Source organism: Excalfactoria chinensis, chromosome 6, assembly GCF_039878825.1.
Source record: "Excalfactoria chinensis isolate bCotChi1 chromosome 6, bCotChi1.hap2, whole genome shotgun sequence".
Lineage (NCBI taxonomy): Eukaryota > Metazoa > Chordata > Aves > Galliformes > Phasianidae > Excalfactoria > Excalfactoria chinensis.
The window spans coordinates 23,119,430-23,648,900 of NC_092830.1; the positions used below are offsets into that span (position 1 = coordinate 23,119,430).

General features: G+C 38.6%; 14 protein-coding genes across 27 annotated transcripts in view; 6 read left to right on the plus strand and 8 right to left on the minus strand.

The window, feature by feature from the left end:
- The window catches only part of TNKS2 (tankyrase 2), a 25,933-nt gene extending 18,431 nt beyond the window's left edge, over positions 1-7,502 (plus strand). The window contains exons 21-27 of the mRNA XM_072339603.1: positions 529-649; positions 1,409-1,506; positions 1,907-1,981; positions 2,989-3,094; positions 3,662-3,848; positions 4,770-4,926; positions 5,249-7,502. Of these exons, the coding sequence (XP_072195704.1) occupies positions 529-649; positions 1,409-1,506; positions 1,907-1,981; positions 2,989-3,094; positions 3,662-3,848; positions 4,770-4,926; positions 5,249-5,311 (807 nt within the window). The 3' untranslated portion in view covers positions 5,312-7,502. The remainder of the gene's footprint in view (positions 1-528; positions 650-1,408; positions 1,507-1,906; positions 1,982-2,988; positions 3,095-3,661; positions 3,849-4,769; positions 4,927-5,248) is intronic.
- A 13,794-nt stretch (positions 7,503-21,296) lies between these two features.
- Positions 21,297-22,326, minus strand: FGFBP3 (fibroblast growth factor binding protein 3). The gene is made up of 2 exons (XM_072340658.1): positions 22,211-22,326; positions 21,297-21,972 (listed from the first exon to the last, which is right to left on the minus strand). The coding sequence occupies exon 2, from the start codon at positions 21,891-21,893 to the stop codon at positions 21,390-21,392; it is 504 nt and encodes a 167-aa protein (XP_072196759.1). The 5' UTR covers positions 21,894-21,972; positions 22,211-22,326; the 3' UTR covers positions 21,297-21,389.
- Positions 22,327-34,263: 11,937 nt separating this feature from the next.
- LOC140253839 (D(1) dopamine receptor-like) lies at positions 34,264-35,856 on the minus strand. Its single transcript, XM_072339829.1, has one exon. The coding sequence runs from the start codon at positions 35,725-35,727 to the stop codon at positions 34,390-34,392; it is 1,338 nt and encodes a 445-aa protein (XP_072195930.1). The 5' UTR covers positions 35,728-35,856; the 3' UTR covers positions 34,264-34,389.
- TBC1D12 (TBC1 domain family member 12) lies at positions 35,755-84,953 on the plus strand. 6 transcript variants are annotated; one of them, XM_072339824.1, is made up of 14 exons: positions 35,755-35,978; positions 61,427-61,550; positions 67,378-67,434; positions 72,224-72,339; positions 74,543-74,625; positions 76,059-76,176; positions 76,518-76,624; positions 77,074-77,154; positions 77,562-77,656; positions 78,351-78,422; positions 80,191-80,319; positions 80,631-80,740; positions 82,064-82,322; positions 83,229-84,953. In XM_072339824.1, the coding sequence occupies exons 1-14, from the start codon at positions 35,890-35,892 to the stop codon at positions 83,295-83,297; spliced, it is 1,509 nt and encodes a 502-aa protein (XP_072195925.1). In that variant the 5' UTR covers positions 35,755-35,889; the 3' UTR covers positions 83,298-84,953. The 6 variants fall into 6 exon arrangements, with proteins under 6 accessions (XP_072195925.1, XP_072195928.1, XP_072195926.1 ...); XM_072339825.1 differs by lacking the exon at positions 35,755-35,978 and adding an exon at positions 48,703-48,768; XM_072339822.1 differs by lacking the exon at positions 35,755-35,978 and adding an exon at positions 49,817-50,610.
- A 168-nt stretch (positions 84,954-85,121) lies between these two features.
- NOC3L (NOC3 like DNA replication regulator) lies at positions 85,122-98,589 on the plus strand. The gene is made up of 21 exons (XM_072339608.1): positions 85,122-85,188; positions 86,938-87,145; positions 87,516-87,642; positions 89,044-89,201; positions 89,308-89,364; positions 90,005-90,135; positions 90,764-90,925; positions 91,749-91,842; positions 92,033-92,208; positions 92,403-92,531; positions 92,981-93,112; positions 93,356-93,436; positions 94,263-94,363; positions 94,799-94,871; positions 94,943-95,006; positions 95,098-95,169; positions 95,569-95,750; positions 95,968-96,096; positions 96,719-96,816; positions 97,146-97,230; positions 98,081-98,589. The coding sequence occupies exons 1-21, from the start codon at positions 85,180-85,182 to the stop codon at positions 98,210-98,212; spliced, it is 2,400 nt and encodes a 799-aa protein (XP_072195709.1). The 5' UTR covers positions 85,122-85,179; the 3' UTR covers positions 98,213-98,589.
- Positions 98,590-98,708: 119 nt separating this feature from the next.
- PLCE1 (phospholipase C epsilon 1) lies at positions 98,709-245,988 on the minus strand. Of its 2 annotated transcripts, XM_072339606.1 has the most exons (34): positions 245,851-245,988; positions 220,649-222,250; positions 180,429-180,714; positions 152,359-152,675; positions 139,415-139,560; positions 137,402-137,660; positions 136,545-136,753; positions 132,061-132,736; positions 131,373-131,555; positions 130,386-130,503; positions 129,837-129,996; positions 125,893-126,015; positions 125,672-125,808; positions 124,475-124,713; positions 123,339-123,400; positions 123,069-123,234; positions 121,452-121,559; positions 120,923-121,039; positions 120,685-120,843; positions 120,408-120,531; positions 118,056-118,097; positions 117,156-117,280; positions 116,347-116,464; positions 112,053-112,184; positions 110,654-110,944; positions 109,480-109,643; positions 108,315-108,576; positions 107,360-107,478; positions 106,880-107,008; positions 105,974-106,183; positions 104,805-104,966; positions 104,428-104,646; positions 104,096-104,309; positions 98,709-103,195 (listed from the first exon to the last, which is right to left on the minus strand). In XM_072339606.1, exons 2-33 carry the CDS (start codon positions 221,834-221,836, stop codon positions 104,130-104,132), a joined length of 6,930 nt encoding a protein of 2,309 aa, XP_072195707.1. In that variant the 5' UTR covers positions 221,837-222,250; positions 245,851-245,988; the 3' UTR covers positions 98,709-103,195; positions 104,096-104,129. The 2 variants fall into 2 exon arrangements, with proteins under 2 accessions (XP_072195707.1, XP_072195706.1); XM_072339605.1 differs by lacking the exons at positions 118,056-118,097; positions 245,851-245,988 and having other exon boundaries at positions 220,649-221,895.
- A 14,643-nt stretch (positions 245,989-260,631) lies between these two features.
- SLC35G1 (solute carrier family 35 member G1) lies at positions 260,632-266,683 on the minus strand. Its single transcript, XM_072340170.1, has 3 exons — positions 266,407-266,683; positions 262,561-262,741; positions 260,632-262,104 (listed from the first exon to the last, which is right to left on the minus strand). The coding sequence occupies exons 1-3, from the start codon at positions 266,681-266,683 to the stop codon at positions 261,345-261,347; spliced, it is 1,218 nt and encodes a 405-aa protein (XP_072196271.1). The 3' UTR covers positions 260,632-261,344.
- A 16,679-nt stretch (positions 266,684-283,362) lies between these two features.
- LGI1 (leucine rich glioma inactivated 1) lies at positions 283,363-295,735 on the minus strand. Of its 2 annotated transcripts, none has more exons than XM_072339517.1 (8): positions 295,156-295,735; positions 294,692-294,763; positions 290,714-290,785; positions 290,539-290,610; positions 286,584-286,655; positions 285,187-285,356; positions 284,612-284,776; positions 283,363-284,528 (listed from the first exon to the last, which is right to left on the minus strand). In XM_072339517.1, the coding sequence occupies exons 1-8, from the start codon at positions 295,344-295,346 to the stop codon at positions 283,711-283,713; spliced, it is 1,632 nt and encodes a 543-aa protein (XP_072195618.1). In that variant the 5' UTR covers positions 295,347-295,735; the 3' UTR covers positions 283,363-283,710. The 2 variants fall into 2 exon arrangements, with proteins under 2 accessions (XP_072195618.1, XP_072195619.1); XM_072339518.1 differs by having other exon boundaries at positions 295,147-295,607.
- Positions 295,736-315,449: 19,714 nt separating this feature from the next.
- On the plus strand, positions 315,450-339,868 carry LOC140253735 (protein FRA10AC1 homolog). The gene is made up of 14 exons (XM_072339519.1): positions 315,450-315,573; positions 319,545-319,621; positions 321,444-321,536; positions 321,616-321,661; positions 323,824-323,900; positions 324,541-324,624; positions 325,101-325,185; positions 331,037-331,082; positions 333,236-333,349; positions 334,354-334,396; positions 335,620-335,744; positions 336,348-336,386; positions 337,632-337,716; positions 338,176-339,868. Exons 1-14 carry the CDS (start codon positions 315,541-315,543, stop codon positions 338,216-338,218), a joined length of 990 nt encoding a protein of 329 aa, XP_072195620.1. The 5' UTR covers positions 315,450-315,540; the 3' UTR covers positions 338,219-339,868.
- A 1,429-nt stretch (positions 339,869-341,297) lies between these two features.
- Positions 341,298-367,440, minus strand: PDE6C (phosphodiesterase 6C). The gene is made up of 22 exons (XM_072340003.1): positions 366,909-367,440; positions 360,342-360,494; positions 360,154-360,243; positions 359,769-359,909; positions 359,129-359,203; positions 358,974-359,038; positions 358,796-358,862; positions 357,922-357,969; positions 357,569-357,718; positions 356,974-357,117; positions 356,829-356,897; positions 353,459-353,605; positions 353,010-353,117; positions 352,811-352,920; positions 350,216-350,303; positions 348,333-348,433; positions 347,151-347,258; positions 346,826-346,889; positions 345,409-345,483; positions 345,181-345,264; positions 344,014-344,167; positions 341,298-341,422 (listed from the first exon to the last, which is right to left on the minus strand). The coding sequence occupies exons 1-22, from the start codon at positions 367,386-367,388 to the stop codon at positions 341,358-341,360; spliced, it is 2,586 nt and encodes an 861-aa protein (XP_072196104.1). The 5' UTR covers positions 367,389-367,440; the 3' UTR covers positions 341,298-341,357.
- On the plus strand, positions 341,341-381,106 carry RBP4 (retinol binding protein 4). Of its 5 annotated transcripts, none has more exons than XM_072340007.1 (8): positions 341,341-341,447; positions 345,414-345,554; positions 349,208-349,325; positions 376,153-376,279; positions 376,735-376,871; positions 377,029-377,135; positions 378,527-378,739; positions 380,726-381,106. In XM_072340007.1, exons 4-8 carry the CDS (start codon positions 376,160-376,162, stop codon positions 380,749-380,751), a joined length of 603 nt encoding a protein of 200 aa, XP_072196108.1. In that variant the 5' UTR covers positions 341,341-341,447; positions 345,414-345,554; positions 349,208-349,325; positions 376,153-376,159; the 3' UTR covers positions 380,752-381,106. The 5 variants fall into 5 exon arrangements, with proteins under 5 accessions (XP_072196108.1, XP_072196107.1, XP_072196106.1 ...); XM_072340006.1 differs by having other exon boundaries at positions 349,211-349,325; XM_072340005.1 differs by lacking the exons at positions 341,341-341,447; positions 345,414-345,554 and having other exon boundaries at positions 349,149-349,325.
- An 840-nt stretch (positions 381,107-381,946) lies between these two features.
- Positions 381,947-386,813, minus strand: FFAR4 (free fatty acid receptor 4). The gene is made up of 3 exons (XM_072340004.1): positions 386,283-386,813; positions 385,752-385,880; positions 381,947-382,351 (listed from the first exon to the last, which is right to left on the minus strand). The coding sequence occupies exons 1-3, from the start codon at positions 386,811-386,813 to the stop codon at positions 381,947-381,949; spliced, it is 1,065 nt and encodes a 354-aa protein (XP_072196105.1).
- Positions 386,814-394,749: 7,936 nt separating this feature from the next.
- Positions 394,750-405,150, minus strand: CEP55 (centrosomal protein 55). Of its 3 annotated transcripts, XM_072340438.1 has the most exons (9): positions 405,023-405,150; positions 404,723-404,915; positions 403,576-403,860; positions 400,856-400,921; positions 400,223-400,364; positions 397,954-398,258; positions 397,090-397,161; positions 396,148-396,273; positions 394,750-395,674 (listed from the first exon to the last, which is right to left on the minus strand). In XM_072340438.1, the coding sequence occupies exons 2-9, from the start codon at positions 404,903-404,905 to the stop codon at positions 395,468-395,470; spliced, it is 1,386 nt and encodes a 461-aa protein (XP_072196539.1). In that variant the 5' UTR covers positions 404,906-404,915; positions 405,023-405,150; the 3' UTR covers positions 394,750-395,467. The 3 variants fall into 3 exon arrangements, with proteins under 3 accessions (XP_072196539.1, XP_072196540.1, XP_072196541.1); XM_072340439.1 differs by having other exon boundaries at positions 397,954-398,255; positions 404,723-405,123; XM_072340440.1 differs by having other exon boundaries at positions 394,750-395,665; positions 404,723-405,123.
- Positions 405,151-406,791: 1,641 nt separating this feature from the next.
- MYOF (myoferlin) lies at positions 406,792-468,074 on the plus strand. Its single transcript, XM_072340308.1, has 54 exons — positions 406,792-407,303; positions 413,085-413,140; positions 413,993-414,084; positions 422,591-422,699; positions 423,906-423,990; positions 425,681-425,844; positions 426,544-426,672; positions 427,762-427,824; positions 427,910-427,960; positions 429,353-429,383; positions 429,787-429,902; positions 431,142-431,268; positions 432,009-432,112; positions 433,078-433,146; positions 433,303-433,346; positions 434,214-434,296; positions 435,766-435,804; positions 437,530-437,654; positions 438,104-438,220; positions 439,189-439,366; positions 440,163-440,287; positions 440,757-440,863; positions 442,813-443,005; positions 444,030-444,185; positions 444,586-444,717; positions 446,033-446,196; positions 447,631-447,745; positions 447,875-447,980; positions 448,398-448,540; positions 448,669-448,842; positions 449,871-449,979; positions 451,456-451,533; positions 453,283-453,464; positions 453,564-453,722; positions 453,888-453,986; positions 454,298-454,459; positions 454,964-455,129; positions 455,665-455,741; positions 459,319-459,330; positions 459,759-459,857; positions 460,440-460,565; positions 461,005-461,160; positions 461,272-461,363; positions 462,063-462,233; positions 462,746-462,894; positions 463,117-463,256; positions 463,652-463,740; positions 463,826-463,921; positions 464,520-464,661; positions 464,916-465,015; positions 465,476-465,669; positions 466,376-466,485; positions 466,829-466,976; positions 467,400-468,074. Exons 1-54 carry the CDS (start codon positions 407,216-407,218, stop codon positions 467,433-467,435), a joined length of 6,177 nt encoding a protein of 2,058 aa, XP_072196409.1. The 5' UTR covers positions 406,792-407,215; the 3' UTR covers positions 467,436-468,074.
- The last annotated feature ends 61,397 nt before the right edge of the window (positions 468,075-529,471 follow it).

Consider the following 529,471-nt stretch of genomic DNA (forward strand, 5'->3'; position numbering starts at 1 on the left):
AGATACTCTGCTGGAAAGCAAGGAAATAAGTGCTGACCGGTTAGAATGGTGTAGTTAGATGTATTTAAAGTAAGTCAGTGTTTCCAGCTTGGGGTGGAATAAATGAAAGGTTTATACTTGTGGAATTTTTTATATATGTTAATGTAGATATGTTTTATATATATGAATATTTATACGCATATAAATAAACCTGTGAGCAAGACTGTCTGTACCAGTTTGAGAGTATTGCCATGTTTCCTTTCAGTGGTATACGTGGTGAATAGTAATGCATACTGATTAGTAATTTCTCTGTTTGTTTCTCAGTCAGAAACTTGTTTGGTTGTGTGTTGCCTGCAAATTAATATGCTCTGAAAAGGTTTGGAGAAAACAGTTGAGTCAGAGCCAAGGACAAGAATAATATCCTAAGTCGTGTATCTTTTTCAGCTCACTTTTTGCCTTAGCAGTTGTGATGTGTGTTTCTGCTGTCATTGGCAGCTGTGCTGTTCTGTTTATGCTGTTGTACAAAAAATGATTTATCTCCCATTCTAGATAACACTTGATGTGTTGGTTGAAATGGGACATAAAGAACTGAAGGAAATCGGAATTAATGCTTATGGCCATAGGCACAAAATCATTAAAGGAGTTGAAAGACTGATTTCTGGACAGCAAGGTATATACTTGTTTCACGTTATTATGTAATACTGCTTTTATAGAATCCGTTTCATTAATAGTTCAGATTATCCCAGGCAGTGGCATTGTTGTCTGCCCATGGTTTTGTTGATTTTCTGTATCTTGCTCTTGTGCTCATATACTGAAGTATGTTTGTATTGTAAGCACTACAGGCTGATTGTTTGTTATGATGACGTTATCAGCAGTTGCAGACTCTGGGACTCTGCAAAAGGACAAGCTGCATGCTTTTCCACTGCCTAATGTTGAAATAAACTCTCAAGCAGGCAGCGGCTTATGTGTCCTTGCCCTGTCATGTATGTTGGAAATACCAAGCTAAGCACAGTCACACGGGTTGGTGTGTCTGAAATGATCACTCCTGTGGATGGAATGAATGATCAGCATCCTCAGATAAATAAATGATTTTAATCTGTATACAAACACAGCTGCTATGCTTTAATGGCATGTATGTTTTCATAGTAATGTATGGGGAAGGATTATGGAAGGAAATGTAGAAAAAGTTTGTTTGAAACCGTTGAAGTAGTTTGAGGGATTTTTGACATCCTCAAAAATATATGTTGCTGATGGGAGGCAACATAAATCACTGGAAACATTTGCTGCCTTATTTTTGGCAAAACTCTTCATCCTGTAAAACGTGTTTTCAGAAAATTGGTCTCTTAAAACTCTTTTACTGGTGAGCATTCCAAACTGGCAGTTTTAAAGCAGTTTGTGAAACTGCTATCATGTTTTGTTGTATTCACAGGGCTTAACCCATACCTGACTCTAAACACCTCCAGCAGCGGAACTCTACTTATAGATCTTTCCTCTGAAGATAAGGAGTTTCAGTCTGTAGAAGAGGAGGTATGCCTTTCTTTGTAACTTCTCAGTATTTTTTGTTAGTTCTGCTGCAGATGTGGCCAAAAAAGCATTGCTAGACAATTTCAGTGTGATTAATGTCTGTATGTATAGTAATAAACCTGCATTAAGAATACTTTGTTTCTATCTTTATTATACCACTCTTACAGTCCATGGTCATGAGATTTCTATTTTTTTCTTAGTAACATTGTTATTGCTAGTCATGTTTTTAAAACCCTAAAATATAGAAGACCTCTTGCATATAACACAAATTCTATGCTACCAATTGCCTGCCTGTTAAGGCACATGTTTAATTCGCTTCCTTGTAAAGTGCAGTAATCACACAAGACAGTTATGAAGAAACAGTAGTCCAAACAGAATAAAGGCAATCTTTCTCAATCTTCAGATGCAGAGTACTGTCCGAGAGCACAGAGATGGAGGACATGCTGGGGGAGTCTTCAATAGATACAACATTTTAAAGGTAACTGTCATGTTGTCACGTCTAATGGTTATACCCTCAGTGTTCTGGCTGAAATTATCCCTAACTTGTCCATAAAATGTTCTGCATTTGTTTGTTGAATTCCAGAAGAGATGCATCATTCTGAGACATGCACAGGGAAAAGATGGTCCTCTGGGGAAATTCAAATAATAGGGTGACATGGAAAAAACTACTTACAAGTTGATAAACATTAAAAAAAGAGTGAAAGAGAATTTGACATAAAAGGACCTCAAAGAAAATTAAAGAATACCTGAAGAAAAATATAGAAGGTTTCATAGCAAACAGGTTTACTTCTGTTTAGGAGATGTCAGGGAAAAGCAGGAAGCAAGAAGCGAAAACAAAACTTTTGAGGCATGGAAGTAAAGGGACCTAGTATGGCTTGATTTAAAACCAAAGCAGCTTAAAACAACAGGAAGTAGACAACCTTCCTTTAAATAATTTCTTAGAATTTCCGTTTGCACTTTGTCCTGGAGAAATGGCTGTTTTGGTTAAAATTCTAAGCTGTTAACTTCTTAAATACAAACTTTATGCTAACCTAATATTACACTTTTCTGGTAGAATAGATGCATTATCTACACACTCAAGGTTTTGTTAGTGTTCAGCATACCTCTGCTTAGGGTACATTACTTACTTGCTTTGACAAGTATTTTTCCATGGAAACTCTTCTTTATATAGATTTCTTTATCAATCTGCTCTTGGAGGGATACAGAGGTATTATTGTGACTAAATGTAAAAAAGGTTTAAGATGTTTCATTAAGAGTCAATTACTTTTAAACATATAGTCATAATTTACTCAGTACCACACTGGAATCATACTTGTGAGGGTAAATTAGAGAATTCCAGTGTTTTACTGAGTTTTAAGGAAAGAAGTAATTAAGTATTCCTTAAGTATTTTAAAGTGTTGCAATATAATTAATGTATGTTAAAAATCTGTCACGTCAACACGTTTTGAGTTTGGAGATGAAACTTGTATTTTTTTACTGTTTCAGATTCAGAAAGTCTGCAACAAAAAGCTGTGGGAAAGATACACTCACAGGAGGAAAGAAGTCTCTGAAGAGAATCATAACCATGCTAATGAAAGGATGCTGTTTCATGGTGAGATGCTGGGATGTGTCTTTGATACTCATTTAACCATCAGTACTCTTTAGTGGAGGGTTTCTGTTGGTTATTCTTGAGGTCTAAATGTTATGACCATTGATTGCAAGTAAATAAGTGGTGAAAAGGAACACTGGAGAGACAAACAGAAGAATGCTTTAGACAGCTGCTGCACAGTTTTGGAGTGTATTTTTTAACTTTTTTTTTAAATGCCACTTAGTGTTGAGAATGGGATTTGTGTAGCGGTGCAATCCAGAATCTACGATATGAAGCCATGCTGAAGGGAATCCAAATTCACTGAGCCTTCTCTTATAGCAAGAGTTATTTGAGATAGATAGTAACCTTTGTAAATGTATGATAAGCTGACACATTTCAGCTCCTGTCCCTTGCATAAGATCTTCAGCAATCATGTCATGTAAATTGGAGCTCACGGTTGCTGGAGATTGATTTCCTTCCACGTGTGTGCGGAAATGGTATGCCAAAAAGAAAAAAAGTTGGGGGATGATAGTAAAATTGTTACAAATTTCCAAGTGCTGTACTTAAATACTTATACTTCCTTTCTTTTAGGCTCCCCATTTGTGAACGCAATCATTCACAAAGGCTTTGACGAAAGACACGCTTATATAGGTGGCATGTTTGGAGCTGGAATTTATTTTGCTGAAAATTCTTCCAAAAGCAATCAATATGTGTATGGGATTGGAGGTGGCACTGGATGTCCAATTCACAAAGATAGATCTTGCTATGTTTGCCATAGGTAAGTTATGATCTTTTACATAAAAGAATCTAGTTTTGATTTGCTGGTCTATAACACAGTGTCTAAGTTAATCTTTTCTCACAGAATCTACTTCCTTGGTAACCAGGCCTTGCTATACACTGAGCCTAGCAGAGATGATCAAAGAACTTTGGTATTTGTATTATAGAACGTTCAACCATCTTCAGTGTATATAAATAAGCTTTTGCCCTTAAAAATCAGGCTTAGGTAAAGAGCAAGGAGGATCTGCTAGCTGCTTGTGTGAAAAATGTAGCAGTGTCAGTGTACCATCCACTTGATTGCCTGTTGTAGAGACATGAAAAACTTGGTGATGCTCAAATGCTGTACTGAGGAGAATACACTTTGGAAGAGTTCATCTCTACCATGTCACTGCTGTTTCAAACACTAAAATATAGACGTGGATTTATGCAATCCCTGCCACTATTTACATTCTTATATCCTTGAGTCTGTGTGCCTGTATTTACTTTATACTGTTACCATTTTCTGGTACTCTCAAATAAAAAGAAGAATCTTCTTGAGGTCTAGAGAATATCAGACTGAAATCTAATTTTAGAGCATTAGTGCACTATGATGTTAGCATGAATAGTTTGGGAGTGGGGACCCAGAGAAAATTAAAAGGGAAAAGGGGAGAGGAGGGAAGGCTTAGTGAAAAATCTTGAGTGCTTTGTTAAGCTTACTGTCTCCAGTAAGTATTTTTTTGCTATTAATACCAACCTTTTCTCAGGCAGAAGAACTTTTCCAAACATGCCATAACTTTTGTCCTCCCAAATAAAATTTCAGAGTTTTGCGAACTACCAGCACCAACCAAAGTGTCCACAAAGTACCGCAGTTCTCAAGCAGCGGGTCTTTCTAGTGCTGTACAAGCATTCTGTAATCATGATTATTTTTCCCCTTTTAACACAGGCAGTTGTTGTTCTGTCGTGTAACGCTGGGCAAGTCTTTCCTGCAGTTCAGTGCTATGAAAATGGCCCATTCTCCCCCTGGACATCACTCAGTTACTGGGCGACCCAGTGTCAATGGACTGGCATTGGCAGAATATGTCATCTACAGAGGGGAGCAGGTAAGTTGCTTTTCTGGTTTGGATTTTCAGACTTTTATTTTTGTTTTAGGGTGCTGTAGTGTCTTGCCTTTTGTGAGGGTTTGTTGTTGTTGTTTTGTTTTCACCTTACATTCCATGTGCTAGGAGTAGCTTTTGTCTTAAACTCCAGCTGTGTCTGAACATGAGTTTTCTTTGTTGCCTGAATACTCGAGGCATTTCTACCATTTGACATTTTGTCCTTTTCTTTGACATAAGCATGTTTTTTTGTTTTTTCTCTAGCAAACATTCTGAATGTATCCAGAAAATGTAAACTTAATAAAGAATGTGTGTGTCACTCTTTCAGGCTTATCCAGAATACTTGATTACTTACCAGATCATGAAACCTGAAGCCACCACTGAAGCTTAAGATAAATTTTGTGTGAGAAACCATCAGACTTGGATGCGAAGATCCCAATGGCTGCCATCCTGTTAACCACAATGAGTTGTTGAGAAAAAAAATCTTCCATCCACAGGTGGTGTTGGTAGCAAATGTGAATAAAATCTGCCGTTTTTGACTTGATGAAGCTTTAATAATGTATAGTATGTTTTTCTAAAATTTCTCAGAATTGTCTTTTTTCAGCACTTTAACGGATACCATTCCAGGCGTAAACTGCGGTTTGCCTGTACTAAATTATAAACAAAAATTAACTTGAAACGATGGTTTTATACAATACTGCATTGAAGTATAACAGAAATTATGATGCTCTATACAGGAAATCATTTTACTAATATTGTGTTCTTTAAAACACTGCATTTACACTGAAAATGTTTTCATTTGTAAAACTGTAAATAAGAGCTTTTGTACTAGCTTGGTATTTATTTACATTGCTTTGTAATATACGTGTTTTAGAACTGCAACCTTGTACAAAACGTTTTTTTCCAGATGTTGGTTTGTTCACCTGTTTGCTCATGCGCAATAGATTTGAAAAGCCGATTATTTCAGGGTTTATCATTTGTTTGGGAGGGAGAAAACAACTTTTATCTGGAGAAGTTTAGAAATAGCCAACTTTAGATTGAATATTCGAATTTTTGTTCCGTAGTTTTATTTATGAAATATACATTCCTGAGAGTGATAGGCTATGAAATATTCCAGCTGAATGCTAGGGTGCTTTTCCACCTCTTTATAGAGTCTCGTCTTCTAATTTCTGTAAAATGTCTTCTGAAGTTTTTATTTAACTGTAGCTATAGTTGAACCGTATCCTCCCTTCAAGGCTAGTAGACCTTGCAAGTTAGTTTTAATAAATTATTTTCCTTGAATGTAGTTGGCAAATTAACCTCAAGGAGGTCTGTCTTGAGTTCCTCTTGCTTCCATTTAAGCCAGGAAGTTAAATGCTTCATTCCTAATGTGAGGGCAGGCAGCTTGGTCTTCTCCATATGATTATTTTGCTGAATGCATCTCCTTGTCGGTGCCCTCAGGATGTGAGTCTTGCGAGGTGGAAATGTTAAAACCATCCTGTCATCTCCTGTGTTTCTTCCATGTTAATGTTCAAGCTGCAGTTGAAGTGCTTGCCTAGCAGCGTGCTTACCTGCAGTGCTTCTGGCTGAATGGAGCTGATAGGGGCACAGCTCAGGACCCTTGTGCCCAGGCTGCTGGATGAGTGGTGCGGAAGTGGGACCAGCAGTTCTCCTGTGGTGATGGCTGCCCACAGTGCTCTGCTAAGGCCACTGCTGTGGAAAAGGAGTGCCAAAGGTATCGCCCCCTGCCAAGTCGCATTCAGAGTCATTGAATGCGCTGATGGGTTCAGTCGGCCCTGTCATAGCTTTCATGTGTATTCTACTTCACTTCTGTCTGCAGTTTTTGCCTACATATTTCAAAAAATATGTAAATACGAATTAGAGTTCATTTGAGTTTAAAGTGGTTAAGAGTATATTCGAGTTGTTTTATATTTCTACATGCAGCGCAGTGTCCCGGAAGACAATTTGGTTGCTGGCCATGTTATCATGCCATGGTTTTAAATGTAGTAACTGGTCAAGATAATGAAAACGTCTTGCTGATGTGGTGGTTATGTGATTATGCTCTATGTAAAAATGTATTGAACCTTACCCAGTTATGTGGGGAATCTGAGTAATAAGATTGCATAACTTATCTCTTGCACAAAGTAATATTGGCTATGAATAAAAAAAGGCTTTGATTTTTAGGTACTTTTCCCAGCATGTTGCCTGTTCCTTTGGTGTAGTAACGCTGGAATTGGTGTTCATGCAAAACCTGTTAAGTATGTTTAAATCTTCTTTGTTATTGCAAAAATGCTTCATTCTCTATGAATGATCACCTGATGTCTTGTAAAATATTGTGGTATGATAGATTTAAGTGGTACCACAACACTGGTTTTGTCTGTTTGGGGATTTTTTTTGAGCTGTTTTTTTGCATGACATACCTTGCACTCTGAAGATGGAAACTGTAATGATTTGATAATATTGACTATTGAGGTGAATCTTCAATCTCGTGTGCAATTAGTTCTGCTTTACTCATCCTAAAGTGTCTTTACATGTACTGTATAACATTCCATATTCATTTAACACTAAATAAACTTAATTCACTGGTTTTCTGGTAGCATGAGTAATTACAGATATAGTGTGTCAAGCCGTTGTTTTGAATGTTAGCATGCAAGATATAACAAACTACATTAGCAGAGGGGAAATCAATTGCATTAGAGAAGTGTGGACAAAAACCTGTCAATACTGTGGAAACTTGCAGTTTGGTGTATAGCTGGCTAACTGCTTTAGCTGACAGTGTTTAGCAGATGTTCTAGTAAGGTGAAGCTTCCGTCCGGATTTATTATGCATCTAAAACTACATCATCTGGTCTTAAGCTGGAAGAAAATGGCCTTGAGTTGCTTCTGTAAAATGAAGAGCAGCCTGAGAATTTGGACCTTTCAGGTTAGTGTATCGGTAGCAGTGTGATGAGCAACTCTTAATGGTAGTAACAAGTAAATAGTTCTCTCGGTAGAAGTGTTTGTGTGGTAGGAGGTTTCCAAAACCAGACTTGAGCAGAGAATGCAAACAGAGATGGTCGCTAGAGGGCAGGAGAGTAAATCTGTAGTCAGACAGAAGGTGATCTTGGGAGTGTAATTACAAAGAAGATCGTATCTGAAAACTTTGCCTCTCTAGGTTGTTACCAGAAACAAAAAAGTAAATTTCGCTTTTCCATTCTGCATTCTGTAAAGTAATTGGTGTAAAAACAATTGCTTCAACTAAAGAAGTTGAAAATGTTAGGGTTTTTTTGAGACTATACTCATAGTAAGACTTCAGTTCTCAGCAATAATTTGGCGAGACTCTTCTGCTGTGTGTAACTGAAATCTAAGATTTCTCCTTGCAGTGCATGTCCAATGTTCAAGAGATGTGTTGGCACTGATTTTGAGTGGAGCTAATTGTATAAAAATCTGTCTTTTCTACCCTGAACATCCCCATTAAGCATCATGCTGTGTGTGTCTGTACATGTGTATTTATCAGTCCGCACACACACACGCTTCTTCCTTACCTCATTCACTACAGAGGAGCAATAACACTGGAGCTGCAATGGCTGAGCAGGGGCCGTGCTGTAGCTGAAGGTGCGCAGGGAGGCACCTGCCTGGAGCTGCCCCTCACCAGCAGGGGTGGGGAATGGTGCTCTGGAGCACAGGGAAGGGTTTTTCACTCTGCCTGTGTGCCTCCCCCAGGTGACCAGGGAAAGCTGCAGGTGGCCAGAACAGGGAGCGAGACAAAGAAAAAGCACGTAGACGGCTGGTTTGGAGTTAATGTGTTCTGCTCTGAAAAGGGGAAGGTTGATAACTGAGAGAAGACAGGAGGGGAGAGAGACGCTATTCATCTTTGAAGAAAGAAATGCAAATTGTAAGGGTACTGTAAAGTTATGGTTATTTCTGTCTCATTTTTTGAGTTAAAATGGCAAACAAATGTTGTTGTATAGACATTACAGGGAGTTCAGAATAGCTGCCCTCGTTAAGAGCTCAAATGGTTGTATGGAAAAAATTGCAGCCCATTCAAAACCATCACTTTAGACCTGGAAAATAATGTGTGCAAGCAAAAGAAATAGGATTCAAAACCTGAAGGCAAACATCCTAAGCAGTTGTTCTTAGAAGGATTGTTTGGGAAGTGCTATCAGAGACAAGTGCCAATCCAAACAGCACAGCAGCTCATACCTTAAATGAAAATACTGCATTAAATTGCCTGTGCAGATGCTGTCAAGGGGTAGGATGTATGCAGATGGGGTCGGGGACTTCAGTGCAGCCAGAAAATTGGAAGAAGGAAGTGGAGATCAGATGCCTCTTTCCATCTCTTCTGTAATCATGAGAAAATTGCTGAATCAGTTCATCTGACTTGGGGAAGGAGTGCAACTGAAGTAAGTTTAAGCTCAGGTCTCCATGGATGGGAGCACAGGATATAGGAAATGACTTGGTTTAGCAAGGCCCTGGGCAATGCAGGTCACACAGAGAGCTGTAGATTTGCTAACCTGGTAAAGTAACGGGTAAATACTGGGTAAGCAAGAAGATGAGACTGACTTAGGAAGAACTGAAATAGTGTCAACAGAGGAAAAAATGGATTTTGTTGCAAAAATAAGGGTAAATCAATTAGTGTGTATAATAATTATGAAGCAACTGAGGAGAGTGTTTCATTTAATAGCTTTTAATTATCATACTAAAACTGAAAGCTACTAATTACAGTTACTGTAATTATTGTTTTAATTAATGATAGAATGAACTACCAAGCAGTCTGAAAGAGTCATATTTGGATAGACAAATCCATATGTGATGAGCAATGCCTGATGAACAGTGCTTCCCTGATTTAAGTATTTTACTGATGCATTGCAGTCGTGCAGTCGAAGAAAGTAGTTCTGGTTTGGTATCAAATGGATTCCTGAAAGAGCAACTTTCCTTTTGAATAATGAATATTCATGATAGCACACCTGTTCGCATAAAGCAACATCTCAGTCAGCACTTAGAGAGCATTTACAGTTGTTAAAAATAGTTACAGATAAGGGAATAAGGGCAGTTAACGTAGGCTAGCATAGTCCCAGTCAAAGTGTGAGAGGCTTCTGAAGCACATCATATAAAGGTGTGATATAAGGCAAGGGTTTAGAACCCAGCAGTAAGACAGTGAAGTACATCTGACTTCACAATAAAGGGACTAACAAGAGTTTGTTCCCAAAGATGTGAAATAAAAACAACGCAGGTTTTCAAAAGGAGAAGCAAAACTTCTCCTATTGGTGCCAGCTCTCTGTGAGTGGAGAAGAGATTAGTGTATGGTTGGTCAGATGGAGTTGTAAACATACAGAACAGGCAGTGCCTTGATTACAAGGCAAAGAATATATATGTTTATGATACAAATGCTGCTCATTAAGCTGGGGAAGAATAAGTCATATTGCTGAACTTCTGAAATTGAAAAAGTACAACTTAATAGTGATTTTTCTCTGCAAAGTCCTATTTAGACCTGCCTTGTAAGTGTTCCAGCTATCTTTAAAACCTCTTTGTGTAAGCTTTTGTATAATCAGACCTGAAACAGCACCAAAAGTGTGGGTGCTAGCACATGGCAACTAGTCCAAGGGTGGAGTTCTAATGGGAGTCATATGTTATGGATGGGACTGCTCTTAAAAGTTCGCTTTGTCAATGATAACAGGAAGCAAGATGCTTGTATAATGACAGAAAGGAAAATTAGAAGTCATTTCATACTTGGAACGACTAAAAAGAATTTTACATTTAATATAAATGGCAAGATTTATTCAGAGACGGGCTTTAAAGCCAGTTCTGGATAGCTTTATGTGCCAAAACACCTGGAGTGCCGCTGGATAGAAGCAGTCCAGGAGACATGCTGAAATCACGAGAACAATTTGCAAGAGACACAAGAGTCTGACGTTACACACACAGCAGCTTTTAATAGCCAAGAACCTGCAGGGAGTGGTCTGCAAGCAGGGCGTTACGTGTTAGGTGTGCCCACTGCCTGCCTCCTGAGCCCTCCCCTTTCCCAGCACAGCCAGCTTTTCAAAAAAGAACTTTAACTCAATGTGTGACTTAAATGCTTCCTGTATCAAGTTTGGGTTGTGTTTACTTTTGTAGGAAGAATAAGTAATGATGCAATGTTGTACAATTAATAGCTTAAATGTTACTGGTTGTGTAATAGGGTGAATCGTTATGTATTACAGAACCTTTATTGTAATATCAATAAATAACATATTTTCCTTTAAAAACCATTTTAAAAATAATGTTTAAAATGTCTCCTTGGCTGGACTGATTCTGCAGAACAGAGTACAGGTTTGGGGGATTTGGTGGCTCACTGTCTTTACCCGACTGGAACACTGCTAAGGCAGCAGCGTTGGACTCTGAGCAGATTCCTGGTTTTAGGTTAACCAACGTTCTCATGTCAGTAAAGGGGATAAAATCCCATCTGTTTGTCTGAGCATTTCAGTATTTTCAGAAAAAATTCATCAGAACGGCCTTTGTTAATTCAGCGGTTCAGATACTGTAAAGTTACAAACTGGAACAAACTTAGGCACAATTTACTTGTCCTATTGGATCTAGTTCTGAAGGTAAAACGTAACCAGGATTCCCCAAGCAAATCAATGATGTGTCTAATACAGCTTAAAAAATTTATTCTGATTTCTCCTTTTTCATAGCATTTATCTCTTTCAACCTGGTAGAATTCCTACATCTATTTGTACTCAGTCTTGGTAGATTCAACTGAACTAGTTCTAATGTCACAGTGCTACCGGAAGAGATAAAACAAGCATTGCTGTGTTGTCATTACTACATGGAGGTCAGACCAGGATTCAGAGAAAAGAGAAAAGGCTGTGCACACAGCTTGGCTGCAATGGCACTTCCCAACCTGAGCCCCGGGGGCTCAGCAGGCCATCTCACAGCATGTGGCAAGGATGTACAAGTCCTACATAAAGTGTAATTTCCGTTAGGACCTCTGGGCCTATAGATAGCAGTCAGCCTGTAATCATCTGTTTTGATCGTCCTGTCTTTCCACTTGTTTCTCTGCAGCTTTCTCTGTAACTGTGCCTGGTTTCTTTTTCCAGCTGAGCTGGACTCTGCTTCAGTCCAGAGCACAGAGAGCTGCAAGATCCAGCAAGAAGCTGAAAGGCAATCCAGTTTGGATGGAAGGAAGATCGCTCCAGGTTACTGCTGGGTAAGACCTTCGCACACTTGCTGTTGTTCTTTATCATACACACCTGTGAAAGCAAAATAAATTGATTGGGGTTGATAATAAAGAACCTAAACTGCACTGGGCAATTTTCAACCTTATATTTGGGTAGGATAAATGTGTATATGTATTTCTTTGATTTTAAGAACTGTACCTGCTGTGAAGTAGGATATTTCTATTCTTGATGTTAAAACAATGAGAGTAAGATCATGCAGAAGATTTTTGTTGTTTTCAGCAGTTTCAGAATAAGGATTATCTGATTCCAAGAAGGGGGAACTACGTCCACTTGTATTTATGGTTTAGAATTCAAGAAATTGAGAAGCATATACTGCTAATTGTTAAGACTAAGATAGAGTAATCTGCATATTAACACTGTAAAATGAATGGGAAATCTATAGCTCTGTCTGTGGAAAGTAGCACAAGGGAGACCACCAGTTCTGACAATCAGTCATTCACATTTCCCACTGTTTTCCCCTATTGTAGCAAAATGTGAGAAGCTGCTCTCAAGGCCACGCATACAATGCTCCCTATTGGTCTTTACTGAGGCATGATCAGCATCTATGCTGAAAGTGCCAGCATCAAAGAAGTGCTACTTGATGACATCTGGCAGCCTGGCTTTGCTACAGATAGATTTATGAGCTGTGAAAGATGGTCAAATTAACATCTTCTGCATTCTTGATAGGATTAGGGTTTCTGGGACATGCGGGTATTTGCATATCCCTCTGACTTTCCACATTGGCATTGTGTTCGTGGCTCATTTTAATAGATTTTTGTGGGGGGCTTTCTCCCTTTAGCATCCTGCCATTTTTCAGTCGCTGTTGGCAGTGATGCAGATGTGATGGTTTAAGAGAGCTGGCACAAATCATATCTCTTGGTCTGACCTCTTCCAGTTAAAATCTTAATCAAGAGCAGCAGCAGCAGTTGCAGTAACTCTTAATTTCACTTGAGGAAAGTTGTGCTTTGCTGGGGACGAGCTTGCACGTGTGTGTGCACACATACACATCTACTTGAGTGACCTTTCATCGGAGCCCACAGAAGTTGCCACTAGTAGTTAAAGAGAGATCTGACCCAAGCTGAGCCCAGAAAATGCAATTCAGAGCATTTACAGATAGGACGTGAACAGAACTGCAATCAGTTCTCTGTAACAAAGATCTCAAACGTTTGGTGATCTTTAGAACCAGAGGTCAAAACCAGATGATTGTGCCCCTTTGCTGCAATAAGGGAGTGGGGATGCTCCAAAACTTGGTGCCTTGTTCCACCGAATAGTCAGTGCTGCTGGGAGCAGCCCAGGAACAGCTGCCAGAAGTATCTGCCAGAGTTAATTGCAGGTATTAAAGAAAAGAGTAGAAGGCTGTGCCTCTGTGTGCAGTTTAATGCACAGTTATTTCATCTTCCTGTTAAGTACGACTGTATCTGTTTTACATAGCACTAGTATTTCATTTGGCAACGTGTATGGTGAACTGAGTGGTTTTGCTGCCTGTCTACAATGACAGCTTTTGACACTTTTCACTGCAGGCTCCTGTAGGTTTTCTTGACAAAAAAGTACCAGATGATGCAGTTGGAGTAGCAATCCCACTTTATTTTCTAGAAGCCTCTCTTCAGCTCCAAACAGTCGCCTTTTTTGTTTTCCTGATCATAGACTGCCCTGTCCAAGCCTGTCTCAGGGGAGCTGAGTTCCGTCAGAACTCAGCCCAAGTCCTGTTTCTCGGATGGCTGTGGCATCATTGTTTCTGAGGTGCTGCTGGGGACAGCCTTGTAGCTTCTGCAGCCACTAGGAAATGTGCGTGCAGAATTTGGAAGCTAACTTGGGTCACCTTGATTGTTCTGCCTGACTCCCTGTCCATGATGCTAAGGGACATGCTGCTGCTAGCCTGTTTCAAATCACCCCTTCTTCAGACCAGGTTTAGGGAAGGTGAATGAGTGGATTTTTGTGCACTTCTAATTGCCTTCATTTGTAAGACATGAACAGCTCTTATGTTGTAGACTTACAGCCTTTTTCAGTGAGATTTCAGCAGTCCTGTTGCTGAAAGCCATGTATGCTTACCTGGCCCTCAATTCATCTCCTGTATGTTGACCTCCCTGCTGAAAGCTCACTTACCATGCAGCTCTTTAAGTTGGGTTGGATCCCATCTTATTTGTAATAGAGCTGCATAAACACTTGCACTGACATAAAAAAATTAAAAAACAAAACAAAACAGGGAAGACAAAAAAAGACGGGAGAAGGACAAGGCTGGCTCTTTTGGCTGCAGGGCCAGCTCCTGCCATGGAAGCTGATGGTGTAAGCAATGTTCTTCAGCCTTGGCTTGCCAGCAAGAGAGAGATGAGTTCACTGCTTGAGCATGTGGTGAAAGGGATTTCCAAGGTGCACAGAAAAGAGATGGTGTGCAGCGTATCACTTTTTAAAGTTTACAGATAGTAATTTGATGTACTTAGCCCTTACCTGGAATGTCTAACACTAAAAAATGAATTAGCTTTTTATGTTCAGGAAATAATGACTTTTTCTTGTACCATCTTCTGATACCCCCACTCCAGCTTTGGACCTCACTTCCAATCTGATTTAAAGTTCGATGATGTCTGTTCTCCAGAGCTGGCTAGCATGGCTTGGCCATGGAGGAGGCTCATGTCCTGCTGGAAGCGGTGCCAGGAGATTTGGGCTACCCCTGCCAGCCTGGTGCTTGCAGAGTTAGTCCAAGGCCTGTTGGTGGCCCAGTGCTGTGTTGTCCCAACATGTGCATCCTGCACACAACTGGCCCTCGCTTTGGAGCTGCTTCCATCTCCCACAGATGAAAATAAGAGACTTTGTCTCCCTTAGATGTACAGTAACTTCTTAAAGCAAAGCTTTTTTTTTGTTTGCTGGTGCTGTTCTGCTGCATGACTATGGCACTGTCAAGTCATTGGCTATGGGTCCATTGCAACAAACCATCACATTGCCTCTGCCGTTTACCATGGGCTAATAAAGATTTCAAAAGCCCCCAGAAGCTATTAAGATGCCGTTGATATGCACATCTCCGGCTGTCTGTGTCGGCTGCAGGAACGCGCCCATTGGCCCCTCGCTGGGTGGGATGACATCAGGCCCTGCTCTCAATAGGGCCTTCAGTTTGCCTCAGTGTCTGCCGAGGACTGCGAGAGAATAGAGCGGTGGGGAGAAAGCGTCCCCGCTACATGGCCTTGGATCCAATGAAAACACAGGCAGCTTCAGCTGGGGATAATAGAACTTAAGAAAAAAAAGGAAAAAAAAGAGCGAGACCGTAGTCTTGGAGCTGCTATTAACAGGGGATGAATCGCGAGGGACCATTTCATGCCAGGGTACTTTAGATAGCAGAATCCCAAAGAGCCATTAGCTCTCAGTGAGAGTCCTGTCGAAGCCCTTTGCTGTCAGGACAGAAGCATGCATATAAATTTTAAACCATTTGTCTTTGAGCAGAGACAAAGGATCAGCTCTAAAGCCTCAACATCTTGTCTCAACTAACATGAAATAATACTCTCTTGTGTGGCTGTCTTGTTACCTTTTTCCCATCAAAAGAAAACGTGATAAATTTATTCACAATTTTGGAAGGTGTTGCTCTTAAAATTAAAAAAAATAATAATAATAAAGATGAAAATTCGAGGAGAGTTGAGGCTAGATGTATCTCTGTTAGCACAAATCATATTGCTGCTAAGGGTGGTGACTTTGGAAGGGAACAGCGCTTTGTTTAGTTGAAAAGAAAAACAGCTTCAAAGTCAGCCACTAGGGTTTCATCCCCAGCTTTTTGCTAGCTGAACTCACAGGGTGATGTCTCTTATATTCTCTAGTTCCAAACAGTTAAAAAAACCAAACAAACAAAAAAAACCAACTATTTTTGTCAGATATTTTGTTCTTTCTCAACAATTTAAATCATACAGAAGTTTTGGGACCTGAGACCTTCGCTTAGTCCTGCCATAGAAGATGCTGACTGCAGTAGGTCTGCTCAGACTAAATAGCGCCTCTGGTTATGATTTACAGAAAAAGGCCTTTTAAGACTTTTTGCTTTATACTTAGTTTACTGTGTGTGCTGAAATGCATCAATTCTGTTTTAGGATCTTGATATCTTTTGTTTAAAAAAATTCTTTCCTATCTATGTTCTGTCTTAAAGAGGCATCGTATTCCCCTTGATAAAGTATCTATTTATCTTCAGTACTTTGTCACCGTGTGATAAGAAATGATGTGTGGCACTGAGGAACATGCTTAATGGGCATGATGGATTGATGGTTGGACTGGATGGTTTTTTCCAACCTTAATGATTCTACAGCGTAATTCTGAGTTCACCGTGATCCTTTCAGCAAACATTTTCTTGCTTTGTGACAGTTTAAATAGAGAATAGTGGAATATTAGAGCCCGAAATCAGTCAATTCCGTACTTTACAAGGAATAATTATTCCTATGTTTCCTCTGAGAGATGAACATAAAACAACTTCTACTGATCCAGTAGCTCTGTGGTGGGTGTAAAACTGTAACATCAGAATTACTGTGTGGGTCATTTATAACAGAACGCTTCTGAATGGCACAAGACGAAACTGTACAGGTGAGCTCTACGTACTCAGTAGTTTTACATGTTTGTTCTATCATGTTTCCTAGAGCAAAGTGTGAGACAGCTGCTCACACAGCAGTGGTGCTGGCCCCAGGTAGCAGAACCCTCTTCCCAACGCACACACTGGCAGAGAGCAGTCGGAAACATGAGCACCCAAGCAGGGTGTGAGGGCCAGCAGTGAGGTCAGGGCTCTGGAACACACCGATACATCACTTTGTTACTGTCAAATAGGCATCTGTGTGTTTCCGCGGTGCTTCAAGACTACACGGGTGGGCCCACAGCACTTGTCACAGGGAGTGTGTGGCTCTGCCAGTGTGAAGGCTGGAGCCAGGAGTGGGATTGCAGCATGGCAGGCAGGCCTGGCCGCTATTCAACATGGGAATGCAGACGGAGCTGCTGCCTCTTGCTGTCCCTCTCACGCCCTTATCCCCCTCAGGGAAACATGGCAGCATTAACCTCCAGAATGCCTAAAATAAACTGGGCAAAATATTTGCCTTTGCAGCAACCGACATGAGGCACATGCATTGCGGAAAGCATGGCATGTACTAAGCAAGATTAAGCCCCAAAACTCGGAACTGTTTCCAAAGCTGCAGATATTTTATGTGTGATTGTACTCAGATCCCACCCACTTAACGAAACGCTGTGAGGGCTGGGAGAGTTAATCTGAGCTCTGTAATACTGTATGGGTAAAAGCCTCTTTCATGTAACCACATTAATGTACTGAGCTTGGAATTCTTATAAATCCAAATTATTACAAAGGAAAGGGTTTGGTGTTTGGCAAAACCACAAAGCCTGCCATTCACTTGCATTGCTTTGCTTTGCTTTACAGTGGGCTTCAGAAAAGAGCTCAAGGCACAAGGGAGAGCCTGGAATACACTGAAGTAATTTAAAGAGAAATTCCCAGAGATTTAAGGTTCATTTATCCAACCCGCTCTCACTTGCTTTTTTGTTCCTCTGTCTTACTATTTGTTAATGGTTGTTTCTAAGTTACACCACAAGTCTCCACAGGCACGCCATCCTTCCATGGGGATACCCCCCAGAGCAGGTTGTGCTCAAGACCAGGTAGAGAACAACAATGATTTTCCTGAAGCAACTAAAATTAGACTTCTGCAGGAGGCCGAGGTTTTAGCAGGCCTGGAGGAGGAAGGCAGATGGCCTCTTCGTTGGTGCCTTGTGGCCCTGGAGCAATTCTGGTACACTGAGAGTGCAGAAGGCAGTGCCTGACAAGTCAAAGCTGTAAGTATTTAAAGTATGCCTATGACAGCTCAGTAACAACAGCACCCTAAATTGCAACTTGTGCTCTATGTATCGCAGTATATTGGCATGCACTGGCTTGTTTTCGGTTTCCCTTTTAAAAAGCAAGGATAGATAGATGGTCCTTCAAAGCAAGAGCTAGAGCTGTCCACAGTGGTCAGAGCCATCTTTTCTTTTGTGGATACTGGACTCTCCCACCTCATTCCAGACTTAACCTATTGGTGTGAAACTGACTTAGAGAAATGGAAATGCTTTAAAACAGCCATGGTGAGCCCTAAAGCAGCCATCGCTGTGGATATCACTGCTATGCAAAACACTGAAAGATGCCTGTTCTTAGTTTAGCTCTGCTCAGTTACTGAAGATTGATTTCATGTATTTACCTTGTGGCATCACTTTACAGGCAGGGATTGCTGCAAACAAGAAGACAGCTTGCTGTATTTTTTAACCTCACAAATTAGAGTAACATGTCGTACCTCCAAAATCAGAAAGTAGTGAAAGAGACTTTCAGTTTGCTATTTATCAAGGGTTTCTATGTGTAAAAAACACAGACAAAGCCAGCTGCACTACAAACATGCCCAGATTCAGCACCACAGATGTCTCTCCTAAGGAAAACTGATATTGTAGTCCTGCTATAAACTCCAGACACTGAGATGCTTGTTTGTTTGTATAGTCTCGCTGAACATGTGTGAATTCAGACTGGTTGTCATCTTTACTGAGCAACCAAAGGCAAGAAAACAATTCTGATTGCATTCTGTATGGGGCAAAGATGATTTTTTTTAAATCCCGAAAACATGAAAAAAGTTACACACTCTGGTATTCAAAATCCAGAAGCTAAAACTAAGCTCATTTTTTAAGTCGTGCTTTTCCTTGAAAGATATCTGTGATCCTGAGGGTAACAGCACCTGCAGCTGCCTGAGGGGAAGTGCCCTCTCATTAGTGGTGCCTGGGATCACCTGCTGCTGCGACAGCACAGCTAATAAGGCCTGTGGGGGAGAGCAGCTGGGCTGAGCTTCGGTGTTGTGGTCAGGTTGCTTGTTGATGTAGGCCCTGACCAGAAAGAACTGAAGGGGGAAGGATGAGATGGCAGGAGCCATGTAAGTTAGGAATCAGGGAGGTGGAGAAGGATGGGCCTAACTGCAGGAGGAGAGCAGAGGTAAGGCTGGCTGCAGTGTGGGCTTGGGTATAGGGGGGTGGGCTGGAAAGGAACAAATTCTGGTGGAGGTGAATATCTTGGGTATAAATCCTTCCTGTGCTTAGTTGGCTTAATGACTATAGTCAGCTACGACCTAATCATAAGGGAAGGATGACAATACTATTGATTGAGGAGGTGCAAATCTATGCTCCTTAAAAACAGCTCTATGGATCTGAATGGTTTTCTGCCCTTTGGGATCCATAATACCCAAGGTACAAAACCTCCATATTTGTTGCTGTTCAATTCTGGACATTGGTATCGTTAGCCACAGTCAATTAAATGAATATGGTCTCTTGGATTGTTATATTTCATTATTTTGTGCTGTGTAGGAAAGGCTTTGTGCCCCTTCAGAGAGCAAAGGGAATAATGCAGTGAAGGATCCTCTTCTTTCTCTTCCTCCTGGGGTAAAACATTGTGTTTGTTCAGAATTCCTAGCTGGTTTGTAAATGGGGTGTGATGTGGATAAGCAGATCAGTTGCCATGGTGTTGCACCTTTGCGTCTGATAGTATGAAACACAAGCTCTAAAGGCACTGCACAAAGCTGCTGTGCCAGTGCCATGGAAGTAAAACAAAGCTGCATATTATTGCAAGAAAGCAGGCGATGCTAGGGCTGCTAGCCTGCTACGTGGCTGGTTGTATATTATAAGGGAAAAGTGAGATGGAATCTTTACAAAAAGTGCAAGTTATGCATTGACAGTCAGCCTTTTGCATAGTGCTGCTGAGCAGTATCCAAGCTACTTGCTGTAAAGAAAAATGCCTTGGTACAAAGGGATGTATGCAATGGCCTCCTGCAGGCCTCTTCTGGGAGCCACTGGGCAGATCCTTACTGCCTCGTTGTGGTCTCCTCCCAGTCACCCTTAAAACCTCACAGAGCTTACAGGTGCTCCCACTTATGGCTGTGTAGGTGCACAGGTACCTAAATGTGCCTGCAGGCAGCTGAGGAGGGCTGGCTTGCTGAAACTCTGCTCTAACTTGGTTGCATCGTGTCTGTATACTGTGAGGTAGGATCATACTTCATCCTAACAAACACGCTTAGCTATGAGAATCAAACCTCTGTGATATGTTACTTCCCCTGTGTGAAAAGGTGGAAAATCCTATTGCCCACTGTTGTAAATAATGCAGGGCAGGCATGTGTTGTAGGAATTGCTGTTCCTTTTCTTGTAGGATGAGAGCAGGATGTCTAAACGAAAAAGCAAGACTGAGGAAAACCTGAGCTATCTCCATCAAAATGTACCACAGAGTTCTGCTTCAGTAAGTGGATGAAATGCTTAATATCTCAAACCCCTCCTCCTTCATAAAGCAATTTGTCTGCATCAAAGAAAAGATGCTTATATGGCATAAGGATGTGTCTGAAGGGAGACAGCTAGAAAACCAGCCTAATTCCTTCTGCTTTGCTTTTGTGCTGAGTGCAGAAAAGCAGAGAGATAGTTGGAAAAGTCTTGCAAGGTTCCTGCAGGACGCAGGGTGCTGTGGTGCCTTTGGCCCCCAGTGGGCAATGTGAGCAGGCAGGGGCTGCACCTGCGGTCTGGGCAGCAGATGGATGGTGCAGCTGGGATGTCACTGTGTTCCTACGGAACTGCTGTAGCCACTGGGAAGCATTTGTTGTCTTATTGGCCATGAGTAGATAATGTTTTCTAATTAAGTGACAAGAATATAGGTCCCTATGCCGGAGACGTTGGTACTTTTAGTTTTAGCAATTAGAAAACTTCAAAAAACCACCAAAAAAAGCCTGTTCAGTGAATGTCTCTATATTCTATATAATCCAAATGCAAAGTGAGAAGAGTATCTTCCTGTAAATGGGAATGCAGCTTTGGTGACAGCTCATTAGCTTGGTAAAACATCACTCATTTCCAAAGCATCCTTTGGGAGAAACTTGGCTGTTCTGAGAGTCTCTTCACAGTTCTCTCACCTCATGTCTGTCCATGTTTGACCTGATCTGCTCTGTGGGAATGTGACTGGGCTTGTTCTGTGTGCGATCAATTTGTGTGAGCAAGGCAGCTTTGCTAGGGCAATGCGGTGAAGTCTTTGGGCTGTATTATGGTACCCATGGCTTTTAGCTGGGCGGTTTCACTGTACCTTGAACCTGATACATAAATCTGTGGTTATTTATTTCCTGCGCTGCACTGCCCCGGTCCCTGCTCCTCTCCAGCTCTTAGCAGCCACTTGCAGCCGTTCTGTGGGCTCTGGGGAGAAAGGAGTTACGCGAGTTTCCAGAGTGTTATCAAAGTTGGCACTTTATTGGGGGAAAATGGTTAAAAAACTGACAAAGCGGAGGGTTGAGAGTTTATAAGGGCCGAGGCTGCGGCGGGGCGGCTCAGCTCAGCCCTGCCAGAAGCCGGCGAAGAAGGTGCACAGCGAGTGCCAGCGCTGGGCGCAGTAGGTCTCGGCCAGCTGCTCGGGGGAGGGCTCGGCGGAGGTCGGGCCGGGCGGGATGGGGCCGGGCGGCACCAGGCGCAGCTGTGCCTCGGGCGGCGCTCGGCCCGGGCCGCAGAAGCGGGCGCTGAGCGGGCCGGCCTCCGAGCAAGGCCGGCGGCGACGGCGGAGCCGGGCGACGATCTGCCGCCAGAACTGCCGGCTGCGAGCGCCGTAGGCGGGGCAGCGCCACGGTTCCCCGCGGTACGCGCAGCTCTGCTCCGCCCCGCGGCCCGTCGGCGGCCGGCAGCTCAGCCGCAGCTCGCTCCCCCCCGCGTCCCGGCGCACCTCCCAGCGGCACCGGTGCTGCTCCGGCGTGGAGAAGTGCCCCGACGGCGCAGCCTCCGGGCCCGACCCGCCGCCCGCGGCCCCCAGCGCGGCCAGCGCCAGCAGGGCCAGGGGCAGCCTCATCTCTCAGCGCCGCGGGTGCCTCCTCCGGTGCCTCGGCGACGACGCGGACCGGCAGGGGACTCGCCGCATGCCCCGCGCGCTGCGGAGACACGCGGCTGTCGGGGGCGGCCGTCCCGCTGCTGGGGACCGCGGCCCCGGTCTCCCCTCGCCTCCCCTTCCCCTTTTTCCCTGGCAGTTCGAGTCCGGCCGGCCGGGAGCTCTCAGCATCAGGGCTGCCAACCCAGCTGGGGACCGAGCTGCTCTCCTCGCGTCTCCCGTCGCACCGCTGCCCCCCCTTTCCCCGCCGTGGCACTGCCCCAGCCTCCCCGGGAACTCACGGTGCGCGGCGGGCAGCTACAGGTGCGGGGAAGGCGAGGCGGCGGCTGGCGGCGGCGACGTGTGTGCGAGGGTTATCAAGGGCCGGGGGCTGTTCCCCCTGCCCCCACTTCCCCCCACCCGCCTCCCCCGACGCCCCTCCCCAACCACCGCCCCCGGGGACACGCGGGGCTGCCCGGGGCCCCCGGCAGTGCCCGCCCCCTTCGCTCGGGGTTCCTGGCGCTCCAGCAGTCAGGACTGGGGGTCCCGTTCGGCAGGCACCTCTCTCGGAAATGGTTTTGCCTTTGGGCTGAGTGGGTTTAGAACAAGAAATGAGTTATCACTTCAGAAGTATCGAAGTGGGGAATTCTAGGACGGTTGTTTTCCTTAACATGGGAATTTTATATGCGCGCATCCCGGCGTGTACCTGCACCATCTCTCTCCGTCGGTGGGGGGTCCGTGAAGCTGCCGGCGGAGCTCAGCCCGGCCGTGTCCCCGCGGCTGGGGATAGCCGTGCGCGGCCCGAGGGGGACACCTAGTGACACACCTGGTGTGTCGCGTCTGTGGGAGGGACGTGCGTCTGCAGCCGGAGGAAGCGGTGCCCTTGGGAGCCACCTGCACCCAGGCACGCAGGTATCGGCTTTCATACATCGGTTATAGGGTCTCATGTGGCTGTTTGGGTTCGTTCCCTCCCTGTCTTTCCTGGGCAATCTGTGTCTATGTCAGCTGGAGCTTTGGTTGCCTCCAAGCCTGGCTTGCGGGCAGCTGCCCTGGTGGCTGAGAGCAGGGACCTGGCTTGGAGCGGCAACGCTGGCAAAAGCTATCTGTAGTCACCCCGGGTCTTCAGGGGTACCAGCATCCTCTAATCTTTCCAGATGGAGTTGTTCTACTTTGAGCAAGTGCTGTCCAGTAGGATTCAATGGGGGAAAGACTGATACTTACTCACTTGTCTTTAAGTCCTACAAAAACCCACCTTTCTGCAGAGATTGAGCACAGCTGCCCAAAGTGTAGTGTGGAGTCCTTTCTCCAGTTTGGGGAAGACTAGGGGTGGGGGTTCGTTTCCCAGCAGCATTTAATACTTAAAGCATGGTGACATTGTTCTCCTTATTTGATTGTTTTGGGAGCAGGAAACAACAGGGGAGAGAGGGTCTTGATAGAGAAATCCAATGACAGTAAACCATAGGAGAGGCTTTACAACAAAAACATCTCAAGTAGAAGCCGATAGCTCCTTCTTTCCTGGAATTATGTCCTGCAGAGGTAGGTATGTACAGCTGCTGTTAGCTGAGCACAGTGCTCTGCTCAGTCTGCTGGGTTGTGTAAATCCCTTTCATGGGCACCATGGACCTCCCATGGACTGCAGGTGGAATCTTGGCATTCAACCTAGGGATATGGGTACCAAGAGGCACCATAATGCACTGCATTGTGATTATTTAAGATCCTCTGTGGCTCCAGTGAGCATGAGGCACATCATGTGCCTTAGCTTATTTGTCCACCAAACCGCAGCACTGCATTCAGATTAAGGTCTGACCACCTATAAATGTTATATTACACTAAGCTCCTTGTCCATTTTCCACGTTCTTAGTATCACTTATGCAATGTGAAATGGAGTTGTCTCACATTTGAGATCGCTTTTAAAGCAGGTTATCTTAAGTATATCAGATTTGGAAAGAAATAACTGATTTAATGAACACTTTACTGTTGCTCTTTGCTTTGGACAGCTTTAAGTCACGTATGAGTTATTACTGATCATGAATTGAGGAAATAAAAGGAAACAATGAAGAACTGCTTAGACTTCCCACGTGGTAATTTTATCTTCCCTGATGTTTTTTGCTGTGTTCTCCCGGTACATATTTGCACACTGTCCTCCATTTCAGAAGGTCAGTCCATAGCTTTAATCACAGTTATTTTACCAGTAGGTGAATTATCCTGTTTTGTTGTTGCTCTTAACTCTTTGGACAAAAAAACCCAGTTCTTCCATTTATAGGCCATTTCACCCACATAGAAGATACTGTACAGGCAATTGGGGTCTGACTTTAGAGTATGGATCTTTCATAATTCAACTCAGTTGCAGTCAATGGGAAGAATAATGCTTATTCTTCTTGCTGTAGCCCATAAGATTACAGCAATAATTATTGCAAGAATAGCCTTGCTCTGTGGGAGTTAAGTAGCCACAGCCTCCAGGCCTGTCATCCAAAGTTCCTTTTCAGAGAAGTAGGTGGTATAAAGAATGATGATTCATAAATCTGAATTTAAATACACAACATGAACATAGCTGTGTTTAACGTACTTGTATGAGATGCCGGTCTTCGGATTTCTTGCTTTTGGCTCAAGAGAATAAATTCATTTTATGTGGTAATAAATGTTGTCTGCAGGGAGACAAGTAATTGAGAGCGTCATTCTGCTTTTGTTGAGAACGAGCCAAGCTCTGCGTGGTATAAAAGGCAAGAAGTGGTGGCTGAAGAGCCATGGGGAGACAAATGTCTCAATTTCTCCCAGCAGAAAGACAATTTAGGCCTACCCTGCATGGTGCCCAGCTCTCCAAGCTATAGAGAACTTCAAGGCAAAGTCACTAAGCATGTTTCCTCTTTCTTCCAACGCAAGCTGGTGAATAAGCATGGCTACTGAGAAGTCTCATAAGATTATTTGGACGTTAATATATTATTAACAGATTTGACTTGCAGACAGTTGAAATCTGGGGGTTTGTGTCCTTTTTCCAAGAGTACAGTGGGAGTAAAATGAAACAAGAACTTCCTTGCTGAAATTTTGTTTTCCTCTTAAGTCTCTTCTAGGACCTACTTAAGTGCTTCTCTGGGGTCAGAGTGGAGACTTTGTCAGGGTTTGCTGCCTGTTTGTGGGCCGATTCTTTTCTTCCACAGCAGTAAGATTCCAGTAAGTTCATCCTTTCATTAAAGAAGAATGATTTTTTTGCAAGAATTACAGAAAGGTTAAGGAGAATTTGCAGCACTGATCGGAGATTTGAAGACTTACGATTTCTTATGCTGTGGAATCTGTTTAAAATTTGCCTTCCCGTTACAAGACCACACAGCTGCTGAATGCCTTCCTGGTGGCATTTCAGAATCTCCCAGTCTATGATGCTGCCTCTAATTCACTGGCTGTAACAAAAATGTGAACCACCTTTTCTGTCTCTCACTCCTGCAGGCTTTTTTTTCCCCACAAGCTGATCTGAGTCACACATCTGTTGTTCTTCAGTGCTGTTTTTCACAGTGGAGTTTCAGGAGATCTTTGTGATTTGGGTTTTTGGTTGTAGTTCCACTGCTCTGTAGGAATCACTTTGTTCTCTGCATCCTGTATTTTCATTCTTTGCTTCAACTCACTTTTTATCCACTCAGACTGTACTCTTGATAAGAGATCAACAAATACCTGCTAATTTTTCTACATATGTATTTTTTCTTATTTGAAGTTCCACCCATTCAGTGTTTTCTTATCTGCCTTCTGCCTCGAGGATGCTCCTCTTTCAGACATGTTAAGCTTGCCATGCTTATTCTTTTCTTCTCTTGGAAGGGAAAACTTAGGAGTTTTCTTCATTTGTTTTTTTCAGATGCATGTCAAAGATTTATTGTCACCTTTCAGAGAAACAACATGACCACTATTTCATACCTTCATTCCATAACTGATGGACTGACCCAGGCATTGACAGTGCCCCTTGTTGAGCTTGCTGTGCTGAAATACTTTCACCACTCCAGGCTTTCCTGTTAGCTGATCAAAAATGCATCTCAAGAAACTTTTCTTTGCTGGCTTTCACAGTGTGGTGGAGATGACCAGCATGCTGGGAAAGGAAGGTTTTCATTTCATGATTTAAATGAGATGAGTCAGCAAAGAGTAAAAGAGAGAGAGGGCTAAATGATGCAGATCAGCTATTAAAAAGGTAATACAGAATGTTTGTGTCAGATGGTGTGTGAGAGCAGTTTTATTCCAGACGCAGCAGGCGTAGTGTGAGGATACCAGGTGGCTGTTAGTGTAAAGCCTGGTGTGCAGCATGAGCTCCCCATTCTCCCTTGGTGGGAGGAAACACACACTTACTGCCAAGAAAGCTCAGAGGTGGGATTTCTTATTTTTCTTTGTGTGAAATGCGAAGAATTTTCATGTTCTGAAGATGTTGGTTTAGAGGGTTTCATGAAAAGAAAAAGTTGAAGCATGTCCCAAAAAAGAAATAAAAGTGGTCATTATTTGACAGGTGGATAGTAAGTGGCGGACTGGTTTATTGAAAATAGATGAAATGTCTTATGGTTTGAATAGGCAACTTCAGACCCAGATGCTGCAGTGGAATTGTTTTAAAATGTGGTTTCTATAACAAAAGGTCTGATCTGTGGTTTTCTAGTACAAATTTCAGAGAGCCTAAATGGTACAGGTGATTTAAGCAGACTGACCTGGCAGATTTAACAAAGTGTTTTATTTTGTTAACAAGTAATCTGTTACCAAGCTGCTAACAGACTGAGAGTTGGACATTGGACATTGGTTTTCCATGATGTGTGCTGGTATGAAGACTTACAAGGAAGAGTAAATGTCAAAAACTAGTTGTGAAAGGTGTCATGTATCTCATGAGGTCTGTTGCTTACACCCCCCCAAAAAGAAAAAAAGCCATGCAAAACTGCACAGCACACCTTGACTGTAGGATAGTGTTTCTTTTGATGCTTGCACAGAGGTTTTATCTGCACATCTGAAGCAGTAGGAGAACACGTATATGTGATCAAAAGAGGAGGTTGGCCTTGCCCTACAAACTAATGATTTTTAAGGAGCCAGAATGCACAGGCTGTACCTGCCCGTGTCGACTCTGGCAACATACAGTTTGTGGCTCTTGTATTAAAAAATTAAAGTCAGCTTGGTATTGTGTTTAAGTAGAGCTATAATACGCCTAAGAGTGATATGCCATGATGAGAAGAAAGGAGAACCTTTCTTACCATATGCTATCCCCTGCCTAATTTGGAATCTTTTGCCACTGAAGTCTTTTAATCTAAATGAGAATGTAATGTTAGTGAGGAAGAGCATCTGTTTCATTGTAACCACACCACAGCTGAGCCTAAGAGTGATGAGCACGTATGGAATGGAAATGTAAGATTTTTCTAGGTAATACAGGAGTGTTAATGTCAGTACTCAGTAGTATTAAGCTACATGAATGCTCTCCCCTGTGGCACTGTTCTTCTTTAGTCTCCAAGGTTATTTCTTTTTTATATTATTATTATTATGTATAAATTCCTTTAATCTTGACAGTGTTTTTACCAGAACAACTTTTAGACTCTGCTGTAAGGCAGTAGGCTGTAGCAGTACATGGCAGGGAATATGTATTTGGAAGCTTATTACTCGAGGCATTGGCTGAACTCAGCATGTGCCACCCCAAAGCCACTTGCTTCAGCTTTATAAAGTCAGACAGCCACTGAAGCTCTACAGGACATCTACAATTCAAATTTCTGCTTGCCCAGCTTGCTTGTCTCTGAAAGTTAGACTTCAATTCACAAAGGGAATTATTCAGAAGCAAAATTGAATTTTGTTTCTATAAAAAAATAAAGATAAAGATGTTTAGATAACATCTATTGCATGTTACGTGGAAGCCTCAGACATGGTAGTAGCGAGTAGTGTGGCTTGTGCTTCAAATGCAATTGAGATTGCCTAGGTCTTGGGTTAGATATCAGCCCGGCACAAAATGCATTATGCTTAATCTGTGTTCCTTCTCCCTGGTCAAGTCCCAGATGTGCTAAGATGCATAAGTATCATCATAGCAACACTGCAGGTGACGGGCACTCTCCTTCTAGGAAATGGCTTCCACCACAAACAACTGTAAAGCTATTTTATGCTTCTTAAGTAGCATAAATTGCCAGCAGTGCAACCTTAGTTGCTTGGCTAGTGGAAGCCTACCTTGCTTCTGAAAGAAGCGTGAAGTTAGTAGTACCTCAACAGGATCCTGTTTTTGCTCTTTTGTGCTCCCTTATGCCTCACAGAGGTTCACATTATGTAGTTGCTTGGGCAGCTGTCTTCTCTTTCTCTTGAGAGCTGGCTAGCTAAATTCTCATTAAAATCCAGTGGTTGGTGCTAAAGTTTGAAGACAAAACAGGAGCCTAGCAGTGTGATACTGGAAGTAAAAAAGCAGGGAGGGATGCAAAAGCCTGTGAAGTCTCTGTTACCTTATTAAAAGGGCTTCAAATGAGAATGTCAGGCTGGAGAAACTTTTGCTTGAATGTGGTGGCAAATGTGGCTTTTGTTGTTGTTGCCACTTAACAGTTTGGTTTAAAAGGATTCTCTTCTCAAAGCTCTTCCAGTGATGCTGTGAAGGAGACAGCAGGATGGCACAGGACGCCATACAAAAGAGGAACTTGGTCACAGTCCTGCCACACAGATTTCCTGCAACAAGCTTAAATGAACTGCTGCAGTAGCAAGAGTGGTGCAATAAACATGCAGTGTGAAAGGGTACAAGCAGAGTGCCTTGCAGGTGTCCTCCTCGTGTGGAACAGACCTTGTCCCCAAGTGCCATTGCACTAGAGAAGGAATGTACTCTTGAAAATATTAGTAAATTCTTTTTTCCTTTGTAACTGAGCAGAAAGTTTCTATTGATCATTGCTGAGAATGCGAAAGGCTTAACAGCAGGAGTGACTGTAACAGAGGGCACTCTGTGTTACGATTGTGCAGCTGTTTTCTTTTTCAAGCCCTTGAAGAACTTTAGACTGGAGGCTGGCAGTGCAGCAGGCAGATCTTACCGGTCTGGTGGGAACTCATGGCTCAGAAGCACTGGGTCTGTACTGCGCGATATGCTTGCTTAGAGAGAATATTATGGTTATTAATTACCATTATCAGTTGATTTATTGTAATTTATTAGGCTCACGGTGCTAATGTTCTGCTATAATACTAAACATAAAAGACAAAATGTCCAATCACTGGTTTGCTGCCTTGAAACTTAGCTCTGTTATATATTTTTCTTTCCCCTATTAACAAATGCGTACCAAGAACATTTTCTGTGATGTTGCTTCTGGTGACCATATTGCTGATTCAGTCATCTGTAAACACCTTATGCACTGTTATTTATGCATTCCTTTATTTAAGTTACTCTGGAAAACTGGTAGTTCACTTCCTGATTTTTCGTATTCTTATTTCCTGGAATCTAAATGGAACACTGGAAAGAATTTTCTGATTGTTCACCAAACCAAAGACAAACCCAGCTCTGAATCGGTAGTAAATATCATTACAACTTGTCACACTTTTCAGTATGATTTCTGATTAATTCTGCTTTATTAGCAGCAAAAATTGAAGCAAGTATGCAAAACCTGATTATATTCTCCTGTCTGCATTGCTATCTGACCGCTAGTCAGAATCTGGGGGGGTTTCTCATGCTGGGTAAGGTATCTTCATTCAGTAAATTATAGAATAGAAGCATTTGAGTTGGAAGGGACCCTGAAAGGTCATCCAGTGCAACTCCCTTGCAGAGATCAGGGATATCCATGGTTAGATTATGCTGCTCAGAGTCCCCTCCAGCCTGACCTGGGTTGTCTCCAGGGATGGGGCACCAACCAACCCTCTGGGCAACCTGTGCAGGTGCCTCATCACTTGTATCACTTGTAGTGTAAGAAACTTCCTCCTTATATCCAACTCTCCTCTTTTAGTTTGAAGCCATTTTCCCTTGTCCTATCACAACAGACCCTTCCAAATAGTCTCCCCCTTCTTTCTTATATATATTTCTTAATGTTTTCAGAAGTTTCACTGTTAGGCAGTTATCCTATCATACAGATAGCACAGAAAAATATGGACTTTGGGTATAGGCTAGCTGTTGTTCACTGGGTTTTCAAAAATGTCTTGAATGATTGGAGGCAAGGATGGATAAAAGCTAATAAGCCCAGACTTGAATTACTAGAAATCTGTTAAAGCTAAATACGCTAGGAGAAAATCTGTGCTCCTTGGTGTAAGTTTAAATCAGTGCTTAAAACAGAAACTCTGAGGAATAGTACCTGGTGGTATCTCAAGCTGTGTCCCTGTGTGTTGGGAAAGGAGGCGGATTCAGAGAAGTGACTTAGATTTTAACAATGAGATAAATGAAGGGTTTGGTGGTGGCTGTCATGTAACCATGGTGATGAAACCGCTTCCAGGCACCAGATGGGGCATTGGATGGATGGTGTTCTCAGCCCCTCACCCGAGGGGGAAAAGCAGCTTATGGAGAGCAAGGAATTAATTTTTCAGCATTGTTTTTACTGAGAAAAAGTCAACTAATTGAAATACACTTAATGTGGTGTGTGTAGGTGCAGCATCTGAAATCCAAACATGAGAGGCATGATTTTGGCAACAGCAAAGCAACAGATGCCTGTGACAACCGAGTGGTGCAACAGATTTCTCTTTAGCTACCCAGGTCAGCTGTTTCTCACTGAAATTAAGGTCTAAATGTGATGTTAAGATATCATCTTAGTACCAGGAGGAGATATATATATATATATATATATATATATATATGTATGTATACATGGTTGAGGTATGACTTTGCCTTCTTTTACATTGATATTTTCAACTCAGCAAAGCAAATGAGTGCATTTAGTAAGAAATAAAGGGAGGAGGAAGGAAGACTAGTTTTGGAAAAGCATTATCTCCTCCAATACTTTGGAACCACTTTCTGCAATATGTAAAGGCTAACAGAACTGTCACAGGCTTCTGTTAAGTGCCTGTCATGAAAGCATCCAAGTGGAAGAATTGAAAAGCTTATATAAATGTAAATCTGAGCATCTATATGACTGTACTGGTTTTTGCTGTGTCAAGAGGCAACTTAGACTTGATCGTGAACCATGTTTATTTTTTGAGACCATTTCCTTTTGGTTTTCTTTTCTACTGCTTTGGTTATCATTCAGTGATGGAGCAGTGCTTTGTGGGAATAGCTGAAGCTGGAAATCCTTCTGCAGTAGCTGCATGTCTGTGTGCATTTGGGAGATGATGGGTGAAACAGGCACTTCTCTCTAAGTTACAGGTAGAAGGGTAGAAAGAGGGGGTAGGGAGGAAAATTAAGGTTTTATCTATTAGACTTTAGGCAATGGGGAGTTTACTTTGAGACTCGTTGTTGTTAAGGTTTGAATTGCAGCAATGTCACAAGGCTTCATGTTTTCTCATACCAAACAAGCAACATGCTATTTTTCAGTACCTTCTAGTTCCTGAAACAGGTATGTGTTGGGGGCAATGCTGCAGCTCTAACAGGCTTCTTAGAAGATGGTAATCACAGGAAGTCTGTGTATAATGCAAAGTAAAATGTCATATAAATGACATGACAGGCAAACAGATGATTAATAGATAACAGAACACAAAAAAGGAACCAGTGTCAAGTATACGCGTGTATTGTAGTTAACTTCTGAAAAGTATTGCTTAGAAAACAAGATAAAACATTGTCTCAACACGGTGTTCAAGTACATCCAATACTAGATATTAGGAAGAAATTCTTTACTGTGAGGGTGGTGAGACACTGGAACAGGTTGCCCAGTGAGGTTGTGGATGCCCCCTCCCTGGAAACATTCAAGGCCAGGCTGGAAGGGACTGTGAGTAACCTGGTCTAGAGGGAGGCATCCCTGCCTACAGCAGGGGGTTGGAGCTAGACAATCTTAAAGGTCCCTTCCAGTCCAAATCATTCTATGTTCTTCATCATGGCCTTCTGCTCCCACTGACTGCCAGAAGGAAAAGGAGCAGGAATTATTTGCCTTAGCAGAGAAAGCAGCTGGTATATATCATAAAGCCCTGCAAGGTATACTGTGCTGGAATTGTAAGATGTTTTGATTAACACATTTAGGCATTGGTTAATAAGTGTTCAGATATGGTATCTGGCAGGTTGGATTGTTTTGACACCAAGGATATTTAAAGGCTATTTTTTAGGTCATTTAACTGTACAGTAAGTGGGGAGCTAGGCATGGAACTGAACTGCGTTTAGACAGGAAAATGCCTCACATCTGGTCATCAGATAATGGAGTGTCTATTGATCTGAGTGATGAAATGTGTGCTTGAGGAAGAGCCCTGTGCAGATGTCCCTAAAACAACAGCTTTGCTATTTGTGATTTGTTTGGTGTGTGGAAGTAACTCAGAAGCAGATAAAGTGCTGCTAAAGTTCTACTTCGGAAAGTGTCTCTACTATGGGATTGTAGTGGTGTAAATGTGAAAGAATTTTCTCTCTTAAATCCTGCTGAAATGAACCTTTGGCTTTCTGTAGTAATTTGAATACATCTCATCGCACTTGAGCCTAACGGTATTAATTGAATCTTGCCTAATATAACTCAGATGCTTGTTCTGTTGCAAGAAACAAATCACAGTCAATCAATGAGAAAAGTTCTTAGGAACAGAGGTGCTGCTCATTTACTGCTCAGAGAGCTGTTTGGACTGTAGTGAGATTATCATTCAGGAACCTTCCCAGTTTAGGAAAATAAAAATACATACAATATTAATATTTATATATTATTATTAAATCTTTGACAAATGCAGACTGAAGGGCTATGCAGGGTAATTTTCACATGAAGCACCTTCAGTAATGTGCTACTTAGAATGAGTATGAACAATTTACAGTACAGTATTTCTGAAGTTTGTTACAGACTTGAGCATTCCATTTTGTTTACTACAACAGTTTGTACAGCTGTAGAATACCATAATGTGTATCATCTGCACATCAATAAAGACCATTATAAATTAGGTGCGAACAAACTTTCTACAATTCTATGAAATCTCTCTAGAATCGCTTACAAAGGGCAGTTCTAAACTGTCCATTAAGTAAGCTTTGGAAATATAGGCCAAACTGTTTTCTTCCTTAAGTCTATACCTGTTCATTTCTAAGTACAATCTGACCTGTTAGTGAACCTTATATAAAACATAACCACAGGAACGGACAGAAAAAGCATTTTCCATTCTTAGCACAAATATGATCAGCTGCCAGGCATTGCTGCTGATTATTCTTAAGAGAACATTGTTCAAATAATGTTTTCACTGCCTAGTTTCTGCAACCCATTCTGTCAGATGTTTTCATCAGTATATCTATTGAGTCCAAAAGTCTTGCTAAGGCAGACAGCTCTCAAATGCAGTGCAAAACTTGTGGGAAGCGAAACTTTTCCCTTCCATTAAATAACAACTTTTATCATTAATATTGAGACTATGAACACACCAAAAAATAAATGTTAAAGTCTCCAGTAAGCAATAATTTCTCACACCAGAGATAGAAATGTGGATCCAGTGAGGGGCTGCTCTTCAGAACTGTTTTATTGGTGTGCCAGGACATCCCAGGATGGCTCTATTGTGGAACACTGTGGAGTGAGATGAGATGCCTTGCAGCTCTAGAATGTTGTCTTGTTCTTTTGGAGGAGATAAAATATGCTGCCGCTCTTACAATAGGACTTTCTGATTTGTGCAAGGAAGAAATGTAGCAAGAAAAATCCTCAAACAAATTGATGTTGACCCTTTAGCTTCTGAATCTATGTGCAGTTCATATACAATCACTGAGAAAATAACCAAAGGGAAAGAAACCAGCAATGATCTATCTCTTTTAAGGAAATACTGTGTTTGTTTAGGATTGGTTCCCAGGCAAGGCACTAAGCGTGCTGAATGACAGCTGTTAAGTGCTGGGTAGGTGAGTGATGTTAAAAGGTAATTGCTAGGAAGAGCCTAGGTCCACATCATTAAATGCTGATTCTAGAGTTTGATACCTGAAACTGTGCTTGGGGTCCTGAATAACAGCAGATGGATTTTCTAGGGGTTGAACAGTCTTCTGACTCAACATAAGATGAAGTTTGTTTAGGCAAATTTTAAAGCCTAAACACGGATTCTTCTGTATAAATCCAGACACACAGCTTTGAAGTAAACCCGGAACTAAAACCAAACAAAACTTTTGGACCTGTCTGCACCTATATGATGTGAAACCATGTGAGAAATGTAGCTACATCTAAGAGTAAGTTTTCTATGTAAATGTTGTTACTGCACAATTCTCAATATCACAAGCTAGTTTGGCTGAAGTGTTGGGGCAATCAGATGTGTGGGAAATATCTGCCTACTATAAAAGTGGGTAAGGGGTAAAGGTGGCAGTGGGAAGAGGTCAATATGTGATTGCTGTGCACTTTTGGAATGAGATCCTTACGCATGTCACTCCCCTGGGGTAAAAACAATGTTTCCCATCCCTCTGGTTTGGGATTTTTCAGGAGTATAGGCATACTTTATGTGGACGTCCCTATGCGATGGCCCTGTGTGTGAAACATGCTATCACTTATCCCTCTGAAATGGGGTGACGGTGTCCCTCATGCCTGCCAAGCCCTGTGAAGGTGTTAATGATCTCCAGGGACAGCTCTGCCCCACAGTCCAACTGCGAAGTGGCTGTTGCATGACAACTCTTGGGGCTGCTGCCTGGGATAGCCTGTGTTGGGGCTCTCACGGGCCTCTCCTCCACGGGGAGCTCTTCTCTATCCTCCCTCTGAGGACTCACCACATGTGGCTCGGGCTGCACCCAGGCTGTGACAGTGGTGGGTGGCATGGTGGCAGTGGCTCCATCCTTCTGGCAGGTGGTGTCCTGGTGGTAGGAGACCAGCTCGTTGCTGAGGTTGACTCTCTCCACTGCAGCCCTGGGGGTACTGCAGCAGAGAGACTGGCAGCCCAGCAGGTTGCTGAAAGCCCGACGGAAATCTGCATTGAAAGCATAGATCACCGGATTCACAGAGGAGTTGGCCCAGCCAAACCACACAAAGACATTGAAGGTGGCTTGGCCGACACAGGGTGACTGCCCATTGCTGTCGCTCTGGGGCTGGCAGAAAGGTAGCAGGCAGTTGAGCAGGAAGAAGGGCAGCCAGCAGCAAACGAAGACTCCCATTATAATGGAGAGGGTCTGCAGCACCTTGGTCTCCTTGCGCAGGGAGCTGCGCAGAGTGGAGGCAGGCTCCTTGCCTTGGGATGGCCACTGCCCGCCTGCTCGCTCCAGGGTGGAGATGCGGCGGATCTGGGCCTGGGCAATGCGATAGATCCTGGTGTAGGTGACGATCATGATGGCCACGGGGATGTAGAAGCTGATGAGGGAGGAGGTGATGGCATAGGTGCGGTTCAGGCTGACGTCGCAGCGGGAGCTGGGGTGCCTCCTGTCCTTGGCTTTGTGCCAGTGCAGCTGCACGGGGACAAAGGAGATGAGGATGGAGAGGGCCCAGGCTACGGTGATCATGGCGCAGGCCAGGCGCTGTGTCATCCGGCGCTCGTAGCGAAAGGGGCTGGCGATGGCCCAGTACCGGTCCAGGCTGATGATGCAGAGGTGGAGGATGGAGGCAGTGGAGCACATGATGTCAAAGGCCACCCAGGTGTCACAAAAGCGGCTGCCGAAGAACCAGAAGCCCCCGGCCACCTCAGTGACCGCCTTCCAGGGCATCACCAGGATGGCTACACAGAGGTCGGAGACGGCCAACGACAGCACAAACCAGTTGGTGACCTTAGTACGCAGGTGACGGAAGCGCAGGACAGCCAGGCACACCAGCGCATTGCCTGCCAGCGTGCCCAGCACCAGGGCGCCCAGCAGGCAGCCCGTCAGCGCCCGCAGCGCCCGCGGGCCGCCCGCTATGCTCGCCATGGGGGGCGCTCTGCTGCCGTGGGGACATCTCCGGCCGCGCCTCGCGCTACTCACCGCACCCTGCCGTGCCCCATGCTGCTCTCTGCCGGCGGCTGCGGAGCGGAGGCACCGGCTCGCTGATTAGCACCGTCGCGGAGCGCGGCGGCCCTGGAGGTCGGGTGGATGGGCCCCGAGGGCTGCTCTGTGCCGGGCAGAACCGCGGCCGCCTACCAGCAGAAGTGCAGTGCCCGTCAAAGCCTTCACAGCGCTCGGTGAGTTCCTGCGTGAGTGCCGGGAAGACTGCGATGAGATGTCTGGTTTCCTAAAGAGCAGGGTAATGCTTGGCATCTGCCTACACTGAGCGCTACCAAATCTGGGTGGATGCTGTGGAAGCTGCCTTCTCACCACAGTGTAGTGACTCTGTTTTGCTGTTTGCACTGGAGTCAAGAAACCCACAGTGTGGAAGCCTCAGAGCTCTCCAGCATGGGTTTTTGGTGCTGGCAGAAGGCTGGCTGTGCATTTCCACAGAAATTAGCACCAAAAAACTGCCTGTGGAGATTTCAGCCTAAGGTGTTTCCTGATGCATTTCAGTATTTCCATTTGCTTTTATAATGACATACATGTTGTTATATAAATGCGTCTCACATACATTTACAGCCTGCTTTAGAGAAGGTGTCCTAATGCAGAGAGAGAATAATCCTTTCTTTTTGAAGAACGTGTATGATAATCCCATCACAAAAAAAGAATATATATGTTGGAATGTGAATAGCAAAGATCAACTCATGTCATTACTTAGCACGTCAAACAGGCGCCTCTTTCTAGATGAGATTTTTGTTTTATTTTCTCATTTGCCTCCAACTAAAACTACTTCACCCACCAGTGTCACTGTAATTGCCAAGCCAGGAACTGTCTGATTTCCACTGCACGGTGAAGATATTCCTGGTAGTTAAAATAGGGAGTGGAACATTTAACACAAATTTTGAATAGTAAGGCTGGCAGCTTACCCTGTAAAAATCCACTGTTTGGGATAAGCAGGCTGCATTGTGTCAGCTCATAACAGATTGTTAACATTTGGTTGTGGCTTTTAAGATCCAAGTTGCTTTGTGCCTTGGAGACCAGATTCTTCATAGTGCAGCACTGTGTGCTGTTCTTGCTGTGTCTCTGGGAACTGAAATACGTTCCTTGCTTATTTGTTTGTCTATAAGACAAACTCATTATTTAGCAATTTCCTCTGATAAAATATATGCTTTGTTAAAGTAATAGTTGCTGTCAAAATAACATAGGCTGCAAGATGGAAGCGGTTGGCACACCTTGGCTTATTTGGAGCCATCTGTATTTCCATATACATGGATTCTGTCAGCATCCGCAAGCTGTAGGAAGTCTCTGGCTTTTGTTACTGTGCTAAAAACTAAATCTTTGTTTCAAAGAATCATATACATTTGCTAATTTTATTTGATATGCTTGGTCTTTAACAATCAGTGAAATGATCCTGAAGAATGCAGTCAGTTAAGAATGGTTAACAAGACAGTAGATGAAATTAAGGCAGAGAGATACCAAAAATGAAAGAGCAACATTTTTCTATGTTCAGCAGTGCTGCTGCACGGCTCTGTAGCAGAAGGTAGGCAGCATTATGGAAAAACCTGTACCTAATGTCTCTGTGTATCTCCAGTTTAGCATTCATTAAAAAGGAAAGTGAATGTGCTCATACTGTTTTGCATGCATGTTTTTGTGCAAATGCCCTTCCTTGAGTTTTTGAGACTGCTGGCTGAAGTAAAATATAGCTGAGAAGCAGAGCTCTAAAAAATAAAGTTCCTAGAGATGTAATTGAAGTAGGAATCTAGGTAGAAGTGAGAGCCCCTACTGACAGTTTCACTGGTAGAAGTCTGTGCTTTGGATACAACTCTTATTAAGCACAACTGAGACCGCAAGAAGTGAGACGTTATTAATGCCCTGATCCTAGAGAAAATATTGACAATCACATTCATCTTCCTAGATACCAGGATGCAAGATGCAAATGCTTAAGAAACCATACAGTGAGTCAGAGGCAATGACAGGAATAGAAACACTGCCCGACTCATCTTTCTATATTGGGCATAGTGAAGTGAAGAGTAAACTTATTGCAGAGGGAGGAAAGAGAGATGGGGAAAAACACAACACAGTGTGATAATCAGTGTGTGCAGTGAGTTGACAAGGTCAGTTGGCAGGCTGTGTTTTTAAGACGTGTGGATGTTCCATGCATTAAACCAGAATAAAATAGGAAGGGCCCAAAAACAATACTGTAGAAGATGCCACTAGACTGGTAGAAACAATCTCTTGGGACTCCAAAACACTTGCAAGCTCATTCTTTCTTGAAAAAGGAAACTTCCCCAGAGAATATATGTAAAACATATTGCAATGTATATAAATGCATGTAATCCCTTCACACTGTACATTTTTTAAATGCTATCATTGTACTGGAAAACTTCCTGTTCAGTGAAACCTGTGTCAGAAACCCTAACTGGTTTCCTTCTCCCTCTCCTTTCCTTCTGCTTCTCTCACTTCTCCCTCATAAAGCCATCTCATCCAAGACTCAGTGCTCACATATTTATGGCACATATTATGATTATGTAGAGATCTGATTCAGAACTTAAAAAATTAAGCCTTTGATAGCATACTATTATCACATTCAGAGCTCAAGTCACTGTAGGCTCCTACTGCACTGGCTGGCAAGGTAAGTACAACAGGTCAAAGCTCCATCATCAGGCAGCCTGTGACCCTTCAGCCGAAGGGTATGATTATCAGTCTCTCTACCTATTTATTTTGCTCTGTATAGATAAAGAATATATCCAGTTTTGCACAAGTGTAAATATATGTGTATGTGTGTTATCATCTTGGCTCTAGGTAATTTATTCTTGCTTTTGGTGCTATGTGAATTTCATTAACCTGATCGTATACTGAGACTGCTAATCTATTTGTACAGTGAAGCCAACATTTACTGTTGAAATTAAATATCATCTTTATTACAGAGATATGGCTTACCTGCATTGGAATGCACTGAATAATTCATTGTTTCAGAAGCTGTCTAGACAAGTTAAAGAAAGAATAACTTAGTCAACAGCAAAGTATCAAAAGTATGCTGAGTCTGTTTGTGCTTAATAGAAATAGTCTGAATTTGTGATGTCTGGTACAGAGTCAATGATTGCTCTTCATATTGTTTGAAGTTAATATGGCTCTTACAGTGATTTCACTGAGAGCTGTTGAATAATCAGCTCTTGAATTGAGACCAACAGGCAGGAGAACAATAATTATAGGCAAGTTGTTCTTCCACAGCATTTGCTGGAGTCACAGTGCAATGGGTACTCAGCAGTGAAGACACCACCTCTTGCACATTTGGACCACTGAGCAGTTAAATAGGTGTCCTTGAGAGATAAGGGGAAGTTTCTTAATATTTTTATTAATCTTCTTTGGAGGAATAATACGTTAAAAAGTTTCAATGTTAAAGAAAAAACACCATGTCTTGGCTTTATTGCTATTTTAACAAAAGCAAGGCAGCATTTTAAACCAGCTCAACAAAAGGTGGTGTTTCTTTGCAGATTTGCTGATCAGGTTTCTTCATACCAGGATGAGGTGTTTTCATCTACTGTAGTTGGCAGATTCTCTAGATGCTGCATCTCGGTCTTCTCTGTGTATCCGGTTTATGTCATCTAAGCAGAATGGTTCTGTCTCCTAATGAGCGAATCTTTGAGGTTTTGTCTACAGTCAGTCAGCTGTGGGTGTGCATTGCAGCACGTCCCACCATCTCCACCCAGATCAGAAGATTTACAGAGCGCAGCCTGGCTCCCTTTCTGCTCTTGCCCTGAGTTTCCTTCCCACAGATGCCCATGTGCCCAGGAGAGCAACCAGGTCAGCACACACGGGGGTTTCTAATGGATGGGTCTGAACATTTCTACATGAACACAAGAATATCTGGATCTAAATGTTTAGATGTTTTTGGAGTTTGCTCAATGCAGACATCACGGATGCTGTTTGGGGCATGGTGTGGGCTTCTAGCTGATACTGAGGCATTTGGTTGAGACTCTAGTGAGCTGTCCTTTTCAATCCAGATGTCTTGTGTAAATTCCTCTCATTGGAAATGCCTGGAGACATCATTGTAGAATAGTAATTTAAATATAGGTGCAATATTTTTACCTTCCAGGTCTGACATAAAACCCATGTGTTTTTGCTAAGTGTATATCCTGCTATCTGGAGGTTCACATCTCTTTGAATCTCTCTGTTGTTTCCTTAGGCAATAGTTAGCACTGCTGCAATGGTTCTGCTTCCTTTTTTGTTCCCTTATTTGAACAATTTTGTTAATGCTGTCATTTTATGGAAGTCTACCTTTTCACATATAATTAATGTGATTAGCACATGACTACTGTAAATAATAGATACTGATAATAACAGGAGTACAAAAGATGTTTAAATGATTAACATATTAAAATAATTGGTAGATTTAAAAACAATGAAAATCAAGATATGAGGAGGCTGGAGCAGTGTAGGAGGTTCAATCAACTGTCCTTTCAATTGCAGCTTTAATATAAACATGAAAGAAAACAACTAATTCAGGGGCCTGGTTTTTCAAAGGAATATCCCTTTAATGTGCATTTTACCAGAGTTATCTTGTTTCAATTGCTTCTATTTAATCTTTTCTGTTAGCAATAAATATACAAAAAGAATTATATTATTTGTAGACATTTTCCTTCAAAAAAAGATCATAAATCCTTATTGTGATTGAACAAATGAGTTTAGCATTGTGCCAAGAAACAAGTGAATACTTATTACTAAATAGAAAAATCATGTTCATGTTCCAAAACAGAGGAGGCTAAAAGAATTTCTTTCAGTCTGCTGGGTAAAGGCTTAGCTTAAAGGCAAAATCTGTCTTTGGTGATAGCTCTGTTCTGATCAGCTTCAGTAATTCAGCTCATTCTCCAATGAATTTCTGAACTAATATCACACTGGTAAGATATCAAGTAGTTTTCTCAAGACGTTTTTCCTTCTGTCACTCTTCAGATCTGGCATAAGCAAGTCACTCTGGTTTTCTCCATCTGCTGTTCTCGGTGACCCAGCTTTTATCAGTACCCCAGCACAGCTGCAGTTAGCTGCTCTTACCAATGAGCTCAGACCAGGAGCTGGGTTGTCATGCACTACCCCTGACCTGCTGGCTCTAGCTTCCTTGGGAGGGTTGGCAGTGACCGAGTGCTGGTATTTCCCACTCAGCACCTTCAAAAGCACTTTCAGATGGTGCAAATATTCCACATTAAATAAAGAAGATAACTCAGGCAGAAATGAAAAGCCTAGTATGACATTTAGGTACGGTCCAAAAACCCAGAAGCTTTGATGCCCCAGGAGCCCTGGTGCAGCACTCCTGACTTTCTGATGTCTGTCAGACAGGGAGCAATGCTGTTAGGCAGAGCAGCCTGCGAGGCTACCTGGAGTAGCATCTGTTTGAGTCGGCTTCTGACACAGCCCATCATTTAGGGGGCAGAAAGATGCTTTTAGTGCAATCTATGCCCTCTCACATCTGAGCTCTGTTTTTAAGTTCCGCTGTGCAAAAGCCAGAACTTGAACAAAAACAACACATCCAGATGCTCGAGTACTTTGAGACAACAGCTGCCCTTTTTCAAGTGGCAGAGCAAAGAGTTTTTGAATTTGCTTTATAAACAGAAATGCAAAATACACTACATTACTACAGCAGTCGCTACCTTCATTATTCTAACCAGTGTTTAGTCTAGATTACAGTAATCAAGATAATAACTGAAAAGCTCTATAATAAAATATTGCTTGTTTCAAAGTGTTATATCCGTATCGCTTGTGTTAAGACACAAACATTTCATTGGCTGTCATTGCATTTATAAAGCCAGCTTTAAAATTAAGAAATGCAATCTATCGTATGATTCCAATAGGGGGCACACACAGCACTTTGCAGGATGAATAATTTCTGATAACTGCTTGAACAAACTGATGCGACAGAATTACTGCCAAATCATATTCAGATTCCTATAGAAATTAATGTGTGTTGCACTTCAGACCAAAGGATTGGTCAGGAATGTGTCGCCTTGGTTTGTTTGACGAGATGCAAATTTCAGTTTTTCAGAAATCCAATGTGTTGTTCTCACTTTGTTTTGTCCGGGTCCCCGTGATGTGTAAATGGTTTTTGGACAGAAGATGCATGAGATCTGCAGAGGCTAGGCTGAAAATGGATTTTCTGTCTATGTAGGATAGTGCTCATTATTAAGAAGTGCAGTTTAATCTGTACTTAAAGTAATTTGACTTTTAAGAATTTCAGACAGCCACAACATTGATTTTTGCTTTGTCTTACACTTGTTCACTTTAGAGATTTAGTGACACAATGCTTGCCAGCAACCTGGGAGGTTTTCTAGCTCCCAGTAGATGTGATACACAACAGCTACTGAATTTTAGTTTTTCACAAGGACTATTTCAAACTCGAGCTCTTATAAGTTTGCTTGCAGCTACTATTGGAACTGTTTGGATGATAAACTCAGGGAGGTGCTATTTTTTCTATCCTGAAGAGATGACCAAGCCACTGCCAGCAGAAAAGCTTGGTGCTGGAATGGGCTGGGTTTGTGGACTAACAACAGTTAGGTATGCAGTGTGTAAGCAAGACAGAAGTGATGCCAGAAGACAGATAAAAGCCATTTTGAAGGTTTCACAACCCCTCATTCATTCTTCTTTCCTTGAAGATCCACATTCCTACAACCTAGCCAACTTGCATTTAGAAAGATTCTTCCTGAATATTCATTCGAGAGCACAAACTTCCTATTATTTAAGCTGGGTTATTATCCTATGCTGTCAAGCAATGCTAAGCCTAACTTCCCCGTAAGCTTACCTTATGGCTGTACTTAGAACTATTACTCAATGCAGTGCTAGATTCTGATACTGTAGTGAGGAACTTATTGTAAAAACCTGCACAGATTAACTCAGCAACACAAGCTTTCAGTGCGATCTGGAAATTAGCTCAGGATATGCATAGGATGCATCACTGGATTACTAATAGGTGACATTTCTGCATAGTAAATATATGTCTCTCCTTTCCCCCCCATCTCTCATTTCTCATTCCATCATGGTGCCAGATGTTACATGTTGGTTATTATAGATAGACAAACGTTTCTTAGTGAATATACTCAACAATTAGCCTTAAGAAATAATACATGTTAAGAGTTTCTGCCCTTTTGCTTTGCTTGTGCTTAACCCCAATTGTACCAGCTGTGCCTGGCTGCAGTGTTCCCTAAGGTCCTGTTGCCAGCTTTGCACAGCTTAAACACAGAGCAGAAAATTGAACCTTACCCCTTCCAGCCACTCCCTGTTACTCTGTTTGCCCAAGGTAAGGGAGGGCTGTTCTTTTAAGGATAGACTTCTGTTTACTATTATTCGGAACCTGGTTAAGCATTCACAAACAGTGCTTTGTAGATTTGCTTCTAGCTGTTGATTTGTGTCTGCATCATCTAGCTTCGTGTGCTGCAAAACCAACAGAACTGCTAGGGCTGTACAGTAGTATGGCAAGAAAGTTAAGGTATTTTCCAGCCATATCAATTCTTCGTTCTGATACATTGCATTGCTACAAAAATAGCTGAGATGTTTTAACAGCAGGCAGGATTAAGAAGGTGAATGCGTGACCAGAGCTGGGGTGAAGGAAAATGATGTGTGCACCAACATTACCACTGAACAATTGTTCATGCTTTCCACTGTTTGCTCTTGTACACCCTAGGACATCATTTTCAACTTTCTGTGAAAAGTTGGAAGGCTTCCATGCTAGTTGAATCCCAAGAAAATTTAATAAAAGTAAATGAAACAATGTCATATGCAAGGAGTTCTAAGCTCAGTTCAGTTCTCACTGAGTTCAAGAGGAAAGACTGTTTCAATCTCCATATCTTTTTCTTAGTGGACTTCAGTTGCCACTAAATTTAGTGGATAGGACTTTGAGATTCTCAAGGCCTGATGCTCAGTCTCACCAAACATTTACAGCTATTCTGTGTGTGCATAAGTAACAACTGAACTACAGTAGGTTCAGAGCAGCATCAAATCAGATCAGCTAGATTATTTCTGAAGAGTTAATGCAAGCGTAGCTTGTGATGAAAAGGCCTTCACTTGAAGAATGCAAAGACAGAATCCTGTTCTCAGAGCCCCCAAAGTGTGTTACAACAAATTTCAAAGAAACACAAACAAACAAGAAAAAAATCCATGTTTACTTGGCAAAAACCAAAATAATCTGATTTTTTTGTTTTCTGCTTGTATTTTATCATCCATTGAAGTGATTTTGTTAGTATTAGTGATTCAGCAAGTAAACAGAATACAAGGCTGTGACAGGAATTTGTGATAATGCTGTAATCACCATGTGGGTGGACTAACAGCTTTTTATCAACTACAAACTAGTTTAGAAATGTAAATAAAAAATGTATACAACTCTCATGGCATGTGACATTGAAAGCTGGCAGGACAGTACAAAGTAGAGTCCTTGCAGCTGAACAAGCTGTCATAAAACTATTTTCTGTTGTAGCCTGAGGACCAAGATAACATTTGAAGCAGGGATATTGGGAAGTCAGCAGTCTCTTGATGATGATACTCAGTGGGTAACAGATTAAGTTTCTACATAGGGATATCATCTATGCAGGGCAGTTTTGCAGTGGATAACATGGAGTTTACATACATGGAGAGTCTTCTAGTGCCTGGAAGTGGCTGGAAAGTCTTCAAGCCCGTAGCAGAGCAGTGGAAAACATTGTATAACCTATTCCAGTGCTCGGGGAGGTTTTGACACTCTTTGAATCACAGAAAGCATAAGCATACACTAGCAAGGCACCACAGGCTGAACTGTCCAAGTATATGGTGCTTTTGAGTGTGATTTAATTCTGGGACTGCAGCACAACTGGGAATGTTCTAAGGAGAAGGCTGCAGTATGTGTGAGCCTGCCAGACAGCATATCTCTGAATGTCTTAATTAATTGCTAGCTAGAGCCTGTGATGAGATCATGTCCAGAAGGCATTGTATTAAAAGTGCAAACTGTTATTAGAGTGGAGAGTAAGGCTCTTCTTGCCAAGGCAGCATTTCCAAAGGAATAGAGCCTCTGGAGTGAACTACCAAACAGCACAAGTGTATTGCAAATAGAAAACCATCTGAACTTTGTGGAGCCCAGGGGTATGGTTCTTCTTATATATTGATTGGAGGAAGCCATTCCATCTCTTAATTACAGAGGTAATGAAATGGCACAGGGAAACCAACAGATACATACTGATTATATGTGTAACTTCATTGGTTAACCAAAATCGGATGCCTAGCTATACTGTTCTTTTGAAAAGAATAATGCGGTGATGGACATTGGCTTAGTTTTTGTACAGTTTGTTCCTCAATAAATATCCCAGTATTTTCTCAGTATTGTCAGTAGCATTGTGTAAATCTTTTTCTGCAAGGACCATGCACCAAAGCATGCAGAATTCATGCATTTTTAACACATAGTATTTTTAGCTCATAGTATACCTTGTTATAAACTTTTGCAGGATTGGATCCTTTGCCTGCCTTCCCAGCCTCCTTGAAAATGGTTGCTTGGCTTATATTGTTACAGGATATTCCTTACACTTTAGACTTGGGAATAAAAAATTGTCTGTATCACTATTATTGATAATCAAATGAAGTAATTTGAATGAACCGATCAAAATGGAAACCAGAATTAAAACTACTTACCTAGAACTGTGTTAATTATATCAGAGTTATGTGACATTTCCTAAGTGTTCAAGACCTTTGAAAGGGTGCAGTGATAGACAAGAGTTGTTCCTAACATGGGACTGTACCGAAAGGTCAGCTGTCAAAAACAGACAAGGGTGCAGACATTCCTAGTTCTGTGCTGCCTGTGTATTTACCAGCCCTGAAGGCATCAGGAATGGGTCACTGCAGCACACCATAAATCTTTGGAACAAGGGGCAGGGTTTCAGTTTGTGCAATCCTCTGAGTAAGGAGTATCGAGAAGCCTGGCTTGTTTCTTACGTGATACTTCAATTGCAAACTCTTTGGAGCAAAGTCTACCTGCATTATTTATTTGTACAGTCTCACCCAGTGGATACTTGCTTATATGGATCTTCTGTGTGTGCTTTGTGACATAAAATAATTAAATCAGTGATGATTGCTTCTTTTCTCTTTCAGTGACTAAAAGTGAAAACAAATGAGCCAAGTTCATTTGTTGCTTAGCTCTTATCTCATATGCATTCTCTTGCTACCTCCCCACAGATGTCATCATGCTCAGAGCTAAAGTAGAAAAGATGTTCTTTTTGTTATCCCAAACACCTGGATTATCTTTTCCATGGTTGAGATATTTTATAAATTGAGCTCCTGCAGAAGAGTTCTTAGCATAGGAAAAGCAATTCAGCTTCACAATTATGTGGTGTTATTTCTTTACAGACTTCTATTTGGTAAAGTTTCTTCCTTAGTAATGGTCACCTTAGAGAGCCAGGAGCACAAAGGATCTTATTGCAAGCAAATTGCCCTCATCAGTTGGAGAACAATATTCAGCTAAGCAGCTATTTCCTTTGAACTAACAAATTATGCAATTTCTTGTCTAAAACACTGGATACTGAGGGTTAGAACTATAGAATAAACAATGTAATTTTTAATAGTATCAGGCGACAGCACAGTTACATTGTAACTGGAGAGTATCTCATGTCAGTTTCTTAAATGTCAGTAAACACGGGAGGTTCACACTCTGACCCATCATTGCCAACCTACAGCTGCAGAATAATCTCTTTCAGTTGTGACAATTCACCTTTTTGGGGGTCTTGCCCAAAAACGAATCAGAGAAATGATCCAGATTTTTGATTTTCTGAGCCTGATGTTTTCACAGATCTGTAATAACTGTAACACAGGACTGCACTCTCACAAGGCTCAAAATATATTCCTTCACTCCTAGTGCTTATTGTAGCATTGTCTGCAATCCTGCTTTTAAAATTCCAGGCTTTATAACCACCTGCCTCCTGTTTAGTACCCAGTTCTTGTGTGCTGCTGATGACCCTCTACATACTCTGGATTACCTGCTCACCCTGCTCTGCCAGGTCACATTGAGCTGGCTGCCCAGAGATGCATGTGAGCTTCTGTGAATTACTGCCTTGACTTTCAGATGCTTGGCTAAAAGTTGTTTCATTAACAGCTGTGTGGGAACCATGTAATACATATCCTTGCTAATACCTTCTTTAATTCCTTAGTTGTAAAAAATAGAGGGGCAACACAACCCCACCATTTAATAGTAAGTGTATTTTACAAGCACAAAACTGAGGCACTAAAGATGAAGTAAGTTGTCTGTGTTCACATAAAATCAGTGGAAGCTAAGAATATAGCTTTTGTCTTCTGACTGCTAGGCTGTGCAACCAGTAAACCACAGGACTGAGAATTTCTGGGAAGTACAAGATAGAACTTCATAATCCTCCTTAGATTCTAAATTTCAACATACAAGGTTGATTGAAATACTAAATAATTTTCTGGAAATCTGTTGAAAAGTACATAAAAATCTGTCCTTCTAGCAAGTCCTTGCAGTGGGAATCAGTACAAATCAGTGAACTGAGTGTGTGAAACAACTTGTTGGAATCTCTAAAGTAATTACCAACAATTCCAGTTGCACTGACTGAAATAAGTTCATTCTAAGCCCATCCTGTGTGACAGTCTTAGTGCTAGTCTTCATTTTGCTTAGCATCTTGTACTGCATTGCCAGTTCTGCATTAAAATTGTGGTTTTCATAGGCTTAGATAATAGCAGTCTATTCAGGAGTGACACTGCAATACAGCATCCCAATGAAACAGTGAACTCCATTACAAATATGCACAACACACTCTGGATCTCCAAGTGCTTGTTTAAACCCAAAATCTACTCTAATCAAGGCAGCTTATATGTCCTGGTACAGAATGAGTTCTTGGATAATTCCTAGTTTATAGATTCACATCGCATCCACCCTTTCCTTACTTGTATGGCATACAGTGCTGCTGTGTCTTCAGTACAATTCACTTTATCTCACAATGCCCAGAGTAACAAGGAACATACAGATGACAAGTGAATTCACTATTGGTCCCTTGTTACTGGGTATGAAGCCTCCAGTTTAAGATGGGTAGAACACTACCCAGCCCCCCCCCCCCCCCTCCCCCCTGCTTTGTTTTTAAATTAATTCTGAAGACACAGTATCAGTCCTGCTCATGGCCATTGACTAAAGCACTCCTTGGGATATTAGGCCTGCTGCATCAGTTTAAGATACTGCAGGCTCAGTGTGTTGCAGGATAGAACAGAAAACCTACCATCTTAGTTATAACAAAAAGCTTAATTAAAAAGCTTTAGTTAACTAAACAGCATTATTAGTTCATCTTTGCTAATGGTTTGGTTTGACTGAAGCAGTCTACAAAGTATTCCTACAAGCAGTTCAGCTGGTATATCCAAAAGGCAGGTAATCCTAGCAACCCTCACTTCCAAGCAGCTGAGGCCAATGCTTATTCATCTGGCACAGCTGTAGCTGAATGAAGCTGCGTGTCCTCTATCAAGGTAGGCAAGGCACAACAAAAAATCCAGTTTGGATTAATTTATTCTCTAGCCTCTGCCATTCCAAGTACTTGTTACCTACTCAAGCCAAAAGGCTCACTTGTGCTGTTTAGAACACCCATGTTTCATGCCTGACCTCGGGTACAGCTGCAGGGCATCAAGAAAGGGGGGGAAAATACACCGACAACCTATTTTTCTTTCTTTGCTAAAGCCAAGACCAGAAGACTTTATACTGCAACACTGTAAGTCAAAACACCATGAAACACATCAGCTTTTTTGTCTTGAAGATTCTCAGTTAACCTTCTTCTTCCTAAAACGCCCACAGGTAAGGGAAAAGCATTTAGAGAGGCTGACTGCTTCTGCAGTATCTCCATGTCACAATGAGGCCTCTCTCTGGGCATGTCCCTCTGCCTGCCTTTAAAAGCCAGGACCCCTGCCACAGTGCAGGGCATGTGAAGGTGGTTACAGAATGGAGGACGCCTCTGGCTGTGGGTTTCCTGCAGACGTGTACCTTCCTTATTATCAACTGTGAGTATTTACTGCAGAAATGCAAAAGCAATTTGTGAGGCTTAGGTGTTACCTTTGGTGCTTGCACAGGGAGAGTGGCAGTTTATGTTATTGCTGTTGCTGTGGGGGCTTAAAGCCTACGTACTTTTCCTTTTACACGTGGTTTTTGGCCCTCCTCTCCCACGAGAAAGGGGATACTGTAAGAGTTTATTTTTTCTCCGAGGGAAGCAGTGGGAAGCACAGGTATGGCGCTGCATGCACGTGTCTTCCATCCTCGCTGGTGCTAACCTGGCGAGCTGTGAAATCCCGTCACGGTTCTCTAGAGGATTCACCCTACGGTGCCCATCCTTCCCTTTTCTCTCCCCACCTCCTTTTCCCCAGTAGCTCAAGGTCATTCCAGCTATCTCCTCGGGGAGGGAAAAGAAGGCAAGCACGCCGCTGCCCCGAGGTGAGTTCTGCCGGCGGCACTGCAGCTCCGGGCTGCGCGGCCACGCCCGTTCCTTCGGCATCGCTGCTCTCAAGCGAGTAGCGGCCACGGTGCCCTCGCCGCCCCCTTAGAGCTCCCGTAAGCGCCCCGCACTGCCGGTGTCCCCGCTGTAGCTGTCGGTGTCTTTATTACCCTTGTTCTTATCACAAAAAAAGGGTTATTCGCCGAAAACTCCGGCGAGCCCCCGTTCCGACCACAGGTATCCCCGCGCCGTTACGCTTTGCTGCGCAGGGAGCTGCTGGGCTCCGTGCACGGCGCCCGGGGCAGATCGGGAAGGGCCGGCAGCGGGCGAGGCCGGGCCGGGTGGGGAGGGGCCGCCGGCTGCCTCCGTGGCAGAGCTGCGCGGCACGGCGGGGGAATACGGTAGTCGCCGCTCGTGAGGAGGCGCCTTTCGCGGCAATACGGTAACGTGAGGGCGGGGCGGGTCCCGTCTCGCCGGCTGCTCTGCGGTCCCGGATGTGGCCGCGCCGGTGGAGGGCGCTCTCGGTGCGCTCCCTCTCTATGGCGTCTCCCTGAGGGGCGGGCTCCGCGCCTGCGCGAGGCGGGCTCGCTGCCCCCCCCCGCCGAGGCCGCGGTCCCGGTCGCAGAGCGGCGGCTGTCAGCGGTCGCGGCGCCGCCGGTGCTGAGGAGCGCGCCCCGCCCCGCCCCCCTCGGCCTCCGCCGCGCCGCTGGGGGGGCTGCGCCGCCGGCACCTGCGGGGCTCCGCGGCGGCAAATGGTGGGGCCGGACGATGGCGGAGCTCCGGGCGGCGCGGCCGTGCTTCCCGCGGGCCGGCAGGAGGCGGCGGCGGAGGAGGAGGCGGAGGAGGAGGACGGGGAGCGGGATGGTAGCCGGGGCCTGAGCCGCGGGAGCGGCGGGCCGGCGGCGGGGCAGGAGCGGCTGCTGCAGCGGTACCTGGCGGCGCTGGGCCCGGCGGCGGGCGGGCGGCGCTGCCCCGAGAAGGCCGCCAACGGGGCCGCCTGCGCCGTGGGGCCCCGCGGGAGGATGACCAACGGGGACGCCGGCTTCCTGCTGCCGGGCGGGCCGCCGCCTCGGGAGGAGGACGAGGAGGAGGAAGCGAAGCTGCACAACGGGGGCTTCCTCCTCTGCCCGCCCGGCCCGGGGGGCGGCACCGCCGCGGGCACGGCGTTGGAGGAGCCGCTGCGGAGCTGCTGCCTGCGGGGCGAGGCGGGAGGCAGCCCCCCGAGCGGCTCCGCCGGTCCCCCCGCCTTCACGGACGTGAGCCTGAACTCTCGCAACACGTACGAAGTCAGCCGCCGCCGCAGCGCCCCGGAGCACCTGCCTCCCGCCTCCGAGCCGCCGCAGGAGCCGGCCGAGAGGGCCCGGCGGGCGGGCATCGCCGGTGCCGGGAGCAGCTTGGCCGAGTTCTTCAGCAGGTACGGCCGGGAGGGTCCGCGTGCGGGGCGCGGCGGTAAAGGGGCTGTCACCGCTGTGGAGCCGGTGCGCTTACACTGGAGCCTGCTGCCTGCACCGGAGCGCTGTGCTGTCTGGATGAACTTAGTGGTGCCGGTGGTTAAACGGATGGGAAATAAGGCGAAACTTTCTGTCGTAGCTCTTGGCCGTGCCGTGCAGGAGGTGTGTCCTGGCTGTGATAATTTACAGCACGCTCTGTTTGTTTTGTCCTTAAAGATGGGAATTAACGTTTGCTGGTTTTTTGTTAGTTCCTTTGCTCTCCAAACTATGGGACTCCACTGTTGTCAGAAGGGAGAATAAGATTAAATATGCTAACTAAAAAGAGTTGATGTGGAAGGGCAGTGATTATCAAGACACGATCTCAAACAGAAATAGGCCTCTTTTGCCTGCCATCACAAAAGGGAGGAGGTGGGCTCAGGGCTGAACACGGTGGTGTGAGCACAGCTGTGATGCCTCTGCTTTGTGTCAAACACGGACTGTGAGTTGGTCCCCTGTTCCCACTGTTTCCTGTGGACGTTTTTCCCCCCATCCCCTTTTTCCCCACTTTCTTTGCCCTGCAGTATATTGCCTTCCCTTTGCCTCCTTGTTGGAGAAGGCAGGACTTGGCGTGCCATAGAAGTTGTTAGCAGACAGGGACGCTTTCAGTTTTCAGTGTAATATCTGGAAAAACATAATTGTCTCTGTTGTGGCAGAAGCCAGAGTAGTGATATTGTGGTGAGGGATGGGTTTGCAGGGAGCTGTTTGGTATCCTCTTGCTGGCCCTGCTGGCTGTGCTGGGTGAGCAGCGCTGGCCTCAAGGATTGCCTCCAGCTCTGTGTATGTGTTGGTGAAGGTGCTGTACTTTGAGCTGATCTCATCTGGGCAGCCACAATGAGATTCATTAATGAAGTCTGGTTCCAGTTTTGTTTTTTCTTGCTATATATATTTTTTTAAAGCCCAAGCTTCTTGTACTTGATGCTCTTGTGTGCAGAATAATGAGTTTGTGTTCCCGATTGCTTAGAAATCTGGTAATAAAACTTTATTTTTGCAATTTATGGAGGAAATTGGTTCTTCTGATCTACTTCTGATGTTTTAAAAGCCTAGACTTCTTTCTTAAAGTGTTTAGTTGCATTATGAGTGGGTTTTTCTCCAGTTCTTCACAAAGAGAACTTTGCCTTGACTCAGCAATAGGGACTGCAATTATTGGAAATCACCTGTCATTGAATGCTCACCTCTTGTCACCCTTCCCTGCAGGTGATTGCTAAAGGTTTGAATCAGCAGGAAGTCATAAATGGTTCAGTTCTCCTGAACTTTAGATTATGCTGTGTGTCAGTGTCCTGTGAAGCCTCTTTGTTAAGAGGGCAGCTGGCTTCTGTTTTCTCACTGGAGAAAAAGGATGGGCTGTGCTAAGCACAGGTGTGTCTTTTATAGGATGCTTCACACTTGTAATGCTCTTTGTGTAGTTTACAAGCTGTCTGAAATCCAGTAGCTCCTATTTTTTCCTAGTAACTGTAATTGTACGGCCCTTTCTTTTGAAAGGTTGGCCTTTCTTGCTGCTATTTGGTTGTGAACTGTGGGAAGGCGAGGAGGAAGTCTGTGTGAAAGCTCTGTGCTGTAACTGCCTGACCAAGTGAACTCCCTCGCCATGGCAGATCTGGGTTAGGAGGCCGCACTTTCCAGCTGCTTATTTCCATCTCCTTAGCTATCAGCCTGGCCTGCCCTGCAGCTCACTGAAATGATCTGTGTTTGGTCTTTGTGTTGCTGAACTGGAGGAGAAGCTGCTGAGGAGCGGCAGGGGGAAGAGAGCAGCTGTGCAAAATGCTCCTTGTGTGGTTCTGTGGCAGGGAGAAGTGCCTGTGCCCTCCAGGTGGGGGGAAACTTTCCCTTTATCTCAGAAAAATTGTTTCTGACAGGGCTTGTGGATATTTTTCAGTAAGCGTGGAGTGTAGTATTTCACCCTGGGTGAAATAATTTGGCATGCATGCCAAATTGCTAATCCTATCAAGTCAATGCTAACAGCTTTTAAATGGAAAATAACAGGTTTTGCTGCCTTCTAATTCTACTTCTTTGTTTCTTTCGGTGTATGGAGTGGGGTGCCTCTCATGTGGGGTGTGTGGAGCAGGGTGCAGTGGTAAGGCCCCTCATCTCCACTGTGCTGCTGCCATGGTTGGGTGTCTTCTGGAGAGTCTCCTCTTGTTGCTTTGCACTCCTGCATAGGGTTTCTAGCACAGCTGTGTGTAGGTGCTGTTCTGAGCTCTGTGGTCTTGCATAGCAGCTTACAAGTGCGGTGTTCTTAGGTTATTCAGCTGATTTTAGGTTGTCCCAGTGGCTTACTGTTGAGCACAGAATAATTAAGTGAGCAAGGGTGTTAAATGGACAGCAGAATTGAGGCAGGGTTGATTACCAGATCCTGCACCTCTTTTGAAGGTGATTTTTAGATCATTTTTCACAGGTATGTGTCAGGCATTTTCTACACTTGTGCAGCTATTGTTCCTTCCTGAACTGCACGTTTACTTGATCAGTGTTAGGTACCTCGTAGCTGACAAAGTTCCTGATTGCTTTCTGATCCCTGGGTTCAAAGATTAGTGTTGACAACAGCAATGGTACATCCTTTGTTGTTGTAAAGCACCATTTTCCCAAATGCTAGTTTTCCAGAATTAATGTAACAAGCTTTTCTTTTCCTGATAAGATCACAAAGAACTCAAATCGTAATTACCGCTGCTGGTAGGTCTTTAGAATTTGCTGTGAGCAGCAGTGCTGTGGGGTTGCAAAAGCATGCATCGTGTTGGCGTACGTATGCGTATAGAAACTGCCATTAGTCTCATCCTTCCTTCCTCACTCAGAACTGCTGCACTTACTGCCCAGCTGTCTTGAGAAATCTTTACTCTTGGAGATGGTAAGAAGCTGAATGGAGTTGATGTTTGTCAGAACAAAGAACTGAGAAATTACTCAAGCACATTTTTCCCCTTTCTGCAAATACGGTTCTGTGATTCATTCAGTAGGTAGTTCTTCACAAGCTGCTAATCTTGCTTTGGGAAAATGTCCTTGACAGAGACTGTAGAGGCTGCAAAACAGTTGTCTGAGCAGTGCTGCTTGTGTACTGCAGAGCTGGAGCTTACTTTCCATTTGTTATGAAGTAGCACTTGCACTCTTCGACCTCTCTGACACACCTCGTGTACAGTTGCATCTTGTGAATGCTAAATACAGAATTGATAGTTCTATTTGTATGCAGAGCTTTTCTGGTTTATATGAATTTCCAGGGGAAGAACTGCATATCTGTTCTGCAGGGCTTGGGTCCAAAAAGAATTGAATATGAACTGTTTTTGCTGCCACAGATCTTTTGACCCTTCTGTCTGTGCAAAGATCAAAGAACTGTTTGCTGGAGTTTTGCAGGGATTAATCTGTGTTCATGTATTTCCTTTACCTTAGTTCTTGTTGACATCCTGAAAGACTTGTGTTTTCTTTTTCTGTCCAGACCTGGGGCTTAGGGGTGAGAGAGAAAGGGGGTTACAGAGTTTTTAATAGGTCAAGAAAATATAATGACATTCCTTTCAGAAAGGGAAATGACGAAGAAGGGTTCAGGGACTGAAACAAAGCTTGGCCCCAGAAATTGTGCAGGCACAGTTCACCTTTCTGTTTCTGTCACACCAAGATCTTCATTTGTTGTAGTTGTTACTGTTCTGTAACTGAAGTGACCAGGCAGATGCTTACAACTGTTGAGAGTTACAGCTGCCTGGATTAAGTGGGAAGGAGCACCTGGACCCAAATCTTAAAAGCATCACTGTCACTTCAACCACAGTTCTTTTTCCCTGAGTTAAGAGACACATTCAATTTCTTTGAAATAAGGAAAAGCATTTGTATGGTCAAAATGTAAACTTTTCCATAGGTTCTTCCCACACAGTTCACTAAGAACAATTTATTTTGTGAAGTTGTGTTGACAAGGCGGCCAGTTTCTGGCTTTCAGTCATATGAATGACAGATACTGGCAACTTAGGGAAATGCAGTCTTCAAAGTAAGACAAACAGTACTAAATGTTTCAGCTCCAAACTCTGCTAGTAACTACATACATAGAAAACTTCACTAGAACTGTATGACTTTCTTAGTGCACATGTAAAAGCTTTCCACAAGTGTTCTGCTATAGTGAAGTTACCAAAATGGTAGCAGCCTTGTTCTTATGAGTGAACTCATTCTGAGCAGCTTAAGAAAACCGGCAAGCTCTCAAGGTCTGAGAGTTGAAAATAGCTGTTAGATAGTTTTGAATGGGAAGTGGAGCAGATTGCAGAGCACGGGGTTGTATCCCTGGCTTGCTATGGGCTTTAGGTGTTGCACAGGTGGCTTCCTGCTCCTCCTGTTCTGTAGGCAGCTGAGGGGTGACCAGGGGAGTATCTTGCTCACTTTGTAAAGCAGTCATCAGATGACACTGAAAGGAATCACTCATGCACATTAATTTAAACAGTATAACAGATCAATAGTGTATTCTTGCATTCCATAATGTTTATATAATTATTCCTACAACAGCGATGTTAAATGTATCATGAATTGCTAACTATGCTAGAATACCTGGTATGCTTATTGGCAACAAATCACAATAGTACATTGCAGCGTTAATTGCACAGTCGAGTAAGTGACAGGCACTCTCTGGGACCTGAGAGGAGGGCTGCTGGGGACTTCTTGTTGAATGGATATAAGAATTTCTGTTGTCAGATAACAAAGGGAATACCTTATCCTCACTGCTGGTACCTATCTTCTCATCCTGTGTGAGCTGCTGGAGCTCCTCAAGCTATGGACTGACAAATATGGTTGGCTTTGTGGGATGAGTGGTATGGCATGTATTGGCTTGTAAGGTATGGAGTGTGGGGATGGACACAGCAAACGCATATAGGACGTTATTGATGCAAGGAAGAAAAGAGGCTTCCCCTTAGTGGAGATGAAACAGCTCTGCTGTTGGGTGGGTAGGGAAAGGGCTCTTCTAATACTGTTTTGTTCAGGGCATGCTGCTGGTTAACCAGCTGTGGCTTGGCAGGAGTATGTTTTCTTGGTTGTTCAAGAAATAATGATAGGTGCTTGACTGGGTGGTAAAAGCTCTCTGTGTGCTGTGCCTCTGCGATGTAGGATTTTGAGTTTGGCTGCTTGGGCAAGTGGTGATTATTGTTACAAAAGATTAACTATGGAATTTGTTAGGTGTGATGCCTGAAGAGCTGCTGAGCTGCCCAATTAAATATGAAGGTGATAGAGGAGCTTGGCACACAACTGTATCACTAGCTCACTCAGAAGTTATTGTGAGGCTGCACTCATTGTCTTCCTTTACTCTTTCTGTACTTGGGCATCCTGAAATTAACTTTCTGCTACCTGTGTTTCTGACTATTTAAGCCTGATGATAAAACTAACCTGTGCAGCACCTCTTTTGTTAGAAGCATTATTCAGACTTCCAAAGCACCGTTTGCCAGTGAGATTTCTGAACAGAGTGTTCTGCAGTACTGCTTAACACTGCCTACTCATAAAACTTATGAGATGTTCTTGTGTCTGTAGTAAAACCTTTTGCTACCAGAGTTTGTAAATCCACTCTTGGACTGGTATCAGCCAGGAGGAACCTGAGTGGTACAGCTCATCAAATTTCGGCTCTTCAGTGCAGCTCCATGGTGATTGGTCTGGGTGTCCTTAGCAAGTGGTCAAAAACCTCCTCCTCCCCTACTCCTCAATCGTTCACGGGCACTCCATGGCAGTTTATGAGATTTCAGGTATTTCTAATTGTAGCTTAGGCTTTAGATGCTGTTTCTGTTGGTGTCACTGATTTATGTTGCATTAAGAAAGTGAAAACCAGAACGATCAGTGGGCTTGGTCCTGCAAGGGATGCACGTTCTCCTGGTTAGCTTTTTGTAAAATATGTAATACAGATAAGACTGTCAGTTTTTACAGATGCAAATGCAGAAGTTCCTTTGCAGAAGGTGGTTTGGGAAACTTTGAGTTGTCTTAGAGTGTACTGTCCCAGTACAGTGGAGAGCAAGGAGAGCTTAGTACTGCTAAAAGCTGCTAAAACTAGCCATGTCCTGCAGTAGGTCTGTGTTTGGAGGTGCTAACATCTACCTCCTTGTAGAGAAGTGGTGGAGGATGTGAGCTGTAAAATCAGTTGAGTTCCTTCTCCTCTATTATAGGGCAGAGCTTGTATACTTGTGTTTGAAACAATTGTACGCATATATTGAACCAAAAGAGACTGCTGTTATTAGAACTAAAAGTGTAGAGCACATAATAACTGCTAAATTTATTAGTGTATTGTTTTGTTCTAAAGCTCCATGGCAGGAATTGTAACGAAGTCATAAAACCCTTGTGTGTTAACTGATTGCTGAATCTAACACAAAGTTGGGTGGAAATACAAGAGTAAAGGATGAGGTGAAAAGCAGATGTGTAGAATAGGGAAATTTTCTTCTTATTCTTCTTTTGCCCATCGCACTTTTGAGCCATAATAAATAATGTGAGAAAACACTTCTGGCCATGGGAAAGTGAGCAAATAGCTGCAACCGAAGTCTAAAATAGGGGGTGGGCAGTGATGCGTGCTCTGTTGAGCACATGGCAAGCTTTCATTTGGACGCTTTATGAATTCCTACAAGTTGTGTACTATGAGTAAGTAGTTCATACTAGCAATAGAGTTCTGCCTTGGTGTGCAGGCTTTGTAAGCGACTTGCCAAAAGGTTTCATTTCTTTTAATGATTCATTATTTATGCTGAGAGTTGAGTTACGTTTGTTTCTGTATATAAATTATTGAAAAGTCTTCTTCAAAGCATAGCAAAGGTAATTGCTTATAGTCAAGCAATACTTTTATGCTACTGTTTCCAAACTGTTGCACGCAAAATCTTAAAGGAGCAACCAAGGGTTGCGTGTGATGAAAAGTTGTGGACATAACCAGCTTTTGTGTTGTACACATGATAAAAACCTGCCAATGTGAATGTAGTAATTCATGTTATTCTCTGTTAGAGCCATGAAGGAATTTGGGTCTTCAGAGCTTGTGCTCTGTTCTGAAAGCCTGCTTTTAAAAGTGAATGGTTTTGACTTAATGCCTTGATGTCTATAGCAATCCTGGGATATACATCTTCTAACTCTTCAGGCATGCAGCTGTCTGGGTGAGCACTACCAAGTACACCTAAGTCACTTCCTAAACAACTTCTTTCTGCCAATTCAGGTGTCATAGGCCTGTTTTGTACACCAACAAAGCTTATTTAAAAATGAACTGCGAACGAAGTAAGAATAGGCTGTGTGCACAAGCAGAACTCTGTTCTTTGTGGAGATGCAAAATCAGTTTCTTCATAATACGTATTCAGTATTCCAGTGAGTCTGACTTGTTACTTCACATTCCTTTTATTCATCTGGGGATTTTATTGGAGTTGCTAGATTTTAACATGCTCATGTTATTGCAGGCTAATGTGGCTTTCCAGTGTTTTTTAACTTTTTTGTCATTTTATTTAAAATAGGAAAACAAAACAAAACAAAAAAAACCCAACCCAAAAGAAGAAGCAAAGCCAAGCAAACAAAAAATGAAACCAAAGCAAATGGTCAAAATCCAAAACACAAACCACACACCACCACCCTCTGAGCTGTTTGTACTCCTCCAGGGTGCTCGTTTGCATCATTATTTCCGTGCTGGATTTCCCTCCTGAGCTTTCATGATTCTGTGACAAAATGTTATGTGGGAGGGAGAGAGGAAGCTCACCGTGATGGATGTGGTGCCGTTTCTTTCCTGTTGGCGTCTTGTTTTATTGGATTTAATGTGAAAAGTTGTCTTATGTGGTGTCTAATATCAGGTATTAGGATGTTCATTAAAAAGGAAAATAGAATCAGCTCTCACTTCCTATGTTGGTTCTGGTTGCTTTCAAATCTTGTTTTCTCAGTGTTTCCCTGGGTGGAGTTGTGATGATCTGATTCTCTGATATGCAAGAAGAAGTAGAATGGTGCCTAGAATGGTGCCTCAGCTCTACTGTGATGGAGGAGGCAAAGCCCTGCTGGGACCTCCGTGTGCCTTGACTGACTGATTGCTGTCAGGTTGCTCTGCCTTGAGAACATCTGGTTGTAGCTGCATTGCTAGATTTGCTGTCTAAACAGCTGGGCTGGTTTTCTGGATAGTTACATTAGAAGTACTTGAACAATGTGCATTAAGTCCCACTTAACTAGGACTGCATTTTAACTTCCTACTTCACAACTGCGCTGCACTTCACTGTTTTCTTTTTTGTTGCGGCTCCAGCACAATTGTCACCTCCTGCTTCTCTGTACCCAGACTGCCCAGCAGCCTCTCTATTCTTGTTGCCCTCAGACTAACCACAATGTAGTGCATGGGCTGCGGGTTGTGGTTTTATGGTGGGAGTGGAAAGCTGAATCAGAATCCTCACTTTGATTTAAAGCTAGAGGGCTGAAGGCAGAAAAGGCTGTGAGCACTGTGTCTTAGTGTTACTGTTAAAATTGCTGGACTCAAACGGGAGGTGAAAAATAAAGTTGATTGCTGTCAATAATACAGCACTGTATCTCCACACCAGCAGAGCTATTTTCATGATGAGTCTTTTGGCAGGCTCTGAGTCTCAAAGCGGAGACTGAAAACCCAAGGATGTGTGTTGAGAGTGGACTGAAAAGCAGCTGCAGTTTTTGTTGGGCGTCCAAAGCTGTGAAACACTCATAACCTAGTATTACCTGCACGCCACAGAGCTGCGGGAAGGGAAGATAAACAATGTCTGATTCCACTCTAACAGTAGCAAAGTGCCACTCAAGCAGCATTTGGAGTTCACCAATTTATCTTAGCAACAAAAGTGATTTGGTAGGGAAAAGCAGGGTGGAAACAAGCAGTTTGTGTGCTGCTGGTCCCAGGAGGGCACAGGCCTCATTAGGTAAGGAGAGAACAATGCCCCTAGGTGTGTCACTGCAGCTGCTGTAACTGTGATTGTGGCAACCCATAGTGTAACCCAAACCCTGTTAAGTATACATTTCTTGCTATGTTGTAGTGATGATATTCTATTCAGTGGCTTTAGGTGGTGGTGTTCTTCTGGTGCTTCAGCAGGTGTATGGTTTGAGAGCACTTCTGTGCATTACAGCGTATACAGCTAGAAGGGAGAAACACTGGGACTGTCCCTGGGCTTCTTTGAAGTGGAACTTCATTCAGTGAGTCAATGTGGTGCCTCTTTCCTTCTCCAGCAAGCATCATTGCTCAATTTTGCAGTGTAGGTTTGTCAACAAGTTTTGAAATTCTCAAGTGGATTTTAAGATTCCTGATCAAAATGTGATTTTCTGGGACTTTTCCTGGGATCTGCAGAGCTCATGAATATTCTAAGCAGCAAATGCAGTGCGCTTCCTGCAGCTCAGTGAATGCAGTCTGTAAGCGTTTGCAGATGCTGTTCATTAAACAACACTTTTGTAAGGCTTCACTGTTGTCACCAGCACATGAAAAGATGAGATGCTGTTAGCTGCCAAAATAATGTATTGAGTGTGCTTCCATCCTGAGTTAAGCGAAGCTTATTTGTAGACCTCCCATTCATTACTCTTGCATTAGAATTCCCATGTGAGGTTGATTCTGACAAATGATGCAAAGCTTGATCGGGTTTTTTGCCTTCAGAAAGAACAGACTTTTATGGAACTCCAAATCAAATGATATATTTTTTCACTTGTACATTCATGGAAAAGCAAAAACAGGCCTTTCCTTAGTTCACTACACCATAGAATGTGTGGAACTATATTCTGGAAAGCTTGTTTTAGTGTTAGGGTTGTGTTGTTGGCTTTTTAAGTGAAATTTCTTAAGAGCTGCAAGCATGTTTTTTTTTTTTTTGGTTTTTTTTTTCTTTTTTTTGTTTTTGGTTTTGTTTTTTTTTTTTTTTAATGGAGATATTAATTAAAGCCTTCTGTATGTTTACACACTGTACTGTTAAATCCATCAGCTTCCTGGTTAATCATAAACCAGCTCTGATATGGTGACAGGTTGCCATCCGGGTTAAATCTTCCAGTTTCCCCAGGGTGGGCAGCAGTGAGGTAGAGCTGCCAGGTGGTGCTGGCAGCATCCCATAGCACATGCAGCACACCCGCATGGTTGCAGTGAGTACAGGGAGACAGCAAAGGGGAAAGAGGCGAGTGGTGTAACTTAGAGAAAGTATATCAAGGAAGGATCTTGGACTTAGAACAGAGGACAGGAAAAAAATGGTTGCTACTATGACCACGTGATGGGCGGCTTTCTACAGACTAATTCAGCAGCATAGTCGCCTGTCTGCTTGAGTGTAACTGCATTAGGCATCGGCAAAGGATATCTGCTAAACTGGAGCTGCGTGCGTCTTCCCTGGTTTTCTGGTCCGTGTTATGGAAGTTCAAGAAATTTAAGAGAGTTTGCGGAAAGTGTTGGTGAATGTAATAGTTCCTCATTTCTTTTTTAAATCAGCATATCGTGCAGTGACTTCCAGCTTTTTGCTCTTCAGTTTTCAGATAGCCTGTTAAGCCTCAAATGAAAATGTAGAAGCTGCTGCATGCTCTGGACTTGCATTTGGGGAAGTGTTTGTATTGCTGAAGCAGCTTTGGTATTGCACAGAGTAGCTTAGGATTCCAAGGTTAAATTGAATGTTAAGTAATTCTGTATTAGTATCCAAGTGACTGCAATGAAAGCTACTTCACTTCAAGTTAATTATTTGAAAGAGAAAGAGAAGGTAGCATGTTGCGTTTGATGAGCAGTAAATCCCTGCAGCGGTGAATTCAGTTTAAGCTCGAAGTAGATAAAAGTATTTATGTGCTCACAGTAAACAAAAATAAAACCTTTTTTTTTTTTCCATTTTTTTTCTTTTCCCCCAGAAACTTTTTCACTAAAAGGACAAAGGAACTCAAACCTGCTGTCCAAAGTGCTCCTGGCTGGAAGTTGTTTGGAAAAGTCCCCCCCAGGGAAAACCTTCCTAAGGACTCCAAAATAATTCAACAGGTAAGTGGACATCGCACGCCTCTAGGCAGGAAGCTTGCAAGAATTAATGCATAGGTATTGCAGCTTTGTTGCCATTATCTCCATATATGTGCTGTGTGGCCATAGGGTGCTCTGGGAAGAATCTTTGAGGCTACCTACTGAGAAGGAAGAGTTGGAACTTTATGACTGTTACATTTCTCAGCACATCTCAGTGCTTATAAAACATCGGTACATGTTCAGAACTGTAAACACTGTAAACATTAAAACTGTTTTATGGCTGTTTAAATCAAAACATCAACACTCTTACTAATTATCCATAAAATGTTGCCTCAAATAATATGTTACAATTTTATAATGGTAAAAAGATTGCAAAATACTGTAGTCTTGCTTTAAGGTTCAATTCTGAGTTAATTTGCCTGTTTTGTGCAATAGGAGCCTAGTTAGGCTTCTATATTGTTTTTTATGCAAGCTAGATAATAATTCAGCAAAATTTATCCTCTAAAGGCATTCCTGAGTAGCCGTGTTACAAAACTGATCTTTTTGGATCTAGCTCACCTTTCCATAGCCCTTGCTTCTTGCCTGTAGACTTGCTGTGTCAGTAACTGGTGAAAAATTGTGTAGCATTTTGAAGTGTGTCATCCTTTCACTTAAGGTGTTGTGTTTTTTTTTTAATCTCTTGAGGTTGTTTTTTGTTTGTTTGTTTAATTTAAAATAGTTGCAGCAGTGCAAGTTGAACTTGTTTGGGATTTACTGGGGTACTAATAGTTCCAATTTCTGTCCCCTAATGCCAAGTTCTGTTACTGTGTTGATTCTACATTTTCACTCCAGTGGCTGAAATAATAATAAAAACAGCTTGGTCTTTAAAGGTGAGGAATTGGTAATGTATCAGTAAAGTTAACGTACAATGCTAAGGCTGAAAGATTTGTTCAGTTAAGAAATATGAATGTCCCTTGTGTTAATGAAAACAGTAACTGAATCTCTTGAGCTGCTTTTTTCTTTGTCTCCTCTCTTAAATTCCATATGAGCTGATGTGTTTGGCAGGTGCAAATAGCTGTGAATGAAGCAGTGTTCAGCCATCTCCTGGAAAGAGCTTCATGGTGAAAGAGGGCCTTTTGGGAGCAACTAAAGTGAAAAATGAGAGGTTCTTTTTGAAGGACTTCAGTGTAATGAGTTGTCACACAATGAAATGTAGTAATATAAGGAAATGATGGTATTGCTGCAAGTGCTATTTACTCTGAATTAAACTAGATGCTTTTTCACTACTTTGAAATACACTTTTCTTATGGAAATGTTTTCATTTTTGGCAGGAGAGGGCAGGTGTATTTAGTTTGTGTGCAGATGAATGCTCTTGGCCTTGTGCAATGAAAATACTGTGCTGGAAATCCAGATGTCTCATCCATCTTGTGGAATGAGCATATGCACAATGCTTACCAATCATCTGCTTCCCATTTTCTAGCAATGAAGATGTTTGTTTGACAAATGAGTTAAATTCTGCAGAAATATTTTTCTTATCCTGTTGCCTCTTAGTGACTGTTTTCCTTTTAAATGATAAAATCTGGCTTTTTTAACTTCTCCAAAGTGTCAGAAAAGCAGAAATATTTAAACAGCGTATTGTCTTTAGACATAATTGATTTGGTCTTGGAGACTGTTTGTGTGGCTTATGTTAGAGTGGTTGCAGAATTAAGATCAGATTTGTGTAATCTAGAGAGTTGTATCAGTAATGGGTAATATTACTAGGTTCTAACTCAGATAATGTATGTATGGTCTCTAGATAAAGCATCATGGTCCTGAAAAACTGCACTTGTGAAAGGAAGGATCCTGACTGATGGCATATTTAGTACAGTGTTAGATCTGCAGTATCTGAGAACTCTCTTGTTAAACTGAGAGTCAAACCCTGATGTATCCATATTTAACATAAATCAAGTGTCTTGTGTGTAAGAGTTACAGTATAGTTCCTTGTGCATATGTCTTTGAAGAAAAGGCAATAGTTTTTCCTCAAAAGCATTCAAATTTGTTAATCTGGCCGTAGTATGGAATGAATAGAGACATTCTTTGTTACTGACAATGAGTGGGAAAACAGCATCTGTACTGTGAGTGACTGAGTGAAGTCCCCAGACTCAGCTCTTCACTATTGAGGATGGAACCAAAAGGGGTGCAGGCAAGAATGCAATTACAAGGCCTGTAAAAGCTGATACAAGCTTAATTTGTCCTATTCACCACTATTCTGCTACTTGATAAGTGATGAGCCTTGCTCTTAAATTTCCATGTTTCTGTCCTGGCTGGCAAAAGCCTCCCTTGTTACCTGTTTTGGTGAGAATGGCAGTAAATTCGTAACTGCATAATTGTGGCTCACAGTCTGTCAGGAGAGGCTGCTGTGCATAACTTTGCAGAGGAGTCTGGTAGTGATTGCAGTGTCTTGAATAACTTCCTCCAGAAGTCTGGAAACTTAATTTGGGATACTCTTTCAGGCATTTTTCAGACAACAGTGTAGCCAACTCTGCCTTCAGAGACTGTCTGATGTGCACAACTGTAAATTTCTCTGATAGCATATGTGGAAGATAATTACTCTGCCCAAAGCACACCGCTGAGCCTGCACATTTGTGGAGGTGGCAGAGCCCCTTGCAGCTGCACTGCCATCAGCATGCTCAGGGTGCAGTGCTTGAGCTCCAAGTGGGCCAGAGGCTGAAAGGTCTTGGCAGCTGCCTCTGCCGGCGCTCAGCTGTTGGCATGCACTGCTCCCCTTGGACTTGGAGCTGCCCAGGCAGGATGTGATTGAGGCCAACTCTTTTACTGGACATCTCCCTCCTCTGGGCTTCCTTCCTTCACTGTTTTTGTTGTTGTTTTTCTTTTTTTAAAAAAAGGGAAAATAGCAACTCTTTAGGGTTGCAAATGTCACATGCATTTGATGATTTTAGGAAGTGTGCCTTTTTTCATGAACTGCAGCTAATAAAACCAGCTGTTATGAGACATATGTGGTCATTAATGATCAGTTGGGTACATTCTTTTCAGTCTGTAAAGAAATCTGCTTTCAATTAGACCTCCAAAGTATTCTAACACAGAAGCATCTGAAGCCAGAACTGATTTGCAGGATGATGTGTACTGACTGAAGGGCAAGTTCTGTTTGGAAAAGCAAACTGAATTTAATTTTTTGTCCTTGTGGTTAAAGAAGTCTGTATTAGTGATCAAAGTGATTCTCAATGTTAAACCATTATTTTAGCTCTTTTATTAAAGCACTCTTGAATATTTTTTTTTGTTAACTTGCTTAAAGGTGTGAAACTTCCTTTTCCTAATATGCCCAAGTTAAGGTAAACTCAGAATGTGAGAGTATGTGCTGCAAGGCAAACAGAAGTGAAGCATATACCATATTCATTTCATCAAGAGTTTTAACGGAGTTTAACGGAGTACAGCCAGTAACAGCCTTATATGAAGGGGAGCTTCTGTTCAGATCTGACACATGAAAAGGTTGCAGTAATTTATTGATTGCTTCTTTGGAAGTAAAGTAAAATAATCTTTTCCAAAAGCTGTTGCCTTGTACACAAGATGGCTGGTTATTAACTTTAGACCTTCAATTCAGTGTTAACTGTGATTTAGATGACTGTCTAATGTAGTTTGTTTCCTACAGCTAACCTCTGAAAATACTCGGTTTGGCTTGCTGTGAAATCTTAAAAGCAAAAACTAACAAACAAAAACACCACCTGTATATGAGGGCTAATAAACTCGTGCATATTTTTCTGATGTTGCTATATCCCATCTGAAATCTAACAGTGAAATCATTCACTGAATCAGCACAACTCCCATGGTCTCACAGGGCCAAGAATTGTCTGAGGTTTCTCTTCAGAGAAACAGATGCGTTTTCAATCAGCCTTCAGACAGCTCAGGCCTTCTGACTTCCAATAGTAATACTTCAAGCCAGTCACTGTGGTTCCAATTTAAACTGTGCATGAAGCTTTAAAGCATGTGATGTGTTTGTCAATGAATCTAAGGATGGAATATCTGAAAAGTACGTAAATACAAGGCTGAAAGTTTTTCCGTGAGTGATTATCTAGATAGAGGTCACGCTGGCTCATCTTGCACATACTGCTGGAAAGATAGAAGGAGAAAGGCAAGAGTTCTGCCTGTTCCTCAGATACAGTCAGAAATACATCGGTAACAAATTTCCCTGAGATGGGGATGGACAATGAATGTGTTGTTAAGTCTTGTAGCACCTAAATAGCATTTAGTCTGCTAGTAGGAGTGAAAAGACTGTGACATTCTTATTTGCAGATGTGGTAGTGGTTAGATTCTCAAGAAATGTGTGTCATCTTTCCAGAGCATACGTGCAGTCAGAAATGCTGCACTACAGGTAAAACATTTGTGTTTTGAAATGTTTCAAAGACCTTCCCCTGTAATTTAGGCTTCAGTAATGATTATCTTGTCAACAAAGTGGTAATGAAGCTTGTGGGATCTCAGACAAATGCTCCTCTGTTTGCAGAAAGTACATAAAATACAGCCCAGCTACAAAAACTTACCCATCTGCTTTGACAAGGAAAACTTAATCAGTGAGGACTTCTGGGTCTGCTTTTTGACAGTACAACTCCTTTTCTACTGCACCTTTGAATTCCTCAGCAAAGGGTGACAAAAGAATTGTGTTTTCTTCTCTTAAGAATTAAGGTTTTGCAGAGTTAGCAGACAGCTTGCTTAGCTTGATGTGCTGTGGTAGCAAAGTCATTGTTCAGGTTGGCTAGATCAAATTCCAAGAGCGTAGGAATTAGCAAAAAGATGCTTTTGACGTGGTAAGGATGCACATGCTTTAAAATTTCTGTTTTTTAAATAAGCTTTATCTTTCTGAGGCTGGTATCGTATTTCCATACTGAAAAGGAGAAAGTAGTGTGGCAGCATAGATGGAAGCCTTCAGATTTCTCTTCTTCTGTGGTATGCATGGTGCAAGAGGAGGACAGAAATTACATTGAAATTGTGATAAAGAGCTTGATTCCTCTCACTCCTCCTGGTACTGTAATAAAATGCTTGTGAGCAATGGCTTTGCCTGTTTAGGCGCTCCTCTTAAGCTTTTCCATTAGATAGCTGGGTTCAGTCTAGAATGGAAGCCTACAGGGCTTTGGTTGTGTGGGTATAGGGTCTCCTGGACATACTATTGCCTGATCACCTTGTTCAAATACAGTATAAGGGACTACACATTGTTATTTATAATCTTAAATCTGTCCCTTGTAACCCAAGTGACTGTTCAGAGCCTTACAGCTATGTCCAGGTTCTCAGCAGCTTGTTGGTCAGGTTGAAGTGTAATGCACTTCTGAGCTTTCAATGTAAAAATACTGTCAGACTGCAGTGTTGAAAAGTGGGGCTTAAAGGTATTCAGTTGGGTGCAAAATGCAGTGTAAGATGAACGGAATGAAAAATTAATCATGGAAATGCAGCTTCAGAGCTAACAGTTTCTGGAATGTCAAATTCTAGACCATGATTTGTTCTTTCTCACAGTGTACCTGCTGAAGGTAGTGCTGAACACGCTTACAGGTGGTGTGGGCTAGGGAGGGATGTTACATCAACACCTTTTGTTTCTCACTTGAGCAAAGTGCTATGGAAAAAGATCTCCTTTTGAGAAAAGGTGCTGTTGGAATAAACTATATAACATCACTTAAAATAACCCAATGGGACCATGTACGCATCTTACTTAAGTGTGTAGTCTTTGTGTTTTTATGTATTTTGAGGGCTGGAGGAGGAGGAATGACTGCATCTATTCTTTAAAGATAAGCACTTGATGTATGAATTTAAACCTCAGCTTGCATGTTGCTGTATTATAATGGTCTTTTCCTTCATTTATTCACTAAGGCTTTGCTTCTGTTTTTCTCATTAGGATGACAATTCTGGCAGTCTTGCGTCAATATCTGCTCTCAGTCTGTTAAACACAGGGGTATGGAATTTAATATGTTTTTTTTTTAGTTGTATTCAATGCCATGCATGGGACTATGTAGCACTCATTAAAAATAGAACAAACATCACATTTTCACAGTAGCATGAATATTTTATGGCACTAACCATCAACTCATTAGATACCATTAGTAAAAAAAAAAAAAGAAAAATAACTTTCACACATGAATCTCACTAACAACTTCAAGTGATAGAGTATTATTGCTTACTAACATACTGCATGTTCTTGAATAGCAGAAGGTGGAGTAAATTACTGTCAAATTCTAGCATTGCCTATGATTGCTGTGCGTCCATACTTAATGGTAACAGTTGTTAAAATGGCTTACGTTTTTATTTTTGAACACTCTGTATGGATTTGACAAATTGATATCCTCTAAGCTTATTTTTCCCATCTCTAAGTCACATGAGCAGTAGTGCTTCGGAATTCCAGATGCTTTTAATCATATTTTCCAGTATAAAACTGGAACTGTAGAAAGGTGTGCCTGTTGAAACTCTTGTTACGTGGTGCTATATCTTCCGTTTGCTGAGACTGGTTTGCTTCTGAAATTGGTCCAATGCATCTGCCTCTTTGAAAACAGTTCAGTAATCCCAGACTTGATGTTAAACAGGAATAGCACGACTTCACTGCTTTTCATTCTGTGGATCTGTTACTGTATGTGAAACAGAGCAGTAATGTGACTGCTCGCTGATATATGATGCCTGTGGTTCATGTTACGTGGTTCAGGTTCTCTCATCTCTTCTTTATTGGGCCCAGAAGCCCATAGCTTCATGTGTTTTTGTGAGCAACAAAAGATGAAACTTGAGGCAACTTGTGAAAGATCCATTTGAGGAAAATAAAGTAAGTTAAAGATGGGAGACAGATGTTGTGACTTTGGAAGGTTGATCTAGAAACTTTTCAGCATCCATTTGGTTGTTCTCTCCAATTACATGAGACACGGTATCCTTCCCTGCCTATAATCGGGAAGTAAGAAACAAATGTACTGCTCTGTCTGAAAGCATCTGCTTTCTTAGTTCTGATAAAATACCTAGAGCATGACTCAAGAATCTTTCGATGATATCTATTCTAAACACCATCTTGTTTTAAGTGACTTATAGTCAATTCTGGTTCAGTAATTTTAACATATAACTTAGAGTACAGTGTGCAAGATGTAGTATTTCTGCTTAAATAACTTAGTTACCAGTTTTACCAAGGTGATGTAGGGTGCCTTCCTAAGAGACTCAATTTTAAAAGGAAATTTAAAAAGCTGCAAATTGGAGTATTTTTATTATACACACAAAGGCAGCTCTAATAGCAAAAGGCTTCCTGCCCCATTTACCTATTACCTGTCTAGGTTAATAGGCTTATCTGTATTTCTGTAGGAATAAAAACTGGAAATTCTAGTCTGTTTGCATATCAAAGTGCTCTTACTAAGTTGTCACAGCGTTTTTCAGGAAAAACATGCTTTTAATTTGTTTGAAGCTTTATGAATGACAGTAGATGAAAAGATGCAGTTCTGGCATTAATAAGGAGACAATTAAAAGATGAGTAATTTCTAGATTAGATATTAGGAGGGCATTTTTTACTCAAAGGATAGTTAGGCTCTGGCACTGTGTCCCAGAGAGCTGTGGATGCCCCATCCCTGTAGGCGCTCAAAGCTGTGTTGGATGGGGCCCTGGACCCTGACCTGGTGGAGGGTACCCAACCCATGGCAATGGGGTTGGACTGCATGGGCTCTGAGGTTCCTTCCAACCCAACCATCCTGTGATTCTATGAACTATTTTTGCTTGCTATTAAAGCTGATAATTGTTTTTTATCTATTTTGAGATACGCTGCCATAAAGAATTTTTAGGAATGAAATTCTCTGTTGTGATACATGTAACGCTTCCGAAATGGTTATTTTTCCTCTTGTGAACACATCTTGCAATCTTAGCTGTCAATCGTTCTATCCTGTGTGCTATGTCCTGCATCTTATGTTCTTGCCTTGTCAAATGTTTTAAATTGCATTTTTACCTTTCAAGTAAAATTCTGTGTCAACTGTAGCTTTTTATCCAGTGTTGTGTATTTCAGATCCTTTATCAAATGCTTATTGGAATCTTTAAGTGTAGTAACACAAGGAGAGACCCATCCCAAAAAAGGAATGAGTATTTTAGTTTTTTTGAATTAATGAATTTCATGCATGTCTGAAGATTCTTGTATCCGGTCTTTCCTAGTGGATATGTCTCTTGAGCAAGAAGTGTCTTCCATGTGGAAGCTCTGATATTTAGAGTATGTTTTGTCTAGGGAAATGTACAACCTTGACAGTTTGAGCTTGAAGTTATTTTGGTGGCTGTTTTCTACTAATGCTTAGAATTTTCACACTGCAAAAAGCCAGATGCTTATAAAGCATTCGTAGTTCCAGGAGTACAGTCAGGTTATGACTTCTTCCTTTTGTGGAAATCACTGTGAAGATTTTTATGCCTTTTCTTACCTGTTTCTTACCTGTTAGCTTTGATAAGTGTGTCAGTTCCTAGCATATATGACAGCCAAAGACACTAGTATCATTCAGATGTCCAGCTTGTAATAAGATGGTGAGAATGACTTCATTTCTTATGGTTTCTGGTGATTTTATTTAACTTATATTCCTCTGTACCTAATTCTCATGGGGAAAAAAGTTGGTTCCAGTTCAACTTCTTCATCTCTGACCACCCAGTGAACTTAATTTTGTCACTTCTGTGACAAAGTGCCAGAAAGTGTAAAATTTGGTCAAGAATTTGAGATATGGAAATGCTGCTGTTCGTCAGTACTGCAGGCTGGATGCTGGCTATGGGCTGCTATCACTCCCAATTAAGAATATACTACGGTAGCCTGACGTATACAAGGTAGACAGAGTGCCTGTAATGTCATATGGTTTGAGGCTGGATTAAATAATTTTAGGCTCTTAAAATATACATGTTCATTTATACAATGAATTTTGAACTTACTAATTTTTCTCATGCTTGTGTAAACTACAGTAGAATTAACAACAGTTATTTAAATCCAGTTGTTGAAGTTATTTGTGATATTGGATGCATGTTGTTTTTGATCAAGGTTGTCTTAGGAATTACCCTTCCCGAGAGGATTTTGTTGTAGGAAATCTGTACAGCCTATTGCATGTGGCTGTACCACTGGAAGCACAGCTGGGCCTCTGATCTCTGAAGCTTTTAGGGTGGGCCTGTCTAGTACTTGGCTGGGAACCTGCTTGGGAATACTGAGTGCTATCCCTCTCCCAAGCATGTATGTTCTTGGGGTCGCTCAGAACCTGGCTAGGCAAGGCCTTTCTCAGCCTTGCTTTGAGCGGGGAGCTGCGCTGGGTCCCATTCATCTTCACTGATTCTGTGGTGATTTTCTCTTGTGGGGAGTTTTACATGACTTCCTCAGTCATGCTTGTTGGACCACTGCATTGGACTATGCTCAACATGGAAGAAAAAGATCTTGTCTGAAATCATTGAAATAGGTAGGTTAAAAAGGCTGATGGGCAGAAATCTTTAAGCCACCTTAAAGTGAATCAACTTTGTCTTCTCTGGAAATCTGAAGCTGTGTTATCGCTTTTATAAGAGGTATTTTCCCATTTATCTTTATGGACTTCAACTGTGTACAGAGCTCTAAGCTATGTTTAAAATTGTCAGCTATGTTTGTTTAATGCCGCTAGTGAACACCAAACATGTAAAGTCCTCTGTTTGTTCCTGGAAGAATAAATATGCATGAGGAACTACGCATTAGGTGAGAGGAGCAGTTTTTATAGAAGAATGTTTGATTGGGAAGGTATATGACCTAACTAGTAACCTATTTTTATTTTTGGTGACTTAACTTGAAAGTACTTCACTGAAATACCTTGAATTTGTTTTCTTTAGAAGATATGCTAACATTCTGTTTGAATTCCAGCACACAGAAGATGTGTAGTGAACCTATCTATCTAACCTTCATGCCTAAAAATATGAATCCACAAGCTGCCTTTGCTTGGGAAGAAGTTAAGTCTTCTCACAAACAAACTTTTTTAAATTCACTTAACTAAAAGAGCAGGTTCTTCAGTAATTTGGCAGTAATTATTTTATTTACAGGGGCTGTTAAAGAGGGAATATGTAATTTCTGAGGCTTTCATTCTGCTCTGCCAAGCTTTTTTTTCCTAAAGATTGCCTCATATTTGTTTTTGTGTGTTGCTCTGTGGGAAAAGGAATAGTTTCTTTTTCTTCCTCAATCTGTGTATTAAAGACTCTTAAATTTTTCAAGTAGATTGCATGTTTTTACTTCTGAGGAGATAAATGATGTGAAACAGACCGTAATTCTAAATATTGTCCTGTCACTGAGTACAGAATAGGTGGTTCTAGGTAATGGGTTCAGTGGTCTTGGTAAAGGCTTTGTGGACAAGAAGAGTACCGCATCTTAAGGGGAGCTAGGAACAAGAGGAAATAAATTGTAACACATATTGTTGGTTAGTGTGTTTTTACTCAGTTTGCAGATTATTTAAATATACTTGCTCACAAACTATTATGGGAAGATTATGCAGGTTTTCTAACTATAACTCATACCTAGATTTTCTGTAGTAACATTGAACCTAGAATAGATTAAATATTGAGTTGATAGAAGAAACTGCCTTCTCAGTCACTTTTGTTTAGTAGTTCTGAAAAGCTGCATTGTCTTGTGATACATAATTTCACTTTGTATTGTTAACTCCTTGCTGTCTGAAGTGATTTGATGTTATATATGTAAATATTACTAGTAAGTGTTCACTTGGTTGGGAAGTTGAAATTTCATTTTTATCAATGATATTGTTTAGGAATATGAAGCACGGACAGGAAGAATGTATAAGCCTCCACCTCCATCAGCAAGACGTAAAAACATTGAATTTGAACCACTTTCAACTACTGCTTTGATTCTGGAGGATCGACCAGCGTAAGTATAATTCTACTCTCGATCTGATGATGGCTGAATTTGTTGATGTGAAGCTTATCTCAGCAGAAGCGTAATTCTTACACAAAAGCATGTGCATTATTCCATCCCACTTAATAAGCTAACAAATATCTCCAGAAGAACATGCAGGTATATGCGACTGTATGAGAAATTTTCTCAGCGTAATGGGGGTCACTGGTAAGTTATCTGCTGTGTACCGGGACAGTGTTGTAGGTACCCCTAACCAGGAAAACAACTGAAGACTTATGGATTTCTTCTCTGCCATCTTAGTGTGCACTCCCTTCTCCTTCATTCTTTCTGGGCGATTACTTTCCTAGATCAATAGGAAAGGCTTAATAGTGGCAGTTAGCACCTCAGCAAATGTGGAGGTGGCCTACCAGAAAAAGAAAGAAGTATTAAGTAATAATGGGTAAAAGATTTGCTTTTGAAGCATAAGAAATAAAAAATGAGTGCTAAACATTTCTAACATGAAGATACTTGGCCACTATAGTTAATTGCTTTGTTGGTACCAAGATAAGGAATTCCTTAAAACTGTTCCTTGCTGCAGTTATGTTCTCTGGGCTCCTTAAAACTACGGTTGAAGGCAACAAAATGGGAACTGTAGGTGCAACAAAAACTGCACTAAATACAATTGAAAACAGTAATGAAAAATGAGTAAAACATTGTTCGATCCATTCAGCTATATTGCCTTCAGCAGTCTGAAAGAAAGAGGAGGGCAAGGTGACTAGGAACACATACTGTGAGGAAAGCAAAGAAATCAAAGATTTCAGATCACACCTCAAGAAAACTTGTGGTGGCACTCATTTGCTTCAGTTAATTTCAATTAAGAAATGGCAATTAGAAGTGTTTCTTTGGAGATTCTCTCAAGTGGTGTATAATCTCCTGCAATGCTAGGACAGAAATATCTGGCAAATATCTTGAACAGAGGTGCAGATTAGCGTTAGCTTTTGTAAATGAGTTATTTCCTTTTATTCTGTGTTAGAGACAAGGACAGTAACTGAAGTATGTCTATAAGAATGCCTTTTCTACTCGTTTCAAATCTGAGTGCTATTCCAAACATATAGTATGTTGTCATGCCAGCCTTGAAAGAAATTGTGCTCTCAGTTAATTCTGAAATATTAAGAACATGATCAGTTCTACTTGTAAAAAATAAGATAATCCTTTTTTCTGTGTTAAATTACAGAAATGTCTTCTGTTTATTGTGAAACAAAGCAAAATAAAGATTAGATAAGAAACTGAGACCAAAGCTCGTGTTCAATTTTTGTTTCTGAAATGAGACTACACAGTCAAAAGGAAGTGTGTATTTGGCAATCAGGATCACTGTGCAACTGAAAGAAGAAAATAAAAATTGAAGCAGTCTAATTGATAGTTCTGTAGCATGTGTCCTTAATCTTAGAATTAGTGTGATTGGGCTCTGTCCTTTCTTTTGTGATTCCATCTTCCCCTTACCTGTTATTGAACAAACAAAGTCATAGATCTGATTATGCTTAATGATCGAAACTCACACATGCAGAGATTTATCAGAATAAGTAACTGCATGAAGAACATCAGTATTTTTGTATTGCTTCATGGAAACTTAATTTGGACATTATTTCCAGATGTTCAACAAATATAGTAACTGCAGAATCTGGTGACAGACAAGTAAGAATAAACCCTTCTAACAGATTATTATGACATATATTTATGACATATTATCATAGTATCATAGTATCATAGTATCGTGCGAGTTGGAAGGGACCTTAGAGATCATCGAGTCCAACTCCCGGGATTCGAGCCCTCTGTGTAGCAGAGCGGCACTTCTACCCCCTGCTCCACAGGGGGGGATTCGAACCCGGGCCCCCTGGTGTTGCAGACGGGAATTCTACCGTAAACAGATTATGACAATTATGTCAGTTGAAAGGAAAAAGTTAGAAATGTAGAGATCTTGGCTGTACCACAGTGTGGCTTAGGATAGAGTGCTCTTATGTCCTGGCTGTGCCCTGGAGGAAGCTGTAGGACAGCAAATCAACAGAAGTAAAAACCTGGTAGTTCTGAATAAATAGCAGTCTTACACTGTGGTTCCTGAAGCACTGATAGTGTGAGAACTCCAAAGCTTGCTTTAGAGAGAAACCAAATTAAGGAGCTGTTTTGAAACGGTTCAGTATGTTATTTGTGCATGCTGAATTCAGGAATAACTTGTTTTCAGAAATCTTCCTGCCAAATCAGTGGAAGAGGCTTTACGTCACCGACAGGAATATGATGAAATGGTGGCGGAGGCAAAAAAACGAGGTATGTAAACTGCTAAACATCACTATAATTCTACTTAACTGTATAGCAAAAATATTTTCTGGCTAGTAGGTACAAGAAAGAACAACCTTGTTTAATATTCAAGATTATCTTCTGGCACATTTGTGCATATAACTTAAAAGCCAAGCATAATTGCCTTTTTTTTTTTTTTTTTCCCTAATCCAGCACAATGAATGTAACTAGGTTCAAAAATCAGCTTTACTTTTTAAAGTGGAAATTTGTTTTGTTTTTGTTTTTTTTTTTAAACAACTTGCATAATATGACTGTGTGAAAACTTCTTGTATACTTAAACTCCTTTTTTTCAGCAGTGTTGCTGCAGTACTTGCTGAGAACTGAAGTAGAATAAAGCTGACTGCTTAAAGATTATTTTTTATTTACAGGTATTTGATACCAATTTCATTTTGAAGACAGATGAAAACCTTGTTTTTCAAATCACCTGTATCTGTGAATCTTCTTCCATTAGATCTGCTTTTTAAATTAAAAAGATTTGTTTCATCTGGGACTGTGGCAATCTATGAATAGTTTGTTGAAAGGACTTCTGTAGTCTCATGCTTTAGTGTTCAGGGAATAAGCTATTTTAAGAATTTGTGCTGCATATTTTACTTGGGCTGTTGTCAGTCAGATATAAGCTCCCGAACACATAGAGCCTCTATGGATCTGTAGCAGCTTGCTCTGAAAGATGTAATGAGAAATCCAAGGCATATGACGACGTAAATACACTTCAAGAGAAGAGTGAAATCTGGTAAAGTATGAGCTTTGAAAGGCCAGTGATGAGTAATGTTTTAGTATGTGTGCCCTAGTATTCATTAAATTAACAGCTGTTACACGCAAAGCTTCATTAAAAGCTTAATGAAGCTGTTCAGCCATATAAGTTTACCAGGAATGGCAAGCTTTCTTTTTTGATTTGTCTATTGCATGCAGAAATAGAAAATGTCTTGCCATTTCACAATGATTTTTTTTTTAGTGATGGCAAAGCTCAGTTCTTTCTAGCCATTTTAACGTGAGGGAATCTTCGAATGATCAATTTCTAACAAAATACTCCTATTTAATGGTTTTGAAGAATGGTTTAACTCAGCACTTCCTTATTTGACAGTTAACAGAAAATATAAACTGGGCAAATCTGGCGTAGAAATAGCTACACCAGACATGAAACTTTGTATTGCATTTTTATTGTTATTTTTTAGAGTAGAACCTGTAATAACTATTTTGTTTGCATCCTGCATTGTTTTTATAATGTCTGTTTTTTATAGAATTACTTTGATACTTGCCTACAATCATCAGGAAAAGTATTGGTTAGCTCATCTGCAACTGTAATTTACCCTTGATCTTTCATCCACAATCCACATAATTAGACGGCAGCTGAATTACTTACCTAATCACTTCTAACAGAATTTTGAATATGTTTTCTTTAACAGAAATTAAAGAAGCACATAAAAGGAAGAAAATAATGAGAGAGCGTTTCAAGCAAGAAGACAATATTGCTAGTGCTATGGTGATTTGGGTCAATGAAATACTACCTAACTGGGAAGGCATGTAAGTGAAGTTTTGCTCTGTAAATCCAGCAAGTGTAGCTTCTCTCTTCTCTGGAAACAGAGGACCCACATACTTTGTTTTTTCTTTCCATTTGTTTTGCAAAGTCAGTTTCTGTTGTCATTATTAAAGTACATTATTTCATCGTTACAGAGCAACATGAAATGTGCTTTTGGGAGTTCAGTGTTGTGGATTATTTTTTTTTATTGGGACTTCTACATAAGTAGCGATCATTGAATCTTGATTTGGGAAATACCTTGCTATTTTTCTTTGAAGCTGCTCAGTAATTTCAGAAAACAAGATGTATAATACACCTGCTTTTCTTCCCTGCCTCCCCGTTCTAGGCGTGCTACCCGGAAAGTTCGAGAGCTGTGGTGGCAAGGATTACCACCAAGTGTTCGTGGGAAGGTGTGGAGTCTAGCAGTGGGAAACGAGTTAAATATCACTCCCGGTATGCCTTAACGTATTATATTAGGGCAAAATACAGTTGATTATTTTCAGTTGAAATTTAGGATTTCTTTGCGTAGAATTAGATGTATTTTTTTTGCAATTAGACAATCATAGCCTGCTAAGTTATGGAAATAGAGTTCAAAACTTTTAAAAATGTTTTAGTTTTATAAAAGAGTTGAGGGAGAATTGTTTAGTTCCTAACTAATATTTTTGATGAATTGGAAGTGTTCCAGTCCATTCACATTTTTTTCCTGTAGTTTGAATATTCACCACAGAAAGAGGCATAAACTCTGTGTGGTGGTATTTCCAGTGGCTAATTGTAACCATAAAGTAGGGATCTGCCTCTTGCTCTCCCCACCCCTCAGTGGTAAGAAACAAGTAAGAAAAACAAAGCCAAGTATGTATAGCATTGAGACTTTTCTTATCTCATTATTGTGTTTCTACTTGCAGAACTCTATGAAATCTTCTTATCTAGAGCTAAAGAACGATGGAAAAGCTTCAGTGAAGCAAGTTCTGAGAATGACGTAGAAGGTAAGACCTTCTGAATGCTAAACAGATTCCTGTTTATTTTTACACACAGTTTCACTACTTTGTGTGCATTTGCAGCATTAGGAATGTTTGCTAAAATACTCTGGGTTGTACCGTACTTGTTTTTATGTCAGGCTGCATTCAGAAGAAAATTAGATGAAATACAAACGGAAGAGAACTCAAGGCCCAGCTGAAATTCTTCTGAAAGTTCTTGAGTGGATGCTGCCACCTTTGCTGTGATTTAAAGAATGCCAGCCCTAGGATACAGAAAGTTTTATATCTAAATATAATAGAATAAAAAACAGCTTTTTTCCTTAGGTCCTGAAAGACCTTAAATGCATGTGGCAGTTTTAGTCTGAAGCCTGTGGAATTATTTTATCACTTTCAATGACTTTTGGTTTTGTTTGCAGATGCTAGTGCATCTGTTGCTGATCGTGAGGCCAGCCTGGAACTAATTAAGTTGGATATATCACGCACATTTCCATCCCTGTATATTTTCCAGAAGGTGAGAGTTCTGTAACTTTAGCTATAAATTGAAAGATCTGAGTAGTTAAACAAGAGGAGTAACCTAGCTAGCAAATATGGAAAAGTTGTTGTAAGCTCTTGGTGTAAAACAAAAGTAAAATTACTTGGTCCTTTTCTACATACAACAGCAAAGAGTCATGCCTTTTCTGATTAGATTAAATTAGGATGCTTACTGTGTTAAAGTGGTTTTGTAAGTGAAAGACTAGTAAGGCTTTTTCTCCTGCAAGAATTGCATGCAGTTCCTTATTACTGTTTAATGAAATTACTTGTATGCCAATCTGTGAATATTCTCATTGCTTCTACATAAATCCAGATGCATTTCAGTGCACATTTTCAGGTTTTATAATTTTTATACGGAGATATGCATGCAAGAACGTATAAAATAATCTGCATTATTGTATTACGGTAACTTGGGTTACCAAGAATTAAAATGTCCAGTGTCTCAAAAGGAAAAACCAACCCTGTTTGTGTACCAGATGTATATAACAGAAAATGAGGACATATTAAATTATCAGTTTGCTACTTTTCCCTTAGCATCTCAAAACCATATGAGGTAATGTGTAGGGTAAAAAACTGGTGATATTCTTGTATCTTTCTATATTGGCTGGATACATACCTATACTTATAAACTGGTTTTGAAAAGCTCTTTTTCCCCTTCTCTCCTCTTGAATTAGGGTGGTCCCTATCATGATCTTCTGCACAGTGTTTTAGGAGCATATACATGTTATAGACCGGATGTGGGATATGTAAGTATTCTGAAATGTTTATAGCTTAGCAGATGTGCTTAAAATATTTGTCTGTTAGATAAGTAGATTCTCTAAACTTTATGCTACTAGAACCTCAAAACAATTTAAACCTTGTCACTTACTCATTTGATAGTTGTTGCGGTGTTGGTAATTCTTATGGTTAATAAAATAGCTAAAAATGTATTGATATGACAGATGAGAATACTGTTTGGTTCACACAAAGAACTGTTTTTAAATTGCTCTGTTCACATGGCATTCTAACTCTGTCAGACTCAGAGTATCTACAAAAAAAATCTGCCAGCAGCCTTCCAGGAAGCGCTCAGCCTGTTTTATCCCACTGTTGTTGCCACTGCTGCTATTTCCATAGTAATGCCCTATGATTTAGTAGGTCACATCTTTAAAATCCAGCAACTCCACATTGGTTTTCTTATTGAAGGCTAATTGCTCCTTCGGAGTTTAGTGAAAATAAGATTGTTTGTAGCAAGAACTTAAATACGTTAAAAAATAATAAATCTGAACAGTATCAGCCTACGAAGGCAGATAAATAACAAATGCTATTCTTACTTTTTGCCTCAGAGGGATCCTAGGAATGCTTCTCACAAGTTGTAATTGCTTTAGAGCTAAAGAACTTGAGGTTGATCTGTGCAACAGCATGTTATTTAGTCCAGGGTGTGTTTTCCTCTCTGTCAGATATGCTTACTACTCTGCATCAATATCTAGCTGTTTTTTTTTTCATGTTTTAATGTCTTTAATTCTGTCATCTATGAAATCACTTTTGGAGTCCATCGTGTTTAAGTGAGATTACAGACTGCAGATTCTGAGGGTGCTTGTTCCAGGGTGGAGTTTTAAAGGGCAAATTAGTAATTTTTCATGAATGGGGCTTCACTTTCTCCCTAGGAAAAGATAATACAACTGCAGCTACACTGAATGTTTCTGATCACGCATTTTTCATGTTAATATGACAGTAAGTTTAGTCTTATTTCTGTAGCCATTCATATCACAAAAAATGGAAAGCTGCTGGACTGTTTCTGATGCATATCAATACTTTTTTCCCCTACATGGTTAAAATATTAAGTGGATTTTTAAAATGAGGAGCAGGCAGCATAAATGCCTAGAAACAGCAGAGTTATCATAATTGCAGCTGAAATTGGTAAAATTATTTTTAGTATAATGAATATTCAGATTATCACTTAACAACTACGTGAATGATAGTCTCCACTTATTGCAGACTGAAGTGGTTTTTTATAAGAAAGTAATCACAAAAATGTAAAAACTTACAGCTAACCACTTGAAAGTAATTTTATGTATGTGAACAAATGCTGTTTAGCAATTGGGAAGATGCATATTGACTGTTCTAAAACAGAATTTTGTCTCAATTCCAACGTATCTGCCTGCGTCTAAACTGTCCCATATGTGAGATTTTTCCTCATGTCTGCTTTTCTCACAGCTTAACAATGAACTTAAAGCCAAGTTGTGTCTTGTTTCTAGCCTGTGTGGTTTTCATTTTCTTGCATTCCAGGTTCTGGGAGTTTTCATGATTACAAGTCAAGGAACTTCTATCATGCATCTGAAACCTGCATCTGAAGAAACATTCATGTTGAAATCTAAATAGCTGCATGTATAGAAGTTATTTATCCTTGTTGCTTTTGTTCATCTGGAAATCATGTGTAATGGTGTTTGATGTACTGCAGGCTGAAAAATATTTGCATTTCCAAAGATATACTGAACTTACTCACCTATGTTTGCCTGATGCTTTTCCCACCTGAAGGTACAAGGGATGTCCTTCATTGCTGCTGTGCTCATTCTCAATCTGGAAGAAGCAGATGCTTTCATTGCCTTTGCTAACCTTCTAAACAAGCCATGCCAGCTGGCCTTTTTCCGTGTGGATCACAGCATGGTATGCACACAGTTTTCTGGTTTCGAACCTCAGTATTCTTTTGACTTAAAGCATATTTGACTTGCTGATAACTTCATGTTGTCCTCTTGAATAACGGAGAACTCTAACCCGTGGTTACAAAACTGAGAATACCAGATACTAATCCATAGAATGTGTTCTCCTGTTTTGACATTTCCTCTAGAAACACTTGTTTTCCTTATCCTAAGGAGTTATACTGTGCTATACTGAGATCCTCAAGTCTTGGTGGCATTTATTTTATGACTCAGCTTTCTTTTAATGACCGCTTATGATGCGCTTTACTGTTTCTGCAGATGCTGAAATACTTTGCAGCCTTTGAAGTATTCTTTGAAGAAAATCTTCCCAAATTGTTTCTTCACTTCAAATCATACAGTCTCACTCCAGACATATATTTGATAGACTGGTGAGTTCAGAAAAGAGAGCAAACCTAGTGTTAAAGTGCTGGAACGCTTTATATTTTGCTATAGTTTGGGCTTTTACTCACCTGTCGGATATGAGTCAGTTATGTAAACATAAGTAGGGGAGAGGAGGCTACTACATTGTATTTGTTTATGATTGATTGTGAGTAACTCGATAAAATGAACAAAATCAGCTACTGAAGAAAGTAAGAGAATAGGAATATATGCTTGAAAGTAAAGGGTCAATGAAATACAGCATATAGTACAGGAAAGGGTAAACTTGGAAATATGAGTATTTTGAAGTAATGAATATTTGAAAGTACTGAACTGTTTTGTCTGTAATGGAAGCCAGTAATGCAGGCATCTTTCAAGTGTGTGTAGTGCTGCCAGATACTGAATGTTTCTGCCAAAGCGTCTGTAAAGTATCTCTTCATATATCATTATTATATGGGTTAGAATTTTCTATTAGTGTTAATTGAATTAGATAGAATTCAATAATACAAAAATGGCATGTCATCCAAGTACTTGGGGATGAGGAATTTCTGCTGTCATCTGCTGTAGGATGCAGTTTTGCAGTAAGTGGGAAGTCTTAGCAGGAGCTCAGATAATACAATAGCAGCACTGAGACAGGAGTATGGTGCAGCCTAGAGGTTATACAGATGTGTTATTCAAGTAGTGCTGCTGTACTGAGTCCTAGAATACTCTGCTTCAGATTATTTGTGAGAAGTGAAGATTCTTATTCCTGCATGTGTTCCAAAGATGGCCTTGAGACTTTAAGAGCCCCTCTTGCAAAGGGAGAGTAGAAGCAGTTGTGATTGCTGTCGGTAAGGAGTGTTCCATGGTTTCCTGAACCACTTTCCACTATAAATGATGGCAAAACAGAATACTGTGCTTTGAACCACTACAAATTTGAATGAGTTCAAATCAAATTAGTTCAAAATCGAGTGACGAACAGAGCTGTTAGACTGCATTTTTTAAATAATCAGAAGGGTTAAATTACACTTTTGAGCGTTGTGGCTTAAGTTCATATTTGTGTATGACACCTGTTTGAGTGTAAAGATGTTTGTAACTTCTCTAGCTATAGCTTCCTAGAGGAGATGGCTTTCAAATAGAGGATTGCTTGTAGCATGGAAAGAGATTGGTTTTGGAATAGCAATTCTGAATTGAAAACATGGTAACTTTTGTGTATGTGAAATACAGACAAGTAGGAATGCTTGGAGAAAGTATCTGCTCTCTTAGCTAATTTAACTGAGATTTAAAGGAGGTATTGCAGTTCGATGTTTCTGAAATAGCTTAAGTTCTAACTCTGCCTTTTTTCTCAATTGCAGGATTTTTACGCTCTACAGCAAGTCGTTGCCACTTGATCTGGCCTGTCGTGTCTGGGATGTTTTCTGCAGAGATGGGGAAGAATTTTTGTTTAGGACAGGGTTAGGGATCCTTCGGTTATATGAAGATATTCTCCTACAGATGGACTTTATTCATATAGCACAGTTTCTAACAAAACTTCCAGAAGACATTACATCAGAAAAACTTTTTAGTTGTATTGCAGCTATTCAGATGCAGAATAGTAACAAAAAATGGGCACAGGTGAGTTTGATGTATATACATGTGAAAACACACTCATGCCCGCACATATGTACATGGGGCACTTTTAGTGACTGTGCTACATGTCTGACTTCACAGCAGTTGGTAGCAGTTGTGTCACATGAACGCATGTTCATGTGTCATTTTGTTTTTAGACTTGTCTCTGATGGGAGATGCATCCTGGTTGTGTATTCAAAGAGAATCTCAAGTTCTGTCATTGAGATGGCTACTTTTTTCCCTCCTCTTGGAAAGCAAATTCAGTGCTGTATATTAATTTGGGGAGTGATCAAATAGTTGTTAAAGAATCCCTAGCTTTTAGTACAAAATGCTACGCTATGGGAAGACAAACATGTAAACCAAATTCTATTTGAAACTGACTCAATATAATCTAAAGTGAATTGTAATAAGACCCAATTAGATAAAAAGGGAAGAAAAAATCGCTTCAAACAGCTTCATAGTGGGGTCTTTAAAATAATTTTCCACCTTCTGATCCCTGTGTGGGAATTCCTCCCAGTTCTGATGGAAAATACCTGTATGAGAAATAATTGGAATTGCTGCTGAATCAAACAGCTAAGTACAAGGATGAAGCAGACAGGTTTGGCAGAAAAACTGGCTTTTGTTCTTGGCTCAACTGCTAATGCCAACTGAGATGTGAGGAATAGCTGGAAAGTAAAAGAGGACTTGGGAATTGTTTACCTCGTTGTATCTTCCCAGATCAGTTTTCCCTAATCATTTTTTATGAGCTTTCCCTAAGACGGTAGAAGAAACCTTTTAGATTTTGTAAGCATGTAGACGTAATTGACTCTTCCTTTTTAGTGTCTCATTTTAGAAAGTTATTTCCATGCTAATATTGCTGTGGATAATTTTTTGTAGGGCTAACTTTTCTATGTCTATTAAATCTGTTTTCAGGTGTTTGCCTCACTTATGAAGGACAACAAAGAAGGGGACAAGAACCATAGCCCAGCACTGAAAAGCTAATCATTGTAATCTTGAGGTCATTTGAAAATGTGGAAAACCACTTGATGACGAAGGACTTCTCACATCACTTCTATGTGGAAAATCACTGTAGTAAAGTGTGAAAAGTGAGAGAGAAACGACACAGCTCTCAGCGGAGTAACGAACTGATGAAGTCTTCGCCCTTTTGCCAGTATTAGCTTTTTTGATGGGAAGATTCATTTTCACACAGAATACTAAAACCTGTGAAACTGATAACTAGGGGAGTTCATATTTAATACTTCAAATGAATCAGCTCAATGCAATAAACATTTCTAGTCACTTCTGTTGGTACTTTAAAAAAAAATAAAATAAAATTGAGGCATAACTTTTTTTTACAAATACCACAAAGGCACTTTTTGGGGTGGGGGGAATGAGGGAAATGCTGAATCTGGAAGGCTCCAAAACTGCTATCCAAACCAAATGCTTTGGTACAAATATTACCTCCAAAACGAACCATTTGAAAGTATTGAGGACCAAATAAGGATGTTTGGTATGTTCATGTGCAAGATGGTTATGATTTTGAGGAGGGGTATTGTCTTATCTACTTGTTTTTTTTGTTGTTGTTTTTAAGTTGCAGCTTCATTCTTCAGTCTGGGCAAAAATAATTAACTCAGGAACCATAGAAGTATTGTGCCCAAACCTGTTAGAGCAAAAATCACGCGAACTTTAAACAGTGGTAAGACCAGGGCTGTTATTTTCAGATGTACGGCTTTCAGACTGAGTGGTGTTAAGCATTTGTTTTGGTGTGCTGGTTGTGCAGCTTCTTCAAAATGGGGTGGGTATTCTGTGAAAGGGTTTTGCCACCAGAGGTTTTGTTTTGTTGAGCCATTGTTAGCTGAGATACACTAATGTGTGATGGTAAACACTACACGCTGATTAACTATCTGCAGAATTCGTGTTGGCTTTTAACACTTGAGAGTGATGGAGGCACTTCAGAATAATGCAGAGTATTTCTTGAAACTCTCTCCTTAGTGTGCAATACTGAAAGCTGAAAAGCATATGGTTTAGAGATTCTTAATTCTTTAACATCATTTAGCTGTGAGAAATGAGGTTACGCTGTGTGTGTCACAGTGGCTGTTTTCAACACTTTCTGTTCTTGAAGATACTGTACAACAACTTCATGTCTCTGGGGGTTGGAAACCTAAAATGGATAGCACTGCAGGTGAGGAGCACTTGCACTCTTTGGTCCATTTTTTTTTTTTTTTTGCTAATATTTACTGTAAATAAATTGCATACATGTGGGTTTTGTAACTGGTCCCTCTGTGGAAATCAAGTCCAAATTACCATGATGGTGTATTTTAAAGTGCGGGAGGTTCTTGGCTGTCTGGTGTTTGAAGCAGAGTCCACATAATTGGGGTGAAGATTTAGTGTGGTGTAATTACGTTGCTATCTGGTTTAAAAATACATATATACTATTCATAACATTACAATTTGAAATCTAAATGTCCGATTTTTTCCTAACTTATGTATTCACTACTTTAATTGGATCCAATTTGTCTTATATTTTTGCGTTATCTTGTACAGTTTTCTTACTTTTCAAGTATAAATCTGTATATAACTGTAAATAGAAGGACGAAACCTTCCTTTAAGACCACTAGTAACAATTCCTGTGTAAATAAAACTTACAGCAGAAATGCAGCCTAGTCTTTCCCGAGTATATTTTGGTTACAAAGCGAACCGCCCTGCTGCCCCGCTTGGTTGCTGCGCGCGGTGCTGGTGCAGCACGGCAGCCCTAACCACGCGTCTGCTCCTCGGGGCCGGGCCGCCAGGGGGCGCTCTGAGCTCGGCTGCGCGAGCGGAAGGAGCCGGCCCAGCCCCGGGACGGCACTTCCGTCGCCGGAGCAGCGCGTGTGGGACCGCCGCCATGAAGCCGGTAGGGCGCTGCGGTGCGGAGGCGCGGGGTTGGGGCTGTCTTCTCGCGAAGGCCCGGCCTGCCGTTGAGCCGTGCGGGTTTGTCGCGTGCTGTTGGAAGCGGCAGAGCTCTGCAGGGCCGCGGTAGAGCAGCGCGACTAGAGCTGACAGAGACCGCCCGCTCGGCTGTGGCTGCCCTGTGAGAGTCGCGCGTGGCTCTGGGGTGATTTCCTGCCTTCCTTCCCATCCCAGCCCCCGCGGCGTTGTGGCCCTTTTGCTGATGGGCGCACCTGAGTTCTCGTGGCACCTGTCGGCCCGCCCAGCTGCTCTGCTCAGCCCGCGTGCCCGGACCGCAGCCTTGGAGCTGAACCTTCGGCTGCAGCTGTGCTGGAGCAGAGCGTGGAAATGGAGGCGGGCCGAGGGAGTGTGCCCTAGTGTGCTGTGTGCTGTGCTGGGGGTGTAAGGGTGCTCTCTGTAACTAAAAGCGGGTGTGTGTAGGGTCTGATAACTGTTGGTTTCTCTAAAGCATTCTTCACGTCTCTCTTCTTATCAGTTTAACGTGTTTGGGTGAGATTGGAGCACATGGATGTTTTGTTTGGCTTGGAGAAGAGAGGGGATGTGGCTTTTTACATGGCCTGTAGACCCAAGGGGGGTGGCTTTTAAACTAAAAGAGAGGAGGTTTAGGTTAGGTGTTAGGAGGAAATTCTGTACTCTGTACAGATGGAGGTGAGGTCCTGGCACTGCTGCCCAGAGCTGTGAGCTGGTGCCCCATCACTGGAGGCTCTCAAGGCTGTGTTGGATGGGAACCTGGGCCCTCATCTGGTGGGTTGGAGCTCTATCATCCTTTTGAGATCTCTTACATCCCGAGCCATTCTAGGATTCTTCTGGTATGTTCAGATAAAAAAGATAAACCCAGGTGTCAGGTCCTGCACTTTGGTCACACCAACCCCAGGCAACCCTACAGGAGGTGTGGCTGGAAAGCTGCCTGATGGAAAGGGACCTTGGTGTGCTGGTGGACAGTTGGCTGAATATGAGCCAGCAGTGTGCCCAGGTGGCCAAGAGGGCCAATGGCATCCTGGCTTGTGTCAGGAATGGTGTGGTGAGCAGGACTAGGGAAGTCATCCTGCCCCTGTACTCGGCATTGGTGAGGCCTCACCTTGAGTATTGTATTCAGTTTTGGGTACCTGAGTACAAAAAGGGCGTGAAGGTGCTGGAGCAGGTCCATAGAAGGGCAAGAAGGCTTGTGAAGGGCTTGGAGAATATGTCCTGTGAGGAGAGACTGAAAGAGCTGGGGCTGTTTAGTCTGGAGAAAAGGAGGCTGAGGGGAGACCTTTAAATACCAGGAAGGTGATTGCAGCAGGAGCATGGTTGGTCTCTTCACCCTGGTGACAGGTGAAGTGGCCTCAAGTTGCACCAGGGAAGGTTTAAGTCGGATATCTGGAAAATCTTTACAGAAAGGGTAGTTATGTACTGGAATAGGCTCCTCACAGAGGTGGTTGAGTCACTGTCCCTGGATGTGTTTAAAAACTGTTTGGATGTCATGCTCAGGGACATGATTTAGTGGAGTGTTGTTAGGGTAGTATGGATGGGTTGTGGTTGGACTTAATGATCTTTAATGTCTTCTTCAGCCTGAGCAATTCTGTGATTCTATGAGTCTAAGTTGTTCAGCACTGATAGAGATACAAATTGAACAAGATTGCAATGAACGAAACTGAATTTGCTGAAGGGTTTGAACATGTCAGTTACATGGGATTCTCTGTTTGTTCCCCAGAGAAAAAACACAAAGCGCGTCCCAAGCTTTCGCAAGTTACTGAGAACTAGTAAAATAAAACTTGACAACAAATTAAAGAATAAACAGTACAAGCAGCAGAGTGCTGCTAAGAAGTATCGGAAAGAACAAAAGAAGCTAAGGCAGGCTGTCAGAGATGCTGTCTGTAAAAAACCTTTTCCACTGGAGGATTACAAGAAGAAACATGTTGGTAAGTGCTTGCTCAGTGCTGTTTTTTGCATAGAAAAGATACGACTGTTACTAACGTTCTGCTGTTTTACATTATAAAATTTTGTTCCAAAAAAACAGCATTCCATTCACTGTGCACAGATAATTGCTCTTCTTGTGTAAAGAAAAGAAAGGGAAGGTGTGAGAAACAGAAAATGCAGCCATTCTGTGTTTGCTCTAATTGCTATTGACTGTCACATTAAAGGGGCCATTTTCTGGGTTAATGTAAACATGTGCTTGAAGGTTCATGAGGTCAAAGTTGAAGTAAGGTGTCTCAGATGTAGTCAGCATTAGGTTTGTAAGTGTGAGTATGCATACAGCATCTTAATTTTTGCACATTATCCCTGAAATAGCTGAAAAACATGAGGAGGAAGAGGAAGATGAAGCGCTTCCACTGGACATGATGGATGAAGATGACTTGCAGTTAATGGAAGATTTGGCTCGAAAAGCATCATTTCTAACCAGAGATATTTCTTCTACGTGAGTATTGTGACATCTACTTTTTCTAGTATGTTAGCTTTGTTCAGTTTACGTGTAGTGTGATACGTTTATCAGGAGGTCACTTTCAGTCTGGTGTTTAGTGTTTCCTTAGTCTGTTCTACATTCAGTATTAATGTAGCTCTGCTGCCCTTCATGATGCTGTTTCTGCAGTGTTCGTTCCTGTGAGGTCCATGGCTGTGAGATGAGTAGCATTCCTCAAACTGAGTAAAACGACAGCCTGTACATGAGGGTCCTAGTCCTGCTTGCTTGTTGGTATAGTCCTTCATGGCAGATCTGTTCAGGGTGAAGTTTTCAGCGGACCAGGGCAGCTGCACGTGTAGTGGTAAAAGGAGAGAGCAGTCTGGTCTAGGTTAAAGAGAGGCTGTGCTAAGATACTAGTAGTTTCTGTTTTTCATCTCTGTATTTTATGTATCTTTTCCAAATTTGTTGAGATTTTAGAACAGAAATTATGTTTCAAAAGGATGTTTACCTTACAAACTTCATCTGATTTGTTCATTGTTGTCTTACTTTGAAGGGCCCCTGAGGATGTTACTGCTTCATGAATGGGAGCAGCTAGCACTGTGGTTTCCAGATGTTCCAAATGACTCAGACTTGTGAATAACAGCTGTATTTTCTTCATACTTGGCAAACAGTTACAGCTGTTGAGGTCCTGTGCATGTTGAGTAGGATCTGAGCACATAGGAAAGGTTTGATCTACACAGGGACAATGAGGCAGACTCTGGTGCTGATCTTACAGTGCTTGTAGGGTGGCAGTGTGATATAGTATACCAGTGGTCTTCCTTGCTGAAGCCTAGTGGTCTCTGAATACATGGTTTTCAGAGTCCATTATAGATCAGTAGTTGAAGTTCTGTCACTTACAAGACCAAAAGCAGTGTTCTTAGTAAAAAAAGACTGTGCTGCTCCCTTCAAAACGTGATTCATCGTGCCTGGCTTTTAGTTTATGAATAAGATGAACAGATAACGTACCTTGTAGTTGTGCCTGTACTACAGGAGAGTGCAACTTTGAAATTTTTTTTGGTAAATGTTGCATGCATATGTTAAAGCTCATGTAAATGTGTCAATATTCACCAAACAATCTGGCTGACCTGCTAGGCTAAGTAAGTCTCATTTTGTCTTTGCTCATTTAATTTCCTCTAAAAAAGAGATGGGAAGCGCTACTTTGTCTTGAATTCAAAAATTCTATATAGTTCTGCACTAATGTTGTCTCATTGGATGGTGACTGGTGCTATCACAGTGAATACACTCCAGCATTCCACTGCGTATGATCACCTGTAACTTATTTTTCTAAGTGTGGACACCTAATCCAGCTAGTATACTGTCATACGTGGTTCATGTCTAATTAGATGGTTAATCGATCTTGCTTGCCTTGTGTTGTATCAGTGAACCTGTTCACATCAAGAAACGTAAACGTGACAGCGTGATTGAAAAATATGAGAAGATACCAAGACGTGTAAATGCTGAACCAGAGAAAGAGCTCATCCATCTGCTCCCCATCAAAGACAAAAGTGGCATTATTCCCCAAACCATGGAAAAGCCAGGTAAGGCACAGATTTTGCAATCAGAATAGTATCCAAGATGTATATAATTTGTTCTTTCACATTTCTCAGTGTTTATTACGAGTTTGACCCTGGACTGTTTTTGCAGTTTCTGATGTTGCTGAGGATGAAGAAGAAGATACAGAAGAAATGGAGGTAACAGAAGGTAATAGAGTATTGTGTTTATTTACTTCTCTTTTTCCAAATCACTGATGGATCTGAAGAGTCTTGTTGCTGTTCCCTTTGTTATTTAAGTGCTTTTTTTAGGGTGTTGGTTTCCATGTTACTCTCAAAGCATTACAGTGAGTTAGAGATTATTTGCTTATATGGTAGGATCCCAGGACCTTGGGGAATGGATTTCCACAGCTGGCTTCAAAATCTCTCTTTCTTTAAGACACAGAAAATGCAAATATACCAACTGTATTTTTGAAAGAGAAAGTGATAGGTGAAAAAGTGGCTGCAAATTGTAAGGCTCCTCAATTTCTTGGCATGGTTGGGGTCATATGTTGAATTTGTATGTTATCACTGTGCTCGGGGAAAAATATTTAAAGATTCAATAAGATTTTTGTTCATTTATTTTTGCAAGTGTAAGATTGTAAAGTGGGGGAGGAATGAAACTGAGTTAATACAAGCTCTAGCAGATTTGTTCTTAAAGCTGCTTTTACTGTGGAACTGCACATCGTATTGTTGAGTGGGGTTGTCTCTCATCTGAAGTGCAGTATCTAGAACTGTGGTTTACAGCATGGTGTTTGTTACTGGCGGCTTCCCTGGTGACTCTCCTCTTTCATTCTTATACGCTATGCTAGACTTTAATGAAGAACCCCCACCTGTTCTCACTCCTGAGGAAATGGCTGCTCAAAGGAAAATAAAGCTGCAGGAAAGGAAGATGCACATTGCTGCCTTAGCATCTGCCATTCTCTCTGACCCAGAAAACAATGTAGGTAGCATTTATTTAACATGCGTGTGTGTCTGTGTTGTGCAGCAAGTCAGTAAATAAAGATCTGAAGTGACCAAGTAATAGCAAAAGCAGAAGAATACATCAGTAAAACAAGGTCAAGTATCAGTATTGCATCGCTCTCCAAGGACTGCAAGCAGTAAAACTGCTGCTGTAGGTTGATGCAAAGGGTTCAAATCTCATAAAGGTCCAGGTGACTGCGTTGGCTCTGTTCAGGAGAAACTTGGCCCTCTGAATAACTGCAGGAATAATATTGCATCTGGTGTTTCCTATACAAACTACCTTGTTCCTTAAGCATAACCCCTATTTCAGCTCTGCTTTCAGGGTTATGTATAGAAGTTCTCAGTGTTCCAGTATGTGCTGGTAATTAGCTATAATTCCAGGTAATTTTAGAATAGTAATGTAGTTTTAACATTCCCAAGATAAAATTTTGATGGGTTATCCAGCATTTCTTGGTTCATTGTACAATGCTAAGTATAGCTCAGTTAATTGTGTTTTTTTCCCCTAAGTGTTTAGAAATGTGACAGACTTGCAGAATTGTGTATTGTGCTTGGAAATTGGTTTGGAGGGTGATCTTCAGCTGACTTCATCAGTCTCTTTTCTTAATCAGATTAAAAAGTTGAAGGAGTTGCGTGCCATGCTGATGGAACAGGACCCTAATGTTGCTGTGATCGTTCGAAAGTTGGTCATGGTTTCTCTGATGGAAGTATTCAAAGATATTGCTCCTTCTTACAAAATTCGGCCTCTGACTGAAGCAGAAAAGGCTACCAAGGTGAAATATCACATTTCTCTATAGTTTTCTAAGTCATACAGATTTTTTAGATCGTGCTGAATACTGTTATTTTAACATGAATTTCTGGTTTAGAACAAAGAGCAGCAAATACACAGGCACTTAGGGAAGTTGTGAAACTGACACTTTTGGAACAGAGGTGTTTGATTTGAACCTTAATTCTTGCACAGTTCCTTCAATAAGCAGGTGACATGCTGGTGGTAACGGAGAGAAGTAATAGTATGCTAAATTTATATACCAAACCCGAGTGGGTGACTTTCATCATAAACCTTGGAATAAGACATTGTTTTTTGTCACACTGAGGGAAATGGAAAGAAAGCAAATTAAACACTGTTGTCACCTCACTGGCACAAATTACTGTGAAGTACTAAGTTTACAGAATAGATTCTTCTTGATTACCACATCCCTGGAGGTGTTCAGGGGCAACCTGATCTGATGCCTGACTTAGTGGTTGGCATCCTGCTCACAGCAGGGAGGTTGGAACTAGGTGATCCCTTCCAACCCCAGCAGTTCTATGATTCTGGGGGTTAATTGCAAGCAGTTTTGTAGGTGCTTTTAGTAGAGCCATAGCTCCATTTCCTTTAGTCCCTATAAATGAATTAGGCCTAGTTGGGAGAGGTGTTTAGAGCATAAAAAGCACATCTAGTATTAAGCAGAAATACTTCAATACATTTTTATTAATATGTATCTAAAAGGATAATGTGTGTTAGGTTTCTGATACATGTTTTAATTTTGTTTGGTTTCTTTTTGCACCACTGGCTAATTTTAGTCTCCAATTAATATTTTACTTGTGTGATGTACACAGGTTAAAAAAGAAACTCAGAAACTGAGAGAATTTGAAGAAGGCCTCGTGAGCCAGTATAAGTTTTACTTGGAAAATCTGGAACAAACAATTAAAGGTACTGTGAACACTTTTTTATAGTAAATGCAAAATTGTTTTCAGGATCAGTTTGCCTCTGCTGATTCAGTGCAAACCGTACCCATCTTTTATGTAATCAGTATTTCATATAATTGCAGAAGAACAATTTTAGTATGCAACAACTAAAATTGCATTTTGAAAGTAATTACTATTAATATTGTTTTTTGCAGATTGGAAACAGAGGAAGTTGAAGAAAAGCAATATCATCTCATTAAAGGCATATAAAGGCCTCGCAGAGATTGCAGTGAAGTGTCTGTGTGAGCTGCTTGTGGCCCTACTGCACTTCAACTTCCACAATAACATTATTGTTCTCATTGTTCCTCTCATGAATGATACATCAAAAACGGTAAGTGATTTTCTGATTGGGAAGAGTTCTTGTTTTGCATGAAAAATAGTTTTTTTCTGAGTTTCATTCCATCATCAACATCTTGTGGCCTTTTCCCTATTTTACAAGCTGTGAGTGCTTTCTGATTAGTAAACACCATCAGTATTATCAGTTAGCTGTTGTCATGGAAAAAATTGTTTGAATTCACCTTTCAGATCTCTGAACTGTGCTGTGAAGCAGTTAAGAAACTCTTTAAGCAAGACAAGTTGGGCTTTGCTTCACTTGGTGTAGTTAAAGTCGTTTCTGGCCTTGTAAAGGGCAGAAATTACAACGTTCGACCTGAGGTAAGAGTCTTTCTGTTATACTTCACAATTTTCATATTTTGATAGTTTAAAAAAAGTCTGAAATTAGTGAAGCTGCTGCCTATAGACAAGCAGAATTTCATCACTGTAAGAAGATTAGAGGTGGGCTGGGCCAGAAAGCTAGAAGGAGAGAGAAGGGCAGGGGAAAGAAACTGGGAGCAGAAGAGCAGATCTCAATGGAGATATGAGTTATGTCAGGCAGGAAGACTGGAAGTGAGAGAGGCAAATGGAGAGATGGATAAAAAATAACATTGCTGAGGAGAGAGGAAGGAAATGTGAGCAGAGATGAATGAAACAGATGAGAAGGAACATGAGAGTAAACATAAGAATCTGTGAGCAGCAGAGCTCACCAACTAGTATGAATTCAGGATTTCTTAGCCCCTCTGTTCCTCTTCTGTTGATCACCTTTCACTTTATTTATTTTCCCATAGGTGTTAGAAGTTTTTCTTCACTTAAGAATTAAGGAAGTGGAATTAAAAAAAGATTCTGAAGACATTGCACCAAAGAAAAAGTTCATGACTTTCAAAGAGAAAAGAAAACATCTTTCAAGAATGCAAAGAAAGGTAATGATTGGTGCCTTTTGGGTGTTGATAGTATATTCAATCAGTTGTTTCTATTAAGAAGGAATGCAGCTATGCTGGTTGCCCTATAGCATCACAGGATGACATAAGCAACTCACCAAGCATGAATTGTTCGTTTGGAAGGTTTGTTCACTGGGTATCTTTGGGATCTGGGTATCCAGGCCCATTGGAAACATTTACTCTGCTGGAATGTTTGTTTACTTCAAATGAACTGTGTGTTTTCAGTGGAAGAAAGCAGAAGAGAAGCTGGAAAGAGAACTTTTGGAAGCAGAAGCTTCAGAAAGTAAAGAAAAAAAACTGAAGCTGGTAAGTAATTTAGAAATGATTTTCCCATTTTTGCACAGTAGCAGCTCCTAATCATTTTGTAACCAAGCGTCTCCCTAACAACCCAAGCTGTCAGTATTTCACACCTCTGGACACTGTCAGCAGCAGAGAAACATTTTGCCTATGCCAGAGGTCTCGGTTTTATTAAGTAGAGTCCTTTCAACGTACCCAGGAAAGCCAGCTTAGCTATTACTTAGTTATTTCCTTCTGTTGTGTGCACAGAAAGGTATTCGAATGCATTGATGAATGTCCTCCCTGTGCCCTATTCCTGTTGCAGGCAGCACTAAATAATGGCTTTTTCCAATTTCACTGTGGCATTCAGGCTTTTAGAGAGGAGTGTGGCTAGCTTGATCTGAGGGGAAGAGAGGCTGTTCAGTTAGGAGAGTATAGAGGGACAGAATAGGGAGAAGGAAATCAGGACTTGAGCTTTTCAGCATAAGAAGAGCAGAAATGGCAGTGCCAGGACTGATTTGGGCAGCCTAAGTGCAAGCTTGGACAGAGAGGTGTGACAGCTGGACTGGCAGCATTTTCTGCTTGCCTCTCTTTGGAAGGAGGCAAGGAAAATGTGCTCCACTCTTTTCTGATGATCCAGTCATGTCCTTTACCTCACCAGTAGGTTTTGCTGCCCAGTTCCAGTGTGCTGTCACTGATGTTGGCACTTGAAAAAGTACTGATATAATTTAATGCTATGGTAAAACATAACAATATTGTAGTACTCGTACTAGGCACATTTTTAATGGACTTCTAAGTGAACAAGAAATGTCTGATTTCCATGCTTACATATTCTACTTTGTTTTCTTCCCATCAGCACACAGAGACCTTGAATATTGTATTTTTAACATACTTCAGAATCTTGAAGAGAGCTCAGAAGTCTCCGCTTTTGCCGGCTGTGCTGGAAGGTCTTGCAAAGTAAGAACATGATTGACCTTCTTTTGTGTGTATCAGAACAGGCATAAACTGCTGAAAGGCTTTGTGAATCTTGTAGGCAAGAAGACTGACAAATATGTTGAAATTCTATTATTTCTATGCTGAGATACTTGGCTACTTCTGCAAACATTTCAGTATAATGCGAAATTGCCACAACAGCATCAATATGATGCATACCCAACAGATGTGATGTGACTCTAACAGTTTGTCTGATCGCTTCCTGAAGAACCTGAGCACATCTGTAGTGCTATAGGGAAGCTGAGAACTATCAGCTGGGGGCTGAATTCTCCATGTATGGGAGGATAACAGATGCTGAGCACTTGATTTAGCACTGCTTTAAGGTCTGGGTTTCGCTAAGTCCGAATGCTTTGAGCTAAATTTGCAGGGGATGTTTATAGCTTATCTCTTTGATTCAAGGTTTGCCCACCTCATAAATGTGGAATTCTTTGATGACCTGTTGATTGTTCTTCATTCTCTCATCGCTTCTGATGTAAGTAGAGCTTAGTTGTAGAATTTTCTTAAAATTAACTTCTGGGTACTCAATCAGTTTTGCATTTACAGGACTTAAGCTATCGTGAGAGTCTTCACTGCATTCTCAGTGCTTTTCAAATACTCTCTGGACAAGGTATGAAATCTTTAAATAAAAACAACAAGCACCTGAAGTGTAGTAGCATTTTATTAACATAATCACAAATAAACACATTACTCCTTTATAGGTGATGTTCTTAATATTGATCCAATGAAATTTTACACGCATCTTTACAAGACGCTGTTTAGCCTACATGCAGGTAAGTACAGATTCTTATTTTCAGTGTCTAATTAGATCATGTTTATTCTGCATGTTTGGTATCACAGCCTTAATACAATGTTAGCAAGCCACTTATTTTTAACAATTTTTAAAAGATGAGTCCACGCAGAGTTAAAATACATCTAATTTTTAGAATTTCTGATGGAATATTTTCTTAGAGAGGAACACAGAAGCAACAGTATGTTTTTTTCTGTTCAAAGTAGGACTGTCTTTAACAGAAAGGGGTGAATGGTTACGTCTGGGTCGCGTTAGTGCCCCATTTGAACCTTTTGGGCCTTCATGTTATTTCTCAGGTTCCAGTGCACAGTCAGTAGCAGAATATTTAATTTGTGTTCCTGGTCATGATGATTTACTCTTTGTATGAAACTTTGCATTTGAGGTGCTACCAACGATGACATAGGGATTGTGCTCCGGTGCCTGGATGTCATGCTTGCCAAGCGGAGAAAGCAGGTTTCCCAGCAGCGAGCTCTTGCTTTCATGAAGAGGCTTTCCACTCTTGCTCTTCATGTTCTTCCACACTCCAGCATTGGAATCTTGGCAACAAACAGGATATTAATGCAAGTAAGTTTTACTTGTTGGACTTTGTAGCTTACTGGTTAAAGGTTGCTGAGTTTTTTAACAGATTGATTTTATGCAAAATGAAGCGTTTAAGCATTTTAAGCAAAAGCATATCCTTAAATGCATCTGAGGTGGAATATCATGAATTGATTCTTGGACTTAACTGTGTTGTAATTGGATATATAGTATAAGCATCTCAGCCTTTTTCTTTGTGTTGTAGACATTCCCAAAGATGGATCTCTTATTAGACAACGAATCTCAAGGCAGTGGAGTTTATCTCCCAGAACTGGACGAACCAGAGCACTGCAATGCCCAGAACACAGCTCTATGGGAACTGCATTTGCTGCAGGTTAGTGAGTAGCTGAACAATTTAGGAAGGTGAGCAGTAAATAACTACTATCAAATACAGAACAGAGTTCTTCAGGCTTATCAGTCAAATGTGGCCCATGTGGGCTGAACCTGTTTCCAATGCAGAGGAACAACAGCACGGTAGTGTAGGGAGGCACAAACTCTAAAGAGGGTGATACACACTACTTATGAAAGTACTATGCTGAGTCTTACTGCAGGCTGCCTAGTAAGATTCCTTTTGAAACTCTTTCAATCTGTTAAAATCCCAGATGGTCTAGCCCTTCTCCAGGGAGCAGCTTACACCTGTGTCTGTCATTCCAGGCAGCGTTTGTGGTTTGGGGCTTGCAGAGGCTTTCTTCTGCCCTTTTTCTTGTCTTCTGGGAGAATGAGTTAACTGCAGAGGATTTTTCTCTCAGCATAACAGCTCCAAGTGAATAAATATATGACTAGCTGCTCTCGTTCACTTAACCTTAGAAACTGATTATGACAGTGCTCATATTTTCTGTTTAAATCAGAAGCAGATTCTTACATCTTATTGGAATCAAAATAAATGGGAAAATCCATGGGTAAATACAGTACCATTATCTCTCACCCACTTGCCTTTTTTCCTTCCTTTCGTACAGAGACACTATCATCCAACAGTGCAGAAATTTGCAGCTCATCTTGCTGTTGGAGCTCCAGCTGAAGGATCAGCAGCTCTTTCACTCGATATGAGCAGAAGGTGAGCTATACAAGGGACCTGTTTTTAAAAATAGCATGCTAGCAAAATAGCAGTTGTTCATAATATGTTAAAGGAATAGCTAAAAATAATTACTCGTAACATCTTCTTCTCCAGCTGAGTATTTAGATATATATCACTGGCTTTTACTAGCCCTATTTCATACGTACAGTCTTTTCTAGTCGATCTTCTTTACTCTGGAGTTCACTTAAGACATGCTGGGTGGGTATGAATGGTGTTGGGGGATAAGCTGTTTTTGCTTTGGAGGTATATTATTTTGAACTGTATCTAATGACTTTTTTCTTTCACTGTAAAAAATGGTTTTGCTATAGGCCTGCTACAGAACTTTTTGAGGCATACAATATGAAAGGAATGACCTTCAATCCTCCCGTTCCATCAGTAACACCCAGACGAAAGGTAACTTCATGTCCTTTTATGACCATGGGATGTACCAGTTTAAGCTTTATTTGCTATGTGCAGACATTAGCACACACACTTTGGCTTTCTGCTTTGTGTACTTTCTCAGTTAGATATTTTTTAACTGGCGTAAGATAGCACTGACTTATAACAGAAGGAAGAAATGCTGTATGAATATTTCCTTTCCCATAGCATTAATTAACAGAGTCATAGAATGGCCTGGGTTGAAAAGGATCACAATGATCATCCAGTTTCAACCCCCTGCTATGTGCAGGGTCACCAGCCACCAAACCGGGCTGCCCAGAGCCACATACAGCCTGGCCTTGAATGCCTCCAGAGATGGGGCATCCACAGCATCCTTGGGCAACCTGTTCCAGTGTGTCACCACCCTCTGTGAAAAACTTCCTCCTAATATTTAACATAAAACTCCCCTGTCTCAGTTTAAGACCATTTCTCCTTGTCCTATCACTATCTACCCTTGTAAACTGCTTGCATTATTGCCTTCACTTGTCCTTGGATCTGAGATGCTTAGTTTTTTTTTTAAGAAAGTGTTTGGAACAGGAAGCAATGTGTAAGCTCCTTCGGAACTGGAAGCTGTGGCTACATATAAAAGGTATTGTTCTAGAGAACACTTTAAAAGCAAAAAAAAATCGTCACCAAAACTGTGATCATCTAAGACATGCTGGACATGTGACTTCCAAGTGAAACTTAATGGCAGTTGGATTTCAGTGAGCTGGCAGTTCTGTAGGTCAGGTCTAGGAGGTGGCCAGGGTCATGGGAGAGAAACAAGACTGCTAATTAAAGATATTGGACTTGTTTATTAATACAACTAATATTCTGTTATTTTCAGGACACGTTCTCACATATGGATTCATTTCTAAATCAGGAGCTGACTGAACAGCTTCAGCAACACATGAGCAACACTGTTAGTCACAAAACCTTGGACTTTGCTAAACACTTAAAGGAATCATCCTTGTCCTAAGTGGATCTATCAGTTATGTTCAGATGGCTTCTTAATTATGGACAAAGATTGTCTGGAAGAAATTTCCACTCATCATTAAAGGAATGCAAGTAGGCTTTTGTTTGAATATAGAAGCACTCAATAAACAAAACAGAAGCTTTTCACACAGGTACAAGGCCATCCTAGCCAGTGTTCTCAGGGCTTGGGATCTGCAATGTTCAGTCACATCAGTAATGTAAAAAGAAACAAACCAAGGTCAGTTTAAAATTGCCTGAAGCAGTGCATTACAGTATTTTTGTTTATAGTTCCTAATATTTTGTAAGAGAATATACGTATATGTGGGTTTGAGGAAACACTGGGTTATGTTGATATATAAATAAATATTTTGGAAATACTAATTTAGTGTTGAAGCCTTTGATATTCAGGATACCTCCAGCTTTGGAGTATGTGTTAATTTCCATGTTTTTATATTTTTTCTTCTGATGTCTCCAAACTGTTTATTATGTTTTGAGATGATTTTTGCTGTGCATTTATTCTGTTACAATAAGACCATGGTATTTATTAGCAAATTAAGATTACTGAGTTCCATTTCTGACAGCTCTACAACGTCTTCAATAAACCATCACAGTGAAGAATACAGGAGAAATTCAAGGTAAGAATTTAAAGTCTTGATTTTTCTCCCCATTCCCCAAATATCAGCTATTGTCTGGTTGTTTCAGAATCCATTTGTCCATTGACTACATGATACTGCTGGTAACCTGTGTTTCTGGCTGCTTAGGTTGTCATCCCCATAGCTTTTCACTGCTTGCTAGGTGATTGCAAAAGTGTACATGGCTTAAATTCCAAAGAATTCCAAGAGTGCCATCAGCCTTTGTCAGGTCAGGAAAGCAAAAGGAAAGACTCAACATCTTAAACCATTTATTTTTTTACAACATATACAAATACAAATTTATTCTTCAAGTCAGGAAAGAGGAAATAGCCTAAGTGGAAAGCTGCTTTTAGAATTGTTCATTTTACATAGTTTCCAAACAATCTACTGACCGGCACGTAGTGACACTGCACTGTCAGAATGCTGTGACATGCATTAGGAGGCAGAGGAAGGTGAGTGTGCAGCTAATAAGTAAGTCAGTCATTCTGAAATACTCTGTGCAAGTATTGGAGCAAAATCTATTCATTGTTATTTGTGTTTAATTTGCTAACCCTGCCAAATGTCTATCACTATTGCAGTTACAAAATATCTATGACGTAATGAAAAAACTCCACCATTGTTACATTTAGTGGGATACCCTAAAAGTAAATTGAGTTTTGTAGCTGTTTTCTAAGAGCCAGTGATTAAAAAACAAAGCTGAAGCTTGGCAGCATTTAGAGAGCAAGAGCAGAAGGGAGAGAGTTCTGTTTCAGAAGCTGCAGAGTCAGCCTTTCACCGAACTGGAAAGCTACTGGCAAGTTCTTTTTTTGAAGACAAGTATTTCCTGAATATTTCAGGAACACATTTCCATAAATTACTAGTTGAAGTCTTTAATTCCTAGAAGCATATGTTTTCTGGAAGCAGACCATTTCGAAGAGATGGCTATTGAGATCCTTTGTCTAGTAAAACTCTGTAGTATCAGTAAAAATAGGTGATACAGTATCAGTAAAAATAGGTGATGCTTAGGATTTAAAAATTGTAAATATACTGTATAGAAATTGTACAGTATTTTGCTTTTTTGTTTAGGTTGGTATTTGTAAGAAGTAAACAGGAAACCCTTCAGCCCATAGGAATTACCCCCCAGTCCTGAAAACTGAGCAGTACCATAGCGAGCCCAGGATCCCTGGCAGCCCGAGTGTTGTCCTGTCCAGTCACAGCACTGCCAACAGCCCTGCAAACAGCAAATGCTTTGCAAGGAAAATCAAAGCTAAGATATTGGTATAAAAGTACAGTGGTTTAAAAAAAAAACCAAAACTTGAATAAAATACTCCCATATGGCCAAGAGGCAACTGAGCCATGAGGGTTTTTACCTGTAAACTCATCAGAACGGGGTCTGCTATCACTCAGAGTGCTTTTTTTCTGGAAGGTGTTGCTTATTTACATTCCTTTCTTTCAGACTTTATCCTGGAAGCTGCTTCCTGTAAATAGTTTGTAACGTGAAAATGAATATATTTTCCTAATTGAAGCCCATACCCAGCCAAAAGCACAGAAAGGGACAAAGCTGTTTTGTCAGAGGAATGTGTGGGCAAGTATTCCTGCAGAAAGAAAGTGATCTGTGGATAAGTCAAATAAATTTTCCTGGTAGAGTTAATAACTTTCCACATAGACTGTATTTAACTGAGCTTTCTTAAAACATAACAAAAAACTAAACCTCTTTCATGCTTTAAGTGGTGGCAGATTTTCATTAGTGGGATATTTGGAATGAACACAAGAGGAAGGGAACTCTCTTGCTTTCCACCTGCACCAAACAGGAACTGCATTTCACTGGCAAAAAAACCCTCACTCTGACACTTGGCACTAACCAGAACCTTTCTGTAACTTGAGATTGTGATATTTGTGCCTTAATGAAAGTACTGGAACATTATAATTAGACTGACAAAATTCTAGGTAAATATTTTCCTGTTCCATTTTACTGTGACGAACAGCAGAAAAAGCCATTTTAGACCTTGACTGATGAGGAAGATACATTAATCAACCTCCAACAACTGGAGAGTTATTGTATTAGCAGAAGAAGTACTTTACAGATATTCCTATGGTAAGTGAGTTCCACTAGACTCCAAGCCAGTGGTGGAGCTGCATTAAACCTTGTGACGCTGCTGCTGTTGCCCCTGAATTTTAAAAGATATATTTTTTCAACTTAACTTAAATCTATGTGAAAGAAAACCATTACTGGCTGATGGAATGGGTGTAAGGCTTTTCTGTATTGGAGCGAGCATGGTGCTAAGAGTGATGTTAAGAATGCCATTTTCAGTACTGCTGAATTTTTTTAAAGTCAAATAATTAAGGATAAACTCTACAGGAAAACAGTTTTTATTTCTAAAAATGCCCCAAAGCACTTGAAGAAAAAAAATCAGTGCTACGAAACTGCCTCTGCGTTAAAGTAACAGAGAATAAGACTAGCATTTAAGAACCTGCCTTGGTTGAATTGTGCAGTAGGTTGATGCATTTCCCAGTAATTCCGAAGTATTCCATAGCAAATTAATTATGCTTAGAAAACTTTTGTTTTGTATCAGCACTCGAGACAAGCAGTGCACAGCCTCAGGGAGGGGATATGAGACCAGGTCTGGTGTTTCTTTTCCTGGCAGCTGGGAATGACCTCAAGGGGGCACGTTATGCCTTGTTGGCGGCTGACAAACAGCTATTCTCAGTAGTGCATGGTAAAAGAAACTGGTAGGAGAATGTCACTTCCACCTGCTTATTTATACGTCAGAGCATGAGTTGGGTTTCTTTTGGTTTATTCTCTAATTACTGGGGGAGGACGGAGGTCCATAATCTACAGGGAGTGGACCTTCTTTCCCTCTCATACTTACACATCCTTGTTGTAGCTGCAGTGCTGTTCTATTCTTTGCCTGATGCAGACTCGCTTAGGGGCAGCAGCAGTTCGTGTCTGAGTGCTAAAGTTGGCCTGCAGTCTGTGACTGCAAGAATCAGTCCCTGTAGTGTGGATTCTCACTTGAGTCAGGCAGCTCACTGTGTGGCTCAGGGAGCGCTCTGGGGAGCCCAAATGTGCACAGGGCCACTTACCACAGATACGCTTTGTATGGGAAATGGAAGGGATGGGGTGGTTTCAGCAATTGTCTTATTTGTTCCCCTGTAAGTTGGTATATATAGGTAAATTAACTAAATAAAAACGTTAATAAGCCCCCATGGAGTAAAAAAACCAACCAAACAAACAAAAAAAAGAGACAACCATAATATCTTAAATATCAAAAGATGAATTCAGCAAACATCAGACTTTAAAACAGTGTTTCTGTGTAAACAAAGTGTCAAGCGTTGTAGCCTAAGAGTGTTGATGTTCTCTGAGTTTAAAAAGTGGGAAAAAAAACCAACAGCTGTAGACATTTCCATACAATTGTGAAGCATTAACTACATTATTCAGTACATTTTTCAGTATAGTTTGAGTTTGGTCAGTTTGGGGTGTCAGACTTCTTGTGCTGAAAAGGAACAAGCAGGAAAGTTCAAACATCTTTTTCTCCTCTAAATCCAGAGGGAGGTGAAAGTTTAGCAGTTTCTAAAAAGTAGTATATGATAAATATATTACACAATGACACATACTTTGGAACATGATAATAAATATTCTTTCTTTAAACACAAGCCTGGAAAACTAGACTTTATAAGACGATAATGCTGTTCCTTGTCAATGTATCGCTACCACTTAGGTGTATTTAACTATTGTACAATATTTTGTTAAAGCAGATAAACCATAAATAACTTGAGCAATTTGTGTATATTCACCAAAGTTAAGCTGATAAGCCAAGGAAGTTACAGTATATTTAAATCTCTTTACAGTCACTAAACACAGTGTTCAACAGGAATTGTTATGTAAAAGTGCATTATTTTAATATAATACACATAAAAGAACACTCCGGTTCTCTGCCTTTGGTTTCCCTTAAGGCAATTAGCTAAAATCTGTTGTTTCAAAAGGAGGCGGGGTGGTAACATTTGCGTACAACATACAGTCCAGGAAAAATTCTTCATCTGCCTGTCAGGACTTTGCAGAAGTGAAGATACAGGGGAGGAGGGGACCCTTCGGGCAGCTGACAGGCAGCTCTCCCAGTCTGCCATCCCAGATTCTGGATGTTGATCCAGCAGCACTGCCTGGTTAAGCATTAAAAGCACAGACCAAACAATTGACGACCAGTTCAGACCTCAGCAGATTCCTTCAAGGGCACTGGAGAAAAGGGTTCAGTGTTGTAAATTCCAGTTTGCGGAATAAATGAAAGAACAAATGCTGGAGAGGAGGGAATGTGACTGGGATTTTTCCACAATCTACTTCATAGTGCTTGATGTGGATGATTTGGTATTGCCTTTGTTGCCTAGAAAGAAGACGTCCCATGTGTTCGTTCAGATCTGAAATACTTTGCAAATGATGACATTGTTTGAATTCTGTTTGTTAGAACAGTGCTTCAGCACCGGTGTGACACGACGTGTCAAATAATGCTTTAATAGTGTAGTAAGTGAAAAGGAATTGCAATCGCCTTAAATTCACTGTATGTGAAGTGGGATTATCAACGCTGAGAAGATTTATTCTCTGTTTACAGTGAGCTGTAGCTTCTCAGATGACAGCTTAGTGCTGTAGTAGCACTATGCAAATGTCTGCGTAGTGTAAGTGAGTGGGCAGTTAGATGGACCGTCCTTATATAAACGGTACTGCTGCATTTCAGTCGTTATTTTAAATCAAGCAAGGAGAAATTGAAGGGCTACAGAAAGGACAGTAAAAATGTTTAAACATTTCTGGCAGAAATTCCACAGAGAGTGACAGTGCCTCTATAAACTTGTTGTTAAAAAGGAGATTGTCAATCCCAATGATTTTATTAAATGCATGCAATGTAACGTTTAGTAATAAAAGCTCTACTGGATGCCTTGTTTACTCAGGCCCACAGTAGAAGGCTATAACAGGACAGTGACAATGGAGCAGTCGCTCGATTATGAGCACTGTGAAATCTACCAGCATGCCAGCATGCAGCATTCCGCTTTTGTTTCATAAACGGGTAAAAAAAGGTGAGTGAAACTCCACGCCATTCTGATTCATTGCAGTAATGACCTCATAAATGGCTGGAGATCTCACCCATCTTTCTGGGGCTACACGCAACTACCTTTAAGGCTTTTGTGGATCTGTCAGTCCCTTACAACTTTTAACCAACACTAACGGTGAAAAGATACTCTGTAACTTATGTGTTACATTGAGTCTAATGCTGAGCCGTGGTACCTCATACCTCATACAGACTGTGCTGGAGGCACTGGTGGTGACTATTCCATAACGTCACTAAAAGTCAAGCTGCACACAGGCCTGTCATCCTTAGGTTGTGGGCTGTCAGGCAGGACTTGCAGGGGTGGTGAAATGAAGCCTCGGTACTGTTTACTTGACTTGGTCAGCTTCTTGAGTTCACTGGTAAAGGAAATGCCTTTTCTTTTGTCATCTCGTGCTGCCTGTAGAACAGAACAGAACTCAGAAATGGTTTAACAGGCTGTTAGCTGTGGAATACAGAATATAATATGAAAACGTCCAACATTTTTCTAAGCAAAAGCAAAGTATTCCCTCCTTTACCTGAACCTGTTCTTTGAGTTTAAGGATAAATTTTCCCGCTCCCTTCCACTTGCTTTGTGCTTGAAACACACACTCTTGATCAGAGAGAATCCTCTGAGACGGTTTAGATGTTGAGGACTTCTTGTTTGCTGGCTCTTTTGTCACCTCTTCCAGGAGGACATAATCGCTCGGATTTGGATTGCTCAGAATGCTGTAGGAGTACTTGGCTTTGCAAAGAGTCTGCATGAGAGCAGAAAAAAGACCAAAAAAAGCCATCACTTCAGATTCAGGTTACCAGGCAGATCCCTCAGCTGAGCACAAAGCTCTCCTACCCTGTATAAAAGCAGCCTCCACCCCACACCTTACAGACCCACGTGTGGAAGCAGCATGCTGCTCACCTGCTGGATGACATCCTGCGCGGTGCTGAAGCGCGGTGCCTTGATGACAGTGCGTGGTTGTTCGGGAGAGACATCGTGTACCTGAACGAAGAAACTGTCATCCTCCGAGGTGATGGCTGCTTCTTCCTTTGCTTCTTGAAAGACGTTTCTCTCATTTAAATTCTGAAGAAAAGAGAGCCAAATTCAGCTACTGCAGAGTGCAACTCAACGCGGTGGTCATAGAAAGTTTTCATCATTTGAAAATCAGACACTGTTGTGGCCCTACTTCATTAAATGCAATTGCTCTGCATAAAACAGTTTTGGCAAGCCAATATTGCTTACAGTGTATATACCCATGTTTGTAAAATCAGTGTATCTGTAATACCTTTCCAGCTCATGCTGTGCTGTACAGAGCAGTACAGAGCACAGACACAGCATTGCTTCCATCCACACTAAGGCAGATTTTCACCTGTGTTTTCCGAAGGAGCACAGCTCAGCAGTGACACGTTTGTGGTCGCACACACTGACAAAGTGCAGCAATCAGCTGAACGAAGGAGGCTGCTATAATTGCACAAATACTTATTACCTTGTCTCCAAATGTTAGAAACAAAAACAAAATACTGACTTGTGTAATATAAAACACTACCATACATACCCAGTGTTTAAATTAAGGAAATCACTGCATCTTTCTACTTTAAATTAAAAGACATAAAGTATCTCATTATCTCAGGCTACCTTGAAAATGTCATCATCCTTCAAGGTTTTTAAAGTTCTTTAGAAGCAAAATCCTTTCTGTTATTTTTCAGAACAACAACAAGAAAAGCTGCTGATATATAAACTGATTGGTGATTGTAGTCTGGAGTTCTGTTACCTACAGTCCTTTGGTATTAACTGGCTTCCTTTATATTCATTTCCTATCATGTCAAAATCTCACCTTAAATTAGATCTACAATCAGTCAAAACAGTAAGCCAGTGGTAGTGGAGTTTGGGTCACAGAGCTGCTATTAGCGTTGCACAGGTGTGTATACTGACAGGTGCATAAAGTCTCACTGTGCTTGCACAGAGCTACGCTTCATTTTCAGTGACATTGCTTGCCAAGTAGAGAAACAAATACTGCATCCTTTTGTTTCCTGCTCCTAGGCCATTTTTAGCTACCTTTGTAAATCACAGTTTATCTAAAACAGACTTACTTCCTCTCGAGTTTTAAAGATGATTCTTCCAACATATCCTTCTTCTGGGAACCAACTGTTCAAGAGCTGCACAAGCCCTTCTTCAGGACCAATTACTCTCTGGAATGGTGGTTTTCTGCATTCACTCTTTTCCTTAGATAAAAAACTTTTCTCTTCCATCAGAAAATAGTCTGTAGCACATGACTCGGTGCCTTTTGTGGTCTCCAAGAGCTGAGACAATAAACACACAGCAATTAGAATGCTAAATATAAACACTGCATAATTAGTAGCTATAAATGAATATGAATGAAGAAACTTTTAAGAATCAGTAACTATTCCGACAGTGTGGGCATGGCTTCCACTGTGTTCTTCCTTAAGCAGTTATTTCATGCCAGGGTAATGCACTGTTCTCCTCAGGCCTGCCAGGCAGCTCAGCTATTTCAGACAAGGCCGTCCTGTTTCAGCTCATTTCTTTCCTGTTGGGCAGGCCAGACAACAAATGCATCCCAGGACAGCGCGGTCCTTTCCTACTGCTGGGATAACAGCCCCTCTAAGCTCTTTTTCTCCTCACAAACATAGCCCTTTTACTCTCTATTCCTGTGCTGTTCAGGTCCAAGGAGCTGTACAGAGGCCAGCCCTCTCTGGCTTTCAGTCATACAGACTCTTTCTCAGATGGCCAAATATTACAATACTAATAGGGAGTATGTTCTAAGGTTAAATACCCTTTCCAAGAAGAGAAGCCAAGATATGGAAATAAAACACAGCTATTTCTGTATTTCCAGTGCAATTAATTCCACAATCATACATTTCTGAAGCAATTCCTTGCTGTATTGTTTCTGCATGCAAACAAACGATTCATGGAGACAAACACCCAGAATGAGGTCAGTGCAGGTTGGTGTGGCAGGGCCTGCAGTCCTGGGCACTCACCTGATGGAGAAGCTGTGCAGCTGTGGTCCCTCCGCTGATGTTAAAAACAGTGAAGGGCTCCGGGCCTGGAATCCCATGGATTGTCACTTTGTAAGGCACAGAGGTTTTCCTTTCTCCTGAACTAAACAGCTGTTAAGAGAACAGGTTACTGAATGCTTTAGGTTGCATTGAAACATACAGTGTAGACAAGATGTAAGGAACTCAACCAAGCAAAGCAATGCAGCAAAGGCATGGCTTTTACACTGCAGAACAAGGAATTTTAAATAAATAAATAACAAAAGCTTTATCCTCCCACAGTTCTAGTGGGATTACCCTACTTACTTCCACTATCATTGCCCAGAAGAATTAGCCATTGGGGTATTTCTAAAACATGTGCAGGTTTAGGTGCAATATCTTTGAACATCTGCTCGTAGAAGTCTCAAGACAGCAGACATCATTAAGATAAAAACACACAACATTCACAAAAAATAATTAACTTACTATAGATGCAGGCACAGTGTTTCCAGAGGGACTTTCTTCCATCCGTCGACTGTTTATGAACAAACTAGAGATTTCTAGTGCCTCATTGTGCAGGTTATGGAGCTGGACATGTCTATAGCCTGAAGAGAAAACAGTGCTTCTTAAGTATTTTACCACACTGTGGGACAAAAGTCTCGCAAAGTGAAAACTCAGACTTGCTGCATTTTTAGCTAGTACTTGCTTTATCTATAGAATTTAAAGCACTGGAATAATAGTGCATTGATATTCGTGTCTGTACAACAACTTAATACAAATGCTATGAACTTTGAATGGCAAATATAGCTACCCTTACGTTGCTGTAATATTGAATGTACTCATACATGAAAAAGCTAATAAATATTAGCATATGAATGAAGCAAAGACACATTCCCATAGGGAAATGTGTATATATTTGTGGCCACATCTCCTCCTATGCTAAGACTGTCCTGTTGTACTACAGAGGCATGAAGTAAACTCAGAACTATGTATGTCTACCATTCTGCTGAAGAGCTGTTGGCATCATGGAAACTCCCTCCCCAGGTGTCACAGCATTACTAGTGCTGCTTAGATTTTCACTCGCCTTTGTTCACTTTTCTTTCACACCTCCTACGGGCAGTGCTGAAGATTCATCTCTGCCCCAGTGATCACCAGTTAGAGCAGTTTCTTTGGTCAAGGGCAAGTAATGGAGAGAAACCATTCTAGTCTTCCTAAGGGAGCAGCAATTCCTGAGCTGAGTCAAGCCCCTGGGGCAGCTGCCAGCTCCAAGGGAGCGTCAGACCAGCATCACACTGCTGGGGTAAAACATGCTGCCTGGTATTTGTTCCCTGTTCCCTCCTGAAGAACGCAACCAGCTGATTAAAAATATCCCTCCGTCAGGATTCAGTCCAGGAATCCAACAAACCATTTTGGCATAGGATGTTACTACAGACCATTTTACCTCTTTTCAGAGCTTTCAGTGGAATGATTCTCTGAGCCGTTATAGCTGAGCTGTTATTTTCAACAACTGCAAACCGAAGAAAGACCAAATCTTCAAAATGAACCCGGAAAAGAAACTGCTCGTTCCACATTGGGTTGAGAGTGTTGCGATGAATGGGTTTGGTCCGGAAATGGCAGCTGTCCAGGGGCATCCCAAGCACATCGATTTCGATGCACGGACTTCCTGTGCTGTTGCTGGGGCACACGTTTTGCCCAGACACGATCTGAAGTTGAGGAGTACAGAGGTGTGAGTTAGCAGAGACATTCTTTTCTGCCACAGTTTTGAGCGAAGCATTGTTTTCAATCACAGCCCTAAGCATGGTTTGCTAACCAGTAGACTTAATTTCAGTGCCCCCATACTCTGTCATTTCCAGGGCTCTAACTTCAGCACTGCTTTAACCCCACATGTCATTGCTACAGTATCTTTCCTCTGAAAAAAAAATACACTGCATATCATGAGTGCAACCACTCGAGGCATTTGAAAGTTGATCCAGAAGGAATGTCCCAGTAACACAGTCAGTAGGGATCAAATTTTCTTCTCAGTTACTCTGGAGCGATGGCACTGACCTCTGCCTCGCTTTGATGTGCACAACAGAAGCATTAGGTTTGCAGTCATTCTGGCTGAGAGACCCCTTTGGTTCTTACCAACCTCCATTTTATGCAACATTTCTGGAAGAGAACACCAATTTTTTGCCACCAATTCAAGAATAATACATCTGATTATGTGACTTATTTGAAAATATCTTTTTTTAATATTCAGTATGGTTTTCCATAATGATTTTTTGTGTAGCTTCTCACATGTTCACAGACCTGAAACATCCAGGCCTGTATGTAAGTATGTGCAGTTGTGTGGTGGAAGCAAAAATGTTTTCAAGACTGGGTTTTGACAAAGGTTGTAAAGAAAACAGAAAGTAACTACAGATACAAAGCAGGCAATAAAATGAAATGAAGATGACCATTTGCTTCTTCCCCCTCCAATTTCTTTTAGTTAAATTAACCCTCAGAAGTAGATACAGCAATCAAATATTCACACAAAAGCCTGACAGCAATGCTGGCTTAAGAGTGCAGTTAAACATTGCCTATTTCAGTCTATCCAGCTGCATGAAATTCCCATTTAATGTACTTACTGTTAAAGAATATATAGCTGGCTCCTTATTATCAAGATCTCTTTCTAATGGACAAAACTGCTGGTACATTGAACAATTCTTATCCCACAGAACAGGAGGTTTCAGAACATATCCACAGCCACCATTAGCCTCAAACATCGCTGCATTGAGTTGCAGGGGAAGATCTGTGAAAGTAAGGCAGCCAGCACTGAGACAGAGCAGTGGTACAGTGGAAGAAAGAACAGCGAGACAATGACATGTTTTAAGTATCTGGTTTTGAATTTTAGTTGTGCACAATTGTATGGGAAACTGTTGATCACAGCCTGAACCTCTGATCAACCACCTGAGGCAAGCAATGAGTCAGCTGTGGGAGTACAGGTGAAGGTAATTCAGCTGTGCTACTGGAAGGGTGGAGCTTGGCTCCACCTCTCCCAGATCTCATGTAAGGGCTGACCATCACTAAGGTAGGATCTCTTTCTCTGGAGATTGCACCTTTGTGGAGTTTACTGTGAGCCTTCAACATTGATGAGTGTTTTCCATTTGCCATAGATTATCTTTCTATCACGATGATCATTTATATGAAACATCTGTTTAACCTCTGTTTACCTATCGACTTTATAACTGTATGACTGTACAACAGTCAATTCAGGATTGGTTTTCAGAGAAAGCTGTAGCTTATGTACCTGATTTATCCAATACTTAATTATACAAAACTATAAGAATAGCTCATTCTCTTCTTTCTTATGTCTTCAACCAACTGTAGGACCCACATAAGCCTATTCTCTGAGAAGTATCTAGGTATCTGCTGTGAACTGCAGAATGAAAAAGCATCAGCTCTTTAGCTTTGTAGGCAACCTGATGATCCCTAATTTGAAAAGGTGAGGGAACACAATAGAGGAGAGAAAAAAGAGTTCTGAGCAACAATTAACTACCAACCAGCACTTCCAATAGAAACGCTTCAGTATGTTTTATACTTGAAATTACAGAAGATAGCAGCTGCCTGAAGTTGTTGCTGGGCCAGGTGCTTCTGTGGTACTGGAAGACAGACTTGCTCTCATTGGCCTAAAAGTTCCTAAACCCAAATTAGATTGCCGCTGTCAATCAGGTTAAGTGCTATTGCACAGTTTAAGGACTTAATTCGCGTGTAAAATGCACAAGAATTAGAATCATAGAATTGCGTGTCCCTGACTCGTACCGTCTGTCTGGTAGTTAAGAGCCACGAGCTGCACGCCATGAAGCCAAAAGATGAGCGGGTGGGGATTGGAGGAGTCGATGCGTGTGGCAGCGGGGTACGTCCTCAGGAGCTGGCAGGTGGTGTGCTGGATCAGCTTCTGCGAGTAGCGCCGGCACAGCCGCTTGGCAGCGTTCTCGTTCAGGGAGGAGATGTGGTAGCACTTGGGTGTCCTTATGATAGCACTGAGAGAAGCTGGAGAATTATAAGGAGAGGAAGGGTCTTCCCACGTCGGTCGCATCACATCAAAAGGACCTGGAAAGTAAACAGTACCCTCAAGTCATTGCTGCAGATCCAGAGACTCCAAGAGTCCAGTGTTTTCTAGTGAATCGTGTGTGTGTACCATAGTTATGTTAGAAAAAGACGACTCTGGAAACTAATACCATTCAGTATAAACATCAGCTTCCTCATAGAGTAAGAGAACTCCATGAGAAGAAACAATGTTGAAGCACTGGAATGATTCTGTGGTTAATACTTAGGGTACTAAGTCCAAACTCATGACTGTAGTGTTGGCATCTGTAGCTTTGCTCTCATATACTCACCCAGCTGTAGTGCCTTCTGGGATACACTATGCCATTCTTCTCATTCATACATTTTACATTAGGATGAAAGGCAAGATTGAAAGCCACCTGCTTAGCCTCCGAACGCGCAGTCTACAGAGTGCCGTAAGAGTAAGGGGACAAATGCAGCAAAATACTTAAGAATTAGACACTAGAGTTTCTAGAACTGGCCTCTAGAAGGGAGCTAACTGTGTTTGCTGCAGCCAGGCCCTTGGGCTGGAAGAAAAGCAACATTCTTTGAGTCAGAAAATAAGTACAAGAACGGGTACAGCTTTCTGTCAACAGCACTGTACTTAAAGGCAGGGGATCTGGGCTCATCCCTGCTCCAGGGCCTTTTCCGTACTTTACTTTGTATTTCTTCCTGCGGAGTCTAAGTTATTTTCAAGGTGTAACTCAGGAGTTTGCACCATCACACATTAGGATATGGCTGTATTTTGACAATGAATTCCTACAACAGACACTAAAACTCATTTTCAGGATCCAGCACAATAGGATCCAGCCTTCAATATGAACTTTAAAAAGTATTGATTTGTATCTTTTGGAATATCAACTTTAAGACATTTCACCTAAAAAGTGTGTTGCTTTTGAATTGCTTATAAATTAAGGTCTTTATTTTTCTGTTCTCACATTCCACTACTATGCACTCAACACTTTTTATAACAGCGTTACTGTCATAGCTGCTGCACTAACAAAGAAAACACTCTGAAGTTCAATATCTCACACATTGTTAAGTATTTGATCTTTAACAACTTGGTCTGGTACAGCCATTTCACGTGACTGCTGAAAGAAGATGCTAACTTTACCTTTTCCAGATGCTTTGGCAAGAGTAGCTGACTCCCCAGGGCTCAGTCTACCAGGATTGTTGCCAAAAATGGACTTCCTGCTTTTTCTTTCTTTTCCTCTGCTAGAGCCAGATGGGTTTAGAGTTGACAAGCCTGTTCCCATAAATGTAACATAAATGAGCCAAAAAACATGACCAAGAGGGCATGACATTTTCCATCATATTTCACATAATTTTTGAGCCACGAATACTCCTGTAATACAGTACACAGGGCCAGCTGTGTGATTTTCTCCAACATTTTAACATCCTTAGATATATGCATGCCTTTACACATTATATAAACATATAATATATGTGTTTATATGCATAATGTTTATAGAATGTATATGAAGCAGTACAGACATACAGATATATCTCTGGGATACAGCTTTTCTTCAGTTTACTTTTTGACTTATGGAAGGTACTGACTCTGTCCCAAATTACCGAGTGGTCCTAATTAATACTAAAAAATTCTTCAGCAATGGTTCCAATATATTCATCCTAAGAGAATTTCAAAGAAAATATCTTTTCTACAGAAGCAAAAAAGCCATCCAGTATTGAATATTATAGGATTTGTCTAGGATATCATACCTATACAATTAAGTAAGTACAAGGTATTATTTAAAGACACATTGTGATGGAAAACTCCCTAAGTGCTGTTGTTTAAACAGTTTAACTTCAAGGTGTTTTCAAAGTTATCTTCTGTTTAGAATTTGTATTTCAGTGATGAGAAATGTAGTAGGTGTGTGAAATCCATTAGGCATTTAATGGCCAGTGCGAACTAGAAATGGAGCTGGAAAGCTCTATTATAGCCATTATTCAAGTATATGCATTCCAGCAAAATAATCATTAAAATCATAATTGAAATCCCAGTAAGTAAACAGTCTGCGCTCCCCTTAAGGTCATTTTCTTTCTGTTGGCTTTGAGAGAACTCACGACAGAACAGAATTGAAATCTAAATCAAAATGTATGATGCTCATTCTGACACACACTCAACAAGGAGGCGAGGAATGCTCTGAGAGACCCATGCTGTACTTGTGATATAAAATATAACAAAGCAAGTGCACTATTATTTGCCTAATGGTGACTCAGAAAACGACCCTCATGTTCTCCCATCAATTCACACCTACCTAAAGACTGTCTGGCTACGTACTGATGTTTCATCTACAAATACAAATCACAAAGAGAATGCATTGGTCTCTGTTCTGCTGTAAGTCAAGTCCACAGCTGTATATTTTCAGGTCTCAATCTTTACAGCACGTCTACATGTAGTTCGTAAAATTATGCTGATAGTTTCAATGTAACTGCCTTGAGTTAGTAAAATTTAGTACGTGCATAAATGTTTTCAGTGCTGGAGACTTACTGTCTCTTTGGGCCAAAGCATACACATAAACAATAGAAGATGGTAGAAGCTGAGATCAAGGAATATGAAGTGACTAAAAGAACAAGGAGTTATGCACTATGTGCTTCCAGAATGATTTAATCCCAGTTTTCAATGGATCAAATGGATTTGGCAAGCAAGTTCCAGGTTTCAAAATCCTGTTGTGGAGACAGTCACCGAGGAAACAGACTAACCTCATAAATCACCAGAGACTGCAATGCAAAACACCAAGGTTAGCTGAACCACATGTGATGGCCACAGGGTAGACTGCAGCCGGGAGTTCTCATTTTAGTCTTTCCCATGGACATGCTTTGCAAGTGATAGACCTTCTCCCAGAGGCAAGCTCCACATTTCACTCCAGTTTAAACTGGGTTTCAAAATTTAGCCATCACCTATACATAGAATCATAAATTCAAAGTATAATGGAGGTTGGAAAGGACCAGGAAGTCATCTGTTCCAATTCTGTGGCCTAAGCAGGAACAGCTTACAGCCCCCTATTCTACCAGAAGGACGGCAGAAATGTTTCATATCTCCCTTCGACCACTACACCATATCCTTTAGGTTACATAATGTAGTGCCAGGCTCTTTTTAGGCATTAGCTTATTACTATACCACTTTGAGAGTTTAAATCCAGAAGGCAGCAAACTCCCCTGCCTTTCCTATTCTAAACATGCTGGAATAACAGGTCAAACTGCAATTGTCACTGCCTCACTGTGTACTTCTGATCAGCATTAGGTTTGCAGACACTGAAAATAATTAACAGTACTTCTTTTGGGTGCCATTTTTTTTGTTACACTAACCTTAATTTCTATTAAACTTACTGATACCATACTGGCAGACAGCCTGGTACAGTGGAGCTGGTAACTGAATTTTATGATAGTTTGCTTAGGTGTCTTCCCGCTCCATGCACTTGGCTGTGCTGATCCTGTTTTTAAGTACTTAACTTTCCCTACTCATTGTATGAGGATCCTCAGCACCAAGCCAACAGGCCAAATGCAAGTGAGTTATAGTAGTGTTGTTCTCAGTATGTTTCACTGCCTTCATCTTTGGTGACCTAAAAGAATAAACCTTCATTCTCATCAATGATGATACAATGATATCCAACAGACCAAAACTGAAGTTGAATAAGGACTGCAAGGGTCAAATACCACTGACACAATAAGAGCAGTGGTGGGTACCTCCTCACCAGAGGCTATATGAAAAATACATGTATTTTTTCTCTATGTATATTACAACCAAAAAACACTTTGGAAAATCTGTGTTACTCAGTAGGCAAGGCTACATGAAGAGAATGGTCCTTGTCTTGTTTTATGGTCACAAATCAATGACCGGCCTTCACAGACACGGACAATTGTGAACACAGAACAGAAGTACATGGTGACAGGAGAAATGGAGTGTTCACATTACTATCAGTCCTTGACATGATGACTGTGCCCTCACTATCTTCAAAAGTCTTACATTTTCTGAGCTGGGGAAGAAAACCAGTCAACAGAACTACTATCTGTGACCTCCAGATGCAATCAGCTGCACAGTGGTCATGATGTCTACATGTGCTGCAGAGAAGACAGTATTTGTCTCAAAAGAGGGAAAATACATGAATTTGCTGGAAAACTAATTTACACAGCTTCATAAGTTCATCTGTGAATGGAACTTATTTTTCCCAGTTGTTCCCTTCACATGCCCTTTAAAGCAAGAAGAGGAAATCTCATATGGAAAGCATTTCTTTTCTAACGATATTCTTTTCTAAAGATATCAGAGATCACCATAACTTCTTTGAATGTCAAAATGTTTGGAACAACTTAAATTACCTCTGCTTAATCTTAAGTATCATTCTTTAAAAGAAAATATTTTATTTGAAAGGTCTCTCATTGGAGATTTCTCCAAAGAGTATCAAATTTGAATTTTTAGGAGTTATTATTGTTACACGTAACACCTACAATTCTCACAGTTATAAAAGATACTAAAGGAATGCCTCTCCATTTTTCAGCATGTTTATCTTGCCTATTTGACACTATTTTATGTTTGGCTAGCTTCTCTAATCTGATTATAGTTCTGTTTGTATAAGGTCATGATTTGGCAGAATTGCTAACTTTTCTACACAGAGCCATTTCATTAAAGAGTTGATTTTTCATTCAAAACATTAAACATATCAATAAACAATAAAATCACAATTTAAAAGGATTTATGTACAAAAAACTATGAGCCAAAATGTATCAAACCTCATGTTTGATAGAATCTATGATCTATTAGTGATCTACTCTTCAGTTCCTCTCTTTCCTCTTGCTCTACAAACCAAACCTTATTTTCTTAACCCTTTCCATAAGGAACATGTGAGTGAGTGTGCATTCAGCTGTCCTCACCCACCCCATGAAAGGGACATTTTGTTTTTCTTTCTGAATTGCCCAGATGCTGTAAAAAGTAAGCGACTTCAGAAGGTTTGAGCTTTCAGCATTACCCCTCCTCTGCACTTAGGAAAGAAAAGAAAATACGGGCTGTAGGTAAAATTGAAACATGCTAAAATGGGATCACTTTAAGAAATGTGACAAGGTCTTTCTAGAAAGTTTCAGAAATATTTTCCTTCCAAATTTTGCACTTCTTTACATAGAAATTCAGGGCTCTTACGTTACAGTTTTGTTTCATCCCTCTTGAAATGAAGAAGCAGTTGCCTAAGTTGTGAGGACTGGGAAATTTCAATTCTGTAAGTGTTTTATTGAGGCAGGCAATATGTTTTCCCATGATGGATATAGGTATAAAACTTCAATTAAATAGACTACCAAACCATCAAGAAAAAGGTCATTGGCTTCTTAAATGTGAAGATGCTTGTTCTGACCAATTCAAAACAACCAACACAGTATCTCAAAGAAAGTTTAAGGTAATAAAACAGAAGTGTGCTTACCTGGGAACTTTACAGCTTGACAGTAAATGACAAGATCTGATAGCTCTGGGGCTATCTGTCGGCTTTCCTTCTTGTTTTGTGGAAGATAGAATTCTTCCCCCAGTTCCATGTCATAAACCTAAGTGACAATTCCAATTACATAACAAAATTACTGAATATGAAAGTACTCCCATGTATCTTACTTATGTTCTTAAAATAATTAACCTCATTCTTTCTATGTGGTTTGCTGTCTTTGCCTAACAGATCTCTGGCTTATTCACAAGCATTTGTCACTGAAACAGGGAGAGTGTGCAAAGACATCCATTAGAGTTGGTTCTACAAAGGTTTACAAAAACATCTGTGTTCAGGAGAAACTACACAGTAGTGCAGTGCTTTGGGCGTCTGATGACTTAATGAAAAAGAATGTGGCTATTTATGATAATAAGACACTAAATTAAGTTATCTTGATAAACAAAGATGTTGAAGACTGAGATGAAATTCTCAGTTCCATTCATGTAAATCAGTATTGGACACCTCAGTAGCCCTCAGGATTTAGCTATGATTACACCTTTCACAGACAGCACCAACAGCTATAATTTTCAGCCAACCTGTACATCCAATCACCTCTAAAGACTTTACTTGAATGGTATACAGAACATTCCATTTAATTCACACATCTTCTCCACTGTGTTTCCACACTTTGCACTATCTGTTTTCATTAAAGTACATTTGCCATCTGATGTCTCAGTTACCTAAGCAGTGCAAATCCTGTAGAAGCTGGTTATGTATCAAAGTGTGGCTGAGAAGAAAGAGGGAAAAAGCAGAACTACCTTTCCTTTATTATTGTAAGCAGCACAATCAGCCTTCTTTATTCTTTTGGCAGTCTCTTCGTTATATTCAAACTGCAGCTTATCACTTGATAATTTATTCTCAGGTCGGTCATCAAGAATGTTATCTAAAAATCAATGGGATTTTAATAAACATAGAGCCAAAAAAAAATTTCAACTGGAAATTTAACGTGAATTAACAGTGGTTGTGGATAATGCCGTGAATTTTATCTGAATAACCAGATGCCAGAATGATGCATTTACTGGTCAAAGCATTCTCTTTTGTTTTAGTAGTAACTTTCTACTTGAAAATTGTAATGCTGAGCTTTGGTTAATAGATTGCACTTCTTTAAAGCCCATCCTTTTGTGCTCAGAAAATGCTCAAAACAAAATCATTTTACGCATTAATATCACCTCTTCAAGCTTGCCATGTGACAACAATGAACAGCCCTAAATAAGACAGAATTTCTCATGTCCAAACACAATTAACCACACCAAACATGTATGTAACTTTGTACAGAAAGTTTTGCCTTTTCTCTCCTTACATTCACTGTGCACAAAATTTTTTTACATCAATAGGAATTCCTCTTCAAAGCTGCGTGTTTCTCAGAGAATGCTACCCCTTCTAATTGGTCTTTCTGGATCAAAATATTTTAACAGTCACAAAAGGAATGGTTTTATTTATTCCTGATATCCCTAATGCTTTGACCATACTCCTTCTTTGCATAACCAGTGCCGCACATGCAGTCTTCTAACATTTCCTGACCAGTTAACAATGCCATATAAAAGAATCTGATTGTAGTTTTACTACAAGAAACCATATATTCACACGGTCATTTTTAACAGGCTGGTGATGCAGTGCTGATTTCATGCAGTTAAAATGCTCAACCAAACGGCCTTTACCTTCCTGGCTGTTAGGAGCAGGAGAAGCATTAAGGACATCTGCTACAGGGAAACGGAGTCAGAAAGGGAATAAGAGTAAAGGAAATTAAGATTTACAGCAGAGAAATGAAAATTAAGTGTCAGTTGTAAAACTATTAGCCTGACGCAAACCTAACGTATCAGTGAGGAAAATTAAAACAAAAATCTTCTAGGAGGTTTACGGTTATTAAGATTAGTTTTGCCAAAATAACAGCATAAGTAAAAATCCCAGAGAATAGTTGTAATAAGGCAGTAAACCGTGCCTCGGATTCCTTCATGTGTTGTGAGCTGTGGCTAACTCTCGTTACCTTCAGATTTCTCAGATCTTCTCTTAACTAACACTGCTTACCCATCACTTACTGCCGTCTGCTAACAGTACCTTCCTGGCAAACATGCTTACAGCAACCTCAATTTTTTTCACAGCAATTTTACCTATGTTTTATCCACCCTGCTCCATACAAGGAGAATTACCTAAGATAGCCAGCTAGACAAACTTTTTAGCAAAACACAATTGAAGGCAGCACCACAACTAGCCTCATAATTGTTCTATTAGCATGAATAATACTGCTGCCCTGCAAGCAAGAACATTCAGATCCAGCATTCATTATTACTATTTTTTTTACCTTTTTAAAAAAAAGTCAGCACAGAAGGAAGTAATGCAAATAAGAGACCAACCAGAAGAAGGTCCTGTGCTGCAGGGTTTGTGTGCTTAACCTTCCCTGAACATGACACATAGAACTTAAACACGTACCCATTAGACTTAAGAGTTCAATAAGTGAATGACTTTACATTTCAGCCAGGAGAATGTGCTCAGCTGTATCAGACCAATAGTCCATCCAGCACAGTAATCTGTGTCTGACAGTGGCAGCAGGAGATGCTGTATAAAGAGAGCACTTGGCATCGTCTGTTTCCCTTGAACCATCCCAACAACCACAACTGCTGAATATTTGGAATGCTTGGTCACAGGTCACACATTTCTAGCTATAACTTTTGATTAAAATCCTGTCCATGGTTTGTTCAATCCTTTTTTGGATCTGCTGATACTGTTTGTCTCCACAATTTCCTGTGGCAGCAAATTCCCACTGTTTATTACCAGCTGCATAGGAGTACTTTCATTTACCTGTTTCAGACTGATTTACTTGCTGTATTGAGAGCCTCGTAGACCTCCTAACAGTCCTGTACTCCACTTTATCCACCAATTAATAATTTAGCAAGCATTCTTTAAATCAGCCCTAAGCCCTCTTCTCCACCAACTGACAAATTTCAGGGGTTTTCACACTCCTGTAGAGTTACTGCCCATTCCATTTAGTTTCTTGGATGCCAAACTCTCTAACTTACTCCTTGAGATCTGGAGGCAAGAACTAGATGCAGAACTCAAACTGGCACAAAAGGATTTTACAAAACATCAGAAAGATGCTTTGCTTTCAGTACTGTTCCTGATAATCATCTTTTTGGATTACAGTATTTTATAGGCTCTTTTGGCCTATAAATCCATATAGGCCACCTAGCTGAGGATTTCAGAATACTTATAGCAACTCTTAACACCTCCCAAATGGTTACAGAAACTGTAGAGCTTTGAATCACATAAGCAAGGTACTAATATATATGGGAGAAAAAGTAAACCTTAATGTAGATACAATGTATCTACACTGAAGTACATCTGTAAATTTTTGTCCCTTAATCAGCTTTGTGACCCATTTCTGGAGATATTTAACAAAGTTGGAGCAGTTAACTAGACAAAGAGCCTGATATGACTTCCAGCAATATTGTCGCTGTCCCATCTTTCAAATGCACTGTGATCTACATTAATGTATTATTTGGCAAATTATCAAAATAACAAAGAATGATGAATATGAAAAATAACAGAACTGAACTAAAATAGATATTTCAGGGGTATCTGGACTTAGAAGAAAACAATGGAGGGTTCTGGAGAATCTGCATCTTAGATGATTCCTTAAGATGCCATCTTAGATTAAGATCAGGAAGATGCAAGGACTAAGCCTATTGTGAGCCTTGAGCTTTCAGATCCTTAGAAAAGACAATATTGGTGAATGTAGATAAACTGTGAAGGTAATCATTTTTATCATAATTAATGATGAACATAAAAATAATCTGTAAAGTCTAAAATTTAGCATATGTTGCACAGTTAAAATATCAAATGGTTGGATTTAACACTCGAGTCCTCTACACCCCACTGAAGTGTCAACGAGGACCTTTAGTACCTTTTCCTCTATCAACTTCTCTTTATCATTCCTGAACTAGAACAGTATTTACATGTCTTATTGACACAGTTCCCTTACAACAGCACTGTAAGAAAGAGAGAAATATTCTTACCATCAGAGAGAGATTCATAGTCATAGTCATATTCATCCTCTTCATCTTCTTCCTCTTCATTGGTAGGTGTGGGGTTGCTAGCACCATTGCTAGCCTGTGCTTGCATATGTGCCAGTTGGTGAGCCTATCACAATAAAAACACTTATTAAGTTACTAGAAGGTACTTTTAATAAGAGTTTTCTTCATTGATTGCATCTTATATGAAAGTTCACAACATAAACTAATTACTTCTATCTATAGTTAAGTCTCACTGCTTGCTATTTAGGAAGGACTATACCTTCTGTTTCAGTATATCCACTGGTGTTTGATGGGCTTTGAGCTTCTTGTTTTTAAGCAGGATTTTTCTTTTCAGTTGGCCAGGTGAAGGAAGCATGGGGTCGTCAGAAAAGTCACTCTCAAATAAAAACTTGGTTACCAGCTTATCTCCAAATACAGTCTGGAATATCGAGAATGAGATGTTATGGAAGGATCCCAAGACACGTCCTTAGAGTAATTTACTGCAATTTATGGCTCACCTTGAAAATTTCAGCCATCTTGCGCTGCTGAGGTAAGGAACAGTGGTTTTCTATGGATATGATAATCGGCATGTCGGAGGTGATAAATGCATTGCGATCAATCGCTTCAACTACCTCCTATGAGAAAGAAAGGTCATTGAAAGAACATGAGTACTTGGCAGCATTCGGTTAGCTTACTTTAGTTGAAAGGCATCTGTTTTCCCTTCTAAGAAGAAAGAATCCATACTTTGTTTCCATATCAAAGCTCCTGCAGATCAGTCTAGCAACTCTTTATAACAGAACTGGTAACAGTTACTTAGATGTATGCTGACTCGTCAAAGAAAAACCCCACAAGACTTACCATACATCTGCTACAAGCTCAACAAGCGTAATGCTTACAATTAAGGAGTTCATATCTGATGTAGTACATCATATTTAGGATTTAGCCTATTCAGACTTGTATTTTCCTAGTAGGATATATATATATATATTTGCCTTGTCAGAGAAAAAGCACAGATTTGTTTGTTTCCATATGTAATTACTATCATACCTTAAAAGAGATCTTAGTAGTAAGAGTGTGCCCGTGGTAAATGATAGGCATTCCATCATCGCCATCCCAGCAGTCTAATTCAACACTTCTACAGCCTTGTAAGAGAACCTGCAATGCAATTGAACATATAGAAGCCACAGCCTGAAATCATCCAAGCAGAAGACACTGCAGAGCTAAATGAAAGCACAGTGGTTATGAAAAGGAGCTGGCATGAGCAGCCCTCTGTAAACACAGACCACAGAAGCTGCAGTCCCCAGCCAATGGCATTCCTTAGTGGGAAAATTAAGAAAGCACGTATGTTTTTAGGAGAAGTACTATAAAGCCTGGAAATTCATGGTATTTTACAGAACATGTGGAATTTGATTACAGAAAATGGTTCTGAATGTATACCTCAGTGTCCTGAGGGAGAAAAACATTTCTGCAGTTCCACCTGCAAAAGCAGTTGGAAAATAACATGGCAATTTATTCCAGGTTGTTAACGTGTCAGCTTATGGGCTCAGCATTACTGCTTTTGCTTTGGGATATTTTGTTGTTGTTTTTGATAGGTTATTAAGTGGAAGATGGTCTGTAAATTATTTCTAGTGAAGAACTTCCACAAGGGGAATCTCTATTACTATTAATGTTTTACTGAAAATGAAGACCCCCACAATCAAAATAATTTCCAACAAATACACTCATGAAAAAAGATTATTCAGAAAAATTACTTCTGCTATTAAGAATGTTTTGGGCAGTTGTATGTGTGGCTGGATTCACCACTCATGAGAGAGCCAGGTGTGCTGAGCCACAGCAGACTGCCCCGTCCTCTGGGATAACTGCCTGGGGACAGGCAGAGGCTTTCCTGCATCACGCTTAATTTAGAGCCAGCTGAGCTCTATCTCACTGCCAATATGTTCCCAACAAAATAGTCACACTGCTCTGTGCAGTGATATTATGGGAACCTCCTTTGCAATCGTATTTTTCAACACCGTATCGTTACTCGGGTTTTTCTAACACAGCTTCAGCCCTCTATCTCAATCTCCATGTAAAGGGGCATGAATCACTAACATCTAGAGCAACAAAAGCACTACTCACAGGAAATGTGTTGCCTTCTCTAGCATTTGATAAATACACACACACCAATACGTGGATATGCACACAAACACACACAGCACTAAACACCTCAGGAAGAAATGGCTGTTTTCCTGCTCACCAGGGATAAAGCCTAAAAAGCTCTAGAATATTCCTAGAAGTAATGTTTTTAGATGTTATAGTTCCATTTCAAATTAGTCTTTGAAATGCAATGTACAATATTTGAACAGTGTTTCTGACATCTGAATGAACTAAAATATTAGATCAGTCTTTCCTGTGGGAAAGTCTAATTTTAGTAGGTTGGGTCAGACCGACTGGTGTCTAGATGCTATGAATCTCAAACTAAGCCCTTTTTTTTTTGCCTTAGAAAAGGCATTTGAGCACAACTCTGCTTATGGGCAGCTTTCCCACACATCATGTTTTCCAATGTTTTACAAGCAGGGTCTTAGAACATTTGGAGTTACAAAGCAAAAAGGTCATGTTCCTGCACTTGCTGGTTAAACAAACACGATAATGTTGAAAACTACATAATGATCTAACCCTGTTTACCTGGCTGTAGAGCTCCACTGAGGATTCCCCTTTGAGCTGATGGCCTGTAAGGTAGGTATTGTGGGAAGATTCGATGTAGTAATACGATAGTGGAAACTGCAAGTCCTCAGTGTTCTCTTGTGACTCATCATTTTTGGAAGCAAAGTTGTCTTTATCCATCAAAAACCTCAAAGTGAGAAAATGTCAGGAAGTTACGTGCTGTGCTGAGTATTTTGTGAATGTCATGCATGCATTAATGCACCCGTGCCATATATATAAATTAATAATTACCTTGCAAATCCTTCAAAAGACAGTAGTCCCTGCTGGCACATATTGACACTAGGCTCAAACTTCTACAGGAAGGAAGAAATTTAAGACACATATAACAATGATTTTTAGAAACAGTGCTTTTTTATATTTTCACAGTGTAGACTGCACACTTCACTAACTAGTTACTGTGTTTAAACCCAGTATTTTTGTTTCTAAAGGAGTTACGTGTCTGGAATACTCATGCTTGCTTTAAAAATCAGCAAAAAAACAAATCAAGCTATTAATTGCTGAATGATAGAATCATTTTGGTTGGAAGGGATATTGGAAGGTCACCTGATCCAAGCTCCCATTCAAAGCACAATCAGTACATAAGCTGAAATTAGAAAGAATCTATAATCATGTATCCTCTTCCTGTGTGTTCAAACACAGCACCACATCAAACTGGAGGCTTTTGCTGTGCAACCTCAACATTTCCTTAGAACTTGTCTTTTGGGTTTTGCAAATCTGTTATATATTAATAGTTCAACTACTCAACTTCTAACCTCAGTGAACTACTAAGTGGGTGCTTGATTTCGGATTGTATTAATTACACATTTGGAGGAAATCCAGATTTTTTAATGTAATTTTCCCATTTTCTACATAATGATCACTTTAGCCATTGTACAGAAGGGAGTAAGATATCTATATTTACTTCTGCTCTGAGAGGGTGGATTTAATTAAGCTCTGTTTCCTGTTTTGTTTGTTTGCTTTTTAACAATAAAATAAAAATACATGGAGACAATGGTAGTTGTTTTGTTGTTTGTTTTTTTTTTTAAATTCCAAGTTAGGGCTTATCAAAGGTGGTTTATCAAAGAAGAAAAGAATGCACAACCAAGAACGCTTTTCCCAAGTGTTATTTCCTTCCTAGGTAAAGCATACATTGCAGAATAAACCCACTACTGTTTATTTGCATAATTTCTTTTTATATGTATGGATACCTGCATAACTTTACAGCCTGCAATTAAGGTAATATTAAACTTTAGAGCTGTCAAACGGAAACAAGAACTACAAAGTAAGATACCCTATGTCTTTAAACAATGCTGTTGGGCACATTTGCTGGGAAAACAGAAGTAACGATACTCCTATAAAAGGGATTACAAGATGTTTGTGTTACAGACCTGGATAATGCTGAGGATTTCATCATAGGTGCAGTGTTCTCCTTGGCAATTCACAAGGAAGTCATTCAGCTGCTGGATGCCCACACCAAATACCCCCAGTGATGTGCTTTCCACTCCAGTACCATTGGTTACAATGCTGGCAGCAGCAATAGCATCAGATATTTGCCTTTGGTTATCTGACAACTGTTGCCTACTCTTAATGAACAAACCAAGGTCTGAAACATTCCTAGTCAACAAATCTATTAAAAAAAACAAACGAACAATAAACAAATATCAGATACATCATTATATGTATTGGATATATTGCGTAGAATAGAATTTAAAATATTTAATTGTAAAAATACCTGAATATCTTATTCAACATTTTAGCCATAACGTGAACAAAACCATCTTGTTTCTATCCACTCATAGGAGAATAAGTGTTAACTGTGTACATAAAGCAGTGGGAGAGAACTATTGTAAGCAATTAATTATACACAAAATCCTGGAATGTCCAACATGGATCCAGTCTCTCCCACTGTCACCCAGGACCCTCCTGCACCCTCTCACAACTATGCACAGCCTTGAAGCCTTTCTCTTGCTGTGTGCAATCCCACAGCCTGCCCACAGACCTTATCTCCTTGCAGTTCCACATGCTAGTGGTGCTGTACCCTCTCCACAGGCTGCTTGGCAGAAATACTGCTCTCTTTAAATGCGAACAAAGCTCCAAACTTATTATGGCAACTGCGGAATGTACAGAAGGACAAAGGTTTCCTTTCCCCTTGTCCCAGATAAAACAGATCTACTAGGAAACTAGACAGATAAGAAAAAACAACCAGATGAAACACAGGGCACAGCCTTTTTCTTTCTGATTCCTAAGTTTGCCCACTTTATTAACCCTATGGCAGATTCTAGAGGTCCTGCAACCAGATACTTCCTGTGTTGGGCCCAGCCTCTCAGTAAAAAGCTTTTTGCCTCTGTTATACTAGTTAGTTACAAATCTATCTGGTTAATGTAAAACAGGAGTACTTTTCTTACTTTCTGAACAAAGATCCTGCCTTACATCCAGCTAACCAGGTGTTACTGGAGTACGGCAGCTATCCCATGCTTAACTTGTAATTGATCACCCTTCATGAAACTGACTGAGAGGTGTTATCTTGAGGCCACTAACTGAAGCTGTTCAGTAGTCTACCAGTTGTGTTTTCTTCTGTAACAAACCTAAATCAGGTTGGAATCCAATGCTGTTTTCATCAATCTTCAAATTAGTATAAAGTGGAGTAGGCTCTAACCCGGACCGATTGCAAGGCACAGCATAGACATCGAAAAGGTCTTTAAGGTCTTTGCGGCTACGGACACTGTAAAAGATAGGAGAAGTCTGATTTTTGCTCATTCATAAACTTGTATGAAAGAAATCAGAACAGAATAACAATATGTTTCACCTGAAAGATTTGAAGAGCTCCACAAATTCCACAAAAGTCATGTTACTATCAGAAACCATGAAGTTCTGGAACCCCTTCATTCCTCCTTTAACACGGCCGTGCCAGCTACTGCTGCTCCACGTGCTAAATCACAAAGAGACTGCTGTAATTTGGTTACATTACACATATTGAAATATTACACATTACTTCACTAACAGCAAACAAAGCTGAATGTTATAAGATTAATAATAACAATTATACTTTCTTGTTTTATAATGGCTATTCATTTCTCACAAGACAAATGCAAACTCTACCAGAAAGATTAAAGTATATTTAAAACCTTTCCAACTGCAAAGGGGTCTGATGTAAATGGCAAAAAATGAGCGCATTCTCATTTATTCTTTGAAGAAAACTGTCAGTATTCTTGTACCACAAGCTTTAAAAAACATGTCCTGCTGCTTACAAGGTGCAATGAAGATTTACTAAGGGAAAGATAAGAAGGATACAGAATTCCTTATAGTAATCAAAACAGTAATACTACGAGCAGATACACAATAAAAACAGTATTTCCCCCACACACCTGGGGTTTCTCCTGTCTGGGAGAATTAAAGGTGTAGATCTAAAGAAGTATAGGCCTTCCCCTGGCACTCAAGCCTCCTCATTTCCCAGCCATGTGGGTTTCTCTCATACTTTCCAAAAACAGTCAAGGTGATCCTCAGATACCTCAAAGACAGGTTAAGCTACAGCCCTCTTCCTCCTTTAGTCTTGGGCAGTAGCCCCTGGAGGCCATTTCCTTTTAATGATTTCCTCCTTTCATCTCCTTGGAGTGATGGAAGGAAAGCAAATTGGTATTTCATGAGTGCAAAAAGAGAAAATAATCACAGAAACAAACTAGCTGTTTGGTGTTCATTATTTTAGTAGACTTCAGTGATACCAAGCCAACTTCCTTATACCTGCAGTTGTTAACCCAAGTTGTGCAAGTGAACAAGAAGTTTTCGAACCAGAACAACAATCTTCCAAAAGCTGAATCCTACCTATACTAGTTACTAGTGTAGCTTGAACTACAGCATGGACAAGTCCTTAGTGAATTTCAAGCACTAATTTGTAAGGGTATCTGCCAGATGACTGAGTTTCAGACCTGCCTCCTGTGTCTGACCACACACCTGCATGACTGGGGTCCACCAGCATCCTGCAAAGGGAGGCACTGACACAGTCAGAACTGCTGAGTTCACAGCAGAACTCCAGAAGTTGCAGTATTTGTTTTAAAACACAAAACTAGGTGACCACGTGTCAGCTTTTATTGCTCCATAATGTGCAAATCTACAAATCCATTAATCTAGGAATCCTGACATCAGGTTCAGTACAAACAGTTCCAACAGCTGTGATGGAAAAACAGGACCAGCTTGTTGTCCAGTGTCCCTAAAGACATTTTGCAGTCCCTGGAAATTAGTGCTACAAGCAGACTTCACATAAATACACTAGATCAGATTCCTCAGTTCACTCCTGGCCTGGGATGGATGCATGCAACTGAAAACAGCATGTGATTTTAAGTATTAAAAAATACCATCTACTTTGGTTGATAATGTTCAATTTGTTTGACATCACTATGGCAAGTACTGACATATTGCATATAACTTTGGGGCTAAAATAATTCTTAACATTTTTATCAGACAAGAAAAATAAACCATGATGAGGAAAGTCTCTTGACTCTTACAGACTGGAATGGCAGAGTACTGAAGGGGAAATCAGCAGCATATAAGAAAGCTCACCAGTTGTCCAGAATTTATCCCTAAAGATCATCTTCCACAGTAATTCCACATAAGATTATTAAAAACAAAACAAAACAAAAACAAAAACCCAACCCAACCAAACAAGACAAGCCCATTACCACCAATCATCCAAACTGTGTAATGGGGAGTATATAGCTAATGAGTGCAGACTTCAACTTCTCTTCATAAATAAGACTTCCCTTCTTATTTTTCATATTCTGCTATCTGATTCCCAGTGGTATTAACTCCCTTTCCCTTGTTTCCACCTTAGGGGCAGCACTACACTTCCAAAGGACTTTAGAATTTGCTGTATGTACATCCACTTCAAGAGAATGGCAGAAGACAACTGCAGGCTCCCTGTGTGCACAGATTATCTGCACATCTGGATTCTGTGAGGATTTATTTTCAATGTAAGCCGTTAGTTAGGAGGTAAGAAATATCAATACTGTGAACTATATCTGTAAAAATACAGTTCTTTGTTCTCTACCTGCAGGTACTATTATTTAAAATGTACAAAAATAGCCAGTTCCTTCTCATATTAAATCACTATCAATATTCTGTTTTTTTCCATTTGATTTTATTCAGAGCTTCACATGTAGCAGAGGCATGGACCTAAGTGATGGTTAGGGAGGGCTATTTTTAATATATATACTATATAGACAAAAAAAGAGAGAAAGAATAGGAAATATTCCATGCTCTCCCCTTTGTAGCTCTGTACTCTATGTTTAATCATCTGTTAGCAGCTAAGACTTCTGCGCTGTAAAGGCTTCTGTGCAGCTTGGCAGAACCCTCTCCAGAATCACCTCCTGCAAGTTCTAGCATGGAAAGTCCTATCACGTTGGGGAGAGCTCTACCAGGAGACACTGCGGAGTTTCCAAACAACTGCCAGGGAAAACTCATCATAGTTCAGGGAGGCCCAGAGTGCTAAGTTATGCAGAAACCCAGAACTGAGAGGATTTGAAGCAACAGCAGCTGTCCTTCCCCTGGGAATGTGAGCTTTCAGCTGAGCCTTTTAATCGCATTTACAGAACAACAATTCTTTTGTCATAAAGAGCATAAAGCAGATTTGCAAAACAGAGGAGCATTCATCAGAGGTAGTAATGCAGTATTTCTTCAGGTTAAGATAAAAGAGAATTGCTCCAATCCTTAAAAAACAAACAGAACAACAACCAAAAGCCTTATAAATGTCCCACAGAAATAAATCCATGCCTGGAATGTTCATCTCACAGTTGTATTTGACAGTGAAGAACAAGAAGTGAAGAACACAGGAAAGACTCAGAAAGTAATATTACATGGAGCAACAACCAGACACAGACACCCACAGGTGGCTCTACTACTCACTTCTATCAGTAAACCTAACCATTGAAACAGAAAAAATTCCTATGAAATAAACAAAACAAACCATTACACAAGACATATCTCCACAAAATAATGTTCTGCCAGCAGCAGTAATCTCTTCCACTGTTTACCACTGCTTTCCTGGAAATCCCAGTATTCATACTTGCATCCATACTACAGCCTTCATTATGTTAAAAGATACTGGAAGGTCTCTGTTGTCACCAAGTACCATCCACAACTAAGCACATTGTCCTTGCTAAATTACTACTACTACTACTACTACCATTATTACCATTTATAGAACAAATACGTTACTGAAATATGTCACTGCATGCCCACAGAATGACCATCTGCGCTGAATAAGTGATAGAAAAATTATGGATGTTAAAGGAGAAGACGGAAGGCTGTAAGGAATGAAGAATTCAAAACAATTCCTCCAATGGCCTGAAAAACTACTGTAGTCCTCACCCAGAACATTAGCAAAGTTTATGCTCCCTTGGGTAGAAATGACTTGCTGGGTTTCTTTATACAGAAGATACCTGTAACTATGCTTTGGAGACAATATGGAGAAAGAATTAAACTTGCTGAGTTCGGGATGCATTATAATTTTCCTCTGTAATTGACTTAGTAACTGCATCCTGGCTCTCAGACTGTCTACACTGCTGTCCATAGATTTATGGTATTTCAGCTTAAATGCCCGATGTTGTGCTACAATGAGTTTCACATGCCTATCAAAAGACTAACAGCCTTTCTGGCACTGATTTTGTCAGACTTCATCAGTTTGGCAAGAAAAATGATCATAACTAAATAATAGTAACTTTTTACTTTTTTAACTCAAAGCACTGATTTCATCCTTACCTCGACTGACTCTTGCTTGAAGACATCACAGGAGAGGACACTGGTCTGGCTGGTGTGGACGTGGCAGCTCCTAAATGAGGAGGTCCAGATGCTGTCAGAGAGTGAGCTCTTCTTGATGACAGGGTGTTAGATGGAGAAGCATTAATAATAATATTTTGATCTACAAAGGAAACAAAAGTTTGCAGCACTATTACAGTCTCTGTCCCAGTATAAATGCTTTCATCCAAGAGCCCAATACCATAATTCATTGATGATCAGTAAAGCGCTGCAGGGATTGCAGATTTGTCCCAAGACAGTCAAAAAAATACGTTCTGAACAAGGTTCATGCATGCTTTAGTCTGACTAGAAAGGCAGTGCAACCAAATATAATGAAAGAATCAGGAACCAAAAAAGAAACTAGTTCTAAAACTTCACAGTATTTGGAGTTTCAACTGTAGAAGTAGTTTCCTACCATGAACATATACATATTCAACACTGTAAAACACATCTGTGTCAAGACTTTTTTGCAAAACCCCAAGAGACTCTTAAATACTGAAGCAAAGTACCTACCCGATTCTTCTTGTTCATCAATATCTTGAGGATCTGAACCACTTCTGTTTCGATATTCCTTGCAGCTTTTTGCCTTCCGAGTTGCCATTTCATCATCAGTGGCCTCTCCACTTTCACCCTACAAATGAAATGAACATCATTAAATATTCCAAAACCAATGCTTTTTCATTCTTTGTCAGTGCAATCTGAAACAAAATCACGAGGTAAATTAGCTATTCCTTATGAAATAACGTTTGTATGGCTAGTAACTGTGCTGCCAGTGAAACTATCCAAGCAGAAAAGAGACAGCTTAAACATGATGAAGGATATATAATGACTGGGGGAACATCAGAGGTTACCTCAGTTTGACATCACACAGAGGATGACAAAGATTGCATCCCTCTATATTGGTGAAGCTGGTTTTACACTATTCCATTGGGACACAGGAAATTTAAAGAGGATGGATCTTGTCATCTGGATCTCCACCACCTGCCCAGTAGACCATGTGGACAGCACTGATCTGCTAGTCCCCGCATTTTCCTCTTTCCTAGCTATTGCTTAAAGTACTTGAGTGAAGAAAAAGAAAGGACATTGTTCCTTTCAGCCATGCTAATGTGAAACAGAAGATTTGTGGTGGTATTTTCAGCAACATGAAAACAAAAAGAAGCAAAGAAACTGACTACAGCCTCCAGACATCACCCTGTTGGTTACTACTATTGTTCTTAGGAATTATTTTACCTCTACACTGAAGTAGCACCTAAAGTTCTTACTGAGATTCTGTCCCTTTCTGCAAACACTCATGTGCCCTTAGAAATGAAATTTAAACATAAGTTAAAAAAAACCAAAACACCAAATTAATGGAAAACAACAAGCAAAAACACACCAAACCTGCAATAAGCTGTTTTAAAGTTCTTGTCTAACTTTATTCTGGTTCAGAGTATAGCTAGCTACACAGCAAATGTAGGAAGGAAACAAGTCAGCCAGATAAGTAACAAAATACATGAATACCCTCATGAGTACTTTCTTCTTTTTCTTAGCTGCAGTTATTCCCAGAGTGTTGTTTCTCTGCACACCAGGTTTCTCAGTGCTTTTGGTCAGAGTTCCTGTGCTTGTGTTCCTTGCGCTCCATCGTCTGCCCCCAAACAGTTCAACAGCCTGAGCCAAGGTTGGGCCTTCAAACCTTCCATCCTCCTGCAAAAATTCTCAGCATTAACAAAACAAGGAGAATAACTGCCAAAGAACAGACACATTTCCTTAAGGTATACTAAAGGTATCTCTTAGGAACTAGTGAAAGGCAAAATATCAAGAGCATGCAATATTTAATTACTGCATGAATGCAATAGGGCTATTTTCTTCACCATCTCATACTTTTGGCCCCAAATCTCAGCACTCATTTCTGGGGAACCATTTTCATGTACAGTCATTGCTTTCTCTTTAAGAAAATATTTATTCCCAAACTACAAATATATGAAGAACTTAACAACAAAAAAGGTTTAACTTAAACTTATCTAAAATATGCACCAGTTGATGCGACATTATGTGGATAATCAAATCATTTTCACTCAAACCACGTTACTAAGTTGGTGGGCTGGCGTTCACAGTTAACTTCAGTTTACTTATAACAGAAACTACTTGCATGACAATACATGGATGACATTTTTGAACTTCTCTCATACAAAATCACAGCATCTTTTACCTGGTAGAGGCTGACATACTGTTTCCGTAGCCACTGTAATCTTTGATCAGGGAATCTCCTCATTTTTCTTACAGCCTTGGTCAGTTCCAGCAGTCCATCATAGAGCATTCTGGCAGTATATTTTGGAGCAACAAAGTGCAGCAACTTATTATCAGTAGTCTGAAGTCCATAAAGTAGTGTTATACCATTTTCTTCAAGGGACATATTACAAAGTTTATTTTGAACACACACAGTGTGCATATCAATGCCAGAGTGTCCCATGTACACAGCCTTGGCTGAAAACAAATCCAGAAAACCTTCCACCAGTCCATTTAGTCCAGTATTGCCAAGGAACTGGTATTTACCAAGCTCAGCAGCATTCCCCATCACACTCAGCTTTGCTTTTGCGTTTGCTGGGCAAACTGTTGTGGGTTTTGTCCAAGTCAAAGTACTATTGTCAGGCTGAAGCTGAAGAAAGCAACGTGCTGAAAGATGAGTCTCCTGGTCATAATGGATGACAGTTGCCCCTTGCAGCATGAACTGGTGAACATCAGCTCTGATGGACAACACGTACCAGGGAATGAGTTCTATGCCATGGCAGAAAGCCTTTTGTTGCTCTTCTGTTGGACTTGTGTCCCAGTCCTTCAACTGCTCAAATATATCACTTTCAGAATCTGAAAGATCTCCAATTATAAACCTGTATGTGAACAAAGATTTAGTTTGGGATTTAGTTTAATTTAGTTTAATGCACACATTTTCTACCTAGTGAAACACACGATTCATATGCTGACTTAAGCTATGATTTTTTTTTTTTTTTTTTTCTGCTGCAGTTTAAATTAAAAATACATGGACTTTCAGTAGTTTTTACAGTATCACAATTTAAGTTATGGCAATTTAGAATTAATAGATATTGCTACAATTAATTACAACTCCTGCAGCAGTACGATTATGTTTTCTTTTAAATTTTTCAAGGATTATATTCATTATCATAGAATCAATCACAGAATGGCTTGGGCTGGAAGGAATCTTATAAACAACTTCATTTTGGATCTTGAAGTTACGTGATTCCAGTTTCTAAACCCACAGCACAATATCAGTCCAATGGAAATACCAAGTATTGTATGAGGAAGCTGGTAACAATATCTAGGGGACAGAAGACAGGACTTTCAATCTCTCTTCTACTACTCTTTTTATGTTCAGACCAGTTTCTCATTAACAGTTGTAAAATAGGGCTTAAAATACATGCATTTCTTATAAGAATGCAGCAAGAATGTTATCAGCTACTTCCTGCCAGCTCAGCAGAACACAATTCACACTAGGACTTCTTGCAAGTCAGGTAACCATCTGACTGACTTAAAACCCACATGGAACCTTCAGGTCTTCCTCAAATTTTCTTCTCCCTGGAGTAGTAATTCCTTTTATTTTTCCCTTATTCCAGACATCCATTCTATGAGTGACGGTGAGAAGACAGACAAACAATGGCAGAATAATTATATCAGCCTTAATTGCAACTGCACCTCCTTAAGAAATCTGCCTTAAAATAAAGGTCATGCCATATACCTGAGCCGGTATAAACTGGTGTTAAAATTGATGAGTTTTGCCACACTGCATACATTACTTATCTGGATTACTCAAAGTTCAGATTTTCAAATTACAACAACCACTACAACATTTTTCTCCCTCATGCCTTCAAAATAACCAAACAAGCCTCTAGAAGAATCCTCGAAAGTATATTCTGAGGCTAGATATGAAAGACTGGAGGAGTCTAGTATAGAGGAGACAGAAATGGCAGAGCTTTCTTTCATGTGCAACAGCACCGGCATGCTGTAGATTATAATGAAAAGCAGCAACAAGGTAAGCCAAGCACATGCACAAGGCATATCCAGAAACAGCCTCTGGCATTAGCTGGTGAAAGCGACATAGCCATCAATTATTGGGAAAAACTTACAAAACTTGGTGTGAACCAGAAGCTTTCTTTACACGTACTGCACTAAGATGCAAGAAAATGAGAAGAAAGGATACAGGAAACATTAGAACAGATTGCAGTTTTGAAGGAAAAAATTGAAAGGGCTATGAAAGGGAAAAGAAAGTGAGGTTCTTCCCTATTATTCATTTTAAAGGTATTTACTGTCATTAAGAAAGCTTAAAGGGGAAGAGGAGATCAGGTTAACAATGTTAAGACAAAGTTTAGAGAATCTTAACAGGTTGTTTGATTAACGATTGAAAGACTGGATTTCAACATTTAAATATTTCCTACCAGCTGTTATTTCTTTGAGAACTGTCAAAGAAGACGAATAGAACTTTAATTGTGGTATTGACTTGGTACAGGCAGCACCTTAGGGTGATCAGACGGACCACAGACTGTAGAGCAATACTCAGTGTATTTGGGTAAATAACAGCTGTACTCAGTGCCCACTGATTTCATAAGATGCCCTTCATTTTCTCCAAATCAAACCAACATATCCAGCTCTGCTGGGCTTGTGTTTCACAATATTAATTCAAATCAACAAAATGCAAACTAGTTACAAAATTTTAATTACATAACACTGTATAACAGATATGGCTTAGGTCTCAAAAGAAAGGCTTTTAGTTGTTAACAGTATTAAAAATGAATCAAATATCGCAGCCTCCATACAACAGGGACAACAGCACAGAGCCTTTTTGCCTCTCTGCAGCAATTCTTTCCCATGCCTCAGGGAGCTCTCATGGCCAACAAAGACACAGCAGGATAATGAGGTACTGAGGTAAATTAACACTTCATGGATAGTTTTCTATAAGTCATTAAAATTAGCATTTTGCTGCACTAGAAGTACAGACACCAATGATCAGACATCTGAATCAGGAAACGCAATTTTATTTGCTTATCTGCTCTTCTGTTCATTTCAGTGTTACACCAAGCATTTTGCATTTAATTCCTACTTTAATTAGAATGGAACTTAGTAGTTCCACTTAAACACAGGGTATAAATAGGTAATTAAAACAAACAAACAAACAAACAAACAAATTGATTTCCTAAAGATATAACAAAAAGAACTCCATTTTCCCCACATTGCTCTTTCACATTTAAATTCTGCTTTGTATATTCAAGTGAAAGGCTGATTTTGCTAGCTCATTCTTTCTGCAAGAAAGTTGCAAGTTGAATTCAAACTATATTAATTAAGAAAAAATAATTCCTGGAAGAAAATGTTTAAACTGAAATAAGAGATAACAAATGCACAGAGAAGTGGGATTGCCTTTCCTGGCATAATCTACTCTGCCACTGCCCAGAAGGAAGTAAAGCCAGATGTGAATAATTCTATTAGAAACCATTCTTGCAGGAAATAATTATTATTTATTTGTAATGAGATTTACAATTGCATGTTAATGAAATAAATGCATTTAAACAGGAAGAGGGTAGCTCCTTCTCAGGCAGTCACTTATTAGATTCTGTGTGTAATAGCTGAAATAAGTCGGATACTTCTGAACATACAGCTATTTCTGATGATAGACATTCTCAATATAATAACTCAAGTAGGGACATAAGTGTGTTTTTTATGTAATCCTGGTTGTGTAATTTATACGATGGGATAAGGGATAACGGTTTCAACACAAAGAGAGGAGATTTATATTGGACATCAGGAAGTAGTTTTTTACAGTAAGCATGGTAAGGCACTGGCACAGATCGCCCAAAGAAGCAGTGGAGACATTCAAAATCAGGTTGGACAGGGCTCTGAGCACCTGTTCTTGCAGTGAAGTTGGATCAGATGAGCTCTTATGGTCCCTTCCAACTGAAATGATTCTATAACTCTATCTCAGTTCATTTCTGAATAGCACAATTCTGTTTGATGCTTCCCTTTGAAGCTTCTCTAACAGTTACCTCATTTGAAGCTGACACATCAACATTTAATTGGGCTGCAATTTCACTAAAGCAACACTCAAGATCAAGTCATCTCCTAAATTTCCCATTTAGTATATTTTTTACTGCTGAAAAGTAAAGACTATACTGGGTATTCAGTCAAAACTGTAAAGTTTTTGAACACTGAGCTCTTGGGGCACAATCAAGTAAACACCTAGGCAAAATAGCAGGACTATATTAAACTCAAAATTCACAATGCAGAAGGACTTACAAACATCTCCTGGATGTAATCTGAAAGCCTCAAGTGAACATGACCTTAAAAGAAGTGGTCTTATGAACAATAATAAATAACCTTTATTTTGGAAAGGGCACAACGCTGCCCTGGTGTGCAGAATATAATGTTCTGAGCTCTGATAACAGATATGTCCTGGTGCTATTCCGGGCACCACAGATCAAAATTGTAATCATAACTGTGGATTTTTAAAGCTCAGTGTGTAAGATGAAAAGGATTTACCCTTATCATGAGAGGAAGTAATTACATCATGAGTGAAAATATAACTATACAGAGAGATCTCCTGCATTTGAACATAAAATCCCAGGAGGAACTGAAATGAAAAACTAGAACTATGAAATATACAGATGAAGATAGAAACCAAAACACGAGACCTACTGGTAACGGTTTCTGTCCTTCAAGGAGTTTTTTCTTGAATTGCTTCCTTCACTGAGATTATCTTCACCCTCTTCAGATTCCAAACTGCGATTACAGCTCCGAATAGTTTGAAATATACTGTTTGCTGTGGACTCTTTTTCTGGATTATTTAAACCATCTTGGCCTACACGCTGCAAGAAATTATCTTGTCCACTGTAATCTGAAACAAACTGAAGACATCTAATAGATTAATAGGAGCGATGGAACACCATCATTTACACCTTGTTGGAAAAATTCTTAGAAGAATTAAGAATATCTAAAACATGTTTCCCGTTAGCTTCTAATGGGATTTTGTACCTAAACAGACTAAATGACTGCATAAACCAAGTAACACAAATTACATTAGTCCTCTGGACTTTTTAAAAAGTCCCTGTTTTTATGGAACGGGCACATATTTTCAAAACAAAGTGGAAAAAAGGGAACTGTTTTATTTCATAAAGGAAAAGGCTGATCCATAGATCTTATTTTAAGGAACTGAAAACCTTCCAGCTCCCAGCAAGCTATGCAGAAGATCAGAAAATTTAAGAGAAGATGGCTGCATTTTTAAGTATTTACTTCCTTTACCAAAGTAAAAGCTTTTTGCTTTGGTATAGACGATAACTGCTCAGTACTCCTATACTGAACTACTTATTAACAACAAAATCTATGTTACTACAGTTACTACAGAAATTAAACTGAGGTTCATGTAGCTGAACTATGGATAACAGTCTGGTTTATAGAACTCTAATTAGATGAAACCTTCATATAAAACAATAGATGATAAAATAATGCACTGGATGGCTAAGAACACAGCCTCTTAGAACAGCAATCCTATTTACCTCTAATGTCTCATCCTGGGAATTATACTGTGGGCAGAGTCTGATGAGGCTTGATGCTCCATCCAAAATTTCACAAAGCTCTTTTAAAAATACACCACAGAAAGGAACTACTTTACAGCCTGGAATATTGAGTGCCCGGTTGACCACTTTCCTGTACTCGGATGAGGACTCATGTTGTGCCATAGCGTCTTTCAGACTTCGCATAGTTTCAATGTCAGACTGGTCCATAAATTGCCACATTTTTAAAACTTTTCTCGACCTAGTGGGAAAAAAAGTCCACAACAATTATTAAAATGAAAAAAAAAAATTACAATTTACAGTGAATTCCAACACCTACAGAATGTACATAACAGAAATTATGGAAGTATGGAAATTATTATCATTACTCAGGAATGAATGGATCACAGTCAGCTCATTATTTTTATGAAAACTAACAGACTGTTTCTCCTCTTTGAATTACCAAATAATAAAAGTAACAAGGACAAACAAGCAATATGACTTATACAGGACTGGAATAGTGTTTAGGAACTTAATAAATGCTCAGGTATACACGAAACGCAAGCAGGATTTTCAACATTTTCATACTGTCCTTGCAGTAAAGTCAAAAAGGCTTAGGAAGAAATAAGAAAATAAATTTTATAAAGACAAACCAGATTGTTTATTACAAATTCATTTAGATGTATTATGAGTAAATAACCCCTATAGTTAGAAAATGAAAAGAAGAAGACAACAAAGAAACAAACAATTTGAAATATTTTACATTGATTTATTCCCATTACACTCTGACTCTGCCATGGAGATAAACCAAGGCAGTCTTCTAGCTCTCAAGCACGAGTGCCACACTGCAGACCAAGCTTTGCCTTCAAACAGAAATGACACCTGGTGAGAAGGATGGCTGGCACTGCTGAGCCCATTCACTCTCTGAGCTGCACATCTGAGCAAAGGCATGGCCTTTCTATCCACCCTGCCTTCAGACACACCAAAAGGCAACCCTGAACTGCTAGCAGCTCAACGCCCTCATCCCCACCTTCTGTCCCTGTCCTGGGTGCACTGCTGATCGGGCACCAGCCTTTACTCTTTGTCTTCCCTTCTGCTGTGCAGGTGCATTACAGATAAAATAAAGGCCTTAATTTGTTTGCATTTTCCCTCACAACTTACATAGCTAGGGGACTTACATGGATGCATTCTGCTGAAAAAAACACCTGCCTTTGTCCACAAGCATTTCATGTGAATTTTATGTACCAAAAATGTAAATAATTAGCTCAGTGAGAATCCTCACTATACCACAAAGAGGAACAATACAACACGTAAAAGCTTTGTTTCACCAACACAAAATATAGGGAGGGTTGGAGCTAAGTGATGGGAAATCTGATTTTAACTCTTCCTTGTCCAGCCTAATTTGCTACTCTCTGAAGTGCAAACCTGTGCCAAAGTAGCACCTTACCACCACACTCGTCATTCTACAAGAAAGACAGCAACCGCCACACACTGTTTTTCTTCTGGATACACTGCAGGACTGGCAATATAAGATAATTACCACATGAGATCCCAACGTTAGCCAGCATAAATAAATTTGAGGGGCTAACATGACAGTTTTAGCTGTTCGTTGCTTGTGTGTGTTTTGTTGGTTTTCTTTGACAGTTTCAGCTCAACTCTATCAGAATGCTACCATGATTATGTTTCACTTGTCTTCTGGACGCTCCAGCCCCCAAGCTACATGTTAGATTTTAGACAAAGCATAACTGACTTGCCATCTTTCTTTACACTTTAACAATTTTGCTTTAAAATTTATGCTTTCTAATGTAGAAAATGAAGAAAAATGAAAATGTCAATGGAGAAAATGGTTTTCAGTACGTTCAATTTTTTCAAAACAGGATTCTTAGCAAGTAAGAGGGCAAGATGATGTGATTTGGCCACAGATTTCTGTTTGTGCCCTTGTCCAGAGACATCTGCTTGACAGAAGCTGCAGTTTAATCTATCACTGAGAAGTCATTTACAAAGAATTGCCCATACCTTAGTCCTGCCAAAAATTCCATTACAGCATTGTAGTTGCCCATATTCCAGCAGCATTTTGCCACATGTACTAAATATGAGAAGACTTCTCGTTTCTCCTCCATAGAACCTGCAGTCAGGATCAGCCAGGTAACCCATGAGCTCACCTTGTGAAATAAGACATACAGTACAGTCAGTAAAGCAATGCCACAGGAAGCACCCGTGTACATTTGATTTTCTTGTTTTCCTTCTGCAAGGAGGGTATCAGTAAAGATGCTATGCATGCATCTATGGCCCAATCCCACATGATTTACAAACACACCTCACACACAGATATGCTCACATTCCAGCAGTTAAATCTTAACTACTCTCATAATGCTTAAATAAAATACTGTTCTATGGCAGTATATTATGGATACACATTCAGGCCACAGAAGAAAATTGGCAGCTTATGTTAGTGATTATTTCTAATGTTGTCAGAGAGATTTGCAGCGCAGATTCTCATTAACACAGCTCACAAATCTCAGCCTCATGCTGAACACCTCTTCATCTTACAACATGGAGAGTGAATTTTGATAAATCATTTTTATATTCATGCACTGGCAAGATTATAAATGCAGTAAAAAATTAAAAAACCCACCCATTCCAAGTGTGACCACAATACCAGTCTTTGTTCAGTGATTATTTCATGCCAGAATGAGCAATTAACTTGGTACAAAATTGTATTTGTATTTAAAAAAAAGTCAAGCCTTCCTTTTTACAAGTGAATATTTCCCTCTAGCTTATGTTCCCATAATATCTATAAAAGGCAGCTATACGTCAGATGGAAACCAAACTCAAATCAACCACCCCTTTTCACAGTATCATTCTTTAGGGCTTCATTTTTGTCATTATGTAAACACTTAGAAAGCAATAAATGTGATTTGTTCACCAACACAGAGCTCCATTCTTTAGTCTTAAAGGATTCAGAGTGTTTACAGGCAGTACTGGTGTGAGGAGCAGCTTATAAGAACCAGAAAATATTAGTTTTCATGGGGCACAGATCATTTTATTTCAAAAAACAAGCATAAGAAATAACAAGAAAACTCTTTGCTACAAATTTTAAAAGCCCTAAAAATATAAAGCTCCTCCATTTATACAATGGTCTCAGCCTATCACTCCCGAGGGAGAACAGCCAAAGAGTATGAGAAATGTAAGTTGCTCGTTCATCTTCCTGACACCCAGATCAACTGAGAACAACAAATGAGAACTGTGCAAATGAGAAAAGAAGCCACAGCTCCAACACATGCAAACACAGGGGTGGAAAAAGGAATCAAAATTTTCAGACTGAATTCCTGAAGAAATGAGGTTAAAAAAATCATTCTCTCTCTCTTCCCTTGAGGACATCCTCAGGAGAGTGCAGCACAGGGTAATGGGATGCAAGGATCAGGGAACAACAGAGTCATCCTGCAACAGCGTTCTACGTGCCCTAACCCTTGCCAAACAATGTGGTTATGAAAGGTAAGAGCCGGAAGAAACTTGCTCCTTGCTTAGCAGTAATCAAAAGAAAAATGGTTAGCTCCTGTTTCAGTATGTTTTTAGAACTAACATAAAACAATAGAAAAGGCTTAGGAGCAAATACCCAGTAGAGAGCTTTCAGAACAGACAGAACAAGCAGGAGAGATCCAGGTTGTACGTGTGGACGTGCTGAAGGACCTTTCCCAGCTGCAGAGGCCAAAACACAAGGAAATAACAACACAGCTGCGCACTCCGACTTCTCTGATATTATATCTGAAGTGCTCAGCTGGTGATTCCTAAATTGTAAAACTAAATCAGCCAAGAAGTGTATACCTGAAGAGCATCAAGGTATGGAAGAATACAAAAACCAAGAATTGTATGACATAGGGTCAGATGAGGGCACATACAGAATGAAATGCAGCTAAGTAAATGCAAAATAATATAATAATAATGATGATGATGATAATAATCAGAAATTATGAAACAAAGCAGTTAAATGTGTGATTCAAGGCTGGCATAGACTTGTTTGTGTATGCTGGAATAAAATTACATGTTGGTTTTGGATATTATTCTAGTTTTCCAGAAATGGCTCTGTTAGAGAATACAAATGCTAAACATGCAATAACACACACAAAAAGATTAATAACATTTGTTTGGTATGAAATACCAAATGTGGTAATGACAGATTGATTAATACGTGTTTAAATATTTTAAAGAATAATATAATTTTAAGCAGATTTGTTTTAATCTAAGGTAGTCAACATGCAACAGTCAGGAGAGAACAGCAACAAGGCTGATAAAGAATGTCTAGAAATGCGTTTGAACGTAGACTCCCTAAACAAGAATCCTTGAAAGTAGGACAGTTACTTGCTGAAAATTTATTTAATGCAGAGTTTAGGACTGCTATAAACAGTTATGATGAACTTTTACAAACACTGTAAAAGCAAACACAAATGATGAAGGTTAGCACAAACAAGCCTTTGTTGCAAAATAAGGGTGCAAAAGGCAGTAAGTATTCTGCCTTGAAGTTTATGCTCACTGCTTCTGCAGGACAAGAATAGACTCACAGGAAGAGCAGAAAGCATTTAGAAAGTATTTCACGAAAGAATAAGGAAAAATAAAGTGTCTGAATGTCTACACAACAAAACAGGATTGGCAAAGGAAGATACAAAGAACTGGGCAGCAACAAGTTGCAGAACAAAGCACCTAAAGATAGAACCCACTGCTGCCAAATAGAGAACACGCCTGCTTCAGAAATTTCAGTATGAGCGTATTTGCTGGAGATTAGAAAAAGAGTGAAGAGCAGATTGTGAGGCTTCAGTCAGACACAGATAACAGAAACTTTCATTCATGCTCTTTTACATGTTGTCAACTTTGAAAGTATAACACAGCTGTCCCTCTGCAAACACAACAGGCTGCTTCTCTTTTTTGTATAGCTCTTATATCATATTTAGTGACAGCCAGGTGTACACAGTGATTTTTCTGCTGGTTCTGAATAGCAGCAACTCTTCATAAAGTTTTCCTATGAGCTAGTCAAGACTGTTACTTGATTAATCTGAATACACTGTATAGCTCCCAGAAACAGGGGTTATGGATTTCTCAAAAACCAGAGTAGTACTCCAAAATGAATTTCTTGGAAAGTTTCATCACTTTAAGATTAGAACAGAGACTGTTATAAGGCAACAGAACTGTCACACAGGAGTCAGCAGAGAAGAGGAGCTGTGAACAAAGGCCATCTCGTTTCACTCACTGAGATTTTTGTTGAGCACTGTGCCTAATATCTGCACCAGCTTTCCTACTCCTTGTTTCTTTTTTTGTGAGGATTGCTGGAAAACAAAGAGAATTCTGGTCCTGGAGTCCAGTTAGGAAGCCAACATGTAATTAATATGTAGAACAGACATTTATCCTTTCAAAAAGTCAGAGGGGACTTTTGTCATAAAAATGTTGCATTTGGAAGATGTGGCTGAATCAGCAGCTTTCAAGAAGCAAAGAACTGAAGCTGAACTAATGCTGTCTAAGGTCCCCTCCCAGCTCTGAACTCCCTGAAGACTTTTGAAGTTCCATCCAGGCAGATGGAACTGATGGATCAAAAACGCTATCCTGAATATCAGTATTTATTTTACATAAATGCATACTGAAATAATTAGGGTGTAGCATTAATTTTTGACTATTATTTGTTCAGGCTGTAGCTAAAATGAACCATGTACAACCAACACTGAAATGGAGGTAAGTTGAAAGGAATGCAGTCTCCATGAAATATCATATAAGACAGCTCACAGGAAACCTAAGCATGTTAAAGAGCATATAGACTGAAGAACACTAAAATATAGAGATTTAACAATACTTGGTAAACATACTTTCAAATGTGTTGTTTTGCTGATAATTACATGAGCAGTCCAGAGTCCATGCTCACAGGTATGCCTCCATAGGAACCACTGATATTCTCCAACAACTGTACAGCTGCCCACAGCACCCAACAATGCATACAATGCATTTCTGCTGCCTGGGATGCATAACGCTTCCTCTGCACAGATGGTATTCAAGAACTAATGAGCTCTTCAAAATCTTCATTCAAATGAGAGTTCAAAAGCATAATTCCTCAGACGCTGCCCAGCACACGTGAGCCAGAGTCACCTCACACAGCAAGAGAGCTAAAAACAGCTCTGCATGGAAACTCTGTAAGGAAAATCTTCAGGCACAATAATATGTATCGACACATGCAGTTCTAGTTTTGATGTGGGTTTTTGGTTGTTTGGTTGTTTTTTCAATTGCATTTTTATATCAGCACTTGTTATTTTAAGTACAATAAAATCTACTCAATAGGGTCTTTTTGGGTTTTTGGACTTATCCTACTTTGATCAAATTTTCATATAATCTTTAGTAAAAAATTGACACTGCATTTTGGAAAAGCAGACTTTTAATCCAATGTTAATCTTCAAATATACCATGACTATTTTTAAGCCCATGTCTGACTCACTCAACATTTCAGACTACTTGGAAATTCTCACGATAGCAATTCATTGTGGACAGGGAAACCTGTGTTGTTCAGGACACCACATTCCCAGAAGGCTCCAGAAATTTTTGTTCTGATTTTCACAATTCTCTCCCTTGTATTTTTTTTATTTTTTATTTTTTAAGAAGGCAACAAAATTATCATGTAAGTTCCTGCAGCCCAACTGTGAGAATTAATACAGATGCAGAATATGTGTTTTAAAATTATAGCATTTCAATATTTAAAAATAAAACATCCTCCCAAAGCCCTTAAACAGGGGAAACATATACCACAAATTCAAAAAATAGCATAACCCAGTATGTTTGATAATCTAATCACCGATCTATCACTGACTTAAAATCATGTCTATACACAGGCCAAAATCTCCCATTTTGACAGGGGCAGGATATGGCTTTATCACTGATGTTCAGTTGCTTTATTAACACAATAAGAAGGACTTTGTGATTAGACAAGTAAGAGACATATATGATGGACTCAACAGTTGTTGCCATCCTAATTTGAAAGTCCTGTGAGTCATCATTTGCTTTAGGAGAACCCTGCTTCATGCAGCACAGTGGACAGAATAGTACTTATTGCATGTTGAATTAATAACTGTATCCCAAAATCTGAGTTGGATTTACTCTACTCCTTCTCTCCTTTTAGTCTTCTAATACTGAATATCAACATAACTCACATATACATGAGTGTTTATATATACATATATATATATATGCACACCCACATATATATACATAAGACTGTACTGCTATTCATACACCTGCTAGAGAATCTATTCCATGAATTTTGTAATGGGAACTAATTTATTTCTTATCTTTCTTTTGATTAACTTTTATACAAATGTCAATGAGGGAGGGAAGAGTGAAGCCCGACTCTCTTTTCGAATGCTTTACACTCATTTCCCAGCTCTGAAGTTTACCATGGTTTTTGCAGCAATTTCCATGCTACTTATGCCAGATGGTAGTGCTACATGGAAGAAACAAAGTCTTCTACTCTTACATTTTAGCAACATCTTAATAACTCCAGAAATGGGGCTTTCAGAGGCACAACTAGCAAGTAGAGCTGTCAGCCTGAGGTTTAATGCATACTATCACTAACAAGATGAAAAGATTACAGTACACATCTTTTCTAACACCAAAGATATGAAAATTTACCATGACTACCTTTGTTACTTACTCAACTGCTACTCCGGAGCAAGAAAGACAGTAATTTTAATATTAACAAAATGAGGAGATTTGTGAAAAATTTCTCTCTGTGAAGTCTTTCAGTACAAAGCAAGAAGTTGATTTTACAGCTATCCATAGGAAAAGCACAGCAATCAGTATTTCATTTAACTAAGATATTCCTTTTTCAGTGATTCTGAGAAAATTTGGAAACTTAAGTAAAACCTGAAGAACATGAGGAAAAAAAAAAAAAAGATATCAAGCAATAAATACATAAAATCCTGCTAAACATCTGATGAAGAATTATGGCAAGAGGGAAAAACATTACCTTATCTTGCTTAAAAGCATAACTCTTGCTATATTAATGTAAAGTGATTTCTCTCTCTTTAAAAGAAAAAATCCTCCACCTTTCAACAACACTACAAGGCCTTTCCATGAAGTAAAACTCTTTCTGGGGAAAGTAATTCTCTTATGGAGAAGATTCATGCTTATGAGGCTTTTAAAAAACCTACTGCTATACAGTTAGCACTGATCAGCTGGTAGCCACAAGTTCCATCAGTTCCTTTCACTCACAGTCTGCTCACACACCCATCAGTGCATACTGATGAACATAAGGATCACAGCATAGACCACAGCACTGCTTTATTTTAAACAGGTTTTGGTAAATGTTCTTTATCAAATTGTTGGGCTTCAGTACAATATGCAACATAATTCTCTGATGCACTTATAAAATCTGAGTACTTAATATTGCATATCCTACAAACAGGTGGTTCACTTTAATGTGAAATTATGTAACTTTACAAAGAATATTTACCATTTTAAATCTGATTGAACAGGACTCCAAACAAGGACTGGAAACACTTTGATATTTGTACAAACATAAGTTCTTAAAAGTATTATGCAAACCCATTTAGGCATTGAAAGAAATGCTGAACTAAGAAATGCAGCATAATATTTATTTACATTCCATAAATTCAGTCAAATGATATGTCTCTGCTTTCCTAGTAAGGGTTTAAAATCATCTTTTATATGGCAATGAAGAAAACTTACAAATTTAACCCTCTAAAAATGGGACTCTCATTATCACTCATTTTGTCTAATAGCCAGATGTTTTATTAACTTCACTGAACACAGTGAACACAGTCTTAGTGAGTGCAGAGACCACCTCAGTAGCAGTGCTATACTGGAGTCATTGGTATATTTTTTACCTTTTTAGTTATGCTTTTTTGGCAACGTAATTTTTCAAAAAAATAACTTCATGTATTGAGTGAGTTGTATTTCTGCATGGAATATTATATGTTTCATTCTAATTTTTTAATGCTTTCTATTACATGAAGCTGAGGCCAAAAAAGTTCAAGTTACAAAACAGGCTGTTTTCATGTTAATATAAAGCAATGCTTGAAATTCTTTAGAATGTTTGCAAGCATACATGCTTACAGCATGCAAACTGAGATGGTGTTTCTCTGGTTGCTTTGCTGAAGGGAGGCAGAATAGTGGCTGGGACTAAAAACCATGAATGTGACACAGACCTGGAGGGAAAGGATATATAATAAAATAACAAATAGATACCCAGGAGGCGTGTGGAATATGATCAAGGTAAATCCCAAGTAAGGATCTAAGGATCACTAGGCACATGGGATGAAAAATACATAGCAGTGCACAGGAATCGGAAGAACTAAATCCAGAAGAGAAGGACATACCAATCAACATGACTAAAATAAAGTACCTTGTTACAATTATCTGGGTCTTAAAACCCACTTAGCTACCATTCTCCTCCTCTCCCTCTTACCAGCACTCTGCTAACTGCAGAATGTCCTTAATAGTTTAATCCCACAGCTTTTATATATCTGTGGAAATTAAACTTCTGGTAGTCATTTTAAAAAGTCTGAAAACTGATAAGCAGTACTTAACAATGAAGAGGTGCCTCTTTGAGCTCATATTATAACATCTTTAAAAACCATTAATCCTTGAAAGCTCCCTTACAGAGATGAGAAAATGATGCACTCAGATCCACATTCTTCTCTCCCACTTTTCAGACATTTCCATGCTGTTTAGGGCACTCTCCTCGCCCCCCCCTGCTCCTCCTTGCAGTGTGGCATATCCCCTTCAGTTGTCTCTAATTCTTTTAAAAGCATGTCTTGGTTTACTGAAATACCACATTTTGTAACACAATAGGCAGATAACACAGAGTGTGGTTCTCCACTGGAATAAAAAAGTATACTACTATTATTGTTATGTGTATAGTATTGGAGAATCCAACAGCCTCAACATACAGCAGCTTTGTAAAGCTACCAATTACTGCTATTTCTAGTGTCCAATTTTCCTACCAAGCATTAAGTACGTTAAGTTAAAAAAAAAAAAAAAAAAAAAAAAAAAAAAGTCAGTTTCCATACTTCCAGTTTCTCATTTAAGTGTCTTTTGCAATACTACAAGGATTTTTTTGTTATGTTTGCTACACTGTGCAGAAAGACTACAATAGCCAAGATTACAATGATTAAAATCTGCCCCCAAAGAAAATCAGAACTATCGCTGGAAGCACACTGAAGGCTGAAGAACATATCTGAAATGCAAAAGAGTATTTATTAAATGGTTTCCTAATAGTTTTTTAAGTTGTCTTTGGGCTTTGTGTATTTGTTAAATCTAATCTGAATTTCAGAATTAACGAATGACTGAAAAAAAGCATCTTTTTAATTCCAGGGTTACAATAAAAGATTTCCAATAAGCAAATGTTCTGTTTTGTGCACATTTAGATATCCATGAATGAACTGCCTTAGAAGAGCTGTAGATGCAGGTCAACACAACATCAAACACAACATCATTTTCTGTCTTTTTTTTTTTTTTTTCCATTTTTTTTTTTTTTTTTTCCTCAATCCAACAATATTCCTTGTCTGGTTTTCAGTGTTTGATGCCACATTATTGCATTACCCCACCAAAGCAACTGATTGGATCTGTTCTGCACATATGAATTAGCACCTTGTTACTTGCAGAACACATGGATACTTTTTTTCCTAAGCAGAGAAACCTATTTATTTGTTCTTCATTAACTGCAACATGTGCATGGCAAATGTATTATGAACATGGCCTCATTTCCTTTGGTTCTTATCTCGTCCTCATTAAACAGACCATATTATTACAGTAATCTAGATTCATTTTGCAGTACAGCATTTAATGACAGTGATTCTCCAGTACTTTCCACCTGCATCTCTTTTCCTTCTGTGGTTAATCCATTGTTTTTAACTTTTCCCTTTTCAAAAATCACATAGTTCACTACATGTTGAAAAGTCCTCTAATTCATTCATTATTTTTAATTTAACTGTTCCAACTGTATCATAAACAGTATCAATCAATCTTTCTATAGCAGCATCACAGAAGTCATTTAAACTTCAGTGGGAATCTTCAGCATGACTTATCATCTTCATATACAACTTCTAGGTAATTCTATGTATACTATATATACATGTATATAAACAATGGAAATTTTTAGCATCAGAATTAGATGTCATATTAACTTCAACACTTCTGAAGCTTCATCAGAGACAGTAAATCCTGAAAACAAGCTGCAACTTTTGCAGATTATAGGATTTTATTTTTTTTTCCAATGAATATTTTATTGTCACATGAAATAATAAACTTGAGAGCTGGGATGACCTCAAATTTTAAGAATATAAATGAAATGTAATTAGAAAATATATTTGTCTTTGAAAGTTATTGTATTTTGTGTTAATTTCACAGAGCATCCACTAGTGACCTTTCTCCCAACATATTTTTGAAAGACGTCACTGAGAGTTCAAGCTCCTTGTCATGGCAGCCACCTAAATTAACACAAAGGAAAAAAAAAAAATGGTACTCAGAATCCCAGGACAAGATAAAACAAGAGGAAATACATAATATCTGAATGTCTTCCAGTAACTATGTCAAGTCTAAGCCACCAGGCTCTCTTAAGGGCAGTTTCTGTTTTCCAGCCTCAACAGTACAGTATTTGCCAGCGACTGTGTTTGTGCTACCATTCATGCAGTGTTTGACAGCAGCTTTAATCCGTGCTATCCATCTTCAGTGTCTCTACGCTACTTACTACTACAAGCTTTTTTCCTATCACCCTTGATAGTGAAACACTGAAGTGGACAAGAGCTCTAGCAACTGTCTTCTTGCCTTTCTGGAGAAAAATGACCCATACCTTTGCAAATTGTTTCTGATGGATCATCAGTACTAATATGATAGGTGAGCAACTTCCAATACTTTAAGTCAAAGCACCTCATCCAGCAAATAAAGCAAAAGAAAAGGTTTGTTACAGTCTTCCTCTAGTGCCAGACAGTGCGTCCACTCTTACACTACTACACAAATGAGAGTGGAATTAGAAAAACAACAGCAGTTCTTTAGTATGCAATTGTCTTCAAGTGCCAATTTTACCCACTTGCAGAGGGCAACTGACTTCTCATTTTGTTCTGCAATTCTCAAAGATCTTTTCCATGCCAAACGCTTAAGGCTGACCACCCACCATAAACACCTTCTCCCATGTCTTTTTCCCATCCCTTTTAGACACTACTGAAGTTTAAATATTGTCATTTATGTCCAAAAAACTCCAACAAGTTTATTGAAATACCATCCAGATAAGAGCCAGGAAGAATGAACAGCACACAGTAGTTGACTGTCTGACCTCTTCTGGGCTAACCAAAAGTTAAAGCACGTTATTGAGGGCATTATCCAAATGCCTCTGAACACTGGCGGCCAGGGGATACCAAGCAGTTCTCTAGAAAGCTTGTACAAGTGTTTGAATGCTCTCACAGTAAAGAGAATTTTCCTAGAGTTGTATCTGAGCCTCCCCTGGCACAGCTTTGTGCCACATCCTCACATTCTGTCACTGACAAACGGAATTTAAGAAATAAACAATACTGGTAAAATTGACCTTACTACAATCCCAACTGAAACTCATTTTTTCAAGTGGTATTTCACTTATTTAAAATATTCATTACTTTTAATTATTAATTCATTATCTAATAGTGCTCACTGAAATCTTCCATACAAATGTCAGTGTTTGTTCTATTAAACAATAACAAAGTTCATCCATATCACAAAACAGCAACTGCTGAGTATCATTCTAAAAGTTTTACAAGCACATCCTTATTAATGTATATCAGGAGAGTGACTAAAAAGCATATTGCTATATGAAAAATCCCCTATAAGCTATAATTGCTCAGCGAAAAGAACAATGGCATTAAATGATTTTCCCATTATGTGTCAGAAGCCTGTCATCTCAAAACCCATTCTGGCTCCCACATTATAAATACACTTCAGTATTTCTATAGACAATGCCAAAATAATCAGCAGGCATTCACTGACTTTTGCCAACAAAAGCATGATTCTTTGCACAAGAATTTTCTTGCCATTTATAAACAAAGACATTTTGGAGGTCCATGCCTGTGATTGGATGTGGCAACTGATAGACTCCACCATAAGATAAAACACACAGCAAATACTGATTTATTACAAGCAGTAAATACTTTACAATAACTCTATTTAAACATATAACATCTATGTTTAAAAAGGTTATTCCAGTCTATTCTTAAAATAATATAATGCACTAAATATTATGTGATTTATGCATCATATACTCAGGAATTCAATCAAATCCTGTGAAAAACTGTCCTGCAAAATCAACAGATGAGTAATGCTAAGCCACAGAAATTTCAGACTCACAACCCTCTTACATTAAAAGACACTGAACATCTTACTAAGAAACAACTTTGAAGTTAAACTTCATTTTTATGTGGAATAATCTCAGCCATTTCTGACAAAACTTCTTAACCACCTATTTGCTCTCCAATGTTGTTGACTGTTTCACTGTCAGAACACACAAAGGTCAATCTCCCACATGCAGCAAGCTGCAAAATGCCCCAACCAACTTTTCTGGCACGGTGCCTCAAGAGGCACATGGGAAATTGATCACTTCACCTTTCTCCCACTGCCCTTACTATGGCGATCACGGTAAGAGAAATATCACAGTGAGGAGGGCCGAGCGGAAGCTGGATTTCTTCTCCAGCTATGCACAAGATACAGCATTTTCTAAAATACAGCAATCATAGCTAATATGAATAATTTTTAGGCTTCGTAAACCAAATATTATGGTTGCAATTTTTATTCATGTTCCTATAATGGAATTAGGTGACAGAAGACAACATATTTACAATATTTTAGTTCCTGTATCTAGGGAACATGCAAGAAGCAGGAACACTTCAAAATGCTAAATGTTCAGTCCCTGATTCTTTGGTGTTCACCAAACATGAAGTTCATGGAGGGGGGGACGGGGTTAATACATCTGCTTTATCTACTTAATTTTGTGCCGTCTTCTTCATAGTGCAAGATTTTTATCTCTTATTTAAGAAGAATTTCCTGAATAAGAATGTAAAAAAACAGAAATCAAAGCCATCTTCATTTTACTGCACTTCTATGAATTAAAAAAGTTAATATTGTGTGCGGTTCACACAACAAAAAGAAGGAAATTACTCCATTTTTCTGCAGCTGAAACCACTGAGACCTGAGGTTTTATTCAGATTTTCCTGTGGGTTAGGTCAGGTTTGGGGCGCTTTTTTGTGGTTTGTGGGTTTGTTTTTGCTTTCTTAGGGTGTTTGAGTTGGTTTTATTTCCTTATTTCAGATTTCTGTTGAGCTTACCAAGAGATCGCCTTACTAAAAACAAGGAAAAAGAAAGAAAAGTTCTAGTAAACAGCTCAGGATTTGACTCATGCAATTATGCCATGCCAAAGAACAACACTTACATACTATCCTTCAAAACACACACGGGGATACCATAAATAAATAAACATTGCAGGTTAGCGCAGTTACATTATACAGAACACAGAAATTTGTACTTTGTAATACTTCTGTCCTGGCTCATAAGATCTTGCTTAGTCTACAAAAACCCAAAACAAATAAATAAAACTGCTCCTGAGAGAAATAATAAACTGGCTGAAAGTTAACCCCATGATGTCAGAATAAGGAAATACATGTCTGCGATTGTTTTCTTCCCATTTCCTTTGCCACATGCAACACAAGCTTAGGTTGCAGTTTTCCAGACTCTCTGAGCAAATCGGTCAAGTAACTCCTATTAAATTCAGTGGAAATTAGTTGGTTAAACTCGCTGGTCTTCTTAATTTACATGTTAAAAAACTGTCCTTAAAGCTGAACTCTTCTGTGAGAGATAAAATACACAAAACAAACCAACACACCAAAACAAGGACTGACCAACTCACACACCAGGCAACAAAACTTACAAAAAGTAATTTGAAGGTTTTGTCTTACCTCGTTAAATCTTGTCACAAGGTCTTCTACAGCATTATGTTCACCATTTGGGGAAGAAAGAATAGTAGCAGATATGGAAGCTTTAATGCAAGGAAGCTTGGTTTGACACTCAGCATTACCCAGATCCCTGGTTAAGAAGCAGAGGTAGTCAATGGGTAAGACTTTCCGGTAGAGCTCCTGCTCCTGCTCAGTCAGAATGCTGGCAACCTCCTCTGGGAACTGAATGAGGTGCTGCAGGTCGATGAGCTCCTTGCTGATACCAGCCACATTGGAGGGAAGGACACTGGAGCCAGCCATAGATGTACACGCTTGACGTTCTGAAACAAAACAAATAAAAAATTTATTAGACTTCTCCTTTAACTCTTGGATCGGGCTGTGCAAAATAAGACAACTTGTTCCCGTTGTTCTTAAAACCGTTCATTCATTTACTCAGCATTATCGTATTTGGAAATCACTTGATATTTAAACAACCTAACACATTCCTTCCTTATATATTTATATAACTACAGCAGGTAATGGATCTTCAGAGATTGTCAAGCTACCTGCCAAAATGTGCTTATTTCTCGACTTATCCAAAAACCTGCTGCAACCACCTGCAAGTCACGCCAAAAGGATCATCTTGACTCTACTCCACCTCCATGTCAGAGTCTGCAATACAGACTGGGGCAGTGGGAGTTGAGAAATAATGTACAATGCTATAGCAAAACCCCTGCAGTTAGTGCATTTCTTCATATTCCTCTTGCTGTAAGACACAACTCATCTGAATTCACTGCACTGGAAAAAAAAAGGTTACAAAATATTTTTCATTCTTCTGGGAAAATGCATATATTTGGGAGTATGCATGTTTTATCCATTATTACAAAAGATTCATGGTAGTTTTATAATGTCCTAACAGCAACATCCCCAGAAAAATAAAACTTTTCCTAAGATGGAAGAAGCCAAGCTTTGTAAGACCATGTGGGAAGCCTGAAATATCAACACAATGATTCCAAAATAGTGAGTACGAGTCTTCTGACTAGATAAGTTTAGAATGGGTACTCTGAACAATAATTTTTCAAAAATTACTTAAATATATAAACAGTCATATTAACATATTTCTTCCCAGGAAGAAAGAGTTTATTTTTCAGTGTTGCTAATACCTTTAGAGGTTTTTAGCTCACATAATGGATTATACACTCCAGATCTACTCTTTAACTTGATTTTTTACATATAAGTGCATTCTCATTTCACACATGGTGCACATCTCCCTTCTGTTCTCCAAATCACAATGTTCATACTGACTGATTACAATTCATTCCCTTGTAGCAAAGAAAATATGCAACATGATTTTTCCCTGGCTATATTCTTTTTACAAAAAATCTATGATCAAAAAAGACAGAAAAATGCCTTTCCTTCCTATAGTTCACAAAAAGTTGGAAGATAAATTATACCTGATTATAAAGCCATTGGGCTAGCAGAATCTATTGAGAAATTTTTGAGTACTTAAATGATTCTGAAAGAGCCAAGAAGTAATCATTTCTGTGTGTAGACTGGCAAGGAAAAAAGTAATGGACTTAATTTGCTGTAAGAAATATTCTGGTTAGACAGTACGGAACAGATGCAACTCCAAGGACAGTATAGATGTCAAGAATACTGTCACTGAAACTCCTGCAAGAAAGATCAGAGAAAAAGACAGTTAAGAACGCTATGTTGACATGTTGATCCTGTTTTGGGCAGCAGTTGAATCGCTTTGAGTTTCTAGGCTTTCTTTCAGTGTTGGCTTTTGTTCTACATGAGGCTCCAGTTATGCTTCAGTTTTGTTTTCCACTTCATTCTGTGCAGAACAGTTCTGATTGCTTTAGTAAGAAATAAGCTTATAGTCCTAAGAGCACAGACGCTGGATCCTTGTCAGATGAAACAACAGCCTCATGGCTGAACAACCTGCTCCCAGGGGGTAGTTAATGCACCCCCACTGCCAGCAAGCCCTCACCATCAGTGGCACCTGGTTCTGGACAGGATCTGAGCTCAGCATAGTTAGCTCTGCAGAACTAGGCTTGGCTGCAGGAGATCACAAAGCACACCTAACAGGAGTAGTATGGGTAATCTAACGTCACAGAAATACTGGTGTTTGCAATTTTGGCAACTACAGATGCTTCATTATTATCTATCAATATTATAGCAAAGGAAAGCATAACATTGTAAGAACTACCAGTCAAGTTGCAACTGATGGAGGAGGAAGAACATATGGTTGAAAATGAGCTATTCCCCTGTGCACTGCCTGCAGATGAGATTTTGGATGCTTGTAAGGAATCCTCAAGAATTTACATTCTCCGTTACAACATCAACAACAAAATCTTTCCATATTCACACTTTTGACAGACCTGCGCTGCATACTGTCCCAGAACTGCCATGCCTAGGCACATTTAAGAACAAGGCCCTAAACAGTGAAGGGACCAGATGCAAAAGGACTTATCCACAGGGCACTTTTGGGCTCCCTGAATCTGCCTGAAATGCATCATCTGAATTTCATTTTTCTCACTGCCCACTGATCAAGACCAGCAGAAAGCTAATGCATTTTCAGTGAAACTGAGGGACAGAACCATGCTCTGTAGCAATGTCTTCGAAAGACAGCTTCGGACAGAAAATCCAAGCTCTCAGAGGGAATATCTTTTCATGGGAGTTAAGATGACTGAAGTCACAGGCTAAATACAATCAACCACTGTTATTGCTGCATTTGGAGAGAATTACAAAACAAATAAAACACTTCCTGCTTTAAAAACAGAATTATAGACTAGTATTTCTAGAATTTCTAAGCCTTTGTTAAACTGAAAGAATTAAAAAAGCATTCTTTCATTTAAGAGCCCAAGAAAGAAGCTGCTGCAGCAGAGTGCAGCTGATATCCGAGGAGAGGAGAGCTGCAAAGGCTCATACCTCACAGCTCAAGTGTGGATATAAATACTGAACAAGTGGAAATATAACTTATTCCTGTGGAATAACACCCATAAATATATCCATAATTCACATCTTTGCACGCATTGACTGTTGATAAATGTCACCACTCCAGAGTCCAATCTTTCGTCTTTCCCCATTCTTCCTGCATTCTGTCACAGAAAATCCAGGATCCCCACTCAGCTGCATCACCCTCCCACCCATGATTTACACCCTGCACAAAAGTCTCCTCCTACACTCTCCCTCTGTACTATACTAGCCTTTTTTTCTTTTTTTTTTTTTTTTTCTTTTTTTTCTTTTTTCCTGGACTATTTCTTTGTTTCTTTTTCCTGTCTATAGCTTTCTTCATTTTTCATGTCAGGAACTGACCTGCATTGCTCTGTTTGCTAGTCTCTGCTGTGAAACTCCCTATCACTCCCATCTACAAGTCCTTCAGCTTTCTGCTGTCACTCTGTGTCCTTCAGGAAACAGATGCTATCTTTCTGTGCTTCAAAGAAGGACCAGGTCTTGGGATTAATTTGCAGAATGGAACTGTTTTCAGGCCAAAATCACAGGAGATTTCCTTTTTAGAGTTAAGACAGGACACAATCCTCAATAAAATTAGCAAATTAGCTGCTTCTGCAGCGAGTTGCAGTATTCTTTGTGTGCTGCCATGTCAAGCTATAGCTAAAACTGCAGAAGAAAACAGAAAAGACCTTCACTACTCATCTGCAAGTTGTCTAATGCTGGAGTTGACAGATTCGTTTATCCTTTTGATAAACAATCTAAGCAGATAATCTTTTAAATAGCAAGCATTGCGTCTATTAATCAAAACAAGATAACCTCTGGCAAGCATTAAAAAAGGACTCACAGGTTGACTTCATTTCTGATACGCATGGGAACAGAGTGCCTCACCTCCTCTAACAAAAGAGTGTGAGAAACATACAGAATGTTTGTGTCAGGGAATTATTCAGCCCCAACACATCAAAAACTCTTGGAAAAAAATGGCAATCTTGAAAAAAAATGGCAATCTGATGAAATTGTTCATTTTGCTTTCTTTTTTTTTTTTTTTTTTTTCAAAGCAGAACTTTTACAAGGTTTTACTAAGGAGCTCTTGCATCAACAAATTAGCTGCACTCAACTTTTATTAGCATAAAACTTAAGAATTTCCACGTATCTTTAATTTGCCTATGTTGAATAAACAAAATTAAAGTATTTAAGTATGTAAAACCCATGTGTATATGTGTACATGGAAGTTCCAAGATAGTCTTGAAAACCTGGATTTTTGCTGATCTTTTCTTTATAAAACCCTATTACGTTTGTGTTTGATATATGAGCATGAGATTAGTGATTTTTTTGAAAATGAAAAACAAGGAGCTCACTTTAAAGAAAAATGCAAGGAAAATTTCATCAATGAAATCATTAAAAGTTCTGCTGGAAGGCCAGTGTCTATTACTGTAATCTTTCACTTTTTTTCCACATTTCTCTGTTCTACTAAGCACAGCCCTTGTGTGACATGCAATACTTCCTAGCAACAAAAGCAAAACGATCTGCTTATTTACCATATTACTTGTAAAGCTAAAGTTAAAAGGTGCTTATTTCTTAGATTTTTTTTCCCAGCATTCATACAGATGATTTACTAATACACAACATGTTATAAATGTTGAGCTGCTGCCATCAGTTTTCTCTAAGCAGAAATTCAGTACTGGCTTTCAGCAAATAAGCAGAATTAATAGAAAGTCAGAAGGAAAACAAATACCACCCTGACTGTAACCACACAAATGTCACAAGTGCTAATCCTGCCCAAACTTACAGTTGCCAACCATTCAATTTGTACTTTGATAAAATCACATCACTTTCCATGTGAATTCTGACCAAGTAAGGACAGTGGCACAAAATTACTTTCATCCAAACTCCAACACAGTAACTCTTAAACTGATACTTGCAGGAATGTGCTATGCATCGTTACAGAGAGAATACACCCAGCAAAAAGCCACTTTCTTCTTGAAATAGTATGATTTGAAAAGAGTAAACTTGATAATAAAATGAAAGCTGACTTTCAGAGAAGTCTAGTAATGTGACAAATGATAATAGGATTTGTCTTTGTTTTATTTCTAGGCTGCTTTCCCTTCCCTGCTTATTTTGAGAAGAAAAACAAAAAGTATTTTCTATTATTCAAAATCAGTGTTTCAAAAATGATAAAAGTGAAAGTTAGAATCATTAAACAAGTGTTCTCTCTCTAGAAGGCTCCTGGGAGAAGATCCTGTGAAAACCAAGTGTTCTAAAGCAGAAAACAGGTTTCAATATAAGTAATTATTAAGGATATTATGACATATTATTATTCAGTTGATAGTAGACTAATAATAAACACTGTTTCAATGAAATTATACAGCTGTGATTGAAATTATACAAAACTCTCAGGGGATTTCTTTTTTTCAGTCATATTGAGAGGTAATGTGTACTGTAAGTATCTGCATCAGTAAAAAAATATATTCCCACTGTAACACTATCATGCAATAACTGGATCTTAATAGAAATGTTTTTAGCAAACGATGCTACAAACATCATCCCAACTGTTCCTCTGCAATGTGCACTACATTTACAACAAAAAAATGAAAGAGAGACTAAAGGTGAACAACTGTGATTATAGACGATATGGAAGAATTCTGTTCAAAAAATACAATAAAAATTTTCCCAGAATAGAAAACACTTAGATATGGAAAGTATGGCAGTTTAATTAAACACAAGCTTCAGATACAGATCATTATAACTGAGATAGAACTATTCTCTGGTCTCTCAGCTGCAACATATCCCAGTACTATAACAACCAAACCAACGAGTTTATTCATTTCCTGTTCCTCTACTGTATAATTAAAAACATCTCTCTCTTAATGAACATGAATTCACTGCCATCAATTCTGAATGCAAATAACTCACTCCAATATTGAAGGGCAGATATTAAATTCAGTAGGAAGGTTGCCATAGAACAGGATCAAGGGCAAATTCGATTTCACTGCAGAAATAACTGCAATCAGTGGATCCTATTTATTCTGCAAATTTACTTATAAGTCAAGTAATCAAAAAAATTGAAGACCTACAGGTTCTCCCTCAATATCCCTAAACCAAGCAGTATGAGTTACCTCTTAAAACTGTGTACACTGTAAATTAATAACAGGGAAGCTGTGGAAGCGTAAGGCATTCATGCTAAATAAAATTGGAGCTTAGTATGACCTAAGCATCAGTGAGCAGAAGATAATACTCTGAGAAAAGGGAGATTCCCAGACGGTGATTTGAAGAGAAGATTAATTTACCCAGGTTTTCTGCAAGGAAAATAATCTGCTTTCAAAACAAGTAACATCACAGACAACAGACACACTCTGGATGCACTTTTTCAGGCTGGAAACAGAAACAGCAAACTTCACAGCTCATTTGTGAATACCTGTTCTGAGTTTAATCTGACTACGGTAGTGACAACTGGAGAAGGGGCTCTCTAGTGCTGCAGTCACGAGTTGTCACAGCAGGCCAGATTCAAAGAACATTGGTTTCTACAGAACCATTGGGAAAAGGTGGACATCACCTGGAAAAGTCAGAATTTTGCTGGAAATAGATCACTAAGGAACTGTAATGCATCTATACGTAGGTCACTCCAAAAGTAATGCCACCTATTAATTCCTATTGAAACTACAACAGATACAAAGAGCACAAGAACACTGCAGAGAAAATCCTCAGCTACAAAACAGTACTTTTCAACACAGTCCCACCACTAGCTATGCATCTTTGCCAGCAATAAACCAGTGCAGGCATGCTGGCAGAGGTGACCCACTGTTGTCACAGTCGAAGTGCTGTCACTCTGTGCTCACATCCACTGTTTGGACTCCATAAACATGCAACAAGCATCCATGAATGTCACTGGGTGCCATTTTTTCCACATGGAGGAATTCAGTGACACGTCTTTGCTTCATACACACTTCCATTACAGAAACCATTGTGTCAGACTTCCCCTCTGCTGCCATCTGTCACGTGGCAACAACATGTAACAGAATACTGGTGGGATGGTTCAGCCTCTACAGCCATACCACCAACATCCACATCTGATGTTGAGGGCCAACATAATAAACTAGGAAGCATTATGTTCAGAGCAGCCTTTGTATTTCTATTCAGGCTAAGACTGAACAGAGTCATGAAACCCCTGGGGAAGACTTGACAAAAGACAACATCACAATGAGGTATAAGTGAATTAAACTACAATTGCATACCACAAAATCCTGATCTCATGAACTGAGAAGCACAGTGGCTTTTGCCAGAGACAAATACGTGCAGTGCCTGTAACCCTGGCAGCCAATTACAGATCACTTCTTGCTTTAGGAAACAGCAAATGATTCTGGTTTGAAAAGCAGGCTCATCTGTGTTTCCTTACACCATCAGTCAAACAAAGTCCCAGGGAAAAAAAGAGAAGATGTGAATAGTTGGAAATGCAATCTTCCTTCACCCATTCTGACTCAAAGTGAATTCCACTAAACAAATGGCATAAGCAACAGGACTGCTGAGACATGTTTACACCTGGAAATAATTTTGTTTTGTTTTTGCCACAAAGGGGATGCATAGACTGTCACGGGGCAAAACTTATGCACAGAGAAACATCAATTCAAGTTCTGAAGTTGTTTAAAGAAAACCAATATGAAGATGTACTTTATAGATTAATGTTGAATTAACAGGTACATAACAGTCCTTAGGTTTTTCAGATGTTCCTTCTGACAAGTTTAAACTGAAAAGCCATTTAAACACTGTGATTTAATTTAGATGACTTGTGTATAATCGAAATATACACATTCTGACATACTATACAGAAGGAATTTAATGTGAATTATCACCATGAGTTCACCTGAGACTGTCATGTCTGTCTCCAGCATCTATGGTTTACAGCTACAAAGTGCCTTGTGCAACCACATCTACACTGCTGTTCAGATAATGGCAGTGCAGCCCAGAGTCTTTCACAGAAATACTGTGCAGCAGAGAAAAGATGAATTTGGCTGCTTGTCTCCGAGTTACCACATACTGTCAACATGTTTAACCAAGCATTTCCAGCTCCACGTGCTCTTTGGCTGAACTGGTTACAGGTCATAGAAACAATCACAGGCCTGTCCATAAGAAATGCATGAGTTGGTTTTGCTTCTGACTATTCTCACTGGAAGAAAAAAAAAGGATGCAGATAGTATCTTTTTAACAGTGATTTTGACTATGTCAGAGCACCAGCAGATCACAGAAAAAGTCACGTTTTGTGCTAATTTCCTAATTGCTTTCCAGTTTGGGGCAGCTGGCAAAGTGCTGGGGACTGTGTTCTGCAGATGCACAGGGACAACTAGCAGTGCCTCCAGAAAATCTGCAGAAGAATCAGTGTGGTACTATGGGTTAGATCAGACAGCAAACATTTCTAGTGTATCTGAAATAACAAGCTCTGAAAATAGTGACTGAACAGACAACCACCAAAGCAAATGACTACTACAAAGTGCACTTGGTCTTATGCAAGGTTTGGCTGGCACAAAGGCTTGTTCAAAGACCTTAAGGAGGGATGAGCCAGCAGCATGCATATTGCCAAAAGTCTGAAGAGATCCACCACTTACATGTTTATTCAGAAAGCAGCTTTATTGCTTCCAGTCTACATGCCTGGCAATGGGCCACCTGAGTCCTGATAGTTCTGGGGACCTTCACCTCCTACTGTAGCTCATTAAACCACATATATCCTGATTTCAGAGCACCTGCCTAAAGAAGGTTAATTACCAATTTGGTGGATTAGTAGTGAACATGCAATCAACTTGTTGAAAATTAGATCCCAAAAGCTCTTTGACACCAACATGGCATCTGCCTTGCTGCACCTCACACAGCAACAGCAGATTTAAAAGTAACTTCTAGTCACATTGGGAAGTGACAACACTACAGTGCAAAGATGACAGATTTCACTATTATTAAATCAACATTTTTAGAGATGCTTTAAGGACCAGGGGATGGATAAGACAATTCAGCACCCTCACCACATTAAGCATAGAATTTTGTCTAAATTTCAGGCCAATAAACCTAGTAAGGAATGCTAATATACTGGACATGTCCAACTTAAAAATAAAAAAAATTTAAGCTAGTTCTGGAATTACATCTGTTGCAAAGATTACATCTAGACAGCATATCAAGTGATGGCAAGGGGCAGAAAGCTTCAGGAATTACTGACTGAAGTCTGAGTTCTTCACAGTGAAAAATTCTCAAAGACAGAAGAGGAACAAGATGCTTAAGGGGCAGGAGCTTTTCAGTAGTTTCAGATGGTTCCTAACTTTCTCATTGCTCCATCACAATATTAAAAGAAAAGAAAACCAAATACCCCTGTTTCAAAGAGGTATTTTTCTTCAACACATGAACTGAAATACATTAGCCATGCTCTCTGGGGCATGATTTGAATGCCAGCACCAGCATAACTCTATATCAACTTCAGCATCATAGATTACAAGAACAAGCAGAGTATGCTGAAATAAAAATCCCCGTTTAGCTAAGCCTTAATATGTCAATAAATAGACACTATACAAATCTCACTTGAAACAATAAAAAAGATTTGTATGTTGAAAGATTTTATGAATACACAAATCCAAAATCGAGTTTGGATCAACAGGAAATGCAATTGCGAGATGGAAGAGGAACTGACATGATTCCTGTTTGTTTTTTAACTTTCACATGTTAAAGCCCAAGATATTTCTTTTATGCTGACTGTTTTTAAGTAAAGAATTTATGGGGCTTAACATCTAAATGCTTTCAAATTATACTAAAATTTCATCTACTGTAACAGCAGTTAAGGATGAACACCAATTATAACAAGGCAATGTTTTGGTTGTCACTTTCTTTCCGGCCTACTCAGGAGGACCATCTCTCCTTCCAAGCATTCTTCCAGCCCTAACCTCAATTCCTCTGCCTTCCATTTTAAAATCTCACCATAGCTTAGATTATTACTATACAAAATGGAGCTTGGATTGAAGCAGTGGTGACTATTCAGTTGAATTCTTCTTACAGAGAGATAAAGAAGCGCTAATCTTTTGGTAACCTGTGACAAGACTGCACTGTCAGACAGTGATTATCTGTCACACCATTCAATCTTGCTGCCTTAAATCATGCTGTATTAGAAGCTACTGTGAAGAATTTCTTCAGCAGATTAAGATGCCTCATGCTCAGATTATGGCTACTGTGAGCAGAAAAAAATTCTGCCAGCATGCTGCCAGGCTTGGTGTTGAACTGTTTCTGATATTTCCTTATTTTCCTGCAATGAAATCTCATCAAAGGAATACTCTCCTCTGCCAGTCTCCTGGACATGTTTTCAGCGATATTCTGCTTTCACATACACTTCATTAATCTTTCTCCTAAAGGCTGGCACATTAGCAGCCTATCAGAATTGAGCTTCTGGCAACAGGCAACACATTAACCAGCAGGACAACTCTGTATACAGCTTTTGAATACAGATTCAAAAGCTTTTAAAATACTGGATAGAAATACAGTGTACTGCATGGAACGTTAAGTTCAAATGCTAAATAAACACATATATAAATTACTAGATAAATTACAGTATCTAAAAAGAACAGTTGAAAAGGAAGACTTATGAGTTGACTTTGGAGAAAAATAAGCATTTTAGAAAAAGAAATGCATGATTCCCATTGCAAAAAGAACAAGTTTCTGCCTGAGTTAAAGCAGAACCCAAGCTATAACATCATCCACAAAAACTGATACAAAATACTTCCAAAATCATAGCACAGTTTCGGTGCACTGACAGAACAAAATAAAACACACATATCTCTGAGTTAACTTTCCAAAAGAGAAACATCTAATGGTTACACAGAGCACAAGAACATCAGATCAGGTTCCAATATTTGAATATTTTGGACAAGACGGTTGATAATTAATTTCCTCCCCATCCCCCTCCTCCCCCACATAGGTACAGTGGGGAAAAAAAAACAACTAAACAACTCAGGTACCCATTTCAGCTGAAGCTTATGATCTTAATTTTCATATCTACCTCTTTCAAATTTTGAAGCCAAATGACGAGTAACTGCAGTAAGTCACAGCACTCATAATGTAAATAATTGTAATACCACAACAACAGACATCTTGAAAGTCTCAAAACTGCATCTTAGAAACATTCCTTTCTAGCCTGGAGGTGCTGGATTTCCTCTGCATTTAGTTAATAGTCTGCTGCAACTCGCTCCTCAGCTGCAGAACTTCTAACAGCCATCACAAACACAACCCCAAAATGCGTTCTTGACCTTAAGATCCTCAGGAACACATTTCACAATAAACACCATCCTTCCTACTTTGGTCTTACCTTGAAGGCCAGGCTACATGCAACTACAAACTCTTCAAAGACATGGGGGAAAGACAAGTATATTTTCCTATCTTGCTCAGCTTCTTGAATAGCACAGATAATAGGAAAGCCTAAGTTCAAGGAACTATTTCAATGAAAATTGTTTCACTCTAGAAAACAATCATTAAATACAGTCCTTTAAGGTTAAAATGATACAAAAGCTCTCTACAGCTTCAGTGTCACACACAGTGAAGCAAATAGCAAAACTGCCCATGACATCAGCAGTAAAAGATGAAGACTAGAAGCCAAACTGAGAAATTGATTTAAGGACAATGGTGTCAAGGAATAAGGTGAGAATTAAGTGTGATTTGATAAATGCACAGTCTTAATGATTGATGTATTTTTCCTTTTGAATCTTCCTATAAATATTATCTGATATCTGATGCATGACAGATGCTACTAAAGTTTCCACACAAACCAAAAGAGGCAAATCAGCTGCATAAGGTATTTCTGCTGTTATTCTTAGTGATTATTGGTATAAAATGAATTCAAGTCATGTCCAGTAAAAACAAGACTTGATTAAATGTTCCCAATTTAAGCCCTCAAGTTTAGCAGTGAAAGAATTTTAAAGGAACGTAATACACTTTAAAAATGTTTGATCAATTCAGAGGTTTCATCACTCTGGCCTGCTCTCAGCATTTACACAAACAGATTCCGATAATAACATTAGTTTGAGATCTGTCCTCTATGTAATTATTTCACTGAGAAAGGAGAAAGAGAATAGAACCCCTAAAAGAAAACACTGTTGACACTCAGTTGTCCTCAAAGTATCTGTGTGTGATTTGCTAGGAAATTACACTCATTCTTTATGTATTATATTTTATCTGACACAAATTCAACTTATGATCCCTGAAACTGTAGAAGAAATGCTCCAACACACATCTTTGCCAATTAATTTTGGGAAGAACTCTGTAACTTATTTTTCTGTGCACTCTGAACGCTCCATGATGAGAGTATTTTGTAAATGGGAGAATTGTTGGCACCCAACACTTTCACATTTTGAATGAAAATAAAATTCAGGAAATCTTTCTGAATTTAAAATAACAGTAATAATAACTTACACATAATAAACCCTAAGACATTAGACACACCTAATTCAGAAGGTAGCAGGATGTATTAATATATCAGTCAACAAAATGAAATAGAAAATCACTAGGCCACTGTGATAATAATTTTCTATTACTTAAGCCAGCAGTGGAGAGCAGGAAGAACCCACCAAAATGGCATGGTCTTTCAAAGTGCTGTTATAACAAAGTCATTTTAAAATAGAACCTAGAAAGATTCTTTAAAAAAAAAAAAAAAGTAAAAATAAAAAAAAAAAGTTGATAAGAATAGAGAATTCTATACTGCTATAAAAAAAAATATTTATTACAGTGCAGTAATTCCACCTCTGGGTTCAAAACTCACTAAATACAGGAAAATCAGAAAGGAATCTCATACATGACTAAATGCATGAACCAAGGACACATTTAAACAAAATACCAAAATGTAGAGAAAAATGATAAACTGGAAATAAATGAATTGGTTTCACAACAGAATGATGGGCCATTTAGCACATAACAGCCGTTTAGCACTTGCACTTCATTATTAAAGAAATGGAACATGAGCATTTAAAGAAATTCTAAGAGTATTCACAGGGACTGGTCAAAAAGAGAGGAGGTTGTTTTAGAAGGGGAAATAAATACACAATAAGCAAAAGGGAAAAACCTGAGAAACTCCTCTTTAGTGACCCAACCAATACATAGCTGCATTTCTTTCTTGCACTGGGATTTAAGTGTGATCTATCTTCAAAGCTAGTATTAAAACAGGCACATCCATTAACTAATGCAAAAGCAATTTTGTATTATACAGGCACAGCCTCGTTAAGTTAAGCATGTGTGCTTTAAAGGAATATACTTGGAGACAGAATAAAAGGTATTTTGGCTTAAAAATTATTTTAACAAGTAATAAATGTCTTCGATGTTTAGAAGCATACTGAAAATAATAGAAGAGGATATAAAAAGAAGAGAAACAACCAGAAACAGGTTTTACTCCTCTGAGATGCATGATATACTGGGCTAAATTCTACAAGCACTTTTCTGATCAAAAAGTTGGCTACTTCAGAAATGCTTTAAGACGAATTATCATTATTATTTTTTTAATATAATAGTCATGTAACATGTTTCTGTCATACACATTCTGTACTTTTGAAGATCCAAGCAGTTGGAAACACACGCTAGTTGAAAGCTTTGGAAGCCCTGAAATGTCTGCCAACCCAGGCAGGCCTTTTTCCCCCCATGCTCATAGCCAAATGTCATACTTACTAAAATTATATTTCTGTAAATTTACAAAGCGTGTTAATTTAAGTGGCTGGTTTGGTGGCTTTTAGTTTGCTTTTTTTGATGTTGTTGCTTTGTTTTGTTTTGTTTAGCATGTAGACTTAAAATATAAACCCAGGAGCCCAGTCAGAGAAAACCAAAGCCTGTAACTACACAGGAATTAAATCTGATTTTTGTCTTACCATTGTTTCAGAAGGGAAGTAATTCAGTTCTTTTGCTTCCCTGTCTAATTTGGGAAAAATAAACCAATGTCTCTGTTTTGAGCAGCAGCAATCCTCCTGGTTATCCCTCTCTCACATTCCTTCCTAAGATGCAATGTGAACATACGTTTCCAGCATAGAACAATAATTACTACAGCTCTCATAGCTAATTCTGAGTAAAGAACAAAACCGCAAAATGTGTTTACACAAATGAAAGAATCTGTTACATATTTTCCTCCTTTCAGAATGCAGTTTCCAAATTTTAATAGGTAACTGCAGGAAGCAGATTTCAATGTAAACATTTAATTAAAGCAAATACCAGAAAACTTGCAAATGAGTTTATAACAGCAGGCATTCTTAGCAAGTTCAGTTTCCTGCATGAGCAAGATGATGGGAAACTAACAAAAATAAGTGCATTAATTTATGAAGGATTAGCATCATTTCACAACTTCCCATCACAGTAAGTCATGTATGTGATGTTATGTCCATATGTGTTCTAAACTAAAATCAGCAAAACCTGTGTTCAGGCCATGTCAATATGACTCTCCCACTGAACAGAGAGCCCATGAAAAGTAAGGACACTCTGTTCCTGCAGCCATATCCATGACCTCATCACTCCAGAACGAACCATGACAGCAGTGCAGTCCAGACACAGACAGGTAACATACCAAGTACACACAAATTTTACTGCAGACAACAGAGAATTTAGGGTTAACTGTAAAATTATGTATAAGCAGCAGCATAGCTGGGTGGACAGAAGCTTCAGACAGTTCAGAAAGTAGACGCTACACAGACATCACTGACCATAACTCTGACAGATATTTGTTATGAAACAAATGACAAGGAGAAGTTACAACAATCAAATCATGATTTAAAGTAATTTAATCTAGCCTAGACTGACTTTTGTCAAGGATGGTTAGATGCAATGAAATCAATCCTGATATGACATGGAGGAAGGAATAATTCTTAAAATTTTATTAACTCAAACATAAAAATGAAATCCTGACTCCACTGATGTCACTGGCAATTTTGCTACCAACTGACAGGGCCAAGATAGCACCTTATCAATGTTTTCCTCATGTTGTAAACCCTACTGCTAGTACTCTAATTCTAGTGCACTAATTCATGTGCACTAGTGACAGATTCTTATGTTCAAGATGTACGCCCATGACAAAAAGACTATTCATCACATCAAATACTCTTCTTGACAGTACAGCCAATAAGAGTAGAAATGAGAACACAGGATACACTGAGAAAATGTATCATTATTTGTGAATATATTACTAGTCAAGATGATTTCTCTATTTGTGAAATTACTTGTATTCTGTATAAATTAAAGCCCTCAGCATACATTTAAAATACTTCCTCGGGAGAATTAATTAGCATCCCAAACAAGTAAATAAAGAATATTTTCCCAAATAATAATAAAAACACTAGAATTTCTCAGAATCTATTATTTCAGAACAGCATTTGGTTTAAACATCCACATGTTGTATTTAATGTCGTGTCTTAAGCTCTTTAAAAAGTCAGCAAATGGAAGAGCAACTTTGAACTTCCATAGAATACAGAGGGGTGACCTAAAATTAAACTTGTCAGAAAATACTGAAGCTTTTTCTAATCCTGCCTGAAAAGATAAATTTTCAGTAAACTTCAGAGAAGTATGGTAGCATTAACAAACTACAGCTTTTAAAATTACCCATAAAAGTACTGGAAAGCAAATATACTAGCAACACAGTAAACATACCGAAACTGTCAATGAACTTAGAACATCTCAGTTGAATTAAATACTCAGATCCATGTAGATTAGAGCAATCAACAAAAGATTAATAAGATTCTCAGCTGCTCCAAATATATTTCAGTAGATGCATTCATTCATATAATGCACTCATAATAGAGACTGGCACATTAACAAAGTTAAGTCTTTTGGATATTGCCTCTCTACATTCAGATCCAGTAAATTTAATTAAATTGTACAGCTGAATTACTTATAGAGCTACATAAAAGAAGATAAAAAGTTGATCTGCAAATTCATTAGGAGAATCAGTTACAACACATCTGAATCATTAATTGACTGCTAGAGTCATAGAGTATCTGGCATGGGCCCAGATCTGAGCAAATATGACTGATTTCCTCAAAAGATGACTACTACTTCTAAAGTATGCATCTATCCCAATGGAAATGCCAGTGTGCTTAACAAACTGTGAAGTCCAGGAAAGAATCTATAGTCCTGAGACAGCAAAAATTCACTGTAGCTTAATGAAGAACACTCAGTACAATCACAAGAACTGCTGAGATGTCAGAGCTGAAATTTTGCTTCTTTCCTCAGGATGCATTTGGATTACAGTGAATGGGCTTGCCTGATTTGACCTTAGAAATGTGTCTGATGATTCAGAAGCTTAAGACATGGATTAGTGAAATACAGCAAACTGCAGAGAACAGAGCCGGCACACTTCTGGAAGCTGAGAATGAAAACAATAGACTACACAAAGCATTAAACAAACCTTGACTTTGTAAACACAAATTTCAACATGTATAGCTTTCCTATTTCGCCTATTTCTTCTTACCTTAAATATGGAAGATTCAAATACTACTTATCCAAGAAAGCTTTTTTACGGACTCAGTAGTGAGCTCTAATTCAGCAATGATTTTGTATTTTTGTTTGTTCAGTGCGTGTTACTTGAGAAATAGTATAAGCTGGATTAGAAGGGATATGGTTATGCAAAATTAAGTTCAAGCAAATGGAGCATAATTATATAGATTATACTGTTGTCATCAGTAAAAATGAGATTATTTATTCCTTTCTCATTTTTTTCCATGGGATTTTCCACCTACTACACCAAAGCTCTTCTGAACGGTCACAAGATTTACTTAAGTTTTATTTCATGAATTGTGTCTTTGTCACCAGCCTTGAGCAGATTGTACTGAAAGAGGTGTTTGCCAGCCTTGCCAAACATGAAAACTTCATATCAACTACACTGTTCACAAAATGCCTCAGTCTTGCTTTGAGCAGAGGGCTAGACTAAATACAACACAAAGAAACAAAAACCGAAATCCCTCATTTTCTTTCTTTTTTCAGATGGCAATAAAAAGGAGATGGCAAACCACTGATGACACCAATAACACAGTACCTTTTCTGTTTTCTAAAGACATGAGCAAGCGACTGAACATGCACAGAAAAGCCAAAAAATTATTCTAGGGCTGAGCTGTAAGAGTAGAAGGGAAAGATTTAGATCAGAATTGTAAAGCTTTAGTGCACTAAATGAGAACTGAGAGGTGCTTTGACTGTAGTATAAATATCAGCATTTCCAGCAGGGAAAACATACCAGTTTTTAAAGACTGTAATTCAACAGCAAAAAGCACAACAAGAATAAACAGTTGGTACTTGATGACAGACAAGCTCAAATGAGATACAAGTCACATCCCTATGACTGCGAGCATCAATCACCACTGGAAAAAGCTGTGCATGTGGATGGTTTGTTCTAAGTGTTCCTCCAAAGGCTTTGCATGAACACTATTGTCTACCAACTGCTGAGCTTAAAATAGAGGCTACTGGGTTAAAACATATTACATTTTATAAAGGTTGTTTGACTACAGCTAGACGTATCTCTATAGGCTTTACAATTTATGAATTGCCTTATTTTCCCTATCATGCTCCTGTAGCCCTCCTTTCTTACAATGTGCTGTGCCATCATCAATTCAATGACTGAATGGCTGCCCAGAGTCCCATCTTGCCTGTCCTTGAGTGATTCCAGTGATGGGGCATCCACACTTTCTTTGGCCCATGTTCTTTGAGGAAAGTGCTCAAAGCTGGTCATCAACTGTGAGAAGACAGCTGCATGGCTTTTCTTCAGCTTCTTATTTTGTGCCCCTCCAGTAAAAAAAGCAAGCGTGTTACCAAAATATGCCATTATTAACCAGCTGTGAGTCTGTGAGGCACTGTAATCAACAAGTGGCTTTTTGCCATTTTTCATCAGTCCTGCCACTTTGACAAAGACTGAGATTATTTTTTGTAACAGCAGGAGCAGAAACCTCTTACTTTCATGACTCCAAGACTTATTTTGTCATTGAGAAATAATATAAAACTGATCATTTTTACCATCAATTAAGTGGCTGCAATTTCCATGTCTTCATTCAGAAGCAACAGAATAGGAGCAATTTTGTTCTCATTAAAATACATATGAATTTCCATACTATGCAAATATTGATTTTCTTTCTTTTTTTCTTTCTTTTTTTTTTTTTTTAAGAAATTGAATTTGAAGACATAATTTTGTATTAATGAGTATTTGACAGGTTTTAGCCAGTTTTATATTTACAATTCCTTTACCTATGAAGTAAAAGAGAACTATGTGTTTAAAAATGATCTTTTCTACATCATGGAAGTAACAGAAAAGGATATTACAACAATTTGAAACCTAGATGAAAATGTTATTTTTAGTGCCCATTTTCACTCTTAAAATATTATTAAGTTTAAGTAGTAACAAAATTATTTCATGGTACTTTAATGTATGACACCACAAGTAAATTCATAAAATATTAATTGCATTGTCCTTGGTTAAGTATGTGCCTATGCTGACCACAGATGATTATTATGAAAAAATAATAATAAATAATCAGGAACTGAAGCAAAATCATTCTTTTCTGACCATTCTAAACATTTCTTGATCACTTAGACTTCACATTAGTTACTGTGCAGGTTTCTTACTTGAAACTGTTCATGCCATAATGGCTTATAGGACACTGGATGATGAAGTATGTCAAAATAAAGTTGGGTTTTGGCCACAAGAATCCCTCCTGAGATTAGTAAAGTTTTCAATGCAGTTCCTGTGGCTGCAGTTCCATAGCTAGAGATAGAATGAAATCATATTAATGCCTACAAATATAGAACCAAAGTGCGGTTATATAAAACTCAAATAGACAATGGATTTAGACATAGTTATTTTCAGGATTAGAGCCCAGAGTCAATGTCACCAATCTGAATTCTTCAACTTTTGAAAACCCAGTAAAATATTATTTATTTTTAAAAATCTCACAAGAATTTACAGAAAACACTGTCCATTTTTATGACAGTTCTATAACTACTTCATTGTTACAAATAAATCTTCACATTAAAGAAACTTTTGTTCAATTTCTTTGCAGACTATTGCAGCTTAATTCTGAAGAAGTAAAATACAAGTGCACAACTTCAGATGAAATCTTTCCTAAATCGAACAGTCACACAGTAAAAGACATTCGAAACTTCAATTTTTTTTTTCAGCAGAGAACAGGGAGATTGTAAAGGTGATTGGGACTGGCAGGGGGAACCTAATGTAACAGCATCAGATCTGTCCATCCTCTAGAAGATCTGAACACACAATTTCATAAAGAAACCTGTGAAAGTGCATAAAACCTGTCATGCCCACTCCATGGCGATTTAAAATAAAAATATTTAACTGCTGTACAATTGTTTAAAGCCCTTAAAAGTATTCACAATAAACATTTTAAGATTCTTCTAGCTTCATATTATATTTCCCGGTTCTTTTATTATTGCTTTGCTATTTTGTAAGCAAAATATTTTCAATTCATTCTTGATAAACATCACTGGTAATTTACCTCTTTCAGAATTATTAAAATGTGCAGTAATGCATTTTTATACACAACAACTATTTCAAAAAAACACGCTTAAACGCTAGAAAACATCAATATGAAGTCCCTTAAACAAAACCCAAACAAACTATGCACTAGCAAAAAATTCTCATTTTGGCTTATTTTCTAGAAAATGCATGCATTATTCTACTTCAAATCGAAACCAAAACACTACAAATCAGCCAAAAAATGCTCGAGTGCTCAAGAGCATGTTTTTTTCCTGCACTTTCTAAATCACTGAAGTTAAAATAAAGGTGTTGACAACCAATACAGTCATTCTGTTACAACAAGATACCATCTCTTTGGCTGGTGAATGTTTGTCATAGCCATTATCTCACAGTCAGTTCAGGGAAACAGGAGGTTTAGCACATAAGACATTCCTTATACAGAGTAAAATGTGATTGTCATTCATTCAAGCTACACATGATAAATTCATATATGTGAATATAGGTGTTTCTTTATGGTCAGTCACTAGCAAAAGATTTTTTTATATGCTACTATGCCTTCATGCCATTCAGAAAGAAGATCACACACCTTAAGAATCCACAAAACACAGACTGGTTACTGGTATGTGTACACTCAGTATATGTACATACTCGTATATTGAAGACTAAAGAGCAAAAGTTGGAAAAGGAAAAGACAAATCAAGAGTAGATTTACATGCAAAAATATGTTATTAACACGTAAAACTTGAGTCATTCATGAAATGTAAAAAAAAACACATTTCCTGTTTCTAGTGCTCTTAAAAATCTGATTATAGCTGACATTCCTATTTACTCCAGCACTTTTTGCAAGAGTCACTCACTTTTATAGAACACAGAACAAGAAATGTCACACGACATAACTTGATATTGAAGTAGTTGCAATGTGAACCAAATAAATGCAAAGTATACCTAAACTACTTACAAACACTGATATTATGCTCCACTTCAAATGAGCTGAAATATAAAATACACACTTAAAACTGAGAGGCATTTTTATTTCGTATTGTTTATATTAAATCCCTTCTTCGTTTTCCATGTAGCAATAGTTCTAAGAGTCCTTAAAGCCCTGTTATTAAACGTAGACATTACAGATCCAAGATGAGATTAGAAAATGTCCACCTAGTCCACTTCTGACTCTGGAAATAAAGCTATCATTTTGTTTTAACTACCTAAATATAACCACAGGCCAGAGAAATGTAAATCTTACCAGCAAAAGTGTCCTCCATTGAATCTCAGATTCCTCCTAAAATGCCAGCAGAGCAGGTACTTCCAACACCGTCCAAAGCCTGCGCGCTGCACTTGTCCAAACTAACAGTCAGGCAACAGCTGCTCAGTTTAAAGCTACAAACTGTGGCAAAATGCATAACTGACGTGCCTTGTGTAAGCCATGAAGAAGACATGCATTTGGCTCGCTTGCTGAAAGGTCAGGTTACCCACCTCCCCAGATAAAAGCTGTAACACTGGGACTCGAATGGAAGGAAGTTTACAATTAAGGAGTAGCGTGCATCCTGCTAAGACTAAAAGCATTTGATTTTGACAGTAGAGTTATAAACAAAAGCCATTTTAATTCTGCTGGATTTTTGTCCTTAAGTATATTAAGAAATAAGAGCCTACACCCAAACTTTTGCACAAGTTATATTTATATCAGTGTTGTTTAAACAGGCCAAAAGTAATAAACTGAGTTAGTTTTGTTTTAGGAAACTTCAGCCGAAGCATTACAAGAACAGCGGCATGGATTTCTTTATTAGCGAATGCCCTGCCTTCACAGCTCTGCTCTGCTCCGTGCTGCAGCCTCCAATAAAACCAGCAGTGCTGGCTGCAGCGGGACAAAGGACTATGACTTAGGCAAGGATCCAGAGAAGTTTCTTTGAGAGGCACAGAAGAAGAAAACCTTCCTGAGGCTTCCAGAAGAGCAATTAACTGTAAAGAAATTACAGATTGTGGGACTTAGAAAGACAGCAGACTTGGAGGCTGTCCTCATGTTGGCAAGCTGTGTGGGCACCCAAACTATGCCTTGATCCAAGCAGCCATCCATGTCTGGCTCCTGAATTTTTATGACTTTTCTTCATTCTGACCTCAGCCTTGTCTACATGCAGTTTACATCACTTTCACAAGCAGCAGGACTACATCAGTGAAAAATTACCTATGAAATTTGCTAGAGTACACAAGGTTGAAAATCAGTACACTGCCAGTAGAAACCTTTCTCTGTTTTCCCCAGGAAGTTGGAGGGAGTGATCTGTGCAGATCTGGAATGCAAGTATTACACTTAGAGTCACTTTGTTTATACAATTAATATAAGTCTTGTCTGAAAAACCTCTACTGGAGGAACTATCAGGGAATACAGCCAGTGTACCACTGTTTCCTCACTGACAACAACAGCATACTCTTTCTTAATTAGAAGAAGAGCAGTTTATGATTATTTCCAATTTCTGTTTGAAAATCAGTGCACTTAGATTTCTGAAGAATTCATATCAAATATGATAGTATAAGGAGTATTGCAAGGATACAATGCAGGAATTCACAATTGATTTTATTTGTAAATATCAATTTTATTCATGCAGTTTCCCCATAAAAGTAACCATCCAATTAAATATTTCTCATCGCAATAGGGTCAATATGACAGAATATTCCACTAAATATAACAGCGACAATCTGACAATCTAATGAAAAGAATCAGAATAATTTTGGTTCTAAGAAGAAAACTATATGATGTACCTTAGAATTTGGAATAAAATAAAATAAAATAAAAACACCAAAAAACAAACAAAAAAACCCGTAACAAAAACAACAACAAAAAAAACCATGTCTGGTTATAAATAAAAAAGAATTATCGTACAATTGTTGATTCTCTTCTGATTTGTTTCCTAGAAACAAGACTTCAACGGAATCTTTACAGATGACTTTTGAGTCATCTTGAGGCTTGAGGTCCTTGGGGTTTTTTTTGCTTCTGATTGACATGCTAACATAAACAAACCAAAAAGTTCCATTCTACACTTCAAAAGTTCCCATGGAAATTACTTTTACAAGGCCCATTCAAACAAATCTTCAGACTTTTAAAATAATAAACAATAATAAGTAGTTTAGGGATTAACTATCTGCACTTAGAATCCCATTTCTTTTTTTTTTTCCCTGAAGAATAACTGCTCTTCATTTTAAAAATGTGATTTTAAAATTATAATCACTGCCCTTCCTATCAATCTTTTCTCATCACCCGTCCACGGGCACATTAATATGTACCACATCTCCTTCCTCACAGCACAGCTCTCACAACAGGGGCAGACTGTCATGACACAGACCCATGCTATACATTTAAATTCTTTTCTGGTGGGAACAGCAGCTATAGTCTATCAACAGAAGTACTGCTGGAAGTGGAGATTCAAAGCACTGCACATCAAACTGACAAATAATATTAATGAAATTAAAATCTATGCAAAAAATATCCTAAATTCAGTTGTTTGCAAACTGTTTAGCATTATACATTAGCTAGGATATTTAGATTCATACAAACTTGCCCTTCCAGCACCATGTGTATGTTATCTGTTCTGTCTAAAGGAATCATTATGCACATGAAAATAGTTAAATTTGTTTTTTTACTCAGGCTACTCACATTAGTTAACTTTTTCAATGTATACACTGCCTGGCTCAATTACATATCTTTCCATCTTGCAGCAATATAAACTGCTAGGCCCAGAAAGTCAGACCTAAGTGCGAGAAGAGCAATGCTGGCAGAGTTTAATTCTTTGTGCCTAGAGCGTCCCCTCCACTACCAAAACCTTGCCATGTAAACCCAATACAGTCACCTTTCTTACGATCAATATAGCCTGCCTGCATATAATGAAATCAGTTTTCTTCTGATCTTGGTCAAAAATTGTCTGCATGAACTGCAACAACTATACCCCCTAATCTGATTCCAGTGAAAATTCTGGCTCAAACAACTACGAGTAAACTTTTATAACAATTAATTTGCATGAAATAGAACAGGCTGAGAAGCAGGATTTCCTTTCTAGGGAGAGAAATCTGGTTTCAATCCAAACTGTATTGAAAGACATTCCCAAAATTTCTTACTAACCAGAAATTTTGAATTACATACAGACACTAAAACAGTGCAGCTGGAATGTCTTCAGTACTTGCAAGTGAAAATTATGTTCTCTGTTGTAACAAAGACACTGACAAGGATGTGAACTTCACTGACCAGCTGTGGGAACTGCAGACCTTGGTGGTTCCCGGCAGCCCACACTCAGAATGCCCCTGGGCCAGCAGGACCTGAGCTGCAGCCCATCAGCAGGGAGCCAGCTGAGAGCAGCGCTTCCAGACCCGCTGCTCTGCTACAGAGCAGACCATACAGCCCTTCTTAAAGACTCTCATTCCCAGATTCACGTGACTTGGAGTTCTGGTTTGGAGGTCTGGCACGTTTGGAAGTCTGCGTGTGGAACTCAAGAGTCCACCCACTGTTCATCCCATGGGCATTAGTGTTCTACTGCTTTCAGATCCAACTAAAGTTACAGGGTGATCTCTAAATGGTTTACGTCGTTCTTACCAGAAAAAAACTTCCTTCTCCCCTGTATTGGTGTACTGGTGATCAGAATAAGGTAGAGTTGTTCTTATTGTACACAGAAAAGGAAGAGTTTAGAGTACCTTCAGTGAAAGTTTTCACTCACCTCTGATGAAAGCAGCAACTACAAGTCTGAATGTTAGAGATCTACACAAGGACTGCTTGTGCTACTGTGAGGGCTTCCATGACTAGGTAAGAAAGGAGAAGAGTTTGTTGCTCCATTGATTATTTTAAATGTTTTGTTAAACTACAGCAGCAAGTCCTAATGTTCTCAACAAGAAAAAAAAAAAAAAAGTATATTTTTACATACTTCCTCAACTTCAGAAGTTAGTAAAACAGTTGTGTCAGTGAAAGCACTTTGATACAATTCTGTGTACCAGTGAGCTAAAAATGGGCACTCAAACAGTTCTCACGGAATCAAAAGAAGCAGCCAGGCTCTATACCTGATGCCTAGTCATATTGCCACAGTGACACTGTACTACAGTTTACAATCACATAGTTGAATGTATGACTACAGTGAACCTATGACAGAATTTCACTTAAAAAAAAAAAAAAAAAAGCACCAAGTAGAATAAAACTGGTGACTCAGAGGGTTAGATGGAAAATTTGTCTCAATAGGTAATTTCTCTCAATGAAATAACTGCATGGATTACATCCGCATAACAGATCTCTCAATTTTTCCTTTCAGTACAGTCACACATCTGCTACTTCCTACTTCTTCCAGCCTTTCATGTAACTCTGACAGCACAAGAACAGAACTTCCAAAAGAATACAGCAAACAATACTCCCAGCCCAGGAGAAAGAGCTTGTCCAACCTCCTTCCACTTTGGAATGGAAAGAATTATAGAATTATATTTAATTATAAAAGCACAAGTTTTAGAAAGCCAATAAACTGAAGCCTACTTTTTTTTTTTTTTCTTACTTGAAAGATAAACAATTTAAACCAAATTCAAATACATTACTAAAACACATTTTTCTTCAAAATCATTTGTCACTAGTAATTTTTGGCTAAGACATATGCAACTCTTCCAGTCCTAAGCAAGTACCTTAAAAAGTAAGATTAGAATTACCTAGGAATAATATGTTTAAATGAAACGCAAGAGAATATATACAGGCATGAGAAACTACAATATTAATCACAGCATATTTTTAACACGAAAAGAATTCTGCTTATGTAACAGGTAGACATTTTGCTGAAGTCCTACAAACCCATTGAACTGAAGTACATTATACACATACAATTAACAAGGGCAATTTAGAGATCTCAAATCCAGGAAATAATTTGACAAGATGAAGCACTTGACAGTAGCAGTGCAAGATGAGTTTGCCTCTGTTTTTCTTCCAGGATTTTTTTTGAAGTGAAATCAGTTTTTACGAATAAGAGCCCAGGAGAAAAGAGGGGTGATGAAGCTTGACCATAGAATTGCCACTTTCTGTCTGTTCAGGCCACAGATATGTAGGATTTTACTCCAGTATACAAGAGTATTTGTCACTGTCTAGTGCTGGAAGTAAAGCAAAACATGGAAAGCACCTTCACGTAACTAGTTTTTCCAAGGTAAAAAAGCTATCAAATTGGATTCACCACAAAAACATTTTAATTACTTCATAATGATTAATCACTTCATTTAGCATTTAATTGCAACAACTTTAAATATTGCAGTGTTTACAGAAAAAAGCAAGAGAAACATGGACTTGTTAGAGCACAACCAGAGAAGGACTTCAAAACCAATCCAAGAAATGAAACACCTCCCCTGTGAGGACAGGCTGAGAGGGACTGTTCAGCCTGGAGAAGAGAAGGCTTAAGAGGAAGCACTCAAGGTCAGGCTGGATGGGGCTTTGAGCAACATGACTGAGCTGCAGGTGTCCCTGTTCACCACAGTGGAGTTAGACTAAATGACCTTATAAGGGCCTGTTCTAGCTCAAGCAATTCTAGTATTCACATTATATATATAATATATATTATATATATCATTATATAACACATTATATTTCCACCTAGGACAGTGCTATTGCTGTTTAAATTTTCACTTGTTAATGGCCTCTTCTACTTAGTACAAATTATTAATATGGTTGCCTACCTCTCGACAGTAAGGCATAGTGCCACAGTGCTCAAGCTACCACTATCTCATCTGCTGCCAACACCAGAAAAGTTAACATTTTGGAAGACTATTAGCTGCAGCTGCTTATAGTGTTCTCAGATAAATTACTGTAGGGTATTTCCCTGCATCATGAGAGCACTTTGGTTTGGGTCACAGTGAGTCAGCAAGAGGTCAAGTGTCTCTATGTTGCTCTATGCTGCACAAACCAGACACGTCTGTAATTTGTCTTTCTGAAAGAAACAAATCAGTGCTCTGCTGCACTTCTATCCAGGACCTCATGCTTGGAGCTTTGATTGTACCATGGCATCTTCCTAAATTTCTAAAATACAAGTTTAAAGGAAGAACTCTAAGTCTTACGCTCTCACACAATACTTGAAAATCTGTCCTTTCTTGTCATAGCTTGTGAATCACAGTTACAAGAAACATCTGCTTTTTCTGATCAAAACAGTAAAAACAACATGAGAGCAGTCTTCCCTCCTTTCTTCAATAGGCCAACCGACATGAAGAAATACAAACTAAAAAGATACAGTGCTATTTTCTGTTTCTGTTAGTAATTCAGGGCAATGCACTACACTGAAACTTCCTGGGCACTCACAACCCTTCACTGCCAAAGCAGATACTTATTTTCATCTCCCTGACCTCTCTTCAACACGTGACAAATAAGTTAGATGTACTGCCAAGCTTCTCTGAGAAAGCAAGGTGATGAACGCACGAGTTTGAATCCTTTCTGGAGAGCAGTGAACCACCAGCTGAAGGACAAATCTTCACTATTAAACCACACCAGGACCAATACAATTATTTACTTTTCAACAGAGTGGTCAGATGACATGCTGCATTTACAGTAAATCCCATACTGCATTTGGCAACAAAGCTGTTATCAACTGAAACTTTTCACCCAGAAGCTAATCTCATCTAAACCAGGAGTAAGAGAGGGTGTTGCACAGATTAAAATAATGCTTTTAAGAATCTGCATGTATAGGACAATTGTCTTTCTTGAAAGGCCATGAATAACAAACACAACTCTAACTTCATAACACTGTTGGGCTCCTTGCTGATGCTGATGTCTATGTTTGCCAAGGAACATTCTATAAATACTTTTAAAGATTCTGTTACAAGTATCTTTGTAACTTCCCTGTTATATCACCATGACATACCTTAAAACAAATCTTCACATTCAGAAAATCTCAATACTCATTTGATTTATCTGAAGAGAAAAACTATTTAAAACTAGAATGGGCCACACATTGGCATTAATTACAAATTAATTTAAAAGGTAGTACAAAAATCCTATTGTAACGTAATTAATTCACACCAAGCATGCATTTTTTCTAGTTTAACTTCATAAACTTACCACACTAAATGACAGAACAGTAACCTTACTCCACACTAAGACCATCAGCATGTAATGTTAATATGCAGCATCCATCATCAATAGGTATTATCCACATAGAAAATACCCTAATTATTCAGAATGATAAAATTCTAGAAAGATGAAGAATCCAGGAGAAGATCAACAGTAAATTAGTAACAAAATGTATATACTTATCAGACAGTTCTCTGCTGGCAACTGGTTCCATAATGACAACAAAACAAACTGAGCATAGTATATACTCCTTTCTGTAGTCCTAAACCAAACCATATCATGAACAGGAGCTCCACTTAACTAAGAAATATCACAGAAAGGAGAACCCTAACAACAATGGCTTCAGAATTATCTTTGGATGCAGACAAGAATGTTACAAAAAAAAAAAAAAAAAAAAAAAAGGTGAGAGCATGTTTTTTCTGTAATAATCTTTTCTGTTTTGAAGGCATTTCTATGTTATTAAACTAATAATGCTAATTATTATGACAGAATGAATTGCAAATAACGTTCTTCGAGAACATGGAAATCTTTTTACCTGTTGATATCAAATGAATATATAAATCACAAAATATTATACAGTATTTTGCGATACTCCCTGCACTTAAAATGGACAAGGTTCAAATGGTAAATCTTTATTACCTTTAAGCATTGTTCTTCCAGCCGATCCTCCAAAGATATTCAGAAGACCACTTCTTGCTCCTAATGATGTAGTTGCTTCTAGTAAAGCACCAGTTATGTAGTTAGAGAGCGCAGTCCTCTGTGAAGTGGCACGATACTGACAGAAAGCACCTGTTGCACATGGCTTTACACATAAACCATCACCTTTGCATATACAGGCTGTATCTAAGGCTGGAAGTTTTCTCAGTAGTTGAGGAAAATATTCAAAGATGTCTTCTGCTCCTTCTTCTCTCACGGTATTGAGGATCTGTGAGAAATGAAAAAGGATAAAATTAGTCCATTTGCTTATAATAATAATCTAAATATAAAAAAATAAAAATAAAAATCCAAACTAGCATGACTTGATTTAAAGATCAACAGCCTCTACAAGAAGGTGCTATGTTAAATGCTACTCTTATGCATTAAACCTAAAGTATCTACAAACCTTGGACTGACTTACAGAGACTTTGAATTGGTTTTCTACACAGGCTATTTAAATAAGATGGCATTTTGGCTTTAAATCTACAGTTAACAGCACTGTACTGAAAACTGCTTTTAAGAATCATGAGTAGACAAAAAGAGCAGTACATCAGGCCAATATTTAAAATGAAGAGCATACACAAAAGTATTTATAAGGTTATTAAATATCCTGCATTTTCATCAAAGCCTTACTTAAAGGTAACAGTAGCAGAAAAACAGATCCACTCAGGGGTTGCACTTTTTCTTGCCGAGTAGGGCGGGTTTTTGTAAACAGAAATGGTTTTAATCACTGTGAGCAATCATTCAAAATGTTCTGGTGTCATGTTCATTGCATTATTTCCAGCCTATGCACAGGTCCTCTATCTAATATTGGTTTAGTACTCTTTTTCCAATATTTGTGCTAACACACTAATGAACTTCAGTCTGTGGCTTAGCAACTAAGTAATGTTTGCTTATTTAAGTGTCTAATGATCAAAGCAAGAATCTGGAAGAAATCTTTTCATTTAGTATGCATGGAGAGACTTGATTCTTTGCATTCTTTTATGTTGACTTATTGATTAACACTAATAACTTGTTTCAACTTCTGTGATTTGTAATGGCAAATTGCATAGTGAAAACTACTAAACTAGAAAATTAACATAGGAAAGAGTCATTATATCTCTTACTTTGACAGATGCCAAGACAATTTTTCTTTTTTTTTTTTTTTTCCCCAGAGAGCATATACGCATATAACTGACATCCTACATTATGTCAGTGTTATTAAATAAATTGGTTTAGTCTAAGACAGTTACCTTCACAAGCTCTTTGTTATTAATGTAGGAAATCAAAATGTATGCTTTATTGTCTTTACTCCTCAGATGTGCAAAGGAAGTACAACGTACAATGACTGCTTCTTGTGATTCATGGCCACTTTTTGCTACTCTTGCCCTCATATAAAGACAATCCAGATAAGTACTGGCATGGTAGGAAGCACATCCAGTTCTACGCTGCAAACATACACATGCTTGGTCAAATGCTGAGACACTGTTTGCACAGCACAGGCATGCTGCATGTCAGGAGCACCCATGCTCCCAGGGAGACAGACCCAAGCCCAGCACAAAAAAGGATGAGCAGCCCCCAGCACACAGATCTGCATGTATGCACTTCTATCATACATCTGCATGTCCCTATCATTTGGTGCAGGGTCAATTGGCCACCTCCCACAAGGAACCTCTACAAAACACTACTAAATTCACAAGTTGGGAAGTTCTTGGGTTTTTTACGCCATAAAATAAGAAATCAAATACAACGCCATAAAGTACATGTCTCATCTTGGCTTCAATTTTTTTCATTAGCAACTTCTTGGGGACAATGGTAACTTGTATTCAAAAGGTAGTAATTTATTAACTACTGATGTAAATCAATGATTTCAAAAAGATAACTGATATTTATTAACAAAAATTAGAATATACATTTTGAATGGTGCCTATGACTTATATAACTCAGTTCCACAGGAAATATAGCATGTTTTGGGAACTTTTTGACTCTCAGAAAGAACATCATACACCTCCACTTTTATTCAGAAAGCAAGCTCACTCTTATCGACCCTGTAAATGGTGTCTGCAGGGAGCTGTGTCATGGCCATTTGACACAGCTTTCCACAAGGTGCGCTGCTGGACTTGCATTATACACAGATCATGAGCATGTCACACATAGTAGACAAAATTAGTCTTTTTAGCTTGTTTTAAAAAAAATATTTAGTTAATGAAAATAATTTAAGTTTTCAAAACCACAGTTACCTTCCAAAATATTTTAAAAATTGGGTTCTGCAACTTATAAAGGCATGTTTTGTTGCCTACACAACTGAAATTTCTTTCAGCTGCCAAAGCAAAGAAACCATTTGTTGACAGAAATAGGCGACAGTGTTTTGCTGGAGAGATTACACATAGAATAATGGTGTTAATCTCTATTGTATAAAAGTAGACTTCAGGGCACTAGCTGTCTCCAAAGACTCCGCGCTTCATGCAACATTTTCAAATAGTGTCTGTTTTGTCAAATCAGAGCTCTGCATGCAAAACTTCTGCTACAAACAGACAAGGTTACAAAAAAATGATAATAATAATTAAAAAAAAAAAATTAGAATATACTTATCTGCCATCAATTGAACAAAACCCATCAGAACAGGCAAACATTTGGTGGCATTTGGAAAAAGCCCTCACTAACATTCTACAACTTTTGGTTAGCCCTAAAGTGGTCAGGAAGTTGAACTGGATGATCCCCAAAGGTCCCTTCTGACTGAACTATTCTAATGTATCCTATCTGCATTTATCCTCTGGTAGCTGATAGTGAAAATCATCCTTCAGTGAGATTGCACCAGACAATGGGGATGCATAATTTTGCCTGGGAGACAAAGTTAATTTCAAACCAGGGCTTCGGGCTCACCCTGACAGATACAGTTATACTGACCTGTATAACTCATTTTCTCTACTGAAGAATAATTACCTTAATTAACAATGAACGTGAATCAAAAAGCAGCATTAAACTGGCAGCCACTCCTCAAAAACAACCTCCTGCAATGGGTGCAGCACTCCTGGTTCACTTATGCCTTCTGTACCAAATTAAAGATTTCAAAGCCATCTGCAGCCTGATGCCACTGTGCCTCACATAGTTTATATGTCAAGCTGTAATGCACAAGCAACTGAAGATAGAGTCTGAACCTAAAAGTGCTGTAGAATTAAACATACTTCAAGTTTATTTTATTTAAAAAACACACTTTTAGATACTGCAAAGTAAAGCACTGACTTAATTACAGGAAGGAGTTTAGGATTAACTTCCTTCTCTGTACCACTTGCATGACCAAATACGTAAGTGACAGCATCTACATGCAACCATAACATCTCAAGATTTACTTCAAAAAATAAAAGCAATACATGTTAACGCTTTTTCTTTTCTCCTGATGTTACACGCTTTACTTTTTAAAATGTGCTACAGCAGGTAATACCACTATAGCAGTATTACAATGAAAGCATATTGCGGCTTTGATAAATGTTTACTTTCTTCTGTTTGCAAAGCTTAAAAAGATATTTTAGTGGTAAGTAAAAAGCACACAAAAATTACTTGCCACATGAAATTTTTCAAAAGAATACTGAAGAAAAACATGCCCTCCAACTCAAAAGGGAAAACCAGATTTAAAATAAGAATTAAATTCAGGGAGAGCTCCATCTCTTTGGCTTACAAACAAGTCCATATTTGGAAAATAAATGGAAACAGCATAGATCTTTCGGATGTTAATAATGTAGCTAATAAATCATCAGAACTTTACTTTAAGAAAACTCAGTTTTGCTTCTAGTAATTTAAAATGATATCTGCAATTTAACTTATTGATAACCCTCAGGCAATAAAATTTCTTTACAGTGAAAGCGGACTCACTGCATTAACATGACTTTTATTAAGATATTTTTTAAAAATAAGTATAAAAACAAGGAACGTAATGCTAGCCTTGACATTTTTTTCTCTTATAGTCTTTTCTTCTGAATAATCATCACTGCAATTGCAAATTGTTGCCTCCTTTTCTCCTCATATTTCTGTAGGTTTACTACATAAAAGTAGCAGAAAAGTAAATACTGCAAACATTCCCCCATGCATATGACTGTACTGGAAATACTGAATGTAGAAGCTCACAGAAGTAATTGCTGTGATCTCTTACTTAAAGTTACATGTATCTCTTCCTGTTTATTCTAATGGTTTTGCTGTTTTTCTTTTTGCATTTGTTTCTGCTGCAGGTACTTAGCCTAGAACCTCAGGGGCATATAATCAGTTTGACAAACATCTAGCAGTTGCTCCGCACCTATGAACTCCAGAACCTGGAATTAAGATTTCCATGTATTAGAAAACAGGCTCAATGTACCTAACTTTATCATTGCAATAAAGCATACGTTTGTCCGAAAAGCTCACCATAAAGAACAGACATGGAAAATTACAGTTATTGTTATGATGCTACAAAAAAATAAAAAAAATTAGAAAATGGTTCTCTGATGAGGGGCTTAACAGTTCATTGCATCGTTTCTGACATGCACCTGTGCAAAGTTTTTCTGAGCAACATTCACCAGTATATCTAGAATGATCAAAATGAAGCACTGAAATGGAAGGGGTATGTATATGCTCGGACAGAACTAGGCTCCCAAGACCCAACTTCTTGGCCACATACTGAAGACTTACTCTTAACATCTTTACCTACAGAATCTTCTATGATGGAAGGGCTGCCTACAGCTCTTGTGAAGTATTCCTGCAACATGATTCCTTCTTTCACTATATGCCTATAAAGACATTTTAAACACATGTAAACCAGAATGGTACACTACTATTCTCAGATGAAAGATCATTTAAATGTCCCTGAAAATATTAAAGTTTTAAAGAATAGGAGAGCCTAAACACAATTAGTAACATAGGAACAGCTGCTCTTTTAAATTTCTTCTGTTCCTAGAATAAAAATAATCAAAATGAATGAATTCTGACAGGGATTTTTCATTTTGGAATGAAAGGGCATTCAGAAGAAAACTAGTCCATGTCCAAGGACAATCCTATAAGCTTTTAAATGTATTTATTCTACTAAAGTAGGACTCTACAGCAGATAGCAATCTGCTGTGAAAAAAAGCATTTGGGTCAGAAAGAAAAGAACACGAAGTGAAACTGGGTGGAGGGGAGAGTGGATGAAAGAAAAAAAATATGGTAACTAGAATGAGAATTTGCTCAGGATATCAAAGAGAAAGAGGCATTAAAGCACTTGGTCGATACTTCAGTTTTATGCCTTTCAAAATTGCATGTCAACACCAGACTGCAGCATCTATTTAATAAAACTCAAAAAGGGCAACGCTGATGGCCTGATCATTTTCTGAAGAATCTTAGGTTTTCCAACACTTACCTCATTCAGGTTATGACTATACCCACAAGATCACTGCTCTTTCTCACTATCATCACCTTTTGAAATATGCTCTTATTTTAATTGGGAAATTACCTAATGAAATTTCCATTAATAAATTACTTTTCCTGACATTCTTACCTGCAAAAGTGTTCACCCCATTAACCTCAATATACCACTCAACATTATTCTGTCTAAAAAAGAGTGAGGCCATAGCCCAAGGAACATTTCTTTCAGCTACAAAAGCCATACTGAACAAAATTACTTTAAGATGCATCCTGTGATCTACCTCGCTCACTTGGTTACTTTCCATACAGTGCAATGCTAAGTTATTAATAACTTGATTTTCACAGGTGATTGAACTGACAGTTGTCAGAGCTGAAGAAACACTGAAAATCAGACCAATTTATGAAGGAAAGGTCTTCCACTGATTTGGGATTTAAAGTCAGGTCATGCCAACTCATGCAGACTTCTAAGCCAATACAGAATCATCACTGACATCATTTTTCCTCAAAGTCATTCTTTCAGAAATGTTATTTCTGCTATGCACAACTACAAATGAGTCACACCATTTTATACAATCAATTCTCTATGTTTCATTTACAATAATCTTGTTTGGGTAAAACCCAGGTACAAAGACACAAGGCTAGCACTGTGTAGGCCTGCTCTGGAAAAGTGCTGCAGCTCTCTGACCTAAGCTAACTCAAGACTAATTACTCCTTTCTCAGCACTGTGCTAACAAGAGATCCCATTTCTGGGCAGGCCTACCTACTTGCTCATGCTTACTGCATCAAGTAAGAAAGAATCTAGTTACTATGCTTCCTCCATCAATTTCTTCCCTGTGCTCTCCTAATGGCATTTCTGCAGAGAAATTCACCATAAGATTTGGTTATGAAAACTGCAAAGAATCAGATTCAGTGTGGACAGATCTCTGCAGTGACAAGAGCAAAAATAAATAAATAAATATTAAAATAAATAAAAAATCTTAAGTTACCAGAGAAAAATGTTTTATCATATTTTCCATTCTTACTGTTAAAGTCACGAAATAAAATTGCAAAATGCATTTTATTTAATTTATAAGAAAATGTAGATGAAAGACATCTAAAAGCAAATATTACACATGCAAATATAAATGAATAAACACCTATAAATAACTTCATTATAAATTTCTCCTGCAAAAGGTCCAATTTTTGGCAAAACTGCATATAGATGCAAACATTTTTTTCAGTGAACAAAACGGTGAGTTTATAATTTGGGCAATTTTACACCATGTACCTGTTTTATATATAGAAGTACAAAACTGCTGTGCCAATACAGAGATGTCAAAGGATTTCAGCTACAAAGTTATAATTTAAATGTAAAGAAAGTAACAGCTGGAGATACAGAGTTAAAACCTGCATCACTGCCAACGTTCTACACTGGGAAATATCAAAAGACTTGCCATCCTCACCCAACTTTCATGGGAGAAAAACAGGGGTGCTACAGCTTTAGTATAGAAGAAGGAAACCTGTTATTAGTAGACTGTCTAAAAGATGAATCTGCTGCAACAATTTTTGATTAAATTACCAAAGATGAAAAAATATATTTGATACTCAATGCATTTACTGCTACATCTATTTTGTCCAAAAGAGTGTATCTATCTGTATTTCTCGCTATCATGTACTCATGTTCTCAAAAATACATGCAATGTCCCCATATCCCAGTTATGCAGCTAATTCAGAGCTGAAGAGCGTTAATGTGTTTGACAAAGATGATGCTGTGAACAGTGAAGACAATTCTACTCATTGATCTCGTTCATATCAGCCACCATGGGATGCTATCAAAACTCTTTTGAGGAACTGAACTAATTTGAGCTGTGTGTTTTTTTCTTTAATTAAGGAATTTTTCAGTGTTTAGAGTGAAAGTTAAACATTCAGATTGCTTACGCAGTACCTTCTTGCTGGCACTCAGCTTCTATGGCTTGTGACCAAATAAGCACTCATCAGAAGAGCAGACCACATTTTTCGGTATACATCTCACACAGCTCTGCTATCATACAAGACAGATAAGGCAGAAGATAAAAACTATAATCGAGTGAATTCCACTTTTAACTTACTATTCAAGATTATTTGGATGATGACAAAAAGGTCATCCAGGAGTTTCAGTAAATTATACAACTTACCACTGTTGTATGAGATCCACTAACTATCCCAAGCTGCTTTGATTTCCCATTCATTATGACACACTGTTGCAGGGTTTCTCCCTAGGTGTAAATGCAGAAAAGCCCTGTGGGAGCAATTACAGTTCTGCGAGTGGAATCAAGTTCAAAAATTCCCACAAATCTTATCCCAGAATTTCACAGTCCATCCTTTTCTGGCTAGCAGGCAACATTCTTAAACTATTAACAACCATCTCAGATTTGTTTTTCAAATTATTTTTAAGAGTGCTACATATCATGACACTTCTTCACACTCAACAGTTTTGGAGATGCATTTGAATTTCACCCTTCAGGGAAATACATGTGCTTGTGCAATGACTGTTCAGAACATTAGGGGTTAACCATGTTCTCTATATCTTAATTTTCTCATATCTTGCTATCTCTATGCTTTTTTCACATGGTGCCTAAACAGAGTATGTTGACTGCTGAGATGCTAATTTCCGTAATGGAAAAATTCCTTAAAATATCTCTGGACTGCTGAAATGCTGTTTTTTGTTTGAAAAAATGCCTAGAATACAGTGCAATGGTACAATCTGAAAAGTACCTCATAACGTACTGGGAATAGTCATCGCAGTAACCAGGAACAGAGAACAGTAGAAATACTGGGATAGATCTACAGAGCCAAAAGAGAAATGCCCTCTCCAGACAGCACATGTATGGCTGACAGAGCGGGTGTGCTACATTGTCTGTAGCAGACCCTTTATTCCTCTGAAGGAAAGAAAGATGTCACAGGAGAGGAATAGCAGCCTTCAGACACATCTCCGTCACAGGAATCAATGCTTGCTCCAGCATACTCACAGCAAGTTCTAATTCACTCATGGCAAAGGACAGAATCGTGTTTTTCCAACACTGAGAAGTGTTACAGAGGCAGGGAAGCCTTCCTTTGCTTTTCCGTACAAGCTCCCAGTTCTAACAATTTAGATAAAACACTGCAGTGGCCCATTCCCTTCATTCACCAGCCCAGCAACTGTCATGTGCACACCCTTGTAATGTCGGTTCTCTAAAACCTTTCAGACTATTTCTCTTTTCAGTGACTAAGAAGTTGTGGACCTTCAGGTGAGAGCACAGGACACAGTACCATGCCACTGAGCAACAACACTCACTTACTCAGCAGCAATTTTGCTGTGTATTAAATTTTACACAGTAAGCTGTATCCAGGCAGTGCAGCACAGAAGAGCAGATGACACATATGGAAAGAGATGAGTTCATCCTGGTAATGCAGGGAGCAGTGCTGATGGCAGCTGGAAGGTTTCCAACAGTGAACAAGCACAGACGTGCTCAAATATTAAATATTCATTAACTGATGTTCTGTGAACTTTCTGCAGCTTCAATTGCCATTACTGAATGTGCATTGCCTCACCAGCCAATATTTCTTATGAATTGCATGCTGTCAAGGATGAGATCATTGCAAGGAGCAGAAATGACTTTAACAAAGTGTCTTGCAAAGGCAAACCTTGAACATAGCATTTATCAGAAACTGCATCAGCCATCCCCTTTCGGTTCTTGTATATCATCAGTGCCATAGTAGTGAAATATTTTCATTCTCAATCACAAGAAAATGTCTCTGTTTTAACCCAAGTATGTTTGAGAATTGGTTTTACTTAAATCAATACCTCCTGGACCAAACTTCTAACAAGCTGTCATTTTCATTTTCGATAAATCCTGGCTGCTGTTAGTAATACTGGAATTCATTAAGACAATAATATTAATTGTTTAAAAAGTCATTACCAAATGAAGGATCGTCTTAGGACGATCTCCTTAAGAATAATGGCATAAACATTAAAGGCAAATTATCTTCTCATGGGCAGCTGTTACCTTGCAGAGTATAAACTCTGATGATCTTCAAGAAACAACAACTTCAGAAGTTTTACGTACTTTAACCCACACTACATTAAAATGGAACAAGTACAGACAAAGATCACAAAAATTAAACTCTCAGATCTGGATGAAAACAGAAACAGTGTGATACAGAAGGGGCACAAATCTCCACTCCCAGGAAGCCCCACTCCTGAATCCTCAAACCTACGCAGAAGGAGCAGTAAAATAGTGTTTGTTATTTCTCATGGCAGGTACTACTCATCAGAACAGTCAGCTTCAGAAGTGAAGTAGAGGCTGACAAAACACACATTAATTAACTGACATTCAAAAGATTGCTCATAAGCACTTAAAAGCTCAATTTGATGGAGGATCTGAAAGGATGACACCAAACAAACCACAGCCTCACAGTTCAGCAACATGAAACTTCGTTATCTGCAAGAGATTTCTCTAACCTTAACCAGAAAAGGCTAGAAGTACCAGTTTCTGATCATCCTTATATTTCTTTATATTTCTGTTGACACAAGCATATGTAAAAGTATCTTTCTTGATAGCTATTATTTAACTGCTAAATTCGTTCATTTGCTTCTTCAGCCCGAATCTTAATTCTTCTCTTCTTCTACTCCGCAAATTAGTTTTCTGAGTTAAACTTGTTAGCTTTTCCACCCTTTAATTCTTTTTGCAGCCATTGTTCTCTTTTTCTTCTTTAAATGAGTGCTTATTTAGTTCCTCCAAGCTTATATTAACAAAATACAAGGCATACAAACAACCTGCTGCCTTAGTAGCTAACTAAATTAAATATACCGTATTTAAACACCATTGGTATTTCAACTTCATATTAAAAGTAACTATGAAGGTAATACACCCCGCTTTTTTTACTAGAAAGTTTTACCAGTCTGATGTGATTCACCACACAGACTGGAATTTCTTTCCAAACTGTCTACTGAGATTTTAGCACAAACACATGAGTTCTGCACATATTTTTTTTGCTCCAAAATAATACTACCTTTCTTATACCATAATAATGACTTTTGATACCATTACTGATTAAAAACAAATACATTCTGACCAAATAGAATACTTATATTTTCTATAGACTATTGAAAAGAAGAAAAACACTCAGAGGTTAACTTTTCAGTAGAGAATTTTACAGTAGCTAAATACATTATCTAAAATAGACAGTAACTAGAATTAAAACTTCTCAAAAAGACAGCTGGCATCACTCATAGTAAAATCACTTAGATGTCTGAATATTCAGCGTGCCACGATTTAATAATTTCAGCTCAAGAAAGAAACATCCATTGTTAATTCCACCTCTCACTGTACATCTTTGGAACACCAAGCTATAACAGGATGTGCCTGTTAAAATGGGATCTCTGAGCTTCAAAAACACAGAAGAAAAACAAGAAGAAACACTAACAGAAACCACTGAAGAAGTATTTAATAAACCCTCAACAGCTTACTTTTTTAAAATAAAAAAGACATAAATTACTGAAGTAATTACATTATTTAAGTCAGAAAAGCATCATTTGCATCCCCCACGCACTGACAACATGATAGGCACACTGAAGTCAGATGAATGGTGAGCATTTGGTGCAGAGAAACCCACCCTCTGACTCACCAAGAGAGCAGAGGCAGCCCATCTCCCATGTCTGTTTTTCAGTAACCATTCTATATGTGTGATAGTCAGTCTAGATTCCCTTTCAAATAAAACCAAATAAACAACAAAAGACCACATCAGACACAGGAAGAAATCCACAAGTGTTTGCACCTCACTAAAAGTAATCTTCCCATTTCAGTACGGGCTTCCACAGAGCTCATGCACTTAAAAATAGCTGCACTTACACGCGTGTTTCAACTACTTCAGAAGCTGAGCTTGGTTGCATGTTTCCAAACCCCAAAGCAGCAGTAAGTTTGAGGGCTAACCCACAGTAAAGAGAAAACAGACAGATCTATCAGAAATACCATCTTAATCCAAAAAAGGACATAGAAAACCTAAAACTGATGGCTGCTGAAGACGGTTTTTCTCTCTGAAAGTTTACCTGTTTGCCAAAGGCAGCTAGAACTATTTCTGCAAAAATCTGGCTTTAACTGCAGTTTTTAAATAATATGTATACCTACGTAACTGATGCAGAAAGCAGCCTATGACATTTTTGTGTCCCTGATATTAAACGTCAAAACAAATAGAGGTTAAAGTTCACAGAATCAACTTATTCAGGTTTTATTGTAATGTATGTATGATATATGCATGCAAAAGACAAAAAAAATCATTTAGACTTTCTTAAAAAGATCTCAAATTCAAAGTAAATATGAGCAACATGTAGTATATGGCCATATATAACTATATGGCTATGCAAGCTAGTAAAAAGCAACTGCTCTCAAATTCCTTGAGAAATTCCTCAGTTCCTCAGTGTATGGAGACACAGTGTTTAAAACCTGTTACTTCAAAAATTAATTATGCAGTTACTAGAAAGACATAAACACACATATCAGTTTCTTTCCCTTACAGACTAATAATTAAATGACTTAAATATTAAGGTAAATTACATGTGTTGAAACCATCTTCAAGTTCATACAATTGCTACTGCTATTTGGATCAAAGAAACACTGATGCTGGGATTGTATTGTAATGTACAATGTGCATTTATATTGGAAGACAGATCTTTCCAAATCCAGCAGCAACAGTATACAATTTAGACCTACAATCCACCAGAAATGTAAGCATCACATGAATGAGAAGAACCACAGAACTTTCATTTAAACCCATTTATAATTGATACAAAATTAATACAAAAAGGCCCACAGGTCTTTTTTTTATTGCTACAGCTGTAAAATGTATGTATCTGTAACCATGGCATACAGCTCACAGAAGAGCAACCTAAAGCATTTTCCTTAGCACAGGAAATCCAGTTCTCATTTTCTGATTTTGTAGACACTGAATCCATGCCTATTTGTTTGCTTGTACTTCAGTACTTCAGCTGTTGGGTTCATAGGGTCACATGAATAATTATAAGATTATTTTGGATAGTACTTAGGGGCCAGGAAATTCTCAGAGTTTTCATGACTGAATTGTTTAATAGACTTTTAGGTCAGGCTATGGAACATGATTTCATGAAACAAAATAACTTTGTTCTATAAAGAGGCATTTTCCACTTTGTTTTTTAAAAATAAAAATAAAAATAAAAAAATACCTAGAAATAGAAAAGGCATCATTCCTTGCCTGAAGTTAGAACAGAATATTGATAATCGAAACTTAATTTTTAAATAGCAATTTATCTTAATTTGCTGATAAAAAGTGAGTGTTCATTCATTATTGCTCACAATGAGCATTTCATAGTAACCCTAAAATAAAGGGGTGGAGATGTTTTGGATTTTTATTTATATATTTCCTGAAAATAAGCAATTGCAACAATCCAGTGCAGTATAATGAAACAATGGTACTGATTTTGATATGATGAAGACAGCACTTTCTATACAGTTCACCTTTCCTTAATCATTAGCTGCTTAGGAAAACCATGCAGTAGAGATACAAATCATCCCAATTATTAGAGAGCTTAAGTTGTGACGACAACAGCTGTAAACAGATAATACGTAACACTGTGATCAACATAATTTCCTCTTTTCCTCACAGTCAGCAGGGCAGTTGCATCTAGATGATCTATAAAGCCTCTTCCAACCCAAGCCATTCTCAGATTCTATGAATGCACTAAGTAAGCACCTTGCAGAACAGAGCATGTTCAATTTTCATGCCGTATTTCCACTTTACATATGACTCAAATTTTATCGTGAATACCTAATATACACTAATTGCCATACTCATTACATTAAGACATGTATACCAGAATAAAACTATATTAAATAATTGTTACCAGAAGAGATTTGAGTTTCATCCAAGTCAGCTAAAAAGATGAAATAACAGTAACATTTCAATTAGGTTAAAATTCATGAGTTTCTTTCTCTGTCTCCAAATAAGAGTTTTGAAAGCCAATTTCAAGATCTAAACAAGGAATGATCATTCATTAATTGTATTTCCAATTCAATTCTACTTCCACAACATCCACAAAATAGATAATCTAATGTTCTGCCATTTTCAGAAGTTCTAATCCCTTCATCAGAGTTAAAGATGCCTTTAAAGTAAACATGCTTAATTTACCAGAGAGACAATGAGAGCAAGTGAGTATGACCAAATGAGAGTGGGAACAAGGGTGTGAGAATGGGAATGACAGAGCATTAGTTCAGCATTTAAATTATAGTTCCAAGTTATTAATAAGTAAATGTGAGTGCAAGACTAGAGTATATATTCTCCTTTCTTTTCCCACTGGAATGGAATGTCACTTGAGGCTTGATTTTCAGAATTTAAGGCATCTGGCTTAGGACCAGAAGAACAAAAATATTTTAAATTAACTTTCCTTATTCTCTGGGGATTGTTACAGACCCAGGGACTACGGTTTAGTCATCCATGAGATTTATTTTGCTTTAGCTTTAACCAAACTTTGTATATACAACAGCTTCCTTACCAGAATTCATAGTCATCCTGCTCTGTGCAATTATATGTATATTATAGTGCTTCTTGAATAGCTGCAGGAGAGCTGAGTACAGATTTGTTTTTATATTAACAGCACCAAGGTTTCACATACATAGTGAAGTATGAACGTACTTGAGGGAGGACAATTTGTAATGCTGTTGCAATGAACGTCAACCCAAAACTCCTGTTTGCTCTGCAGTTTTAAATAATTATCAATGAAGGACAGAAAAGCCTTGAGAGCACTGAATGTTTCCATGGAACTCCAGTGGTAGCATACCATTTTTCTGAAGTCTCAGATACTCTAAACTTCACAGATACACTGTTTAGGTCTTTAGATGGCATTTTTGTCACAGGAGCATTATTCTGAGAATAAGCAGGAACCCTTGCTTGTTCAAACAGTGCTATAGTAAGAACTTGAGTTGGCATCAAAACTGAAAAAAAAAATTAACTGATTTATAGATGGAATATGAATCTAATTGATCATTACTGCAGTACAGAATAAACTGAGACCATTTCCAGACCCTTATTTTCTCAGTAGCAAATCACAATCTATTCTCATGGAAGGTAAAGTTTTCACATGCTTTTAATAACAGAGGTCTCATCAACCCCGAAATATTTTATCTATGTAAACTATCTAAACCTACTGTAACACTAGTACAGGAAAAAGCAATACTGTCCCTAACATGCTGTTCTTTTTTTTCTTTTTTTTTTTTTTTTTAATGAACACAGAATTAATGTCAGAGAAATATTTGTAGAATGCATTACAAAATCATATCTTTATATTCCAATTGTTACTTTACAAACTGTACTAACACATTCTTCTCCAACAAAACCTGTCTGTGAATACCTAATTGTCGAAGATCATCTATAAAGAGAAAGTGAAGCAGTGATGGAAGTTCGGTTCCTTTTCACTGTTTAAGATGAGACACTACTTTAGTAGTACTGAAATAGCAGATACTAAACTGACAACTTTTAAGAATCACAATCTCTCTCAAAACTAATACAGAAAAAGGGAGCAGTAATAATGGAATATTATTCCATTAATAAAGTTAAGATGGTTTTCATAACTCTATAACCTCAGTCTGTACTTGACAAACTCATCCAAGTGCAATTTAACTTTTTAGTTTGTTTGTTGTAGTCATTAATCTCCTGGTTGCCTACTTCTGCATTTACTTTCTTCAAGGGCCATTACTCCTGTGCAGCTGCTAATACACTAGAAAAAGCTCATACACAAATGCTACTTAGCATTACGGTCACTAACAGTACTCCGTATCTTTTATCCCACAGCTCACTTACATACTTCATCATTTGTTGTTAATCTTCCTATGCATTCACACAGCTCCTTGTAAAACAAGTCCCACAGCTCAAGGCATTAACACAGCATACATGACGTTTTATATTAATCACAACATTCAACTTTCTGTTACCTGCTTCACATCACTTCACAGAAATAAAGAAAAACAAATATTTGGAACCTTTACTGAGAACTCCAAGTTTTCCTATTAATATTCCCATCTACTTTATTTAAACATAGCAAAGGTACAATATTGAACTACAGAAGTATGAGAGAGGCAAAACTCCTCCTGCTTCATGAGTGAAAACAAGGTGTCACAAAGATACAGTTTCTGATTAAGAAAAACCATCACAATATACTCCTACTAATCATCACACATACAAAAAAGAACAGCATTATTATTTCAGAAGTAGATAGCTGTGTTCCTCACTGTGTAACCCACATAACAAATGGCTTGGGTCAAGTCAGAAGCACTGTTCATAGTTTAAATTTCTGAAATACAGCACTTCACTAGAAGACTAGGCTGGTACACTTAGTACGCTGCATAGTGAGCTGCTTGTAACTCTGGTTTCACATGCATTGATGGAAGGGTAAGATAGTATTCATAAAAGCATGCATAATGCCATCAAATGCCACCAAATACCATCCTGAATGTATTTCTACTGAGAACCTCTCTATTGATCACACTTCTTTGCTAAGTACAGAATTTACTTATATTTCTACTAAACAGTTAAAAAAATGGCATATATTCAGTTCATGATTTCAGCATATATTACTAACAAATGGCAAGCATCTTCTATAAATCCTTACTGTACGTGAAATATTTATCAATCTGCAGTAACTGTGAGGCACTCATTAGGGGCTTTAATGCTGTCATCATTAACAGTGTCTAGAGTATGAGCAAAATTTTACCATAGCATTTACCAGAGCAAAAAGTTAAAAAAAAAAAAAAAGTCTGCAAGAATACAACATTATTTCTAGAGTTAGAACCCAATACTAAGCAAACAAGTAGCTAAAAGTTTGTGCAAGTTTCATAACTTTAAATACTAAAACGTCTTAAGTGGATTTACAATCATTTAATCACAACAAGTTAGTACACATTCAAATGCAGTGTCTCTAATTTAAACAGAAATGAAATAACACAGACTTTTTATAAATTAATAATTGTTTACATTTGCAGAGTAAGTACTGACTGAAAAAGTAGCATGTTCCAACAAAAAATACCGTGCTTAATACACCAAGAATATATCTTCTGCAGCACTACGTTCTTCTTTCTGAAAGAGGACAGCCTTCCTATTATTTCTGCAGTAAGAAAAACTTTTACTATTTTATATAACATGAGCCATACCTTTTTCCCTTGTGTTTCACCATGTCCACATCGTATCAACTGGTCGTAAAAATGACAAAAGTGTACAGAAATTAAAACATGCAGACACGAGCAGAAACTGCAAGTTAGCTTTCAGTAATACAAGATGACAGTCTGTTCTCGTCCACAGAGACTAAGAGCCTGGAGAGAAAAGACATGCATTGCCAAATCTTAATCCCTTCGCTGCTTTTCACATGGTGCTGCCTCACCTCTGCAGCTCCTCCAAGTCTGCTTTTCCAACAGGCAGTGTTCATTGTAAAAACTCCATAAGCATTTTAGTTTAGCCACAGGCACAGATAATAAAATCTAAATACTTAATATTTAATTGTGTTGACAAGCTGGACTTTGTGTTTACATTGCTTCAAGTGAAATGAAGCAATGCTGAATTTATTAGAAAACGCTGCTTTAGATTCTTAATATTGTACGAACTTATGCAAAGAATATTCTACAATGTAAGCAATGTATAAAAATTGTTTATAAATACCTAAAATAATGTCACTGGCACGATGTAAACTCATTGTAAATAAAAGTAAAATAATTCTTACCATATTAGATTCCTCATCCCTAAACTACCAATATGATTATATTATTGCAGAAAATATACAGATTAATAGGTATAAACTTTGAGCCAAATTACATAAGCACAATGAGATGATTTCTAATTACTGTCCTCTTGAAACAGTTCCAAAACAAACTGCTGGAGCTGCTGCACAGTGATCAGCTGGGAAGTTGCAGATGTCCTCTCCCATTCACTCACTCTGTTTTTTCACAAGGGGGCACAACTTAGAAACCAAAGACCTGTTTCACATGCATGTGGGTCACCAAAAGTAATGCCTCCTATTTATTTCTATGGTAACCACAACAGCTATGAAGAGCACGATAACACTATTTGACAGAGCAAATTCTCAGCTTCAAAACACTTCCCCCCCCCACATAGTCACCACCATTTGCTATGCACTTTCACCAGTGATGAACCAGAGCTGCATGTCATGCTCACTAAACATCTGCACTAGTGGACATTACCCACTACTGCTGTCGCCACTGCTGATATGCACGACCCACCACCTCACTGTACTCACTTCCACTGTTTGGGCTCCATAAACATCCAACAAGCATCCATAAATGTCAATGGGTGCCACTTTTTCACCTGAAGGAATTCAAAGACACATCTTTGCTTCAAACACATTTCCATGTCAGATGTCATTGTGTCAGACTGCCCCTCTGCTGCCATCTGTCACACAGCAGCAACATGGAACAGACTTGGTGGGAAAGTTCAACCCCTACTGCCATACCACTGGCATCTGCCTGTGATGGTCCAACATAATAAAAGAGGAAGTATTACTTTTGGAGTAGCCCTCATAATTTCTGGAAACTTAAAAATTTCATGGATTACTGCATGCTACTTAAAGAGTATTTAATGGTAACAGAAGTACACAAACTGCACAAAAGAGAATTTTTCCCAGCAAAGAAAATTAAACCATTTTCTTTTAGAATGAAGTATAGATGAAGGAGCCAACATGGAAGTGCTACAGTACAATGGGTATTTTCTGGCTTCGTGACCACCTACTCCTCACAAAGACTCCTTAAAGTGGGTCATATTTCAAATACCCTTTTTGAATAAATCCAAATCCAGTAACCTGGGTAACTTTACCTCAGAAGTGGGCTTTGGTTAGCTCAAATACACATCATGAATTACTTCATCTGCAAAAACACTGACTGAAGAGCAATGATAGGTGAGAATGACATGCCATGTCTGACATGTATCACATGACAGTGTGATAAAGGTGATAGAGGTAGAAGTAGGAAAGCCACTGAGCAGGAGAAACACCAAGAAATGTGATAGTTGTGGATCTCTGAAACATTTTTGAAGCAGTTCTACAACTCTGTCCCTTGCCATGCTATGGAAAAAATAATGCAGATGAAAAACAATGAAAAGGTAATGCTACAGTTGCATGCTAGAGTGTCAAGAGATTAAACAACAGGCAAAACATCCATCAGTAAAAAGAGATAGCTTCCTTCAGTGTGTTCTTAGAATATCTGACAGCAATGAATAAAGAATAAGAAAAGCCTGGTCTTTACTCTTTAAGTCTGACTCTTCTTATCAGAATCTGTGTCTAGAAGACAATCCATTTCCATAGTACCAACTCGTGCTAAAGTCCTTCCATCAGTCCCCAAGGACAAGACAGGGAGAACGTTTTTTCCCACATACACCAGTGGCAATTATTTTATTTGGAATTATTAATAGATCAATCATATTTGAGCTGAAAGGCAACAGAAGAAATAAAGTAGAAGGAGAGCCAAGGTGAGAAATTGTTGAGATGGCTGAAGTCTATCCCTTTTCTGCCCACGCCCACTTCACCCCCAGTAATAACTCCTTCTAGGTAGAATAACAATGTAAGCACACAGGCTTTACTTTCTGATTCTAGCTACTGATAATACTCTGCTGAAATGCAAGTCAAAATCTAGAAACTTTGATAGAGATATATCAATATTTAAAGATATTTCTACAACTGAAAACATTTTGGCGACACTCACAACCAGACAGGTTTGCAGCATAGATAAACTCCTCAAAGAAATGCCTTATGATTATACGTGCTTCATAACTATGAGTTACAAATAACAGTAATTCCTCATTAGCTGGTCTGCCAGAAGTCTTCTTGGAAACAGAGAAACATCCACAGATAGCTTCATTTCTACCTGATAATATCTAGAAGCTGAAAATCTTACATAACAAGCACATTCCTTCATTTCACTGAAAACCCTTTCTTCTTCACAGGTGGCCCTACTTTCATACTTTGTACCAGGAGAGGTTTAGACTAGACATAAGAAAGAACTTTTTCTCTCAGAGGGTGGCCAGGCACTGAAATGCCTATCCAGGAAGGTGGTGGAGTCACCGTCCCTGACAGTGTTCAAGAGCTGTCTGGATGAGGAGCTACAAGATATGGCGTAGTGGTTTGCTGTAGCTACAGTAATGGGAGGACGCTTGTACTAGATGAACTTGTAGGTCCTTTCCAACCTAGTGATCCTATGATTCTAAATATATCAGTGAAAAAATGCCCACCTTTACTGTGATCATCCGAATTCCAGCAAAAGTTTCTACTTCCCCTGTAAAGTAGGGGTATACTAGTTCCCTTTAATTAATCAAACAGGTGAATGCAATAACATTCATTAAGCAGTTGTAATTGTTTTCCATAACTGCAACAGAACTTAAAGATACACATGAAGTTCATTGGCAAAATGTATGGACATGTAATTTCTCAAATATTAACATTCTCAAGTGTAAGGATGTTTTCAAGGACATGGCAACTTTTTAACAAAATGTTTTTATTGAAACAAAAAAGTGGAAAAAAATTCTCTTAAAGTTTATTAAAAAGCTACATATTTAGCTAAACAGCTCTAGAGTCTGTAGCTTTGCCTCTTATTCTGTACTGCTACACTCCCCTTCTTTCATAGCTATTACTCTTCAATAGCAGCAAAAGATTTATTTGAAAATTTAGAGCACAGCACCAGAACAAAAGATGTAATTTGAACTGAAAATTCTGAACTTTTGGAATCCATAATAAAATCCTTACTCTATGTGCCTATGACCACTTCAATACCCCATACTGTCAGTCCTGATACCATCTAGTACAGAAACTACTCTACTACTTTACTTTTTTTTTTTTTTTTTTTTAAAGCTTCTTTAATGTGCAGCTTCATCCGCTATGCAGTGAAATACTTCACATCAGCCTGTTTTTGGCAGTCCCAACAAAACAAAAATCTAAACAGATTTGTTCAAATACAATTTAAGTGCACTTCTGGCAGACAAACAATGAAATTCTTTTCTCTTTGGAGTCTTAGGGCTTGTGGAGAAGAACAAAAGAGTATCTGAATTCCATGTATAGCATGGTAATGTTATCAGCTGAACTAAAGATCATTGTGTCCCCACAGTCCTGAACGTATTCTACCCTACATAAACACAGCATCCTAAACAGAAAAAGGCTGGGAGACAGTAGACAAGTACTCTCATTAAGTTTTCAGTCCTGAGCTCCTTCTAAGATCTCATTAGAATCTCCAAGTGTCACGTGCAGGGCAATAGGTAAGTGATGGTGTGCCCGAGCCCATCTGGAGTTAGGCAGTGGCAAAACAGTTATGTTCTCTTTGTCTTAGCATTGGGTTAGCATGAAAATCAATTGGATTTCCAGACAAATTCACTGTTCTTGTGTTGTTGTGTTTTTTTTCCTTTCAGTGCCACAACATATGGACCTAATGGCATGAGGAGACTTGCAGTAGATTCCACTTGTTGTTGGAATTCAGCAGATGAATAACATGACTCCCCCTCCAACCCACATCAACCACTTTTTGCTATTTGTTGTTCTTCCAGTCCCAGGAAGAAAAGTTACGTTTTCTCAATAATGTCAAAGAATTTTAGGTAAACAAAACACTGCAAAATGCCTGAAGAATGACAGTTTAAAATTTATTCTGCTAGCACAAGGCAGAAATGGAACAACCTGCTTTAGCTGATGACATTTTCTCCAGCTGCAGTACTCTGTTGACCAAAAGCTGCATGTACTCCGCTTCTCCTTCCAAAGACAAAAATCATCTCAGCAGAAGAGAAATTATACTACCTCTTAATCCAGAACCTATCAATTCTAATACAGCTTTAATTTCACAGTGAACATCTTTGAAACTGCAAAAAGCAGAGAATTTTTGCCACAGTGGTAAAGTAAATATTACAGCATTAGCTTTCTACTTCTCCATATGAATGAAGCTGGAGAGCACAAATCTGCAAGGAATAGCATTACAGCACACAGAATTAGACTGAGAAGGAAGAAACAAAGGTGACATCTAACAAATCAATCCTCTTTTGTCTATTAGCCAAGCCAAAGCAGAAAAATGTAGATGCAGAACACTGGTGTTAAAAGTCCTACATATCTATCTTTCATGAAATTTGTCTTCTGTAAATTTGACCCATACTGTTTTAGCTTCTTAGATACTTTGGAACTGGGTCTCTACCAAGATGTCCATTTGCAATGTGCTAAGCACTCCAGTTCTCTCACTGAGAAAAACTGCACTGCTTTGAGTATTTGTGCTTTTCATCACAACTATTCGGTACTGATTTGATAAAAGCCATCCCTGGAAAGCTGCTCCTTGGTGAAAGGATAAAATATGTCCATGAAAAATTATTTCCTCCGTGAACACAAACGGGAACTCTCCAGCTCATAAAATTACTGGTGAAAAGGAAGAAAGACTACATTTCAGGAGAACATTTGAGAAAGCTTCATTAAAACAGACCGAAGTCTACTCTGCACTTTTTACACCTGACAAAGACCACTGAAAAGGGTGTCACTGCAGGCCTTAACATTTTCCTTTTTGTATAATGCCTAATTCCTAAAACTTACCATAAAGTTTCACATGTATTAAGTGCGTGAGTTTTTCTTTTACCTTCCAAAAATTCACAGAAGTTAAACTATAGCCTAAATTCAGTACGTAATATGGTTACAAAGTTACAAACAGCACAGGCAGAGAAAATAAGAATGCAAATAACATCTTCAAAATCAGAACTACTTAGAGGAATTCTGAGGGAAAGCTTTAACTCTGAGCTTCTGCACCTCTGTCCGCACTGAGAAACCCTCAGCTGCCGCAAGTACAAGGCTAGATGAAACAACTTCCACTGCACTACCTCCCTGACCTTCCTCTTTCAACCAATTGGGTTAAGATAAACTGGTGCATACACTAGCGATTCTTAAAAAAATGTGTGTGTATGAACTCATTTCTCAGGGCAAACACAAATATATGGCAGTCCTCTTATCAATAATTCTATATAAAATCAATGAAATATCAGAACTACCAAAAATTGTTGCACTCAAAGTATCTGGGAAACTTCTATTCCTTTCTCCTGTGTAATTTCCAACCAAATTTGGAAAAAAAAAATAAAAAAAATTATATACAGATACACAGAGATACACAGAGATACACAGAGATACACAGAGATACACAGAGATACACAGAGATACACAGAGATACACAGAGATACACAGAGATACACAGAGATACACAGAGATACACAGAGATACACAGAGATACACAGAGATACACAGAGATACACAGAGATACACAGAGATACACAGAGATACACAGAGATACAAGATGATCAAAATGGCTTTCTAAGATATTGTCTACAAAAGTTCACATTCCTAAGTTTTTTTTACTTCTTTTCTCCATCAGTATTTCAATCAGTTTGGGCAGATGGGGTAGTTTGAAGATTTCAATTTTAACCTTCTATAAAAAAAAAAAAACAAAAACAAACAAACAACAACAACAACAAAACACAACAACAACAACAAAAACTGGAATAATGCCAGACAGGACAGTGTTGGATGTTTCACTTAAGCGATGCAAAAATATCAGAACAAGATAATAAAATGTGTGGTCTGGCAGTGGTAAATATCATACAAGGCTACAATGCTTTTCAGCCATCCAAGAGAACTCTCCATAAGTACACATAAGTAGCTAGAATCAAAGGTAGCTATGCTTCTCTAAAACATAAATGCTAACTTTTTATCAGTCTAATTTGTATTCTTCTGAGCTAAACAGTTTTTAGAAAGCTACTGCTATTTGAGAATGGCTAAACCAGAATTATTCAAATGACTGCTGGCAGTGAGATTAAGATTTTCATCTGATTCCACCTACTGGTAGGAAAACTGCTTTCTACAACCACGACAATGCTATAAAATAAGCAAAAAATCCTTAGCCCAAAATCTGACTTCATTAGTAGGAAGTAAAATGGGAGATCAGGTATTTCCAACGTGGAATTTGATATTTAACATCAAAAATCAGCTAATTAAGACATAAATAACACCAATGGTTGTTTTTTCTTCATTTTGTTTTGTTTTTTAAAATACAGTGCAGTACCTTGTTTAGCAGACCAAGAAGTAGAACATTTCTTCCTTTCAGTTTCAGAGGTTTTTAATTTTTATTTATCTTTGCCAACTACTTCTCCATTTCAGAAGAAAACTGCTTCTAATTTTTTCAATATATTAAAAAAAATAATAATAAATCATCACCTGAGAACTTCCAGGTGCCAGTATATCAATGCATGACTTAACGTTAAGCTTCTATGCACTGGCACCTTGAAGAAAACAAAAATCCAGCTCTAGCTTTGAAGAAATTATTCAATTCTTAATAAAAACAATGAAAAGAAACCAGCAGGCCGTGTAACAGTATTCTCTCTCATCTTTTAAAATAAAGGCCTAAGTTCTCACAGGTTGCATCAAGGTTTGACTGAGGTTTTTTAAAAATTTTCTAACTGAAGATCTAATTTTTGAAATACTAAACAATAAAGATTGAAAAAAAAATCCATCTTAAAATTTGCTCTTATGCAATTTATTTTGCTGTTTGCACTGATCTTTACACAAAGCAAGTTTTACAAGAGCAACAATTTCATAAATGCACCTTCTAAAATGTTTTTCAAAGACATGCAAACAGTATGTCTTAAGCAATAAAACAAAGCAAACTGAATAATTCTTTTATATTCATATAATTTGATTAGAATAAATCTTTTTGTTTATATTCACATAAACATAACTGCCATGATGTAAGACTCTATTCGAGAGAAAATATGATCTGTGTCCAAGCCATATAAGCATAAAATGCTTTAGATGTTGGCTTCACAATGGGCATATTCACCTCAGGGAAAGATTATTTTGTCTGGTTTGCAGAAGAAAAGCAACAAAATACCAAATTCTTCCCATTAAACCACTTTGTTCAGATTTTCAAGGCACTTATTGACATTATTCTTCTAAATAATTGGACCTTGACTGGTTGGACCTATACATTATTATAAAGCCTATTAAAAGATGAAGGGGCAAAGACCTACCTCTGCAAATGTACCTCTTAAACTTGAAATGAAAACGGGTAAAGAAATGCATAAAATCTTTTTGACCCAGAAAGATTCATAGCACAAAATGAAATAACCTGATTCCAATGAGTGTCTGAAAAAATACATGGCCATGTGAAGAAGTATAACACTGGAGCCATGTTGGCAATTCTCTGCTGAACATGTGCTTCCCAGCAAGCAAAACAGTTAGAAGCGGGGTGAAGTTTGTGTATGCTGTTTTTCCACCAAGTACTTGACACAGACAAGTGCCAAAGCAGTTTATTTCAGCAATAAGCAGTAAGGTGCAAACAAACAGTAACTGCAATTTCTCCAAATAGTATGAACATTTGTTCTTCTGGATTTTTAAATATTATTTAACTCTGAATGTTAAAAAATAAACTAGTTACAGGAAGAATAACAGAGACATGAAGTTTGGAGTCGCGTGTAAGAAATCTGTTGAGTCTACTGGATGCAAATGTACTGTCAAGAAGTCTCCCTTTAAATAATTCTGAAGAAGCCAATTACTTCCCATCTTAAAACAAGCCACGGGCATTTCCATGTGCTATTAAATCTCCATCTTGTTTGTATATCATGATGGAACTAATAAACCTCCATGGCCAGGAATGTGGTGCAGCACAGCACAGACACCTGACATGTGAAATCAGGAGTGCACGGATCTACTAGCACTACCTGGTTTTTCTGTTGTGTCACATTTCAGCTCACTCCTTGCCATTACATTAGCTAACAGAAGCATCACAGTACATAGCACTGTGAAGACAATTCCACTTCACATACGTACTGATGTGCTGTACTTGAAAAGATCATTTTCAGACTATAGCACATTCTTTTTTGATCCCATCTTTAGTAAGTCACAGTACAAAAACAGTATGAATTATTTTTTCAATTTTTTTTTTTTCTATTGTGCTAAGGATAAGTTTAGAAAAAAATAAAGCAAACAAACTAGGTCTGATCACTCTAAAGAAGGGGGGGAAAAAAAGAGGCAGCCATAATATCAGTCTTCCAGTGCATACCAGCAGGCTAGATTCCTCTACCTCTGCTAAAATGGAGAAAAATAAATGTATCCCCCAACATATATTCTCTAACAGTATCAATATATACTGACTGCTCTGCTGCTTGTTTCCCCACAGTACATCTACTCTGTAAACAATCCTAAAACATAAACCCTAAGTTACACATCAGTTTGTGTGAAAAGAACAGCATTTGAACGCTGGGTACAGTCTTCTCCGCAATTGCCTAATCCAGCGTTTTCAATTACACCCACTAGCAAATGTAACATTTTTATATTTTTTATAAGCACAGTTTTCTGTACAAAACTATGCTTCATGAAAACATGCACCAACTGCTGGAGGGGAAAAAAAAAAATCATCTGCAGGGAATAGAATCTGAAGGCCACTGTAAGACATGGAGCTGCCCACTCTTGCCTGCCATGCTGGTGTAGAAACAGAACAATGTACAGCTGTTTTGCAAAGACCAGATAAGACAGACCATCACTTGCATTAAGGTAGGAACTTCAGTAAGGAGAAAATCTTTACCTGGTACGTATTCTTAAACCATTAGAGTTAATGTTTAAATTGAGTAAAAATTGTTATTTTCTAGTTTGGTTTTGAGAAAGATATGAGGCACTCATCATATATCAGTTGATTTAATTTTGCCTTTGAAAAAACAAAACAAAACAAAAAAACAAAAAAAAAAACCAACTTCATTTTCATGTTTTTAACCTTTACTTCTGGTTACAGAAATACCCAACAATGCCACTTACAAGTAATAACACAGCATAACAGAGAAATGTATTAACACTGTTAACAGAAACTGCTTTTTAAATCTATCAAGATTTCAAATACAGCTGTATAAATAACTTTATCCACCAGATGGCATAGGCCTCACACTTACCTTCTGATAAAGTTGAATCAGCAATGCATGAAGAGCAGAATTCCCCAATTTTTTCTTCTTATGTCCAAACTTAAGTAACAGTTTAGAAATTATAAACTCTTCTGATAAATAAAAAGACGAGCTGTAGCCTAGTTATAGTATAATTAGCGAGTTCTCACACAAATGACTCACAGTCATGAGCTATTTTGAAACTGCAGTCTCTTCCCTCTAAGTAAGGAGATGCTAATAGAGTTCTACCAGTGAAGTTTTACCTGTAAAGCAGCCATTCAGAGATGTAGTTCTAGGTAAAGATGGTAGAAGACTTTTTACTACTATGGTTTATCCAAACTGTCAAATGAAATTAGATGTATTGTCAAAACGAACTGCCCTAATACAAAGACTTGATTGTTGTTACTTACAATCTGGATATCTGCACCTCTAAGTGCACGCACAAAAATATGTATGTAAACCAGATGTATATGGAGAACAGTGGTGACAGTGATATTGGAATCTAATAGATAGAAATATTCTCAACATTTTTGGACAGTGTTTCAGTGGGATTCTGGCAGATTTGCCCAAAGTGACCTCATATAACTGAACATCTCAATCCTTAAAACTTCTAAATGTTGCAGGTCTGATTATGAGAAGTAATCCAGTATCCAGCATCTCTAAACTAATGGCAGTTTTATCTAGTATACTAATCATGAATCTTTACTGTCTAATTTAAATGCCTGTATTTAAAAATTTTGGTTCTGGCTTTTTTGAATATTAAAGTACAGTACTGAAAATTTCTACATAAATAAAGTCCTACCATCACCTGGCTCCTGTTTGGGAGGATCACTTCTGATAAAGAGTAGTTCTGATCTCCTTGCCTTCACTGACAAATGTTGCCCTGATCATACACACCTGTACATGGAATGAGGCTAAGACAAAGACCTGATGTTAGACATCATGTCAACAGCTGGCAGCACAATCACAACCTGCACTGTTGAACCTCCTGAACCAATGATCTACAAAGTCTTGTGGCATCAGAGCTATCTGATACAAGCCAAGTTCTACCATTAAATCTGCCTTCAGCAGGAGACAACAGTCGCTTTTATGTCCTTTATACCTAGGTGTAACAGAAGATTAACAGTTAGATAAGATAGTAAGAGACGTATTAAAGAGAATAACCTCTTTAAACAAGAGATAGAAGAAAAACAAATAAACAGTATTTTTCTATAAACAGGTAATTTGTAGTAGAGACTATGAGTGAGTTCTTGTTCAGTGATTTGTTGGCTTTCTTAAAATTAGAAGAGTAGAAAGGAAGACTGCTGAATGCTCAGTGGCAAGAATACTCCACCACATTATTGGAACAATGCAATTTCAAATTCCCCTTCAATTACTTGTCAGTGCTTAGTGCATTGTTAATTTTACGGGCCTTTCTTCTTGGAGGGGAGGGGAACTGGAATCCTTCAGAATGAAGCAACTATCAAGAAGAATGAAAAACAAACAGCTTTCAATGTTACTCAAAAATTAATCTAGCCTTTACAAGTCTCATGTCTTAACATCCTGGCCTGATAAACATCTAGAAATCTGAATTTGTTTTCCTATCCTGCAGGCATACTGTGCCATCCAGTTCCTTTTCACTCAGTAGCTGTGGCTGCAGGGTGATCAGAGTTTTACTGGGGGTGGACCACGGGCTTAAGGACACCCAGCCTCACAGTGCGCCCAACAAGAAGGCCATAGAGACAAAGGCAGGAAAGATGAAAAGTAGGAGAAAACTATTAGACTTCAGTTTGCGCGGCAGAGGAGTAGGAGGTAAGGAAACAGGAAGGCATGGGCACAGAGGCATGAGCTAGGCTACAAAATGACAATGCAATGCTTACTAGAGGTTTATTATAAAATTAATACCAACTTAATAGCAACTTTCCTTCTGTTTTCCAAAGAAGACACCAACTCACAATGTTATCTTAGGTTTGAGTCAACATAATATTCATCAATAGAACATGAAGAAAATGATCTCATCTCATTCAAAAGCTACAAAATCTGAATCAGCTGAACTGCAGATCCAGCCATGGGTTTCTAAACTGTGAGTCATATACATTAATTGTCACCTAGGCACCCAAACAACTCTTCCTGCATATGCATGCTAAATGTTCTTGCCATGACACATGCGATATACAAGCAAAATCATGAGAGAGAGATTAAAGACTTTACGTCTGCAAAAATTACGGGAACTAGAGATACTCGTGTTGAATTTTTTTTAATATGCCTGACTCCAAGGTCTTTTGAGAAACTTTGCTATTCTAAGCTTTCCAAAATTCCATTGCAAAGATATTAATTTATTTCCCAGAATTTTAAACCAATTTTTCCCCCCTCAGATACTATGATTCGAAATTCATTTGCTCAGCTTACAGATTTGAATTTTTTAAACCAACAACTAATTTTAAGAAATATGTCTTTTTTTATCAGATACTTTCCATAGTAGATAATATTCCAGGGGGAAAAAAAAAGCCAAAACATCACTAGAAAACAGCACCGAATGAAAAATCCAAGAAGCCAGGAAAACAGCCCAATCGTCACACATGCTTGCCCTTGTCACACCAACACCTGACAGAGTACTTCTGTCCATAATGGTTTAGAAAGCAAACAATGACTAACAATCTCTCTCCAAATTATTTTAATTTTCCCAACACTTTTCCTTGGAAGCGCAATCTTCGTATGTAACAATCATGATAGCACTGGTCACTTCCAAGGAAAAATAGAAAAACATTTAATTTTTGTTAGGACTGGAAATAGGATTTTGTTGTTAGCTTTTTCCTCACCATTTTTTTTTTTTTTAATTTCCAAAACTCAAAGGACCCTTTGTCAACTATTGCTTTTATTTTCCTTCCAACTTTTTCATAGAACACTTGCTCCTTTTCACCACATTCTTTCAGTTAACTACCTTTTGTATCTCATTAGCAAATTCTGCCCAGTACTGTTAAATCAGTTTCCACTTCTTCTACTTAATGAAAAAGGTTTTTTGTTTTTTTCTTTTTTTTGTTCTCTTGGATCCACTGAGTCACAGCCACATGGGTATTTCCTGTGATTCTGCTTTCATCTTGGTTATTGTGTTTCTTGGCAAACTGGATAAATTAAAATTAGGAAGGATGAGAGGAATTTGGTCATTAACACTTAGCTTCAAGATTAATGAGTAAATATCTCTTTCTCCCTTGATGAGTACAACAGAAAGAAGTTACAAGTGTACTATTCTCTATAGTAGTATGATGAAATAGACATTTAACTTCAGCCAAAAATACCAGCTCTTTTGGAAAGTCTGTTCCAGCCTACAAGTGTAATACTACAAACACGTGCATATCAGTTGTCTAATGTGAAGTTTAAATGTCGTTTTGTTCACTGAAAGTTTCACTGAAAAAGTTCCCAAAAGATCACAGAAAGGAAGGAACCACTCCCCATTTCCCTTCTCAAAACCTAGTGAGAATCTCTTTGGAGACTCTCCTGGCCAGAAAGTCTAAAATGAAAGCGCAAGTCTTACAGTCATCCACCAAAAGGAAAGGAGGGGCCTGAAAAGACAACAGGGAAAGACAGAAATAGGGAAGCAGATAGGGGACAGACAATAAATAGGTACAGGTTACAGAGCCTTCTTCAGAGGAGTAGGTAGGTTCTGGAGCTTGGACCTTCACCTCAGACAAGGCTCTTCTCTGCTATTCATTGATAAGGAGCTCAGTGATCTAACAGATAAAAAAATATTTAAAGCCCTCATCAAGCAACTTAGGTTACAGTAAGGACTAAAACACAGCAAGAAGAGTGCAATCTTCATTATTATCTACATGTGGTAACCAGAAAGGTGTTTATGACTCATTTTAACATTTTTAGAAAGAAGTCTTAAAACAGGACAAGAGAGATGCTGCCTGGACATGGAATAACTTCACCAGAAGCAAAAACAGTAGTGCACAACCCATCGGTAACAGAAAGGTAATATCTCAACTTTTGCCCCATCTCCCCTGGTAAAGCTGCCCTGTTTTGTTCTGCAAAAACATGTGCATGAATTCAGTTCTAGGATTCAATTAAAATTTCATGAACATGTTCTCTATCCCAATCAGTCTGAAAACTAAGGGGAGATGAGGGAGAACAACTATGATTTAATGGTAACATCATCATGTAGATCATAGATCAGATAAATCAAAATATTCCCACATGGACAAAAACTTGGATCTGCTTGAAAAACTCAGTCTCACACACCCAAATTCCCCACGCAAAGTTTCACCCTGCTGTTTCTGATGACGGATTGATTTTCCTGTATCAAGAGTTCCTTGTGCATCAAAAACTGCAATCTGTGAAAGAACTTCTAGGAAAACCAAACAAAAGTCCACGTTCTGAATTTCACCTTAACTTTACTTGTAATGGTGTCCAACATATGCGTTTCAATCTCCCATCACTTTACAAAGGTAATTTTAATTCTGAAACAAACCATTGATGCGCTTATCTTCTTAGCAGCTGAACTACCGAGAGGAAAAACAGGAAACAGCTGGTCAAGGCTAAAGTGCAATGAGAAACGGGTTCAAAACTAAAAAATGTGTCAAAAATGATCATAATTTACAAAAGGTTTGATTTGGAAACATTACAATTCCATGGCAAAGAAACAATGAGCAAGCTAAACAAAATACGAAATGATTCACAAATGCCTGTTAATGATGAAAGTCTGAAGAATTTTTTTTTACTAAAAAAGAAAACAAACATTCTAGTTGTTACAAAACTGAAATCGATCTCCAATTTGCTATTTAAAAAAAAAAAAAAAAAGGGGGGGGGGGAGAAAAAAAAAACCCCAACAAACAAGAAAAAACTTGTATTTACATCTATGCTGCTAGACAACAAGAAAATCTATACACCATTGTTTTAAATATGAACGTCCCATACTTTCTACCTGCTGGTAATCTCTACACATCTTTTATACATTTCAACCTTATAAGTGACTTGGTGCCAAAGAGTCCAAAGGCTCCTTTCACATTCATGGTAAAACACAAGAAGTCACTGCATTTTAAGTTTTGAAAGGATATGTAAGTTAGCCAGAATACAAGTAAACTTCCAAACATCTTAATGTTAATGAAATACTCTTTTCCCCCTTTAAGAACATATACTTTTAAAGAACTTAAGTCACCTACTGCAGTCTTAAGGCTGTAAACAATAGAACAGAAATCTAATGTTATGGTTTCCAGGGCAATGGCAAGGTGCTTATACAGAGTAAAGCATCTTACATAAACACAGGGTCAGAACTATAACTGCACCAAGTTTGTATCATGATGCCCTAAGTCTGCAAAGTTACTCAAGATAAATTCCTAACAGTTTTCTCTCAGGGGTCTTTTTCTTGATCCAGCTCACAGGAACATCTAGAACAATTCTTCACAGTTCGGACACTTTCTTATGTTTCTGCTGAAAGATAAACTATTCAGAATTACCACTCAGCCTAGAGAAGAATCCAAGTGTTGATTAGCCACATATTGGAAAAAATAAAAATAAAAAAATGATGATGACATTGGTCTTACTTTGCTCTCACGTTAACAAATATTAAAAGTTGGAAATAGCACGAAAAGTGGTTTGTAGGTTGGTTTTTAACTACTGGAAACTTAGAATATATCTATTCTGCAGACTACAGTGTAGCACAGAGCTGCTAACTAAGGTCCTTAAAAAAATTTAGCCACAGTACGGAAGTGTTTGGGAGCAATTTGTCTTCTCCAACTCCCGAGTGCACTAATTACCTGCCTCGAAGTCTACAGAACAGATGAGATCACTGTTTGTTTGTAAGGAAGCCAGGACATGAGACTCGAGCCCAGAATGAGGGCTGCCAGGTAGTCTGAACAGTAAAAATGTATGCAGTGGATGCCTTCTAAAGGGGTTTTGTATACACAGTTATACAGACACCTTTGTTTTCATTTGTAGGTATAAAACAACTACTTACTAACTTGGTGTACACCTTGTCATTAAAGTGCTTGATGCAAAATTATGGATCTCTTGAAGCCAGCAGCCCAGCCCCATCTTGCATGTGCTTCTTTTTCTCCCTCCAGGTCACACTATTTCAACAATAGATTTTAAACAGATTTCAATACAACCAGGATTTCACCCATTCTTTATTATTTGAAGGGAATCCCTAAGCACAAAGAATTAAGATCGCAGTAACAAGAAACTAGAGCAGTTAATAATACAGCCTTTGTTTTGTTCAGGTTTTACTAATGAAGGCCTGTGTCTGCTGAAGGCTTGAAAACAATTTTCACTGTCAGGAGAGTAAAATCAAAATAATCACAGGGAGTGCAGGAATTATTTTTAAATATGTTAAAAGAATCTCACTTCATTATGGAACTTAAGTATAAATTTTGGCAATAGTCAACAGACCTTACAATTACCAGAAAAGCTAAGTTCTAAAAAAAATTCCATGCTATTCCATGCTACAGTAGCAAACTTTTGCATAGGTATATCTTTATTTATAATGCTAAGGAAATCCTAACTTCAAAACAGCAAGAACTATAAATCCACAGATGAAAAGACTCTTCTGAACTTTATACAGATGAGAAGAATATGATCTGTAAGAAAGAATGGGCACAAGCCAAGCCAACATACTTTCCTCTCTCATACTCAACCAGGGGACTGATGAGTGCATCTAAAAAAATGAGGTTTCGATCTCATTTCAAAAATGACTGCATCCAGTTAGATTCAAAGTTTAGAAATAGATACTGTCAAACAATTTGCAGCTCTGCCCGATATATGTTTTGTAGGGAAGGAATGGTTTTTAATTATATATTTTTCTAGTCAAATTACTAGAAGAAAACCTAAAATGTGGCTGCAAATGTGAGAGTTGTTTGTTTCCAGCAATGCCCCACTTCCGACGTTCCTGATGAAAGCTGCATGATGTCTCACTGCCCTGAGTCACCCCAGTCCCAACTGCTGCACTGATGTAATTGGCTCTGGTTGGTGTGGGAGCACCCTCAGAGCCTTCTTGTCCATTAACAGTCCAGTTCACATGCAGTTGGATAGTAACTGACAGCTGGATTATGTTCAATTCCTTTCTTTCAGTTATTTATTTTTAAGTTGTCACCGGCCTGTATTTTCAGCCAAAATTCTTTGCAACCAGGGGCTTCACAACTGTATGATATGAAATCAATAAGTAGCTGAGTAGCTTTATATCTCATGAGTAGCCTTATGTCTCATGAAGGACACCTTAAGTATTGTGGCAATACTAATTATTGTCAAAGTAAGCTTATTCTATTTTATAAAACTTTTCAAAACATCCCAAGAAGACTGTGGGAAAGCAAGATAAATTGAAATATAGATGAAATCTCCTAGCTTCAGGTTTTAGTTATTCACGTGCCCACAGAGCAACCTTTATATGGCACAATTTTTATTCAAGCATACCAGAGTAGTAAGCAACCCAAACTTTTCAACAGTTCATGTAGGTAATGAAGATAAGTTAGTTTCACCTGAGAAAGAATTCAGAAGCATGTCCAAATTTAACACTCTAACACTCCAAAATGAACACTTTAATATGCAGCAGAGAGATTTTCTAAAACAGATCTTCATGCTTCTTTACAGTTAATGAACAGTCACTAGAAGGAAAGTCAGAAAATGTGGAAAAACTGAAGGCATAGTATATTGCTCTTGCCAAGACTCCCACACTATTGGCTCTGACTACCTAAGCATGCTCACAGCTAAAACTTATTGTTCATCATTTGGCCCCAGACTGCTAAAGCCATAAGTCAACTACAAAATAACACAAAGTATTATGAGATTTATCTCTAACTCTATCACACGCTATAGTAATAAAGTACAGTTAAAGAAAACCTCTACGGACAGGGGCTAAATTTTCTATTTTTAAAGCTAGCCTGAACGGGGGTAATGCAACCCAAAGCAAATATAAGTATAGAACTTCATTTAACAAAGTTCAATTTATTTTTACAGCACTTACTGAAGGAAAAACATAATTTCATGCCTATTTGGCTTCTCTTTCACTTCTTTTTCTTTCCTTTCTCCTCTCCCCTCCCTCCCCCCCCTCCCCCCCCCCCCCCCCCAAACAGTCAATTTTGCTAACAAACTATTTTCTTTAAATACAATACTAACTTCTACTCAGAAACAAAGAAATACAAACCCAGACGGGAAGCAGCTCATCCATATGTGCTAACTAGTTTAGCATATTCATATAAATAATTAACATGTATGATAACATTAATAACAGGCAAAATCCTTAGGCACTGGCAGAAAAAAGTGATTGTCAGAGTGGAAGTGAATCTCTGCTACTTGCACATTATTTGCTTTTCCAGTAAATGTTAGACTAGAAATTTTGTTTGCAATGGGGGAAAAAAAAATTAAGTCAAAACTCAAACTTATCAAACCCACAGTAATTGTGAAGTATCACTTTCCTGAAACTATAACATAAAAAGTGTTACATTTTTGGTATGCATTCAAACTCAAAGAGAGGGAAAAAGACAATTTAAAGAACTCCATCTTTTCCATGTGGGGGAAGGAGGAAACAACTATGAGAAAACCACATAACTCTATCAGAATAATGATATCACAGTAAACCGAGATCTGAAATTCCTACAGGAACAACTAAAAGAACTGAAAAGTCACAAGAATTTAATGTTTTTTGGCTGCTTTGTGGCTAGGAGAGCTCAGAGTCTGGTAGAATAATTTCACCCACACAACAACTATCACCAGGTGATTCCTTGTGGCCACACACACAAGATTAGCATCTGTTCTACAAAATCATACCAGCTATCTCAGTGAACCACAGAACATTTCTGAAAACATTTCTTCTTCTTTGTATTACCATTAATACAAGGGGTAAGGCAAATGCTTCCAAGTTACTGTTTCATTTACAAGTTAGCACAGATCTTTTAATTTCATAAATTATGTTTTGAATACAATGGAAATGCACATGTATCTTTCAAGATACTATTAGGTCAAAAAGAGAGTTGCACTCCACTGACAATTAAAGGTTACTAGTAAATCCTATACTGGATAAAAGCAGCCATATATGTATTCATCCTTCTGAACATACAGGATTACAAACCCTTCCTTTGATCATAAACATATAGGTTCACATTAGCATTTGATGTAAAGTGATCCTGTATTTATTTAGTGCAACTGGTTGTCAAAACAGATGTTACTTCTCTGACTGACAGTGATATACCCATCTGACACCATCTGTCTGGAAATTCATTTCATAAAATCAAATATCCGCTGTAGGAGAAGGCTGAAAATTCTAAAATCAAATTCAAATTGAGGTATGTAATTTGTATTTTCAGAAATGCCACAGAGGTATTCAACAAAGAGGCACCCACTGGAGTGGCTGATAGCTCTCTGGAAGTGAGAGCTTTATAGGGTGAGAATTCCGTTACAGTATACTAACTTTTCTTTCTTAACTTATTTAGAATTTGCAATTAATTTTAAGTTTCAAACTTCAGAGAAATGTCATACATTAAGCAGAAAAATATTTGTGTCTGACTCTGTGTATTTAGAAATCTTATGCAAGATTACTATTTTAGATATCACATTAATTAACAGGACGATGTGGATGCCCCGTCCTTGGAGGTGCTCAAGGCCAGGTTGGACGGGGCCCTGGGCAACCTGATCTAGTAAAGGTGTATGTTTGGTGGCCCTGCTAGGCAGGGGGGATGGAACTACATGATCCTTGAGGTCCCTTCCATCCAGGTGATTCTGTGATTCTGTGACAATAAAAACTTTGTATCTCCAGAACCTTTTCTCCCTCCTTAAATGTTTTGTTAAGAGATGTCACCAACTGTAAATCAACTTAATGGAAAAGTAGAATTCTTATCATAAGAATCCTTAAATAGCCATATGCAATCAAAAATACTTGCAGTACATTAATCTGAATCAAAAACCCCATGCACAACAACAATAGTTAACAGATGCTGAGTTATCATAGCAAATAATTAAATAAGTACAAAATCTTCCCAGTAGATAAAACTAGACTAAAATTCATGTTTCTATGTGGAATCAAAAGTGCAGGCAATTAAGTTTGTTTTAGTTGTGGCTACGCTGGTATTTAGCAGGTCAATAGAGCCTAAGCCACTATAAAGAGCGGACAATGTGTAACTGCAATAACTTTTATCTGACCAAAGTTCAGCTGGCCAGCAGAACTCTTGCTTCTTGAAGCCCAAACTACTGGCATCACCAATGTAAGGACACATCAAAACTGGTTATGACCTTGTAAAATTAGCCTGGCTACAGAGCTCAGCTATTACAAATTGCAACTATTTGTTGAAGCTGCCACCTGGAGATCCTGAGATCACGTTCCTGGCTAGAGGGAGTCACCCAATAGCTTAGTCAAGGATAGACCTGGCCAGTTCAGACATACAACATTACCACTCCAGCAGTGCATCAGGAAAAAAGGAGACTTGAGCACTAAGAACCTAACATGTCACAGACACAGGTGGTTCAATGTTTCTGGAAACTCTGGCTTTTAAACTTATACACACTGCTAATATGATGCAGCAGAGCTAAAGAAGCAGCTGCATTGCAACAGGCCAAGCAAAGCTAATGCAAATGCTTACATTCTTTTCTTCCATGGCAAATTCTTCATATTTGGGAGACTTCTACAATAGATTACTGTAAGGAGCCTGCACATCTTCACTACTCCATCACTGAAAAGCAAATTTCTCTGTTTCAACAGCTCTTCTTTTCTATTTGACCAGGGTAAGCCCTGCACCATATACAGTTGCAAAAACTACATGCAAAATGTTAAAAATTATTCAACAATAAATCTTCTCTGTATGTAGATACAGTGCATAAGTTAAGTTCACAGGAGTACAAATTTGTATTTTAAATATCTATATACAGGAATTGTGCTACATTAAAAATATATGTATTTTCTATATAATCCCAAGTCTCAGACCCACCTCCCTATGTAGAGAAAGTAAAAATAAATAGCAAGAAAACAGTTCAATGTCTTTCCTTTATTAGCACTAGAATTTTTATGTAAGGGATATGCACAAATGAGAGCCACATTTTCCTACTTAAAACATAAAGGTCTCTATTGTTCCACGCTATGCCAGCACTGCTATGAAAACTTAATTTCTCTGACTTTTTCCCCCCACAAGAACAGAAGCACTGTTCACTTAGCTGTTCCAAACAGAATGCATGCTCAAAGGGTGAGATAAGGGGAAAGGAAGAACAGATTACTACATTCATTTACTACTTATTGGTATGAAAGCCCACTACAAATGATTATAACTCATTATAACTCATTTTAACCCACCATGTATGTGCAACAGGTCTGTGTGTTTGTCACACCAACTGAGTTAATTTCCCTGTTCATGTAAAAATATCTATATGGCCAATATAAGCCATAAACACAGAAACACTACTGCAGAAATAACACAACAGTAAAATCACAGGAAACAGACCAAGCACTTGATTCATACTGTACATTAAAGAGATTAAATACAGTGGTTACTAAGAAGAAAAATATTCATAGTCACCACCTGGGGGAAAAAAAAAAATGTATGTAGAAATGTGCATTTTAAAACTTTTTTTTTATTTTAAACAAGAAAACACTGCAGTGTAGTTATACACTGTATATGTGTATATGTTATATAGCCAGTTAATCCTATTGTAGCAGAGTTCCTACTTAAGAAATTATTCAGCAAGAACATAATATTTGTTTCTGGGTCAGTAAAGTGCTCTTACAGAAATTGCCTAATTAATGCCCTCGCACCCTAGGACAATTCAGCATGGTGTGGCAGAGGTGTGAAGAGGTGAAACATTCATGCACATGAAAAGCCAAAATACCCCAGTCACATCAGAAATGCCTCATGAAGAAACCTAAACACATCCTCACCTTTCCATACTTAGATGAACAGAAGTAACCCCAGACCTCAGCCACAAAACTTCTCCCTTTTCCCTCCAAAAAAAAGCTTACAAAGAAAATACAAACACACTGAGCGGATACCGTGTAAGATAAGTACGTAGCTCATATTAATTCCTTCATGGGAGTGTGACCACGCACCACGCAGTGTACATGCTGTGCCAGCAAGTTTGTGCTTTCACAGATTAGGACAGTAAATACCACAATAATGAACAGCACCATAAACTTGTGCCACCTGGTGTTAAACAAATAATATAGATCTGTTCGTGCAGCTTTTCAATTGTCTACTTAATTGGAAAAAATGTTTTTTGAAAGACATGAGGAGGGCAAAACTGTCACGGAGTTCCCGAGCCATCAAGTCCATTCAACTGTAGCACTGACAAAACATCACATAATCCATTTCATCAGTTTAACAAGTTCCATCATTGAAATAATTCATTTTCCCACCATTTCTGTCCTACTGAAGACTGTTCCAAAGTCTCATCACTGACTGCTAGAGGCTTCTTCCAGTTCCCAAATTAAGTGTACTCACAGAATCACAGAATCACAGAATGACCCGGGTTGGAAGGGACCTCAAGGATCATGTAGTTCCAACCCCCCTGCCTAGCAGGGCCACCAAACATACGCCTATACTAGATCAGGTTGCCCAGAGCCCCGTCCAACCTGGTCTTGAACACCTCCAAGGACGGGGCATCCACAACCTCCCTGGGCAGCCTGTTCCAGGACCTAACCACTCTCCTAGTAAAGAACTTCCCCCTAACATCCAACCTAAATCTTCCCTCTTTTAACTTAAAACCATTTCCCCTAGTCCTGCTGTTATCAGCCCTTTCGAAGAGTTTGCTCCCCTCCTGGGAGTAAGTTCCCTTCAGGAACTACTACTCAGGACCACTTCATCAGCATAGCTGCTTATCTGAACTTTACCATGGTTCATCTTCCTCTCCTGAGACGCTATTCATACATCTCAACTAAGATTCGTGCCCTCTATTTTGCTAAGCTAAGGAACCTCTCTCATCTTACTTCTCCAAGTTTTTCTTGCTGTGATCATCCTGCTCACTTTTCTTTCTCAGTAGCCACATTCCAGATTAATCCTTGAGTACCAAGAGCCAAAACCCCTTTTATAAACTCCATTGACAACTACTTTATTTCTACCACCACAGAAAACCTTTCACTGCTTAATTTAAAATACTATATTCTGGATGTGACATTATTTCCACAGTAACATTTTAGGAGTTTATAATTTCAACTCTAAGCTTAGAAAATTTTGTATTATTTATTAAGAAAATAAAAGTTAGAGCCATAACAATGCATTATTATATCGTATTGAACCACTATTTGATTTCTTTTTCAGGCAGAATGATTATAAATATCTGTAATCATGAGAAAATACTGTATTTTTCAAAACAACTTTTTCATTATGATTTAACACTACATACTTACCATTAGATACAATTTATTCCAGGGAATTATTATAGTGTTAATATCAATCAATAATAATATCAATAATAAAAATTTATGAAATTTTTATAAACATATACATGCCCTATGTATTCAATTTCTGTATATAGCATATTATATATTAATACACATGTGTTTATACATGCAGACATGTATAAATATAAATGTATATGACATTTAGTAAATATATAGAATGTATATAATATACAGGTACGTTATGTGTTATTTATATATAATAAGCATATTTGTATAGAAATTCATATTCGTGTATCTATATAAAATGTGCGTATGTACACATTTATAACTACACATTAGATCTGCACCTGTATAACTTTTATATAAATCTAAATTTATGCATTTTGCCTCAAGTCAATTTTAAACTCAATTGAGTTTCTAAGGATAAGACATTCTCCTGAAAAGTTGTGTTCAACGTAAGGTTCAGCACGGCCATGTGAAATACCCTATTGTTACTATGTTTACAAATTGAAGGCATTTTGTTAAATGAAATGTCATCATGTTAGCAAGACTCTTACAAGTGAAAACAAACAAATTGTGACAAGCTTACCTCATACCATAAAGAGGTCTCAAGAAAGGAATTGCACTCCCACTTTATTAAGCTCTGAATTATAGTTAGCTGTTCTGTTGTAATCCTAGAATGCTTCAAGCCACTGTTGTTTTTCCTCCTCTCAACATAATTCCAAGCAACAGTTCCAATGTGTCCTGAAGGTAAAGTCCTAACAATCGCTCTCGTTCCAGTATAAACTGATTTTTTAACCTCCTTATCATTTTTACAGAAACGTCTTATTAATAGTGTGGAACGTTCCTTTTTGCTTCTAAAAATATCCTCTTCCATCTCTTCTTCACAGTTATCATTACAGTCTTCAAAATGGCTCAGAAAGGGCTTTGAAGGCATCCTTCCAGTAAAGTTATTTCCAATGAAGCTGTGACCCGAGCACGCCACTTTAACCTTTCGTGGTGCTCTTTCCACACAGAAGTACTTATCCCTTAAAGTGTCTTCATACAAGTGTTGCCCATTTTCATTCTCACAATTATTTGTCAACTCCACCAATGTGCAAGTGCATGCCGGGGAGCCAGTAGTGCTACTACTGCCAACACCTACTGGCTGCAAGCAGTCATTCAATATGAAACCATTGTGCAATTTGCACAACGCCTTTGATAAATTCCTTTCACTTGCACAATGAAAGTGAAAAAAGGCTACTTCATCAGTACCATTGTCATCACTCTTATTTACTGCTGTCTGGCTTCTTAATGAAGGTCCATTCATTTTCAACTGAATTTCAGCAAGCATAGCTCTTTCCAGTGAAACAGGAATTCCAGTTTCTAGGCACGCCTCTCCCCCTGCTAACGGGCCACAAGATTTATACAACTGACTGCACGGGATATTGCTCTTGTAGTTTTTCTGCACAATGTTACAGTTAATGTTAAGAAATTTCACTGAATCGGAGACGGAGTTGTTCCTCTCCCAGAAGTTTTCATTAATATTGTCATCGGTCATTTGTTTATTCGTCAAAGTGAATATTTTGGGCACTGAGCCCTGTAGACTTTCTTCTTCCAGTCTGTGTAAATATGAGACAGCGCGTGTGGTTTGCCTTCCTGGACTGGCAGTGTGTCTTTTTATAACACTGGTGTCCGAAGCATTTTCAGTATTTTCATCCCCAGCTGACTGAGCAGGTATCACTTTACCCTGCACGACAGAGACCAGAACAGAAGCTGTCATCTCTTCAGAGGTCATCTTGACAGTCTTTAGTGGCTGAATGCGCAGTGGGGAGGGAGTGTCTACCAATCCTCACTCCATTATTTCTGCATAATAAAAGAATCAGTGCTAAATAATCAAGAAACACATGATAAAACACGCACTGACTACTTGATCTTTTTGAACCAGGAAAAAAAAAAAGAAACAACTTTGTTGGTGTTGTTTTACTGTAGGACTACCAGGCTCCCTTGGTTGTACATTATTGGCAAGAAATGCAAACATTTTTAAACCAGCTTCTTAATGCGGTGTAGCCTTTCAGTTTGTCTCTTCCTACAATTAATTCTTCTATCATACGTAGCACATACATTGTTGCCTCAGGTTGTAGAAGACCAAACACGTAATCCATACCAAAGATATTTCCACTCGATAGCACAACCAAAAAGTTGAGGTTTTCTGTAAAGAAAAGAAGAAAACATGCACATTTTAAATAGAATTTATGGCATAAAGTCCATCATCACAGTTATGACAAAAAGAAATTCTTTTGGTGTTATGCGGCTTTTGTTCTCAGTGACCTTTATGGTGTTACTGTGCAACCACAAATAGAACACAGTTTTTTGCCATAAGTTTATCACTGACAAAGACAAGCAGGAAGGTAAAGTTAACATGCTAAAATAATTGATTAAAAAAAAAATAAATCAGGAAGGCTTAAAAATAAATGTGATTTGAAATGTAAAAACTACTTTATTACTATTCCTAAGTTATTCAAGTTACTATGATTAACGTTTTATTTTAATCTTAGAATATCAGCTTCCATCCTTACTGGTTGCTGATCTTCATCCAAAAGTAGTTAGCCACAAATCAAAAGATAAAATGAACTCTTTAGTTAACAGGACATCTTATATGCCATTTTCTCACAAAATGAAATGCTAAAGTGCAACTAAATGCAACAGTTTTCCTGCAATTCATCTCTTGAGAAAGCAAAAACAAATTCATTGAAAAGTTACATTCAGATAGAAATATGATGACGTAAGGTTTGCTAGCATTCTTTCACTCAGAAAGTAATTGTAGTTAATGCACACACACACACACACACACACACACACAAAAAAGCAATTTAATCTTTAAAACAAGGTTTCAATTTTACTGATGTAACAACAGAAGAGAGGGATAGCTGCAAAGGAAAGTGACGCTGAGAGAACAAAGAGCCACAAGTTTCACATTCTCCACACATTACAACACTCGTGTGTGTGCCAGAGCAGCCCGAGGATGGGAGACCCCAATCCTGGACAAGAGGAAGTTTTATCATCAGAAAGTAAAATAAAAGCTGGAGTTCATAGAAGAGTTGTGGAGAAGGAGATAGCAGTAGTTGGGTAGAGCAGTGGGGGAAAGGAATTAAACTAGGATCATACCGTTCACAAAACATTCCGTAACATAAAATGCTGTGACAGTACAACTGTAGAAGAGGTGCATTAAGAAAGCAATACATAAGCAATTCCTGAAGTCCCACGGTGGACTCTGAAATAAAGCTGTATCCCCATTTTCATTTTAGTTCAGTTTAAATATTTCATAGTGTGGATTTTTGTTTGTTTGGATTGTTTCTTAAGAAAAAACACACACAAATTTCAAATCTTAGCAATAATTTTATCCTAACATTTCTCACCCTTTTTCCCTGTCCTTGTTCAAATCCCTAGGTAGCAACTTCCATAACTTTTTAGGACCACACACTCAAAGAAAACTGAGAGCAACTCATCTAGAAACGTTCTGATACTATTTTTTTAAGCTTAAGTCTATATACAGCAATGCTTATCAAGGGGCAGGGAAAAAAAAGCCAATAGGCAGCTGTTATTTCTTGATCTTTGTTTTACTTGTGACTTTTTGTTGCTATACAAAAAAGCAATACTTCATAACAGACACAAAACATGCATATGTTAGTCTTCAGAGTCCTTTGAAGGATTTCTTTCATCTATCCAAACATCTCCGTCTATTGATTCATCCTTCCTGTCTGCAACAGAAAAATTCCATGCAATCCAGTGAATAGACAAGCAACTGAAACATATTCACAAAAATACTCTCCATAATATTGCTAAGTCAAGAATAAAAACTAATGGAAAGGATTGTTACTGCAAAGAATATACTGTTCACTGTGCTACATGATGAATGAAATCCTTACTAAACAACTTCACTGTGAAAGGACAAAAAACAAAACAAAACAAACAACTTCATTACACAACTCTGACAGCTTGTGTAAGTGAATTCTAGATCACAAAAATGACCACATATATTGAAATTATTTCCTCATTCTTTAATAGAGAAACTTAAAAATTGTAATATTAATAATAAAAATCACTTTGCTGATTTGCTTCTGCAAAGAACTGCAGAAATCAGAGGTCCACTTATATCCCCAGAGACTGCCCACAAAGCTCATTCAGTGGCCCAGACTGTTCTTCCAGGGTTTTCCCAAAAGCTTCCTTCAACTTCCTTCTCCCATCTCTCCTGATACCAGTTTCCACACATACAGCCTCCAAACAGCTTCTACCAGATTCTTTTTCCTCTAGAAAATTTCATCCCATATCTTCCCCATCACATACTTTTTTGGTCACCCTTCTCCTCAGCTCCAGAGGCTACATGCCTGTCTTTTCTATCCACCAGCATCACTCTTCTATATGTGTCTGTCTGAAATCCAGTTCCTCTGTAATAATGTCTGCTTAAGAATATCTGTGTCTACATCCAGCTGTTCCCACCCTCTCATGGCCACTGCAATGTGATAGGGAACTGATCCACCTCAAGAATTTTTTGCTCAAGTATCTTTACAGCTAGATCACTTTCCCAATTCAGCCTCCGTATGGTTGCAGGAACACCTGTGCTACAACAGCAAACAGAGAGGACTGAGAAAAGAGGAACAGGCTGCTTCAATTGGCTTACACATCTCTGCAATCTGCAAACACAGTTCAATGTTTCAGCCATGTCCATCCAGCATCTGGCCATCACCAAAACTGGCAAACTCCCCCCTGTCAGCACTCCAGGCCTTCAAGTCCCCATTACCACCCCTCACGCATCTTGTCACCGCAGGTTCACCCAGTTAAGTGGATTCAGCCACAAGTCCTGTCAGGCAACTTCCCTTTCACCCAAACAAACTGATTTGCCTTGTGGTCACACAATCACTCAAACATACAGAAATAAAATATCAGAACTGCTTGGTAGGGACCACACAACTCAGTAGCTGATTAAGTTTAGATCACATTTACTATGATGTCTAAACCCACTCTGAACATAAAAATCACAACATAAAAGAAAAGCTATCTAGTGCATGGGTATGTTAAAATCTCATAAAACAGCAAGTAAAAAGTGTAATGCCTCTGATCTATGGACAACTGCAAAAATATCTCAAAGTGAGCTCTGCTTAACAGATGACAAGGGTTTCATATGTCCTCCATTACTCTCCTCTCAGTCTCTGCTTTCCACTGTAATCAACAGAATTCACTTCAGCATGCCCAGCAAATTCCTTAAACTGTTGGAATTCATTAGACATGTTATGAAGTATGTTAATAGCGCTATAAGCGTTATCAAGTGCAAGACAAGCTCAACCAATAAAACAGTATTTTGCGACATACTATAAAATCACAGAATTTGCACTCCCTATGTCTTCCCCTACCTGCATATCTGCATACGGGTGGTCAAAGCCTTGACCCTTGTATAAAAACCTCAAATATGTAAGTGCATTTGCATATAAAATTATTCAAAACCACATTTTCCTGTTACACATTCAGCTCAAAGCACACCAAATTCACAGTTAAAACTGCATATAAAAGCATATGAACTAGCTGATTAAACCTGCACTGAATTCAACACGCTAATATTTCCTAAAGCCAGTAGATTATCTGATGAAATCCACTAATAACTACAGTGGTCCATTTTACAAGGATCAAGTTACATCAGAAATGCAATGCACTCCTTTTACTCAGAAAAGGAAAGTAAAAATATAAGAAACTAGATCCAGCGTCAGTGAATCATCTTGTATTCACAGGTCAGCCAACAAAGACACAGGAATAATGAAAATAAATAATGTGACAACCTTTCAGCACACACACTCACAAAATATATTAAGTCTGAAAACACAGGACACAATACCAATTTGCCTACTTTTTTTTTTTCCACTGCTGCAAACACTTTAAGACTGAAAGTTCAAGCCAGTTCTAATCAGTATTAAAAATAATGTATAATAATTCCTAACTCTCCAGCTACTTGGGATTAAAGATTACAGCAGACTAGATAAAACATACTGCTAGAATAATCAGAGACTATAAAATTAGTATCAGTTTAACCTTTAATTCCTCATTCAAGCTAATTTCCTTTTGAAATCAGCAGAAATTCTGTTTCAGAGAAAATAATAGAGTATGTAAAGATTTACTGTGCTACTTTGCCTAAGTAAAGGTATCAAAAGGATCAGAACAGTCACACAGTGGTACACTGGAGAGCCTTTAGATGCTACGCTGTCAGGGAAAAGATGATTAGCTCAACAGTTGAAGATGCTGGCTGCACTTCAGGAAGAAGCAAAAACTCTGTTAGAGGCAAACAGAGCTAAGGGCCTCATAGTAAAGATGAGGATTATTCAGAGAAGCTATATGCTGCCAGTGATGCCAAACTCAATCCAGTATTTATGATGCTGGGGGAGGTTTACGGAGAAGTGGGTGAATGCCTGGTCGGGGCCAAGGGTGCAGAGAGAAAAGGAGACTGACAGAACTGATAGATATGCGAGAGAACAAGGCGCATACCAATAGTTTCCACGGGTAAAGTGCTACTAGACTGGGATGAAAGGTAATTCAAGACAGCTGAAGGGCAAATGCAAGCTGCCTGAAAATCTCCACTTCTTCAAAGGCTGTGCTGGGATGCTCTTCTAGCAACTTTCGTCTATGTGTTTTGTGTATATGGTGACTATTAATCCTAAATTGAGTTTCAGCAAATTAATAAATGTGGATGCAATGCACATGGTATAAGTAATCAGTGAGTATGAGATTCTTGGGAAACAGTAAACTAGGGGAAGAATTTGGCATGGGTTAAGTGGATACAAAACTGTAAATCATTATCTCACGCCACCCAGAAAACAGTGTTTAAACAATGTAATCTCAGTTTAAGCTCTTAAGGAAACAACTGACTCATGAGAAAGGTTGGTTGCATACTATGACTGCACATTAGCAATAAAAATGAGCTTATTCAGTTTGGTGTTTTTTGTTTTGTTTTGTTTTTTTAAAGAAGTAAATAAATCACAATTATTATTTTTTTCCCAGACAAAGATCTTGAAAGGAGTAAGAAAACCACATTTATTGACTCCTCTTTGATTTACCCTTTTAGTAGGGTAAATCATGTTACTAGTTTTTAGCTTAGTGTCTTATCTCAGAAACAGAGAACAGACTAGCATAAGAACAGGACAACAATGTGTCACCATCAGTTTTCTAAATCTCTCCTCTGCCCAAGGAACCACAGGGAACAGTAATGAAGAAATAGTCAGGCTCTTAAAAATCATTCAAGATGTGCACAAACCCTATTTGAACAGTTGGAGGCAAGTTATAACAACATTTTACTTGGCACAAAGCATCGTGCCGAACCTCAGATTTACCACCAGTGTCTGTGTTTCAACAACAGCAAAAAAATCTCAAAGAACAACAGTATTTATATACCCATGTCAAGTTAGAGAGGCTTTTTTTCTAATTTCTAGAATACTTATCTAAACATGATCTAGTATTAGATGTCTCAAGCTACACAAATGGTTGCCAGATGGTGAACCCTCAACTGCCTCATCATTCATCACTACATCAGGCAGAATCTGAAGCTCCTGCCAGATACCAGCTCCAAGCTGCATTTCTTTACATAACCCCAGTTTCTGTACAAGCAGAAGCACTGAGAGAACCTCTGATTGAGTTCATCTTGCTGTCAGTGTCAGTTCTTTATAGATCTGAAATCATGCACTTAAGTAAACTTTGTTTGGTGGTTACTTGAAATTCATGCTAAATGACCTAATTCTTGAAAGCAGTAATTTCATCATCAGCTCTCTGATGAGTCCTCACATCTGAAATGCATGACTAACCATTAAAAGTGAGATTATTCCTCTCCATCTTTAACCAAGTATTTCTGGAACACACTTTCCATAACTCTGAAAATGGTCTTGAGCAGACGAAAAGGATTTCAGAGCACTAGGTCCTATCAGGAAAAGGGAAAGTAGTAGAATCTATAACAAAAGCATTCAAAGAGCACAGAACAACTGACGATCAAACACATATAAAAAGGTAGACAAATAATGCTTATTCAATAAGAAAAACAGGAAATAGTAATAACAGTAAGAAATTTTAAAAATCAGGTAGAAGAAAAGAGGACCAGTACATCAGAATTTCAAGATATAAGAAATCAAAAACAACCATGCCAAGTATTAAAATAAATAAATAAATAAATAAAATTTAAAAATAAAAAATAAAAAAAAAAAAAAAAAAAAGATTGAAAATGAAATCTAAGGTGTAAGACAATTAACTGGCAGGCTCCAACCAGATAAGCTGGTTCCTCATTCCCTATCACCTTAAACAAAGCATCTTCCCTGTCTCCTGAATGTGAACTCCTTTAGGGCAAGGGAATAAACATATTGAGCCAACAAAAAATGACTCTACAACCACAATCATCTGGTGCCACTCACATCATCATATGAGCTGACAGAAATGGTCCAAGCACAAAGCAGGGAGAACATGGAGAATCCAGGGCCAATACAGGAACGTATAAGCAGCACCTCACATTGAGAAAGTTTTAACTAGTTATCAAAATACATCCTAAAGATAAATCTACCAGAACACAGGCACATAAGCATAAAAATCTGAGCAGTAAAATCAACTAAGTTACTACTAACAAATAGGATAAAACACAGCAAAGAGGAGACCATAAGGAAAGATCCATTTCTTAAAAAGCAGGAAAAGAGATTTATGACACAGAGAAGACATATTTTATGCCTGCATCCCTTCCTTCAAATACTAAGTGTTCATTAGATCACATTTAACTGGTCTTTACACAGTTTTAAACAAAGGCCAAAAGCTCACAACACATTTCAGGTGGCATCTGCTGGATCTGGTTCCAGTCAGCACTGCCATTACAAACATTCAAGTCAGATTACAGAAAACTCAATAAGCTTTGATGGTACAGAACTGAGAGATGTTAAGAGTCTGACACCTAATTTTGCCTCAGCACGGGGGATTTCCTGACATCCCTTCAGCCCTCAGCTCTTCAAGGCTTACATGATCTAATATGGACAAGTTTAGTGGGGAAGTTCTATTTAAGCACTTCATAATTCAATCACTGTACATCTGCTAATTTTTTTTTTTTTTCTTTTGAATTTTTTCTGTAAGCATATGGGTTCTTTGGAAAATACACATCATGACACACAATTAGTTCAAAATGATGAGATATTTCAGAGGCCTTCTCAACTAAAACCAGCAAGATTCAGAACTTCTCTTGCTTTACTTAGTATTTTCAATAAATTAACAGAGAACATATCGTTGATTCTTCCTACTTCTTTCTTACTTGAATTTACATATGCTCTAGAGAAGTGTCTTTTTAGTGTGAAAATAACAGAAACCGCAACACTCCTTCCCAGTGTCTGAATAAACTACCTTTTCCTAATTTCTTTTTAGCTTTGGTTTAGCCCTGAACTAAACTACTATGAAGGAAGATGTGCCCTGGCCACAACACAAAAAGACAAGGCCAAGTAACACCTTTGTCTCTTTCTACCTCAAGCAGGTCTCCACAAAATTAGCTTTGTCTTTAAAAAGGGGATTAATGGAATCTAGTAATACTACATCCTTAACGACAAAAGATCAAAACTGCCTCATTCACTCCGGCCCACTCCGGGTCTTGCACAGATCTTCAGTGAACACCAAACGACATTCTCACAGCACTGATGAGTGCGGACTTCAGAACCAACAATCATTCTGTCAAATCCTTTGAAACGCCTACAGCTTCGAATGAGGAAATAATGCAGCTATCATCCAATTTCAAGGCTTCGTCTACCTCTGAGGATTTTGTGGTTCTGGATTCAATGCCACCATTCATAATCTTTGTTCTATGCTTTAACAAGTTCCCAAGTTCTCCATGTACACTTCTTCATTCATGGTTTCGCAATCAATTTATACAGTTTCTCCTCAGTAAATGGAGCGTAGTTGTTCACTAATGTAAAACACTTTGAAAAATAACAGAAGGATCTTCTACTGATTGGGTTCATAGGAAGTCCGGCAAGCAAAAAGAAAGAAGAGGACACGAAGGAGTTTTGTGCACAATCAATGTCAAATACAAATCACTTTAAAAACACTGCAAATGGTGTTTCCATTAAAATACAAATGACAACAATTATTTTCATCAAAACACAAACAATAGGTTTGGGAAGATCAATTGCTCGTATTTCCTCTCATTTGTCAGTCATTTCTGTGGCCTCAAAATGTTAACACAAAAGAGAACACATGCATGCAAGCATAATTGTTCTGAAATCTGGATATCAGATTCAAAATCTGCCACTTTGAAATGTTAACTGTTTACAACAATGAGTATTAGTTGTAAACATGGTATACTCCCTCCATTGGTGATGTTTTCATCGATATCACCATAACTAAAGGACAGTATCTGTCAAAGTCAGTTTTTTTGATCTTTTAGAAGTTAGTGCCACCAGCCCTACCTCAAGCTGAGCTTTTCAGACACATGGGCAGGGCTGGGACTTTACACCGTGCCAGCCAGACTCGAAGCTCTGTATGGAGCAACATCTACACCTCCAAGCAAGGTTTCTCCTTGCACAGGTATCTAAGTGAAAGAAACATGCACGCTGGTTTCTACAGCAGCACATTTCTTTATCCAAATACTGGAAGCAAATACAAGCATTAATTCTGAGGATCTACAAGCCTTGGCTTAGCAGCTTGTAACCAAGCAATACTTCAAGCTCAAGGTAAGGATGCTTGAAACCATATCAGCACTGTTATTTCTCATCCTCCCCTGTCCTGAAGGGGTAGCAGAGAGATTAGCATCACAAGGCAGAAAACCCTGCTCCTCCAGCAGGAAACTCCAGCTCTGGCAATCCTCTATCAGGAGTTAGATTCTATGATCCTTGTGGGTCCGTTCCAATTCAGGACATTCTATGATTCCATAATCTAGTCCCAGAACAAAAAAGTGCCACTGGTATGTAGTGTTCCTATCACCTAGCAATTCTGACAAATGGAAAGCCATGCTCATAAAGGATACGAAGAGGCAGAGACATATTTTAGTAAAATATAACAGTACATTACCAAGAAAACTATCATATTGCTGAAGTTTTAAAATTATTCTAAACCTAGTCACACAATGAGGAACAAAAATACCTCAGGTTCCTACCCTTGTTTCTTATTCCTCATTGCATTTTCTCATGTGAGCACCCAGGCCTTCTCACTATCCCCTCCTATCACAGTCCTGCATATACACCAGTAGTTGTAATTCTAGCTACATGATGAGAACAGAACAAATCCATCATAAAAATACTTCTAACTACTAAAAGACTGGTGGCTTGCTAGAGATGCATTAAATCACTACAGTTTATCTTCTATAAACCCCACTAACACTTTTATTCACATTGTGCTAAGCTACAGTACTCCTATTAAAAATTTTACTTGAGTAATAATATATTACTGCTGAGCTGTCATAACTATAATAAAAGTCCATTAAAACTGGAATCCTAATATGTTTCAAATAAAATTTAAAATAATCTGTAACAAAAAAAGTGTTCAGTTGTCTACCTACACATTTATACTTACGTATGACAATTAGGAAGTTTCTTTACACTATTATTCCTTCCAAGATAAATGGAACTATACACAAAGAAAGTTCTATGTTAACAACAACTACCACACTCCTTAAGTGCTGCATCCATTTCTTTAACAGCTTAAGCTATTTGAAGGAGACAGTTCTGAAGACCAGGGTAGAATGTTTTCATATATAATTATTATGCATTTATGCAACCCTCTATTTGAGGATCTTCAAAATAATTGCAGTGAATTACTGTATCCATTCTAAACAAATGCAGGTATATTGCTTTTCTTAGTTATCTTTTCAAGTCTCTATGGAAGTAGGCTATTAAGTATTTCCATCTGCTTGTGAAACTCCTACTTACCTCCAGTAACTTATTACTGCACACCTGGGCTTCATCCTTTCTTTTGGGAGAAAAAGATAACCTTAAGCAAATGTTCAACTTAAGTGCAGCCGTCATAAAGCAACTCACTCCTTGGTTGTACAGTCAAGCTTCTTGCTTCATGAATAGTAAGAATTTGGAGTTCTAAGCATGAAAATCCTCTCCCTTGATAAGATGGGACTTTATCCTAGACCTTTAGTCTACTTCGGACTTCATAATATAGTTAGTTGGGATAAGAATGTGTGCCACAAGCTAATTCTATACTTATCTCACACAAACAATCAGCTGCTCTAAGTTTGTTACATTTCTTAAAAGTTCACTCTTTCAGCTGAATAAATGGAAAGTAAACTTTAAGTTGCAAAGTTCCTGGTGAAATTAACGAACAAGTATTTCAGGGTATGCTTGATGTTCCTGAAGAGCATGCACTAGCTAGAAACAACAAAACACAGCATCACATACCTCAGTTACTTACAAAAGGAGCGAATTCCAGCTTCCTGCAGATTTTTCTAAGTTGAATGATAAAGCTATCTAAAGAGATGCTTGCTCTAACTAAAGGGGGAAATGGTTTTAAGTTAAATAAATACTAGGGGAAATGGTTTTAAGTTAAAAGAGGGAAGATTTAGGTTGGATGTTAGGGGGAAGTTCTTTACTAGGAGAGTGGTTAGGTCCTGGAACAGGCTGCCCAGGGAGGTTGTGGATGCCCCGTCCTTGGAGGTGTTCAAGACCAGGCTGGACAGGGCTCTGGGCAACCTGATCTAGTAAAGGCGTATGTTTGGTGGCCCTGCTAGGCAGGGGGGTTGAAACTACATGATCCTTGAGGTCCCTTCCAACCCGGGTCATTCTGTGATTCTGTAAAGCGTTTCTTACAATTGGGGTATTACTAAGGATTCCCTCCTACCCAGATCCTCTGCTTTCTTACAATGGTCAACTCTCATCAGGGCAACCTCTTCACAGCCAGATGATTTACAGAACTTCTGTACCTGAGTAACACCAATACAAAATCTGTTACCTAGCATTCTTGAGAGCTGCACTTTTGTAAGGAAACTGATTGCAACAGGCTAAGTTCAAAAGTTGGCAGGAAAAGACATAATGACACACAGTGTGACTTTGTGAAGTCGTTTCCATAAGAAACCAGGCTAAAAATGCAGTCATAACTTGGAAAAGAACACTTCCTTCACTGGAACACCCTTTTTTATTTTGACATAAGCAGCGGTTTGTGCCAGAGAATCTGCCCATATCCAAACAACACTGCTTCATTAAAATCTGGAAATGCTACTAGTCAATGCTGTTTTCCCTCAACTAGATATAGTAGATATGTTCTAATTTACCTAGGCATATGAACATAAGACATTACGTTAAATGACTGTTACATATACAGGCTACAATTTCTCAGCTGAACAGAAAGATTAGCTTACATCCATTTGATTGCACACCCTTGTTGCTAACATATTACTTAATATACTTAAGCCCAAAGGCATGTTAGAATGCCTACTCATATGCCTGATGTACACCTCAAGATCCAGCAAAAAAAAAGGGAATGCTACAGTTAAATAAGCCAGTGAAACAAGCCACAATAAGTTCTATAAAAGAAAATGAACTAGTGCGTACATGCTGAAATACTCAAGGTTATTTCTGCTGTTACAGTTAATGGAGATAAAAACTATTTTTTTCTGTATACTACTTCAACTTTATAATGACAAACCAGTGCTGCAACTAACACAAAGATAGACAGTGTTAACCTGGGCAGTTTCATCATACAGGTATCTTTCAGAAAGAGCATCAGGGCCGAGTGCACCAAGCCCTTAGCTGCTGCAAGCAGCTGCACCCACAACTCCCACCACAGCCCCACCAGACATTACAGCTCAGGCTTATCCCCCAACTCAAGCTGAGCTGCATCTCAAGCCAACGTGGCCCTGTTCTCTACTACTTCTGACATTCTGACCAAGCTCATCAGTCTGACATCAGACCAACTACCAGCTTGCGCTGGCCTCAGGATCTGCTGATAGACCCATGTGTCCTCCCACAGCCCTCCCCTGCAGCTCTAGGAAGAAGGTCTTGGACTTCACTGCTAGCTAGAACCATGTTCTCATGGCAAATGATAAGAAGCATTTGAGGAAATCTGTGATGTAGTGACACTGTTCACTGAACATAACATATCTGTACGTCACCAGCAGTGGGAAGGCCAAGAACGGTGATGAGGAGGTTATTCTGAAATGCGCAACCAAACACTATCAGGCTGATATTTGGGTTACAAACTGGAAGATAAAGAGTAGCTCAAGCCTTGTAATATGGCTTCTCTGGTGCAAGATGGCAATAATTGTTTCACGTAAGGAAAGAACTCCGTGCACTAGATACCAAATTTCACCTGCAGATCTGCTGGTTGGAATGATCAGTGACCTTGGCAAGCAGCTGAAGGGGTTATGAAGCAATATCTGAAATGGAAAGAGATCCCTGAGGAAAGGCAAGGCAGCAATCAAAACTAATGGTCTGTGTAATCTTGTAATCTACACTGTTTTCAAAAAAGAAAAAGAAAAAAAACCGCTTATGCTAGTAACAGTGCTTTGCCTACAACAAAAACATTGGATGTAATGTTTCAAAACAGAGTAAAAACAATCATCTCAAAACACTTTTTAATGCAATGTGTATTAGCTCCATGCCACAGCCTATCAAATTCACTGATGATAAGTAGAGAAATAAGTAGACTAGGATGATAACTCAACGATGCTACCCTTCTGCAGCACTAATTTTACCAGCCCTTCCAACTACCCACTAGACCTTGGACCTTGGGAAGCCAACAAGGAAGAAGCAGATCATACACAAGGAAAGTAATACTGTGCAAAAATCTAGAACAGAGTTCATGGATAACAATAAATGACTTCTTTAAGGAAAAAAAAAAAAAAAACACACACCAAAAAACAAACACATAAAAGCAGCGCAGGTAAATGAAAGCAGACTAACCTGTCCCCTGTGAGTTCAAATCATGTATTCTTAATTCGTCCTCTTAGGCATGCTACTGCCACACCTCAAAACAGTCACCTGCTCCCACAGACCTTTTCTGTTGTGTTCTTTGCCAGATCAGTGCATCCTGTAGTTTCCTGTAACTTCTAAGGTGGATGTGGGGGACACACAGAGGAGGGACTGTGTGGTTTTTTGCACTTCAATATATACTGAAGTGCAGTTATGTTAAGAATACACAAAAAGCACCATAGTTAACCTGCTTGCTCCTCATGCACAGCTCAAATAGCAGTTACCTTTTTAACAAAATATCTTTTCACTTTTCTTTGTGCTTCTGCAGCCACAAACCAATTCTTAGAAGTCTGAGATCAATTAACGATTGGCACATTTACTCCTAAATTTGTAAAGTTCCAGAATCCTTGTTAACAACAAACTCACATGACTTTTGTAGAGCAAATGCATCCACCCAAAGCCTGTAATGTGGTGAAAAAGAGACACCCTGCTACTCTTTGGTAAGCAGCAAAAGGGTACAGCTCTATGCCAAAGAACCTGCTTTAGGGGGGAAGGGTTGGACTAGGAGATCTCCAGAGGTCCATTCCAACCACTACAGTCCCATGATTCTGCAGTTACCAGGATTCGGAATGTCAGAGCTCAGACCAAATTTACAGAACTGAAAATGAGAATGAAGAGTAAATTTTGCAGCTGACTCATCTTTTAAACTGTATCCTGAACTCTTAGAGTGGCAACCTAACAAACAGGAAAAAAAGCAGTGCAGAGCCTTTATAATCCTGATACTCTGAGTGCAGCACTATTATTTTGCATCAGGTATGAATCTCCATGTCACTGCTTTGGTTACTTCCTGTCATCTAATAATACATACAAGCACAGAACATATTTAGCAATAAATTTCAGAAATTATCACTGTACAATTCAATATTCTGATTTTTAATGTCTTAGATAAAAGTTGGGTAATAATGAATTACCATTTGTAAATGTACCTGTATGTATTAAAATAAGCCTAAACTTCACTGATGATTTCCTTTTCTCTTCATATTTCTACTCCATCTTACATTATCTTATATTGCCATGCACCATTTAATGCACCATCAGATTATCTGAATACTTAAAGTTTTAAAGCTCTGCATGTAAGAAAACAGATACTGGAGTCGCCCACACTTCAGCACACAATCAGACTAGATAATGAAAATATCTTTCAATTATACATTTACATGTATATCAAATACTTTTAAAAACGAAGCAAGATTTAGTAGAAACGGTAACAGACAAACAATATTAAAACAAACAAACAAAAAACAACAACAAAAAACACAAACCCACCATAATATCAGTGCAGAGATAGCATTTTATAATGATATGTTGAGACTAACTAGAAAAAGAAATACTGTCACACCAATATTACGGGAGAAAGAACAGACTGAGCCATATGAGTTCACTGCAAATGACAGCTGTTTTCCTGGGGGCTTTGGGCCACATCTAGCAGGAAAGAGACTGACAAATTCTACCAAGATTAGGTCAGAGACTCAACGTGTGCAAAGCCCATACAAAGATCAGAGCTTCCCTTTTTTGTTGATGGAGGAAGGGCCCCAGATTTCTTGCTCTTCTGGCAAGTAAAGGGAAAGCAGCCAACTTTATTTGCATTTGCTGGCCAAGAGCTGAGACAGTTTCTGTCTCAATTCAAACTTGAAAACCTTTACTGGGGTGCATATGGTTGCTAATGGAACAGAGCTTTACTGTACACACAATAAGTAATGTGGGAAAAACATGAGACTATCAGGTAGAGGCTATCAGGCTTTTGACCTGATTAAATCAATAATCTAAATGCCCCTGTAATGTTTAAAATAATTTTGGTAAATGTAAGTTAGAATTGTTTTTATTCTTTCTTCTTAATGGTTTTCTGCTCTTCTCAGTGGTGTCCTTAGAGCTTGAGAAAACAGAAAAGCTGACAGAAGACTGCGAATGGCATTATGAAACAAAGGAAAAGTAATCAGAGCACCACATCAAGTCAGGGGAAGGCACATAAGTTTAAAGTAAAGAATGAGTCACATACAAATTAGAAACTTTATTGGTCATCATAATTCAAATGCTGTTATATCAAATAGTTTTTCCTTGCTTACCTTCCTCAAAATATTTCTACAGCTCTCCCACTAACTTGTAAAACAAACCCAAGCAGCTTTCTACAAAGCACTCAACTGAAACGCAGGTCAGGGCTACAAAGAAGCCGTCACACAGGATGATACTGTGCTGCACCATGGTAACTGCTGTACGTTATGTTTTGGCCTCAAAATTATTAGCCTTAAGAACAAGTTTTATGTACCTATCCAATTTGAGACAACTGCCCACTAAGGATAAACATTATCACCTTGCACAACAAAATAAACAGTAGGAGAAACAAAAATATCGCGGGGGATACAGACATGGAGGCAGCTTTTGCCAAATCAGAATGACTTTCCTAAATTCTAAGAGAACACACAAATATTGCCCTTCTGGTGGGCGGCCACAAAGACTCCCAGAAAAGCCATTGCTGCCTTTCCTATGCCTCTCAGGTAACAGAACTCAAAACGTATCTAACAAACTGGATTCTGCAAAAGAATTCAGGCAGCCAGAGTAGCCTATACAGCCATTTGAAAGATGTTACTGCATATTTTAACGCTGACCTGTTTTATGGCCTGCTGTCCAGGGAATTGTTTATTTCTGCAAACCACTACCGAACCTGGCTTGCAAATCAAGAATCACAGTTCAAATTGTATGGAGAATTAATTTCTAACCAGACTTCACAGTACTGTTAATTCCTACAGTCACGTTCTGAGCCTTGGAAAACACACCGCTTTTTCTAGATGTCCCTAGTCATACTGCTGTATAATTACTTGTATTCTTTAAAATCATTAAAAAATAAAACATTTAGATATGGAAACAACAGGAAAATTGGAATAATAGCAAGGTTTCACATTTATTATTTTTAATCCAAACTAACTTCGGAGGGGCAGGGAGGAAAATGATGTGGAAGTCAGTGCATTCAACAGTTGGCGCTGCCAACACAGTTTTCATAATTAAACCAGTTTGTTGGCACAGCCCTAGAATGGACTTGATTGGAGTGACTAAAAAAAACACAACAATGAAATTTAACTGCAAGCATTATTCGCTGACTAGTATCATGGATTACCTACTATTTTTATAATTCTACCAAAGAAATCTAAAATTTTACCATTTCCTGATCCTGGAGAAGTGGAATGGGTCCACATACATCCTAAATTGTTGCTGATTTCCAAGATATTCCTATTGCCTTATAGAAATTAAAAGATCTCATATCTTTCTCAGTTGATAATACACCTCCTATTACACAGGATATCGCACAGTTTTAAGATATGAGGGTGTACAGTTGTAACTGTACAATTGTAAAGTTGACAGATAACCAGAGGTTATGTAGAAAAGAAGATAAACAACAAATGCTCACCGATTCCAAGGCTTGCTGCAAAACTCCACATGGGAGCAATCTCCAGAAAGATTCTGCCTTAGTGGTGGTCAGCCCTTAAAGGAGACCTAGGAGAGGTGGAGCCAAGCTCCATCCCTTCCATGGGCACAGCTGAATTACCTTCACCTGTGCTCCCACAGCTGACCCCTCGCTTGCCTCACATGGTTAATCAGAGGTTCAGGCTGTGATCAACAACTTCCCATACAAAGGGAGTTATAGAATTTGCTGCACAAGCATAAGCACAACAAGCAAAACAGTTTCATCTCAAAAGCTGATAACTGAGTTACACTCAAATTGAGGTAAAAATAAAACATTTGCTATAGCTCAGAATCTGTTGGAACAAGAATTCCAGCAGACCACTAGACAAATATTACATTTAATAACTTAGAAGACTCAAAAGACCTTCTTACCCCTGGCCCTAAACTAACATTTTATAAGAAGTATGTTCTGTCTCCATAACAAATCCTAAATGTTTCCATTACTATATATATATAGGCAGTATCAAGTTTTAACTGTGCAACTAGATTGGTAGCTGACAATACTTGCTCAACACTAACAGGAAGGAACAATATTAACTTGATACTGTTGCTGTATAGCAGAACTAGCCACCAAATCTCAATTTTTAATGAATGCAACATTCTGGTACCAGGGTTATATGGACGTACTCAACTTACATCTGGTTTCAGGAAAGCTAGATGAGAATGAAATCAATTGAGCAGTACACTCCAGGATTCAACTGTTTCCAAACAAGTTTCAACTCTACATCTTCACCTATAAATGTTTTCTGGATAAGTATCAAGAAGGAATTTGTCTCAAGTAAAATGGACCCTTCGCCTCAAACTCCTATGCCTTAAAATAAATAAAATAAAAATCAACGAATATTTTTTGTTTCAAACCCTGCAGTGGAATCTTGAAATACTATCTCTGAAGTCTGTTTGAACAGGGGGACCAAAAAGTAACTGGATAGCAAAAACTGCTTTTATACACATCGTATTCCTGCCAACATGGAATAAGTAATGAAATAAAAGCAGCAGCATCTCGTGTTTGATGCTGGCATGGATTTGTGCTAAACTAATACAATTTCCAGTAGAGGCCAGAAGAATCCAACCAGGAATACCTTGACAGACATAGCACAGACTCAAGGTTTGTGCATGCTTAGAAGAATTGCAAAAGTCATAAAGTTGACCTAATATAAAATCAGGAAACTTTTTGACCCGAATAGAAGAGTGACTGACTCTATGATTCTTTGAATCTATGATTCTATGACATTTCAAATATGAGGTAAAAGCTGGTACTTTTAAAACTGATTAATTAACTGAATTATAACATCTGTATCCTAACTTTTTAATTTCATCTGTAACAGAGGCATATCCCACAAACCATTCGCCTGAAACACAGGAAGGTTTGCAGGATTCTAGAACATGGTATAGAAAAGCCCATGCTTTCAAAATTATGGGAGGGAAAGCACTTTTAGGTATGAATCAGGTATACAGACAGTTTTACAGTTTTAATGTCTAGGACAGAAAAAGCTGTCCAATTTTCTTGTCTCAATAAATTACAATAATCCTGCTTTTTCAGAAACGCTGCAGCCTCTTTATAACAGGGGAAAGGCAAGGCAGAGCTGCTGGGCTGGATGAGATGCTGACAGACCTGTGGGGAGAATGGGAAAAGGGCTGCTAAGTGACATGCTTGTTGGAAGTGTGGTCAGCCATGTCAGATCAGATCCCTTCCTTGTACACAGCTTCTGCAGTAACACAAGTGTATGCCCGCTGAGGCATGGGTAACAGAAACACGCCCTGAAAACAGAGGTATTCATCACTTCATGCACTTGAACTAACACTGCAGGAACTGACAGCGTGTAACCACTGAATTTTCTCTTGTGGAAAGCAATCTGTGACTCATCACAGCCTGAGGTACAACTGGCAATATGCTAATACCACATGCTGTTATGTCAAACCAAAACTAACAAGAATAAAAGAATCAATGGATGTCACTCTACACTAGTATCAGCCACACCTGGGTAGCATCTGCATAAAAGGACCCATGATTTGGCACCAAGGTGAAACTGGAAAGCATGCAGAACAGAAGCAAAATCTGAAACTGAAGGTATTACTGGTGTGAAGGGAGCACTGAGCAACACTTTTTAGAAGGGCCCTCCATAGCTCACAAGGAGAACAGATCGTTTTGAAAACAAACAAAAGGAAAACAAAATCAAACACACAGTTCTGGAACTGAACCACTGAGTCTACATATTGCATGCCAGTAGGCTTCAGGACCATTCAGAAGATTAGTATGTTTAATTTGGATGATAATTGTAGAATTGTTATACAACGACAGATGACGACATAACAATAGCTATTCCACCAATTCATCCTATGAAAATGAAGTAAATAAAGAAAAAGCCCTACAATTTGTCTCATATTTAAATTACTCAGGCTACTGACATTGGGGAATATCTCTAAGCAGGACAGTCTGGTGGTTTTAGTTAATGACACGTGTTGATGTCATTTCTTAATATGTTTCTCCGTACTTAACTTCTGTGACTATTGAGAGAACACCACCACCAAAGAGTCCCCTTGTTTATGTTCTGCTGACTTAAAGCACAGAATAGGAGCACATGTATATTCAAACCAGTTATAGCAGCAACATTCTGAGTGGCCGTTCAGTTTAAAATACTTCCATCACAAGCAGCTGTATGTTTGATTTTATAGCACTTACTTCTACTGCCTCTTTCATAAACTCACTTCTAAGAAGTAAGAAAGAAACGGTGCAATGGGAACAAAGCAGAGGTAATTATGTAAGGTTCTCTGCCTCTTGTATGCCCACTTTGTTCTCTGGGGAAAACATGCAAACAACAGACCATTCACAAAAGTATCAGCTGCAGTGAAAAATTTCAAGGGCTCTGAAGGAGCCTCACTAAGAAGTATTTTCCATCCAAAAAATGCAAAGTACCGCAATATGAAGGAGTTCAAGAAGCATTATCTGCCTGGCACTGTTAACACCTCTGCCAGGTGCCAGACATTAACAGAAAAGCAGCCCACAGCATAGCTGGTGAGTGGCCACGAGTTACAGAAGGGAACTGGGAGACAGGTTTGGCCCACCAGCCTGCTGCAATAACTCAGGCACACACAGAGTGAGCAGAGACCTGTGCTATACATGAGGAACACCACAGTATAGTTTCCCCACAACTTTCAGAAGGAACAAAGGTTTTCACAGAAGATCAAATGCACTCAAAAATCATCAGAAGTGTGAAATTTAGTTACTACAAGTTTATAAAGATACCAACCAGTTCTTAGAAATTTCTGCCCACTGACAAAATAATTGGATTATAAATGCATTAAAACAACAACTATAATATACACTTATGCATGAATTGAAGAACTAACTGGTTAGAAATACAGCTTTGACAACTGTTGAAAGCATGAATGCTACATGAAACAAGAGCAAAAACAGTACATCATCTTCAGAAGGCAATTCAGCCTGGATATTAAAACATGGGGTTTTCTTTTTCCCCTCCAATTTGGTAGGTAGCAGTAATCCAAAACAACCACAGCAGTCCTGAGGGAACTTAAAAGGAGGCATTCACAACAAGGAAGTTCTGCAAGAGGAAACCTACAGGTTGCTCTTTAACATGAATTGTTGGCACTGGAGAAAGCAGCAGCTCCTCAGCTGCATGACCCCAGTTAATCTCGCTGCATTCCAAAGGGAAACCAAGCTCAATTAATACTGCTGAAAGATACCCATACTGCTACAAAAAGAAAGCCACCTACTCCAAGCAACAGAGCTTTGTATTTGGAATAAAGGAATGCATTATTAAAAAGTTAGAAAGAAGATGCAGTGTAACGAAAAACTCAAATGCCAGAGATCGCAGCGGCAGCATTCTTGCCGTATGCTGCAGCACAGATGCAGAAAAATACTGTGGGAGGAGAGGTCTCACATCAGAGCATTGTCTGAAACTACAGACAGCAAGGTCCCACTACACAAGGCAAGGTCAATGCAACTGGAGAGTCATCTGTTTAAGAAAACATACTATTATTAGATGCCAGTTATGCAGCACTTGTGCATACTAATAGAATAAAAGCATTACCCCAAAAATGTTTTGAAATGGTAGCTTTGCCCTTACACTCACTGATTTTCCACTTTCTCTGTCCCATTTAAAAAATAAAAGAAAACTGAATATGAGCAATCAAAAATGAAACGTCCTGGTATTTTCAGTTTCTTTAGTTACTTATAAAAGTGGTACAGCAAGTAAAACAATCTAATGATATATTCAGTTTTTAGAAACGTGCTATTCCATTTAAACTGTTGTACTACATTATTAATTACTGATAGCGGTGTAAAATAGAAAGTATCCCAGAGTTGACAACATATGTAACCTATGAAGTTGTGCCTCAGACTACTGTGGGTGGAATATGACAGTCTGTATACAGCTCTGCAGAGCACACCTCCCTTCACCGCCACCCTGCTTCAAAGTTCTACTGGGCTCCATGAGAATTTAAGCCGTCACAGAGGCCAGTGCTACCTGGAGCTCTGTCTCCAACAGCCTGTAAATCTGAGAGCTGTGTGGGAACCAAAAGAAAGGGTACTTCTGGGGAACAGAGCATAGCATTGAGCTCACGGCTTCCCGCTCAGATAGCGCACCCATTTTCAGCAACCAATGGCAAGCAGACACAGCACTGGAACGTGTGGATTATTTATGAATGACCAGGCAGTTAAGAAGAGAGAATTGTGGATGGCCTAGTTTAGAATCAGTGACGTTCATTATATTTTGTACAAATATGTCAAAACAATAGAGCATATGAGACCACTGAGGAAAGGTGCTCCTCCCACAGTGATGTATCTATAAATTAATTCCAGTGTTTCAAGTAAGATAAAAATTCCTTAACTCGAGAACAAGGCTGGAGGTGTGGGGATAGGGGGACATATATACCAGAGCTCCCAGCACCACCGTCACCACTTCACCCTCAACTCTTAAACACAAATCTCAGTTCACTAGATAGAAGTTTTGCTCAAAAATGAGAGAGTGAAATATGACCAATCTCTGGCATAGCCTCCACTGTGGAAACCCCACCCACGAGCAGACACATGCACAGGTCTGCCAAGACAAACAGAGCAGAATGCAGACTAAGCAGCACTGCTCTCCTGCAGCATGCACTCAGCCACGCAGGTCCCCCAGCACACGTGTGGCAGCTCCTGCTAAAGGCGATTAAAGGCAGCTCAAGAAAGGTCCAAATTAACCTAAGGAAAACCATGGATTTCAAGCTGGCACGCTAATAACCTTCTTTGCCAAAGCCACGATGAAAAGCGTTATTTAAGAATTAATCAGACCACATACTAAAGGCATGGCCACCATTCAACAGGGCGTGCTGAAATGACTGTGAGTGGCTGCACAGCCAGCAGGTGAGGCAGCATGTCTGCCCATGTTGGAGCCGCGGGATTCGCTCCCATGGGAGTCACACAAATTTTCCAATCGTATGCAAAACAAAAAGTGAATTACTGCTAAAAGTACCATTAATGTCATTTATAAAGTTTAGGGCTCACAGTCATAAACCAGTATCCACGTTGTAGTTAGTGCCATACAACAGAGAACTGAACAACGGTCCTTGTTCCAAACCTACTGCCTTTAAAATTATCTTCTTTCCAACCAATAAAGAACTCCTGCAAACTTGCAGGTAAGCTCAGCTGAATAAAACACAGTCTTCAATGGAAAATCCCTATGCAGATCATGGACACAGATTCATTACTTCATTACTTCCTGCCTCCTTTATAAGTCAGCTCTTTTTTTTTTTTTTTTTTTTTTTTTTTTTTTAGTTTCAAATCCAAGAACTATTGCTAAAATACAGCTGCTCTTCTCCAAAAAAGCTGCTATCTCAAGCTATTGTAGCACCATCACTATCCCTCATGAACATACTTCTTCTATTCTGGATTTTGGCACAGGTTTTAGTCACTGGATCCCAATAATCTTATTCTTCTTAAACACAACAGTCCCTTGACACAACCAATATTTTCTTCTACAGATTCTTACAAGCAGGCATCAAATTACTTTACATAATCTTAACATAGAGAATTCCTTTTCCACATCTTAGAAATGTCCCAAACCTTCAATTGCCTCATCCGCTCTTTTATGACCTTGTTCTATAACTTCCAATAGGTAAAGTTTTCAGAAGCTTCTTATTCTGTAGCGGCACTTTTACATGTCTCAAACTTAAGAGTTTGACCTCACTTTCTTTTTTCTTTAGTAGCTGGTCAGGATCCTGGTATGCGAAACGCACTTGTTTCAGTCACTATACATCCCATTGAATCAATGTCAATGGACAGACAGGAACCGCACCCTCCCGTCGGAGGCCACAAAGAGTCTTAAGAACCAACTTCGTAGCACGTGTGAAAACAGAAAGGAGCTCATTACTATGCACCAGACTAACACCTCCGAACAACGGCAGAACACGAAAAAAAATGCTTGCATGGCTAAGAACGACTTCAGTAAATCTTCACTACTTTGTGCAGACTGGATGTGGTCCTTCATGACTTGGGAATTTCTGCATTATTTTACTGGCCACTCAAAACAACGAAGCATTTCCAACACACAGAACACAGCCATCTGTTTCTGGTTTCGCCTCGCCTGATTGCTCCCAGATCTGCTCAGGTGTTGTACCAATCACACACCACTTGTTTGCTAACTTTCACAGGATGAGGTAGTAGGGATCACGATGGTTATCTGTGTGTGGAAGCATGACTTAAACCACACGTCGGGGCTGCTCTGCAGTTATGGCTACATGGCTCTTCCACGCACAGCTGGTGGCTTCTCTGAGCCCCTTTCAAACACAGGAGTACATAAAACGGACGGGACTCAAATACTTAGCAAACTTTTGTCACACAAACACAACAGCGGGCTTAGTTCTACCCTTCATACGAATGCCTCACCAAGTAAACAACAAACATTCGACAGTTCTTCGAAGCACAGCGGATTTTTTACTCATTTCTGTACCGTTCTTGCCAGCTCTTGTACCTCCTTTTAGCAGAGTTCGGAGCCACGTCCACGAGCTCAGCTCCGCACCACCTGTGCAGGTGGCATCCGGAGCCGAAACGCAGCGCACGCAGCACCCCATTCCCGGTGCACAGACACCGCGCTCTCCCGCAGCAGCTCGGGCAGCCCCGTGGCCGGAGGAACACCGCCGCGCACAGCCCCGGTCCTGACTCGCAGTCACAATGGGCAAACCCCACCTAAAAATTAAAAAGGAAGGCGCGGGGGGAACCGTAACGATTACGGGCTGTAGGATGAAGGCAGCCCGCCTCAGGCTGCTGCTGTTTGGGGTTCCCTCGAGCCCCCCCAGCGGAGGGAGGGGATCTCGGAGCAGCGCGATAGCGGAGCCGGGAACATGGCCGAAAGCGGAGCGGTAGCCCCCGAGGGCAGCACGGGGCGGGTAGGGCACGCACCTCTCAGCACAGCCCCGGCATCCTCTTCTTCCTCCCGGGACCGCCGGGGACTCCAGCCGGGCTCCGCGGCGCGGCTCTCTGCCGGACGGGGCCGCCCCCGCCGCTGCCCGGGTCGGCGGAGCGAGCCCAGCGCCTACCGCGGCGGGACGGGGGCGGGGGCTGCGGACGCGGACCGCCCCGCCGGGCCGGCGGAGGAGGGACAGAGCGACGAGGAAGGCGCTCGGGGCAGCGCAGGCGGCTGATTTGGTCGCTGGGAGGGATCCCCAGGGGGGAGGAGGTTCAGCTGGGATCTCCTCGCGGCGCGCTGAGCCCGGCGGTTCCCTCGCGCTTTCCACCGCGACGGAGCGCGAGGGGCGTCCGTGCATCGGCTCCTCCGCCCGGGACAGCCTCGCGCCTCCTGCGGGCACCGCGCAGCAGCAGCACCGCGCTACTCGGCGAGCGCCGCGCAGAGCGCATCCTTGCGGCCGGGACGCTGCCCCCGCGCCCCTCCGGTCACGGCCCTACCTCTCGCCTCGGCGCCCGCCGACTCGCGAGCCACTGGGTAACGGCTCCGGCCGTGCGCCCGCGCGGGGAGGGAGCGGCGCAGCGCCATCGCCTCTCGGCCATGGGGCGGGGGCCGCGTGTCTCATCGCATCGGAATGCGGCGCGCGCCCCTCGCCCCCCGCAGCCCCCGCCCGGCGGCGGCAGCAGCGCTCGCGGCGCTCTGTCGCTTTTTGCATTTCCCTCGCGCCGGCACGGTGTCGCTGCCCGGTGAGCAGCGCGAGCGGTGCGAATAAGGGCTGCATTCAGGGCCGCTTCGGGAGCGGGCGCTGCCCCCGTACCGTGCCGTGCCCCGCGGATGAGGGGGGCCGAGGCTGCGCGGCCGCCGTCCGCACCGAGGAGCAGCGCGGCACGGTCAGCTCCGTCGCGCGTCTGCACGCGTGGTCTGTTCCGCACGGTGTGAAAAGTGTCAGAAAGGTTCGTTCCGGAGGAAGCATTCCCACTTCTTTTTTTTTCCTAAGAGACAAAAGGTGCTCGCAGATAACGAAGTTTTACTTCGGCCGCTTTTACACCGCGGGCCCCAATCCCCGTAGCTAAGCCGTGTGCATTCCGTGACCCGGCACGGCGCCGCGCAACCCGCAGCTCACACGCCCCGCACCTTGCCAGCATCCCTTCACTGCTCCCCAGGGGAAGCGCAAACCCGAAGGCCAAAGCCGAAGTTTCGCTGTGTGCTGCGCGTTACCTCCGAGGCGTCAATGCCCTGAGAGGGTAACTGAAGAAACGTGCCCAGAAGTCGACTAAATGGTGCTCTGAAAGCCTGCACAAGTTACCTACTTTCAAAATTTGCATTGTTTTTCCTCACGAGGTATGCCAGACACAGCATCACTGGGCTTGCTGCCTGGCTATAGGTGTGCTGTTCAGTTTTATTCCCTCCTCACCCTGTGGGTGCTAATGATTGTAAAAAGGAGATAAAACACTGAGACAGAGCACTGCGGTGCTTCTAGCAGCACAGCTTCCAAATCAGGCATTGCTTGGGAGGTGAGAGACTGCTAATCTGAGCTAAATCTGTTAGTTAATGGCCTGATAGTGATTGGACAAGGGGGGGAGTGGCTTTTAAACTAAAAGAGGGGAGACTTAGGTTAGGTGTTAGGAGGAAATTTGTACTCAGAGGGAGGTGAGGCTCTAGGACTGCTGTTCAGAGCTGTGGGTGCCCCATCCCTGGAAGTACTCGGCCAGGTTTGATGGGGCCCTGGGCCTTCATCTGGTGGGGGCACCAGCCCATGGCAGGGGGTTAGAGCTGGATGGGCTTGGAGGTCACTTTCATACCAAACCATTCCATGATTAACTGTTAACATTAATTGGCCTTTACTGAAACACAGCACGTGTTGACTGAAACCTGGCTATTGAAAAAATCCGCAGTCTGCCCCTCGCCACCGTGAGATCTGTATATTTTTCATATATTCTTTTAGCATACTGAATGCTGACCTGAACTAAGGTCAGTTACTGATATTTCATGTATTCTCAGTGCTGGAGGCACAGTTGCCCTTTAGAACTGACGGTGCAATGCATTTTCTGCACTACAGCAGTGCCAGTGAATTATCCCCTGAGCACACAGGCAGCAGGAACCTTTCCATGGGAGCTTTTTCCAGTTTCTCTCTGCTTTTCCAGTTGTTTTCGAAAGTGCAGGAAAGTTATCATCATATTATTCCAGTGGAAAAAAACATCTATATTATTTTTCCTTCACAATGCATTGGCATTTTTTTTCTCAGCTTGCAAAACTTCACCAGTAAAAGGTGTACTGCACTGAGAGGAAAGTGATACATTTTGCAGAGAGGAAAATTCAGAGAAGTCACCACATCCATGACTCAGCAAAGGATTAAGGCGTGCCTGTGACCTGAGCACAAAGCGGTGGAGTCCATAGCACACTCTAGCAGTGTTGCCTTTGGAATCTCTTTCTGAGCTCCCAACCTGTTCCATGTGCACCACAGCATCACTTATTAGTGGTAACCAAAACCCACCGAACTGTGAGAATAAGGCAGATAGAGCAGGTACAGGTTCCCTGAGTGCTGCAGGGAAGCTGTTAGCACCATGTCTTTGGGGCTGTCCCCTCCCATGTGTCCTTGTGCAAGCAACAGTTCTGAAGCTGCACTGTGGACTAAGCAGAACTGAAACATGAAGGAATGATGTGCCTAGATATTCCTAACAAATGTATGTTACTACTTAACTTTTAATGTGATTTCTTTCTTTGAGAACAAGTTCGAAATCCCACACAGATCACACTCAGGAAGCTGAGTGTGCAGCGCAGGGCTGAGGTACGCCATCTTCTTTACATTCCATCTGAGTGTGCAGCCCTCAAGGTGCTGCAGGCAGATCTCCCCAGGATGATCCAGCTTTGCAGGAGGGAACATTCATCTGCCTGTCCTCAATGCTGTGCTGAACTAAGGCTTTTTCCTGCGCTGGACTGGGATTGTGGAGCATAGTTCCTTCTTAACCTTCTCAGCCAAGCAAAAATTGCTGTAAAGAATGCGTAAGTTTGCATTTTTCTCCTGTATTCTGAGCCCACCAGCTCTCTGTGAGAAGTGGCTGCCATTGGTCATCCTGTGCCTTGCTCTAGCAGATGCAGAACAGCACACTGCTGCAGGTCATCATGTGGGTGGATCCCAGCAGTGCCAAGCATCAAACAGCCCCAGTTTGGGTTAAAAAATTAGTTAAACTTCAAAGTGATGCGTAACCATTAAATTCCACGCATCCCTGTTAAGTGTTATTTCCTTTATGCAATGGGGGATCTAAAGCTGTGTGAGCTGACTTGGGCAATCCTGCTAACATCAGGGAGAAGAAGCAATACAGCACTGGGACCTGAGCTCGGAACATTCAGCTCTGTTTTGTGTGTGCATTCTGTACAGCATTCCCTCGCCTAGAACCTGCAGTGTCATGTATCAAGGGGTATTCTGTCTTTAATTGTGGTATTCTGTAATAATATTTGCAAACAAATGATTTAACAAATTACATAAAACATACAAAATATGCTTTGAATTAAAATAAATTTAAAAAAAAAGACCCGAAGGTTTTTCCTCAGGCTTTGCTCCCAAATTCACCCTTCAGTCAGGACTGCAGAAAAGCATGCACACGTGTACACGCAAACAAATTCTGAAAGCAAATTAGAAACACATGAAAATGGGGACTGTCTTCTTAACTGTGCTCTGTTTTCAGTACAGCCAAACTGCTGGTGATTTGCTGATGGAGGAACATGCAGGCCTTATCTGCACAGCACCATCCCTCCCTCCAGCCTGGTTCCCCTGCGTAAGGCACAGTCCCGTCTCAGTCAGGAGGTGGCTGCCCAGCAGAAGAGCCTTTGTGGAATAATACTGTCCATTAAAACAACTATTACTTAGTAAAAGCCTGCTTTTGGAACTATTTTATTGTGATCACAAGACAAATGATCAGAATCTGTGTCATTTCTTTACTAATGCATAGTAACGAATGTACACAAGACAAAATACTTGAATTTCAGCATCTGCTTTTAAATGATAAACTCTGGGCTGGAGGTTCCTGGTGTGACTACGTTAAAGGCTCAGTGTCACTTTATGTGACACAAGGTTCGGTTTGGCTGTTACGAACATCAGGTGCCACTTTTTCACTATTTTCACTTGAAAATATCTGACATATCGACAAGGAAGAAAAAAATAAAACTGACAAAATAAATAACTGCTAAAAACAACCACTAAACTGAAACTTTCAATAATGGTTTTTGCAATTGACGTTAGCTGCTGGTAAAGGTGTCCTCCAGGTAATCATTGGAAGAGCTACCAAGTTCTTGGGGGAAATTCAAAAATGTTATCACTAAGATAGAACATTTCTGGCCAGTAGAGCTATTTACAAATACGGAATTCTTGCATGATGGCTTCTGGGGGAAGCTATGTTACATTCCATACAACAGATGTTGTGTTTCAGCGGTAACTCCTGATACAGATCGAATTAATGATGCCTCTTACGCCTCAACTGCATTCCCACCATATAACAGAACACTTTTAGAATTGTTTTTTGCTGCACCATTATTTTCTAAAAGCTAGAAACTACACTAGAGTATGGATTCGAGACAACTCATCTTCACTCCACATTGCAGCTCAGAGTATGATATAAGCAGTGGAAATCAAAGTATTAATGCTACTCATTGGATAAAAGCATTACATCATAATTTTCCATTACATTTTTTTCTAAAAAGAGAAGGTGGAAAATGCATATCTATGAATGTTGCAGGATGGACCAAAGTTGTGTATCATTTTGACATATGTGTCTCAAATGAAAGTTTGCCCCATCCTGCAAGTCAGCATTGAGGCAGTGCTTCTTGCAGTCTTTGATAGTATTAGAGAGTGGGACGTTAAGTTTTATGTAATAAAATCTAAAGATACATGAGTATAAGATGTTGTATGACTTGAATAGAGTTTAAATTAAAACAACAACAACAACAACAACAAAACTGGTGGTTTTTGGTGTTCTATCTAGCACAAAGCCTCTTCTGAAACTCCATGCTCTAGATCACATCTTCATTGTGAGTTTGCTCCACATTTATCATACTCTTCTACCTTACACAAGCACTTGCAAAAAAGCATCTCCCATTGTGAGGAATGCCCTGACATGTAAGGCAGGTTGATCTGCTACTAATTGTAGTCAGAGTGCTGACTGCTCACACCACACTGCCTTGGGAAAACTGACATGTTCAGGAGTGTGAGCACTTAACAGTCAGCACCCGGCTTTAATAGCTGTCTGGGGAAACTGATATCCTAGGAAAAAGAGGCAGACAAACACAGGGACCTGTGTGATTGTTGACAAAAGCAATTGAAGAGGACAAAAAGTAGTAAATTGACAAGGTGAGTAGGGAGCAATTATAATTAAAGAGGAGCTGAAAGTGATGGAGCCCTTCACAGCCATGCATCAAAGGATCCAACTTTTCCACCAATGATTTAATACTTACTACCTTCTGTAATTCCACATATAAAAGCAGTATGTTTTGTAGATGAAGTTCCTTGGCAGTCCTGTTGTTGCACTGGCTTTTGCTGCCACTGTCCTCCTGTGGGTGTCACAGCAACACATCAGTGCTACCAGTAGCTCTGGTGGGGATGGGCCACTGTGGTTGGACTCCATGATCTGAGAGGTCTTTTGCAGCCTTAATGAGATTTATCAGTACACGAAGTCATCAAAAATGTCTTTGATACTCAGGCACACAGAAGATGCGTGTGGAAACCTGTTTGCAGGTTTGTTAGCACAGAATGCTTTTGTGCTAGCAATAGAATAGAAATAGTCAACACATTGCTCTGACAGCAGCCCAATAGCTGCTCAAATTATTCTAAAAGGTCATGAAAATTTTCTCATACTGTTCTGCAATCCTAATGAAACATTATGCTTAAGAATTAATTAAAAAAGAAAATAAAGTGAAAAAAATCTTTCAGCACTGTCACAGCACCCAAGTTTCACCATGGTAAGCACTTCGGTGCTTTATGGAGGGCAGTAACAGAGAAGTAATAACCTGCCATTTTCTACGCATTCAGGTTGGCTGATTGGGTGTTGAAAATGTGAGCGAGTGGGAATACTTGTGGTTAATTGTAATGGTTCTTCAGAAATGAGGACGTATGACCAGAACTTTCCATCAATGCAGCCAGCCAGTCAGACTGTAAAAAGTGCAATTACTTCTCTTGCTCGTTGCTTATGAAATTAAAAGAGGATATGAACTTTGCAATATCTGTTATATCCCACTCCTCCAAAAGGGAACATTATTAAATTTACTGTAAATTCTAAAAATATGTATTTTACCATCAGCCTGGGAACTTCTGGTACTAAATGTTTAAAGCCAAAAAAAGTCGCCTTGTTCCATTTAGTGTCACGCCAGTACATATAATTTCACAGCTAGTTCTGAACAATTCAGATCTGTGTAATCTTAAACAAAACAGAACCTTACTAAAATGTTCTTTCTTTTATAATAAAAAGAAAACAAACTTCAGCTTCTGTTTCATATGCCAGTTGAGATTCCTTGCAGTAATTCCTTCCACATCTGCTCTGCAGCCTTTGGGTTTATAAAAGCAATTTTTCCAAATTTCCTTTCACCAGAATATCCATATGCTGTGTTTTAGGGACACTTGTTACGCTCTTATACCAAGGTACTAATTACATCTTGAATCACATGCCACAGCTAAGACAATGAGTAGATGTTGCTATGAAGGATCTAAGACTGAAGAGCCCTCAAAATGTGGTAATACTCAGCATACGTAAACACAAAATTATCACAAAAGCTGCAAAATAAAATTAAGCAAGAATAAAATTAACACAAACATCATTAGATCCTAAACTCATAATCTCAAATCAAATTGTTTGGGAAAGGGACCAGTACAGGAAGAATTAAATAAACCTTTTATCCAAAATACATATTTTTAGACTTTCTGAAGATTATATGCTGCTGATGTCTCCTTCTAAAGTAAGAGGTTGTAAGCTGCAGGTGTGTTGTGATTGTCACTGGCTTTCCAGCAAGCAGCACATAAATGGGAGCAGCTGAGGGCACAGTGAGCATGAGATGGTTGCAGATGCCCTGTGTGCAGGATTAGAAACATCTTGCAGTGTTCTGAACAATCTGTAATGCTCTATCACATGTGTGTGCTGTTGCTACGCATACAGTTCTCCCTTCCCTGGAGCGCAAAAAGAACCTGCCCTTACTCCCACACCTGACAGATAACTGTCTAAGCACAGCTCAGGGACTGAACGCAGCCAGCTGACAGGGTGATGGCTGGATTTGATGATCTGAGAGGTCTTTTCCAACCTTAATGGTTCTGTGATTCTATTCTATAATTCAGTGTACTTTACAGGATGGTGGTTCATACATGCTGTGGTCTATATAAAAATCAGGGGTCTAAATATATCAAGAGAAAAAAAAAAGAGGCTGTGTGTTAAAACATTGCATCTTAATCCATGGTTGTGTCTGCATAGAAATTCCTAAAGCAAAAAGATTCACTGGGAGAGATTAAATCAGATAATACCTTTTAATTAATTACCTACCTGGAAAATACTTCGAAACACATATTAAAGAAGACTGTTTTCTCATATTCAAAATTTGATCAGCAAAGACAGTAGATAAATGTTCTCAATCCTGAAATGAATGTCTGAATTTGCAATAAAAGGAGATTTAAGACACACTAGGAAAAACATTACAAAATGTCTGAGGGCACCACAGAACTTGGGAAGACAACAACTGAGAAAATGTGAAGGAGCTGCATCAGATGGTGAAGTACATTGCCCGGGGGAAAAAGTGTATGAGTTTGTTGAGCAAAACTTGGAGGTCTGGAGAGCTACAGGGCAACATCATACAACACCCACTGCCTAGAAACCAAGGTTTCTAAGTGTCAAGATGGGCATATCAAAACAAAACAACAACAAAAAAGTGTTTAACACCAGCTTTCCTATTTTCTTCCATTCTAATCCTGGATAAGAGTTGTAATCTGAAGTAAGCAACGCACTGTCAAGGTTATTCTTATATAATCAGAAGAGAACAAACTGTGCCTTCTCTTCCCTAAATCTGTATCCAGTCAGACAGACAGGGCTCATCAGAAGAGCTTTGCTGCCAGCAAAAGAACAAAGATGTTCCCCTGCTTTTCCTGTCCCTTTTCTCTCCCTGCATCCCTTTCTAGTGAACATGAGATACAGCAGGCTGCTCTCTAAAGGTGAGTGGGCCAAAATGATGAAAATTTACATTGAAATTTGCCAGTTTTGTTGATGCTAGAAATATAATTAATCCTTAATTTCTACAGTTTCCATATCTTTTATTTATATGTATATATATACAGCTAGCATTTCACACCTTCCTTGAAAATTCAACACAGCCTAACTGTACTAATAACATCACAAATTGGAATTAGCTACTCATCCTTTATTACAGACTAAGAATTATTGAATTACAGGGGAAATAGAATTGTGCAATTCCCACAAGTGAGGCAGAATGGGGAGATGAACAGCATGAGCCAACTGTGCTTCAGGGACAGGAAAAGCCTACCTTGCTATTTGTGGCCCTCCCTTAGAAGACTTTGGATCGTAGTATTTCATGGCTTTATCGCTCTATTTTTAATAGTGAGGAAAATGTTTCACCATATGGCAAGAGTAAAGAACATTAGCTAAGTGTTTGCATATGGGCTTCCTGCATACATTACTGCAAATAGCGGAGAGTAGAGTCTTAATCATACCACATAAAGGTGTTGTTTAAATGAAGAAATTGGACACATCTATTACAAGGCATTATTTGGCATAAAATATTTCCAGTAGAGTGAAAAAAAAAATGAGCCCATCAAGGTTACTTTTGAAAAGTGTGTAACTTTTCCCTTCACTTCCTGATCAAACCTTGATAGTAGTTGAAGAGTCTTTACAGTAATATAAAGGAATATTTGTTTTAAATTCCAAATAGGAAAGTATAAAATAAATATTAGCATCTGATTCACAGTGCACTTTATGTGAAAGAAAAGGGACTTGCCACGGAGGCTTTCCAAGTTATACAAAAAAGATTTTTCTCTGTTTTAATGTTCCTTGCTTCCCAAAAGCATTACAATACTTCCTATTAAATAGAACAACACCTACCAGTGCCAGCTAACTTCTCCAGCTAACTTTTCAATGGAAAGCAGATTGAGCAGTACTTTTTCTAGCTCGCAGCAGTTAAATTTAATCACCTCCTCTTTTCCTTGTATTTCCCTGCCTTTAATCAAATTGAAGTTGGAACAATTGCTCCCCAACCCAACTTGGCTTCAAGTGTGGTGCTGCCATTCCTTGAAAGCTTGCCCAGATTTTCCACTCAATCAGCTGTGCAGATGAAGGGGCTCTTCCAGCACACCAGGCTCTGAGCACAGCCCTGTGCTGCAGTGACCAGCTGAAAGCCATGCCCTTGGAAACACCAGGCAGCAGGGCCTGGGGATCACAAGCACCAAGGTGCACACACCCTGCTTGAGCACCCACACCCAAGAACCTGCTCAGGAGCTGTACTGGTGTCACTCCTCACCCTCCAGCAACAATCACTGCCAAAATGCAAGATTTCTGAGTTTCCCCAAGAGGAGGGAAACACAGCAATAATTACAACACGCTTATCAACTGCTCAGACAGCATACATGCTCAATTTCTTGGCAGAATTAAAAGTGACTATTATTCTAAATTCAACCTAATCCAACAAATGTGGCCCCCAAAGAATTTTAATGTAAGAAACATACTTGCCCAGCCCCCTTTTATTGTGGTTGGTTGGTTTTAAGAACCTTTAGGACATACAACCTATAGTTATCTGCAAAATCCAGGATAGTAGTGCTATCTACCTATCACCGCATACATCACACTGCACAGAGACCTTCATGATCTAAAACTGTGGGCGTTGAATTTTTAGCACGGTTTAAACTTACACGTTGAGAAATAAATTCAGGAACAGAGCGCCACCTACCGACAGAACAGCCACAGTGCACAGTATGAACTGCATTCATGCTCGCTAACCACAGAACGTGTTTTGTTCCCACCCGCCCTTAGGTAGACTGCAGAAGCACTTTGTAACAGCTGAGCAACTATTGACGTTTCTTGTTTTTCCTCTTTGCTCAATATTTAAGTTCAAGCGACAAAATGCTTTCTCACCCTTCCCAGAGTTTACTACTTGACAGAATAACGTAATTTCATAGTGTCAGAAAATAACATTGAATCTAAAGTTAACCGAGGACTCAAAAGAATCAACTGAAACCTAGTTCAATGGCTAATCTACACCGCATCTCAAGTATCGCTTCCCACGTGCATCCCTCTAAGAACCTTTTATTTAGTCAACAAAGAGCAGTGTGAGTTATCCTCTAAATATTTTATAGATGTGGTTTGTTTTCCAAGCAATAATACAGAAACTTTTTCCTTCAGCATCATCTGATCCCCTTTCCCTTTGCTTCATATTTTGCAGTGGGTGGATGTAATTCTAGAATTACATTTTGAGTCCTAGTACTTATCAACAGCCCTCATCGCTTACCTAGCTAAATCACTATTACGGTACAAATAAGGACTTCAATGTTGTCTTTTGAAAACTCATTTCTCTTTTTCCTCAAAACTGAACATTCTACATAATACACATAACTAATAAAAAAGAACTTTCAAGAGGAACCTGCAGTGCATCTCTACAAAATCCTTTCACTATCAGTCTGTTATAGCCTGCTCCCATGGAAGCCCATTGCTTTTCATTTACTTCCTGAGAAATAAGCGGTGTCAAGTCGTCCTGCAGTGAGTTAATTTTGTGCATGCAAAGCGAAGCAGACTGAGCTGGGCAAACAGGGTAACACTGCTAGAAATTCCCCATTGAGACACAGCTGCCCTCCTCTATTTCTCCTTCCACGGCACCAAGTCACACACCCAGAAATGTGCACATATCTCAAGCAGGCTAATAACCATGAACAGTTCTGTTATTTTCTGCTCTTATGAAACCAGACACTAGTGTAGGAGGAACCTCTCTCACAATGCAAATATAATCAATTTACTACAAAGTTTTTGCAGTATTTAACAACGATGGCAATTTTGCTAACAAAATAATCACTTTTTTCTCCCCCTGCTCTTTCCTCTTTGGTGAAAAAGTAATTATTGAAGCAGTAGATAAAGGGATGTACTGGGATGAATATTAACAATTAATAGAAAAAAAACGAGTCTGGAATTCAAATCTTGATGTCCAAAAAGAAGGGGAAGAAAAAGACAAATTGCCACCTGAGCACAGGAAAAACACAGCTTTACTGACCTACCTGTGCCACAGTTTTTCCAGTTAAGATACTCCTGCACTGAGAACGTTCATAGAGCTTCTGTTTGTCTCAAGCTCACTGAAAGGCACGAACAGTGACATGGCACACTCACAAGTAGCACAAATGGAAACATATACATACTTAACAGGGACTCCTTCCTTAATAGCTCTTTCATAAAGCTTACAGCATCACTACATTCAAGTACATTCTACTAATCGATGCAAAGCCAGGGATTAATTCTTCAGGTTCATTTTATTAGCAACAATGAATATAAATCTCTTATGAAAATATTCTTCACATTTCAATATATAAGAGGTGTCTATAAAAATATACTGCTACATAACAAAGCCAGTAACTTCTACAAAACATATCATTTAACAATATATAGGACATAGTAAAAATCTTAACGCGGAGGGCATTTTTACCCCATTTTTTCAAACAACAGTTCGCATAAAATATGAAATCACTCATTCTCATATACATTAGTGTTATCACCAACAATTTATAGACGTGCATAAGTTTTGCACCCAGGTTACCTGCATTTGCAGGAACATAAAGCCACAGTTTCTCTTTGGATGGACAGGCAGTTAACAACCATGAAAACATTCTGTTGGTAACTGCAAAGCCCTGCTGAAGTCAGTGTTGCACATCTGCTGTCAGCACTGCAAACTCTTGTTTGAATGAACAGAAACCATAGTCAGTGGAGAACTGGAAAACTGATTATTTCAAGCTATCCACTGCCAATTAACAACTGACTACTGAAGAGGCTGCCCCTTTAGAAATAAACTTTCCTCCAGGAGACATGTAAAATAAAGCTCATCAGGGAAAAGAAAATAGAGGGTAGGTGTCATTATACCATATTATCATTAAAGGCATTATTATCTTTCTTGTTATCATCAATTACAGAAATATCCATCTCAGAACAGTATTTGAATTTGGAAAAGAGACTTGTTTCAGAAGAAGAAAGATAACACACCAAACTAGTTACTTTTCCAATGCTCTTCAGAGGTTACTTCTATGTCTGGTGTTCAACAAATGCAAGAAATTCATTTTAATTATACAGACTGCAATTTCCCACAGTAAGAATATGACCAGTTCATTGTGTGGGCATCCTTAGAAGGCTTTTAGAGCATATTTTGACAACCAGTGTATACTGAAAGTAACTGGCTGCTGCACAGTGACAATACACAGCTTTTTTAGCTACCGGCTCTATGTAAGAGTCAAGTAGGTAAGGCTCGAAGGCTGCAAAGTCCCAGTGAAGACAGCAGATGATTACAGTGAATTGCATAGCAAAGAACATAAGAAACATGCTTGTGATGAATCTGTAACAACAAAGCCTTTTCACCCTATGCCTATGTGCAAAACAATAATTATCTGTTACTTTCTCTATTCAGGATCCACTGAAATCTGAACATTGAATAAATACGTTGGAATTCAAGAGTAACTTCATAGAACAGCAATTACAATGCAATGCTCCACCATACCACAAAGGAAAGGCTTCCTGTTGTAAATGCACATTATTGAACTTAATTACTGTAAAGATCATAAGATGACATTACGGGTGATGAACTTTAGCAATACATTTGACATGAAGCTTAGAAGAAAAAAAATAACATTTGACCCTGAGGAATTTGCTGTATTAAAACTACAAAAGAAAGCTTATCAGAAAGAATCGAGGTTTAGCCAGTTTTAGGTCATATTCTCAAGTAGTAAGCTGGGGAGAGAAATCTGACCATGTTACCAGGCATTGTAAAGAAATACTCTCAATTAAGGCTTCCAACTCAAGGATAATAATAATAATTTTTTAAAAAGTACTATACCAAGTTGTTGATTTCAGGTCAATTCATACATGTTTAGTGCAAGAAAAAAAGATCTTTCTTCAGTAGTGTGTACTTCTCTACTGTTTGTAAACAAGATTCATAACCACTGAAATCATATGAGCTGGAGGTGTTTTTTTTAATAAGCTCCCACTTATTTTGTTTTAAACTGTGTACTGACAAAGTAGTGTTCACATACTGCAATTTAAACTACTACCCAACTCCCCTTCATTAGTCATTTTTTGATTTAGTGATTAAGTTCAGGCCAGTGTAGTTTGGCCCTTTCCAGCAACTCAACAAATCAAGTTACTCAGCTGGACCAGCTCACCACATAACCCCCATAAGCAGCCACACTGAGCCAATGGAAGGAACCAGGACTAGCTGACAACCCAATTGTACATCAATCTGAACTGCTCTGGGAACTGCACCTTTGTGAGTGTTAACTTACAAACTTGTGCATATTAAACATGAGGTGAAGCAGTAAGAAATGCAGTCAATTTTCCATCCCTCCCTTGAAATGTGTTACTCAGTGGCAATGACGGCTGAGCAGCAGAAGAAATCCCAGTTTACAATTTCAAGTAGTAAGCAGAATTAAACTGGAATTCTATTATTAGGCCATATTTTTAAAAGAGATGCAAAACCAGTTTTATACTATTGCTGGCAATGTCAGGAGTGGCTAACTTCAGCCTTCAGGAGCAGTAAAACAGACAGCTATATGCAGAAAATGATTTTATCACTAGGATGGAATCTGCTCATGTCCATAATAATTGAAGTATGAAATCTTGCACAAAGATAGCTCCTCTCATCTAGATACACTCTGAAATATCAGAGCTCAACTCCCCAAGGGCTGCTCTCCCAGAGTGCAATGGCTATTGGCTACAACTTGCTCATTTAGAAAGATGTGGGGGTGTGTAAATAACTGAGAAACATCTTGTGATACAAAGGACCAGATAAAGACCCAAGTGAAGTTTCTCTCGTCACTACCAAGACCCAAAAGCACACAACAATTCATCAAAGAAAATCCCCCTACCTCACATTTAATATATATTCCTCCTTCAAACGTGAGGAGGCCAAGATCAGTAACATAAGCCTTTTTCCTCAGTATTCATCACTATCTAACGCGAAAGCCTATCAATATGAGAAGCTGTGTAAGAGAAGTAACTAAGAGCAGACTTCAGAACAGCTGAAGAAACGGGGCTGAAGCTGCCCAAGAGCACTGCCTGATGGAGTGAGTGTGAGCTCCACCCTCCCACCAAGTGCTGCACAAACCTGTTCTATAGAATCTGTGCTATGAGGTTGGCAAACGTGTATTTTCTGTGAACCATGAGTAGTGTGCACTCTCCTGTAAAGTCTCAGGAAAAAGGATTTACATTAAAGCATTTGTCCAACCTTATGAAGGCCAAGAGAACTTACATGGTCTCATAAAAATCTGTTTTAGAGGATATAAAGAAATCGCTCCTAAGTAGCATTTAAAATAACCTATATTAAATATCTAAAAAATACAATCTCTTGCATAGAGTAAAGAAAAGTGCAGCTACAGCGTAACATTCTATACCACAGGAAAGAGCTTACTAGTGGTATACAGATACCTATTACCTCTCCTCACCGAGATTACAGCAACTAAAGATGTATTTGCTGAGAACATATTAAAATAGGGATTGTTTCATTGTGCCTGCAAAGTAGGAACAAGCAATTTTTCTTTTTTTTTTTTTTTTTTTTTTTTTTTAAAGAAAGCAAAGTTGAAAGAATTCCCAGAAGTTAATTTTGTCTTGACATGACTTGAAAGATGTTCTTTCAGAATTCCAATGAAAACATCCCAATGCCTTTGGTTTCTGTTTGTTTGTTTTGTTGTTGGGTGGTTTTGTTTGTTTGTGTTTTTTTTGGGGGGGTGAGGGGAGAAGAAGTGAGGGGAAAAAAGGAGAAAGTTGGTAAATGTGCAAGCTTTATCTGCTCCATAGAAGTTCGAGGTTTGTAGGATTATAATTCTTCATTCCCTTCTAATTATTTGAACTGAAATCCCTCTCATGATCAATCATAGATTAGTACAAATAGGCCTGGGAAAATTCCACTGCTCAGAAGAATAGAGAAAGTGCCCAGAAAGTGGACAATCTGGTACAGGTATTTTAGGAAAACAAAATCCAAGCCAACTACTGTCCACTTCAGATGCAAAGCAAGCAACTTTTAAGATTAAATCTTCCTACTTTTCACATTTCCATGCCCAAGTATGAGGAAAAAAAAAGTATACATATTTAATTAGTTGTTAAAACATCTTCAATTTGTTGCTGATGTTGTTTTGTTTTTATTAAAACCGATTTCTTTTATTGGGTACAGCTTGGTACTATAATTTCATAAATGAGATAGTTTAAATAAATAAAAATAAATATTTTATATATATTTCAAGATTACTAATTTCTGTAATGAAATAGTGTCTGCGTTGTTAGATTTCATTTTGTTCAGCTTTTTTCGAGCTCTGTTTCCACTTACGAATGGCATTCCCACAATTACTAGCTACTACACAAAGGGCACCACCCACAGTCCACCAAGTTGGTAGATGATTGAGAAAAAGAATCTGTAAAATGAAAGCAAACACCACGTCCATCGTTCTCATTATGGCCACAGGTCCAGCTTTCTCTATCTGTAATGCTTTTGTGAGAAATATCTGACCCCCTAGCCCTAATATGCCTATTAATATAAGAAAAACTCTATCTTTGCCACAGTACGGTAAACGCCACTCATTGAGAACAAACAACGCTATAACACATCCAATTAAACCAATGACCGCATAATACCAAATTGACAGAAAATAATGCACAGATTTCCCCACCTTTCTAAGTATAACAATAGTTGAAGCTGCAGATACCGTGCTCGCAATTGCTGCAATAGTTCCTTTAAGGTGATCTGAGTAACTTCCTTCAATCCCTGTAACACTTGACCCAAACAGAAATGGTGGTCTGGCAATTAGAATCACTCCAGTGATTGTGAAGAGTGTAAAGAGAAGATCCCAAATGCTGTATTTTTCTTTAAGAAAGATCCATGCCAGTACTGATGTAAAAACAGGACTGCTGAAAGTTATAACAGTGGCATCAGCTAGAGGCATTACTTGGAAAGCATAGTAGAGAAGAATCATTGCACTAGAGCCAAGGAATCCTCGGAAGAAAAGAAAAATTCTTTTACCTTTTGGTCCCAAAAACCCTGTTCTGAAAATTAAGAAAAACAGAATTAATGTCACTGGCTTGTTTGTTTCATGACCAACATCCAATGATATTTACATGTACAAACCCTTCCAAGTGATAGGCTTATCTCAAACATCAAAAACCACATTCAGCCAGGAATCTACTCCTTTAATATTAAATTGCTGCCTGCAAAATAACCCAAATGATTCTACAAATTATCTCCTATTTTTAAGAACAGTATTTCAAAGGAGGCCAATACAGCTGATACAAACCCTGTAGAAATTTCTAAAATTCAGGAAGCCAAATTCTCACTTGAAAAATCAGCTGAATTAATAAACTATCAACTGATGCAAAACAATGCAGCTAAGCATATGAAGTCCAAATATTTATGCATATTTAAGATCCAAATTACTGAGTGATGATGTTTCCGATATGTACTTTAAAGAAATAACTTTCAATTGAAACTTTTGTTACACTTACTTGTAGTATATTAAGCCAGGTAGAACAAATGCCATTTGGAAAATGCATCGAAATGCACTCACTTCCACTGAGTGTACATCTTCTATTTTTTTAAGAAATAAAGAGGCCACTGAGAAAAGGAAGGCAGACAGTACAGTGTAAAAGAGACCAAGTCCTGGACAGGCAGTTTTCTTCTTTGTTCCTGCAACAGATAAAACTCCAGTTAATAATGATCTAACCCTCCATCAGTAGATTCCACAGGTGGCTCTACATACTAATGTGTATATTTGTAGCCATCCTTGTGGCAGACAAAAGGGTAAGCAAAAGAAATAAATGCAAACACTACATTGATTTACCAAACCTACCTTGAAAACATGTTTCACTAGCTACTACAGCTCTCCATTTTTCCTTAAAACAGGCAACAGAAGGTGAATTCTCAAATTCTGGACTCAAACCATTCCCAGAATTCTCCCAGTCCTACATCAGTTGGAGATGTGTGACTACACTTCAGGAGATTCTGAGCTGTTTCTGATAACCACCTTCAAATCAGTAAATAAAACTGACTGCAAATAGTCTACAGTCAGATCATGAAACACTGGAACTTATTACCAGAGAGTTATTGGATTATCAAGTAAGTTCATTATGGCTCCTAAGCAACAACATGGTTTTCTCTCTCACAAGCATGTATATGCAGAAATTGTATAAAGACAGTCACTACTGTTATATCCCATATTCATTTCAGTTAAATCATCTTAAGTTTGATCTAGAACTACTGAAGTTTTATGTCATCTTGCTGAAATAATGTGTTCTCTTCAAATAAATTTTAACCATAACAAATTTAAGTCCTTAACTTTAAAACACTGTGGGCCTGCTGCAAGTTACTGATACTTGTAAAAGTTCCATGAACTTAATTTCACCATTGTTTACCCTTATCTATTGAACTTTCTCCTCCTGAAGCAGTCTCCTGGGCCTAATGGATTCTATTCAGGCTTCCATACTGCCTCAGGCCCACTTTAATTACATACTCTTCCTCATTCCACTCACCTTCTCCACCCTTTGCTATAAATAAAATAAAAATTAAAAAGGAGAGCAAACAAGCAGGGTGAACTACTGATGACCTCAATGCTGTTTCCAGAGAAACCAGCCCTTTTCATATTAATAATTAACAAATATTAATAAATTAATATTATTCAATTATTTAAAATGATAAATATTAATTGACTGCAGAGGAGGAATGGTCTTGCCACTGAACCTAGAGGTGAATTAAAACAAGAATTTACCTCACTATCACCTGTCTTTGCGTCTACATAAAATACTGTGGGTTGCCCTTTCTTCCAAACCACCCTCTAAAGATAACAGTGAGAACTCCCTATCCACAACGTGGTGCTTTGATAAAAGGATGCCTCACCCCACCCATCAAGCCCCAGGGATCCTTTGCAGCATCAGCAGCGGGCACTGCTGAGAGTTGCTTAGCAACTACATATGGTTTTGAGGGGTTGGGTTTGTTTTTAAATTAACAAAACTTGTCACAAACCATTTTGATCCTCCTTGAGTTCAGCACTCAAGGCTGAGAGAAAGTTCTTTCTACTAGAGAGCTGGGACTGTGGGCTGACACATTCAGCATGGCATCAGTTCCCATTCTAACCATCCTGAATCCCCAGACTTTACTGCCTCAGCCAGGGTTTAGAAGAGGCAGAAGGCCTATGTTCCAAAAAGCACAGCCACACTACTGATGAAATATTTCTATTTAGCAACAGCCATTTTCATAAAAGCAACTATTAAAATACCACTAACCAGCACAGGCCCAGGACATCCACTGAGTATTTAACAGAGCAGATCTTTAAAGTGTCCATGAATTACATAACACCCTAATCCACACTGCCATGCAACAGAAATACAAAATCAACACCGTCCATGGTATTAAAACAAGCGGAATCAGACTGGCCAATGACTGAAATGGGAAATCCAAATGCAGATTGGTTTATGGGAGAACACAGCACACACAGCACTGACTTCAGGCGTGACAGTTTGCCTGACTACCACTGAATGAAGCCAATTTAAATAATGGAAGTGTTGAAGTGGAAAAACCAGTGAAATTACAGCAAAGTAAGCTCAAAGGATCTTATATCCAGAATTAAGCTATGGATTAAAAGAAAAACTAGAAGGAATTCATTTTTGTAAGCTGCCCAATAAATCTAACCTATCAGAAATGGTATCTGGTAATACTAGAATTTAAACTGTTGTTTCACGTTGCCAAAGCATGTGCTTAATACAATAAGAAGGTGTCTTACTTCCTTTTAAAAATAACAGTGTGAGTTCTTCTACCAAACACAAGAACTGCCCTTCTGAAGGATACTTATTTCAAAATATGTTCTGAGGAGAAGTTTGGTTAAGATAACATCCCCAGCCCATGGAGCGCTGGGCCTGCAGCACTAACCCACTGCCAACAAGACACTTGAGCTTTTGTTTAAAAGTGCTTAGGTCTGAAACAAAAAAAGTTTCAGCAAGTACCCAAGTATTCCCTTCTGAGCGGTTACAGATCTGACTTTCCCATTTCACTCCCTGGCCATCTCCATGTGTGGGGCTTCCACGTGATCCTTCCACTCCTGTTTCAAATGCTGGTCAAACACCTCCCACTGCACACCATTTTCCTTGCCTGCATTTTAATTCCAGGCTTTCTAACAAGAAGCTTTTATACTTGAAAGATGCATATGGTAAAGAAAATAACAGTCCTTACATATCTTAAGAGTGGAGGCCAAAAAGTGCTGACTAAGGGGAATAAAGTCAGTGAGAGAATGATTCTCACAGAACTTAGGGAGCGGATGATCTGTTCTGCACACAGACAGCACCAGAATAGTTCCCTTAGACCACAGGAAGGCAAGAGGAGCACAAGGGCCTGCTTATGAACTAACCATGGCCATGTAGACAAGATCCAGGCATGAGTCATAAAGCTCAGCTATTGACTCAGCTTTCTGCCAGAGACTACAAAAAGAGTCATCCTTGGCAAGTCACCGCAAGTTTCTCAGGACTTCAAATGCTGTTTTCTTCCAAGCTTTGCCTTAGAAGTGACACTAATGTAAATTTCACCAGACCGCTATCTCTTCTGGCCTCTCCCCAGCTCCCTGTTTAACAAAGGCAGACGTTCTATCCATTTGATACTGGAAAGTCAATTATGGCTCGCATTTAATATGAAACATGTTTTCAATGCAGTTGCTTAAAAATTCAGATTAATTAGAAATCGTTTTAAGAAAGCACCAATGATTTAAAAGGAAATCAAATTAAGCTTACAAAAACTCTTTGTTGCAAATTTTAAAGCGAGTTGACGGCTTCAGTGATTCGAAGTAGCTGAGTAAAGCGAAAGACAAAATAAAGAATAGGCTCCCACGGAACAGAGATAAGAACTGCCAAGGAAGCCACAGTTAGAAGCACGGAGTTCCTCCCCCTTACTTTTCGAAGGGCAACGACATCCCTTCTCAACACACGAATAGTGCCGTATCTCCAGCCTAAGCTTAAAAAAACAACCACCGCTAGCACCAGGAAGTGACAGCGACCCTTCCCCACGGGCCGGCCCTCGGCTGCACCAGACCTCTACACGAGGAGAGAAGCGGGGGCTGAGGGTCAGCCCGAGGCGGGCAGAGCAGGAGCAGGCCGGGGCCAGCCACGCTCTCGCGGAGCGGCGTCCCCCAGGTGCAGGTGTGCGGCGCCCTCAGCGGCCGCCCGGGCTCACCCCGCGCCCCGCCACCGCGTGCCGCTCAGCCCCGGCGCCCTCGGGGCCGCTTCCTCTTCCTCCGCCCCGCCGGCAATGTCAACCCGCCGGCAGGGCGCTGCCCCCCTGCTCCGCCTGCCAGCCAGCCTCACCCTCCTCACCGGGTGCTTTGCAGCAGCGCGGCCAGGGCGAACCCGGGCAGCAGCCGCAAACGCGGCGCTCTTCAGCACCCGCCGCCTCCACGCCGGGCGCCGGCTGCAGGCAGGGCCGCCCCGCGTCCGCACCGTCATTCTGGCCCTGCGGCCCCTCCGGCTCCTTCCCCGCCGCGGGGACGGCAGCCGCAGCCTCGGCGCCCTGACACAGCACCATGAGAACGCCGGGCCGCGTGCGATGCTGCCGGCTCTTCACAAGCCGGCAGGCACCTGGCTTCGTGCGCATGCGGTGCCGCCGCCCCGCCCAGTCCCGCTCCGCTCCCTCCCCCGGCGCCGAGCGCCCGAGGAACGGGGGATTAGTGTGAGCGGGGTCACGCCTGGCGCGGCGGCCCCGCTCGGAAGCAGACGCCTGGCCGCAGCCGGGAGCCGGCCACCCCTCGTCGGGACAGGCTCGGGTGCTACCTGTCCTTTGCAGCGTCTGTGCTGGCTGTTAGCGGTCCCCTGTGAGGGACCGTTCCCGGGCGGCCCAGAGCCTCACCCGGCGAGATGGAGAGAAACTGCGGCCCCTCAGGAGAGGGAGCTCTCATCTCGGCGGAGAACGCCGTGTCGAGCCCTCCTGGATCCCGCGGGGACCGCGCGGCGCAGGCGGTGCCGCCGCTGGTGGGGCCTGCGCGGGGCGGGCGGCGCGGGCCGCAGTGTTTGCGAGGGGTGCTGCTGAGCGAGGTGGAACCGCAGGCAACGACGCGCAGTTTTTGCACGGCGGTGTTGACACCTGAGTGCCCAGCGTGAACGTAGACAGCATTTACACGAGGCTGCTGCCTGGCGATGTTGATTGCTCCGGCCTCAGGCAGGAGCTGTGCCACTGCTTAAGGGAGATCATTAAGATGTTTATTATAGCGGCTCCGTGTTCTGTATGTCACGGTGTGAAACCTTGCTAGTTCAGTCTCTGCCCTATGAGAACAGCTCGGTTTCTTTCCGTGGGCCCATTAACAGTCGTGTCAGTGCACAGCAGCTGCAGGGTCACCTGGGTGGGAGCCGCTGCCAGCCACGTCCACGGAGGTCAAAATGGAGATGGAACTCAATGTGCACATGGAAAAATGTAGGAAGTGGAGCTTCTCCCTTTTATTACCCATTGAAGGGTACAGAGAAAAACAAAGAATACGGTTTGAATGCTGATTCTTCCCTTTTGAGCAAGTGCAGCTGTTGTCAATAATGAAAATGGGGAGGAATTTCTATTTTGGAATCGCTAATAAAAGATTTATGCTCCCACTAATCTTTTAGCTGCATAAATTAATTGGTGTTTATTTATTGTTAACAAGGGGAAATGAAATGTGTAGTTTTAGCAAAGTGAGTACTATGTGGTAAATATAGGCTATTTCACACGGAGTATTTCAAGCCTTCCCTCAAGCTACATCATTAAAATTATTTCCAGCTTTTCTCCTCTGATTTAGCACTTTTTATAGCCTGTGCTAATCCCCCAGGGGCTATAGCTAGTAGTTTGTTATCTAGGAGCAAGCATTTGATTAATATGACCAGAATTATTTCAAATTATTAACTAAAAGTTACATGCATTGTTATATCGATCATTAAAAAGAGAAGAAAGTCAATGAGTCTATGCTAAAATCAAGATTTAACTCTTTTTGAAGGTTTTCATTATATTAATTCCTCTTTCTTTAAGAGAAGAAAACAAGTAAATACCTGCTGCATTAGATCGAACTTGCTGTTATTAAGGCTCCTATTGGTACGGTCCACTACTATGCTGAAAGCTATGCTAAATCTTTCCACTGAGGAGGTGATTACACAAAAGGGGAGAATCAGGCCAGCAAAATTTCCCAAGCAAACATCCTTAATTATAAAAATGTCAGTGTCTAAGGCATCCATCATCAATTGGTCAGCCCAGTTTAATTCAGTGGGAGGTGCAAATGCTTGTGAAAGCCCAGATACTTATACTTTGCTGTACCCTGGGGCAGCGTTTGCAGGTCACTGGTTCATGGACAGAAGCTGTCCTTCCGCAGGGAGGTGTCACTGAAGGGCAGCAGTGGAAATGGTGCTTCAGGCATCCTTACGGTGGCAATCCTGCAGGCCCCCAGAGGGAAGACCTGGCATTCCCCTGGCTAGGCAGTGTCACCCACAAAAGAGCCTCTTACCTAATGAGGCATTGGGTAAGCTAGATCTGGAGCCAGCAACAGCAGAAACAGCTGGTTTACTTGAGTGTTAAGTAAGGAAAAGCAGAGCCAAAACATACTACAGGCATAGAGCAAAAATTTAATGAGTTCTTATGAATTGGGGCTATTTGTTGCAGCCTAATACTTTGTTAAAATACACAGATTATGTATTTATTTTACAAATCTGTCACTTCTAAGCCTAAATTAATACCGCAGTATAGACAGATTCAAGGAGACTGCAACACCCTCCTCTGTCCTCCCCACTTTCCTCCCCTGTGTGTCTGGCTTTGAACAGAACATCTAAGGGCAGTGCTTGTTTATGCCAAGATACATAAAGTGTTCTGTTTGCTCCTGGTCAAACTGCCAGTACAACTGCCAGGCTTGTCTCAGCTTGAAAGCTTCCAAGTTTTGCTTGTGAAGTACAGCCCTCTTTTCTGAATAAGAAGAGCGCTTCCAAACTGACAGAGCAGTTGCAGCTGCCCAAACTAACCAGTAGGCAAATGTAATTTGCAGCCAGGCTGCCCTAGATTGGAAAATTAAGTAGCTGCATAAATGTGACAAGTCAATGTTTTATGCAGCCCTTTCAAGTATAGATTAAGCCTCATCTGTGTAACACTGTGCTGAGAACTAGCTGTTCCTTTCTGCACTGTTTTGCCAGCTTACAGCTAGCAGCTGAGCAGCAGGCACCTCCTGTAGCATCTTCCATGAGCAAGAAGTCTATAAAAAAAAGCTGTGGGGAGCTTGGGCAATTTGTCTGCACTGGCTCATGTGTAGCAAGTATATTGATATATACACATGTTTAATATTCATCTGCAGTACCAGCTAGAATGGTATTTCTGTAAGTCACCTTTTGTGGTATTGTAAGAACAGAGGTGACCACCTTTCCTATAGTCACCACTATAGAGTACACAGAGTTTTCACCAGTTACTTTTTCAAAGGAGTTCTCTTTTTCACTTCTTACCCAGAATTTGTGCAGGCACTTTTTGTCATTATAAATCCTAGAAACAAGTCAGCACTACATTACAGGTTGAGATATAGACCTGACAGGTAAAGTGCTGTAGTGAGTCATGTGGTCTTGGTCTGTGTGCCTGGTGAGCACTCTTTTGGTGTTTGGCTTCCATCTCCCTGCCTGCAAGCTCTGTCTCTGACTCCTCAGAGTGGCTTTTCATAAATTCTAACAGAGCAAGCACAAATGATAAAGCAATTACATGTGCTTTGTGGAGAAACGTGGGAGTTATCTATGAGACTATAAGAACTTTATCCGCATCATTTCTTATATCCAGTACTGAGGTGCACTAACAGTGCTTTTTGAAGCACTGTTGCATCTTAGAGGTTTAGTGGAAACTAAAAATTATGAACACAATTAGGCCTGGAGCCAAACTAACCCTTCTTCATCTGTGTGCAGCACTGGCTCCACACAGCACAGGTGGAGATTACAGCAGACTGGGCTTCTGGGTGCTGCATGTGGAACACCCCTAGTGATGGTTAGTCCAGTGTGATCTTAACACAGCTGTCAGCACCATTATGTACTGTATAAACTATAAAAACAGTAGAAGATTTAAAACAGCAAACTGTGTTGTTGGCCTTTATTCTATAATAATCCTTCTTCAAAGCCAATTTTAGGACCTTAATTTGATGTTTAAGTTGTCTAGCAATAAATTCATTGAAACCAGTACAGGCTAATGCAAAAGTAACATGGTAAATAAAGCTTGCATTTGCTCCTTTCCTTTTGAAAATGTTTAGCAAGAAAGTAGATAAGAATTACTTTATCAGCTGAAATGCATCCAATGCTTAAGTGCATTGTAATAGCAGTTTACCTCTGCACGCGAATACCATAAAACAAAAAATGATTGCAGCACCAAAGAGGTTCATTGTTAGGTCAGTCATTCAAATTCATGGTCAACCCAGAGTTGTTTGGGAATCATAGAATGGCTGAGGTTGGTAGGCATATCTGGTGCCTTGAGAGGTCATCTGGTCCAATACCCTGCCCAAAGCAGGGCAGCAAGAGTGGGTTGTTCAAAACTGTGCCCCCTGAGGCTCTGAAAATCTTCAAGTATGGAGACTGCACCCCTTCTCTTGGCCACATGTTCCAGTGTTCAGTTGTTCACACACTAAAATAAGTAGGTAAATAAATAAATCTATGTTTAAATTGATTTTTTTATTATTATTTTAATTTTTGCCCACAGCCTGTTGTCCGGTCACTGGACACCACTAAGAAGAGCCTGAATTTGTCTTTTTAATGCCTCCTCCCACAGTCTGATATTTGTACATATTAATAAGATCCTCCCAAAACTCATTCAGGCTGAGCAGATTTAGCTCTCTCAGCCTCTTTGTCTGACATGTACTTCAGTCAATCATCTTCATGGCCATTTGCTAGCCTTGCCCCAGTATGTCTATGTCTTTCCTTACTGGGGGGTCAAGAACAGGACATAGCACTCCAGATGTGTATCATTAGGGCCAAGTAAAGAGTTAATACTCTTCCTAATGCAGCAACGGTGCATTGCTTATTCATGTTCAGTTTGGCCACAGGGATAACCAGGTCTTCTGCTTTGCAGTTGTTCAGACCATTTGTCCAGCTTGTCAGGGTACCAAAGTAGCAAAATCATTTGCTGTATCAACCACTCCACCCAATTTTTTATCATCTTCAAACTTGCTGAGGGTGTGGTCTGTCCCATCACTGAGACTGTCAGTCAAAATGCTACACAGTTCCAGTCCCTGTATCAGTCCCTGCTGTACACCCTGAGTTACTGGCCTCCACTCCACTGATCATCACCCACTGAGCACGGCAGATCTCACTGTTTTCAGTCCACCTCACTGGAGGATCCTTTAGGCTCATCTTGAGCAAGAGCTATTAATAAACAATACATATTATTATTCTTCAAATGTTTGCATTAAACATAGTTGATGTATACATGTACATAAACCTATAATACCTCATTATAGTTAATTTATTCAAGAAAGGCTGGACTGGAGATTGTCAGGGCAAGTAAATGATTTTATTCACAGTGGATTATCTGCTTGCTTATAACTAAGTACTAGGATGATTATTAATAAATTCTCTTTACTGTTGGACAGGAAATGGCTCCTGCTCACCAAACCTAAAAGCCCAAGTGGGGGCCAACACTTGTACAGAGAAATGCTAAAATTGACCTCAGACTGAGTTATGAATCATATGAAATCTTTGGGAGAATCTGTGTCTGAGCAGAACCCTGGGGAGCATTTGGGCACAAACTGAAATGCAGGAGGGTTTGTCTTTACATCAGAAAACACTTTTTACCATGAGGGTGGTGGAATGTTAGCATAGGTTGCCTGGGCAGGTGGTAGAGTCTCAATCCTTGGAGCTGTTTAAAAGCTGTCTGGACAAAGTCCTGGGCCATTGGCTCTGGAGGGCCCTGCATAGGGTTGGACCAGATGGTCTCCAGAGTTCCCTTCCAACATCAACCATTCTATGATAGAGGAGGTTAAATATGTCCCCCAAATCCTTTCAAAGCAAAACCATCAGGAAGTTGGATTTGATGTTGCTTGACTTTGCAGGACTCTGGCAATGTGTAAGTGGTTTTTCACAGAATCACAGAATCACAGAATTATAGGGGTTGGAAGGGACCTCTAGAGATCATCGAGTCCAACCCCCCTGCCAAAGCAGGCTCCCTACACCACGTCGCACAGGTAGGCGTCCAGGCGAGTCTTGAATATCTCCAGAGAAGGAGACTCCACCACCTCCCTGGGCAGCCTGTTCCAGTGCTCCGTCACCCTCACTGTAAAGAAGTTCTTGCGCACATTCGTGCGGAACTTCCTATGCTGGAGTTTCAGCCCATTGCCCCTAGTCCTGTCCCCACGCACTACTGAAAAGAGACCAGCCTCGCCACTATAGCTCCCACACCTCAGGTATTTATAAACCTGGATCAAGTCCCCTCTCAGCCTTCTTTTCTCAAGGCTAAACAGACCCAGTTCCCTAAGTCTCTCCTCGTAGGGGAGATGGTCCAGGCCCTTCACCATCTTTGTGGCCCTCCGCTGGACTCTTTCCAAGAGATCCCTGTCTTTTTTGTACTGGGGAGCCCAGAACTGGACACAGTATTCCAGATGAGGCCTCACCAGGGCAGAGTAGAGGGGGAGGATCACCTCCCTTGACCTGCTGGCTACGCTCTTTTTAATGCACCCCAGAATGCCATTGGCCTTTTTGGCTACAAGGGCACACTGCTGGCTCATGGCCAACCTGTCGTCCACCAGGACGCCCAGGTCCCTCTCAGCAGAGCTCCTCTCCAGCAGGTCTTCCCCCAACCTGTACTGGTGTATGCAATTATTTCTACCGAGATGCAAGACTCTACACTTGCTTATGTTAAACCTCATCCGGTTTCTTACTGCCCAGCTCTCCAGTCTGTCCAGGTCTCTCTGAATGGCTGCACAGCCTTCAGGCGTGTCAGCCAATCCTCCCAGCTTCGTGTCATCAGCAAACTTGCTGAGGGTGGCCACTATCCCCTCATCAAGGTCGTTGATGAAGATGTTGAACAAGACTGGACCCAGCACAGACCCCTGGGGGACACCACTAGTCACAGGCCTCCAGCCAGACACCGCACCGCCAATGACAACCCTCTGCACTCTGCCAGTCAGCCAATTCTCGATCCACTTCACCGTCCACTCATCTATCCCATACTTCCTCAGCTTTGTTATAAGGATGTCATGGGGGACCGTATCAAAAGCCTTACTGAAATCAAGGTAGACTACATCTACCGCTCTCCCCCTGTCCACCCAGCTAGTGACATCTTCATAAAAGGCCACCAGGTTGGTCGAGCACGACCTCCCCTTGGTGAACCCATGCTGAGTACTCCTGATAACCTCCTTTTCTCCCAGTTGTCTGGAGATGGCATCCAGCACAAGCTGTTAATGAATGTTTTTGTTAATGAACTTTGTTTCATTATTTCAGAGGGACAGAATCAGCTTTCTCCAGAGCTGTGTGTGGCCTCCAGAGTCTTGATAATCCCTCTTTAAAGTGAAAATAATATAACTGTGATAGACACATTATATTCTCCGCTGACAAATTGATGTGGTTGAAATTCAGTTTTGTCAGGGATTTAATCAACACGCTAGAAGACAAGTGAAAACTGAATCATACTTATACTGTGACACAAGGAAGGTGCTCAACACAATTTCTATTTGTTAAGAACTAGCAGCATATTTTGCAACATACACTGTCAAGGCTATCAGTTCTACTGCTTTGTTAAAGCTTGTATATTTTGAACATAGATTTGGCAAAGCAATGATGTGAAAGTCTGAATTTGGAAAAATCTCCTTTCTGGCAAAAGAAACGTGGGTGGTGTTATTCTGGCATGATGCTTAATTGGTTTGGTTGAAGATATTTAATCCATCCTATGTAAAAACAATGTCCAGGAAAGCGTATATGGCTTTTTTTTTTTTTTTTTTTTTTTTGTTTTTTGTACTAGTAGGTAGACTCAGTGTAACGCAGTAACTCTCATTCATTTTTCAGTTGTTTATTGGGGCCATTTCAGCAGTAAAGATCTTTCAACCTTGGCACCTTCCTTTCCCTTACTGGACTTTTGGATGTGAAGTGATATTGCTAGGAACGCAAAATGTTACGAGGTTAGCTATAAAACAAAATAAAACTTTGTTCTCTTCAGATGACTTTTTACTTACAGAGAGTAAAATCATTGAGTTCATACAGAAATGCTCGGTGAACTAAAAGAAAATAAGAGGAAAAAAATGAGGAATCCTGAAAAAAAAAAAAAAGATAATGATGGCATTTGATGTATGGAAGAGGAGATTGTGCCAGTGTTTGTGTGTGCATTCCCTGGGTAGGTGCTTCTCCAGTGTTTGAAAAGGACTGTGTCTGATCTGAGAAAGTGGTGTAAAAATAGTGGGTGATTATGGGGGAGACAGGATTGGGAGCAGCACCGTCTTTAGTACCACAGGAGTGGAGTTTTTGATAGAACTAAATGTAGACAAAACACAGTATTTAAAGTTAGCTCTGGGTAAGCAACAAAGCTTTGAGTTTCAAAGAAACAATCTGCAGACTGCTTAAACTTTCACTTCAAAAATCATAAATCTCATGGAGAGAAACAAGCGGCTTCTTTGTGATCAGTTTGAAACTTTTTGCTGGGCCCAGCATCAAATGCTTCCTTTAATTTAAGAGCTACTAAAATGTTTCTGTACACAGTATTTCTTTTCTCCCCTGTTTATTTTTTATTTTTTATATATATATATATATATATGTGTGTGTGTTTCTGGATAGAGAGTTAAAAGCTTTTCTACAGAAAACAGCACCAGTTGACATTTCTGAAATGAATGTTTTCGCTTGGAAATAACCAAATTTAACATGTTGACTCTGTCAGCGTCCAACATCTTTCTCATTTAAAGTTATTTCCCAACTTCATCCCAATTTCTGGATCTGTTAAAAAAAAATCATGGTTGGGAGTTTTGGTGACTTGTTTCTTTTCCATCTCTCTTGGGGGAGTTTATTGGGAATTGCCTCGGAGTTTGTCCCACTGTTTAGTGCACACTGTCACTCACATACAGCAGAGGTTATTATATAAGCTATCAAAGCCAAAGGTCTTGGAGGAGGGAAGGGCAGATATTCTTTGAACTATAGATAGAGAAAGCAGGAGTAGGCAGCAGGTATCAGTTATCGTTCGTTGAATAGGAGTATAATCATTAAATACATGATCTTCCTAAATTATTGAGATAAAGAATCTGTAGCAGATAAAAAAGAAATGAAATATTTTCGTCCTTCTTCATGGAAAGAAAAGAAATGGTACCCAGAACTGGGTTATGTAACTTGAAATTTGTGGTGATTTTCCAGAGAATTCTTTTCTGGCAGGCAGTGCAGAGCAGAAATCAAACAGCAGAAGCTGATCTGAGCCATTGGGTGCTGGGAGCTCACAAGGAGCAGTGGAGGAAAATGGAAATTGCTTAAAATTGCCACTGTTTTGTTCTATAATGGCATTTGTGGCTGTTAGGAGAAGATAATTAGTTCAATTATATTTTTTCACTGTCACCTGAACTGATTTTTTCACCACTAGGAATGACTGAATGTGCAGTTTATCTCTGTGGCAAGGGAGAGAGCTATTTAATCAGTCACATTTCTTGACACTTACACATCGTACACTTCCTATTCTGTAAGCTGTCTGCCCGGGGCTGCTCTGTAGGGCAGGAAGGGGGAAACTTCTTCACTTCCATCTCTTATGAATTACCATGCATTCACTTATATATTCCTTGCTGGAAGGAGATTATTCTTCCTTGGATTCTGCTTTTCGCCTGAACAAAATTACACATATTGCACATACTGTTGTCAAAGGTGATAGATCAGTATTGTTGTGATGGGATTCTAGCATGTGTTTATATGGATATGGATAATACATGTTGCACATATAAAACCTATTTATATTTTACATATAAAACGCTAATATGATTCAGCTTGTTCACCTCTTATTCTACCGTGGTGGAATGATGCCTGCGTCTTTCCATTTGCTTGTACCAGCATGTTCGAAGGGAAACGATCCGAAATGCAGCTCCATCAAATGCCATTATAGACAGAAAACCTGGCAACACCAAAGGGTTTTAAAACCCTTTCCATTCATCAAAGTCAGATGGATCTTTTTTGTTTTCTTTGTTTTTGAAAAGTAAAACCAGTGCTCCTTCATTACCTCCAGAAGCTGCAACGTTATTACCCATTACTGAAATATAACCCATCGTTCCCACGCACACAGAATGTACCCAATTGGAGAGGTTTTGCTGTCCACAAGAACACTTGCTTCATCAAGGCAAGCAGCCTGGTTTCTTTCCCTTCTCTGCTGGAGGCTGAGAGGGTATCTGGGGATATCGCTGTGCCGGGTTTCCTATGCTCTGTTGTGAGCATCTCCTCTGGCCAAGTGGGCAGGGCACTGAACCCTGCTCTATCTCAGAATGGTTATTTTTATGTCCTTGTAACCTCAGCTAGCCCAGATCCTGCTAACAGTGCCAGTGTGGCAGCCCCTCAGGAATGAGCTGAGCAAGCTTTTGCAGTCTGATGAACTCTGCAAGCTGTCCTTGGCTGCCCAGCAAGTGGACACAATGCAAGCTTGGGCTTGATGATGCATACAAGCTGATTACTGCCCCTAAAAACTCAGTGAAACTGTGAATGCTCTGAAATGAAAGAGCTGTGGCCTCAGACTCTGCTGAGTTGTCCTTGCATTGGCAGCAGTGCATCTGATGTGTGGCTGCATTGCAAGGAAACCACTGCTGCAGAGCACACTCACAGCTTGCACCCTTCTTCCAGGGCAGCCTGCGGGCTTTGTGCTCCTTGCACAGGAAGGATACGAAGGTGCTCTCAGAGCAATAAAACTTGTCAGCTCACTGGCTCAGGGGAGCTCTGGTTGTATACACTGATACAGCTGTAGCACAGTGTATTTGTAACAGCCTTGCCAAACTGCAGTTCTAGTCATTGAATTAACGGATTACTTTTCAATTTTACTTAGTTGCATTTATGCACATTTTCAGACAACAGCCACAACCACCCAGCAGTAGGATATTCTGCAAAGTAATTGAAATCAGCTTTCTTTTTCCTTATTCCACGATCCTTTGATAATGTCACTGCTCTCAAAATAACTTTACTGAAATTCTCAAATAAGTTGTAATTCTGGAACAAACATTCATTTCCTATTTGGTTTGAGCTAACGCAACATGATTATTGTACCACTGCTATGGTTTGATGTATCCCAGATCCCCACACAGAAAGGCAGAGCTCCCATAGCTGCTGCAGCGCCAGATCTTTGTCTCAGTTCCAGCCTCGAAAGAGCTTAATTTGAAGGAGTTCCTGTTATCTTAAATAATGGTAAGGACAAATTGAAGGTAGGGTTCAAGACTGGGCCAATGCCAGTGCATATGGATTATTTAAAAGCAGTGGATTTTTCAGTGGTGTTTGCAGTTTGTAATCCAGGAAGCCTTCAGATGTATAAACATCGAAAAGATGTTCTTTGTTCAGTAGTGTTCTACACACCAGAAAATTTAGACACTCACAGGTGCAATTAAGGTTTCCAAAAACAAGCAGATTTCCTGACCACAAACTGTTGATTCTGTTCCAACTTAGTACATTTTCTTCCTTTCTTTCTCCAGAGCAACACATTTACGATGTGTCCGGAATTGAGGAATCATTGCATTACTGTGTATGGAGGAGAAAAGGGAGCAGGATGGGTTTTCAGGCGTTACAGTTGTTTGAAATGTTCCCAGTGTTGTTTATTTCCTTGGTGTTCTGTTTGTTGGTTTGTTGAGTTTTGTTTTGTTTTTTCTATAACTGGTGGTCTGTTCTTGTATTTCACAAATTGCTCCCTTGCGGAACAGTGCTGTTACCTGCTCTTCCAAAATACACTTTTCTGCAGCTCTATTTTCCACTCCTATAAGCTTATAAGCAGACTGAGTTCAGTTCTTCCCAAGGGAGCCTTTGTCTGTCAGGACTTGCACAGCTGAAGCCAGCCAAAGTTGTGCAATTACATTTTTAAGCACTTGCAAATAGTTTGCCAAAATGTTCTTATTGTTGCCATCCTCTGAACACACCTTTCTGGTATCTCCCAGATTTTCCCAGTGCTCCTGTTCTCAGTATTGTAAATGCTGCTGGCAGGCATATGTACCTTTAATGTATTTTATTTTGCAAATCTCAGCAAAGTGGAGCCAATTTCTGAGCAACGTGTGCCTCAAGGACTGAAAATAGGAAATGCCACACTGAAGCAGAAGCATAATCCAGCTGCTTGGCTATGCTGTTGTCTAACATGGCCACAGCCAGATGCTTCTGGCAGAGTGCAAGGGACCTCCTTATCCCTAGTAATTAGGAAGCATTTGAACTACTAAAGAAATGAGAGGTACCATCTTTATACACTTGGTCTGTGTAGCTGATGGACTTTGTTTTCTAAATTTCATGCCTTTGTTCTCAACAGCAGCCTACTGCAATGATTCAGTGAATGTCACATTTTTATTCTTTGAGGGAAATTGTTTTCTTTTGTGGCTTGAGGTTTGCCAGAATCACATGTCATCTTGTCCCATAGCTTCAGTGAGTCCCACCACACTTCTCTGTGTCCCCAGCAGCTCTGCAGTGAGTTTCTGAGAGGAGCGAATTCGTACTGTATGCAGTATCTCAGAGAAGGCAACAGCACTGATTTGCCATAGCACACAGTGTTGCATTCTCCTTACTGTTCTGTACATGTAATGTGGTTTGTTTTTTCCTGTAGCTGTACAGTGGGATCAGTTTCTTGCTGAGTTGCTCACAATGATGTCAAGTTGTTTTTCCTAACTGCTAATTTTAGAGCTTGTGAGCCTTTCCTTCCTATAAAAAGTATTTTGCATTTATGGACCCTGAACTTCACTAGTCAGCCTGTCCCATGTGTTATCTACTTTCTCCTGAATTTTTACGTGTCAGTTTTCCAGTTCTCATTCCTTATATTTGACCAGATACAAACATGGATCTTTCTGGTCTGAAACTCCGCTGATCATCCCATGATCATAATAAAAATAGACACAATATTTGTTACTTCCAGTTCTTTTGCACATAAATGGCTTTTAATGAGAGACTGTATTCTTAGCAGACTGGCCTGTTTATTCTTCAGCTCTTTCAGCATTCTTGGATGCTCACCATCTGGGCAGGTTGACAACTCGCTAACAGACTGCTGTCGCTATCCAGGCCTTCAAGCAGGAAGTGCGAATAGGTCAGAAAGTCCTCTTCTAATTGAAATAATGTGGTAGGAGACATAAAACAAGGCTGAGTTAAAAGCAACTTTGGAGAATTCAGAACTTGATTTCTTGAACGGCAGATTGGGGCAGTAACATAATGATAACCATTACCCACTTCAACTTATTTGGAGAATAAATAAACAATTATGCTAATAGGAATATGCATATTTGGGCATATTACTCCCTGCTGTAACAAATTTGAAGACAGAAGTATTACACCAGCATGACTAATTGGAGAAATTCAGAGTCTCAGAGCACAAATACAACGCTGCTTCTGTATGGTGCACTGGTGGTCTTTGTCTTGGGCAAATTCCTGTAGCATAGGTTGGCCTCTGAGCACTTTGTTTAAGTGAACTATAAACAGCCCATGTCTCCAACACCCGCTGTTGGAATTCAGAACAAAACCTAACGCAGAAAACCTACCCATTAGCAGCAGGTCTGGCACCACAGCTCAGTCTTCAGAAATGGAACTCCCCAATATCTCCACGTTTATAGGTCAGCTCCTGACCACAACAGCCTGTTTGGCCATCCTGATCAATAGGAGTCTCAATCACAAATGCACGGCCATGCACACTGCAGAGCAAGTGTGGGAGGAGAGGGCTTGCAGCCATGTGAAAGGTATCTGCACATATTTGAAATATGTATTAACAAACCACAGAGAAAGCATGCTGTGCCGCAGGGGAGGGTTTGGGGTTTTCCTTCTGTTGAACCTGGATTAATTTCTACTGAGGCATTTTGGTGGGTGGTAGCATGTTCCCCAGTCATGTCGCCACCGCTGGGGTTTGCTGCATGCAACAGAGAGGTGCCAAGAGCAAAAGGCTGTGCCACAAGCAGAGATCATGAATGTGGGGCAATAAGTCTTTTGCTGCATGTCACAAGAATGGGGTGATTGCTTCAATGGGATTCCCTCCTCACTGAGAGGGAATGCATTGTGTCTTCAATGGCAAGGAAAATATTTCCTTGAAATGGAAGAACTAGAAGCAGTTCTAATTAAAATTATATGCTGCAGAGATTATCAAATACTACAGTTTGTCACCATTTCTCTTTGTTCACCTTAGTGAATGCAGGGGGGAGAGTACATGTCATAATGTGTTTTTTTAATGTGAAATAAGTAGAAATGCAGACCTGCAAGTCTTAGACATTACGACAAAAAAAAAAAAAAAAAAAAAAAAGCTATGTGTACTACTAAGTGTAGTATCAGATATTCTGAATGTATTTTAGACATCTCTCAGAGCACAGGAGTGTACGTTCTTTTATACTGATGCTCCTTTAAAGTTATAGTCAAGTGGCTGAGGAATACAATACAATTTCATTATCAGTTGTTCCTTGGATATGATCATGACTTAGCAGTATTAAAGATCAGCAGCATCCATTATCAACCTTCTACATTGTCTTCTGTAGTACTTTTAGTACTTGACATACTCAGTCATAAACAGAACAGTGAGGAACGTTAGCAAATCCGTTATAATCACAGAAGACAACCAGGCAGCCGCAGGTAACACCCTGTGCTCTAAGAAAGGGATTTGTTTTAAAACAGCGTTTTAAAGAAGTGTAAGTACATATATGATAAAAAGCCCTATTTAAGTTTTTTGCTTGGGACTCCCACTGACTGCCAGTAGGAATTCTGAGCACAGAGGTGAGGTGTGGCCTTAAACTGCCCAGGCTCTGAAGCTGGGAAGAGACAGCATAGGAAACCACCTAATGAGCCTTTACACTCTTCCACATTAAGGATTAACTACCATAAGTCCTGTTCTAAAAATACCCCAACTCTTTTTGTGGTGCAATGAAATACAATACTTGCACAATACTAAACCAGCTGTAGTCCCTGTGAGACTCCAGCTGACATAAACAGCCTGTACAGAGTGATTTTCAGAAGAGAATAGATTTAGATTTAGCATTTTACAGGGATTAATTGACCTTCCAAAAATGACATCAACATTAAGGACTTTCTGAATTATTAGCACTTGACCACAGGTAAAATTTAGTGAAGGAACATCCAAACTGATAACACAGTTGCATACTTCAGATAAATCCTGTATCATCCTGTACAACTCCATGGTAGGTTCCCTTGCATCTTGAAGGTAAAATGCTAGGGGCTCGTACTCCTGCAGGATTTTCAGGTCTTCCTTTAAGCCCAGAAATAACAGTGAATTCCCATAAATCCATCATAGAGATTCAAAAAAGGTTAAATTGGGAAAACAACTACAGCAATGCTATCGCTTAGGGCTTTTATCTGGTTGTCTCTGAAGTATAATTCCAGGAAATGACCTTCTCTAACAGGATTGTGAGGCAACACGTGAGGCATCGGGCTCAAACGATGTTTGTAAGTAAATGTTGGTAGCAGATCAGCAGGGCTATCTGAATCCACCAAAACTCAACCAGACATCCACAATATGAGAAAGATGTATACAGCCATTATTTATACAACTGGATAGAGAATGCAGGTAGGCAAGTATAATGGGAGAAATCAGAACAAAGTCAGTGCACATGGTGCAGTGGGTTCTTGAGGAAAAGACCAAAACAAAAGACAAAATGAAGAAGAGAAGACTTCGTGGTTTTCTGGTGTACTGTAGATCATCCTTTTGCTGTGCAAGGTAGATTGAAGAAGAGATGGTCAAGCTGAGCTTGCAATCACCCATTGTGCAGCTGACATTCACAAGTAATAAGAGAGATCATCTGGATAGACCTGGGGCTGGAAATCACAGTCATATGAAAGCTAAAAACTTGAAAACTGTCCAGCGATGCGTTATCAGGATGGATTTTGGAAATGCTATGTACTAATAAAAAACTTGGTGGTGCTTATAACTTTGCAACATTAAATCTTTCTAGTCACAGTTTATATGCAGTGGGTGGCTTTAAGCCAAATACAGACCAGAGCATAAGCAGCTATGGATAAAAAGGCATAAAAAATTAGCTTATTAGAGTAGCATTGTTCACATATGAATTTTTCTTTTCTAATAACACTGAATGCAAAAAAAAAAAAAAAATAAAAATTCTTTATCATAGAAGCCCACTATTTAGAATTGGCTTCTTACATATTGTAAGTCATTTTTGTCTGCAGCACTAGCAGGTGCTCATAGCAGCACCATAAGCAAAGGAAAAGCTACTGAGGCTGAAATGGCCATTTTGGAGTCTTTGTGAGTACAAGGAGCCTGCTGGCTCACCAGGTCAGCTTATGTCACTATCTGACATGCATAGTATAAATCTTATTTGTCAATCAATGTCTAGAAATGCTAGAAAGATAAATAAACATACACGGTATTTTAATGTATATTTTAAAGATGGCACTGAAGCACAAGGCTCAATAACTTCAAGTGAAGTGCAAAAGTAGCTAAAATGGATTTGTGCTCTATTCCTGAGCTGCACCAGATGATCTTCAGCAGCAAGTGCTGATTTCTCACAGGTGATGCACTGGGTGCATGTAAACAAATGACTATTTAAACTTTAAGAGTGATGGATTTTCATGCCAAACTTAGACATGGTGTAACTTAACAGACAGGTAGTTTCCCTGGAGATGCAGATGTTACACTAATGGAGTTTCTTTTGCCACATTCAAAATTCCCAAAACTAGAATTTTAGGAATTTTTGACATAGATCTAACCAAACGCCTTCACTTTCCCTACCCTCATTAAGAATAAAGAAAATCAGTGAAGCTTAAATAATTGCGATTACAACTGAAAGATTTGACAAGGATACACAGAATTCGTGCAAGTGATGTGTCACAGCTCAGATACAGAAATTATGCTACCTGTGCTTTTAGCTTTCAGCACAATGACAGCCCAAGTGTCATTCCAGAGATACATTCTGTGCTACTTCAGTGTGAGGTGGAGAAAGAAAGACCTTTACATCTGCTTTTATTCTGTTGATTTCTCTGTAATTTCTTTTAACAGGTAACTGCTAATAGGATTGAAATTCTATGCTGCATTTGCATCAAAACCTTCTGATTATACATAAAACCCACCTGATATTCAATTCTGTGCATCTTCCATGCAGTACAACTCAGCACTGGGCAATACGCTTTCTCCACTTTATCTCGTATGTGTATAATATATACACAAAGAAAAAGTATCACCTGGAAATAATATTTGGAATGTGAAAGACACAAAATGTAAACATTTTATTTGGCAGTTGTTTCAAACAGGTGAATAAATAAATGGAAAAGTACATCTTAATATTCTTTATAGCAACAGATGCAGTTGCACACATATTTACATACTGTGGATGCAAAGAACAGTTAATTTAATTTCTTTTTGTTAAAAAATGCAACTTCCAACATCACTAGACTTGACAATTAAAGATGAAGATACTAGTAATACTTTGTTCTAGCAATCTCAACTTTTAAAGGCATTCATTTGGAAGTAAGATAAGAGAGTCATCATGCATTTAGTTCATTTTGTCCACTTACGGTAGAAAGTCTGATGTAATCTCAGATTTATGAGTGTCATGCGCTTAAGTCAACTCTGACATGTTTATAAATCAATGTAGTTCCCTTAAAACTGGAAGCAAAGAGAAAATCTCGTTTATCGATGGAGACATGTATGAAAGATCTTGGAGCCTGTATATTTAATTCTTGAAACTTGACAAATTTTGCTTTCTCGGCATCCCAGTAATAGACTTGAGTGAAAGAATAATCACTTCCGAGAATGGCATATTGATAATTACGTATCTGAAGCGGCTGGAATACCATTGACCCTCGGGATGGCATTCTTTGTAAATCCAGAAATGCTGAACCACCCCATTTCATTACTTTAGAGTCCCCAATAAATCTTGTTAAACAAATGTACACATCCTCTTTCACTCTGAAATGTTTCACCGCATATACATCTTCCATATCCTGGATATCAAAACGCTTAACAAATTCATTTGTTCCTTTGTTCCATTGATATATTACAGGTCTTTGGGAACTACTTGACAGAATTAAATGTGGTTTGCCGGCTATTTCAAGAAACTCCACATCAGTATCTCTGTACCAGGCATGCAGAGACTGATGGGAATAGAATCCATTCCCATTCCATTTGTAAACAGTGGTGAAACCAGCTTTTGAACTGTCTGCAATAACAAAATACCAGTCTTCAGCAATCCTGAAAGTTTCAATGTCATTGGGTTTTCTGATTTTAAGGATTTCAATATCTTGAATTTTTATGAACTTATTAGCAAAAATATCTCTTTTATATATGTGGGAGCCTCCAAACAGCTGTGCGACAATGACATACAGCTGACTCTCAATAACTATAGGTTTACACACAACAGTTGAAGTACCTACAAAAAGAAAAGACAGGGTTAGCATCACTTTTGTTTCTGGATCAGCTGTTGCAGTGTTATTTGGCGAGCAATGCTCATACCTGTAATGTTGTCATAATTCCTGAACATCACTTCTACATGGTCCCATTCAAGAAAGATGCATTTTCCAGTGAAAGGCTGTGCAATAACCACATGTTCATCATTCATGTATGAGAAAGTATCTACCGACAGAGACTGATATGGCAGGGACTGAAAAACTTCAAATTCTGCAAAAGCGCACAAAGCATAGGAAAATTACAGAGATGCGTTCCATACTGCACTGAAAGAACATCTGCTTACCAGGTAACACTTTATTACAAATTACAGTATTTAATCACTAGTCCAATTTTCCTGATGATAAAGGAGCACTGTAATCTGTTTTTCAATCTTTCTCAATTAAAAGAAGTGCTATTTTGTGCCCTGGTTCTTCATAACCTTCGTGTTAAAGTCTGAGTAGAAGCTGCAACGTCAGTCACAAATCCTGAGTGCTTCCTGTGTCAGACTTGCACCTGCATAGAATTCATAGTGATTTTAGTGAAACTTCCAGCCAGCATGTAGACTTCCTGCAAAATGGACCCTACAATAAAAAAGATACAGCTTTGACTTTACTAAATGTATATAATTCAAAGGACATTACCTGTAATAATGCAATCAAATTCTTTTGAGGAGAGGCTATTGATTTTGCGCTTCTTGTATTCTGGTGGGCTTTCACAATAAATGTCTTCAACAGTTGCATTGGTGCTGCCCAGCCACTCCACTAACCATTTCAGTTTGCAGTCACAATTAAATGCATTGCCTCTAAGATCTCTACAACAAATAAATCATACATTGGAAATAAATAGTCAGCTGCTGTTTTCCTCCTTGCATGACAACAACAAGCTGGGCTCCTGTTAAATACGTGCTTTCTTGTTTATTCTCAGTTGATGGCTTCCTGGATTAATTTTTCCTGACCCACAGTTAAATCCACATATCAGAACATGCACAGATTTAATTCTATTAAGGAGAGCTTAACTTGATAATCAGTAGGAAGTTTTTGTTGATTTCCTCAAGTCTGGAGTTTCATGAAGGCCTACCAAATTGACTGTCCCACATTTGGGGACTCTGTTTCTTGGGATTACCCTTTCTCAGCATGAACATCCTAGATAAAACAGAAATTAATGTACTTTGATGGTCAGCCAGTCAGTAATTGCTGTCTCCTTTGGATGTGCTCATTTAGGGGTTTAGGAGACGCAAGCAAAAGAGTTCAGTCTTTTACAGCTGTCACTGGTCAGATTTCAGAAAGTATGGACAGGAATGTGTAAGTGCCAGGACCAGACTGTGTCACCAGCTGGCCACAGCCAGTCATGCCAAGCAGTGATGCAGGACACACTGACCATCTCTACAACCTGCTACTGCCACTATGAATTCAGCTTGCCCTATTTGTGCCAGGAGCAGAGCGCATGTTCTGCTGTCCTTATCCCAAATCAGGTGAACCACAATTTAGGATGTTGTTAACAGAACATACTCCAGTGAAGCAACTATAGGGTTTATTTGTTTATCTATATTTTGTATTTTTGTTGGTATTTAAGCTGTATATTTGAACAAATTTGTATTTTGCTTTTGTTTGCAGTTAAATTTAGCATGAAATATGGCACTTACTCACTTAAGCTTTTGTGATAAAAGACGGCTTTCCCAGAACTTATTTGGACACAGATATATCACTTCCATTAAGTCTCTTCCACCCCCCCCTCACATCATGTTCTCTCATGTATCCCTTAGGACATTTCCTTCTTATTCACCGACTTAATGAGCATGCAGATCTCTTACACAACTACAAACAATATCACTTATCTTCACAACTAGTCAAATATTCCAAACGAAAACAACCGATCAATAACACCAGCCAAAAGTCAAGCCTACCCATACTGTATACTCTCTACCCAGTAATAAGATCCCATTACTGGCTATTGGTTTGAATTGATACTCAGAATGTCCTCTAAAAACATCTCTTTATATTTTTAGTACAATTAATAGATTAATTAATTGCTTTCTTACACATTTGTTAAAGAATCCAAGCCTTTGAATATGTCTTTTGGAAGCGATTGGAGATTATTATTTGCGAGACTCCTGTAAAAGAAGATACTTCAGTATCAGTGCTAGCTCATGAAATTAGACATTTATTTTTTTTGCAAGGATTAATACTGTGCTGGTTGTTTATTTGTTTTTGTGCATTTTCTTTTTCCTTAAGATAAAGAACCCTACTATTCTCCAGCATTTATTTCTACAAGACTGCTCGTAAGAATAGCTCTTTTACTTTGTGACTCTTCCTTCCACTGAAACCTCCTGCCTCCTCCTGCTTTCTGACTCTTCAGCGGCCTTGTAGGATTCATAGCACTTCACTTAGCAGGGTAAAAAGTGCAGTCACCTCTGGTGTTTTGCCAACACCATTATTTTAAAACAATTAGTCACGATTGGACCTACTAATGTTTTCCTTAGGAGATACCAATACGTTCTGTTCATATTACTGCAACCTCCCACTTTCTTGTCTCTCTTCTGGAAGTTAAATCTTAATGTCAGATTTCATTGTACTGGATTTAGGCTTAGCTTATAATTTTTGGAAAGATGCAGTGATAGACAAGAAATTGCTGATCAATGCGAATGTCTTTCCCAAAATAGGTCTGTGTAAGTATGTGTGTGTGAGACCAGCAAAAATAGTGTTAATTCCTGATTTTTAATGTTGGGAAAGATCCCGTAAATGCAGCGAGCATTCTAGCTAGTAAGGTGAGGAGGAAATGTGAGCAGCCTTTAAAGAAGGACTGTATTACATTTCAGATGGAAAAATCTCTGTAAGTCCACCAAAGGTCTGTGTTCTTCTGAATGTCACCGAGGGCACAACAGGAAAAGAATAATGCAATAGTGTACAGCTCATGTCTCTTTTGATTAACATAATTATTTATCTCTTACGAGAATAAATGAAAATGGAAAGAAATAATTCTAATTTAATATCCCAGTCAGAATGTGTAGCTAGTAACTCTTAGAACCTTTTCTATTTTTACTTATACATGCAAAAATTATTTATTAACTACAGTTTCTTTTGCCAGGCAAAGATATTTAGGCACATGTTTGAACTGAAAAACAGGCCCAGACCTACTGGGTCAACTGCCTCATTAAAAGCAGAGTTCTTACCCCTATCAGAATAGTAAATATGGGATGCCATTAGTCCCTTCTAGTTTCCCAGCTCTCAAAGTAGATCTGATTGCAACACTTTGGTCTATGGATCATGTGCTTCCTTTTGTGCTTAATTTTACACTCAGGAGCAATTCTTTCAAAGTCAGGTAACTCGTGGATAAAGCTAAGTTGACTTGCAAGAAAATGCCCTATATTTTCTTTATGACCTGGATTATATCAAACCAAAAGGGACAATGCCCTTGGAAATAACAGTGGCTCACTGCTGCCATGGGAATATGACTAACAGAAAAATTTATACGAGGTTTATGCATTTGCCAATTTTTGGATGAAAACTTTGCATTTTATATTCCACTGCTAAAAAGCATGCCTGTATGTTACAAAACACTGGCCTAGATGCTGCTGTACCTGATATTTGCTTTGTAATAAGAAAGTAAGGGTTGAGTCAAACATGCAGTTATGCTCATGGACAGATATTCACAATTCTGAAAGAAAGGCAACCAAAATGATATATGGAATATAGAAATATATGTAGAAATTATTTCCCTGTCCTAATTGTAAGGTTTTAACGTTGAGTTAGTAAATTAGTCAAGACACAATTGTGTTTTCTTTTCCTCAGTCCACCCTAAGCAGAAAATGAAATGTGTTGCATAACAAATAGTAGATGGCTCTATTTTACAATAAGGACACTCTGTAATTATCAAAGATAATTGCATAATAAAAATACAAATGTTTGGATAGCTTACTGCATTGCAAAACTTATACTGTGAAAAGGAAATGAACAGAATAAACAGAACAAAGTTGATATTCTTCTCTAACTCCATGGAACTAATTTCTGTGCTTGTTTACTGTGTTTCTTTTTATTATACTTTATGTATCACAAACACTCTCCTGTTTCTTAAATGAGAAATGCCTCAGGATGCCAAATGATTATTTTTAATATGTAAGTACAGTTCCCCCCAAAGGGTGGGGAGTAGGTCCACAAACAGATTAAACTATTCACATTCCGTTGTTAATGGAGCTGCCTTTGCGATTATTTTCTGCAAAATCCTCACTGTCTTGATGAATAGCTCTCCATGTGCAATAGCAGCATGCTGCACAAATCTGTGTTCCAAAAATGTGTGTGCAACCACACGCAAACCACAGTGGCTCCTTGAGTGTGGTTCTATCTTTTGGATATGTTTTTCCCTTATGAAAGTGTTGGAGTGTCCCCTGAAATCAACATCACAGTCAAGACAAGATGTTACTCTTGGACTGCACACTCTGTGGAAAAGAAATTGCTTTATTCTATGTTGGAAAAGCAATTTTCTCACAGGCGGTAGCAGCTACTAAATAAGTAAATGAATATAATAAATAATGTACTGGAACCATTTGTGAATATAAAGCTATTCATGTGCATAAATATTTCGAAGATAGAGTCCCACTTACCAGCCATATCCTATTATCTGCCTTTTTAATGATACTACAATTACTCCTGTACCTCTAATATGGATTCTTATAGAATGTGCACAGCCTGCTTATATACCTTTCTTGTCTCCCCTTCCTCAGACTTAGAGCCATTCTGTAAGTAACTTCATGCACATGAGCAGTCACTGTTTGAGGCAGCTGTTAGTCTTGTCTACGCTGACCAAAAAGGAAATGTTTTATGGTACATTCACTATGTGGTAAAGGGTTTGATGAATTGCAATTAAACCATTATGTTTATGCATTAACTATTTAAGTCTGAACCTCTGCTTTCTCCTATGTCTAAATATATAAAAGAAAAAGTTAAATGATCCTCTTTCAAAGCCCTCCTTGAGGTTATTGTGCTAGGGCCAAGAGGTCAGAATCCACGCCCCTGCCTGTGACAAGCACCCCAAGATAAATGCTGCAGAATGCAAATGCTCAGAGCTGTGTATCAATCCACGTCAGGCACACCCCGCATGTTTTAGCCTCCTTCTCTTTAAGCATCTTTGTAATGTTTTCTCATGATAAGAATTGTATTTGCAAAAACAGAAGTGTTGCTAACGCATAAACTTGATGTCAGATAGAAATCAAAAGCCTGTGTAAAGACCATCTTGATAGATGAGAGCGTGAGGCTGCTACCTTTGTGTTTGCAGTTAAATGTATTTGTTGCCAGTGTGCCTTTCATCTCCTGAGCACAGTGTGAGCCACACCTCTGTGGGTGCCAGCACCCAGAGGGCAGAGTCTGCCCACAGTGGTGGGGCAGCCCAATGACAGGCCCTGGTGTTGGTGCCCAGGAGTGTGACAGACCCCAATCATGGGCTGCTTGGGGTTCAGCAGGGGACAGGGTGCAGTGCAGGTTTGTAGCTGGTTCTGCTCAAACGTAAGGGCAGATCCTCCATACAGCTCAGTGGGTGGATGGCCATAATATTGCCTTGGACCCAGGCCAGATTGGTGCATGGGAAGAGGCCTGCCTCTGTCCTGCTGGCTTGCACCACCATGGCACCTCAGTGCCAATCGCTGCCTTCAAGTCACAAACTGGGCCTCCTTCTACCTCACCTCACCAGAAACCAGCTGCCCAGACCCACCCTGCTCTCCTGTGCCTCCTGGCTCATCTGGAAATCCTCAGTGCCCTGAGTAGAGCAGGAAAGGAAGCTGCCACCACATACACTGCTCAGATGCTGCTGGGGTCCCAGCCATCTACACAGCCATGGTTTATAGTCTTTGGTGGAAACACAAAGATTAGCATTCTAATCCAAAGGACAGTAGTACTGCTTAAACAAATGTGACTAGCTACATATACAAGTGCTATACTAAACAACGCAGCAATTCAGTTACTATATTAAATATACCAAGGAATATATTCAACCACTTTACTTACAGGTGAATTAAAGATTTCAGTCCTCTGAAAGTATTTCTTGAAATTGACTTAATGCTGTTGTTCTCTATGAACCTGTAATGGGTCGTAAAGTCATTCTGGTCAAAGCAGTGCCTGGAACGTGGAAGCCCACCCACTCAATTCAATAATGCCAGGAAAAATAATCTTATCCACTCACAAATATTCTAGATGAGGAAGGCCCATGAAAGCGTCATCGCTAATAACATCAAAAGTGTTGGACGTGAACAACCTGTGTGAAGAAATGTAAAACAAATAGCCATTAGGTTATTAGCGCCTTTAGAAAATGGTTCAGCAATCCACAAAATCATTAAGTTTGGGAAAGACTACTAAGATCATTTGGTTCAACTGATCCATAGCAGGCCAGGCTTCCACTGATGGTCTGCCTATGTAAGCACTACAGGATCGCAAGGCTAAAGCACACTGCTGAAACATTGCAGTATTGTCTGGTGCAATGGAAGGACCCAGCAGCTCACTGTCTTGCATACTGGCACTATCTGATAAAATTCCACTGACTTCTGTAGGATGTAAACGTGGGCTTATCATGCCAATAAAACAATGGCATTGTGCAAGAGCCACTGAGGACAGTCTCAGACAACAGTGAAATGTTCAAGTACTGCAGAAGTCCAAATTGTGTTAAATACTTACTTTGGATGACAAATGTGAGGAAAAATCTAGTTTACAAGCCAGGTTGAATTTACACAGCTGACAGGTAGGAAAAATCCTTAGTTAGAAGTTAAACTTGTGAGCATGTTTGACCTGAGGGTACTGAGAGTTTCCTGAGAAAAAATGTGAAATTTCTTAGGGTTATTCTAATTCAGTTGGTGTTCAGATCTGAACTCCTTTTTTAAGGCCATGCAATACCTGATGGAGATAGCTCTCAGAAGATGCAAGTATTTTTCATCCACCTAGCAGTAAAAATACTGGCAACACAGTTAATTTTATGTAATCCTGTAGCCCTCAAGAGTGGACTAACATTGATTTTTTCCAGCTTTATTTATGATCATCAGCCACGTTTGCATCTGCCCATTTTAATGCAGCACAGAACTGCCACACCCTTACAATGGTGAGGCACTGTCAAATAAGATGAACTTTACTTTTCCTCAAAGGAATACTAGTTACATATCTATATTTTATTAAGTTGGACCTGATGGATGAATAGACTTACACTATGATATCCTTAGGCATTCAGGAATTCAAGATTTTCAAGTATGAATTAATTCACTGAATGAGTTAATCTCTTCCTTTGTAGTTTGCATTAAGAATAAATTCCAGTTGGTTTGTTTTTCTCGCTAGGCTACTGCAGACTGCACTTTTTTCCACTTTAAGTATGTTCCTATATTTTTACAAAAATATAATCAGGAAATCCTTTCGGTTAGTAACAATAGATTCTTCTCCTAGAGAAAATAAGTATTTTTATAAAGTCCATGAACCTGAAGACCGATTTAGTAAATTCGCTATCGGAAACTCTATTTTCTGACATGGTTTCTCTGGATAATATTTATTTTTCTGCATTCTGCCCTGCTTGTATGCTATGACAATAGGGTAGTATCTCTTTAAATACTATGGCTGTTATAGAGATTGCCAGGATCATGGCACAGGTCTAGCAGTTGAGCTCATTTTCCTCACATCTTGTACCTCCCCCCACTGTCTGTATCACATCTATCTGATGCACAAGGTGCCTTTTCTTCCACATTCTGACCTCAAGAGCCAGCTGTGCTTGATCTCCACCAAATTACTTCTGAGGTGGGGAGAGAAGCAGACAACACTGCATGACAGCTAAGGACCCTGTTGTGGGGCAGGAGCTGGGCTGCTGGCAAGTATGAATTCTATCACAATGCTTTACCTCCCTCCTCTCCATGTGCTTCTATGTCATCCATTTATAAGGGGACCCCGTGCATATTGCCTGGTAGACACAGCTACAAGTGCTGGAGATGAGAGCTTGGAGATGCCCCCTATTTTTGGGGAACGCTTTTGCTGGCACTTCACTCATCTCAATAGGTGCTGCACAGTTTTGTTGCCACACGAAGAGCACAGAACATACCATTGTGCACCATTCAAGAAGAAAAGCTCTCCTGCCCTGGGACTGCTGTGCAGTGTTTAGTACATTAAGACCATGATTTTTCCAGAGACCACTACCATTACTACAGTAAGAACAGTAGTAAAGAATAATAGAAACAGACATATTCCACACTCAGAAATGTGTGACTGGCATACTGGAGAGACTATTATGTAAAAGTATGTGCAGGCTGCTAAATCTTGCCACTGGCTAAATTAAACCTACCAATACAGCTATAATCATACCAAGCTAAAACTTCCTTTAATTAACCATAGTTTTCCATATTCTTATTTGCGTTACTCTATATTCTGCCAAATGTGGAAGTTTTTCCTTCCCACATAGAAACTGGAGCGTTTGCACCACAGATAGAGCCCTGCTTCTGCCTTCCCGAAGATGGCAAGCAGCTCAGCTCCCATGTCAGAGTTACACCTGGACAAGCAGTCAGTATTTTTAGAACTGCTGGGTAGCAGAAGTAATCTGTGGATAGCTTGCACCATTCTAACAGATCACTTGTCAAAGCCCATAAGGAAACAAAAACTGCTTTTCCGGGAGTGCAGCTTTTGTTGCAGTGTTATTAACAGCGGCTGAGAACATGCATTCCAGCGAAGCCTAAGGCAGACCTTGCAAATTATTTCCACTACCAAAATGCCAAAAGCCATTGTCGGAGACCACAACCCTCGGGCACTATAATGACTCAAAACCACCAGAATGTGTCTGTCCTGCTCCACCCTGCCCATCCCCGCCTGCCTGGCAGCAGATTGCTGAGTGTAGGTGGCACATCGTAGCCAGGAGAGACGATGATGATGTCCTACTCGCTCTTCAGATACAAGCTCCACCAATGCTTCTTTTTTTCTTTCCTTTGAAAGGCCCATTGCAGGCAGTGTGTGAAATCTGTCCCTTTTGTGATCAGTGACCACCTGGGAAAATATTCTCAGGAATAAAGCGCAACGGAAAAGCATTTAGGTTTCCATAGTAACTGCATTTACCTATTTACCCTGTATCCAAAATTGTACAGTACGTCTGCACCTCCTTATCAGCTCCACTTGAGGTAGCAGAGTACAGCTAGGGTCAGGGCTTCAGCTATCAGTGCACCAACACTTTAACGAGACAGCGCTAGGGCTCCAATCCATCAACATGACAATTCTGACCACATCTATCCTGCACGCCAAGTCAGCCTGGGACAGATGTCTAATTTTGATTTTGATCACATCAGGTTGACTTTCTCGCCAGATTTCTGAGAGCAGCCTGGATGTGTTTCATGCTGGTGGCACATCCACTATAAACAGTTCAGGTTACACCCCCTCTACCTTTGTATAGCTGGCAGTTATGTAATCGTATGCCCACATTTCTAGGAAAGCCTATGAACCTGTAAAATCCCTATATAGAAACACAACCAATTTTTAAATGTCCAAAAGCACTCTCTTCCTATGTATCACAGTCTTTGATTTTAAAATAAATGCTTTTTTTTGGTGTGTGTGTTTTGCTTTGTTTTTTAATTAGAAGAATATTTTCATTACTTTTGCACATTTTCAAAAAACATGAAATCATAAATACGGCCAAGGTGAGACACTAGCAAGGCAAAACTCCCACTGAAGTGACTAAACTTCCACAGAAGTCAGTGGCAATTTTACATGGAAAAGGAGTCCAGGACCTGTCCCACAGAACATAAAGGCCTGGGGGGCTCTGAGAGTTGAAAGTTGCAAATGGGAAGCTTTATACTGTGTTCAGGCCCCAGGGCTGCAGGAGAGAAACAGGATCAGTTGTTGCAATGCTCAAATCCCTACTGTAATATTAATTAAAGTCCTATAAAGATAGCACACATTCTGTCCCCAAAAGCTCCAGAATGCAATCATTCAAAGTAGCACCGACAACAGAAATCCCTGCAAAACACCAAGTACGTGGACTTTGAAAAAATTAAACATGCACTTTCTTTCACATTACTAAAAAGTCTTGGTTTCTGTCATCTAACGAGCCTTCTCTTCCTATTTCCCATCAAAATAATATTGAAAACCTTATTACGTTATTTATGGATTCATATACATTTCTTAACAAAAATTGTATCATATAAATATTTCTCACAGAAGCTGCAGAGATGGTGTGAGCAAAAAACTCCCTTCTGGGATTTTAGTAAAAGCAGATCTCACAAAGGATCTGGAAAGAAGAAAAAAACAACCTTATATTAATGAAGTCTCACATATGCATGGTTATAACACCGATCTGGTCATCACAGAGAAATGTATTTATGCAAGTATTGAAAATATATACATATATATATATTTTAAAAATAAAAATGTTACAGGTTTCCTGCAGCACAGAAGCAGGTATGAAATGGTATTCGTGCACAGACACAGACAGACAGACAGATGAAAGGGATGTAAAAAGCAGAATTCAAGAATGCAGCACAATTTTAACACATTAGCTGATGATTCTGAATGCTGGAGGTACTCCCTGCAGCAAGCATCCTACGGTATGCACTGAAAACACCACACATCCCAGTTCATTTTAAATCATAAATTAAATAACCAAATGCTTACAGCCCTTACAGTGAGATAACATCAGGCGGAACGCTGCGAGGAATAGATCTGGCATTTTCACATAAAGCATTATCTTTGGTACATGTACACCAGGCAGGACATTTTGGCTTCACTGGTTTCTTCCCTTCAGTCAGCAAAAGCACAGATAAAAGGCATAAGAAATAAGCAATTCTTCTAAAGGGTCTGCTGGCATTTCCCATTCTTTTGATCCGCTCTCGTTCCAGCCAGTTGAAAGAATATCCCAAAACATGAACAGGGGTTCTTTATTCAGCCATTGGATGTCTTTCTATAAGTCCAGGTCAATATTTGTCTCTGCTTTCCCAACCCTTTTCTTTCTCTTTCACTCTGTTTCTGTAGACAGAAACCTGCAGCTGATCTGTGTGTTTCCACTCACTCAGGCAACGTACTGCTGAGAGAAGAGACCTGCGAGGTGCTGTAAGATGGGGAAAATCCAACCGGCTGAAGGAAGAAAAAAAAAAAAAAAAAAAAAAAAAAAAAGAAAGACTTGCATCACCACAAAAACACTGAGCACAACACAGCATTAGATTGCAAAGTGATGTAACTGAGAAATACACTGCTTTCTGTTTGCACAGGGAGGCCCGCTCCCTGTTGCCAAAAATAGTACAGCATTATGTTTTGCTGGTGGGTGGGTGAGTGGGTGTGGGGTGGAGTATGTGTGTGCGGGGGGGGGGGCATCAGTCATCTCTTACTGGATCCCTACAACCTCAGGAACCTTGAAGAATTTATGCTTCGCATATTGCAAGCGGCAGAACCGAAGGCAGCATTCCCTGGAAAATGGAATCAAGTGAAGCCATCAAAAGCATTGCTGCAAAAGCTGATAGATTAATTCTTATCCTTAGCCTTACTGCACATATTTGTACCACTGAAAAGCAAGCTGCCACACATGGAAAATATTACAATGTATGAGAGAATGCCTACAACTGTTATTCCTAAACAAAATATTTTTGCATGCAAAATAGACCCCAACTGCATTTCTAAGAAAAAAGAAGTTTTTATTTGCTACATGTTTCTGAGCTGGCTAAATAAAGGGAGTCAAGCATTGTTCAAAACAGGGAGCATTAGTTAAAAGTTCAGGTTAAAAGTTTATTTGCTTGTGACCAGTTTGATGATTTTAGATGGAAAAAACAAAAGTTATTTAAACACTGGTTATGTTATAGCCAAAGTTAAGGAAGGACTTTGTTTGAAAAGTGACAGGATAGGTACAAATCTTGCTGGTGACAATGAATGCTTCCAATATTGCCTGTATGCTGCAACTGAAATTAGTGCTAGGTGCAGCAGGAATCCTCTGCAAGAAACAGCCCTCATCCCAGAGACTTTACAGTAAACTGTAATAAATATTTTATAGGGAACTTAAGCAGCACTAAAGTGTTATTATATAAAGAATGGTAAGACAAAACTAATGAATGCCAAATAGCTGGAAACCCAAATGGGGTGGGTTTTATTTTTTTCTGATATAGGATTACTATTAGAGGAGTTTTGCAAACTTTAATATGTCTTGACATGTCCCCTGTCATACTGACAGCACTGATTGCACTACACAGAACACAAAGCCTATGAGGGTCAGCCTCACGCTGCAGAAAGTTTGACACAGTCATGCTCACTATTGGCTCCTTCACTGCTGTCTCTTCACCAGCAGACACCTGTAAGCCAGATCACTCTTTACTACTCGTTACTTCTCTGATTCCTTGTGGCCACCCAGCTCTGTCCCTTTGTTCCTGCTCCTTCAGGCCATGAAATCACAAGACCAACAGGCCGTGTCTATCTTCCTCAGAAATTATTCCACTGAGTCTTTAGCACATAGCCAGACATGGGTGCCCAGCAGAAATTTCAGATGCTATGGGTGAAAGGTGGCAAAGGGACTACAGAACAGCAAGAAATGAGGATGGACAGCAGAACTCAACTCCAATGCCTCCTTGCTGGTGGTGGCTGAAATCTGTCTCCCCACAGTTGAGAGGATGCTCTGGGGCCACAGAACCCACAGCAGATGGGGGGACAGCATCCTCTGAGGGAACTGGGATCCTCAGAAACATGCAAAAAGCTTTCAAGATCCTCGTCCAAAGGCCCCTGCTGGGATATGGCTCCTGTGTCTCAGTGCACTCCTCACAGAATCATAGAATCACTAAGGTTGGAAAAGGTCACTAAGATCATGTAGTCCAGTCTTCAACGCCCCCACCCCATGCCCAATGACCATGGCCCTCAGTTGTAAACCTACTCATTTCTTGAACACCTCCAGGGACAGTGACTCCACTGCCTCCCTGGACAGCCTGTACCAGTGAATCACCACTCTTTCTGAGAAGAAAGATTTCCTAATATCCAATCTCAATCTCTCCTGGCACAACTTATGGCCTTTACTTCTATCCCTGTTACCTGGGAGAAGAAGCCAACCCCAGCCTTACCACAACCCCTTTTCAGAGCCTCTTCTCCAGACTGAACTATCCCAGTTCCCTCAGCTGCTCCCCTAAGCCCCTCCACAGCTTCATTGCCCTTCTCTGAATGCTCCAGGGCTTCAGTGTCTTTCTTGCAGACTGAACACTCTGTTCACACCCTTGTGCCTGCAGAAGAAAGGACAGCTTACATACGCCTGCTTCCTCAGCTCTGTGGGGTTTTTGTTTGATTGTTGTTGTGTTTTTTTTTTTGTTTTTTTTTTTTTTTTTTTAAAGCTCTGTATTAATTCAATTGTGGGCCCAAGTTCTTGCTCATAAGAAAATCTCCATATCAGCAAGTCTCTCCTGGAACAGGATTGACTTCAACAAGGAGTGACACAAAGCTACTTTAATGCCGAGCCCTTCCACCTTCCAATAGAAAATGGTACAGAATTACAGTAACCAAAGCACTAAAATCATTATAAAGCAAATGCTGATACCTTCCCAAGGGTATAAAGGTCTTCTTGTTCTGGAAATGATGCAACTGTACTACTGGGAAGGATGCTAGCTTTGTGGTACTTGCCTGAGTGGGGCATCCCATCCTCTCCTCTGAGATGGTTCGTGGTGCAAAAGCACAAACTTCAGTGAGGTGAGAATGGCAAACTCTCTGACTTTGTGCTGAAAGAGGGCTGCTGTTGTTTGCTTACTTGTTTGCTTCTGGCAAAGCTAGCCATTGCCATGGCAATAGTTGGCCATTGATGGCAAAACCCCGTGCTGCATTTTCTTAAGCTCATTCACTGAAGTCCACCATCAATTACTTAGGCATTTCTTTTTAGTTTATACTCCAACCACATTGTGACCCTTTTTCTGTAACAAAAGGACATTCTGCAGCAGAGCCGTAACCTGACTCCAATTTCATCTGTGCAGGGAACTGCCTGGAAGTTCACTTTCTATTCCAAACTACATGCCAAAACAACTGCTTTTTCTTCCCCCAAATTGCAAATATAATGAGTATTTCTAACTGCTCTGTCAAAAGAGAGGCATAAATCATATTTTCCAGAGTCCTTTATAGTCAGGCAGACTTTCTTGCCTGTTTTAAAATCAGAGAATCATAGAATCATTAAGGTTGGAAAAGACCAGTAAGATTGCCTAGTCTAACCATCCACCTACCACCAATACTGCCCACTAAGCTATGTCTATAAGCACCACATCTCCACATTTCTTGAACGTACCCAGGGATGGTGACTTCACCACCTCCCAGGGCAATCTGTTCCAGTCTTTTGGAGAAGACGTTTTTCCTAATATCCAGTTCAAAACCCAATTGATTGGTGGCTGTCTGCTTCCCACCACTCCAGCATCAGGTTCACCCCTTAGCCCTGCCATCACAACTTGTATGACAGTTAATGTATCCCTATGCCTGCTGCAGGGCCTTCATGGATCCTTCAAGTATTGATTCAGTGCCGTGCAAGTCAAAATCTATGCATTTTTTGTCCCAGCCAGGGTCCAGCAGAAGGAACAAGGGAGGCCTGGCTTGTTGCTAGGTGTGCTTTTCATGACTTGGCAATGTTGAAACAGAAAAATCTTCACCTTGCAGCACAACAGAGCTGCTTGCTGGCAGACATGCTCCCATATGGGCAGCAATAAGCTTGCATGGCACTGCTGGCTGCTGTTATTCTCTCTGACTCGCCTTTAGTACTGCACTAATACCACACCAACGCTAGGAGCCTGTGTTTTCAAGAGAAGCCATGCCAACACCCGGCTCTCCCAGCGGGGCTTTGCCAAGCCCAAACCAGGCCATGTTCACTCTGTACTCGCTCTGCCGCTGCTGGGTGGCTCTGTAGCCTGGCAACACGCGCCTGCAGGCTCGGCCCCAGAGCCCCCCGCTCCCTCACCCGCTTCCCCTTTCTCTCTGCTGCTTTATTTTTGCTCAAGCAGGTCTGAGAGGAAGCCTCAAAAACAAAAAGCCGTGGAACGAGGCCAGGCTGCTCCTTGGAGACACGGACCTGCTTTTCTTTCGCCTTGCGTGCAGGATCTCTTTAATTTTTGTCCTCTTTTTGTGTGGTTTTTTTTTTTTGTGTGTGTGTGTTGTTGTTTTTTTTTTCTTTTAACCATTCATCTTTGCATTATGCTGGGTTGGTTTCAGTATTTGCTGTACTTTATTAATGTGCTATGTTATTTCTCCTCTTAAATTTTGGCTAGAGCTAAGTAATTCCTAGGGAATCGTTATTTTCCATATATTCATGCTATATGGTAGGAATCAAATTGAATATTTCCTATATATCCTATGGCTCATTTCCTACAGATATCTTAATTGTTTTTTCATAATACCAATACTGGACAGCAATCAACCAGCTAAGAACAAGTTTGGTGAAGGTACACAATGCTTAGGATTAAGGATACTCTTGCTAGTTGGCACTGGAGCTGTTCACCACCTGGTATTCCTTGTGCTCCTTGATCAGACTTAGCACAACTTTTGTAGCTTGTTTGCCAGTGCAAACATACCCATTTATTGTTATTATTGACTTTTCAGCAACTATTCTTGACTATCTGGTTACAATACAAACAGTGCTATGAGTAAACCTGTTTGCTATGATTTTTGAGGAAAGCAAACACAAAAGGGCAGAATATAGAGCCAAAAATTATTTTTAACATATTTAATTTCTCTATGAGGGATTAAGTCTGCTCCACTGTCTATATTTGCATATTCACATTGGCCCAATATGTTTTCATTACCAACATACGGCAAAATATTAATAAGCTTCCTGTGGTTTCATGCTGAAACCACATACGTTTGCCTTTGCATATAAATATATTGTTAAAGTTATCCTTTATTTCATCCAATTTTTAGAAAATTTTGTTGCCTTTTCCATGCTTGTTATGCGCTGCCTCCACATATAGGAGCCTAATCCAAAATCCACTGTTGGTGATGAGTTAGTGAACTCTACAATGCTCACTATGAAGCATTTACTGCAGAGAAGCACAAGAGTCAGAATCACATCCCAGTGTTCGAGAGTCTCCCATGAGCAGATCATTGTGCTCACTGTGATACCACTGTGGTTGAAGCAGAAGGATTTGAGGCCAGACTACTACAGACATCTCATGATTGGAGTCCTTGCTCTCCCAGTGCCATTCCTTTCAATAAACAAAACGAAGTCTTCTGAATTCCAAGCAGTTCTGAAAATACCGCACTTCCTGGCAGGTCTGGCTCCAACAGGCATTGCCAGGAAGAGACCTTCTACAAGTTAGGTGCAACAAAACTCAACACAGTATAGCACAGAATAGCTGGTGAGTTAGCTCAGTGTTGCTTAAAACATCTTATTTGGAAAGTTCTTTTAATTTGCTCTTCCCTTTCCTGTCTATACATGTCTGTATTGAGGATATCCTCCTTTACTAAGCAACAGGAGTTTCAGTAAAAGTGGAACAGTCAGGTCAATCCCTGTGTCAAAATGCTGAGAAAACAGCTACTGTAAGTCCTGCCAACTTGAGGGGAATGAAAAATGCAGAGGGCGACCTCCTGTCCCTTGCAGGAGGTGGCCAGTTCCCAGTTCACTGCAGAGTTAAGAACGAGCATCTCTGAGGAGAGCCAGGCCTCAGCTCTCCAGCCAAAAACCAAAAGCATATGGTGCTGCAGGATTCCCACTCTACTGGGTGCATCCTCATCAGTGTTCAGTGGTTCTGTGACTGCTCACTGCTTAGGTGGACCAGAATTTGACCGATGGCAAGAAGTTTGTCACAAGAGATATATTGATACCTGACCCACTGTATTTTAAGAAGAAAGCAGGTATGCAGTGTATTTCATCCAGACAGAAGCTTGGAAAAATTCATCTATGTTTGTTACAGCCACAGTCTTTGAACATCTTTATGACCCTTGATGCTTTATTTTCAGTTGCAAGATTTTAAATGGAGAATATTAGAAACTGCCTCAAAAGGCAACTGGAGGATTTCTACCCCTTCCGATTTTTGAAAGGCTCACTCAAGGATCTTGGGAGGCCATTTTGCCCAGCCTCCTGGGTAACCAAGAGTATTAAAGGCTAAGCTAGATTCCACATGACTTTTAAACCAGTATCACAGAACTGTAAGTACACAGTCCATAGTCTTTTGAACAGCTGATATTGATGATACCACTAACGTTAAGTGTGTTTAAATGTTATTCTGGATGACTGCTCATACTGGTCTGAACATCTTCCAGGGTAGCAAACTAACTGCCACAGCTCAGTACCTTTATTTTATGTAAGCAGGAAAAAAGAACAAAATAAACAAACTGAAAAAAATCCAGTAACAGTCCTTCAGGTCAGACAGGGACATAAACCTCACTATCCATGGGTTGGTCCTTCTCTGTCAGAAAGACCCTACAAACCTTACTGACTCTTTTTAAGTTTTTCACCCTTCTCTTCCAGTTCCCTCAGTGTCTGTCCAATCCTGGTCCTCTGCATGGGACTGTACAAACTCCTGGAATTCCTTAGCTCTTCTCCAGCCTTTTGTCACTCAGTACAGTACAGTTGCTTTCACAGGATTTGTAAAGGACCAGGAGCTCTGTAACAAAGGAGCATGCTCTGCAACACCCAACCCCACAGCACAGAGCTAACTGTTCTCTTGAAACTAGTTACTCCCATCCACATCTAAAACAGTAATTCCTACTTCATCTCTATTGTCCATATTTTGCCTTGAAAACGCTGAATATGTAGAAATAGGGGGGGAAATATGAACAGCATATAAGCTCAAAAGCTTGAGAGAGCACAATTTGAATGTGTGTATCTGTGCTGTCTTCAGGGTTCACAGTAGGACCTGAGACCAAACTTAATACAGAGAGAAGGACTAAGAAATAAAGCAATAAGAAAAGTACACCAGAATTTTCATTCTGCAGAAATCTGCACTTTCTGCATTTAATCTTTAGAAATAACTTTCAAGAAGATCTGTCATCAACTAATTTATACCTCGGGAAGTTCAACGCCTCACATGGGCAAGCTTGGAAAGGGATGCACTTTCCAGCTAGATAAAATGCCTACCAAGTGGGAGGGAACAGGCATGAGGCTCATTGCCTAGCATGTGCCCTGCTGTAGGACTGATGTGCCCTCTACATGAACCTCTCCAAGAGGAAATGTCATGCTCAAATATGCAAGCTACCATGCCTTCCCCTGATCAGATATCAAAAGTGTGATACTACTGATAAAAACTACAGTTAATTTTTAATGGTCTCATGACTTTTTCAAGGAAATGACCTGGTAATATTAAGAATGTAGTTCTGTGCAGTGAGTTCGGTTAGGGGATATTTTTTCTCTTCCCAGCTCTTCCATGGCCTCTCAGTACTGCTGCCATCCACAACTTGCTACCAGTGTTTTTCTCTAGTGTGCTCTCCAACTGGATCAGTTAAATGATCTGGTAAAATAGAAAAAAGCAAACAAAACCCTGAACAAACCTAAATCCTTCCAAAACAAAACAGGAAATGACAGAACCAGAACAAGCAGCTGAGGACAGGAGTGGGGAAGAAATATTGGCTTTGCTGCTAGAGAAGGGGAGCAGGGAGCTGCAGATTTAGGCAGCTTCATACTACATCTCATCATCTCCAAATACAAGTTACCACCAAACACGCAACTCCACCTTCCATATGTCACTGAACTCCTCTTGAGCAGCCACTTGGTGCCACTGGGAGCTGCCCAAGCTCTCCTGACATGATGAATGCACTGCTCCAGGTTCTCCCTGCTCTAGGCTGCAGGCTCTTGGGCTCTCTCCACTGCAGCTTATCGCTCCACCCTGGGCTGGTAACCTCTGTGAAACTGTTCAGCCTCCTTCTGCACAATACATCAGTTTTCCAAGGAAACGAGAGGCTCTATGAATACTCAGGTTACTGTTCCATATTATTTTTTCTAAAGATTATTTTTAATCTACAACTTCTCCTATCACAAGCAGCAGTCAATAGTAGCTCCTACACTGGTTGTTGTCTGCTGAGAGGCATCCATGGACCACACCTTGATTTTGCAGCCCTGAAACTTGTAGTGAAATACAGGGAAAATAGCTAAAAACATTTAAATGAACCATAGGACGGAATAGGTGACAAACTATCTCACTCTAGACAGAATGGGATAAAATAGGAACCTCACAAAATGCCCCAGTATTCAGTCACTATTGTTTAAAAGACATCATCCAACTGGAAGAGAAACCCTCAAGAGGTGTATCCAAACAGACACTGGAAAAGAACTGCACTCTGCCAGCCCCTTTGCACTATTCATGAACTTAGCACTTCTCCCTAGGAGGTATCTTTCATGCCTACACTGAGAATGCAGAGCAATAGAAAATCCAGCCCAGTAAGAACCCTGTATCCGAAACACAATGTCCCAGATTTTCTAGCATAAGCAAGTGCTTTCTGCAGACCCAAAACAACATACCACTGTCACTGCAGCTAAATGCCATTTAACTGGCAGCTAGAAAAGCCTATAATACATTTCTTCATGGAAAAATGTTTGAGCTCCTCCAGTCTGCCAAAATGCTAATTAAAAACAGACGGCATATTATAAAATCCTTTCCCTGACCTGTGCTATCTAGCACTGCCCTTCTGTACTTTTTTCATGGCATTGAGTCCTTGCAGAATTATTCTAATCTTTATAAACTTGTATTTAATTTTCCTCATCATTTTGTAGACAGACAAAAAACAAAACAAAACAAAACAAAAAAACACAAAACAACAAAAAAAAAACCCTGAAATGTTGTTTATTTAAATGTACATTGAGAAATTATTTGTTACATTGCAGTTAAATGGCTTTTGAGGAGAGATTCTTTAGCCATTAAAAACAGGAGGTTTTTAAGTCCTGAATAATTCACAGTGGAAGAAATCTTAGCCCTTCTGAAGTCACTCATATAGTTCAAGTCAAAGCCTCACTGGAGTGCCACTAACATAATGAATTGCACCATGAGAAAGATGTGCTTCATCAAACACATATTATTGCTTTATAGTTGCTAATCAAAATGCCTGAGAAAGCAAGGATTTCAACCAGCACTGGAACATCTTAAGTGTTTCTTGCTGATAGCTCCACAAGTGTGTTTTATTTAAGTTTTTATTGCTTTTAACACTTCAAGATTTCTGAAAAAGCAACTCATTCCCCTAGGAGTTAATCCATTTTACCTCTAGTGTTAGACCTATCTGACAGCCTCCCTTACCCCACCATATGGTGGGCACATTGTCATAGCATACAGCCTAGCACCAGTCCTTCTCCAAACAGGGCAAACCACCCAGCTGAGCACCCTGTCCCTTCTCCTTGAGAACTTCATTCCCCAGCAGAGGGGACATGGGAGGGCTGGGGGAGCCCTGCTTTTCACTGTTTGTTTGTATGGCAGTGTGATTTTTCCACAGTGCGCTTTAAGGAAGAGTTTTCTCTTTTGGCTGCCTGGCTCTCATTCTGCAGTCGGACTGCATCACCAACAGAACACTGTTATCTATGAACTGGCTGCAATTTTCAATGTAATTTTTAGCTCTCCAGCAACAGAGGAATACATCTTAGTTATAACTGCTCAGAAGAGAAAAGATTTTCTCTACCTTGTGTATAATACTAAAGATATTCAGATTTTGAAGTTACAGTGCTTCTTACATACCACCCTTCTGAGACAACAATCCAAATGCCACAAAGCTGACTTTCTTTTAGACACCAATCACTGTCAGGCATCTGCAAGCTTCCACTGTTGCTGCCCTTTTGGTTTCGGCAAAGAGTCATTAAAACTGGAGGGTTTAATTCCCAGTTTCAATATAATACATCAGGAAGAAGTAATAAGCTCCTTTATGAAGCAATATAGCTCCCCAGTCAAAGAAATGGCACGCACAACTGATTAAACAAAGGCACATGGGGTTTTTTCCTAAGCATTTTTTTTAAGTAAATGGATGAATGTGGGAGAAAGAAAAGGACAAGAAAACAGGACTGGGAATTCAGAGACAACAGTAGAAATATCACAGGAAAGATCTTGGTCCTCAGGCATCAGGAAGGGAGTCCTGAGAAAAGCCTCCGGAGAGCTCCTTGGAGCAAGTATTGGCAGAACAGAGCTTGGAGCTGCACACAGCCTCCTGCTGCTTAATTTGCTCTTTGCTCAGGGCAACAAACACTATGCATTCTCTGCAAATAAAGACTGAATCAAAGATACCTGCTGCCATTAACAATTTTCTTCCTAAAAAGAAAAATCTGAAAGACTGACATTTTAGGTAAGTGCTGAGGTCAGAAGTAGTAATAATGCTCTGCTGCGCATTTCTGACACTTTTGCCTCCCCTTGGGGGAAGGCAGAGCTGCCTTCATATAACTGTTATATATATTAAGATCTCTCTAGAGAGCAAGCAAGCTGTTCTATAAATAGCTTCTATTCACTGGCGAGCACCACAACCACTTATTCATTCTTTTCATGCTTTACCTGCTGTTTTCAAGGCTGCCCTGGTGCTAAAAATAGCCTCACATATTAGCAGAGGGTTGCTATAGATTCTGAGTGGGCGATGCTGGGAAGCGGCTCCATCGCTCTGCTGAGGACAGGGAGGGCCCACATGGCCACAGCTCTCGGGACCATGCTGTGTCTGCCACCTGGGCTCTGCTGCCCTTCCACACTGACACCCAGCTCCAATATTTATGCTGTTCTAAGGCTGCACTGAACTGCATATTGGAAATGCAAATCATGGATGTGGCATGAGTTAGAGGTTTTGTTTTTCAAACTGTGCTGTTAGATCACTCACTGCAATGGAAGACAGTGAGGCCCTGGAGGGTGTCCAGGAAATGACAGTGAAGATATGAAGGGTCTGGAGCACAGGTCTTTTGGGGAGCGGCTGAGGTGGGTGCAGACCTCCCAGATAACAGCAATAGAATGAAAGGAAATGGCCTCAGGTTGTGCCAAGGGATTCTCAGGTTGGACCTTAGGGAATATTTCTTCTCAGAAAGAGTGGTGGTGCACTGGCACAGACTGCCCAGGGACGTGGTGGAGTCACCATCCCTGGAGGTGTTCAGGAACCATGGAGGTGTGGCACTGAGGGATTTTTTCCAACCTTAATGATTCTACGATCACAATACCACAGTACCTTCATATATTAACAGCACGTTAGCTTCTTTTTAAACTGGAAAACAACTTCATATTTTGTTGGAAGGGCATATTTTTTTCTGTAAGCAGTGATGTTTCCAAGTTAGAAAATATCAAAATGCTTTGCTGGTTGTTCTTACTACAGAGCTGAAAGGATGACAATTCATCAGCTATTTGATTATCTTCAAGACAGCAATGAAGCCACATCAAAACACTGTACAACATACTGCTGTCTTGGACTGCTGGCAGTTTGTCCTCTGGTAACGCTGACGAAGCTAATGTTAATTCTGGAAGCCATCTCTCTGTCTACAATTTAATGGATAATGCAAATGAAAAATTGCTTAGACATAATTTTCCAGCTCATATATTGCATAAAACAGCAAAGTGCGCTATAGGTAAGTTCAATTGGATTGTTAAGGTTATGAAACTTAAGTTTTCAAAATTCATCTGACAGAAGTTTCGGAATTATGGGAAGGATGTTGTTTTATCAAATGAAAAGTTGAAGCTTGACAGAAAACTGTTCGAAAAATAGGAGTCTCTGTGCTTCAGTATTAGGAACTGAATTTAATCTCCAAACACAATTTTCCTAGGTTTTAAAACGTTCGGATGGATTATGCCCATATCAAATTAAAATGAGGTATGCAAAATATTTCTCTTTTGTTAATCGACTCAGATCACAAAAACCTGCCAAATACAAACTGAGGTTCAACTGAAAGCTGGTTGTACGTGCAAAGAGTGGCAGGGCTGACTAAAACGAGATTTCAAAATGTATTTAAATGGAACTTTATACAACTTTAAATAATACACTCCATCTTTTAACAATAGTATAGTTGAGGATGGTGTAATGTAGACTTGTAAGAAAATCCCACGATATGCTAAAGGAAATGGCATTTCACTCAAGTCTCACTTCAAATCCTGACCCTTATCTTACATGTGGTTGTATTTTATTTTCAATCAATAAAGGCAGTCATCTAGATACTTAACTGTTAATGTTTTAATATATTTCTTGAAAATTGAATGTGGTTTTAGCAAATATCAGGATCTCCCCTAAGATATAAGCTTGAATATTTCTTTTTACTTACTGTACTTTCCTCAGCACTTTTTCCAGTCTGTAATTTTTACTTTCAGAGTCACAGGTATTGCACAGGTCAATGCAGCTGGCTGTAAATAACAAGATTCAATATATGTAACTAAGTTAGACTAATTGTTCCCTTTTAGAATAGCTATCCTTCCCTTTCCACTTAGGTGCCATGAAATGAATAGTATCCTGGAAATGCTTTTGATAGTAGATAGTATTTCAGTACTTCATATCTGAACAATCTTTGTGATTAAATAACACAAAATTGTATTTAATTTGAAATATGAGCCATATTATTTCCAAAATCTGGCAAGCAATAGTACCTTTCTTCTTGTGAAAGGACAGTTCTAGCACAATGGCTAATGGCATTATTAAATGAGGTCTCACAGTACTACTGTATAAGCATGCCCATTAAAAAAAGAAAGTAAAAAAAGAATTGTGACTGTTTCATTCTAGTTCACTGTGCAGAGAAGCCTCTTTATATGCCTGTACACTCCAGTTTGTACTGAATGGTCAACTATTGATTACCTCAACCCAGATACTATCAGCCTCCACGTGAAGTTACTGTACTGCTTTACAAGGGAAATAATCCCACAGGAAATCATAAGGTGGAATGAAGGTTGATTCTGTTCTCATTATGCTTTATTGTGCCCTTATACCTTATCTTAAAAAGATCTGTCATCTATGTGATTGTAAACGTTTGACTCTGTCAATGTATATTGCAAATGATCACTGTTATTATTTTAATATTTAGCATTAGCACAGCATGGAAAACACTGTGAAGAACATGACTGACCACTGGTATAAGTTTGCAGAACTGACCTTGCCTCCTGGATTAAGATCCAAACTTTTAGTTAGACTAAGGTACAACACATCTCTAAAAGTACAGGTGTTCTCTGGAACATACATATGAATAAGACCTAATTCCTCAACCATATCTTACGCTGCAGACCCCGAGGCACCTTTCTTCTCTAGGTTTTCCATCACACTAGGTAAACCAGCAGTTAACTGCTTACATGACTGAGAAGAGAGTGACTTGTCACCAACTCTTTATGTAGTCTTCATGTTCCATACATTCAACTGTAAATTATTTGTATCAGGCCCTATAAGTAAATTATCAGTGAATATATATGCATGGTAGACATTATGGACAAAATTGCACGTGTATCAGGAAACAAGGGAATACATCTATTTTTCATTATAAAATTGCAGTGAACTGCAGTTGTCACATTCTTTTTATTTTTGTAGAGCAAATGTAGTGGTTAAGAACTGAATTTAAAGTGAGCAAACACATTGCTTGTTGCCTGTTTTTGTATTTCCTCTTCACTCCATTTCCTTATCTCTTCCCTCTTTCTTTCTTCCTTTCTTCCTTTCTTCCTTTCCTTTCCTTTCCTTTCCTTTCCTTTCCTTTCCTTTCCTTTCCTTTCCTTTCCTTTCCTTTCCTTTCCTTTCCTTTCCTTTCCTTTCCTTTCCTTTCCTTTCCTTTCCTTTCCTTTCCTTTCCTTTCCTTTCCTTTCCCCCTCATGTAATAATCTGATATGAAGCTGGAAGAACAGATTTCCCTTTCTCTTGCACTCACAAACACCACCAGTCACTTTCTACCACAACACATCTAGACATAAAGGATTAAGCATTCTTTACTCTCTTAGGAAAATGCTCATACTTCAGGGATTTTGAGCATAATGCATTTCTAAAAGCTCAAGTAAAACCTGGAATGCTCTTGAGGAGTTGCTTTCTGTGCTCATTTCAAAGCAGTTTGATAAACTAAGAAAGTGTATTTTGTACATATTGGTAACTACATTTTAATTAAATTCTTAACAGACTGAGGTGGCTAAACTTGCTCATGCATGCCCACATGCATCTGTAATCTTTAAGTGAACTTTATTCTCAGCATCGCTGCCAGACTTTAAGACCTGGAGACCAAAATCACCAGCCACTGCAAGTCTGGCAATGCCAGAGCCAATTAAAGGACAACAGATAGGAGTTCACACTATAAACTACACTACTAATATATCTCTGGGGTAATTACTAGGTACAATTATGTACTTCAGAAAAGAAAAAAAAAATATATATATATATAGAGAGAGAGATAAAATGGCAGGTTGCTTCCAATAATTATGATTTCATGAAAGTCTTCTTTATTACTTCCATGACCGCATCAGTTGGTCTTTTCAGGGTCATGCCAGTACTGCATCATTTACAATATACACATTAACAGGGGCTTGTAATCTAGTTTAATGATATTTTTTGGTTTTGGAAAATTCACAGAAATTCTAGGATTCAGGTTACTGCTAGGAGCATTCACCTAAATGCAACAGAATGAATGGACAAAACAATCTGGTTTTCACAAGATCACTTGATTCTTACATAACTCCATATCTGAGAAAACTCAGACATTAGAAAGCACAGCACTTCTTATATCTGAGATCCACTAGCATCTTACGAGTGTAAGAGACGCTGCTATCATAAAAAGGCAGTAAGCATGACTTAAACTAGAACAGTTGGTGATGATGATCATAAGGTTGCTACTCAGCCAACAGTAACAACAAATACGTTTTGTGAATTGTGCTTGAAATGGTAAGGTTTTATGTATATCAAAGTGGAGCTGACGGAATAAATCAGGTTAGGCTGTATTTTGTAACAACCCAGCATAAACTGGGATTCTATTTACCAGTTTGAACAGCTAATAAAGGTGAAATTTCCTCTTGATTTGTTTTCTGAAGATTTTCAGATCAAATTGTATTTTTAATAAAAGCCTTTTTTTTTTTTTTCCTTTTCTTTTTCCTTTTATTAAAATCCTATTAGCAGAGCAAGCTTAATCCGGAATTTTAGATGTATACCTGTCGTCTTCTTGAGGCTTGCATTAGTGCCCGCAAAACTAATTCCCAGGTCTGACAACACAGCGGGCAACAAGGGATTGTGAAAATTTGCAGTGATTCCCTCATGCTCCAAGTACATAAGCTTGGAATAACAGAAGTCCAAGGGTCAAATCTTCCTCGTATCCTTTCATTATACAGAATCAGGGCCACATTTTCAAAATAATCTAATTTTCCAAATTGTTCATCACACTGGAGGCCTTAGTGTTATAGGAGTTCTGTCCCTACATAGCAAATTTGACACTAATCTTTAGTAGTGCTAAACAAGAATACTTAAGTGGAAAGTTTTCATCAATAAGTGAAATTTAGTAAATTTGATATTCTAATAATTATGATTAGATAAGTTATCATTACCTCTATTTTATTTATGCCATACAAGTTATTGTGGTCACTTGTAAAAAGATGGGGGAAATTGGAACAAAGGAGGAAACATCTGAACAATCAGATCTTTGTTTCTTAAAGGCACTTTTCTAACAATCACACACTGAAATGGTAGTTGCAGTTCTGAAATACCATAAAACAGCATGGCTGCTCTCAAGACAAAAGGCAAAGCAAAGTAACAGCTTCTATACCAGAAAAAAATTCAAAACCTGAAGAGCTTTTATTGAATGAATTACTTTATCAGCCAAACAAATAAAATGGCACTTGTCTTACAATACAGCAACATTGACATCTAGTGGCTAGTTAAACTCCAAGTCACACATCCTCTGTGGACAAAAAAGTTGTGGGACATAACATTTACAGAATCTGACAAAATAAATGTGCATGTCCACGTTGTCTTGTCTTTACATAATCTTTACGTCATTACAGAACTGTAGGCTTCAATGACTAACCCATAATGACCAGTCCCCATCATGAGGACTGGTGAGAGAAGCCATCACGCCTCAGCGTAGCTCCACTGATTCTCCCTGTTTGTTAGAAATTCCTGCACTTGTGAGTCATCTGTGCCTTAAGCACAGGCCTCTCTTGGGGCTCACTGAAAGGCACAGTTCATCCTTAAAGTTGTACAGAGATATGTGTAAAAGAAGGAAAACTACGCTCACAGAATGAAATTTTACTGTCATATGTGAACCTATATTTTTCATTCTATTTCATTTTCTACTAATTACTAGGGGACTTCAAGTAGAGGGAGATAAAAATCAGGAATATGACAGATACCATGAGACTGTTCATACTATGAAGATCAGAAATGATTAGACAACTTCATATACGTTGAATATAGAAAGGAGCCAATAATACTAAAAAGTCTCATTTCCTAATTTTTTAACAAAATATCTGGCTTAATGGAGAAAGAGGGAAGATTAGACATGATAAATCTAATGATAAGTCTGGTGACAAATCTAATACTTCAGATTTCTGAATCACTTTCTCACATCAAACCCAAACATGCACTCTGCAAACAGCTCTTACCATGGCTGGAGCTGTTGGTGCTCGTCTTGCCCCCACTGTGTACCAATGGAAGCTGCCTCCTCTGCAAAGCTGCCTGATCTGCTGCATTACCAGCTGGTGGTAGTACGAATCAGCTACCAAACTAACTTTAGTCAAACAGATCAGACGCTACTGAGTATAAGCAAACTTATTGGAAGAGCTTAGGAGACAATAATCATGGAATTACTGAATAAGTTATTTCTTGAACTTCAGAAATATTATGGGTATGTATATCTTCCAGTATTCAAAGATGTATGACAAAAAACACAGATGAATTTTTGCCTTCTGTATCAAATGGTTTAGGACATTAATAATTATCTCAAGTAGCAACAAGAAAGATTTGTCCTAGATGTTAGGAGAAAAAATATGTATACACCTAAAAGGTTAATAGATTAAGCTATTTATGCTGTGAAAATTCCTCTATTGGAAATTTTTAGGAAGAGCTCAGGAAGCACACCAGGCACGGCCTTTTAATTCTGTCGCTGTGACTGAGTACCTTCCTTTGGTACGCACACGGTGTTCAGACTGTCCCTCATGAAGGTATGGGGGAATTATGAAAATGAACAGGTTGCTTAAATAAACATAATGCTACTCCCAAAATGACAAGGAAGAAGGTCTGAGGTCTGCCCTGAACCCACAAAGGCACATTCCAGATGCTGAAATAAACCTTCCTCCCTGCAGCTCAAATGATATGAGTCAATACCTAGTCATAAATCTTTTGATCCCAGCAAGTTTTAGTGCCCATTTAATAAATGTGAATGACTGAGAAGTGGCAAATTCAATTAAATAAAGCCTGTCCTTTTTGTCCTGTTGTTTTTTTGGTGTTTTTTTTTTATTATTTTTATTTTTATACTGAGACTGTCTCCGTGGTCTGCATAAAGTGATGTGATTGCACAGATAACTTGAAGCAAGGGTGAAGGCAGAGAAGCTAATAGGCTTGGGATTATTTACGAATCATGGACATTATGTTCTATTACTGTGAGAATGTTCCTGCTCCACAGTAATTTCCATTTCTTCTTCCCAGAACTTTCTATGGAATTGTTAAACTGAGTTGTCAGAAAATTGAGTAATTGAAGTTGTATAAGAATGTGTCAGTGATCTGAAAACTTAAGAGACAAAACATTTTCTTCTTGGATGTTTTAATAACATGTCTTAGCAAAGTCTTAGGCTTTCTGGATGCACTAAGTCTCATACTTAGCCCAATTCTAGATTTAGGTCAGGAGTAAAGGGAGAAGTACAGTGACACTACCTGCCTTGTGGGCCGTGAAGTTCAGGGTTACATTTAAGAGTATGGTTTCCCATTACTGCTAAGCTGATTTAATTGAGAGCTGTTGCTGGAAGGGTCACCTTCCTTGCTTACCTACACCTTGTCTTCTGTCCTATTCCTCCCTTCCCAGCCTTGTGGTTTTTTTGTGTTTTTTTTTTTTTGCACCAGCATTGTTATTCATCAGATGCCGCAGCAGGAAAATCAAAGGAGCTCTACTGGCTGAAAATCAAACGCTACAGTTCATCAGATGTGATCAAACTAGCATGAGTACCAGTGTGAGAAAAGCAATGCCCCCCTCAGCAGCAGCCAGCCAAGAGACTGATGCACCCATAATGGAAAACTGTGCTCCTAAGGGCTGATATAATACAGTCATGGAAATCCACATTAAAAATGCAGTAACCCCACCCTGCATGAAGTGATGCCCATCTCTTTTCCCCTTCATCTTTCAGTCCTATGGGAATCTGATGACAAAATAACTCTTTTTGGTGCCAAAGAACACTGATGCTACATTTAAACTATGAACTTAGTCCCAAAGGATGGAGCTATAACCCATGTATGAAGGACTAAGGGCAGGCTTGGGTTCAACTTTCAGTTTATTTAGGAGGTCATTTCTGATCCACTTATCCAGCTGCAGGTTGTAAAGGAGCTTACTGCAGGCTTCATGGGAAAAGCAGTCACAGTTAGGATGCTTTAAAGCAACAATCAGAAATCAGAAAAGTGTAACACAGTAAAATGAAATTATCTAGCTGCTGTTCCCAGCAAAACTGATTATAAAGTGACTTCAGCATCTACAACAGTTGCTATAGTGAGAATCGCTGTAGAAATTTCCTCTGTCCCAGAAAGTTTATATTTTCTATATGCAGGCTTTTGTGGCCACAGCACAGTAAGGAGAGATTCAAGAATTGCACATCTTCTCTCTACCTTTCCCTCTTTTCTTCAAAGTGCATAATCAATGACAAGCTGGCCCAGTTTCCAGAATCATGCTGGGATTCATTCATACTAAAGCAGTCTGCCATTTCCAAAGAGAGGAACAACAAAAAGAAGATGCCTGCTATTACAGCTTTGTGCATATACATTATTTATTTTAAGATATTTGAATTATTAACTAGGATAATTCCATTTTTGCAACAGAGAGTCTCTGCCCTTTAGAAGAAATGGGCCACATTCGGTGGGACTTGAGCAGAACATGGCATGCACTCCAACAAGCATGTAAGCACTCCGCTACTTTGCAAGGTACACCACCCCTAAACCCCTTCAGAGTTAGAAGAACACAGCAAGTAACTGAAACACCGGGGCAAGATGGAGAATACTTCTTCTGAAACCGAAATTCAGTAGCAGAGATAAGGAGGAACGAGGAGTTCTGTGCAGCGTGATAGTCTCGGTGCATAACAGCAACTCCCTACAACAGCTGTTTTCTTTAGTAACAATGAGTACTTCAATTTTTATAAGTTCCCTGCGGGAAGTGAATTAAGACTCCACGAATCAATAGCACAGTTGGGAACTCTGATCTGTTCCAGCACAAAGTATCTGCGTTGGGTTGAGGCGTTCCTGACCTCAGCAGTCAGAACGCTGGCTCAGGTATGGTGTACGCTAACGCTCTGTGGCACAGCACCAGCCCCCCGACAGCTGCTTGCTGCACCTGGTGGCTTAATGGTGGAGACTGCCATCTCCCAGCCAGCTCAGGAGAAGTTTTAGTTCACACAGCTCGTTCTCCCGACGCAATCTCCACACTGCCGGACTCCACCACCCCCCACCGCCTCCGGTTCCTCATGGAAGCCGCCCTTCCCGGCTGCGAGAAGCAGCAGCGAAACTCCGCGCGGCACCTGCACCCCGCGTCCCTCGGCCGGGCAGCTCCGCCGCCGGGCCGTTTTTTCCCTCACGCTCCCGGTCGCGACCGAGGGCTCTAGTTCGGCTCCACCGCCGCTCCCCAAGCGACCCTTTCCTCCGGGCCGCCGCCCCGCTCCTCACCGCTCCGCGAGCCGCTCCCAGCCACCCGCCCCCAGCTCCTCCGGGCTGCACGGCGCCGGGGTCCTACCTTCCCAGAGGCGGAGACCGCCGAAGCCGGCGCCGCGCACCGGGTTCCCGGGCGGGGAGCCTCCCCTCGCCCCTAAACATGATGAGCGTCTTTCCCCTCCCCTCCCCGCCGCCGCGGCTCGCCCTCCCCCGCCCCACCGGTTTCCCGCGCCCCTCCGCCTGGCAACCCCTGGCGCGGCCCCGCTCCGCCTCTGCCCCGGGTTTCCGGGAGGGGCCCGCGGGAGCGGCCCGCGAGCTGAGCCCGGCAGAGCGGACGTCGGAGGCAGCTCTTATCCACCGGCAGCCGCCACCATGGTGCCCGGCCAGCTGCGCCTCGCCGCGGCTGTGAGTGGGGCCGGGAGGGAGGGACGGAACGGCGGGACGCGAGGGGCGGGCGGCGCGTCGGGCAGGCTTCGCTGTAGGCCGCCATGGCGGCGGACGTGCCTCTGCGGGATGGGAGCCGAGCGGAGTCCACGGCCTGCAAGGCAGCTGCGGGGCCGGGCCGGGCCAGGAGGCTTGCAAGGGGCGAGCTGTGCTTTGGGTAGTGGTGTTCAGACCGGCACAGGCCTTCTTCAGCGTCCTCTACACTGCGGAACCACACAAAACTCCCTGCTGCCATGCTCTGCTGCCGTTTACCTTTTACTTCTCCTTTTATAGTTCTAAAGCTTTAATACTACTAGTAATAATAAAAACTTGGCAAAGGGGCTGGATTTTTCTCTTTGTTAAGAGTTTACAGTACGTACATTTCATAATAGGCTTCACAAGGGAGAGTGGCTTTGAAGCTATCTGAATTTACTGTTAGTATTTTTTGGGGCCTCAAGTCTTCACTGAGTGCCTTACCGTGAAGCAGGCCCACCGCTTCAAGTAGCCTCGTGCGGCCAGAACGGCCCCTTCCAGCTCTGTCCTGCGTTTCATGCGGCACTGCTCCGGTGTTCTGCATGCCCCAGGACGTGCTCCTGGGGCTGGGGACAGAGCAGAGCACAGACCTGCGGTGGAGCTATATGATGAGGGCTCAGGTGGACAACCGCCCTCCTCCCACACACACTTTTTAAAATTACTTTTTTATAGTGCCTCTTTCAGCTCAGCTGTGTGTGATGATCAGGAGTCAGTTCTGACCAGTTCTATATTATGTCCCTTTTGTCAGCATGCTCTTACCTCAGTGAAAAAGGAGGTTTGAAGGGCGCATTCTTTCCTGCACACGAATGCCTTCTGCAGATGTGCTAATGGGGAGTCTGCAGTGTCCAGCATTTGCAATCTTGTGCCTGCTGCCAGCAGCATGAAGTGCTCAGGCGTTTACCTTGTTTAAGTTGCTAGTTTCTTAGGAGCCCTAAGCTAGTTGGCATGGTACTTTGCTATTAATAAGCCCAAGATGTTGGAATTACTTCACTGTCAGTGACTGAGATGTTTTTGTTGTTTGGAAGAAAAAAAAGTCCAGTGTTAGAACAAAAGATAAAGTGCTCCAGATTAAACTGTGTAGCTTTCAGGTTCTTCTTTAGATGAAGTTTGGTATTTACCTTACTTCTTTACTAAAGCTAGCGTTAATTTCTGACAAATTTTGTCAGAGCAGAGGTGATAAGAAAAGTTTTATCAAATAGAAGAAGTGGTTATTTTAAATTTTCTTGGCAGTTTTGCATGACCATAATTACATACGTCTTTTAAGATCTCTTAGTGTAAGCACAAAACTTTGGTATCTGCCTGTCTTTTACTACAGTTAACTATGAAACACGTTTTACTTACCTTAGATTGTTGGTTGTTTGGTTTTTTTTAAAGTAAGGGAGAAATCAACCTTGAAATTTCACATCAAGCAGTTGTCTATTTACCCTCTCCTTCCAAAGCAGAATGGTTCTTGTCTGGATGAGATTGTCTGTTAGACTTCATTTCTATGTTTTACCTAAAAGTCAGATCATCTGTGGACCATCCTGAGTCCAGTAGGGCTCTGTCATTGTTTAGTGGGGTCACCATCAGTAGCCACAGTGTTGGAGCTGCTGGTATGCAAACCCAGCCTCAGCTCAGCACCTGCCTGCTCTGCTGTAGCTTTTGAAGATGGAGCAGTCCATAAGTACTAGGAGATCAGTCATGGCTGGTTGGTTTTCCTCACCCTGAATTTATCTTTAAACTGTTGGAGTGATTTGGAGGAATGGCTGAAACTGTGAAGGGGTTGTTCTGTTGAAAGAGCAGCCTCTGAGAACCCAGACATACCTGTACTTACATTGGCAATCAGAGCTTCCCAAGGCAACCAGCAGCCCCTCTCAACATGATTCCATTGCAGCTACATTTTATTTATTTATTTATTTAATTTGATTAACTCCTGAGATCAGCTGGGAGCTGATTACTGAGTTACTGATTACTGAGTACATCTGCTTCTTTCCTGCAGCCAATCATCCAAGGGAACCACTGCAAATTTCTCCTTTTATTTGAGCTTTTCTTACCTTGCCTGTTTTTATACTTCATCTATCTCATGTTGACTTCCGTTCACGTTGTGTTGGCTTTGACTTTCTCCTGTTCAAAGTGCAAGGGAAGCTTTCTGTGTTCAACTGGAAAGCACTACATTTACTGGTTAAAATATTTCTAGAATACTGTGCCATTTTTAAGATTTAGAGGCCAAGTTTAAAAGTATTTGCTGTATGTACATTCCAGCAAACTCACAACATATATTCAGCCTTTTTTTAGAGGTCGCATAAACTTCGCTAGTAAAGTAGTGACAGGGCTGCTGTTGGACGCAGCCATGGGGGCTGCTCCTGGGCTGCAGCCTGTTGTGGCACTGCTGGCTGAACTTACCAGCCTTTGCTGCTCTGTTGCCAATGCATTAGGCCCAGCAACAGCAGCATACTGCAGACAACTACTGCACCTATTGTACACAAGCAAGCGAGTATGGCTAAATGTGATACTAATAAAAATTTTAAAGAGTCTTAAAAATAACTGAACAGGCAGCAGTGTGAAAAAGCAGTGTTCTACATAGTCTGCATTGTAGTGACCAGTTGTTGATATCAGGAGAGGATATGGTTGACTCTCCAGCATGGTATCAGTGGGAGGTATTTGCCTCCAGAAAGGACACCTCATCAAACCCATCCTTAAGAGTGCTTTTTTGCAGATTTTGTCAGGCTTTTGTCTAGGGGGAAACCCGATTACAGGTAGTGTAGGAATCAACACTGTCTTTCCATTCCAGTTTCTTCTCCTATCCACAGCAGGAATTACCAATACATTTACAAACTTGTGTGTCAAGCGTTTCCAGATGGGGATGTGTAATAACTGTTCTTGGTTTAAACTCATTTCTCTGAAAGTTGCAAATGTGTAAACACTTTTTTTGTTGTCAGTGCCAGTTTAAGCTTGTTCTGTTTCTGTGCCACGCTTCATGGTGTAGCTGGATGGGGAGGCTTTGGATGAACTGTACCAGGAAACTTACCTGGGTTAAAATAATGTTTTTTGGGGGTAGGACAGTTTGTAACTTGGGTGAGTGGTTTGGTCTGGCTTGTGGGTAGTTTTACAACCCTCTGCAGCTGGGCAACTGGGAGGAAGTAGCTTAATCCATTGTTTGCTGAAAGAATTGAGCATGTAGCTGTATGCTGAAAAGCAGACATGACAGATCTGGGCTTTAGCCAGTGCTTATTCACTTGATGGCATTAAAATATGGTGTGTGTGCGTGTGTATTATATGTATGTGTATATATACATATAAACATACTAACTAGTAATAGTTCAGAAATGTATAGAGCACGTTTTGTTTTGTGGTTTGAATGTTTTGCCAATTAAGCTGTACATTTTTGCAGGCATCTTGTTTTGTGTTATACTTATTTCAATCAGCTTTCCAGATATTTGTATAAGAACTAACAATCTGAAGTATTGTACCACAGCCCAAGAACCCTTTGTTCCCATCTCTGTTTATTAACATGGGCACATCATTTTCTGTCATCTAGCCTCTGAAAAAAGTAGTTCTTGGAGAAAAAACTCACCTTTTTGTGTATAAGGGAGGTGGTTTGAAAGTAAAGACCGGGAGTGTTTTGTCATCTTTTTATTATTTCATCTGTGAAGATTAAGTATGGGAACATATGACATATGCATATTATTTATTTGTAAAGTGATTTTTTGACAGACTGACTGTCCATGAGAAACCATAGTTCCTTTGTCCTACACCGTTTGGAAAATGTTCTGCCTTGTATGTTGGATTTCATTTGGTTTAGATATATGTGCAAATTTGCACTCGTGTACTGCATATCTTTCTTTTATTCATGTGTGATGTGTAGTATTGATCTCTAGTTATGCTGAATCCATACTACTCTAGCAGGTGTCTTGACTGCATTGCCATTTATTTATTGACAGGCACGTGGCCATGGCGGCTATGATTCTGATTTTAGTGACGATGAGAATGGAGAGAAGTCTGTGCAAAAGACTAAAAGGTAATGTAAAATGGAGTTGATGCTTTATTTTGTACTAATGAGCTGTTACTGTGTATAGAAGATAATGCTGTGGTACGTAAAGCCTGGTGTTGATATGATTTCTGAACAATCAGTCTCAGGTTTGTGCATCTCCTCATGCCATCCTTGCCAGAGCACATTGTCTACCATGGACAAATGATTAAGATCTGTTCTGCCATGTCCATCTGGTGTCTGGACGCCTTTCAGTTCTTGGAGCTCTGTGTTTCATTTCTGAGCATTAGTATCAACTGCTGGTGTTTCGCTTCTCCCTTCATTTCACTGCAGATCCATCAGGAAACATGAAGCTGTTAGGAGAGCAAGGCAAAAAGACCAATTGGCAGCAGGCGTTGTAGATAGAAAGTACCCATTTGAAGGAAGTGAAGAACTGATGGCACCTGTTTATTATTGTGCTGGTTTGGGGTTGGGATAGATTTAATTTTCTTCATAGTTGTTCATATGGTGCTGTATTTTGGACTTGTGATGAAAATAGTGCTGGAAACACACTGATTTTTCAGTTGTTGCAAAGTAGTGCTTGCATTGAGTCAGGGACTTCTCTGCTTCTCATACAGTCCTACCAGTGAGGGACTGGAAGGGGGGGGCGCAAGGAGCTGGAAGGGGACACAGTCAGGACAGCTGGCCCCAGCTGACCGAAGGGATGTCCAATACCATATGGCACTGTGCTCAGTATCAAAAACTGGGGAAAAAAGGAGGAAGGGAGAATGTTCTGCAGTCTGGTATACCTTCCCAAGGAACCATTATGTGTGATAGAACATTGCTTTCTCAGAAGTGGCTAAAATCTGCCTGACACTGGGAAGCAGTGAATCCTTATCTCAATCTCTTTACATATGTACCTTCTGCTTCACCTGTTAAACAGTCTTTATCTCAGTTTCTGTTTTCTCTTGTGTGTTCACTGTATATGCATGCATCTGTTTCTTGCTCTATGATGACATTATTTTTCACTTAGAGGAAAACAATTGTCGTAAGTTTTCTTTGAATTGCTGTTTTATGGAGTCTCATGGGATTTTTGTGCCTCTAGGTCCTTTTGAGCAAATGAAATTCTTAGCTTCTAGAGTCTTACATCCCAGAGTTTGAAATAGAAATTATCTGTCTCGCTGTCCTCAGGTTTCTGATGTTTCAGAAATGCCAGCTGCTAATTATGGAAAAATCTTTTTTTTCTTTACCTCTTTTGAGGAATGAAACAAACTAAATATACCTCCTGCTAAGCTAAAAGTGCATCTCTGTAACTTTTTATTATTTTCTTGAATTATTGAAAGTATTTTTGAGTGCTCATTGACAAGTATGGTTCACAGCACGGTACATACTTAAGCTTTAAATTAGAGATTCTCATGATATCTTAAGAGAAGCAGAGCTATTTAATGAAGTGCTGGGATGTTAGCATGAAAGGATGGGTTGGGGTTACTAATGTTCGGTCTTAGTCAACAAGCATATTTTTCTTCCTTTTTCTACTCAGCTCGGCAACCTATATCTATAGAGAGCTTGAAATGTAGAGTGAAATTAAAAGATCTTAAATTTATCATAGCTCCATGGTGATAATGTTGATAAAGTACAAATTGTTGATGATGATTTTCTTTAAATGTTAACTGTAAGCAAATGCCTTTTCGTCATTGTTCTCTGAATGAAGTAAAGTCTAAACTGATGTTGATTCTGAAGTCTGGTTTTATTCATGTAGAAATGAACATAGTAGTTATTGTTATTTGAGTTATTTGAGTTTGCTATATGGAGATGCTATTGCTTTTGACAGGTTTTGACCAAGTTTTCTCCTTTTTTCCTTCTCTACCTTTAGTACGAAGGAAGATAGCCTTCTGGTAAAGCCTTTCCAAAAACCAAAACAGGTCAAGGTTGCTCACAGACAATTTGCTGCTGAAGAATGGGACAGGTATTATCTATTGCACCTTGCGAGGCTTTTTTCCTTAATGTAAACATAACTTTCACTCAAATGTATTTGTTATTAACAGAGAAGAAGCAAGGAAGAGAAGATATCACCTGATATCAATGGATGCAGTATCCTTCCATATAATTTTTCTTGGAGTTTGAAAATCTATTTTGTCAAAATAGTTGGATTTCTCAGTTCTTACAGTTGGCAGTGCAGCACCAGACACTAAGTAATTATTTAACTTAGCTTATTTTTGTTACTGAAATCTCTCTGAAAATGCCTTTACTCAATAGACTACACGGAGAACTCAGTATTTCCAGAGTTTTGACATGCTAAGTTGCCTTGTTTGAGACTAAGCTGTTATTTTACTTAGATCAGTACAAATGCACTTTGCTCTTTCAGTTGGGTTAGTATAGAGTATAATTCTGTGTAAGGCTGCCAATATCTATGGGCAGATACATTTCCACCTGAAGTAGAAGAATTGCATTAACAAATTCAAAAGTCTGCAAAACAGCATAATCTCAAGCAATATCTTCTTCAGTTGCCCTAATGTAAGCCTATTTAATATAATGTGTACATCTATTTTAGTATTTTAGGTTTTTTTAATCTCTTAATCATATTTCATGCAACTAATTATGTATTTTTATAACTGTGGCTTTATTTAGACTATAACGTTTCTCGTTTTATTGAGCTTTCACCTGGGGCACATATTAAATTACAATGTGTGCACAAAAGGCATAACACACCGTACTCCTTCAAATAAGTTGGGTAGCTTTCAGATTCATGTTTTGATCAAATGTTTGGTATTTGCCTTACACAAGGCATACTTAGTTTCTGTCGAATTTAATCGAAGCAAAAGTGAGATGAAAGGCTTTATAAAATAGTGAAAGTAGTTAATTTAAATGTTCTTGGCAGTTTTGCATTACTATTCCCACATAGGCTTTTTTTTAAAAATCTCTTCATTTGAGCATAGACCTTTAGTATCTGCCTATCTTTTGCTACAGTTGAATATGAAATACACTTTGCTTATCTTGGATTGCAGTTCTTACATTTTGACTGACTGTATTTCATGTGCTGTCCATTCCTTGTTTGTTTTAAATAGCTGTTCTCCAGTGGTGGAAGTTAATATTAGGAAAATAACTTCAGCCCTCCATTTTTATTTGACCAGGGGCTGCGTAAACCAAACCATCTAGTGTCACAGACGTATCTTAATCAGTCCCCCTGACACTGTATCTAGCCATTAATCACGGAGAAGCCCATGTTTCCTGGAGTTGACTACAAAGCTCATTGTGTAGAGACTCTTAAAAGGTTCTGCTTGTGTTTTTGAGTGGTTCCTGTTTAGGACCATTACTGTTACGTTCTTTTAACTCCTGGTAACTCATAGAAGAACACAAAATAGTTTGTTGTATTTAATGTTTTGTTGTACCAGAACACCTTTTCTACTTGTTTAAGGAATGCCCATCCTGTTCCTTTTGTTTGTGGTGGAAATGAAAAAGAAAACATGTATACTGAGTTTAAATTAACATTTTTGAGGCCTTTGGAAAATAAGATGTTTTCTCCTTTGAAGTATGCATGGGAAAACAGTAGGTTGATACAAGTTGTTCTTTTTCACTCAGTGTAATATTTGCCTACACGTGTACCAGGAGGTAATGTATTTCATAACATTTTGTTTCAGAAACTTTATAGAAGTTAATTGAAACTATTTTTGAATAACCATCTCTAATGTGAAGGTGCTTATTTTCCAAATAGTTACGTATTTTTGCTCATATTATGGTAGAAAGTAGGTTTCAAGTCAGGTTTCTGAGGCCCAGTTTTTTGTTTCCTTTGGTTTTCATCTCAAAAAGTAAAGCCAATAGCTTTTATTTGTATTTTATGGTATAAAGCAAATTCTAGCCTAACCATGTTTGTAATACAAAGTACAAGCTTGTATTAAACTGAAACAGCATAAGAAGTTATGTTCCAAATCACAGCTGAAGATTTAAACCAGATTCTATGTACATGCTTATAGAGCATCTTTGAAGAAGAGTTTTATAAAGTTCTGGCAGCTGACTGAGGTTTTACAGAGGAAATTGCCTTAATGTTCTGTATTTGGAAGGTAGCTTCTGTAAGAGGCTATTGGGTAAAAACTGCTAATTCCATTGTTTTTGGAAATTATCTCACAGTTTTTGGGGAACAAAATAATGCTTTCTATTCAGAATATAAAAAGTTTTAAATATCCCTTTAGTTGCAAACTAATAGTGAACTAAAAGAACATAAGTACTAAAACAGTTTCCTTAATGGCTTTGTTCAGTATTCGAGACATAGAAAGTTAGTGAATGACTACATTTTGTACTATGGTGGAAAAATGGAGGATTTCCGACGTTCTGGGTAAGCAGTCTTTCCCCTCATGTCAGGGTCCCCCTGATACGCAAAGCTGTTAAATTATAACTTTGAGGGAGATAAGAAACGAGTATATCAAATTACTAATTCGTTTGGTCCCAAGTAGTAACTATATCACTTGTAAATTTCCAGAGCACTAAACTGCTTTGTTTCACTTTGCATCATTATTTTTATGTAAGAACTTAACTGTAAGCTGAATTATTCTTGTTTTGTTATGTAAAGAGAAAGATGACAGGTGAACGATAGTTGAAGGTACATTGAGAAATATCTGGCAGTACCTTCAAGATAACAGTGAGGAACAGTTTTGAAATGTGCTAAATTGCTGTCAATTGTCCAGAATAATGTCATCTTTCTGTAGAACTGTCTGTAACTGCCTTCTGACATAACTATCTTAAGAGAAAAGTACTGTCAGACAGGATCATGCCATCCGCAGTTTCTGTGGCCATTTGCCACTGGGAAGTTTTCATCTGGGGAAAAACTAACCATTTTTTAATAGTTTTATTCCACAGCAATACATTCATGTATGCTGTGAGATGGAGATAAAAAATACAGGATGCTGATATTTACCTAATTAGTATGTGGCTAACTTTTCATTGGTATGTCTTACTGAAATAATGTTCTTTTATAGCGAGAATGACAAGACGGATCTGGATGTTATAAGAGAAAACCATAGATTCCTGTGGAGAGAAGATGATGAAGCAGACATGAATTGGTACCTGGGACTATTACATAAAACAGTAATTTTAGATCACTTTGTACCAAGTTTGTAGTGTCTTCTGTTAATTAGGGATTGCTGTGCATACTTAGTGAGCATCCTTTGATCTTTAATGCATTCAGAAGTGCAAGAACTTGAAGAGACATAGTATTGTTGCTCAGTGACAAAATGAATTGATGACAGGAGGAACTGAAAATTATTTGTGCACTCTCTGAGAGCCAGATGACTTTTCTGAGTATCCTGAATGAAGCCTCTTTGAAAAAACCTACTTTAATAGAAGAGATATATTTTGGATGTAATTTTCCACTTCTGTGAAATTTCTTCTTTTGTCAAAGAGTATTTTTCTGTTGCATTTCTAGCTCTGCAACTTGTGTTCTTCAGATGAAACCACGTGTATTTATCTCGTTAAAGTCATTAAAATGTAAAATGAATTGTATTCTATATTTAATTTAAAAAACCCAAACTTTTTACAGGGAGAAGAGGCTTGCAAAGAAGTATTACGATAAATTATTCAAAGAATACTGCATAGCAGATCTCAGTCGATACAAAGAGAATAAGGTACATTTTATTATTGCAAATCATCTTAGTTTTTAAGCATGCTTTCTTTTTTTTTTTTTCTACAACACTGTGTATGTTGTGAAACCAGAAGGTTCGTACCCCTTCCCTAGAAAGAGAGTTGTGAGAAACTGTGAAGTTACTTAATTAGCAGCAGCAGTTTTGAATCCGTGCATTGTTACTGCCCCAGAAATGTGCTTCTGTGGGAATAGAAACATTTCTGTGTAACAGTTTTTTATGAAGAGATACATTGTATGTAAGGCAGAAAATAAGGGGTTAGGGAGAGAAAGCAGGGGAGGTTTGTCTGGAGAGGAGTTCAAGAAAGCCTGAAAAAAAAAAACAGGGAATGTTACTGTTTTTCTTGCTGTTGTTGTGGGTTGTTTGTTTGTTTTTCTTAAAGTCAAAAAAAGGAGAGAGTTCTGTACTCTGAATACTGGCTTAAAACAGTTTTGGATATGACTGTGCTAAGGCAGTGTCTCTTGCTGCTTGTCCTTTTCTGTTTATGGAAACAGGATTTGTATTTTCTTAGTCAGTAAATAGAACTTCTTAAGAGAAACAGATGAATTCCAGGACCTGTTTTTCTTCTTAACCAAAGCAGCCATTATTGTTTCTAATTTTTTTGTTAATGCTTTAGTCAAAAAGAGTATATGCATTTTGTATTGTGATTTTACAGAGCATTTCTGAACTCGAATGCATGTTGATGTTGTTAGCACATAGTAACAACCAAGCCCTGCAAACGGTGTCTGTATAAAGCTCTTTGAGACTATTTATAGTATAGAAAATTACATTCACTGGTAAATATTTATGAGGACTGGGCTAAAGCTATGAGATTAGGCCGAAAGACAAAACAAAAACAAAAAACCCAGCCCTCTGAAGAAAGTTGAACAGAAGAAACGCAAATATTAAATGAAGATTAACAAGAATGAGAAAGTAGTAATGCTGCAGACACCTTCCTTCCTGTTTAATTTTTTTTTTAAACAAATAAACTTCTTTTTTTTTTTCCTGTATTTCTTTCATGCCCATCAAACTTTACACCACCCCTACCCTGAGTTTCCCTTGAGCTTGCTTACGGATTTTGTTTCTTTCCTTGCTGTGCCAAGTTTCCATATGTTCACTGTCTTCTGTGGGAAACTGTTTTGCCCTGGTTTCCTATTTTATGTGAACAGTATTCCCTTGTCAGACTTCAGATGTGACTGTCCTAACTGTGAGGTCACTCTGAATATCTGTGTATGCTAATGAGTCATTACTTGCAGTCTTGGAATTGTTATTTCAGCATAACTCTGATATATCATGTAATTCATTCCCTTACATTCTTTTATGCTTTCTGTCATCAAATACATTGCGACCATGCTAGCGTCCTTTCTCCAGGCCATTCTCTATTGTTGATGTATCCATTCCCCTGTTTGGTACAGAGGGATGCCAAAGCAGGCTTATTTCTTGGAAGACAGAAATAGGCTGCTGATCGGTTCCCATTACACCAGTGGAATGCAGCCTGTGCTCTCAGATTTTTTTCTGCCTTGATTCTTTTTTTGTCTTTTCCAGAAATTGAAGTCAGCTATCTTTAGCCACTCATACTTTCAGTTTGGCAGTGTTGGTGCTGAGAGATGCAGGCTAGGTAACAAACTTCTCAGCAGGACAACTTGTCATCTCATAGTTGATGCTTTATATACTGTTAGATAATATTGAAGTAAAGCTGAAGTTAAGGGCTTGTTTTTATTTAATGTGTGTGTTTTTTATCCATCTATAAAAAGATCTTATCAAAAGACAGAGATTGAAACTGTCCCAGCCATTTCATCTGTGTTTTCTCTACCCAAAATCTTATAGCTAGCTAATTCTTCCCATACTTAGATGTTGAGATTGTAGTTAAGGTCTCATTTAGAACTTTCTATCTGAGAAAACCAACTCAATAGTTTCCCTCAATAGCGGATAATAAGAGCCATTTCCACGTGTAGCACATTGCTGAGGTCTGAGAAATCAGCACTTGAGTGTTTTCAAAATCAGAAGCTCAAAAGCAGATAATGAAAGGGCCCTCATCTACTGTGTAGGACTTCATAAAACTGATACCCTTTGTTTAAGGAAGCTGTATCCTTCTGGGTCCAACAGCCCGAGATGGGGAGGCCTCTGCAGTGCATGCACCCAGGTTCAACCAGTAATGAGGCTGAAAACATATTCCTATTAGACACATGCACAGAGCACAGATGTATGTGTATAATAATAATGTATTATTATATACATGTGTAAGGTGGAATAATACAAAGATGGTAATGATATTCAAAAGGCTATTTATAGGGAAAAACTCACCAGTGCCTTCACTGGGAAGCACTGAGGCAATCTCCACCAGAGAGCAGTCTCCAAGAGATGCTGCCTTGGTGGTCAGCCCTTAAATGAGGTCTAGAGGAGGTGGAGTCAAACTCCACCCCTTCCGGGAGCACAGCTAAATTACTCTCACCCAACACTTGCCTCAGCTGATTAATCAGAGGTTCAGGCCGTGATTACCAGTTTCCCATACAACATGTAGTATATATACAAAATCAGCCACACAGGTCACAGGTGCAGTGAAGCATTCATATGAACAGTGTCATTCTGCTCCTTATCCTTATGTTATCCTACGCTCTTTCTTCCCCAGGTCTTATAAATTCCTCCCTGCCTTTTGTTCCTCCCCTAAATGTCCCATAATAAATCTTCTGTTGAGTGTCATTTTTTTTTTTCTTTGTTTCATCTTCACTTTTTAATAAGCAATGCCAAGGTGGTCTTCTGGTATGTGGCTACTTGTAGATGCTGGAAGAGCATGCTCTGACAACTCTAGTGTTGATGTGCTTGTTACTCCTTGTATTTTCCCTAGATGCAAGTTACGTAAGGTCAAGATTTGATTGTACCTTTGAGCTTTTTGCCTGGAATCTTTGAGGCTGATAAATGACCGTCTGTATTGTCAGATATTTTAGCTCTGTCTGTTGTCAGTTTTGCTATGCAGAGTGCTCAGCATGTAAGTTTGACTTCGTTAGGCATTAGGCTAGAAATGTTCTTTCTCTTAGCCTTGTTTTCCCAGAAGAATTCTTACTCTCTGTGTTTTGTTTTTTAGATCAACAGATTGAAATGTCTGCCATTTGCTAAGAAATGAGATCTGTCTGACACCCAGTCATTAAACAGAATAGTCTATTCTTTTGCGTTGCATTTTTTTTCCTGATCATTTTCAGATTTCTAGGCCAACTTGTCTTCCATTTGGTAATACACTCACTTTTGTCACTGTCAGCAAGGAAAGTTTTTATGGGAAAGGAAAAATATTTAAAATGCCTATGGTGTTTTTCCCCAGTTTTGTTTAAATTTATACCTTTCTTCTCTTCTTTAAGAGGTGATTCTGGACATGTTAGTTGTTGTAAACAATAAATATTATGGAAGCAGTCCATACTTAATTTGAGAATTTTGCTGTTTACGGATATTAAAAGATATTTCACATCTTCAGAAATGATCTACTTTTTAAGTTAGGCATTTGAGAGTCCTGTAAAACATCCATTTTAGAGTTAGTCTACACAGTCTTCTTCTGTTTAGAGAAATAGCTCATTTTACATCTTGTTGAAATCATTTAACAAAGAATAGGCAACATGACTGCTGCTGATGCTTCTGTTTTCCTTTGTTTTTCAGGCTCACTATTCAGGAACCTATCCCTAATTTTCCTATGTTAATTTGTTTCTGGTATTTTAGCATAGAGGGTTATGGTTGTTGCTTAGTTTTATTGATTTATTTTTGTAATTTTTTTTTTTAGTCTTTTTCTCTCTCTGTCATTTTCCACTAATTGATGAATGATTGATAGGCAAACACTGAATTGCAGATGAGGACAAGTTTCATCCTAACTGTGTGCATACGCTGGGTTTCTGGTAGCACAGGTGGTTTTGGATCCCTCCTTTCTTATATTGTGATCTCTGTTCATTTTTTTCTTGATACTGTTGCAGAAATCCCCTGTAAGGATATCAGTGGATGTGTATCATAATGGGTCATGTTGGGACTTTGAGGGAAAGGACATAAGTCTGCTTCAGTAGCTAAAGTGTGCATAGATAACTTGGTAGATGGGAAAGTGGCAGAGGGACAATGAGAAAGCATTTTACTTTTTATATCCTTCAGCACACACATGCAAAATCAGTGCCAAAACATTGTTGACATTTAATCTTAAACGTGCAATATTTTTAAATGCAACACAAGCTTTTCAGAATTGAAATACCTATAATCACAACAGACCAACTGTTAAATCTGTTTTCTGTCATAAATTCTATATTTACAATTGTCCTTTGCATTGTTTTTTCATTGAATTGTTCAGCATAGTTATTTTTTTCTTAAAACTGATTAATTTTTGTTTGACCAAAGCGCAAGTGGTTTAACTGGTACTTTAGACCACGCTGCAGATTGTAGAGTTGTACAAGCAGAGCCTGATCCAGCCTTAACAAATAGGCCTTATTACAATATGACAGCAGTACCTGATCATCTTCTCTGTTTTGTTTGGTTTGTTATGTGGAACTAGTAACCATGAAAGCTTTATATGTGTGATACTCCTAAACCCAATTCTGAAATTTATGGACAGATATCAAGAAGCAAATAATGATTGGTGTTCACATTTTTAGCTTTCTTAGCTATATCTGTGCAATACAGTGGCTTATATTGCCTGTCTGCTCAGTTTTTCAATTTTAGTTATCACTCACAGGCTGTATTCTTAAGAGCCAGAGCATTTATTACTCCATTTTTTCAATGTTCTTTGAAATGAATACTACTTCGCACATAGGAACTCCATTCTGCTGCGCTACAGATGTAGAATTATTATGGTTTATTTAAACAAACAAACAAAAAACCAACCCTTCATAGATCAATAGATGTCTGGACTTTTACATTGTTAAAATTAGATTAAAAAAACCCACCACACTTTAAATCAATCCATTATATTACAGAATTCGTGCCACAGCATCTGGGAAAAGCACATTTGTGTAGGTTCAGTCCTTGAGTGCCTCAGAAGCAGCATCATATTCCAAAGGACATTATGGAACACAGGTTCAAAGGGCTTTGTAGCTATGCCTATAAGAAACCTTCTCCCCACAGTTTGCCTTATCCTGCCCCTTCCATGTTTTAACATGAAGTTCAGAATCTTCCATGCCTTGCTTACAGAGCAGGAGAGCAGGAATTTTATTTCTCTCTTAATATATTCCAAGTATATGACTTTTAAATGAAATACAAGGTAACCCTTGTTGGATAAGCTGTATGGCACTGAGTTTTGTTCTTTCTTTCTACTTGTTAGTGAAAGAGACTTGTTTCTGAGGCTGTTCTCGCTCCCTTCTGTCTTTGATCTTCCCACTGGATTACTTGGCACTTAGAGAGAATGAAACAGTTTCTACTGGAAAGCAAGAATAGTAGCTGGGTTTTCTTCAGGTGAAGTTTTTCGCAATGTAGAGGGACATATAAGTTAGTTTTTGCTTTTGTTGTAGCCTTAGGATGTGAGACGTTACCCATGGATTTGCGGTCATGTGCCTTTTCAGTATTCTAGTGATGGCCTTAGATTTTAGTGTGCACAAAATTGCAGTGAAGTATCTGGTAAAGCCAGCCAGTCTGTCCCAGTTTCCTAATTGTTCTTCTACGTGCTATGAAATGTTTTAGAGAGGTGTTTAAACAACATCTACTGGAATGTCAATTACATGAGTAAGTTTGGATCCTCCTGTAAGCAGAAGCAGAGAGATACTTTTAATTAACAGATAAGTAAAATTTTAATAAGCACAATTTAATGAATGAAGCACATGCAGGATATCAGGTACTGAAATTAGTCTTTATATGACTGAAATTGTTGACTATTCATAACTGATTTTCATTCTTATCATAACAGTTTGGATTTAGATGGAGACATGAGAAGGAAGTAATTTCAGGAAAAGGTAACGCTCCCTTTCTCTTTATATTACATTTCAGTGTTGATTGCTTTTATTGCTGCTTTTCAACATAATTTTGATGACTGTATTTGACAATTTATACTAATAAGTGTATCAGATGGTGAGAAATCAATGTAACTTTTAACTTCCCTGTTCTATTCTGCAGAGCTCTAGCATGCATACTAATCCACATAAGTAAAAGTTCTACATAAAGAAAAATTCTGCATAAAGAAAAATGATAACTTTCAGAGAAAACTGGTTCTGAAAGCTTCAGTAAGAACTGTTATCATGTCTTCCAGTCCCATCTCTAAATCAGTAACTTATTCTTGCTGATTGTCGATGGGAGCTCATTTCAGTGGTCCCCATTTCAGTGCTGTGGGACATGAACTTTTCAAGTAACTGAACAAGCAAGTAAATTACATGATCATAGTGCTGTTCCTGTGGTTGGATGCTCATACACATGTGCAGTTTTCAGCAGTCATACATACATGTGTGAGAAAAATGAATGCTGTGACCCTGTGGTTTGGAAAAGATCATTGAGCAGATCCATTTACTACGTAAGTTAGAAATAGTTTAAAAGAGTTTTACATCATCTTTCTAAAGGTAGCTTTGCTCTCAGTATTGCAGATTGTGCTAACAGCTCCATTTTACGTGGTTGCATGCCTTCTCAAACACTTAAAAGATAAATGAGAAATCAGTTATTTATGAGTAATTTTGTTTCTTGCTGTGGGTGGACTTTTTTTGGCTGCATCGTGCTTTTAATACCTGGTACTCCATACTGCAGGAGGAAGTGCAAGTAGTGTATTGTAAGCTTTCTCATGAGATGGTCATGGGAAGCTGCTGTTCGCTGTGGCCTCGCAGCACTGAGTGGCGCTGCCTCCCGCCACGGGGGGGCATAAGAGCCCTGCGCTGCCTGGCGTGCCAGTTGGAGTAGGCACTTTGGAAGGACATGGCTGATGCCTTCCTCTGCTCTTCCCTAGAGTAAATTAAAGTAATAGAAATTGCTTTAATTGAAGAGTAACAAAACGTTAATACCTTGCGTTAACCTGATCAGCAGTGAATGGATGGTGATTCACGTTTTAAAAAAGGAATGTGTGTGCTTGTTTTAGCTGGGACAGTAATAGTAGTGCTGGGAACCATTGGGTTATAGTCTGTAGGGATTGTATGGTTAAGTTGTGTATGTTTTATTGCTTTGCTTTCCATGGCTTTCTCTGTAAGGTCATGTATAAATGATTCTGGGTGATATAGGTGCCTGATAATACCTTACATAGTGTTAAACATATTTAATGTTTATGAATTTGAAGCTTACAGTGTGAGTGTTGTTCGGTTCAAGTGTTAGCAGTGCAAGTGGTTTTATGTTGCAGAACAAAAGTATCTGAGGACACTGGCAATCCATTAGTTAGAGGCTTAAGCAGAATGTTCCCAGGTTAATCTTTCACACGGTCCTGCTCGTGAGCCTATTAATGTAGATCCTTCTTGCTAGCTCTGCAGACAAATTAGTGAATATATGAATCTCTATTAATGCAGTGTGGGGAATTCAGTAATGCAAACAACACTGTGTGTATACTGTTTTAAAATTAGTATTGGATTTAATCTAATAAACCTTAGAATGTATTTCAAGCTATTGCATGCTTTTTCACAGACTTGGATTTCTTCTTTTAAGTATTGTTTTTCCTCTTCTTAAAAGCGAAGTGTTCATGACAAGTCACTAGAATACAAATTGCCAGGTCAACGTATAGGTTAATAAAAATATGGGCATCTTCTTTGTGCTTTGAATAGTTTGATGTCATTGGAAATGTGTGTCTAAATTGCAGCTTCTGATCCATCGTGTTCAGCTAAGTAAGTAATCATGTAGGACATGCAGTATATCTTAGTAATAGCCATTTGTTCAAATTCAATATTAGATTGTTTTTATTTTCCTGAGATCTTCCTTCCTCAGTGCAATGTAAAAGGCAATTCAAGTTGTTACCTGTTTGCAAATATGCAATACTGGATGAGTCTGATTGCTTTGTCACTATCAGTCTTTTCCTCAGATTTAGTTTTAGCTCTGGACGTTTTTCTTTGAAAGAAAGCAAAAAGCAAAAGCTGAGCAAAACCAGAAACCCCAAACTTATTCACATTAATCACTGAGCCATGTTTTTTTACCTACCTTTATAAAGGTCATTTTTCTTGTGGAAATAAGCACTGTGATGGAGAAGAAGGCCTGAAGAGCTGGGAGGTGAATTTTGGTTATGTGGAACATGGTGAAAAGAGGAATGCACTTGTGAAATTGAGTAAGTCTGACAAAGCTTACATATCCTTAAAAGAAACAAATATTGTACTCTTGAAAAGCTATGGAGTTAGAACCAGTGATAATGAGAATAGTTCATGCAAAGTGGAAAATATGCTTCAGAGTGGAGATCCTTTTGTGAGATAAATATAGCATAGAATAATGGTTTTGATTTGGTGAGAATGGCTTCTATTGTTATTTATTACAAAGTATAATTCTCAATGTCATAAAATTAGAATAACTGATTAGAAACCATGTTGCGTCCTAGCATGTGCAGTTTTAATGGACATAGATAAATTGCAAGGAAAGTTTAATCATATTCATTGTTTAATTAGTTATGTGGCTTAGAAGTTTTTGGGGCTTAGGAAGAGTAAAGTTTTTGCACACTTCAGCTCAACTGGTTTTATTTTTCATTGTTACATTTTCTTCCAAAAGTTTGGCTTTTGGGAGAAATTTTGACAAATTACTTCTTTTTTATTCATGCTTCTTGAGTGGGATTTTCTTATTCAGTATATTTTTATATATTTTGCTGTTTTCATACTGGTAATTAAACTTACAACAATTTACACAGTTCTTCTGTGTAAAAGAGGCTTATGATGATTTTTCTTTTGTGCACAAAACACTCCGGAGTGGCAACACTTGGTTGCAGGTGAAGCTCACAGAGATTTGTAGATCTTGAGTGTAAGTGTAGAACAATTTGATCTGTCCACAAAGATCCATGAAATTTGATGTCTGTATGTGAGAAGCACTGATATTTTTTAAGAAGAACTGTCAGTGTTAAACCTGTAGTTTTTCTCCAGGTTTAGTAAAATCGAGGGTTGTACTGTAAACATTTATTGTGCTATTTTTCTTAACCATGCCTACAATTACAGTGGAATTTAGTTTTGGTGGAAAATCTACTGAAATTGGAAAACAGTGTTGTATCTAGTTTTATATGTTTGCTATCAAGTTTTGTTAGTTGTGCTCATCAGATACATGACTGTGGTGTTCTCATTCTCTTTTTTTCAGGACTATGTCCAGAATGTTCTTACAAACTAAACTTTCATCACAGGTAATGAAGTATTTTGGAAATAGGGGACTGAATTGTTAATAGATTCTGTTTTGGAGTACATATGAAGGCATTATCCTGTCACCATTGAGAGTTAGGTACTTTTGTGCTAATGAAATTATGAAACTTATGGTTGAATCGCCATCCCTGTATGTGTTTAAGAGCCGTGTGGATGTGGTACTCAGGGATATGATTTAGCAGAGGTTTGTTGTTGTTGTTGTTTTGGTTTTTTTGTTTTTTGTTTTTTTTTAGAGATAGGCTACTGGTTAGGCTGCGGTTGGACTTGTTGATCTTCAAGGTCTTTTCCAACCTGGGTAATTCTATGATTCTATGATTCTAACTCAACAAACAGGAGGAATTCCCCCAGAAAGTTTCCTTGGGTTCCTTTCAGCCCCGTGGTTATTTTTATTTTCTGAAAGGTTTTGATGGCATGTCTAGGTGTATAAATCCCTGAAAGTTAATTAAGCTATTTTAAATGGTAGTTTATACTCAGTTTCAAGGTGTTGCTGTGTAGGTATGTATTAAGAGTGACAATTAAACAACTGAGATTTGTTTATCTTGTTTCTCTTCTGAGCTAAAATAGTAAAACCACTTGAATTCAGAATGAATGTAGTTAAGCATATTTTCTCTTTTTCAGCTTCAAAGTGACATTTGACATTAAAATAATTTTCCCAACTTCTATGTAAGCAAACAGGAAAAAATGGTTTAGGTTCATGCAGTAAGCCTGCATTTGTAATGTTGGAAATAAAACTACATGTGTTCTTGGTGTGTAGCATGTTCTTAGCCTTGAGATTCTTCTACCTCAGCTTTTATTGCTACTTCATATGAAGAAAAAAATTAAAAATCCATATTGCTTCTGTTTTTCTCTCTTCATACATACAAAGTCACTCATTACATAAAAGACAGTCAATATGAATGTGAATTTGGTACATTATATGATTATTTGCTTTATTTAATGCTTGACTGCCAATTCACTGTTTTTCTAGTCTTCATCAGAGTCACATTAACAGCTTTAGTATTTCCTGTCCTTTATATTCAGCTGCGGAGCTCTAATACTGCTACAGCAGTTTTCATTTTTATCAATTTTTTTAAAAAATGTAAATAATGATAAGTTTCAGAATTCAAGTTTCAGGATTTGACTGAAGTTAATATCTAAGATTTATTGTTGCTTGAAGTGTGCATATACTAAAGGAGATGTACCTTTTATTTATTTATTTTCTTTAAAGGAGGAAAGAGGTCAAAGCAAGCAAGAAAAGCGGCTCAGCTGGTCGGAATTCTAAACAACCAAAAATTAAGAAGGCAAAATTGTCTCAGTCAAGAAAAAAGAAGTCAAAAAAGAAGACACAGGAAGGTAAATTTAAATTTAAAACCTTGAATTTTGAAAACATTCCGGAAAAGTTAGTTTAATATTAATTTTACCATAGTTAGATAACATATGTAAATATGTAATTGTTTTCACACTGTAGAACATAGGTCATCGCAAAGGTAATTTTTTCTTTCTTAATGTAAGAAAAAAGATAAATTTCTTACATTATGTAGACAGGTTAAGCCCTGTGAAAAACATTCATTCTAACAATAAATTGTCCGAGTTTTGGGCATTTTATTAAATTATACATTTTTCAAGGATTGGAAGTTGTGTACCGTGAGCAGTTCTAAAGTACTGGGATTCCTTGAGACTTTGGAGTTGAAAGCCTTTTGGAAATGTAAGATAACCTTTTTGCACCACAGATCTTCGGGTAACTTATTTGAGCTCAAACGGATGACCTTTCAACTCATGAAAAAAAGTGTTTTTGCTTCAGTGTTTGCTTTCTTTTTTTGAATGTATGGTGTGTGTGTGCATGTGCAACATGTTGATGTGTCATTTATTGTGATAGACGTATCCTTTGTAAACACTGTAAGATAAAAGCTAAAACCAAGATAAGCTCACTGTTTTTTAAATGGTGTTTATTTCTAGATCAGGTTTCTTCAGAAGATTCAGATACCTCTGATAAAGGTAAAGTATTTGAATATCTGCTGAATCTTCTAATATTTGATAAGGTGGTAAGAAAACTGTGTTGAAAACAAGCAGAGATAGATGGGTCAGCGTAATTACTCTTGGAGGAAAACTGATGGATTTTGAAAAGAAAATATTTTCAATTTAAGCAAGAAAGAAAATAATGAGTAGATGATGGAATGAAAATAGTCATAAAAATGAGGGTCTTGGCTGTTCCGGGAAAGAGTAGAGGGTGCAACAATAGGTACATTGTACACAAATACGCGCTATGTAAAGAGCGTACTTTTTAAATGTAATAACGGCTACTATTCCTTTCAAGGAACACCACAAGTAAGTGTCCAACTCAAAATGTTAATAGGAGAGCACTGGGAGAAGACACCGTGCAAAATAAATTCTAGGCTTTAGCCAGAGTCTTTCGCAGATACTATACTACCATTTCTGTCTTGGAGAACCACTGCAGATGGATGTGCTGAGTATCAGTGACTCTGTAGACAAGGGTTATCTTCCCTGTATCTCAATAATTCCCTAGTTTCTTGTAAGATAAAGTAAACCTCATCTTATGGACATCCTAATTCTTGCTGCAGACCCTCTGGAAGGATCTGAGTGTTTCTGTAGATGCTCTATTGTGTCATCTACTTCTGCCAGATGCAGAAAGACCCATAGCAGTTTTCTGCTGACTCAAATCATGCCAAAATTCTGTCTTACTGAAAGATTTTAATTTATTTATATATTTTAAGTCAACAGATTTCTAATAATGAGATTTTAATTTTCTTTTCAGTCCTTCTGTTTAGCTATATGGAACAGTTAGGCACTAATGGATAGTTTCCTGCAATTTCACTGATACATTACAGTTAATGAAAGTTGTTCTTCAAATAGAAAGTAAAGTCACTGATTCATTTAACATCACAAGTTTCTATATTGTAATACAAATATATTATAATTCTGGGTTTGTGATTATGAAGTTTATGGACAAGGTGCAGTGCAGCTGTTGTGTCAAGATCAGCATTCTGACATGATTGTTGCTATGTTTGGCCAAAGTATCAGTTAATGATGTCTAAGAGTCTTCTTGATGCTGTATTGAGTAAGGTAGGCAATTGTTTTAGTTTTTATGTCATGCAAAATGAAGTATGTTATTTATTATCAGAGTTCCAATGAAATGTTTCACCTGGCCAACAACTATTTAAAAAAGAATTGATAAATTCTTTCAAAGTATATTAGTGAAGGACTCTGAATTTTTTTTAACAGATTCAGATAACAGCGATGCACAAGATGGTCCTTCAGATGCTGATTTTTGGAAAGGTCCTCTACAAGAAGCAGATGAAAAATCACGGTTAGTTTGAACAACCAGTGAGCTTTTGTCTTGTAAACCATATTGTGTCCATTCAGAACTGCAAAGGCAGAGACTTTTCCTGGGTGTTTTAATGGTAGCCTGACATCTAAAGTTGCTTTAAATCTCCTATCTATTGAACCTAAGAATATTGTGGTTTTTGTTGGTTTTTTTTTTCAATTGAACATATATACAACACCAGGGGATAAACCCTTTATCAAGCTGCTACCTTACCATCTCTGTCTTGTCCTGTGCTTGCTGTCCTATTAACTAGTAAATCCTAACAGTCAACACATTGCTGTTGTACAGAAAAAGAAATGTGAAGGGTATGGGAATGTAGCGAATAAGTAAAACCGATCTATACCAGATGCATATTCTAACCAGAAATCTGCTAAACTGCGTTATCTCCTAGACAGAAATCAAAAGCAAAACTTTATTTGACATATTTCTATTTTTCTACAGGGAGGAAGAGTTCGATGAATATTTTCAAGACTTGTTTCTCTGAAACTTGAAATTGACGTGGGTTGATTTTGTTGTTGTTGTTGTGAATTGTCAAGATGAGAGTCTGCAAATTCAGTTGTAAGTAGGGACCAAAGACCTCTTCCTGACAGCATGCCTTTTCTGCAGTCACTCCATATGGACCATCTGGGTGAATTATCTTTGCAGAAGGCTTCAGGGCTGAAAGCTTTCTTTTTTTTCTTTTTTTTTTCCTTTTTTTTGTTGTGGTAGGTTTGTGTACTCATGCAATATGAGAAATGTACTCGAGAAATAACAGCTAAAGTTACGTGACACGCTAACGAAAAAGGAGGAAGGATGTAGAAAAATGAGAGCATAGTTTATTCTCAGTGCACCACAGAAGATGGCTGTTCTTTATTCTATCCCAAATTTCAGTTACTGCCAGATTTTGTAAGGAGCATCTTAGATGATGCTATTATTAGCTTAAAAACATACACTTCAAAATATTTGTATTTATAATTTATTGAACTATTGTTAATAGCTTTAAATGTATCAGTCATGTAGACTTAAATATTAAGATACGAATCTGTGTGGTTTCAAATACTGTTAGAGAAGTTCACTTTAGTCAAGCATGTATTTTGCTTGGAATTTCAGTAAACCATATCTGAAATGTCTCCGGTCTTCCTACAGAGGTTACATTCGTTATGACCTTGGTTTAAATTTTAGCTATGATATGATGTGACTGATAATTCCACTCATTAATAAAAGTCTGAATCATTCTTGATGTTGTTGACATCTTTGATTTAATAAATAAATTATGTGGCTTGCTACTGGAGATGTACACGTGGCTTGTATGTTATCTGTGGTTTCTGATCTCCTTAGCATTGATTGAATGCTAATCCTTCTTTAAAGTGTAATCCTGAACATACAAGTAAAGAATGTATAGCGTTGGAGGAATGTACTGGATTCATCTTCATTTTCAAAGGCAGCACAACACAAAACATTCCTTATGGTATGTTTCTAAAGAAATATTCTGCATGTGAATAAGTACGGCAGACATTTTCAGATGAAAATTACTTTGGATATAAACAACAAACTTTTTTTAATGAAGTGTTCATGTAAAACAAGCTGAGGAAAGTTAACGTTGTAGAAAATGAATCTTTGTAAGTAAGTGCTTTCTACTGTAGATACCTTTATAGAATTATTTATAAGTGATTTTTGGACAACGTAACAACAGAGATGGTTGCAGTGTAATTATGAATATGTTATATGCACTCTATGAGTAGAGAGCTCTATTTACAAGTATTTCTTAACATAATTACATTTTAAACAGTTTGTACTTACATAATAGATGACAGTACAAGGACATATTTAGGGTGTCCTTGAGCAACAAATAAACGTAGCCTTGCATGAAGGCTTATTTAGGTAAGAAGGTGGATTTAAAGGTTAATTCTCTGTCATCTCGCAAGCTTGGTTGAGAGCCAAATCCAATCTGCAGCAATCTGCTTATATGTATGCAACTTGCCCAGAAAGGCTTTTGTTGAATGTGTTGCTATATTTGTTGCTGCAAGTATTGTATATGAAGTGTGTGTTCTGGGTGAACTAGTTCTACTTTCAGTCTTCAAAATATGTTTATAAAATGGTACAGAATACATATTAAATACATCATTTAATACAGTATGAATAAAGTTACATGATGAAACAACTTTAGAATAGCTTTCTTTTGTATCTACATTTAATACAGAAAATGATACACGATAGTCAGTTTTATGTCTTAACCAAGTTTGCATAAAGTACTTGGCCCATTTGTAAATAAGGATGTAATAGGTGGGAAACTGTGTGGATTCCTTTTAACTTTGAGCAATAGCTGTACACAGTATCCATCTTTACAGCATGCTTAGAAAGGTATATAATATGACAAATCTTTCAGTCCTCCTTTCTCTTGATGCTGAGGGCTCTTAAGGGGAAAAAGTTGAAAGTGTATGATTCTGCTTTGTTTAAAGTGGGGAGAAAAGCACTAGGATTGGGTCTCCTTGTAAAACTTGTTTGTTACAGGAGTCATCTCTGACCTAGATTCTCTTTGGTTTGGAATTGGTTCCACTGAATGTTCAGATACATGTGTGATATAGTAGCTATCTTCCTTCATCTGCAGAGGAGGTGGCTTCATGGGACCTGAATAGAAGTAATGCAGTGATCTCTGTCATGCTTTAGTAGCCAGTGGTTTTTATAGGGAGACTGTTGTTGATGAAGGGGTAATTTGTGTGCAGCCTGGTTGTAGAAATGTGAATTTTAATGCGTTCTACTTGTGCCTCCCCAGACTGAATTTGTGCCATTTTTGTGGTTTTCAGATACTATAAAATTCTGTTTGTTTCACTGCATTTTAAAGAAGCCGCATTGGGAGTACCTAAACTTTTTAAATGCATTTGAATGTAGAACCTGCTGTAGATGTAGCTACATAGATACACGATGTTTGCAGTGTATCTTTGTAGATTCTTAAAAAGTACTCAGTTTGAGAACTGTGGGCAGAGACATGGTGGGTGCAGGAGTGGCTTCTCCAAGCGATGGCTGCAATTTGCAGATTTATCTATGGTAGTTTTGAAAAAAAACATCTGTGCATCATGGGCCTGCTTTTTATAGATACAAGACAGGGAATTGTGTTTAGCTCTCCTGAAGTGATGAAATGTCTGCTCCAAAACTGTATTTAGTACAAAGTATGATGGAAGAGGGCAGAATTCCAGATTATGGAAACGCACATAATATAAAAACCTAAATATACAAGTTATTAAAATAGATAACTTTTTTTGAGTCATACATGTTAGATTGCATTCAGTAATTTCATATATGATCTATCAAAATTATTTATATTTTTTCTGGACAGTGTGCAGAAGTTACTTATTTTAATAAAAATGCCATATATAAATTGAGGGACATGAAAAAATTATAGAGTGCACATTTATGTATTTTGCACCATTGCTTATTTTGTCTTCTGTCTTTTGATTTTTCAGTTTTTAATTATAACTGTTTCTTTTATTCCAGTAAAAATTATTTCCAACAAATGGCAAGTGTTTAAGAGGATTGTTAAGAGATTGATCTAGACTATTCTATGCGAAGCAGAAATCCACTGGGCTCCTTGAAGTTCTTTCTAGATGTCTTTTCTGTAGCAGAAACAGTGTCTTTGAGACAAAGAATTACAAAATTATACATGTTTTGGATTTTCCATCCTCTCCACTTCCACCTCCAGCTGCGTTTTCAGCTAAAAAACAGAGAAGAAAAGTAAAGTGAGTACATTCTGATACCTTCAGTTGCTTTAATTTCTTGCTTTAAAAGCATTGTTTTTGTGATAAGGATAGTATGTGTGTTTGACTTCCTGAAAATGGAACATGTTTTCACTACTTGTTTGGGAAAATGGAGTATGCAGCAACTATACACATCATATATACCTATACATATATGATGTAGCAATTGATACCAACATTTCTCAATGGACCAAACACACTGAACCACTCTTACTGGAAAGTTTCAGTACTTTATGTAAGCCTGTCCCACACATACAAAACTGAGGTATGCAAACCATGCTGAAGAAAAAAAAGTCCTGAATTAATATCATTTTGGAAACTATTTTTGAAGGAGATGATACAAAAGCTTTTATTTGACCTAGTTGTATAAACTCTTATCCAGCCCTACATGAATCCCTTGGTGACAACCAGTGAAGACAGAGAGACTGTTTTTTAATATCTATAGCTACTGATTCTGTTAATGTCTCTCTCAAATGATTCCACAGATGTTTATTGGTCATAGTTAAGGTTGTTTCAATGTAATAAATTGCGATTCCAGATTCATTTAAGGTAAGATACCAATATTAGAATTAAAACTTACATTTGAAAGCTGTGGATCACCATGTTACTTAGGTCATTTTCGACCCTTTCCACCTGCATTGAAACATGTCACATAATCAGTGTCCTACCCTCTAATTTGTGGATATAATCAACACTACGTTACTAAATATGTATTTCATTTTCATAGTTCAATACTGTATTCTGCTTTCTGTTCTGAACTTTCCACTGTAGTGGTTCAGCAAATATGTTTATTTTGTTTTCTGCCTACAGAATGGCTCAGAATAGCCAGGTCAGTGTGATCTAGAGATGACCGTGGTTCAGCATGCATCATATTACTGTTTGTATGAACTGACTCTTTAACAAAGGCATATATTTACATGGCCTCGATTTTGACAGCATCAGATCTGTTCTTCACAAATATGCATGGTCTCATTCCAGTGCACATTTAAAAAGAGACAAAATAATGCACTTAAACTTTTTTGATGCCAATTATGATAAGCAAAGAAGTCCAGATCCTTAACTCCTGAAAAATCAGTCTGTCCATTTTAGCCTCTGTGAGGTGCCTTGAGGGACAGTACTTATTTCTCTAAATTAGTGATGTAAGGGACTCCAAAACACCAGTGATGTGAGATAGTCTTAACTTCAAGTGGAAGTAGTGGGAGTATAAGTCCTAAGTTTGTAAATCATTATTTTTAGCTCAGAAGAACCTTATGCTTAAGGGCATAGGATAAGATTTTGATAACTGTTCCCTTTGCAAAAAATGCAAATATGTAAAGGAAGTTTCTGTGAAGGTCCTGGGGTAGTTTGGCTTTTGTTGGCACTTCTGCAAAAAGTCGGATGCTTCTGTTCCAGAGTTCATATTCAGAACCAGATAGTTCTTGAGCAGATGAGGAGATTTATTGGTAAAAATAATAATAATAATAATAAAAATAAAGTATATTTTAAAATAAATCTGGGGGAGAATGGGGTGGGCCTAACACCCATGAAACTGTAAGTGGTGCAACAATGTTGGAATTTTAGCCTAATAGCACTTCTTTCATGAGCTAATTATTTTCCAGATTTACTTCAGATTCTGACAGTAACTTGATAGCCTTGAATAACCTCTCTTTTAATGTGAAATCTGGAGAATACTCACCTATTTCCCACAGACACCAATTAACAAATAAATTATTGTGTACTGTTTTATGTCTTAAAGATGCAAAATACACTATTAGAATAAACTAACTTTTTTCTTTAAACTAGCTGACAATAAATCATTCTCTAAAAATCACATTTTTCTTTTAATCTCTGAATCTTTTCAGCTGATTAGCAGAGCTGATGTTTCAAATGCAATACAGAATTAAAAAAATAACTAATTTCACTCGTACATTTGAGTTACGCTTGAGGTTTTCAACTTATATAAAACTCAGATTGTCATTTGAGTCATCATATGCAAAACCATACATTCAATTTTAGGTCTTAGGAAGATTAGCGCTAGATTTGTACTATGAGAGAACATATTTTAGCCAAGAAGCCGATGGTAGGAAACTAAAGCCAGAAGCTTTATCTCAAATTTGGAAGAGTAGTGGGGCTTTTGTTATTCCAAATGCACACTCCATCCTCATCTCCACCCTTACATTTTATTTTCAAATTAAACAAGGCATCAGAATACATTTGAGGCTGATACCATGCAGAATTCTGATACAACTCATATTTCAGGTGATTGTAGCATTCACAGATAAATAGAGGTGGTTAATTATATTCAGTTTTTGTCTTGAGACAAAATATATTTTACATTCACTTCTGTGATGGTCGTGTTTTCTGTAATTGTACAGCTTAAAAATAAGGTCGGTGTATTGGATTTGTGTAATTTTGAAAGGGTACTCCTCTTCCAACTAAAGACAAAGCTAATTAGGCTAATAACTCAAATACTGTTAGTGTAAAGAATATTGTAAATTTTATCATAGGTATGAATTACAGAGACTACCTATATGAATGTATGAATGAAAAAAATCAGAAGTTATTTAACCTTTTTTGGCAGCTGCTTCTTCTTCCTTTTTCTTTTGCTCCTCAATAACTTTCATCTTCTCTTCATATTCGTCAGCTCTTGTTTTCCATTCAACCCTGTTGTTTTGAAGACCATCGAACATGGGTGTAATTTCCTTGTGAAATCTTGAGAATTCCTATGCAAGCAATTGAAATTAATGAATTAGAAATATAAAAATCACTGCTGATTTGTAAAGTATGAATTTCTGGAAATGCTGCTTTGCGGAGAAAGCATTTGGTTTATTATTTCTATTAAAAGTAATTATTTCTGTTTGCTGGATGAATTTTGATAGTTTGTGGTTTTGACTTGTTTGTTTTGCAACTACTTGTTCCATTCCTGCAATAGAATTGAAAAGAAGTTTTGAAATAATGCCACTATCTGCCAGTGCCTGTTTATGAGCGTGTATTTAACTAAGCAGTGGTGGCATATGATTGAAAAGATTGTGTTGGTATAGTAATGCCATGTTGTACATATAGTGTTAGAATAGATCTGAATTACATGCTGCACATTTTAGTATCTTCCCTAATGTCACATTTGAAAGGCTGGTTCATATTATAAAATTATAACTTTGTTACCTATATTTCCTGATATATTTATCAATATCTTGATATAAAGTCTAGTATTTTGTAGTATATTCCAGGCAGATTAGGATGTACCTAAAGATGCTGAAATACTGCATGACACTTCTCAGTTTGAGATAATGTTAAAAGCTAAATGGAGATTAAGAAAATTGACATTCAGGTCAATTCCAGAAAATATACAATGTCTGTCCTTACAGTACATTGCAAATTTTCTGTTCCTTTAAGTGTGCCATTAACTGATTTCTGTAATCGTCTACATGTCACATATTTATATTCAATGGGACCTTAAAGAACCAGAGTGGGCTTCCTAATTCAGTCTTTCAAGGAAGGTAGTAACAATAACTTAGTGCCCTCAAGTTACACTGAGATTGGTAACCATGTCTTGAACTTGCTTTGTGAAAGCAATTCTTCTAAATCTAAAAGACTGAAAAAAATGTGGTGGTAATGATAGCAGTCTACCCAATAAATAATAATCATACAACTGTCTAAATTTTTTTAGTGCAACTGTTGGTCATTAGTTGTTCCATCAGAACTAGTCCAGTGGGAAAGGAAACGGAAGTGTTCTTACCTTGTACACAAATGTGCACACAAAATCTATGAAACCAACTTGGAGCTTAGGTAGTTCATCACCTTTGTTTCTGTCCATCATGGGCTAAAAGAGAATAGCAGTAATTTAGATCATGCAGAGATCATGTTTATGGTTATAATGAACTAATAATCACTGTGGACCATTATCTACTCAGTATTTAAATAACTGACAATATTGCTTAACACAGTTGAATTATTTTGTGCTTACAATAGGTTGTTGCTGTAGTACGGTTCGTTCCAGGTCACCTTGCTCCCAAAATTCATTTGCAACCATGAGGGCAACCTGAAAATCATAATGCAAAGGAAGTGTAAGCCACAGGCAGTAAATCTGAATGAGTAAATAAACAAAGAAAGGTAAGAACAAGGCTTTCCAGAAATAATAATAATAATAATAATGTTGATTGTCTCAGAACTGGTGTATTACTGTTCAAATAAATGTATTCTGAATTTACCACTTAACTACTATTACTAACTTCACATCCACAAAGAGGATTTATTTCTTGCTAGCTGTGTTATTTCTGAGTAGCTTAAAAAAATTTCTCCAGAAATACGCAGTTTTAGTCAAAGACAATGATTCTACCATTTAATCCTTGTTGAGACAATTGAGCACTTCTGTCAGGAACTGTAAATACTTTCTGGTGTATTTAAGGTTTTCTCCAGCAGATAATTATCTTCCATTTTTACATGCTGATACACACTATCTAAAAGATAGATTTGGGAGTTGAAATTAGATGATCTCTAAGGGACAAACCCAAGTCAATCTATGATTCTATGTTTTTATGACTATCATCAGCAGTATCATGACAGTATTAGCAACGTAACAGAATCTATTAGTTCCTGTGATGTATAAAATCTTAGAATCATTGAATGGCTTGGGTTGGAGGGGATCTTAAAGCTCACCCAATTCCAAACCCTCTGCCATTGGCAGGGTTTCCAGTCACTAGATCAGGCTGCCCAGGGCCCCATCCAAACTGGCCTTGAATGGCTCCATTGATGGGGCATCCACAGCTTTTCTAGGCAGATTGTTACAGTAACTCACTACTGTCTGAATAAAATATATCCTCCTTAAAAATTATTTGGAGGTTCCACAGCCATCTTGTGCTTTGATTATGCATTGCTAAAACCTTTACCTGTAAAATTAAGGGATGAGTTTGAGCATGATGGTCAGTAAGTACTGAAGTATTTGAAGTACTGAACTGCTAGGCAGTGTCACATTGTATTACTGAATTTATTCTTAGCATGATTACGCTACTTTGAAGCAGCACCAAGATCTACAGACTAGGCACATTTAATTCAAATCTTTTCTGTTGAGAAGTCTGTACCTTAGAAATACCTGAAAAAAGGCAAAAGTTGGATTACACTAATATATTGTAGTAACATCTAAGGGTAGCTTGGACAGCTGACAGATTTGGGGAGGGCGGTTTTGGCTGACTGACAAGTGAAAAAATGGACATAGCCTTTGCACTCTCAGTGACAGAAACAGAAAGGTTGATTTTGAGGAAGGCACTTGGGTGCAAATAGTTGTATATCGATGAAATTATAATACACAATGTGGGTTTTTTGTTTTTTCATGACATCAGGCACAAGTGGGCAAATGCAGGATTATCTCTTAGAAAAGTATTTACCTTACTTTGCACCTCCCAAGGCTTGGTTATAGCAGACAAGTCACATCCAGTCATCATCATAGCCCTTTGAAAGCAAGGGGTAAAAATAATTAAAATGATGAAAGGAGGGGAAAAAAAAAAAAAAAAAAAAAAAAAAGCATCAACAGCAACAAAAAAGAGCAGTTAGATGCACCTTTTGAGACTACTTATTTAAAATTGTGGTTATGCTCATCATTAGATGATAAGAACAAATCTCAACTTGCATATCAAGATGATAAATACTAAATACTTTTCAGATCTGTTTGTCTTTACTGATTGAATGAATAGCAAGATATTAACCACCTACATGATGACTTCTTTTTTGGTTGGGTCAATAGATATATATTTAATTGCCTCCTCTTCTGTTTCCATTTTTTCAATTGCATCCACAATCTTTTGAAACATAGTCCTTTTCCTGTGAAAACATACAGATAACCCATATGTTAGTAAATAAAGATCCTACACGATAAATAAAACAGAAAATAAATCCCATATTTCTCATTAACGTTGCATCATAGTCATAGTAGTCTCAAAGTGACACCTTCTTCCCCTTGAACACCAAGTTTCCAGTTAAGCTAACACATTTATATTTTGCTGTATACCTCTGATGTATGAAGCACTATTTCAGAGTTTCTGACAAAGAACCAAATAACAAATTTCCTTACTCTGCATATTAAACTGTTCAAAGTGACAGTAATGTTTCTTTAGTATTACGTTTTCCTTCATAATATTCCTTGCAGTAATGTAGTTAATTAGGAAAAGAGAAGCAAATACTAACAACTGTCCCCTCAAATAGCCTAAAAAAAAATCCCTGAAACCTGACTGAGAAGTACTCTGAAAAATTGCCTTATTACCGCTTAATGAACCTTTTAATTTGCATTTCAAATGAAAGAAATAATGGGGTTAGTTTTCATTGGAATTTATTAATGGCCACTGAACATCTAACGGAATTGTTTCCTGTCTTTTTCTTTAAATCATCCCACTCAGGAGACATCTGGACCAACCAACAAACAAACAAATATAAAGCAGTCTCAATAATCCTTACAGAAACACATTATGTTAATAAGCAGGTGGATATTTTTTTTCTTTGAGGTCTTCAGCATATTTAGCCCTGAGATCAGTTGATGTCTGTTTTTAACCCAGAATCTCAATTTCTTTTTCATAAAACATGTTCCTGTTTAACACAAATAATTGCAGTATGGTACACTAAATATCACACATGCACACAACTTTATCATTAGGCTACAGAATCTACTCTTCTGAAATATATTTGCTATAACTTAATGCATGTTTGAATTACCTACTAAATGTATACAAAGTATTACAGACACAGTTTGAAATTTGAAAGCTTTTTAATGAGAATTAAACTTACTAAAAGCAATTTAAAATACAGTTCTGTACTCTGCATATAACAGGCAAAAACTACAGCTGTAAATAGTATTGAACTGACATTTTTTCAGTAGGAAGTTACACAGAATTTAGTACTTACTTGAAATACAAAGCCAAGTCAGTTGCTATTATTGCAACTTCAAATAAGTGTAGAACGGTTTCAAACTGGCGCTTATTTAGGTTCTGGAAGATGTTTAAACTCTGCAAGATGGAAAGTTTACGAATTCAATTCCTCTTATAAAACTGTCTTTGGTTTGTACTCTATAGGCTGCCCCATAGGACAGTATATCAAAATTGTATGTATGGTCAACTGTATGTTCTAAATCAAAATAATGCTACAAATGAAAAGTTCTTCAAAAGTGGCCCTCAATCAAAAGTAGTTCTTAAGCTTTTAAATATTGTTATTTCTGTCAGTTGCAGGTGCAGATATGTCTGAGACTGAGATACCAATAAGCACATCCTGGTGTATATTTTTCGCAACCATGTCATATGTACTAACCAAATCTTTACCACCTTTTAAGAGGAAAGATGGAAAAGTGAAAAATACTTTTGGAAAAAAGAAAAGTGGGATCAGCTGGCAAAGAAAATGGGAGAGAACTAGAAGAACATTGGGACTGTATGGAATCATTCAGATTGGATGGGATCAGAACCAGTGGCTAAATATTATAGAGGGAGATCCAAACTGCCTCCAAAGGCTGCAGAAAAAACTAATTCATATGGTCTGCTATTGTTACATTTAAATTAAAACCAAATAAAAATCACTCATTCTTTATAATTAATCAAGAAATGGCTGCTTTGCCTGATTTCTTTGCCAGTCACATCCATGGACCTGAGAGTTTTTCAAGACCACTTCTTCCTGTTAGCCTGGCTCAGCACAATTGCCTGTGGTGTTATTAGGGTCCTGCTTCTGTCCTTTTTCCCAAGCAAAGGGAACGGAAGCACCACACCCTGGTTTTCCTTCTTTTCTTAACTGAGGAGAGCATGGACGTTGTGGTCCCCTTGTTCAGCACCTTCAAAATCCTGACCATCAAGAATCAGTGGTTGTTCCCGAGCATCTCACATTTGAAAAGCTGCACCATCTCCATCAATAAAGGTAAATTATTTTTACTATTTATTCATTTTTTTAAGTAACAGATCTGTTTTGTGGATGTTTTTCTCAGATGTGGAAGTGAGCGCCTACCACAGTGCTTGGTGCAAACAAGTGAGGTGGAAGGGCCTTGAGATTTCAGGTCTACACAGTTATATCATTTTATTATTTCCCTGAAAAAAAAAAATAAATCTAGTAAATAGTTATAAATAGACTTTTCAGTTGTAGCTAGGATAGAGCCAGGCACTGCTGAGGGAGGAATGGCCATCCCATGCAGGAGGCACGGGGCTCTGCAGAGCCAACATTTTGTTGAGTCTGAGGGGAGCTGAGGGGAACAACATGGCACCACTGTAGCCCTGTGGGCATGCTTGTGCCTACCCACAGAGCAGAGCAGAACTCTGAAATGTGGCAGTGAAAAGGGGGAAAACTACTTGAGGGTGGCAGAAGGGAAATGAGAAAGCATCTGCCTAATTCAAGAGAGATCTGTAGTGGGAGCTGCCACAGAGCTATGATGCTGCCTGCCGTGTTTTAGGGAGACAGGAGGGAGGGCCTGGTCTGGGGGTGAGGACATCCTCCATAAACAGCTCCATCCATTTGCTCCTCCCTGCCAGAGCCAGCAACTGAACTGAGACCTGACCCAGGTACAGCTGTTTAATTACAGGACCTTGTGTTTTCTACACCATCTTCAGCTGTTTGTGAAAGGCATATGAGTGAGGCCTACAGGACAAGCTGCTTTTCTCTAAAAGTGGGCAGTGAGTAAGAATTTGGTTTAAACTTCTGAATTTGAGCATAATTTCTTAATCTGGAATTAGAGAATTGAATAAGACCTGTCAACAATTTGTGATTTATTTGGATCTTTTGTGTTGATTGCTGTAAGAAGATTCATGCAAACATACCTCATCTTGCAGTAGGGTTTTACTGTACTCCAGGTGATGTCTTTCTAAAATGGAAGAGCCGTGAAGCTTTGCTAGTGGAGCAGCTGATCTGTTAAAAAAAGACATAATTGTTTATATTATTTTGGAGACTGTATTTGTGATTCAGAATTCAGATATTTGGGATTAAAATGCTTCTGCTATTGATCTGCTTATTCAGTAGCTTAATATATATCTTAAGCACTAGTATGATGCAGAGCAAGAAGTAGGTTTTCTTGCCTTCACTCTTTTGATGGTAAAGACAGAAAGTAGAGATTTCAGTGCCTGCTGAAAATCAGTTGTATTTATGAAAATCTGTTTAATCTTGCATATTCCTTTCTTCTGTTTGCTTAATCTACATGCTTTCTGCATATCTTAAAAATGATCTTAAGCCATCTTTTTGTATTTATTGTGTGACGTAACTTTTATCTGTAATTACTGTGGAGCATGTCCCTGTGATTCTAACTTCATGTAAGTTCTATCTAAAGTAATAATATAATGGAATTTAATTCCTATATCCCTTTGGCTCCTCCCTTCCCCCAGAATCACTGATTTATGAACTGTGCAAGTCCTGATTACTCAGATGTGTTTAGTCTTATCACAGAGCTCAAAGAATCCCTCTGACCTTGGGCTAATCTTCAAGGTAATTCTGGTTCAGACTACAGCAGTGGGAGGAAGGGAGAAATGTCCTAACTATGCTCCAGGTTGTTCTCCAGTATTTTCCCCCTTTCTTCCCTAGGCTAAAAAAAACTGTTTCCTGAGATAAACCAAGGTGTACTGGTATAGGCTCCTGTGTTTTCTGCCTTTGTAGATGAGGTTGACTTCCAGGCTGTAGTGTTAAAGCCGATGGGTTTTATAAATAGCTTTACGGTGCATGACCTCAAGTAGAGGGCTTTCAGCTAGGGAAGACCATACTAGGAAGATTTAAAAACCCCTTAAACTTATTTGGATGAGAGGCAGTCAGCTGAATAAGAATCAGCATCTGTCATTCTCTCTCTCTTACGTCACCTGGAGAATCCCAAAGAATAATCAGAAAATCCCCTAACGTCACTGCTTCAGCAAGTGGTTTGAAATTCTTCTCCTGGGCTGAGTGTGTCCAGGGACAGAGGAGGAGGAGGGATCATTCTGGAGAGGCGGTTAGTGGAAACAGTCCTCAGAAAATTATGGTTTGAATCTCCTGGCTCACATTACATTCTGAGAATCCTGTGTTCTCTGGCTAGCACACAACAGAACTACTAAATCACTCAAAAGACTAAACAGTTGGTTGCTCACTCTTCAACAGTGAGCCTCACCATAATCTGTAAAGCTGTAATAAACAAGTAAATTTAAAATAATATAGATTTATTTTGTTTCATTATGAGAGTTTACTAACAACATGGGAAAGATCACAAAAAAGCCTTTTTGTACATTTAGAACACAAAGGAACATGAATTGCAAAGCTTAACCTTGTGGGATAAAACTTACTGGCATGTGAGCCCTGTGGCAGAAACCAAGCTCATAGTTTTGAATTGTACGTAATGTGAGGAAATCATATCTCAGGAAAGAACCTACGTCAATCAGTAAACTCACTGAAGGGAGCAAAAAAGCTAGATAAATCAGCCAGTAAACACAAAAAAAAATGCACCTAAATTCCTGTCTCTTTCTAAGCTGGCCTTTGTATATTTCAGATCCTGAATCCCTCTCCAGAAAGATGCCTGTACTCTTTATCTTGAAAGATAAATAAAAATTCCAGTTAGGCTCTTAATACTCTTTATATTGAAGCTAATTTTGACTTACCACTAGTGTGCAAGACAGAATGTAGTTTAATTTTGGAATTTCCCAACTGAGGCACTCAGATATGTTCTAGGAGTTCATCTGCCATATGCTTAGATTGTCTTAGGAGATTGATGATGCTTTCTTTTTAAAATCCTGAAAATTCCTTTTTGCTTCTCGTGATAGTTAAAATAACTGACTATCCTAAAAATGAATTGCAGCTCCAACAGATCCTTCTAAAATTCTGCTTTTGAGGTTTGTCATTGCTTCAGTTGCTATGACAAATTCTCAGAGGCAGAAATCTTCTGTATGATGAATGTCAATCATATAATGGCTTAGGTTCAAGGGATTGCTGAACATCATCTAGTTCCAACTCTCCTGCCATGGGCAGGGTTGCCACCCACTAGATGAGGCTGCGCAGGATCGCATCTGACCTGGCTTTATGTGCCTCCAGAGATAGGGCATCTGAGCTTCTCTAGGCAGCCTGTGCCAGTGCCTCTGAGTAAAAAAAAATTTGGCCTAACACCTAACCTAAATCTCCCCTCTTTTCGTTTAAAGCCATTCTGCCTTGTACTGTCATAATCAGATCATGTAAAAATGCTTGCAAGCTCCCTTCAAGTATGGGAAGGCTGCAATGATGTGACCCCAGAGCCTTCTCCAAGGTAAACAAGCCCAGCTCCCTCAGCCTTTCCTCAAGTTCCTTCATGCTGGATGTTCATATAATACCTACAGTATATTTTTGCATGTGTTAACTTGTTCTTTCTTTTGCTACTAAAAGTACTGCATAGCCATATATTTGTATTTATCAAATCTGTTGATTTTACTTACTTCATTTGATACAAGTTATTGGTCCCTCTGTGATCAATGTCATGGCAGAAAGCAGCAGCAACCATTGCAAAGGCTTCTAGATCAGTGTAATATTTCTTTATTCTACCTGTCTGTAAAGGAAAACAAACAATTCTTACTGTGCACCTTCCTTGAAAGGAAAGCTAAGAAATGAATGTAAGGTTGATATTAGCAACATTACCATCAGCAAAGTAAACATTGTTTGTCCCACGTTGAATCCATGTCGCCAGTTGTGGTAAGTGATATCTCGATAACCCTTCCTGACTGTGTACATCCATCTTGTAAGGACCTAGTATGGATTAAAGTGATAGAGAACATGCTGTTCACTGAAATGAAATTATGGAATTTCTATAAAATTAATGGAACGTTCCATAAAATTACTGGAATACTTTTTTTTTTTTTTTAAATGAAAATAATTAAACTATGCATTATGTAAATACATATTGATTTAATTTCTTGAACAGGTCAAGCAAGTGCCGGATCAATTTAAGTCTTTATGACAATTATGCAAATATTAAGAATGTTGTTATTCATACCACTCACACTTCAGTATAGCTTACTCCTATCTTAAGTAACCTATAATCAGTCTTTCCTTTTTAAAAGAAATACAAATAATAAAATAAATCAAACCTCTGCTGGGACTTTAAACTTTTCAACAACATTGATCTCAAAGAATAGTCGTATTCCACAAGTTATCAAGCCATGTTCTGTAACAGGAAAGTCACTGAAGCGGAATTCATATAGTTCTAAATCTTTGGGATCAGGTAATTCTTCTTTCTGTTAGGAGAAGTCAAAAGTAGAAGGATTTTTATGGCAAGAACAAAGTTGAACAAATTATTTTCTTACTTGAGCAGGAACACTGCATAAGGACAATATGCTTACTGTATCTTCAAAACCTAAAATGCATTACGTTCTGAAACACAATGGGAATACTAGTCTTCTTTTCTAAGAGGATAGGTAAGAATCTTGCCTGGGTGGTGTTTCTTCCTGCCCTTATTTCCAACACAATTGGTTGGTACCATCTCAGCATTTCCATAGTGAAAAAAAGTTTCAGGTCTTGGGGTTCTCCCTTCCTGTTATAAAATCTTGTGATTTCCCCACTTCCAGCCTGGTCTCAGAGTTGCAGTTCTCTTTCACAACCAAAATTATTCAGCAAGCCCATCTCTTCTGGGTAAATTAAGTTTTTCCTTTAGAATCTTATGAGTACTGATGGAGCAGTAACCAAAAATAACCTTCCTAGAACAAAACCTTTTTTTTACTTTAACAGAAGAATAAAGCAAAACAGCATTTTTTTATTTTTATTTTGCCCAATGACAGAAGGCTTGCTTACATGCTTACCTCCCTCTAGCCTTGTCTTCTCTTGGAGAACCTACAGCCAAGCAAAGTTTCCTGTGCATTTGTTATTCTCTGGTGTACTGATAGTTGCTTCTCCATGATCTACTCTCCAAATTAGTCTGCCTTACCTTTTCTCCTATAACAGTCTCTCTTTATGTCTTTGATGCCTATGTACATTTAATAGAGAAACCTGTAAGGTTTGTTTAGCAGTGGAAAATCCTAGAACTGTAAAAATTCACAGTTAATAGTCTAAAGTAAGTGAGTAACCTTGTTTGTCTGCTTGCAGTAGATTCTTGACTGCTTTGCTTTAGAATGATCTCAAACTAAAAATTTGCGGCTTAAATGTACAAAGTTTGTAGAATTCACAGTTGTTACAGTTTCCTTCAAATCCCTTAGAGTGCTTTGCTTTTTACTGCTGTGGTTGGTGGTGAATTAGGATTGCCTTCTGTAATTTACAACAGCTTGTTATGCACAATTGAGATCCCTGATGGAAATGAAAGCTCATTTCAGAAGTAGTGGACAGCATAAGTTCATAATCTTATCCTCCAGATTCAAGGGAAAAATGGGTGGATGACATGCAGGGATGTTTCTTTCCCTGAAGGGCAGATACAGAGCTTATATCATCTCTCTCATGAATTGAAGAGCTTTCGAAAGAATTCTAAAATTCAGAGGATGAAAAGGTTGAGAAGATTGTATGAAATTTTAAAGTTCCTATTTTGTATACATTTTATAGATTTACATTGAATAGCCTCACTGGTGATAGTGATATTGGCAAACTGTTCTGTAGCAGTTTTCATTTATATATCCCAAAAGCCCAAGGAGAGCAGTAGTATATTTGAAAGGATATGCCCCAATCCAAAAAAAATAATTCAGGGAAGTCTGATGCAACCCAAAAACAGATTATATGATCACAATGACTCCCTCCCACCACATAGTCAATAAATGATCTCCATTATACAGATAAAGAAAATTGTAAATGAGGCTAAACATTTATAGAACAGTATTTCTTTCTCCCTTGGTTGAATTTCCCTTTAAATTTACTCTGATCTGAGGTCAAGGACAAGGAAACCTGTAACAGTGGTGTTTTAAGACCCATTACTTTGTTAATCATCAGATCTAGAAACACCTGTTTTATCTCATTAGCAATCTGGGATTCCAGGCCTTATAATAGGATAAAGCTTGCAGCTTTGGCAGAATAGAAAATACTAGACCTTTAAATTTGTGACACCACAACGTTGAAAGAACTCATTTTACTTGCTTTCTAGAGATTTGAAAATTCATACCATACTATGTCCTTTGGAACCTTGAGCTATCCTAATTATTTACTGCTACACAAGCAGAAAGATTTGGTAAAGTTTATTGATGTTTATTTTGTGGGTATGTGAAGCTACTCAGGATGTATTGATGTTTTTTGTTTCACTACTTACAAGCTGCATAAACATCTTTTCTGTGGGAGCCAGTAAAACTTCAACACCATCGCAGTCTGACATTACCTAAAAGTAGCTTAATGAGATCGGTTCCCTGTGGCTATATCTACATTAGCAAACGTGGTGTAGCAGGAGGAAATGCATGTGATGGCTGGTTATAAAAGTCAACCATCTTGCATGGATCTGATGTTTCTTCTTTGGTCTGGTTCTGTATTGATACATTTACAATCAAACTTCATTCATTAATTTCCTGAAGCACACCTTTTCGTTTTATTTCACTTAGACCATGTATGTGCTTCAGGACTGTTCTGCAAGGAAAAACAAAGTGCAGTGAGTGGGCACAGAAGGAGTTTTGCTTCAAGAAGGCATTCCCCTTCTGGGAAGAAGCATGCACTGTTTCAGCACTGCCAAGTATCTTATTGCTGCATTTGGACTACTTCACCTAGGGAGATGCAGGATAGTCCATGGGAAAGTAGGTTAGTTCTACTGGAAACACCTGTTTGTGTTCTCTTACTCAAAATGGAAGTGACCTTGCATCAATATGCCATCTGTTATTTTCAGAATGAAATGTCTGTAGCACCATTCACGCAGCATTCAACATATGAAATGTTAATTGGTATAAATCTTTCTATAGAACTCTGGCTATCCAGGTCTATTAAAACATATATAGGAGACAGCATTTCCCTATTAGTAATGGTAGAGAATGTACATGAAGAAACTGAAGAAGTTAAAAATGTACTATTAAATCAAATTAGCTCCATCTAGTTGTGGAATTGATAACTAGTGTCAGTTGTTGTATAGTTGGAATAATACAAGCGTATAGTTGTAATTACAGAATAAATAGCCAGAGGGTATCTAAGAAAAGACTCACCAGTGCTGAGGCTTTCAGTTAAGATGGATGCTCACCAATGTTGAGGTCCACCACAAAAACTCCATAAAAGAGTAATCTCCAAAAAGATGCTACCTTAATGGTGGTCAGCCCTTAAATGGGATGTAGGAGAGGTGAAGTCAAGTGCTCCCCCTCCGGGAGCACAGCTGAATTACCTTCACCTGAGCTCCTGCAGCTGACTCGTTGCTTACCTCAGATGGTTAATCAGAGGTTTAGGCTGTGACCAACAGTTTCTCTTACAGTTGCATTTAACAGAATTTAGCTATATACAGCTTTATCAATAAGGAAGAGCCATTGTTATTTGATATCAATGTGCATCTGGAAGTCAAATTTTCATTTACTGACTTACCAAAATCCTGATAAGATCTTTCTCATCACATTCTTCTATACTCTTTACATTTAATTTCTCTTTGTATTTCTGAAAATGAAAATGAATGATACGTTTAGGTTTTGTGTAGCAAATTTCCTATTTAATTTTGTGAAAAGAAACTCACCAGTATAGATTCAACTTCAGTAGGAGTAGCCTTTGTCTGGTACATAAGCATTTCCTGAGCAATGTCTTTTCTATTTTCAAGCTTGTTCATTTTATCATAAGTGTCAGTATTTAAAACAGACCACCCCAGGAACTGTGTAAGAGTCTGGAACAAAATAAAGCAAAGTTTAGATAACAGCATGACATTAAAATTGAGCTGCCAATTTAAACTTAATTCTTAAAATTTGCATTTTGGTCATGCTCTTTGAAAATCAACACTCAGTTCTACCTGTTAGATGACTTTACCTTCCCATCAACAGGTGCCATTTGACCCCTGTAGATTTTAAGGACATTTTTTTCTACCTGTATAACTAAGGGCCCATATTCCCATCTTATATACAGGAGTTTGAGGCTTATAAAGTTAAGGTTAGCTTGGGGGTACTTGAACACAATGCATAATATCATATCTTGCCAAAGCATGTGATCTCCCTTAGAGTTCATTGGTAACTCTGCTTATTGGTAAGCAGCATGCCATGCCTGCTAATATTTGGCATTTAGATATATTGTCCTTAATATTATGCTTTAACTTTTGGTTATTCCTATTTGGTTAAACTTACTTCAATTATCTGTTCATCATACTCATCAAAAGGTTTTCCATCTTTCCTGTTGTAAAATGTTGCAACTCCCACAATTTCTTCTTTTTTGTTGACAATAGGCAATGAAAGGACATTTTTGATAACCCATCCAGTCTCATCCACAGGTCCTTTCTATAGAAAAGCCAAAGAGGAAGAAATGTTGCATGTTTCTCTGCCAATATTAATATACTTTTAATATAGGTCATGTAACCCTAAGTCCCATGAATCACAAAGAAAGGAGAATTTTTTCATGTACTCAATCATATATCTAATTTGTGGAAAGATTTAGCATATTTTTCCACAATGTTTATAACTATGTACAGTACTAGAATTACCTGAAATGTGAAATATTCATCGGCTGGTGCATTCATCATGTTACAAATCTGCAATAGAAGAAAAGGAGACATTGTTTAAAGGAAATATAGCATGCATCATGACTGGGCCTGTGTTTAAAAAAAAGAAAAAGGGTATATATATATTTTAAGCTAAAAGTAGCGAGCATCCTAGCTAGCTACAAAGAGTAAAACTGTTCCTATTAATTTAGTTGTGGGTATTCTTACATATCATTTTGGAGCATTTACCCCAAAGTGCCTCATGTATGGAACCTCACAATGCACAAACATGAATGTTAAGAAAACTTCTGTGCCAGTTTTCAGTGGCATGGGGAATTATAGAAGTAAATAATTTGAATACTTCCTCAAAAAGCTATGTCTCTATTGCTATTAAAAATGACACGGGATTACTAGTAGCTGTCATTCACAGTGACTTTGAATTACATATCTTGGCTATGCTATGTATCATGCTAAACCAGAGCTGTACCAGTATGGAGCTGCACGTACTTTCTGACAGATTTGGCCCAGCCCATGTTTTCCAACTTACTGCTACACAGAAGACATGAGAAAAGGAAAGAAAAAACTTTTAATGGCGTATATTAAGACATTTACTGTGAGTAATAGTTCACACGTTTGGAAAGAAACATGCGCCATGCAATTTATTCCTCTAATGTTACCATAACTGGAGGGAAATATTTTTGGTATTTTGGCCATTAGTGCTGGTTTGTCTCCATACAGACTACTGATTCACATGACTTTGGAAGCAGTGCAGCATTTTTAGAGTCTTTGGGTGTGGGAAGGATTTTTTCTTGTTTTGTTCAATCAGAAGAACTTTATGTATTAAGACAGGCAGTTTTTACTTTTGTTATGAACTTACAAAACCATTTTCAGCAACATATGTTGGCAATCCACTGATAAGACACCAGTGATCTGCTGGAGGTGACCTTTAGAGAGAGAATGAAATTAGATATTTCTGCAGATACAGACATGCTAGTATTCCATCCTAGCAATAAATCTAATTACCACACATTAACAGTCTGTCAAGGAATACTCACGGAATGACTTTGATTTCTTCTTTCCCATGCAAGATGTAGTCAATGATCTTATAGAAGTTGACTTCCTAAACAAAAAAAAAACCCAACATCTAAGTTACCTGTACAACCTCAATGTCAAGGTTAAGATTAATTAAAAGATAAATTTATATCCTCACTCTTCCATCAGGTGTCTTGGGACCTTTGTAAGGCTCTGCCTCCCCCAGCCGAATTGGCCATTCATCATAGAACTCCTGAGAAAATAAGACACGCATGTTAGCAAAATTAAAATTCAGTTAATTTCTCAGAGATAACATGAGATCTGTGAATGAAATCAATCTTATTTTTTGTTCTACACAGAAGTTTTATGGACATATCTCAGAAGGAAAAAAAAAATTAAAGGAAAACACAAAGTATATTCCAGGAAAGTACTGTTAACCAGTAAATTTCAGACTAATATGAAGCTTGTCTCTTCACTTGTACACTTCAGTTGTTTTCATAGTAAGAAAATTATAAAGCAGTAATCAGACTACACTTCTCTCTTCTTTCTTTACTCAGATTGTATGATAAATTCAAAAAATGATTTCAGATTTAGACTTAATCAGGGTTGTATGCTTTGCCATTCTTATCTTGCATTTGATTTTTGTAACTCGGTTAGATTTTGTATAAATTATCTCAAAGTGTTAGAAAGGATCATATCTTTACATCTTGGAGAGAGTTACACTAGAAATAGGCAGAACCAATGAGTTAGAAGGACAGATTTTATAACTTAAAGTTTGGAGTAACACATTTCTAGCAGGTAGGCAAAATGAATATTACCTTCTCTTTAGTCATGTCCAGCAGACCAACAGAATATCTCTCGCAGTTTAAATACATTCGAATAGTATACAGTGCTTTGTGAAACTGCCGTTCTATGTCTGTTAGCTCTTCGAATACTTTGTTGGCAGACCACAAAAGCATCTATTTACAACAAAAGAGAAAGAGAGCAAGTCAACAGTAAAATGCATTTGAATGAAAGAAACAAACCATACACATATGTATGTGCAGGCATTCCAAAATAAAGCAATAAATGTAATTACTGTTAACAAAGAAATAAGTAAATAAGATGTTTTTCTTACTCCAATAAGCGTATGAGACGATTGGATAGTGGGAATAATTGTTTCATGCAAAAACAAAGTATTATCATATACAAATTCTTCTATACCTGACTTCTTCGGGATTCAATGTTATAGAGATATGATGTATGGTGGTTTCTTAGGACCAAAGATATAAAATTGAGGTACTTTTTAAAGACCTAAAAATGACAAAACAAAAAGCCAAAAATAAGACATTTTCAAATCAAACTGTTTGGTGAACTAGTGACTGTGCTTTTGTGTAATAGGAGTTTATTACCTCTTCATCCTCTTTTGAGAACTCACTGGCATTTAATTTGTTGAGAGCCATGACAACAGCAAGCACCTCTTTACCCTGCACGATTGGGGTTGCCAACATATTGACAGTTGTATAACCAGTTTTTTTGTCCAGAAAGTCTGAAAAATGGTTATTCTGGAAAAAAAAAAAAATATATCAAAAAACACAGTTTAAATACATTACAGTTAATTATTATACCAAAAGTAAATGTTACTGTCTTTCATAATTTATATTTGCAATGATATAAGCACAATTTCATGGTGCAGAAAATTGATACTGCCCAAACTATTATTGTATCATCTGGATGCAGCAGCTGAGCCTTAATTTCTTTAACCGAAGGTACACGTAGTGGTGCTTGGGAAGAAGAACTTTGGTCACAGTATTTTTAGAGATGACAGGAAAGCTTTAAAGGATGCAAGTCTACGTCAATAACAAAAAATATGTGTAACCACAAGCTAACCTGAATTGTGCCTGGATAGTTCAGTGCAGATAGGTAAAAGTACCTCATAATACTTTTTCACAGCATATACAAAGACTTGAATAATAAGATTTTTGTATACAAGTAAATTTTGTGTATTGATTTAGACTTTTCAATATTGAAAATTCTGCTCATAATTGGTAGTAGTTTGCTCCCAGACAAGATTTTAAAATATTTTCTCTTGAGAATCTCCTCTGGATTTGAAGAAAATCACTTTTCATAATGTCTGGAAAATCCTGTTTATATTCAAATAATCTTTTAGTACCAGAGTCAGTATAATGTTTTTCTGCTCCTATGATTATACTAAGGTAGACAATTTATTTGAGCCTGACCTTATAAGTGGAGCCATGTTTTAGAGTGATGTTGTGAACTTTCAGCTTTCAGGTAAATCACAAAACAGACTTTAAAAAGATGGGGGAAAGGAGGTTTGTTCATAATTCTCTACATTTGCAAGTGTTTTCTACTAGCTCCTTTTGAAGCTAAGACACGTAGCCTCTTACTGCACCACAGTCAGCTCTGTAGATGCATGCTAATCTGCAACGCATCCTGGACTCACACTAAGCTATGGCCAGCTTAAAAGAGAGAGAAGTCAAGACCCCTCTCTGTGTTTATCTTTCTGTTACAGGTGATTAAAAAGATGACTGGAGAGGGGTTTGACAGCTTACCATTATGCTAGCCAGTTTACTTGAAATGACTAATTCATTTTTCTTAGTTCTCTACAGCAGGACACCAGTTTTATCTCACTGTAACTTACAGATACTACACACTATTACGATAGACCTTTTACCATCAAGTTATAAACATAATGCTCTGTGTTTACTTTACTTAGATAACCTTAGATAACTGTGATTTCTTTATGTTCTATTTAAATGGTAGGAGTGAAATTTACTAAGAAGTAATTCACTGCTGTGAAGAGTATGATTATACCTCTGCAAAAGGGAAAATCAGTTATTTCTAAAAATATCTTTATTTTCCTTGGATGCTGTTTATTAATAAGCTTGCCTGCTGAGACACAGCTGACTGTGAACTGTAGCTACACAGCTGTGAGTTTGTGTTGGTAATAAGGAGAATAATGGAGAAAAAGTTGCTTCTCTGGGAAGCAGGGGTATTTCAAAAAGAAAGTTAGTTTTCAGACTATATGGGCAGATAATAATTTTTAATTACAGAAATCATGTTGTTTTGTTTTCAAAAATCAGTGTTGCTGTAGTGGTTCTGGAAAGTTCTTATTGAGTTCTTCATCTAGAAGAAGAAACCATCTTGTCTCTCTTTTGTTTCATGGTTCTCCCTGCAGATCTTTATTCCTTTCTTAGGAGAGATATGTTCATCTGTGTATCCTTTCACTACTTCTTTCCTAATGAATTTTGCCCTACTGGCAAACTATTGGTTAACTATAAAAAAAAAGAGTTCTCCAGAATTTTTAAACTTTCACAGACTTTATTTTGTGTCACATTTAAAAACATGATGAAGACCACTGTTCTAATGTTTGTTCAACCATCATATAGCACTTCATAATGGAAGTGGATCTGCAGGTTAATAATGTTACCTTAGGATTTGCAACATTGTGTTCCATAACACTGAACTGTCTTGAGCATTTCTGAATGGCCAAATGCTGCCTGAGTCAATTGATCTTGACACTACTGCAAACCTCCACATCAAACTCCACAGCATAAATTACTAGGTGAGTGTAATTTTATCAGAAACATGCAGAATTATTCTAAGTAATAAGATTGGGTGATGCTTGTTAATTTGGAAAAGAAAGGGAGAAATCTGAGAAGAAAACAAGGTGAAAGCATAAATGAATATGGATCCTTCTTCCCTATTTGGCCAGTCAGGGTGAAGACTGATTATATTCATTCATTTGAGGCAAGAGAAACAGCAGTTCAAAGCTGTCAGTAAATAAGGCTTTGCACATTTCCAGTGTACTTTCTCCCTTTGGATTTTTTATTATCAGGTCCATTTTCAACATCTTCATTAAACATGTAATTCACTTATAAGGAAATGAGACGTTTTCATGAACTTTTCTTCCTTGACTGGAGCCCTGCTTGGAAGCAATATGATCTAATTTTGTCTATGTTTCACAGGCAACATTTACACCTTGGTTTGCACATCAACTCCCATTCAAAAATCTCTTCCTGTTTCTCCCATACTCTTTTTCCTTCATTCAGAAAGGCAGTACTTCTGAAGCATTGTGTATCTTTGCTCTTATTTCTTCCAATCCTAAGAATTTTGAGTTTGTTTCTCAAGAATTTCCCTCCAAAGTTGTTTTAACGATCTAACTGGCCTATGAAACCTTATCTAACATACTTTGCTTCATCAAATCATTGGATATTTCTTCCAATGAAGTTCCTTCTTCAAGATCACATTTCTAAGGGATGAGAACTGAGATACCTCATTACACGATGGCAGGCCTGCTACCAGCTTTACCACAAAGTGACTCCCACTCTTCCTTCTTCTTCCTCCCAAATCCCTTCCCATTACCATTCTCAGGTCAGTGAGCTGTGTCATTTACCATGTTGCTCTCTCCTGTGCTTCCCCAGTGCTTTGTATTTTTGACACAGATGAGCACAATTCCATCAAGCTCTTCTTGCCCTAGGATGCAGTCTAAGATCAGTGCCAGGTCCCAGGACTACTGCTGTACATTACCACAATGACTGTGTATGCCCAGCAGCTAGACAGTGGCTTGGTGTCCAGACACCTCCTCACTGCAACTTGAGCATTCAAAGCACTGAGCTGCCACACTGTTCTCTTCTGTCTTCAGATAATCTTTAGGTTATTTTTACAATGTGATATAGATTCTAGAAAAGGGATGGAGTGTTTCTTCTTCATTCCAGGCTCCAGAGTGTGATGCATTCCCATGACTCTGAAAATCATGTCACTTCAGAAAGTCTCAATATGAAAGTATCTCCCACTTTTTAATTGAAGAGAAGTAGAGCTCCGGAAGAAAAGACTTATGCAAATTGAGGCTTGCTCAGTTTACCAAGGGTTGATGCAGAAACTTACCACTTGAAGATGTATTTAAGATTATTTGTCTTGCAGATTCCCTGTGGTTAAATTAGGTGTCACAGTAATCTCATGCTGTTCAATCTGAGATGGAAGCATTGAGTTTCTCAATGCTTTGTTGTTTATTCGTTCATAATTTAAATTCATAATGGATAAAAGCAAATATATATGCTATATATGTTGGCTTTTACAGGCTGAGAATGTGAGATTTTAATTCCTCAGAAGTTCTTGTCTTAGGTTTTAGTTCTATCTGGAAATGATACCCTAGGAAAAGATGTAATATAAAATCTTTATCATTTTGTCAGTGTTATCAGATAATATTTATAATATATAATGGGTGTATCAGATTTTATGCAGTCTGTTATTTTACATTGGAGTGTTTAAGTAGCATACTCTGCTAGGCCTTCAGAACAACGTGAGGCCAATCATTACAGCAGAGGTTTTGCCCGCCTCCTATTTCTCACTGCTGTTAAATCCTGGATTAAATACTATTAGCTCTTGCTGTCAACAAGTCTTTAATCTTTTCTTTTTGGGGGGAGTCTGTTCTTGCTACTAAGTCAATTATGAAAGGTCTGTATCTTTTTCTCTGCTTTTCTTTTCTGAAGCATTAGTCAGGATGAGGAGCTTCCTCACATTTACTGGTACTTTTCCAGATTGAAGGAGGTAATCTCTCTAGAACTAAAAGTGAAGTCCTATGTTTTTTCAAAGATTGCAGTTGTGATCTTTTGTTCTGTTCCCTCTTGTTATAAAGGTGAGGTGATTAAAGCATCACAGTGTCTCACTGTGGGTTTGCCAGTGTTGTCATGAGCTTAAGACTTTAAAAAAATAAAAGCAATGCTGTTTGGATATGGATTGTGTCAGCAATATGGATTGTGTAAGCAATAGAAAGTGGTTAGACATTACATCCTTCAAGCACTGTAGCCACCATCCATTCTGCATTTTGTATTCGTTGTGCATTTTGTATTCTGACAAGACATTGGGGCAAAATTTCTCTCAGATTAAACTCTGCTTGTCAGTTTTTTTTTCTCAGGATTTGGGTAGCAGACAATCTAGTTTGACAGAGGTGCAAGCAAAGGGATTTGAAAATTAATGCTTGTTTCAAAATTATGGTAAAGGCTTCAGTGGCTGACTGCTTCTTTTGCCATGGACTGACTATATTCCTTAAATATTACTCACTAAACTTGTACTTCAGTGCTTTTTACATAGATAAAGATTCTGGTGACATTAGATGGAGCTTTGCCTGTGTGGGTTTGGACACTGGATATTTTTTACAAATGGAATGAAAATGCTGATTGTAACGAGATCTTCATGTTAATTTCTAAGTAACAAATAGTGGTTCCAAAAAAATTCCTTTGAGTTTTGCAATTAACTTGTAAAATGTTAACACTTCAGTGGCATTCAGTTTCTAAATGTGGATTAATGGCTCCACGGTTTGGTTGCATTTTTTATGTGTGGCCTAATGGCATGGACCTCAGTAATCCTAAGAGAGTAAATGAATGCCAAAGACTACCTCAAAGTGGTTGAATAATAGATGAATAGGTATTCAGCAAGCATTGATTCATTTATGCATGCAAAATGATTATTTAGCAGTGCTAGATAGGCAGAGAGATTCTTCTTTACATGATGTCTCTCACAAAATTTTGAACATGTCCTACTGAAAGCACAGAAATGTTTGAGCAGCACTGCTCGTGGTGCCTCTCACATAATGATATTTAGGAGCAGTGCAGTGTCTGATAAAAGGTACATCTTTCTTGATCCTCCTGATCTTTTCTCATGTAATCAGCCTTATGAATTTAGAAGGATTATCCTCCAATCTCCAGATGTGGTGGCAAGAGGCAGTAAGTCATATGCTTCTTGTCAGAGCAGAAGCTGCTGAAGAAAGCAATCTAGTGGTTAAAAATCCATTGTTTTGCTTTCTCAAATCAACCATTTTTTTGATAATTTTCATGCTTCCTACTTATATCTGAGATAGTTTATAATGGAATGTTCTTTTCACATATATACACTTTAAGAGTAGTCCTCCCTTCCTTTATGTCTGCCAACTTTTAACAAGACAAAATGTGTTACTTTTTGTTTACCTCCTGCAAAAAAAAACAACAGAAAATTGCAGTGCATGTAGGCAACCATTATTTCCATTGATCTTAGGACACTGAGGTGGTTTCTGTCTCTGAAATCCTCTAGAATTTTAAATTGTTAGTATAGGAATTATGGAAAACCAGATATCTTCTGATATAATCATCTTTACCACCATTTGATTACACTGAGCTTTTCCACAGAAGATTAAAAAGAGGTGAAACTACTGCCATGATATAAAGTTAGCTGCCTTTAAAGAAATCTACAGCAATTAAAAGCACTTTTGTCCTATGTATTTTAAAGCCATTTACAAAGAAGTTCTTATTCATGCATGTTTTTTACTCAACATTATTTCCATGTAACATTTGTTATAACCCCTGTCTGCATGTTAAATAAATGCAGTAATTATGTGCAAATTCAACAAGAACTTTGAAAACAACAGAGCAACTCTTCTTCCTTACATGGTTCTGAACAAATCTGTGATCTGGACATACTCATAATTTGAGTCTACTTTAAATTCATAGCCGGTTATGCAGCCAAACATATATTGACACCATCGTCATATGGATTCATTCACTCTATAAGGAAGCACTTTAATTATGACAGCTACAAATACATTATATTCAGAGACGAGTGTATAGCAGTATCAAATGATAAGGGACCTTGCAAGTCTATCTTGGAAAAAACAATAGAAGACTCCTGCCTTTTTCAATAGAAACACAAGCACTCATTGATCTATATAAATCTGATATTCTCCTTCATTATTATGGTAAATCAGGTTTTGATTGTTGTGCAAGGATACTAGAACTACTTCACTGGGCTACATGATGTGATACTAGGTTTTAAGCATTATTTTCTGTTGCTCTTCTCTTATTTATATCTGGATTGCTGTCTTGGGGATGTTTCTGAAGAATGACTCAAAACCTTCAAGCCCTTTGCAGGAAGAAAGCTTAGTAAGCAAATACACAGAAACCCATTCCCCAGGGAAAATCACTCACCTTTTTCACATCAGGTATATTAAAAAACTTCTTGGTATGAGCAACCCATCCCGCTATCCCGATGTCCAAAGGAAAAACAGTCTCGTTGTCTGGATTCACCAAGTTCTCCTCAAACTTGGAAGTTGGAGTGACATTGAGGAGCCTGGTAGCTACCTCTGGAATACCATTTCGAGAACGACAAATAAACATGCTACACCGATCAGCTGCCAGCAGCTGCGACAGCCTCTGCAGGGTTTTGTGCACAATCTTTTCCATAGAGCCTGCTTCATCCTGGATTTCTGTCAGCAGCTCAAAAAGTATGTTACACTCCTCCAGGCGAGACATGTCTTTGAAGCTGACTCCTTCCTTCACATCTCCAGGGCTCACTTGAAAGATACTTCCCAGCACTTCTGCCCTCATTTTGCGATCAAAATATTCCTTGGCAAACTGGGGATTGTTCTCCAAGTATTTTTCAACAGCATCTTTATTTACCTCACCCATTGTTGCTGGATTGTTCTTAGGATTTCTTTCAGAACTTCATCACCATCAGAGCAGAAGCGGCAGCAAGTACTAACTTGGTACTAGTAAGAAAATAGTACTTTGCACATACTGTACAAAGGCATAGTAGATTCACCTTCCTCCGTGACTTCCAAGCCTTCTGAAACTCTTGAGATATGACAGAAGGCACTGGCTTAGTGTCTTCTTAGTGTGAGATCTTGGAGATGGCTAATTAAAGAGATGTCAGGACACTAAACCTCTAAGCATTCTTAGCTCGTAAATCCCAAAGGAGTCATTTTAGTATTTGAAACTAACCAAAGAATTCTTAGACTGTATCAAACTGACTGAGGTGTAGATGTTTTCATGTAAGTTTTCTCATTCATTTGCATTAAGTAACTTTAACTATACACCCAACATTTTCCATTGAAACTTAATTTCAGAAATTCCTCTTAGGTACTTAGCCCATGTTGTACATGTGCACAGGTATGTACATGTAAGGAGTAATTATCAAAGTACAACTTTGTCTTACTGTTACCTTTAATATTACCGTTTCTGTACATACAATAGCATGTCCCAAATATTGCACAATAGTGGTAAACTTCATTAGAAACTCCTTCATAATTCATCTCTACATTGGCAACATAACTCGTAATAGTTGGTCTATTGCCTGAATCAGGCACAGTCTCAGCCTGGGTACCTTCACAATACTCTAGAAACTGGAGATTTTTGAGGATTTACATAATTATGTGTTTGATTAAAAATGCATTGTTCGTGTTGTTTCAGTTAGATCCTTAAAAATGCAGGTTCAGCATTAACTTCTGGTTCTGCTTCAAGCCACATGAATTTGTTTGTCATCCTTTTGTTGACTAGAAGATTTTTGAATTTTGTTTCTTTGTTTCAGCTTAACAGTAGCACAGATACTGTTTCTTTGTGTCATGAAATGGTGTTTACACACAACCACACAGACACACATAAATGTTTTAGGTTTAAAAGTATTGATTTCTTTTCTGATTTTCTAAAAGTCAACGTTTAGTAAGCTTTCTAGCATTTTATTATCGTGTGTGCTCATCTTTTAAAATATAGAACACGTTAAAATATAGAACATGCTTATCATGATTCCACCACATCTGAATCATAACTGATGGTTTTTACAAATGATAAATTACTCTATTTGTACTTTGAGTCGACAAGTGAAGACCATATTTTAGTTAGACTTTACTGCATGTGAGCTGATAAACCTTCCTTTGTAACACAGTATTTCAGATGTAGTGGAGTTGTCATGTAATCTTTCTTAAATAATCATCTCTTTATTTTTTCCTCTTAATGAAGAATCACTCTTAGATTTGCGCTCTTATTCTGTTAAGTGGTTGTGAAATGTCATGGAAAGAAGTATCAGAATCTGGTAGAAGTTCTTAATGAAGTTTCTGTTTGGAAGATGGCTAAACTGGCTTTCTTCAGTAATTGCTAAATTAAATCATGTTATGTTTCATAATGGACCCTATGTACATATTGAGTAATCCTTAATATTAAGAAAAACCAAGAATTTGAACTGAGTTGAGGCTTACATGTATGGAAGTCTTCATTTTGGAGTTAGGAAAATACTCTGTACTGGTGCCTTTCCATTTTTCCCATATTAGTAATTCAGTGACTTTTGTAAATGAGGTCATTTAATCACATTGGAGCACTTCCATTCTAATAAGTTCAAATTTTCTGTGCTGGAATAAGGCATTTGTTTTCTGTTCCACCTTCATTATTCTCATATTCCACTATATTGAATATTATGTTTTTAGTAATGCAGGCTTACACTTGCATTTAAGATTAATGTGAAAAAATGTTTAGTATAATTTTTTATATTTCTTGTGCTAAGGTCAATAATACCAGCTTTTAAGGAAATTCATTTTAATTTAGGGTCTGTTTTATGAATGGATACTTAACATTGGAAGCTAATCTTGCACAGTCACTTTCACTGAACTTTTCAAGGCAAAACTAATATACATTTGGCCTTGACCTTTGTCCATGCTGAAGTAGTTTCAGATTAAAACATAATGGTGTTAATTTTTTGCAGATTAATTATAGAGAATCCACATATCCACATTGTGATTTTAATATATGTGGTGTCATTTTCCTTTGATGTTCACATTCACTACAGAAATCAAAACTATTTATGGAGTAGTTCTTAGTAGTAGACCATTGCTGAGCCCTTGTGATACATGGAAACTCCTAAGAAGGATAACTGGTAGACACGTTATTTAAATAGAAGCAAGCAGCACGTAAAAGTCTAAGGTATTTATAAGGTTTCCCAGTTCACCTCAGTGTTTGCATCTCAGTGTATCTATCCATCTTTATAGCAGTTACTATGGTTAATTCAGTTAAGATGTTCAGAAGAAATACAGATTAGATGTGCTTATTTCAGTTGCATGGATTTCTTTGTGGATGGTTTTGTGGCCATGACTGCCATATAGGAGAAAATACAGTTCAGAAACATTGATTATTATTTTATTTTTTTTCCTAAATGACTGGGCTACCTATCTGATAGCTATTTATCCTATAGGTATTACACTGTAGGTTATGGTGCTATGCCACAATTACTTCAAATGTGTAACATTTGTAGAGTGTAGTGCTCACATTAATTTAAAAATTAGTAATAAATGATAAAAATAATAAAAATAAAATTAGAGAGCTGACTTTGAGATGTTTCCCACACTTTGCATGCCCATTACCAGCTCCTTTCCCACAGCAGCTGCTTTTCCACTCATCAAAAAGAAACACCAAATACAGGGTTTACCCGCCATGTGCCATCCTTGTGGTCTGCGTCATAGATAAGCCACGTGTAGCTTAATGACAGTAAACCTGCTCAAACCCAGATTTAACTTGTGTGGAAGCTTTTGGTGTGTTACACTCCTTATGTATGGTTACATACAGCAGCCAAATATTTCCTTTCCCCTCTGAGCAAAACATCTTCTGCTATCCCTCTGAGAATTCCAAAATGCTTTCACAAGCAGAGCTGTGACTGTTTGCTAAAACCTAATAAATATTCCAGTTTGCTACTGCTGACAGGCACCTGCTTCTAATGCTAGAGGTACCTACTGTTGGCACCAGGCATGTACTTACACTATAAAATATTTGGAGCAGAAAGCTAAGAGTAATAGATATGACAAAGAAAACACAGCTGCTGGCATGTAGTTTCCCAGCCTGAAAGCTGGCCAGCACACTGGGGATTAATACCCTTCTCTTTATATCTGTGCTCTCCTCTAAGCTCTTTAAAGACACATGAACAGGGCTTGCATTTACATCATCACTGCAGCACAGTGTTCATTAAGTCTAGGAGGGTTCATTAGTCTCAGACAGAGCAGTGCCCTTAGCAATTAAGCCTTATTGCGCAGACAACTTCTACATTCCTCTTTTCTCAAAAAATTTGAGCAGTCTTGTATCATAATATAATGTATTCATGAATCCATGTCTGAGCATAGACAAAATAAGCAGTGATACAGATTTTTGAGGGTTTTTTTTGTAATTTTTTGTGTTGTCTCTGAAGATTTCTAACAAAAAGATCATCCAAAGAGAGCTCTGAAATGGCTTCTTCCCTTGATTATGTGTGATATGAACTTGATTTTGTCTTCTTCCAGGTAAATTTCAGAATAGGCCAAAGCCAGGGTTCTTATCTTGCTATTTGTTCTGCATTCTCAGGGACCTAAACTCCACCATCTCGTGTTCACTGCAGCCAGAGCTGCCCTTAGACTTCACATCAGCAACCAATTCTTCCTTATTTGTAAGAATCAGGTCCAGCAGAATGTTTACTCTCAGTGCTTCTTCAGTCACATGTGTCAGGAGATAATAGTCAAAACATTTCAGCCCCCCTGCCCCGGAGTGCTTGTGCATTGCTGTGTCACCCTTCCAACAGAAATCAGTCATTGATCAGTGATCCTTCCCAGTGAGAACCAGTGCCAACAGAAGTGAGCCTTCTTACAGCTGTTGGAAGAAAATGGTCTGTGGCAGACACCAGGCATGCCACTCATGTTGGCCTGCCCTCTGAGCCTAACACAGAGGTGTTCAGCTGGCTCATCATCCATCCCAGGACAGAGCTCCATCCATCTCCACTGCTTCCTCACATGAAGAATAATTCACCCTCCTTGCCACCCTGGCCTGGCCTTCCTTCAGAGCTTGCAGCCAGCACTCCAGCTGTGTGAGCTATCTTGCAACATCCCTCATTCCTTCTGTGCTTGCTCCACCCTCTGCATGTGTTAGTGTACAAGTGGGTAAGAGAAGTGCTCAGTCATGCTGATTTCACAGAGATCTGAGAGCTCCTCCACAATAGTGTTCTGTAGACATTCCTTTATTTCTGTGCATACACTTCAATTTTGACCTTATATCTGATTTCAAGACTCTCCTGTCCACATCATCCTATAGCACTTTATTACCATCAATCCACCCACCTCTCTGGATTGTTGGTGTCATCCCTTCCCACAGCACTTGTCCAGCATGCTGGCAGAGATATCTGAACATTTTTGTTTTAGGTTTATTTTCATCTTAGTACTACAACTAGAAAAATAGTTTGATTCAGAATCACAGTCCCTGGAAAAGGTTCAGTGGGGAGTAAAAGCTACCACTTTAAACTAGGTCTGCTTAAATGCTGTTTAGAAAGAGTCCAATGTAAATATACTCCTTCAAGCAGAGTATCACATCACAAAAACATGTAGCACATAGTCTGTTATGGTACAAAGACCAGTGTTTCAATTTGATTCTGTCCTTGACCTCTGTACTCAGACTGCCACCAAGGGGAGCAGCTGTGATGATGACAGTGTACATAGCTGTCCCTAAAAAGTACACTGAGCTCCTTGGCTCCATTTGTTGTCATTTGTTCATGTGAGCTTGGTTCCACAATGCTGTGGCTGCACTCAAATTCACTGCATAGAGCACTCATTCATTCCCCTGCAAATTCTGTCTCTAAGACTTCATTGGATACCCATGATGTGGATTGCACTCTTTAACCAAATAGCCATAGGAAGGCAGCAGGAAGTTTTCAACTGGTGCACAGTCTGGTTAGAAATGGATACTCCGTTGCTTACTACCAGTTGTTTGAGTCAGCTTTTTCCTGAACACTGACTTATCCTTGTGACCACCAATAAAATTCTAGTTCTTTAAATATTAAAAGCTTCAATGTTGCAGAGTTGAAAAAATGTTTTCAATAGTAATTTGACTCATACTCTTTTATTATGCAGTCATAAATTAAACTAAAATAGCTCCTAAGATGAAAGCTTTTTTCTGCCATTTCTGTTGAAAATCACAGTTTTTCGTGCATTTTCTGTTGCTGCTTCTAATGGAAAATAGCACAGAAATTTAAAAGCTATTAATTTAAAAAATATTCTAGCTGCAAAATCATTGTCAGAAGTTAACCCCTTTGTTGACCTCTTGGCGGAATTCAAAGGTAGAAGGTTTCTTTCCTCTTCAATTAATTAAAGTTGTGATAAATACACACCTCATTTGAAAAATCTTCCCAGAATATTCAAAATTCATACATCATTTCATATATGACTTCCCATTTCATACATCAGAATGGGAAGTCATATATGAAATTCATCAAGCCTGACAGCTTAACACCAGCTTTTTTAACCTATGCTTTATAGTAGAGGTTATTCTCATATTTATGTGTCACTGATATTTTAATTTTTTAAATTTAATTGTCTCTGCTTTCGCAGAACCCAGCAATCGTTTGATGCCACTGATTTGATCTACACACACTGATTTCAGAATCAATTGAAATTCTTGCCCAAATTCTGTTCCTTTCAGTTTATGTGAGAAGTACAAATCTGCAAGGCCTGCATCCAGCTTCCATAGATGTGGATGTGGATCACTTGCTGGCATCATTTCTAAACCAACCTCATTTCCCAAATGATTATTAACCAAGGCAAGGTTTACGCTGTTTACATAGTTGTGCTGGCATAGCTACCTCTGTTAGAGCAAATTCACCCTTGAATTGCCATAATGATTTTAGTCTGCGAGTAACCTCATTGCCTAAAAATCTTGTCTCATTGAACCATCTAAGTGCTTTAGCTGTAGCTGCAGAAAGACTTCATTAATATAAACAGTGTCTCAACTGGGCAGAGATGGATGTATAGCTAAGTTATAATTACAATTACTAAGTCTTTGCCAAGTGCCTCCACTAGATGAGCTGTCAAATACTGCAGAGGTCATTGCAGGTACAAAGATAAAAAAAAAAATGCTGTGCCATGCCTTATACAAAACACTATGTTTCTGATTTACTTTTGTCAAAGACCTCAGACTAATTTAAGAGACTGTAATGGCTCTCACACACATTTAGAACTGATCTTATTAAAAATTATTGGCAGAAGTTAATTTTTGTTTTGGTGAAATTTGGGTTGGTGTCTTGTCTGTCAAGCTGCTGACAACAACATGCAGTAAGTATCACAGGACCAGTGACCTAGATTTTCAGAGGCAGCCAAACTTCCTCCAGTTTTGATTCTTTTGGATATGGGACCATAGTCTTCTTTGAAAACATTTACCACAGATTTTTCATGACTAATAATGTTATTGACACAACTATTTGGGTATAGATATGATCGTGAAGGGACATTTTCTGGGAATATAAAGCTGTATACAGATTCTGGAAGAGAACAAAATTAAGAGAAATAAAAACATTTCCCAAATTGGCTGAGAATTAAGAAAAAAATTTTTTCTTTGGTTTGAAAGAAAATATAAATGTGATAAACTTTGCTTTTACTATCAGTTGTGGGACACTGAAAGAAGAAAGACTATATTGATTTTGATCTTGTAAATAGGATTAATGCATATATTAAAACTACTGTATGTTTTGTGAAAGCTTTGTAAAAATCTCTTTACAGAACTGATATCACCATTGCTAGATGATGGGGTGAGGTTTTGGAAGCAGTTTTTAATCTATAGATTTCTGTTACTCCTCTGTGTGAAAAGTAGCAAACTTGAACACTTAGTTTAAAAATGGAAATACTGGCCTTTTGGAAGACTACTCTTGGAAGTTTTAAGACAATCAATTCAATTCAATCAATTCAATCAATATCAATTGACTTTTCCTGGTTTCGTGTGTTAAATCTGTTCTTTAGTCCAAAAATAAGTTTAGTATTATATATAATAAAGAGTCTGATGATATTTAGGGAATCAAAGGCTTCAGAATAGTTTTGGAACAGCCGAAGACATTTGATGTTTGAGGAAGTAAACAGAAATACATTGCTATCTGTGCAACAAGGTTCCAATACAGAGCAGAGAAGAAAAAATAACAGATAAACCAAGTGGTCTGTGCCACTGTTTGTATTTCATTTGAAAAAGATTGTACAGAGCAGTAACAGTAAGAAGTTTGATATTTTTTGGATATAAGAATTGAAGCTTAAAGAACGTTTTTGGGAAATATAAAGTGGGAATAAACCACTTTAGTTCTGTATAGCAGCTACTATTAAAACATTTGTACGTTTCATTAATGTCTCCATATTTGAATTAGATTTTCACTGAATTCTTAAAATGATGAACACAGGCCCTTCAACTAGTAGAATTCTGACTTTATTCTTTAAAACTGGAGGTGAAATAAGTAGGTAATGAGTTCTCTTGTTAACGATCATTCCTCTCCTGCTCTGGTTACATATCTAGAAAATAATTAACAGGTTTTCTCTAATGCTTCCTAAAGATGTTGAAACTATAGTACAAATATTGACTGAGAGGCAGCAAAATTTGCTTGGACAGGAGAAAAAAAAATAATGGTTTATATAACTGAGCTTGACAAAAACAAAATAGAAATTCTGGAAGCTCTGATTTACAGCTGTTGTCAAGGGGGGGCAAATGCGGTATGTACATGCATTCAGGTATTTGCAGAACACACACATCCCATCACTTTCAAGGCACCACACAGAAGTGTTCTGGTTTCCTGATGTGCTGCAGGGCCTCAGCTCCTGTCCCAAAGAGCTGGGCATGAGGTGGTTTTGGGTTGTCCCTCGGGTTGCATGAGGGAACCCATCGTGGGGATCTGAAGTGGCTCTGGCATAACCAGGACTTCAGAGATGTTAACAGAAACTTGCAAGTATGATGTTTTCCTGTGTTTATCAGTGAAAGAGAGGAAAGGAATTTGGGGAAGAGGTGGAGGAAACAAGCCTGCACCTTGTGACTGGGTTGAGCATATTGAGTAAGAAGGACTTTAGACTGCAGTGTGTACAATGGCAGAGAAGGTGGAGGCAGCTGGCTCCCCCACTGTGAGAAGATGGGGTGGTTCTCCTTCCCTTTGTCCTCGCCACATATGTGCACACCCCTACCCCCACAGTGAGAGCTCTGCCTTTTGAGTTAGGTCAGACCAGGGCTGCTTTTGATCCTAGAGGTGCTTGGCTACAGATAAGGGTCAAAGACCACCAGAGCCCATGGATGTTATGCAAGGGGCTATTGTGAAGGGGGCCCAGACTGCAGCCTTCATCAACCTGCCTCCCTGCTCCCCCTCCAACGCTGGATTTCTTCCACAGGGGGTTGCGAAAGCCTCAGGACTACATAAAGCATTCTCTGTCTGGACATACTGGTGACTGCCACCAACACAGAGCTCTCCTGAGGCTGCCGAGAGTGGCGCTATCAGTAAGGGATTTGCTGCAGTGGGCTGCGGGCAACTGGGCACCTTTCTTGCAGACACATCAAGGAAAGCTGCACAGTGCCCTGGGGACTTGTTGGGGGAACTCTCCTCCCTTCCCTGGGTGTCTGACAGAAGCCATATCTGATGTTGTTTGTCTCTTTGCTGTTGCTGCAGGGACAGGATGGCCTTCAGAAGGAGAGCTCTGCTGCTGCTGGCACTGGCCTTTCTGGGAAGCAGCATGGCAGAGAGGGACTGCCGTGTGAGCAGCTTCAAAGTCAAGGAGAACTTCGACAAGAACAGGGTAAATCTTTCTCTTCAGAACCTGTGGTATCTTGCCTGGCTGTCCTTCCTGGGCTACAAAACCCAGGCTACAAAATCTGGCACCGTGTGTTTATGTTTTCACTCTGACTGCAATCCTTAAAACAGTGGGACTGTGTATTGTTGCCTGTTGACATCTGTCAAAATCTGCCAGTAGCTATCCTCCTTCCACCATTTTTTTTTTTTCTCAATACAAGAAAACTGCAAACAGAAATAAGATGCCAGAAAAACAGTCAATTCTTTCTTCTGTCTGAACTAGAACATATTGGTGGCCCTATGCTGTTGGCAGAGCTAGATTTATTTTATAGGTAAAACTTCAAGGCATGGTGTCAAAGATCTGTTTCATCCCCTCTGTCATCCTACCCCAGTTTGCAGTGTCTGTTTCTAGTATTTTCCATACTTCTAGGTCTAACTGCAGGCTTTTTCATTTCCTTGCAGTACAGTGGCACCTGGTACGCCATGGCAAAAAAAGATCCTGAGGGGCTGTTTCTGCAGGACAACGTGGTTGCCCAGTTCACTGTAGATGAGAATGGACAGATGAGTGCCACTGCAAAGGGCAGAGTCAGACTCTTCAAGTAAGCTATTTGCAATCATCCGCTTGTTCTGTTTCACTACCCTTCTGTTTTACTTGATCTTGATTGAATCCAGCCAGCTGTCCTTGTGCTAGTCACACGGTCTCGCCAAGTCTGCTGTCAGGTTTGAACATAGTATTTTCTTTCTCCGTGGCTGCAGTAACTGGGATGTCTGTGCTGATATGATTGGCTCTTTCACTGACACAGAGGATCCTGCCAAGTTCAAGATGAAGTACTGGGGTGTTGCCTCTTTTCTGCAGAAAGGAAGTGAGTAATTAACTATAGAAGATGTGGAGCTAATTGGGTGCCTGATTTTACTGAATGTTGATGCTGGGGAAGAAAAAAGTGCAGTGTTGGATTTCTTGAACACTTAAAGCATGCAACAACTATAATATAGAAAGGCTTAATGTGAACACAGTGATCACTATTTTTTCATGAGACATCTGGCTGGTTCTCTGTATGCAAGAGAAAACCGAGCCTCTGTATATCTTCATATTTATTTTGTTCACTACCCAATCGTATAATCTAAAGTGACTGTTCAGAAGAAATAAATGGTAAAGGTAGCATTTTTGTAGTATTTTATTCATGCTCCTGCTCTCTATGAAAAGCCTAATGTCAGACTTGGTCTAGTAGGGAAGAGGATTTTACGACTGTTCTTTTGCATAATCTCATATGTACAAATGCAGAGATTTATCTCTTTTTACAAATATTGTACAGTAAATATATATTCATATTTTCCTGTCATCTTCACACTGTGCAAAATTAGTTTATTGGGTGAAGTAGGCATTCAGTTACTTGTAGCTCAAGACATTTCTATGGATTGTTTCCAAGAGCAGCAGATGGAATTTGGAAGTGATTGAAGCTCCATTCTCTCCAAAAGCACAGTTAAAAAAAATGCTTTGGTTGCCAATTGCTCTTGAATTGTTGCTGAATTGTTTCAAAGCATGCTGATGAATCATGGATACTTCAGATTGCTGACTGACCTCAGGCTCTGTCTTCTTAAAAGCTGTGGTCCCCACCCACAGGAGAGAGAGGGAAGAGAACTGCACTCAAATGGCAACTGTATTAATCTTTTACCTTATATATATAACTTAAGTTATATTCCTGGGAGGGAATATTTATGACTATTTTGGAGCATAACAAAGAACACTTTTTTTGTTTGTTTGTTTTTTGTTTGTTTGTTTTTGTTTTAATTAACTATTTTGAACATACCCTTTTCTTCTGAAACCCGTGACATAAAGAAGAAAACTTTAATATTCATGGTAGTTAATACATGGTTCTGTTTTTGTGTTTGGTGCCATATTTTATAATAATTTTCAGGCATGTATTTACAGGATTTTTACTAGTTTACTACTGTTTTCTCATGCCACTCATGTTCTGTGCCAGTGTTAGAGGAGAAGCAGTAGAGCCAACCCTTCCTTCTTCTCTTCATCATAGCCCCTAACATATATGCCTATTTTTAAAACAAACAAACTTCCCCTCAGAACGTAGAATCAAATACTGGACATAGATATAAACTAACAGCTCATTTGCTGTCATTCATACCAATATTCATTCTAACTTCTTTTGTTACTGTATTAAAGATATGGAATTATAAAAGTGATCTACATTTTATTTGTGTCTCTGTAACTTACTTGCTTTGCTGTGATTTCTTCCAGATGATGACCACTGGGTAGTGGACACAGATTACGACACATATGCTCTTCATTATTCCTGCCGTGAGCTAAATGAAGATGGCACCTGCGCTGATAGCTATTCCTTTGTGTTCTCCCGGGACCCCAAGGGATTGCCTCCAGAGGCACAGAAAATTGTTAGACAAAGGCAGATAGACCTCTGCTTGGATAGGAAATACAGAGTTATCGTACATAATGGTAAGAATTTTTTTTTTTTTTTTTAATTTTTTTTTCAGGGTTTAGTGAGAAAAGTACTAGGAGTCTCTTTAAATAGCAAATGCATTAAGTTTTATACTTAGTGGCTTTAATATTGTCATTTGAAAAATGGAGCTTGTAATAAGTGCATTTCAACTTTTACTTCCCTTATCTAAAGGAGGGCCAAGGTGTATAGCTTTTTATGTAGCATGTCGTATCAGCTGAAACAATAATTAAAGGAAGCTGTAAAACAATTAAAACAGTGTGATATGATTAAACATAGCAACTTCTTAGTTGCTGTAAAGAGAAATTTTATCTCTTTAATCAGAGTTCTTAACTTCCTTGAAAGTAGTTGATGAAGGAAATACAGTAGTGAAGAATGAAGAAAATAAGTCAGAGTATTTAGGACAAAGGAAATAGCATTGCTCCCCCATTCCTACCTTTGCATTCTGCAAGACTGAGTATCTGCAGAACATTTACTGGTGAGTCAGCTGAATACCCAACATAATGCCATGGACAAAAGAGCTAATGTGATTCTTGAATACATAAATCATGGGTGTCAGATATGGGTTTATGGGCTTATATGAGGCTGTTGTGCTTGGCATAGGTCTGCTTGGTCTGTCATGTTTAATAATATTGATAACTAGGAAGGGTATGAGAATGAATTGGAAATTTCACAGAAGAACAAAGAAAGTGATTGAAAGTTTGTTAAATGTGTTCTATAGTGAGTGTTTCAAAGAGCTTGATGTTTTTCTCATCACAAAGAGTTTAAAGACTGACCTGAGCAAAGTCTGTGCTTGCCCACGCAAGCAATGAGAACTGGATAGTAAAGGACTTGCAAACACAGGAATAATAAAATAAAATGGATGGAACTTTAAACTGGATACATTCAGAGCAGAAATAAATAGCCATTTGTTTAACTCCAAAGTTCATTAACCTTTGGAACTGTTTACCAAGAGCCAATGTATGGTCATCATCACTGAAATCTGAAAATCAAGATAAAAGGCTTTTCTAAATAAAATGTTGGAATACACTGAGATTGACTGAAGGAACTTTTATGTATTTGAAAGAAAGTCAAAACAGGTGGACACAGTCAGCTCTTGTCTCTATTATCTGCTCATCTGATTTACAAAGAGAGAGTAATATATTGCCATGTAGTAAGGTATCCGATATCAAGGTGTATGAAAGATCTACTGAGCTTGGTGGTATTCAGTATCCTTATTAGTGACCCAGAAAAATCATAGAATCATAGAACTGTTTGGGTTGGAACAGACCTTTAAGATCATGTAAGTTCCAACCCCTCTGCTGTAGGCAGGGACAAGGATACTTCCCGCAAGAAAAGTGCCTGACAACAATAAAAACAAATTTTTTGTCTTGAATGAGAATTGGGAAGCAACATAAAAGTATTGAAGACTGTCAAAAGAAATTTAAGGCAGATGAAACAAGATTTTGATACCCACTTGATAATGAAGCTTCACAGGAAAATATAACCACTCAGATGCTCTTGAATTCTGACCTGAATGTTCAGGAAAGACATCGATATGGTGCATCAGACAACATACTTAAAATGCTGCTTCATTTGCTGCAGCAGTCAGAAAGCTAATGATGTGTGTTATTGCATAAAGTGTAGGATGCTTTCTTGTTTTTTCTTTGCCCTTCAAGTGACACCTATCAAGAATTAAAACTTCTGAAGATTAAAAAGAAAAAAGAAAAATAGTAATAATGAGATTCCTAGGGGTGTTAAGGAGGTTTTTGTATTAAATCAAAAATAAAGTGTAGCTGTGCAGCTGCTATGCTGTGACTTTGAGAGATGTGCGTTGTAGTGGCTCCTTGCATATCTGTCAAATTTGAAAAGGTACTACTCCACTGTAAAGTCGGTATGTTAGGCTGGTTTGAGTACTGGTCTGGTTCAGGATCGTTTGATCCATATTTGTGTATTTCAGTTTTGCCTAATGTGGTTGAACAACTATTCATTTGTTTGTGTTTCAGGATTTTGCTCTGAAGGAAATCCATAAGTATGGAAGGAAACCATGTAGCAGCACCGTGGATGTAAAGTTAAAACACTGATCAGGTGCTCTTTTAAAAAGATTTTAGATGGCTTCATTTAGATTTCAAATATATTTATCTGAACTGCATAGCTCATTTTGTTAATAAACCAATGAAACAATTTAATAAACTTGGATTGCAGGGGGTGCAAATTGTCTGTATGCACATCTGTACATATGTAGGCATTGGTTTTAATAATAAATTGTTTTATAATGCACTATTTTAAATTGCTGACGGATTACAACAATTAAGAACTTCTTTTTTGTTACTGGTTTAAAGTTCTGATTAATAGTGTTTTAATTAAAAATCAAAATGTTTGTATTTACTTCTAAAACTTCTACTTTCTTTTCAAGTTCATTGTCATCTTCCTACGCCACCCCCCTCTCATGGAAATACTGAAAGTCTTTTCCAATTGCATTTTAGAAGTGAGAGAACAATCGTGAGAGAACAATCCCAGTAGCAGTATATATCACTGCTTACTTTTATGAAGTCATAAAAAATGCATCTTTTTAAAACAACTATTTTTCACATGACAAGTAAACATTTATTTATTTTTTATTTATAAGTTAGTAGGCATTATATCCATATATTTAATCTAAGGTGGAACCAAAACAATCATTCACATGTTGATAATAGAGGCTTGTAGTCTCATTTGCCAAAACCCTTGTGCAGGTAGTCAGTTATCTAACTGTAAAATCAGGTGCTTTTTCTTCCCGGTAGTCTACAAGAGCAGAAAACTTCTGAAGATGTACATTTTCAATATAAAGTTGATCTCAGTGAAAATAGAGTAAAGACAGAACAGATCTTCTCTTGATGTAGATTCACTATGACTTTATTAAAATTAATAACATTTTTGACAACTGAAAATGTACTCCCACCATAAAATTTAATTGTACTGAGGACTTAGTTTGACTATTTTACATTCACCCAGTTCATTGCCATATTTCATTTTCTTCCAGTACAAGAGGAGAGTTCAATCCATTGGATTAAATTGTGCAAATCCTACTGAGGCAAAGCAGTGAAGTCAAGAGGATTTTACTTGCTGGAATACTCTTTTTTTTTTTTTTTTTTTTTTTTGCCTCCTCTAGCATATAATACTATAGCATGATAACTATACTATAGACACTGACATCCAAAATGAGTCACAGTTCAGACTTTAAATAATTATCTGGTAATGACAGACAACTTAGGTTGTTCATGTTTACTTCTTGCAGAGGTTTCCGAACCAGCCCCAGTCCTTACTGTGTTCCCTGTACAACAGAGGAGAATTTTCTGACATTTACGTCTGAAATGGGCAACATTATATAAAACTGGGTTGACAACAGAGTTGGCAAGTGTAAATAGCACTATCCAGAAGAAAACTGATGGCAAAATAGTTAAATCTCGTTTGTAGCTCTGGACTAAAATTAAAAAAATAATTATGATAATTGGGCTCCACATGATGAAGAAGGAGATCATCAACACAATGAGGGCTCGGAAGAGTTTGTAGTCTTGCTGGGAAACACGAATCTGATGATTTTCTGAGTAGGCCAATCCAGCATTTAAACTTCTTCTTGATGCTTTTGTAATCTACGGTAAAAGAGAAGAAAGTAAGTTTCACTGAAACCTATAGAAAAATTCTTAGTACATTTTTACAGGTGCAAAAATAGATCTTGGTTAATGATGTTTCTGTTTCTGAAAGTGACTACAAAAGAAGGCATTGCAGAATTTTATCTTTGTTTCTTTGTTAATGGTTTCATTTCAACATTTTTACTTTACTAGCAAAGTTTTTTTTCCTCGTAGCTGTGAATTCACATCAGTATTACTGAAGCTGGGTGTTCTCTGCATGGCTCTTCAAAAGCCATAAAACTTCAGCATAAAATAGAGCCTTAATTGCTCACAAAATCCCATTAACTTCAATTTATGACTTCATTTGCTCTATCTAAATAAACCCATTTATCTTTCCATAAATGCAAACTGGAACATAGCTAACAATCCTGTTGATGCACAAGAATGAACCAAATCTAACTATGATTGCTATGCTGGTATTATAAGGTAGGTATTAAAAGGAGCATTAATGTATTACAGTAACTAAATCATAGTATATTTTAAATTTGAATGGTATTTTCAGTTTTGTCAGAACTCTTAGGTTTTCAGTCATTAAACAGAATTGCATTCTATGAACTAATCTGAATTCATGCAGCTGCTTTCGTCACTATGGAAGTCTCTCTGTGTCTTGTAAACTTACTGGCTGACGTAGTAGACCAGAGTACAGCTAGTTTGGTTAATATACTGTTCATGGGTGTGTATCGTCTATCATTAGATAGAATGTTGAATCTTGAGGGCTTGCAGAAAACTTTAAATCTAGGACTCTGCTCTCAGTGTCTTCACTGTTGCACTGTTTGCACAGCATAAGAACATTCTTTCTGCTTGTATATGTGGCATATCTCTTTACCAGTAAGTTAAATGCTAACACTAACACATAATGGTTTCCTTCTTTAGGTAAAGATAATGGTTATAGACTTTGAGTTATTCTTTCTGCAGTTTTCTCGCATTCTCACAGAGATTGATGGCCTAGAATAAGTATTCTTTAAGAATCTGGACTTCTGGCAAAGTTATCAACAGAATGTAGGTGTATAGATCAAAACCTGTGGTAGAAAAATGGGCTCAGTAGTTTTTAAGCCTGAGAAGGAGACAGTCTCCTGAGCGTCTTCTGTAGGCAGAGCATTCTGGTATGTTAAATATGTAAAACTATTGCAGCTTGGTCATATCCTGCAGTACCTACTTGAAATCCAGAAATCGGGGTAACTCTGAAGGAGTCAATACAAGAGTTATTCTCTGAGAAAACAATGCCTGCCCTGGTAGAGACATGCTTTGTGTAAAATACAAAAGACTAATAGTCACTATAGTCAGTTCTATAAAAGTTCCCCTCATTTTTCCTGATGGAGAAGCACAGGCTAGAACTAATGCAGGAATCGCCAGGACTGCATTTTAATGAAATGTTCAGTTGAAATGAAATGATAGTGATAAGTTTTGGGTTCCTTTCTGGTCTGCCTAGCAAAATGAATCTTGATAACTACAGTGGGCACCTGGACTCTGAAGACCAGAAACTTAAAGGTCATGTATATACAAATAATATCCTCCCAATATTAATTTCTTTACTGGTCCTTGCCTCTTCTCTAAATCCACATGGGTTGGGTCTTGCCTGAGAGAGAAAACACTGCAAAAACGATTAGGTTAACAAATCGTGCCTCCTAATCTGTCATTTGTGGAAGTATTGGAAAAAATTAATACTCAGATTCTGATTAAATTTAGGTACCTTTGGAGAGTACGTTTCTCATAAAATTAGTGGTCTTATCTGTGTAGTGAATAGTCATCATTGGTGCTGTTATCTGAATACAAAAATGCTTTGAAGTGCTTCCAGTAACTCAGCATCATACTGTGTGCACTGTTATCATAGAGTGTTGTCACAAAGTTAAAGTGAATCTGTTCTTGGGAATGACTCAGGGATTAAGATATTCTCCAGATGAGTTCTGGTTGCTTCCTGAATAGCTGTATGAGAGAGAAGATCCAATTAGAACATATGGGAACCTGCTACAGGCTTCATTCCTTTTTCAGTTCAGGAGGGATGGTAACACAATTTAGCATCTGCGTTATCAAGTTGGAAAAGAAATGTGAGCATAGCAGTATGGGGTTGATTTATAATCCAGTATCCTGAATATTTTTGGGGGCTTCTAGGTCCCTGTGTACCACTGTGTCTTCTAAATCTACCATCTGTAATCTGAAATCTGCAAGAACAAGCAAAACTCCATTCCTGTCCTGGTCTCTGTCCTGGGACTGTGGCATTTCTTGGTATGCAGTTTTTTTGCAATTCTTTCAACAGGCTTGGAATACAGCTAGTATGAGGTTGCAAAAGGCAAGTAGTTTACTTCACTAGAATATGTATTCATTATGCATTTACCTCAAGACTGTAATGAGGTTAGAGCACAAGGAAACAAAGAGATTCTGATTTTGACTGTGAGCCCAATCAATAGCAAAGCCTGGAGCGTAGGTCATAGGTTCATGGTAACATCTACATCTAGCTCTGCCTCATTTACTCACAGCCCCTGGTGCTCACCATATCACCATTTAATTCCTTGCTCAATAATCTGTGTATTTTAGTTTTCTTTCAAAAGCCTGAAATGTTCCTTATAAATAATATGAGTTTAGTTGCCTAGTAGAGGAACCAATAATACTGTTGTTACTAAAAACAAAACAAAAACAAACAAACAAACAAAAAAAACAAACAGGCATTCCAGAACTTAGTTTGAAGTTTTCTAATTCCTTTCCCCAAATTTTTTTGGAATAGGAAGGGGTATGAACAAAGTTTTATTAGGGAATTTAGGTGCCTGATATCTTGGCCTTGTATTTCAACACCTACTCAGAAAGAACATGGATGCAGAGTACGTAGTTTACAGTCTTTGTCTGCAAAGTCAGAAGCTGTGGAGTAGTAAGAGTACTCTAGTAAAATCTGTGAGCTACAAATATAGGCACAAAGCAGAAAATCAGTGGATTTAAAATGGGAAGAATTTTGTTTTCTAGTCCTGCCTTTCTTTGCTTTCTGATCACTCTCTTGTGAGTCCCTGTGGTTTAAGCTTAAGGAATGCAAGATCCAATTTTATATTATTTCTGATGCTTAATTCTTTAAGCATTTAAGAGTTTGACAGTCTTTAAATATGAGTAACACGTAAATGAATACGAGTATTAAATACTATATATAAATGAAAGACAAACTTTATATTGGTCTTCCAGTAATGTGCTATAAAAGTATGTCACTAGTTGGAAAGTACAGACTGCTACTTACAGGATAAAATGCCTTGTTTTATATCACATGCTCTTCTATCTGAGCAAATAATGCACGTATTCTTTAGGTGTATTTATGTACAATGATGATACATTGACACCTAATGAATTACTGTTTATTTGTTCTATAGCAAATTTTTTTAAATACCTGTAAGATTTTGGAATAACTGATGACAATGATTAATCCTGGTATTAAAAAGACAGCAACAGCATACATCACATCCCAGATTATTTCTCCTGCATGGCTGGGCCAATCCAAGGTACAAATGTGAATCTCCTGTTTACAAAGGAAAAAGAAGAAAATGAACATTCTACAGTTATTTTCCTATTATGTTCTATTTATCCTTGGGCTGCAGCCTACTGAATCTGTAAAAACTTTCTATTCAAGCAAAGCTGTCAATTAATGTATTACTTTATATTTTTAAAAGCCCACATATGTAGAAATAGATAAGTTAGATGAGTTGTTCACAATCTAATTACCGCTGTAATTTCCATATCATATGCTAATGGCAACCTTAAGATAGAAACGCACAGACTTAATAACATATTTGAGTGTCACATTGGATGTACTTTTGCATGCATTTTAAATTACCAGAATGAAGAACCTATGACCTATGCATGGCCACTTTGTACAGAGGCAAGCACACATACTGGGTGGCCATCCAGCTTTCACCCTTACCTCACCAGTGACACTGGGCAGCTGCACCACAGTGAAGAAGCAGCAGAGTGGCAGGGTGACAATGGCGGCGAAGCCCCAGATGAGGAGGGCAGCAGTCAGCAGTTTGCGGCGGCGGAAGGCAGTGTGGTGCAGCCGAGCGATGCTGATAACCCTCTCCAGGCTGACGGCTGAGAGGGAGACAATGACAACGGTGCCACTGAGGGTCATCACATAGAAGAGCATGTGGCAGATGACATCGCCCAGCACCCAGGTCTCAGTCCAGCGCACGATGCCAATGAATGGAATGGCGGTGATGAAGAGCAGATCGGCACAAAAGAGGTTGAGGACAAGGTAGTTGGCAGCACTCAGCCGCTGCTGCCGCCACACCAGCAGGCAGATGCCCCAGATGTTGCCCACTAAGGCCAGCACGAAGACGGAGCCCAGTGCAGCCAACTCACCAACACGAAGAGCCGTCACGTTGCCACCCCTGAAGTCTGAGAAGAATGGGAAGTAAGTCTTGTTCTCCCCTTGTGTGTACTCAGCCCCGACCATGAGGGCAGCTGGTAAGGGGCACCATCCCTAGGGGAAGGGCTGCACTCCCAACCACCACGGTGGCACCTGGGGTGCTCTGACACAGGGCGGGGGGCTGGCTGCCATCCCCCTCTGCTTCTTCCTTCTGTCTGTGCTGCCAAGGGCTCGGCTGTGCCAGCCGTACAGTTTATGACCCTCGCAATGCAGTGCGACAAGGAAGTGGGAGGGTAAACACAGCACAGCTCACACAAAGGTGAGGCTGCATGTATGGGGAGGCAGCGAGGGGCTGGGTGTGTGTGGGGCCTCCTGACACCTCCCCAGGGAGGGCGTGGGGCTGAGCAGCGGCACCTCCATGCCAAGGGGACCTGGGCTTGGCCACTTCTCTCATGGCAGCCCTGCTTTCTGATGGGCCCTTTGGGTACCAAGTGAGCATGGGAGGTCTTGCAGTCTGCACCAAGATGCTCCCTCCTGCTGAAAGCACGTGCACAAAAACTGTGAAACAGAAGCCCCAGGAGGGGGCTTCCCCAAGGAGGAACAGCTGGGCAAGCTCATCTTGGGAGGCAGGAAAACAAGCTCTGTCCTAAGGTAAAAAAGAGGGATTTACTGATTTCCTCACATCTCATCAATGTGGTCTTATGCACTGCATGTCCTAACTGTAGTGCCATGTGGAGGGGAGATGTCACAATACTACTTTTTGGAATTCTTACACTAGGTTGAATTAGAGTCCTACCTGTTGTCCATGGTATGAGTTCTGGCAGAAGAAGCATTGTTAATCTAGACATAAGTAGAAAATACCATCTTTCTTTTCTCAGGATGAGAAAAGTTGCTCAAACACTAGAGGTGGCCTTCCTGCTTACACTCTGGGCTGGGAGGGAAGCATATGAATGGTCAAAAACAAGCAGATAATGCCTCGTAAAAGAAAATAAAATATTTTCAAGAACTGTGTAAACAGTTGTATAATTTCAGACAGCTCTAGATGAATGATTCAGTACAAATGCAAGTACTTAAGGTTTCTGTTAGAGGCTTTGACATACGGAGCTACACCCTTTAGATTTTCCTGTCAACTGTTGTTCTAAGTGAATGTTGTTCCAAGATGATGTATCAGCTCAACTTCATAAGGAGTTGCCTTTGCAGTGTTCTGGATGTGACTTCTGCAATGAACCTGTTACGTAATGGCATTAGTGGGGAACCCAGAACCCTGGCCACAATTTATATTCGTTCTACTATGGGCTGATCCTGTAAAACATAGCAAATCTTTAAAAACAGCAGATACCTTCCTCAACCTCACAGGCCTGGGTCTTTATACAAGCTGACAAGCTAGTCCCCAAAGTTGTGGGGGAATGGCGGTAGCAGTCATGTGGCCAGTTCCAAATAGGGACTAGGATGGAGGAAGGAACCATTGTTAGAAGTCTGTGCCTGTGCAGAAACTTGGAAGGCATTAAAGGAATGTGTAGTGAGCAGCTTACAAATGGTAGCAAAGATAGACGAAAATCATGTTATGTGTAAAATCTTCAGCCCCTTTGGTATCAATGAAAAATTAAATCAGAACCTGATCCTCTCAATTTAGGGTTAATTGGACACGCTGGAAATGTCCTTAGATGTGAACAAGAACTTTCTGGTATAAACCAGTTGTTACCCAGGAGTATCAAAGCAAAATGCTACTTTCAGAATACCATCTGTGAATGAGTTTCTCACTGCTGTTTGCACAAAATGCTTCAAAAGGGGACTGCAAAGGTGTATAAAAAAACAATCATATGACAGTGGGGTGTTATCAAATGAATTGGAGTTCTTTGTAAAAAAAAAAAACAAAAAACAAACAAACAAAAAAAAAAAACTTATTATTCATGGATCTAATGGATCCACTTACCTAAAATAATACTTTTCCCTCCATGAATTACAAAAGCTATGTTTGCCATTGGATAGCTACAATCATAGCAACCATCACAATGTGAAATCTGAGGAAGGGAGGAATCATAACCTTAATATAGCTATATAGCTACTCTTGCATTACTGTAATAGGTGGGTGCTGTGTGCAGTATAGAGTCCATGTGTGCTTATGAACAGGAAATGATTAGCAAAATGCTTGGAAACCTGTTATGATGTATCATTTTTCAACCTACTTCTCATTCAGAAGCAATGAAACGCAGAGACAACTCCAATCTCAGAGTTCTATACTGAATGAAAGCAGCAGGGATCTCTGAGGAGCTAGTTAGCTAGTCTCAGAGGTTACGTCTTGTTTCTTCTTTTTAATTATTTCTTTTTTGGTCCTGATTAAAAGCTCTAGTCTTTCCTTCTCTGTGGCAAGTAAGTGCTGTGTTACCTGATAGCATAAGCCAAGCTCAGTTTTTCAGATTGTTCCCCTGACAACCAAGAACTGTCATAACAGGTGGGGGTAGTTAAGCTTATTTATTTCTCGTGCATAAGAAATGCTCCCATAGAGAGGGACCTGGGCTAGGTGATGCTAGAGATTTTTTTTTATTATTATTATTATTTTTTTTTTTTTTCCCATTTGAACATGACCAAGGAAAGCTTTTCACCTTATTTATGTAATCTCTTGCATAGACATTCTTGTTTAGGTCTTTGGGCAGTATTTCCACGCACCCATGTCACAATAAGTAAATAACATTCACTTTTGTAACAGGTGTGTTGTATATTTACTGTTTGCTGAGCGTTATAAGTTCATTGTGGTAGAAATATTCTTTGTCTTCACAATAGAAGTTTCAAGCTGGCAGGTGACTCAAGCTATGTCTATATAATAAGAGTTTCAGCATAAGTTTCAGCACAGATTAGCTTTCTATTTTTTTTTTTTTTTTTTTTTTTTTTTTTTTTTTTTTTTTTTTTTTTTTAATGTACTGTACTTGTAGCTGTTCTGCTCCTAGACTGGAGTTGTTCTGTTTCCGTGCTTGGAAGAAGCTATGCTACTCAGTCAACAGTCTTCTTATTACATACAGTAAAGGAGGCATTTCTCTGTAAGCCAAGTGCATGTGTGAGTACAGAATCCATATAAGAGTAAGTTCTTCAGACAGTCATGATCTCTGTTAAGCTATACTCTAAGCAGAGGTTCATGAGGGTGTCTCAGCTCCAACTAGGCTCTTCTGACTGAATGTAGTTTCCTGTTTCCTCTAAGTTTAAGATACTGTATTACATTTACACGTCTTGTACCTGGACTTCAGGAGTTTATCACTGAATATAGGATATCAGGATGATTCATTCTGACACAGTAGAATGCCCTTACCAAGGAACTGAGATCTGAGCTAGGTGTATATAGAGTGCTGTAGTCTGATATTGAAGTTTCACTGAATTTTGCAGCACTGCTCTTCTCTTGCCAACCCTGCCCCAGCTCTGTGATATTAATTTTCAGCTGTGCATAAAGTTACTTACGTTCCTGCTGATGAGCTTTAATGCAGATCCACCAAAGAACAGACTATATTGTTCCTCTGAAGGATTTATAAGCACAAATTGTCATCAACCTGTCTTCTTCAGGAGATGTATTCTGAAAGTCTGAATACATCTGTGCACTGGATCGCACACAATGCAGAGATCATAAATGTCATCATTTTCTCTCATATCCCACAGACAGTGATTAGAGAATACTTTTATTTACAGATTGGCTTGCTCGCTTTCTGTTATATCTTAACTTAGAAGTGACTTGTTGACAACAGCGGAGGTTCTTCAGGTCAGAATCAGGATAAAAGCTTTAATTTTGAAATTTCTTCTTGAAGAGAAGGTTTGTGCTCAGGTAGCAAAGAATATGAGAGAAACAGAAAAGCCATCCTTGCAACACCAGTGAGAGAAATTACAGATAACTCCTTTAAGTTATGATGTAAAACCCTCTGACTTCCCAAGTGTAATGCTAAATCATATTAATTATTTCCCCCACTGCTCATGTTTTTTGTTATCTGCAGCTGTTTAGAGTCTGGTTACATTATAACTTGAAATGAGATAATTAAAGAGAAGCAACTTACAGCTTCTCGTAAGCCATGTCCAGACACATGGACACCTAAATTAGGCTGCAGTTTTCCATCTAATTGAATGAGATGATACTGACCAGATCATACTTGTTACATTAATAAAACTTGAGTTTTTGCTAATGCACTGTGCTTGCTCACTACTTTTGAGAATGTTAGAGAAACTAAACCTGGCTGCACTTCTGTCATGAAGCAAGCTGACACTGACTTGATAAAGTCCCAGACCTTGAAGGATGTTCTGAGGTTCTTTGTGTCACTTTAAGACACTTTTTCTTTTCTCACTTTAAGACTTTTTTATCTCATTTTAAGACTTCTCACTCAGCTTGAAACATTTAGGCTGCCAGTTGGCTGGACAGGCAACAGAAATGAACTCAGGTCCTTGGAATGGTTTAGAGAGTTTTATGTCACTATCCCTGTGGAGATTTTACAGCCTCGGTGAGCAGTGTTTCACTGCTCATCTATCCCAACCACCAGAATGATTTTCCTTATGTATGTCAGAGTTTCCTGTTGCAGTTTTAACCTTGTTACTCTTCTCACTAAGCACAGAAAGATTTCTTTCTTCTGCATGAAATGTCATTTTTCACAACATGTGGTCTTTGCTGGACCACATAGCCCCAGTTCTTGGCTTATTTGATAAGAAATCTGAAAGGCTTGCTACATTCTCATTAGCTCAAACTGTTCTTGAAATACAGTACTTGAAATTACATGTGGTAGTCCAGCTAAAACATTATTGACTAGAATTGCAAAAAATATGTGTAAAACATATGAGTCTGTTTATTCATTGTGTAAAACTGCTGTGCAGTCTTGTGAGTAGGATAACAAATCACACTCAGTTTCTGAAACTTCCCTGAGAATCTGATAAACTGTCATACTACTGATTTTGCTTTTAGATAGTTGATCGTTTGTACCTGTAATAGTTATTGCATTTGTCCTGTTTGTTTCAGCTCATTCGTCTTGACAAACTGAAAATTAATGCTGTCCTCTGAAGAGCTCTTAGTCCCTACCTTGGGTTACTTCAGACTTCATATATACAGTGTTGCAGCATCACGTACATCATCTGTGAAAATCCAAAGTAGTTTTGGAAACAGATAAATTTACCTGGAATTGCCTAACACATTCCTTACTTAACCACTTCATATTTTCAAAGGAGTTCAAGGGGAACCTAGGAGAGAAATCCACTGAGAGCTACTAACATGTGGGAACTTTGTCTGGCTCTCAAAGTCTGAGATTTTCAGGTCTCAGAGATCAGTGAGATACATCACCTGTCCTTATACTTGACATCCACTTGAGATTGCTTGTCAGAGATACTGTATGTTCTGACCACGTAAGTCAGAGCAGAGATCCACCTTTAGCTGCACTGATGTTCTAGTAGCTATGAATTATTGATACTTAATTAAATATTATAGTTTTTCAACTACTTATGCTTCCTGTGGTATAGGCTAGAGGAAATAATTATTTCCCTGCATTAAGAAACTAGCATTTGAGACTAAAGTCTATGTTAGCATATCTTTTTTTCCCCTTTCCGCAGCACTTTCTTGGTAAGGAAGCTGCAAGTGTGTGATAGGACTCCAAGTGCCATTCTGACAGTCTGTTTTGTTTTTTTCCAGGAATCAAAGATAGGTTGATTTTCTCTGTTCCTATAGCTTTTCTTCTTCCTTGTTGGGTATCATGGGTTTTTTTGTTTGTTTTAATTTCCTCTGAGTCTTTTAAAATCCCTCCACTGTCCTTGTCTGGTAGATGCATAACTACTCAACCTTATATTGTGTCTTGAAAATAGCCCACACAGACGTCCCCAGTGACAGTGGCTCTTTTTGATACATGGAGACTTTCAACAAGACTATTCCTTACTGCAGGGAGCAGATCCACTGGGCTACCTAATTTTGTCATGCTTTTCAAATTAGAGGAAAGAAAAGATTTAGAACTGCTGCAAGTAGTGTTGCTATGCACTGCAGTTTGTCTTATAAGATAGTGTATCTTTCTTATATAATTTTAATCATTTTCACAATAAAACCAACTGCTAACTCTAATCTTAGCCATTCAAGCACATATAAGATGTGGAAACTAATAGATTGATTGACAGTTTAAAATGGAACTGCCACATTTTCATTACTTGTAATCTCTCACATTTTATTACAGAGATATCACAAGGGCAGCAATATTCCCCATAATCTTGTCTTGAGAACAACACCTAATTCCTGGTAGCATTAGCTGCCAAACAGAAGCAGCCAGTTCTCTAAATATTTGTGTGGTTGATCGTGATTCTTTTATAGCATTACAGGCACTATGCTTTCCTGCCATAATATATTTGATTGGTTAAAGTGGCTTATAATATAGCTTGCCTAAACATCTGTAAAACAGCTGTTGGCACAGAGCAAATAACTGCACAAAAGATCATAAAAATCAAGAGTAAGACAGCTGCACAAGCAAATAAGTGATGAAGAGTCAGTTGAATGGTTCAATGAATACAACCTTACGCTGATAAGTAAGAGCTATTTTTCAGTTGCTGTTACATCATTAGAAATAGTCCTCGTGTAAAGAGACAGTAGTCAGGCACTGGAATGGCTGCCCAGGGAGGTGGTGGGGTTGCCATCTCTGGCAGCATTCAAGAGGTGTCTGGATGAGGAGCTATGAGATATGGTTTAGTGGCTTGTAGTGCAACAGTACAAGACTTGCAGGTCCTTTCCAACCTTGTGATTCTATGTTAGGCTCAGTATAACTTCTTTCCAATCACACTTCATCACATCAAAAGCACTTAATTCACTTTCCATTTACAAAGAACCATGTATGTGAAAGCCAGGATTAATACGCTGTATTAATCCATAAGCTTTCCTAGACTGGTATCCTTGTATGATGCAGACATCACAGTTTTTGCAATGTTGAAATGCAGTTGTGTTAAAATTCAGTTACTTGAAATGGATGCAATCAAGAATAGACTGCTGAAACTGAAAATACAAAAAGTGCTTGAGATATCAGCTTTTTTTTCCATCTCTTTTTTAAAATTCTTGCCTTAATAATTAAGCTTACAGCTAAGTCCTGGCAGTGAGACAAGCATTAGGTACAAACCCATCTTTTGTAGACATTAAAAAAAAGACTTCAGTCTTAGACTCCATCACTTCCAGTGACCACAAAAGAGACAATGATATGACCTGCATGCTTTATGAAAGAGTCAGAGTTCCCTTCTATGGTTGGTAATGCTAACAAACAAACTTGAGATTGTGCCTTCAAAGTATGACTTCTCATCCACAGGAATGTCATTTTGCTGGTTTTCAAACAACATCAATGCTGTACAAATGTATCATTACATTCTCTTATGTTGTGCTTACACAGGTCTAAACATGTTAAAGTCCAGAGCAGGTGTTGGAATAAACAAGACACTCTAAAAGATATCAGGTTATCAACTTTATCTGAATCCCCTGCATTTAATACTAAATAACTGAGCAGCAGCTAATGAGCTGCAGCCTTTCAGTCCTCCTTAATAACACCAGCTTTAATGAGAAAGTGTTTTAGGCTAATTTAAGAAAGTCTCAGAATTATTGCAGAAGACCTGCAAGCAGGCAAACTTATTTCATCTATAATACATAAAAGATCAGAATTTATTGCAGAAACTATGCTGAATATACAGCTGGGAATAGAGTACTAGCTGATTAATATGTTGTGAAAAGACACCTAACCTAAGCTTCTAAAAAAGGTAGTTTAATAAGTGATTAAGGTCATTAGGTTGGAATGAAAAGCGTGGTTATCCGGAATTTAAAAGTTAGGAGGATGTGAAATGAAGAGAATTTCTATCATGACAAAACCTTAGGATTCCGAAGCAGTTTGCTTTACTTCTTACTTCACCACCTCTTTACTAAATAGTAGCAGTATGCTTTCTTGCCAATTGTCAAAGAAAAAACTTAGCCTGACAATCAGTAAAATTGTATCACCGCTTCTCAATTGTCTTTAAATATTAGCTTTTAATAATATGATGCAATATTATAATAGTAATTGGAAACAACTTTGAAAATAGCGCATACATACAAATAATGTTTAACCATTCAAGAGTAGGGAGAACCTTATGGGCTCGATACACAAAATTTTACAGCAAACTATGATGAAAAAAGAGACACTGGCTAACAATTCCAAATGGTACACCAGAGATAGACTTACTTTACAGTCTGAGTGCAGGTAATTTGCTGGTCTCAGCAAACCACAGAATTGTAAGAGAATTTATCTTAATTTTTGCTTTTCAAGTAGTCCTCAATTTCATCATTCTTATGATAACAGCTTAGACTTCGCTACAGATAAAATGAGGAAAATGCTCACAACAAACCCAGGTTTACAGTAGATTTTAAGAAAGAATTGTGCTGTGATCACAAGTCAATAAACACTCCATGTTCTGTCTGTTTCAGAACTGGATATGCCAAGTACTAATCTGACACAATAGGTACATTTTTACTGCTCTTGTTTTTAATAGTGCAAAAGAAAAATCAGTAGTTTACTATATGAAAATAGCCCTAATTCTACAAATATTTCCATTTTCAAGCAAAACTGCAAAGACCATTCCCACAAGAGTCAAGTGGAATATTTGAGGCCAAATAAGTTACTGTTTTCATTGAACAGAAATAGAGTCCTTCATACAACCTTAAAAGAAAAGTTTAACAAAAATATTTTGCCTTTTAAACAGTATTTTGGCAATGCATAGAGAACAAATGCAAGTCCATTTGGAGCTCAGGCTGTACAGAAATCAATATGCGCTAATAATTCTCTGTGCTGGCTTGTTGGATACTGTGCTTTACATCTGGGACACTCAAGGAAACTTTCATCAAGGAGATTTGAATGTTTCAGGGAAGGACTACTATCATATGCTGCAATCTTCTCTTCAAACACATCTTGCAAATCATCTTGTGGTTCCGTAAGTCCACACTCCTGGAGCATCTGGAAAAAGAAAAGCCTTAGTAAAGAATTGGGGCATGCTCACATGAGGTTCTGGTCACATAGATGTAGGACAAAAAGATATTTGATGGCGCATAAACCACACGTTACATACAGCAATAAAGACAAAATTTTAAAGATGGCTAAATGCAGTTATGTTACTTGCATTAATAACAAGGGGCAGTATGGACCTGTTGAATAATTTTAATACCATATTTGAATTAGACAGCAGATGCTTCTCTGCAGGCTATTTAACACAGGCTTTCCATAACATCTCATTAAATACACAGAGAAGATAGAGTATATCAATTACATTATAGCAGTATTTAATGCATATTCGTAGTTTGAAGTATCTTCTCTCCTTCATGAACCACTGAATGAAAACGTGAGTCCTGCCACTTTAAACATGTGCAGCAGCTACCAGAAATGAATTAAAAAAAATAAATGAATTGACCTACAAGTTATTCAGTACATACCAGAGGTTCAAGACGAGTTATTTGCTCTCTAGACTTGAACAGTTCTTTATAAATTTTGTTTAACTGATGCTTCAAGTTCTGGCGGTCAATCTTTTCATTCTCCAAGTCTGCAGTGCATATTTGGATCTTGCAACACCACAATGGGAAAGGAATTAAAAGTAGAATTATTAAGAAAATGGTGGAAGAAGGGTGATTTTTCCATCTGTGTATTTAAAGCTTAACTTACAATCATTCCCTAAAATATGTTAATATTATATGTCATTTCTTGCTTTCAGTGGAAATTATATGCTCAATTATGAAAATAACTAGAGGTAGAATTAAATATTATTTTGATTGAAGGATATTTCATCTGTCTCACACTCCTAAACTGAAGATCTTCTGGAAAAGCGTATAGGGGAAGTTCCCCCCTTCATCCCCCAAAATGCCAGTTTCTACTCCATGATCTTTGTTGTTGCTATCTGAAAAAAAAAACTATGGGCAACACTATACCAGAGCTTACAAACGTTCAACATTTTCTCCCAAGGACTTAAGTTAGATCTCTAAAAACTTCCTTGAAATAAATAAATAAATAAATAAATAAAATCAGGGAGCAGACAGCAATGCAGTTATTTGTAAGTTACAAATTTCAATGAGCTGATTAGTTTTAGGATGTTTCCCAGACCTAATTTGAGACTGTACAGTTTATATGTATTTGAACAAGTGATCGTACAGAAAGTAGCATTTGGTTTTAGTTGAAGCCTCTTACAGATTTCCTCTGGAAAACATAATATTTAGAAGCACTGGGATCACCCAGAGTTGCATGTTAGTATCTATTATTACTTTAATATACTATTTATTCTTAAATTTGAAGTACAATATGCACAAAGACTTTCTAGAACAACTTAAGTATCAGGTTATTGAAATAAAAAAAATCAAGTCACATCTGAATATGTAACTTCGTACCTGTTGTTCCAACAAAGCTATCCTAGCATGTTCCTCCTGCTGTTTGAGCAAGGACTTACGAAGAAGCTGTACCTATAAGGCAAAAAAGCAATTTCCATGTACAATAAGTCTAAGAAAAAATTCCCAAGGAGGAATGGAACTAAAATTCTGTATTCCAGTGCCAGCAGAAAACGTGTCTATTTTACAGCAACCAAACAGGATTCAAATACCTCTCCTTCCTTGGGGAAAACCCCAGGAAAAATGCTATCACTGTAAAGAATAGGGAAGAAGGTAGATTAATATTTTACCAAGAAAAAAAAGCCAAAACCAACCGAACTTTCCCAGGTGGTTGGCAGAGCAGAAAAATACATGTATAAAACAGCCTATGTTTAAACTAACATGTCATGATAATGCTACTGTTTTTAAGAAGCATCTTCTTTTAAACAGAACTGAAAAGTTAAAAGATACTGGACTATAAGGTATTAATTAAATGCATTTATAAGATATCCTTCATTAACAGAACATATCAAGCTTATACAATGAATGCTTTTGTTCTGTTCAAAAGTATAAAATAACAGCTAATTATCAACCAGTGATAGCCACTAGCCTCTTCATCAAAGACATGACTGCATGTCCAGAAGAAAGTTTTATTAGCACCAGGATGCTGACAGGAATACTTTGTTTTATTTTACCACTGTAGTTATCCAAACAGGGAGTCCTTGTGATTATTCCAAACAAAATGTAAGTAGCAGATTATTATTTTTAACATAAAAATACAGCATATGCATGTTTTCTCAACTCTTCTCAACCGCATAGGTAAGGAAAAGTCAGTGGGCTCAAGAAAAAGGAGGGAAGAATCAAGAACTTCAGTTTTTATCTGCCTACCTGAGATAAGAGATCTTCAGACTTTTTCTTTTCCTCTCTCAGCTGTACTTTAATACTTTCGTTTTCTTGTTTTAGCATCTGTATTTTCTCTTCTTTAATTTTGTTTTCATTTTCTTGATCCTTCATTTCAACAATCTGTTGCGACTGCAGTAAGGCATTTAAGTTCATTATTTCTTGTCGTCTTTGTTCGTACTTCTTTTTGAACTCATTAAGTTCACATTTCAACTGGGTTACGGTGCATCTTTCAGCTTCAAGATCACTCTTCACATTTTGTAAGAGCTGATCATAATGTTTTTCCTTTTCTTCTTGTAGATGACGTTAATGAGACAAATATGGAGAGAATACAGGAAAAAAACAAAACCACTTCAGAAGCAGAGCACCAAACTCTTGATAGCATTTTGAAGCATCCTGATATAAAATTGACATTTTAGGCTGTTACACAGCCTAGATTATTGCCAAACTAAATTAAAACAGCTTTATAAACTTCTAAAGCAGACAAATCTTCTCCAAGGATTGTTACTGGAAAACAGCAACTTGGCTTCCACGTAGTGCCACAGCCACTTCCCTTCACTAACTGTTATAGCAGTGTTACAGCATTTGCCCTGGCTACACAAGCTGCTTGGTCCCATTGATAGTTCTTATGTGGCCTCATGCATTACAGCAAAACATTAAAGATCAAAAGATACTAGAATCTCATGTTTAGATTCAGGCTCCTTAGTCAAGGTTCTATCATTACTCTCTCCGTAGAGACACCCTGGGGGTCTTATAACTTCTGCTCTATCACCACACAAAATGGAATATCTGTTCTCTTCAAATTGTATGTGATCACTTCTACATTGCATTTAAAGGAAACGGAAGTAGGTCTTTTGATCAAGAATCCCTGCTTCTTGGCTAATGACCTTTGCTTAAATCACAGTTAAAATAGTTTGTGCTTGTTGACCCAAGAAAAACTTCTAACTAGGAAAAAGAAGTGCTCCATAGAAATTCAGAATATAAAGTATACCCAGAAGCAAAATACAGAATGCTGTTATTTACAGTCCCTTGTGATTTCTGATACTCAAGTTCTTGTCTTGTGTGCTTCTCCTGTTCAGTGCTTCCCTTATGTTCTTTAAAGTGTAATTTACTAGGGAAGGTTTCTTGCTCGAATGTTCAACACTCACCACCTAAAGTTAAGCCTTAAATGTATGTATATATATATATATGATTTCTATTGCTTTGGCAGGGGAGTTGGACTCGATCTCTAGAGGTCCCTTCCAACCCCTACAATTCTGTGATTCTCTGTGATTCTATTGCTGTCTAGTTGCTTGAAGAGAAATGCTCACTCCCTTATTCCATGTTTCTTGGCTGTTTTGATGACAAAGCTTTGACCACAGTAACTCTGATTACTTCATCTAGTGAGCTACTACAGTCTGCCCTCTCTCCAATACACTGTTCATAGATTCTTAAATAAAAAGAAGATTAAAAATGATATTTCACAGTTCTCTGTAAGGTTACCAGCAGCAATAGAGAAACTGCATATTAATTACAAAGTGATAATTACCCATAGGCATGTTATTACTCCAGGTGAGGATAGTTCTATTTCATAAATCTACCTTGCAGAACAGCTGCAGTATGAACCTGATAATTTGACATTAAAAGGAAGCCAACTCCTTCTGGCTCTTCTATTCAAGATTTTAATTTTACTCTACAAGCTAGTCAAGTGTGACTCAGGTCAATCTGACTACACAGTATTGAGAAGGTGCTTACTGAGGAACTCCACAATGAGGAAGTGAGCTAGAGGTAACCAGATCCATTATTGCAAAACATTCTGGACAAGTGTCAAAACCTATCATAGATGCCAAATGATCTGTTCAGATGAATAAAGAACATGTCAGGCTTGAGTCATTTTTAATAATATTTATTTTGAAAGAAACAGACCGATACACACCTAGCCAGTAAATTCTTAATGCTTCCTTTATGGAGGCTAAGAGTGTACTTTGAAGGATGGGAGATATGCATATATTTGCCTCGACACTTTTTGCAAACAGAAAGGTGGCCAATAAACTGTCAAAGCTTTTAAAAAATGTTTGGTGAAGTAGATAGGAACAAGATTGATCAAATAATGCATCTAAAAAACAGGAAGCAGAGAAATTCAAAAGTTTTACCATTAAGTAATCAAAATACTATGAAGAAAGTCATGATTGTTGCTATTGTTTATGAGAAATGTATTTTATAGATAATTATAGTTTGGGTTACTCACAGGGGAAAAAAAAAAAAAAAGAATCAATACCTTCTGCATTAGATTCTTTGGGTTGTTGCTGACTAACAGTTTCTGACCTCTGTTCAAGTTCAAAGATCCTTCCCAGCAGTCCCCTGACATACGCTTCACGTTGCTGGTCATACAGTAACCACTGCTGGTTTTTCTCAAGAGCCTTTGTGGAAAATAAAAATAAAATAAAGCCTCTGGTACTTCACCAGATTTGAAAGCATCATTCACCTCATTTCTTAAAGAGAAAAACTGCACATCGTACACTTGTTTAAAGAAAAGCTACTTATTTCCCCTGAAAACCGCATTAATCTTGTCTGCACAATTAATAAAACCCTTCTTGGTGTTACTGAGCATAAGTTAAAGATGCATCAATATTAAATTCTGATTGGCTTGTTTACTGGAGTAATCACTGAAAGATTTCGATGAGTCATGCCTCAGTGAATTAACCTTTCACTTTGTCAAATACAGTGGAATAAGTTAATGCACTACGACTTAGATTCATATGTCAGATATCTTCTTAGCCGCTTTATCTGATATTATCTTCTATCATACCCTCTGAGGTCCCATTCTAACCAAGAATATATATGATAACAGTTACATTCTAATACATCGCGATACATTATTTCACATGGAATGCTGCACAGGAGAACTTACATCTTTTAGCTGTTTCTCAACTTCGCTAAGATCAGTTGAAGACCCAGGGCTGTTTGTTACAGCTTCCTACAGATGAAGAGCAATCAGTTAGCATTCTTTAAAATAAAAGAAATAAAATAGTTCAGTTCTGTACTATTAATCTCAGAGTTGACATAAGGGTAGTTTAAAATTTAGGCAGATGCATTTACCTGACACTTGAATTAAAAAATTGTTCTATTTTTAGAAGAAACTAAATTGCATGGAAAAAACATCTCTTTTTAAAATCTCCTGGAAAATACAGAACAAATCTCTCAATTTAGTTCACGGAATAACAGTTACATTAAAACATTTCATAAAAACACCACTTTTTTTTTGGTTGAACTTTTGTCTCGTGAAAGGAAAGCTTCTGAAGAATTGAAGTATCTACAGTTTTTATTTAAATGAGAAAAATTTAAGTTATTTCTTTTTATTTTTATATCATCATTATACCAGTTTGACAATAAAACAGACCAATAGGAAACCAGAGAGCTTAAGCTTCTTTGAGATAATCATAGGATTATAAACACCTGGAAAACGATGCCTGTTCAGAATCATAAGGACATAAGGTTTTCCAAGGCCCGATCCACAGCAGAGCACTTAAAATGTGAGTTCCACAGTCCTTTAGCCCCACTTAGCACTGAAAATCCATTAAACATTTAACCTTTGTTCATAGTATGTTGTTCATTCACCACACAATAGAAAGCTTTTCCAAGTTGTGTACATAAGCCAGCAGAACTTGTAAGGACATGAATGGAGATTATGAGCTAAATCCAACTACATATTTCTAAAGTGTTCCTGTTATTTGTTGAACATGATTTAGAACAAGTTTCATAGCTGTAAAATACAAGAGATTTTAAAGTTGGACACAGTTATTAAAGCTCAGTTCTTCCCAATAGGATTTAGATTCACCGCAGCTGTTCAAATTCTTATTTCTGTAAATATTAGAACTTGTACATCAATGAAAACTGTACTACTCCAAGTTGTCATACAGCCAAGTTCTTTCCACTTTGGAGTATACCTGTTGTTTGTGCATCGCCTAGCAGTTTTAAAGAAACACTGCTCAATTTGTTTTCAAATTTCCCCAAAATATTCAGCAAGAAAGTCTAAAAACATTGTTGTCCTCCACTAATATATCAGCAAAAATTTACAAGTGCTGATTTTAAACTAAAAAGTTTGACAATTAGAATCCACTTTAAACAGTGCAGAATGTCTTCCTTCAGGCTCTTTTCACCAATTGAGAGCAAGTGATTCTAAAATAAGAGTGTAACTTCCAGCATTACCAAAAAACCTCCTGAACACTTCACTGCTGAGGTAAGTAGTAATTACTCTTTAAACCTCCTATTTTGTACCTGAGATTGAAAGATACACTTCCTGCTTAAAACTCCTTAACTGAGAACTGAAGACTCAACACAGAGATTAAGTGGTGGTCTTTACACTTCAAAATCAAGAAGGATTCTGCAAGATACAGGATTCTTTGCTCTTGCTGTTTTTTTAAAATGACCTACTATCTTGGTATGCCACTAAACCTTTCTGCAGAGTCAAAATATTAGATAGGCTAGATTATGTGTACTACCACTTAACTGTAACTTTGTGCTGCCTGTAGGATACTATGCTAGATGCAATAAGGAAAGTCCACACAGAGCATCCTACTGTTCAGAGTAGTTTTGCTATTGCTGTGGTACAAATTCCTGTAGTGGTAACTAGATAAATAAATCCATGGACATGGACAGCATAAAAACAACACTGAATGAATGTAAGTTTAAAATTTTCTCTAACACTCTTCAGTGTGCTTTGAAATTAGACATAAAACCACTAGGTGTAATGTGTTTATTTCCTAAGATATATATTTGTATCCTACTGAATAGCAAAGTATTATAATTGAAACTGAACAGATTAAATAAACCACCAACCTAACACGATTGATAAAAGCTGAATTTCTAGAAATTGCTGAACTTCATTATATTGCTTGTTGAACTAGCACCATCTACAGGTTGCAAACTGAAAGAGACTTACAGGCAGCTCCTTTCAAGTACTGAGCTCTGTGCGCTCTCTAGTGAGACAATACTGCATTTTACATAGAGCCTTATAATAGGCAAAAAAACAAACAGAGCAAACAGAATGCACTCATAAAGGTAACAAAGTGCCTGACACCACAACTATTAACGAGTTTAAAAGAAAAATTATTACTTTATCTTCTGTTCTGCTGAAGCATTTATCATGCATTATGCCACGTAAACGATAGGCAACTTATTTTAACCAAGGAATAAATGAAGACTTGCAAAGAACAGAGAGAATAAAGGCATTCTCATTTACCCTGAGTTAAATAGGTGGGGAGTTTAGCGCTTCTTTATTAAGGCCGCATGTCTATTGCTGCTGCCTTCCCACTCTGCTTACTCATTGAGCATACAAATCCATGAAGGGTACAGTGTCTGCTAAAGCAATAGCAGGTCAATCCATACCAGACCACCAGTCACACCTGCCTGCAAAGCAGGAAAAGAATTCCCAGCTGCGCTGCTAGAAACTGTACTCCCTGTCTGTTTATTTAGTGGTCAGTCTGGATACCACCTGTTGTGTTATATGCTGAAATCTTATATGAAGACTCATAAGATTAAAATTTGCATTTTATAAAATATAAAGGTGCTCAGTGGGTGAAAATTCCAAGTCTAACCTGTAAGCAATTACTATATGTCTTCAGTGCTTACCTGGGATGTCTGAGAACTACCAGTTCTGTTCTCAATCTCAGAACATTTTGCAGTAATAGTGGATAAATTACATTTTAATTGGTTCATTTCTTCTGATAAAGAACTAAGTAGTTGTTCTCTCTTTTCTGCTTCCTTCATTTTTTCTTCTAGTTGACTGTGTAATGAGGAGACTTCACTGTTCTTGTTTTTGGACTTAAGCCTGTCTCTTAGGTTTTGGATTTCTTTGTCCTTCTCTCCAAGAAGATGGTTGTATTTTTCTTTTTCTTTTTCAAGGCAAAGTATTTTCTAAATGAAACAAAGAAGCGGCACCAATGAGTAAACATCTGCATATACAGCAGTAACATTAGCAGGTGCACAGCAGTTCAAGATATTCAGTTTGAAACGTTGTCTCTGCTTAGTTACCTGACAAAACTACTATTTTATAAAACAGACAACACTACAGCAACCACCCAAAATATTCCAAACGATTCTAACAGTGTGCAGCAGGGGAAACAAAGAAATAACGCAGAGAACTACATTTCAGACTTGGTAAGCAGCTTTGCTTATGAATACAAATCACTGTGGTATAAGAGTGGCTATAGAGTCATTCAAAGGTGGCAGAGAAACTTGAAGCATTCACATTTTATTAGACCTCACTTCAGGAAGGGCTTGACCACACCCAATACTGACAGGAGCTAAAACACTGATGCCTAACGGTGTGCCTGAGCATGCCTGTGACTGTCCACGTGTAAACTGGTAGCCAGCTATCAAGTAACCAACATTCAGCATAAAACATGCTCCATCATACACCAGAAATGCACAATAGGAATTTGCCATGGCAAGAAGCCATAACTGGTACTTAGACCAGCGTGAGAACTGACATTACAGTACAGACACATCAAAACCATTACGATGAGGCCCAGAAATACTGTGCCTAGTCTGCTAAGCACATCCCTTGAGTGAGTCCACTTAAAGCATCCCAGTGCTTTAGGAAAGCTTGACAGCATCACGTATCAAATACAACTTCTTTACCTAAAGCCACAGATTTACCTCTAACGGACCACAAGGTACAGAAGTTGGCACGGAATAACAACATAAAGAATTAGTTATGGTTTTATTTAACCGCGGCTGAAGGCGCTTGGCAGCCTTGTCGCAGCGCACCCCTCACCTCCTGCAGGCGGCTCCGCTCCGGGTCCTCAGCTCGGCCCTTCCCTTTGGTGACCTCCTCCAGGGATTTCCTCAGGGCTGCGTTCTCCTGCTTGTACTTCTGCAGATCGCTGTCCGGCCTGGAGCTGCCGGACTTTAAGCCCCATTTGCCGATAATGACGCTTTTGGCCGCCTTGGAATTCATTGTCCGGCGCCTGCACAGACAAACACGCAGAAACGCCTCAACGTTTCTCACGCTGAGCTCGAACGCCGCAGTGCTCGCAGCTCCCGCAGCACCGCACACCTCACAGCGCTCACTCACCGTCCCCCCCCAGCGGATCAGGGCAGCCCACGGAGCAATAGAATAGGGCCGCCCCGCTCAGGCCCGATTTCGCTTCCGCGAGTTTGAATGCCGCGGCTGGATCATCGTCACTTCCGCCCATAGCGCCTCGCAAGCGAAGCAAGAAGTACGGCGTCACCCGAGGCTCAAAACAGAGCGAGGGTTGGTGAGCGCTTCTGCGAGGGGCGGGGCTGAACTGCACGTGCTGCCTAGGCCAGGTGGCCGCTAACGGCCAGCGATGCGCTGCTGCAGGCTTGAGAGGAGGCTTCCCATTGGCTGCCGTGGCGGTGCGAGAGCTGCCTGGCCAATGGGGCGGGGCTTTCCTTCTGCTCACCTCGTGATGCCCCAGCCCTTGCGCTCACGCCGGACCACTGCGAGGCAAGGTCTCATTTGGCTGTAGTAGCACACCTGGAGCTGAGCAGGGCAGGACATGCTGCTGGTTGTTTCTCTTGTATAAAGTCATAATTAATTTTTGCTTAATTGGATTTTCCAAGTTTGCAATTAGAAGATGGTTTTACAATGCAGGCTGGTGGCAATGGTGCATTGCACGCGTTGTTTGTTAAGCGTGGCTGTCCTGCTCTGTGTGGGGCACTCCTGCAGGAAGCCCTGCAGCCAGGAGGGCTAAAAGGCTCAGAGGAGTGTTTCGTTTGAGTTGTTTGTATCCAGTTGTTCCGTCCTTGTCACCTTTCCTGATCGTGCTGTGTCGGATTGCTGCTTCTTTCCTTGGATTCCTCTCTGCTACTTAAAATCGATCCATCTTCTCTCTACAACTGCCTGGAAAGAAGCTGTGGTGGGGGCGGGGGGGGGGGAGGGGGGGATGGAGGGTTGGTGCCTTGCCTGGTAGCAGTGATGGGAGATAATGGCTTTAAGTTGCACCAAGGGAGGTTCAGGTTGGATATTAGGAAACATTTTTCCTTAGAAGGAGCAGTGAAGCACTGGAACACACTGCCCAGGGACGTGGCGGGGTCATCTTCTGTGGAGCTATTCAACAAATGTGTAGGTATGGCATTAACAGACGTGGTCAGTGGCTATGTGTGTGTGTGGGGAGGTTAAGTTGGACTTGGTGATCTTAGTGGTCTTTTCTAACCGTAGTGATTTTGTGATTCTGTTCAGTTATTCATCTGAAAAAGGAAACAAGTTTCATACCAGCTTCAAAAACAATCAGTTATGGGTAGTTCCTGTGGTTCCCCACATAAAAGCTCGGTTGACCTTTCTGGAGGGCTCGTTCTGTGCTGTTTTGTTGCCCTCTCCACCTCAAACACAGATTTTGCACAAGCAGTACGATCCACTTCCTTTTTGCACCTGGCTCACAGCTGATGAAAATCACTAGAAAGCTGAAGGTGAGGATGGGGTAGCTTGGAGAAAAGAGTTCTTGTTCTTGCCATGCAGTTTTTAGCTACATGTGCAGTCTACCACATGTGTTTGTGTTTAAAACATAGGCCTCCAATGCACAGGGTCTTATTGTGTTGTTTGTTTGTTTGCTGCACATATTTGTTTAATTCGTGTACAGTTTTACTTATGACTTCTGGCCACATCTTTTTGAGGGATCTACTAAATATGTCGCTTTAAATGCAGAAAGGCAGTAGTTTTGCACAGCCTTCTTGGCAGAGTTTAGGATTCATCTGCACGACGCTCTCAGAAGGATGGCGTGATTTCGGGCGGCTCTGTATGGAGGCAGCAGGTGGGCTGCGTGCTCCTCGTGGCTCCCTTCCAACTGCAGGTGTGTGACCGACTCTGGTTTGTCAGGCGGAGGCTCCGCAGGTGGCAGCAGGGGGCGCGCGGTCGGACTGCGAAGTCCTAAAATCGAACAGAAAAATGCAACGCCGTGCCTCGGTGTACCGAGAGACAGATGCGATGGATCCTGACTGCTGGAGCTGCCTTGAATACGTTGCTCGTGCTTGCCTCGGTTACTGATGTGATATTCATCACACAGCTGGATCTCACCAGTCAGCTCTTTTTGTGGAAAAACGCGGCTCTTGGTGTCAGTTTACAGGCACTGAATTTGTCATAGCCTTCGGGAGCGGTTCGTCATAGACCCACCCCGAGCTCCGGCAGCGCCGTGCCATTCCCTGCCGCCTCTTCCTGCTCGCGTTGCCGCCCCGAGCTGCTCCTGGTAGCCCGCGGCTTCCTTACGTGGCTCTGCGGGCGGACGGTGTTCGGTGCCGGCTCGGAGCAATGCTCCGGGTGATCGTAGAGTCTGCTTCCAACATCCCCAAAACCAAGTTTGGGAAGCCAGATCCGATCGTTTCCGTTGTTTTTAAAGGTAAGGAAAGCTGTCATACACAAACCTCCCTTCTGAAGTACGTTTAAGGGTAGTTTCCTACGTAAGAGTTAGAAAATCTGTAAAAACACGTTTGCACGAAGTTACCTCTGATGTACTGTTAGGAAAAACTTTAATTAGAGAGCCTGAAGTTACCTGCGTGGGGTTGGTCTTGGGTGGAGTGCACTGCTTTTTCCTGAGCTTCTGTCGCAGGATGCAGGTTATGGGCTTTGGCAGGGGATGAGCCCTTTGCTTTAAAATGCAGCCACATTGCAGAGATGAATTGAGTTTCAGTTCTGATATTTAAAATTAACACCCAATCAATCACTGCTCTGTCTTGAGTGTTTTGCACAGCTACTGCCCACTAACAATGCTACTGTTGCAGCACTGTACCTTTAGTTGTTGACTTCTTTATTGCTGTATTACCAGCATGTAAAACAGCAGCACAGTTACTGAAGGTGCTAGGGTAACTTTTTAACAAGATGATTTGTATTGAAAATGTTGCCATTTTGAGACTATTTATGCATCTGGGGGGGGGGCGGAGGGGGGAGAGAAAACTGGTATAATTAGCATTTACATGTAATATATAAAAACTGTATGTTTTAACTATTGCCACCACTTGTAATATGTAAAGTTAGCTATGTTTTACTATATGTGTTACCTATTGCTGTCATTTCCTCTCTTGTCTAGACTGAAGGAACTTGATTGCAAATATTGATTTATCTTAAAGGTGTAGAAAGCTGCAAGCTATCTTGGATCCTTAGATGAAGTCTGGTTTTCTAACTGCCCTGAAATGAGAATGGTATTTCTCAAAGCATGAAGTCATCAATCACTGAAAGGGCTTATCATCTTCAGAAACCAACTATGAAATCATTACATTTTGCTGGAGGCTGGAAGAGGAAGGGACAGGGGTATTCACTACCTTAGCTTCCAAAATAAAAAGTTTGCAGATACTTCAGCACCAAAAAGACACGATATCATCCCATTTCCTTTTTTTTTGCTCCTCTTTCTCAAGTTTGTCTTTGATTTTCTGTGTGTTAGGGCAAGTGGCAGAGTCTGTCTCAGGGGCTATTCATATTTTCAGCTTCTTGACATTTTCTTTGCTTTCTTGTCTCAATTTTGCCTTTCTGTGTTACTTCTGTTCCTATAGTTCCATACTACAGAGTTACCTTGTGCCTTCTCTTTTGTACCTCATGTCTGTTTAAATCCTGCCAGTAATCTGCTGTTCTTAGTATGTCATCCAGTACAATTCAGTTGTAATTAGTAAACATAATTTTCAGGATTTACTTATTTTATGTATTTACTTTGGTATTGACACTAGTACCCTAACACAAGAATTTTATAACAAACATTTCAGGACTGAGTTTACATTTATACTTTATGTTCTGTAGTTGGCATTACTGATATTCACAACCCTCATCATTTATTCAATTTAACTTCACAATTTTGGCATTTAATTTATCCTTATGTATGCCACTTCTCTTTTATGCCATTGCACTACCTAGCAGAAGTCAGCATTCTGGCTTTCTGAGCAGAGAGCTGTGTAATGTGAGCAGTGTCAAGCTTGTGCAAGCTGTTGAGGAGCCCTGATTTGCAAGTAGCTGGAAGTAGCTGGTTTGCAAGTAGCTGGTTGCTGAATGCGAAGGTGTAGGGATCACATCTGAAATACCTTGAACTTCTGGCTCTTACTGAGGTGTTTTACATGCAGCCACTTCCCTCACACCAGTTTCAAGTTCATGTAATTAAAATGTTGGTTTTTTTCCTTAGTTTTTTCAGGCTTGAGCTTTCCATAGCCTTCACTGGTGTCAAGGTTCAGCAATTTTAAGAGTTCTACTTAGTATCTCTCAGGATTAGATCTTTACAGCCATTAATGTGAAGAAAAGGCCATGACCCTACAGCTACTACTGTAGAAGGGACCAAGAACACTTTATGTGTTAACTTGCATAATTAGTGTAGTTTTATCTGTGCATGCAATAGGCTTAAACAATACTTGTGTAGGTAAGCAAGTTACAGGCTATCTAGTGCCAGCACAATTAATAAAGTGATGCCAGGTACATATAAAAAGGAAATAAGCAGCTGTTTCTATTGGATGTTTTATTTACTACAGAGGCTTTTTGCATAAGCATCCGACATTTTTTTTTGCACATTTCTATTCAGTCCAGTGGGTTGGAACATTTCATTTATTTACTTTACGAACAACTCATTGTTCAAAAAGAGCTACAGCCTGAGAGCAAACCAGTATGGCCATCTGGAACTGGCTGCTGTTGCTGTGGAATTCTGAGGTAAATGATTTGTCAAATTAATAAGAAAAAGTGTCATCATCTGCTGAAGTGGCAGGAAGTGATAATGATTATGTCAGTATTTTTTAATTTCTTGTTAAATATACCAAATTGGGGGGAAAAATGTGTAAGAGTCATCTTTGGAAACAGAAAAAAAAAACAACAACAAGCAACAAAACACCTCAGTGTAACTGCTCATAAGCTCAGTCAGGTTTAGGACATTTAGTACAGTGTTCCTTCCTTTTGACTGTCACTCAGCTTTATTCATTAAAAACCGCTATGAAACAGTATTCAGTTTAACTGGGCCTATCTGAATATATCATCATTCACTTGTGGTTAATCCAAGAGTTTTCCAGCAGATGTGCAGCCATTTATTGGTTCATATTTCAGCATATGAAAGAAAGGATTATTAGGATGTAATAATTCACAAAATACATACCTTCTGTTTTGTGGAGATTATATAACTTTCATTTTGTGACTTTTGGAGGTCTGGTTACTTGATTCTGCTGTTTCTACTACCATGCAATCTTAATTCTTCATTAAGAACAGTGCTGTGGAAAATACAGTGTAGTGGATTGTGATGCTCTTTTGAATCTCAGTTGTTACAGGAGAGTAAATACAAGATTTAAGCATTGATTGTTTCGTGGTATTGCATTTGTGTTCCTAATGATGGAATAGTGGTTGTTTAAGCAGCTCATCTTTGAATGCATTTTTTTAATACTGTCATCCTATTGGCTATCACAGAATTCTTACTGCATGGAAATATTTGCAGTGAAGAATATTGAACAACCCTTAGTAGGTATCATGCCTCTAACCAGATGAAGCATTGAAAGATTTCTTTTCCAGTATCAGGAATGGCAGAGTTACTTTTTAAGGAAACAAACATGTGGAGTGTCCCACTCATATCCACTATCATTTCTTATTATTTCTTGTTAGGGCCAAACTAAAAATGATGACAGGCCCCATCTTAGAATGTACGGTGAGTTGCACTATAGTCTTGGCTGCTGTAACTGGGTTTGTTATCAGTAGAAGAAAACAGACTGAGAACTTAAAAACTACACCGTATATCCTGTCTTGCTTGGCAATAACATGTTTAGCAAGGTAAATTTGGTGGGAAGAAAGTGTTTTTCTTACAGTTTAAAAAGCAGAAAACAAACAAAAAAAGCAGTACATGAGAAGAATGGTAATAAAATAAAAGTTTGTACAAAAAGAAAGTAGAGGAAAATATGCGACTGAGAAATATTAATGTTATACTCAGATTGACTAAAACTACATCAGAACACCAATGTATGCACTGCTTCCCAGTGTTTTCCATCCAACTTCCATACACATGCACAGCACAAGATTTTTTTTCTTATAACAGTCTAGGATATGCATACAGTTAGTGGAGTATTATAAATCTGACTTTCTTGTTTTTATGAAATAGTCCAGAGTGGGAATACTTTATTCTCTGTCAAGAATTATCTTGCCTGATGTTCAGGCCAAGACATTCCTCTCATTACAGAGTTGCATTTGAGCTTAGACAGGGATCATAGGACTCTTATTTGTTCGTTCTCTTAGTATCTATGATTCAGCGTCTCCTTTACAAACAGCTGCAACTGTTTCTTTTTCCACTGGCACCGAGAACCTCTTTTCCCTGACTCCTGGCTCCAGTTTATAGGAGGACTTTGAGTACCAATTCCAAGCCACAGACATTCCAAGATATCCAGCTTTCAAGATGCTTTGTCTTCTCTTAGATATCTTTTTTTTTTTTTTATATGAAGTAGATGTCCCTTATTGGCGTGATATTTAATTCCTTGTTCTGTAAAATGTGTCTGAAGTGTAGTAAGTTATGAACGCTCTTTCCTTTGTGGTATGATGTGAGTCAATATCCTGTATAAATTGTAGACAATGCCTGTTACATAAATGCAAGTCAGTTCTCGCAATTTGTATTGTGGGATGCCTTTTTTTTTTTTTTTTTCCAGTACAGTACACTCCAATCCAATAGAAGCAATCATCACAGGCTCCTGCTTGAATAGTGTATTGATGAACCTGCCCATGTGGCATGTCTTTGCTCTCGTTTCTCAGACCTTTACACAGTTTTCCTAGCAAAGTAGAGGCATTAGCTTGCAAGTAATAAGAGTGCTACCACCTTTACTGTACTCCTTGAACTCAAGAAGTCTGTCTGTAATGTGGACTTCTCGAGATGGCTGAGCATCAGACAGATCAGCAGCTAGGATACTGACTTTGCTGAGATGCACACATTTGTTGACACTATTATATGACATTTCTCTTTAGAGATCTGCTTGATTGCTGGCATTCTGTGCTCCTAAGTGTTGTGTCAAGACATCTTCTCTATCAGAGCTGTATGCCTGTAGTGCAGCTAAAACTTAAAATATAATTCTATTGTAACAGAAGTTTCATTTCCCTTTCTCAGGGGTGAGGAGGTCTGCAGAGGGCCTCTGCAGCAGTTACTTGTAGTATTCCTCACCAAAGAAGGAACTTGAATTGAAATACCACAATCTAAGAAATTTACAATCCTTCTGTCATTTGTAGGTTAACCAAATGCAAATTTTACCATGAAGTATTTGTTTATAAAGTCATACATGTGACACCTCTGAAAGCCTTTTATTTTTTTCCCCCCCTCTGGGAGGACTGTAATTCCTCTTAAATGCAGATGTACTTCTGTTAATATTTGCTCATTGAAAGCAGAATATGCTGACAGTTTAATATCTTAAGGTTTTGGTTTTTTTCAAGTAACGCTATTTCAGATTTAGACTATTGTGCAATAGAGATTTAGTATCTGTGCAGCCTGTTGCCTTTACTAGTAAAGTTCTGAGATCACCATACAATTAGATGTCTCCAGGCTTTTTAGTTTGTGTTATTCCATCAGTACTGTATTTGCAGTCAAAAGCCACAAAAGATAACTAAGCAATAATTTTGCTTTATGAAAATAGGTCTAGCCATGCTTAAACAAAACAAAATAAAAAGCCTCAGCAACCTCTGAAGTTGCCCAGGAAAGTTTTGTTTGTTTTTTTTTTAACTGGACAGTCTGCAGATATTGAAAGGGGGCTCTATAGTTGTACAAGTGTATAGTTATAATTACAAAGTGAATGGATAGCTAGAGGGTATATAAGAAAAGACTCACCAGTGTTGAGGCTCACAGTCAAGATGGATGCTCACCAATTTTAAGGCTTGCCACAATGGATCAATCTCCACAAAGAGATGCTACCTTAGTGGTGGTCAGCCCTTAAATGGGATCAAGGAGAGGTGGTGTCGAGCTCCACCCCCTATTAAGGAGCACAGCTGAATTACCTTCACCTGTGCTCCTGCAGCTGGCCCATCGCTTGCCTCAGATGACTGATCAGAGATTCAGGCTGTGATTATTAGTTTCCCATACAGGGGCCAAAAGAATTGGAAAGTTTGGTTTAAAGCTCAAGTTTTGTTTTGAAAAATGAAAGGAAAAATTTTGGAACGTGTAATACTTCAGTGAAATCAAATGATTGTTCTATATTCGTCTTTCCAGATGAAAAAAAGAAAACAAAGAAAATTGATAGCGAACTCAATCCTGTTTGGAATGAGGTAATTTTTATTTTAACTAATTCTTGATCCTTTATGATACAAAGCACTTGTAAAATTTGAAAGTCAGTTTCTAGACTTATGAATATTAGAGGCTGCGCTAATGAATGTATGTTCTTAAAAGTGTTAGTAAATATAAGTGAATGGGTTCATCCTGTGCCACTGACTGTAATGCAGTAAATAATGATTTTAGGTAAATGGAAATGAGTATCTGGTGAATCTGTGGTGTGTGGTTGGTATTTTTTTTCCTTCTTACTTTGGACCAAGTGATATTCAGCCCTTCAGTGCTGTACATGACTGTGTAATTGGATCTTTTATGATATACTAAGAAAAAAAAAACCACAGAATGAATTGTAAATTGAAGTTCCTTGTGGTTTATGCTAAGGCTGCTGTTTTGCATCTTCAGTAATATCTTTCTTGGGGGAAATATTTTCCTTTTTTTTTTTTTTTTTTTTTTTTTTTTTTTTTTAAACAATCCATTTAGTTTATAACATGTAAGAAAGAGAATCCTCAAATATTTATGTAAATTCAACAGCAACTGATGAATAACAATAAAATATTTAGTATGACAAAGTGGAGCTGCAAAAGATAGAATCTGGATATGAAACAATTGAGTTCTTTTTCTGTATTGTTAATAGAAAGCAGCAACTCAGTGTTCTTTGAGCATGTTCCAAGGTTTTAAATTTTGCTTTTGCAAATGCTAGTGCATACTTGTATATCTTGTATATCTCTAACTAAAAGCAGAATTTATTTCTGACTATTTTGCCCTATAATTACTGTAATGTTAATTACTTTGTATGTAACTTGTACTATGAGTTAGTTTTTTTACTGCTTTTTTTTTTTTTTTTTCCTCAGATTCTTGAATTTGACTTGAAAGGAATCCCTCTGGATAATTCATCTTCCCTGACAGCTATTGTGAAGGATTTTGAAACAATTGGACAAAACAAGTAGGTACTTTGCAACATTAAACACAACTTTTAATGTAGTTAAATGATTCATTTGGTACTCCCTTATAGTTAAGGTCCTTGTGTTAGTAGACTTCTGTCACTTCAGATATCTGGAGCAGGTCGCTGTCTTGCAGAAGTGTGCAGTGCAGTACCCAAAACTACTGCACTTAATAAATTTCCAAAAATTAACCCTGAACAAATTGTAATGCTGTTATAGCTCTTAGCTTTAAAATCTCTCCAAGACGCTGTATTTTACATTTGTATTTATTTATATATATAAATACAATTCTTAAAATATATATTTATGTATATATATACATATATATACACATTGTGTGTGTGTATATATATATACATACACACACACACACACATATATATACATATATATATATATATGCTCTTATCCAAAATGAGATGTCAGTTCCCTACTACTTTGTACGAAGTTCCAAGATGTTCCAAGATTCCTTTCCTGGTCAGCCCTTCTTCCTCTCCATGAATGCCAAGTAGGGCTATTGCTGTTTTGAAAGGCAGTGATGGTAAAATTGCGTATTTTATGACACCATATATATTTGCACCTATTGGTAGTAGTCTATTTCCACTGTAGATTTTTCTTTATGCCTTTCTACCTCCTCCCAACACTTAAATTGCAGTTTGTATTTTTATAGTGGTTCTTCAGGTCTGCCTTTAAAACTCTTATGTGAGCAGTTGCCCTCAGGTCTCTGATTTCTAAGATTTCTTTAGGTCAGTAAAACATGCCTTTGGCTTTAGGAAAATCCCAGAAACCACTTCAGGGAGGAAAGCTTGCCAGGAATCTGAACGTTGTAATGGAATTTGTAGATTATTACCAAATAAGGGTAGGTACTTAGCTCGAGCCCTTAAAATACTGCGTTCTGTACAGGGATTCAAACTGTAGCAAGCGTGTTTTTCAAACCCTTTTTGTAACTATCATCTGGGCTTGTGAATTGGGCTTGTGAAACCTAACCACACTTTATACAAATTCCATGCTTATGTGGTGTGTTCTGCTTGCTTATTCTGTGTACAAATTAAAAAAAAAAAAAAAAAAAAAAAAAAAAAAAAAAAAAAAGTGAAATTGGGAAAGTGATTTCCCAGAACTGTGCAACAATACATATAGTCCACACTGAAGACAGAGCAGTGCCTGCAAAGTCATCACCTTTGAAAATAAATCCTCCACGTGTTTGCAGTATGTGATGTATTTGGCAAGGAAACAGGATAAGCAGAGTTAGAAGTAGGAATAGATGAGTAAGCGTCCTGGCTCTAATGTGGTAATAGGAAATGTCATCTCAAAGTTTCGTTTAAAGAAAGAAAGCACTGTAGCAGCAGAAGAGGGTTTGTGTTAATAAATATGTAGTGATGGGAGCATATAAAAGAGAAAGTTCTGGAATAAGTTTCCCACATAATACTTGCATATTTCTGCAGAGTTACTGATCGTATTTAGTATTACTAAGTTGGGGAAGCTTTTAGATCTGCCATGTGATTGTTTTGACATTGCTTACACTCTTTAGAATCGTCTGGTTTTTGTTTTTATCAAGGTGATCTCTATCACAGTTTAAGAGTCTCTAAAAACAAATGAGACGACAATTTATTTGAATTAAGAATTTTTTAAAAATTTTCTTTTTTTTTTTTAAATAGAAAAATCTTATCTTTAAAGACAAAATCTTGTACTCAGCCAAACGTAGTACTATGTTTACTGTCTCGAAGTGCATAAAATAATAGAAATTAAGTTTATTTCCAGGTTATTATCCTCGTTCGTTTGTAATCATAGAATAGTTTGAGTTGGAAGGAACCTTTAAGGATAATCTAGTCCAACTCTCCTGCAATGAACAGGAACATCTGCAGCTAGATTAAGAAGAATGTAGGTTTTTAGTTCTTAGAATAATTCAAATTTTTGCTCCCAAATGAAGCCTTTTTCATGACATCTAGCTCTGCTAACTTCTGCTGACTTCCAAGAAATGAGCACTTTACATTTCTAGTTAGGGAACTATTAAAGTCTGTGCAAGGTTTGTGAAAGTCTTCTACTGCAAGGAAGTCAATTACACAATTCTTTTTTCTTTGGATATATCTGAGAAGATTTGTGTTGAAAACCTCTCCAGTTAATTCTTCTATGAATTTGTTGCCCCGTGAGGTGGATAGCCAAAGCAAGGGCAAAATTATATTGCAGGTATCTCAGCAGAGTGCAGCATGTAGCTACAGCAGCACCCTGTTCTGAAAAGATGCTTAGTAGAAGAGTGTGCAAATGGCGCTGCCTTGCATTGTCTGCATTCTAGTTCAGAACTGGGAAGGTAGAGTTCAGTGTCTGCCTATGGTCCTTAGTACTGTTATTATAAATGACATTAATGTTAAACAAAGCAACAAACAAATATAAGACAGGGCAGGAGAGTGAATGCTGTAGTGTATTGCATTAATGTTTAGATATAATATTGATGTTGTTGACTGAACTCAAGCTTTTTAGACGTAAAGGCCCATTATTTCAGTAAAACAGTCTTTGTTGTGGACTTTTGACATTAGTTGTGAGCTTTGGAATTATGTCTTGTGCTTAATGTAATGGGATTTGACTCTAAATCAAAGAAATTGTTCATTACTGTAATCTTTTCTGTAGAGGTTCATGCTTTTATTTTACTTTATTTTATTTTATTTTGAATTCTAGATTGAACTGGGATTTAGCTTCTGATTGTAACATGTTAGTGTAGGGGATTGTGTTTGCTGAGAGAGAGCAATGAGAAGAAACTACACCGTGTGTTCAGCCTTATTTTCTTTGTTCTAGAGGAACATTCTTATAGTGATGCAGGATGAGGAGCACTGTGGATGACTCATTGCTTTGGCATGTTTCTGTAAAAACAAGCTTGAAAGAACACTTGAATGTTTTCCCTTTCTCTTTTCCTGGAGATAGAATTTACTGTTCTATTTACTGGATTACTGATCTTCTGCAGGTAGATGAAATGAGTACTGTTCATGGTAAAAAGGCAAAGTTGTTCAAAAAGATAAACCTAGCAAACCACACTTACATGTATGTGGACAGATCATCATAAGAATAAACCAGAAACCTCTCATGTGATCTGTGTTGAGCTAGATTTTCCAATGTAAAGTTGTCTGAAAAGAGAACACATCTGCTTTCTATTATGTCTAGAAATGTTAGTTGAACGATTTCAGACTCTCCGAACAAATCCTTATGCAGTTAAAGATAAATAAATAAAACTGCATCAGTCATCCCTGAGAAGTTTAGATGAAATACCATTAAGTTACAATCTTGTTTGAATGAAGTGATCTTAATTTGATTTGAAGGGAAGAGCTGGGATTTCGTGTTTCTCTGTGTTCTTTGTGTAGTGAGTAACATAGCAACACAGAGGAGAAACAGACTGGGCACACCCTTGCAGTGCAGCAAACAATCATGTTTAAGTATTTTCCATAGGTACACAATTACTGGATTGTTTGAATTTTCCTGCAGTTGGATCCTGTAGTGTGAATTCCTTTCTATGTCAGAGTGGCTGTGCATGAATTGGCTTTTCTTCGCATACGTTACATGCAAGAACTAGGCTGGTTAAGGTTCAGCTTGGGAGTTTTCTGCTTTGCACATAACATCTCTGTATTGTTTCTTAAAGTTTGTTTGTACAACAGCTATTATCTAATAACTAAAGAAGACTAAAAGCAGTTGGTTTGCTCTTAATAAACATTTTCAAACACAAGATAAGTAACAGAGGATGGGTGTTGGGTCTTGTAACACAGAAGCTATAATGCAACATATATACTGAAAGAGTAAGTGTGGAAATTATAACTGTTACATTCAAGTTTGCTGATGAGAACAATCAATAAAAGCTCTGCCAAAGTAAGCTCTAAAAAAAAAGGCAGAAGAATTCAAAGGCTTGAATGTCTGCTGATTTATGGTTACTTGGAACTCAGTACAAGTAGTATTTAAGCAGATGGAGTACTTGATATGCCAAAGAATTCAGTATAAGTTGTTACCTTCAAACAGAGATAGAGTAATAAAATGATTGGTACTGTGAGTTAGCATTTCCTGATCCAGGAATGGGTGTGAAGTTTTACTTCTCTTGGGTATTTATTTGGGCAGCTAACAGGAAGTGCTAACCACAGCACTAACAGATTAATTAGTATTAGCATACATACAGCACTGCTTCTAATAGTTGGACATCAGAAACTTAGTGATTTCATGCTGATAAACTTAAGTATTTCCATTGATTATGAACAGGAAAATATCACAGGCCTAGTATGGTAAATTATACTTCAAGGGGTTTAATATCTGCTTCTGAATGTGGAAGTTATGTTTCTCTTTTGAGGTCTTATTCTGTGATATAGCAGAACTGCTTGTGGCAAGGCAGGTTCTTTTGCTTTCCTACTGCAAAGCCGGAAAAGTTTGAGACCTGCCTGACAGGACACATTGCATGTGCCAGTCTTAGGGGTGGTTGGATAAGTATGTATGCAGAGTTAAAAAGCAGCGCTTGGCTGCTTAAAGAAAAAGACTCCCCGTCACCTTTAAAGTCATGACTGCAGTGGGAAATTGCAGGCAATCCTGCCTTGAGGTAAAGAAGTCTAGAGAACCCAGAGGAACAGATCCAATTCATATAGATCCATAATAATGGTGCAGAGAACTGGGCATCTATCAGAAGTGAGTGCAGTAGTAGACCTCGCAGAAAAAAGATTAAACAGCAACAAATTGCTCAGAAACATGGTGACAGTGCTTAGCTGATAGGCTCTCATGTGACTTAGACCAAATGTTAGGGAGAGAAACAGCTTGGGAAAAGGCTTTCTTCAAGAGTTGTCGAAGTCATAAAGGTGAGACTTAGTGATGACCTTGAAGCAGTCCTTGTTACTTTTGAAAACAAGACTTTAACCCTTGAGTAGCCACATGATCAAAACCAGACTGGACTGGCAGTGTGTTGTAGTCAACCCTTAGCTGGGGTCTGAACAGTTTTAGAGCAGTTCTGTCATTCTTACAAGGGAGGAGTGAAACAACTGGCATCCGATGAAAAGGACCACATTGAGGAAGGCAAAGGACTAACTGCCCAAAGTTTCTTTGAAGCTTAAAGTGAGTCTAGGATAGTGTATCAGCTATTTATTAGATTTCTTAGTCTTGTTGTAGTGGAAAAGATAGGAGACTCTTGTCCAGCCTGGTAGAGGAGGGTGAAACGAAGGACTGCAGAGGAAACTGGAAGCAGGCAGGTGGTCTGTCTAACTGGCTCAGCCTCCCTGTGGTGATCAGTATCTTAGAAAAGATTACAATGTATTTAAATCTGTGCACTGTTTTTACTTAAGACAGAGAAGGATACAGAAGTGCAAACTTAGGCTGCAAACTACCACTAAGAGCTATTCCTTCAGTTAATGTCAGCAGATAAGAGGGTGTGGTTGCTGAACTAGTCAGCCAGATGAAGCTCTTTTCTAAGTTAATAGAAGTCACTCCAGCTCATATCAAAGGATAATAGCAAGCATGCATGCAAATTTTTTCTGCTTAAGTACGTGGGAATAGATTTTATTTGCCTTTCTCTAGAATCAGGTATGGCTAGTTGGTTTTTAGTACTCTTGGTTTTGTTTCTTTTTTTCTTTTTTTCTTTTTTTTTTTTTCCTTTTTCTTTTTTTTTTTTCCTTTTTCTTTTTTTTTTTACCTTTTGTGATACTTCAATGTGTGCATATTTATGTTTGTCATTCTCAGATAAAAAGGCATAGTCATAGTTGAAGGATTTGAGGAAAAAATTGAAATATAATTTTTTATTAATTTTTCACTGAAGGAAGAATAGTGAAAAATTGATTTTCAGTATCAAGTTGCATAAAGGAAATTCAAGCACTGGTTCCTTTCATTTATAGGAGCTGTTTCTCATTTATCCATCTACTTGCTTTCAATGGTATTTACATCTTAGAAGCTATGAGATAAAAAGGCATTAAACTACACAGGATTTTCCTGGCTTAACCACTTTGAGCTGGAATGAACTTTTTTTTGACTTCTCTTTGACAGTTGAATGATGTAACTGCCCACAGGACATTTGTTCTTATTGTGGTAAAATCTGGCCAAGGGCAGAGGAGAGTGTTTGTCCGGTATATAATGTCAGTCTTATGTGACTTTGTGGAGCACCAGTTTGGGGAATGTTAAGACATGGGGGTTGGGGGGAAAAGCCTTTTATCTGTTTGAGAAAGGCCATCTACTGTTGTTTCCTGTGCTCAGTATACATTACTGCCTGGTGTCAAGATTTGCTGAATGAAATCACTACTGAAAGCAATGTCAAATAATACTACAGTTGGAGGTATATATAAGAGCACTGCAGTAATGCATATCCAATATACATAATCCACAGGAGAACGATTCTTAAGCTCCTTGAAATGCATGGAGTCAGTGTCAGCTAATGTCTAGCTCTGTACAACAGTTTGTAAGAAGTGAAAATGTACCTAGGATTGATTAAATGTCTACTGAAAATAACCTGTATTTCTGTAGCTTTTAAAGAACACTGGGTCAAGACTACACTACTGAGTGGAGGTGTCTGTTTAATGAAGGGATGAAAGGCAGGTGTCAGAAATGGAATCAGAGTTTCAATTGTGATCATTTTAAAGGATAGAACAGCTTCACCTGGGCAGCATGGCCTGATCTTAAACTGCTTTTTACATCTAGCCTATCCCCTGTTTGTCAGGAATATGTGATGCAAAGCTAGAATATTACTGTGCTGTGGCAATTCTTGTTAGATGTTTTGGAGGAGATGGGGCTTGTGGATTAGGACTGGCTGCTGAATGAGGATTGCCAGCCTGCCAGCTCACAGTGACTTTTTTCTGTGGCACATCATATTGCATTACAGGACCAAAAGCAATTGAAATTAATTTCTGACAGTAAAGAGAGGACTTTGAATATTAATTCATAACCTAATTTAGAGACAATGTTGTATGGAAAATAACTCAGATTAAGAGGACACCTGTGAAACTAGGAGACTTGACTTGGTGCCCTGTTGCATCCTTTTGCTTTTAAAGTCCTGTGACAAACTAAAGAAGTTATTAGACAGAGCAAAAGAGAAGGAGTGTAAGAAAGATCTCTGGAAGCTAAAGAGAAGTTAAGGCTTGAAGGACAAGTGTGTAAGCGGTGATATAAAAAATCTGAGCTCTGAATCAAGATGGTATTTTAGGCCTGTGATTTAGCTGAGAAGATGTTGTTTGAAACTTCTTAGTGAAAGAGAGGACTGGAGAGGTTCTGAAAGCTGGAGTATCCCGCCTCAAAAGTAACTGAAGTGTTCAGTGAAGTGGCAGATAAAACAAAATGGCAATAGTATGAATGCAAACGGAGCAGAATGTTTTTCAAGGTGGGACAGAGATTAAGACAAGGGAAGGTACATTGGGAAACAGAATGTAACCCTCTAGACAAGTTCAATGAGAAATGTCAGTAGGGAACTGGAGGAAAGTTCTGCATCTAGTATGCATATTCAGTAATGTATGTTCTCTTAACATAGCACATGAGAATGGCTATGATAATGCTTCATGTCATAAATGCCTTTGGATCCTTAGCCTCTGCATGAAAAGCACCATAATCTAAAAAACAGTGTAATCTACTCAAAGGGACTGCACTTAGATCTTTTTTTCCTGTGTCAGCAGCAAATTTGTTTGAAAAAGGTCTTTTACAGTATTTACAGGATGAAATTATCCTACAGATTTCTCACTGGTAAGAATTTCGCTTATTCCAGTAATCCATTTTATAGGTGTTAAGTGTTACTACATATTTTTGTAACTAAATGCAGTACCAGACATCATGAGACTGATTCCACACAAATAGAAACTCAGCCTAAAATAAATGTCTCAAGTTAAAAATGAATGCAGTTTTTCCTTTTTAATGAAGATGACAATTAGAGAGGCAGTTTGAAGAAGGCAGAAGTAGCTCTAGAGAGTCTGATTCATAACTCTTGGGCATCTTCTTTTGGTAGGTCTCTCTAGAGGCATATATAAACATTTAGAGAATTAAGAGGCAAGTATGATAAATATATTTGGAAATGTAGAGTATGGTAAAAAGATTATTTTGTGAAGAATGTAGAAAGAATATTGATTGCATTTGTTCTGTTTCATTGTTTTTATTACAGAGAAGTGTGTGTGCCTTTTTGTGCATGTTTTTATGTAAAGATGTTACAGCTGTATCACACAGTACTTTTCACCTGAGGGTTTGCAAAACCATATAGGAAAAGATTAGATTACCAGTGAGAACTATGAGTGAAACAAGTAACATGAATGATGATGGTTATACAGAATGTAATAATCAGAAATGTATGTATATGTATATTTTATTTACTTTTTAACAGTATCTCTTCTGTAAAGAAAATGAGTACCTATATGCTCAGTGAAAAAGAAAATATGAATTATTACTACTCAGTCATTAGATGACATTTGCAGTGATCTTTTGGGTTTTCAAGTTACAGATGGAATCATTTGGTTTACAGACACAAGCTATGGATGAAAAAGATCTTGTGCTTAACAAATACTTGTATTTCTAATGATGATTTTTACTTCATTTCAGGTTGATTGGCAGTGCATCCATAGCACTTAAGGATCTCGTAGGTAACCAAAGCAGATCATGCCCTTTCAAATTCATACCTCTGCTAAATGAAAGGGGACAAGAAACTGGGGTGAGTGACTTATATTTCCTGCTCTTACTTTATTCTTGATCAAAATGCACCAGCAGCAAGAAGCAAATATATTTCAAAGTTATTTTTATTGTATAGATTATAATGCTTTCCAGTTTTGTAGTAAAAGTTTAGACACATATAGTTTATAGCAAGATGTAATTATTCATGTATAGGCACCTTGACTAATGTCAGAGAGATTCCTTTAGGTTAGTTAAATTTTCTGTATATGTGTTACAGATACAGTGAGTCACAGGGTGTATGTGAAAATCAGCCTAGTATTTTATATATATATATATATATTTTATTTTTTTTTCATAAGTAACAAGTTGACTTCACTTTTTGCTGTATTCTTTCTAATTTCCACCTGTGTCATAGCTGTGATTCTAGGAAGCACATAATCATGTGAATTTTTACTTCCAGCTCAGTTCAGAAAATTACACAAGAATTGCTTAACTTAGTTTAGCATGTGTTGAAATTTAACAGAGTGATTAACTAATGTCTGATAAAAGTAATGTCTAGAACTAAACTTACTGTTTGTGCAGACTGGCTGCTAAGGCACTTCATGTTACATTCCAGCTCACATAATAAGAGTCCTTAAAGGGTAATTTCAGTATTTCATCAGCTACAGTTTAGTATCATGGTTAGTTGGTCATGGAGTCTTTCTTTTTTTCCTGACTCCTCATGTTACTGTGGCAACTACGAATAATAATATTTTATTCAATCATCTAAAACCACAGTCAAGCACAAAAAGGAAGTTCTGCAATCAGAATGGAAAATGACATGTGTTTTTTCTTCCAGGATGGAAGTATGAACAGGCAGTTTACAGAGCCAGATAGGAAATGTTGCTTGTTTTTCAGATTCTGTTTCTTGTCAGATAGTGTTATTTCTCTCTGTCTTTGTTTTTTCACTTATATGTGTAAGATATCACCTAATCTGCATCAGTATCATGAAACTAAATAAATTAATATTTGTTGAATGTGTTATGTACTTGTATTGGAACTGCTTTTTCTAAATATAAACAAGGCAATATCTTTTTTTTTTTTTTTTTTAAATAAAATCTTAGAGCAATACTCTGAAATTTTATTATAAACTTACCTGTGAACGTACATAGTTGTTCTAATACTGTACATGAATAGTAGCTCTCTGCTTTAAACGAGTTGTTGTGAACACTGCGTACTTCATAGGAAACCATGTATTTTTCTATAGGCAACTATAGATTTGGTAGTAGGATATGAGCCACCAGCCGGACCTGCAAACCCAAATGACCCAGGAGGAACCAATACACAAGAAGGTATTTCAATCATTTTTCTTAAAATTATTGTTTGTGTCCTGTGTATCATTTTAACCAGACTTTTGCTGAGAATGCTTTTGAGATACTCCATTTTTTCCAAGTCGTCAGGGAACTGTGAAGGAACAACTTTTTTCAGGTAAATAATCGTGCTAATGGTTAGACTGTGCTTGTGCAGAAATAACTAAATGTAATAAATACTATATGGTTGAGAAGGAGTAAATCAGTTTGACCATTATCTACTGATATCAGGTAACATAGGACAGAAAAAAAAAAAGTTAAAGTTCAAGTTAAAAATGAAGCGCTGAGTCAGGGTGTTTAATCAAGTTGTGTGTTTCAACCAGGGCAGGTGGATTCTTAAAGTTGTTAGGGAGACGGAGATTTCCAGTTACGAAATATATGTCAGTTATGATTTTGGGCATCTCTTACAAGGCTCGTTGAGGAATTAATTATGCAAATTGATCAACATCCTATGTTGGTAAACGAACTCATGAATTTAGTAAACAGTTCTGTTAATGCTAACTACCATACACAGCATGTTCTTCCTGTGCATTTTACCATATTCACTGTCCTTCACTTAATAAAGGAAGCTAAAAACACAAGGGAAATGACACTTCTGTGGTCTATATATTTATAGATCCTGTTTCATAATTCTGGAATTTCACTGTATGATTCAGTACTGCAGTGTCATGGGGTCGTAGAACTGTGTTCCACAAAGATACTGTGATTTTAGAACCCTCATTAAAGAGGATTTTTAAGAAACTTCCCCTTATTCTGGAGGTGGATTCAAAGTTTTATTTTAGATGGCAGTATCTGCCTTCACAAATGCATGAATGGTTTCATATTTTCAAGATACTGCTATGCTACAGTCTAGTCTTGCTGCTAGGAAAAATAGCTTCAGCTGGTGGATGGCAAGCTGAACGTGAGCCAGCATTCTGCATTTGCAGCCCAGAAAGCCAACCGTATCCTGGGCTGCATCAAAAGAAGTGTGGTCGGCAGAGATGTGATTCTGCCTCTGCTCTGCACTGGCATGCGCACATGGAGTCATCAGTACAAGAGAGACACGGACCTGTTGGAGTGCATTCAGAGGAGGGCCACGAAAATGATTCAAGGGGTGGAACAAGTACAAGCTGAAAGAAATGGTGCTGTTCAGCCTGGAGAAGAGAAGGCTCTGAGGGTGGCCTTTCAGTATCTAAAGGGAGGCTGAAGGCAGACTCTTCAGTAGGGTTTGTTGTGATAAGGCAAGGAGAAATAGTTTCAAACAAATAGAGAGATTTAGATTGGATGTAAGGAAGAAGGTTTTTTTGTTGTTTGTTTGTTTTTTACACTAAGGGTGATTGAGAGACTGGTGCAGGTTGCCCAGGGAGGTGATGGATGCCTCATCCCAGGAGACATTCAAGGTCAGACTGGACAGAGTTCTGGGCAACCTAATTTAGCTGTAGATGTCCCTGTTCATTGCAGGGCAGTTGGACTAGATGACCTTTAAGGGTTCCTTTCAACTCAAATGATTATATAATTCTAATTGTCTTAGATAACCTGCACCCCAGAGGAGGGACAGATCTACAGTTAGCTTGGCTAGGATGAAGATGAGATAATACAATTTCAATATTATGAATGTGTATCACATTCTTGTTACTGAAACTTCAACAACAGTACATCAAGCTGTACTATTTGCACTGCTTTTTAACTGTAGCAGATGGAGAAGATAATGCAGACTATGAAGATGTTGTGGATGGTGCTGTTGCTGACATCGCACCAACAGTTCCAAGTGGCACAAAGGAAGCCCAGCTGGCTAGGCGCATCACCAAAGGAAAGAAAACACGGAGAATCCTTTCTAACAAACCACAAGATTTTCAGGTAACAGATTTAGGGATGGGGGGCAAAGTGGTGAGGCCAGATTCCTTTCAGCAGTGTGTGGAAACAGGACAAGGGGAAATGGCCAGAAACTGGAGCATAGAAAGTTCTGCACAAGTGTGTGCAAGAACTTCTTTATGGTGAGGGTGATGGAGCACTGGAACAGGCTGCCCAGGGGGGTTGTGGAGTCTCCTTCTCTAGAGATATTCAAGACCCAACTGGACACCAACCTGTGTGACATGTTGTAGGGAACCTGCTTTGGCAGTGGGGTTGGACTCGATGATCTCTGGAGGTCCCTTCCAACCCCTACGATTCTGTGATTTACTGAGTACTACGTGTTACGTTTTTCTGATATCACTCCTTTTGCATTATATTGAATATAATTTAATATCAGATCATTCAAAGCTAATTTACTGTGAAGAGAATTAACCTCTAAATTTAGAAGCCTTTAAAAGCCTAAATTTAAATTGCAAAGTATTTTTCATGTTGTTACGAAGATGTCCAGCTTTCATAAATTCAAGTAAAGTTATGTTTGCTGTCATAATTAATTTTGAAAAGACTGTCAGTATCTACCAGCTACTTGAGGTTTGGTTACCTTTTTTGATGATGTATTGAGAAACTGCTGTCAGTAGAGTAATACACACCTTAGGGAATGAACTAATACAAATGTTTGATTATTTATGTCTTAATTTCTTTATTCAGATTCGTGTCAGAGTCATTGAAGGTCGTCAGTTACCTGGAAATAACATAAAACCAGTCGTCAAAGTTCATGTTTGTGGTCAGACACACCGAACAAGAATCAAAAGAGGAAACAACCCATATTTTGATGAAGTGGGTGCTTTTAGAGTCATTTAGAACCTATTCTTTGATGCCATTACCCATGTGATATAATAAGGGCTTTGAATAGTTGTGTGCTGCTAGGAAATCGCACACTCAACAAAAGGAAATAACTGTAGACCTCCAGGGTGTCTGTGGCTGAGCTTTCAGTGCAATGCTTTAGTTTACTGACTGCCATGTGGAATCTGGAAATGCCTCTGCCTCACTATATGTAATTTGTAAATGCACTGCTAGTTTTCTCTCTGGATAGAGACTTGTACCTGAAACATATGAAAATGGCAGAATAGAATTCACTGCAGTTTAAAGGGCACAGAAGTGATTGTGTATCTGGAACAGTGAACGTACAGATGTTTCACTCATACCAGCCAAAAAACAAACAAAAAATAAAAAACAAAAAAAGAGAGTGAGAAAATCACTTGCATTTTAATTTAATCAATTTGTCATCAGTATATAGAGGAGGGACCATGTTTGTGTACCCTCTTGTCTCATTGAATAGAGTATTAACTAAAGTATGACTGGGCTCAAATACTAAACCTGGTAAAGCATATACTATATATGGAGCAAGTAAGCTAGTAGTAAAGCAAGGAGTATATTTATCTTCACACTGTGCAACTCTCAGATTTTTTTACCGTAGCACTGAAATTCAAAAATGTAAAAAATTAAAATCTTTATCACCATAAACACTACACAAGACCTTTTTAACAGCTATTACAGAGATGACTAGTGCAGGACTGAATGTCCTGGAGAACAAATAACTTTTACGATTGCAGAATATGTTCCCCATGAAGCACAGAGCAAAGGCAATGCTGAAAGCTTCCAACACAGCTATACTTACTACATTTTTTTCAGTGCAAGTCTTGACTTTATCTTCTATTTACTTATTTACTGGTACTTATTTACCATGTTCAGTTTTTAATTCTGCAGTAAATAATTATATAATGTTTTCAATACAGAGGCAGACTGAAAATATGATAACAGGTTAGGCTTCATAAGTCTTCTAAGGTCCAATTTTAAGATTTTCTTCTCAAAGGATTATGTGTTTGCCATTTTGAGAGATTTTTTTGTTTGTTATTACCTTAACAGATATTCTTCTACAATGTCCACATGACTCCTTTAGAGTTGCTTGATCAAACAATTAGCATTCGGGTAAGAAAAAGCAATGCATATGGGATTCTCTGGCCATTTCACTATCATAATTAGGGGCATTCCTGATTCATGTCTGTCTTTATAGGTATATGATTCTTACTCCCTTCGAGCAGACTGTCTAATGGGTGAATTTAAGGTGGGTATGAAACATCGTCAGTATCTTGACCAAATTAAAAGAAACGAGAAAGTACTGAAGTCTCTGTTTTAAGCATTTAAACTTATAATGCTTTAGCATGGGGCCAGAGAATGGCCAAGTGATGTCTTGATTGTTATGCTAGAGACCATTTGCTTTAACTACTAGCAATTGCTTTTCTTATTCGAGTAGATTATTGTTAAAAGAAAATTGTACCTGCTTTATGTACCAAGTAATCCAAAAGTAGATGTTACTCAGAAAGTAACAGGGTGATTATTTGGCATGAAAGCATAAAGATGCAGGTTCTGAAATGGTGCGGAAAGGTGTTCATTTGATCAAAAACTTAAATAAAAGGCATCACAGAAAAGTCTCTTAAAGTAAATTCTGTGGTTCTGATGATAATAGTGTAATTATTTTTATATATTTTATTGGTATGCTTTAGAGTCAACATTGGGAGGTAAACATCTGCCCTGTTGAAGGTATCTAAGGCAGTACAAACAAAGCATTCTCATGCCAATTATAATGTTTGCTTGAATTCTCTATTATAACATTTCCATTATCGGTGTTGATTGTCTTTCGTTTGCTTATTTTGTACTGAAAAAATTCAGTTCATCTCTAGACTAGAGATGAGCAGAAGAGCACTCTTTATATAAAGCAGGTCATGCCACAAATGTGGTAGCTTTTGCTCCTTGCTGCTTAGTTTCTCTATAATTTCTAGGGATTCAGACAGTGATGTGTTGCTCTGATTGTTCATTCACTAAGAAAAATAGGCAGATGACAGTTTGTACTTCAGATGCTTTCTGTTCCTGCACAAATCTCAGGGGGAACCCCTGCAGGGGAAATTCTCTCTAGAAAATGACTTTTTCCAGACCTGTGAGGAATATGGGCCCCAGCTGCCATGAGCAAACATACTTAACCTTCTTGAACATGTTTGAAATCTGATACAATTAATACAGTGGTGGTATATGTGCAATCTTGTCCAGGTTTTGCCCAGTGGCAGAAATACTGTTAATCTTTTATAAAAGAAAAATTAAATGATTCATTAGAAAACAAGTTTGATTTCTGCAACTGAAGGATGAGATTTTCTGCAGGAGATAAGCTTTTCAGAACTGTTTTGTTCCTTTATAAATGTAAAATTAAGGGAAAATAAAGAAATTCAAGAAAGCAGTAAGCTAGCTCCATCTTCTGTCTTTGATAAATGGAAAAAACAGAGATCCAAGGAAAGAAGGAAGTAACTACCTCTGTTAGACTGTATACAGAATATGCTCCCAAGAATATGCTGTGTAAACTTTTATCCTGTTTGTCACAAACTTGTAAAAAAAACTCCAGAGTTTTCCCCACCATTTTCCTTCTGATCTGTTTCTTCAGATCTGACGTCTTTGTTCTTTATTGCAGATTGACATTGGCTATGTCTATGATGAACCTGGTAAGCAACAGCAACTTCATATCATTTTTCCTAGTTTGAAACTTGAAATATTTTCATTACAGTTTCTTAAGTAAATTGAGATTGCTGCTTAAAGCATTAAAACAAAACAAAAACAACAGTATGAAATTCCGGAAGAACAAGCACCTAAAATTTAGTTATTAGTTTTAGTGACAAAGACATTTTTTGAAAGTACTTAAAGCACTGCTAAACTATTTGTCCATTGTGTTGCTGTACTAGTATGCCACTTAATTTTTTAGCAGTGCTAGATGTCTCATTTGAATGGAGATATCAAGACCTAAGACAGGATAATTTTATTTTTTTTTTTAACAGTTAGCTTTGCCATTATGAATTTTGCCTTTATGAAATAGTTATTATTAGGTGGGTTTTGCTTGTTAAATTTTAGGCCATGCAGTCATGAGAAAATGGCTTTTGCTGAGTGATCCTGAGGATACAAGTTCAGGAGCTAAAGGCTATATGAAAGTCAGCATGTTTGTCCTGGGAACTGGAGATGAGCCACCAGTAAGTTTGACTGACATGCTTTTCTTCTACTCCCTCCACCTCATTCATGGATATGTATTCACTTTCCCCTTCATGCTTCATGGATTCTGCACAATTATTCTGTGATCAGTATGTAAAAGTAAGGAAATACTTACAAATTATTTCAAGGGCATCCAGTACTAAGTGACTCTTAAAGTGTTATCCCTCCCAATCAAGCAACCTGTGGTCAAACCCTGTTTATGCTGATCAACCATTTGTAGGTACTTCATGTCCTGGAACAAGCAGAAATGTGCTATCTTGGTGTTGCACGTGAGCTAATATGTAATTCTACTTAGCACTGGTAATCAGGCTGAGCAGCATATTGGTATCAGTTGCAAGACTGACTTATGAATGTCTCAGCTATTGAAATAATGTAGACAAGCCTGCAGGGAAACCCGAGAACCAGAATGCTCCAGGTACTTACCTGGTGAAAATCAGGCCCATCAATAGCTTCAGGTTAGTTAACTAGATGTATAGGAAAGAATATGATTGTTGAAAGTTACTACTACTAAAAATTCAGTCCTTAACAGTCTGCTGTCTTGTCAAGGTAAAAAATAGACCCTCTTCCCTCTGTGACTGTTTTTCACCCTTGAATGTTTTCTGTAGTTCTGCTATTACCGCTGCCTGAGATTTTAACATTCTGCTCCTCTTTAATTAAAGTTAATATAGTCCCTAGAATCACAGAGTATCTCCTCCTTGTTCCATGTTATAGAATAATGGAATGATTTGGGTTGGAAGGGACCTTTAAATTTCATGCTGTCTAACTGATTCTTGATATAACAGAGCTATTTGTAGTTTTTTGTGGTGAAGTTTTTGAACTCTTGTTTATTTTTAAAACAGTAAGTTCTGCTAAACTACATCAGAACTGTACATATTAGCTAGTTGTAATATGATGTCTTACCGCAATATTAATCTCAAGATGAGTATGAAAATTGCATGAAGTTGGCATTTTGTGTGAGTATACTAATGATCATCAGATGATGATGGTTTTAAAAGTGCGATTGCGATAGGTTGAATAGAGATGAAAATTAAATAAAATATTTTATTATTATTATTATTATTATTGATAATACAACAAAATTTTCATTCTTTATAATGAAACTGACAACAGTCTTCTAATTGAAGTGGACTGGAGGCATCAGTTTAATTGCCTTAAACCTGCATGTTATTCTCCATCTTTCTTAGATACTATCTGCTATGTACCAATGTATCTCCCAACAGGTTGAAAAAAGGGAAAGAGATAATGAAAGTGATGATGTGGAGAGCAATCTGTTAGTACCAGCTGGAACTGCACTTCGATGGGTCACTTTCCTTCTCAAAATCTACAGAGCTGAGGACATTCCACAAAGTACATAAATGATTACTATGTGCCTATTGGTGTATTTGATTGCACATTAAAATAATTAACACAATAGAAGTACCTATGCTAGCTGCTCAGACACAGCTAACATAAAACATTGCTGTTTGAGCCAATAATTCTGTGATGACTTAAGTAGCCTATTTCAGCCCTTTGGTAGTGCTCAGTTTATCTTCTTAACTCCTATAATGGGTAATTTAATGTTACCGGCTAGATGAGAGATGTTCATCTCTTGCTGAATGGGCTTCAAGAAGTGGTTCATGAGCCTTCATCCAATCATGGAGGTTAGGTGCATGTAATTAACATTCAAGCACAGTTGGTCTGCAGGTATACTGAATGTTCAGTGAATGTCAGTTTTGAGTATGCACTGCATGTGCCAATTTTATCCCTATATAGCATGATTTCTCCCCTCTTTCTGTGACAGGTGGCCACATATACAGGTACTTGAGTAAAACATTTCAAATATACAACTATATGACTCTCAATTCAGGAGTGCAAAAGCACAGCCTATGGTGTCTCAGGAGTTCATATTCTTGAAATTTTACCAGAGCCCAAGTTCTCCCCTTTCACCAGTTAATGTTTACTCTTCATAGCTTTGTTCATCAGATTAGACTTCACCCTACCTTGATCTATAAATTGGTTGATTTTAGTGGGAATGTTGTGACAAGTTTAAAATTGAAGAAAAAAAAAAATGTACAGACTTTAATGTCTGTTTTGAATATTCTCTCCAGTGGATGATGCTTTTGCACAGACTGTCAAGGAAATATTTGGAGGAGAAGCAGACAAGAAAAACCTGGTAGATCCCTTTGTGGAAGTTTCATTTGCTGGAAGAAAGGTAATGAAATAAATATCTGAGTCACTGCATTTTAGTCGCAGTCCTGAGGGTGAATTTTTATGCCAATATATGTTTTAAGCTTACCAAAATTATGGAAATGTGAAAGTATTGGTGCTAAAGTTCGCCTACTAGAATGAGGACAGTCTGCAAGGTACAGCAGAATGCATGTAAAGTTGGTGACTAATTAAAAAAAAATGTATGACGAAAGGCTAAGAACTGATACATGCCAGACTGCTTATCTGCTGGTTCCTGATTGCTTTTTTTGTAACTGGTTGTGTGGATTTTTCTGGATGGGTTAACAGCATTTGTACGTTTTATCACTAATATGTTCCTCATAATACCAAATTTGAGCCGAAGCCCAATTGCACAGCCTACACTCATAGCTATCCAGTCTTTAAGAGGAAAAATGTCAGTCCTTTACTATGCTATATAATCAGGTTACCACCCTCAGTGTAAGCAGACCTCAGAGGAGATCTTTGGTAGTCATTACCAACAAATAATATAGGCTCTCTCAAAAGTATATTCTTCATGTATTCTGAAATCTGCATAAAATAAACTGAAATTAGGTCCTTCCTTTGTTTTGTTTCTTTGCAGTGGTAAGGGATGGTTATTAGTTTGAAAGCATCTTCATTGTAGCTAGTGGAAATAACAATCTTTTTGCCCTTAGGGTAATTCCAGCCTCAGGTTTAAATGCTATTTCATAATTTTCTTTTCCCTCCAATAGTTGTTAAGGTTGCCTATGCAGGTCAGTTTACCTAATCATGGCTAAGTTTACAAACTGAAAACAACTAGTTTATTGTTGCATAAGAACCTCAGTATTCATCATTAACTACTACCCCTTATTTCTCTGAGTAGAATGTGATTGATCCAAAGCCATAGCTAGAATATGCTTTTTTTTTTTTTTTTTTTTTTTTTCTCCACTTTATCTTTGTGCTCTATTTAATTTTAATTTTATGTTTTTTCAGGTTTGCACAAACATAATTGAGAAAAATGCTAATCCAGAGTGGAACCAAATTATTTATCTTCAAGTCAAGGTCAGGTTTTTTGTGTTTTGTTTGTTTGTTTTTTGTTTTTTGTTTGTTTGTTTTTCTTGTTTATTTAAAAGCAAATATTCTTTTGGAACCCAAAGTATTAAGATTGGAGAGTTGAAATAATTAATGGGTTATTTTATTATCGTTGTTGTTTTTCAGTTTCCCTCAATGTGTGAGAAAATAAAGCTTGCAGTTCTTGACTGGTGAGTTATGACTTAAAGCACTGGGTAACATAAATTATAAAATGTGAAGTCTGGTTTTTTAGCTGTCAGATATTGTTAGAGTCTCAATCAACATGAGTATTTAAGAAGATGCATAGGTATCTTTAATAATACAGTTTCTTTCCAAGAAGCCCAATTAGCATAGTGTTAGTTTTGTGCAGTGAGCAATGAACACTATGGTTATTTAAGTGATGGTGAAGAATAATATTTGTAATACCTGTATATGTCTTTTTTCTTTCCTAGTTTTGTGCCCACTAACTAGGACATCAGTATTTTTAAAAATGTTTGAATTCCGTTGCATTTTCAAATAAAACTTGAATGGCTGCTTCTGTAAATATTTGTCTTGCACATATCAATATTGTCTTCACTATTAATTCATGGATTGTTGAATACAATTTGAACATTAAGCACACTTAGTGTTTAGGTTTAGGTGGTTCAAATCCTTGTATGCTAGAGTTGCTGGTCAGTCTGTTTGCCTGTTTGGTCGTAGTAAGCATAGTTCTGGAGAGAAGGCAGAAAATCTCACAGGGATCTGGTTTGCAAATTCCTGACTACTACAAATTTCTGACTGTATTGTGAGATATATAAGTGATTATTTTCAGCAGAACTTCTAAGTTCGGTACTAAAATTCTACTATATTTTAAGGTGTTTTTCAGTTTTTCACATGACTTCCTCATAATAAAAACCATTTTTGTAACTGGTCGTTACCTTCTGCTAATAATAATAAAACATTGCAGATGATACAAACTTGATCACACAGTCATGGAGTGCATTTTAGCCACCTGTACTTGCTTCTGTGTAGGATGGCCAATATAAAGTATAATTAAACCTTTTCTTTTTCTTTTGTAGGGATCGCCTTACCAAAAATGATGTAGTAGGAACAACATATTTAAGCCTCTCAAAAATTGCTTCTTCTGGAGGGGAAGTTGAAGGTAAATAATTCAGCAGTATGTAACATACTTTCTTCTCATTGGAGGAACAGTAAGGATCAGTGCTCTTAAAGCATACTTTCAATATAGCTCCTCAGTTCTGGGGCAACAAGATTATCTGTTTCCAGAGACTTCAAAACAAATCTTACAAGAAACATACAGTGGGGCTTTTCAGAGTATTAATGCTTAAACCACATAATCAAAATAGCAGTAACTCAATATTCAGTTTTGTGTAATAAAACTCTTTGCAATGGTATGGTAGTAGTTTTGTGTGGAGATTTTGGAGAACACTAAATAAGCAGTTTCTGTTACTATTCTGTTCTAATATAATACTATGAATGCTTTACAAATGATCTTTGTTGTCTATATCTATAATCTCATATTTTCCTAAGAGATTTTCATACAGTTGAGCCAACTCCATGACAATGATTCTGTGTTATTTTGCCTGGAAAAAAGAAAAAAAAAAAAAAAAAAAAAGTCTTTTTCCATGAACATAGTGTGGTATATTGGGTGTAGTGTGGTATATTGGGTGTCCATATGTAGTTTTAAAGCTCATGGTCAAACAATAAATTGACAGTTATTAATATGTTGTTCATTAACTTGTAGGAGACTGACTTAAAACCATTTCCACAATTAGGATCTAAATTACTGATTTTTATTTATTTTTCTCTTGTGTTTACAAAACCTATATGATGTGTACTTAGTGTCAGAAAGCAGCCCAGTTTGCCCTGGAGCAAGTAAATATATCAGGAGTTTATAAACAACCGTGCGTGATCTTGAGCCAGTATTGAAATATCAGATGGAATTGTATTACCAGACACATAACATCAAGTTTAGTATTTGGTCCCCTTAAAAGTATTGCTTTAGAAAGTACAACTTTACTTTCATATTTCCCACATGCAACCAGAGCCAAAAGCAAAGGTTAGGAAAGCAATGAAAAGCCCAAGAGAGAAGGGCTGGGCTGCTGGGGAAATTTCAGCTCTTGAACAATCACTTGTACTACCCACACAAGTATGTAACTTGAACTGCTGCTGAGTCAGAGTCACTTATGAGCCAGGAGTGCGTCATTTAGGTGCTGGGTAACTGAAAACATGTTACTTGGATTCTCTCTCTACTGAAGTACTGATACTGGAATAAACCATTTCTGTGTAAAATCTCAGATTATATTCCCAGGAGCTCATTGCTGGGATTGAAGCCTGTTCTGGTTTCTAAATGACTGAGAAGCTCCTTTTCCTTTGGAATTCGTAAAAAAAAAAAGAGTAACACCTTCATATTATAATCAGGAAGTGAAATTCTAGCCCATGTGAATTCTTGTGTTTGTTTTTTTTCTCAGGCCTTTGAGTGTATTTCTAAAGCAGATTGCTTGTTGATGTGTGTATTTTTTTTGTTGTTTGTTTGTTTTGTTTGTTTTGTTTTTTAATGCTATTGTCTCCTGTCTTGTAACATCTTCAACATCTCTTTTTATAATATAGAATTTTCATCTTCGGGAACTGGGTCTTCATCATATGAAGGTTTATATCTTGGTCTGTTATTGATTTTACTCCACTGCCCAAACTGAGATGTATTGCCTAAGAAAACCCGTCACCTTAAATGTATATACGTATTTTACAAGTTCTCTGAAAGACTTCGCCATTATAATTACAATTATCAAACATTGCTAACTGTATAAAACAGTTTTGGCACTGGAACTGGTTTGAAAATGTTTCTGGTTGGCTGATGCTTCATGCTGTGTTTTAGAGTTCAGTATGCAGTTGCTTCAATTATGACGTTCTCTAACAATGGATTGCAGCTTTTAATTTACAAGGTCAAAACTATGTTTGCAGCTGCTTAGCCTCAAATAATAAATAACTGCAAAAAACAATTAGCGCATGCTTTGCTTATCCTTAGCCATGTGTATAAATCTTGAAAAATGAAATCTGATTCTGTGACAACCTGGGGAGATGGCTCTTTCTGACTGTTTTGAAAGACTCCACATAAATATTTATGAAATGAAGAATAAATACAGTTGTAGTGCAGTTGAAAGGTAACAAACACAATCCTGCACTCAAATTCGTTTACTATTTTTCTTTCTTAAAAAAGTAATACTAAGTTGAAGGCCATAATAGCTTTTTAGAATTGCTTTCTATAGTACTTCTATAGCCTTCTAAATGTTGTATAAAAGGAAAAAAGACACAGCAACAGTGAAGAGGGTGTAGGGTCAAAGGATCCAGATGTAAGATACTGGAAATCTTTATTTTACATTTTGAGATTTTTTGAATTACTTTGTATTGACAGGAAATTATGTCAAGACACTGAATTAATTTTTATTCATTTGTGTCACTGTGGCAAAGTCATAGAAGGCATAACCTTTTATTTTCCTCTTTCTTACCTCAACTATATTTTCCTGTGATAAATGTATATTTCATTGTACTGCAGATCATTCTGAGTGGTCTTTGCTACAAGGTGTAGAACTGGACTCTGATCTTTTTTACATGGGGATCATTTGATCTGAGACAACAGTTTGGATAAAGCAAGGGAAAAAAAACAACAGTCTTTCCTGTTATCTCATAACTGTGCTTTATTTTTCCTAGTTGTGGGAGGAGATTAGTGTATAAATGGGAGCTTACTGTCATTGCAATTGGTAGCAGTTATTATTAGAGTCTGCATTAGTCTTTGCTTTACCATGAAGTACACAATCTCAGAAAAGTTACACCACAGTTAAAACATTGAGATAAATTCTGCTAAATTTTAGATTTTTGTGGCATGGTGTGCATCTTTCTTGTGACTGTTCAGCTAGAGCAGTGACAACCTCTGCATTTAAATGAATGCTGATATTGTGTTTCATTTCCTTGTGGGAAAGATGCTTTTCTGTTAAAATCTGAGTGTATTCACATTAATGAAAATCTAGTATGTGGAGCAGGGCAGAAGTTCTGGTTATTCTGTGGGGTTTTTTTGTTGTTTGTTTGTTTGTTTGTTGTTGGTTTGGGTGTTGTTTTTTTTTGTTTTTTTTACTGCCTGAATAGTACAGTAAGTATCCACAATGAAAGAGCAGGTTAGGAACAAATAGCCAGCAAATAACAAATATAGTTACTTTAAATTCATATTGTATACCCAGATAATAGTGTTCTTTATTTACTAATAACTAATACCTAACTAATAGCTAACATTTGTTCTGTTGGGTTTCGAAGTAATGGTGATTTTTTTTCCATCTCTGAATGATAACTAACAAAGATATAATGGCAATGTTTGCTTATTAGTCAACACTGGAGAAACAGAAGTTGGCTTTTTACCAACATTTGGGCCCTGTTACTTAAATTTCTACGGAAGTCCAAGAGAATACACAGGATTCCCAGATCCATACGATGAATTAAACCTTGGAAAGGTCAGTTTCTTTATTGATTGTTTTTAATAAAAGGATTAAACCCAATTAGGTGAAATCAATTTATTATTTCACTTTAAATTTTGTTTTTTCCATACTATACTCCCTTTGTTTGTTTGTTTATTTGTTTTTCCTTGATGGTAGCTTCTTATATTTTTAAAAATCATATTTTTGAAGGAGTGACAGAGGTTTTTAGTGATTTTTCACTACCTGTATCTCTTTGTGCACTTATATTTCTCGCCTCTTTGCTTTCTTAAGTATGCATTTATTTCTCACTCCTATATTAATAATTAATTCCCACTGCTTTTTTTCATTTGTTCAAGTATGTACATGCATGCCTCTGCAGAGGTTTTAGGAACACGACAGTGATGCCATAAGCATGTACAGGCAAAGAAATTTGTTACTTCAAGAGAAAAATGTAAAATTGGATTAAATCTGTCATTCTGTTATAGGGAGAAGGAGTTGCTTATAGAGGAAGAATTCTGGTTGAACTATCTACAGTGCTTGAAAGCAAACCTGTTAATAAAAAGTTAGATATGATTCCTAATGATGACATACTGGTTGTTGAGGTAAGTTCTTGTTCTACTGTCACTCCTGGAAATAGAGTTTGCCTTGTCTGCTTATTTCTGGAGGGTGATCTAAAGTACTAAAATTGAAAGTGTTGAGTTGAATCTTAAAATCAAGAGATGCTTATTTACAGTGCAGCTACAGAAATATCAGACCCAGGTGTATGCCGAGCAGGGACCCTTCATGAAGGGTCTGGAGCAGAGTTCATCAGAGTGGGGGCCCTGATGATACTACACCCTGCCCTGCACTTCCAGCTGTGGGGCTGACTCATCCAGCCCATGCCCTGCAGGCTTCTGGACTGTCCTTACCAGGCACTTGGAGATCTTCCTATTTCCTGCTAGCCTGGTGTCTGAACTCTTCCCAGCTCAGGAGCCTTGCAGCTTGGACAAGGGATTCCTGAGCAGCCTGCAGGGCAACAGAAACTGGGAGTATCGCCATGGCAGGAGACACTGTATGCCTCCTCAAGACAAGGCTGGGAGCCATTCCCAACCCGTTAAGGGAAGGGAACATCTCTCCCAGGCTAAAGGCAGAGAAGGAGGGCAGCTCTGTCCATCTTTCATGGACTAGTTGTGCATGGAGGAGATGTGAATGCTCTTGTCTGCAGCTCTTGCTCCTGCACACAAGGGATGCCCCTCTCTGCCCCGAAGTCACTAGGCCACTTTGAAGTCTGGATTTGTGCAAGACCTTTAACATGGTCCTGCACCACATCCTTATCCTTAAATTGGACCTGGACCTAGCGCAGTAATCTTTACAGTCCATTCCAACATAAGCCTTTCTATGATATTATATCATTTTTATATTCTCGAATGCAATAACTTATAACGCACATCTGTCTTTTTGGTACATCTCAGAAACAAGCAAAAAATAGTAGAATCATTATTCTTTCCATTGAGCAAATAGTACAGATTTTTTAATTTGTGGTTCATATCTTAGAAATGGTTAAACAGAACTGAAAATGTACTTGTTGTAGAAATACCAGCGCAGACGAAAGTTTTGCTTGGCTGCTGTGTTTCATTCTGCTACCATGCTGCAAGACACTGGTGAACCTATCCAGTTTGAAGTTAGCATCGGCAACTATGGCAACAAGTTTGATACCACCTGTAAACCTTTGGCATCGACAACTCAGTACAGTCGTGCTGTTTTTGATGGTAAGGGTGCTGCTGGTATTGGGATAAGATCATATGTAATTGTCCTTTGAGGATGCAGGGTGTTTGTAGCTTTGGAACGACAGCCCTTACTCCACTAAAACTTAGTGGAAAATGAACAGAAAGTAACAAATGGTTCTTTGTGGTCTTCGAAGAGTAGACTGAAAAGCCTGCAGAGGCTCTTAGAGAAATTTTTGTAGATTTCAGTTAGATTTCTGACTACATATTAGGAAAACTAGTAGGAAAAAGAAGTCATAGTGTTTTACAGGTACCTAAAAGCTATACAGTAAGGACTGAAAGCACCATCAGAACATTCTGCTTTCATAGGTAACAAAAACCTTTTTTAACTGAGGGTCTGGTAGCCTAAAAGAAAACAAGTAACCAATTTCACACTAAAATATGATTTGGCTATAAATTTAGTTTATTAAATGCAAACAGGAGTTATTTTCTTTGTGTATTAAAAGATCAGAGAAAATGATTCTTTGAATATTTTATTTCAGAGACTCTCATTAATTCTCACAATGTTTTACATTATTACACTGGTTAGAACAGTTAATGTGTTAATGGATTATTTATGGAAACAAAAATCCATTTGATGATGATACACTTTGAAGTCAAGTTTTACCATCCAACAGATGCTATAGACGCTGAAAAATATAAATCCTTTGATAAGTTGGCTAACTTGCATGTTCTTCCCATATGATAGTTCATAACTGAAGTGAATAGAACAACTTGTACAGTGTACAGTATGTATCCCTGTCATGAGTTCTACATCTAACATATAGATGTTTCACAACAGGTAATTATTATTACTATCTGCCATGGGCAAACACAAAGCCAGTGGTAACACTGACTTCTTTTTGGGAGGACATAAGTCATAGATTAGACCCTGTGAATGTAATCCTGAACATGGCTGAAAGACTGGTAAGTTACTCAAGAGCTTTCTTTTTTGCTGGTCTGTCTCTTTTCTTGGATTTATAATCAAAAGTGACATTTTGAGCAAATTATGGAAATGTAATTTTTCTCCTTCTTTCTTGTTCAAAGTTAAATGTAGAACAGTGTAAAAAATGGCCCTGATAATCGTAGGTGTGTATTCTGGCAAGGCCTGATGCTGCTTGAATCTGCAGGGAATTCCCACAGGATGGATGGGTCCTCTTCATTTGGGAGTGTGCTGATTTGCCCTGAAGTTAGGTGCAATGTGAAGTAGTAATGAATATAGTGTGAAGGAACATCTAAAAAGTCACAGTACATTGGAATCAAGTTTGAATATCTTAGTCTTTTTTTTTGGTTTAGGTTTTAAAATAAGTTCAAAATAAAGTCTTGAAAGTTACATTGACTATAATACTGCAATTTAAGTTTCTAAGTGCAAATCCTTTTCTTTTAAATTCCTCAGCAATCCAACTTAACCAACTTAAAATCTGGAATGCAGGCTAAAATTTCTGAAAACAGATTAGCTGAGATGTGGTTGAAGCTGATTGATGAACTTACAGACGATATAAGGTAAAAGAACCTTTCTTATCTCCTGCCTTAATAATCTTGCTTTTAATCTTCTTTGTTGTCTTTACTGAGTCAGAGAACAAATTCTAAAGACTATAAAACTCATTGCCTGTATGAACTGACTTGAAAACTGGAATTCCAGAAGTTTCTGAAGGTACTCAAACATCACAGATATTGCCAGTAAAGTCATCCACCTAAGTTTATTATTCTCCGTTATCTTAGTCAATGATGGTAATAACACAGCATCTCTTGGGGGAGATGGGTAGTGGATCTACAGCAGAACTGCTTTGCAAATGTGAAATAGTGAATCTCTGATGTCTTTCTACCACTTTATCTTAAAGCTTTTTAATCTGTTTAGAACTTAAGGGCTGTAAAGATAAGTTGTTTGAGTGATCCTTTAGTCAGTGTATCTGTAATGTGGTCAGAAAACGCAATGGGAGTCATCACTTAAGGTTTAGTAAGAGAACAAATTCTAAATAGCAAGGAAATAATTGTATGAGAAAGAAGCATTAACAGAAGGGGGTGAGGAAGGGAGATGGAAAATGAGAGAAAATTATTCATTAGACTAAATAACAGAAAAGATGCATTTATAAAAGAACTAATTCATCAAGCTCTAGAACCAAAGTAGAAGTGAACAGAGGAAAAAGCAAACAGTGAAAATCATTTTACATTCGCAAATAATTGTATAGTAGGTAACTTACCTCAAAATATAAACCTACTATTGTACAGAAGAAAGCAGAGGAAGAACTGACATGCTTTAGGAAAGTAAAATGTGAAGAGCATTGTCTTGGAGCCATCTGGAGAGTATAGAAACTTTAAGCTTTGTATCGGTGATAACAATCCATCATCTGACACATCTGCACTGCTATTCAAACTTGTTTTATTAAATAGTAGTAGCACCTAGACATACCAACCACATTAGCTTTCTGTTGTTTATAGGATACAGTGCTCTCTGAAGTTTATTTTCAGGAGTCACAAAAACTTTGTCAAAGGTAAATACCCTGGGCTCAGTTCATAGAACAATTTTCTTTGCCATGATAAAGTTTTAACAAATAGGAGCTTGAGAGAGTTTTCAGTGCACCATTTAAACCTAAAATGTGATGACTTTCTGGAAGTTTGGATATGGTACATTTGAACCAGGTGTAAGTACTTGTACCCTGGACAGGCAGCATTTACTTTCAGATTAGTAGAACTAACTGTAGCGATAGGTGCAGTAGTCAGTGGTAAGATTTTGCAGAGTCAAAGTCCTTATTATTAAAACTAGGTCAGAGAAGGGTCAGTCTTTCCAAACTTTGCAGTGTCTCTGGAATTTTCCTTTTTAAGTATCACATTAAAGAACTTCTAATGAACTCTACTGAAGGAATTTAATTGTGGATCTTTGAAAAGCTACCTTTTTCTTCAAACCAATACCTCAGAAAAGCTACTTCTTTCCTGGGCTTTATTGCACTGCTAGAATATTTCTTACTTCCATTAAGTAGTTACCCTGCCCTGTGGTGTCACAAAAGTTATGTTATAGATTTGAGATTTTTCAATATATATTTGCCAAGAGTTAGATAGCTCTCATAGTCATAGACACAAGCTGTATTTGTATATTGAATTTCTGAGAATTCATGGTTCCAGGAAAGGAATGGAATTTAATATTGGTCTGAAGGTGCCAATTTTAATTTTCTGATCTGCATATTTTAGGGAATAGATTTTGCTTGATTTCATAAGCAGTAATTACATGATAACACGTCCCTCAAACTATTCTATATTGGTGCTTCTTATGTAAGCACAGCATTTCTCCAGCTTACTGTAAACACTTGGTCAGCTGGAAGTGTCTGCAGTAGTACTATTCTGGTAGTTTTTAGTTACAGAAAGCAGTAGCACTTGCCACTGTATGCAAGTGCTCATTTAGTGTATGGCTGGACAAAATTCAGGTTATTAACCATGATAATAATTCTATTTTTCAGTAAACCATTTCCCCTCATAGAAGGCAAATCTAATATTACAGTCCTTGACACGCAGATAGAAAAGCTGCGCCTAAGGTCTCTCAAACAGATTGGAGAAGCAGCAATGAGGATGAGGAATGAAGCTACTGATGTGAAAGCCACTTTGACAGAAATTGAGGATTGGCTGGATAAATTAGTGCAACTGAGTGAAGAGGTTAGTACCACAAAATATCAATGATCCAGTTAGTTTAAAAGTAGCTATCTAACCCAAACTGCTATAATGTTCACTGCTGATCAAGGAATATCTGCTCTTATTAGAAGAGTAGTTTTAGATACCATGAAAGTAAATGTGCCTCTCTATAATTAGGATTTACTTAAATATATTTATTCTAGCTTGTTATCCAAATTCACTGAGAATGTATGTTGGGACATAACTGTGTAGAATTACAACAGGCTCTTTACCTCTTCAAAGTGGCAGGTTTTTTTTCTTTATTTTCTTCCAGATCTGCAAGTCACTCTGCAGGTTCAGGGACTGCAGGATGTATGTAGTACTTCTGCAGGTCGTGAGCCATTGTAATTAACTTCTTTCAGAGTGTTTTTTTTAATTTTCAGCAATATCTTCGGATTTCATCTGGGTTGTGCTCTTTCATAATTGGTTCTCACAACACTGTAGAAGTGTCTATTTTCTCTTTATCACTTTGAAAGTTTTTTAACAACAGCTCTTAATTTGGAAGGCTTGCAGCTTGTGCACAGAGGTATGGACAAAGCTGAAAAAAAAAGAAAGTGGGAAGCTGTTTTTGTCTTCTGCTAAGTCTTATGAGGATTTACTCTTAACTTGCAAGCATTTCAGTGTGCACCATGTCAATCCAAAGCTATAGCAACTGGGATCTGTCACTGTACTGTAAACGGATTGGGATACAATGCATTTCTAGATAAAATTGCAACAGATGTGGGAACAAAATCTTTTTAACATTGTTTTCCAACAATCTTTATGGTATTTTTAATGATTGTTTCACCACTGTATACTGCATTACTTGTAAAGTAAATAAATTTCCTCTGTTTAACATAAATTCAAGCTTATTATTGATTCTTAACTGATAAATCCTTTGACAATACTAGATCTATGTTGCTGTTGTCTAAACATTGGGTCAGTTTGTGATTCTGTTATCTAAGCATCAGATTCATTTAACCTATTAATTACCAACTTTAACTTTCTTTACCATGCAAATAATCTACAGCCACAAAACAGTATGCCTGATGTAATCATATGGATGATCCGAGGGGAGAAAAGACTGGCTTATGCTCGTGTTCCTGCACACCAAGTGCTGTATTCCACCACAAGCCCTGAATCATCTGGTAAATACTGTGGAAAGACACAAACAATCTTCTTAAAGGTATTTTTTTCTCTCAAAATCCTTAAACTTTAAATTCCTAAACTGTGATGCTTTCTTACATGTATATGACTCTCCTGACAAGAAACACTAACATCCATGTGAACTTTAAGTTACTGTCATAATTAAGAACCCATTACTGGATTAAACATGAGAGAGGGTATACAGGAGCAGGGATTATACAAATGTTTTCTGTGTTTGGTTTTTACATGCCCAGGGCAGGCACCATTTAAAGAATGTCTCCTTCCTGGAACTATTTCATTAGGTCCTTTTGAGGAAATGCCATGTAGGAAGAGATGAATCATGTATTATTACTCATTTAACTGTGTAATTGTTTAGATTGTACTGAAAGCTAAAACACCTGTATAACATAACAAAGAATAACATTATGTTTGGTTGTCAGTACCCGCAGGACAAGACGAAAGATGTCAAAATGCCTGTGGAGTTGCGAGTTAACATTTGGCTTGGGCTCAGTGCAGTTGAAAAGAAGTTCAATAGCTTTGCAGAGGGAACATTCAGTGTTTTTGCAGAAATGGTATGTCCATCATCACTTTCTTGTGTTAAACTTGGATAATAAACCTTAGGAATTCTATGCAATTTGAGCTCTTCTGAAATTGTTTTGCATGCCTGACAGAATGAGAGAGTATTTATTTATTTCAGTAAAAAAAGCGCTGAAACAAGTAGACCACATTAAGGGCAATTAATGATCAAGTCCATTGTGCCTACCAGATGAACTTCAGCAGAACAGAATCCGAGCTGGTTAATCAGGTGAAAATCTGGATAATTCCAGTGATTTCAAGACACTTGTTTTAGATTTTTATCAGTGATTCTTCACTTCTTTCAAATAATGCATGGATACAAGCAGTTTTGCTTAGTAATGGTTCTTTTGTAGGAGCAGAAAAATTGCCAAAAATTAACTGCTAGAGGGAAAACTGGCCAAAACCAGTAGATTTCACTGACAAAGGACTATATTGTAACATGTGAATGTTGAAAGCAAAAAAAATTTGAATGAAAACTATTTCTAGTAGTCCCACAGCATGTAGTAGAGATTCTGTATGATAATGATAAGCTGTAAGCCATCTTTTCTATGCCGAATTTGCACGTGTCATTCTGCACGTAATCCACTATAACAGTTGAGGAAATGGCTTTACAGAGGCTTGTGTCATCATTGCACCTATGCCTAAAATACTACATGTAGTGCTATATTAAGTAGCTTAAAATAGTCAGTGGATTTTTCAAAGCCATTATTTGTTTAGTGTAGAGGTTTATGAGGATATGGAATATATTGCTCTTCATACAGCAATCCAACAGTTTTATATCAATAAGAACAGAACATCATAAACTAGGATAATCCCATTAACAGAAAGGGAAATACAGTGTATAAGCTGTGCTGACATCAGAATTGTTTCCCCATTAGCTTCCATAAGACTAATTATTTTCAGTTTTACATGTTAAAAAATAAGAGAGTATAAATAGGAGATTTGAGATGGAAAAGAATGAGAGGATCGTGCATTTGGGGAATAGAAGATACTCAAGAAAGTCTTGCTCAAGTAATTCAAAGGTATTTTATGTAACAAACCTTAACTTGGTGGGAATTTGACTGTAGTGTCATTTAGCAGCAGAATCATTGTTTACATTTACAAGATAGCACAGGAGAAAGAGAATGATGGTAGTGTAAGGCAACACGGAAAGGAAAGGAGATATTTAATTTCAAGTAGAGTAGCAGAATGCTTCAATGCTTCAATCATAACATTTAAGTAAACTTTTTTTTTTTCTTTTTTTTCTTTTTTTTCCTTCTGAAATTGTTTCTTTGTTCCAATAGTACTGTCTTATTTTTTCTTCTCAAACAGTATGAAAATCAGGCTCTTCTTTTTGGAAAGTGGGGTACCTCGGGACTTGTTGGTCGCCACAAGTTTTCTGACGTCACAGGAAAAATCAAACTGAAGAGAGAGTATTTTCTACCCCCAAAAGGTTGGGAGTGGGAAGGAGAATGGATGGTTGATCCTGAAAGAAGGTGAGATACTTTTAGTTTTATGCAAGCAAGAACAAAGGAATTAACTTCCGAGTGTGGAGGGAAACATCCCCTCTCTGTTTTCCTTGCTGAGAAAAAGATTTACAACTGGACTTTTTAAAGACAGCAGTAGCTAGCCAATAGTCAAACCTATTTAAAATACTGTTGCCTTTTGTTGTTCACATACACTGGGTTATTATTTTTTGTTTATTTTGCTAAATGTTGAGAAGGTTTGTGACCGTTGTTAAACAACTGTCACAGGTGATTTGTCCGAGTGAATCAAGGCAGGGGTTATTTCTAGAGGCTAGGGCTGTACTGCTGTATGGTTCTTCCCTTGACAGGTCCAGTTCATGATATTTGTATCCTTCACCAGCTCCACCAGGTTCAGTCTTGCTCTGTCAGAGGCTGTCAACTCCTAAGTTGTCCCAGTTCAACCATTTGTGTTGTCACACTTAAAGTGGGACTGGGTAAATGTGCTATTAAAAAACAAAAACCAGCATCAAAACAAAAAGGTGTAGTTTGTGAGGGTTTGTGTGTGTTTTATAGAGCGTTGCTTTTATTTTATTTTATTATTATTATTATTATTATTTTAATGAAAAGTTCACTCAATTTTAATTATTCTGTACTTGTGGTAAGAAATAACACAACTGTTCCTATAGAATCACTGTGCAGGAAAATATGTGCTATTTGACCGATTTTGAAGTCATATGAGTTTGTAGGTATGAATGGATGGATTTATTTTCATATTATTTCAGTGAATAGTCTGAGATGAAGAAAAGCAATAACATAGAGATGCTTTCTTAAATAATGGGAAAGAAATCTCCAGTTAAAATGCCTTATACCTGATTCTATTGGAAAATAGTCTTCGTGGCTCTATTTGACCAGCAGATGGCACTTGAGAACATATTTTAGTGCTTTCTGACACAATTAATAAATAGTATTAACAAAGGCTATTTTCTCAAATTTATTGTTCTTTTATTTATTTTGCTTTCAAGTTAGAAACTTATCAAATGATTATTCTGTTTGTAAATAACAGAATGGGGATAAAATTAACAACATTGCCAAATTTTAGTGAGTAGCTAGTTGTATAAATTTAAAGATGTGTACAGCTATCATCGTATGGTCTGTTTGAATGTATGATGTACTTTCTTTTTCCAAGAGAATTGTTCAAAGCAGATGAATAATAATGGCAGTTGAAACAACTCCTGCCAGTCACTCATGAGTAATGTAGTGCTTATTTCTACTTCTAGAGGAGTTGCTGCAGTGTTAGGAAGATGTTTTAAGAAAATAAAGCTATTGTACGTGAGAGCTGTGTTATAAATTGAACTTCATAGAGAAGGACAACCCGGAATTACAGCATATATATTGCTTCTATGTATTCTCTGTGGCCTACTTAAGAAATTTTGGCTTAATACTGTGTTTGCTTTGGATTTGCAGTTTATTGACTGAAGCTGATGCTGGTCATACTGAGTTTACTGATGAAGTATATGAGAATGAGAGTCGTTATCCTGGAGGAGAATGGAAAGCTGCTGAAGAGAGTTTCACAGATGTGGTGAGATGTATAAATCAGTACTTTTCACTGTAAAAAGACAGAAGCTTAAGAGAAAAAGTTCCAAGATGTACTACACAGTTTATTTTATCTACTAATGCATAGAACTGCTGTGTTTTTCCTATATAAAAGAATGGAGAGAAAGCTCCACCACCACGTGAGTTTACATGTCCTGTTGGATGGATGTGGGAAGATGATGCTTGGAAGTCGGACTTAAATCGAGCGGTGGATGAGAATGGTAAGATTTACTGTTTGTAAATCCTAGATACGTGGCAACTGAATTTTAACATGTAGACCCAAACTTAAAGTAACCTCTTCCCATGCCTCACCAACTTCATAGTAATGAATTTCTTCCTAATGTCTAATATAAGCCTACCTCCTTTTCGTTGAAAATCATTACCCCTTACCCTATCACTGCATTCCCTGGTAGCCCCCCTTCAAGTAATGGAAGGCCACTTATAACGTTTCTCTGCAGCCTCCTCTAGGTTAAACAACTTTAGCTCTCTCATCCTTTCTTCATAGGACATATCAAATAGTTTCATGTGACTAAATCTTCATTCTTTGTAGTCACAATAAAAAAGAAATTGTCATGTTGTTCTTACTTATGTCTTCCATGCATTTCTAGAAATATACCAACTATTCAATTCTATTTTAGGATGGGAATATGGAATTACTATTCCTCCAGACACTAAACCAAAGTCATGGGTTGCTGCAGAGAAAATGTATCATACACACCGACGACGAAGACTTGTGCGGAAGCGTAGGAGGGATTCAGCTCAGGCAGTAACAACAGGAAGGGTGAGCAGAAGAGATGCAGTAACAGACTGTATTCTTGCACATTGCAACAGTGCCTGCCAAAGCAATTGCGGATTTTTTTTCATGACATTTATACAATATCATGGATCACAGAGATTTACATCTCCTAGGGAATGTCATCATACGAAGATCAAGAAGGATGGGAATATGCTTCCTTGATTGGTTGGAAATTTCACTGGAAACAACGCAGTTCTGACACTTTCCGTCGGAGACGATGGAGACGAAAAATGGCTCCCTCAGAGACACATGGGGCTGCAGCTATCTTTAAACTTGAAGGCGCTTTGGTAAGGGACACAGTATCAAAAAGCAAGTCCTTAGGAGGTCAATTTATTAAATTTTAGTCTCTGAATCATTGAATTGATGTGTAGCTGAGGAACTAATACAGTTTATACTGTTAAGTCTGAAAGGGACCGTTGAAGTAAGTACTTATGTTCTTAAATAACACAATTGTTGATTGTTCAAATTATTTTTGTATAATGAGGTCTAGATCAAAAGACAAAATTACTAGATAAGCCTTCTGTAAGTAAAGTGAAAAGATAACTTAAGATTTTAATGCACATAATTTAGATGTGCTAACATCAGTACAAGAAGCAAAAGAAACTGAAGTAACTACCCGCGATTAATATTTGCAAGTATGAATAACCAAGCACGACAAAAAAATATAGCACAGTATCTGAAAAGTCAGAATATTTTAGGTCACAGTTTATCGAAATTTAATTATGTCTCAAGTTATCAGGTTAACACAGCTTCATAGATAAGCTCTGTTTATCAAGATACAAATTAGAGCCCATAACAGTAAAGCGCATTCTTGTAAGGAGGCTACTTTTTTTTCTAAGCTAATAATTCAGAGTATAGCATTAATGAGTTTCCTTTTGTGTGTGTGTTTTCCTTTTCTATTTATTTATTTATTTTGCACCAAATATCAATCCATGAATCACCACTCTGTTTCTCGTTTGACTGTTCTTCCTGCACTGTTGCTAAAATAAATACTTAGAGTGCTTCTCTGCAACAGGGCAGTGCAGAAGAACTCTCTTGCACTAAGAGCTAAAGTAGCTAATGTATCTCCATCAGTAAGACATTCTGGAAATGAGAGGAAGTGACTGGATTGATTTATGCACAGCTTCAGTGGCAACATGACACGAGCTCTATATGACTAAACATCTTTTACTGCACATTTATGTAGGGAAAGTAAGCTATACCTTGTTCTGGCAATGAGGCTGAAACGTGTACATCTCTGTATATGGTACACTTTTTTTGGATTGTTTCTGCATTTGTAAGCATGCAGTGATGTTTTTTCTTCACAAAATTTTAGGGAGCAGACACTAGCACCGAGGATGAAGGGAAGGGTTCAGATAGAACCAAGGAGTCAGCTACAACAGTGTTTGGTGCCAATACACCACTTGTTTCCTGCTACTTTGACAGTAGGTTCCTAACAATTCCTTTCTTACAAATTGTGTCTGTTTCTCTTTGGTATCAAACAGAATAGTAATTCTTTTTGTTTTACATCTTAACTTATAAACCTGCTGCAATAATTATTCATCTGATTCTTATTGAAGCCTATTTATCCTGCTAAGTTAAACATACGGTTGATCATTTAAGTATTGTAGTTCATAGCAGCTTCTATTCTAATATTTAGAAAAAGGAATGAAGTAATTTAATATGAATAAAACATCTCATTTTGTTTGATATCTTTTGGACATTTGTGAAATGGACAAAATTCCTAAGCTATTTATTGCAAAAGCAGAATTCTAGGCTTTATTAAAAGACACATTTTTAGCATTAAGGTCCATCCGTAAAAATGCAGGAAGCTAAACCAGCAGAGATTATGTATGTGCAGTTAATTTTCTGCTGGCTTGGTTCACTTAACCAACTTGCTGATAGGTCAGACAAATGCCTAACACAGTATAAGTAATATCACCATGTAGGTGAGTTGGCGGAGTATAGGGAACTTTGCCAGCCTGGACTGAATTAAAATGCCTTGGAGTTACAACAGTGGGATTTACAAAAGTGGGAACACTGAGGTGGGAGTCACCAGTGTTAAAAGTAATAGAGCCCAATTCAATGCCACTCCAAAGACCCAGCATCCTTTTTGAAGATCTTTGACTGGAAAGTCTGCCTTTATTTGGAACTTAAAGAACTTTATCTCCCTTCTGGGAATAAGTGCCCAAGTCTTTCAGAAGCTGAGGAAGTAATCTTGCTGTTTCTTTCAAGTAATGACCACAATAGGAGGAAAATAGCTCCTTTTCCTGCCAGAGTTCAGAGGTTTCAGCTCATTGTGGATATGAGTGGCTGGAAAGTCTGGAAATGATAGAGCTGACATCTTCAAAGGAAATGTGTAGTAACTCAGCCATATGTTGCCCTGGGTCAGGTCTCCATAACATCCTACTTTTCAGCTATTCCATAATGTTTGCACAGATTCATTTTGTGGGATTTTTTAAAAAATATTTTAGCCAAACAGATGAGAATGTGATTGGAATTATTAGGTAGACATAGTTGAAAGGTCTCTCCTAGGTCATTACAAGTCTACAGTGAATAATGTAAGTATAGGAATACCCAGATATTGATTCAGTTTGGAAGAGCTAGGTTATCACCCTGTTTCAAGCAATAATTATTGAACAGAAGGACTTTTATATGATGATACACTGAAAAAGCCCAAATAGCATTAGCATTTTTTAATTTTCATTCCTGCTTTAAGTTGTTCTTATGTTGGAACACATTTTTGCAGGTGCTACTGCAACAGCGCTAGCATACAGAAAAGTTAGGATTGTGCTTGTGCTTTTCTCAAGAAAATGCTTTGAGCATCTGTAGCTTCATTTTAGGAAAGATGTCTGTGCAATGCATTTGAACTCTGTTTTGTTTGTGTTCTTGTTTTTGTTTTTTTTCCCCATTTGATACAGGGGTGTATACTTACCACCTTCGCTGTTATGTATACCAGGCACGAAATCTCATGGCTCTAGACAAAGACAGCTTTTCAGGTATGGAAAAGTCCTACTCGTGGTGTAGAAAAGTAGATTTACAATGAACTAGAGATTTGAATTACCTACAGAGAATCTTAAATCTGTAAGTTCTGTGTATAGGTCCCATTTACTGAAAAAACTATGCCAGGAAGGAAGTCTCATTCATTATGTATGATCCAGATTTCATTAGTAGAGCTGAAAAATAAGTGCTTTGCATAAGCAGTGCTTTCTGCTGTCAGTGGAATTCTCAGTGGGGAATGGGAATTGGTCAGGTCAGGTCACTTTGACCAATCATTTCCCTATGCCTTAGCTTCTCTTAACCAAAGCATACATGCAGTTTCTAAGCTGTCTTGCAGAAAGCTTGCATAGAAGTGGCGATGAGGAAAGCTGTATGGCTGTTATGTAACCACTTCCTCACAGTGTTCAGTATTTTATAGTAGTTAATTTCCGGGAAATTAGCTTGTAGAAAGCTATGCTGAGTTTTAGTAAGAGGCACAGATTTTGTTTGTTTTTATGAGAACAACTTCTGCATCATTATTTCCAGCTCTTACGTATTCCACCTGTTCTGTATCTAGCTGGCATCTTTGTAGTCAGACCAAATCAATGTGCAGGTTAGTAAGTATTTAATTGTTGTTAACTACAATTAAAATTCCACTGGCAAGTCACAGAGTAAAGTGAAATTGGATTCTGTAAGAATGACTTTACACTTCATGTAAGTTCAGCCAAGGAAGATGAAATGGGCAGCTTAGAATACATTTTTATCAGGACTATCATTCATTGGTATTCTTTTTTCCTTGTTTTAGTTAAGTGCATTGCACCCCTTATCAGTATAAAGAAGATATGCAGCTATAGATATTTTAGTGCAGTTTCTTAAGAGGTTGTTTTTGGGCTTGTTTAGTACAGCTGTCTATTTTGTCTTTTGTCTTAAATCAATATATAGCATTTAAAAATATTGACAGTTATAAGTACTTCTAATTTCTGTATGTGGAATTCCAGATGCAGTCGCGCATAGAACAAAACACCTACATTTTATTTTCCTCGGAAACTAGTTTGTAGTTATCCAAACTTTGTACAGTTCTGATCAGGTACTAGAAGCTGTTGAAACTGACCTAAAGATAACCTTTAAAACAGCCTCAAGTCTTTAGCAGTTGCAATTTGTACAGGAAATGATAATGACCATCATCAGATACCTTCTGCAGAGCTCTTGATGATTTAAAGACCTGCCAAACAGAGCAGAGGGCTGCTTTAATCATACAGCTCTTTCACAAGAAGAGGTTGTTATGAATAAGATGTTTGAAATCAAAGCTTCATCTGAGTAATATAGCCTGTGAAATGAAAACTTATCTAGCACAAACCAGTTAGGATGAACTTCTTGTATTATTTGTGGTTCCATACAGTTAGGTATCAATGGAGATAATGAAAAAAGCTTCTACAGATCATATTTAAGAGGAGTGTGGCGTAGGCAATGTTTTATTGTAGTTTTCAAGTCTGGTTTGTGATTTTCAAGCTATTTATTATAATCATTTCCATTTTTTATTACTTTGTTATTAAAGAGTGGTATAAAGGAAGCTATTTAGTAATAGAATTGTAAGAGGAATTTGCTGTATTAAATATAAATGATATGTGTGGTGTTTTGGTTTGTTGTTTTTTGTTTTTTTTTCCTCATATACAACAGCTTTAAGAAATTGTAATGACAGCTTGATTAAAAATTGTGCTTGTGTGCCTTACAGTTTCATGAGGTTTTTCAATCTTTGCATAATGTTTCAGATCCGTATGCTCATGTTTCTTTCCTCCATCAAAGTAAAACAACTGAGATCATTCATTCAACTCTAAATCCTACATGGGACCAAACTCTCATATTTAATGAAATTGAGATCTACGGGGACCCGCAGACGGTAGCCCAAAATCCACCTAAGGTTGTTATTGAACTGTTTGACAGTGACCAGGTGGTATGTGAAAGCTTTTTACCTTGATTCATGTTTTATTTTTTTCTATTACTGATATTTAACAATAACATTAATGGCTATGATTTTCATTTTTGATTACAGGGTAAAGATGAATTCCTTGGAAGAAGTGTTTGTTCCCCCATGGTCAAGTTAATCCCAGAAGAAGACATCACACCAAAACTGCTCTGGTATCCTGTAATAAATAATGGCAAAGCTAGTGGAGACATTCTTTTTGCTGCAGAACTTATTTTAAGGGACAAGGTATGTATTATATTGTGAGTGTGCATATGTATATGTGTGTCCTATCATATATATTCTTTCATAGAAAGTCATATTGTGAAGAATTATTTTAATACTTGCAAAGTTTTTCATTTAAGGAAGCGAAGAGAAACCAGTACTTATGTGTCTCTGTGTGTGTCTTGACAGAGTGGCTTCAACCTTCCAATTCTTCCATCACAAAGAGCACCAAAGCTTTACATGGTACCTCAAGGAATCCGACCAGTAGTCCAACTCACTGCTGTTGAGGTACTGTTTAGTTTTAAACTAACTGAAAACAAATACAGCAATCTCATATTCCAACTAACAAGTTTCTTTATTTAAGGAAAAAAAAATACTGAGAAATATCTGGGATAATATTTTTAATAAGCATGTTTGGGTTTCATTTTTTTCCTTTATCATTCATAGTACAACCACCTTGAAATGTTTTGCCAAATTTTTGTGTTTTTAAAATTTTTTTAATTGAAAAGACTTTCTTTTTTTCCTACTTTTCGAGTATCATACTAAAAATATTGATCCTCTGTCTTTGTCTTTTGCTTATATTGGATTTTATTTTACAGATTCTGGCTTGGGGGTTGAGGAACATGAAGAACTACCAGCTGGCACCTGTTACATCACCGAGTCTCATTGTGGAATGTGGGGGTGAAATGGTGGAATCTGTGGTGATCAAAAACCTCAAAAAGACTCCAAATTTTCCATCTTCTGTTCTCTTCATGAAAGTCGTATGTTGCTAAAAAAAACACTATAAATACCCAATATCAGTAGTAAAATGAGTTACAGCATACTTTTTAAGCAGATTTGTTATGTCAGAATGGAAAGAAAAACATACACATCCTTTTTTGAATTAACATAAACAAGTTAGTGAGCAGGAAAATTCTAGTAAAGATCAGGTAATTGTGTCTAACATATGTTGAAAAAGTGTATGGTCTGATATGCTCAAGTGCAGTGTATAGGTGTACGTATTTGAGAAAAGATCAATTTACATGTAGAAGTGTGACTACTTTCCTATTGCTAGGATGGGGGCTTCGTAAGGTTCAAGAATATTGAAGATTTGAGGCAATTAAAAGTATTCTTCATGACTTTTATTGAATCATTTAACATGGTCAGAAATTTAATTCACCATATATTCATGAATCAAGTAACAGCTCTAATTTAGGGGGAACATTTTTATTATTCATTTTCCTTCTGCCTGCATTATAATCAAACTCTAACATTTTGCTTTTTAGCTTTTGCCAAAAGAAGAGTTGTATGCTCCATCTCTTGTTATTAAAGTGATAGACCACAGACCATTTGGACGGAAGCCCATTGTGGGACAGTGTACTATTGATTTACTGGAAAGCTTTCGCTGTGACCCCTACGCTACTAAAGAAGACATTGCTCCGCAACTGAAAGGTAAAAAGCAGGAAAAAGACAAGTTATGCTTTCCTGTGAGATGCTAAAATAATCAACTTTTGACGTTTACTGTGCATACTGTACTGATGAACAGCCTTCTTGTGTTGCATACTTAATCAGAGATAGTTTTTCAGGTAATAAAAAAATTAAATAGTGCAATATTCTGTGGAGTATTAAGAGTGCAAATGAAAGTCAGAATGCGAATGCTACATCAAGGTCCTCTTTAGCATTAGCTTGAAATTTAACTACCTACATATTACCACTGTTCTCATTACTAAAGAAACAACACAGTATTGCAGCAAAAATGCTCTGACTGCAAAGCTGACATCTTCACATGTATTTTTTTCCAATTTTTTCTTAATCCTATTTTTGAGAAATATTTGTGTATACTGCACAGAAACGTGATGTATATCTATCCTTAGCAAAACATGGTGTGATGAACTGCTTTCTCTGGAGGATCAAGCTTTCAGTCAATGAATTAATTTAAATCTTCTGTAACTGTTTGTATTATCTTATTAAAATCTTTGGCTTACAGTTAGTCTACTGTCTGCTGCACCTCGCCGGGATACAGTGATAGAAATGGAGGACACGCAGCCACTGCTGGCATCTCAGGTAACGTTTGAAATTTGATGCTTGACTTCTTCAGAGCTGTGATTTCTGATTATTTAAACAGCAACACTGTCAGTAACACATGGAACTGTCTGGAAAGTCAGATAGGCCAAACTTCCTTTGATAGAGGAAAGCAAAGGAAATACGTTAATTATTTTATCCACTGTTTTCATATAGTAAACATCAAACTGTATCTTTTAATGCAAGGTCAAGGTTTCCCACTAACATAGGAATCCATTTATTCATTCAATGGAAAGAACATGATAGTGTAATACAATATTACCCAGTCATCTACCGGTAAAGTTTAGAGCAGCCTGATCTCACAGAGCAGTTTCAGATAAAGCATATAAAGATGGTATATTTGGTATATATGCTTTGGTGATGACAGAATCAAAACTTTTGTAGCACAGACCTCCCGCTGTTCATTTTTTTCCCCCACAGTCACAGCGTTGCCTCTCAGCATATAGTCATCCAAAACTGATAACCACTTGAAATGACTTTTATCTATGCTAACACCTCTTTTCTTTCCTGTTCCCTTGTGCCTTGCGACTCTCCCCACACTACTGCTCTGATTCTTTCAGGACTCCTACTGTACAGTCTTACTTTACAGGTAAAAATAATTGAGCTTGCAGAATTTTATTCCTGGCTTGGAACCTGAGAGAAGGCAAATTGCAAACAATATCTTATCAAGGAAAAAATATTGGTAGTTTTAGAACTTAACCTAGGAGATATTTTCACAATTTGCTGATAGAGCTTTCTTGACACAAATGGGTTCAATGATGCCCTCAAGTTTGTTAATTTTGTAGGCTTTTAATCTATAACTTTGATTTTTCAAACATTCCTATTTGTTCATTGTTACAGAGGTCCCAAAGTAAATACTTCTAAATGTCAACTATTTGCTATTTTAATGTCACTGACTGTATTATTCTTCTTTTATTTCTTCTTCAGCGTTTTAATGTAATGAAGTTTTGTAACTGAGTTGTCTCATATAACATTTTCTTATACTTATTTCCTTCATATAAGTTAAGCATCCTGAATAATTAATTTGTAACAGTAGAGAAACGTCTATTTTTTTTAATCTGAATTAGGCCTTGTGTTCTAATAGAAATGTTTTCTAGATGGTACAGGTAACATTTCTAGAGGAAGTAAAAATTAAGAAAAAAAAGTTTAAAAAACAAAAGAATCTGAACCCACTGGCAAAACTGGTGTGAGTAGTTTTAGCTGATTTTGTTTATGGTAGGAAGTATTAGATAATGTTAGATCTGTCAAAACATAATTTCTTTTGGAGTTTGACATCACCCAAACAAAACATAGTACAAACCTGTATACAGTTATAGCATCCGTATGAGAGAAGGAATAATTTTCAAAGCAATTCAGGCTGAAGTAACAAATACGTCTGTGGAAGGCATAAGTGGTATGCAGACAATATCCTAAGGACACAAAAGGCAGAAATTTCATCAATTACATTCCAATTTCCAGTGTTTAAGCAGTATGTCAACAGCACTCAGCAAAATGGCTTCTCCAACCACAGTGCATGTATGTATATATGGAAATATTGCATGGAGATGACCAGAATGGTAGCAGAATGTTAATGGGATGTGGTCTTATGGCTGAGCTTCTCTTAGCAATAATTCCATATCGAGATCTTGGAGGAAATGATTCTTATAAGTAAGTCTAGTAAGATTGGTTACAGATATTAAGGTAACTGTCTTTGGAGACTTATAAATATCCCACTAAGTCTGTATTAATTATTGCTATAGCATATAAGTATTACTAAATCATTAGTTATCATTTAGAATCTTTGTACTAAAAGCACCAAAATTAACAAGAATGATTTAACCACACTATTAGTGTATAAATTCAGTCAAAAGTCTGCTTTCCAGACAGTGAAATAAATGTGCAGTAAATAAATTTCTAACCCTAACTTTTGGTAAGGATCCATCATCTCTTTTTCCCATAATTTTAAGATATTCAAAAGCTAATAGTTCAGTGTGAAGATACTTTTCACATAAGAATTGATAGTGAAATCAATTAATAGATTTAAAAACAAACAACAACAACAAAGCAGTAACTATTAAATGGTCTTTACCACATGAATATTTCACTCCAAAATCTCTAATTTATCACTTGGTGTTTTAGCCTGTTTTCCTGGCATTTTATGAGCACATCCTGCTTACCACTTTTTAGCAGCAGTATCCAAGTCCAGAGGGACTCACTGTTTGTTTTGATAATTTTAAAAGGCTCAAAGATTTGGTTTTACTCTTTTTCCGTGACCATTTCTTCACAAAGCCAAGAAGTGCATTAAATGTGGAGATTTATTCAATTCCTACATTTTTGCCTATAAATTCTGCAAATTAGTAATATGGTTTCTAAGAATAACCAACTTGAATCACCTTTCAAGCAGAATTGGAGAATATTATTCAAATTTATGGGGCTTATTTTTTTCTTTTTAACAGTTACACAAGATTGCTCAAACATAGCAGACCTGAAAATCCCTGCAGGATAATTATTTTCAGAATAGAAATAGAGTTAAAAGAATATGATATATCAGAATGACATCCCGACCTATTGATGCATTTGGCTCGTACTCATAAAATGCTTTGCATATTTCTTTTGCTTTGCACCAAAATGCCTTTAAATTAAGCCATAATGTACACAACATGAGCGTGAACAAATTATGCTAGATAATTCTGGCTTCCAAATGGAATGCATGAAGCTTGCTCTGAATGGAACATCTGATCTTGTTTGCAGTATCTGTTACTTGGCAGGTGAAGCATTTTGGATTGAGCAGATTGTTACTGCACAGATAAATCTATAGGCACATACAGGCACACTGATTGTTACTGCATTTTACAATTCACTTTTTTTATTTTTACAGGATCCTGAAATTCTGTAGCCTGTAAACAGATGAAATAATGGGAGTAGAAAGGGAAAATGCTGCTAAGGTTTAGCAAATTGTGTTTTTTTTTTTTTTTTAAAGAAGTCAATATCCAAAAGGTGAAAACAAACAAACAAACAAACACTTCAATTTTATATATGTGAAATCTGTTTGGAAAAAGAATCTCTGGAATAAATTCACTTGTGCAAGTGCTCTTATTTCAGATGAAAAGGTGTTTAAATCAGATCCAGTGAACTCTGCAGGTACAAGTGGAAAAGCAGTGAATACTCCAACTGCTGTTGAAATGAAGAAATAGAAGCCAGGGTTGAATGCTGCAATGCTAAAGGTTTTGCTTTGTTATGTGAAGAACAAAGCAGAGCACTGCAGTGTCTCATAGTCCTTTGTGCAGCTTGAGATTTTTTTGTTAGTTTGTTTTTCACTTCTTATATAGTTTCAATCAAGTTTAACATCAAGGTCGTACAGACAGCAGCAAAAAAGTTATATGTATACTGTCAGAGTATTCTTTACAAGTTGTAAGTTATGGATATTAGCTACTTTACATGCAAAACTGTATTTAAAAAAAAAAAAAGAAAGCAAAGCTCTATAAGCTTAAGTCTATTAAATTCTACAAAACATATCCTCATAACTGTTTCTATTTTGTTTTGGGTCTGTTTTTCTTAATGAATTGATCCTCACGAGCAGCTTACAGAAAAGGTAACGTATACTATTTTTCAAAACCTAAACATTGCTTTCTCATAACTGAAATCTCCAATTGAGAGTCAGTATATCAAGTACTGCTCCCTAAACTTTCAGAGTGCAGATGATCATAGTAATCTCTGACAATGTGTGTTATAAAACATACCATCAACTTGTAGAATGGGAAATTCGGGGAAAAATATTCAATACAGATGTAATAACCCCTAGATATTCAAAACCCCCTCAATTAATTGATCTGTATAATACTAGAGGAATCTCTTTACATCCAAAAAACTAATGAGTTTTACAGAAAATTTTCTTTTACTATGGCTAACTGTTGTTTCTGCTGCACAGCATGGAATGAGAGGCCCTAGCATCCCATAAAGTCTTATGTCTTTTTTTTTTCTTCTTTTTCTTTCTTTTTTTTTTTTTTTTTTTTTTTAAAGGAGGAAGAAATTGTTGATTGGTGGAGCAAATTTTATGCTTCAATAGGAGAACATGAGAAATGTGGACAGTATGTGACAAAAGGATATGATACATTGAAGGTATTGCTCTAGAAAAAGGAAATGAATATTTGCCCCAAACCTGGTCAAAGCTGTACCCTTCATTTTTTAAAGCCTCAAAATTTAGCTGTATGTGATTTCATGTGAAGGTCTGTTAATAATTCTTGTGGTGAACATTTAAGAAATTTTTGCTGCTTCTTTACCACATAACTACACTTACTAAGAAAAGTGTTAAGAGTTTAGCCTAACCTTCAGTCAAATGCCACTGTATTCCTAAGCATCCAGACTAAGAATGTATGAACAGACAGAGAGCAATATCATTTAGCATTCCTTTGTTCCAGGTTGAAACCATACCATTTTCACACCTTATCTAAATACACTTAACAAACAAAGTGAAGATAAGGTGGAGAAATGCTATTTACTGTTTTTAACAAGGCCTAAATGAAGCCTGATAGGACATTTTCCAAATATTCCATTGCTTCAACTTAGATGTAGAAATAAAAATAGCACTAAATTCTTTAGTTCCACAGGACATTCTATCCAACATACACTATGCTTTGCTGTTGGAGCCAATACATACAACAATTTCTAAATTGTGCTGTTATCCTTTCTTCTTTCCTTAAGGTGTATGACTGTGAATTGGAAAAGGTACCCGAATTTAATAACCTAACAGATTTCTGTGATACGTTTAAGCTGTACAGAGGCAAATCTGAGGACAATGATGATCCGTCAGTTGTTGGGGAGTTTAAGGTAAATTTCAGGTAATGGGCAAAAAACAAAGTACAAGAGACTGCATCCAGCATTTAAATGCTTATCATTTATGTAAGTCTAAATGCAGGCATTTCAGCAGATAAATACAAAGGCATGTGTTAGTAGGGGCAACAGGTGCTCTTAACTGCTTAGGTATGGTCCTTTTCATTTTTCATAGAAGGAACAGCTGCACATAGGCTTACACTGTTAATTTAAAAGAAATAACTGATCTTAATGCATTCTTCCGTATGCAGCAGAACCATCCCACGATGTAATTTTGCCTTTGTGGTTTTACCCAAGTTAAATGACTTCTGAGTTACATTTAAGTTGAATTAAGCTGTGATTTTCCTATTTCTATGTAAAACTGTGTATATGCATAGAATAACTAGGACTGACTTTTCTACATTTATCTTGACTGATTCTTTGTATTACTTTTTAGGGATCCTTTAAAATCTATGCATTACCTGATGATCCCACTACTCCTGCTCCTCCCCGACAGTTCCGTGAGCTACCAGACAGCGGGCCTCAGGAGTGTATTGTGCGAATTTATATCGTTAGAGCTTTGCAGCTTCAACCCCAGGATAATAATGGGCTGGTGAGACTTGTTGGCTTTGGATTGTCCATGATGCAACTCTGCTGTACTAGAGATTGAATACAGTTAATCTTATAATAATTTCTTAACAATATTTCTTCTTATTTTGAATAGTGTGATCCTTATATAAAAATATCCCTAAGCAAAAAAGTAATTGAAGACAGAGATTATTATGTGCCTAATACTCTCAACCCCATTTTTGGCAGGTAACAAACTTCTTTGTGTTTTTAATCTTTTGCATTCTAGAATGTTTTCATGCTTTCTGATAATGTCGTACAATTAACCGTTATTATAACGATCCAGTGTAGTATTCACAGTTATTTAAGGACAATTGCAACTTAAGCTCCTAAAGGCATTTCACTTTGAAAACAATGGGGAGCAAAGGTGTTTGGCTTGTCTATAAATATTCTAAATTCAGTAACAGATAAACAACGCAAACACAAACAATGTGCATCTAAAAACTGCCCCGTCTAACGCCAGAATAAAGAAATGCAAAAAACCAAAAACAAAACAAAACAACAACAACAACAAAAAAAAAAACATGGAAAATAACTCTTGAGAAAACATTTGAAACATTTATAGAAGCTCCCGCTGTGCTTGTACTGTGATTTAAAAAAACAATAAGTTCTAATCATACAACAGCTATGGATTAAGCAAGAGTATTTTTTTATACTGTAGCTAACAAAGCCACGCTGTCAGCAACACATTGTGCAAAAAGGAATGCTGCAGTATCTGTAAGACTACAAAACATAGTTATTAATGAGCATAAATTCCAAGCAGTGTAGCAGTAGTAACTGCTGCTAGAATTATCAATACCAAAAGTGTCTGTTTAATATCTTATAAAGGTCATGTCTCAAAAATAAACTTTTTGAGCAATAGTGTTAACTGGTCATTTTTATGTTTAGAATGTATGAACTCAGCTGCTTCTTACCTCAAGAAAAAGATCTGAAAATTTCAGTCTATGACTATGACACGTTGACTCGTGATGAAAAAGTAGGTGAAACCATAATCGATCTTGAGAACAGATTTCTGTCCCGTTATGGATCTCACTGTGGCATCCCACAGCAGTACTGCATGTAAGTCATACTGCCTATTCAGAAGTTGTAGCTGGTAGATCTAGTCCTCACTCTGTAACAAATAAAACAAATTGGCACTTTCTTCATCTCAATTATATATTTTAAAAACAGTCTGGCTTCTGTTGCTTGGTTGTTAAGCTCACTGTATCATCTTAAGTAAAGCTGCAAAAGCTTCAGAAGAGCCTTAGCAAAAAACAATGTTAAACAGTGTAGTATTCCTTTCCTGTGCTAAAATGTGTGTTCTCTGTACAGAGATCATACAACACAATTTTCTGACTTATTCATAGGCATTAATATGAAAGCATTGTTAAAACATTGTTTTGATACATAAAGAAAAATGCACTCTGTCTCAAAAGGTAATTGTGTCATTGTCAAAATCAGTCAGCTGGTCCAAGAGCGACCTTTCTGCCCTTTCTGGATTGGTTTAAAGCTTGTAAATACATTTTACATAATTTGCCAATGCCCTGGAATGGTGAATAATTTTAGGATCTGTTTTGTTGCTTTCCTAAAAGTTCAGGTGTGAATACCTGGCGTGATCAGCTGAAACCAACCCAGTTATTGCAAAACATAGCCAGGTTTAAAGGCTACGCTCCTCCTGTCTTCTCTGAAAATGGTAGAAGGATTACCTACGGGGGACGAGATTATACTTTGGAGGAAGTCGGTGAGCTTGTTCACCTATTCTGTATTTCTCTCTTAAATTCACATTGGTACAAATATAAAACTCCTCCTCTATTTATGAAAGACAAGGAGAGAAAAAAACTGACTCTAATGTGCACAGTTTTGTGCTAAAGTCTACTTTTTTTTTTTTTTTTTTTTTTTTTTAAAGTTTCAAATGCAAATTCTGCATTAGTAGCCCCTGTTCTATTCCTTTATTCTATTTCAGAAGCCAATAAGGTACTACATCAGCACCTTGGTCCAGGTGAAGAGCGGCTTGCCCTTCATATCCTCAGAACCCAGGGTTTGGTACCCGAGCATGTGGAAACGAGGACCTTATATAGCACCTTCCAGCCCAACATCCCTCAGGTACTGTGAAATGGTTTTACTTCAGTTTCTTGAATACAGAAATGTTGCATTTCCACAGCAATCAGAAAAGTTGAAGTTAAATAAATAAATGAGCCTATATCTCAAATAGAGTACAAAGTCTGCAGTGGTTGCCTCACTTAAGTCTAGTGTAGGGGACTGCTCCTCTAGAACAGGAAGGCCACCAGCTGCAAATAATCAGACAGGAATGACACTGCACTTAATAACATCTGAGAGAACAGAAAATAGTAACCTGTGGAGGTTCGGACAATCTTAACATCTGCTTGTTTGCTCTGTGGCTAGAAGGTGCTACTAAGCAAGACAGTAGGCATTTCCAGGGAGTTGCCATGACGAATATGTACTCAGCACTCCTTCATTCATCTTCTCTGCCACTGCAGGGAAAGCTCCAGATGTGGGTTGATGTTTTCCCCAAAAGCTTAGGACCTCCAGGCCCTCCCTTCAACATCACTCCCCGAAAAGCCAAAAAGTAAGTATCTGTATATTATGCACACCATCTGTCAGCCCTGACAAAGTTAACTCAATTCTCTTTCTCTGAACATCTTTTCTTTTAGGTATGTCTTACGAGTGATTGTCTGGAACACCAAAGATGTCCTTCTGGATGAAAAGAGCATCACAGGGGAAGAAATGAGTGACATTTACGTGAAGGGGTAGGAGCACCCTATCCTCTATCACTTGCAGATGAATGCTGTTCAGGGAATCCTGGCCTAGAAAAATGAATTCACAAAACGATCCGATTCAGCCAAATCACTGTACCCTGTACCCTCTGAATTAGTGCTAAGCTCAGGAGTACTATAAAATACAGCATGACCAGTTACTGTGTTATAAAAGATCCCAGAAGTGCAGCCTTACAAAGAAAACAAACCTAGAGATAGAAGTAACAGACAAGTAGGGAGTTAGCTTTGATGCTACATATCCTGAAATCGTTACATTTCTCAGTCTTAATGTAAAAAATTCATCACAAATCAAAAGACTATAGAGTATTTATCTAACAACTCCTCCTAAAATAAATAGTAACATAAATCAATTCATCACAGAGAGAGAAATAGTCTTAGCAGATCAAAAGTTTGTTTCCGGTGTTTGTATTAACAATACCAAATTGGAATCAAGTTAAAAGAGTGGGTAAGTCTCTATGCCTCTGTGAGCAGCTTCTCTGGCTTGTTTGCAGCCACTCAGTAACATGGCTGTAGTACAAACTACTGGTGTGGCTCTACTGCAGACACCAAAGTTGTCCATTTGTACTTCCAGATGGATGCCCGGTAATGAGGAAAATAAGCAGAAAACAGACGTTCACTACCGATCACTGGATGGTGAGGGAAACTTCAACTGGAGATTTGTTTTTCCTTTTGACTATCTCCCAGCAGAGCAACTCTGCCTAGTTTCCAAAAAGGTAGGCATTTTTGAAGATTTCTGTACTTAAAGTGTAGGTTTTAACTAGCTCTGATTTTTTTTTTTATTTATTTTTTTGCTGTACACACACAGGCAGCTTGGCTCAGTTCCTCACAGTTTCTTCAAGTTGCTACTGCAAACATTAAATTTAAACATGAAATTAGATTCTTCCTTTTAGCCAGGAACAACATTTTGGCCACAAATGGCAGGCTCCTCTTTTTCCTCTTTTTTTTCTCTTTGTTTCTTAAATATTAGGAACATTTTTGGAGTCTTGACAAGACAGAATTCAGAATCCCACCCAAACTGATCATCCAGATATGGGATAATGACAAATTCTCCCTGGATGACTATCTTGGTAAGAAAGCAAAATGATTTTGAATTATATAAGGGCTGTATGTTGAAAGTCAGCTACTGCTGGCCAAATAATACATTTAACTACTACAAATTACTTAAGCATTGTATTTCTATACTTTGTTATATTCTTTTTAAGTACACAGGGGAAAAGCATTAAAGATCAAGTTATCTTTCATTAAAAAAAAAAAAAAATAAAGAAAAGGGGGGAGGGGTGTTAATACTGCAGCTTGCTAAGTACATTTTCTCAATACTAATGCATTCAACACCAAAAAGATAACTGCAAACATAGCCTGCTGCATCAAACTTGCCAGCCTCACAACATGCTTAAACAAACAAGAACATAAGACATATGTTGATCAGTTTCTTTTCTAGAACACCTTTGGATATTGGAAAGGTTGAACCACTTTGCTTTTGGTTGGTTGCATGATGCAGTTCTGTGTTTTATTCTGTTCGTCTCCTAGGGTTTGTGGAACTTGATTTACATAAAACAATAATTCCAGCAAAAGTTCCGGAGAAGTGCAATATGGACATGATTCCAGAATACAAGGCAGACAGTTCTCAGAAGGCTCCCATGACTGCCTCTCTCTTTGAACAGAAATCCATGAAGGGGTGGTGGCCATGCTGTGTTGAAAAGGATGGCTCTCGCGTTTTAGCGGTATGGCTATTACTTCAGTTCTCTTCAAAATTACTTAAAAATAAGCTTACTTTTAATTGCAAAGGATATATCTGAGAAAAAATACTAATTAACCACTGGTATGTTTGAACTCTCATAATTAAAGATATTCAAACATATGTTTAGACTTTGTACTCAAATATGCATTTTTAAATTCTTCATATATTTTATCATTTGCTAGAATATTAAGCCTTTTTTATATATGCACCATTTCCTTCTAGTGCTTTGCTATTAAAACTTTATACTGCAACTCAACAACAAAGGAAAAAAAAAACAAAACAAAACAAAAAAAAACCAACCAAAACATCTCTCAGCAACAGCAATAAAAAACCAAGATGTTTAGTCATTAGGACAAGATGCAGTCATTGGGTTGCGCTCAAAAGAAAGCAGAATTTTCTTTGTTTTAGTGAACTGGAAAGAGCAAAGCATAGCTTAAAGTGCAACTACTAAGAAATCAGCAAAAACGTGTGCTATTTTGTTGTTGCTTTTTTTTTTTCTATTTATCATTCTCAGACACCATCATAGCACAGAAACAAGTATGTATGTTTTCAGATGGAAATGGAACACCACCACTGCTCCCCAGATGCACACAAAATGAGCTTGTCCAGGACTACTATGTTTAGGCATCAAACGAGTACTCTTCTTGCTCTTTCAATAAGATACAATGTTTGTCATATGTTTTCTGAAGGGTAAAGTTGAAATGACATTGGAAGTTGTCAATGAAAAAGAAGCTGAGGAGAGACCAGCTGGTAAAGGAAGAGATGAACCCAACATGAACCCCAAATTAGATCTACCAAAGTAAGATGTTTGTCTCTTACTAGCTTGAAGAACATATTTCTAGCTATGATGATGTCCCTGACAAAATCATTACAACCAAGCTACTGTACCTGAACTATATCTGTCCTTTGAAGAACTGCTTCTAAAAGCCATCTATGTTTCCTTTCACAAGCGTAAGGAGAAAATGCAAGGTGGTTTCAGTGTAATGGCACAGTATTTGAGTGAAGCCGCTATTTGACACTAAAAAAAAGTCTCTCCTTTCTTTAGCTCTAAACCCAGAATTTCTTAATATGTTATACTATCACAGTTAAGTATTTTCAGTATTTAAAGTGTAATTAATATTTGTTTGTTTTTCAAAATACAGCCGACCTGACACTTCCTTCCTTTGGTTTACAAACCCCTGCAAGACAATGAAATTTATTGTGTGGCGCAGGTTTAAATGGCTCTTCATAGGCCTTATCATCCTGCTGATTATACTCTTGTTTGTAGCAGTACTCCTCTATTCACTGCCGGTAAGAATCTTTAAGTGTTACTGTTGTTCAGCTGTAGGTGAGGCTAGCTTTTATAAGTCACAAACAGCATACTCTCTCTTTACCTCAGATAAGAGATTCTGTCTCAATTCTAGCAGGGACATAAGGATTATAAAAGTTCACAGCTATAAACTGTTGCAGCTGACTTTTAATGAGAAATAATTATGTTAAAGCTAGAGCTGAAGCAAATAAGTGCTTTAAAAGTGTCGATAACCTACACAATTAAAACCTGCATCTGGATTACATTCTACTTTACTCTGAAATATTTTTTGCTTATTTTAACTGAAATTAGGATGTCCTGAATGCATTCTGATGCAGCTAGAATCTTCAAATCTCTTTTTGAAAACGACAGTTATTTCATATACATCATTTCACTTCTTGTTTCTTCCCCTCTCACTTCCACAGAACTACTTGTCAATGAAGATGGTGAAACCAATTTAAAGAAGAGTTTTTTTCCACCTCATCTTTTTAAACAGCAGTGAGGTTTCACCTCAGGCTGTGGACCAAATTGAGCAAGTCTTTCCATGCATTTTGTTGGCTACTATTTTGAACTGGAAAACATAGATGACAAGAATTAAACCAAGGTCATCTAAAACTCAAGGGATCTTGTACTTTTGAAAGCAAATAAAAGACCTACGTGTATAGATCCTGAATACAGTAATATCTACCAATTACCGCTAGTAAGGTTCTGACTTCCCTTGCTTTTATACCAACTAGATTTTTCATTAAAATCACTCAGGAAACTGCCAGTTCTTGCTATTTCTATTTTTTTAAACAGATGCGTCTTTGGACAGTTCCTCTCCATTGGTGCACTTTAAGTCTTTGCATTTTAAATTAATGAAAAAAAGCACCACTAATTATTGCGTGAAACAAGGAAATCTTACAATGTAACTAAAGATAAGTCATATGATTTTAATAAAGTGGCTCAGCATCACTCCACTTACAATACAATGTTTTCAAATCTACATTGCAATAACTAACTACGTACGTATCTGAACTGCGAGCACGTAGAAACAACTACATTAATATACTGTTTACTTATTGTAACTTAAAAATGGTAAAATAAACTTATCCACAAGTAAAATGCAAGTTTCCAGATTCATCTATTACAACACTGCAGTGCATTAGGTATTATTTTGGCACTATAATATAGCCTGTATCAGAAGAGAACAGTGCTACTAATCTGGAATGTGTAGGGCATTTTACTGTTGTCTTTGCAGCGAAGAATAAGGAAATACTTCTGCACAAAATTGTAACAAATTCCTTGATTAGTGAGGAATTTAATAAGTAGATGAAAGTTGCTGAATAGTTTCATCTCTAAATCCAAGGAATAATATAATGATCTTGAATCAGAACACAAAGAAACTCAACCTTGTTTGAAGCCAGAACTGTACATAGAAAGTATTTCATTTAGACTCATATTTCCCTGTAACTAGGGAGGAGAGGATAAAGTAATTGCACTAGAAGCGAGTTTGTAGTCTGAGATTCCACCTTTGTTTTATGGAAGGTCAAAGCAGTAGCCTCTCTAAGAACATTTTCCAGTGCTTTAAACGCAGGAAGTCTGCAGCAGGATCTGCACTTTGTGTGATAGTTACATGTGTATCAAGACTCCTCATGCCTAAAAAAAATAGGGCAGTAATATCTGCAAGAATTAATGTCTGTATTTAGCAGCACACAGTGATTTTTTCCCCCTTTAAACAGCACTGTGAAAATCATGCACTTCTCAGGCAAATTAACGCCACTGCCTTAATTCTGTTAAACAAACTAGAGTAAAGGCATCACCTAACTGTAATGCCCTGTTGGTGAGAGTGGAGGCAGAAGCAACAGCCATCCTGTCAAAAAAGTACACCCTTAGCTTTTGGTGAAAATACTCTCAAGCGATCTCTGAATGGGAGTTCAGAGCTGGAACTAATCACTACCCTGATGGATTTGTAAGGCTCCTTCAGCAATAATGAAATAGCACTCCAGAAATAACTGATGGTAGCATCAGCCAGTGCTTGCTCATCCACCAATAAACCCTATCTCAGTCAATGCCATAAGTATGACAGAGGAAAATAAATAAATCACAGAAGCTTTTTTTTCATCATACTTCAGAAAAGTGTGTTGTTTGTAATGGCTGTCATAAGACAAGCATTTAGCTTTAAGGAGGTATTTAGGAACAGCATTCCTCATAACACAGTTATAAAATGGAGCAGAGATCCAAGCAAGACTCCTCCCTGGCATTTCAAGAGCCTGGTATTCTAGCTGCCTCTGTGCAAACAAGCCTAGGCTTGGTGGTTTTGATATAATTATGCAAATATTACATTTTTAAGTAACCAAAAAGTTGGAAAATCCACCCTGGCTCCCAGCTGACTCCAGAAACAAAAAAAAGCACGTGTTCACAAGCAAGTAAATGTGAGCATTATCATTTACGTACGATCCCAGTCACACCTGTAATCCTTGATGGAACTATTAGGGTTGACTCCAAAATACAGCAGCTTCAAAATGCTGTAGCAAAGATTTAGCTCTGTGTGGGTAACAGCATAAAGTTGTTTCTTGCCATGCCAGCAAAGACAGCTCTGTATTGCTCTGCTTGACAGTAACATCCCTTACAGCCACAGAAAAAAAACCTGTCCTTGTAATAGGAAATGAATTAACCCTAGAAATTCCTCATAGGAGGAGGAATCTCTGCAAGTTTGCTTTGCCTCAATTAATAACCTGTCAAATACACACAGCCATTACTTTTTAAAAACTGCTCTATAAACAAGATTTTTAGGTAACTGTGGTCTGAACTACAGTTCTACAGTTGATCTGTGTTTAGGCACAGGAGAGTCACAGGTTGCACACTTTCCTAATCAAATTTTCCTTCAGGCCTGGAACAGATCTGTGTCACATTTTCCACAAGCTGCACACTTCAAGTTTCCAATTTGTTAATGCAACTTGGGAAGCACATCCACCCAATCAGAAAACAAATCCAGCCTTCAGCCTGGAAGCGAAGAAGACCAGGTCACTGCAGATGCACAATACTTAAGTTTTTCAGCAGCACGCAGAAGAACAAATAGAAATAAACTCGGTCTTTCACTTCAACAGTTACACAGACACTGGCATCCAAAATACTGTAGCACCGTCTTCAGTTCAGGGGCACTCCTGTCACAGGTGCTTAGTACACACAGACTCTTTGTTCCAAAGAAGTGATTATCTGGGTCCAAAATGACTTCTCTGTTTTGGAAAAATGAAATCTATTTGATGAGGATACCTTATCTGCACCTGAGTGTCCTTAAGACATAAAGTACAAGCTAGCTGAAAGCCTGGGAAAGGCTAAAGCTGGACAGAGAGCACTTTCAACAAAAAAGGCAAAATAAAATCATTACATCATCACTTGCCATCAATACATCAAAACTGAACCCATGCATATTCCAAAAGCAGCAGCTGCAGTGATGCACTCAGCCTTCCCAGAAGGGTACGATTTCCTATCAAATGCCCTTCAAATGTGGTAAATACAATCTAGTTTCCCAAGCCCGGACTACTGGCTGTGAGCAAATTAACAGCTCCTGTAACGTTCCTCACAACTCGATGGATTATAGGGGGAAAATAAAATAAAATACCATGTAGCTCAAGAAGAAACATTTGCTCTCAAACCAGCTCAGGGTAAAATAAAGGAGTAAATTCAGCAACACCCATAAGTTCTTCATGCATTTCTTCGAATAACCACAAGATGTCATCCCAAGTCTCATTTGTTTGCAAAATCCAGTTTGTGCTTCATTCCTACCCTACACACAGTTCACATGTGACCAATAACAGTATTTAATAGTTAGGAGAAAACGCAGTCCCACCGATGCCCATTCCTCTGAAGCGTATTTGGTAGGCACAGCTGTCAGTGCCTTTGGAACTTACCTAATCTACAAGTACAACCAAGCTTAGTTATCTTAGCTAGTAAATAACACAGGTGTTTTACACAACCGCTCACTGTTATGTATGAAGAAACCGTCATACAATGAATTAAAGAAAAATTCCTGAAGAAGGAAAATTGGAAAATTCTGTAAAAATTCAAGTGACAAAAAGAAAAAAAAAGAAAAAAAAAAAAAAAAAAAAAAAAAAAAAAAAAAAGACACTGCGATACTGTCAGCCAAGTCCAAAATGTGCTCCTACCACAAAGCTACTCTTCAGAACAGTTTCTTTTGTTACATTTACTGTGGCTGGCAGATGAACTCCACTGACTAAAAAGAGATGAGGAATACCATAAGGAAAATGCTTTCTTCCTCGAAGCCACCAAAAAGCTCTGAATACACTCATAATTGCTTATGAAAGACTCCAAGGCAGTTCTGTTCCTCTCCCAGCCTTAACAGTTGCCGGGACTAGCTGCAAAAAGCACCAAAGCACTGCAGGAGGTGAACAGACCTGAACAGCAGTGGGACCATCAGCCACGTCAAAGGAATGAACAAGTGGCAGCACAGAGGAGTGTGGCATTCACTGAATTTCTGTATGGGACAAGCATCTTACACCTCACAGCTGAGGGTTGCAGCAAGTTACCAGCTACTATTTGGGATCCACAGACCAAATCTCTTTTCTCCATCCTTTTCCCACAGTAGCAGTGCTGGATTGTGTTCCCACCAACACATCTGTAAGGCGCACACAGCTGGGTAGCAGATTTGGGTTGAACCTTTTCAGAAAAGTGAACTGAACACACATAGACTTCCACTCAGACCTTCAGAAGCGCTGAATTTTTGACTACTACAAAGCTGAGATGCCAAGCCATAAGAAGACACACACACCCCTATAAATGAAGAGATTTCAGATCAGAAGGAGCAGAGTAGGGAATTCATGCAAACCTTAAGTGCAACTGGTGCTAGGCAGTAATGGAAACGGTAATTTGCACCCAAGCACCCAAACTCCCACTGAGAAGCTACTGCTACATCCTCTGGGATCTGCCAGAGCAGCGCAGTGTGGAACAGCAATTAAGCAAAATAAATAAATAAATAAATAAGTTCCAGCCTTCATCCAAGAGGGCACAGTGAATAAACCAATGTCACAATGTTCTACCAATCATTGGAGCATCTCCCCTATGAGGAGAGACTTAGGGAACTGAGTCTGTTTAGCCTTGAGAAAAGAAGGCTGGGATTGGACTTGATCCAGGTTTATAAATACCTGAGGTGTGGAAGCCATAGTGGCGAGGCTGGTCTCTTTTCAGTAGTGCGTGGGGACAGGACTAGGGGAAATGGGCTGAAACTTCAGCATAGGAAGTTCTGCACAAATGTATGCAAGAACTTCTTTACAGTGAGGGTGACGGAGCACTGGAACAGGCTGCCCAGGGAGGTGGTGGAGTCTCCTTCTCTGGAGATATTCAAGACACGCCTGGACGCCTACCTGTGTGATGTGGTGAAGGGAGCCTGCTTTGGCAGGGGCATTGGACTCGATGATCTCTAGAGGTCCCTTCCAACCCCTACAATTTCTGTGATTCTGTGTGATTCTGTGATCAGCTTCTGTTCAAACCTCCTGCTTGATTTTGACATAGGTGTCAAAAGAGGCACATAATAAATGAATAAAGATTCAAATGTGGACAGTGACAGTAATCAGTAAGGCTTCCTGCAGAACAGATGAAGAGGTCGGCATTATCCTGAGAAGTGACAGAGTAACAAGAAAATATTACATCTAATGGAAGCCACAGGGAAGTGGAGATCATATGAATTAGATGCTTTTCTTCAGGGGGAGTATTAAAACCACCCACATGCACACGTGAAGACTTACTCTTCCCCTCAGAATCTTGGAACATAAAAATGCAAAGGAAAAAGAAAAAAAAAAAAAAAAAGAAAAAAAGGAAAGAAAAAAAAAAAAGAAAAAGAAAAAGAAAAGACCCTACAAAATGTTAACACAGACATTTTAGTTCAGATTTTCACTTACTGTTTATCCACCATCAGAGCATACAGCTCCACAGGAACAAAGGAAAGCTGCAATACCTTCCTGCACTTACATGGAAAACACTGCAAAATAGACAAGCTCCAATATTTCACTGCTCCGCACTGTGCAGCTGGGAGCAGCAGAACATGCACACAGCTGAGAGACAGTCTTCATTGCAGTTGCTAAGTTTTCTTTCTCCTCACTACTCATGCTACCTGATCAAATACCATGAAGAAGAAATTAATGAAGCTCTCTAAAGATCATGGATCAGCTATAGAGTCCCTGCTACATGCCCACAATACACAGGCAATGATGCCATTGGTAGCTTTCGGTATTTATTCCTGTCCACTGGCACGTCCTCAGACAACAAAATCAGACTTAAAACAAAAAGGAAATAACACCCATTGCTTACTTCACCCCGTGTTTTGTTTTGTTTTGCTTCCTGCTTGCTTTATGTTTTTTCTCCAGTGTGGAACTATTATTTGCTTCAAACCATAGTCCTACAGTGTGGTGACATAAATCACTGAGGGTATATCCTACAGGGTAATCTCTTGAGACACCAAACGAACTACTCTGAAGTGAAGCCCTCTGTTAGCAAGTCCCCGTGCCCCCAAAGCCCTTTTTTAGGACTGTTGCCAGACTCAATGGATGAAAACACATCAACCACATAGGAAGGACCTTCAGAATATTCTCCTCTCCCCCTCCTCCCCAGAAATAATTACCTCAAGAGGATAAAAGAAACAACTAAAAATATTTGGCCACCAGTCCACATATATTCTGGATACGGACACAGACCTTGCAAGTATGGCAACTAAGCAGTAAGAGAGTCCCTTCAGATGCTTAATGCTTATTCTAAATGTGATAGTAGCTAGGAGCAAACCCTTACAAATCACTGCCCGGGGAGAAGCGTATCTGCAGCAAAATTCCAGACTTCTGATGCTCCTTTCCCTGATTTCAAGGGGAGAAATGCTGCAGAAATATTCTGTGCGTGCATCTGCCCTCCTGGGTACACAGTGTCTTTGTTTTAGTTAACAGTCGACAAATGTTTTCTTCAGACAACGATGCGACTGAGAGCTGCTGTCAATTAACACCTTTGATTCAGCCTTATGCCCTTACTTCTAGGGCGCAAAGACACACACCGGACTCGGTAGCTCCATCCATGCTCCTGCTCTACATTTCTGGCACTCCCTGAGCTGGCACAGAAGTTAACTTCAGCTGGCTTTTTTCCGCACAGCAAAGGATTCCCATCAGAACAGGAGGCAAACAGTGAAACTCCTACAATTAATCCTGCCCACTTCAAGCCCACCTAGCCCAAAACACAGGCACTCTACCACATAACCTGTGAACCCTCCCGCAAAAGCCTGCACAGTGTAACTGCTACCTTTAGAAAATAAAGAGAAAAAAAGACGGAGACAAGTATTTATGCAATAAGAGAACAGGAACACCTGGTCAGAAATTCATCCCGGTGTTCTCATTCAGAGGCTTTGTTACAGGGGGGCCTGTTTTGTTTTTTGGCTCTGTTTCTTGCCTTAGAAAGTCCTGACAAAACGGTGATGGTCCCACTGTGCTGCGAGTTTAAACAGACGCATACAAAGAAGTAGACCGGTAGAAGCGATCGACTCTGAGGAAGGATTTAATTGATTTTCTTCAACCGCAGAAGTATACGTGCTGCGTGTGTTTTTAATTAGGAATCAGATGTCTCCACTCATCTAGCCCCGATCCATGCTGTGCCAACTTAAACCCTGCCAATGAATCTCAATAGTCAAACAAACCTCTGTCCCTCCTCAAACATCCACCATTCACATTAAATAAAGCACATAACAATAGAAGGAAAATAGACCTGAAAAGAGCTTATTTCCAAATGTAAAGGTCTAACCTGAGGATAGCTATTTTCATGTAAATCTGAATTCTTCTTGTCCATATACATAGACCAGTAATTATCTGTTCACTTAACACTCTAAGCTTCTCTTATGCGATTAACAGGGAGGAGCAAATTAAAGGAAAATGAAATGGAAATCCCCCAAAGCAATAAAAAAGAGAAATGTACGTCTCCTGCTCACAAAGTAGCAAATGGGCCCGCAAGAAAACTTCTGCATTCAGGGCAATGAGGAGAGGAAAAAATGTATTGAAGCCCCAAATTCATTTTGCGCAGCAATAGCCAGGACAACCCGGCAAAATCTGAGAGAGTTCTGCACTTAGCGTTGGTTTTGAGTATTGATCTGCTCTTAGTCCATTTTGAAATGGATGGGGCAAAGTCTCTAATTCAGCCAGCCCTTAATTTTGCAAAGCTCACACGGTAGAAGTGCTGATGTAGGGTCTATGTGAGAAAGTCACATTTAAAACACCTTCCCACAATTGTTCAGCACCTGGACGCATGCTCTGTAAAAATCTCAGCTATTTCATACTCATCCCCTGCTGCACATCACTACTGCCTCAAAAGCTGAGATTCTGGTTTGGAAACTGGCATTAAAAAGAAGAAAGAAATTGATTGCTGATCTGTGAAAATAACATACACTTTAGTTTTATCATGAATATAAGTTTCAATTTCAATAAAAACCTGCAGAAAGTTACCACTATTGCTTCCAGTATGTGGTGCTGAAGCTATACAAGCTCTTAGGATCACAGATCAGGCTGTAACAAACTTGTCCTGCCATCTGCAACATTGGATCAGCACCCCCACACTACCTCACTGAAAGTTAAAGCTTGGTGAACTTGTGTTTTATTATTTGTAATCCTTCTAAAATGAAGTAACTACATTGACTCTGCTTAGCTGATTCAAAAATGGTCCCTCTGCTGATGGCTTCAACCAAGTAAGCTACTTCCAGTCTTGGACAAAGTAGAAAATCCTATTAATCCACATAGGCAAGACCTGATCACAACAACTAACATACCAGTGTAAGTGCTAGTCCTATTTTTATTAATTTCAAACAGCTCATGATTATGTCCAGGATCATAGCAGGACAATTTTTTAAGAGTATGGATATAAAAAAATATCCAAAACACGTTATCACAACCACGTATAATCTAGGAGGACTAAAGCAGTTACTTTAATTCTTACCAGAAAAATCACCAAGACCTCAAGAGAATGAGTTAAAATACTGGCCAGAGTACTCTGAACTTGTCAACCCCAACACTTTCTGTACTATCCCAGTCATAAGGAAAAAGTGACAGAACTTATGGATTAGCTGGCAGAAGCAACAGAATAAACTCTGATGTGGAAGCCAGGTGCCAACATGAAGACGTCAGCTCCAGGGATCCTAGTGAACCGTAGACTTATTGGGGCTGCATTTTTCAGATGACCCAGTTGTAGATTTCTTTCATCTTTGTCTCCATTAAATCAGGAAGAGAATGAGTAACATGGACAAAAATCAAAAGAAGACAAATTAACAGTGAATTGAATTAAGCCATAAAAGCCATTGCCTTGTAATAATGTGGATGGATGCTTTACAGATTTTTCATAATTTATGATGCTACTGGAGAAATATATGAGGAAAGAGGCCAATGAGTTACATTCCTAGGACAGAAAAAAAAAAAAAAAAAAAAAAAAAAAAAAAAAAAAAAAAAGCAACAACAAAAAACCACTAGAAAATAATGATCTGGTAAGAACAACATTTATCAGGGAATGAGACCGCTTCTGTGGGTTTCTATCTCCTTTTCCAAAGCTCTGCATCACTCACCTATGACTGTAAAACAAGATAGATCACAACATGCCAAGTTTCTCACGAAACCTACCACCACTCTGACAGGGTTACAACCAAGAAGTAACCTGTCTGCTCTTTGCATGCAGTGCGTTTTCTCATTGCAAAGCATGCCTGCCTGCACAGATGTCAGCGCATCTCCTCAGTTATTGCTATTGCAGTGGATAATCAGCTTTTAACAATTCCCAACGGTCAAAAATCAACCCCCAAACCTGAAGTTTCATTTACGTTACTTAAGTTCTTTAAGATAAGTACATCTCTCCGGAAGATTTGTGTGACTTAAAGATGAGTATTTTTGACAAATCCCAGAGCAAAATGGTATGTCTCAAAAGAAACTTAATTCTGAGCTCATTTGTACTCATATCTACAGAGTGACTGTCCCAGTGTCAAGCATTCAAATATCTCATATCCAAACATTTTAACTCTTTGCTCCCACAGCTCCACCCATGAACATGTAGTAAATCTCCACTGAGCTCAGCCTACATATAGAAAAGAGGGTCTGAACTCTAGCCCAGAAAGCAGCATGATACTTACTAGTATTTATTATGGCACTTAAGCAAGTATTTCTCTCAGGATATAGATCATTCAGGCTGCAAATTCATAAGCTCCTACCTCCACTCAGATAACTTGGCTTCAGTCTCAGCCCTAGAGCATGTCACGCAGATTGCATACTTTACTAAGCTTGAAGAAACCCGAGAAAGCCCCTATGAACGTTTGTCTACAGCCAGCAATGGTTCATCTGCTAATTTTGTTCTTTCAACACAAATGTTACCTATGATTTCTGGTATACACACAGTATCCTTCCTGCACTACTCCAGATGTCAGACAGCTAAAACAAAAGCCAAAGCATTTTGCCATGAGGGGAAGGAAGCATCATTATTAGATACGTGCTCTGTTGTAAGGTAGCAGTAGGCTTGATCGAGCTGTCAGTGGAAATGGCTGAGACACTCCTAGACAGAATGGATGAATATTTCAATATGTGTGTTTTAAAATAATATATCCAGTCTATAAAAATAGATTATCAAATGAAACAAATCCTGTCTAAAACTTCGCTTACATGCATTTCAAGAGAAAGAAACTTCAATACTGCAAACGTACTTCTGTTTCTTAGGTACAAACATCTTGTTCCTGGTTCTTTCAGCAACTGCAAACAAATAATTAGCCCTTCTGAACTCAGGAGTCTTGTAGCCTGTAGTTAATGCGATGTTACTAATGCATTTATAAACACCAGGCTCCAAAGCCAACACTGAGATATTCCATCACAATTTAGATCTCTCATTAACTTCACCACCCTGACCAACATGCTGTCACTGGCAGAGTGTTTGACAGTTTATATTACCTGCAGACATGCGTTCGTGTCAATTCAATTAAGAAAGATTAATTCCAGAACTGACAATGCATAAATATTTTTAAATTACACCTGGCCTTGTTGGCAGTGCTTACTCCAAAGACTGACTTCAGAAGAGAGAATATGTCCTTAGCCTCCTGGGTAGAAAGACAAACTAGGAGGAAGGTAAAAGAAAGAATTTATTATGAATTTAGTGCTCCATTATTGAGTCCAAGTCTAGCCTTGTTTTAATCCTTTCCCTCACCCCCAAAATAATTAAACAAGCTTATCTCTGTCTGTTACAGAATTAAAGGAAACAGCAAAGCTTCTATCCACACAGACGCTGCCAGAAAATTGTCAGAAACATCTTTACAAACATCTTTTGCTAACTGGTTTAGGTATAAATTTGTGAGTGTTTTCGCTTTGTACGCAGTCAGGTACTGTGACAATAGACAATATATGACAATTTGGATTGATAACATTTGACATTTATCTTCATGAACAAAGATCTGGTTAACTCCCCACTGATCGCACTTTTTATGAGTAAAGGTAAATGTCACATCAGACTAAAACAGCTCATACTGTAGAGCAACACTCTTACTCTTGGCTCTGGTACGTAATAGTGATATCTTGCTTCAGCGCCCACAAACATGCTTTATTAACTAAGTATCACGCTCTGCCCACTGCCATTAACAAGTCAGGAACCACAGGAGTCAGTTTTCTAAAATTCTGGTCCTAAGTCTAATCCACCAGAACAAACCTCCATGGTTTCAGTGTAACAATTATAGAGTCATTGCCTAAACAGAGCATTTAAAAACAAACAAACAAAAAACCAAAAATACTAACTCTCATCTGCTATAGCCAAAATCAGTGCTATACACAAATAATAATAATTCTCTAAGGAAAAAGTGCAGGCCCACAGTAATATCCTGCTTTTGGGACCTGAGCCATATCTTTGTGCCAAATTATGCTGAACTATGCAGATGCATCAACTTCAATGATCCTAACCTTGGCTGATGCTAAACAAGGCTGACATCTCCTCCGTGCAATAGGAATAGGAATCTCTACTAAGACATAGACTGGGAATACAAGAGGGAGCAAGCATTCAGGCAGCAATGGCTAAGCCAGGGAGAGACAACACGTTCCCAACATTTTTAAGATGATGGCTGGTCCCATTAATTATTTCCTCTGTTCTACTGAGCGAGTGAGTTTGGTATTACGGTTAGACTTGAAAAAAGGAATCATGGAATTCATAATCACCTGTTATAAACATTCAAGATTATGATGTTTAGACCAAGCTTTTCTTTTTTTCATTATCTTCATCATCCAATGATTCCCTTTTGTAAAGATGGCCCTCTCTGAATTTGTCCGTTTTTAACTATTATTTTACTTTTAAATCCTGGATTATACTTGCAAAAGTCTTAATTGTTCATCACCACTGTCATCACAAAGGATCTGAAAAATATTTCCTGATCCACTCAAAAGCTTTCAGTTCTGGTCAGAAGTTTTTTTTTTTTTTTACAAAGGCTGACTATTTTTGCCAGGAAAAACAAAATGTTTCAAAGACTAAAAGATATTTCAAAGTTACACTGAGATTTAAGCCCGAAGTGATGCACCATAAATGAATAAATAAATGCATTTAAACCTTCAGGACCTCCCTCATTTTATTCCCCCAAAACAGCAAACACTGGAGAGAAAAAAAAAAAAAAAGACAACACATACATAAAATTAAATAAAGCACTACTCCACGTGGGACCTCAGAAGTGGATCTCCGACTAAACCCCAGATGCTTAGCAAGTCTTTGAAAACTATTTACTGGCATATCAAAGCTCTCTCCTACAAAACCAGCCTTTACCATAACATACCACATCTGATCTGGTCACCCCATATGTCAATGCTATTTTCACAAACTCTGTTATCCTGCCTGGAAATGGCTACTTGTGGGCTTGCAGCTCATGATGAACACAAACTTGACCTTGTGAGAGCCAAACTTCATTAATCTAAAACCAGCGTATTGGAGAAAACTTCTGGGAAAAAGCCAATTTACTTAGAGGTTCTTCATTAGAACATCTATAATCTTAATTCTGTAAATGTACCCAAACAACATGGATTTCCTGAAATTTTATGAAGAAATGTTTGAAAAAGAAGAGAACTTACACCAATAAATGACACCAAGTCATTAGAAATATGTAGAGATATTCTTGAAAGGAAATACAAATTAGAAACATCTATGAAAAAGACAACTAAATGTACAGGGTAAAAACTGCACTGACACCATACAGGATAACACTCTAGCTGCACAGATGTTACTAATCCAGGGAGGCACAGGACAAGAAAGTAGGAGACCTTTCTCTAAAAGATGTTTCAGTTCACTTGCTTACTACAGAAGTTTGTGTTTCTTCATTTAATCTTCTGGTTGAAAAGAATGATTACATTACATCCAGCACTAAGAGATATTTAATTTTAAATGTTTCTAACCAATTTGCAAACTAACTAACATTATTCTCTCCTCTCTCAGCTTTGGAGAGGTGTTTCAGATGAAATCAATTTCAAAGAGGTCTACTGATTAAATCTTTTTTGCTTAATTTTTAGTTTACTTTAACATAGAACTTCTTCTTAAGCCAAGTTTTCCTCAAGCTAATTTCTTCCGGAGGGGACATAGTAAGCTTGGAATCCAAAGGGAAATCCATTCAAGCTATTATTAGAGAAGTCAGAATAAATCAACTTAAAAACCTGTACCAAAATAACTCCTATTTTTACACAAAAAGACATTCTCTATTTTCACTTTCTTCCTTTCTAGTTCAGCTACTTTCAGGCAGTTAACTGGCTTAGCTATGCTACTTTCCTCTGGAATATTGCCTTAGCTGGAAGAAAGCCAGCATCATTTCTTGACGTCTCAGGAGGGTGAGGGGAACTTGGATTACAGTTTCTGTCAAGGATCAACAACAAAGCCAAAACTTGCAACCTCAGGTAGCTTTGGGCCAGAAGTCCTCACTCACACCAAATTTGTCCTACTGCTGTGAAGTAGAATAACTGACAAATTTCTCCTTTGATTTACAAGCTTAAGTCATCCATTTTAAGGACTTCTGAGACTCAAGCCTTTTCCCACACAATTTCCACTTGCTCCACACACTGCACAGCCTGCTTTTCCATAAAGTGGTTAGAAAAAGAAAAAAAAAAAAAAAAAAAAGTAGTGTAACTACAGTAGCAGAAAACCACGTCAGAGACTTTGGATTTAAGCCACTTAACTGATCTCAAACTTAGAGCTGAAACATGACCTTGCCAACCAAGCTCTTTGGTTCATTTAGTAATTGTCCTGGAAGTATTAATATTCATTTCATTAACAGTTTGACAGTTTACAGAATAGTGTGATTTTCTTAAAGTGAGGACAGCAAAGAGAAAATGAAAGAATACAGTTATGAGATGAGCCAGAGTAGACTGAAAAAACACTACAGAGGTTGTCAGTTTCGGGTCTAGCGATCAGCATCTCTTGATAGATTGTCTTGTTTTCAAAAATCAGATTAGAGACAAACAGTAACAAAACAACCTAATATCCATCTCGTCTGCAAATAATCTGTCTTATAAGATATCTGAACTGCAAAATCAAGTGCCTGCATTCTTCTCTAGCCTTTCTACAACCAGAGAGGATATCAAAGTCCATTGCTCTTTTATGCCTAGGGACACTAGCACCCCCAAAATGGGATTAATCACCTCCGGGACTTGCATGCAGAACACATAGTTAATGTTCTTGCAAACAAGTAAAAGTTGTTCCATGCTGCAACACCCCGTGACTAGCAAGCACAGAGTAGACCATAAACAGTAAGTGCAGTGCAGGTTTCATTTTTGCTGTAGGTATATATCTCATGGCCATGATGGAGACACCCAGTAGCTCTGGCATAGTAAGATGACTGGCAGCCTAGTAAGCACTTTTAACAAAAACCTACATGTCAGAAGCAATTCCCAAAAAGGTCTGAAACAACCAACCAGTTTGAAGCACAACATTACATTTTTATAGCTGAAAGAAATGTTTGTACACAAGTTTGAAAACTGAAGAAATCTAAGATGAAATGGAAAAAGTTCATAGGAGTTGTACAATAGATTAAGAAAGGGTTACACAAGGCAAGGCACATGTGTGCAATTAAATGCCCAGTAACTACAGAAAGTTGCTAAAAAACAGAGTAGCTATATAAAGCTGCAGATGGGGAAAACTCAATAATAACAAAGGTAAGCAGAAATAAATAGAAATGTCCATTCCCCCCTTGCACCCCATTTGTTTAGCTTGTAAGGTTTCTAGTCTCATTGCTACCTTCTTAAACATTTCTAACATGTATGAAAGCAAAAACTTTCAGATGCTACAAAATAAATAAATACTTCAAGACAATCACAGGTGGTGCAGTACCAGAACAAAGGTGGCACTGGAAAGTTAATACATTTCAGGTACCGTATGTTTTGGTTTTGGTCATGGAGGGGTTGTTTTGTTCTGACTCTTCTTGAAAATGAGTACAGTCCACATCACTACAAGAGCAGCCTCTGATCCCTCTGTATACTCCTGAGTCAGTCCAAGATGACAACATGGAAAACTAACTTTCCTAAAACAGGGACCATGAATGACACCAAACAGTACATCTTACTGCTAACTCTAAAAGCAAGTATTTAAATTCCGTGTAGGCTTTATCCTAATATCAGTTTTGATACGGGCATTTACCTGTTTTGTTCTTACAAAGAATGAATAGCAGTGGATATCTTTTTTTTGTTTACCAATTTTTAAAGCCTCAAAAATTATTAAGTCTCTCAAATGAAAACCATCCCTCACATTTTAAACCATTTCTTCATCTGCATGGGCCTCACCTACGCAGCATCTTCCAAGCATGTATGGCCTTTGTCACTTTTTAAAAGTCTGCCCTAGGTTGCTTTAAGATAACCAGATTTTGTTTTTCTCTAGCAGTATAAAGAAAAATAAGTTCACTTTGCTCTTTATGCTCTTCAATTTTGCAATGCATCATTTGCTTTTTAAATTGCAGATATTTTGCATGTTTCTAAAACATGCCTAAGCAAGAGTCACTTGTCAACAGCTGCATTAAAATAGCACACTGATTAAAAAAAAGCAAAAAGAACTGGGTTAAAATGAAATAGACAGGAAATTAAAAATTGCATCTGACACTTCATTTTTAACTCAAACTACTGTGAAGGAGAAGAAAGGTTAAAACTACAAATATCCTTATCTATAAACTTCATAATGAAGAGGGAGGCAGAAAGTGGTAGACTGTCTGCAATTTGTACCTATCACATGGTTTGCCATCAGCCTGGTAAAGTCTGTCCAGACAAGAACATACACAAGACAGTCCAGAATGTTCTAAGCAACAGAAACAGTGGTTCAACAGGTGACACTATTCCTACCAGGCAAGGAGAACATGCTCCTTTGGCTTTAGAGCATTCTGAGCCAGGCATTTAGAGCAACCTGCTATGACAGGCACAAAAATATTGCTGATTGCTTAGATCTCTAATCATTTCAGGACATCTTTAAGGGTGAGCATGTTGATTTCTCTGGAGAGTCCTGTTCATTCTTCTAGAGCACACATCCTCTGTTCCCTTTCTTGGAAGCAGCATGGATTCATTTTAGAAGCACGTGAAACAACTTTGAGTAACTTAGATATCTCTTCCAGCTGAGGATCTCCATCTAATCCATGTCATCAGTAATCTCTGAATATATATGTATTTATATTTATTTATATTTTATGTACTTGTTGAAAAGTACCTTCAGAATCTGTTGCAAAGTTTCAGCTATTAGAAAATGCAAGACTAGATGACCTCAGATTTGCTCTGCCTCAAAAGGTTCTGAAATTAGCTGAAGCTCTCTAAGACACCACAAAGTTGTCCTAGAGATAAAGCAAGTCACAGTCACCACTGAGTTTGTGCCCTTTGAATATCTAAAAGGTCAGCACCAAGGTGGATGCTTGATTATTGGGACAACATAATTGGAGTTACAGTCTTAACAGTAAGACTGCTTTAATTCCTCTAGCAGGACAGATACCTACAGAGGAAACTGTAGGATGTGGAAAACAGGATACATGCAGCCTGTGAAAGGGATTCATCCCCAGAGTCTGGATGGAGAGAAAGACAGACAGCATCCCTTCCCCCCTTCCTTTATCTTCTCCACTTAAACTATGGCAGAGTTTGCACCAGCAGGGCAAAAAATTAGGAAAAAGAGAGAGGAAAAAAGCCCAGACAGATCTAGTTTATTCTCTCCCACATGTGGTTTCTAGCACGACTCCTCAATACTCTAGCAAGAAGACACAAGTAATCCAATGGAGTCTGAAGGTGCTGGGATCAGACCAAACAGTGGCATTAGTAAGACTGCTGCGACAGTTAGCTGGTATCCTCCTGGCTTATTTACAGAAACAGCAGAAGAGACCTGGACAAAGATGATGTGGAACTCTGCAGAGCAAGCAAAATGGCACTGCATGCAGACCAAAGACAATCCAACAAAAAGAAGAAAACATTTCAGAGAAATCTAGCATTTTATCTCTTCAGTGTCCTTCGCTCAGAACAACACCAAAGTAAAGGAGAAGTTTTTGTTTTCCTAAGATCAAAAGGCTGGGCAATTTAAAGCCCATCTCTGGAGAGAAAAACAAACAAACAAAACCACACCACCTCTAATAATCTTGTGGGTAAAGGAAATCTGCAATTCTATGCATTATTAATAACGACAGCCCCAAACCACACGCACTTCAGGGGGAAAATAAGGCATGATGGAAAACTACCTATCAATCGGAGACAGCATCAGCTTTTGTGTACAGATTTTCTCAGTCTCAGAACAGCACTACAAATCCCCAGCAATTCGCAGCCAGCAGAACAGCTTCCCCCCCAGGTTTTTACTTCTGGCATTTCTTAAGATATTTCTACAACACATTTTTAAAATCCAGAGATGTATTCCCATTGCAGAGATTTTAAATCCCCACACTTAAAGTTAGGCCAGATCCCAAAAGGGTGATCTGAACACAATTATCCTACAAGGACAAATTCCAAATCACTGAACAAGTATCAATTAAAATTGTTATTACTTGATGCATCCTGTACTTCATTGACTCAAACTTGTCACCCCAAACCTATGTAATTAAACGTAGCCTGGCAAACACATACTCAGAAAGAAACCTTATGGCACTCTTGTTAATACTGAAAGATCATACTCCAAGTCTCGTTATATGGGTCATGAATAATATTAGAAAGGATAGCTATGTCTCAAAACAAACAACAAACAAGGGAGCTACAGAAAAGGGATAACAAGAACAATAGACCAAAAGAGAGAAACATACATTCGAGGCACTATGGCACTGCCTTGCTTCATTTATAAAAGAGAGCTAGCTAGTAATGAGCATTAACTTAGTTTACTTTTTGTAATGGTATGATATTATTCTAGATGTGCATCTTTGGTTAAAAGAGTAGTGACACAGGAGCTCACTTTTATTAGTTTTACACCCAGCATAACTATAAAACTAGCTAAAAGTAAAACCACTCATTTAGGACAGAAATTCAAATAGGGCATAATTAATCCCCTAAAATAAGTGTAAAATGAACATAAACAGGCTCATTTACATCTTGACTCTCTGTAAATGTTTAAAGTGAAAAAAAAATGTGATAATTAACGTTTCTATACTCTTAAAGAGTCATTACAATCAGCCTTTGTTTGCTACAGAGTTGGCAGCAGGGACCTGCAGCATTTGAGAAGGGAATGTTTTAGGGTCATTTAACATTATATCACTCTCCCTGATCCAAGAGCTGCTATAATTCTGCCAAAGAGCATAGAGGGTTTCCCAGTCAAGTTTCATCCTGATTTTGATTATTGTTTATCTCTAGTCCACGTCTGAATAGTTGTAGTAAAATAGAGGAAGTTTTACTCCTGAATTTGAGGTCAGCTTGTAATGAACCATGGTTTCAATCGCATGAACAGCTGTCTCTTTTATAAGCAAAAAGGGTTCACTTACAGTTCAGGGTAACACAGTAATAATTTAAGGAACAAGGAAGCTTCTATTCATTTCTTTATTTTTTATATGTTTTTGAAACATTTTGACATTTGAGTGCCTGTAGTGGACTTGCTGAATAGAATGTAATATTGACACTATTCTTCTTTGCAAAAAAATTCTGGACAAAAAATGAAGTTGATTTTAAAACCAGAAATACAGTAGACTTATCAATCACCATATAAAAGCCTTTTTCACCAAGAACTTCATTTTTCATAGCAAGAAAAACAATTATTGAACTTCTAAAACTCTGTAACTCAAGTTAAAAGGGATATAGGAAGTCAGGTATGGTGCTTGAAAATAGGACCAAAAATATCTGAAAATGACAACTAACCCAAAGAGGAAGATGGGGGGTGGGGAATCAAAATGAAACAATCACACACACACACACACACACACACACACACACACACACACACACAAAACAAAACAAAACAAAAAAAAGCAAAAAAAAAAAACCAGAACATAACATTTCTAATGATTAACTACAACCTCAACGTAAGTAAAGTCTGAGTTATTTTTCCCTTGTATTTTGCTATTCTGGATAAGTGAGAGTCCTTTTGTATGAATCACAGGATTAACTAAATAAAATAAGATTAACTAGAAATGTTATATTTCCTGACTTGTGCTCATTTGTCTAACCAAGATTTATTAACGTACTTTTAATTCAAATGTGTGTAAGAGGTGGACTAAGCAGCTTTTTGGTATTTGCCATCTCAAACATATTATGGCTTTCTATTTCTTGCCAGACTTGATGTTGATGCTATTTTCTTAATCACCATTTACTTTTGGCAGTGGATAAGTCATTGGATCACAAGCCAAGTGATCCAGGCTCTATTCCTGGCACAGCCATTAACTTGTTATATGATCCTAGGTAAACCTCTGTGGATAAGATTTACTTATAGCAGTTCTTAATCACCCAAGAAGTTCCCATGGCAGCTCACTGGAGCTCACTCTTAATTTCATATTCTAGCCTTTGCTCTCCCGTATTAAGGGCTTCTCAGTAAGTCTGAGAACTTTGCTAAGCTCAGTTTCACTCCTTGAGAACACAGAGAATACTCTCTTCACCAATTTATTTGAGGTAAGTGCCATCTCTTCCCTTTGTTTATATTCTAATAAAGGTCTTACACACTTTGGTGGATGTACCATGGTTTCTCCTTTGAGCTGGAGAAAAACTGAGCACAAACCTGCAGGTATTTACCTTTCTATCCCAGGAATAAATGGATATCCCCATTTCCCACTGCACTTTCTTTAGAGGTGGCAGGGATGTATTCCAGATATTTAGTAGCTGGACTACAGTGGTGACTCAGTTCTTAAATCTAAAATACATACTGATTTGTATTTTACTCTTTCTTTAACATCTTTTCCTTCAAATTCCAAACTGTTTCCTCGAAAAAACAAAACAAAAACAAAAACTGATTATGTACATAGTACAATTTAGGAAGAAATAGGGATGCAGAGCAATCACGAAAGCAAAGAGAACTTTGTAATCAGTTTCCTCAGAAGCTAGCAGAGACCTCTCTTGAAAATCAGAGCCACTCATTATTGAAGTAATCTCAGCTGCTCTGAAACTTCTATTTACTTCTGTTTTTCAGTAAATAACCACAATCAAGAATGTGTACTGCTAGCATTTTTTTCCATAATGGTTTCACTAATGGTTTAATAAAATTTAGTGGTATTGGTCTTCTTTGTTTAGTACCGTAATATGGTGATAGCAAAGCAAACCCAAATTCAAGCATCTGAAGGTTTTATTTTACCTAGCAGTCAAATTTATGGCACTTTTAATTCACCTTAAGGACAACCATCATAATGAATTCTAAAACCTGTGCCCAATTCTAGATGAGCCAGTGTTCTGAATGTAGGGACAAATGGCTTATCTAATTCACTTGGCTGTTCACAGGACGAGTTGATAGAAACAGACTCCCAGAAGGAAAGGAATGAGAACATGAAGTGTATGAAAGGGCACCTACCAGTTTGGGCCTTTAATCTGCACCCCTGGTAAACTGCTAGTTGTCTGATAAACAGGCTCTTGGCTCTTCTCTGAAGTGGCTGAAGTAGGGATGAGCTAATTCAGCACTGTATGTGATCTAATTCAGAAAACATGCAACTATTCCACTAAAGCATACACTGTTCTCAAAAGTTATTCCACTAAAGCCTATACACTACATTGTGGTCAATGGAGTTGAATCCAGTTGGTGGCCGGTCATGAGCGGTATTCCCCCAGGGCTCAGTGCTGGGGACGCTTCTGTTTAACATCTTCATTGATGATCTTGATGAGGGGGTTGAGTGCACCCTCAGTAAGTTTGCAGATGACACCAAGTTGGGAGGGAATGTTGATCTGCCAGAGGGAAGAAGGGCACTACAGAGGGACCTGGATAGACTAGATTGATGGGCCACGGCTAACTGTACGAGTTTCAACAGGGCCATGTGTCAGGTCCTGCATTTTGGTCACAATAACCCCAGGCAACCCTAAAGACTTGGGGAGGTGTGGATGGAAAGCTGCCTGATGGAAAGAGACCTTGGTGTGCTGATGGACAGTCAGCTGAATATGAGCCAGCAGTGTGCCCAGGTGGCCAAGAAGGCCAATGGTGAGCAGGACTAGGGAAGTCATCCTGCCCCTGTACTTGTCATTGGTGAGACATCACCTTGAGTACTGTGTTCAGTTTTGGACACCTCAGTACAAAAAGGACATGGAGCAGGCCCAGAGAAGAGCAACGAGGCTTGTGAAGGGCTTGGAAAAATCAGCCATATGAGGAAAGGCTGAGGAAGCTGGGGCTGTTTAGGCTGGGGAAAAGAAGCCTGAGGGAAGACCTTATCGCTCTCTTCCAGTATCTGAAAGGTGCTTACAGTGAGAGTGGGGAAAGTTTCTTCTCACTGGTGACAGGTGACAGGACAAGAGGAAATGGCTTCAAGTTGTGCCAAGGTAAGTTTAGGCTGGATGTTAGGAAACACTTTGTTACAGAAAGTGTATTTAAACACTGGAATGGGCTCCCCAGGGAGGTGGTTGAGTCACTGTCCCTGGATGTGTTTAAGAGCCGTTTGGATGTGGTGCTCAGAGATAAGATTTAGCAGAGGGTTGTTAGAGTTAGGGTACTATGGTTTGGCTGTGGTTGGACTTTATGATCTTTAAGGTCTTTTCCAACCTGAGTAATTCTACAATTCTATGATTCTATTTCTGTCACTTTGGAACAACTGGAAATCTGTATTTCTAAGACCTATTGCTCTCTGAAAGTTCTCCTTTCCCTCTAACATTTGCTGTAGTTGACACTGTTGACAGATGAAAACGTAACTCATTGGTCATAGTACTCTAAACTCTTTCTTGTTGATTGGCCATATCTAAAGCGTAACAGAAGACTGACAGGACACCCCTCATGCCACACATTCAATGATGCAACACACTAGAAAGAATAAACAGCGTGATGGAAGTGATCTCTCCTGTCCCCTCTCCTACCCTAATAATAATTATTGCAATTCGAAGAGCACACACTTGGGGCACTGAATTACTGCAAGTTCCTTATTTGTAACATTCTTTCACTTCAAATGAAGAAAAACATCGTATGGAATCTTAATGTTTCTAACACACATCCGCACTTATGTTCATGCCCAGTGAGATTTGTTTCTAATCTCACTTTTTGTATTTTTGATGTGTCCTAAAACAAGGATGACTTCCAGAAGCAGGGACATAATCCAGCAAAGCACTGCTGCTCAAAATTACCCTTTATTTTAGCACTGTGCATTACAGACTTTCCTTTTTGCTAAACTAAACCAAGATACTTCACTAAGGCAGACACTCCATCCTATAACATGTGTGTTTTTACTTAAAATTTAGCTTTAGGATTCTTGTTTTGAACACAAGAAATGGTAGTTATGCCTGTATTAATAACCTTCTGTGTCAATTCAGAGATTGTAGCATTCCTGCTACAAAGTGCAGGCAGATTAAAACCTTCCAAGGAAATGCACTTTGCAAATCTGGAGCTGTAAGGTTGCAACAGGAAGGTCACTCAAGCCCTTCCCAAATGAGAAGCTAGCTATACTTTCATTCTCCAAAAAGAGGGCTTTCTGGTGTTTTGAGCAGACATCATCAGCATATCAAGGGATGATCTTCTGGAAAGTAACATCAATTTTCACTGTTTTCTGGAAGAACTATGGAGCTAGGTTTGTGTGATGAGTAATAGTTCTTTGCAAAGCACAGGCTTTTGGAAGTACAATGAAGAGTTCCTAATGAAACTGCATCATAAACACATGCATTTGAATTTAAAGATAGGCTAGCCTTTCACAATGCTTCTGTGGCTTTAAATGTAACCCCTCTTTGACTGCTATAATATCACTGTGCTTCTGTAATACTTGCCATTAAAGAATCCATTCATCTCTCCTTACTGCAACTCATCACTGTTTGAGTCCGGGTTTTCTTATGAGTTATGCATCTGCCACATTAAGAAAGCACAGGCCAAAAACTGAAATTTTACACTACAATCTCAATGTCAAAGTGAAAGAAGGGAGAAGAACTGCCTTTGCATCACTAGGCTGCTTTCCCCAGTGAACTCTGACAGATCTGTAAAAGGCTGACAGTACACCCTGACCACAGAAACTCACAGATTAACAAGGCTTTTCATCCCCCCTCCTTGCTTCAGTCGCCTATTACATGAGCAAGGAGGTGACGAACAAACCAAATCTTTGCAGCATAACATTTAGGAAAGTTACACTCATTTAAATCAGGTATTTAACATAGAACTCAGCCTAAAGAAAGCTAATATTGTGCTATTCTAGGACCACACAACCAAATAAAAATCATAGATGTGGTTTCATGTTTGAACTGGCTGAAGCTCAAACATGGTTATCCCAGATGCTGATTTATTACTTAGAAACCAGGTAAGGAAATAGCATGTAAAGATGAAATCTTCATGAAAGTTTACTAATGACTACAGAGAATCATAGAATCATTTGAGTCAGAAGGGTTCCTTAAGGGTTGAGTCCAACTCCCCTGCAATGAACAGGGACATCTACAGCTAGAATAAATATACAAACAGTAGCCGTCTGTGCACAAAAGCAGTTACATTTCACTGCTAGGTTTTTGTGGTATATATACAGTAGACTTTCAAAAATGATAGCAGACCAGCTCCTCCTGGTATGGCTTAGGAATCTGCAGAGAGAGATGCCTCTGTAGATCTCCATACAAGCTCAGCAGTCTATAGAGAGAAAGTGATTCCCCTCTCTTGTGTTATTGACAATCCTACTCTTGTTTTGAGCTGTTGATGAGTTTATAGGAGAAACATTCCTAAACCACACAGCTAAAATGAAAAAAAAAAAGGGGGAGAAAAAAGGAAAAAAAAGAAAAAAAATGTTTAAACAAAAAGGGTGAACATTTCCTCAGATTCAACAGTACGATCATTGCTTAGATACCAGAGAATTGGAAGAAAAATAATAACATGAATAATGTTGATCACACACACAAAAAATATTCCCATAGCAAACAAGAATAAAACTCCTTAAATTCTTCATTTTTAGGGAATGTGAAAACAGAATATGACAAAACTGCTGCTGAAACAGCAGCAGAGGCTAATCAAAGTTCATCACTGACAATGATAATCAAATTCATCATTCAACTCAAACAGCTACTTAATTTCATTTGTTTTACAAAACTCATCTGTAGGACAAGGGACAGAACATGGTAGGGTAAAATCTCCAAGTGCTATGAATATATCACTAGGAAACAGGGATACAGAACACAGACCTGTAAGAAACAAAATACTCCTATCACTGTCTGATTTATTTGCTCACTGTGGTCAAGGATATCTCAAATCACAGAAATAAGAACATATTTCTTGTACCTGTTATTCATTAACCTCCAGCTAGAAAGGGGAATAACAGTTTACCTTACTCCCAAAAAGCAATGCAACTCCAGCAGTAAAACCTAGACTCATAAAATCAGGGCTGCAGTCAGTTTGAATTTGGACAACACAGCAACACTTGTGGATTCTCATAATGAATGGTAAACAAGAAGAAATAACTTGCTGACATACTATTGCCATGCTCAAACTACAGGGCAGACAGATAATCTTTAAGTACAAACAATGTATTAAAGCTAATTTTAAGGTCATGCATCACCTTGTTTGTACACAAGGTGAAGTAAGTTCAGGTAAGTTAAACCTTCACCTGCTTGTAATGACTCCTGCTACCACAGCTTATGTGACTGAGAGGAACACCTCTGCAAGCAGTTACTCATCACAGTTTGCTACTTTCCTATTTTTACTGTTACAAAAACAAACAAACAAAAATTCTCACCAGTTGATTCTGCTTTGTTTCATTGAGCCATTTGTAATAGGTCTCTAGCTAAAACCACGTCCATCATACTAATCCAAAAATAATATTACTTAATATTTTTTTCCCCTCTGTTAGCTACTCAATTTATTACTGCCTTTAGTTCTACTACCTTCAGTACTGTTTGCTTTTCATGTTATTAGTACATTGATTTGCCATTGCTTTCAAAGTCTGTTTCAGGTTAGATTGTGCAAGCTGACCAAAAAGAGAGATGCTGCTGGTGGGTTGGTAATATGAAGTAAAGTGGCAGAAGGCTGATACAATCAATTGGAATAAAAGACACAAGAAATCAAAACCGTTTGAGACGTGCGATTAATTAAAAGAGTGATTATATTCCAGCAGACCAGGTAAAGGGTGAAAAGAATATTCCTGTCCATATATGACAAGGACTGACTAACCTGGAAGTCATATGTGCAAATAAAGAGGGCACTTTGAATGAACTTTGAAAGCAAGGAGATATTTCCACATAGAATAAAGGTAAAAATTATCTCCCAGTAAAAACTCTGGAGCCTTGCAATTGCATCTCTCCGGGGGACGTGGTGAGCTTTACAAGAACACACAGATAAACAGAGAACTTATTCATCCTGGGAGAAGGAAACTTCCCTCAGGTTCCAAAACTGTATAGAGCATTAAATATAGTCTTGATGGAATTCAGACTGCATCACTGCATTCTGCTCTTGAAGTTTGAAGGATATGTTATGATACCAAGCAGGTGATGCAGGTATCTGTCCCTGCTCTGCCAGATTTTTAAGCCTACACAAACCACAGCACATTGAAAGATATTTAGACACAAAATACAGTCACAAAGGAAAAAGAGAAATGCTAAAATATAAGAGTGAAAGAGAAACTTTAATAGTGTTCTACACGAATAGTAAGAACACATAAAGCACAGGACTTTGCTATGATGCCAGATACAGATTCCTCATGTTTTCTAGGAACTTTACAGAAAACAAACACCCACATACAAACTCATCTCATCACTTAGAAAGATGGAGTTGACTTAAATAAATTGATGTTAGTATCTCAAACTTAAAGTAGAGATTAAAATAAAATATGAGCTTGCTTCCTTTTGCTACCAGTTCCCATCCCAGTGACTTACAAGCAAATTAAACAACTTTTTGCATTAAACCACTGAAACAGCAGCTCACCAGATTTCCAATTTGAAATTCACACGAGGTTTCACAGCAGTTACTGCAGTCTAGATAGTAGTCTCACAGATTAGTACCACTAAAAACAAACTTTGAAAAGCACAACAAAACAATAGTGATGCTTAATGCCAGCAACACAAGATACAACCAATAACACTTCCCAAGCACTACAGCAATTAGCTTTCTTACTGAATTAGGGATGAGTATAAACATACAATTCACTCCTGACTCAGTATAAAAATCCTGGAGCCAGATGATGCCTCATTTACACGCATCTACTTGAGACAAGAGGAGTTTCCTTTACACACCTAACACCGCAATGTGCACATGTACATATGAGTACATATGCACAATAGAATATACCTCCAGACCATGGAAATCCCATCAGGATTATGAATGAAATCTAGAGGTCCCACAGAAGGACATCCATGAAAAGCATTTTAAGTCTTGTTTTATCCCAGTCTGGAAATCTGTTCCCAGGTGGAATCTGTAGCTAGAGACACACTACAGATAAACATACAACGTCTTGAACTACATGCTTGATAGAACAATTTTGAAATCTGTTCTTGATAGAAGCATTTGCTATGAACCGCACTGAAAGATCTGCACACTACTGCTTAGAAAAACATCAAATCAGCTCTAGATACAGCAATTACCGTTAACCCAATATGCCCCTTTTCCCATTATGTATCTATTACAGTTATAAGTATACCAAAAGCACTGGTATTCCTATACTTTGCCTTCTCATTTTGCTTAATCTTATAACACTGTAAGCTATAAGCAAAAGATGACATTCCTGACTTCTGTGGATACACGCACTCAGGCTATCCAGATCCAGGTTTCTGCCAACATATTTCAGAAACTATTGTGTAAATTCAAGTATTGTCCCACCTCACTCTGATCTGTTTTAGAAATACAAAATTACTAAACCAGGACTCAGCTATGACTTTCTTTAGGGTAGTCAAGTTACATAAGGAATAATAGAGACACTTGATGTAACTAAATAGTAGTTGGCATAAATGGTAGTCTTTTCTGTTTAAATGGGACAAATCTCATGGTCAGCATTCTGAAAAATTCAAGAGTGGGCTTATTGGGACCCCTCCCTGGACAACTATAACAAATTACCCTCATCTTGCCCTCTGTGATAATGAAAATAAATTAATTCTGTAATTTCAGGGACTTGAAGCAGATTAGAAGCACCACAATATTTTTAACTTTCTATCTTAAAATGCATCAGATTGCAATGTATTTAGAGGGTGGCTGTTTCTTCAAGGCTGTCTCTCAAAGTTATGGCAAAACATGACAACATTCATCACTGCTACATTCACTAGTCACGCTACTTTATTCTACATTATTTATTGGATCACAATGATCATATCCTTCTTTTGACCCCAAACCTTGAAAAATACCACAGACTGTTAAAATACTTACAGTAAAAGCATCCATCTAATCTTTCTAGTCGAGCAAAACAGAATACTCTATCAGGAATGAAAAACTGGTTTCAGTGAGGCTCACTTGACATAGGAATGAACCCACTGAGTATGGAAAGTAAAGACAAAGGGTGTTAAAATAGGAGTGAAATGTTGCAAGGAGCATTTCCCTTAATGAATTACTGGGAGATTTGTAGCAGGCCAGCCAGGGTAAGTCTTTCAGCATGTGTATCCAGAAGTGTCATGGACTTGCTGCACTATATCGTTGCTGCCCTTTCCATGAACTGGGCAGTTTCCTTTCACCAGTTTATTTTCACTTCTATTCTGGCAGCTGTCTACAGCAGTAGACATTTATCTTAAATAATTTGCTACTTGTTGAAGAATTCATTGGGGGAGGAAGGAGAGAAATAGCCATTCTTGGTACGTCATGTCATAACTGATTAAAAAGAAAATTCATTAAAGATAAAACAGATTTCCCACAGATATTTTCCCCCATTTCAGAGATCTTGTACAAGTGATCACCTTCCTTCTTCCTCTAAAACAACACAAAATCAAAACTTGCTTCATTTAACTCCCCAGTTACTGTAGGGAGCAAAATTTGTGGAAGTCATTTGCATTTACTTATGTCCAAATTTATATAAATATATATAAATTATATATATATAATTTATTTTGCAGGGGAAAAAAAGAAGAAAAAACAACCCAAAAACAACACTCAAGGATGATAACAATAAAAGTTAAACCTACTAATTAAAGGAACTGTAAAATGGGTTAGTTTTTCCTTCCTGTCTAACATCATTAACTTATTGCAGCTATACGGCAGACCCTGATGCTAACTACCTGTTCACATGCTCAGCACCTACCCTCAGTAGGAATGTTTATGGAACAAGTAGATGGGACTGTGGAAATTCAAAGAGCTAAGAGCAGCATCCAATGCATAGCTTCAGTTTCTGTGCCATATTAAAAATTATCTGCCCAGATTATAAAGTACTGTAAAGAAGAAATGTCAGTGTCGAGTGTTAATGACAACAAAAGGGCTGAGCTAAGCAGAAAGAAGGAGAAAGGAAAACAGAGACAAAAAGAAAATATGGTAAAATAAAAATAAAAGCACTGAAACATTTTTACTCTCCTTACCAGCTACAGTTGTACGAGGCTGGCAATGTACACTGGAAAGCAAATCTTACAAAGTGTTCAGTAAATTTTATTAAATAGAAGAAAAAGCAATACTGGAAAGAGCAAAAGTCAAACCCTGTTCTCGTGTCACACTCAAGGGAGCAACCAGTATTCTATGCATTGCTTGTTACAAATGATTTGATGAAGGACCAGTAGCTGCTAAACTTTAATGCTTTTCCAAGCTTTATACAAATTCTGTGAAGTCAGAAGTTCATAGCAGCAGGTGAAAAACCAGGCAAGCCTCTCTCACTGTCATTTTCTCTCATTTGAATGCAACGCTTTATGCTGCAAGTTTGTATACTGTGGTCCCACAGTAAAGTAAGCAGAACCATAAGTTGCTATTTAGTTCAGCTTTCCAGACAGAGCTAGAGCTAAAACTATTCATTTCACAGTTGCCGAGCTAAAAAAATAAAAAAATAAAAAAATCCAGTGCTTGCATAACACATTCACTATACTTCCTAAGTATGTACTGTTCCTGTTCCACTACCTCAGAAAAGTTTCAAATGCAGGAAAAACAACAGACGGATCGGAAGATAAAATATTTTCTTTTCACTATAAAAGCTGAGCAATAACAAACTGGTATTTTCTAAATTGAGATTAAGCGTTGAACCAGACATTCCCCATTTCGTAAGTACCTATGTCTAAAAAATACCCAAGAGAGATACTCTTTGGAAAGTTTTACCTCCAGAGTTCAAATTTAAGTTTAAGCAGAACAAGTCCAAACAGAACCAACACCCCAACACTCTCTGTCCCCAAACCCCCACAACATGCAATACTTCCCTATGTTTATAAATAAATAAATAGATAGATAAGTAAATAAATTACGTGTGCACACAGTTATGGAAAGCTTGTTAGACAGAAACTACAGACAGAACCTCAACTATATATTTCTTCCTGAGCCTAATATTTCAGCAGAATAAAGGATTCCAGATATGAAAGCCAGTATTCTTGATGTTGCCCAATACTGAACCAATTGTTCTTACTAGTTAAAAATCAACTCTAGACAGATCTGCTCCAGTTCTAGTCTGTTTGTTGACTGAAAAATTCATGAGAATATGAATTTCCATGAGGACTGAGTTTCAAAGAGCAGACATCTTACAAGAACTGCTAAACTTGAAATATTTCCCTTGGAATCTTACAGTATGTAACTTCAGTACAATTGTACCACTGCTCCTTGAAATAAGATTAGGAAATGAGGAATAATTTTGGTCTATCAAGACTTTCAAATCACAGAGCCTGGCACTATCACACTCAAGAACAAAGACTTAAGACTTAGATGGGAAACCATTATTTTGCACATGTATAGGCTCAGACTGGAAACCAGGATGAAGAGCCAGAGGATAGGGAGAGGAAAACAAACAAACAAACACAACAACAAAGCAGAAAAAGACTTCATGGAACCTCAGCAAAAGGATTTATGTCTGCAGATTATTTCTTTACTGAGTGGCAGAGTAAATAATAAAAATCCTTTAAAGCATAAGCAGCATAATTTCTTCTCTCTCATAGCTCAAGTATAAAGTCTTTAGTTTGGAGACCCAAATTCAGCAGACACTCTTGCACCAATCCCTCTTCACCTTAATCATACTTCATTTAAACTGAGAAGTGCTCTGTCACCTTGTAGAGCTTCCCAGAAAGCAATGTTTTAACTACGGTCTCTGAAGCCTAAGCATTCCAGAAGGCACTCTGAAAGAATACGGTATATATCACGGATAAAGAAAAGGGTTTGACCTTCAAACTTTCAACATCAGTATGCTCAAATTAAGTGCAATAGTTACCCAGCTAAAATTGCATGCAGCCACAGGAGTCAGACTGCCCAAAATATGTTAAATCATGATGACAGGCCACTTATAGATTTCTTCCTTTTCATGCTTATCCTGCTGTATTAATTGGTGATACACATTTTATCACTACTATGGGATTAGGAAGGCACAAAAGAGACAAATTCAAAGCCTAAAAGAGCTGTAATATGGTTTACTTACTTACAAAAATATGTTTTCATTGTAATTTGAGTAAGGCTCAATGGCTACATTCTGGGAATTAATGATTCAAACTCTGTGTTCTTAATTTGTTTTCTTCTATAAAGCCAAGCCTTTTCAGAGATGCTGCATGGTCTAGTGATGGTCAGAGGAGAAGACAGAGCTATTAGGATACTGGGTTTAGTCCAAATTCACAGCACTGACTCAGTCTGGGACAAGTCACTTGACCTCCTATGCCTCAAACAGTCCAGCTGGAAAACACAGAAAGAAAAGCAGCAACCCTGAATGAGAAACAGTTATGACTAAGATCAGCTCCTGGCTAAAACAAGCATCAAATAAAATGTGTTTTCCATATGGAAGTTGCTTTCCTAAAGTGGAATAAAATGTAAATGCCTGTCAATTACAATTATCTGAGAGGCAAGTGGTGAGAAAAGCAGTTCTGTGACAGGCCAACAGGAAAGTCTCAACTAGCAGTGAAGGACAGTTTTTGAGGTGTAGAGAAATGGGAGATGGAAGGTAGTCAGGCATCTGGCAGCAACAAAGGTGAAACTACGATTTGAAGAGGTCAGAAACAACAATGTATCTGAGTCAGAAAAGGTCACTTATTCAATATTCCAGCTGTAAGATGAAAGAATGCAAGAGATTTTTCAGCACAGAGATCACAGACACAAGAACATCTAAAAGGTAGATTGTTATTTGAAAGTCCGTTGACATATGATGAATACATCCTTCCATGCCAAATAATTTCTCATCAACTCTCAATTTTACCTTTTCCTTCTGCCCTCTTCTCTAAGCAGTCATGCCTGATTTCCAAGATTTCCATACTGCTCAGGAATCCAGGCTTTACACTGCATTACAATCCTAACTTTAATAACACTGCATGGCTCTAAATATTAAACCATCTGAAAAATCCTAGTCTTCTATGATTCTTCTATGTGCATCACAGACTCATCAATACAAGGAGATAAAATATTCCCTAGGAAAGAGTGGGTGCACTGCAGCCAGGTCCTGTACTTGCACACTCTTTAACAGGTACAAGTGATGTTCTTCCAAAAATGATTGTTTCTACTCTGCTACCATAATAACATCCTTACAGAAACCTGAGACAGAAAAAAATAAAACAAAAATATATGGAATTTTCTATATAGCCTTGAGACTCATCTGTTATCATACACTCCACTTATTCTGGACCACACACTAACCCACCAGCACTAACACAAGACTGCTCCAAGAACACCTGTGTCAGAAGATAACCAGATCCCAACATGAGGTAACATAAAAATGAGATTTCCACTGTTCTGTCTCTTCTCAGCTGTGCTGTGTGTTTTTATGACAGAAAGCCATTCTACTAAAATAGCATTTTTGGAAGAAGTATATTTCCTATATTTACAGAACAGCTGAAGTAGCAGTCATTTCTTACTGGTATTTAAGAGGCTAATATGCAAGTGAATAGATAAGACTACATGAAAAAAGAGATTATTTTTAAAGAAAAATTAATATCTTCTAGAAGCACATAGAATACAAACAACAAGGGAAACAAGCACAGCATCATTTGAACTTAGAACAGATCCTGATTCTCCAACATGGCCACAAACGTTCAGATTTACTAGCCACAACTTTGTGCTTTTAGAGAACACAGGAACTGTAAAAAGGACAGATGTTTGCACAGTAATATATAGGCTCAACAGATCATCAGTGTCAACTGTGAATTGTGAGCTACGTGAAACAGAGTCTGAGAAGCATCCATCTACAGATTGCACAGTGAATCATTTAAATAAAGTGATTTCCTTGGACTGGATTTGGACTTCAAAACAAACTGTGAAAGTACTGCATGAACAACACTACCTTAAGTTGAATCATAACATCAGGAAGTCCACTAATATAACTAACCAGAGCAGCAACTCCTATGAAGATCGTTAAGTTTATTCAGAACATTAAAAAGCAAACACTTGCAAAACCTGAGTTTACAGAATTTACAGCATAGGGATTTTAGCAAATGACACACAGGTGTGCCTTTGTTTCGGAAACAAATACTATCTTTCACAATACATTTGACCTATATAATAAACAGTATTTAAAGTCAAAAGATACTTACTTCACATAGATTTATAAGGTGTCACTGCATAATCTTTCATTTCTGGTTGGAAGATGAAAGTGGGTATTTAACAGTGTTCACTATCAATCCAAGAAAAAGCTTCAAAGACAAGCATAAAGACAGGTAAGGACAGGATTTGTATACAAAAGCTGACAGTGGAAGAAAAGCTATTCATTAAAACATTTGTTCCCAAAAAACATATGTATGTATTTATGTGAAGTTGTTTCAACAGTATCTGTACATAAGACATAAAACCTAATTACGTTAGAAAAATCAAAGTTATTTTCTCAATATAATGGATTTATCCAAAGAGATGTTGTAGATATGATGGATTTATTTTGAAAGTAAGTAGCTGCTTCTCTTCTTCCTATTCCCACCAGTCTTCTCTGCAAGAAGTTCTTAGTAATGTCACATAATATCACTGACTACACTGGAAAACTGCAACTATTTAAAGGGCTCTCTCAGTTATTCTATCCCCTTTTGAAATTTCAAGGCCCTGTCACATAACAGAATGCCCAGTTCTGAAACAGCACTTCAACTACACAGCAGGGATGGCTCAGCATCATGGTGAAAACTAGCAATAGCACAGATTCTTTTATGGGCTGTGAATCCAGTACTGACAGTTCCTCATTTTCATCTAGCCATGAGAAAATGGAGATAAAAATAATGTTTTCAGCAGTGGAAATGTGTTTCAAAAAGAACAGTCGAGTAACTCGCCAAAGGACAGGAAGCAGTGCTGAAGGCTGAGGCAATGCAACTCTGCAGCCTGCAAACAATCCAAAGAAGTAGACTTGCTAACCACAACTTGGTGAATTATCTGACCTGATAAGGAGGAGGATATGAAAGATGGAACTATGTAAACTTACAGCTAACCTGCTGGAAGGGACTCATTTTGCAGGAAGATGGCAACTGTTTTGTAAGGTCAAAGCAAAGACCTCTCCTGACAGCATACCTAACAATGTCAGAGGGCACCTAGAGAATACAGAAGGCAGTCAAAAAAAAGATGAACTTCTTGCTGCAACTCTTATAACATCATCATCATGCTCTTTCCACTGCTTCAGTTATGTTTTTCTTTGCAATTCACAGGGAAACTGCTGTGTATGTAAACACTTCCATTAAGGGCAAACACTTCCACAAGTCACTAGAAGAAACATCTCCCTGCACCTGCACACCAAGGGCAAAACACCACAGCAGCTGTCTCTGCCTATACAAGGTTTAACTTCTAACACATGCAGTTGAAATTGCAATTTGTTACTTGCCTGTCCCCTCTTGGGAGCACACTAATTCTACTGCATTATTTTCAGACTTTTAAGCACATCTTTTGGTGAGCTTTCATTCAACACAGTAACCAACTGCACCACTGCCTTCTCTGTGGTCTCACTGCTGATCTCAGCTTTTCTACTGTTCAGCCCTTATTTTAAGTAAAGCTCCAAAGATTAGTTGTTCTAGTAACACAAATACAACCAAAGTAATGCAACATTTATGGAGGCAGTGTGTAAGAATAATATTTACTCTTAAAGGACATTGTTTCGAAAGGAAGCTCAAAACTTCTACTGTATTATATGGGTAATACCGCACTGAGTTAGTGATGGTTCAACCACTTTGGAAAAAAATGTACAAGTTTTCCACTATTGTCATCCAAAAATATTTTAAATGCTTTTACACAGAGTCTAAACAGCATGTTTCTGAAATAACCCTAATGATTTTTCAATCTTACCTTGCAAGCAGAGCGAAAAGGCCAAAATATCACTGAAAACTGCTTTCACCAAATATGCCTAAATAGACAGTAAGAGGTTAATTTCAGAAACTGACTTTTTGTTTCAAGCTTTCTGTCCAATACTTCAAGTCTCAAGAACCTTGAGAAGACTGGACTGTATTTTAGGTGCCTAAACTGCCAAACCAGAAATTTGGTATTTCTTGAAACAGGAACCATGCTTTCTTTTTATGCTGATACCCTGTCTGTACATCAAAACTTAAAAAAAAGATGCAGTTACAATTAACAAATGTAGCAGATGTGATACGTTAAATAATAAGTTATAATAAATGGAATAGATAATTAGAGAAGTCTAGTAATCCAAGCATTCATAAGGAATACAATCCCAGGTCAGTCACTTTCTCTAATACTAGAATTATTTCAAGTCACCAAATAATTTGATCACTTCAGTTAACAGCAACCTGAAAGGAAAGACTAATTGTACTTGCCACCAATGATATTTCAGTCAAAAGAATACGATAAATTAGCATAGTCTAATTTGTGGATTGGTACTAGATGAATTTCACCTTTTCCATGAAGCTTTAATAAGAAATCTCATATCTATCATTTTTATTTGTACTTACAGAGGACCAAAAGTGACCTTTAAAAAGATATTTCTAACAACGAAAAAAAAAGTGAGTCATGTTTTTATTGGTATTTCAGTTTTCTCACTGTAACTCCATGATACATTAAATGCATTCCTGAAACATTTAGGAGAACTGATAATAAAAACAGGATACCTATTAAGAAGCTTTCACCTGTTAAGACCTATCACAGTGAATTAGACCCTGAACATCTGCTTATGCAAGAGATATCCATAAGTAGAAAAAATAGTGCTCTCACTAAATTTCATTGCCTATTTTAATCAAATTTAAAGTACTTAATTGCACAAACATTGTTAGCACCACAGCCTGGTTCAACAGAGGGCTTCCCAAATAGAAGGTGATGTTTAAAACCACTGGCCAGGATCAGAATGGGAGAAAAGTAACCTTTCCTATCTATGTCTTCATCTTCACCAATGTCAGTGACTCTAAGCAAAGAACAGCTGCCTTAGCATTAGCTAGCTACCTTCATTCAGACATTTATACTGAAGTTTGTGTTGCAAAACTACACATTGCAAAACAGAAATTATCTTCATCTCAAGTTGTACAGCACTTCCAGGACACTGTACAGATGTATGATGCAGATGCACACAGAGCTTTCAGAATGCCCAAGTGGCTTAAAGCTGTCTATCAGATTTTTCTGATGCTAGACTGTCTCACAGTTTCTAGGGTCACTCCCCAACCAAATTATGGTAACAACAGCCCACAGCCCTCACCTGCACTAACTCCCCTACCACCAATCCATCTGCACAAGTACTGGAAAAGACAGCAGGAGTCACAGCCTTACCTAGAACAGGAATTCTTAAAGCCTTTTTTTACCACTACAATTTACCCAACACGAAGACTGAGGAGAGACTTAGACACATGTCTGTAAACTAAATTGGTTACAAACAAACCATTAGAGGAGGTCTATGGTATATAATACTTCCTGCTAGCAATAGTAAGAAGCCATTGCCACTGAGATGCACTGCTGGCACTCTGGAAAAAATAAAAAATAAAAATAATTAAAAAAAAAAAAATCAGCTTTTCTGCTTTTCCTTTGCTAGCTTAACCCCCCATCCTGGAAGCAGGATGAAAGTTCACACCACAGCAGAGCCAGCCCCATAAGATAAGCACTACCAACTCCTGGAATGGGTGCATGCCATTGAGATACTGCAGCCTTTTCTAATGTAACAGAACTGCCCAAGATAATGAATGCTTTCTTACAACAAATACTTTTTTCCACTTAACAGAATCAAGAGGCAGGAGGTAGAGTTGTGATCCTAGCAACAATCATAGCTCACATCACCAGCTCGATCACAATCTCAACTACCACTGTTGGTTTAACACCATAAATTTCAAACTACTACAGATGTCCACCAAATCTGACATTTCCTCATTCTCCCATCTTTGTTGCTCACAAAGGACACAGCTGCTAATTTCTTCCTTATGTTTGTCTGTTCTTTGCTGAGTTTCACAATAGAGATCAATTATTTTGAAGGATCAAATGATTCCTTCCACAAAGAACACGTGCCTCATACAGAGACCAAATGTAGCAAATTTAACAAAACAAATTAAAAACCCACTCTATAATTAGTTGATATTTTCCTTAGATGAGGGTTTCCAAGAGCGTGGTAATTATAAGACAAGCCCTTAAAACAAGGTCCCAGTTCTTACACAGCATTAAGACAACTTCAAAAAAAAATGGAGCTTTTTCCTAATGTGAAAATCACAAAATATGCATAGTAATAAAAAAGCACACTTCAGATGTCATGGATTAATTATTTAAAACAGACATTGCAATTCTCTGAATCACAATTTCTGAATAGTTGAGGGTGACAGATTTAAAGCAGTAGTTTTTAATGTCGAATTTAATTCTGAAATAAAATGCTTCTTATTCCTGATAGAGTCTCCAGACCTACTAGATACAAGGAGAGTAGGCAGAAAGAATTCCTTTTCATGGAAAAGAAGCTGAATTTATTACAGGTTCCTCAGTCAGTTAAGTTTCCACACTTAAAAAGCAGCTCTGCACAAACTGTTTTTGCCGACCCATTTTTACCTAATAAATAGGTGAAAACTGCACTGACTGATTTTTAATTCCTAATGGTCTTCTATTTCACATGCACTTGTAAAACCTGCTCAACTCAAGACCATATCATGAGATGGCATAGATTCAAGCCTTAAACAAATACTTGAAGCCATGACCCATTTGTTTTGATATTCCACAGTGTTCCAGACAGGGAGAAAAGCCATCACTGAAACCATGAGACATACAAGACTTCACAATTTATTAAGAAGATTAGCTAGGTTTAGTTTGTGCAGTAATGATTAGACACTGAATATGTGTTGGTTTGAAAGCCTAAAAGGTCAGGGATCAAGGAATTATTTGGCTTAATTGTGTTTAGTTTTTTTCCTTCTTTTAAAGAGTTAATTTTTTCTTTAAATCAGACAGAACTTTGCAAAACAGAACTCCAAGCACATTCCATACCCAACAACAAATGCACCCTAAATATCATGAGTTTTTTCACTTTCAGGTTGTATTTGTAGAACTGCCTGCTGTGAAATGACAAAGTTCATGGTTCATGTGAACTTTTGAACTCAAGTGAGTATTTGACACAGCAAAACAATCTAAATGAACCTAACACAAAGTTTTCATAGTTTAAACCTAGCTTTCAGGCCTTTGTCTGGGGCAATTGGGTAGGAAAGTTCTTTATTGATGTTGTAAAAACTACCAGTTTAATAACAGCCAGAGAGAGTAGAGGGATCAGTGGAAAGAGCACCTTAGCATTTCTGAAATAGTGCTGGTTTGGTAGTTCATTGAACTTTACCTGACCCCATTACGAAGGCTTCCCCAGGACAAGTTGTAGCTGCATTTGTGACAAGACTGAAGCTTCCTATCTTATTTCAAATAGGCTCCAGGGCTGGGAGTTCACAGATAAAGTTAGTTAAAATGCATATACTCTGCACACATTAATTCACTTGGCTGCCTGCACTGCAATTTCATTTTTACATTCGTACTGAATTTCTTTATTATGAAGGAGTTGAAGTCTTTTTTCCCTCAAAAGGAAGAAGATTGTCACAGTCTTTCCTGACTTATCTCTCACTTATATCCTTAAAGCAAAAAAAAAAAAAAAAAAAAAAAAAGTGTTTGTGTGGAAGTGGTGGGGGGAGAGGGAGCTGGGAGTGGGAAGAAAACACAGAGCATTTAAAGTTCTTAGTGATACTCCTTACAGACCCTAAATTTCAGCCTGCTTGCACACAACTGCTCTGATCCCTTCTTAAATTCTAGAGCAGTCACCACTCATGCTTTATCAACTTCAGACCCACCTGCCAACACAACTTGGAAAATGTTTTGATGTTTTACAAATTATTTTTAAGACCCTGTAAGATGTCCCATACTTCAAGTTCACTATTGGTTTCATAACTCACCAGCACATACAGATGACTAAGTTTTCTGACCACCTTAAGCAATAACTGCATACTACTACATAGGGTTCAAACAAGCTTTGCAATATCATCAGATGGGTGATAAAGCCCTGCAGCTGCTCAGCCTCATGTAAATTGCCTGCAAAAATCATAATACTACACAAGGGACTGTGAACTACAGTCATTCTGTACCTCCTTCCATTGAAAAGAGTGGAAAAAGCAACCCAAAGTTTACTTACTGCAATGATTTACTTACTGCAGCTCTAACAATCACTAACAATACCACATTTCATGTCACCTCTGCAACAAAGCTTGTTAACAAAGTTACCCATCAGTTGAACAATGACAACACGACAAATTCAAGTGCCAGAAAACTCCTGAACCAGCTTAAAGACATTTGGTAGTACTTTATTTTCCAGAATTTAGCACCAAAGCCTAACGGTGTAGCCATGCCTCTAATCGGGCCGCCCCAGCTCCACCGCTCCGACACGCAGGTGCGAGGCAACCACCGCTCGGCACTACCGAACGGCTGCCACCCTCCGGGGCCGTGCCCTGGGAGTTGCAGAGCTCCCGATGGCGCAGTTAACGAGTCACGCAGATGCAAATAACGATAAGCAACCGACGCCCAGAGCGAACCGCAGACCAGCTTAGCTACGAACAGTCAAACCAGTGAGCGTCTCGTACCTGCGGTTAGCAGACTCGCAGTCTTCTTACGTCACTTCCGAAGGAGACCAAAACTGCGCAGTGTTTGCGAGGAGGAGGCAGTCGATTTTTAGAGCCGGTGCCCGGCGACGCCTTCAGCAGAGGAAGCCGTCCCGTCAGCACGGCCCCGAAACCGGCGGCGGAGAGAGGCCGAGCCGGTTACGGTGCGTCCTGGGCCGCCCGCTATCGAGAGCTGCTCGCCCGCACCTGTCCACGCGCTGCTCATTAACATCGCTAACGGCCGCGGTCCCACCAGAACCCCCCGCAGCGAGCAGGGAGCGGTGCGGCGCGTGGGCGAGCTGAGAGCGTGTTCTGGAAAAGGGCATCGCACCTGGAGGTGGAATCCAGCTGCAGCCTGACCCTCTCGTTAGCCAGGAAGCCCGTCAGCGATGGCAGCTGCTTTCTCTTAATATTTTTTAGGTTTTGGGACCCACCCGTGTGCCACAGTGTCCTGAGGTGCACGAAGATACGGACAGCGAGGCACTGAGTTTGTACACATTGGTCTGTAAACCTGTAACCTGGTGAGATTCCACCTGGAGGTCTGACCTACAGCAAGAACGTTCTGTATGCTCCCATAGTAATTCTATTTTGAAAATAAATAAATAAATAGGTTGAATTGTTCATTGTTTCTATGTACCCCCCATGCAGCAGAGAATTCACAACCTGCTGAACTTTACAAGTGATAAAGTTACCCTTTTCCACCAGCTGACATTCAGAGAATCAGAGAGCAGTTTGGGTTGGAAGGGATCTTTAAGATCATCTTGTTCCAACCCCCTGCTGTAGGCAGGGACACCTCCCTCTAGACCAGGTTGTTCACAGTCCTATCCAGCCTGGCCTTGAATGCTTCCAGGTAGGGGACATTCACAACTTCTCTGGGCAACCTGTTCCAGTGTCTCCCCACCCTCACAGTAGAGAATTTCTTCCTTACAGCTAGTTTAAACCTACGCTCTTCCAGTTTAAAACCATTTTCCCTCATCCTGTCACTATGTGCCCTTATAAAAAATCCCTCCCCAGCTTTTCTGTAGGTCCCCTTCAGGTACTGGAAGGCTACTTTAAAGTTTCCGTAGAGCCATGCTGAAGAGCCCCTGTTCTCTCAGTCTGTTCTTGTAGGAGTGGCCCTCCTCTGGACCTGCTCCAACAACTCCATGTCCTTCTTTTTTGGGGGCTCCAGAACTGGATGCAATACTCCAGATGGGGCCTGTTCCTGCAGAACGCCCCCATAGCCCAGCCCTTTGTAGGGATGACCAATATGTGTTTAATCCTTCACATTCCCTTGTCTGCCTTCTGGGAAGTTCAAAACAGTATATCAAATCCATTCTCCAACCGAAACACTGAACCCTCCGTGAGACTTAGGAAGTTGACCCTTGCTCTGTAGACCCTGCATGTGCTGCTGCTTTCCCATTTCTTTCTAATTTGTTGTAGGACTTGTTACTGGCAACCTATTATGGAAGCATCAATCAAATCAGCCCCTAAAATGGCTTGTTAGAGTGCTGTGTTGATGCATGCATTTTTAAGAGATTAGGAAGGAGAAAGTTTAGAAGGAAGCAGTGCCACTGAAATTCAGGAGTTAACAGAAACCAAATACATGGGAACATGCAGTGTATGGTGTTTCAAGCTATGCTACAGTCTTCTTTAAAGTCCATTTTCAGACATGATGTATGTAACCACGCACAGACTCCCTGCTCAGTGCTAAAGAAAGGTCAGGATTTCATGATAGCTAGCTGATCATGTAAAAGATAAGTCTTCCACTTACTGGCTGTAACTCCCTGTGTGTAGCTGTCCATAAAGTATAAGATAGTGGTAAATAACCCTGGCTTCTGGGAGTCATAATTTTGAATGCTGTATTATTGTTTATCTGTTGGCATCTGTTATCTGTTGGTCCTGATAATGTTGCATAAACACAGAGCAGAAGAAATCCCTAAGTCCCTTCCCCAAAGAACTCTATTGTTACATAAAAGAGAACAAATTACAGAGAGAGCTTTTCAACAGAACACCAGAACGATAGTCATCAGCTTGAGGAACAGACATCTCAGGACCCCAAGTTGTCTGTTGATGGCAATTTTTGTGCAGGCATTGTATCTAAGGGTCATGAAGATAAATAGAATGTACTTCTAAAGAAGTTCTTAATGACGCTTCTGCCAAATATATGGATGAAAGCACTATGGTGCTCTTTTGAAAATGTAACAAGTGGAAAATAGATACTGGCATTATTAATGGGTTAAAAATAGGAGTCGACCTTTAGATGCTGAGTGAGAAGCTCAGATAAAGCTATGAAACTCCTTCACAGACAAATCATTTACACTGACTTACGCTATGGAGAGAATGGCTATGAGAGAGATGAGTGAAATAACAGGGTAGGAAAAAAAAAGTTTTAGCTGTCTTTCTGAATTGAAATGAACACGGAAAAACTGAATTTGTGAAAACCAGACAGAAAGGTATCTTAGAACTGAGATATGAGAGGGTGAGAGTTTTATAAAAAGGTTTTAGCTGTGCAGGTATCTGGAAGCTGTGAATCAGAAAAAATCTGTAAGATAAGTATAGTGTCTTGTTCAACACTGGTACCAACTCAAGTAGGTGGTATAGAATCATAGAATCACCAAGGTTAGAAAAGACCTAAAAGATCATCCAGTCCAACCATTCACCTATTACTAATAGCTCCCACTAAACCATGTCCCTCAACACAACATCCAGTCTTTCCTTGAACACCCCTAGGGTCAGTGACTCCACCACCTCCCTGGGCAGTCCATTCCAGTGCCTGACCACCCTTTCTGAGAAGTAATACTTCCTAATGTCCAGCCTGAATCTCCCCTGTCGTAGCTTGAAACCATTCCCCTTGGTCCTATCGCTAATGACGCAAGAGGTCGACCCCCAGCTCACTGCAACCTCCCTTCAGGAAGTTATAGAGAGCAATGAGGTCTTCTCTGAGCCTCCTCTTCTCCAGGCTGAACATTCCCAGCTCCTTCAGCCTATCCTCATACGGCCTGTGCTCCATGCAGACACATGGGTGAGGGTTTGTTACATGGGATTCAGCTGGTGCACGCAATCAGTGGGCCAGTTCCTTCAACAAGGATCCAGCTGTGATCATCTCCTCTTTGGCAGCTAGTTGTAATGATTTGTTCTTCAGGTTGGCTGCTGGCCTAGGGATTTGGTTTTTCTCTACCAGTTTTCAATCATTTCAGATAGTATTAGAGGTTAAAGCGTTAACACACATGGAAATATAGACTTGGCACTCAGTTCTAGGCTATAAACTCAGGACTAAGACTATTATGTTTCATAACCATAACAATATATATTTTTTTAAATGTCTGGGATTTTAAAGAATGCATGTTAGGTCTGTACTCAAATTCGTCTGAAAAGTAAAATGCACAAAAAACATCATATAGGAACTAATTATTTGGTTCCTCACACTGATCCCATCGCACTTCTCTAATCATCAATTGCACTTCTTATTCAGTTAGATTCAATGTAACAGAGTCCTGCTCTAAGTACATTATTCAAAACACAGAAGAACTGGTACATTAAAATAAATGTAAAGCAATGCTCTAGACCTTCCACAGTTATCACTGTAACTACAAAGAAGTATTTTTCATATATTTAAGCCAAAGGACATTTTTTATCTTCTGTTTCTGGTATTTCCTGTACTGCTTTTATGTAATCAGTACCATCTGTATTGTTAATACAGCTCCCAGCAATGTAGATTTCCAGCTCAAATTATTGACAGCTTTCTCCACTGACCTCATCCTCTATTGATGCATTGTCTCCAAAACACTTTCCACAGGCAAGCTCTTACTGTTTGCATACTCTCAACTCCTGCCTCTGGTTACTGTATTGTCACATCAAGTTCGGGTCTCTGTCCATCCAGATTTCTGAAGTTTCTGGAAACTGATGCATTGATGTTACTAAAATGTTTTGAAGTGTATGTATCTTGGCCATCCTATTGTAAGACCATGGGTTCTTATAGAGCATCCTTTATATGAAATGTTTCTCCTTTATAATAAGTTAGATCACTAACAGCACTTCCTCCATCAGTACTTCTTCTTCTTCTTTCTTTCAATCTTATAAACAACTCAGGAATCACTACAGATTACTAAGTTTTGGGGGTTTTTATTGTTGTTTTTGTTGTTGTTGTCGTTTTGCAAGATACCCTTTCATTTTAATGAATTTGTGGTCTCCTGTTAACTTTGTTATGTTTGCTGCTGTCCTAATTCTACTAGGAGTATGGTTACTCATTTAAGGATGCACTCTGCTGATCAAGGTTTGTCCTCCAAATGAACTTCAAAAAGAAAACGTGACACTGCAGTCCTTTCAACCCCCCTTCTTTGTGGCTGGCATCAGCACTGTCCTTGCTGACCACATTGCCCTAACCTGCTCTCAGATAAAACCCTTAAGACTAATTGAAATATTCCCAGTATTACCTCTGCCTGGTCTTTTAGTGAATGTTTCCCACAAGATGTTCTTGAAACTTTGTCAGTAGTAGTGCAACTGTCTACACTAACTTGTTTGCAGCTGCACCTTTTCCTTTAAGAGCATATATATTTTAGCTGTTTCACATCTTCCCATCTGATCATGATTGTTTTCAAATCTGTGTGCAGCCTTTAGAAGTACTGTTTCATTAAAAACATCTAGTACCAATCACTGTTAACTGCTGCCTCCTTTTGCAATGAGGCATGCTGTGCTGCCTCTGGATCTATTGCCCCAATAAATATCACATCTGTGACCCTCAGTGCATTCTGTTCTGTGTACCTCTGTATTTCTCTCTTGGGAAGCACATTTTTGCAGAGAGGCTTTCTTCACCCTTTGAACACAGTTTGCCATAGATTACCATGTGCTGGCAGTCTTGTTTTTAATGGGATGATTGGTACTCCATTATACGTACTCCTATCCACTTCCAATCCCTCTTGGCTCATGTGCATTTTCTACCAGAGGCTGCACTTCTTCTACAGTCAAATTCATGTATGGGCTACCGTTCTGCACAATCATACACCTGGCCTTTCTACCAGGCATAATCCAAACTCCAATTCCATTAACAGACCCTTTCTGATACAAGCAGTCTAGATTGGACTTTTCAGTATTTAACATGATTGTCTGGTTGTTACTTGCAGAGCAGCCAATGACCTAGAGTTCTCAACTTATTTTTATCCATTTACAGCAAAAATAAGCTGTATTTCAAAAGAAGTCTGTTTCAAAAGTCCTCTGCTCATATTGCAATCATAAAATCACACTTTATCATACACAGCACAAAAAGGCAAAACCAAACAGAAAAGACACCGAATCCCTCTGTGAGCAGACCTATAAAAAGCATATGTATCATTCCTTGTCACATAACAGAATGCACTTTGATCCATGAGCCCTAAACTGCTTTGGGACATCTGAAGCACGATTTCATTGTGAAGCCTTGGGCCTGTAATACAGATAACACACAGGATGAACATTTTACTTTGCAATCTATGCAGTGCAATTAAAGATAGCAAGAGTGCATGATGGCATTTTTTAGGCACTATGTCTTTCCATCTTACAAACTTTCAGTAAGGTAAGTGAAATAACTCACGTGAGTAAGGTAAACGATTCATTCTCAAATGAATGCTTTCAACAGATCATTATATAGACTCTTTTCAGCAAATGTCCATCCTTGTCTTTATATATTCTGCTGTTGGATTTTCTGCTTAATTTTATATTTTCTGTTTAGTATTTTAACGTTTTTAATCTACCCAAAATGTAAACAGAGGAAGAGGTGAAGGTGCTTAAGGTGTTTTGCAGATGCAATTGCCTCAGGGAACTGTCAAATGTAAAATTCAGTGGAAAGCTTCAGCATGTCTCTAGTTTAACTGAGTTGAGGAATGCTGCAAAAACAGGTGTTGTCTGACACAAGCAATAATTATCTTTCACCTTGATGGATGTTAGTTTAATCTGTTTTTTACATGGTAGCTAGGTCTCGGCTGGGTTAATGCCAGAGAGCAGATGAGATGTTTTGCGTACTTTGTGTATGACAATGCCCTAGACAGTTTTTACTCCCCTTTTTTATTTATTACGTGGAACAATTTTAATAGTCACTTTAAATTTAACTCTAGAATCATTTTTACACTGTCAATATACATACACATCCATTAACAGATGTTAAATGAGCTCACAGTTAAAGCATTGGCTTTTAAGGACTTTACCACAAGAAAAGAGATTCGTGAAGAGAAGAAAGTTCAAAAATATGGGTGGCTAACTCTGCAATATTTGCAAAGAGTCATCGCTTGCTGTATGTGGGTAGAAGGTTTTTTTGAAAAAGTCGTCTTTCCGCTGCATGTTTTTAAACCAGAGAAAAAAGTGTAAGTCCTATCTTTAATTTGAAATGCTTTGTTACTCTTCAGTATTCAGTAATTACACTACATTCCTTATCATATTAATCCATTCCAAACTATGCTACACCCTTCCTATGCCCTTGGGCAGAGTTTCTAGCCCTATGGGCTCTGGAATGGTCTGTAATCCACACTAACATTAACCTTGGCACAATTTCAGGGATTCTCTTTGCATAAACCGTTTTTTAACAGTTTCTTCAAGGTGTTAGGCAATAAATACAGCATGTTCAACATAAGGCTCAATCTAGGAGGCCCTCCTAGATTGGCAGTGTTCTCTACAGAGCTTAACGAAATAGATGTATGAAATACCACATCTGATGTAAGGTTTGTTGGAATGATTTCATACTAGCACTCCATTGGCTACTGACAAGTATATGCTAATTTCTGCTAGATTATGTTTTCCTGATCAAGCATCCCCTGACCCTTAAGAACTATTGATAAATACATTTTCCTAACAACTCTGTGAATCAGACAACTTCAGGAGTGAGTATATGTCAACACTCAGTTGTTCTGCACTGCTTCTTTAATTCTATCTCTTAACAGCTCTCACAATACAGAATTTCAGCACAACAGTACACTTATGCACTGAAAATTGTAGTTAGCAACACTGGTTGCCATTGAATACACATCCTACTTGATTCTATGATTCTACTTCTGCCACTGTACAGAAGAGTCAGTGGTCTAAATATGCTTCTTGTATTACAGACTGTTTCCTTGCAGGCAATAGCTATGTAGCTTGCTTTGTTAACATTAAAATTTTACTTCTACCTGTCTTTCAGCTTCATAAATCATTGTCGTAGGGAGAATTATGCTGGAAGTCTTAAAAACTTTGATATACAATACGTTTGTCTCCATAGCCTGGATATCCTGAGATCCTCACTCATTTTACTTTCTTAAGACAGCTAGCTTTTCTTTAATGGTGTTTTCTATTAGGCTAAAATGATATGAATGCCCTGTTTCAAAGGACACCATAGAGCAGGAAGAGAGGACATATTTGTCTCCAAACCTGTGCTGAAAACAGACTGTGGCCTGCAGAGCCTACTGACACAGGGAAAAATTATCCAAAAGTCATATTTCTTAAAGAGACTACCGAAAACTATTTCAAAGTTGTCAAGTAAATTCTCCCAAGAAAGCAAAGTGCTGAAAGAAGATTGAGAACTCTCTATAAAAGATGCTCAATGAATTTGAGTACGCTAAGCTGCTGGTAATTTTTGTAGCTGTGTAGTTTCCTGCAGAGAAAATGAAAGACGGGTAACAGGCGAAAAGCACACAAAATACAAAAAGCATTATAATAAAGATTTAAGCAGTAGGCAGAAGCCCACCTGCTTGTCACAGGACAGGAAAACAGAAAAATAACAGAACAACCTTCACAGTGAAGGAATTTGATTTCAGATTGATACATTAAAGTAAAGAATATGCAAGTGTAGTTATTTAAAAAACCTTTTCAGCATATGTTTCCATTCCTTAATTTTGTATTGGTTTTAGTACTTTTCCCTCATATACTCAGGCTTCTCCATCAGGAAATAACAGGACTAGAGTCAGTAGAGCTTGAAACTAAATAAAACAAAAGTGCCTGCATTTGAAGGGGCATTGCATGCACTGGATAAACAAGCAATTTCAGAACTGTACATCAGTTTTTTCATCTGTTAGGTTCTCCACTTCAACCTGACCCTCAAACCACATACTTTGTACAGATTACAATGCCTGGCAGATGATTTTACACAGAAAAGAAAACAAAGACAAAAAGAAATGACCACTTGTGCTTAGGTATTTAATAAAAATACTTATGGATATCTTTTAATTAAAAGTGAAGAGTAAGTCTTATAACAGGTGCCCAAGAATTTCTGCAAAAGACATTCATGTGAAACATTGGCCAGCTTTCAATACGGAATCTGGTTCTATTTTGACTATGTTTTTAAGGTGGCATTATGATTTATTTAGAAGCAGCTGGAGATATCATTACTAACATATGTGCCCCTCCCAGGCTAAGTGTCAAAAACACTCAGCAGGCACCTCAGATACAATATTAATGTTTTTGAATGTTGCTACAATAGACACAGAAAGTCCATACATGCCAGGCAAGAGGAAAACAAAACAAAACAAAACAGCAAAAGAAAAAAGAAAAAACCAGAACACGCATAGATAGAAAATAAAGCAGAAGGACTCAAACTCATACTAATTTTGTGTAACAATTTCTAAGCATATTTTGTCTAAAACCTTGAGAATTTTGGGCTGTATGAACTCCTATGTTTTAAAAAAAAAAAAAAATCTTTTTAAAGATAGAAACTGTACAGACAGAACAGTAACCCAAGACTTCTGCAGTTAGGATGTAAGTTGAAGTGAATATCTGTATCCATGTGTGTCATCCACCAGAAGAATAGGCTGGTTATAAACTAAAGCATGAAAAGCCATATGTGAAATGGGAATAACAACACTTACTTATTAAGGAGAATGCAAGAAAAATTCATTGGGACTTCAGTACTTGGGTTTTAAATTCATAGTGATCACACACAGAACAGACTCATTTTAAGACATATCTCAGGTGGAGCTGTTCAGGAAGCCTCCCAGTCATTTGGGAATGAAAGTTTAAACAGAATGACTGAGCACAGGGTTGTCATGGCACAGAAGCATAGCCAAGTATGCTGAGTTAATACATCCTCTCCAGGTAGAGATGGCAAGAGTGGAGGAGTGATAAACCTCTCAAGAGCATATAAAAATATTTAACTTCAGACATTCACAAAAAAAGAAAAAGAAAAAAAAATCATTAGAACCCTGGAAAACTGCCATCCTCTGCCACCAAATGATCCGAATGAAAGAGTTAACTCTGGGTGAAATGTTTTCAAGAATAAGGAATAACTCCAGCTGACAAATATAGGAAAATGTGGCACCAGTTTTTAAATGATTTTAAATAGAAGTTAAAGATTCAGAGAGGAAGGAAAATGAAACACCACTCAGAAATTTACTTTAGCGACCTCAGAGAATATATGATAGAAATAAGCAGTCATTAAAGTTAATTAAGAGTAAAAGGAAAGACTAATGTGAGATGGATAATCTGTCATATATTTAAAAATTCACAGCCCAAGAACATACTGTCAAACTGATAATCCTCTACACACTACTTAAGAAAAAACTGAAGGTATCATTTACAAAAATGTAGGAAAAAAATAAAAGAATTGACACACCAAATAAAGCCTACACAATACAAGCACTGACTGACTGACTGACATTTATAAACAATAACGTTTGTGGAAAAAGCCGAAGTAGAATTGCAGTAAGAAATATTATTCTTTCCCTCCTTCATTTCCTCAGTAAGGCCAAAAGAAGATAGAGAATAGAGATTTCTGCAAGGAAATCTAGACAAGAAACAGCTTCCTAGGGCAGGAGAAGTACCGGGAGAAACAATGTAATCCTGATGGCTATGGCCTATTTGCATATAAGTACTTCGAGGAAAGTTTAATCTCTGTTCATGCCTTAATGTAATTTGACTGTTGAATAGTATCTGCTGAGTGCTTAAACTCAGAACTTTAGAGGCAAATACTACTAAACACTGAGAAATTCCAGATATGGTGTTGATTTCCTCCTCCAGTACACTTACCTGAATGAACTATTAATAGAACTTTAGGCTCAAAGGAGATAATAAACCTAAAGATACTAAGCTGACCAGTTCAAATAATTCTGTAGGGGAGCATCAGTTGTTTCCTCTGTCTTTTTCCCTCTTTTCCTTTTCTATAATTTTATTGGATTTCACTACAAATTGGGCTTCATGGTTTTCAACAGTCCCACATTTCAATTGTGAACAACATATTCATTATTGGAAATGGATGAGAAGCAGGAAGTTTTTCTGCTATGCTGCTCAGACATTCAATACACCATTGACCACTGTAGTCATTAATAAGCTTCGTATCACCAACATGGCTAAGATGAGCAACAGAAAAGAAAACAACTCAAACTGAACCTTGATCTGTTTGAATTTGGCAGGATTCAAAGTAGATTACAGCTTTTTATCTTTAAGTTACTCTGTCCTCCCAAAGACGCATACTGGAAAGTGCAAAAAATAATTAGTAGAAGTTTTGATAGTAGAGAGATGTAGGGAGATTCAGTCTTTAAGCCATTGGATCTGTGAAGTTGGCACAGTGTCTCTATTTTAAGAAGATAGTATCTCCCTGCCTGTGCACTCGGTCTGCAATTCAGATTTTCATAGACTTTCTAGTATAAAATTACAGCTGATGAAGATTACTGCCTCTTTTTATCCCACCATTTAGAGATGAACAGTAGTGAAGAACAGCTAAAGAACCTTGTCTTAGCACTGTTTCAAAGCATCAGTCCTTAAAATATAGCTGTAATATAATTATTTACAGCATTTTCTCCTTACTATATGTTTCATTATAAGTTACAGATCACTCTGTGATATGAAGAATATTTATTGTAGGCATGATATATCCTTACAACTTTTTATTTGAAATAAATACACTTTAATATTTCAGATTTGTTCTGCCTAAACAGTGCATTTTTACCAGAAATGAATATTTTGCTCATGTAATCACAATATTTATCTAGTTAACATCGCTGGCGTTTTATTGCTGAACAAAGCAGAAAATATAAAAGGAGAAAGACTTTTCACTTAAATGCAAAACTCCGTGTGGAAATATGCTTTCTGTTGTTTTAAAGAAGGACTGCAGCATTACAAAAGCAACACAAGTGTGTGAACCTTTTTCTCCCCTTGTCTTGCAGCTGATCTATTTAGACAGGTCACTTTGGCATCCCTATGAAAGGTATGAAACTCCTGCATCGAGGAAATTGCCTACGATTAAGGGATAATACGAAAGGATGTTTAATCTTTTTTTCTAACCCAACTAACACATGTTAATGACCATCAAGAGTTTTTACCCTTTCTTGCTAATGAAAGACCAGACTTCTTCCTTTTATTTTTTTTTCTGAAAAATAAGTGACCTTATTCATTGATTCGTGTACATTTGACTTGAAACACAATATGCAAACACTCAAGCAAAATATGAAGTCTGTCCGTTCACACTATGTGGCCTTACTAACTATCCATTATTCATTTAGTAACCATTTGTATTTTACTGAAATAACAACATATGTGCAAAATCAAAGCAATTATTTTGCATTTAACTATATTTTAATTTCTGATTTGGACTGAAAAATAATTATATAGAATGACTGGAATCTGCTGATTTACTAAGGTCCATTTTTTTAAATGTTTTGCACAGGTCCTCTCTTCTTCTGATAGCTTTACTAATTTTCATTTCATCCCATTACAGATTACGTATATATAGACTTACTTATTTTCTTACTGACATAATATGTATACACAGGAGTTTAAATTATCCTAAGGTTGTGTCCATGATTTTGTTTTATGTATATGTCAAATCTGATCACTATGCATTTTCAAATGATTAACAGGAAAACATGTGAGATTTCAAGACGTAAGAAGACAGTAGTTAAGGCTGAAGTTGTAGGAATCACTGAAAATCTATTTCCCTAACAAATTCTGACATAAAATGCTTGCATTCTAAATGACTTTCAAAACACACACAGCAACAAGCAACAAGAAAAGATAAATTTGTGCTTTATCAAATGCCAAAGAAGAAAGCCAAGTGCTTGAACACTCTGGAAATAGATTAAGTAGTTAATCCTTCAAAGATCACGGAAAAGAAGAGACATACATGTGCCATAGGAATACAGATATTAAACATAAATGACAAATGTTTTGCAGTTCTATTACAGTGCTGACTTTATGATTTTTTTTTTTTATTTTTTTTTTTTTTTTTAGAGCAAACAAAAGTATTCTAGAACATGTCCCAAACCCCTCTGTTGTGTTTTTGAATTATTTATATTCAGGCTGGCTATGCCATTAATTGTACTGCCTTCTGGAGTAAGTGAAGCTGGTTAAGGCAAGTATAAAATTTAAAGATTGCTCTTTCATGCCGTTGGTCTTAAATATCTCTTCATTTTAGAAGCAGACCATTTTAAAGAGAACCACTCATTCAACTCCATACTGAAGGCGTAAGACTAATATTTTGAAAACCTCTAATTCAAAGACCTGTTATCTTTACTTGACCTTATTTCCTGTCATTGGCAAGAAGTGAGTTGCTTCTATTCACTCTAATAGCCATATAGTATAACCCTTGCTGTGAACAACTGCTATTTATGCATCCCTTTGTAGAAAGCTCCAATCTTGGGAAGTCATATGTCTGCCTCAGAAGGGTCATTTACAAACAGCCTCTTGTTTGACCTAAGGGATACATCACATCACCTCACTCTGTACTTTTTGCCTTGTATACTGTACTTTCTTCCTCTCATGTTTAACACTGCACAGGTGGTTTTGTGTTTCAAAACCAGGTGTCTAAGTCTGAAGTCTGAATGTTTACCTTCCTATTATTTTTAGCTGGATTTCAGAACTTACAAAAATACAGATACTTTTCCTTGAGAAAGAAAAATCTGTCTTTCATGGCTTCTTTCCATTTTGTAGAAAAAAGATTTTGTTGACTTATCAGATATATGTTGTCTGACTAAATATGAGCCCAAACCACATAGCTACTCCCTTTTCTAAATCATTACTAATGACAACATTAAAAATATACATATAAGAAAGCACTACAAGGTTGCATATAAAGAATTGAAAACCATTTCCACCACTAAGAAATGGCTACTATATAAATTATAGGAGATATTTTACAAGAGAGCCCAAGAACAGAAACTTTTTGAAGTCTCTCTAATTTTTTTAACAGCATACAGATAGCTTTGTATTGATAATTATACTTGCTTGAAGTCAGCCAAAGCTGAAAAGTAAGAAATTCCATTTCAGTTTTCTCAGTTCAGTTGTGCGTCATAATAATCTGTATTCAACTGAATACAATATCACAAAGTACAGAAATGAAGGCATTATTTTATATCAACTCCATGTAATTTGGGGAGTATTCATTTTTCTTGAAGCAGATCAGCAGTGCCAGGTTGCTATTACAAAGACTTAATAAGTCAAAAAATAAAGAGATTTTGTTCAAACAAAGTTAGACAATACCCTGAGTTGGGAGGTACCTGTAAGGATCATTGCCCAACCCCTGACTTCACATAGAACCACTCAAAGTCATGAGAATTTTTTCATCAGCTTTGAAAGAATTTCATCACACTGAATCTAACATTCTCTAGAACATCCTTTCAGTGATGTCATTGCCTTATCAGGAGCCATGATAAGGTTCCAAACATTGATAAAATTGAATACACATAACTTGTTTTGTCAGAAAACAATCTCTTTTTTCTTACTTATTCTGTGATAATGTTGAATAAATTCAATTTCCATTTTCCTAAGGACTGTTTTGTAGAAGATTCTACAGAATCTGTAAAGCTCAGCTTTCATTTGAGAATTTATCGTAAATATGCCAGAATGGAGGATACCATTTTACTGTGGCTTGTTTTCAGAAAATAACAGAATTTCTGGGCAGAGGCAAAGCCTGAGGTGGAGCATTTGATGCTCCACAGAGTTGTGAGGTGGATAAGTTTGCTAGGGACAAAACGCTGAAAGGATGAGTGGTTGGAGGTGGTTTGCTACTTAAGTCTGCAATTATCAGTTTTGTGACTAACCTTGTTTCATAAAATAACAAAAAGCTTGTGCAGGAGGCTGCAAAAAATGATTAGAATGACATATGAGATACACAGATGTTCTTGAAAGTTAGAATAGTAGAAACTGGAAGAAAAGTACTATTTCAAGTAGAAGCATATATTTAACAACTAATAATGACACTTTAATTAAGCTAGGAGGCTCATTCATTGGAAATATCAAAGGGGAAAAAGAGATTAGGAGGTATTACCCATTTTTTGAAAGACTGTATTGCCAACCTGATATGACCATTAAAAATCCAGAAGCATGGAATATATGAGGCAAGGCATTTCCAGTGGAAATAGTCAAAGGCTCATAACACTGCAGAAGGTGTTTTCAAGACTCATCTGGATTACTGTTCACATTTTCCCATATTATAATCTATCTTATTTTTTTCTAAACTGAATGACCTGAGAGAATTTTTTTCACCAACAGCATCATGGAGACAAGAATGAAAAGGTTCAAGTTGTACTGCAGAGAGAAGACTGCTAAGATGGTTACTCTATAAGTACATGGAAAAAAAAAAAAAAAAAAAAGATTATTCGAGATGGAAAAAAAAAAAAAAAAGAATTTAAAACCAAATTAGTGGAAGAGGAAGTAGATATAATAAAGCTTAGCATTTTTTTCTGGATTTCAAAGGTTTGAATTATTAGAAAAGTGACAGTCAAGAAGAGCTTTCTATTAAATGTTACAGCACCAAAGATCTTTGCTGTTGTTAAGACTGTTTGATACATTTTGAGAATGGATTTTGTGACCAGATAAAAATTGCCTGCAAAGACAGTATCAAAGCAGATTTCTTCTACTCTAATATATTTCTTGTGATAAAACATGCTAGCTCTGATATAAAAATTACCACACTGTTGCCAAGATGAAGTTATCTGTAATATAACATCTGCAAGGTACTGACATATTAAAATGGTGTCCCACAAAATTGAATTCTAGAAACAACAGTTCTTTCTCTTCTCACTTCCTTCTACCACCTGCTCCATCAGATACTAAACTTGACAAGAGACATTTCACAAAGCAATAGCAACGATAGGAATATATTATGCAAAATGTTGACCTAGTTATATTGAAAGTTCAGTATATCATTACTTCCAAAAGAAAACATACCTTAGGATGTGGTCAAGTGTAGAAAGATACTCTTACAGTCAGTGTGAATATTTTAGATTCTACTTATTGTGGCACATTATGTTATTATTCTAGGGAGTTAGACATCTGTAGTGTGTGACTTACTGCTTGGTCCTGTCCTATGTAATTCAGACGTATCACAACTACTTTTCAGGTAATAAGATTCTTTTACATTAATTGTGCCTTTGAGTAAGGACTGCAAAACTGAATCTCCATTCACTACACTGAAATAAAATAAACAAACCAAATAGGATATAAGAGAACAGAGAATTTAGATTTTGCATTGATTCTGTCCACAACACAGCTGTTTTCCAGACTTAACCCTCATATTCCAAATTCTACTACAACTTGATGAATCACTCTTAAAAGTTTAGGTCTATCTTGTACCCAATTCCTCTCTCCAGAAAGAGATAAGAAAGTGGACAGTGTTCATATTCTAGCACTGAAACACTGATAGGCTGTTGGGAAATCTGAGGTGGATGTCTACAGTAAGCTAGTTCTGCTGCTTTTTTCCTCAATTATTCCTGTGAGTTTTAACTACTATTCTCATGACCACAAAGTGCTACCCAGTGCAATGCTCTGTATTGCCATTATAGGAAACAATTGAACTAATTCATTCAAGGGTTAGGCTTGAACCCTTGGAAGCCAAGTCTCCTGGAAGCCTAACTTTCATCCTTAAAAAGCATTCTGCTCTCAAAAATTAAAATCACTCATCATAGGAAATTTTGGCTGTTTGTTTTCCAGTTCTGAGGTAGTAGATGTCAGCATAAAAAGCAGACAGGTTAACACATCAGCCTCACTCTTGTCTACCTTTTCACCACCATAGTAATCAGAAGGACAACATAAAACTCATCTCCAGACTAATGAGGCATTTTTCAAAAGACATTCTACTTTACAAAAGGTGAAGCAAAGCCCCCTTTCAGATGAGCATCCCAAATCCCATGTTGGAATCCTGCCTCCTGGTCAGATCAGCATATACTTATGATCTTGTTCTTTTTTACTTTATTATGGGTCAAGTAAAATCAGTTTTCTCCCCTGGAGTTGAGCACACTACCACTCTTCCATAGTCAACTACATACTACATATATCATACACAACCGTTATCTGTTCATCTTTTTCGTAATTCATTTAGTACCTGAATAATTCAGAACCTTGTGTTCTTCCCACTTGTTTTGCCAACAGTTTTATATGGCCACTGTGGGTAAGGTACTGTGATTTTAAGGTGTTGCAGATGATACAAACATAGTATTTGTCATTGTTTTTACCTGAATGCTACTTTTGAAATGATGTAGTTACCTCCTCTGCTTCAACTTGTTCTGCCAAGGCCTTCAGCATGGTGGAGACATTGTTCAACACGCCATTGACTCAATTTCTGTGCCTGATGAAATGAAAAACATCATGTGTGAATCCAAGACAGGTGCTAGTGACATTATTCATTACACTTCTTGAAGATGCTGAAAGTGATTTTTAAAAATAAATAAATAAATAAATAAATAAAATCAAGGGAACCCACCTAGGCTATATTATATGAAAATCCAGGACAGAACATAAATGTAGCTCTGGACTAAGGCCACCACTATGAAAGAGCTGTTGGCAAAGTTTTGTTCTCAAACATTTTGAGAGGTGACTTGGCCTGTATCACCAGTGCAACAGGAAATTCTTCTTAAGGCCAAAACATTCTAACAACAATCATGAGCAGAGAAGGCATAATAGTAAAGGGAATCTGAACAATAATATTTAAGACTTTGTTTTATTCCCATTACTGTGCTGTACACCAATTACACTAATGCCCACCACCCAGTTACGTTTCCACAGCTCTCACGCTTTTAAATGGGATAAAGGCTTTCTGAACAGGGAGAGAGGTGAAGAGATGTCATGAAAGAGACAAGTAAGGAATCAGCAGTCCCAGGAAGGGAACTCAAATCCCAGCTGAACAGTCTGAGATCTACTCAGAATATGGAAAGTACTTTCCCTGTGGCAAGGAATGGTAGAAAAGGCACACATAATTGTGAGTAGCTACTGCTGCACTCCATGTCAAAGTGGTGCTATAATTGGCATCCAGCAGCCTCTGCATAAGGCCACATGGTTGGAAGAAATTGCTAAATTATTTGACTTGTAAACCTAGTTTGAAATGCTAACTGCAGAATATTTGTCTGAGTGATAAACTCTTTAAGGAGAAACCTTTGATCTCCAGTCAAGTAAAGACCCCTAAAAGTCCTGAAGTCTGGGATAGCCAGCCCTAAAGACCTTTGTTTGCAGCCATCGCTGAAAGGGGGGGAGGGAGAAAGCATTTTGCACAGTGATTGCCCAGAAGTTTGGCTTTGCTTGTAAAGCTGGAGGGTGAAAGGCTGTGTAGCTCCCTTCCCTCCCCCCAGCAAAATAGGGTTATCCAGCTTTATGGTACAAAACAATTCTTAACTAATGGTTTGGGCTTACCAAAGAAGATTTCAATCTGTAAAAAAATAAAATAAAAATAAAATATTTACAGACAGTTAATTTTCTTGTTCATGAAAAAACACTTTTTATATCAAATTAAAAGTGGGTTGTCATATATCCCTTAAGTGCAGCACATTGCATTATCTTTTCAGTTCCTTGCAGTGAAATGGAAAATAGCATGCCAGTTCCAGTAGAAACATCTATTTACTTTATCACCGAGTTTGGATCAGCAAGACCAAAGCCTGCACCGTGTGCTGTCATTTTTCACCATCACTTGAACTAAAAGCAGCAATGCTGTGTTGCCAGTAGAGTCACCTGAGCAGAGGACAGTTGAACCACAGGTGACCTCTCTCCTGCCACCACACAAGCAGAATCTAGAGATACAGCAGGGCTAGTAACATTTTCCACCACCTGAAATTATCCATGAATAATATTCTTAATTTCCAAAATATCCTGTGACAAAAAGAAGTTGAATTAAAAAAAAAATAAAAAAATAAATCTATCAGAAATTGGGCAGTCCCAAACTTCACTCCTTCTTTCTGTGTCCTTTCACCACAATCACCCCGGACAAAAGTTCACAGCTGACTAGCAATGTCTGTAAATTGCAGATCTTTAACTGCTAGTTTTAGCCTCTGTTGAGCTCCCAAATGGGATGGTGTTGCTTGATGGGGTCATCTATTTACTTAAAACAGGACTGGGATCAAAAGTTCATTTTCATTGACCATTAAAGGGCAATGATATATTAACAACTTCAGCCACTGCTGGGATGGATGTGACTCGTAGGTGACTGACACCATATGCCAGCCACTCTATTTCTTACAAGATTTATTTCAAGCCCCTTCCCTACACCTCTCAGGGAATATGGAAACAGCCATCTTCCGTATCAATCTAGAAGGTGTACCTGTAGGCAATCTTAGACACATTATCTTCCCCTTAAAGGTCACTGGTGATTTATTACAGCATATTTACTTCCCACCAGACACTTGGATTTGCTTCAATGAATCAGTAACACTCAATTTCTGACTAACAAAGTCTTACTCATGTTCCAAATTGCTGGCCACAAAAAAAAAAAACAAAAAAAAAAACAAAAAAAAAAAAAACACCACTATTAGCCTCTCAGGTAGGCTTACTGCTTATGAAGAATTAAATTCTAAAGCCAGCATTCGTGAGATAGACAGAGCAGGAATGAGTGGGGGAAAAATAGGAAAGGATGAAAATGTAAGCTATTTCCAGGTCTTCAGACAACAGAACTGAAAATGTGAGCAACAGCAATTCATATTTCTACCAAAAGACAGCCCCCTGGAAAATGGAAGAATGATTTTTGGTGTAAAAGTCCGAGTTCAGTTATAATTTAGTCTTTCAAATTATTTGACTGAGTTCAATACAGAGTTAAAGCAAATTTCTACAGAAGCACAAAGACTTAATCAAAAAAGCACACTTGGAGTACACAACTAACACACATCCGCTGAAAGCACAGTGTCTACCTATGAAAAATGAAATGTGATGTATTTTTTTTCATGGCATATTTAAACGCTCGAGAAAGTGAGGGACCAAGTCCACTCTTCACACAGCCAACAAGTGCCCAGCTCTCTCCAAGAAGACATGCTTGAGCCCTGACTGCTCTGTCCTTCCAGGCAGAGCAGCTCCTGCCCTCTACAAAGCCAGCCCCTTTAATCACTGATGGCACACTATAAGGCCTTTGCTCAAGGTGGGGTGTGTTGTGACTACCCCACCAAGAAATGCCAAGGACTGTTATAGACTGGCACCAGATCCCTCCTCAGCTGGGGGTGGGGGGAAAACAAATTAAAAAACAAAAACAAAGTCACGAAAAAACTATCAGAAATCTGGGAGGGGAGAAGTGCCCTGGGCAGCACCAGCACGACTTAAGGGACTCCTGCCACGGTCTGTAGATCACACAAGTGTATGGTGGCACCCATTAACGGCTTTCAGCGTAACAATGGCTCTTTCTCATCTCTGCCCATCCTCCCCGTCCCAGTTAAATGAGCTGTTTCCCAGACAAATAAAGACTGGAGAGACTGCCCTCAGCAGGGGTAGAAGGCTGGGGATTCGGATGGGAGCTTCCAGGCACTGCCGGGAGCCACGTCCACCCATGGGCGACCAGGGGACAAGAAAGCCTGCTACAGGGAATAGAGATACAGGGAATAGAGATACAGGGAGCATGAGACAGCGTGAAACCACATTCACGCTCTGCCCGGGGGTCTGTGGGAGCAGGGGAAAACCACTGGCAGCACAGTGCTGACCCACTCCTGGGCACAAGAGGACAGCAAAGGAGGTCCAGAAGCTGACACGAAGTGTGCCCCCACGCCACCCCAAATCCACTTCAGGAGCCACAAAGTCTGCAAGTGCCATATTTCTGCTGTCCTCACTTGCTGTTTCCTCAGTTTAGCTGTCAAAAGGCACTGAGCAGGCAAGAGGGCAGCCACACAGCCAGACAGCCCGTGCTGGTGGCATGACCCCACTCCTGCACATTCCTTGCTCTGGCTGCAAGGGCAGCACATCTGACCTGGAAGCTGCTTCTGAAATCTCGGTGCCTTCACCAGCCTTTGGAGAAAACAAGTCTCCTCAGCCAGAGGGCTCACAGAGATCACAGCAGGAACCCTGCAGCAATGGCACTGATCCCTCACCTCAGGGTAGAGCTGTAGGACACATGGCGGCAGTCTGACTTGTTCAGGATAGTGGGGCAAATTGCCCAGCTCTGTGGAAATGAGATGCAACCAGACATCCTGCCCAGAACCATGGTACCAATCCCTTTCTTCCTTTCTTAAGCTCACCACTGAACAAGTGCAGAGCCCAGCTCCACAATGGGACCTTTTGGATTGAAAGACAGCATCACACTAAGAGTGTGGCCTCATACACCATCGCAATGAAAATTCTGTTTTAACAGGAATAGCTCATATATTGGAACTAGAGAATAGATGTATTGATACATTGTTGCAACCTACAGAGGACTGAGAGCTAGCTGTGGTAACACGGAAGCCAGCTGGAACTGGAGTATGCTCAAGATAACCCTTGCAGGAGAGCTTGCAGCATAGTTTCACCATTTCTCTTTAAAGAGCACACTATTCTGTGTGTCCCTTCCCCATGACTTTTGCCTTCATAATGAATTTTGATGAGAGAAAAATGGGTGCAGCCCATGGTATTTATTTATTTAGAAGCAAATGCAACATTCTAGGGGAACCAGATAGATGCTTTAGAGTTATTGTAGGTCAGCTGCTTCCAGAATGAGTACATATACATTTATGCAGTCAATTAAAGGAAAGACTTGCCTTGAATGCACAACTGAATTTTCTCTTTTAGATATTCCAAACACCTTTGGTCTTGTGCTGAAGTTAACATTACTTCCTTATATAATTCATACAGTAGACACAGGCAGAGAGAGAGGGAAAAAAAAAAAAAAAAAAAAAAAAAGTTAATTTCTTAACTGTAGCTCTCTTCTTTTTATGTTTGCAATTTCAATTAACTGTTCTAAATAACTGACAACATGGAATATAAAACATTCCTGCAACAATGTAGGTCTAACAGCAATTACGTTGATTTACTCTGGACCATGTTAAGTTCAGGGAGTAAGATAAAGAGACAAGAGTTTAAAACTTCTTTCACACTGATGTAATAAATTTAGTACATTGCTTTAAAGTTAGGGCAAAATAGCTGGTAACTGAGAGTCAAAAAAAACCCTTGTTTTGTTTTCCACTGTGATGGAAAACAATAGATTATGGGAAAGTTCTTCAGAAGGTGATCAGAGGAAAAGTTCACCAGCATCTATCATGGGCTGTGTCTCTCTGGCCTGCTGGGATAGGAGGGAGGGACATAAAGGTGTCAGCAGTTGAGCTGATACGGTAAATCACACTAGTGCTAGTAAAGTGCAATGGCAGTCTAGTGTAAATGCCTTCAGACTTCTATTTCTTTTTCTGAGGTTGTGCCCAGGACACGTCCCCTCTTTTTGACCTTATCTGTGGGGCAGTGGGTTATGCAGTAGTTTCTTCTCTTTAGTTTATGAGGACTAATCCATTTGTAGGTTAATAAAAGGTGAAAAGAACAATCACCATGGAGCCACCAAAATAAACACACAGTACCTCTGACTGAGTAAGGATTCTCATTCTTCCTCACCCGGCGTGCTCTGTCCATGTCCTCTCTCTCCCCTTCTGAATGCTCTGATGTTAAGTGCATAGAAAAACTGTTTAAAAATAAAAATTGGCACTATGAAAAACAGGAGAATGATGATTCCATAAAATGTGGATAGTTCCACTTTGTGGGAATGTAACTTGCCTCTGTGAAATGTACTTCTATCTGTCCAATCCTGTGATTGGAATTTGTAATCATTTCTTGGGATGCTGACTTATTAGTGCTCTTAAGTGATCAGGACTCTCCCAGTCTCAGATATAGGAAAGATTCCCTCAGGAATGACAGAAACATGAACCATTCCATTTCATAAATGAGCAAAAAGGTCCCAACTTGATGTTACAATCTGTTGATAAGTTTAATGAACATTTTAACTGTGAGATTTATAATGCATGCAGCCACTTACTACAGCGCTGTACTAAGCATCAGAACCACAAATAATGCATATTTACTGTAACAACAACCAAGAGTACAGGAAGTCAGGCCAAGAAGGATGACACCAGAGAAGAAATCACCTGCACACCTGGAGCCAGGGCGATGGAGCAGGGCTGCACACTGGGGCCACTTGCATCCCTGTGTGCAGGGTGCCTTTCCCTTTGTTCTCACCCTGTCTCCTTCCATTCCTTGGAAGATCAGACTAATTCATAAACAGGAGGCTATTGCCAGGGTCTGAGACCGGTTTTCAATTACTCTGAGGTCCCTAGACTTCCATATGAGAGAAGCATGGTTGTTTACAAGTAGGTGGATGAAGCAGACTTGTAAGCATGAGGAAACAAAATGACTCCATTCAGTGGGCTGGCTCTGCTATAGCGGCAGGGCGTGCCCATCTCCTCCTTACTCTCTCCTGAGATAAAGACAAGTTTTTAATACAGCAAGGCCTTGGTATGAGATAAAGGCTATTAGGGCAAAGCATGCCACAGCCTTTTGCTTCTTTCAGTCAATTAAGTCAGTCAGCCAAGATCTACCACAAACACTGCAAATTCAAATCTGATCCTGAAAAGATGCTTTTTCTGCTGACATTTTACTGTAAAAGTAGCATATTTCTGAGGTCCAGACACATTAACCTAATGCTGACCTTATACATCAAATTAAAAAGCAGAAAATAAAGCCACATTTGTGCTTTTCCCTCAAAATAATGTTTCCTGGAGAAAGCTATTTTATTTAAAGCAGCATTAACAAAGAGCACAACCTTGTTACAAGTGTCACATCCCCATGCATCTTTCTGAACTGTCTCAGCTCTAGACCATGGGCAGAACCCAGCCTCTGCAAACAGGGCCTACCCTGCCTCC

Excerpts from the sequence above, each read along its gene's own strand:
- PDE6C (XM_072340003.1), bottom strand. The coding sequence starts at position 367,388 with ATGGGTGAGGTAAATAAAGATGCTGTTGAAAAATACTTGGAGAACAAT. Across the intron at positions 359,910-360,153 it reads TTGAATCCCGAAGAAGTCAG|ATGCTTTTGTGGTCTGCCAA; the intron begins GTATAGAAGAAT and ends TGTTGTAAATAG. Across the intron at positions 358,863-358,973 it reads GAAGAAATCAAAGTCATTCC|GTCACCTCCAGCAGATCACT; the intron begins GTGAGTATTCCT and ends CTCTCTCTAAAG.
- LGI1 (XM_072339517.1), bottom strand. The coding sequence starts at position 295,346 with ATGGGAAATGCCAGCAGACCCTTTAGAAGAATTGCTTATTTCTTATGC. Across the intron at positions 290,786-294,691 it reads ACACCATCTCTGCAGCTTCT|GTTGTTCACGTCCAACACTT; the intron begins GTGAGAAATATT and ends TTCTTCACACAG. Across the intron at positions 286,656-290,538 it reads CTGAAATCTTTAATTCACCT|GAGTCTCGCAAATAATAATC; the intron begins GTAAGTAAAGTG and ends CTTCTTTTACAG.
- LOC140253839 (XM_072339829.1), bottom strand. The coding sequence starts at position 35,727 with ATGGCGAGCATAGCGGGCGGCCCGCGGGCGCTGCGGGCGCTGACGGGC.
- MYOF (XM_072340308.1), top strand. The coding sequence starts at position 407,216 with ATGCTCCGGGTGATCGTAGAGTCTGCTTCCAACATCCCCAAAACCAAG. Across the intron at positions 423,991-425,680 it reads AGGAACCAATACACAAGAAG|CAGATGGAGAAGATAATGCA; the intron begins GTATTTCAATCA and ends TTTTAACTGTAG. Across the intron at positions 453,465-453,563 it reads TGTTTGACAGTGACCAGGTG|GGTAAAGATGAATTCCTTGG; the intron begins GTATGTGAAAGC and ends TTTTGATTACAG.
- NOC3L (XM_072339608.1), top strand. Across the intron at positions 90,136-90,763 it reads TCTCTGACCCAGAAAACAAT|ATTAAAAAGTTGAAGGAGTT; the intron begins GTAGGTAGCATT and ends TTTCTTAATCAG. Across the intron at positions 95,751-95,967 it reads CAAACAGGATATTAATGCAA|ACATTCCCAAAGATGGATCT; the intron begins GTAAGTTTTACT and ends TTTGTGTTGTAG.
- FFAR4 (XM_072340004.1), bottom strand. The coding sequence starts at position 386,813 with ATGGTCGGGGCTGAGTACACACAAGGGGAGAACAAGACTTACTTCCCA. Across the intron at positions 385,881-386,282 it reads TGCCCAGTGTCACTGGTGAG|GAGATTCACATTTGTACCTT; the intron begins GTAAGGGTGAAA and ends CTTTGTAAACAG. Across the intron at positions 382,352-385,751 it reads GTTATTCCAAAATCTTACAG|ATTACAAAAGCATCAAGAAG; the intron begins GTATTTAAAAAA and ends CTTTTACCGTAG.
- RBP4 (XM_072340007.1), top strand. The coding sequence starts at position 376,160 with ATGGCCTTCAGAAGGAGAGCTCTGCTGCTGCTGGCACTGGCCTTTCTG. Across the intron at positions 376,280-376,734 it reads AGAACTTCGACAAGAACAGG|TACAGTGGCACCTGGTACGC; the intron begins GTAAATCTTTCT and ends ATTTCCTTGCAG. Across the intron at positions 378,740-380,725 it reads CAGAGTTATCGTACATAATG|GATTTTGCTCTGAAGGAAAT; the intron begins GTAAGAATTTTT and ends TTTGTGTTTCAG.
- TBC1D12 (XM_072339822.1), top strand. The coding sequence starts at position 49,949 with ATGGTGGGGCCGGACGATGGCGGAGCTCCGGGCGGCGCGGCCGTGCTT. Across the intron at positions 77,155-77,561 it reads TTCTGAGAATGACGTAGAAG|ATGCTAGTGCATCTGTTGCT; the intron begins GTAAGACCTTCT and ends TTTTGTTTGCAG. Across the intron at positions 82,323-83,228 it reads GTAACAAAAAATGGGCACAG|GTGTTTGCCTCACTTATGAA; the intron begins GTGAGTTTGATG and ends ATCTGTTTTCAG.
- SLC35G1 (XM_072340170.1), bottom strand. The coding sequence starts at position 266,683 with ATGCGCACGAAGCCAGGTGCCTGCCGGCTTGTGAAGAGCCGGCAGCAT. Across the intron at positions 262,742-266,406 it reads GCGCTGCTGCAAAGCACCCG|GAACAAAGAAGAAAACTGCC; the intron begins GTGAGGAGGGTG and ends TATCTGTTGCAG. Across the intron at positions 262,105-262,560 it reads CCTGGCTTAATATACTACAA|AACAGGGTTTTTGGGACCAA; the intron begins GTAAGTGTAACA and ends CTTAATTTTCAG.
- CEP55 (XM_072340438.1), bottom strand. The coding sequence starts at position 404,905 with ATGAATTCCAAGGCGGCCAAAAGCGTCATTATCGGCAAATGGGGCTTA. Across the intron at positions 403,861-404,722 it reads AGCGGAGCCGCCTGCAGGAG|AAAATACTTTGCCTTGAAAA; the intron begins GTGAGGGGTGCG and ends TGTTTCATTTAG. Across the intron at positions 397,162-397,953 it reads CTGAAGATCTCTTATCTCAG|GTACAGCTTCTTCGTAAGTC; the intron begins GTAGGCAGATAA and ends TTTGCCTTATAG.
- PLCE1 (XM_072339606.1), bottom strand. The coding sequence starts at position 221,836 with ATGACCTCTGAAGAGATGACAGCTTCTGTTCTGGTCTCTGTCGTGCAG. Across the intron at positions 131,556-132,060 it reads AGTATGTCAGCCTCTACCAG|GAGGATGGAAGGTTTGAAGG; the intron begins GTAAAAGATGCT and ends GAATTTTTGCAG. Across the intron at positions 118,098-120,407 it reads CTATGAATCTCTCTCTGATG|CAGATGTCCTTAATGCTTCT; the intron begins GTAAGAATATTT and ends GTTTCCCTGTAG.
- FGFBP3 (XM_072340658.1), bottom strand. The coding sequence starts at position 21,893 with ATGAGGCTGCCCCTGGCCCTGCTGGCGCTGGCCGCGCTGGGGGCCGCG.
- LOC140253735 (XM_072339519.1), top strand. The coding sequence starts at position 315,541 with ATGGTGCCCGGCCAGCTGCGCCTCGCCGCGGCT. Across the intron at positions 321,662-323,823 it reads ACCTGATATCAATGGATGCA|TATTCGAGACATAGAAAGTT; the intron begins GTATCCTTCCAT and ends GGCTTTGTTCAG. Across the intron at positions 336,387-337,631 it reads TTCAGATACCTCTGATAAAG|ATTCAGATAACAGCGATGCA; the intron begins GTAAAGTATTTG and ends TTTTTTTAACAG.